Source organism: Pogona vitticeps, chromosome 7 (assembly GCF_051106095.1).
Source record: "Pogona vitticeps strain Pit_001003342236 chromosome 7, PviZW2.1, whole genome shotgun sequence".
NCBI lineage: Eukaryota > Metazoa > Chordata > Lepidosauria > Squamata > Agamidae > Pogona > Pogona vitticeps.
Window position 1 is genome coordinate 22,175,248 of NC_135789.1, and position 576,716 is coordinate 22,751,963.

The 576,716-nt window shown below is 44.0% G+C and overlaps 4 protein-coding genes and 3 long non-coding RNA genes across 17 annotated transcripts; 4 read left to right on the plus strand and 3 right to left on the minus strand.

Moving 5' to 3' along the window:
* Positions 1-6,711: 6,711 nt before the first annotated feature.
* Positions 6,712-17,511, minus strand: PRKRIP1 (PRKR interacting protein 1). The gene is made up of 6 exons (XM_020805023.3): positions 17,267-17,511; positions 15,410-15,488; positions 13,800-13,900; positions 9,760-9,845; positions 7,811-7,878; positions 6,712-7,409 (listed from the first exon to the last, which is right to left on the minus strand). Exons 1-6 carry the CDS (start codon positions 17,381-17,383, stop codon positions 7,297-7,299), a joined length of 564 nt encoding a protein of 187 aa, XP_020660682.3. The 5' UTR covers positions 17,384-17,511; the 3' UTR covers positions 6,712-7,296.
* Positions 17,512-17,665: 154 nt separating this feature from the next.
* Positions 17,666-23,339, plus strand: LOC144584078 (uncharacterized). The gene is made up of 2 exons (XR_013538114.1): positions 17,666-17,928; positions 18,796-23,339. It is a non-coding gene; the product is annotated as an uncharacterized LOC144584078 (long non-coding RNA).
* Positions 21,225-72,586, minus strand: SH2B2 (SH2B adaptor protein 2). Of its 2 annotated transcripts, none has more exons than XM_072978274.2 (9): positions 72,456-72,586; positions 49,794-50,681; positions 41,816-41,917; positions 37,966-38,060; positions 36,653-36,747; positions 34,356-34,541; positions 31,971-32,164; positions 27,103-27,274; positions 21,225-26,025 (listed from the first exon to the last, which is right to left on the minus strand). In XM_072978274.2, exons 2-9 carry the CDS (start codon positions 50,649-50,651, stop codon positions 25,706-25,708), a joined length of 2,022 nt encoding a protein of 673 aa, XP_072834375.2. In that variant the 5' UTR covers positions 50,652-50,681; positions 72,456-72,586; the 3' UTR covers positions 21,225-25,705. The 2 variants fall into 2 exon arrangements, with proteins under 2 accessions (XP_072834375.2, XP_072834377.2); XM_072978276.2 differs by having other exon boundaries at positions 72,490-72,569.
* Positions 72,587-115,021: 42,435 nt separating this feature from the next.
* CUX1 (cut like homeobox 1) lies at positions 115,022-443,249 on the minus strand. 10 transcript variants are annotated; one of them, XM_072978277.2, is made up of 25 exons: positions 442,824-443,249; positions 370,433-370,543; positions 278,302-278,349; positions 265,543-265,621; positions 251,030-251,167; positions 247,441-247,564; positions 245,408-245,484; positions 243,854-243,920; positions 219,739-219,787; positions 217,240-217,344; positions 215,739-215,927; positions 215,395-215,453; positions 213,073-213,121; positions 211,282-211,381; positions 209,513-210,184; positions 205,302-205,367; positions 198,708-198,809; positions 196,267-197,117; positions 194,100-194,265; positions 192,357-192,413; positions 171,042-171,344; positions 167,543-167,605; positions 161,613-161,801; positions 158,504-158,768; positions 155,426-157,255 (listed from the first exon to the last, which is right to left on the minus strand). In XM_072978277.2, the coding sequence occupies exons 1-25, from the start codon at positions 442,884-442,886 to the stop codon at positions 156,535-156,537; spliced, it is 4,713 nt and encodes a 1,570-aa protein (XP_072834378.2). In that variant the 5' UTR covers positions 442,887-443,249; the 3' UTR covers positions 155,426-156,534. The 10 variants fall into 10 exon arrangements, with proteins under 10 accessions (XP_072834385.2, XP_072834378.2, XP_072834381.2 ...); XM_072978280.2 differs by lacking the exon at positions 442,824-443,249 and adding an exon at positions 441,172-441,262; XM_072978278.2 differs by lacking the exon at positions 442,824-443,249 and adding an exon at positions 396,614-396,811.
* A 141-nt stretch (positions 443,250-443,390) lies between these two features.
* Positions 443,391-449,807, plus strand: LOC144584079 (uncharacterized). Its single transcript, XR_013538115.1, has 4 exons — positions 443,391-443,818; positions 444,279-444,394; positions 447,245-447,408; positions 449,734-449,807. It is a non-coding gene; the product is annotated as an uncharacterized LOC144584079 (long non-coding RNA).
* A 10,741-nt stretch (positions 449,808-460,548) lies between these two features.
* On the plus strand, positions 460,549-471,437 carry LOC144584080 (uncharacterized). The gene is made up of 3 exons (XR_013538116.1): positions 460,549-460,731; positions 461,882-461,951; positions 471,303-471,437. It is a non-coding gene; the product is annotated as an uncharacterized LOC144584080 (long non-coding RNA).
* A 58,102-nt stretch (positions 471,438-529,539) lies between these two features.
* MYL10 (myosin light chain 10) lies at positions 529,540-558,501 on the plus strand. Its single transcript, XM_072978287.2, has 7 exons — positions 529,540-529,655; positions 542,683-542,772; positions 544,863-544,938; positions 545,175-545,279; positions 551,505-551,583; positions 557,553-557,601; positions 558,268-558,501. The coding sequence occupies exons 1-7, from the start codon at positions 529,653-529,655 to the stop codon at positions 558,364-558,366; spliced, it is 501 nt and encodes a 166-aa protein (XP_072834388.1). The 5' UTR covers positions 529,540-529,652; the 3' UTR covers positions 558,367-558,501.
* Positions 558,502-576,716: the final 18,215 nt, after the last annotated feature.

Consider the following 576,716-nt stretch of genomic DNA (forward strand, 5'->3'; position numbering starts at 1 on the left):
TCCCTCATTAACTCCAGTGCTAATGTAGTGTTTGCTATTATCCACTGTTTTCAGTATCCATGGGGGACTTGGAATCAATCCCCAGCAGACACGGGGGCCCTACTGTACCCCATTTTATAAATTGCTTTTGTACCCAAAAAGACAAGAAAACGTTATCTGAAAACACATTTCTTCCCTCAATACATTAGTTCCCGAGTAAGATACACCACAACGCAGCCTAAGAATGGAGCCCGTGTGGTGTTAACAGATGGCCTGTTGGACCGTAGCCAAGGAGATCCGAGTTCCAATCCTGTTTTGGCAACAAGTCATGGGTGGGGTGACAAAGGTAAATTATACCTTCCTGAACATCTCGTTTATAGACCTCAAAATCACCACAAGGGCCACCCTAAGTCAAAGCAACCGACGTCCCATAACTACACAGGTAAAGCACATCACAGACCTGAACAACAATCACATAAATATTACTTCCTTACCATTTTTGGCCCACAGCTCCAAGAACTGCCCCGGCAGCACCATGCTTGGGGGATTCTGGGACTTGTGGTTTTTTACTACTATACTATCTCTGAGGGGAGACAGGATAGCACTCTTCAAAGACTTGAAAAGTAGTCTTACAGAGGAGGGGCAGGATCTGTTCTCAATCATCTCAGAGTGCAAGACACGTCATAATGGGCTCAAGCTACAGGAAGCCAGATTTAGGCTGAATATCAGGAAAAACTTTTTAACTGTTAGGGAACCCATGACTTCGGGAGGTGGTGGGCACTCCAACACCTCAGGAGGTGGTGAGGCCTTCAACAGAAAACTGGACACCCTGTCAGGTCTGCTTTCATCGAATTCCTGCATTGAGGTGGGGGTTGGACTGGATGGCCTTTGAGACCCCTTCCAACTCCCATGATGCTAGCATCCTCTTTGCAAGCTTAGCCCCTTTTCTTAGCCCTGCTTTCCTTCCCCCACCCCTTTTTTCCCTTCTTCTTCGGTGGCTTCCCCTTTGAAAGGTAAAGCCGTAAGTTCCTTGAGCCACAGAACCATTTTCCTGTGTTCTGTGAAACGGCAGGAAGAGAAGAAGAAAACCAAGCAGAGAGAGAGACACACACAGCCCATCCAGCACAGAACACATAACACACGCCAGGGTGTGTCTGTATATTCACTACACAGTGAAATCTGGAAAACGTATGATCTCAGATCGCCGGAGACCCTGCTCCCAAAGGAAGCGACAAGACAGTGTCTGGGCGCTCTATTGGCTGAACTGCATCAGGCTGTTTTGATTAATAAATAATTTTATTTTTATTACAGACTAAAATTCCACCTCTTCCTGCACACCAGAGTTAAATGCCTTCCTTCCTTCCTTCCTTCCTTCCTTCCTTCCTTCCTTCCTTCCTTCCATGCGTTATCAGCTCCTTCCTTCTACTGGACAGAAGACATCACCGTGTTCTCTATTAGGTCTGAACACCTCCTCCGTTAAGGGGAGACCCAAGACCCCCTGCCCTGTAGGAAGGACCCTGCTAATGGATCACCTACCTTTTGATATTTGTGATTTTACTACTGTATTTTTAGAATTTACTGGTAAAGCCATCTTGGAAGGAAGCCTTTTCAAAAAAGGTAGGATGTATATGTAAATGAGTATAAATGTTACCTGCTCAGAGGTACATCAGATTGAGTCGAAAGGGGCTTCTCGCTTCCTGGTGAATGGCTGTGCAGGATTGGAACAGAGCTTCCAGCTGCCTACAACTCTATTTCTATATTTATTGTTTTATAGATAGATATATGTATCAGCACTACACATAAAAGTACACGTTTTCACATATATTCACACGTGCATACTATGTTTTCCCGAAATTAAGACCTAACCTGAAAATACTGTAAGCCCTAGTATGAATTTTCAGGATGCTCATAATATAAGCCCTACCCCAAAAATACCGTAAGCCCTAGTTAAGTGAAACCCCGCCCTCCACCCTTGTGCAGCAAGCAGAGGACGGTATGACGGTAAAATAAAACATCCCCTGAAAATAAGCCCTAATGCTTTTTTTGGAGCAAAAATTAATATCAGACCCTGTTCTTATTTTTGGGAAAACATGGTACATACACACCCATACATGCACAAACATACACACATAAGAGTATATCAAAAAGCCTATTTTTTAGATTATTTATTTATTTTAATGTCCCCAGATATAAACAGTAACTGATGGTCATTATAAACTATAATGATTGTGGACAAGTTCATAGGTGGCTTCTCCCCATCATCAGGCCACTCTCCCAGGCAGTTACCCCAAAGCCTGTATCATTAACAGGAGAAAGATCTTTTGAGATTTCCTGTGTGTGTTTGTGTGTGTGGCTGAAGAGAGAAAGAGAGAGATCCGTAGGAGAACAATAACCTAACAAAGCAAGGATAAAGGCAAAGTAGCACAGAAAAACATTCCAGCCTCTGCCTCCTCCAGTTATTCTGAAGCAAGCGAAAGCTGTAATATATGTATATTTCAGTGGTTTTGAAGAAAGCAGAAACCAGAACATCTTGCTAGATAATTCCACCCCTCCCTTGCTTCTATTATTATTTATTTGATTTTTATACTGCCCATCTCACCAAGGGTCACTCTGCCCGGTTCACAAACAAGAACAAAAAAGTGGATCATCATCCAAGGGCATTGAATGAAGTAACTGAACTAAATAACAAGCATTTAAAAAAAAAATGAAAAACCAGCAGCAATTAAATAAAAGGCTGATGATCCATATACAGTATTACTCCATTCAGTGTATGCTGGAACTGATCCGCCCCTTCCCTCCCGGGATTGCACAACAGACTTATCCAAAAGGCTGTCGGATACTTGGGGGAAAAAATCATCTACCTACCTATCTAAATTCCCAGAACCAACCACATTAATACTGTATAGTTTTAGAAGAGCTAAGCCCTGTTAGTCTGTGCAAGCAATATACCGTAGGTAAAAACATAACAATAATAAATGAACAAATAAAAAAGACAAAAAGCTAGTAGCACTTTAAAGACTGCTATATTTTAATGTGAGCTTTCGTGGATTAAATCCACTTCCTCAGACAGAATCAGAGGGAAATAATCTGGAAAATATTTATATACGGCATCTAAATACAGACGGTGGTTGGTTGGTAAGAAAGAAAGTCAATGGGTATTTAAGAGTACAGTGATATCTATATGTATATCAACATCAATTCTTATTTTATTTTTAAACTTCTAGACTGCCCATCTGACCAATGGTCACCCTGGGCCCCACATCGGGCAAAGAGCAACAACAACAAAACACCGACAAACATGCCATTCAAATTAAACAACTGAATTTAAATACTGTATACAGCATCTGGATCTATACCCATAGATACGCGACTCACATATTCAGCGCTTTCAAACAACGATGCAAATGAAATGTAAACTAAAGAGGCAATAGAATAAAATAAAGGTGCAATAGAATAAAATAAAATAAAGGAGCAGTAGAATAAAATAAATGAAGGTGCAATAAAATTAAATGCAATAAAGCAAAGGTGCAATTAAATTAAATTAAAAAAATTTTAAAGACTCTATCCTCCCTTCTCGGCTTCCTCCTCCTCCTCCTCCTCCTCCTCCCGCGGGGCTCCTGCTTACCTCCCGAGGCAAGGGGGGGGGAGCCGCCGACCGGCCGCCGCTTCCGCCTCCAGCCCGGTCCCGGGGAGACTCACCACGGTAGATGTTGCTGCTGCGGCTGGTCCCGCCTCCGCTGCCAAGGCAACGCCGGGAGGCCGCGTCGCGTGACCTGCGAGCCCCGCCCCGCGCGCAGGGCTCTCGCGGCCCGTGGCTCCGCCCCCGCCCCGCGCGTTCCAAACGGAGGCAGCGCCAGGTTCTGTGGCGGGAAAGTAACGTCTTGGGCTTCGGGGGCGTTACATTTGGGGGGGGGGATCTTGCTTTCTCTCCCTTCCGCTTCCTTCTTTCCAGGAGGATAAAAGCCAAGGGTTGGGGTTTATTCGGTTTTTGAAATCCGATTGGTTTAAAAATCGTCAAAAACCCCTTTTTTCAGACTTGAAAAAATTTGAACCGTGATTTAAATCAGTTGAACCACGATTTAAATCAATTTGCTTTCAATCCAATAGTCAAAAATATCCGATTTTTAAAATTAAAAATTATATTCATTTGCTTTCAATTCTCCAAAAACTTTTTTAAAATTTAAAAAGTGATTTAAATCACCATTTAAATCCATTTGATTTCAGCCTCTCTCTCTCAGCAGGACTGCTAACATCACCAGAGTCTGCAGACTTAATCCCACCTCTTGTTTCTCCTTTAACAATAGCCTGTTACTGCCGTCTTCTAATTAATTAGAAGAAACCCGCCTTGGGTCGTTTTAAGGAGAAAGACAGGATAAAGATATTTTATTTTTATGCTAGGGCATTGAGGGCAGATGGTGAGCCAGCCAGAGCAGCAGCAGAAGAGACAAGCATGAGAGATAAAATGAAAAGCAATAGGGACAGAGGGAGAATGAATGGGAGATGGATACAGCCACTAAAGGACTCGCAGCCTGTAGCTTACAAGACTTTACAGTATTAATAACATTTTTTTTTGGAAGTCATTCATAGATTCAGTGTAAATCTGAAGGGATTTGAGGGCATGTAACAACTAATCTTAATATTGGCAGCGCTGCGAAAGTTAATCCATTAAATCTGAATACCCAGTTGTGCAATGCTTTTTATTATTAGGTCGTACTACAAATGCGTAAAAATAGTACACAATCTTTTGAGCTCTGTAGGGGTTTTCTTCACACACACTTCCCAGTGTTCTACTGTTTAGCCACATTAAGGGCGTGCAGAGCTTGAAAGCTTGCAAAACACAGGACACCCTGGCAATAGCCCACCCCACCGTGTAATCATCACGTGCCATCCAGTCAATTCTGACTTACCGCTGCCCTTCCCAGGGTTTTCCACCTAGAGAATACTCAGAACTGCTTTTTTTAATAATAATAATAATAATAATAATAATAATTTATTGTCATTGTAAGTATATACACATACAACGAAATTCACAGACACCCAGAGACCAGACACATGCACACACATAAAATTCCCAAACACTCCCCACCCACTAAAAGTCCCCCACTAAAAATACAAACATCTACACCGCAGGCCAAGTTACACAGTCCAACTAATTATTCACTACTGGTGGTCTTTAAGCTCATTATTAATTGCAATTATAGCTCTGGGATAAAAACTATTGAGAAAACGTGTGGTCCGAGTCTTAATTGTTCTATATCTTCTGCCAGATGGTAACAGTTCAAAAAAGTTATAAGCAGGATGGGAAGAGTCTCTCAGGATGCTATGTGATTTCCTTAGACAGCGGGATGTGAAGATGTCATCCAGGGTTGGTAGCTGGAGCCCGATGATATTCTGGGCAATTTTAATGGTTCTCTGTAGAGCTTTTTTGTCCGCTACAGAGCTACTCCCAAACCATGCCAGAATGCCATAGGTTAGGACACTCTCAATGGTGCTACGATAGTATGACAGAAGCAAATGCTGAGATAAATTTAACTTGCCGAGCATTCTCAGGAAATACAGCCTCTTCTGTGCCTTCTTCATTAGCATGTTGGCATTTATAGTCCATGAGAGGTCCTCTGAGATGTAAGTACCCAGAAATTTAAAACTACCAACTCTCTCCACTTCCTCACCGTTTATGTACAGTGGTAAATGTACATATCTCTTCCTCCTAAAATCAATTATGAGTTCTTTAGTTTTTTTGATGTTAAGTGTGAGATGATTTTCTTTACACCAAAGTATCAACCTTTGTACTTCCTTTCTATAAGCAGACTCATTGTTCTTATTTATGAGCCCCACCACTGTCGTATCATCCGCAAATTTAATAATTGCATTGGTGTTATACAGTGGGGTGCAATCATGTGTGTACAGGGAATAGAGGAAGGGACTTAGCACGCAGCCCTGGGGAGCTCCTGTACTCCCTTCCTCTAGGGGGCGCCCTGGGACTGTGAAGCTTGCCCATGGCTACAGCATGCAAGCTCTTCCCCTAGGAGGCACCGTGGGGGAATCGAACTCCCAACCTCTGACTTCGCAGCTAGAGACCTAAACCACTGCCCTCTCCAACCCTCCCTATATCTTCCAAGTTTCCCTATGAGCATTTTTTTCCTACAAAGACCTTCTTCCAGAAGAGATACGGTCTTTAATTCTACAGCTAGGTTAGAAGAACCGCTTAGATCCTTGATATCATTTTAACAGCTAACTGCATTTTCTAAAATTTTAACATCTTGATTCCCCTCTGGCAGTTTCACTTGTTCTCACTGTAATTTTTCCCAGGTTGGGAAAAGACAAGACTGTCTGTGCTCTACGATTTGTAGGCCATCCCGAACGGTTTCTTTTCACATTTATTTTTTCTATGCGCAGAAATCGTATCAAAGTACCAGGAAAGAAGAGGTTAATGGAATACACACCCAGTGGAGTTAACCAAGAATATTCACACAGAGACTATTATTCTGATAAAAGGAGCCACATCTAGAGGCCATCTACTTTAGACTCCTGTTTCCAGCAATACTCAAGCGGGCGTGCTTAGAACTTGAGAAACAGGCCATGTGTCCACTACAATCTATCCGTCCTACCTGCTGATATTGAGTGGTACACCGCTTCTGAATACGGAGGTTTCACTTATCTCTCACACCTTCTACTCTTTGGCAGAGAAGCGGATGGAGGAGAAGACTAAAGGATGGAAAGACAGTGCACAACTGAAGGGCAAGAGAAAATATCTGCCTGTTTTATTCATAGACCTTTAGGACCGCTGTTGATAGCGGATTTCTAACAGGGCAGGGAAAGAGAGGATGATTCCCTCGGGCTGGAAAAAGAAATTACATCTGCAAGCAGAAGTTTAAAGACAAGCTTGAGAGTTACTTCTAAATAATTCTGCTCATCTCTTAAGAGAAAAAAGCCAAACAGTTCTTTGCCTTAAAGTCCTGGGTCTTTCACCGAAAGCCATCGCCCTGTTTAATTCTTACAGAAGGAAAAGAATCTGCTCAAAGACACAGGTGGCAGGAGCGTTTAGCATCGTTCTGGAGCAATGCGGGAAGGAACAGCGGTGTCGAAGTCTGCTTCTTTTCCTGGAAACCCTCTAGCAGCGGACTGCACAGCAGTTGCACAAGCCAGTTGGGATCAGCTCCTCTTTGGCTTGGTCCTGGAATCCACACTCGCTGCGGAAGAGATGTCTCCCCCCAGCCATACGTCTGCCATGCCGAAAGTCCAAAACCCACAAGAGAGGCAGCTTCTCAGGCTGCTGAAATGCCAGGTGACAGGATAGAAAGCCCTTGGCCAGCCACGTCATCTCCTCATCACAAAACTGGCCTCTTCAGCATCGTCTTTCCCCTCCTCTTCCTCAGAAGAATCTTCCTCGTCACTGGTCTGCCTCTTTGGAGAATGGTCAGGGTCTGCAGCTGCCAAAAAAAAAAAAAAAAAAAAAAAAAAAGAATGAAAGAGGGTACAAAAGACAGAGTGACGGCTGATCATGGCGGTGAGTTGGGCGGCACTAGTGAAGATCACAGACATTAACTGAAACAAGACGATTAGCCCCAAAAAGTCACAGAGAGCCTCCAGGGATTTAAAAAAAGAGACACCACCATCTTTATGATGTGAGATTTCAAGGGCAGGTGGAGGGTCAATTGGCTGCATTTTCAGACTCACACTAAGGGGGTGGTATAATTAAAAAAGCAAAGAAATAAATTTTATTACTTTATTTATTTAGCCCAACTCTGCCACAAGTCCACAAGAGGCTTAAGAAAAGGAGGAGGGTTTGCTGGAACGCTCAGCTCAGAGACCTTTGTGTTTTTCACATTACCTGCCTGCTCACTCTTTTGTTCCAGTTTCCCCTTCTTTGCCAGCAATTTCTTCTCTTTCAGCTTCTGGCTGTCAAGGAAACAAAAGAGGAATGAAGCCCGACACGCCAGCTAATGTCCTCCTGCCTGAGCTTCTGGCACAGATGTTGAGAGAGGAAAAGGGCGACCAAATCCTGCAGCTGTCCCACCCTCCCATTTAACGCTCTGGAATCCGATGCATTCCCTTCTGAATGAGAATTCTCTGCCTGCCTTCTCAGGCCAAAGCCTCCCCGATGAGCCAACCAAAGTTCCTGTTTTGTGCAAATCCTTCGGACAGTTGTTTCTCTTTGTTGGCTGCTTGGACAGCAAGGCAAGGAAAGGTTCTGCCAGACAGGACGTGAAACTCCCCTAACAATGGATTAGACCAATGGGCCAGAAAAAACTGCTCGCCGGCATCAGAGGCTTCAAACCCCCCAGATGGGCACGCTCCTTCTCTCTGAATCAGTCGCACCGGACAGCAAGCTACAGACACGGAGGGTTAGCTCCTGATCTTCGCTCCAGGGCCCCCTGTGTCATAGCCTGCAGGCCAACCAGTGGCTGATTCCCTTCTAACTGCCAACCCAATTCATGCCCCTCTTATAGAGAGAAAACTAAGGGAAGGACCCCAAAAGGGTTGAGCATGAAGAAGGGACAGGAATATCACCTTTGGTTACACCCTTTCAAGGCAGTATCAAGAACCAACATTAAGATTCTACTGCAATTGCCTATGACTTGAATGTGATTGGAGCTGTTGTGGCATGTTCTTAAGATTTCTTTTTATAAAAAAAACACCTGTAATATATTTAAAAATAAAGGGTCAAATTGATGTGGGCAATGCTTCAGTTGTGAGAGGAACAGGCCTTCCTGAAACCTGCAAGCCCCCTTGAGCTCGCAATCACGGTAAAACTGGGAGCTATGGAAAATCGCCCCCCCTTTCCCAGTTTAATCAAAAGGCAATTCACCAGCCAGCCAAGGCACGTTCCTGGCTGAGAGACAAGAAGAAGTGGGCATCTTCATGGAATCGTGGAGTTGGAAGGGGCTTAGATGGGCGTCCAGTCCAACCGCTGGCAGGAATCCAAATCAAAGTACAGTGGTGCCCCGTATAGCAAGGTTAATCCGTTCCGGATTAACCTTCGCTATACGAAATCTTCGCTAAGCGGGAAGTAAAAAGCCATTGGAACGCATTAAATTTCATTTAATGCGTTCCAAATCGGCCCTAAACTTCCCACTTAGAGAAGTTTCTTGGCCCCGGGCAGCCATTTTCGCGCCCTCCCCTCGCTTGCCGAGGGCGCGAAAACGCCGCGGGGGGCCATTTCGGGTCGTTTTGAAGCCGCAAAACAGCTGTTTTGCGGCTTCAAAACGGACCCGAAATGGCCCCGCGCGGGGTTTTCGCACCCTTGGCAAGCGAGGGGAGGGCGCGAAAACGCGGCGCGGGACCATTTCGGGTCCTCCGCGGCCGTTTTGAAGCCGCAAAACAGCTGTTTTGCGGCTTCAAAACGGACCCGAAATGGCCCCGCGCCGCGTTTTCGCGCCCTCCCCTCGCTTGCCGAGGGCGCGAAAACACAGCGCGGGGCCATTTCGGGTCCTCCCGCGCCCATTTTGGAGCCGCCGATCAGCTGATCGGCGGCTCCAAAATGGCCGCGGGACGCCCAATCATCGCAAAGCGAGTTGCGGCGATTGGGTGCTCCGTATAGCGATCCCGAAAAAGGGGATCGCTATACGGATTCGTCGTTGTACGGTGCACTCGCTAAGCGAGGCACCACTGTATGTGAGAAAGCATCTCCGTAGGGCCTGGTGAGAAAGCCTGTGAGGCTGGATTAGGCCCCCAAATGCATCAGATGAACCACCAGGTAAGAGACGCCCTGATCTCCCACTCGCAAGGAGACAGCGTCTATGGTTTCTGAACCAGCCCCCAAGCAGAGTTTGCCTTTACCGCTTTCTCCTGCGCTTCGCCGTCTGTTCCTCAGCAGCCAGCTTGTTCTTCTCCAGCTTCTTCTGGTACTCCTCATCCAGCTTTTGCTGCAACCAAGCACAGGGAACATTGCCGTCAAAGTCCATGCCCTCAAAGGCCACCTCTTCTTCCCCAGATGCTGGTGTGGGTCTCACAACGAGGGGTGGGGAGACAAGAAGGCAGAGGCAGCCAAAGGAAAGTCGGCCACTCTACAACTAACGGATCAGCTCTACAGTTAGGTCTGGAAAATAACTGGCACAAGTTTTCTTATTTCGGCTGTTTACCAAAATTTATTAAGAGTTAAATAATGGATATGGGCTTAAAGTGCAGCCTCTCAGCTTTAATTTGAGGGCACTCACGTCGAAAGTGGAAGAACGGTTTAGGGTGGATATAGGCAATTACAGCTCTTTAATATGTAGCCCCCTCTTTTTCAAGGGACTAAAAGTAATTGGACCATTGACTCGAAAGCTGTTTCATGGATAGGTGTGGGCTACTGCTTCATTATTTCATCATCAATTCAGCAGGTAAATAGGAGCTGGAGTGGATTCCAGGTGTGGCATTCGCCTTTGGAAGCTGTGAACCCATGACATGCGTTCAAAGGAGGTCTCAATGCAAGTGAAACACGCCCTCCTCAGGTTGCAAAAAGAACAGAAAAATCCATCAGAGGGATAGCAGGCGCATTTGGAGTGGCCAAATCAACAGTTTGATACATTGTGAGAAAGAAAAGAACACACTGGTGACCTCTGCGACACAAAACAGTCTGGACGTCCACAGAAGACAACAGTTGTGGATGATCATAGGATCCTTCCCATGTTAATGAAAAAAAAAACCCTTCACAACATCCAGCCAAGTGAAGACCGCTCTCCAGAAAGTAGGCACTGTGATGATTTATGTTTTTATGTGTTACGAGAATGGGATATGTAGGCCTAAGATTGTCCCAATAGCATCCATCTTTATTTAATGTCTGTGTCTGTGGTAGGAAAATTTTACATGCTGTTTCAGAGAAGCTTCGTTCTCTGGTTATCTAGTTGCTAAGGAGAGCCAGAGAGTTACATTCCTGGTAGTCATAATAATTCTGCCACAAGACATGATAACAACTCAAGCTTCCATGAGAAAGTTAGGTGGGACAACAAACCCAGGAGGGGGTGTTCCTTATGAGGCATCCTGGGAAGAAGAAGGAAGTTGGGAGAAGAGGGGAAAAGATGGAGTTTGACTGAGAAAGGACAGACATGTGCTTTTTCCCAAAATGGATTATAACTTTTGAATGAAGCCTTTTTGCCAACATGGACTAATGGATTACAACTGGATTTTACCTTACCTGTTGGACTATGGACTGTGAAGTCTCAGGATACATAAGAATGACTACGCTTATGTAATATCCTAGTTTAGAATGCATTTCTTGTTTTATTTTTATAGCTGGAGTGGTGGGGGTGATCTGTCAGCCTTGATATGAAAATGTTTCTAACTGAAATGCTTTACTATAATCTGAATTCTTTTCTGAACCATATGTCTTAATAAAGCAGTAATGTTTTGGAATTGCGTGCATTGGTTTCTTGAACAGACTAACCTATTTAATTGGCCATGTGTATTTGCTACCTTATAGAGCCCAGATTTGCCTGAGTGTAAACTCATGGATTGTCTGTGTTTCTTGTTTCTACTTAACAAAGGGGATGGACTTGAGGAAGGAAAATTAGTGCAGGGCCTGGCTGAGATCTAGGGCTCGTCTTAGCTCATAAGGACTGACTAATTTTCTGGAATCTCTCCTTCTCCGGCTTCCCCTTAATCTCCGTGAAGATGGGGGATTGCCTACAGGCACACCATTATCCAAGTTTACCATAGAGCAAGACTAGACTTTGCCAATATATATCTTTAAAAACCAGCCCAGTTCTGGAGCGGGTTTCTTTGGGCAGGTGAAACAAAGATCAACCTGTACCAAAATGATAGGAAGAAGAATGTATGGAGAAAGCTTGGAATGGCTCACAATCTGAAGCATACATCATCTGTAAAACACGGTGGAGGCAACATGATGGCATGGTCATGCACAGCTATCAGTGGCACTGGCTTACTAGGGTTTATTGATGATGTGACCGGATGAATTCTGAAGTGTATAGCGATGTATTCTTTGCTCTAATTCAGCCAAAAATCAGCAAAGTTGACTGGACAATGCTTCACTTTACAGATGGACAATGATCCAAAACATACTGCGAAAGCAACCCCAGGGGTTTTTAAGGCTAAGAAGTGGAATATTCCACAATGGCTGAGTCGGTGACTTGATCTCAACCCGATCCAGCATGCATTTCACTTGCTGAAGACAAAACTTAAGGCAGAAAGACCCACGGACAAGCACCAATTGAAGCCAGATGCAGTAAAGGCCTGACGGAGCATCACTATGGAGGAAAGCCAGAGTTTGGTGACGGCCGGGCTTCAAGCAGCCATTGCCTGCAAAGAATTCTCGACAAAGTATTGAAGATGAGCATTTTATTTATGCTTATGTTAATTTGTCCGATCACATCTGAGCCACTGAAATAAGGGGATGATGTATGAAAATGGTTGTGATTCCTAAACATCTCATACGATACTTTTGTTCAACCCACTGAATTAAAGAAGAAAGTCTGCACTCCAACTGCATCTTGGTTGTTTCATTTCAAATCCATTGTGGTGGCGTACAGAGCCAGAATTATGAAAACTGTGTCAATGACCAATTATATTTCCCGAACAAGCTGTACATTTCCTAGCCAACTGCTTCAGTTTAATCCCCAGAGGAGGAGCAAGGATGTCAGCTGAGAAAAAACACAAGGGAAAACAGAAGTGAAGAGCGAGGGATTGGCTTGAGAGGAGTGTGGGAGGAAAACATCCCAGATAGTACACAAGTAAGAGAAAAGTAATAATGGCATTCTTTTTAGTTTCTCCACCCCGTTCCCTGCATTACAAACCAGCCAGCTATGAACCCGTGTTTAAGGACTGTAACCTGAGTTTGGTGTAGAAAACCTCACAAAACCTTGGTGCTGGAGCATTATAGATACCATAGATCAAAGAAAAGCCAGTGGGTTCTAGAACAAAACAATCCTGACCTCCTTCTAGAAGTGAAACTGATTAAGGTGAGGTTACTGTCTTCTGGATACAGGACAAGATGTGCTAGAAAGGACAATAATGCTAGCAAAAGTGGCAGGCAGTAGGAAATGAGAAAGAGCAAACATCAGATGGACTGCCTTGATAAAGGGATCCCCAACCTTCAATTGGCAAGACCTGTACAGCCGTGTTTTGACCACAGGACCTTCTGGAGTTCATTCATTCATACTGTTGCTCTTACTCAGAAAGGGCAAAATAAAGAGTTCCTGTATGCCTGGAAGAGCAAACTGTTACAAAGATTTTTTTTAAGACTGAGGACTTCTACGAGTCACAGTGTCTACGAGTCTCCCACACAGTGTAACGCTGCACTGCATTTCTCGGCAACCTGTTTAAAGCATCTGACTCTCAAAACATGTTGTTTCTATCTCTTTGTTCTGTTGTTTCTAAACTGCTTTGGCAGTTTGGGTTTTGACTTTGTGTACAAGATCAGCCCACACAAAGTTGACCTCCTAGCACTGCTGGGGTGTAATTGCCATAGAAGGCATCCCGCAATCCAGACCAAGCTTGTTTAGTACCCTGTTTCCCCAAAAATAAGAACTAACCTGAAAATAAGCCCTAGTAGGATTTTTCAAGATGCTCGTCATACAAGCCCTACCTCAAAAATAAGCCCCAGTTAAGTGAAACCCTGCCCTCCACTCTTGTGCAGCAACCAGAAGAAGATGACAAGACTGTATTTGAATAAATCTAGATTGTTGTACATGAAAATAAAATATCCCCTGAAAATAAGCCCTAGTACATTTTTGGAGCAAAAAATTAATATAAGACCCTGTCTTATTTTTGGGGAAACACGGTAAAGGAGGGGACAGCGCCTGGCGGACGGGCAACCAACGGAACAAAATCATGCAGTGACAAAGGAACAATCAGACCGACATTTCGCAGAAAAGCCCTCAGACCTTCTCGGCCATGGCATCCATAAAATCTTGCCGTTGGTACTCCCGCCGCCGAAGATGCCGGTAGACGTGGAATTCTCCGCTACCGGCACCAGCGCTGGAACCTGTCAGAGAGAGAGAGAGAGAGAGAGTTTAATGTATTCTAGGCAGACTGCTGATGGCTGGATTCCTGTCATCATCAGTCTCATTAGCAGGGATGTTGGCAAGTCTTTGGGTTTGAGGTCCAACTTCGAGTCTGCGATACCAAATCTCAAGTCCTGAGCCCTATGTTCGAGTCCTGCTTAAAAACAAGTGTTTCCCCCCCAGAAAAAAAGGGAGTTGTAGATGGGTTCTGAGTCAGGAGTCAAGACTAAGTCACTGAAAAAAAAAAATCCAAGTCATCACCCAGTAAGACTTAAGTCCTGCCTGATAGCGAACCTCGAGTCCCCCTCCCTGATAATTAGGGGCTTAGTTAGAAGGCCTGAGAAAAATCTCCACTTCAGTGGAGTAAGCAAAGTATGTTCCTCCAGCCGCTGCTGAATTTTAACTCCCAGCATCCCTCACATTTTATTATCATTACAGCTGATCGTTGTTGCAATCCGGCAATGTCTTTGCCCACCCTTGGGTACACATGTCAGACTGCTGCTTAGAAGAGACTACACGAGGCTCAACAGCCCCACTGTCTGAGTTGGTGCCAGCCAACTTCTCAAGCGGCTTGGTAACATTTCAGACCAGCTTGGAAGTTTGCTGTATAAATCAAATGTATGCACCATTCTGTCAATGTGATATGGTCAGTTCCAAGTGAGAACTAGGGAGTATGGAAAAAAACCCTGCAAGCAGAACTCTCAAACTTATTGTTCTAAGAGCAGCTTATCAAGTTAAGAACATGCTGATCCAGTCACATGAATTTCTGCCACTCCCTGTGTAACAGTTTATCTTCCCAGGGAGAAAGTGGATGGTGCCAGTTTTGCCACAGAGGAACTAGGCTGTTAAAACTCTTCTGGCTTGCCCAGTTCACAGAAGCCCCTCTGCCATGCAAAGAAGGACCACTCACAAATGTGGTGTCTGGCCTCAAGGCCTTGCTCAGCTGGCCTCAGGAGCGGCATGTGAGGGCATCTGTGTGTATCTTTCAGCTGTATTTCTCATGCATCTATGTCTACCGTCTCTACACAATCAACGTTCTAATCCACCAGAAGCTTTCCATCCTCATCAGGGCCCAAAACAAGGCTACCGTCTTTGGCAGGAACATGATCAGCCCCATCCAGGAGCAAAGCACATTTAAGACCCTCTTTATCTATGTAGCTCCACAGTAACTGTCAGGGATGATGCATATATAAACCCAAGCTTGAATCATGCAGTCCTCTGATTCTCTGCGCTTGCAGTCATAAACTTGACACATTCTCTCAAAATGCAAGGATTCAGAAGTGCAAGTGAGTCATAAGAATTATCGCCCAACAACCAGTGAAATGTAGATGTGATTTGTTTACGTAACCGTAAAGTGCAAAACAGAGGGGGGAAAACCCTTCCGAATCACCTTTGAATCAGGTTCTAGGCTGCTTCCTTTACCACCCACCCCACACACAGCAGCCAATTTCCTCCCCCATGGACACATCCCTTCAAAAATAACAACGTACCCATAACATCTCTGACAAATTCTGGAGGTGGACGGGGCACCCATTCATTGAGCTTTTCAGGAATTGGAACCGTCTTATCCTGAAACGAGAAATGAGCAATACCCTGATGCTTTCCTGGAAAAGGAGAAAGCAGTTCTTCATTGTGATTTGTACCTAAGTCTAAACAGCAGAGGAATGCTTCCAGAAAACACAGCATGTTTTTTTCACCCCCGAGGACAGCTCAGTGAGTTGGCACACCTGAGTGATAAGTCTGGCATTGCAAGCTGGGTTCTCCACTGTGCCTTGGAGGAGAGGAAGCCAGCCTGTGTGGCCTCGGGGGGGGGGGGGGGGGAAGCTGCATGATGATCCTAGAGAACCCTTAAAAAGAGGGACAGGCCCATAATGTCTGAGCGCTTTCATTTAGGCAAAACTCTGAGAAGGGCCATCAGAAGTCAAAACTGATTTAACAGCACTACTGGGTAGCTGGATGTGTACGGAAAATGAAAACTTCAGAGTACAAAACCTAAAACCCATTTGCCCTGCTGGATCTTAAGCGCAAGAGAAACAACAGGGTTGAGCTGCTAGGTTAAACGAAGATTCTCTTTTAAATATATCCTTAGGGTGATGAAGCTGCTCACTAAAGAGACCAAATCCGACAGGACCCTTAACTCTCTGCTCTAAGGTTTGGCCCAAGCACTCTCCTTTGTACTAGTGAACTGGGAAGAGGGTGGCCATACTGGGAATGGAAGAGAGGGGGTTACTGGAGAAGAACATCTTGTTTCAACAGCCAGCAAGAGGGAGCCATGTGGTCAATACAAAATACAAATGCAAGAGTGGGTGATACCTTTATAGACCACTAAAAAAATCATCACACCATCGGCAAACAAAATGATTTTTTTAAGTGGTCTATAAAGGTATCGCGTATTCTTGCATTTATATGATCAAGTAGTTACAAGATTGGACTGGGATTTCCAAGTTTTAGGTCCCAGGGAGCCAAGAGAATCCATTAGGTGATATTTCGCCTGTCTCTTTCCGAGTCCCCCCCTCTCAAACTAGCCTACCTCATAGGACTGCTGTGATGGGAAAAAGTAAGGAGAAGAGAAGCAATGGATGCCCCCTTGAGGTCACTGAAAAAGGAATGGGTCATAAAAATAACTAACCCTCTCTTACAGACACAAAAATAAATATGTTAGTTACATTTACGTTACTTACATTTATCAGGCAAAATCCAAAGAAAAAAACAAAAATAGCCAAAAACATGTGGCACCTTAAAAACGAATAAATTATTGGCAGCTGGATGCATACTGAAAATTAAAAGGCTTTCGTCGTGTTTTGTTTCTTTGGATTTTGTCTGATACGCTTGCAAAGATTAACATGGTTGCAACTTCTAAAACTATATTTAGTTAGTCAGAGAAAGAGAGGGAGATCGATCTTATGTCTGATTTAAGTGGACTTGTCCACAAAAGCTCACATTAAAAAAATATAGAAGCTAGTCTTTAATGTGCCACCTCGTTTTTTGTCTTTTTACTTTTTATTTTGATTTTACCTATGATGCTTGCACATATTAACACAGCTACCCTTTCTACAACTACAGGTATATACCACCTGCCTATTTACATCCCGTTTCTCTCTCTGTCAGTGATGGTGGGGGCAAAAAAAAGCAGATTTCCACTTCTCAAGAAATCAAGGGATCCTTATAGGAGAAAGAATGCCACCTCTCCCCCTCCACAAATAGGGTCGTGGGGGGGGGCTCAGTGGGAGGGGTCGCCCTCCTCCCCACCCCACCCTTCCGGGGGCAATGATAGAGGGGGGGTGTTTAACCTCCCCCTCCCCCCAATGGATAGCCCCGCCCACCCCTCCGACGCCCCGCCCCCTCACCGGGTTCCTCATGAGCCTCTCTAGCTTGAGGCGCTGCTCTTCCGCGGCGTTGCGCGGGATGACCAGCGGCTGCGGCTCCTTCCGGGGCCGAGAGGGCCGCGTCGTTCCGGCCGCCATCCTGGAGGACCACCTCCGCCCGCGGTTCCCCCCTCCCTCGCCTCTCAAACACCGGTCGGCGGACCGACCCACCGGCCGCCCCCCGCGCGGATCCCTTTCCCCGGCGCCAAAGGCCGCGGCCCCGACCGATGACGTCAGCGAGGGCGACGGTCAAAGACGCTCCTCTGGAGGCGGGGGTGGCGGGGCCTCCAGGCCCCGCCTCTTTCCTTCCTCTACATACACCGCCCCTTGAGCGATACATATATTCATGAGCGCTTATAAATATTAATAAGGAGGCGGAGGAAAACTAGCCTGCCGGAAAATGGCGCTTGCCCTCGCTTCTGAGGCGGCTCGGCGACGGCAAGATTTCCCACAATGCCTTGCGAAGGCGGGAGATACAGATTTTTTGAGGGTCGTCATTCCTGAGGCATTTTTAGTTTTCAATAAATAACTATTTTTAATGCAGTTTCATTTCGCTTCGAAATGTAAAAATAGTCTCCGCGCTCCCGTTTAGATATACGTGACCGTGAAGAGTTAATGAATACATTGAATTATATGGAATGAATGTACGTATTCAGTTCAAAAATGTAAGGAATAAATTAGGATTTAGGGTGGAGAGCAGCCCCTAAAACTCTTCAACGTATGTGGTTAAACTTTTTGCTGTGTGAGAACTGGGACACAATCTGCAATATACGTTTTTAAACTTGTTCCCTGCCTTGTAAAAGTATGATTTGAAAAACATTTTGTAAACACTTGTACCTAGAAAACACTGTTAATAACACAGGATTATTATTATTTCAGTTGTAAAAATGTAAAATGGATGTGAACGTTGGTCAGCAAAAGGAAAAAACGAATTTATTTGAGTTCTGTGGGTTAAGAGATATTTAGGGATCATGGATGCCTGAAAGAAAATGTAACTGTGCTCTAGAGCAAATTTAACCTGGATGCTTAGGAAAGACTACAATGAATAAATGAAAAATATTGCATTTTGGGCCCATCAGAGAAGACAAGGTTGCTTAGAAAAGAATGCTAGGAAAAGGGGGACGGAGCAGGAAAGGAGGTAAACACGACATGAGATGGACTGACTCAATGGAGGAAGCCATGGGCTTGAGTTGGCAAGAGCTGAAAGGGCCTTTTAGAGGTCGTTAATTTGAAGGGCTAACGTATGAAGTGACTAGATGGGACAGGAGAAACGGAAAAGCATCTGACAAAGTGGGCCTGTCCACAAAAACTCACATTAAAATACAATACTTTACAGTAGTTTGTCTTTTAAGAGGCCACCTGTTTTTGTCTTTGATTTTGTGTGTTTGTTTCTTTGGATTTCACCTGATATAGTACAGTAAAAGCATGAGTCACTCTGGCTCTCTGAATCTCAGGATGAATCGCCTTGAAGGAGGACGAGCACTGATTTTATTTCCCCTCTTTTATCCAAGGTGAGATTACAGCTTGAGCCTCCATCTGGGCTCATAGCCCAGCCTGGTGACTCAGAAGGTGTCAGCGTGGGTTTTGCCCTCATGCCGCAGCCTCAAACTCATCCTCAGGAGTGACCGTGGGTAACGCAACTGGGAAGAGAGTTGGCGGTTCCATACACTTGGGCCCATTGCACCATCTGGACCGAGTGGAGAGTGGAGCACCATCATCGCAGCTTGTGAGCCTTCTTGGGACACCAGCCCAAGATGCTGCAGAAAGACAACAGAGTGGGAGCTAATCTAGTCTTCCAGTGGAGGGAGTTCCAGCGCCTCGGAGTGGCCACCAAGAGACTTTTCTCTTGACTCTACCACACACGCTTCTGAAGACCAAGAGAAGGACCATCTCTGTGAAGACTAAGCCAGTCTCGTGTTGATAAATGCAGGCTTCCAAGGAAACAGGATCAAAGTTGAAAATGACTTTAAAAGCTGCATTATTAAATTTAATTGTTCCTGGAAAGAGACCAACAGTCGGTGAAACCACTGTTACCAAGAAATTCTTGCACGGTCACATTTAAGGGAACTCCATGCAATCATCCTCAGGAGTGTGTGGATGTTACCGATGTTGATCTGTAACAGTGTTTTCTCACTTTGCTTTCTTTTAAATTTACATTTTTCTTTATCACAGGAAGCAGATCTCGGGATTAAAGTTAAAAAAAAGGCAGCACAATATCAATGTTACAAACTGTCTGTCTTGAAGTATTCCAGTCACCACAGAAAATATCGTTTTCCACTGGGGTGCAGTAATTTTCAAACTTGTGTCCAAAGGAATCTAGCCTCTTCAAAAGGTTATCAGGAGTCCTGAATGAGAAACAGGAGTGATAACGGCACACACCATTTTCCTCCAGAACCAGAGATCTTGTTAGAGACCCTCAGAGTTGGCTGTGCTCCTGTGCAGGACACTGGATTTCCACGGTGGGTAAGTTTCTTGCAGAAAAAAAGTGTATGTATGTGGGGAAATAATTAAATTGCTGAATTTTAGGCACACAAGGAACTTTTGAGATCCTACAGTCTAACCGTGGCCTAGTTCAAGAATCTTAGTGCAAAAGAATCTATGACCTATGGCTGTCTACCCAAATGCAGCCATTTCTACTGTTCCCACAATACCTTGTTTATACGACATGCTCTTCCTTTTTCATACAACTAGACCAGCTGTAAAACAGAAACAGATTTTCTGACCAACACAAAACAGATTTTCTGGAATTGCTCCAGAAGGCTAATAATAATAAAATTAAAAATCTAAACCTTGGCATTCCAACCCCAAACCAGACAGACAGGAACCTATTGTTAAGATGTGTTTCAGCTTGCCAATGCTGTTATTCTTCTTTAATAACTACAATTACCAAGAGGGCTGGGAATATTGCATGGAGCCTCCAACCTCCTGTGGTAATTGCCAAGGCGGCGCTCCAAAGCATACAGATTGTGTTCCTTTGACTTACTTCTGCTTCCTTTGTTTTTCCTTTCATGATTCGGGGTTTCGAAACACGGAGTCTGCTTGGCGTTTTTAAATTAATTGGGAAAGGAAATCCCCAGTATTTTCTGCCCAAGCGGTGCAAAAACATCTTCACATTTTGTAAATCCAGTCTTCAACGGCACTCACTAGAAGTACTTTTGTCCATCAGGGGGCACTAGCACACTTTAAAAAATAGATACAAGGAATTGCAGAGTTTAAAAATGTACATTTTTTAAAAAAAAGTACCCATTTCTTACAGAATAACCTAGATCTGTTAAGTTCTGACAATAGATTCCCTTCATCCTCTAGCTACTGTCACAGTTAACCAAAAAGGTGAAATTATTTTTAGAAGCGCTAGAACTCAGGAAAATGGAAACATAAACCCATCTAATATTTAGGGGGAAATCATACCTTGATATCCCCAAGCTCCATTATTTCCAATAATTTCCCACTTCCATTCTGCTGACTGATCTTTCCTGACTAATCATTCCTGGATGACTAGCAAAACATTTTTATTCTGCTGAAATTTTGTTTCATAAAAACTGCCAAGGATATCCCATCTATACTTCTCATGTTTCTACAAGTATCCGCCATCATACTTTCTGCTTTAAATACATCCTCAATGCTGACTAGAAACTACTTTCTGTATTTATTTCACAGCAGGGCAATTCTGTCCCTTCCTCAAACATCACAGAATTACAGTTTGCAAGGTTGCTAAGCAGAAACAGAATACTAAATTAGTTGGTGCCTGAAATATAGATATGATTTTTTAAACACACCAAGACCCGTAACAAACCTCCTAACAACTCCTGCATTAATATTTTCTTGGAGGTGGAAAAACAGTGTTTTCATTAAGTTACTTTTTGCTAAACTTGTTTTATTCCCCCCCCCCCACTGTGTAAAAAAAAGAAAAGATTAAAAAGAAAAGAAATCCAGAACACAGTTATTTTTCCAGTTCTTTTCCAGGTTTCTTTTGTAAATAAAATTTATTCTACATCACATTAAAACTTCTTCACATTTTAAAAAATTGTATTTACAAATTAACATTTCACTCACAGCTGTTTGAGGTCTTCGTTTTCCCACTTGTGTTCCGATTGGCACAGAATAAACGCATAGGGGGCAGTGAAATTTCTCACCCTTGTCATCCACCTCTCCAGCACTTCTGATCTGACGACTCTCCAGAGAGGAGGACTGACTCCAGCGATAGAGTCTGTTGGTCTAATAAAGGCAACAAAAAGCCTTGGCTCTTCTACTGTAGTGGTCCCCAATCTTGCATCCCCAGATATTCCTGGACTACAACTCCCAGAAACCCTGGCCACCAGTGGCAAAGGCTTTTGAGAGTCCAAGAACATCTGGAGAGCCAAGGTCGGGAATTACTGCTCGAGGGAAATGGAAAGGTGTGTGATACAAGTATTCTTCCCTTGATTCCTATCCCAGCGTGTAAGTGTCAGGTCCCAAAACCTTTTTGGAAGTTTAAATCTCCCATACGATGAGGCTTCAGGGCTTTGAGCCACGGGGGAAACAGCTATGCCCTTGCTTTGAAGAAGATTCCACTGTATGGCATGGTCATTCTCCCAATAATTATGGGCCATCTCCCTTCTCTGATCTGCTTGACCATCACGGCAGATGAAGAGATGAAGGTCCAGAACCCCAACACATAATTTTGAGCCTTAAAATAAGTCCTTAAGAGAAATATTACCACAGGTGGGATTTTGCACTCCATCCCTGCCTTACAGCTAATAGGAGTGTTCTAGTTGTTTATACAGTACGTATATGTGTAATAATTGCCTTTCTTAATGGAATTTTATGAGAAGTCTAGGAGGCATATTCAGATGTTTCCCAATCCCCTTTCCCACCCTTTTTCTTTGCCAGAGACGCCTGTTGTGGGAGAGAGTTGCTGAAGAACACTTTTAGATAGTGATACCCACCCACCCCCATCTGAAAGCACTTTTTAATATTCTAAGGGTACAATTTGTAATGGTTGTGTGTTTCTGTTTTCCTAAAAGAAGAGCAATGAGGCAGCATCTACCAAAGATATTGCTTCCTTTCAGATTTCCCAGGGATCAGAACCCATAGTAAGCATAGGAGGTGTATGCACAGGATGTGTGTGTAGGATTTCACTGATTTAGGACATGTTGCTTTGCATATTAAGTTCTCAAAACTGTGGTGCTGTTTTGTCTGCTGAAAAAATAATGGGGTAGTCAATCAATTGCTCCTGAATTTGCAACGAGCATTTAGGCAGAACAACCAAAGTTAACAATTTGGGCCAGTCCAGTTTTTTGGTTTTGTTAATTTCTTAACAAAATTACTGTATCTCAGTGGGTTGTCTTTCACTGCATAACCTTTTTAGTGCAACTGCTAACATAACTTTTTGTACAGTATTCAAAACATTCCTATCCTTCAGACCTAAATTTAATTGCTATTCCCAACCACCCACAGAAGGAAGGGGACGTCTATAAGCACAGAGACTCAGCAGGCCCCATCCATTCAATGGCTGTATTCTAGCTGAGACCAACAAGTCAATTTAAGCCCCAGAACGTTCAAATTTTTTTAAAGTGTACAGACTCTGTACACTGCAGTCCAAAACAATCAACATTTCCAAACTCCGTAAATACAAGTATTTTAATATCACCCTTCTCATTTGTTCCAACTTTATCTACTTTTTTTCTTATTTTATGCAAGACCCTGTTCAGTAGAACTGCAAACATATTTCATGTTACTTCCCCCCAGACAAACCGATTTCTAAACTTGTTAGAAAGAACAAGCTAATTGCACCAACATACTGTTAGTATACAGTAAACCAGAACTTTCTGACAGTTTTGCCTCATAATTATGCGTGAACATTCCCAGAGATTTGTGAGAATCATTGCCCTCCATAGTAATATATTTCTCACAAGCTGGTCTGCACAGAGCAGACCCAATGAAATCAACAAAGCTTAAGTTCAGTTGATGTCAGGATGAGGGGTCTGTCCAAAGCATAACTGGATCTGATCCAAGAATGGAAATATTGCATTTGTTTGTGATTCTCAGACATTCAATTTTACTCTTGAATGCACTGTGTAAACAGTGTAGAGCTGATAAATGCCTGAACTGATAACACACCCAAATATTTTGGGGTAACAGGAAGTTAAGTTATAACTCAGCCCTAAAACAGGAAACTGCAGGCAGTATATATCAATCACACCAGTGTTAAGTCTGCAGTCGGGTAGGTGGGTCTCAGGATGAAGCGGACCCAAGGTAAGGTCTCCCCCACTGACCCCTTTGCTCAAGTGTGCAAGTCATAAATTAATTTCTTGAGTAAACTTTGGAAGATGTGCCTTTCTGCAATTTGTTCTGGCCGTTTTATGCCACTTCTCCTTACATGGGCTGTAAAAGGCTAATACTCTTTTCGGCTGCAGTCATAAACAGGGTGGCTGAACAGAGTGGAATTTATTTCCAAGTAAACATCCACTGCACACATAGTGTCGATTCCAATACAGTCCCCTGGTTTCATTCCAGTTTTAGTATTACACACAGATGGTAAAGCAGTGTAAGGATTCTTACCCCACGTGCTCCCGCATCCTTATCTCTAGCCTCACACAGGTTTAGGCCACAGCCAGAAAGGTACAAGCCTCCAGAGAAGGGAGACATTGAGTCCAGTGTCAGGGGGTAGAAAATCCACTTCGGGTTTTCATCTGAACTTTAAGTGAGCTGCCCAAATTGCTGCACTTACTTCAGCAACATGGCTAAACCTCTTACAAAGTATGGACTAAAACCAGGGTGCCTTCACTGTGCCCCACACCATCTGGGTCGTCATCACTCGCCTTCCACACCTTCAGACGCTGCTGTACTACACCTCCCAGCAGCTCCAACCAGCACCAGTGCTCCCACAAGTTCTTGCTTGGTGAGTGGCAACCCAACGACATCGAAAGGACGACCCGTTGCCCCATACTTGGTTTAGGCTCCCAAACGGAATCTGGCTCTCAGACTGGTCAATGGAAATAATGTGCTATTTGCAGATAAACTTTAATGCAATTAAGAGGGCTTCCCTCCCTCTGCCCGATTGTTTTCCCTTTTAGTTCTTTAATGATTTCAGTATTAAAGGGCTGTCTTAATCCCAAGCTCTTTTATCATTTTTATGGAAAGTGCATAGGTGTTTTAAGCAAATGAGACCTCAAAGTGTCTGTTAAAGTAAAAGCTGCCTCTTACCCTCTCTTTCCTGCTGGGAGCTTTCATTCTCTGAGAGAAATTGACCATATACACTGACAGAACTTTAGAAAGAAGGACAAGTCTGCATCTCATGGTTTCCCCCCCAGGAGTCCAGCTATTATGCAGCACTACTTATTTTACAGAGCCAATGTTTGAGGAAGAAGTGGGTGTTTGACACTTAAGGGAAACAATGTACAGGGCTTCCCTTTGTCAGAAAACCTGGCCGCGTCATCGAGGGAGGGAGTTGCCAATAAAACCTGAAAAATGCAGCGTCGTGTGTATTCCACCTTGCTGTCTCTCCTTCAGGGGAGATTACAAGAGAAATCCAATAAGGAGAGGCCGATGGAATTAAGAGGTCATGAAACACTTTCAAATCATCCGGGGCTAACTCACCGCGTGTCAGGGGAGAGGGGCTGACCATTCTCAACAGAGTGGGAGAAAGATTTGCAATTTCGAATGGTTAGGACAGCGACAGGACAGCTGCTTTACTCTGCTGAAATGGATAAATCCACTTTCAACCTCACACAGCTTTGCCTTCTGGCTGCCCAGATATAATGTCTATAAGAGAAATTGGATGTTTTGAACCCTCCTGTGTACCACGGACACTGACTAAAGCCAGGTTTGGTGGAAAATGCAACGGCGGCGCCCTGCTGTGTTTTGCAGCATGCTCTGTGCAAATTTAGTGTGCCTAACACAGAGTCTACTGCTAACCCTCATACAGCTACACAGAAAGAGAGAGAGAAAGAGAAAGAGAGAGAAAAGAAAGACAGAAAGACAGAAAGAAAGACAGAAAGAAAGACAGAAAGAAAGAAAGAAAGAAAGAAAGAAAGAAAGAAAGAAAGAAAGAAAGAAAGAAAGAAAGAAAGAAAGAAAGAAAGAAAGAAAGAAAAGGGTTTAAGTCAGGAGTTTGGGATCATCGTACCTCATGCCTGGGTCTGGTCTGATGAACAGGGAAGGCCATCTTCAGATGACAAAGTGGGAAGAATCAAGGGGCAAGTGAAAGGGAGGTAAATTCTTTGCAGAGGAATGCCACAGAGATGGAACTGACTCACACACACATTCAGAGGCCAAGAGGACGGCAACAACTCCAAACATGACAGCAACCAACAACGAGGCTCAGCCCTCAATAGACCGTTCCGTGCTCTCAACTCCCCAACCCCCAGGAACTCTTCTGAAAGAAAACAAAACATAACCCAGTGTGCTGAGAAAAAAAAATCCCCGTTCTCTTCAGCAAGATCAGTAGAAAGAATATTGGTTTTCCACCGCTCTGGTTCTGTTGTTCCGGGAGCCTTCGCTCTCGTGGTAATCCTCTGCCCCGAGGGCAGATGAATCAAAGAGGCGCTCAGTGCTGTTGCTTCGGCTTCGAACGCTGAGAGTCCCCTCCATCCGATGGTAGAGCGAATGGCTGGCGGAGGAAGAGGAGGAGGAAGTGGTCCCCTCGGAAGGCGAAGCGGGCTGGAAGGTGACCGGAACAAAGCTGGAGAAATAGTGTTGGGTCTGGGGGTCATTTCTGCAAGGGAGCTGCTGGGAGGCAACCGCTGGGGAGGGGCTGACCTCTGTGGGTGGCAGAAAAGGATAAAAAAGGGTTAGTGAAACCGAGCAGACACCATGTGTTCATGTTCCTTGAAGACCCTAGCCTTAAAATGCTGGGCATACCAAGATGCATCACCATCTATTATGCCTGTGGGCTGTTTCGATTTTGGGACTTCGATTCCCAGAATTCTCCATTCTGGGAGTTCTATCTGACAGACACACCCTTACAGTCACCTGAACAGGGAAAGGCCTAGGTGGAAGGCTTCACGGCCTAGCTTCCTGTTCAAAAACAAGCACCAAAGCAACTTCCTTTCTGGACAGGAAACTAGGCCAGGAAGCTAGGCCTTTCTCCAAGGGAGTCACATTTCCGTTTCTGTAGGTGAGGGTCTGAGAGGTGAAACTCCCAGAATGGGGAACTCTGCAAGCTGAAGTCCCAAAAATTCAAATGGCACATCTTTATTGCGGCTCGCGTTCTGGGAGCTGCCCTGAGGAACCGGTTTGGTCAAAAGGCCACACATATATTTAAACAGAAAAGACTTTCAGGAGAAAGAATTTTGTTAGTCTGTGGCAGCAAAGCAACTACAAGTTTTACAGCATCTTAAAAACCGAGGCCAGAATTGTACTGGGAAGAACAGTGTGTGCAAGAGTAACCACACAAGCGGTGGGCTATCCTTCGTATAATCGGTTGTGTAACTCGTCGCACAGCCACTTTCACAACCAGCACAGAACTGTGTGGTCAACTGAATAACCACCCACCAGAAAAGGGAAACAGTTTTCCCTTTCATCCACATGACCTCAACAGCATCCTGGTGTAATGAGTTTGGTTTGGCATTCACTTCCATGGATTGCAGGCTTTCAACTGCATTTGGTTAAAGCAGGCTGCTCATGCCGAATAAAGCTAGTTTTTAAAGTTCCACAAGACTCTTTGTTATTTAAATAAAGACAGGAGCATTCTTGGAGATGAATTGCAACTTATTTTGTTGTTTTTATTCTGCAAAGCAACATGGAAACCAAAGGTGCTGAACCATATTGTCCTGCCAACGTCTTAGCTTTACCAGCTCCAGTTGAGGGGAGGCAACAACAGAGAGGATTAAACTCACCAGGCAGTGGATTCTGGGCTACCACGTAGCTGCGGAGTGTTATGTCGGCCGAGCCACCCGACTCCAGGGGGATGGGATGCGTGTGAAAATGTCTTAGCATGTCAAAGATAGTCTGGAACCACAGATGCTGGACATGACACTGGCCGTTCTCATTCAAGGACAGGCGCAGGTGCTGTGAAAGATTACACAGGCAGAGATGTAATGTTATTGTTTTCAATTGACTAGCTACCATGCTTGCTACAGTTTCAACATAATCCATAACCATCATGTATGGGAAAAATCAAAGACCAAACATACTACATACATCATATTGTTATGTCCTGATTCCACTAGTCATGTGTGTTTCCGATATCTTTATTTATCTATTTACTTATGTTTTTTTCTGAAAGAGCTCTTATTCCTACAAGAACTTTCTTGTCATTTGTTTTTATATGAGGGTAGTATTCATATCTGTCTCTATTCCAAGTAAAAAAACAATGGCATGTAGGTTAGCCTAGACAGACAAATTAAAAATGCAATCCTAGAACTGCACCCTCTGGATCATTGAGTCTAGTTCCTGTCAAGGAGGCACCGTGGGGATTCCAACTCCCAACCTCCGACTCCACAGCAAGAGACCTAAACTACTGAGCTATCCAACCAATTTTATTATTATTATTTGCAAAATTGCACAGGATTATTACAATTCCTGCATGGAGGAGCATCTTTCCCATACAATATATATATCGAAAAGACAGAAAAAAGCCCTTGCTGGATAGGATTGTTACCATTTCTGCATAGGAAATGTGCAGAATTCGCCAGAAAAGTTATTAAAGCACACCAAATTTGGCATTTTGATGTGAGGAACAACCGGTGTGAAAATGGGTAGGTGGGGATGGACGGAGAAGAGAGGACAGAGGTCTTGTTTTCATAGGAAATCAGACAAAATCTCAGTGAGGCGTCTTAAAATGGCTAGATACAGAAAACTGCAGACAGTTGCAGAATCTGTAAATACATATCACATTTCTAGGCTGAGGGAAGGGTACCGACAAGTAGCAAGGAATTGCAAGTATAGCATTAGGAGGGCAAAAGCTGAGAATGAGCTGAGGCTAGCTAGAGACACTAAAAGCAACAAAGAGGCATTTTCAGATATGTGCCGAACAAAAGACAGAGAAAAGAAACTGGCTCATCTACTCAATGGAGATGGAAAATAACAACACAAGAAAAGGCAAAAGTGCTCAATTCCTATTTTATTTCAGTCTTTTCCGAAAGGACAAACTATGACCCTACAGACAAATGTGAAATGCAAGTGGAGGGGACAGGATTGCAGCGGGAGATTGATAAACAGATAGTCAAGGAACACCTTATTACCTAGATTGATTTCAAATCTCCAGGACTGGATGAACTACACCCAAGAGTAGTGGAGGAACTGGCTGAAGAATTCTCAGAACCGCTGTCTGTTATTTTCTTAAAATCATGGGAAATGGGTGAGGTGCCAGAGTATTGGAGGAGAACTCATGATGTCCCTATCTACATAAAGGGCAAAAAGGAGGAACCTGGGAACTACAGTTAACCTTATATCAATACTTGAAAGGGAGACCTACAGAGGAGGGTCAGGATCTGTTCTTGATAATTCCTGAGTGCAAGGACACACAACAATGGATTCAAGTTACAGGAAGCCAAAATTCTGTTGAAACATCAGGGAAAACTTCTGTTAGAGTAGTAAAGCAATGGAACCAATTAGTTCGAGAGGTGGTGAGTGTTCCAATACTGGAGGCATCCAGAAGAAAATCGGACCACCTCTCTGTCTGATCTTCTTTGATTTAGATTCCTACACTGAGCAGGGGGTTAGACTCAATGGCCCTTCCAACTTCATACTCGACTTACGACCATCCCTACTTATGACCATTTCAAGTTACGACCAGCTCTGGCCACAAAATTTTGCTTCGACTTGCAACTGGAGCTTTCACTTACGACCAAAAACAGGCAGGGAAAGGGGGTGGGAAATTCAAATGTACTAACTGTTGGTGGCGAAGAGGCTGCTTCTTTATAGCTCTTTCGCCCCAATGGCTAGGGAAAGGGATAGATACAGCGGTGGGGGGAGGTGGGGCGGGGGCTTCCCTCGGCACTCCTTGCTGCCTTCCGCAGGCCAATGCCACCAATGCTGCCCAACGCCACCTCCAGCTCCAGAACCGGCACCAGCGGCTGCTCGCCGGGGCGGCTGCATCAATCTTCAGTGCTTCTCGCCACCCTCCGCGGGCCAATGTCGCTGATGCTGCTGGTTCCCTGGTGAGCAGCCGCTGGTGCCAGTTCTGGAGCTGGAGGCGGCATCGGCCCACGGAGGCCATTGGAGGAGGCTTGGGACTGCCTGGTAAGGTAAGGTGCCAGTTTTTGGTTTTTAAAAACTGTTCTGGGTCGGTTTTGCAGGGCTGGGGAGGTTGTGTTTCTGTGGTGTGTTGTTTGTTTGTTTTTGGTGATTTTTTTGCAGTCCCAGCATGGGGCTTGCTCTCTTTATTTTTTATTTTTATTTTTTGAGGGTTATATTATTTTGCCGGAACAGATTAATCGTCTTCCCATGCATTCCTACGGGAATGCATGCTTCGACTTACGTTCCATCTTCTGGAGTGGATTATGGCCGTAAGTTGAGGCACCACTGTAATTCTTTGATTCTAGTGCTCACATTTCTCCTTCCCATTGAGAAATACCTATTTCTGAACCAAGATGTACGAAGTATTATATTCTTTTTTGTGTTTCTTGTATTTCTCATCCTCCTTTGTGCCAAAATTCCCAGAATGGCTTCAACGGATGTTTGAAGACAGACTTCCTGTGGTCACCCCAGTGTGAGATTAATGTTTTGGCTGACTAATATCTAGATCAGAGAATGGGGCGGGGGGGGTTTAGGACAGGGGAGCTTGAACCTGTTCACTGTATCCACAATCAGAGAACAGAAAGTAGAACTGCTATTTTAAGGAACACCTTTTTAAAAAAATGCAAACCACAGCACACCTTGGATGGCAGCAGCAGCAGCAACAACAAGAAAAAAAAAGGACAAGAGAAAAACGGAAATGATATTGATCTGCTGGTATCCTGTCTCGGTTCCAAAGATGCAAACGCTGCAGGCTTCTGTCTTCTCTAGGCACGGAGAGACATGGTCTATGTTCTCCAACCACCCAATGCCATGCCCGAAAGCCAAAGGCCCCCTCATTTCCAGAACAAAGGGCAATATTCCCACTGCTACTCTTTTGTCGACGGATCATGGCAAAGCCTGTGTGTCTTGAAAGCTTGGCTGCTTCCCACCACCTAGCAGGCACACCACTTTTCACGCCAGGCAATGATCAAACCACCGCTGGACATCGTGGTTTTTGGTAGTGGTTCCTAAGCTTCGAGCAGTTTATTGTTTCATGCCTGTCCTCAGACCAGCTGCCACGCTTCTAACCAGATGACTTCCTCCACCCTTCCGCCTCCCTGCAGCAAAATCCAACTCTGTTTTTGGCAGGTAACCCAAATACGTCACTGGCAATGGGGTGCAGTAAAAGAGACTGAACTGCGGACCAGAAATTTGACGCCTCTCCCTCTCCCTAAAATTTTTCCAGGCAAAATGAAACCTAAGAGAAGTACAATCTCTGTAGTTACTGGGGTTTCTAAGTGGAAGTAAGGAGTCATCTTAAATGGTTAAGGGGAATGCATGTTCCTTAGGAGGAACCTTTTTTCCTTCTCACAATGTGATTTCTTTAGAGATAATAGATATTATGGAGGGGGTGCTAGTTCCCCCTCTATTCAGCACTGGCTAGGCCTCACCTTGAATATTGTGTCCAGTTCTGGACACCGCACTTCAAGAAGGACGCTAACAAATTGGAACAAGTTCAGAGGAGGGCAACAAGGATGATCAGGGGACTGGAAAACAAGCCTTGTGATGAAAGGCTGAAAGAACTGGACATGTTTAGCCCTGAGAAAAGAAGGCTGAGGGGTGATATGATAGCACTTTTCAAATATTTGAAAGAGAAGGTGCAGGATCTGTTCTCGATCATCTCAGAGTGCAGGATACGCAACAATGGGCTCAAAGGAAGCCAGATTTCGATTGAATATCAGGAAAAACTTCCTAACTGTTAGAGCAGTACAACAGTGGAACCACTTACCTCGGGAGTTGGTGAGTGCTCCAATACTGGAGGCATTCAAGAAAAACTTGGATAATCGCCTGGCAGATACGCTTTGATTGTATTCCTGCATTGAGCAGGGGGTTGGACTTCATGGCCTTATAGGCCCCCTTCCAATGTAACTTTTCTATGATTCTATGATTAAGAGTCAAATGTGCAAATTAAGCCCTTTTAATGTAAAGATAAAGGTAAAGGTTCCCCTTGACAATTTTTTGTCCAGTCGTGTCCGACTCTAGGGGGCGGCGCTCATCCCGCTCTTCAAGCCATAGAGCCAGCGTTTGTTCGAAGACAATCTTTCATTGGTCACATGGCCAGTGTGATTTGACACGGAACGCTGTTTACCTTCCCACCGAGCTGGTACCTATTTATCTACTTGCATTTGCATGCTTTCGAACCGCTAGGTTGGCGGGAGCTGGGAGAGGCGACGGGAGCTCACTCCGTCGCGTGGATTCGATCTTACGACTGCTTGGTCTTCTGACCTTGCAGCACAGGCTTCTGCGGTTTAGCCCACAGCGCCACCACGTCCCCTCCCTTTTAATGACCAATCACTAAACAAAGGATACTATATGAAAGATAAATAGACAAGGAAAATCACATGCTATGACAATAAGAGGTCTTTTGTCCCTTAAATGAGCACCTCTGCAAGAATTTGATTAAAAGAACCTTAAAATGTGATAATTATATGCTTTAGTATGATCCCCAAAAAATCATTCATTCAAGAACAAAGGGGTCACTTGCCTTGGCTTTACCCTGGAAGTTGAAAGTCAGCACATATTCACCCGGCCGTGTTTCACTCTGCCGAATAACAAATAATCCGTGGCTTCTGGCTCCGCCAAACAGCACCAGTTGAGCAGCTTTGACCCGCGAGAGTGTCCCATGGAACCAAGGATAATCCACCAGGTTGAGCTCTGCTTCTGTCTCACCCTCCTCCCCTGTCGCAGTAGGGGAACAAACCAAGTCAGACGCACAAAATAAATCTTTGCCCTGAACACAGAAAATTGGGGGATGAACTGCAAGCATCACGTTTATGAGTTCTGTCTAAATGCAAACAGGATTGCTCTGAGAAAAGACAAGGCTTTGACCAGAGCAGGGGGATGAGCAGGAAAGACTGTGGGTCTTTCCATACATTTAGGATCCTAAACCCATATACAGTGGTGCCCCGCATGACAATAATAATCCGTTCTGTAAAAATCGCTGTACAGCGAAATTGTCGTCATGTGAAAAAAAACCCATTGGAATGCATTGAAAACCAGTTAATGTGTTCCAATGGGGAAATACCTCATCGTCCAGCGAAGATTGCCCATAGAGAACCACCGATCAGCTGTTTAAAATCCCTGTTTTGCGAAGCTTCTGTCCAGAAAACAGCCATTTTGTGAAGGGAAGCCACTTTGCATAGCGGGAAAATTTTATTTATTTATTTTTTATTTATTTTTTATTTATTGGTCTTATATACCGCCCCATAGCGCTACAAGCACTCTCCAGGCGGTTTACAATTTAATTATACAGACTACACATTGCCCCCCCCCAGGAAGCTGGGTACTCATTTTACCGACCTCGGAAGGATGGAAGGCTGAGTCAACCTTGAGCCGGCTACCTGGGATTTGAACCCCAGGTCGTGAGCACAGTTTTAGCTGCAGTACAGCGTTTTAACCACTGCGTTGCGAACAACGGTTCGTGAAGCAGGGATCTAATCAACGTAAAGTGAAAAAAACCCATAGGAACCATTGTTTTGCGATCGCTATAGCGATCACAAAAAAGTCATTGTCAAGCAATTTCGTTGTCATGCGGAGTTGTAATGCGGGGCACCACTGTATGTGACTCACAAAGACCACTTGCGGCCCATGCTGGCTCTCTGCAAGGAAGCAATGATGTTTGTTAAACACATCATATGCGTTTGCTCTTCTCACCTTTTAAAGAGACACCCTTGAAAATGCCATATCTGGTGCAGTGGACAGAGTGATAGACTAGGACTCAGAAGGCCCGAGTTCAAATCCTCGCTCACCCATGGGGGTTCACGGAGGTTATAGAACTGGTAAAACTACTCTTTGGAAACCTCACTTACCTTGAAAAACCCTATTAGGGTCGCTATAATTTGGTTTTGACTTAGTAACAACACATAGTAACGACAATTCAGTAGTTGCTCCAAGATCTCTCCTCTAAAACAGAGGACTCGGCCTTGGTCTTTTATAGTGGGAGCTCCCCAGGAATTGCTAATGAAACCTGAAACTCAGCAAAACTGACTGTTTGGCACTGTGTAGTTCAACCCATTCTATGAAATGCACAGAGCTTGAAACACCTTTGGAAATGGTTTCTTCAAAAGAGGCATTGCACGTTTTGCAAAAGAAGAAGGGAGAAGAGTAAATAGACGAATCCTCTTAAGCTGTCAAGAAGGAGGGGGAAACAGCAGTGTGCAAACCATGGAAAAATTCTACAAACAGTCGTGGGTTGTGCCTTTCTTGGAGCACGTAAGTATCAGGGATGTTGGCAAGTCCAAGTCAGAGCCTTTCGTACCAAGTCCTGAGACCCAAGAAGTCTGAGTCCCTATTAAAAATAAGCTTCCACCCCCCAGGAAAAAAAAGGAGGGGTGGGTGGGTTCCGAGTCAGGAGTGAAGTTTGAGTCATTTAAAAAAAAGAAAACTCAAGTCAAGTCCCTGGGGCAACTTAAGTCCGACCTGATAGAGTCCTACAACTTAAGGAAGTCCCCTCTCCCTGAAAAATATTGTAAATGGATGAAGCTTCCGAATCATGCCAGTCTTCAGGAAGTTGGACATGGCAGGGTAGAGCGGGGAAGCGACAAAGCCCAAGAATCATCCTGACTCGATGCCGAAGTTTCAAGTAGATAAAACTGAAGTTCCAGAAGAAAAGCTGCCACGTTCAACAGTTTGTGAGGATCCCCAGCCTCTCTCTGTCAATGTTGGTGGAGAGAAGCAATTCGTTCTGCATCTTGTAAGGTGAAATCCAGGTACGCCTGACTCAAAGGGTGCCTGCTTCTGGGGTTTTAGTGGTCCCCGAAATACATCATCTGATTTCTGAAGTGCCAAGTAGGAAAACACAAACACACACAACCCCGGCCCAAAACGAAATGCTAGTATTTCAGCTATTTCAATTGTGAAAAGGAGTCACCTGTTGAATGGCCACCTGTAGATGGTGAGTCCAGCGTCTGCAGGAAGTTTTCCAGTGGCACATGGGCTCTGTATTCTGCTGAATCCCTTGACCTGCCATGGGGGGCAGTGACGACAGTAGCAGGACTGGGAGTCATGTCTGGAAGGGCCACAGAGCTTCCACATCTGTCTTGGAAGCGGGACACATCTAGAAAAGAAATTCCACAGCTGCAGAAGGAAATATTCAATATTCCCTTTGGCCTCCCTCTTTCTGCATAATGGCTCATAGATTAGATAACTTAATTTAAATCCTGTCTCTTTTTTGTAGTAACCCTGGTGGTTTCCATGCAGATTTTAGTTTTTTTCTTAAATACACAGTTTCCAAAAGTAAAATATACCGTAATTCTCCAGTGTTATCAGGCCACTGACAGAGCGTAGACTTATTTTCATACCTTTTTACATTTTTTTAGCTCAAAGCTTTAAAAGTCAAAGATATACATTGTTGTTGTTGTTGTTGTTTAGTCGTTTAGTCGTGTCCGACTCTTCCTGACCCCATGGACCAGAGCACGCCAGGCCCTCCTGTCTTCCACTGCCTCCCGGAGTTGGGTCAAATTCATGTTGGTCGCTTTGATGACACTGTCCAACCATCTCATCCTGTGTCGTTCCCTTCTCCTCTTGCCCTCACACTTTCCTAACATCAGGATCTTTTTAAGGGAGTCTGCTCTTCTCATGAGATGGCCAAAGTATTGGAGCCTCAGCTTCAGGATCTATCCTTCCAGTGAGCACTCAGGGTTGATTTCCTTTAGAATGGGTACGTTTGTTCTCCTTGCAGTCTAGGGGACTCTCAAGAGCCTCCCCCAACACCAAAAGATACACATTAGGGGAGAAGAAAAGGATGCCTATATTCCAGACAACTAAGGCTCCACCCTATCACCTACAGTTTTGCTGAAGAAAATTATTGGTCCTTCCCAGATACAGCTATTAAACTAAGCCACTAAAGAATGAGTCTCAGAAGGGCAGCTATAAAGGAGCTGGAAAAGATTCTCAAGAGCAAGGATGGCCCACTGGAGACTAAAGCAAAAGTGATCTTTATTATGGTATCCCTAGTTGCTATAGAGGCGAAAGAGGCTGATGGAAGAAAAATCAATTCATTTGAAAGGAGGGGGTTGGAGAAGAGCTTTACAGTTATGAAGGACTGCCAGAAGGACAAATAATTATACAGTTGTTGATGTTGTTTAGTCGTTTAGTCATGTCCGACTCTTTGTGACCCCACGGACCAGAGCATGCCAGGCCCTCCTGTCTTCCACTCCCTCCCGGAATTTGGTCAAATGCATGTTGGTCGCTTCAATGACACTGTTTAGCCATCTTGTCCTCTGTCGTCCCCTTCTCCTCTTGCCTTCACACTTTCCCAACATCAGGGTCTTTTCCAGGGAGTCTTCTCTCTTCTCATGAGATGGCCAAAGGATTGGAGCCTCAGCTTCAGGATCTGTCCTTCCAGGGAGCACTCAGAGTTGATTTCCTTCAGAACGAATAGGTTTGTTCTCCTTGCAGTCCAGGGGACTCTCAAGAATCTCCTCAATTCAAAAGCATGAATTATTCGGCAGTCAGCCTTCTTTATGGTCCAGCTCTCACTTCCGTACACCACTACAGAAAAAAAATAGCTTTGACTATTTGGACTGTTGTTGGCAAGGTGATGTCTCTGCTTTTTAAGATGCTGCCTATGTTTGTCATCGTTTTCCTCCCAAGAGGCAGGCGTCTTTTAATTTTGTGGCTGCTGTCACCATCTGCAGTGATCATGGAGCCCAAGAAAATAAAATCTGTCACTGCCTCCATATCTTCCCCTTCTATTTGCCAGGAGGTGATGGGGCCAGTGGCCATGATCTTAGGTTTTTTTAATGTTAAGTAGGACAAATAAAACCTCAGCTCTCCCTACGAGTGAATGATTAAACTGAGGTGATCGTATTTCAGGCACATCACAGGACAACGAGACTCCCTGGAAAAGCAAATGATGCTGGGGAAATAATGCCGAGGCAGGAGGAAAAGAGGGAGAGCAAATATGAGATAGATCAACTCAATAAAGGAAACTACAGCCATCAATGTTCCAGACCTAAACCAGTCTGTTAAATAATAAGTCCTTTTGTTAATTCACTACTATAATTCATAAACTGGAAATGATTTGATGGCATTGTAACCTTCCTGCCTCCCACCCACACGTGGTCATTTGGGATCAGAGTGTGCCCACTGTATAAAGAACAGAAACCTGATTTATTGTTCAAAAGGAGAACACTGATTTTTCTTTTATTTTAAACGGCTCATTACCTTCAGCGAGGAACTCACAGCTACAAGAGGACACCCTGCTCGGCAGGCAAGCCCCCTGGGTACAAGAGGCAAGTTCAATGTCATCGCCACTATCCCTGGAAAGAACAGACGGGAAAAAAAAATCAAATTCAGGAGAGCGTTCCTGTGCAGACACTGGAGGAGCATGACGTGGAACCGCCTTCCACTAGCCACACAGCTGGTGAAAGCAACCCACATTCTGCTTAAACCTCTCCACTTAGAGCCGTGGCAAAATCACCTCCTGTCAAAGGAAATCAACCATTTTTATCTCTGGGTGAGCCTATCTGGCAGTGACGGCAGCTTTGCAATTAGAAGCAAAGCCTCCTTACAAGGTAAAGATGTTGGATTATCCTCCATGGGTGTTTCTGCAGCTCCACAGTCACCTACAAATTCCCTGCCTTGGATTTGACCATTTCCTAAGGAAAAGAACAGAGGAAGCCAGCTGGTTCCAGTCCAGGTTCTTTCTAGAATCTGATAAGTAGCCCCTCTTTATGGACTCAGACGTTCATGACACCTGATACCTGAGTCCTTTGTTTTATCTCAACTAAGATTTTGGAGATCCTTTGCATGCAGAATGCATTCTGGACCACTGGGACACACACACACCCCGCAAGAAGGATGACTTTGGCAAAAGGGAAGATACAGTGGACCCTTGACTTACAGACGGCTTGACTTACAGACCTTTTGAGTTACAGACTTCTCTGGCCGCATAATTTAGGTTTGACTTGCAGACTGAGATTTGACTTACAGACCAGAAAAAAACCAAAATGGAACAAAAATGGCATGTTACGGGATTAATCGGTTTTCAATGCACTGTAGGTCAATGGAGACTTGACTTACAGACTTTTTGTCTTGAGAACTGCCTTCCAATACGGATTAAGTTCTCAAGTCAAGACCCCACTGTAGATCGTTCCTCTTCTTACTCACTGTAAAGGTCAGTCAGCACTGCAGAAAGGTTTTACTTCCTGCCACGCAGAAGGAGGTGAGGCCTCTGGACATTGCATGGCAAAGGACCAGAGTTGATAGCAGCCGCCATCTAGAAACCACATGTGGTTCTCCAGTGAGAATACACAGTGTGTGGCTAATGTATTTATCCATTTACATATGTGTACACAAATACATACTCACAATCACACACTTAAATATATAAAAACCAGGAGAACTGCTGACTTAAAGCAGATGTGGCCAACTCTGGTAGCTTTTTTGGGGGAATGCATTCACCCCAGCACCCACTGCTGGCTGTATCAAGCTTGAAATTACTTATATATATAATATATATATATATATATCCTCACCCAGCAGGATCGATACAGTCCTGTATATCAGCCACCCAGGAGTGTTTCTGCAATGAGTCGATGGTTTCTAAGATATACTCAGCACCATTTTCCACCTAGAGGATGGAAAAATACATATATTACCAAAAAAAAAAGTTGTGATATTTAGGGTATCGTTATTCATTTAAAAAAAAGGAGAGCCTTCATCCTTCCACATTTACCCATGCAGGGACTCAACTCGATCCAGAATTCCACGTTAGAAAAGTGTGAAGTAATACAGTCATTACTGGCAAAAAGTGAAACAGAACAAGAAAGCTGGCATCAAAAGTGTAGTGGAACAAGGGCCCATGGGGTCGAAGCCCCAGGACTAGGACACAGCAGAGACGATGGCATTCTCCATTATTCTCCCCAGCTTCTAAGCTCCGTCTGAAATCTACATAGTACCTTAAAGAGACTCAGGGATGTTCCCAGAGAGAATATATTGTTGCAAGCAACCCTTGCTATATTTTACGGTGGTTGGTAGGGTTAAGATTTTTGGATTTCTTGAACAACATTCCTAGTGACTCAGACATCAGTAGGCAATTTAAAGTCATCCGCTTCCCTTTAAATGATACGCACTGATCCTGTGGACTCCCCGTATGGAGCAGGGCAGCTTTTGGGACCTGTCACAATGTACAGCTCCGATTCCAAATTTACTACTAAACTACAGCTTGACAGTTCCTCCCTGAAGCTCTTCCAAACATAGGCTCAAATCTCTTCATTTTATTTAAAATACCGTATTTTCTGTGTGTATAAGGTGCCCCCATGTATAAGACACCCCCCCACTTTTCTAATCCAAAATTAAGAAATCTAAGTGGGGCTTAGCAAGGGTGGGGGGAAAGGGATCAAAGTGCTCCAGGATAGCTTTGATCCCTGCCTTCCCCTCCACTTGTTCTTGTTCTCTCCTCAACTTATTTCCGTGTATAAGATGACCCTCAATTTTTAGTCTAAAGATTTTAGACAAAAGTATAGTCTTATACACAGAAAAATATGGTGTTTCTTCTTTCCCCATTCTCCCTAAACCCCTCTGTGTTATAATTTGATGCCAGGTCAAATGTCCCCCAGTGATGGCACTGCCAGATGTCATCTACATCCCTGGCATCTGCCTTGGGTTCTTTTTAAGAAGAAAGGCAGAATAAACAAACAAATGAATAAATAAATTTGTGGGGCCAAACCCCTCTCACGACTGCAAGAGATGGGGCACAGAGGGTGGCCCTGATTTCTGCTAAATACAGATGCAAAATTAGAAATGAGTTTTACCCTTGTGGCAGATTTACAATGCATTTCACTCAATGGAGGGAAATGATGGCCACGTAACATGTACCAGCTGGGTCTTGGTGATTCAGTGCAACTAGCTGGTCTCAGGCAACTTCAAATACCCGTTCTCTCTCTTAATGGTCTTTTGCTATTTATAAAGTTGGACCAATTCATCCTTGAGACAGAAGCAAACTTTGAGAAGAAAACTCTCCCCTCAGTCAGCCCTTGAAAGGGAGGACTGTTCTTCTGCAAAGGCACAGCAAGCAGAAAAGGAAGCTTCTATTGCAAATACCTCTCATTCCCCCACCTAGTGATACAGAACCATAACGCAGCAGCATTCCGAGTTCAAATCACACCACCCTGCTTACCGGATCAGACTGAAAACCAACTCATGCAGCAGTAGTTAATAACCAGCGTCCAAGCAAATATTTATTCCTGCACAAGTGCAATAGCTCAGGATAAGCTGAGGATGGAAAGAGCCACTAATTAATGAGTCCTTGATTGAATTTGTTGTAGCACATCAGTAGCATGACTGGACGTGTGACTAGGAATCAGACCAGGAACTTGTTAATGAGCAGCTATCTGCCACTCTGCATTATGCCAATGCATCCATGTAGCCATAAATATCAAGGAAATCAAACAGGAGGACAGATTCTGAAGCTGAGGCTCCAATACTCTGGCCCTCTCATGAGAAGAGAAGACTCCCTGGGAAAGACCCTGATGTTGGGGAAGTGTGAGGGCAAGAGGAGAAGGGGATGACAGAGGCTGAAATGGTTGGACATTGTCATCGAATCGACCAACATGACTTTGACCAAACTCCGGGTGGCAGTGGAAGACAGGAGGGCCTGGCGTGCTCTGGTCCGTGGGGTCACGAAGAGTCAGACACGACTTAACAACCAAACAACAACAGCCATAAATATTCACTTGGACGTTAGATATAATATTATTTACTTCTTTCCGGAAACCTCAAGGCTGTGAACAGAGCTCCCCACCCTATGATTTGCACAACAACCCTGTGAGGTGAATTAGGATTTGACCAGATTGAAGGGCAAAAGTCTCTGAATATTGGAGAGAGAGAGAGAGAGAGAGGAAGGAAGGAAGGCTGGATTTTATGTTGAGGCCACTGAGTTCCCAATCTCAAATCCCAACCACCTCGTCTAGAATTAAATTCAGAGAGGTGAGCTTTCCGGAAGGACAAGAGCAACCCGAAAATAATAATAATAGTAAAAAAGGCAGCTCTGTGATATTTCAAAACACAAAGCAAATGTCAAGCTTTCTGCTCTGCACAAAAGCTCCTTTTTCCCTTCCCTGGCAGGGAGCAAGGATGGAAGTTTGCGTTAAGTTTGCTTCATCAAGAAACCGGTCCTGTGGCGCTTAGGCCAGTCTCCATGGCAACCCCTCCTGCTGAAGGGCATTTTTCACATCTGCCCAGCTGAATTTAGCTAGGGCAGCAGGACCGTTTTAATGGAAGGATTTAGGAAGGGCAAAAGGGAGTTAAAGCACAAGAGATAAGAGCTGGGTGGGCTGACTTGATTGACTGATTGCATTTATATGCTGCTTTTCTCCTGGGATGGCGACCCAAAGTGTCTTACAAAGCAGCTAAAAATAAAATAAAAACCCAGGAAATTAAAATGCAATACAGTCACCAGCCCTAAAATAGGATGTCACTCATTGGGATATTAACACAAAAAATCAAAATACCACAAAATTGTTGATTAAAAGCATTAAGGTTCATTGGCCTTGAAATCGCGCCTCATCGTCTGCCTTTTCCAACAGGCTTTCTTTAAAACACATTTCTGTAAAAATGGAGTATGTGTGGGGTGTGGATTTGGGGACCTGGGTTCAAGTCCTGGCGCGGTCACAAAGCCAGACACATTGCACATGGCCCCAAATTTACTGAAATAAAAGATCTTTTTTTAAAAAAAATCAAACTTAAGAAACGCGTGGGGGAAATAAAGAAGACAAGTACAGGTTATGAGAGGACACTTCAGGTGGGAAATCTATGATCTTTCTAGGGACACGGTGAGCCGTGTGGTGAACTTGCTAGCTCACAAAGTGTGTTTGTACCTTCTGCAATTCTGAACAACCTCCAAAGAGCTCTTGAATATGGCTGCAGATTCCAGGAACTTGAGAACACTCCTCTCTTCTCTCTCTCCCCCAAAACCAAGTTTCTAGTCCTTACTGTTGAGAAGATGAACTTTAACAGTCATTTACCACGTTTCCCCAAAAATAAGACACGGTCTTATATTAATTTTTGCTCCAAAAAACGCATTAGGGCTTATTTTCAGGGGATGTGTTATTTTATGTACAGTCAATCATCTGGTTGATGCACAATGCTGCACAAGGGTGGAGGGCAGAGTTTCACTTAACTAGGGCTTATTTTGGGGGTAGGGCTTATATGACGAGCATCCTGAAAAATCCTCCTAGGGCTTATTTTCAGGTTAGGTCTTATTTTCGGGGAAACAGGGTAGCAAAATGAATCCAAATTTCAGGATCTTGCTGGCCAGCTACTAGAAGGAGTAGGGTGGAAGACCGGGCATTACTGGGGGGATTTTTGCTACCCAAAGCAACCTACCTTCAAGACAAAAGTGTTATCCTTATCTGGCATTTCCAGCGGCATGGTCGTTCGCACCTCGATAATGGCCGAGAGAGGAATGCTGACCTTTGCTTTCGAAGCCTGCAAGAAAGAGAACATCAGCCAGTGCCATTACTAAAAATACGGTGTCTTCCATGCTGTTGGGTAACATCAAGATCTTTTAATTAAAAGCCCAGCACCAGCAGGATAGCTTGATACGCGTCACTTCCATTTCTCTAATAAACTGTTGTGTGCAAGTGCCAGCGGCTGCATTAATTCCTTCATCTCCACCGATAAAATCTCTCATTAATAAATAAATAAATATATGGAAGCTAATGCCTTCACAAAGAGCTCCAAACAGACCAAAAATATATAAAGTGGAAAGACAAAATAATTAAGACTGAGGCAGGCAATAGAAGATGGTGCGTGTCCTCCAGAAATTTGTTTGTCAGTGTAATTTTGTTAGGATTAAGGCGGACTATCGAACAGGGCCATTTATTCTGAAACTTCTCGCGCACGTAAAACGCTCAGAACGATAAAACAATCCAGAAAGCTTGGGGAAATTCAAAAATGATCTTTGCCTATTGCTGCAATAAATGAGGTGGAAGACAAACTTTGGCGTTCCACGCATTGGCCTCTGCACCAGATGAAATTAGAACAAACTAATGTTGGTTTGAGAGCGACGTGGTGGCGCTGCGGGCTAAACCGCAGAAGCCTGTGCTGCAGGGTCAGAAGACCAAGCAGTCGTAAGATCGAATCCACGTGACGGAGTGAGCGCTTCGAAAGCATGCAAATGCGAGTAGATCAATAGGGACCACCTCGGTGGGAAGGTAACAGCGTTCCGTGTCTAAGTCGCACTGGCCATGTGACCACGGAAGATTGTCTTCGGACAAAACGCTGGCTCTATGGCTTGGAAATGGGGATGAGCACCGCCCCTAGAGTCGAACACGACTGGATAAAAATTGTCAAGGGGAACCTTTACCTTTACCTTTACTAAAAAAAATGGAAAACTTTCCCAAGCACTGTCCATATCAATTGTTTATATATTTTCAGAAGGGGAAGCCCTGCAGTTCATAGGAACAAGGGAGCCCTATCCTGCCTCCATAGTCCCATAGAACCCCTGTGGATATCAGTGTTTTCTGTCACAAAAGTTATTCCTTAATCTGATCATTTTAAACCTAGTCACCTGTTTCATCTGCTTTGTACCTTTGGCTGCTTTTAATATGCTCTATTTTTAGAATCCATTTTATTCACAACCCGCGTTGGGGTTAACCCCTTGATTATTCACATTCACTTTACGCAACCCTCTGTTCATGAGGATGAAAAACATTCCTAAAAAGTCGGATGGATTTTTTTTAAAAAAAGCAAATCCACCAGCCGCTCTTTTCCTAGGGACAAATGAGAATACTGAGTTATAGAAACTGAAGTACACAGTTGAAGACATTAAAGTTCAAAGGCTGCTGAAGGAACGCTCCTTCGTTCTCCTTGGAGAGGAAGGGAAGGTTAGAAGGAAGTGAATGGAAACACGATCGTGGCCTTGTTTGGCAACAACAGCACTGGCTGCAATGGGATTTTCCCTACGCCTTCGTCAGGGACACTCCCGGTGGCAAATTCCTTTTGGCTCGATTTTCACAGATTGGCATGACGGGAGGAAGGGTTTCGTGTACGATGAGGTCTGAATAAACACACACCTGCTCACGGAGGCTGCAAACCCGAAACTGCCCAGTCCGTTTCACACCCAGCTGTCGCAACAGCTGGCCTAGCAAAAAAAAAAAAAGTCCCCTGGACAATCTCCACGGTTTCATAAAAGAAACACACCCCACACATCTCTGTGTGAAACCAGGAGGTCACAGAATGGAAGCTACGCCGTGAAAAAGGAACAAAGAACAGAACTAGAATTGGGGCAGTCCAAGTCCTTCTGTTGCCTGAGGCAAAATGATAAATAGCACCCTCCGGACACTTAAGGGCCCTTTCAGAACACTTCTCTACCCTCCCCTTCTGCTGGTACCAAAGAATGCAAAAATCCACTGAGATTTGCATCCAAACTTCTCTTTAACACTCCAGTTATCTTGATAAGAAATCTTTAAGAAGATCTTTAAGAAACTATTAAGAAAACAACTTCTCTTCTTGACTATCTCTACTGATGGACTGAAAGCTTCTGACTTGGAAGCTGTCCCCACAGACTTCAACTTCCACTAGAAGCCCTGTAGCATCACTCCTTGCTCCTCGGAATGAAGCAACACCAAAAATAAACCAGCCTTTCAACAGGGATTAAAAAGAGCAGAAAGTCTTCCCGGAAAGCACTGTACTAAGCACGGCACGCCTAGTGTCATATTGATGGCAGGAAAAAAGAAAGAAACACCTACCAATACCGCCAACTGCAGAACCCGATATTTTAAGAAGGACAAATGCTGCAGCGAAAACATTCCTGAGACAAGATGCCCACCACCCAAAACTGGCCAAGTTATATCTGGTATATTAGTTAGGAAGTCCATCAAACACCTCTCTTCCTCTCTGGCAATCGTAATACACTACAAACTGATTTCATTAAGTAACAGTTTGGACAGTTTCACGGTGGATAAAAATCAGTTGGTCCAAGATATGTCAAGGATCGTGTCTCCCCTGATGAGCCTGCCTGGGTGTTAAGATCATTTGGGGAGGCCCTTCTCTCCATCATCTTCACAAGTTTGTTTGGTGGGGGACAAAGGAGAGAGGCCTTCTCTGTGGCTGCTCCCAGAGACTGTGGAACTCCCTCCCACTGGAGGCCAGCCTGGCCCCATCTTTGCTGCCCTTCCACAAGCAGGCAAAGACCTCTCTCTTCAGGCAAACTTTCCTTCAATGAATGACAGCTTGAGTGAGGTTTTCAAAGGGATCATTCTTCTCCTCTACTGCTTTGAATGTCTTTTTGGCCTTGCTTTCGTTTTGGTGTGGCACGCTTTTTAGCATGGTCTCTGTTTTATGCTTTTTAGTATTTGTGTATGTACTGTTCCTAGCTCTAAATATTGGTGTGTGTTTTTTTTAAATGACGTAAGCCGCTGAGTCCGTTTTAAGTAGGTAGGCGGAGTAAAACTGTTTTAAATAACTAAATAAATTGTGAAGTAACAGCTGCGACAGAACAACACCCCACATTCCTATTATAATAGTGCTGAAACCAAAAAGGAGTTAACCAGAAGTAGATTTTTGCCTGGAATGTAAGAATGTGACCTCCATTCAGCTCTCGTACTCAGAACAAATTCTTTTATACTAGGTGCATTAAAGACAACTGCCCTGAAAACAATGCATCTCCCTCTGCCAGATTTACAGCACTTAATTTTCTCCACATACTACAGTAATTCACAGGGACGGTGGGCTCTCTGCTGCATAATAAGGAAAGGGAGGAGGAAGTTATGCCGGATCCGTTAAAATTGGTGATGAGACTCCACTAAAGAACAAGAAAGTTCTACCAATAGGTTCACAAGAGCACGACATGGATAGTGTCATTATACATCTTAGCCACTAGGTTGCACTGTACTTTTTGCAGCTTTGCAGAATCTACAACCTCGTAATTTTTCTGCTTTCTGTTCGTTTTTCCCAGGGGACAATAAAGTTCTTGTCTAGCTTCCTGACGCAAGGTCTTCTGAACCTTGTTGGTGGGCGTATCCTCTAAGCAGACACACATCCTGAGAAAGAAACACAGGGAGGTCACATAGACAGATCCCTCCACTGCAGAACAGCAGGCTCCATGTATCAAGTCCATCAATTAACAATAACCACATACTTTCTCATCAGTTCAGACTTAAGCAATCATTTCCAGGGATTTCTAGATATAAAGTACTCAGGAGTGGCTACCCTCATGATGGGTGTTTGGGGCCACTGCACAGCTTTTTCCATGGCCATATACAAGTGTCAGGGCACGAAATTCCATCAGCGCTCCATGTTTTGGGTGATCCTGGCTGGCCTGTTTTGTGGGAGGCACACTAAGGTTTCAAACACCCAACCCCAGGCTCTGCAGCCATGTGCTCCAACACACTGGGCTATCAAGCCAGCTCCCCAGAGCGCAATGTTTATACAGTAACTGAATGGCATCTACACCACAGTTCAGCGGTTCTCACTCAAAACCCAGACTCCTTAGCATAACAGCTAGTACCGCTATGTCTCTGATAGGGGAAAAAATTCAAGGAAAGGGAAGAGGGACTTCTAGACGTAGAAGAAAAGAACAATGCTGGGACAGGATGTCATTTGAAAGCAAACTCAAAGGAGTGACATTAACAAGCTACTTATCAGTCATCATTTGCCAAACTTTTAAAGAGAGCGATAATCAATTATGGAGAAAAAACACCAGAGGAGAGGGAAGCAAAGAGACAGGAACATATTTTTTTAAAAAAAGAAAAAAAAACACAGAAGAATTCCAACACTTTTTATAAAGAAATAGGCTTTGGGTGGTAAGGTTGAAGAGGGAATCATGAAGTTGGAAAGGGGCCTCTAAGGCCATCAGCTCCAACCTCCGGCTCAAGGCAGGAATCCAAATCAAAGCAGATCTGACACATGATTTTCCCATTTTCTCTTGAATGCCTCCAGCGTTAGAGTGCTCACCACCTCCCGAGGTCACGAGTTCCATTGATAACTTTGGCCCTGAATATTGAATGGAGCTGCATTTCAATGGCAGCCATTGAATACACAAGGTCCCTTGGTTTGATTCCCAGTGTTTCCAGTAAGAAGGATCTGTGCTAGCCGGGCCACATCTCTGTCTGAGACCTTGGAGAGCCATGCATGTTCAAGCAGAGAATCCTGGTCTGGATGCAGCAAGTGATGATCTCAGAATGTCTCCACAAAACAGCGGCACAGCATGTGGTTTATAAGATAAAGCTCTTAGGACTTGAAAGGATTCATAAAATAGGAAGCCAAGGAGATACTTGTTCATAACAGAGGGACCTGGAGAGCCACCAAGCAGGTAGCAGCTTCACATCAGATCACGGTGGACAACCTCTGGGACTTCATTTCTACATCTCCCAGGTCTCAGCGCTAGCCCTTTCATGTGAAGCTGGAAACTCCAAGTAATTTAGGGCAAAATAGCTTCCAGTTTCAAAAGCAAGCAAACCAACCAAGGAAAGATCCCCAATCCTGATGTTCTGCTTTTAAAAAGGTGGAAAGAAAGAAAAGGCAAACTTTATTTTTGAGGAGAGTGCTCAAGGCTTGCAGGCCTGGTACATCTCATTCGCAATCAATCATGGTTTTTTTTTAGATATTATGAGAGTTCAGGAGTCATAAAACAGCCTTGGGATCCAGAGGTCACATGACTTCCATCCTCACAATACCTTGGGTAAACCAGGTATTCTTATCAAGGGAACGAGTCTAGGTAAGTTTTGGCTAAATGTGCTCCTTCCATCATCTTCCCTCTCCTTCACCATGAGAACAGTGGAAGCTTTTCCATCCATTTTTGGTACTTACTACTACAGCACTAACGCAAAGAAACATGGGTTAGTAAAAGCCTTGTGATGCAATGGCTGAACTGCAGTACTGCAGCCCAAACTCTGCTCATGGTGAGCATTTGATACTAACGTATCTGACAGCTGGCTCAAGGCTGACTCAGCCTTCCATCCTTTCGAGGTCAGTAAAATCAGTACAGTGGGGTCTTGACTTGAGAACATAATCCGTATTGGAAGGCGGTTCTCAAGTCAAAAAGTCTGTAAGTCAAGTCTCCATTGACCTGCAGTGCATTGAAAACCGATTAATCCTGTAACAGGCCGTTTTTGTTCCATTTTGGTTTTTTTCTGGTCTGTAAGTCAAATCTCAGTCTGCAAGTCAAACCTAAATTTTGCGGCCAGAGAAGTCTGTAACTCAAAAAGTCTGTAAGTCAAGCCGTCTGTAAGTCAAGGGTCCACTGTACTTAGCTTGGGAGTGGGTGGGAAAGTGCAGCCTATATAATTGAAAAAATGATAAACTGACCAGCGAGCACTAGAGATGTAAAATTTCCAAAAAGTTCTTTTTTTTTTTTTTTTTTTTGAAAAGGACAGGGTGTGTGGCTCCCCCCCCCCCCCGAAAAAGTTGAAATATCCATTTCTCAGTTGATCCAATCTAGGCAACTTTATATACATACATTTTTTCCGGGAGGGGGGCATTTCCCATTTTTTCCAGAAAAACATTTAAATTTTCTGAAATTTTACATCTCTACCATGGGGTGGTATATAAGAAGCACACTTTGATTTTTTTAAAAAACTCCAGCTTTCCTAAATAAACCAATATCCCCTTCTGCGTTAGAATCATTCCAGACTTAAGACAGATCCATTTGGTGTTCAAATACATTCTTCAGCTTCCCATGCCCGTGCATCACAGACAGTCTTTTTCCCAAGACGATAGCCACTGGTCAGAAACATGAACTGGTATTGCCACAGAATTAAAGAAAAAAACATCATCCAGTTCACAGCCACCTCATGGTGAACATTCTGGGGTCATCAACCACAGGGGGTGTGGATGTGTTTGTGTGTAATTTTGGAATGGGTAAACCTTTGCTCTAGTGCTCACTACAGGCCAGAGATGTTGGCAAGTCTTCGGGACAGACTCCCAAGTCAGAGTCTTTGGGACCAAGTCTCGAGTCCCAAGTCCCAATTAAAACTAGCTTTTCCCTCCCAGAAAAAAAGGGAGGGGTGGTTGGGTTCCAAGTCAAACCCAAATTAAGTCCGAGTCGAGTCACTGGTGTGACTTAAGTCAACTTGAGTGAAGGAGTCATGCAACCCGAGTCCCTATATTGCTGCTATGAGGCCGTGTCAGTCCAGAAATGGAGGTGGGGAGGGAATATGTCTTTTAAAAAGCTAAAATATCTATTTTAGAACATCTATTTCTGGCTCTGAGTGAGGGGTGGTTCCGGGGGCTTGCTCCTCCAACCTGTTTTGCACAAGAGCCGCAACAACAACATGGGATGGGGGGGAAACTGTGTTCCATTCGGAATACAGTATGTATTTTTGGTCAGCTCAGGGACCACAAACTGGCAAAAGCAGTTTCAGAAAATCCATTTTGAGGAACTGTGTTGCAGTCTGCTGGCTACCCCTTGGCCCTTCCAAAGAGGCGTGGGACTTCCCTGTTAGGTATAAAATGTAAATTGTAATCTATGAATCAACATTGACCTCATCAACTCACACACAAGGGTTGAGATCCACCATGCTTGATTTTTTTAATGCACCGACATCTGGAGGAGACACGCTCCGATGAAGCATCTTCTGAGTCTCCTCATCAGCTTAACGGCCCACAAACACAAGATTCACGTGCAGGCTCTCCACGCCCCCAGCTTTTTCACTTAGAGAAGTCTGAACTGAGGAGAAGCCTCTTTTGAGTCCTTGCTATCGTTGGACCACTGGCAACTGCAAAATGTTCATAATCTATTATAAATCCCACCAAGACTGAATGGTAGATCCCAGATACCTTCCAGCCCTCAGTGCTCCACAACTGCTAACTGAAAATTACTCCATGGCAAACAACAACAAACAGACTAGACATAGTACTAGTAGAATGAGGAAAGGTCTGGATCTGTGCCATTGGCATTCCAGGGGATGCCAGAGCTGAAAATAAAGAATTGGGAAAACTAACAAAATACAGAGATCTGGCCACTGAAACATCTCACTTGTGGCCGAAACCCACTTCAGGGGTCCTCGTTGACATCGCAGCTTTGGGAACAATATCAAAAAATTTCACACAGTACAGTATCATAAACAGTTTCGGATCCCAGAAATAACACCATCACAGCTACCAAAAATGGCAATATTAGGAAGAACGAGCATACTGTACCGATATTTGACAGGTTTCTGGTTAAAACGTGTATCTATTCTATAATAATAGTCAATGTTTTTATAGTTTTGATTGACTGTGCCTCTTGTTTTTGAATAATCAAATGAAGCAACTGATCAAGCAGGAAGGTGCTATGGTGTGTGTGTGCGTGCGTGCGTGCGTGCGTGTGTGTGTGTGTGTGTGTGTGTGTGTGTGTGTGTGTGTCTATGGGATTCTTTACCTTAGGGGGGACATAGAACTCCAGGAGGAACCTTTCCCCTTCCATCTTCACAGCCTTCCTCAGCATTAAGCGGCACTTTTGCCACTGCGAGCTCCCTACGCAGTTCGTATCGTCAGCCACCATATAGCGGAGGGTCCCTTCCCTCTGAATGTCCACAAGATCCACTTTGGACGCTTGTCCCTTGGAAAGCCAGAGCTTGTGAGTCCATTTCTCCCTGGCGTCACTGTGCTCTTTGTTCCCGGGGGGATAGGGTTCTCTGTCGGACCGCCTGCTTTGCGTCCCTTCCATCCCTGGCTCCGGAGAGGATCTCCGGTGCCACATCTCCTTCATGCCGTCCACCACGCACAAGCTCATGTTTCTCAGGGAGAAGCCTTTCTTGAATTTCGGCTTCGAAGGACCGTGCACAGAGACGTCCTCTGAGCTCCGGGACTGACCGTAGGAGGAGACCTTCCGCGCCTGGACCTGCTGCGACGGATTGAGATAACGGCCAGAGGCCACCGGATGGTCCATGCTGTCCAGAGATTCGGTGGAGGTCTGCTCCTTTCTTGGCAAGAGGTCGCGCCCGTAAGGCATGTGGCAGTTCTGAAGGCCCACAAAGGGCACAATGTTGTATTTGGTGGGGGAGTTGGACACGAAGACCCTGTTGACCTCGAGGCTGAAGATGTCCAAGAAGCTGGCCGCGAAATGGTGAGAGAAGGAGGTGTCCGCCCCAGGGGTGTCGTAGTGAGGGTTCTCCTTCAGGAACTGGCAGAACTTCTGTGCAAAGTCCACCGCAGCGGCCTGGGCATGAAGCTCACAGAATTCCCTCCAGTCAGGAAGCTGGGAGGGAGGTTCTTGGCAAAGGGCATCACCATTCATGATTGGGCCATTCCACCGACGAACAAACTGCTGTAAAGGCAAGAGAGAAAGAGAGGCTGAGAGGATGAGCCAGAGAGAGGAGGCGCAACAAGCAAGGATTACTCTACAGAACCTAGCCACCCACTGGCTGTCTCTTCCCGGAACAGACACACGACTAAAACAGAGGTGGGTTTTTTTGGTTTTGTTTTTGTTTCTGTTTTTGTTTTTTGTTTTGCTTGGGCTTTTGTTGGGACATGCTGGTCCAGTTCAGACACGGTGTCTGACTGTGACTTTGCCAGCGACCAAAGACACGGCGCTTTCTGAGGCCAAAGGAGAGAAGATGACGCCTTCCCATAACATACAGAAGTCAACTAGGTGGGCAGAGGACTCTTGCGTCAACACGACAACATCCTCTGCCACAAGAGAAGGAAGCAGGCCACCAAAGTGAGCAGAGGGCAGGTTACGCTCGCCCACGCTTCACCATCGTTCTTCCTGAAGCTCTTGCCGCCTGGGGAGCACTGCTTCACTATGCCTAATGGCAGGGCTGGGGCTCAAGCTTCAGGCTCAGATATACAGTACTTGCTCCTGCTCTTCCAAGCTCTGTTTTATAAGCCCAAGGGAGCTGCCCTAACATGTCCAAACTGGCCACAACCAGAACTTAAATTGAGGCTGGTTTGATGGGTTTTTTAAAAATTGCTTTTTGCTAGGACAAATCATGAGTTAATCTGCAGGTCTGCTCTGTTTTAGAGAAGACCAGAACCCTTATGAAGTGCAAGAGTCACAAAGCTCAAGAATCAGAGTCCGTAAATGGCTAAATTGAAACCCTCTCTTTGTGGAAGAGTTGGTCGCTCATAGAAGCCGCCTGTCCACATGAGCGACAACATCTCCATGCAAGACTGCAGCTTCCCTGCCGCCAGCAGGAAAACACCCCATGGGGCATACGGCTGTGCCAGTATTTATTTATCCAGTTGCTTCCCTTTGTTTACCTCTCTCAGGTTTGTCAAACCAACGCTTCCTCCGAGTGGGCACCCGTCCACTAAACGAAACAGCACGAATTCCTGAACCAGTGATTCGTGCCCATCTCGGCTCAGAACATCACAAAATAATAATAACAATTAAAAATAATGATCATCTCCAGTCTCATTATCGTCTAGATTTCCCCAACCACCGCAACCTTTGATCACGGAGGGGGGGACCCCCTCCCTCAAGCAAACTACAAGAATTGGCATCAGTCCTCTGGCTGGAGGTGGTTAAGTCAGCCAGAGAGGCTCCGGACAGAAAATAGGTTTGCGGGCAGCTTCCTAACAAGCCACAGAGAAGGGGACCGTCTTTTTTTCTTTTCACTCTTGACAGGAGGAGGAAAACCAAGCCATCAGCTGGAGTCAATTTGAACTCACCCTCAAGAAAGCTAACCAAGAACCCACAAACCCTTCATTATGGTTTGGAAGGCTTCCTCAGAACCAGAGGGGCCGCAAGACACAGGCCTTGGGAACGGAGCAGGTCTTAGGGCCGACAACCACATCCAGGGCTCTAAACAAACGGCCAACACCTCCTCTCGCACCACTGCGTCACTCCAATACACAAACCTTCCCCCCCCACCCCAAAAAATAAACCCAATGTCCTTTGGGGGAGAAAAATGAGGCTGAGTGAGGCGTGGGTGCTCTCGCTGTTCTTATTTGTCAGAAATAGTCCCCGTTTTCTGCCGTGGGTCCAACCCTGCGATTCCTCCACCCCCCCATCCCAATCATCTGTTGTCCTGAAGAAGCACCAGCCTCTGCGTCAAGATCAGGGTTCCTCTAGGCTTCTGTACGTGGAATGAGCCGGCGGGTAGTAGGCGGAGGCGGATTCCTCCTTTGCCTCAGGCGGTAAGAGGCCTTGGGAGGGCTTCTCCCATGACATTGCAAGCTCTCTTCAATTTCCGGAAATGCTTTTTTTTCAGTACATTTGGTTTGCAGTGGTCAAAATTCTTTGGAGGGAACCGGACTGAATATTTGCTGAAATCTGAACATTCTTTCTTGAGTGTCAATGGTGTGTATCAGCCGCACTAAGCACAGAAAGAACATTTCACATCCTGGATTTTCAGGCTTGTTGTCCTATATATACCCGCCCAATCATGAAAATCTGCTGGTGGGTGGGGAGAGCTCCTCCGTGTGCCACCACAGAGAATGGCCCACTATGCAGAGACACAGTGACAGGTCTTTCTCGGCTGCAGCTTCTTGTTTATGGAACGCTGTCCCCTCAGATCACCGAGAAGAGAAGAATCCCTAGAAAAGACCCTGATGTTGGGAAAGTGTGAGGGCAAGAAGAGAAGGGGACAACAGAGGACGAGATGGCATTTCTTAGAGGAATCGACTTGACGTGATCCAGGTTTATGCACCAACCACTGATGCTGAAGAGGCTGAAACTGACCAATTCTATGAAGACTTACAACACCTTCTAGAAATGACACCAAAGAAAGATGTTCTTCTCATTCTAAGGGACTGGAGTCAAGAGATAAAAGAAACAACAGGGAAGTCTGGCCTTGGAGTTCATAATGAAGCAGGGCAAAGTCTAATAGAGTTTTGTCAAGAGAACAAGCTGGTCATCACAAACACTCTTTTCCAACAACACAAGCGGCGACTCTACACATGGACATCACCAGATGGGCAATACTGAAATCAGATTGGTTATATTCTCTGCAGCCAAAGATGGAGAAGCTCTACACAGTCAGCAAAACAAGACCTGGAGCTGATTGTGGATCTGATCATCAGCTTCTTATAGCAAAATTCAAGCTTAAACTGAAGAAAGTAGGAAAAACCACTGGGCTAGTCAGGTATAATCTAAACCAAATCCCTTACGAATACACAAGTGGAAGTGAAGAACAGATTTAAGGAACTTGATTTGGTGGACAGAGTGCCTGAAGAACTTTGGATGGAGGGTTGTAACATTGTAGAGAAGACAGCAACGAAAACCATCCCAAAGAAAAGGAAATGTATGAAAACAAAGTGGCTGTCCAACAACGCTTTACAAATAGCAGAGAAGGGAAACAAAATGCAAGGGAGATAGGGAAAGTTACAGAAAATTGAATGCAGACTTTGAAAGAATAGCAAGGAGAGACAAGAGGGCCTTTTTAAATGAACAATGCAAAGAATCAGAGGAAAACAATAGAAAAGGAAAAACCAGAGATCTGTTAAGGAAAATTGGAGATATTAAAGGAACATTTTGTGAACGATGGAAAGAACTCTGGTTTTTTTGAGTGGTCATCTATGAATTCGCACTTCCCACCCATCCTTCCCTCTTCCCGTCACCTAAGTGTATTGCATGCTGGGCAGCGGAACTGAGGCTCTCTATGCCATGGGTAGAGCACGCACAACCAAAGGGGGGTCTTAGCAAACACGTGAAAAAGTTCCCGAGAGTCTCTGCACAAGTGCACTAAAACCCACTTGTGTGCATTCACAGAGACCACAAAGAAGAACCAAATATTGTAAGGCACCAGTAGTTTTCTGTCTTCAACTCAAAGAAGAGAACCTCACTGGGATTCCGGCTGATCCAAACCTATCAATTAGCACACGAGGAGACTATTCACCCCATCAGCCTGGCCTCTAATTATAAAGTATTTAGATAGACTTATCCTCTACTCTTCTGCAAACGGTCTCCACGATGCTTACAATAAGATTATATACAGCAATTCCAAGACAATGCATATTGTTCTGAAGGAGCTTAAAAGTTGTGGGCAAATCAACATGTGTTATTCTGGCACTTAGTCAAGAACATCCACCCTGATGGAAATGAAACACTTTATTACTGACTTCTCAAACCACAATGTTGGTCTTCTTGGTCAAACCAGTGAAATAATTTCCTCGTGTATTTGGCAACAGCAAAATTGGGCTGACTGCTACTCTACTTTGAGAGAGCTTTGGCTGCTGTAGAACTGGATATAAATATTATTTATTAAAAAACCACACACACACGTATGTACACTCCACTGATGGGAATGGTAAATCACAGAGTGTCTGGTGGATTGTGTCCACGGCTACATAGAGGGCCTATGTAAAACGGCACAGGGAGAAGAAAGCAATAGCCCTAACCCATTTCATGAAGGGGGTGTCAGTAAAGTGTGAAGCCACATCCTAAAACACAGCACCTGATGGGTGAACTGCTGGGCACCAGCCACATGCGATTTTTCTCTCTCTTTGGTTTCAAGAAAGTGTTGAATGAAAACTTTCCTGGCAAGTGTTTCAGGATGGTGGATTTTCCAGACGTTCGGAGGCCACCCAGCCCTCAAGCTCAGATCAGGTGACACAGATGGCCCCTGATGGCTTTTGAGGACCTGACGGGTCACCACGGAGTCACCTGCCTCTGGTCCAGCTATGAGCTGCAATACCTCCCCCCACCTGTTGTGTTAGAGGCGCTGTAGAGCAAGAGAGAACAATCCAGGGCAAGCCCCGTTTCTAAGAAGCGGTCACAGAAGGAAAGTCTTCACCCCTAGCATAGATGCACCAAGGTTTATGAACAGGGAGTGTTCCAGATACAGTATTGCCGAAATACAGCTCTCATCAACCTGGTCCAACATGCTCAACACTCGGGAATCAAGGATCCTGCAAAGTACAGATAGCCCCAAGCTTCCTATTCTCATTATACGCCACACTTGTTTATTCTAGCGCTTTAGCTGTTTTGGTCTCTTTTCACTGAGGTTCTTTTGTTTCACTTGCCTTGATTTGTTCGGGAATAAGCTGATGTCAAAACTAGATTACAATAGACAATTGCAACACACACAGGCAGTCCTCAACTCTGTAAAAACTGCCAATGCCAAATAAAGCAGCGATTTTCAACCACTGGGCCTCCTTCTCTACCCCATGTACTGTATCGGAATTTCCAGGGAGAGGTGTGTAGTTCAGGAGGGGAGGAAAAAACCACCAATGTTAACAACACTGAATGGGAGGGGAAAAAACCCAATTACAGGTATTGATTTCTCTGTTGTAATGGGCTGCCCAAATTGTATCCAACATACTGAGGTATTTGAGATACAAAAGGAGGGATTGACCACTGCCATCTCCCAGTGAGTTTCCACGGCCAAGTGGGGATTTGGCTTCAGGTCCTCTAATCCCACACTCCATTCATTATACCACACCGGATTTGCTGTTGCTCTGTGGTTTTAGGTCTCTGGCTGCAGGGCCAGAGGTTGGGAGTTCGATCCCCCCATGGTGCCTCCGCGACAGGGGCTGGACTGGATGATCCAAAGGGTCCCTTCCAGCTCTGCAGCCCCTGAGGGATTTTTTTAAAGGATGCAATTGACTGTGGCACTCCTTGCTTTGTAACAGCACACCTTCATCTCTAAAAAGGCACTGTACTGTACTGCCAAGTCCATGGTTTGACCTGATAGTCCGGCTGCATCCCCTTAAACTGCCTTCCCCATTAAATCTCCTCTAGTGTTAAAGAGAACCCTTTGCTCTTCCAGTGCTAGGGCTAGATTAAGCTTAAGGAGGAAACAGCCTATCCACCTGCGGCTCGCCCTTTCCAATCCATGCATACTTCAAATTTCAAGTAATATTTAGACGGTTGGTCAGTTTGAAAGAGAGCCATGACATTTTTACTTGTACCTGATAGGGGGGTATTAATTATTTTAAAAAGGTTCGGAAATCCTGTTCTAAGAGGATCTTCTGATCTTCACATCAATAGGGCAGCCTAATGTGCCATAAACTGGTTTAAACAAGGATAGATTTTTTTAGCATTCCAAGATATGACAAGGAACCATATTGGTGAGCACATATATTTGAGTTATTACCATGGATTCAATGGCATGCCAAGTATGAGGCCTCGAGTTCCATGACTCACGGTCAAAATCGGACTTAAGTCGCACAAGCAACTCCACTCGGGTTTTTCCCCCCTCCCCAGTGACTGACTTGAACTCGTGACTTGGGCCCGTTTTCCCCAGTCGCATTTTTGAGTCCCTATTCTTTTAATGAAGGATGCTGTAAACCCGGAAGCAGCTTTGCAACGTTTGCCAGAAGACACAGGGGAGGAAGGCCAACGGCACTGGAAGAGGTAGTGATAGGGAGTGAGGTTTTCGACAGGATGTGGAGGGTGGACGGAAGGTGAGGCAGCCAGGGCAGATGGGACTAAAAGTGGGAGGTTCACAAGCCTCAGACCTCCCCACACACAGAACCCAATGACCCTTCCATTTTTTTTCTCAGAATAAAATACTGTTCTTAATAGGGATTCGAACCTGGGACTCGAGACTTGGTACCAAAGACTCGCTAACATCCTTGGAGCATACTGGTGGGAAATCTCCTCGACACATAACTGAAAAGTTTGGGAGGGACAAGACAATGGAGGGGAAAAAAACCCTGAATATAGCGAGACAAGGAAAACATCATCTGGATGTTGTGAGAAACTATGCTACGTTCTTAACAAGGAATTTAAAAATGGTACAAATGCCCCGCTTGCCCACCTGGACAAGCGCTGACTTCATACGCACATTCCTGCCTGTCATAGTTGTGGGGAGTGTGGTACACACACATTCCACACGTGTGTGTTTAGTCGTTTAGTCATGTCCGACTCTTCGTGACCCCATGGACCAGAGCACGCCAGGCCCTCCTGTCTTCTACTGCCTCCCGGAGTTGTGTCAGGTTCATGTTGGTTGCTTCACAGACACTGTCCAGCCATCTCATCCTCGGTCGTCCCCTTCTCCTCTTGCCATCACACCTTCCTAACATCAAGGTTTTTTCCAAGGACTCTTTTCTTCTCATGAGATGGCCAAAGTACTGGAGCCTCAGCTTCAGGATCTGTCCTTCAAGTGAGCATTCAGGGTTGATTTCCTTTAGAACTGATAGGTTTGTTCTCCTTGCAGTCCAGGGGATTCTCAAGAGCCTCCTCCAGCACCACAATTCAAAGGCATCAATTCTTCGGCGGTCTGCTTTCTTTATGGTCCAGCTCTCACTTCCATACATCACGACAGGAAAAACCATAGCTTTGACTATTCAGACTTTTGTTGGCAAGGTGATGTCTCTGCTTTTCAAGATGCTGTCAAGATTTGTCATCGCTTTCCTCCCAAGAAGAAGGCGTCTTTTAATTTCAGGGCTGCTGTCTCCATCTGCAGTGATCATGGAGCCCAGGAAGATAAAATTTGACACTGCCTCCATATCTTCCCCTTCTATTTCCCAGGAGGTGATGGGACCAGTGGCCATGATCTTAGTTTTTTTGATGTTGAGTTTCAGACCGTTTTTTGCACTCTCCTCTTTCACTCTCATTACAAGGTTCTTTAATTCCTCCTCACTTTCTGCCATCAGAGTGGTATCATCTGCATATCGGAGGTTGTTGATATTTCTTCCGGCAATCTTAATTCCGGCTTGGGTTTCTTCCAGTCCAGCCTTCCGCATGATGTATTCTGCATATAAGTTAAATAAGCTGGGGGACAATATACAGCCTTGTCGTACTCCTTTCCCAATTTTGAACCACTCAGTTGTTCCATGACCAGTTCTAACTGTTGCTTCCTGTCCCACATATAGGTTTCTCAGGAGACAGATAAGGTGGTCAGGCACTCCCATTTCTTTAAGAACTTGCCATAGTTTGCTGTGGTCCACACAGTCAAAGGCTTTCGCATAGTCAATGAAGCAGAAGTAGATATTTTTCTGGAACTCTCTGGCTTTCTCCATAATCCAGCGCAAGTTAGCAATTTGGTCTCGAGTTCCTCTGCCCCTTCGGAATCCAGCTTGTACTTCTGGGATTTCTCGGTCCGCATACTGCTGAAGCCTACCTTGTAGGATTTTGAGCATAACCTTGCTAGCGTGCGAAATGAGTGCAATTGTATGGTAGTTGGAGCATTCTTTGGCACTGCCTTTCTTTGGGATTGGGATGTAGACTGATCTTTTCCAATCCTCTGGCCACTGTTGAGTTTTCCAAACTTGCTGGCATATTGAATGTAGCACCTTAACAGCATCATCTTTCAAGATTTTAAATAGTTCAACTGGAATGCCATCACCTCCACTGGCCTTGTTGTTAGCCAGGCTTTCTAAGGCCCACTTGACTTCACTCTCCAGGATGTCTGGCTCAAGGTCAGCAAATACAGACAGTATTATTTTCTTCCAGAGGGCAGTGCCCAAATATTTTCAGTCATTTTCACTACAGTTTAAAAAGAAAAGAAAAAAAAACCACCCTCTCCCGAAATGTTTTTCCTCATTGCGCCAATCACAGAGTATCGGGACCGGAACAACGCCACCGCCTCCTCCTCTGACAGCGCGCAACCTTCCGAGCTGATGAAGCGAAAAGAATAAATCATTAAAACCCACGAGAAATAAATCTAGGTTAGAGGGTGCGAGCAGCAGGAGCCAGAAGTAATCTGTCTTGAGTTTAACTAACAGCTTCAGGCAGTGTTTGGATGAACAGAGGCGCGCAGAGTAGCTGGGGCTCAACCAGACAAGCAAGATCTACCTGGCTTCATCCTGCACAGACAGGAAGCTTTTCTGAAAAGACACTCGGAGTGACAGCTATGCAGCTGGGAAGACGTGGACAACTTCCTTACCCACCCCAGAGGAATCTGGCTGAATATGATCTCTCAGTGGGGAGTCACAGATGGCCTCTCCCTTGGATTCCAGCAGTTTCCTTTCGCACAGCCCATCGTTAATCCCCAGATTCTAGCCTTTGGCGGTAGAACCCTTCTAAATATTGTGGGAGAGTTAGAAACGCACACCACGAGGAAGCGTATCTCCCATCCTTTTTGCCTCAAAGACCCTCCACTTGCCCTTCCTTCGGCTGGCATGTCTCCCCGACTGAGGGATTATCCGGCAGAATGTTTCTGCATCACGGCTCAGGCGCACAAATCTCAAAAGGTTCCCTTATCACAGAGCAAAAGAGAACAACCAAAAGGCAGTAATGCAATTTAGGAGAGAGTCCCTCCTTGCTTGGGGGGGGGGGGAAGTCACGTTGAATACACACACGGTCAAAAGAGAGCTCAAGCGCAACAGCTCTGCGCATGCCACAGCGGAACACTGTCAAGGGGTGAGACTAGATGACCTCTGGTGGGACCCCCCATCTCACTCTATAGTTCTGCATGTTCTTCTTAATGCAACATGAAGGTAGGTTTTAGTATCCTAACAAAACTGAGACACAATGATGGCCAACATTTTAAAAACAAAGGAACCGGCGTAGATTAGCAACCCCTGTGGTGTAGTGGATAGAGGGACAGACTAGGACGCAGGCAGCCTGGGTTCGAATCCCTGCTCAGCCATGGAAACTCAATGGGGTGTGTGGAACTGGAAAAACCACTCAAATAACTCACTTACATTGAAAGCCCAGTTAGGACCACACTAAGTCAGTTTGAACTGGACAGCACGTAAGTTTAGTAACGGATGATAGGCAGAACAGTTACATATTACCCCCAGCATGTGTGTGAATGTTAAATCCTGGGGGAGACAGGAGATAGAGCTACATCCATGCCTTGCTGATGGGCTTCCCAGTTCCATCTAGGTGGCCACTGGGGTAACAAAACACTGGACTCGATGGGCATTCAGCATTTCATGATCCCCGTGATCATGTTTAAAAACTCTCCACTTGAACAAGATAAAATTTCCCTATCACAATTCTCATTTCCCACTCCCCACCCCCTAGCCTTCTGAAATTAAATGATAATGACAGCTGAACTCTTCCTTGTCAGACTGATTCTCCATCAGACAAGGCACCACTAGCTGACCAGGGTCACAAGGCACCTGAAACCATCTTTGCATGTGACGTCTTTCCAGTCTGCAGCGATTCCTCCTGAAAAAATACGGCCGGGGTGATGGAGCTGTTCAGCTGACGAGTCCTAGAGCGATGGCCGGAACAGCGAACCCACTTTCCTCTCTCTTGCACACATACATATATTCTTACTGAAGCTTCCAACAGGCTTGGATACATCCAGCTGTCAAGCTTCATTAAGAGCCCACATTTGGTGCCAACCAAGGAAATATTCCGTAATTGGGAATTGTTTCACACTGTGGAGAAGCATGGATGCATTTCCAAAAGGGCGCCTCATATCTGTCAATGCAGACAGTAGGGAAGAATAGGAAAACGGGGAATTGTACAGGGAAAGTGAAGTGGTGCTACCACATCAAGTTCTGGGCTATATCAAGCACCTAAGACTTTTCTCAGGTACTGCACATGTTCAAATTTTGCTCAAGAACGATGTGGACAAGAGCTGTGATGTATTTTTAAAACAGGTTCTCAATTCGGCAACAGGGATCCCAGCTGAACAGAATGGGGACCCAAGCCAGCAACCTGCGAGCGAAGAAGGATCACCCAACTTGCGCTAACCGCCAACTGGCAACATGAGATGCTTTGGCTAGTCTCCTTTGGTTAGTCTCCAGAGCTGGGTGAACATCAGAGCAATCTTTCAAGTTCAGAACAAAGGTCCTCTAGTGCAGGGGTCCCTAATCTTTTCCAAACCACGGACCGGTTGGGGGGGCGGGGCACCTGTGCATGCAGGCAGCCGTGTGTGCGTGCGTTCATGCGGGGGAAGTGCGTGCCGGGGGGGCACAAGATATCTGTCTCCGCAACCCGGTCCTGCCAAGGCCACAGCTTGGTACCGGGCTGTGGAACAGGGGTTGGGGACCCCAACCCTAGTGGGTTACCTGGTGATCCATGTCAGCCAAGCAGGTACCTCCAGAAAGCCGACAAGCCACAGAAACAACAGACTGACTCCATGCCATCATTTGCATCTTCCTCAATTAATCTTAGAAGTAGACTACCTCTACAGCTAAGAGTAGTTCCCTCCAGTTCCCTCCGTCACACGTTCATCTAACCCCTTTTTAAAGCCATCTACACCAGATGCATTAACTTCAAGTCCCATAATCCCCTAGCCAGCCTCATCACCTCCCAAGAGCCACATAGGTTGCTGCTCTTAACCGGCGGGACCACCCAATAGATTTTGCTGCCTGAAGGAGAGCAGCACCTTGATTATTTACATATCAGAGCTTCATCCTACCTTCTTCTGCCTCAAAGGGAGAGGGAAACACAAGCAGTCTAGCAATAAAATTAAATAAAAATGGCTGAAGTTTTAGAAGTGGAATAAACTCAAACAGAGAGAATTTAAAAGCAAGTAAAAGGTATTGGTAGGGGCAAAGGTACCACCATACCTCAGACAATAGCAACAGGGAGAAAAATGTCACAACGGCAGCAAAGTAAATATCTACAGTTTGTGGTTTGTTTCTGCCATCCAAAATCTGCTGCCTGGAGCAGCCGGACCCCTGTGCCTTACAGACCAGCTTCATCAGCAACTCAGCCTGGGCTGGGAAGTTCAGGCTCCCAAAGCACGGAGATTCCAATCCATGATCCTACTACTGTACTGTACACACACCCCTCGGGATTCATCCTAAGAGGTGCACACTTGCCTAACTTTAAAGCTAGCCCCACGTTTCGTTTTTCCCACCAGGGTGCGGGGAAGAGATGGAACACACGATAGAGCCGAACGGAAAAGAGAGGAAAGCCATTCCCCACCCTGGCAAAGAAGGCAAAAATTACATCCGCGTTGCCGAGCGGATTTCTTTCATCACGGCAGATCCGACAGTGCTTGAAAAAAAGGTCCTCCCAGGAATCAAAACCTGGAAACGGCGGATCTTGATCATTAGTGATGCAGCCAAGTGAAGGGCTTTCATCAGCCTCTGACATGAAAGTGTCAAGTTATACCAGCCGGCATGCTTTTTTGGGCCAGAAGGCTGAGAGACAGAGAGAGAGACAGAAGCTGAGATCCCAAATGACTGATGCTGCAGAGTTTTTTTGTTTTTAATTCAGGCAACAGGCAACTAGTACTGCATCGTTTAATAGTAGGACTGGAGCCATTTTTGACAGCAGCTTCCCCCCCCCCCAATGAAATAAGATAGCTCACCTTGGGTGCCTTTTAGGAGAAAGGTGGGATATGCAGTGCATTAAGTAAATAAATAAACAAAATTTTAAAATTACATGCACATTTTACACAGAGGTGGTTACTGAACAATGAAGGAATATCAAGGGGTATAATTAGGTAGCTTCCATGAACTGATTTACCTTTTTGGAAAAAGAACTCAAGGCAGATTCATTTTCCAAAAATAAAAGGACGGAGTCGAAATATACATCCATAAAAGAAAGTGTTGTGGCTCAAAGTAAGACCCATCACAACATCTTGAGGCAGTGAGTTCCAGAAATTATGGTTGGGCCATGAGAAGCTGTGCATCTAACCCCCTTTCAAAGCCAGTTTTCCGTGATTTTTTTGCCATTATGATTGACCCCACCTTTCTCTATCCGTCTTTGCACACCATGCATAATTTTACAAATCCTGATCATCTTCTCCTCCATCCACAATTTATTCTGTACAAGCAAAAAACAACAAAAAAAGAGTGTTCTGGACTTCCCTTTGTGCACCTTTCCTGTCTCTCGTTTGCCAAGCTGGACTGGAAAAGATTTAAGCCTAGAGCAGCCATGTGTCTTCTTTTACAGGTTAAAGTTGGCCGAGGCAGTTCTCTCTTTTGCAATATCCTCTACTTGAAGTACCGCCTAACAAGGACGGGACTCTGGTTGCGGGACTTGTTGTTAAGTCAGAACAAAGTCACACCGGTGTGACTTTGTTCTGACTTAACAGACTTTGTTACTTTCTGGCTTTGAGAGCACAGAGTGCTGTCCTCTGAAGATGCCGGCCACTGAGACTGGCGAAACGTTATGAAGAACAACCTTCAGAACACGGCCAAAGAGCCCGAAAAACCCACAACAACCATCACACCGATGACTCGACTCGGGGTTGGTTTTGTCCCCAATGATTCAGACTCAAGTAAAAAGCTTGTTCTTAACAGAGGCACAGACCTGGGGTTTGGGACTTGGTACCCAAAGTCTTGCCATCATCCCCGCTGCTTTGTATAAAAAATAAAATATAAAAATAAAGAACCATCAAGAGACGGACAAAATTTCTTGAGCACGGTTACCACATAGACAGTGGGCTCAACTCCAGCATGCAGGTCACCTGCTTACCATGATCCCTATAGAGATCAGATATATCATCCTGCTCTGTACTTTCTTGTAATTGTTATTTAAAATTATACCTAAATTTGCAACTCTATCCTATGCAATTTTATGCAGATCGATGTCCTCTTTTGTTCTCATTTTTGTGAGTGATGCATGCCCTCTTTCCTGATGATGCAAGAGGCCATCCTAAAGCAGAACAGATTTTTTTTTTAAGTTGGGGAGAGAGACCCAGACAGCTGGAGGGAAAGAGTGCATGCCAACAAGGTCTTTTTTTGAGAAGTAATTTCTCAAACGAGAATCTGCCAAACGGAACCCACTGCATAGTTTTCAGGCTCAGAATCCACACGTTTTCATGCCGTCATCTGCAATCGGCTTCCAGTTCTCTGTTCTCATGTCGATTGAGAAAGGGACTCTTTTGTGTTTCTCATTCTAACCAAGAACTGCTTTTCACTCCAACAACCCTTCAAAACGCATCGAAAATTTCTAACCACACACAAACCTTGTTCCCAAAGAGTACCGTGATTTGTGTTCAAACTTCACTTTTAAAAAGCCACTTTTCTTTGAGGAAACCCCTTCTCTTTCAGACATCTTTAAGAATTCTTTTAAAAATCATTAAGAACTCCGCTTCTCTGACAGCACTTCTCTTCCAGAGCTTGCTGGTCCGTTTGTTTGAAACCTTCTGACCGGGACACACTCACTAAACACAACTTCGGAAAGTGCTACAGCGCTAAACGCCAACACGCTGAATAGAGCAAAATGGAATGCAAACTCCAATTTCAGCATGCGCACGCGCACACACACACACACACACACACACACACACACACACACACACACACACACACACACACCCCTGTAGAGTATGTTTCAATACTCCAGCTCAGATGTCACTAAAGGCATGTGTCACCACGGCCAGATCAGACCTCTCCAGGACCAGATGCAGTTGGCGCGCTAGTTTTAATTGTCCAAAGGAACTCCTGGCCACTGCATACATTTTTAATCACACATGGTCGGCAGCCCTATGGGTTTGCGGAGGTTTTACTTTCAAGCGTGTTCTACCTAAAGCTGCAATTCAAGGAGTAAGAAATCCAAGCAACGTTTCTTTCTGGCTCAGCACTTCTTGGTTCTCACCTCCCTGTGCTGGCAACCGAACCTTTTAAAAATGGTGAATAATGCAGATCTAGGGTGCATAATATAAATAGCACATCAGACGGGCTGTCTCTGTCCAGCCCCTCTTCAATCCAGTTACGCAGCTCTTGCTTTTCCACTCTGTTTAAAAAACAAACTAAAATAAAAACGCTGGCTCAATAGCAGCATTATGCCTTCCCATTGAACAGCCAAAGCCACCCTCCCGCGAACCAGGCGGCCCATCAAAATGCCCGCTTTGACTTCCTGCCCAGCCTGGCTCAAGGCTTCATTTGTCACCCAGCGGCTTAGAAAACATTTGTCCAGAGAAGGGAATAAAACACGCACAGAACTCCAAAACCTTCTTGGGTTCTTTAGTGGCGGCTCTATTAGGAAGTTGTCCAGCTGTGCAGCAAGCCAAAGTCTGTGTCGCCTTTACAACAGTGTATCCAGGAGCGCCCATTCAATTTCCTCCGCCCCCCCCCCCCACATATATATATATCCCACAGGAGAAAGGAGAGAGAGTTGCCTATATTGCCTGGTCTTGAGTCGTTCTTTGCCACAGAGTTTGGTGCTACAGTTGTTTTTAGGTGCTCCTTGGTGTCTCATTTATGTTGGCTGGATAGCTCAGTGGCTTAGGTCTCCGACTGCAGAGCCAGAGGTTGGGAGTTCGAATCCTCACTGTGCCTCCTGGGAGAAGAGCCAGCCTGGGTGGCCTTGGGGCAAGCGGCACAGTCCCGGGGCGTCCTTGGAAAAAGGAATAGGAAACCACTTCTGAGTATTCTCTACCTAGAAAACCCTGCAAATGACTGCCATAAGTCAAAATCGACTTGATGGCATACCGTTATTATTAGAAAGGTCTTATCTAATCTCAGCAGCCAGAATACTATTGCATAGGACTGTACATGTTATGGGAATTTCTTAAGTACTGTATTCTAAAGAACTTTCTGGCCATCCAGCGCATGCCCAGGGTTCAAGCACATTACCTATATACACCTGGGTGTGAGATAGCCACACAGTCATTACACTATTTGGGTTTTTCACTGCCTATAATCAATAGATTCTGGCCTACATTCATCCATAACTATGATCTGTTTATATATGCAGATATGATTATGGTCTTAATATTGGCCAATATTGTCATTTTTTTACTATGAAACTCTTGACATGACCGTAAGCGACTTGAAGCATGGTTTCAGCATGGGGGAAAAACAGCACACTAACCAACAGCATGATGATGACAAAGATATTTTTTTAAAACATAATGAGTGAAGAAAAATCTGAAGGATGTATTATACTTTCTATAATTCAGCTTGCTGAGAACTTCAGCACTGTCTGTTTTTAAAGACTGCATTTCAAGGCCATAGAATGTCTTCCGAAGTTCCAAAATTATGCCCTTGGGGCCAGGTTGGAGAAAAACGGTACATCAGTCTCTCAAACACCACCATTTGCCCCGGGCCCTATAAAATCCAAAATAGCCTAGCCTCATTATCTTCCAGTGTAACTGTCTCAGACCAAACCAGGAATGTTCATTTAAACATAACTTATTTATCTCAGTTTATAGCCAACTTTCCCCCACCCCCAAAGATGGGGCTCAAGGAACACATCCTTAAGAAAAAGGATATGTGTTGTTGTTTTTTAAATACAGTACTCTGCAACTAGTCAAGTCTGTCTAAAAGATGACAGGAAGGGAGCCAGGCTAACTTGCTGTGGCAGACAGTTCCAGAGGCTGTGCGCAAAACCAGGTCTTCAAGGGTGCTCAGAGAGGTTACAGTAGTATCTCAGTTTACTAAATTAATCTGTCATCCGGGATGTTACGTAATGCGGAAATTATGTAAACCGGAACATGGATTGCCATAGCAATGGGGGCAGTGCTAGAAACCTCCAGGCGTGATGCGTCCTTTTCGTACAGCGAAAAATAAACTCATAAAAACCATAAACCAAGGCATTATTTCTTACGGCTTTGGGCTCATAAACTGAAAATTACGTAAATCGAGGCGTACATAAACCAAGGTACTACTGTACTTCGATTCTCCAACTAGCGAATTCCCAAATGTATGTTTTCCAGTGGAACATACAATACCTTTCTATAAAACAAGGTTGGAGAACTAGGGATACAGTAAAATATGCAAGGCACAGTGATCTGCCTTGAGTCCACAAGCTACGGGCCTAACAAAACAACGCACTGCATCATCCAAAGCAGAAATTTGCTGCCTGAAAGAATTAACCGAATTACCATATTTTCCATGTATAAGACTATACTGTTGTCTAAAATCTTTAGACTAAAAATTGAGGGTCGTCTTATACACGGAAGTAAGTTGAGGAGAGAACAAAAACAAGTGGAGGGGAAAGCAGGGATCAAAGCGATCCTACAGCGTTTTGATCCCTTTCCCCCTACACTTGCTAAGCCCCACTTAGATTTCTTAATTTTGGATTAGAAAAGTGGGGGGTGGCGTCAGTATACACAGAAAAATACGGTACATATATCTGCACTACATGGTTATAGCAGTGTGATACCAAGTTCACTGGCCTGCTTCTACCCTCTTTGCTCGAGAGCTCTAGTTTAGTGCATTCCCCAGAACTCTGGAGGAGAATTGCCAAGACTTTCCTAAATCAAAAAAATCTCCAGATTCCATAGTCCTTAAAGCAAATCAATGGCACTACATTGTGTAAGAAGAATCCTCGAACTGCAGAGCTGGAAGAGACCCTATGGATCATTGAATCCAATCAATTACATCCCCACATCAAGCGCTCATCATGGACTCATCATGCAAGGGTCACCGGAAGAGGATTCCTGCAATGCCAAGATGGCTCTAATGCCACAGAATTCCTGGAAATACGAATGCAAGCCAACCATTATTTCATATTAACAGTGCTAATAATAATATCCAAGCTGGGAAATGGCAATTACATACCTCACAGTAGCTGCCAGATTGGTACATTTGCCAGCTGCTAATGACTTTAATTAAAAAAGCCACCTCATAGGGATCCCAGAGATTTCTAGCAGTGTTTTCCCAGTGAGAAAAAAAGAGCTCTTCTAAAGATATTGTTTTACGGGCTTGCCATCAAATTCCCCCCTTCCTCCATTATTGATTCAACCTCAAATGCTCTTTTTCTATTTGATGTCACTGGGCAGCCCCTCGTTAGTCTGCCTCGAAACAAGCAGGCCGTGCCAAAAGGGACTTCTGCGGGAGGTCACTTCAATCCATGGCCTCCTGGGCCACAGCCAGGACGACTTCCTGTTTAGCTTAAACCAGTGGAGGATGCTGGCTCTTACATCATGGGACCGCTGGATCTGCTCCAGCTTTTGGTCCAAACTTTAAAAGGAGCTGTCTACAGTGCTGAATTGTACCAATGCCTTGAACAGCTCCTGAAACTCAGAGCAGAGGCCACCTCCTGTAACATCAGTGATACTTGTCCCTCACGATGCAAAGAGACAGCAGGCCTGGCTTCTGGAATGGACGTTGGGTCGGCTGCCTTTGCGCATCCGCACACCTATCAGCGCGGCAGCACAACCAGAGAAGGTAAGCCCTTCCCCCCACAGGGCACAAACTGAAAACCGAACCAATTTGCATTTCCATTTTCTGGTTGGTCCATGGTCATTCGAACCACCATATTCCATGATTGTGCCCATCTCTTGATACTAAAGCATTATACTCAAGGTTGCCTTCCTAGTAGGAAATGCTACGTATACAGTATGCTACAAAAAGGATGAGCCCATTTTGTTTTGCTCTGGTTTATTTTTCCTTGTTTTCCTCTTGTTTCTGATTTCTTTGTAATTTTTTTTAAAAAGAAGCCTCTATGAATATTTGCATACATTTTCAGAAACATATTTCCTATGTACACTGACTGTGGAACTCCCTCCCACTGGAGGCCAGCCTGGCCCCCTCTTTGCTGTCCTTCTGCAAGCAGGCTAAGAATTTTCTCTTCAGGCAATCTTTCCCTGAGTGAATAGCTGACTAAGTGGGGTTCTTAAACGTAATATTATACATGACTGCTTTGAATGTGTTTTGGTGTGGCAATTTGTTCACCGTTTTTGGTGTGATATTTGTTTGATCTTTTTCAGTATTTCTATACTTAACTGTTCTTAGCTTTAAAATTTGTCTTTTAATGACGTAAGCTGCCTTGGGTCCTTTTTAAGGAGAGAGGAGGCATGAAATTATTTTAAACAAATAACTAAATAATAAACAAATCTACTTCTAAAGAGACCCTGACAGGTGGCCATCCAATCTCCACTTCAAAGCTCAAAGGAGGAAATCAGTTCCAATGTAGAACAGCTCCTGCTGTAAGGAAGCTCTTCCTAATGTTTAGTCTAAACCACATTACAGCTTCTCAGTACCTTTCTTAAACTGTAGTGCCCAGAACTGGACACAATATTCCAGGTGAGTTCTGACAAAAGCAGATTAAAGCAGTACTACTTACTACTTCTTTTGATCTGGATGCTATACGTACTTCTACCTATGCATCCTAGTTTGGCATTAGGTCCCACCCCAGTCTGACCACATTGTGGTTTACCAAGATACTTAGATCCTTTTGACAGGTACTACTACTGAGTCTGTTGTCTCCCAATCTATCTTTACACATCTCATTTTTGTCATTTCGCCTTCAGAAAACATCTGATGGGGCTTTTTTTACCCATGCGAGAACAACTTTTGTGGAAAGTGCACAGCTGAACCTGTATGGATTCAGAAGCCGCAGATGGATTGTCAAATGTCTTTTTGACACGTGTACGCTATTGTATCTGCTAAGACAAGACCTCAGTTGTGCATAATCTGCAAAAACCTTGACAATCAAAACTGGGCAGAAATCCAGTGGAATAAAATAAGCTAAACAGGGAGCTACGATCCAACCTGAGAAGGACGCAGAAGACAGACCTGTCCATGATCACTCATTTTTACAAGGCAAGGCTGGGCATATTTCGGTGGGTTCATTTCTCTTTCCCGAACTACACCACGGACTTGACAACCCGCCGAAATGCAAACAATAAAAGGCAAAAATAAAAACAGGAAGTGGGCATCTTGCTTGGTGGGGCAGGATGGACTGCAAAACCAGAGACAACCACAAACACAAGGAGAAACAACCAACAAAATGCATGGTGTTTGTGTATTCTTTGGGGTTTTTTTCCCCCCAACCCAGAAGACTTTCAAAGAAAGCCACACTCCGCCGCCGACTACGGTCGCCGGGTATCTTTGCTCCGCCAGCCGCTGAGAAACATGACATACTGTTTTGAGACGAATCCCAAACGCTGTAACCTAAGCATCCATTTGACAGGAGAGATACATTTCCCGTGGTTGGCCAGGAAGAGCGGCTGCTCATCCATATGTGGCAGCCAAGAAGAGCGATTTGGATGGCCAGTCTTCCTTTCCATCAGGAAACCAGCTAAACCTCCGCTCCTCGGTCTAAATTTTCCCTTGATTGACCTCCTGTCCCCCTACATTTAAGCAAGAGATCTAAACAAGGTCTCTGGCTAAGGAGCCAGAGGTTGAGAGTTCGATTCCCCTGACTGTACCACCAGGGAGAAGAGCTGGCCTGGGTAGCCTTGGGCCAGCTGCACAATCCCAGGGCGCCCCAGGAGGAGGGAATCGGAAACTACATCTGAGGTTTTTTTTCTACCTGGAAAAGGATCACTGAAAGTCAGAATTGACTTGACAGTACATGATTATTATAATAGGATAACAGCTGGATGGATAGCTCCGTGGTTTATGTCCGTGGCTATGGAGCCAGAGGCTGGGAGTTTTGATTCCCCCACGGTGGCTCCTGGACAGGGGCTGGCCTCAAATGATCCATAGGGCGCCTTCCAGCTCTGCCATTCTAAGATCATTATTTTCTCTCTCCCAAACCTCCTGCATTTGAACCAGGCCGGAAACACACACAATGAAATGAAACCGACATATTGATCCCTATTCTAAGCAAACGATGTACAGAGAAAAAGCAGCTCAATCCTCTCAGGTCACTGGAAAATGCTTGTTGGCACACCTCCCTGCCCACCAGCAGGATTCCCTGGGAGGGGAATGCTAGCTATTAATGGCTCACTCGGAAGGGAAGTAGCAAAACGCGGTGCCAGGAAGGGAACACACATTCTCCCCAACTTTTGACACCCATCTTGGGTGCAAAATGTTTTGCATGCAGCGGGATGCACCCAAACACTGTCAGAGAGACAGACAGACAGACACATACATAGACACACAACACACACACACAGCAAACCCTCTGTGTTTCCCATTTTAATGACAAGCATTTTGCCAGTCAATAAATAATTCAGCAAGGTGTGGATGGAAAAGCAATATGCGGGGGGGGGGGGAAGAGGACGGAAACAGGATGGAAAAGGACAAAGGGCAGGGTCAATGGGATGCGGTCATAGCACGCAAAAGGGTTTTCCTTGCCTCAAATCCGGAGCCGAGACTAACACAGCACGACAAACACACTCGTGGCTTGTTCAAGGCATTTTGCAGTCTGAGGCCACCCCACCAACGGCGACCCCTCCCGCATCAACAGGCACAGCACCCAAAGCCAGCCAAGATCTTTGGGTGTTTGCGAGGAACATAACACATGATAAATTAAATGGCCAGGAATAAAATGAGCAGTTAAGCACCTGGGCACACCAGATCAGCTGCTGCCTGGAGATATTTATTCCTCGGTCTGTCCAGTGGTAGGGCCGGCCCTGACGGAAATGGTGCAAGTGGCTTTTGCCAAGCATTCACTGGGGGGGGGGAGGTGAAATCGGGCACAGGCAAAAGTCATCTGGGGCACCAATGATGTGTGAACTGATGGGGGGAGAGACCATCTCAGCCGCCACGCCTGCCATTCCCTGGGGTGCACCTGATGTCTGCCCACGCAGGTGTAGGTGGAGAGGGAGCCGAAAAGCAGACCCTCGCTCCCCCACCCAGCCAGGACTTCCTCGAGAGGTTCCCCTTGAGGGAATCTGCTTCCAAAAATCATTGCAAGGGAGGGGTGCGCCCCCACAAGGGGTTCTGTTGAGATTGTGGGTTCCCCAAACTGAGGGGGGGGGATACATGGGCAGGGGACCTTTAGGAGGAGAATGTTGGTCCCCCACTGTGTGTGTGTTGTGTGTGTGTAAGGCATTGTCAGGGAGGATGAGAGGGACTTGTTAGCAATCGCCCCCTCCCAGGCGCACTTCTTCATCATAAATGAGGCTCGTTTTGACTCTCCAAATTAAAGGATAGGGGGAAAGGGGGGTGTCCTCCGTCTCTCCCCCCCCCCACGAAAAAGCTGGCCTCCCTTCATTCACACGTGCAAACGCACCTCCGCCCGCAGGTCACCCCCAACCTCGAGCAAACCAGGCACGATTTGCAAGCCGGGAGGGGAGGCGTGGGCGAGGGAAGCTCCCTTGGCATCCCAGGCACATACACCGTACGCCCCCCCCAAAACACACACACCCCCGCACAGACGCCACTCCGCTTGCCTTACAGCTGCTCAGCTTCCAATCCTCGGATCCGGATGGAGGGAAGCCACCCTTAAGGGTCACACGACCGGGGACCGGGGGGGGGGGGGAGAAAGAGAGAGGGAGGGAGAAGCAAAGGGGGCCGTGGGAAGGGAAGGGAAGATCCCGGGTCTCTCCCCCCCAGCTCCCCCTCCCTGCCTTTGCAAAACGCTGGCGATCCGCCGCACGTGCGAAGAGGGAGCCGTCCCCCCCCCCCGGAGCCCGAAGCGGGGGAAGAAAGAGAGGCGGCCGAGCCGAGCCGGGAGAAGGGGAAGGCGGAGGAGGAGGGCGAGAGGCGGAGCAGGCGCCGCGCTTACCGCGGCTTCTGGAGAGGCATGGAAGGCAACCCACCGCCCAGGCGGGTTCCCCGGCCTGGCAAGGGAAGCGAGGCGGCAACCCCGGCGGGCGGGCGGAGGGACGAGGACCGGCGAGCCGGGCAAGCAGGCAGGGGCCGCCGCCGCCGCAGCAGCAACCGAAGCCACCGGCGGGTCTCCTCCCCTTTTGGCTGAGCGAGCAGGGTTTAAAGGGCCCGGCAGGCGGAGGAGGAGGAGGAGGAAAGCCACCGAGGTCATGTGACCAGCCGGGGTGGGGTGGGGGATGGGGTTGTCATTTCACAAGGGGACCCCTGAGCATGGGCGGAGTGCGTCTTCGCCCGAGGACGAAAGCGCTTTCCAACCCGAAGTGCGGCCCTCGGGGGGGGGGTGTCTAAATACAGAACCCTTTCCATCATCATCATCATCATCATCATCATCATCATCATCATTAAAAATCGTCTTGCTTTGGCATTATGCAAAAGATTTTTCTACTAAAAACCTGTCAGTTAAATGTTGGTGTAAGATGCACAGTATGTTCCTAATACTGCCGGGTTTTGTTTGTGTTTTTTGCAGCTCTGATAGAGAGCTGCAGCTGATTACTGTACAATGTTTTATAAAATTCCAAATCATCCCTTTAAAGATAGGCATTTGTGGCCGATGTGTGTGATCCAGTCATTCATGACTTCTGGGAAATGTCTTATAAGTATTCCGGCCTTGCAAACTCAGGCCCAGGGATTCCTTTACTCAGTCAATCCACCTCATGCCTCGTCCTCCCTCTTTGCCTGCTGCTTTCCCCATTTCCCAGCATTATTGCCTTTTTGCAAGGCGGCTTGTCTTCTCCCGAGGTGCTCAAAGAGGAATGGCCTCCATTGAATCGTTTTAGGGCCTAGAGAGAGTTCGGGCTTGATTCGAACTCGCACCTGTGAGATCAAATATGGCTTTTAAGTATAGTGATTTCAGGATGATATTGCAAGCTTCCCCTTGACCAAGAGAGAGGCAGAGCAGATATACAGAAAGGAATGATTGGGGGGGGGGGGATGGAGCTATGCATGTGTGGAACCTCCTCCTTTCCTCACCCTGTTTCTTTTAAGGAACGTGTCTTTAAACAGGGAAAAGCACTTCTGTCCTCTGACTAAAGAAAAAATGGGACCAGTCCCAAGACAACTTAATGCATTTGCTCCTCAGCCAAACCATAACCAGCTTGTGGTAAGTCATCCTTTAAATAAATAAAAAAGGATTAGCTGGGGGTCTTCCTCCCTTTTCAACAAACAAGCTGCAGTATTGTGGTTTGTGATACATAAATGGCATATTTTATAAAAGAGAAAAATATGTTTGTTTTCGGCACATACATTTTTGGCTTTTCCTTCCACTAAAAACAAAATCACAACTCTGGTAGAAAATAAATCTGAATTTAAATAATAATTTAAAAAACACACATGGGGCATAAGTGAACATGTGCAAAGTGCCTTCCTGCCTTATGGTGAAAGACCAACCTACCGAGGTGCTAAGCTTCTTTTTTTTAAAGCAAGGTATCTTTAAACATGTGCAAAGTGCTTTTTCTCATCTAAAAAGAAAGGGAGCCAGCTGCCACAAAAAAGCCCAAAGTCTATCGACGTAGACATGGAGTCTTTCTTCAAGGCAATGTTTCCATTTCGTATTGACTCCTGCTTCTGGCGATTCCACGGGTGAGCCCCTTCTGACAAATCAGAAATCTGATCAGACTATCTTTGTCTGCGCGTTACCTTGGGAAAGGACAGGAAGGGACGTGTGGCCAAAGCATAGGATGCTCATATTCCTTTTGCACTGAACCTGCTTAGTTTTTCTTTTTCTTTCTTTCTGCCTGGGGAGTGGATTTGTGCAGTTCTGGTAGCAAACACCAGTGGGGGGGGGCAAGCATCCAGCAATAAATTTTATGCACCCTCTTAATTCTGGAGCCGTGAGTCAAAGCCCTAATTAGCCAGCCCTAGTTAGAACTCTGAGAGGAAGCTGGGGGGGGGGGGGAACAGTCTTGCACAGAAAGACATGAGAGCAAAGATCTGGATTTATTTATTTTTAAAGGTCCTGATGTGCAGGTCTAGCCCATCCCTGCTTCTCTCCCAGAAGCTTGTTTGACAGTGGTGTGGAAAGGGGGGTGGGGTGTCCATTGCTCTTATGGGAACTGTAGGCTTTTCTTATACTTCCTTCAAGGGCAGCAACACTGTATTAAATATGATAGGGGGCAACAGATGCGTATCCGGGTGGGTTTGGGCATCTTGGCCTCTCTTGGTTCTCTAAATCAGTGGTTCTTAACGTGGGCGATAATGCCCCCCAGGGAGCGATTTCATTTTTCAGGGGGGCGGTAGAACCAAAAGGGGTGGCGTGGGGGCGCTGGAGCAGAAGGGGGGCGGTAGGGGGGCGCTGGAGCAAGCCAAACCTGTTAAGATGGCTGCAGCCTTTTTACAGTACAGTGTGCATGAATATATATTTTCCTCCAATCTTAATTTAGTTTCAGAGTTTTCGTCTTGAAATGTTTAGTTCCTGCATTGTGGTTTGTTTTTATGCCCTTTTTATATTTCTTTTTGCGTCTTAAAATTCGCTTGCAACTAAATAATTAAATGATACTTTTTTAGGGCATTTCATTTTCTTAGAATTGAATTTTGTTTTCAGGGGTCATTGGATTTAAGTGTCATAAATAAATAAATAAATAAATAAATAAATAAATAAATAAATAAATAAATAAATAAATAAATAAATAAGATATCACCGCGGAGAGGGGGCCGATGATAACTTCCTCAATGGCTCAAGGGGGCGTTTCTTTCAAAAAGGTTAAGAACCACTGCTCTAAATAAGCCCTTTTAGTTGTTATCCTTAGATAAGACTGCCATGCTGCAATGCACAGCACAATTTCTATCTGTCTGTCTGTCTTCCTAATCCATGCATCCATCCATCCATCCATCCATCCATCCATCCATCCATCCATCCATCCATCCATCCATCCATCCATCCATCCATCCATCCATCCATCCATCCATCTCACCCTTCTCATTAAAAAGGATCCAAGGCAGCTTATGTCATTAAAATACAATATTTAAAGGTAAGAACAGTCAGTATACAAACATCTTTGAAACTTTGTTCCAAATAGAGTAGTCCTAGAACGAGCTGGAATTTTCAGCATGTATACATTATTGAAACAGCGCCCTCTACGTTGGCTTGGGCACGTCGTGAGAATGGCTGATGGTTGGATTCCAAAAGATCTCCTGTATGGAGAATTAATGCAGGGAAATTGCCCCAGAGGGAGACCACAGCTGTGATACAAGGACATCTGCAAGCGGGATCTGAAGGCCTTAGGAATGGACCTCCACAGATGGGAAACCCTGACATCTGAGCGTTCAGCCTGGAGGCAGGCGGTGCATCACGGCCTCGCCCAATTTGAAGAGACCCTTCTCCACCGAAACCAGCAAAACCGGGGAGCTGGACAGGGGACAGATGGTATTTGTCTTCCATGTGGAAGGGATGGTCACTCTCGAATTGACCTTCTCAGCTACACTAGACGCTGTTCCAAGTCCTCCATACAGAGCACGTTACCATAGTCTCTCGAGACTGAAGGATGCCTACTACTATACAAATATCATATTAAAAAACGGTAAACAAAAGCAACACCAAAAACACATTCAAAGCACTAAGGCACGCCCATCCATTTAAAACTCTCTTCCAGACAATGAAGATGGGGCCAGTCTAGCCTCCAGTGGGAGGAAGTTCCAGAGTCCAGGAGCGGCAACAGAGAAGGCCTTCTCTTGTGTTCCCACCAGATGCACCTGTGAAGATGGGACTGAGAGAAAGGCCTCTTCGGATTACCTGCACACTTGAGCAGGCTCATCACCTCAGATGAAGCAAAATGTAATATGGCAACAGAGAAAGCCATCTCCTGTGTGCTCACCAAACATACCTGTAAAGGTGGTGGGACTGAGTGAAAGGCCTCTCCGAATGATCTTAATACCCAAGCAGACTCAAACACTTCCTGGATGCAAAGACCAACTCAATCCCATAAAAGAGCTTCCTGAGCTTTAAGCAGATTCTTATCTCTAAGAAACAAAAAAGTTAATGGGCCTGATGGGGAACCTACCCAGCAAGGCATATTCTGACATCCCAGGTGTTGAATTGCAGGACCCATCACCCCTGATGGCTACACACTGGGAGAAGATGGAAACTAGGAGGCCACAGTGCATTGCTGTCACTCGGATACACATATGACTGGCCTAATCCTGCCCAGGCAACAGCCCGAGAGGATTCCATCCAAAACAGTAAGCAAGCAAATCGAAAACTACAGTGGACCCTCGACTTACAGACGGCTCGACTTACAGACTTTTCGAGTTACAGACTTCTCTGGCCGCAAAATTTAGGTTCGACTTGCAGCCAGAGAATCGACCTACAGACCAGAAAAAAACCAAAACGGAACAAAAATGGTCAGTTACGGATTAATTTCAGTGCCTTGTAGGTCAATGGAGACTCGACCTACAGACTTTTCGACCTGCAGCCACCGTTCCAATATGGATTAATTCCATAAATAGAGGGTCCACTGTATTTGCCTCCTGCGGTTGTCCAAAATCTGTGCCCTCCACAGTAAAGTTGGCCTTGGCATTGCCCAGGGCAGGCAATCAATCTGAGTGCAAAGAAACCCTTAATGAAATCTCAAGCTAAGAGCCTATTGATTGTCCAGCTCTTTCCTTTAAAAAAAATGTATATGAATGGGAAAGAGATTTCTAGGTGGGCGGGTGAGGAGGAAGAGGGGATAAATGGCCAAGGACACCCAGTTCTGAGAACATTTTCTACAAAGCAACACCGACCTCTGGAATAGCATTCCTGTCTCCCGTTAAGGAACACCAGCTGATTGGTGGATTATGGGAGATGGTGTTGATGAATCACTTTCCTTGTCTTTCTCAGAAGCGCCTTCATGGACTGCATTTCTCTCTCCACTCAACATTGCTATTAGCAGGAGTAATTGCTCTTAAAAAAACACGAAAGAATCCTGCTTTCTGGGTATTTGATTGGGACACACGAAAGGCCGCAAGGAAGCACTCCCTTGGAAAAAGCATTTCCGCTCAGTGCATGCTTGTGGAACGTGTTCTGTGATGGAACTTATCCTCTGGTTGTAAGTACTAGTATTAAAAAGAGTGTTTTCCTCCTTAAAGTGATAAAAAGAAGATGCCTAATGCAGAAGGAGCATTTGTTTTGCTAGTTAATCAGGCGACTAGACTTGCTAAAAAAGATGGCAATGCCAGGAAAAGTTGAAAGCAATAGGAAAGGAGGGAGACAGTGCACAAAACTGATTAATAGAACTGTAACTAGGGCAAGGCAGCCAAGCACCAAAATGTGGAGGATGCTGAGATCTAGAGAGGAATCTAGTGGTGTTAGGAAAATAAAGAGCTACACTTCTTAGCCCTATTTGCTTTTCTTTTTTAAAAGCATAAACATTTTCTTCCTTTTTTGGGTGGAGCAAAGGAACTTTTCTAACGAGCTGGGGAGGGTAGTCTGGGAGTTGTAGTCCCAGCAACTTTTTCGAACACTGACTCGGCGGTTTCATTTCCCTTAAACAATGACGTTCGAGTTTTGTTCCTCAGATGTTTTAAAGTTCAGCTCCCAGAACCTCCAGTGTTTGTGCAGTGGATAAAGTAACTGGACTGAGACTCAGGAGGCCTACCTATATTTGAACCCCTGCTCAGCTATGGACACTCACTGCAGGTTGGGGAAAGGGGAGGGGGGACCACTCCTTGAATCTCACCTAGCTCAAAAAACCCTCCTAAGGTTGCTATAAATCTGAAGCAACTTGACTGTATGGAGCAACAACATGCATTGAATTCCAGTGTAAGGTTGCTAGTACACTCGACTTTTTAATGCTTTTGTGTCCCATTCTTCTCCCCCCCCCCCCCCGTGCAACCCTGGATTTCTAGGCATCTTTAATTATTAATTCCTATTCCTCTTTCTTTTTTCCCCCTGATTATTACACTTCTCATTTTCTTTCTTAAATCTGATTTTAAGAAGGACATCCGCTTTCCTCCTTCAGTAAAGAAATACAAGATAAAATTTCATTAATGGCTCTTTTGTCTGTTGACCATCACAGCTGTGTTCCAAAACATCTGGAAACATCATGCTGGAAAAGGCTACTGTAGAAGCTCTTCGGGGGGGGGGGGGAGAAGCTAAGCTCTGAAACTAAACGCTCACAAACGAAAGGAGAAACGAGGATTAGTCATTCAGCAGAAATTCAAGACTCCTTTTTTATACAAACAGGCAAAGTTGGCCATAGTAAATGTACTCATTCATCTGTATAGAACCAACCAGCACAGCTTGGAAAAGAATGACTTTTGAGGGCTACAGCTGTGCAGTCATCCTTTAAATGGGCAACTTTAGCAAAAACTCTTGTCGATGCAGCCACTTTCAGTTCTGTTTCCTTGCTGAACAGGGCCAACTGAATTGATGCTTATTAGTCAGTGATTAAACATTTATGATTACAGCCTGATACTGTACATTTAGCAGGTTGGAGCTGGGGGTGGAGTGGGGTTCCATTCTATATCTAAAGCCTCCCAACTTATCCAACAGCACAAAGGCCAAAAAGGTGCAGGAGAAACCTGATGAGCAATATTACATAACCTCCATTTCCGTTTGCGACATAAACAATTTAGGCTAAGCAGGAATGATTTAAATTTCTTCTCTGTCCCTTTTCTTCATGTGATCTCCCGGGTGTTTCATCACACTGATCTTATGATGCAAAACCTAAGCTGGCCGTTTTAATTACAATTTTTATTCTCTAAAACAGTGGTTCCCGACCTTGAGTCCCTGGATGTTCTTGGACCGCAATTCCCGGAAATCCTAGCCAGCACAGCTAGTGGTGAAGGCTTCTGGGAGTTGCAGTCTAGGAAATTCTAGGGACCCAAGATTGGGAACCACTGCTCTGAAACATGCCCCAAATTTCTGGCTGTCAGGGAAAAGAATCTGGACTTTGCCGATGCAAGCAATGTCTGGCCGAAAACTTCATTTCTGCAGGAATGCTGGCACCAGATCTGGGTGATGGGGAATAAGTAAAAATGGAACAGTTGTTTAAATTGTTTAGATTGGTGCAACAGCTTGCTTCTTTTCTTTACCTTTTGTGATTATCTTTTATCTATAACAGGAAAAGAAGCATCATTTAGCTAACATGAAGGCCAGTTAACTGTTCAGGCATGCAGGTTTCATAAAGCCCTCTCCACCCACTCATTCAGTCTCCAGCAAGTGAAGGAGTGAGGCTGACAGTCCAAAATGCAGTTTTGCTAAGCCAGGATCCCTCTTTTCTCCACTTCATCAAATCTGATTCAGGACACCGATGATCCAGTGCAAGGGGGGGGGGGTAGGGTAGTCTGGTGTGTGAGAGAGGAGATAACAAGATAACCCCTTGGTAGCGGCCATACCTTGACAAAGCTGCTTTAGGAATTTAAATGCCCAGAATTTCCCAGTTGGAATCAGCTTTCACTGGGGGATTCTGGGAACTGAAAAACAATGCTCTCAAACTCTGGGAATGGTCCACAAATTGGTGGAAGGCAATCATCTTCCTTTTATTATTATTATTTTTAATGTGGCCACCTGGCTGAAATCCCTCCAGACAGGGCAGTTTGGAGTCTGCACTGGAGTTGATTCTGGCCTGGGTCACTAAATCTTCCTCTCTCAACTTCCTCTCCTTTTTTGGGGAACTGGTGACTCTGGTTCCATTTTCTTGCTAGGATTCATGTTTCTCCACAAAGAAAGGTCAAAACTGCTGGGGTGCTTTGCTTCAAATGCTGATGTTGCTTTTTTGTTGTTGTTGTTTAGTTTTTAAGTCATGTCCGACTCTTCGTGACCCCATGGACCAGAGCACACCAGGCCCTCCTTTCTTCCACGGCCTCCCGGAGCTGGGTCAAAGTCATGCTGGTTGCTTCAGTGACACTGTCCAACCATCTCGTCCTCTATCGTCCCCTTCTCCTCTTGCTCTCACACTTTCTCAACATCAGGGTCTTTTCCAGGGAGTCTTCTCATGAGGTGGCCAAAGTATTGGAGCCTCAGCTTCTGGATCCGTCCTTCCAGTGTGCACTCAGGTTTGATTTCTTTCAGAATGTATAGGTTTGATCTCCTTGCAGTCCAGGGGACTCTCAAGAGTCTCATTCAACACCACAATTCAAAAGCATCATGTTGCTTACTCCCATGTAATCCAGCTGACTTATAAAAATGGATGGCATTTTTGCACTCTGCACCTTTGAGGCTTGAGGAAGAACAGAAGGCGTGGTTCTTGGAAGGGGGGGGGATTTTCCTTGCTCAGACGTTGCTGGCTTTAGAGCAGTGGTTCGCAACCTTAGGTCCCTAGATCTTCTTGGGCTGCAACTCCCAGAAGCTTCCATCACTAGCTGTGCTGGCCTAGAATTTTGGGAATTGTAGTCCAACAACATCTGGGGACCCATGGCCTGGAACCACTGCTTTAGGGGAATGCATCTCTTAAGAAGTGTTTTGTGTATTCCTCCATTTGCATCCATGATCTCAACCATCTGGTTGAGGGCAGATGCAAACGTGGGGTTTTTCGATGGATCTATGATGCTCTTAGTCGTTTCTTTCACATTCGTACTATTTGCTACATAGATTGTTGCTGGAACAGGCAAATGGACCTTTCAATAACATGTTTTGATTCTCCGCTTCCATTTCTCCCCTCTGTGCTCTTGGCTATTTGATTGTATGAATGTGGAACAGGTTTTTTTAATGTAAAAACGTCTGAGTTGATACACATAAACTAGATTTATTTACTGTGCTACTTGTGATGAGATGGGTTTTTGGGTTAAAATCTTTTAAGGCATACGGGTTTTGTAATTATGAAATGAGCCAGAGAGGTTCCATTTTGTTTCTTTGTATATAGTATCTGTGCTATGCTGACAAGTTGTTTTCTAGGCGAGCAGAGAGAATGTTATTCTGAAGGCCTGAGAAAGGACTCTGTGTGATTAGATAGATGGGAATTGTTGTGACTCTTTGATAAACCACAGAAAACCCAAATAACATCTGGTGTGTATGAGAAAGAAGTCATGTGGTGCAACAGGACTGTTTGCCTAGTAACGAACTCTGATTGGATGACCTCGTGGGAAGGTGCATTAAGCCCTTGCCAGTTACTCTTGAAAAAGGAACTTTTTGCCTATAGACATTGTCTTTCCAAGACCGACCTTTCAGTCATTCGTGACCTACTCTTCAGCCATTTGGGACTGGTGGCCTATCTACATGGACTGGTTCCTATGCTTTGCTGGATTACTTTTGGACTTATGGGATTTTTCTTAAGGACTGTGCATGGACTATTTTCTATGGACTGTTCTATGGAATATTCTTTATGAACTCCTTTTCTTGGAATACTCCATATGGACTATGCTCTTGTAATTTTGTAAGGACTATGGTATATTTATTGGATTTTTCTTTTCTAAGGACTAGGGGACATATAAGGGATTTTTACTTTTGTTTAGGGGTTTTTATTCTATAGTATCACTGAGGACTATAGCCTTTTTATAACCTACTTGGATTATTCTGTTTTTACTAATGATTTCCTGGACTGGAACTGTTTTTATTCGTTTTAATGGTTTTTTGAGTTTTTATAAGGTTTTTGAACTCTTTTATATTTTTCATGTTTTCTTTGCCTCACTACATCTGTGTAACTAAACAGCACAATGCTAGTTTATTTGTTTTGGGTTAATTTGGCTCTGATATTTAGTAACATGCTTTTTCTTTAATAAAATAAAGATTATAAAACTCTTTTGGTTTCCTGAACAGTACACTTGTCATAGGGTCATCTGAGAGTGCTGCCTCGGCCTAGCTTACTTAGAGTCCTGTCAGTGGTGCAAGTTAAGTCTAAGGACTACAAAGCCCACTTGACCTTTTCACAATAATATCTGAGAGTACCAGGGTGTTCTTATGTGGGCAGACCTGTGAGAAGGAGTGTTGTAGCATGGCTAGCTGAATTTGGACTCTTCAGCCCATTTTAGCATGTGCAAACTCCTGATTGCTCTCTGTCCAAGCTTACACGTGTGTTTTCGAACCCGTGTTTGCGACACTACTCCTCACTGTTTCCACCCCCCACAAAAAGAAGGCTGTGCTTAAGTGTCTTTTCTATGTAATAAAGGTCCCTGCTACAGGAACTTCTTTATATAGCTCCAATCCTAAATTTCCATTCCATCTCTTGAAAAACAAATCAGCATCCCATTTTGTACCCAATCAACATCTTGGGCTTGCAAAGAGATTCCCTGCTAGGGTTTAATTAATTAATTAATCTTCAGTTTTGTATGTGGTCCTGACAAATACCACCCACTTTGATCAACTACCATGGGAGTATCCATGGCAGTGTAAAGGATTTTATTATGAGTTAACTCTTCTCCTTTTCTTCTTACTTTTTTTTTGGTGGGGGGGAGGCTAGGGCTGAAAGCTGAACTCTTGGCTCAAGGAATGGTATGCTCAACTTTGACCAGGTAACATATTGACCTTTTTTGCTGCTGCTCAATAGTATGTGCTTGATTTTCTTTCCACCCCTCTTTCCTCCTTCTATTGACATCCAAGCACACTATTTGCTGGATCTTAAGAGGCCAGAGCACTTTGGTATTAGAGCAACAACACTTAAATATTGGCCTTCTTTACTGAATATCATTTATACTGGACACTTTGGTGGCCTTCCACTAATTGTTGGATATCATTTCCCATAGCGCTTTGCCACTGACCATGCTATCTGAGGCTGATGGGAGTTATAGATCAAAAGCACTTGGCCATCCCTCAGGTGTAAGCTTGCAGTTTTCACTTGCAATGAGCTGATAACATTCAGTGGCTGAAATCCTGTTGCTTAGCATAGTAAGTTACACTAGAGTAGGCCCATTGAATCAGTCGGTTTTGCTGAGTCAAGTCTTTCATAAGTTCCATGGATTCAAATGGGCCTACTGTAGCTGTGACTGGCTTTTGTATAGTAAGTCACAACTAGAGTCTTTTTTTTAACTACAGTATATTGCAGAAAACCAGGATAGATTGACAGACAGATAAAGGAATAAATTACATTTTCAAAATTAATATTCAAGGTTTCATTGTACCCCAACTAATATGTGGAAGATAGTGTCTTAGAATCCAAAACATTTTGCTTTTTCTAAAAATAATAATAATAACGGGAACGAAAATGTAATACCTAGAAAGGGCCTTGGAGGCAGTTCCCTGGGAAGTTTTCAACCATGGTTTTATGAAAACCTCTTACATTCTGTTTTTCCCCCCACTTCCATTCTTAAATCAATACATGTAATCTTATTTCTGGACCCCTGGTATTTTCTGACAGCTGAAGAACTCAACATGAGACAAAACAGAGTAGAATCCTATTGGGGATCCTGGATGTAGCGCTCAGTGAGATCAACTGGCCTGCGGTCAAGCAGGCTGGAGAGGGCCCTATTTAGAGCAGCAATACTTAAGGCTTGCACAATAAATTATTGTTAGTATAATTATTTATATTGCACTCTACACCAGATACCTTCTTATGCAAACAGAGTGGGGAGAAAAAGCAAAATGGACCATTATCCATATGGTAAAAATACAAAAACAGATGTTCTGGGCAGTCTTATGCAAGGCTACTCAGAAAGAAGTCCACTGAGCTGTGGGGAAATTACTTCCAAGTAAGTCAACCCCAGCCTTAAACCTCAACTCCAGTTTCGTACACCTTTACTTGAGAGTCAGAGCTATCAGACTCAGCACACACCCCCATGACTAAACATGCATAGGATTAAGTTTGATCATTGCTTTAAAAGAATAGATCACATCTGCCTGCCTCTGAATATATTACTCCTATCATGTGCCACAAATGTACTTTTGAATAAGGTGATAAACGCACACAGAAGTTGCAATCCTTTACACAGTTACTTGACAGTAAGTGCCACTGTATGCTCCGTTGTATGCTCAATGAGAGACACTACACACGCCCAGTTAAAACGCTGGGAGAACAAGTGTTGAGAGAACAGAATCAAACAGAACATAACAGAAATGCACTTTGTAGATGTACCAAGAAGCACAGTTACTAACACGATAATGCGATTGAAACCAAAGTCCTCCTATTCTTCAAAATACCAGCTTCTCATCATTTAGGAAGCAAGGGTAGTGGATTCAATTTTACCAGCGGGAGGTGAATATCTAGACATCTACAGAATTTTAATACTCGGTATCATGTGTTTCCAACCCTAACCCTTGCACGGAATGCAGCCAGGGTCAAATACGGGATCTTTTCAGCAGTATTGCATTCCTTAAAAGTGCTTCTCCCCCCCCCCCTCAAGTTAGCACTATTTTTCCTGCCATCCATATTATGTTCCTCTTGTTCCAGCTACTACTGTAATTTTTTCCCCTTCAGAATTGTGTTCTATTATTTTTGTTACTCCAGAAAGCATGGGTGTTTTTTTCTTCCATCCAGCACAGTGACATTTCCCATTTGCTGTTGATTTGTGTGGAGAGAGCGAGCTTTCAAGCAGCACCCGAAAATAACAAAAGGGCTCCAGCAGGGGACAAAATATATTTCTCAAAGACTTTACAAAGTATTTCTTAAAGAGAAGCAGTTTTCTTCAATAGAATAAAAGTGTGGTTTTAAAAAGAGGTTGAGGAGTTCACGCTGGCAAACTCTGCACTGCTATGGCACCAAGCGACAGAAAATGACATGGAGGGAAGACTCCATCTTCAACATATGATTTTTTTTCTCTCTAGACATCTGCTAGCTACTTGACTGGATAAAATAAAGGCGGCATGAGGCCTATTACTTTCAGGAAGCAGCTCCTATAACAACTGGAGTTAGCTGAAAGGGGTAGGATTTTGAGATTATTTAGTATTTATGTTGTGTGCATTGTTTTATTTTCTAGACCTGTAATAAATATCTCTCCATTCCGCATGGTCAGATCTGTGCAGCCAATAATTCTAAAAAATTTTGACTGTTCAGTGCAATCATTTACCCGGTTTTTCCAAAATAAATTATTTGGATGCCTCCTACTTGACTGTATGATATTTATTGGGGAAGGCTGCACCCTCTCCAAGGCAAACCTGGTGGCGGTGGTGATGCTGTTGCCTTGCATCAGAGGAGGTCACTGTGAAGGTACAAGAGTCCATACATCTTGTACTTTCACAATGACATCCTTAGATACATTCTGGAAAGAGATAAATTTCCAGCATGAACACAAAGAAGGTAATTATGGAAAATTTTGTTGGGCAAATCAACCACCTGCAGGCCACTTGTGATTCCGTGGAAATGCACCAACAGAGATTTCTGCTCAAGTATCAATCCTGCTGCGCCAGTCGCAAAGCATTCGGAATGCTGCTCCCTGTCTTTCCTTACCCGGCTTTACAAGCTAGCTGTTTATTGGTTTGTGTTATAGGCCTCCTTTCACTTGGTAAGGGGACCCAAGGCAGCTCACAATGTTAAAAAGAATAGAATTTAACATAACAAGTTAAAAATTAAAAGGCTATTCAACTGTATGCTAAATAAAATACCAATATTTGACTTCAGCTATGCATTTTTTTCTCTTGCTTATCATGAATGTGCTTCCTAATATGACCTGGGTTTTGCTGGCTTGCAAATCTCTTGTGGCTTTGCGGAAGGACCAGCAGATGGGTGTGTGGGTTTTGAATTGCACAATTCTTATATAAAACTGTACATTTGGTTTTACATTTCTCCCCCCCCCCTTTTTTTTAAGACTAGATAACCTCAGAGATAGAGATATATCCCTTTCTGATACATTCAAGGCACCCACCTAAGGCCTGAGCATCTTCTCAGCTGTGCCTGGAACCCTAAGCTCTCTCCCTGGTTCCTTTAAATTCTAAAATGGCTTTGGAAAAGGTTGATAATAACATACATGAACTTACTCACTGAGCTTTCAGTCCACTCCTAGGATAGGGCCTCCAGGTGACACATTCACAACTTGAAACAAAGGTCGTATGCAGCTGTTATATATGTATTTTCAATAAAATAAAGAAAACAAATCCACATAAGGCTGATATTTTTATTAGGCCAATTCAGAAACCAGAAAAATATGCAATCACCACATCTCACTATCAAGCAAAGGTACATTAAGCAGCCAAGGGCAGGCAGAGGTTGGAGTATAGACATTTTACTTTTTTTTTCTGGGAGTTACAGTCCAAACAGATCATTTAAAAATTTTGGCTAGTAATGGTGGGGGAGGTGATAGGATGATCTGCTAGTTTCATACTTTCCCCCTAAGACCACTGAATTAATAAACAAACTATTTGAACAACAGTAGAGTGCCATCATGGTTGAAGAATCACGTGCAGACAGCTTAAGTATATGGAATATTGGAGGAGAGGCATCCAGGAGTTGTGCCTCAGGCAGCAGAATCTTGTGGGACGGCCTTTGTTTTTACACTACCCTCTGATTCCCTATGCTGGAGCACTTTAGATATATACAACATTTAAAATGTGGTGAAACATGGTGCCACATGCAGCCCTGTAATCTAAGCAACAAGTGCAAGAAAAGCAGGAGGTGTTTAAAAAACCCCAGAGACTTTATTCATGGGGAAAACTTGGATGTTTTCCCTTAATTAAAAGGGTTGCTTGCATTGCGTGATGCCGTCACACAATTACTTAGCTGTGCTAATGGAACATTGGGGATTGCGCCACATTGACACAGGTTGAGAGAGAGAAAGGAATAGAAGAAAACACGGAATTCCTAACAACCCCCAGCAGAAAAACATTCGCTGCCTATACATTCTACAAATCAACCAGATAAAACATCTGGATTTATATATATATATTTCTTATAACAGAAGGGCCAGGACAACTGCCTCACGTGTGGGTCTATGCCATCCCGGCAGGTTTGGAGGAACGGAGTTTGTATTCAGATCATATTTTGTTCTGCCTTTATTATGTGTTGGGTGAAATTACAAAGCCGTCAAATCTGGCAACAGCTCTTTTGAAATTGAGGATGATCTTAAAATACACATGCAAAAATAGGCAATACCCTTATAGACCACTAAAAACAAATAAGCATACCATGAACAAGCCTTCTTGAATTAAAACACCACTTCCTCGGGTCTGTACCATTGTGAAGCACAGAAAATGCAAAGCTTAAAGTCACATGGCAAGATGTATTTTGCCAGGAAAGTTGCCCTTAGATGTTAAAATATTTTTTAGTGATCGGCAAAGGTACCACCTATTTTCGCACTTGTGTTTTGTTTTGTTTTGACCACATGGCTGCCCTTTACTTCAATGAAACTCTGAGGAAGATCAACTTCTACTTATAATGTACTAACCAGAAATACGGGGGGGCTTTTGTTCCAGAAATTTGTGCATGTAACGCTATGCCTTTAAGAATTGAACTTCAGGCATTGAAGGGCGGCTGCTGGGCTGCTCAGGGCTTTGGACCCATAGCATTGCTCTGTAAGAAAAATGATGGCTGAATCTGATTAAGATCCTCTCTAGTCCAACATTACACAAAGAAAACTCACTGAACAGACACAGACGCAACTGTACCCTTGCAGTCCTCAGCAAGTGATCCACTGAGGCACGTTGCCACTGGCGCGGGAGGTGATCAATGGCCATTTGGTTTTATGAGTGGTCTTCAGGACTTAATACAAGTTACCTTTGGAATCAGAGAGATCAAACAAACAAAGAGATTGTGACTACACAGCAAGAAAAATGTGAATTCACTTGCTGTGAAGCTGCCTGCACCTTGGAAGTTGAGTTTCCCCAGATACATTCATGTTAACTGGCCACACAGGAAGAGAGGAGGAAATTGGGAAAAATGTCTTGTTTGCAGCTTGTTACTGTTGCACTCTTGTAACTCTCCTGATTTTTGGGAGGCACAGTTACAGAATAACTACTTGAATAAGCTGTAAATAAGGCTTTTAGTCAATTTCATAGACTCATAGAATGATTGAGTTGGAAGGGCCTATAAGGCAGGGGTGGGCAATTAATTTATATGGGGGGGGGCACATGAAAAATCTGAACTGTGTTCGGGGGCCGAACCAACTTTGCTTAAAATAAAATGAAACAGTGATGTTATGATTTTTTTTTTTAAACTTGTTATTTTTCACAAATATTAAAGAGTTTTTTGCGGTATGCTAAAGATAAGCAACTGATCAACTTTAGACAAAAAGCTATAAATAGTTTTGATGTTCAAAACTGTCCGGGGGCCGGACAGGAGCGGCTCACGGGCCGTATGTGGCCCTCGGGCCGCACTTTGCCCAGGTCTGCTATAAGGCCATCAAGTCCAATCCCCTGCTCAATGCTTTCCTTACTTTTCCTTCTCTCTCTCTGGTGTCTAGGTGATTTGGTGCAAAGTGCTGACACCAAACCTTTTAAAAATAGAAAAAGAAATAAAAAGCATTATTTACAAAGATCCAGCCCTCCTGGTGGTTTAATAGTGTCATCACCGCTACTGTGCCATTGTATCAACGACAAGCACCCCTGCAGACATTTTTCTGCATTGGTTCAAGCAATCACACTGCCAGATCTGATGAAAATTGATCTGATATATATAAAAATTGAGAAGCCTCAGCAGTGGAGGAAAACAATATAGATTAGAGGAGGCAAAGTCTGAGTTGATTTACGTTGGCTTTTGTGTCATGTGGCGTGGTGGCGCTGCAGGCTAAACCGCAGAAGCCTGTGCTGCAGGGTCAGAAGACCAGCAGTCGTAAGATCAAATCCATGCGACGAGAGTGAGTGTCCATCGATTGTCCCAGCTCCCATCAACCTAGCGGTTCGAAAGCATGCAAATGCAAGTAGATAAATAGGAACCACCTCGGTGGGAAGGTAACAGCGTTCCGTGTCTAAGTCACACTGGCCATGTGACCACGGAAGATTGTCTTCGGACAAAATGCTGGCTCTATGGCTTGGAAACAGGGATGAGCACCGCCCCCTAGAGTCGAACACGACTGGACAAAAATTGTCAAGGGGAACCTTTACCTTTACCTTTGTGTCATATGGTCAATGGGGGAAAAAAGTGAATCAGACTGCCCAATCCCGTAGTATTCCCCACATCATATATCAATGTGATCACATCCTTAGTCATGCCTCTCCAACACTCACAGTGTTTTCACCTTTAATTGCAGACTATACCATGTGTGACTGCTGTCACTTGATTACTTAATTGGATTCCAATTTTCTAGCTTTTCTCTATGTACTTTTCCCATTTTATTTGTAATTTTACACACCTCTATCATGGCGTTCCTTACTTGCCCTTCTTTCACAGCTAAGGTTTGAAAAATGCTATATACAGTATTTCCTTTGTTTTAAGTCCTTATGCTGCACGTAGCTTCCCAGCTTTTTCTGGCTACGGCTCAGAAAAGCCCTTGTCTGCTTGTATCTCCGCCACCATCCCTTTGCGACCTAAGCAGTGTTTCTCTTGAGTGGCATAGTGTTTATAGGAACCCGAGAGCTCCTGTTTCCACATTATGTGGTTCATTTACTTTTAACTGCCTTAATGAGAACAGATTTTTTGTGGGGGGAAAGCGAGTAAATATTTCACCGTTTCCTCTCGGAACAGAGAAAGCTCAGGAGGCCCATCTCCTGGGAAACGCCATAAACACAACGGCATGCAAAAGCTTTTCCATATGGCATTGCAGCTTTTGCTTTCTGCCCACCATCCAGAATCCAACCCGGCATAGAAGACATAATTTTGATGCAGAAAACTGTTGAGTAGTGCCATCCAAGACAGTAACTCCAAGCTGCTGTTGTAATACGCTCCATATCTTTGGCTAAATAGCGTTGTATGTCATAAGGAAATCCTTTCAGGCTCATGTTTTGTTTTTCCTCTTTGTGATTCACTGGGAAGACAGTCAGAGGGAATTATGTATAAAGAGAAATACTGTCTCCAGAAAGCAGTTTCCTTCCCCCTTTCTCCGCCTCTCTGTGTGTCTGAATGCAAGTTCAGAAGCTCACTCTGTGTTTCAAAGTTTTATAGAATAGGAATAGAATAGAATAATGAAGTTGGAAGGGGCCTATAACTAGCTACCTGTGTATGTTTTCTTGATGGATTGTTATTGATTACTGCTTTGACTAGATTTTAGTACTACTTGTGTTTTCCATTTTTGTGTTTTCCATTTCTCAGAGTGGCATTTGTTTTAAAGAAAAAAAAGTATAATTATTGTTCCAAGCTTCAATGTTGTCTTTTAACAATGTAGGATGACTCTTTATGCTCACTCTCCTTAGCTGTACATATTATCTTCTAATGATGTTAACCATCTTGGCATACTACTGTCATTGTATTAAAATTTAAATATTGTCTTTCCATGTTGTAAGCTGCCTTGGGTCCTTTTCAAGGAGAAAGTGGGGTAAAAATTATTTAAACAAACAAACAAACAAATAAATAAATAAAAGACCAGTGTGTCCAACCTCCTGCTCAAGGCAGGAATACAAGTCAATGGATATCTGCTAGGTTGTTATCTAAATTTATCTTGAAGGCCTCCAGTGTTGGAGTACCCACCAACTCCTGAGGTTACTGGTTCCATCATTGTACTGCTCTAACAGTTAGGACATTTTTCATGATATTCAGCCTAAATCTGGCTTCCTGCAGCTTGAGCCCATTGTTGCGTGTCCTGCATTCTGGGATGATGGAGAACAGATCCTGCCCCTCCTCTGGATGACAGCCTTTCAAGCCTTTGAAAAGGGCTATCCCATCTCCTCTCTATCTTCTTTTCTCCAGGCTAAACATGTCCAGTTCTTTCAGTCTTTCCTTCTCAAAGGGCTTGGTTTCCAGCCTCCTGATCCTAATCCTCATCAGCCTCCTCTGAACTTATTCCAATTTGTCAGCATCCTTCTTGAAGTACAGTGTCCAGAACTGGACACTGGACTCTAGATGAGACCTAACGATGTCTGCAAACAAACAAACAGAAGAACACAACTAAAAATGGAAACAAATGTTTTATGCACCTTAAAGACTATATCCTTTCAATTTGCACTCCAACAGACTGCAGTCCCCTTCTGCAGAAGTGTGGAGTGAAATATGTATACTGTATATCTGTATGATGTAAACCTGCGGCTATCTGTGACTATTTTAGCCAGAGATTCATCAACAGGGATATAATTATGTAATTCCATGTGTTTGAGAGCTGATGATGACATGGAGTCAAAATGCTTTGGTGTCATGATGAGGCCAAAATAACATACTGTAAAAGTAAAAGACCAAAGCGTGGTGGCTCTTTAAAGATGAACTGTTAATATTTTAATGTGAGGTTTCATGGATCAAAACCACTTCCTCAGGCAACTCTGAACTGCAGCTTCGGAGTGATGGCGATCCTCGGATGCCCGCTAGTCCATTGTCAAAGAAAGGAGAATGAAAACCAGAGAATGGAAGCTATTCTTCACAAAAAAAGGAGAGGTGTGCATAGGTTAGTTTAAACGACTCGATGAAAACACCTCACAACGAGTGCACAACTATTTGAACTATATTTTCTCATGGGATTGTCTTGAGTCGGCGGGACCTGTGGTGCTGCCTGGCCTCAGGTGGCAAAATGTGTTGGGTCAGCTGTGAGCTGGTCTTATTTTTCCTTCCTCAAGAGATGGAAGAGGAGGGCAGTAAGCTGGCCAGAAGCTGCCTCTTTGCAATATTGGAAGCAAGTGTCATTATTCATGGTGTAAAAAATGTATGACGCTTAAACCTGTTCCTTCCCAGAGCAGCAAGGTTTCACATGAGGAAAAACATGGGCGTGTAGACAAACATATACCTGTTTGCAACTAAATATGGAGACTCCTGTTTCAAATAGTTTAGTTTTCCTCAGTATTCCTAGTTTTATCCCCGGTCACTGAGGTAATTCAGTCCTTACTGGGGTTTCTTTTTTTTCCGTTTAACTTCCCCATCCTCCTCTCAGTTAGTGTGAGGGGAAAACATTCCCCCCCCCCACATAAGTGTATATAAAAGTCTATAAAATTATCCATAGGCTGCCAATAGAGAAGTCATAGTCTCTGAATCCCAACAATGGAACATTTTGGAGAGATGTTCAAAGGGGGGGGGGGTGGTCCACAGGCAGCCATTTTGTGGTGGTAAAAAACCCACCTTTTCACAAAATGGCTGCCAAGACAGATGGCTTGAAAGAGGGGTTAGACTGACTCATGGAGCGCACAACTCTCTTTCATCATAATAACTGCTGTTTTACCACCTCCAACATTGGAGGTACCTTATTTCTGTGTCTGAAACCTTAAAAATATCCACTGGTAGGAATAGATACCTCCTCCTTTTAAGTCCCCTTAAGGGGGTCCATTTGACATTTTTTAAAAACTGAGGAACTTGAATCTTCCAGTAGTGTGAAAGGATTTCCCCCTCACATGCACTTTTTAAAAGCCCTTGTTTGCTGTTGTGGGAAATCATTTAGCAGGAAAATGGAGGATGGGGTTAAGACTAGGTTGAATCTGGCTTGTCCCTCCATTTTGTATGCAAAAGACACAACATCCAGTTTATCTTCAGGGCCTGCCCATTATTGCAGCTACTGCGTTCTGGACTTTTAATAAGAAGGCAAAATGAACGGGGGAACCATACTATGAAGAAATGAGGAAGGCAGAACATGAGGTGGACGGACTCAAGAAAGGAAGCCACCGTTGTGAGTTGGCAAGACCCAAATGGCCGTAAACAAGTGGATATTTGGGGGCCATTTAAGTCATGACGTTCCGTTGGAAGCAGAAAAAGACCAATTTTTAGGTCAGTCTTCTGACAACCATTTAAGGTCAAATTTTGTGGGGACTGATGCCAAACTTGGAGGTTATACTGTGGGAAAAAGTTGCTCAGGTTCCACATTTTGTTTGTCACCCTTTGAAGAGGCAAACCCTGCTGGTTTGAGGTTATTATGGGGGGAGCGGCTAGGTGGGAGCTATGTAAAACTTTTGGGCTGGCAAATGCTTTGGACTTCATTTCCCAGCATCCCTTTCCACTGGCAGAAACTCTTGGGAGATGAAGTCCCCCTAAAAAAATTGGCAAAGCAAACATTGAAAAACCCCAAGACTTAGGTGAGGTTCTGGGGTCGATATTGTCTCCTGAGAAGCCAGGACAAGGAGTTAAGTATTTCAACTTGGACTTTGTTCAGAAAAGTGTTTTTTAAAAAGACTACAGCTCCCAGAATCCCCCAGCCAGCAGCCGTGTGGCTTGGGGATCCTGGGAGCACCATCCAAACCACCTAGTTTTTTTCTCCCAGGCTCAGCTATGTGTTGATGACTACAGTAGGAAGGGCTGTTTCCTAAATTTTAAACAGGAAATGCTTGGAATCTGCCTTTGTCCGACTCTAAGGTATTTAAAACATAAATGCAGCAATTTTTCTTCTCCTATTCCCTTCCCTTCCCTTTCATATATGACTGACTACAGATTTTACACTTCAGCCTTTTACACGCCCGTCTAAACATGTATTCATATAGAACGGACACGGGCTGCCCGCGGCTCATCTGCCCAGCCTGGCGAGGGAGGCATTCACATCTCCCCGGCAGAAACAGCTTCCTCTGCATTGCAAAGGTCAGGCAGAAAAGCAAATATGTGTAGGGGAGTTTGATGCTTGCTGCATCTAGCCACAGCCTTAGCTGTTGGATCACATCCCCTTGCCCCAGACCCCCATTAGCCTGCTATGCACCTTCCTTGATGCATACTCTTTTGCTAAGACTGTGGCCCCACGGCCCCAGCCCAAGACATTCAGCCGCCTGAGGTACAACAGCACATGCTGTCCTCCCCTCCATGCACCCAAGATACACCATGCTCAATGCTGGCTAAGTTGCAAGTTAGAAAATGCAAGTTAGAAAATACCACCAGCTCTTCTAGCTGCCTGTGGTCACAGTGGTGATGTATCCTGCTTTACAGAGGACAGTCCCCTCTTGGGACACTGAGCAGTTCCCAAACAAGCGAGTTCAGGTCTTGAAGCTGCCTGTCGTTTAGAGAAGCAGTGCCCATCCTTGTGTCCCCAGGTGTTCTTGGGCAACAACTCCCTGAAATTCTGGCCAGCATAGCTAGTGGTGAAGGCTTCTGGGAATTTTAGTCCAAGAATATCTGGGGCCACAAGGTTGGGAACCACTGACTTGGTGAGAATGAGCATGCACCCAGGTGCATCCATGCATGTGACTGTGCGTGTCCTTACCATGTGTTCAACTGATGCACTCTATTTCTCTTTAAATAATAGTGATGTTTTTAAAATTTGCATCTGTTTCTATAAGTTACCACATACCCATTTTATTTAAATCTGTGGCCCACTTTGCTTGCAATGCATTTTGTATTTTTTAGGTGATGTGTTAATGGTCCTCTCCCTTGCCACACACAAGAAAACAATTGTTAATAGGTGGCCATTCAACCCATAACTGGCTAAGAGCAATACTGAGGGGATGAGGCAGGGACAGCAATATAGGCAGAGAGTTAATTTTGCTAATTGCGTTTGGAAAACAAATGTCGCAATCAGAGAGTGCCTCAAAAGGAGGCGTTGCCATTGCTCTTCTATGCTCCAGGGTTTCCAAATTCGATTACTGCTCAGTTGTAATTAATATTGACAAAATGGAACTGTGGAGTGGGAAAGAAGAAGGGGCAGGAAGAAGAGGAGAAAACTGGATGTTTAAAACTCCCCACCATCTTTAGCTGGTGGTCACAGTCTGCTATTTCATGCCACAAGAAGTTGGAAACTGCAGAAAAAGGCATTTGTGACACTTTCCTCCACACCCAGGGTTGCGTAACAAGACTTCTTAGACCAGTGGTTCTCAGCCTAGGGGGGTCCCGTTGTTCTTGGACTGCAACTTCCAGAAACCCAGCCAGCATAACTAGTGGTGAAGGCTTCTGGGAATTGCAGTCCAAGAACACCTAGGTTACCGATGGTTAGGAGAAGCCACTGTCCTAGATCAAGGATGGGTAAATTGTGATCCTCCAGCTATTTCTTGATTGTAGTTCCTTCCCATTGCTGCTGGTTGGACAGCTAATAGTGAGGAATGCTCGGACTTGTAGTCTAGCAATATCCTCAGGGTTGCTTTCAGTCCACACTTGTTCTTGATAGAAGAAGAGGTGGGAAATTTGGCTGTTTTTGGAATATAGCTCCCAGAATATTTGACCAGCACAGCCATAGATATGCTTGTAGCACAAAAAAGTTGCATTCTTCCTCTTTGGGCAGCATTCCACAGAAAAAAACTAACAGGCATTTCCTGCATCACAGGATGGGTGCACGCAAATTGAATATGTAGGATTGGGCCTGGTTAACACCAGGTGGCCAAGAGGCCAGTGAAGAATATCTCCAGAGACAGGTAACAAGAGCATCCTGCCTGAGACCTTGCTGAGCTGCTGCCTGTCACAGTTGACACTTCTGGCCTAGATGGACTGGTGCAATATAAAGTAGCTTCCTATAGTCTTGTGAATCAAGTTTGGCAGACAGGCAGACATTTAGGGTAACCAGTGTCCATTGCCAAAAGGGAGGATAGGAAGGACAAGGAACATCAAAAAGGAGGACAGTTCTGAATTAAATGGGCATATCTGATTAAAACTAATATGTACTATTACAACAACTATTAACAATAGTAACAACAACAGGGGATGCCAGAGTTTAAGATAAAGAATTGCAAAAATGAACAAAATGCGGAGACATGGTAGTAGAAATAACTCATTTGTGGATGAAACACATTTCTGTGGTCCCCATAATCATGGGGGCATTGAGAGCAATGCCATGGATTTTTATAAAATATTGTAATCAACTGCAGATCTGGAATGGGGACTCCAGTTGTGGGTCTCACTGTCAAGTTGGAGTTGTTTTTTGTTTCAATGACTGACTCAACTCAGAACTAGAAATGTAAAATTTCCAAAAATTTCCATATTTTCTGGGGGAAGAAACTTTTCCCCTGTTTTTTTTTCAGAAAAATTGAAATTTTCCAAAATTTTACATCTATATGTAGAAGCCACCCACTCAGTACCAAAGACTCAGACTTGGCACCAAAGATTTGGACCAAAAGACTTGCCAACATCCCGGTGCAAATCTCTGAAATAATACCATCAGAGCTGCCCCCCTAAAAAAGGATTAGGAACAGCGTACATTTTACACCGATACTTACGTTTTCGGGTTAGAACTTGTATCTGTTGTATAACACCAATCAATATTTTAATGATTTTTGTCTGTTTTTGACTGTTTAATATTTTTGGATATTTTTATTATCATTATAATCTTAGAACTGCAGAGCCAGAAGGAACCCTATGGATCACTGAATCCGGTCTCTTTTAAGGAGGCAGATTGTATATGCAAATAGTATCACATATAAACATTAATTACTATAAGTAGAAATATACTACTGCTCACCCATAGAGTACAAAATTGTGACCACTTTGGGATACAATGTTGGGATACCGTAAATTGGGATATAAATCAAATCAATCAATAAATCGGACACAGTAATTAGTAATCCTCTGAAATGCCCAATGCTTTGAATTTTTGCAGCTTAATGATTATATACATGGAAAGAAAATAAGCAGAGGTCGCTGTAGTTTTATTGAAACATCTATCAAATAAATTTATTATCACTGTAAGTATATACAGTACATAGTATACCCATACAACGAAATTCAGCCGAATCTAGCTAGGCAAGAAACCAGTACTGTCAGAGCAGTGGTCTGAACATTGTTTTCATAATATCCACTCCTGGGACTAGCGTCCGGTCTGAATATCATACAGAATTGGCATGCTGCACCATATCTCTCTGCTATCTATCAGCAGCTATATCAGCGGGTGTCATTTGCTTCTTTTCTTACAAAATGACCCACCCACCCATTATTATACTTAAAAAAGAGTTGATTTTGTACATTTATCAATCTGTTCTCCTTGCTTGGCCTGGGGAATTCACGGGAGGGGGGAGGGTGTCCCCACCTACACATCACCTAAAAGGAGGGGAAGTATTCCCCCCCCCAAAAAAAGAGGAGAGTCCTCCCTAAAGGAGGAGCCAAAACAAGTAGGCAGGAGTGGTCACTAGTGTCTACAGTGGCCAAGCGGACGACAGAGGGCAGAACATGTTGGCAGAGTTCCTGTCAAAAGAGGAGTTGAAGCAAATAGGCGCAAGTGACAGGAACTCAAGAGAGGTGGAAGGTGGGCCTTTCTGTTAAGAGGGGGGCACTTGGAGGGCATTGTTGAGGTGCCGTCCAGCCCCAAGAAATGCCAGTCCTGAAAAGTTCCTTGTCTTTGGAATAACCTCCCCTTAGAGATCCACATGGCCCCTTAGTTGGGTATTTTAAAAAGCTGACGGAAAACCTGGCTATTTAGGCAGGCCTTCCCTCCGAGCACCACTTGATCTATCTTTTCTTTTTTTCCTTCCATCTTGAATTATTTTTTTTGCTGTAAACTGTTGTTAAATTTTAACTGTTTTATTCTACTTGTTGTAAACCGCCCAGAGTAATCAACAACTAGATGGGCGGGGTATAAGTATAATAACTAACTAACTAACTAACTAACTAACTAACTAACTAACTAACTAACTAACTAAATAAATAAATAAATAAATAAATAAATAAATAAAATTAATGAAAAGTACAGGCTCAGTCAGTTGCCAGGTGAAGGAGCACCTGCTTGAAATGACAAGACTCTTCATGGTTACTTACAAGTAAGACTCTTTTGGGAGTAGATCTCTCCTTCAGATGACTAATGGCCTGCAGCTGTGCTCACAGTGGAGCCCTGAATGCCTTCAGTTGCAGGGAAAGAGTGGCTAAAACCACACGTGTGTATATTGTGTTTCCTCAGGCTGCCTAGTGTTCGGCTGGACACCCAACTCTTCATTCCATCCTCGGACCTTCCGACTGATTTCTGGTGGTGAGTACAATACAATATGGTCTATTGTTGAGCAAGACAATTATCTTGAATTAATAAACACTTTTCTTTATAGTCTTGTTTACAGTCAGATATTATTTACTCTGATATCAGAATCAGAGGTTGATTCAGAAAAGAAAATTGGGTGACTGGATAAAAAAAATAGAGGATAGAAATCCTATATGGTCAGTATTTGCTTAGAAGCGGAAATGTTAGCAGGTGCAGCTTTTAGCACAAGCTACACCTGCTGGAATTTCCTCCACTGCCCAACTGTTAAAGGTACAGGAACTGTCTCCTCTTTTTCATTTGGTTGCTCTCAAAAATCCAAACCAAAACATCAGGAACAAAATCCAAGCCACTTATTGGACCCACTTCTTTGCACTTCAAAGACCAGCCTATACTTACCTGGTCGATAGGAAGGGTACACTCTCACCAGAGTGCATTCCAATAAAATCAGTAATGTACAAACATGAAACACATTTAACCACAACACTCTTAATTATGTGTGTGTTTGTGTGTATAAATGTATCCTTTTGCTTATTGTTTTTGTTATACTGTACTGTATTGCATGTTTTTGTTGCTTTTCTTTCTTTCTTTCTTTCTTTCTTTCTTTCTTTCTTTCTTTCTTTCTTTCTTTATTTATTTATTTATTTATTTATTTATTTATTGCATTTATATGCCGCCCATCTAGACATAGTCTACTCTTTTGTTACTGTTGTTGCTGTTTTTGGTTGCTCTCCTTGTTCTGATGATTTTTTGGCTGCTTTGTGACATGTTGCGTGGTTTGCTGGCATGTGTTAGTCAGCTTCTGTACCCTTGATCGGCATGTATTCCTCCGCAGAGTCAAAGATCTTAATGATGCCAGCGAGGCATGGTGTGAAAGTGTCTAATCTCTCTTGCTTGTTTTCATTGTTTTGTTGGGTTTTTCATGAACTGGAGGTCAACATGGTCATTGACCATTATGGATCTCCTCACATGACAGAGGGTGCTGGCTCAAATCTTAATGCCATTTGAGAATCTGTTGTTTTTGATATTAACTCATTGAAAAACTTGAAGGACACCCTACGGAAAAAGATGATGTTTGATAAATGGAGGCGCCTGGGTTTTTTTTTAAAGGAAGGATATTAATTATTTATTTGATAGTTTCCATTTTAACCTTTGATTGGAAAAGAATCTCTTCTGTCTTGCTTTGAAATCACCTGTCTTTGAAACCAGTGTTGTTTGCATTGGGGGAGGGAGGAAGACTGCCTGAGATTTTCTGTGCTGGATTTTTAGGTGTCCCCCCCCCCCCCGAATTTGCTTGTGGACTAGCACTAAAGAAAGTTTTGCCACTTGAATGTGGCTGTTTCAGGCAAATTGGCTAGACAAACTATCAAAACTTTTAAAAAGTGCTTTAAGAATTGGTGCATTGCTTGCCCTTTAAACTGGAGAGTTACCTGATTGTTTTGGGGAGAAGGAAATTGGTCAACCTCCAGGGACACAGTAGAGGGGTGTGTAAAAAGTCCAAAGAAGAAGAGATGGGTGCTGCAGGGTGTGTCATAGAGCAATGTTACTGCTCATATGAGGAAGCACAGGAACAAAAGACTTATTGGGATTCAGGAAACTGCAGTTTCTACAAATCACCTTTAACAGCAGCTATAAGGAGAGCAAAACAGCATGAATCCTTAACTATTCTAGCAGCAGCCAGTATGTTTATGTTACTCACACTCTTAATGTTCATTACCTGTGTTAATAATGCTACGTAGTGTCATTTAGAAATTTCATTTTATGTACTCGTAGCTCTCTTCATTCTATCTCTAGCCCAAAAAATGTGTTCCTTTGTATAAACCGGAAGCTAAATATTTCATTACTGTATATGTGTTTGAGGAAGAGGATTGTAATCCATGAGATCTCTATGGGGAATAAATTTGATGGTCTTATTGTTAATGAAGTATACTATATATTGATTTTTCATTTTTGTTGTTCACGTTGCAACAGACTAACATGACTATCTATTTGAAATCTCATTTAAATGCATATTCTTCTTCTGTGACAAACTGATTTCATACAAAGATTGTGAGAAATTATAGCACAAAATGTATGTAACAAGTAATCTAAATAAATTGGGGAGGGTAATAATAGATAACCATGTGGGCTTGGCTTTGTCCTCTCTTTCTTCTATTTCCTGGGTAACTGCCTGCTGATATGCCAATTACAACTCACAGCTGTTACTTTCACCTTTTTCCTGGGAAATCTCAGTTTTTCTTGTTCTCCACTGGTAGAGAAAGAAAGCGCACGAGGTCTCTTCCATGATGGTTATCCTCAGCATACTTTCACACAAAGAAACCAGCATTAAGAGCTTTTATAATCCATCAGGTCACTTCCTCCTCTTTTGTCCCTAAATGGACTTCTTAAAACCATAACTATAGGTTTTCTTTTTTTACCCAGTTATGGAGTAATTATAATTATGTGCTGTCCAACTTATGGCCGTCCTTGCCAAGGTTTCCTAGGTATGAAGTAGAAATGGTTTACCATTCTCTTCTTCTGGTGGCACTGTAGGATGGTGGAGTTTGCCCAAGGGCACAGAGGCTGACTCAAGCACAAGGGAGAATCAACACTCTGTGCTATCCATCCAGCTAATTACCCCCCTGTTTAATCATCATAAGCTCATCACTTGCTTGTGCACTCTGCTAGCATAAGGCAAACTGAGGCTGCCTTCTTGAGAGAGTTGAGCTGCAAACAACTGAACAGCATGCCAGAGCTACCCCCACAAATCACACAAGTCCTATGGGAGGAAATGAGGGGAGGGCACACCAGCAAAGGGATCTTCAGGGCTGCACTAATTATTTGGTGAGAACTTTGTCCAAGGACCAAAACAGAAGAGATGTGGAGCTTTGCAGTTCGAATAGGAGTATGCTTAAACAGTAAAGACATGTGATTATCATCTAACATCTTGCATGTCTCACTAGCTGCCATTTGGTTTCAGCTGAAAAGTCAAAAGTTTTAGAGGAGTTACTCCAATCCCTCAATAATTTTGGTTGCCCTTTTCGACATCTTTTACAATTAGTGCTTTAAATTAGAAGAAAAGGCACTAAAAGGGGGAATCAAATTCAATGTAAGCAAATTTAAACTTTGGGCCAAGAAATCCCCGTTTACCTGAGATCTTCAAGCTAATGTATATCATTATTTCAAGTGTTTTCCCTTTTCCAGTCACCTCACAGCAAGGTAAAAACAAGGAAAAATAAAAACACAGTAGTTTTATAATATTAAAACCCAATCAAATTATAACATTAAAAACACAACTGAATTAAAAGCAGTTTTAAAGCATGCCAGTAAATGAAGCACAGTACTCACCACTTAAAAGCTCTTTCCAAGGCAGCTGGCCCATTGCCAAAGTCCGCAGGAATAAAACATTTTTCATCTGTGGGAGGAAGGATAACAGTGCAGAGTGAACCCGTCTTCCCTTGGCAAGGAGTTCCACAGTCTGAAAGCAGCTGCCAAGATGGCCCTCACTCATCCCCTGAAAAATGAGTCTTTGAGGATGGTAGTATTCTCAGAGTCGCCTTTGTAATGTATAGTTATTTGTGAGTGACAGTCATACTCCATCTTTTCCTGAACACGCTCAAGGTGGTGTATGAGGCTGTTCTGCATTTCTCTTCACAATGAATTTGAGAGGTAGATCAGAAAGAGAAAGAGGCCAGAAGTCACCTGCTCCGCGGCATGGCTCAAGAAGAACTGGAATCGCTCACATTCTAGTCTCATATTTAATTGCGGCACCACATTTTCTCAAAGCAACATCACCACCTTTTAGCCACGCTGCTCTTGGAGGTTTCTGGGCCAGGGGAGGTTAGTTTATCAATTGCTAGGAATCTGTCTGTTGGATGCTCCTCACCTCAGCAGGAGCAACAACTGTTCTGGGAGACAGCAAGGCCTGTGCACCTGGTTTAAACAGCTGGTCCCCCTTCTCAGCATATTGAGGACCAGGATGGTGGTGCAAGGGATAGCTCCTCAGGGTCTGGCCTAGAAAGTGCCTTACCCAGAGCCAGCCCATTTATACAACATGGATGGAAAGCACATTGCCTTCCTCAAAATAGGGATGACTGGAGAATAGAGTTCTATTGAATGTGTGTGCATGTGAGAATACCATGGCATGCAGTAAAAATGTATTTATTTATTTATTTATTTATTTTATACTCCGCCTATCTGTTCAAAATGACCACTCTAGGCGGCTTCCAGACATATAAAAACACAGTAAAATGTACATATAACAAAAAACCAATATACTAAACAATAACAATAAGCAGCCAACAATAAACAATAAACCCCTTCCTTCAGAATATTCTTACAAGAATCTTTAAAGAAGAATCTTTAAAAGGGGAGGGTGAGGGTAGTCCATATTAGGACACATAACATTAGTTATGAAATTAATGAAAGGGTTCAGCTTTCTCAGCCTTACCTGGAAGTAGCTGTAAGGACTGACCCTTGCCCTACGACACCCCTTAAACAAAGGCTGTAGTTCTACCATGGAAAAAGTGCCTGCAGGATTAAAGGGTTAACATGAAGGTAGTTCAGTTCTGATGGTTGTTGTGGGTTTTTCGGGCTCTTTGGCCATGTTCTGAAGGTTGTTCTGCCTGATGTTTCACCAGTTTCCGTGGCCAGCATCTTCAGAGGACTGGAGTAGGAACTCTGTCCATGCTCTGTCCTACTCCAGTCCTTTGAAGATGCCGGCCACAGAGATGGGTGAAACATCAGGAAGAACAACCTTCAGAACACGGCCAAAGAGCCTGAAAAACCCATAATAACCATCAGATCCTGGCTGTGAAAGCCTTCGAAAATACGTAGTTCAGTTCTGTCTGGCATTTAGTCTAGGCAGGAATAAGCCGAAGTTGTTTTGCTGATGTTTTGCCAGGGCAGAGCACCGAATTCCACCCACCCACCCCCAGTTTCTGGAGTCAAGCAAGCTAAGCTGCCTTGCTATGCACTTTTTCCTTGAATTGCATTAACAGTATCCTTTATTTATTTTATTTTTATTCATTTTTCCAGATCTTACCCCACCCATCTAGATTCAGTGAATCTACTCTGGGCGGCTTACATTCTGAATATAAACCAAAATTTAAAACAAACGATATCAGACAACATAGAGATAAGCAAAGACCAAGATGGTAAGACATAGAGAATTAAGAAATGGAAGGGGGGGAAGGCCTGTCTGAAGAACAAAGTCTTCAGCTTGTTCTTAAAAATTCCCAGCGAGTGTGCCAGGCGATTCTCCAGGGGCAAGGTGTTCCAGAGGCCACTGATGAGAAGGCCCGGTTTCTAGTTCTCTCCTTCCGGGCCTCTCTTGAGACCAAGCCCCTCAGCCACCCAACCTGGCTAGATCAAGTAATATGAGTAGATCTAGGTGGGAGCAGGCACTCTGTCAGGTGTCAAGTTCCTAAACTGTCTAGGGCTTTATATGTAAGCATTAACACCTTGAAGCCAATGTGGAAATGAATGGCAACCAGTGTAAGGCCGCCAGAGTGGAGGAAATGTGAGGGTATTTTTTTTCACCCCAGTTAATAATCTGGCGACTGTATTCTGGACCATTTGTAGTTTCCGCATCAATCTCAGGAGCAGCCCCACGCACAGCGCTTTACAGTAGTCTAATCTCAAGACTATGAGCGCAAGGACCAGAGTGGTGAGCGCCCCAACATCAAGATAGGAGCTTGATGTTTTGGGGTTTGTTTTTTCCCTTCAGTAAATAAATATTCAATAAATACTGTGCCCCCAGCCACCCAGAATCTCGGGGGGTTCAACACTGAAGGTGTCGAAGTGGTCTACTTGCCCCAAAACACAGTGTATCTAATTCAGCCTCTAGATTGGGGGTAGTGGTGGTTAGAAGGACCTTTAAGGCTCATTATACATGGAAACATATGGAAAGGACTGTCAACGCTATGGAAGAGAACTCTAATAGAAAGAATTGCTCTCTCCCTCTCTCTCTTGATCAGCCGTGCTTTGTAGTTAGGTTTTCGGGGGCATAAGATTTATACATGTATTTTGATCTAACCCTGCCCCTAAAGAAGGGGATAGAGTTATTGAAGGGAGAAATACATGAGGTAGCAGATCCATGAGCACCTCTTTTCCTCCCTGGTGATAAAAATAATAATAAAGTAAATAACTAACAATTTGCGGCGTTTTCAAAATACCACAACTCTGCTGCCTAAGGCCATCTCACAGTGGCCAACAGTAGGGCCAGCCCTGGATCTGATGTGTCATAGCTTGAACCCACTTATAGAGCTAGAGGCCAAATACATACATACTCAAAACATGTTTTTGACTTGGTGACTTTGGGGCAATCCATGTCTCCCAGATCAACCTACCTTGCAGCTCTGATAATAAAAACATAAGAATAATTAAGAGTGAGTGGGGACGATGGGCTTTATGCATGTTAGCGGCATTTCTGCCTCTCTGGGTACCTGGGCTGATAGTTCCCACTTATGCCTGTTTGGTTTGCAGTTCTTAGGATTTTTTTTTTTAAGTTAGAGTAATATCACCAAGACAAGCCATTTTCCCACCTGAGGCAAAGAACCAGATGTGTCCATTTCTCTGCCCACCACCCCAGTTCTGCAACTGAGACTTATTTGAGCTGTGGTGGTGGGATAATGGTCAACCACATCTGAAGCAGCAGTTTAATTCAAGGGGTCCAGGTCAGGCTATTGTGGCATGACTTTCTCCTCCAGCCACAGATATACTGTAAAAAAATCTTGATTTTGTTGGCTTTCTCCAACTCGCTTGCATTTTCTTCCCATCTTCATTTGCTGCTGGACTGACTGCAAGACTTTGTGTTCTCTCACTACATTTAAATTTGTGAATATTTTTAATGCACGTTTATTGTGTATTTTGCCTCTCCTATGCAACACTTCCCAACGGATTGGATTGTGTCTACCTTTCGGCCAATTATGCCCATAATAGCCACTCACATTTTAAAACCCCATTCATTGTTTGCACGTGCGTGATGCGGATTGCCGTGTGCAAATTCTTAAGATGAAACACATCTCCGATCCCAAAACATGGCTTACGTTGAGAACAACTTATGCAGCATCATTCTTTTCTGTTCACACCTTCAACATAAGTGAGCAGCCAGGGGGGGGGGGGAATGCTTCCTCCCAGCCTCTGTGGCCTGAGATGGAAGAACAGGCAGCAATAGCCCAGCCTCACAGCAGGGAAACATTTACACAGGGCTGAAACGTGCAGTTCCTGGATGCTTCAGCTGAAATCATGAGGCTGAATGGCAAAGGAGGGGCGGGCGGTGTGTGTGAGTGAGAGAGCGAGCATTCCTTCTTCATTCATCCATCCCTCTAAAGCAGCTTTAAAATTCACTTTCCCCACCCCCAGCCTGCTTCCCTCACTCCAGACAGCATGCGCTGTGATTAAAATAACCTCACAAATGGCTGTGCAAGATCTCTCCCCCCCTCCACTCCCCCTCTGTTGCTGCACAGTCAGTTCACAGTTCTAAATGGGTTCCCATAGCCACAAATGGATGCACCCGTGGTTCCAGGGAAATGAAGCGATCGATGGCGGAGTTCAAATATAGCTGAATGAAACCAGCACAGCACTTAGAGAGGAGAGCCAAGTTCCTTTCACCACCACGGCAGCGTATACCAGGAAAGGCACTTACCTTGCACATAAACAGACGTGGCACCTGTGCCAAGGGGTAAGCAGCAACCCCCCCCCCCCAGCAGTTTTATTCTTGGGAGCAAAGGGCTGCCTTTGGCAAGCTGAAAAGAGGCAAAAAGGTCTGCAGGTGTCTAATCCTCCTCCCTCACCCCACACCATGACCCCCCACTTTGGAAAAAGATTTAGGGTTTCAGATTTGGAACAGAAGGTGGGCAGGTTAAGTTTAAAGCGTTCAATAAAACGTTGAGCTCAAGAAATTGACCTTGAAACTGACTGTGCACCTACACATTTTGGAGCTTTGTTGCCTTAAGGAAGATCTGTGACTCTCCTAATGCTGAAGTGGGAGTGCGGAAGTCTCAAAATCACAATTTCACTGTGTTTCTTCAAATCTCTCCTGCATGTTCTGTCTGTCAGTGTTTCACACTGGGTTGCAAACCTTCTTTTTATACACTGAAATCCATATGCATTTTAAAAAACACCTTCTTTCCAAATTCCCTCCATGTGCATATGTTTTGAATTGTGCACATGAATTATTTGCATTTTAGAACTGCTGCATAATTTTATGTGCACTTCCCGTGCCCTGTAACTTCACAACTGTGCAGATTCTTGCTATGTGTTTCTTTTCACAACTAGGCCTTGGGCAGTGGTGCAGAAAAAGCTACTTTCATTAAGTGCCAATTTAAGAGATTGAAATAAAGTCTGTTCTGTTCCTAAACTGAACCCCAAACAGCAAGCTGGCAGCAGCTGCAGCAAAATGTTGCTTGACATGACTGACTCCTAAAAGGAGCTTTCCAGTTGAAGACTGATTCTGTGTGAACAGAAATCCTATTCAGGCTTCTGAGAAGTGATTTTAGGAGGGGAGATGGGCCCTCATTTCTCTCTCTCCTCTACATCTTTCTGTTGCACTGCAACAGGGTAGAAAGCTCCTGAAGAGACACACACAACAGTTGCTCACAGCCCAAAGGGTGAGGAGCAATGGAAACATGCAACAACTATAGTATAATACAGTAGGTGCTTGGGGTCTGGGTTGGATAGCTAAAAGAGTTTGTGATTTAAAAAAAACAAAATGTAATTATTCCTCAATAGACTCATGAATAGGGCTTTGCGCTGGAGATGTGCCTCTTCTTAAATTCCCTTCCCTGCTTCAAGTTACAGGCATTTTGGAAGCTGAGCAGTCATTGTCATTTTTTTGCGGGTGGAGGGATGGGTGCCTTAACACAGGATCATAGAGCTGGGAAGTCAGACAGGTATCCTACTACTGGCACGGCAGGAAATCCACAGAAGAAGCTTCTTCATCAGATGGACATCAGAGCTACTCTGCGTGTGTCATGTGGTGTTTGGGTAGCAGGCGGCTGTGGTACCTGTGGGCAGAGGACTGAGAACCCCCCTCCCTGTGTTGTAGAAAATAGGCCTACCTCTTTCCTTTCCCCTTGAGTGTTGTGGGCTGGTTTTCAGTGCCATAAATTAATTGGGGGGCGGGCAGGGGGAAGATTCACAGAAGCTTTGGAAGGTGGGCGCATATTCCTATGCACCCACCTGGGGGATGGGGAGAAGATTGTGCTCCGGATGTTGTTGGATTGCAACTCCAGCAGGCCTAAGCAACTCTGGGCAAATAGGAGTTGCACCCGACAACCTCTGGCAGGACATCTGTTCACATCCTTATCACAACACATGTACAGTAGTAACAGTCCATATTTTGTCTGTGGCCCACTTGCCCGAAAGGTTTTCTGCTAATCAGGGACGATGATTTCAGTGTTAAACTACATGCTTTGTATACAGGGATACCCAAGGAGATCCTTTAGGGCCAGCCGTGCAATTAGGTACAGCGAGGCATTACTTTGAGAAGCAGATTTGGAGATAGCATACAAAAGCAGCAAATTTGATCTTGCCTACTTTTACTGTTGTTACGTTGCAGTTCTTATTTCTAAGCTGTGCTGGTGCATGGGGGCAGACTGAAGGCTCAACCCTAAAATTTAGAAGTCCTGAAAGTTTGTTTGCAAAATGACAGATTACAGAAGTTCAGGAAGCAAATTAATTAGCTATTGGTAATCGTTTTAAATTGGCAACCAAAGATTTTGAATGACTCCAGCTGCTCAAGTCAGGGACATGGTGGCACTGCGGGTTAAACCGCAGAAGCCTCTGTGCTGCAAGGTCAGAAGACCAGCCATTGTAAGATTGAATCCACACGACAGACTGAGCTCCCGTCGCTTGTCCCAGCTCCTGCCAACCTAGCCATTCAAAAGCATGTAAAAATGAGAGTCGATAAATAGGTACCACCTCAGTGGGAAGGTCACGGCATTCCGTGCCTAGTCGCGCTGGCCACGTGACTACGGAAACTGTCTACAGACAAACGCCGGCTCTACGGCTTGGAGACGGGGATGAGTACCACCCCCTAGAGTTGGACATGACTAGACTAAATGTCAAGGGGAACCTTTACCTTTCCAGCTGCTCAAATTAGTCTGGGGAGGTGGATGACCTGAACTTGCTTCCACATTCTCTTCATCTCTTACCTTCATGTTTAGTACTTTGCAATTTTTATGCTTGCTGTACTTCTGAGGTTGCTTGTTCATGGAACTTTATGAACCACATTTTCTTTCTTACTTATCCAAAAGTATAATACCTGGTTTTATCCATGATAACTTGCTTGCATTGGCAGTTTTTTAAAAAACTAGAGTGGCTAAAATTGATAATATGGAGGAAAATATGTAAATTATCTGTAAAATTTAGCCAAGTGCTGAAAACATTTTATTTTGAACTTGGTTGTGCCTGCACATAGAACCTGTTAGGCCATCTGGCAATACAGTAATATGATGAATTGATTTTTTAAGATTCATATATCACTTTCACCTTACTTCATAATTATTATCTGGTACTATCTAGTGCAAATAACCTGGTCTCAAATTGCACATAAGAATCGCTCGGGGTGAGCCTGAAGAGAGTATTATTTTAGCCACAGGTTCATATAATTTTTAATCAGTCCATGCCTCCTTGCACTGTAGGGCTTCCATTAATGTAGGTGGTTTTCACTTGAAAATTGTAACACTTTTGTTAGTCCTTTATAATTTTCCACTATTACCCAATGAAATTAGTACCGGTAGTTTCTAACTTTTAGTGTTTGATCCATGCAGAGATTCTTGAGGTTGATCTGTGCCCACCTATGCTCTGGGGCAAATAAAGGCACTTTCTACATACCTTTGAGTGATGGCAGCAGTATTTTGACAGGAGGGCTTGGATTCCTCCAATATATCACTACTTCCAAGTCCACAGTTCCAAAATAATATGTTAATTCAGTAGGACCCCCTTATCCATGGGATCAGTATCCACTGAGTCACTTGTCTGGTCGGAAAATCTTTTTAAAAAATCCTAGAAATATATATTTTTAACCATGAAGTTAAACACTATACATAGCATGGTTTATTGCTCCTTCCACTAGAGAGAGCCAGAGAGAATGCTGGCTGTTCAGTTTCTCCAGGATGCATTCAATATAATCCATGTTATTCAACATTTGTGGGGAGAGAGCTTGGAACCAATTCCTCACAGATATGGGGGTCCTGGGATTCCCCACGGATACTGGGACTGCCCTACTATTAATAGAGGTTGCTTTTAATATTAATAGAGGTAATGTTTACTTCTGCACTGTGTTGTTTTGAGTATCACTCTATAAAAGTACTGTACCTGTTTTGGAATAACAATTTAAGGTCCTTTGTGCTGTAATGTGTGTGGATATTTAAAGATTTTCTCCTCCTCCAAACATTGAATAAACTCTTAATTAGTGAGCTTATAGTTACAGACTTCTGAGAATTTGCCAGTTTTCATGTGGATGATAGCACATTTTTCAACACCAAAGTTCATTTTGATATCTGTACTGTAGGTTTCAGTGATGTTTAAGGGACTATTCCGTTTATTGAGAGAGTTTGTAAATAACTCTATGTAATCGATAAACATGGAGTGTAAAACTTTGAGGCCATTTGTCTGATCATTTGGCTTGTAGCCTTTAGGGCCACTGCTCAGCAGCGGATAAATTTCTGGAGTTCCTTCAAGGCTGATTCAGTATGAAGGAATCTGAAGTTAAGCAGTTACTTACAGCTGTGAGATTTCTTAATGCAATCTTGTTTGGTCTGGTAGGATATGAATGCATTTAAGAAAGCTATAAATGTTTTGGGAAATGATTGATGCAAACAGTGTATAAACTGTAGGTGAACAGGTGAGAAGTTAGCAGTTTTGTGCATCAGAACAATTGCCTGTTTTATAAAGGAGAGAGGTTATTTCTTGTTTAAAAAATTAATGAATAAGATCAGGATCACCAAGGGCTTTGTTTGTTCATTTTAAAGTTGCTACTTACTGCCAGAGTAATTTTTGTAGGATCACCTGCTTCAGATGTCAAAAATAATTTGGTTGGTTAGCCTTTTACCATAATAATTCTCCCTCACCTTAAAGGGTCTTGCATTACAAGAGTTGGTGTGCATGGTTGGGGCAGAGAGGTTTTGCTTCTGAAAAAAAAACCCAAGCTTTCCTATCAATACTTGAGCTTGTGGGAAAGACAACTAAAATTAACTCCCAAGGTCATCTTCTCCTAATAGCCATGACTTCATTTGGGTCACGTTCGGAGGATCTCAAAAAGAAGCCTCCTCAGCAAAGGGAGCTGGTTCCCGGGGCTATTTTTATGAGCAGAGGTTTGTTCTCCATATGGCTCAGAATGATCTCTTGACACAAGGTTAGTGCTGATTTCACAGTTCTAACTTCCTCAAATAATCTGTGGGTGTAGCATGCTGGAGTTCCTTAGAAAAATTGTTAAATGTATGTTTATCCAGAGAAATAGTCACATGGGACTTAAAACTGGGAGGAGAGAACAGTTTCTTTGGCATAGTGCAGACTTGGTTGGTTTTGGTCTTCAATTCCTTTCATACCCATCTTTGTCCAGAGCTCAGGATTCTACATTTTATAAGTACTCTGTTGCTCCTCAGTAGCCAGTTGCTGTTGTTATCATTGCTCCAGTCACACAAGCAAACAATTGCATTATACTACTGGCACCAACAGGACAGAAAAATACTGAGAAATTATCTCTTTTCTCCTCTTATAGCCAATTCTCATTTGCACTTTAGAAATATTTACAAAAAGACAAAAGACAAAACCAAATATATTTTCTTTACTACTTACGATGGATAAGAAAATAGTTTAAACCTGCAAAATTCCTACCAAAAAGCTTAAAAATATTCTTTAAAAGAAATCTTTCAGAAAACTTGGGGTTGTTACATCTAAATAATATAGGTGGTACTTATATGTAGAAGTAATGATGTAACTACTTGTTACATACTCATCAGTAACAAATTACCATTACAATACTTGTAAGCAGATACTTTCCATCTCTGCCTTTGGAACAGCATGTCAGCTGTTATGTAAAGCTGGGATAAGTAACAGTGGAAAGTCTTTGGGGTGGGAGGTGGGTTGCATCAGCTCAGTTTTCTAACCCTCCCTGTCCTGTTCCACAATGGATGAGACAAGTGAAGACGCTGGCAGTAGTAGAAGGGATCCCTTCTACTACTGCTGACTAGTAAAGTCCCAGAGCACAGAAAGGAGCAAGAGAAGCAAGAACTGTAAAGCTCACCATAAGGAACATCCAGGCAGGGCAACCCTGAGTTGTAGCCCAAGAGGCAGTCCAAATGGTCAAACCAGGTCTAAGCATTCCAGAACAAGGAACTCAAAAACAACATAAAGATGACCAAATTCCTTTCAGCCTCCTGCAGAGGTCACTGAAGTCTGTTTTATAGCTCTGCTGCTGGAGCCCCACCCAGCTGCAGGTGCTCAGGTAGTAACAGAAGACCCAAAGTGCAGGATTTGGCCCCCTAAGTCTCCCTGGGACAAAGGGCACACTCATGAGGAGGCCAGTTACTCACAAGGAGACCTTCCCTGCAGCCAAGCACTCTTGTCTTGCGGCTTCACACAAGGGTTGTGCCTCCAGCTCTCTTTTGCTCCTCAGACTCAGCTCCCGAGACCCACATCTATAAGCTCAGGCTCAAGCAGGTCGACTCCAGCAGGCTCATCCTTGCTAGAGAATGCCTCTGGCTGAGGTCTTGACAGTCCCAGACCATTGAGAGTTGTACGTGCCACCTTTTTCAAAATAGAGAATCATGGTCCATGGTTTCACACTCCACAGCTGTGATCCTGACCCATAGGGCTGTGGTGAGAAAGTAATCCTGGAAATGTCTGCTTTGATAGGTCTTATGAAGCACTGACAATCTAAACGGAAATGCGCACTGATATCACTGGAAGTGGGCAGGAGAGGCTGGCTGACTGAACACCACTGTTGTATAATTGCTTTCAACTATCATCCTTAAACGTCATAAGCTGCCTTGGGTCCTTTTCAAGGAGAAAGGTGGGGTAGAAATATTTTTGAATGAATGAATGAATGAATGTGTCTCCCTTCCTTACTGGTGGCTCTAGCTACAAAAAGCATGTGCTTTGAGTTCAGAAAGCTAGTAGGAGAGCACCTCTTTTGCACACTAAAGGTCTCTATTTGGCTACTCTTGCTTGGACTGGGCAACAGCCCTGCCTGAAAGGCTGGAGAACTACCATCAGGCAATGTAATCCATACAAAGCTAACTGGACCATTGAGTCAGCCTAAGGCAGCTTCCTATTTTGATACAGATGTGGAGGAAAACAGATGCTTTTAATGATAGCCCTCTAGCAGCAGAGCCATTTGTTTGCAAAGTTATACAGCGAGAGGAAACAGGATGATGAGATGCTTCAGTTTACAAGGAAAATGTCTCTTGGCCAAGTAAATAGCCACATTCTTTCTGTCATCTTAAAGAGTTTCCATCTCTGAGAAGGTCACCTGGTGCCACTGCTGTCCTTTGGACTGTTTTGCATCAGCATAGTCACAAAAAGATCTAAATCGTTCCAGAGAGCGGATTCTCTGGACTGCGTCAATTCCTGCTTTGCATAGCCATCAGTACACATCAGCAAGGCCAACATAAATAAAAAATAAAAATTAACATGCCCCTCTTCCTTTGCCTTGCACAAACACTGAGGTTTATGAGGCTTGATGTTGCCATATCTCTATTTCTTTGGTTTCGATGAACAAAGAAAAGCAGGGGAGGCTTTCCATTTGTCCAGCACTCTGCCCCGATAATGGCTGACCAGATGCCTCTTGGAAGATCACAAGGAGGACATGAGTACTGTAGTTTCCTCCCGTCTGTATTCAAGAGGTATGGCATCTCTTATCCCAGATGCAGTATTTAATTGTCATGATTACCCTTCGTTGAGACATTTGAAACATCTTATTTTCCTTCTTTTTTCCTTTTTCCCGCTTCCCTGGTTCAGCATTTATTTTCCGTATAAAGCATAGAGCCTGCTAACCTCTATGCAGAGCTGATGTTCTGGATTACATTACAGTATTTTAAACCAGGGCCAAGGAAACGGTTGCCTTCCAGTTTTTGTTGCAACCGTTTTGTTCTGGCTCTTATCGTTCCAGACCTTTGGTCATGCTGATTGGGGCGAATGGGAGCTGGAGTCCAAGTAGGGTGTACAGACGTCTTATGCCCGTTTTAAACCAAAGGGACCCAGAGCATGCAACCAGCTTTCTTGGCAAGAGTTCCAACAAACCATGTCTGAATGAAAAATGTTCTTTGAACTTTTTCTGTTTCCCTTTCTGGCTGCTACTGAGAGGACCAAGCAACTCTATTCGTGCTATGACTTGCAGTCTCTCCACATGTCTCTGTTTCTTTGGCACAAATTAACTTCCCCCCTGGCCCCAATTTAAAACCTCTGCGCGTTTTCCCAAGATAATATAATCCTCCATAACATTTATTTAAACAGGAAATAATTCCAAATTAGAGAGCTACATTTCAAGATATTGCTGTTGCTTTTGAGCCAGTCTGTGAAATTCAGCTCAGAAGAACACAGGAAAAGCCTTGTTGAATTGGAGTAAAGATCCACCCACTTTCCACGCATGGCCACCCAGGCATACCTAGAAAGTTCTCAGGTTGGGCATGAAAACTATAGCCTTCCTCTGTTTTGTGTGCTAGCTAGCATTCAGAACTAAATTGCCAGAAGCTCCACTTAGAGGGCAGATTAGGGTAATATGTGGGTCTGGTCCTGGACCCCTTCCTGCTGATAAATTGCTGGCAGAAAGGAGATCTGTCCCCAGCAAAGCAGGGCGGGGGGGGGGGGGAGCAACAGTTACAATTCTTCTTTGAAACAAGTCTTACACTCTCTTGAATGAATGGGGGGAATGGGCTCCTGGGCTGCATCCACCCCAGATTCAGGGTGATTAAGACTAATAAACACTGACAGACCAAGCCAACCACCTTAAGCATTATTTACAGTTGAGGGAAAGGGAGGAGCAGAAAAAGCACCATCCTGCCTTTTCCCTACTCCCAAGCCCCATTTGGCATACATAAGCGACATCCTCCTCTACCCCACCCCTGCTTTCCCCATCCTGTTCTGTGTAACCTGGGATTGGGCTCTTCGCTTCTGTGGATGGAAGAGAAAGGTGTTGGTTTGTATCCTAACTAGAGGTGGGCACGAACTTCAGTTTGGAGGTTTCTGCTGGTTCCTATGCGCAGAACCACAGGTGCCACATGCTCCCTTCCCCTGCCTGGATCCCCCACTCATCTCCTCTTCATCTGTTCGACCACTCAGACAAGGAGGCAGGACAGGCAAACACATGTTCCTGCACTGGTTGAAGAGACGAAGGAGAGGAGGAGAGAAACACACTCTAATTGGTGAGTGGGTAATTGGCTGGGGAGGCGGGGAAAGAGAATACGTGGCATCTGTGGTGCTGTGTGTACGAACAACATGAACCTCCGAACCGAGGTTCATGCCCATCTCTAATACTAACACAAATGTAATTTCACACTTTCTGCAGGAATATGAATTCCAGAATGCCATTATGCTTCATTCTGCTATGCAGTTCTCTGATAAAAACAATGCACACCAAAATACATACATTAGAAAATATTACAAAAAAAATGCATACAGGGCTACGCACCCCGGGAGCAAGACACGCAAAACTATATACAACATGTTAAGGCTTTTTACCAGAGGAAAAAAATCTGACAGGCTGATGCTGAGCAGCAGTGGAATAAACTTGTGCTTCAAAAGGTTCAAACCTAGCAGAAAATGGAAGAGGCAGAGATGTCCAGCCATGCCTGCTCCCTGGAGGGTTAAACATGCTAGCAATAGATACAAACAGCCCAAGTCTTTTTTTTTTTTTTTGCCCATTTATTTCTATTGGAAAGTATTTTGCTTCAAGGAAAAGGAAATCAGCTTTACATGTAGCGCTAGTATTTTAACTTTCACAACAGGAGGAGAGATCATAATGGTTTTCCAACCATTGGAAAAGAATGTTTTTACAATTCAGTTTTTCTTGTCAGAGTGCTATTTTGCCCACCCTTGTTTGCAAACTGAAACTGTAACTATCTATAAACACACTGAATTCTCTTGATTTTCAAAGGCAACAGCAAAGCAGATACATTTGAGAAAGCAAAACCTCATTTGAAAGTTTGTAGCCCCTCCTGCTACTCACCCACCCCAGCAAAAACACACTGCTAGATTAAACAGTAGCATTGAACAGCCTCTTAATTCAATGAGAAACAGGAAGGGAATTCTGCAACAGAAATTTCCTGCCTACCATACACAAGGAAGAATATTTACTATTCAACTTTCAAAGCAGATAAGCCATGTTTCCCCATGTTTTTCTAGGTTTGCTAAAGCTTTAAGCTAAATTGGCTATTTTATAAGAGCGTCAAATGTTATAGAATTGGGGGCCTTTCTTTTTCTCAGCAGGATCCATCCCCTACGATCTACCGTGACACCTGCTAATGTTTCGTAGCCATTGGCTTCCTAGTCCACTGCAGGAGGGTAAGGGAAATTTCATGGACCGATAGTACTGAATGTCTCTGTCAGGAGGCACAGAATAACCCATGTCAGAGAAGGAAACAGCAAGTTTGTTGAAGAAGATCAAAGCAGAGCACTGGAGACTTCATGACTTTAGATTCCTTGCTTTCTGTAACCTTCCAAATCAAGAGTTTGGAAGACAGGGAGTGAGCTGTGCATGCACATGCTTTCCTTCTCCTACTCATGAGAAGGTTTGTTGAAACCATTACTTTCCTTGATTCAGGGCCAGTGGGTATATTTGTGGAAATCTCACAAACCATTATGTCTGTCTGAGTCCTTAAAAGGCCTTTTAAAAAAGAAACTGCAAGTGACTGGCTGGCCTTCAAGGCCAGGATGGGGCAAAAATTGGGATTAATGCAGCAAAGTCAGAGGAAGATGTGTTCTTCTCTGGGAAATCATTGCTAGACGTGCGGGGTATTGGTCACCTCTATCTATAAATGCAATTGGAGTTTCCAATAAATTAGTTTCCATAGCATGTGCTTATAGCTCATTTTGTGGTCATCACAATTATAATTTCTGTGTGAACAAAATTATTCCCCCAGGCACATTATATTGAGAAAGTGAGAATTACTTATTTTTTTTTTGACAGAAAGCTACTGCTGGAATCAACGGAATAAGTCAACTTTTTGGAGTTGCCAGATTTATCCTCAGGTATTGATTTGTCTTTCACCTGAGCTTGTAAATAACATCCTCTATTTGTAGGTTGAAGGAATGAGGTACAAGGGTGGAAACAGGGCATCGGTGGGCCCTCAGTGGTGACATGATTTACTATGTGTGTAGGAACAGGGAATGTGTGCCCCCCAGATGTTATTGGATTGCAGTACCCATCAGTCCTGGCCAACATAGCCCATGGTGAGATATGATGGGAGATGTAATCTAAGAGAATCCTGAGGGACACAGGTTGTCCACTGATGCTGGATATCTTTCTTGGGCTTCACTGCCACATGTCCCCATTGTCCCCATTTTCATGGAACTTGTGCAAATGGTCAGCATACCTGAAAGAGAGAGAAAGAGACAGAAAAAGAGAGAAATGACTGGATCAGCACACAGTAGTGTTGTTGTGAAAGCATCCATCCATTGGTTTTTTTTTTAAGTGATGAAAGAGTCAACCAAATCTCTGCCCTGGGAAGCTTGCAAATTAAGCCATAGCATGAGACAAATCTACAACCCACCCTCAAGTCCAATACCTTTCCAGTACCTACTTTTTAGCACAGTAGGCGGCACAATCTCTCCCAACACTCTCGCTCCAAGCAGTTTTGTAGAGGACCTGAGAAATGAAAGAAGAAGAAGAAGCCAAGAAAGGACATGAATTGCCGTATTGTGAATAAAAGTCCACTTTTTGCTAGGGCTTCTGATACAGTATTATCCTGCTTTAATGGAGAGTAAAATTTTTGATCTTTGGATCATACTCAGGAGAACTTTCTGGAGGATAAGCATGGGATCCTTAGTTTCTCTGCTCAGAAAACCTTTCACTTTTTACTTTCCAATATTTATTTGTTTCTTTATTTGTTTATAGAAGTACAAGAAAAAGTCATTGCACCTATTTTTTAAAACAGGCAGCTGCAAGGTATATTTCTTAACTACTATGATAATACTGTTTGTATTTTGGATAATAAAAAATGGACCCAAAGACTGTAGATATACTTGTTTGCTTATTTATTTACAGTATTATACTTTTAAACCATTCATTCATTAGGATGAATGTTATTTTAAAGTGTCATTTCTTACACTTTTAAGCTATTCACTATCTGGGTGGTGTGTTGTATTGAGATATATATTACAATAAAGCAAAAAGCAGTGGCTGAAGACTGCAGAATATGAAACCATATTCTTGGCCATATTCAAGCCATAACCATGGCTTGAAGAGCGGGATGAGCGCCGCCCCCTAGAGTTGGACAGGACTGGACAAAAATTGTCAAGGGGAACCTTTACCTTTACCTAAAATCACCTGGGGGTCATCTAGTCCAACCTCTGCTCAGGCAGGAAACTCACAGTTAAAGCATCATTAAGAGATGGCCATCCAGTAATAGATCTCTGACAGATGGCCAAATGACCTCTGTCCACCTTCATAAGAACATAAGAAGAGCCCTTCTGGATGAGTTGAAGGGCCCATCTGGTCCAGTTTCCTATATCTCACAGTGGTCCCATCTGATGACTCTGGGAGCACATGAGACAAATAGATACCTATCTCCTGATACTATACTCCTGCATCTGGTACGTATTTGGAGGAACCTTGCTTTTAAGACTGGAGATTATATATCCCCATTAGGAGGCTGTACTGCAATGGATGCAGGAGAATGGACTGAGGCTGAATCCGGACAAGACGGAGGTCCTGAAGGTGGGTGGCCCCGCCATTGGTGGTTTGGGAAACTCCCTCTCTTTTGGGGGAGGTGACTCTCACTGCGAAGAGTGAGGTTCACAGCTTGGGGGTCCATCTGGATCCGGTGCTCACCATGAAAACCCAGGTAGCGTCAGTGGTCCACTCCACCTATTTCCATCTCTGGCAGATTGCCCAGCTGCATCCCTATCTTGATGTTGGGGCGCTCTCTACTCTGGTCCATGTGCTTGTAATCTCGATATTAGACTACTGTAATGCGCTCTGCGTGGGGCTACCTTTGAGATTGATGTGGAAGCTTCAATTGGTGCAGAATGCAGCGGTCAGACTTCTCACTGGGGTGAGAGAATATCAGCATATTTCCCCCACTCTGGCTGCCTTGCATTGGCTGCCTGTTCATTTCCACATTGATTTCAAGGTGTTAATGATGACATATAAAGCCCTAAATGGTTTAGGACTTCAATATCTAGCGGAACGCCTCCTCCCACCTAGATCTACCCGAATCACTTGTTCTAGCCAGGATGGGCGGCTGAGGAGCCTAACGTTGAAGGAGGCCTGGACAGAAGGAACAAGAAACCAGGCCTTCTCAGCAGTGGCTCCTCGCCTCTTGAACAGTCTACCCGCAGAAATCTGCCTGGCTCCCCTGCTGGGTGTTTTTAACAGCAAACTTAAGACCTGGCTCTTTAGGCAGGCCTTCCATCCTGTCATCACCTAATCTATTCTTTGTTGTCTTGAATTATATTAATACTGTTTTTTTTTAAAAATTTTAGATTGCTTTTACTTTTATGTATTGTTGTCAGCCACCCAGAGTAGATTTCGGTCTAGATGGGCGGGGTATAAATTAATTAAATAAATGCTGTAAATAAATCATGGCTTGTAACCTGCAATGGACTTTTCTCCAGAAATCTGTCCTATCCCCTTTTAAAGGCATCTAGGCCAGATGCCATCACCAGATCCTGTGGCAAGGAGTTCCACAGACTCACAACACACTAGGTAAAGAAATCTGTTCTCACTCTCCCAAAACTCAGTTGGAGTGGATGTCTCTTGGTTCTGGTATTGCGTGAGAGGGAAAAGGGCTTCCCTCTATCCACTTTATCCATCCCCTGCATAATTTTATACGTATCAACCATGTCCCCCTTCAGACGCCTTTTCTCATGTAAGCCTCTCTGGAGGGTGCAGACCACAAATGAGTATCACAACTGTCTATAACTCTATGGAGTTCTAGGTTGTAGGAAAACATAGGGCAACACAAGGAAAACTCACCAATTATTAAAGACTAAATATTATAAAGGAAAAGCAATCGGGAAAAAATTCCGTACAATATTGGTTAAAGATCTGCTAAAAAGTAGCTTGTGTAAACTGTCAGTCTGGAATGTCACAAGTTAAATGCCTTGAATTAATGGAAAAGTCCTGTGTATTTTGAATGCATGTTTATCATAGGATAACCTGAATAGTATAAGGAAGGAATGCTCCCCATGTTTTTTCTGAATTCAGATTGACTCTCATTAACCACTCCAGAGAGTCCATGTAGTAGGGAATGGTTAGACTGGGATTGGGAAGTGCAGGTTCTTTTTCCCACTGAACTTTGAAAGCTCATACAGCATTAAGTGGGGGCCATTAATTCTTAGCAGCCGGGTTTCTGTTAATAATGCTGGGATAACACAGCTGATTTCTTGTATTGCATGTTCTTAATGTGTGAGGTAGTTGATACTGAGGGACAGGGCATAAGAAAGGTGAGGAAATGCTCCCTGCTTCTCTCTAGTGGCCAATTCTGATACTGCATCTTAGAAATAGTTTTTAAAATATGAATGATAAAACTAAATATTTTCCTTGTGACTTGGGATTGACAAGATAACCTCAACCTGCAAAATTAACAACATACCTGTAAAAGTAAGTGAAAAAGTAAGTGAAAATGCCCTTAAAAAGTAATATTGGGCAACAACTAGAGGTTAATTATTTGTTGTGATAATAGTTGTACAACTAATTATATTACTTGTTACCTGTTAAAGAAAACAATGTTACTTGTAACCAGTTACTTTTGAGCTCCGTCTTAACCTATGTTTACAGGGTGGTTGTAAAGAAAAAAACGGGACTGGGAGGAGTCAGAACAACAATGTAAAAACAGGGAGAAGAAATATATATCAATACATTTGGTTCAATGCAACCCTGTATTGCCCTAATGGTTTCAAGGGCACATTTTCCACATAAGTCTTTATTGGTCTGAAATAAATGCATCAGACCAGCTAAAAGGCATTATTTAACAGAAGGGCTGTTCCTTTTGAGTATGTTCTTGTTATCGATTAATATTGGCCTATTCATTCATTTGGAATGTTTTGTACTTCTGCGTTTTGCTCTTTCTTTCTTTTTGGCTACACTAGGCCAATCAATTTCTATATTGTCATCGTTACACTGTTGGTGTGATGAATCATGAAGACCTGAGTATGTACCGATTGTCCTGTACAGCATTGCATTGATTTTTGAAATCGTTCACTGGTTGTTTTGATTACTTCTTCATTTCTGGAACTGATTGGCTTCTTCATCTTCTCCTGTAACTGTGTCCATTGAGAAGCCAGCTTGGGTAGAGCAACTGCGAAAAAGAGGCTGTCAAATAAATTCAGCTTCTAAAAACCACAAGCGGCAGGAACTACCTTGGAAGGAGCATTTGTTCTAAAAGGCGTTCCTTTCCTCTGGGGTGGGAATACCTCTTTCCAAGACACAAGCAGGTTTAATCTAAAACAGTGGCTCTCAGCCTTGAGTAACCCAGGTGTTCTTGGACTGCAGCTCCCAGAAGCCCTTACCACCAGCTGTGCTGCCCAGGGTTTCTGGGAGTTGCAGTCCAAGAATATCTGGGGACCCAGTGTTGGGAACCCCCAATCTAAAACAAGCTTCCTTCATCAGAACAAATGTTTTTGTCTCAAAGGCCACGAGGAGCAGACAAGGACGGGTGGATTAATCAGCTCTAATGCATCTGATTAAATGTTGAAATATAAACAGTGGGCGATTCCTAAACCTCATGATGGGCTGTACTGGCTGACCTTCACTCCTGCATATTTTCTTGGCTAGAAGGCATGACAGAGGTTGGAGCCTAGCTATTATTCCCTTTGCCCGCCCTGCCAAGAGCCTCTGCACCGCCCCCCCCACATGTTAATCTTGTCTTGCTTGCCCTTATTAATGATAATGAAAGACATCTTTCCTTTTCCTCCCTCTTGGAGATAAATGAACCCCTCAGGAATTCTAGCAGGGAGGAACAGTATAATGAAACGTCAACAGGGACACAATGGGGCAAAGCATGGCAGCCATACAGCAGAATGTCAATCCTCTCGCCACTCCAGCTCCTGCCAGTCAGAGATAACGCCTCCTGGAAGAGAGTGTGTGTGTGTGTGTAAATCACATCAGTTCCAGAAATCCCATTCAGAAAGCCTCCAAATTAGGGACGATTGAAACTCACACAAAATGGGCAGAGATGGGGGCAGGAAAGCCCCTATGCGCGATGTGCAGCGAGTAAAAGGTAATGTCTATGCAGAGGTTATTTTGTCTTTGTTACCAGCAATGCTGCCCTTATGTTTGCACTACAGGCTCTGTCTAGCCGCGCTGGCCACTTGACCATGGAAGATTGTCTTTGGACAAACGCTGGCTCTATGGCTTGGAAACGGGGATGAGCACCGCCCCCTAGAATCGAAAATGACTGGACAAAAATTGTCAAGGGGAACCTTTACCTTTACCTTGACTTGCCATGAGCAATTGAGTGAGTCTGTAGGTCTACTCGGTTGGTGTAAAGGCTGCCAGTACCCTTTGATAGGCTGAGTATAGGGCAAAAGGGAGAGAGAGCAGAGCTTCTAAATTCAGAGGTTAGGAATTGCTGAGTTATAGCAAGGCTGTAACTCAGAAAAAAAAAGAGAAAACATGGGATTAAAAAAAGTCCTGGATCCCCTCCTTGGCAGTTCTTAACTAAAAAGATTTCAGTAAGCAGTGGGGGAAGGGAAGGGATACTATGGGCGAAACTTCTGCCTCTGGAGAGATGCTACCACTCATGGATGACTTGCTTGATTAGATGGTCTGACTTGGAATAAAGAGCTTTTATGCTCATCTTAATATGGAGGGGGACGCTGCTGGGTGGAAAGAGTGCATGACACTGCACTCATTCCAGTATGCCACCTATCCAAATACTTTAATCAGATGCCCAGGCACCTTGGCCTTCAGGATTATTCCCTTCTACGAGGTAGAAAATTTCTTGCTTACCAACTGGAGATTCCACTTGGTATGGCTATCTTCAGAGCACCTAGTATAGCCTGGGGTATCTCTGATGTTCAAGGCGTAGCTGGCATCCCAGCTCCTAGCTCAGTCTTGCTTTCCTAGGTGTACGACCGTTGGTTTTTGCCCCAATTCTGCCCCTTACCCATGGCTGTGCCCACTCTTGGCTACTGCGCTTTCCACTGCACCGGCCACAGTGGGAGCTGGCCACCATTGCTGTCCTCTTTGAGAAGGCAGGATATAAATGTAAGAAATATACCTGTTAAAAATTGTGGGATATGAATGAAATGTCCAGCCGCCTAGAGTGGTCCTCGCCCGACCAGATAGGCGGGATATAAAATAAATAAATTAATAAATATTTGTGTCATTAATTGATATAATTGCCTAGGTACCTTTACCTTAAAAAAAATCAATTTTGATATGCATCTTTTTCAACTTTTTCTGTGAGCCTTGGGGTCCCGTTCTGGGGAAAACAGGATACACAATTCCTTCCTTCCTGCTTTTGTTCCTTCTTTTTCTTTCCTATAGACAAACCTTCTCACTCAAGGTTCTGCAGGACTCCTTTCGAACTCAGTCCATTCATATGGAATGCCTGTCCCTCAAAGGCATTCTCAAACCTTGGCCAGCCCTGGAGACATGCAGTGACTGTACTGGCCGTTCCACACAACGATGAAAGGCAGAATCTCCAAATGTCATGCAGGACATTCTCTCCCTCGGGAAGAGTACGGGATAACCCTTACCCTTTCCCAGCGCACATCGAGATCTGTGGAGTCTCTACCACAGGATTATTTGGGGAGGGCTAAAGAACCCACCTTGCAGAGAGATGACTGGTGTTCAGCTGAAGCAGGCTCTGTTTTGCAGAGAATAGCCGCTCTTTGCCAGTGTGGTGTTGCAGTTAGCATGTTGACCTAAGACTTAGGAGAGCCATGACTTGGTTCTCCTAAATCACCCACTGAGCCATGAAAACTTGGGTCAGCCATTCTCTCTCAGCTTTACCTACCTTACAGGGTGGTTGTGAGGAGAAAAGCAAGACCCACACCCACCACCATGACTTTAGTGGAAGAAAGCCAAGCTATAAGGGAGCAAAAAGAAGTAAAGGAATAAATAAACCTTATTATGGGACCAATGAGGACCCGTTCTGGCCAGGCTGGTGGGCTTACTACTTCAGCGAGCCAGGAGTTGGCCTTCCTGACATGCTGTCCCCCAACAGATTGGGGGGGGGGGTGAGGATGCAGTGCCAGGAGACACCCTTGAGGGCACAACTGCAGCCATGGACCAGCTACTGCCTAAGCAGAGGCTGGCGGCCGGGGAGGAGGACTTATGGGTGGAACTGGGAGGCATGGGAGACTGAGGAGGTGAAGCTGTGGGAAGTCCAATCAAAGAAAGGCGGGGAGGTAATCCGCCAGCATGACATGGACATTGGCATCTGGGTGGACTTTCTGCTGCCATCCAAGAAAGCAGCTTGGGTACACTAGGATAAGGCTCTGCGTTGTGAAGCTCACCAGGCCTGATGCCACAACTGGGTGGACTAGGATAGCGATGGCAAACCTTTGGCACACTTGCCACAGGTGGCACACAGAGCCCTCTTTGTGGGCACGTGAGCCGTAAGTCACTGGATTGCTACCCCCAGCAGCCAAACCTGAGGAGGCGGCTGCAGCCGTACGCAGTGCTAACACCCTGACAGGATCCGGAGTAGCTGGTGGTAGTGGGCTGGCTGAGCTATAGGCAGTGGCAGGGTTGGGCACAACTGGAGGCGGATCCAGAGTGGGGTCTGGAGGCACCTCCGTGCCCATGATTCTCCCATCCACCGCTGCTTCCACCACCACTGCCGCCCACTGGGTTGTGTTTTTTTCCCTGGTTTGGGCACTTGTGCTCAAAAAAGTTTGCCATCACTGGACCAGGATAATCCCCCGCATCCAGAGCTTTCCTATGAACCTGCCAAACCAAAGAGAGGCAAAGCCCCTGGAGCCGCCCACCTCCTCCTCCTCAGGTGCCAGCTGGAGTGAGCCAGGTGCGTCTGTCACACAGCTGTGCCACAGCAGAAGCATGTAAGGCCTTTGGGTCAAGCCAAGCAGCTATTGATCCCTACAGCCATGTTGGGGGAGGTATCCATGCCACCCATCTGTTGGGACAAGCATGCAACGCTCCTCCTGCAGCACCCCCTGCTTGGCCCTCCTGCGGGGTGTAACAGGCTTAGTAGAAGAGAAGGACCTCCATTCCCCTTGTAAAGCCACTTCCCAGCCCAGGGTATAACCAAAGAGGTGCTGAGAGCAAAGTGAGCAATGCTCAGCTGGGCCACATTGGTTGAGTATTTTTGCTTTACGTTTACATTTGCTTTAATACACCCTTTCATGTTGTCATGGAGGTTGCCCCACACTTATGCACATGAATAAGTCATACATGTACATGAATATTCAACAGAGAGTAAAGACTGGCACAAATGTATCTCAACATTCAGATTCTTGGAGTAGATTTATTCAAATGAACGGGTCATGTCCTTGCATGAAACTTACCAGGAAAACTAGGCAGTGTAGGAGCAGAGTATAGAAGAAGGCAATGGTACGAGCTGTCTTATTGGAGAGGATGAGTCTTCCCTGCAAACAAAAGAAGGCACCATAGGCTGTTACGCAGAGTTTGGTATGTTTTGAGTCTTTAAAAAAATATTAGAATTCTGCACCAAGGAAAGACTACAAAATGTGCCACCTTGCTTAAATCTGACAATTTTAAATTGTATAATCCTTTGTTTTTATGTAATTTATTATTGGCTTGATGGTTGCAGGGAGGGGGCTTTCAGGTGCAGGCAGAATCAGGGAGAAACTGAACCCCCTACTCTTAGTAACTGGAAAAGAAATGTTATTTCACTCCCACCTGAGATTTCTAAGGGGCCTTGTCTGGCCACTTTGAAATGCATAAAAATTAGACCTAGAATGACGTGGCCAGAGCCCTACATTCGAAGCACTTCTAAAGGTATCTTCACATTCATAAGGACTAGAAACTTTTTATTTTAAAAGAAAATCCAATCTGCCAATTTTGACAGACACTTGGACATTTGGGATGGGCCTAGCTCTGTGCCAGAACACTGCTTGAACCACTTCATCAGCAAGGATGAGATCATGGGTAAGAACAGTTCCTTCTGGATCAGTTCAAAGGCCTCCTGAGCCTAGCCTGTTCTCACAGTGGCCAACCAGCTGCCCGTGGGAAGTCTGCCAGGAGAACATGACTGAAGGAAAAGGGGACTGGAGGCTATATCCTACGAAGAATGACTAAAAGAACAAGGTATGTTTAGCTGAACAAGGAGAAGACTGAAGGGAGACAAGAGAGCCGTCTTCCAAGATCTGAAGATTTGCCACAGGGAAGACGGCATCAATTGATTCTCCATTGTTCCTGAGGGTAGGACAAGAACCAACGGGTGGAAACTCGTCAGAGGGAGACCCAATCTGGAAGTAAGGAGGAATTTCCTGAAGGTGAGAACCATGAAGCAGTGGAACAGCTTGCCCCATTGTTGGAGGTTTTCAAGAAAAGATTGGACAGCCATCTGTCCGGGATGGGCCAGAAGACCTCCAACTTTGAGTATGAAACAGGGTAGAACATGTGGAAACAGCTAGAAGCCTTTCCAGCTGAGCCTGTGCTTCTTATTATGCCCACATTTGGGGCTCATTTTGAGAGAGGCGTGGCATGCCAGGCCTGGTCATGTACAGTTGAGAGCTACAGCAGGGCAAAAGGTCGACCTCCATGCACCCGTCAGGCTTGGCATTTCAAAGCAGCTGCCAAGGTGTGAACAAAGATCTGTCACTTCAGAGCAGGCCAGGCTAGCCTTGGTGACTCACAGTCTCCCTGCGGGTACTCTGGACACACAACTTTTCACAGCCAGGATTGTAATGCCTTTGTATGAATTTAGTGTGGCCATATTTGGAATACTGCATAGTGTTCCAGTTGACCTGTCTCCCCCAATTGGCCATTAAAAAGATATTGAAAGACCCCTTTGAAGAGTAAATCAACTTTCTCTAACCTAGTTCCTGCAGAAGTGCTGAAAAATCCTGTACATCAGGAGGACGAAGACTGTGCTACATCATGCTCCCCCCCAAAAAAATAATAATAATAGCCCTACATGTTCTTCAGGTTGACATCTATTACAGCCCTAGCTGCAGATATGCCAAAGATGTTCAGCAACTTCCCTTGCCACCTGTAAATGCTATTCACCTGACCATGGAGAGCTGAACTTGTGTAAGGTACCTAGATCCTTCCCATGGATTTTAGGACCAAGCTCACAGTGCCAGCAAATAAGTGTATATTTTCCACCCCTTTTCCTGAAGGGGAAAAGAGGTTGAAGGTCAAGATTACGAACAGAGGAGAACGTTTTGCTGGGCACACCAATCACATCTCAACAGCTTGACTTACCATGCCAAGGGTGGCTTTATCCCATGGGCTGAGACTCAGGTATTTCCTCTGACGCTCCTAGAAATTAAAAAAAAAGGTATATCACAAGGGCAGAGGCGAGAATACAATTCTCAACAACCAAAACCTGAAACTGAAGCCAGTTCTTTCCCTCTGACAATGGCCTCCTTGGTGCATATTTCAGTTCCATTTCAGTCTGCCCTGAGCTTAAAGACAGGCAGTCTCAAGTTCCCTTTCTTGTTTGTTCCTAAAGCCCACTAGGTCACTTCTGGCATCACCTTGGTACAGTAGGACCCCTGCTTCTGCAGGGGATTGATCCAAGCCCCCCTTCCCCACAGATGCCAAAAACCTTATACAGTGGTGCCTCACTTAACGATCACCTCGTTAAACAACGAAACTGCTTTACAATGAAGTTTTTGTGATCGCTATTGAGTTTGCAAAATGATGTTCCTATGGGGAAAATTCGCTTGACGATGATCGTTTTCCTGCTTCGGGAACCGATTTTTTGCTAGACGATGATTCTAAAACAGCTGATCGGTGGCTCTAAAAATGGCCGCCCACTGTGCAAAATGGCTCCCTGCTGTTTTTAGCATGGATTCCTCACTTTACAGGCACTGAAAAATGGCCGCCCTATGGAACATCTTCGCAAAACGAGCAGGTATTTCGCCCATTGGAATGCATTGAACGGTTTTCAATGCATTTCAATGGGTTTTTAAAAATTCGCTTGACAACGATTTCGCTTAACAGCGATTTGAATGGAATGGATTATCGTCATCAAGCGAGGCACCACTGTACAGGGATAATGGTGAGCCTTATACATAGCATGATTTCTGACTTCCTCTAGTGGCCAATTCTAGTAATTACATCATGGAAGTAGGTGTTTCTGTTTTTCATCTTTTAATATTTTTTATATTTTCAGACCAATAAGTGAAACAGTGGATACTGATCCTGCAGATGCAGGGGGCTTGTCCTAGCTTGTCATTTGGAAAATGTCAACATGAATTCCTGCTCTCCCAGGGTTGCAGACAAAATGACTCAGATTCTTCTTTATGCACCGTCTACCCCAGTAATTACACACAAGATACAATGTAAATGAAATGTTAGATTGTGAAATTAAAAAATATATTCATATGAATAATGTAATAAGAGTCAATGACAACAATATATCAATTGCTGCTAATATTAAAACTGCTACTAATTAATAATTTATCAATATATTAGTAATAATTTAATAGCTTTTTTCTGGTAGGGGTAACGTTTAGCAACTGCATATGAGCGTTCCTTACTATTATGCAGTGGTGGGACGGATACTGTACTTTTGCACCCAGCCCCGGGCCAAAAACCTCCCAGTTTCCATACCTTACGGCTGAAAGAGGTAAAGGGGTCCAAGCGTTCTTCATACTGTGAGGAGTAACGCATCTCTGTCTCGTCACTGCTGCTCCCCTAGACAAGGGACCCAAATAGGAGAGTCAGGACAGGTTTATGAGTGTCCATTCCCTCCTTGTTGATTTTTCTGCAAGACCATTTTCTCTTCTTGTTTCTAGCTGGTCATGGGTAAGATCAACTACATAACAAACCGGTGCCAGCGCTTGCTTTTCTTCCGCTTCCCTCCTCATTCCTTTTGTCTTGTAAACTTGCAAGTTAGGGCTCCCTGGTTTTCCTCTTGGTGTGTAAAAAGGCTCTTTGTCTTCTTCCATTGCTCCTAACCAGCAAGGAAAGAATGTGTTTCACCTTGTTCACGCTGGCACTGTTCATTCATTGTTTTAATATCAAGGTGGCTTTATCGAGTCGTGAAGGACTGTGTGTGGTGGAGACCCTGTCAGGCTTGTTTCTGTTACCACCGCACCCAAAACAGGATTGTGGCATTTCAGAAATGAGCAGAGTGCCTGCTAGCCATAATGGCTTGGCACATGAATAAGATGGAGAGATGTGCTAATAGGACAAGAAATGGATCCCAGTATTACTGGAAGAGGTCATGGATGGGCCCTTGATCCAGTCCTGCGGCATGTGTATTGTGGTTGTCTGAGCATGTGCAGAATTTAATTTCCTTACTGCTAAGGCATCAGATCAAGCCATGCTTCTCACTTTTACACAAAATATTAATTGCAGCAGTGACATAATACAAAATTGTTACTGAGGTTTTGCTTTCTCCCAGCTCTTGTGCTTTAGTCTTTCTCTCTGGTTATTTGCAACCTCTAGGCTGGCTTCTTGGTAGGTGCAAAATCCTAGCTGACTGATCTTGGGCGGTTGCATCTTGGAGTATGAAATGCATGTTTTTGGTACAGCCCAGATACACAACTGGCTGCAGCCCCAGTTTGGAACCCCCACAACTGTTCCTGGCAACTTCTTGTCAGCTAGCTATTGGTTTCCTGTGGCTGTAATTGTTGCAGAAGCACTTCTGTATACTACATCTCCTGTCACTCACTCAGCCTCACTAGATGATCCCAAGTTTTAGTACTATGAGAGAGAGAGAGAGAGAAACTGATGGCATTTGTCCTCTTGGTGGGGATGCAAAAATCTGTTAGTTTTATTCCAGTTCAGATTCTCAGTTTACTACAAGCTTTTTTATTCCATCTCATTTCTGTACGAGGTGAGAAGACTTGACTTCCCCCCACCCCACAGAATATCATGCTTAATTGTGTGTGTGGTAAAAAATACAAGTGCGCTTTATACATATTTTTGTTTTGACTAACGTGAGTATGTGTGCATTGCTTGAACATCTACATTTCTGACATTTATGCTTCATTTTATATATGCTGCCGCCTGCCTTGGAAATGCAGCCCAAGCCCAGCCGTTATGTGGATTCCTGAAGCAAGGTGGGTTTTGTTCCACGAGCTGCCTGAGGAGGTGGAAATACAAACTGCAGCCCATTTGTCATTGTTTCCTGGTGGTGGATCCCAGAAGTCTCTGGGAGAAGAACAGCTCTCTCTCCTGGAGAAAGAGGGGGATGCACACGGCTTGGAAAGGCCACAGGCAGGCTGCAAAGGCCCCCTCCTTCCTGTTGTCTGTTTATTATGGGCTGTCAAGTCAGACCTGACTTATAGAGACCCTAATAGGGTGTTCAAGGTCTATGAGGTTGTTAAGGTGTGGTTTTAAAAGTTCTTTCCCCCCCAGTGAGTTTCTGTGGCATCGCTGGGGAATCAAACCCACGTCTCCTGAGTCCTAGTCTATCACTCTCCCCACTGCACCACCCTGGGTAGCCCTTGTTGCTCATAGGCCAGACAATGCTGCTGCTGAATGTGGGAACTTGCAGGTCCAGACGGACCTCTCCTGAGTGGGGCCGTCAAGGGTGAGATGTTGAGGGCCCAAGCTTTGGCTCCACTGAGATTCGCGCGGCTCCCTCGCTGGGCATTTTTAAGAAACAACTAAAAACATTGATGTATAGGCGGGCCTTCCCAACAGAAAACCCTTGACGATCTTTTTTCTTATTCTGTTCTTTATTCTTTTTTATTATTTACGTTTCTGCTGTAAAGTCTTAAAATTACATTGTTGTTTTTACTGTAAGCCGCCTAGAGTGGTCTAATATGATCAGATAGGCGGGATAGAAATAAAATAAATAAATAAATAAATGAGCAGGGAAAGTTTAGTTTGTTCATCACACAGAAGACCATTAAGCAGCGATACTAAAATCACCTATGTATGGGGCAGCCTCTCTTATCTTCTTTCTGTGTTTGCTTCAATCAGTCATTCATTAGTCATCTCACCTCCCTTCGCTCCCACAATCGTGCCACCCAGCGAGCCTTCCACCTCCTCGGGCCCTGGAAAGGGCAGCACACTTACTCGGCCAGGGTAGCTTTGGAGGAACTTTATCTTCTCGTATAGCTTGATATTGTCGGCTCTCAGGTTGTCCAGCTCGCTCTGCAGGGCCTGCATGGTATGCTGCATGAGACGGTTTTCCTGCCAGAAAGCCAAAGGACAGGATCAAGGCCCTGCACGCTGAAGTATTCAAGAACTCTTTCTAAGTAAAACTGATCTTTCCGTGTGTCCCCTTTTCTGGCTGAGCTGTTTGTATCTCTCTTATTTTGTGGCTATGCTCTTATATGCTGCGTTGTGGTACAGTATGGCACACTGATGGGGTGATTACATGGCATTTAGAACGTTTCATATACGGTTGTCCCAGGATCCCTTCTGGAGGCAGAGTCTAATCCTGCTCCTCCTGCCCCCTCCTGCCCAGCCTTCAAGCCCAGCTCCTGTTTCTCATGGACAAAAGAGGCGAGGACGTGCAGGTCAGGGGGTTCCAGGAGAGCTGGAAAAGGAACTTTCTCAAGCTCTCCTCATCATTGTCCCGGACCCGAGAGCACTTTTAACTTCAGTGAAACCTACCGTTTCCAGTTCATGGTTCCGGGCTCGGAAGCGTTCTCTCTGACTGGAGATGATGGATAGGAGGGAATCCATCTGACTTTCTGGAATCTGGTTAGCTGGTGATGGTGGGTAACCTAGGACAGAGATCACGATGAAAGAGTTTGTGATGGCTACTGAGAGGCCACTGGGAGAGGCAAACGGCCCTCTCCACCTGCAGTAGCAAGTGCGCGCTTCCCTCGCCCTAGCCAGAAGTGGCTCCTCTCTCTTATTTAGGCAGTTCCAAGCAAAAGCACATCCAAAGCAGCTCACCGTAACCATGGAGGCAAAAACAGATTTAGTGGTGGCTCTGGCTCCCTTTTATTTTGTTGCTCAGGGACCAAGCGGCACCTTAGCTTACAAGGCCCATTATCAACGTGACTTACGTAGTGCCTGCCCTATTTTGCATCTTCTTTCCTAAGCCACCTTTTTGCACCACATTCAAATGGGCAGATTTCAGGGTTCCTTGGTGGGTGGGTGGAATAAAGCTCATGCTGCAAGCTGCAGGGAGTGCTCACCAGGGCAAAAGTGAAATGGGCCAGATGGGAAACACTGGTGATACAACTGCTATCTTATTCACAGCATGGGCTAATGCAACAAACCCTCCCTGGTGCTGGTTAGACAACTTACCATAGAAAAGAGCTGTTGCTTCTTTAATAGGCTCCGGGATGTTCTCCAAGTTTTGAATGGCAGCCCCCTTTGAGAAGTAAATCGAGAAGGAGTGTGGATCTGTGAGCATGTGGCCCTACAAATGGGTTTCCCCACCACTTTGACAATTAGGGGGGGGGAACCATACATACTCCACCTGCAACCTCTCTTGTGAATACTCACACAGAAGATAGACTGTGATCCACTGGTCAATTACTGTTTTATTTGTTAGGTACATTAACAGCCCACCATCTTTCCAGTGAAGATTTTCAGGGGATTTGGAGGAGACTGGCATGCATACCTGACTCCGTAATGAGCAGTGACAGAAAAAAAAAAGGCCCCAATTTCTGCATTCTAACAGTGTGTCTGCACTATACAGTTATGGCTGTTTGAAACCACTTTAACTGTCTTGGCTCAGTGCTATGGAATCCTGCAATGTATAGTTTGGACAGGTACTTAGAATTCTTTGCTGTAGCTCCTGGGAGGATACTAGAGCTTTCTACCAAGCCATTCTTTCTCCCCACATCTGTAGGTTGGAGACATGACAGTTAAACTGTTATCCAACAGTTATAACTGTGCAGGATAGAATCTCAGATCTGTTGTAACTTATGATGTAGATTGGAACTGGTATAGATCTGTCATCTCCCACTTTATTCCAAAGGGCAGAGCCAGCCGCCCTCTCTGATGGAGAGAGAGGCAACTGGCCCCACCTTCCCCAGTGTCATTTTATATTTGTCCCGGATTGGACTGCATCTGGCTTCTAGGAAAGAACAGAGGTCTGACGTTTTCCTGTGGTTGCTTTAAACCAGCGGTCCCCAGCCTTTTCGGGACCGCGGACCGCTTGAGCCTCTGAGGAAGGCAGGACACCCCCCCGCGCTTTGCGCGGTGCTCGGGCACTCTTGGGCACATGCACAAAGCAGTGGGGGAGTGTGTGTGCACCTGCCAGTGCCGGCATGAGCCTCCCCCACCCCTTCGTGCATGCGCAGGAGCGCCTGCATGGCCACATGCAAGAAATTGCAGTGGGGCCCAAGAGTTAAAGACTCCTTTGGCTCCAGGCCAAGGTTCCAAACAGCACTGGGTCCCTAAACCCTCTATGTACTTTTCAAAAACACATTTGTTCAATTGCTAATTGTGTGTGAATGCTGTCTGGTCTAGTTCCATGTGAAAATGCGTTCAGGAGTTGCCTCCCCAAGGAAACTGACCTCTGCATCTGGACGATGCATGGCAGAGAGAGACTGGACGGTGCTGAGGTCATGCTCCAGCTTTGAAATCAGTTCTTTCTGGTCAGTCACTGTGGAGACGGCTTCAGTGAACTGGATCTGTAGGTCAGTGCAGCGGGCTGTGGATAGAAAAGGGGAGGTGCATTTACTGGATCAAGCAACAAGTAACTCTCACCTGCTGGTAGCTTCTCTGCAAAACTGTCATGACATGGAGACACAGTTGTTCCACAAAACACTTACTTCATTAATGTTTACAACCATCCCTCTATAGAAAGATTCATTCCCAACAGGAAATACAGGATTCAGTTTGTCCCGGTTCGGAGTCCCAGCTTCAGCTTCAGTAACATGATCACAGCCACAACTGTCTCCTCATAGTTCTTTCAAGGATTCAGAGTAGTTTGCATCCATAAATGGTTATTATACATATATTAGAACAACTTAGTAGGGTAAATCAGTGTTAATGACTAAAGCCACCTAATGGGATCCTCAGAGATTACTAGCAGGCAAAGTATGGCTGGACTGTAATTCCCATCAACCCCTGGCAGCACAGCCAATGGTGGGGAACGCTGGGAGCTGCGGTCTGGCACATGTTTTGTCTCTCTCTGTGATAACAATAAAGTTTAAACTTGGTTTTTCCCCACAGTTTGCAACTCAATTTTGTTTGCCATTAGCCTGTACAGGGTCCCCTGTCTGTGCATTTGTAGAATGGCTTCCCCTACACTTTGGGCCGAACAGCTCCTTGACACTTGAGTAGCCCCCAACAGACAGCCACACACTTTGGGCTGAACAGCTGAGGGATCCAGACCCATTCTCTCTCTCTCTCTCTCCCTGTTCTTTCTGGAGACACGTGTCCCTACATGCAAAGTGCAGAATGGACTCCATTTACAAATGCTAAGGTCCTTTTCTAGGACAAACAGTGGGAAACCTTTCTTGCAGGTTTAATATTATTTCCAGCGGTAGCTTTTGCTCCAGGCGTCTAGAGCCCAAAGCCTGGTCAAGGGCTCAGATTCATGGATTTTTTCATAACCAAAGGACAGGCTGTCCTTACAATACATAATCACACCATGAGAGGGCACCATTCCACAGGAAATGCTGCAGCATCTGTTCCTTGCTGTCTTGGGTTTTCTTAACAAGCCTCTGCATGGATGTCAGTCCTATTCAGGTATCGTAAGGGGCTCTTACGGCTGCTCAAAGCACAAAGGTCTGAGAGACTTAGGAGGGAAGCATTGGTGTGTGTGTGTGTGTGAGACTGACTTGCACCCTCACTGCCTTAAAAGCCCTAAACAGCACAGTGGTCTGCCCTGGGTGTTCCACGTTCCATAGGGCCCTCCTGTGGGGCACAGGGCCAGCCTGTTCACCTTCCCCATGGCCCATGGGGGGAGCCTTCTCCCTCTGTGGCTGCACAGTGAAGGTTCAGATGCCTTTTGTTGGCCAAGCCTGCCTCTGGAAGAGCTTGTTTGGCGTTATTGCTGATGACTCCACAAAACAAATGCTGGGAGAGGAAAGGTGGGCACGGAAGTGACCGTATTTATATGTGAGCAGGCTTGGGCCCACATGGTAAGCTATTTAGGGAGAAAGGCACAATACTGTATATTCCATGCTAATACTGTGTCCTATGTTTAGGATAGAGCCATATATCTGTTGATGCTTCAACCAAAGTATATTCTCAAAATCCTGTGAAGTACTAGCCTTCTTGTATTTGGCACTGGTTAGCCCTTATCTTGAGTCCTGTGTCCAGTTTTGGACACCACACTTTAAGAAGGATGCCAACAAACTGGAGCAAGTTCAGAGGAGAGCAACAAGGAGAGTCGGGGGACTGGAAACCAAGCCCTCGGAGGAAAGATGGCAAGCACTGGGCATATTCAGCCTTGAGAAAAGAAGATGGAGGAGAGATACGACAGCACTTCTAAAAGTTTTGAAAAGTGGTCCTACAGAGGAGGGGCAGGATCTGTTTGCGATCATTTAAAAGTGCAGGATATGTAATCATGGGCTCAAGCTACAGGAAGCCAGATTTTGGCTGGATATCAGGAAAAACCTCTTAGAGCAGTACAACAATGGATCTAATAGCCCCAGGAGGCGGCGAGCGCTCCAACACTGGAGGCCTCCAAGAGAACATAGGACCACCCTCTGACTGATCCGCTTTGAATAAGATTCCTGCCTTGAGCAGGGGATTGGAAGTGACCTTACTGGCCCCTTCCAACTCCATCATGCTAGGATTCTGTGAAAAGGGCCTTTCCTTCAAGCAGTTACAGGAGTCCAGCAATGGGGGGAGGCTGGGGAAGAGCACGACCCCAGCCTCAACCAGGCTGGCAACAGGTATTGGTACTGTTGGCCCTACAGACCTGAGAGGGGCTCAAGGCAGAACACCCCAGCCATTCCTCGTGGCTCCTGCCTGTTCCCCTCCGACCTGCCTTCTCAGACTGGGCAAGCAGGGCCCAAAGTAAGAAGACAGAGCAGCCGGTCAAAAGAAGCACTGGGGGAGGGAGCAGCAGTGGGAAAGCACAGGATGGACAGGGTTTTTCTTGGGCGAAAGACTTTCTGTTAGGAGCTTTCTGGTGCTGAAGAAACAAACAGCGGAAGAAGACGGCAAGCTGGACAGAACAGAGCTTAGAAGGAATGAAGTGTTTTGTAACACTATACTTTTGGGAACTAAAGGTAGCAGAGCTGTTTGTTTTTAAATATTATACTGTATGGTTAACATGAGTTTGGAGCTAGAACATGTATGATATATTTCCTACTTTCAAATGAGGGTGTATGTGTATGAATTTTCAAGGTTTTTGCCAAAATCTTTATCTTTTAGAAGTCTAAAAAATAATTTTAAAAGAGGGTTAATGCAGTATGCATAAAGGAACGAAGAATTCTAATCTGTCAGGATGTTTCTTTTAAAATTTTAGTTTTTTAGAGAGGGTTATAAAATTAGTCAGGGATCTATAATTGGTTAATGGTGAAACTTTATAAAACTGAGAAAGCAAGAAGAGTGAAAAAGTAGGTTTTCCCCAACTCATAATACTAAAACTCAAAGTCAATGAAGGAGAAGTAGAAATAGAGCAAACTGTGCATTTAATCTGTGGAACTCATTGCCCCAGGATGTGGTGATGCCCATAGTGTTAAGATGGCACTGAGAGCAGCTTAGAAAAATCCAAGGGGGACAGAGGGCTCCAGTAACGTAATTCAGAAGCATAACTAACTCTACACATGAAGCTTTGTGATTGTGCCTACATTTGAGGACCAGGAAATCAAACAATTACAGTGGTACCTTGATTTATGAACTTAATCCGTATTGGAACGGCGTTCGTACGTCAAAAAGTTTGTAAGTTGAGGCAAGATTTCCCATAGAAATGCACTGAAAACCATTTAATCCATTCAGGCTGTTTTTCCTTCATTTGTACTTAGGTCCAAAAAAGGGCAGGAAAGTTTTTTTTCGTTCGTAAGTCGAGGCTCCGTCTGCAAGTCGAAGCAACATTTTGCGAATGGAGCCATTCGTAACTCGAAACGTTCGCAACTGGAGACGCTCGTAAGTCGAGGTACTACTGTACTTTTGGGGGTGCACAGCAATTTCCCTCTGAGAAGGGTCTATGTTCCAATTTTTAAATGAATGCAGCTCTCCCACACTTTTTAAAAATGTAAAAACCAAACAACCCCCCCCCCTTTTAACAAAATGGGAAATGGGATTCTGGCCACTCCAGTTCTTTCTTTTCCATGTGGACCGGTCCCCCTCAATCCTGGAACTTGTCCATTGCCGACAGCAATGTCCACATTAGCCATCTCTTACAAGTAGAAGTGACGTTCACTTATTGGGTCATGCTGGTCTGATTCTGCAAACCAGTTATTCTATTATTTCCCAGTCTGCTGCCAATTGCAGTGTGATCCTGCAGTGTGCCTATTAAGAAGTTTCACTGAGTGTAGATGGGTTTACAAACACTGTCTTAACTCATAGGGGATGTTAGTTGATTAATTAAATACTGCACTGATTGATGTTACTTACTTAAAGAACTCTCTGGGATGGAAGGGACTAAGGACCTTCCTCTCAAGAGAGGCTAGCTTGGGCCCTGCTCCGTTTTCTTTCTGCCCGCAGACAAAGCCCCTCTTAATCAAGTGAGTTTTAGGTAATGGCCTGCTACTGCAAAGGCAGGTTTATAGGTGTCACACTATCTTTATTGACATGTTTTTCAATTCTAACAGCAGTTTCAATCGCATTTTAAAAATGGTATTTTTAGAGGAGCATTTTTGTGTTTGCAGTGTTTCTACAGCTGTAACTTGGGCGGTGAGCTATACTGGGTACCCATTTTGGCAAAGAGACAGGATGCAAATAAAATAAACCAACATGTGCAGCTGCATGGGTAATTCTGGAAAAAGGGCTTTGCCCTCTTCTCTCTTGCACAGCAGGGAATGCCTGTTCTAGATGTCACAACCTTCTTCTGGCCACAGATGAGTGGGAAGGAAATGCCTTCACTGCCAGCCTCAGAAGGCTCTTGTGCTGCAGAAAATCTGGCATGGAAAAACCCCATCATGCCAGCGCCTCTCTGGCCCATTTCCAACTCCGAGGCCACCATCCGGAAAGTCTGAGTAGCGCTGTCCAGTCATGCCCTGGCATAGGGACCAAAGGTGGTGAAAAGAGCACAGCTCTTTTAACTCAACAAGGCCAAGCAAGCTGCTCAGCTGGAACGGGGGTGGGAGGACTGAAGGCTCCGTTTGCTCCTGGGGATGAAGCACTGGATGTTTGCCACAATATGCTCCAGGTCTTGAAGGCATCCGCCCTCCTTGGCCTCACAGGCCACGCCAGGCTATCTGATCTTCAACTACTTTCCTTTACCCCAGGGATGGGAACTGTGAGACTCACGACTGCACAGCAAGGATGCAACAAATATTCATAAATTTGTGCGTCCTTAATAAAATGGGTGTCTCAGAGCTCTGAGAGATCCTGTCTTGCCAACCACTGCGAGACTTTCATAGCTGCACAAGGGGGAGAAAACCAGCCCCCCTTTTTTGATCAGCAGCAGGGTTAACAAAGCAGCCACACACACACACACCGGCCCCAATCTAAACGTGATCTTCTGGACACTTTGGTCAGAATCCATCTGGCATCCATGCAAGGTGTGTGTAACTTGCTGCAGCTAATTGATGATGTGCATCTCAGTCACCTGTCTGTGCAGGCAACTGAGATGCATGCCAGCATTTCCTCAATTAGCTTCAATTAGCTGCATCAGTTACAGAAATTTTTCACAAACATCAAAAGAATTCCAACCTTCTTGTTTCACTTGGGTGGGCCGATGTGGCTGCCACAGAGTCCTGGACAGGGGAAAATAGAGGCCCAGTGCTTACCCTGCTTTACTGGAACTTGGGCTTTGTCTAACAGCCTTACCTTGCTCAGCCCTCTTTTATAGTAACGGGCTCTGATTGCTCTGAACTCCCTCCACCTTTCAATGCCAGTTTCGACCAGAACTTTATACTACTAGGATGAACCCCTGCCACTTACAGCTTTTAAGTATCTTTAAGTACTTGTCTTAAAACAATGTTAAAACCTGCCACTTAGTTAAACAGGGGAAATGCTAGAAGGCAGTTATGTTTTTAAATTAAGTAATCCAATTAATTCCTGATAAAATAAATGGGACAGAAGAGCAGAGGAGAAGAACATACGGTCAGAACAACCTTGGTTTGGACATGAATGACACAACATCATCCTGGTTCAGAGCTGTCTCTTGCAAAGTGAAAAAAGCCAGATAAGAGAAGAACAAGAAGCGACAAATAACCTAAGTAAGAGATTGTTTGGTTCACATGTTTGGCTAAAACTGCCACCCAACACAGACTTACCTGTAAGTTCTTTTGAATACAATGGAACTTACTTTCAAGTAAACATGCCTAGGAGTGCACCGTAAAATGCAAGGTCTGGTTCATTATGCTTATGAGTTAGTTGCTAACTTACTAAAAAGCCAGCTTGAGGAACAGCAGTATTTCATTTTTGGAACGCACAGGACCTAATTGAAACAATGAAGGTAAAAAAGCTTTATCTCTGACCTCAAGGTACATATCACCTAGGTTGGATCCAGGATCTACCTTCTACTGAGAGAAAGGCTCTGATGATGGCAGATGGATCTGCCAAATTATCCTGCTCAGCAGTATCCACCACCCACCCACCTGCACAGCATTTTCAGGGTCCTAGAATGACTGCTATTGGGAGAAGACAATAGGAAATCACAATTCCACCAGCCCAGTTTCACACACCGTTTTTGCGGGAAGGCAGGGACAGGATGTAAACTGACGGTGGTCAGCACATTTTGAGTTTTTATTTCGATCTAAGTAATTGCAAGTGGAAAGAGAAAATGTACTGGCCCCATCCTGTCAGGTTTTTTTGCATGACTGTAATGGCAGGAAGCTTTCTTACAGGGAAGCCCCCCCCCCCCCATCTGGTGAAGATACATGAATAAACTCTGGCGGGCTACAAACAGACCTTGAGAAAATGCTGGCCCAGGAAGCCTGGCGCAAGGAGTTACTTAAACCAGGAGAAGGAATAGGCAGGTGGCCCTTAAGGCCCAGAGGGAGCGGGGGGGGGGAACGTAATCACACTTCCAACGGGTACAAGTCTGCTCTAAAACAACGCATTGCCTCACATTGTCTTTAAGCCAACAAAAAAGTGTTACCCCTCCGGATCAACCTAAAAGAGATTTCACAAATTTTGGTCTCCTTGGGTGGGGCTGCTGTGGCTAAGGGTTGCCCACCCCTGGTTTAAACTGAGAGCTGAGGGTCTGTTTTCTGATACAGCTCTTACCCACTAAATACTGTAGGAAGCTGCCCTTCTCTGTGGGCAAAACCGGCTTTCAACTAGCCAAATGCAGGACATGCATTTTCCTTCACTACCAAAAGTAAAATCAAACAAAATATAAAAAGGATTCTCCTTCAAACACGGTAGCCGTATTATTCAGCACTCAACATCCATAGTCATCAACAACCACCAAAAGCTAAGAAAATATAAAAACTTTTCAGAGAATTGCTAACCAAATTGTTTGCTGCTTTTGAGTTCGGCCTGCCCAAGAAAGACACTGCACACGTTGTTGTGTTTGTATAAAAGATATTTACTTCAATTATCACACCTAGGGTGCTAGTGAATAATAATACATCATGTGAGTTTCGTACAGTGATATTGCTTCTCCATATCATATAGGGAACTGTTGGTACAGTGCTGAGAACATACATTGTATGGCTAACCCAAGACAGGAGGACCTGCTGCTTCCACCAATGGAAGGAGACTTTCCCCCACTCTGTCGCTGCCAACCATATAAAACTTTTTTATATATATAATAAAACTTCTGAACAGGAAATAAAATGTTACAAAAGATGAAATCACAGCAACACAACGCGGGGCTTCTCTCAAAGCTACTTGTACAAAAAAAATGACACTTTTTTTGGTCAATTGGGTCTTTGTGAGGATATTTCATTAAAATCAGTGATTGTGAATATAAGAAACGAGCTTCTAAAAACATCTAAGACTTAGTGCGTTACAGGAAAAAAATAATATATATATATCTATTTATATATATATATAATATATATATATATATTTATAAAATACTGCTAAAAATGTTGGACACCACAAGTACACAGGGGTAAAATGGAGCTTATCTTTTTTTTTAAAAAAAGAAAATATTCTCAGGAAAAAAAATACACCTTTTTTGTGTTTCGAGTTCATTTTGTGCTGTGTTAGTAGTCAGGGCAAGTCCAAAGGTTAGCCCAATAAAATGGCAAGTAGTTATTGCACAAATGCAAAAAATAAAAAATAAATTCTGAAGAGCATGGTCCACTGGGAAAATCTCGTGCCGAAGCCCACATTTCAGTGGGAGCAAACCACGCAACTTTCCAGGTGAACAGCACTCTTGACTTAAAATCTCATATATAGATGAGAAAAGGGACTTCAGGGAAGCAAATGAAAATGGTGGTTGCCATTTACTTTGGATTTATATGTCCAAATTTCCACATGTAACATTCTCCAAGCCTTGTTTAGAGAGCAGAACACACAGTGCCTGTTTTGCAGGGGGCAGGGGAAATGCGGCAGAAAAAGGCTTTCAACATCAGAAATGCATAGACTATTGGAGAGGAAATTTTTGAAAAGCAAAACTAAAAAACCCTTTACCAAAAACTTAATGCTTAAAAACCTAGACCTCCTTGCAACCATCTTCCCGACCCAACCCCAGGTTCAAAACAGCTGAAGGGGGGAAAATTAAGGAGGGGAGACTGGACATGATCCACCAGGAACTCTTCCTCCACTGCTAGTCCCATTCATTCCCACCATCTCCCTTGTGAGGTAGAGGAGCTCTTAGTGGACTGTGCTCAATGAATCTGGACATAGGCTGTTCCCAAGGCTCTACATCCCAGTTTGCCTGCAGTTCTCAGAGGGCTCCCCAGAAGCATCTTGGCATCCTACCCATTTGCCTTCTTGAGGGTCTACAGCAAGAAATGGGCAGAAATTGAGCTTTAAAAGAAAACCAAAACCAGCAACTTTCATTCTTCGCCTTTTGCATGATCTCCTGCCACTCAAGTTATTGCCTCTCCATAGAATATTTCAAAGTTCCCCACTCTCTACGACAACTCAGCTGTCTGGTATTATGATTAATGCCCCGTGTCTGTTCCCTGCGAAAACAGCCCCTCTCCCAACAAAGCCCTCTCAGCTTCCACATTACTGATCACTGTGAATGTGCAACAAAAAAAGGCCCAAAGGAAGCGACGTCCACCTAGTTGGCCTAATATTGCTCAGCAGGTTGGGGCTACCATCACTGCAGAATAAATGTTGCTTAGTTTTTTTTATATTTTAACTGCTGCCACAGTGAGAGGGAAGGCAACATCTGGACTTTTGCCTTAGACCCCAAAATGCCTTGGGCTATCTCTGCTTCCATTGGCTGAATCCTAACTCCCCCTGCCCACAAGGTTAAAAAAATTGTGGAGCCAATGGTCTAAATTCAGTTTGTTGGTTCTTACTCTAGCCAGGTGGGGCTAACGGCTGGATTTAGTTCAGTGCTTACACAACTCAAAACAGGAAGTTCAGGTGCAAATGTGACTGTAAGGGCCAAGATCCAATTGTGTACTTGGGTATACAAGCCAATGGAATTGGTATTTTTGTACCTTCTGTCTCCTAATGCAACATGCCAAACCCATTCCAGAAGGATTCCTGGTCCTCCAGGCCAGTTTTTGGGAGCATGGAGGCTACATAGAGAGAGGTCACTGCTTTTGGGGGAAGTGGCAAGATCCAGCAGACGTACCCAGTTGGATTCTGGCCATGTAGTTTGCACAGTAAGGATCCACCAAGATGTAGATTGCTTCATCCTTTACTCAGTGGTTGTTGTTCAAGTTTGAAAGTTTTTAAAGCAGGTCAGTGCTACGCTGCCGCCACCCACCCTCCTTCAACCAGCATCTCTGTCTAACTGTTGGGTCTGTGTACATCAGATTTGAGAATTCCCATAGAACATGGAGCTTGGTGCAGAACTGACAGAGAAGGCTTTTAAAAATATATGAAAACTACCTGGCGACACCATTTGCAACAAGTGCCCCCAAAGCGCCATGTTCCCTGCGGCTGACAACCCACAGATATTAATGGACTATGGGTCTTCTCACAGGTCATGTCAGAAACCAGTCAATCAACCAATAAAACAAACAAAAAAAAGGCCTTGCAAAAATACACACAGGTTAAAGAACCTTGGTTGAGGAAAGCAGTCTCTTTTGGATATTTAAAATACTTCACTTGAAATTGCAACGTACTTTGGAAATGGGAAAAATGCCTCTTCATGGACCTATTCACAGGCTCAAGGTGGCTTAAAGCAATCCAGCCATTTCACACACATCTATTCCAGACTCTCCTCCCTTCCCCTGTCCCTTGGACCTGCATCTCTCCTAAACTATGAAGGCAGAATATATTTAAATAAAACAGTTTTATACACATTTACAAATGATCCATAACAGCCAATGGAATGATATAGGCCTTGACTGGCTGATTTATGCATGTGTCAAGCCACCCAGTAGCCAGATGATAACTTGTGCAATGGAGTACACTGAGAATGGATATGCATGTGTGCACAACAATCGCAGCTGTACACAGGAAGCTCTGGAAAGCACTGGGGGGGGGAAATAATCTCATTACAAATCAGAAAGCTCAACAGTTTGTGTGAGTTTTCAAGGCCAAACAGTGATAGATATGTCTGTAGTGCAGCTGATCAAAGAAATATATCACAGATAAATGCCTATGGCTGGAGAACAGATGAATTCTCCTCAGTTTCCATTCCAAGAAACTATAGAACTGTTGCTACCTATTGCTGTAGCAACCACACTTCCAAGGGACACCTTGGATGACGTTTCATCAAATCACAACTTCCACCTCTTGACATAACTTGCTTGGAATAAAACAGAACAGCAGTACAGGACAAAACCTCTGTAACAGGCGACTACAAAAATCACACACCCCAGGTGGTGATGGTTATGAAATTCTTATTCTGTAACTATCAGAAGGGAATGGTAAACCAATTCTGTGTATTCTCTACCAAGAAAACCTGGAAAGGGTCGCCATAAGTCCAAACCAACTAGAATTATTATTAATTCACAATTATTATTAACTACCACTCCAGCTGATTTGTAAGTGCCTTTCAAACCCAATGCTGTGTAGCTTTGTGGTGCTTTTGCAGCCAACAAATGCAAGAACATTAATGAATACAGACAGCTCTTTGCAAAGTGTGAACTGAAGGTGATTCGACAAAGAACCTACTTTGTACCCTTGGTACTTTGTACCCTTGGTACAAAGTGATATTAAAAATGAAACCATGTGTACAGACCCTGGTACTTTATGGAGAACATGTGCTGTCTGGAGCAGCTCTAAAAATCAGCAAGCATGTTCAATCATTGATTTGTATACTGGGTTGTGGTGGGCGGGGGGGGGGGAACTTCTACCCCAGCAGAGTACAGTACAGTTTATTGTTACAGTCCTTAGACCAATCACACAAAGCAGAGTGATCAAATACACATCTTGTGGCATAGCAGCACATACAGCTTCTTTCCAAGTGATTACATACACACGGAAATACATTACCACTTCATTCAAAGGTTGTATGTATTCATCCAACATTGCTACTATCGGACTCCAAAACTTCAGTTCCTCCAAATAAAAAGGGCCTCCTTTTCCCAGCCACAATCTGCCAAGACCGAGCTGCTCTTCCTTCCTAACTTTAAATATCCAGATACAGGCTAGCTCTGTAGCCAAGACCTTTTTCCCCTGCACAAAGACTTCATGTACACCCCTCAGTGCTTTAGAAAGATTAACAGGGTTTCAAGGATGCAACTTTCTGTTCTGTGAGCTCAGCGCTGTGCCCCACTTGATGGGCAAAAGGTTGACTTTATACAAACAACGCAGGCAGATAATGTTTAATATAAACTGAAATCCAGATTGCTTGTGCCTTAAGATTTCCTTTCATCAGAAAAGAAAAGGGAAGGGAGAGAAGGAAAGAAGGGCAGTAAAGTTAATCAAAGTTGTGAAAGACAAAAGCCAATGTGAAGATGAACAAGGAGTCAGTGAAGACAACATCCTGGTTCTTTAAATTCTTCTTTTAAAATATGCTACTGAAATAGGTATACCGCTAGCAATTCAGCCATAACTTGGCAGTACACTTTATTTATTTATTTATTTATGGTAGGGTCTTACTGTTTTCCTCCACCACTGGCTTTTCCAAACCACTTAAAGCCCTGAGCTTTAAATTCCACCATTCCCTGAGCCTGAAGGAGATCAAGGGAAGGAAGCCAAACCAAGCACTGTTTCCGCCAGCATCTCGTAATGAAACAGTTCCTTGAGTGCAGTGGCTTCAATGGTAGACACCAGTAGTATACAACACACTGCTGCTGCCCTCTTTCTGGAAAGCCTGTCACTCAACCTCTCAGACCAATACACACATGTACAAGTAGTGGGACAGTGTGCCATTCGCAGGATGAAGCATTCATTTCATAAGCTAAGCCTGAGGTGGGAAACAGGAGCCCTCCAGATTTTGTTGGCTAGGGTAGTTGGAGCTGATGGGAGTGCAATCCAAGAATACCTGGAAGCCACTCAGTCTCTGCCCTTGATCAAAAAATGTGGGAGCATGCTTCCCACACTGCAGCAGTCCTGCCAAGAAGAGCCAATCCAAGATCTGAATGGGTCTGCTAGGATGCGGCACAATCTCTTGAAAGGACAAGATGGTCTGAATATCCAAACACAACATTTGTTACTATGCAATACACTTTGAAAAGGAGTCATGGTGAAGAATATATATCTGTATGCCCATAAAGAGGTAAATCCAGTTGACTGATAAATATTTGCATTTTATTGCATCATTCCTAATGCAGTGTAACTAACACAGCAGATTAAGCACACACTGTAATCCTGCACAATTCTGCTCTCATAAGTACTGTACATCTTGCTGCATTTATGATTTCTGTGCAGTGATTTCCATGTAAGTGCTTACAAAATGTTGACCCTAGACATACTTAGTTGAGAGTAAACCTTGTGGGGCTTACCACTCAAATATACACAGGATTTTTACTGCAGATATTTTTGGTAATCAGCTACCTGGAGTGAAGTATAATCAGTGACAAAGTAATTTAAGAGCATCCTTCAGTGAGAAAGGAAAACATACTTTTGATGGAAAAATTATAATATGATAAGGAAAAGGATAGTAAAACTACCTTTCCTTCAAAGCATGGGCAACAGCTTTTATAGATTATATGATCTGTAAGGCTCCTGTATTGGAGTTTTGGCTAGTTAAATTTAGATTGCTTAAAACAACACATAATTATTTTGCTACCTTGTTCCCCTCTGCCCAAGATGATTAATCTCCTTCCATGCCAAATAAGGTTGCTGTCCTTAAAAACAACCACAAAACAACAACAAAAAACCCCCACAGAAACTGCAAGGAATTCCAGAGTTCTGTGGCTCTCTGAAGAGGTAGGGAGTCATTGGAGGTGGCCCTACAGGCTGCTACAGGGGCTACTCTATGTATATATATATATATTTATCATGCCGCTAGAGTAAATTCAAACGTGAAGAACATAGACAGGATTGCAAGGTGAGGAGGGGGGGAAGAAAGGAGGGCAATAGTAGGCAATTCTTTGACAACTCGTTGATAAGCAGATCACTCCTCTTCCCTCTTCTCATGCCACATTTAGTCATGTTGCTCAATTCACCAGGTGGCCATGCAAACATACAAAAGAAAAAGGGAGCATTTGTGCTTAGATTTTTGTTTCAAAATCCAGATTGGCTGTTACTCCATAACTAGTGTATTCTAAGTGGTTATAAAAGCATAAAACAGATCATTTGGACTTGCCAGTCGTATCTTCAATTGAATGATGGTTTTTAATCTAGGACAGCCATTGTCTGGTAACTTTAGTTCCCTACATCATACCTCTGATATAGCTATGATCTAGGGAACTAAATTTATTTCACCTTACGAGAGACTCAACCGTCATCAGTCCAAGCACCACAGCTAAGTCAGGGAAAACGGGGGTTGCAAGTCCAACATCTGCCACCATTCTTGTATGGAGCCAGATCATTATCAATAGAAATAGATGCTCAAATATCATGGCAGAAAGAAGCATCAGAGATGCCAGCTGCATGGTCACCGTTTATTGCTGCTAAAACTAATTGAAAAAATACATGGCTCCAAATCTGGGGCCTCATTATGTGCTCATAAAGGTCTAACACATGTAATCATCTCTGGGTTACACCAGCTGACGGGCATCTTGGGTACAATTTTCAAGTTCCCATCACAGAGTGTAAACTGCAAGGCAGCTAAATTTGCTTGGCATCCATGAATATTGCTTTGGGGTTTTTTTTACAACTGTTTTAAAATAATTAACACACTTTACTGCACCAATTGTGGCAATTTATTGTTTGAACACTCTTGGCCCTGGACGTTTGCCCCATAGGTGTGCTCAACGACACCTCGCTAAGAGAGCAGGCACAAGGATTACAGAATCCTTTTCATGAGCCAGAGTTACCTAGTAGGCTCAGTGAGACCACGAAAATCTCTCCTCCGTGATCTTGTGTGTGTGCGTGGATCCTAAATGTCTGGCTGGACCAAAATTACAGCACAATCTTATAGATATCCAAGCAGAAGGATTTCTCACTGAGTGCAGTTGGCATTACGTTAGCACACAAAAAGCAACAGTTTAATTGTTCATGATCTCATTTCTTACTGTGGCCATCCAGATGCCTCCAAATTATGTATAAATGCACATATTATACAAACCAGGGAATAGTATTTACCTAACCTCCACCCCACACACCATCTTGGAACAACTGGATCACAAACAGAAAAGCAACAAGCAGGATGAGCAAATATTATGCAAAAACTGTCTGTCAGGCGAAAAATGTGACTATGTGAATCCACGAAATTCAAGTACCCTTTAGTGCACTGCCATAAACTTAATCTAGATATACTGGGGTGAAACTCAAGTTCAGTTTTGATAACTTGTGCATACATCCCAATTAAAATCTTGTATTACCCTTCTGAGATTGATTCAAAAGTGATCTTTTTGTTCGGACAGCTTCTAAAAATGGGAACTTTTTTTCTCACAAAGGAAATGGAAATGGACAAGGGAGACAAGCAGTAAAATATCCTGTGTCCAAGACTATATTCCACTTTGAAGCCTCTCTGTGTTTTACACATGAAATGGAAGAATCTCATTCAGCTGAACAGTCAGACATCTCTGCCAGTTCAATGCATTATCTGCTGAACAGTTTTTACAAGTCATAATAATAAGGAATCATCATCTTAAAAAACTCAAATGTGTTTAAAATTGTCAGCTGGGTCGGAGATAGTTTTTTTAAAAAAAACCCAAACCCTTTTCAACAGATTGTTTCCACGCATTTTTTTAAAAACAAGTGCTTAGTGGTACATTCAAAATGAAGCACCAATGAGGAAGAAGCTGCAGAGGTGAAAAAACAAGCAACCAAAAGGAAAGATAGAATCATATTCTACTGGAGTGTCAGAGGAAATGCAGAGGTAGCAATAGTTTTCCATTGCGGTTCAACAGCCATTCCTCTCAAAACTCAACTTGGTGAGAGAACAGGTCACAGCAACCTTCCCAGATAGATTCCCTACTGCCTGATCCAAATACAATAGGCTGCCACCTGATGGGAACCAGTGACTTATTTAGCCCAGCCTTCCAAACAAAACTGATCTAGGAGGATTTGTTGACATGTTAAAGATTGTGGTTGGATCCAAAATAGCACGAGGAAGAAGAGCAGAAGTAGACCTTATGCAGTTTATTGCAGCAGATCTTGTGCCTCAGCAGGTGTTAACAGGCTGCGTCCGCCATTAGAGCATCATCTTTGGGTTTTACTTTCTTCGAACAACACCTCTCCGCAAGATACAAAAGAGCCATCATACCACAAGTATGCAGGTGCCACCTAGACTTCCTGATGAGGACTTAAGAGGACCATTGTTTATTATACAACTGTCAAGGGATCTTGGCCCCGGGAGAAGTGGGGAGGTTCAGATGAGGAGAGTCTTCAAACTCCTATTCTGCTTTCATTCAAAACGCACACCAAAAGGGAACCCTCTAACTATTTTAATTACACCAATATGATGGAAACGATAACATCTACTTCCTATTTTGGCCAACCACTTAGTAAAATACAAAATAGTTGGTCCAAATCAATGGGAACTGGCATTTAAAATTATTTACTTGATGAGTAAACCTCAAACATAACAAATTATATGCAAGTTTTTAATTCTTTTCCATTGACAATGCCCTTACGCTGCCTTGCAAAGCCCTGGAAGTCAAAAATTCCCACTTGACATCACAAAGTTATAGTCACAGCTTTACCCCACTATACTTTTTGGAAGGTGGGTGGGACAGTCTCACCCTTGCACTGAGTGGCACACTCAGTTTCCATAGCAAAAAGGTTTCAAAATTGGAACGCAGAATGAACAATTAATTTAGAAGGTAAAACATGCAGCACATCTTGTGGAAAGATCAGGCCCCCTTTAGAAATCACAGCCTGGCATTATTGACAGCATTTCTTAGTCAGCGCAAAGGCTGAGCTAGGAAACATTTTAGCCCAGTATGCTGTTGGGCCTGCATTAATCTGTTATCTTCAACAGGAGCGTAGCCACCTCAGGGGTGGAAATGGTACAGGATGATAGCTGTGAGCAGCATCCCACTAGTACGTTCTGTGTTAATATTGAAATTTCAGCATGCAAGGCTTTGCCCTGGCATGCTAACGGATCTCAGATACAACCAGGGTGCTGAAATTCAAACTGATGTCTTTTGGTGTGATTGTCTGGCTCAAGTTTTAAATCACAGGAAACTATGCAAGTTGAATGTCTGCTGGGTGACAACTGCAGTGCGGATAGCAAATGGAATAAAAAGCCAAAATGCAAAGCCCTCCTAGGATATCCTGCCACTAAGATCGGTGGCAGCGGCAGATGGGTGTTACCTAATTTCCTCAACATTTTAAAAATCCTCCTTCAAATTTGTTCTAAAGAAGAGTGAAGTTTACATACCTATTTTTCTTACCTTCAGAAGATCATTGGGTTAGGGGAGTCATGAGGCAGGGAATTCTTTTAAGTTTTAAAACTTAACGGCATGCATTTTATAATTTCTTGAAGCATGTTGGTTTTCCTGACAGCAGCATATATGGCATGACGTCATCAAGATCCACTTTTAAAATTTTATTTCTCACCAGTTTATGATGGAAAAACTGAACACTTCAATTAACAGAGAGCAAGTACGCTTTGACTAAACAAAATTTATCTGGAATAGAGAACTATGCTTTACAACAACTCATTTGTGCAGTTCTTCTAGAGCCATACCAACAATCAGGCTGACGTTAGCAAGGGTTTGGTATTTATCCACAAACACCACGATGTGTCATCTCATTTTAAATGGCGGTATCCTCGCACACTGAAAGGCAGCAGTTCAAAACAAAGTGCCAAATCCACCTATGTAAAGTAGACCCAGTGAACCAATGGGAATTACACAAGTGCTGATTTAACAAGTGCCATCCATTAAATAGCTCTACTTTACTTGGGATTGATGGCTGGAATTATCCTTTAGAAATTAATTGATTTCTGCTGACCAATTAGTGCAGGGCGGGGCGTGGCAGTACCCAATGCCATCCTCACCCCTGCCACCTCACAAAATTTAAAACTGTTTTAAAAAATCTACTCAAAAAGTGCCCTTGTGCCCTCTAAGCTATTTCGCTGTTTTGATTTTTTTTAGTTAAACCATTTTTTTTGGTTAACAAAAACTCATCGAACCATCCTAGTGTACAGTACATAATCACTGCATTAAAAAAACTTTTAAGAAAACATGCAAATTAAGCCCCACCCCCTCAGGAAATTTGATCCTCAGGATGCTGGCAAAATTGAAAAATGGCCCTCAGTCCTGCTAAGATTGCCCACCCTTGAACTAATGCAAGGGGCCTTTAAATGGACTCATAGAAACAGCCTACCAGGAAGGTGTCCTGCATTGTCCCAACAGAAGCTTGCACATGACATGGAATGTTAGGCCGTCGTGTGTGCAACTGAATTCCAACCTGAAGCGCCTACATCAGGCTGACCTTTCAAGGCTGAACGCTGGTGTTCCCCCACGGAGGTAAATCTACTTCTAAGTGTCAGTTAGCCTCTTCTCCAAGCAGGGCTATGAGGAGACTGGAAGAAGAACACAAAGCAGAGGCTGTGGGGTGAAAGCCACCCCACTTGGTTCCAGGGATTAAGGCTGTAATCCCATGTGCACTTACATGGGAGCGAGCCCCACTGAAGCCAGAGAAACCTACTGTTGATAAAACATGCACCGGATTTGGCTCTAAATTTAGCTAAGGACTTGTTTCCACCAACCGCCCCAAGAACCATCTTGAACCATGACTGGTTAAGGCCTGAAGGAAAGGAAGCTACTCGAGTTCCCAGTACAAGGAGCTCATCGGTGGCAGACGCAAGCACAGAACAGATGGAATTGAAACCCTTTGGCAAAACATTAGCACCCATCCGTGGTGAGGGGAGGGCAGCTCCTGAAGCTCAACTGTCTCTTTAAGGACTAAAAGCCCTCGGTTCACTGCAGGAGGAGAAAACGGCGGTCTTCCAGACTGCACTGGATTCCCGACCTGGCAAGACTCAGGAATGATGGGACGTGTCATTTTCATCAGCTGGAGGGCCGCAGGCACCTTATCAGGTTTAACCATATTTATATCCAGTCCTTCCTGTCAGAGGAAAGTACAGGTAGAGTGTGGATATCCCCCCCCCACTACTGCACCCATGCTCTAAGGCTGCCCCAAGCCTTGTTGGCTGATGAATGGAAGGATGTGAAGCAGATGGACAGGAAGTTCATGCCAAGAACTCAAGAAGAACAAGAAAGGAACACAGAAAATCTTGGAGGAACTGTGCAACCCAACTAGCCATTTCCACATTCTCCACACTGACCGTGCATCTGCTGAAGACCTATTGCATCTTTACTGTGGAAACTGCTGCTGCTGGCATGCTGCTGAGGATTCTGGGCAACCTTTCTCAACCTTTTTTTGGCCATGGACCTTTTAGGAGCTCTTCTCAGGTTCCAGCCCCCCCCCCCCGGTCAAACAAGCATACAACATAGACAGATCTCTTTCAGAAACTTGTCCTATGTTTCCTTCTGTGGCCCACTTAAAATGTCCTAACCCACCCACCCCCGTTGAGAATGGCTTGCCTTGGGCACCAGGCTCCGTTCACAGAGGACGAGCCAGATCCTCGCTGCTGACCCATGAGAATGAAGAGTGTGAGCCAGAAGGGAACCCTTCCTTGGCACTTTCTTTGAGAAGCCTCCAACAAGACCCCCCAGAGAAAGACCAGCTTTTTTGCAGGAATTTGGAACCTGCGAGGAAAGGGAGACAGGGCATTCCAAGGGTTTCCAAGCATATCTAAAGACTGCAGCTAGACGAAGGGAAGCAACCTGTGGAGAGGGTGAGAAGCAGGAAGCCATGGGGGGTTTAAATGGCAAGGGGCCAGGCCCCACAGCAGCTCCCATTGGACAATGACCTAAGCAGCCCTGGAAAGAAGGAGAATGCCTCCTTGTGGTTTATAGCAGAAGGCCTGGCAGGTTGCCTGATCGATGACATGCTGGAGCATTCACCATCCACCTGCCGTTGCCTCTTCCAGCCGGCAGAGGCTCCCTGGGACATTCTGACAGCCTCCTGCATACTCAACACAAGGAAACCTTTCTTTGAGGATCTCTGTCCAAACCCAACACTTCCAATCTGCTCAGCGGCAGGACTCTACGAAAGCCTTTACTCCATCTGGAACTGGGTCTTGGGGCACAAAAACACACTGACATCGTCAGGGAAACAGTTGTAGTTACAAAGAGAGAACTCTTAGCTGTTGAAAGTGTAGTTTCTCAGCACAGCTTTTCGTGTTGTGGCAGGGAATCAAATACAGGCATGGAAACCATGTGCTAGTTGAGATTTGGGATGCTCTGATAGACCAACCCATACTGAAAACTAGACTGTCAACAGCACATCTCAAGCCTGGGAGGCATTTAACCGAGCAAGACCAAATCAGAACTCTTAAATCACACTCCTCATCAAAGGCATTAGAAGGTAGACCTCAGAAGGAAAAATGCTCCCAATTCATTTTCTCAGTGGAAATTTTTCTTGTTGATCCCGGTCTTGCCCTCCAAGCCCCAAACAGAAGTGACTAAAGCAAGCAAGACATCAGTAAAGTGCTGAATACGCTGAAGCTGAAGAAACGCCCTCATGCAAGTTTAAAGCTGAGGGGAGAATGATAGCATCTCTGATTTGGTCTACTGGTGCCTTGGCTCTGCAAGCAGTAATTCCCAAAGAGCCATGTGTTTTCAGCAAGTAAATTCTGCCTCTGCCAGGATCTCCAGATCTGCTTTGACAAGCAGGTTCAGCCTACTTCAGAGGAAAAAGAGCATTTGCAACACACTATAAGTATTTCTATGATCCACAGATGCAACTGGGGGAGCAGAGCATATGAAAGACAAGTAGAAATCCCCCCCCCCCCGATTTATTATTCTTTTCAAGGCACTTCAATATTGCTTTTCTGGATGAGCGGCAGAACCAGAACACGAGGCTCGGGCCCACCCCAAGTCACATTACAGAGGACTGTTCATTAGTTACGGAAGGTGGGTGTCCGTGGACACAGACAGTTAAGACACGAGGACAGTCATAAACATTTAAGTGCACCAAGCATTCTAAATAATTGTTTGGGTAAAAGAAAACAGAACAGGAGATCTCTATCTATTGCTGTGAAGAAATTACATAAGTGTTTGTAATCCAGAAAGACTTGTTTGGATCAAGCATAAAACTTCATCTGACAGAAGGGAACAGGCTTTGTCGAGGACAGCTAAGAAATGAAAACCTCAACTTAGGAGGGAACTTCTATTTTGTAAAGGAAGTGGGGATTTCTCATTGCCTCATTCCTACCACAATCATTTAACATTTCCCGGATATGTTACACGTGCTGCCCATTGTGTGCGTATTGTAACAGAAGGTCAATCCGCGCAGAATGCCCTTGAGGACCCCTGGAGGTGCTCATGGTGCAGGAGGACCACAACAAACATCCATCCCGTGCTGAAAAAAAGAGCAAGAGCCAACACTGTACATTGCATGGTCTCTGGCTCCCTCTAGAGGCCAGTTCTGGTTAAGTACACCCCGGAAATACCTATAAATAGGTATTTCTGGGGGGCTTTTATTTAGGGTTTTCAGCCGGCAGATAAGTGAATCAGCAGATATTACTCCCGCAGATAAGGGAGTCCTGCTGTATTACCACATCAATGCTGATTGAGCTCTCTAGACACGGTGGGCCAAGCTTTATTTCCTGTGTTACCAGGCTTCTCAAACCAGCAGGGGTAAAATGTTTGCAGAACTCCTCGTCAGATCGTGACTGAGTAAGCCAAGAGTGGTTTGCACACCTCTAGGGCTATCGTCTGGATCTCCCAGGAATCACAAAAATATTAACAGCAAGGTATGGTAAAAGCAAAGCCTGCCTTCCAGCCTCCTAGAGCCTTTGTTCTAGGCCATGAAAAGGCATTTTTGTTGTCTACTTAAAGCTACCGAACTCTTAAATTAGTGATAATTTGAACTAAGTGCTGCTGTCACATATTAAAGAGACTGTAAAATACACAATTTCCTTTCCAAAAAACCATACAACAGAGGTGGTTTCACATATTACAGTCCCTCCCAAATAATAATATTTCTCAGTTAATACAAGCATGTGGAGCTGTAACATTGGGAACATACCTTTAAATCAAAACACCTCTGCCCTCTCCAGCCCCCTCCATATCATAAAGTAATTATTAATTAGAACATAAGTAATGAATGCACAGTTAAAGTGTCATCAAAAGATGTTGACCTAAGACATAGTTTTCCATGATACACAATATACCCCAGAACAGAAACAAAACAAAATAAAAAAAAGATTTTGTCAAGAATATACAGTATGACAACTACATCTTGTAAATTATACCCAATACTGCCGGCAGTCTATCCCTCTAAAGAATATTTGCCCCCTTTCATCCCTTCCTAATAATCAGATAATAAAATACAGCACCTATAAATAAGCAAAAATAATATATATATACCGAAATCATCTATTGTTAGTTTTAAAGATATGGCAATAAAGGAGTCTAAATCAGCAAAACTGTAGAAGCCATAACTGATAAAACAGCTTATTGAAAAAGGTGGCAGTGATGCACTCTTATGTGTGTGCACAAGTACGTAAGAAAATACAGACGTATAAAATTGCACACACGCACGCACGCACAAGCACGCAGCCACTCGTCCCTCCACACACACCTCTATGCTCACGCATATACACATAGACAACAGGAGGAGTCAGAGACAATTTGGAAATTCAATTTTGTACTTGGATCAGCCTTGTGGGTAAAATAACAGGGAGGGCAGGGACTGCGAGAGGTGTCATGGTTTCATGAACGTTTTGGTGAGGAGTTCTGCAGTTTACAGGGTAGGAATCCAATGCCAGGTGCTCTTCCTCGGGGCCCATCGTTTTTTCGGTTCAGAATATATATATTCTGTCCCCACCCCCACCCCACTCCCACAATGGAGACCTACAAAAATCAGTGCTTGCTGCGGGACCACGGCCAGGAATGAGACAGGCCACCTTCTAGCTGAGCGCCAAGCAAGAGCAAGAAAGAACACGTCAAGATTAACGGCTCTTCTAAGGAGGTCTCCTCCAGACAAGGTGCTCTCCAAATGCTTTGGGCAACAGCCGTTCGGGAGTCGCTGGCTGAGGATGAGGAACGCTGTCGCCCACCACACTGGGAGGCAACCAGCCCGGGGAACACCCTTCGTGGTGCTTTTGGAGGCAAGATGCAGCTCAACCCTCTTCTCCTCCCAAAGTGAGACTCACTGAACACTTCCCTCTTTCTTGACAACCAACCCCCCCCCCCCCAAAAAAAACGAACAGGACTCCTGCATAACCAGCAACTGGTCACACCACCCAGCTGGTTGACTGTGATGAGATAAGAATGGTCTCCGGGCAGCCAGGTAGGTTTTCCTCTTTTTTGGGGGGGGGGGGGGAAAGGGAGAACCTGCTGGTTCTTACAGGGCACAAATGACTAATGAAGGGGTGTGTCGTTAGATGGGCTGAGGACTAGTAGCTTGGTTGGACTTTGTTTGCAAGGCTGTCATAATGCGACTCGAATTGAACCAATCAAGTACATCCCTATTCCAAGCTGTCTCCCACACCTCCTAGAAATGAGGTCTGATCCGCGTGCTCTGTGGTTAGAGGTTAAAAAGCAGATTACAAAATACCTAGATTTCAGATTTTTTCTTCTTCTTTTTCTGTCCTGATTTGGCCTAAAATGGAGTGTATTAAACAAATCCCAGCCCATAAAGAGACCAGAATTGGTTAAAGCTATGAAACAATGTGCACTACAAGTCAAATCTTCTATTCCACTTTACAAGAAAAACACTGAAGTCAGCTACCACAAATTAAGATATTTTCCTGATGTGACTTTTTTTTTTGTTTTGTTTAAAAAATATGTGGAGAAAATGTGTGGTTTTTTTTAAATCCCAAGTTTCAAACAATATTCTTTTCTTGAAAATATTTAGGAATTCAAACTAGTGTGTTTAGAGTCGGGTTGACTGTGCAATCTCTTAGTGGCAACTGAACAGCTACAAAAAAACTTCTTTTTCTCAAAAAAATCTCCCCTCCCATCTTTTTTTCTCTCCTGGTTACAGAAGATAATAGCATATTATTATCACTCTGTTTAGCCATTAGATGGCAGATTAAAAAGCCCCCCTTTTAAATATGTGGGTTTCATTTTTTTTCTTGTTTGTATATATTTTCTTTTAAGGCCCACACTGACGAGGAGGGCAGAAGGCAAAAGCTGTATGAGTTTTTTTTCCCCCCCAGAAACTGTGGAAATCACTTCAGGGCAATTAATAGAAACACTTCGGGGTACAAAAAGCTGGACTACACTTTTCAGTTTTCTTCCTTGAAAACACAAACATAAAACTGGGCTGAAACGCTCCTTTCGTTCTCTATATGCACCTTGGCCTATGGCATTTTTGCCCCGTGGCCTGCAGGGCGGTAAGTGCGGGACATCAATTAAAACCAGCAGAGGTCCAAGTTTTCACTTCCCCAGCTCTCCTCAAGAGTTGGGTGGGCTTAATCTCAAAACTCCCACTCCACCGGCTCCTCTCGACTTGCGGCCTTCTCCAAGCGGTGGATTATGCTGTTCAAGTTTGCGGCCTTCTTTTTCCGCAGCGTGTTGTCCCGGGTGTTCCTGGAGCAGGCCGCCTCGGGAAAGCCAAACAGACTCTCGAGGGAATTGGTTTTCTGAGAGCTGGCGGCCGGCGTGGAGCTGGTACTTGGCACAATGGGAATCCTCTCCACACTTTCGTCCTTGGACTTGCAAGAGCTCTCCCCAGGAAGGACTGAGGTGGAGGCAGTTGAGGTAGAGGCTTCCTCGTCTGGAGCACAGTTTGGCGGGGTCTCCAGCACTTCTCCTGAATGCTGAGAGCCCAGCGGAGAACCCTGACGTGGCGCTTTGAGCCTTCCCTCGTCGTCCGTGTCCTCCCGGCTCTCCGCTCCCGAGTGGAATGTCTCCGTTTTTTCTGAAGATCCGGCGTCTCGCAGTGCCTCTTCGCCCCCTTCGAAAGCGGACGCTGCTCGCCCTCCCTGAGACTTTGTGGTTGCATTGCTGTACTCATCGCCTTCCAAGCCGCTTGGCTTCAGGTCGGGGGGGCCTTCGGCATCCACCCCATCGCAACTTTCCCCTTCGGAGCTGTGCGCTGCCCGGCTGCTTCTAGCGGAAGGAGAGTCGCTCGACCCAGCTTGGCTCTGGCCTCCTGCTTGGATTTCTTCGATGAACAGCTCTCGACGAATCCGAGATCTGTCAACAACAACAACACACACACAAAGGACATGAGTTTGGATCCAGACTTAGATGCATGAGGTCTGAAGGAGACTGAGGGTGCCCCTGCTCCCAGTCCCCCCCCCCACCTCACAGCTTCTGTCTGTGGCTGAGAAAATGAGAGACAGGGCATATTGGCGTATTTTTTAATATGGCGGTAGAAAGTGCTACATTTTTAGGGCCAGTTCTTACTGCAAAAGGCAACCCTGGCAGAAGCTTCCTACTCCTTTTTGCCACTGTGTAATCGCAGTGTGGCCCGGTGGTCCTTGCCCAGTGCCTGTGGCATAAGGCTGCCCTTTGGGCCAGGCACACTGCACAGGGAGAAAGCTACTGGGCCACTGACCATCTGCAAGAAAGATTGCATTCATGAAAGAAAAAGAAGAGGGAGAGAAACAATCCTTGGCCAGAGGTGCTTTCTGCTCAAGTCCCCAGACCAAAAAAAAGGTTGTGATTTTCTCCTATTCCTCCAAAATTACTGCCTTTCCCCCTTTCCTCCCTTTATTCCTTTCCCATGCCCAAGTTTCCATCAGAACACCTGGCTCAAATTTAGTCCAGGTTTAATGGTCAAGGATGACAGGAAATGTAGTTGAAAAAAATCAGGAAGGACCAAGGATGGACACGCTTGGCTTGGCTTCATCAAAATGATGTACAAAGAGGTCTTCTGGGGCCCATGGATTCTGTTTCAAAAATGAGCTAATTAGATGCCTCCAGGAAGTGCCCAGACAGAGAAACGCAGGAGATAGTTATTCTCTAGTAATGGGTGTTCAGCTGTGAGCTGCCTCTAAGCAGGGAGATGCTATTTAGCCATCATGGCTACTAGTTCTTCCCTCCTATGTAAATTTGCCTAATCCATTCCCAAAGCTGTCTAAGGCAGGACTCATCACCACATCTTGTGGTGTGGAATTTCTTACTGTGTGAAGAAAAGCAGTCCGTTTCCAAGCCCTCTTGCAATACCGTGAGAGGGGAAGACGACCTTTTTTTGGTCCACACTCTCTGTGCTTGGCACTATTTCCCATCCGCCTTTTTCTGTTCTCCTCTCTAAACCAAGCAATGCCTTTGTTGCCCTTCCCATCCCTTGCCTCCTAGCTCTGAGAAGGAAGGATGCCCCATTGAGGGAGTCCCTTGGTAACAGCCAGACCTTGAACTCAAGCTTTTCTTCTTGCCCAATGCTGGTTTTTGCAGGTGGAAACAAGAGGGACCCGGCACTGAGCTGTGAGCAACATCTACCTGTAATTGTGGAACCAGTTGATGACGGTGCTGGTCTTCAAGTTGAGCTGTGTGGCGAGTTCCTCAATGGTTTTTGGTGATGGGTATGGCTTCTGCTGGTAGGCTCGCTTCAGAGCTTCCTTCTCTTCCGGGGCCAGCACCACCCGTGGCTTCTTCAGCTGATGCTGTGGTTGTGGGCTGGCCCCCTGGCTGTAATCGATCCCGGCCGAAGCCAGCTCCGAAGGTTGGCTGTCGCTGACTGAACTGTGCCGTCGTTTCATGTACGCTGGAAGACAAAGCGGGGGGGGGGGGGCGTCAGAGAAGCAAAAGCAGTTAACTGGGAGAGCTGGCAAGATTAAAAGGCAGGTTCTGGAAGCGGACGGACCTATGAAGCTTCCCGTTTATACAGAGGAAGACATTCACCAGCAGTTAAGCTACCCACTGCGTTGTCTACTTAACCTGGCACGGGGATAATTACAGTCTAATAATCTGAGAACTGCAGAGCTGGAAGGGAGCCTATGGCTCATGGAACCCAGCCCCTCCCTGTTAAGGAGGCCCAGTGAGGATTTGAACTCCTAACCTTTGGCTCGGTAATCAGAGACCGTAACCATTGAGCTTATGTAGCCACCCTATAACGTGCTGAAGGGGTCATGAACCAACGTTTTATTCACGATAACCACTTACATATGACCAAGAAAAGCTGAAGCTGCTTTGCATAAAATTGTATATGCTGATTTGTATAAGTACAGCTGCAAATCAGGAGTGATTCTTTTGGTTTAAACAGAACTGCAATACAACTAGGTAGGGTCTTCAGCCTGGAGAGAGCTGGCTGATTTGACAGCTTGACTACGGCTAGCTTCATCTCTGTGCTGATCATGACAAACCAGCTAGCTTGCCATGAGCAAGCGGTCTTTCCAGGCCTTCTGCGTCTTTATCCTGACAGAGGCTTCACAACGGGTCTCACATCTGCTTTGGCCCTGCACGGTTTCCCCTGATACCTGCCAGCCCTTTGTTGCTGTTGTGGAACCTGACCTTCAGTGGAGAGGCAGGTAGGAACCTTCTGACCTTCTACAGACAAGGCAAGGCAAGTTCCCTCCCTCAGCTCTCACCCCACCCGTGAGCAGAAGGGCCCTGATGATCCAGCTGATGAATGACAGCATGCTTTTAAGCAGTATGTAGGGCTGAAAAGATGAAGGGTCATCAGCCTGTTATTTCATTCTGTTTAAGTTCTGTTGCTACTGTGAAGGGGGATCAAAAAGGAAAGAATGATGGATGGCCACAGAGTTTAATTCAGACAAGACAGAGATGTTCCTGATCAGTCAAAAGGCAGACCAGAGAATGGGAACTGGACCTATGCTAGATGGAGTGACACACCCCATGCGTTGGCAGTTTGGGCATTTTCTTTGGTTCATCCCTAAGCCTGGAGGCCCATGCTTTGGCAATGGCTGGGAGTGCATTTCAACAGTTAAAACTAATTCACCTGCCATGCCCCTTTCTGGAAACATCTGATCTGGCCGCAATGACACATGCCTTAGTTCCTTCCTGTCTGAACTGCTGTAATGTATGCTTCATGGAACTGCCTCTGGAAAGTGCTCAGAACCTTTTGCAGGTATGAGATGCTGCAGCTAAGGGTTAATTGGGGTGTGTGTGTAGCAGACGAACCGTAGGAGGGTTGGGTCAGGTAGGCCATTAAGGGAGGACTGCAAAGCATCCAGAATGGGCTGGCCTCTGCTGAATTCTCCCTGATCGCATGTAATGCACACCAGAATTCCACATCACTTCTGAGGTTTGGGGCAAAGTTAAGACCTGAAACAGGGACTCTATATCCATAGGTAAAGGTAAAGGTTCCCCTTGAGATTTAGTCCAGTCGTGTCCGACTCTATGGCGCGGTGCTCATCCCCGTCTCCAAGCTGTAGAGCCGGCGTTTGTCCGTAGACAGTTTCTGTGGTCACGTGGCCAGCGCGACTAGGCACGGAACGCCGTCTAGTCGCGCTGACCATGTAACCACGGAAACTGGCTTCAGACAAACATTGGCTCTACGGCTTGGAAAATGATGGTACCTATTTATCGACTTGCATATTTACATGCTTTCGAACGGCAAGGTCGTCAGGAGCTGGGACGAGCAATGGGCTCTCACTCTGTCGCATGGATTCAATCTTACGACGGCTGGTCTTCTGACCTTGCAGCACAGGGGCTTCTGCAGTTTAACCTGCAGTGTCACCACATCCCTATATCCATAGATCAGTCTTATTTGTTTTTTTTCACAGCACAGCATTTTCTACGCCCACACAAACCCACATATCTTGTGTTTAAGGTGCTCAGTTTTGTAATCTGTCCTTGGGAGAGAAACATGGCCTTAGTTTAAACAAGCCTGACTGCTGATGCGGTTCTATGTTCTATCTCCGAAGAAATCCTGTTGTGGGATTAACTGCAAGGACTATGCATTCCCTTCCTGTCTACTGTGAGCCTTAAGTTGTCAAGGTACACAAAACCTAAATGAGCAGCTCACAGATTTATTACCAGGCTTAAAGCCTGTGGAATATCAAGATGGAGGCACTTGGAATCAGACACAGGCAATGTTGGTCATTGTGCCTTCCTCTGGACTAAAACTCCCCCAAATCCAGCGCTCGCCTGGCCACTGGGGTTGCAGTCCAGCTTTGGCAAGCTTTGCCAAGGACAGCAAGGAAAAGTGAGACGTCCACTTTCTTGGAATGGCCCCATCGTTTCCTGAAGTGGCAGGACAACTGCGTCAGGCTCACCCTCCCCCCCCCCCGTCTCAAGGCAGTAGCCTCTGTACACATTTTGCAGAGAGTGAGAGGAAGAAGGGGAGCAACAGGTTCAAAGAGCAGGTAACAGGGATTTCTGTACGTAGTTTCTGAAAGTCTGGATCATCTTTTGTGGATGCTGCCACTTGGGATACTTGGGCTGGTGTTTTCAAAGCAACTGTTGTGAAAACGAACAGCTAGCTCCCGGAGAGGCATGGCACTGGAGGCATGGAGCCTGCTTACACTCAGGTAAAACTCTCTGCTTTTGACTACCCCATACTGGGAAGCCCTTTCAAGCGGGTGAGGCAGAGGTAGTGGACGTGAAGGGCAAGCCTCCTCGAGCGTGCGGATGGGCCCACCATTACCTTTCTTCTCCATGCGTTTCATGTCCATCAGCTTCTCCACGTTGTTGGGATCGTTGAGCCAGAGCTGCATGCGGACAAACGGCTCCCGGCCCTTCAGGCTCAGCTTGTGCCAAGGCTTGGGGCGGGCCAGAAGGTCGGAGACGGAGCCTTGGGTCAGCCCCAGGATGGTCTCCCCAAACAGCCGCTGCCCTGTGAAGGAAACCAAACTTCAAATGCTATTTCCGCTGACCAAGAGGCAAGGCAAAGAAAGGAGACGGGGGAGGGAGAGCACACAAAGGGGGCACATCAGGGAGAGGACATGGTCTTTTTTCCTGATATGCTAATCTTCTACTTGAAAAGAGAGTGCTGGGGTGAGAGGCTGTCTTCCAAGCCATCCTACTGGAACAGGGATTGGTTCCAAGCTCCCCCACAAATGCAGAACTCCAAAGATAATAGTAAACACTATAAATAACATGGTAAAAGAAAAAAAAACATAGAAAAAAGTATTTTCACCATGTACTAGGACAACTGACCACTAGGAGGAGCCAGAGACCACGTTCTTCAACAACAATACACAGTACGATCTCTGGCTCCCTCTAGTGGCCAGTTCTCATAACTGCATCATGAAAATACAGTAAATATTTCTAGTTTTAAAAAATATTTTCAGAGTGCAGATAAGAGAAACCATGGGGGTCCTATTGTACAGAATAGCGAGTCAAGAGCCCTTGACTTTTGCTTGGGATTCTATTTTAACTCACTTCAAAATCTGCCTCCTCCCAAACCGGACTTCCTGCACACAAAGGTTGCCTGCCATCTAAGGCATCCTTTCCATTCAGGTCCCACTGCCACATAAGGAGAGCGGGGTGGGGTTGAAAAGAGAAGGCCTCTTCAGTCATGCAGCCTGTCTTTTCAAAGCCATGGGGGGACTGATGTGTTTTCCTAGGCATGTTATGAACTGTTTTAATGCTTTTAGCTCTTAGTGTTCTTTTATTTGCCTGCCCAGTGTTATCTTGGTTTTATTATGTATGCACTATTATTTATTGCTTCACAGTGAGCCTAAGCAAGGCATTGGTTCCCAACCTTGGGTAACTCAAGTGTTTCTGGACTGCAACTCCCAGAAGCCTTTAGCACCAGCTGTGCTGGTCGGGGTTTCCGGGAGTTGCAGTCCAAGAACACCTGGGCTACCCAAGGCTGGGAAGCACACCTGACTCACAGGGCGGTGTTAGTCTAAGGTCTTGAGATAACCTTCCGAACAGATTTGCCAGGAGCAACAGTGGTACCTCGAGCTCCTTCCACCTTCAGAGGTCAGAATTCAGAAGTATTTCTAGATCTAATATCAGGGAGACCTGAGAATTCATCCTTAGTATTCTTTTTTGTCCTCCTTTGTTATTTACTATTCCATACCAAGGTCTATGAGATGACTTGTTGCAAACGGCACAGAGGATCCCGAGGCTTCATATTGTGCAGCGATTGCAGTACACATCGCTCTCTTCTGAACTTCAAAGGGAATTGAGTATTCATGCCACCAGCCTCAACTAGTTTATAAGGGCTTCAGCACCAAATCCTGACCAAAAATCCTATTAAGATAACTATCCATATATGCCACCTTTTGGGGACAAACCCAGGAGCAGATGTAAAAGGTAACCCTTTCCAAGTGACTGCTAATCCTCTGGCTGCTTTCGCCCCCCCCCGTCCCCCAGTGCTTCCCAGGGCACTGGGTTTCAGTTTTCACTGGGAAAATTAAGGGCTTGATTCCCCAGCTGGGAGCTCTTCCTGCCGCTCAAGGTGAAGACCTTACAAGGGAGATAATGGAAACAAAGGCTAGCAGCAGATGGAAACGATTTCCGACCCGTGTTTCCCCGGTTGGCTCCTGCCACTCAAGAGCGCGCAGATGCTCCCGCCGAAGCGCAGCCGGGCTCCGCAACAGCTCCGTTCCATTAAGCTAATCGAAACCATTCAATCAATGGCCGCTGCGCTCCCGCACTCCCTGTTGCTGACACTGGAGCCTTCAAGGAGGAGAGGATGCTCATCATCCTTGCAGTGAGGTTCCCCTCCCCCAAATTTAAAACAGCGAGCAGAAGTGGTCTTTTCTTGTTCTTGATGGGAAATGTTGAGCCTTTTAATGCAGTGGTTTGCTTTAAGGAAGGACTCCCAGTGCCTGGGCCCGGTGGGATATGGGGCTCCTACCAGGTTTTTTTCCAACCCAGCAACATGCAGGCTCTCTGCCCACCGTCCTGTGGCCTGGGAGGTTTCCGGCTACCTCTACAGGCAAACCTTTTCCTGCCCCACGCCCCGACTGCCAGAGGGAAGAAGTCCACTATGGGACAGAAGCACAGCCCAATTTCCCCCCCACTCCTGAGCCCGAAGACACCCCATCAAAACAGATTCTTCTTCTCATCCTTTCCGTTAAAGGCCACTCTTGCTATTTTAGGTGTGTGTGTGTGTGTGTGGGGGGAAGGACCAGAAACATCTGAGAGCAGCATTACCTGGCTTTTTATTAAGTTTACTAAATAACCTTTTCTTTTGCCGGATGGTCATTCGGCTTTTGAACTCAACTGTCAGCAGGACTGGCAAAACCAAGCCTTCAACACCGAAAGAGCCCTCCAGTCGCATTTATCAACAGTTTCAGTCTGCATCCCACCCTTCTGTCTGCAAGGCTTCCTCCTCGGGGCTCTGGGGTGGTTCAGACTAAGGTGACCTCACTGGCCCAAAAAAGAGAGGTTCCCCGAGGAAGGGCGCGAGAGCAAGCAGCGCCCGGGGGAGGGCTTCCCCCCTCGGATCTCGGAGGGCAATTCCCAAGCAGGGGCGTGTGGCCCACCAGAGCAGGGGTTCCCAACCTTTTTCGAGTTGTGGCCCGCTTTTATAATCGCAAAGTAACCTGCAACCAACTCCCTGCCACAGGCATAAAAAGACATTTTCAACAGGGTAAACAAAACACATTAAAATAGATTTTTCAAAATATAATTCAAACCTAATATATTAATGTAATAATACATAATTATGGGGAGGATGTAAATCTGCCTCTACCAGATAAAATTTGAGAATGAAAAAAATGTCAATACGCTTTGAGTTTCATTTACTTTTTTGGATGTGGAAAAGACCCTCCCTTCATGTCCCCTCTCAATAAAAAGCCCCCTTGGTGAAGACACTCCCCCCCCCCAAGAGCCAATAAACACCCTCCTCTGTGGGCTGTGCCCCCCCCCCCCGTGCCCATCCCTGTCCCTGGTTCTCCTTCCTCCCCCCCCTTTTTTGCCCTTTGGGCTTTCCTCCTCCCTGACTCACGCAGAAGCCTCTCGCTGCCCAGGTCCCCCCCCTTGGCCCCTTCCTCCCTGCCGCGCCCCCCCCACACACACCTGGAAGGAAAGGGAGGCTCAGAGGGAGCAACAGGCACTGCTGCCACAGTGGCCACTTGGCAATCTTGCCACCCTCTTGGGCACCGGCATTCCTGGGGGTACACCGTGGAGGCCCCTCCTCCGTCAGGCCTCTTTGAGCCAGGCTAGCGCTGGGCGTCCGTCCTCCAAAAGGGGAGGAGGAGGAGGAGGAGGAGGAGCAGAGAGAGGAGCGAGGCCTAAAAGGAGAACCCACCCAAAGGGGCACAGAAGCGAGGGAGGCGTCTAGGTTTCCTGCAGTTCCGCTTTGGATTAAATTTATCTGTCGGTGGGCCAAGAAGATTAAAACAAAACAGCATGGTGTGTCACATGTATCCTATAATAAATCTAAAAATAATTGCAACTAAAAATAACTGTGCTGACGCCCTCCCCCCAGAAAACACTTTGCAACCCCCTGGGGGGGGGTCCTGACCCCCAGGTTGAGAACCTGTGCTCTAGAGGGAAGGATATCATCATCTCTGGGCATGCATAGGAAGTTCAAAAACATACATTCAATATTGTATTTTTTTGTTTGGCAAATGGGGAGGACAAATCCCCATTTATACCCATTGTGTTCTTCGCACACAGCTTATTTCATCCTCCTCAGACACAGAAGTGTCTCTCCTTTCTGAATCTACAAATGGCCTTTTTGGATGTCAGCCGCTTCAAACCAAATCCATCAGGGAGGCAGATTTGAAGTGAAAGAGGGCAGGGTCTAAAAATGTTCTTTAGCCATCGCGGGCACCGGCTGGGAACAGCCAGCAGGTGCCCCCCGCTCGCCCCCCCCCGGGCCTTCCTGGAAGACAGGCTTCCTGCTTGGGCTGCAAAGCAAGGCCCCCTCCTCCAGAAGATGAAGGATGGAACTAGGTGGTTATAATATATAGTAGAAAATAAAGTGTGAAATTTCATCCCCAAGAGAAAGGCCCTCTTTTGGACTTTCAAGAAGTCAACAAAAGATCTTGGATTTTAGAAGTCTCTCTGGAATGGCAAGATGAGCAATAAGACGCAGGGGTTCCTTCTGGAGCAACTAATATCACTGTAAATTGGAGCTTTCATTCTGTTGTGTTAGACTGGCTGCTGCAACTGAATTCACTTCATTTTATAAAACATGACTGCAAATTGCGTCAGACAGCCAGTCTGCGCCTAAAGGCCGTCTAAAAAGAGAATGGACCCACAGCAGCATCCAGGCAGGGAGCCGGCCTCCCTACCACATTTCCAGAAGCTGTCTGTTCTCCAGAGGTAGCCTTCCTCTGGAGTGGGAAGCTCCACTACACTCACGCTCCTACACCAGTCAGCTGTCATGCAAATATTGGCAACTGCTTCTTCAGAAGCCAAGGGGCCTGGTGAAGCAGTCGGCTGCTAAATTCACCTAACATAATTCACTCTACTTCTTGCCTTAGAATTCTTTCAAAATGCTGTTAGGCTCTGAATATTTTTGTTGTCAATATACTGCTAAACAATTTTTTAATAAATTTACTACAAATCATCCCAAAGAGCCGATAGCAAACTCTGAGCTACATCCATCACCCCTACTGACTCCTTTATTTTAGCACAATAAAAGGCAGTATAGTATTTAAGACAGCAGCAATTCAGTAATTAATACTCAAGTTTATATTCAGTATGTATTAAGCCTCCTTCTCTTGATCCTAAAGGAATATTACAAGCTGAATTAATCTGTGGCTTTCGTATGATGCTGCCCTCTTCACTACTGTGTTGTTTGGATTTTGTATCACAGGTCATAGGTGTGATGCTCAGGCACGCAGATTTGAGCATACGAAGAGTTCTGCTCAACTCCTTACCCATGTTTTACTCGGGCCCTCATAAATCCCAAGTTAACTCTTCCTATGGATTTATCTTGAAAAGCTTGAGGAATGACTTATTCACAGCTCTGCACAGAATCTGAATCCAGAACTACACTCAGTGGTGTAGGTAGAGGTTGGGAGTTTGATGCCCCACGATGCTTCCTTGACTGGATGTGAGGATCCAGAGAGTCCCTTCCAGCTCTGCAGTTCTAAGATTATTAATATTATTTCTTATTATTATGTAGAGCCGTTACAGCTCCTCCCTCAGGGCCAATCCACCTACTCTTTCTGGCAGGGTCTCAACTGGAAACAGCTCCCGGCTCTGGCCACACCAAGTCCCTGAAGTGTGGACTTTAATCCTGGATGGATTCGACCTGGGATACTCAGGTTTGCAAAGCACCGGTGCTAATGAGAGAGCACTACATCTTGGTGTGTTCCCTTTGGGATTCACATAATTCCCATTGGGAAACGAAACATTAGTGAGCCCAAAGGCACACAAAATGAGAAGGAGGAAGAAGAGAAAGGGGTGTGTGGCTATTACGGTGGAGAAGAACCACGAGAGGGCCTCGCTTACCGAACCGGGTGGGTTTCACCCACCTGTCTTCTTTAAACTAGAAAAAGGCAAGGACGGCTGGGCTGCCAAATGACATGGGCTGACGCGGTGACAGACACTCCCCCCCCCCGCCACGGGGACCCAAAACAGGAGTCCCTCTGCCCCTGGGAAACTGGATTGTTTAGCAAACAGGGGGCAAAAGGGAAGCATTGAAATATTGTTCCACACCTAATGCAAGGTTTGGGGTACATTTCTTGCCTCTTCTGCTGCGTTTTAGGCTTGTCAGCCACGCTGTAGAAAAACAAAAATGATGGAGGGGGAAAAAAGATTTATGTAAAAGTGACATCAGAACAAGAGTCAACAAAAACACTTCTTCCCCCATGGTCCCTCTTGAAGTACAAGAGGACACCAAATCAGGGACCCTGGTTTTCTGCACACTCTGAAACGTGGTGAGAAATTTGGCCTCCTATGGGAAATCCAGAGTAGCCAACGGACCCTGGGAGAACCCGGGTTTATTTTTTAAAAAAAATCAAGTTCCTAGACATCTTGGATGATGAAAAATTGGAGAAAAAAAATCAATGTCGTGTCTGCAAAAGATCCTGATGCTAGAGAGGGTCTGGGTGGGTGGAGAGGGGAAGGAGGGGCTACTTCCATAGCCCGCTGGCCCAACGTGCAGCTCACCAGCACCCTCCCACACGGTCCCCAGCGGTCCCATCCCCTCATGGCTCTCCCCGCTACAATTTAGGGTACCTCCTCAAATGCAGGTACAATGTCTTAAATTGCTAACGCTCCAGCTAACATTTTGCTGACTTTCTAACCACAATCTGTACATGTTTCTGTGATTTGTTCTGCTCACAGTGAACCTGCCCCCGCCTTTTTTTGTTTTGTTTTTTTTTGGCCGTCCTGGTTGCAGAATGACTTACAGTAAACCAGCGTCCCTGCACATGGCATGCAACGACAATGCATACAAAACCCTACAGGCCCCTGCCTACGCACACCTCCCTTTTGGGCTCTCACAATGCAACCTTGGCCCCAACAGAAGGGAGAATCGAACCACGTAAGAAGAGGAGCTAGTCCTTCTACCGGTCTGAAGCAGCTGATGATACAGATCCTGGCACATCAGGAGAATCACACTCCCCTTTTTAAAGAGAGGGGGGAAAGTGTGCATGTTTGTGGACCTCTACTTGTATGCACGTACAACTACTGTGGTCTACAATCGCAGCCTTGGTGTTCCGCCATGGGCTCGCGTCACGGGAGCTAAAATACAGCAAGACCTTCATTTGCAAAGAGTAAATGGGAAAAGGGGCAGGAACTAATGTAAGGAAGGGATCAAACAGATGGGCCATCTTTAGTTCTCCAAATGCTTAGGCACCACGGCTCCCTTCAGTTCAGTTTGCTGGCCTGGGGCAGTAGAGATCATAGGGCAAAACGTTTGGTTCGTTTGCGATTAGTTGCCTCCCTCTTCCCCCACTTAAAGGGCAGACCCACTTTTACATCCAGATCGCCGCAGTGTTTGTGAATCCCATGGGCCCAACTGACCGATGTATTTGTCACAGAAATAACAGTTACACACTGCTCTCAACATTTCTGTACCCAGTACAGCTTAGCATATACAGGTACCATATTTTTCTGTATATAAGACGCTACGTTTTCCTAAAACCTTTAGACTAAAAATTGAGGGTCGTCTTATACACTGAAGTAAGCTGAGGCGAGAACAAAACAGCCCATACCTTGCCCCTACAAACAGGCTTCCTCCAATCACCAGCCTTCTGTAACTGGTGTCAGATGATACTGAACAAACCAATTGGAACACACCTCGTTGGAGGTGGAGCCTGCAGGCTCAGATGCAACAGGGACTTGCAATGTCTGAGCGTTCTGAGCCCAGAGGCTGAATAGTCAAAGCTAAGTTAAGATTTCTTAATTTTGGGTTAGAAAACGGGGGGTTGTCTTATACACGGAAAAATACAGTAATTTCTGGGAAATTTTATAGAAATCTCTGGGCAGTAGAGCCACGGCTAACAATATATATTAACCAGTCTCAGGAACATTAAGAAATATGTGAAAGACAACCTGCCTCTATCCAATTCCTTTCATTTATACTGTACCCATCAGTGCAACAAATTAGGAGATTAACATATTCAGGTGGCTTAATGAAAGCACTTTCTGTTCCATTTTGTATCAAAAATCATGCTCTTCCTTAGCATGACAGGAAAATGCTCACCCCTGACAATATTTTCCAGGCCTTGCAAAATGTAACTTGGTCGCAACATTCCCACAACAGATGCAGGGCCCTACAAACGCGGGGTGGGTGGGTGCTGGAGCTTCATCTGAAATGGGAAGTAAACAAACTGGCTGCCCGTGCGCAGCCCCAACGGAGCTTTGTGCGCATGCGCAGCTTGGAGGGAAGGCTAGTTCCAAGGTCTCCCAGATCCCTTCCAAAGGCAAGACGGCTCCCGCCCGCGATGGCAGCGGAATGGGGGGAGGGCTGGTCTGCAACTTAGCTTAACTGCAAATGGCTGCATGTGGCTTCACAAATTCTCAAGCCGCAGGGAATCCAGGGGTGGCTCGCCCGAATGGAACAGGCAACAGCCTCTGTCCTGTGGGCAGGCCAGCCACTTAACTGGTGGAAGGAGAAAGTGGGAGAATAGAGATTCCCGAAAGGCTGAGTGGGTGGGCTTATGCTGAGTTTCTCTCTCTCTCTCTCTGTGTCTGTGTCCGGTGATCCATGGGCTGTATGTGGACACGGCTGTTTTGCAGGCTCTGGGTCCCTCGCACCCCCACCTGCCCCAATTTCTCAATTTGAAATGCCGTTCTGTGTAACCTACAGGAATAGCAATTACAGCCAGCTCTACTTTAAGGTGCAGCGAATTCAGCCAGTGTGATCTCAACGGGGTGGGGGAGGTGCCTGAAGGGTCCCGGGCCCTACAGCAAGAAGCGCAGCCCCTAAACCCTGCCAACCCCTGCCTGCACCGGAGAAAGAGGGAGGACCAGTTCGCACACGGAAACCTTCGACCTGTGAAACTCAAACTGAACCCCTTCCAGGCAAATCCTTCAATGAGAGAGCCTCGTTAACCTCTGGCTAAATCATGAACCCCTGGGAGATTCTCCTTTCCTCCCACCCCCTTGGATTTGTTCCATTGGAGGACAGTTGGCCAACCAAGTAATTCTAAGCAACGTTTCCCCCCCTTTTCCAATCCCAGATGACGGACATTTGGGCGTCTGGAATCACATTTATAATGTTTATGGCAAACCTCCACCTTTCTGTTTCCCCTTATTTTCTCTTTTGTTAAAAAGTTAAGGGATCTACCTTGTGGTGAAGGTGCTGCTGCTGTAATTCAACCTCAGTTCTGCGTATGCCCCAATTTGGGTAAAATAACCCATCAGATGAAAACCAATGATCACTATTTTTAAAGAAAGGCCCTGGATAATTGTGGGGTTTTGATTTGCTTTTCTATAATTGTGGGATTAGTTACCACAGCAACTGTGCCACTCATCAGATGATGAGTGCTGGGGTACAGGGAATCTGTACAATGATTGGGAGCCAATTCTGCACAAAGCCTATTAATTATCTGCATGCTAAGTACCTTACATCTAGTTCGTTATACAGTTACCAAGATGACTTTATCAGCCTCCCGCTTTCAGCACATTCTGGTTTCCGCTGTAATGGAAAACGGTTCTGTGTTTTGTCCCCCCCCCCAACCCAACAAGGACTGAAAAAGAAGCTCACCAAGGTTGTTGTCTGTGAGGACCTCTTTCACCCGCTTGGTGATTCCATAGGTATCCAGTTCTGGAGACATCGCGACCAGCTCTTGAATGCTGAGGGAGGAGTGACCGGAAAGGGGCAGCGGTGTGGCGGACTGGGAATCCGACGCGCCCGGCTCACCCGAGTCCTGCAGCTTGCTGTCTTTACTCATCTCGATGGCAGGACAGGGCTGCTGGACCAGCTCGGTGAGGCTCTTCACAGACTCGCTAGAGCTCATTGGGGATTCAGGAGCAGGGCTGCAGCTGGCGGACGTCTTTGGGGTGCTTTCTGCAAAGGGGAAGAGGGAAAGGGGAAGACGGGGCTGAAACAAAACTCTCCTTCATCATGGTCTTACTTACATACCCCTTTCTGCTCCCCATACTGTGTTAATTATAGACCATCAAGTCAGTTTCCAAGGTATGTGAAATACTGAGGACATTGTTTCAGTATTGCCGCCACTACTACCCCCATGAGTTTCCACGGCTGAGTGGAGATTTGAACCCAAGTCTCCCGGGTCCTTGTCTGAAACTCTATCTACTATCTATTGCCCATGCATGAAACGCCACCACTGCCCTCTTGCAAACTTTGTCCTTTTCAACTCTCAGAAAGTTCATCACTCAAAGGAGAGGTTGTTCCTACACAGGTCATGCCTGTGTATTGGGTTTTATACCTGGATGTAGAAATGTGATCATTTATGCCCAAGCAATGCAAGAATGAAACAAACCCAGATTTCAGCACTATGAACAGACACTTGTAAATGCCTTATTTCAAGGGGAAGAGAGTCAGTTTGTCTACAGGATTGCTGTCTCCCTCTGGCTCTCCAAGGCCTCCAGCAAAAGAGGGCATCTGGGGCTTGAGGAATCCCAGCCTCTTCAGCGAGACTGGACGTCCTCCAGGATTTTTCTACTGTAAGCAAGAGGCCCTATGGAATAGATTAGGAGCCTAGTTCAGAGAAAGGAAATGTTCTTCTCTTGTGCCTAAAGGTTTCACATCTGCTACATCCCTCCAACCTAGATCTGAATAACAGGACGTTGTAGTTTAACAATTACAAAATGTTAACTATAATGCCTAAGAAAAGAATAGGGCAGCCTTTGTGAAAGCTGATAGCGATGCAAAAGAGGATTTCATACTGCAAAACAGGTAGAAGTTTATTCCCTGACATATTAGATCAAGTAAAGAACTTAAATTACTGTGTAAACAACTACACATTAGTTCAGCCAGTCAAAGGACCCTGTCCTGTGGCCACCCCCCCCCAAACACCGCTTTAAAAAAAAAACAAAAACAGGAGGCAGTCCTGTTGGCTGTAAGTGAAATTCCAAATCCATACTGGAGCAACTCCTTTTTCAGGTCAATCAAAAAAGTATGCAAACATTGCTAAGCGTTCACTGAACAGTTATATTAAAAGAGAGAGACAGCTAAAAATGTAAACAATAACACCCCCACCCCAATTTTTACGAACATTACCAAGCATGGAGAAGGGAACTAGTACTGAATATATCACACTATTGTTCAATGTGTTTTACTCCAAAAGAGACTGTGTTAGAAAAGCTTTTCAATTTGGATGTTGTTTTTAAATCCCCCCATTCTTTCCTTTATAATCTGCAGCCTATTATGTTCCATGTGCCGGTGTCATTGTGACAAGCGTTTCTTTGTTCTCTGGAGTACTCTGACATGCTGGAGGGTAAGAGAGGCAGATTAATCACTCTAGGGCAGCGGTCCCCAACTTTTTCCCAAACGAGGACCAGTTGGGGGGGAATGGCATGCTTGGGGTGTGTATGGCGTGCCTGGGTGTGTGTGTGTGTGTGGCACACTTGCGTGCAGTGCACTCGCAGGGGCGGAGTGTGCTTGTGTGTGTGGGGGGGAGGAGATCTGTGATCGTGGCCGGGTCGTGGACCAGGGGCTTGGGGACCCCCTACTCTTGGGCGTGGGTTAAGGACACCGCTGTACTAGGGCTCAGAATGCAACACTGGGCAACCACTTTCGGGAACAACTCTCTTGTTTCTAAGAATGTGTAGCTTGTCCTTTCAGATTTTCAACCCCCCCCCCCCCCATGTAACACAACATGTGGCACTGTGGCGTTCACCCAGGACATGATTATTCATATGCTATCGGCCTGGACCAATGGGAGTGCTGGAGGGGTGGAGTCATGAGGTATAAGAGTATAAGAGACTCAGGAGGAGGAGGAGTCAGACACAGAGAGGGTTTTGAGATGGAGAATTAGGGTGTTAGAGAGTGGAGAGAGTTGTGGAGTTTGGGCGGGAGAACAGTGGTTGAGGGTGGAGAAAGAAGAAGGTTTGTGTAAGAGTTAACAATATGGCTTGTTCTGTCAATAAACAATTTTGATTGGGTTCTTTTAAAACGACCTACAGCCTGGACATCTATCATTCCTAATAGGGATTGTCGATGAAATCAACGGGTGGCAGCTGAGGGGGCATGTAGTGCGAGCTCCTAGTTTGGTGAAACCATCAGGGGCCACGAGGAATCGTGACAGGCACCAACACTTTTTCTGAGGCACTCGGGATGGAGAGCCCCACCGCCACCTCTGGACAGCTTTTACCCCTCCACACGGTGGGTCGTTTTCGACCTTAGGTTTCTAGTCCAGCCCAAAATGAAAATGGCATATTGCTGATGAATGTCAATAAACAAAAAAAGTTTATTAACAATAAACAAAATATGTTAACTTTGGACAGCTCAGCAAGAAAAATGGTGTGGGAGACTGTACCGTAATGATGAAAGGAATTTCCCATTAAGTAGGACTGATAAACTCTTCCTTTCTGGGGCTATTTTCCTCCTTGCATGCTATAACAAACCAGTGGTTGTTAACTTTTCTGATGAAAGGAACTATCGGAACGCGCCCCTTGAGTGCCGTCAGCCAAAGCGTACTGCTAATAATATTGGCATCTCCTGCCCTCTACCACCTCCCAGGGGGAAAGGGACGACAGTGGCGGGCCCTCGGTTCCTATGCCCAGTCTCGCAGCCAAAGGCTCTTGGGTGGATCACCCCATCCGGGAGAGAGGGCTCAAACTCTCCCCATTTCTATACCTTCCTTTTTAAAGATCGCCAAGGCCCGGGTTGGTAGCAAAAGGGAAGCAGTGCATGGGTAATTTGTGATCAGGGACATGTGTGACCTCCACAGCCTGGGTGACCCCCCTCCACTTGAAATATCACTACTGCAACATGAGGAGGGACAAAGCTCACCGTTTGTACTGAAAACATTTAAAAAGCCTTCTCCGTTGCTTCCCCTCTGCAAGGAAAATGGGGATAAAGCAAAGCAAAGTGTGCTGCTGATATACCACCCCACAGCGCTTCAAGCACTTGCTGGGCAGTTTACCAGTGAATTATGCAGGCTACACACTGCCGCCACCCCGAAGCAAGCTGGGTACTCATTTTACCAAACTCGGAAGGATTGAAGGCGGAGTCAGCCCTGAGCCGGCTACCTGGGATTGAACCCCAGGTCGTGAGCACAGTTTTGGCTGCAGTGCAGTAGTTTAACCGCTATGCCATGGGATAGAAACAAGGAGCATGTTATACTTGGGGGGGGGGGGGGTATGCAGAGGAGAATAGGCATCCTTGTCCTTAAAAATAATGCAGATCATACATTTCCTCTAGTACACTAGGACCTTCTTATCCGCAGGATCTGTATCTGCTGATCTACTTATCCATAGTCTGAAAATATTAAAAGAAAAATCCCCAAAATAGATATTTTTAACAAGGAAATTACCAGAACTGGCCACCAGAGGGAGCCAGAGACCATGCTATGTCTAGTATTAGCTATTATAATAGTACTGTATTTGCTATAATTCGCATTTTTCAGCACCAGTGGCAGGGTGGATTGGAGCCAATCCCTGGTGGGTACAGGCATCCTAATGTTATCTATGGTGTGATTTTGTGTCACGTCTTTCATAGAAAAATGGGCCTGGCTCTCTAGAAATAATAGTTACTTCCTCAATGTTATTACATTCTGTAAAATACCCAGAGGGCCAAAGGTATCATGGATCTTCTCTCCTGAATAACTGCTGGTTTCTCTGACCTAAAGAATGCAACATTAAGTGGCCCCGGACTCCTCCTTTCGAGCACTCACGCTGGTTTTTGCTGCCCTTCTTTTGTCTTCTGGAGAGGAATGAATGAGCTCTCTCAGCGGAGAGGTTGCTACGCCTGTCTATTCCCAGCCATCTCCTACAAGCTCTGGGCAAGTAAGAAAATAGATACTACAGTACATGGAAACAAGTGCCTAAAATAACCTCTGCTTTTCCTCAGCCAAATGTTTGCTCAAATGAGAACTTTTCATGGCACTGCAAAAGAGACAGGGAGTTTGCCCTGCGAAGACTAATACTGGCACATTGAGGGAAAGGGTTGGGGAGAATGGAGGAGGCAAAGCTCCAGAAACTGGCACCAGTGCTAAAGGAGGGACTGACAACGAAGCCACGACACTCTTGCCTTCCACAAACGGACAGAGTTAGAAACCTCCGCAGTTCACATTCCATTGTCAGGGCCCAGACGGTGCCATCCAAACATCCCCTTTGGTAACACCATCCTGTGAATGGCAGATTTCAGTGCTAGCTTGCATGCAATACCAATTATTCATTTATTTCCTATTATCAGTTACATCCAATACAATGATGGGCTTCTTCCAATGAGCTCAAGGGGCACGGCTCTTCTCCATCTTCACAACAGTCTGGCGAGAGAGATCACACTTTGAATCTGGTGGCACAAGAACGTGTGTGGCCCACAAGGGTCTGGAGTAGCCCAGACACATGTGCACCCCTGTCAAAATTTATCTAGCACCCTCTTACAGTAGAGATCACCACTGCACCTTGTGGCAGAGAATTCCACAGGTTATTTCTGTATGACAGAAGGATCTTTTGCCTGCTCACCCAACGGGTTGCTCTACCCACTTTCTCCTGCCTGCAGAACCCAGCACACCTTCCCTTCCCAGCCTTGTGCCTCGGCTATGCTAAGCCTTTTCCAAACATTGTAACAGACTCTGCGGTAGGTTAAGTGACTGAGTAGCACTGTCATAAATCAAATCTATTTAATAAAAGTTACTGAGTTATTGTTTAAAAAAACATCAAATTGTATTTAGAGAAGGTGTCTCAACATTCCCATAAAGGTCCTTCTAAACCCAAGTAATTAGATTTCTTGTTTCTTTTCTTTTCTTAAAAAACAACAGCTTATGAAAGATGCAAAGGAGATCATACACACACACACACAGAGAGAGAGAGAGAGAGAGAGAGAGAGAGAGAGAGAGAGAGAGAGAGAGAGAGAGGAATGACTCTGAGCCACTATGGCCTGTGTGTAATCTTTAAGACAATTAAGGATGCTACAGATCTAATTTCTTTTCTCTGCTTAGCTTCAGGTCGCTCTGCCGCAGCACCTGAAGCCAACAAATGTTATTTTTGTATAGTGGAAGCAGTGAACAAACGGCACTGTAAATTTGCCCTGATTCACCCATGCGAGGGACCAACTTGGCAGATCATCCATCTTGTTCACGGTGTACTGTCAGGGATGGCATGAATTCCGTACATGATAAACAGATTCCTCCTCAGATCTGCGTCCTTTAACCCACTGCAAGGTCAAAATGACGGCTGCCTCGGTTAATAAAACGGCAGGCTGCTGGTGCCGGACCCCCTGCTCGTTCCCACTCCTGTGCCAGCTTTTGCAGAAATCTCTAGCCAGAGCTGCTGGGAAGGTTCAGGCCGTCCTCGGACTATGCAATGCGAACCCCGCACAGAAATAAGATGCGTGCAGGAGGGAAGCGGAAGGGGAATGACAAAAGAACTGAGGCCAGGGAGGAGGATCGGAAACGCCAAAATGAAAGCAGCGCCCACGGGGGATCCTTTTTAACCTGCGTGGTCTGAAATCAGTGGTGAAGCCAACCATCTGTGTGGCGGCCTTTGTTTTTTCATTGCCTGCCTTTATTTTGAAAGGTCCCTGTATCAGAAAACCAGGGAAGGTTGTTAAAACACCTAAACAGTTGAGATGTTCTTTGTTTATAGTTAAAAAAAGCTCGAACACTCGGCAGGAGATTTGTATTCTCTGCACCTTGCAGAGAAGCCAGTGTTCTGTTCCCCAGACCAGCCATTTTCAACGGGGAACACAGCACCCCCCCCCGGGGGGGGGGGGACCCTGGCGCCTCTGAAGGGGCCACGGCCTGGAAACAATTCCTCACACACCATCTTATAAGGTTTGTCACGTGACTGATACAATCCTGATTTATTTCATACTGTATTTATAGTTATTTATGGTCTTCTAGAGCAGTGGTTCTTAACCTTTGTTACTCGGATGCTTTTGAACTGCAACTCCCAGAAACCCCAGTCAGGACAGCTGGTGGTGAAGGCTTCTGGGAGTTGCAATCCAAAACTCCTGAGTAACCCAAGGTTAAGAACCAGTGTTCTAGAGTACTTCCCAACCGTAGGTAATTCAGGTGTTCTTGGACTGCAACTCCCAGAAACTCTGGCCAGCACAGCTGGTGGTGAAGGCTGCTGGGAATTGCAGTCCAAGAACCTCTGGGTGACCCAAGGTTGGGAACCCCTGCTCCAAACCTTTGGGCCCCAAGCTCTCCCAAGCCCCGAACCATCGGCTATGCTCACAAAGGCTTCTGGCCGTTGACATTCCAATTCCCCCACGGGGCCAAAGGGTGCCCACCCTTAACCGTGGGGTAGAAAGGCACTGGCGAAGGAAAGGTCTGGTAGTATTATTGCCCCTCACTTTTAAATTTTAATGGCCATTTATAGTGTTATATGTTTCCCAGAATTGTTAACATTTTCTGTATCTTGTCATCCATCCACCATTTTGTTAGCTGCCTTGAACTGGGACGTAAATGCAAGACAGGGTTAACTGTGTCACGAGCAAACCCACCCTCCGCCCTGACAAAGGGGGCCCGGGACATTTCAGCACAGGCTGTGCCAAAGCATCCCTGCCCAGCCCTGCCTTTCGCGGAACCACTCACTGGTTTGACTGCTGGAGCGCAATCAATGACTCTGAACGGGAACGCCCCAAATCAACCAGCTCGCCTTCTATGGCTCATAAAAAGACTGCTTAATACTAAAACAGTCAATCAGTGTTTATTTGTTTAGGTTAAAGGTTACAACAAGGAAGACAGTATGTGAAATAACAACTGATATATTGGACAGAGGGGAAGAAAACCCCCAAAAAGGTATTCTAGAAAAGCCTGCAAATCAAAGATCTGACTGGTTCAGTATTGGAAATCCTGCCTCTGCACTATGTCTACAGGAAGCAACGCGTGTCTCCTTGCCTGATAGCAGCGATGCAAGGGTTTCCCAAACACTGAGAATCAAACCCTTCTGCCCTTGGGCCCTGGGAGTCCTAAATCAAGTTGATCTCCTGCTTCCAAATACTTCCCAGACTGCCTCAGCGACCCCAGAGCCCATGAAGATCCTACGGGTGGAGGCAGGGGCTGATGCTAAACCGGAATTCTCTTACAGACTGCATCGGGGACACCCGATCTCCAACCCCTTGCAAGGTACAGAAGAGTAAAGCAACGGCTCAGCAGCTGAGTCGAATCCAATCTGTTGCTTTGGCAGAGGAGGATACTGAACAAGGGCATGACATAATGCTGAGACCATCTAGAGTTGGCTGGCCAGCTCGGGGAAAGAGCAAGGGGGCCTTTTCCCATCCTGAGGAACCTCCTGGGACCACGCCGATTCCTCCTGGTAAAATGGGAGAGGAGTCACGTCCACCTTAAGAAACAAAATGAGACCATTCCTTCCTTTTAGAAAATGCTAACGCAAAGTGTGTATGTGGGGTGGGGTGGGGGCGCGCATGCTTCACACCTTCTTTTATAAGAGAACCCTGTCTCCTAAAGGTATGGTCCTAGTTTTTTAAAAAAAATCTTCCAACTTTTTGGGGGGCTTAAAAATACTCTGGGGGTTTTAGGCTCCTCCAGTTGGCTTTGGGCTGTGTGTGTGTCTGGATGTGCTCCACTGCCCACAAGATCCATGGCCCTGTTATGGGCAAAACAGGAAGGCAAGAACATCCATAATCAAGAATTCTTGTTTTGAGGATGCTACTGTTTTTCTGAATTTCTAAGAGTTTCACCTTCAAGTTAAAAAAAACACCTAGGAAATCATTTTAGACTGGACCAGGCATGGAATCATCTCCCCACCTGCGAGAGATGGGTTATATCCCTTTATCTGGTTGGAGAGAACTGATGGAGGCTCTGGTTAGCATGATGAAGTGCACTCTTTGTTTGGAAGTATTCTGATTTGGGGGGCAGAGTGTCCAGCTCCGAGACTGACCATTCGATACACCTGCCGCTGGACTCCAGTGACAAGGGGACCTTGTGTTTCCTGCAAATGGCACAGCCTGGCACAAAACTACATCCCACGTTTGATAAGAGGATCTGAAAATTCACTGTTCACGAAAGAAAGGTGACTTCTAATAACTGTGTTTAACATGAGGAGGACTCCACCCAAGACAGAGTTCTGTGACCCTTTTACAGCTGTTGCCGAATCCCTATTACTTAGCTCTCCTGACACGACCCACCTTGGATCCTTTAGGAGAAAGGTGGCCGATGAACATAAAAAGCCCAGCCTACAGGCCCTTCACTATGGAAGGGAAGGAGACCACAGAGCATCTCCCTTTCAGACAGGGAGCCTCTGGATGGGCTGGCAGCGGCGGCGGGGGGGGGGGAAGGTCCCTTGACTTCCCTGGTCTGCCACAATGCAGGGCAGCCTCTTCTAATTCATTCCATGTCCAGCCAGGTTCAGGCCCGGCAGGGACGGCCTTCCTCTGACAAGGGTCAGTTCTCTCCCAGGAGGAGTTAGGTGTGTTAATGAGAGGATCCTAAAGCTCTCGCTTCTCCCTAGAAATACAGGAGAGGCATTAATCCTGCTTGGCATCCAGCTATCTGTTTAGGCAAAGGAACAGGACTTGTGAATGTAATATGTGTGTGAGAGACAGCGAGTGAGCTGGTGAATAATTGTGTGCATCCCCTTAGCTGAACAGAGGGTTAATTTATTTTAGATGTTTCATGGAAAGGCAGGCTTCACTAGAAAAGACAAGAATGCCGGGAAAAGTTAAAGGCAGTAGGAATTGACTCAATAGGATTGACTCAATAAAAGAAGCCATGGCTTTGAGTTGGAAGTGGCTTGACTGCAAAACAACAGCCCCAGATCAATAAGACTATGAAAAACAAAATAACAACAACACAGCAGGGATGATGAAAAACTTAGAAACACACATGTTTATCTGGAGAAAAAATATCTCGACAGACTAAAATGTGATATTCTCAAGATAACAGACAGACAACTAGCATGTTCAGTTGTAAATCAGAGTGGACTGCTATTTCAGATCTGCTTTGATTTGCCAAGAAACGTCTACCATTACTCTGATCCACTATTTAAATTCTAGCGTATAGCCCCCAATCTCCAGTAATAATAACCTAAATTCCATTTAGTGTTCATTTGAGCAGTCAGGATAAAGTCATTTCTTATTATCTCCCCACTGTGTAAAAAACAGCTTGAAGGTAGGAAGTCAGCAAGAATTTTCACCAAAAAGCAATTATCAGGAGTGACATTTTTACTGCTGGCGTGCCATAAGGCGAACCGTGCATTTGGAAGGACAAGCTGCTGAAGCAAAATGACAGGCCATGCCGTGACATTCCAGCAAAGCCCAGACATGATTTTCCTGGCGGTTGGGTTTGATGTACCACTTCTCATTAAGTCCAGGGCCTGGGCTTCAGGTTCATGCCATCCTAGTCAAATCCAAAAGTTATGTATAAATTAACACCCGGGGTGGAGAAAGACTGACCGGAGAGGGCAAGCAGCTGTTCAAGAGCTATAGCAAGACGGTTTCCATGCTCTGGCTGTGACTTCGAAAAGAAACCGGAAACAGATGGAGGGCAGCCTTTACCAAGCGCCACGGGCTCTCTCTCTCTCTCTCTACCTGGAGTAGGAGACCCACCTCGAAGAGTCCAGTGCCATCACAGTGGCCTTCACAGCTCTTCCCTTGTGTTGGTGCATCTCTTAGTCACTCCCCCTAACCGACCACTGGACAGGACCACTCTTGTCTCGGGTGAGTAAAGACGGCATGCAAAAGAGACCCAGGAGCCGTGTGGCATCTTAAAGACTCAACTGGGTTTAGCTGGTATATTTAGCTGTGGCAGAGGCCAGTTGGCTTGAAAAACAGCCACAAGATTCTTAGCTGTGTTTGCTGCGAAAGGCCCAGCCGCTCCCAGAGTAAAGTACACCTTGCCCTCTTCTGTGACTGTGTAAGGAGGAGATACAGGGAACTTCCTCGGCCATTACTTGTCTTCTCATGGAAGAACCACTGGATTCTCCCAGGCCACGGCTTGAGGGAGAAGGACGTGGAGGGCGCCAGGAGCAACCCTTGAGTATTGACAGAATGAGACAAGCTCCCGGGTGCAGCAGGAACTGATTTCACAAGGGACTTAATACTATATTACATCTTGCTCCCAAAAGTGGGACTTGGGCGAGTCGCAATAAGTTGAACATAGAGTGAAAACTATACAGGAATGGTCACAACCACCACCGTGACCTTCGTCCAGATCATCCAGTTACAACCATAGGTAGAGTTCTATGGTTGAGAACTTGGTTTGCAGAAGTTAATCCCCAGCATTTCGAGAGAGACGGGGGAAAAAATCCTGACTGAAATCTTAGAGAATGATTGTCAGTCAAAGCTGGCAATACTGGGCTGCTTGGTATGGCTTATAAAAAGAGCTTCCCATGATCCGACCTCACAGGATTGTTGTGTGAGTGTTATGGGGGAGACCAGGTACTGCCCTGTGCTCCTTAGAGGGACAGAAAAATGGGAAAACACTTCTTTCTGTTATGACTCTATATCCCACCAGCCTCAACATCCCTTTTTCGAGGCGCGCAGGGTAAACCACCTGTTCTTGTCCCACTTTTTGCTAAGTCAAAGCAGACACTCAAAAGCCAATGAGAAAGCTTCTTGGGGAGACTTCAGCAATGGGATTTAGCCGACAGCCTTGGCTGATGCGAGGAATCCAGTCTGAACCAAAAGCAGACCAACCTTTGCTTGAAGGAAGGCCTTCAGGGAGAGAGAAAATCTCTACAGGATTGCTCCTGTTGTCAAGGAACGCTCTGCCCTGGTGTCCAACCTAACCCTACTCTCCCTATGTGAGATCTAAGCTTGGCCTCTGAAGAGGAGAGGAGATGTCTCCACTCTCCTCTGCGTGGCCCTCCTTTTTGGTATTTGAGGTTCTATTCCCACCATTCAGTCTTGTCCTCTCAATGTTTCCCACACTCTTCTAACCATCTTCACTATCTGCCCGGGACCTGTCCCAACTTGCAGACATTTTTCTTACAGTGGGACAGCTCAACGTCTTTCCTGTAACAAAAGCCATTTATGATGCTGCCTCGTCTTGGGTCCTTCAACTGGTCCATCTATGCCCAGTTCTGCTCCCTTGACTCGAAGAGTCTCTTCGAGGGCTCACCCCAAAGGTCTTCTTCAGCTCTGCAACCAAAGATCTTTTAACTTAGGGTTTTGACAAAGTGCGGCCCTCCAGAGGGTGGTGGACTACAACTCCCATCATACCTAGCCAGCACAGCCAGCAGTGAGGAACGCTGGGAACTACAGTCCAACAGCACTTTCAGGGCTCCATCTTTGCTTCAACTGGCAATACTACAAAGCATGTACTAAAACTCTCCCATTTTTTGCTGGGCCACTTGCTCTCTACTGCAGGAGAGTACAGCCTAAAGGTCTACAGCCTCTCACCCGACGGATTCTCGCATCCCTGTTTCAGGCACAGAATGATCATGCCTGCAATCGGCCTCAATGTCACAATAAAAGCTATTAAGGTATATTATTTTATACATCCTCACATTTGCCCCATCTTGCTTTCTTTAATTTGTGATTTTTAAAAAAAAGCTGTTGAGAGAGGGTACTTAAATGTAGGACAGTCAGTAAAAAGTAATTTATCATCTTCCCGCTTCGGTGGGCGCGCTATCAGCCAACTCATTTTCTGCATTCATCATGCAATCAGCCTATTATTTGCATATTAATCAGGCAGTGGACCATGAATGAGCCGCATCCCTGCCAAATGCCGCACTCTCTCAGGAGGAAGACTCAGTAATTATCATACATCAGTGTTATGATGTGGTAATTGATTATAACATCTTTCTGCTGCCCCCAGGGAGTCCTACTGCCAGCCCAGCTCGGGACCCAAATTTCCACACACATATTCGCCCTCTCCTCCCTCAGAGAACCAGGGGAGCTGTTGCTTTTACCGCTCTTCAATGTTTTGCCCACTTTGCTGCCCCCCCGCCAATATTTGCAATTAGCGAGCTTTCAGAGTCCTCTTTTTCTACATTCCATTTCAAATAATCACAGGTTGAGGGGGTGGCAGAAAATCAATTCTCTGAGAAAAGACTATACAAAAGGGAAATGCTTTGGGGAGGTTCTCTTGCGCCAATCTTGCAAAAAAAAAAAAAAAATTAAACAAAGAAGGCTTTACCCTAGGGGAACTTCCTGATGTACTTTTGTTGTCATTGATTGATTGATTGATTGATTGATTGATTTCCTACAGACATTTACCATGTGCTTTAGTCAGGTATAATAATTTTTTAAAAATTGATGTTATTTTGGAAAAAATTGAAGATATCATGGTTTATGTTTTGCCATTTGATCTTTTTACTAGTTGCATTAGTAATACTACATACACTCAATCATCCTACTTTTGAAACCAAGATATAATATTGTTTTTAAAGCCCAGAGAAATTCTGTGGTAAGTTTTCCATGGCATTCTTGTACACAAACCTGAATGGTAACTTGGTGGCAAATATCTGTATTTGCAAATTGCAGCTGTTGTAATTTATCCGAGTCGCTTGCAATTTAATTTTACTATTTATCAAATAGGAAAAGCAAGAAATTCTAGTGTTTGTTAATGCAGATTAATATAATATTTAATATAATATTTTTAATTTTGTGCTTTTGTTACATAAATAAATTTATGCTCAAAAAGAAAAGAATTAAAGCAAGGTCCGTGTCCTGTTGAGCTCCCACGGAGTGGAAAGTCCCTCTCGTGAAGTCATGCAGGATTGTGACGTTTGTGCAAGTGAAGAAAGTGAGCCTTGGCACCACATGTGCAAGAAGCAAGATTTAGGGATCCTGGACAAGGTGCCTAAAGGCGGGAATCCTTGAACGAGGCCCCCAGATGTTCTTGGCCTACCATCCCCGGTCGCCCTAGCCAGCCCAGCCAATGGTTAGGCCTCCTCGGAGTTGAATTCCAAGAATGGATGGGCCACATGTTTGGGAAACACTTGTTTAAAATGTTCAAGGTGCTATAGAGAGAAAAGTGCCTCTCTAGCAGCTTCAACTCCAATTAGAGAGGTGATACAGAAAGAAAGAAAAAGGCAACTTCGAAGCACAAAAGCGAAGCCCCAACAGGTGGGGCCAACTTTTTGTCAAGGCAAGACGCCTATTCCTACCTGCGGCCAAGCAGATGCCCTGCAGGAAGCCAACAAATACAGCCGAGAAGGTACAGTGAGCTCTCCGCTGCCACTTCCCGGAGAGGTCAGGGAGAGGCCCCGGACAAACCCTCAAACGTTCTACCTCTTGAGGTCTTGCTGTTCAGAAGCCTGACCACTGAGGTACAATGGTCATTCAAACCGCGACTGACAAATCTGCGATTTTGTGGAACCTCCTTTTAAAACCACCGATTGCCGCCACATCATCTTCCTACATGGGCTAAGACCCAGGTAAGAAGAGCCCCGTGGGACAAGATCCAAAGGCCTCTCTCGTTTTGTCTGTGTTCCTGCAGCAGCCGACCAAACTCTCCAAAGCTGGGTGGAAGCACAAGGGCACCTTCTTAGTTGAAAATGATAGGCAAGGGAGGGTAAACATCATCATCCTAACATCAAAACTAGTAGCCGGCTTTTCATCAGACACCTCGGTCCCCAAAGAACGTGGTGGTCTCCAAAATCAATCTTCTGCCCTAGAGTCAAAGCCAAACCCTAACTAAGAAAATGGAAACCCAACCCCCTTTTGCTAAAAGGCTGCCAACATGGTGATTTCAGGCCACAGGCAGACGGGACTGATCTTCCATCCATCCACCAATCTCACTGGCAAGCTATCTAGCTCAGCAGACTCCACAGTCTGACTCTGAATTGGGGACTTCCTCTGCGGAATCTGTTTCATGGGATAAGGCGACCCATTGCTCGAGCATAGCAGAGAGAGAGAAACACGGGCGGTCCTCGTGTGGGCCCCAGGGCTTCCCTTCCCTGCCTTGTACTGTCAGATGACACCCCCCCCCCGACTACTTTACAGGAGAAGGTGTTTCCAACGGCTGTCACTGCATCAAATCTTTATTACTCTCCAAATCTTTCTCAAAACCGTAACCCCCGACCACGGTAGAACTCCAACATCACCTGAAAGCGACCGGCTTCCCATCCTGCTTTTCCTCTTCTACCTCCATCTCTGCCTTGTCCCACTCAGCCATCTTCTTTTCTAAATTATGAAGCCTCAAACACTTCAGCCTTTTCTCATTGGCCATGTCCTCTGGTCCCGGAATCATTTTTAGACAAATCAACTCATCTATTTATTTAAAAACAGTACGTATACATATACTAAAAAAGATCAAACAAATACCACTCTAAGAAACAGTAAACAAAAGCAACACCAAAAGCGCATTCAAAGCAACGAGGCACCACCATCCATTTAAAACCCCACCGAGGCAGCCAGTCCCTGAGGGAAAGCCTGCTTGAAGAGAGAGGCCTTCGCCTGCCTGAGGAAGGCCAACCAAGATGGGGCCAGGCTGGCCTCCAGTGGGAGGGAGTTCCACAGTCTGGGAGCAGCCACGGGGAAGACCCCTCTCATATTCACACCTGTGAGGGTGGCGGGTTCAAGAGAAAGGTCTCTCCTGATGACCTTGACACCCGAGCAGGCTCATTATGGGAGGACGCTGCCTTTGACACAGCTCGGGCCCCAAGCCATTTAGGGCTTTATAGGTCAGAACGAGCACTTTGAATTGTGCCCAGAAATGGATTGGCAGCCAGTGCAGCTGCTAGAACAGGGTGGGTGGGTTATGTGATCCTTGTGACCAGCCCCAGTCAGCAATCTGGCTGCTGTGTTTTGGACCCAGTGAAGTTTCCTGACCCTTTCCAGAGGCAGCCCCATGTAGAGCGCATTACTATCATCCAACTAAGATGTCACTAAGTCACCAAGGCCAGATCAGCCCTCTCCAGGAATGGGGTGAAGCTGGTGCACGAGTTTTAATTGTGTAAAGGCACTCCTGGCCACCTCTGAAACCTGGGTATATCCAGGTTCAGAGCCGAATCCAGGAGGGGCACCCCCCAAGCTGCCCACCTGTGCTTTCAGAGGGAGAGTAGACCCCATCCACCACAGGCTACAACCCTATTCCTTGATCTGGTTTTCTAACAAGCAAGAACATCTCTATCTTGTCTGGATTAAGTTTCACTTTCCTCGCCCTCATCACACGGACACCAAACATTGATCTAGAGCCGAAACAGCTTCCTCGGATTTAGATGGAAAGGATCGAGTTGGGTGTCATCTGTATACTGGTGACACTGAACCCGGAAACTCCAGACCACCTCTCCCAGTGGTTTTATATGGCGATGCCGAATAGCAGAGGGGGCAAAACAGCACCGTGAGGGACCCCACAGGCCAGCTCTGGCCATTTTCTGGCTCTGCAATTTCTTCCCCCACCCCACCCCAAGAGGTTGACCAGATTTGGCCTGGAATGTTCTCCTGCAAAAAGCACTGCTGAAACCAGTGAAGCTCCCGCAGCACTGAGAGGCAGGAATGTCTCTAGAGGAAGACTCGCGGTACAGCTGCCCCTTCTCCTCCTCCCAACTCCTGCATGATCGCTTGCAAGCCATTCCCGGTCTCAGTCCTTCTTTATCCAGAAAAGCACAACCCTGCGCCCTCCAAGAATAGCAATCGCAAAGTTTTTGTACCAAAGGCAGCTTTATAGCTGCTTTCTTTCGGCACCAACTGACACACTCATTCTGCTCCCTGCTGCAAAAGGGCAAATGGAACATCTGCCAGTTGAAATTAGCACTATTTTTAGGATCCAGCGTCCAATGGGAAGGCGGGGGGAGAACAAGTTAAACAGATAAAAGACTTGCAGTAGGAGGGAAAATGAGGAAGGCAACAGAAGAGAACACTATCGGGTTCTGGCTGTCTTCTACAACTGCCACTCCCCCCCCCCCCGTAGAGCACCCAAAGCCACCTCCCGCCTCATGTTTTGTGTTCTTATTCCTCTGCAATTCTTCGCATACACACCTGGGAGTAAATCCCAATAAGCTCAGAAGAACTAGACAGGGATAGGACCACAATGAGAGGAAAATTCTACTAGATGTGCCGTAAGGAATCTAGGCATATTTGGGAATTTTTGTGTCACAACCAAATTGGAAGCAGAACTTGCTGCCACCTCGTTTTGTGTAACAACATGTCATTCTGCAGGTGCCTCAGCTTTTTCACAAACTCAGGTAAGGACAGGCGTTGACTGTTTTGAAGGACGGCTTGCGTCACTGAGCTGGCAGCTCCATGTGGCTCCATCTCTGCAACGTGTGCATCTTCCAAGGAGCAGATTTGCCACCGGGTCCTGGGGATTGGAGGACGCCGGAGAGCGTGTCCAAAATCTCATTGCAAGAGAACAGATTCTCTAATCACCGATCACCCAAGCATGCTGAAACAATGCCTCCAAGACGGGCATTCTCCTCCACACTTCATATATCCAGTCCAGGGGATTTGGTATTTACTCTTAATCCTGTCACCCGATAGTGTAACACCACAAAGAAGAGGAGGAGCAGAAATCACATGCAACGCTTTATAAAGACACTGTGTTCAATCAATCAGTCAAATGCCCTTCCTTCAACAAGGTCCCCCTTGGAGAGAAATGTGGGGCACAAATAATAAAAAGGAGAAGAAATGAGCGCACAGGGAGGCCAGTGCATCAGGTGGGGCACAAGAGAGGCCCTTTCTCTCGTGGGACACCTACATGGCTCTCTCCGTGGGTGTTGTGAAATGTCCTCAATGATGTGGCTGTTGCAGACTGATCTGAAATGAAGTGATACCCCTTTTCATTTTATAGTGCTTACTGTAACTGTTGTTTTAAAGGTTTTATGGGATGCTATTTAAGCAAACTGTACTGCACTGCTAAAAAAAGCATTAAGGCTTATGTTTGCCAACCAGAAGGCTCTTACGTTCAGTCCCTGGATTGCCAGGTCACGGATCTGAGCTTGCCCTCGGTGGACCCTTCTCGGACAGCGGCTTGATGTGGCACATTCATGGGTCACGCTGCCGACTGCGGTTTTCCCAACCAGCTTTCCAGTTCAGCCTTTAGGGTCTGGCTCTGGCAATTTAGATTGTGAGTTTTCTCTTCCAGCATTGTTCACGCAGGGCTGCCTCCCTATATATATATATCCCACCTTGCACCTCCTTTACTAAGATATTTTCTATGTACTTTTATACATAAAAACTAAGTGACAAGTAATAAGCGCTGCTGACCTTACACGTGAGGTACATTTCTCACTAAAGTTCCTGCAACAAAAGAGGAAACAAGGTCTTGTGGCCCCTTTACGACTATGAGATTTATTCTAGCATGAACTTTTGTGGATTACAACTTACTTTCTCAGACACCTGGAGCAGAAAATCCAGGTCACAAATTTACATATACGTGATTGTGTGGATGAGATCCGAGTGAAATGAGAGAGAGACAATTATAAGTGCCATTATTAGCGATAATGAACTTTCAAGTGTTGGTTAGCATAAATATCCTGCCATAATTATGTATTTAGCTAATGCTAAATATCCGAACCAAATAGATGACTGTGTTAAGCTTTTGTCTCTGATGTATTGGTGGAGTAAATTCGACTATTAAGAAGTTTGTAGGATTTGAAGTCAATTTTTTTTCCAGAAAACAAAAGCAATTTTTGGGTTATGCTCAGGATTGTTGTGAAAGCCAATTAATATATGACTCTATGCAAGCCACGGCTTATAGTCTGGGATTTGTGAACATATCTGTGACCTGGAAGTGGACTGTAATTCAGGAAGGTTCGTGCCACAATTATCCGTCACGTCTTAAATGAACTACACAACCTTTCTGGTTGGTTATCATTACCCACGATGAAATACTGGCGGTGGGTAGCTCCATCGTTAAACTTAGATATCATTTATCGTTCAGAAGGAAATATTCTACATGGAAATCGATGCAATAAATATGTGACCAAGAAGTGTATGCAAATGTATGCAAATGATGAGAAACACATCAGCCAACCTAGATTCATATTCACAAGTATTTATCCTGCACACTCGGCAGCTGGTGGGGGTGGGGAGACCGTTTCTGGGCGAATTCCCCTCAAGGAAACCACCTCCCTTTGCTTCAGGGACCCGAGTCAAACTTTTCTTTTCTTCCTGATTCACTACAGCACAGCTTGGATACACTTCGGGGCGACATCTGAAGAGATGCAGGCGTTCAACCTCGGACATGCACCCTTCGCCTCACAGACACCTGGCCCAACTATGCTTCAACCCCCCCCCCCCACCGCAGCCTCTCAGGCTCCCCGAGGTGCCCATGACACCCATGATACCCCCCCACTTCCACTTCCCTCGCTGCCCAAAGCAAGCAGCTGCCTCTTAAGAGCTGCATGGGGATGGGGGGGGGGCTGTTCTTGGCACTCCCTCCGCTGCTCCGCCTGCCCTGGGATGGCCGATGTGTGTAGACAGAGTCCGTCCCCCCCACCCCTTTGCAAAGCCATCAGCCGGGAAGACCTGACTGAAAAAGAGGCCGGAGGAGCTGCCAAAGGAGGAAGCAAGAGGGCTGCGCTGTGAGGACGGGGGGGGGGGGGGGCTCGTGGGTGAACAAAGAAACACACCCTCTGAACCCTCAGATTTGAGAGAGAGAAGGGTTACCTGGTGGCCGCCCTTGGTCCGTACGCAAGCCTGCCCTCCGAGGCAAGCCTCCAAGTCCCCTTTCTTTCCGAGCTAGACGGGACCTTTGCCAGATGGGGCGGCCTGATTCTAGAACGGCTTCTCCATGGAGATGCTCCAAGAACCAACTGTGACCTCTGCTCTGGACCTTTTTATTTGTCTTTGCCTTCCACAATGGGAGATTTATGGGCACTATATATTTTACGATGGTCACCAGACTTTCCACCTTTGGCTGCCTTCACAAGATACTGTTATATTTTGTGATTTTTAACACTAATATTCTGTTAGGTCCTCTGGGAGGCTAATGCCTAGAGAAAGCAGTGTCAAGTATAAACCACTAATAAATATGTTGATCACCCCAGGCGTGCTGAACAGGCCCAAACCCCAAAGGTCTAGCACAGGGGGCCCTTGAGCAGACTGTAGGCAGGGGTCCGAGAACCCCGCCAACCCTCCAGGAATTTTGGTTTAATGCCTGAAACATCAAATCTCACCTCCTTGTTCCCCCAAAAAGCTCTCTCACAGTAATTCACGAAGCAATTCCCCCTCCTCTCTTTTTCAGGGAAACCAGCAGTGACCAGGCAGTTGCTTCTGGCATCTTAAAGATGCTGGGGGTGGTGGTGGTGGTGGTACTGAATTAAGAGGCCACCTCCACGGGCTCCTGGGAGTGTACCTGCCATTGGAGAGGACTAAAACTTTTTTGTTCCCTGGAATTGGGAGTGGTGGAATTTGGAACCCATTAAATCATCGGCAGCACCCACAGACTGAGGACCTGCCCATCCCCAAAGATTGGGAAGCAGGCCATAAAGAGCATCCCCGGTTTTTGTCAGGCAATTCTTTTTCATCATCACCAAACAGGGGTGAGGATGCTGACTGGCGGAAAGGCAGCGGCAGTCAAAAACGCAGCGGGCCTGCCCTGGCCCTCTGGAAAGCAAGGGCTGGCCTGAAGCCACTGACCTTTTGATTTTGCTTCAGGACAAATCTCTGGCCTCTCTCCCTTGGGACTCCTGGCTGGGCCGACGCCCCCTTGGGCCCGTGACCCTGTCCCATGCTTTCCTCTCCTCTCTGCTTGGCCCCACCTCCCTCGACAATGCCCCAAGCTCTTCCCAAAACCCATCCCCACACCTTTACCCCACGCCCAGGGGTTCCTACTTCTCTAGTCCCATATTTCTTCACCCGCCACCTGCTCCTGCCTCAGGATTTCAGCCGCTCACCCGAGGACAGCCCATCAGCCTTCCACGGGCGCCATCGCTCTGTGGCATTTAAAGGAGCTCAGCTGATCGACGCCCAAATGAGGTTCTACTGTGCATTGCAAGGCAAATGATTTCAGGCTTGATTTTAATTTTTAAACCTTTTAATTTTAATGAGATCCCCCCAACCCCTTCCCCTATCTCCCGACAACAGCACTCCCACCCTACGCAGCACGAAGATCCAAATGATGAATGATGCCCGAAGAGAAAGGCAAGCGGAAGGGAAATCTGAAGGTCTCCTGGGAATGCCGAAGGCTGTGCTGGCAAATGGAGAGTTCCACTTCGGAACATGGGGGGAACCCAATTAATACACACACCGGGAAGATGTGTGGTTGCATATTGTATCCCTCTTTCGGAAATAATAAGCCCCAAAAGGAAATCCAGGGACCAGTGGATGTCTCTCTGCTCATGTGTTTAAGGTTTTGTCCCCGGGTAAGTTCTGAACCAGCTCATGAGGGGATCAGACGCCTCGCTAAGGACCCCAAAGTGTTTTTCCATTTTGATGCGTCTTGCACAGATCGCACACATTTGAATGCTTTAAACTGAAGCGGTCCTCTCTGGCTCCGGCCACTAGATGTCCAGAGGGATGGGGCCTTCTCAGGGGCAGCACCAAGGCAAGGTACATCACCCTCCCTCCTAGCCTTTACGGTACTGCCTTTTGGGGACTTCCTGACTTTGTCATCCTGTCCTGGTGTTTGACAGCTGATGGTTGTCTGATGCCACTTGGTTTTCTAGATTTCAAGCTGCTCTCCCAGAGGCTGTTTCGCTATTTGTCTGCAGTTGCGATCATGCAGTGATTCCCAAATCAGAAGCCAGGCTATCCCCCATCCACCCACATGACAATTGGAAGACAGCAAAACATTCATCCTCATGCATCTATTCTCTCTCTCTCTCTCTCTCTCCTGTGTGCGTGTGCGTGTAAACCCCTATATCTGTCTGTCTGTCTGTCTGTCTGTCTGTCTGTCTGTCTGTCTGTCTGTCTTCCTAATCCATCCATCCATCCATCCATCCATCCATCCATCCATCCATCTCTCACACGCTCTGAAAACATGTGGCACACAGGAAACGGAACAGGCTCAGATGCCTCCCCCCCTGCAGTGTAGAAGCACGAAACAGAACACCACAAAGCCAAAGAGTTCATAACAAAGCAGCCAATTACCTGAGCTTGCGCATCCCTGCTGGAGGGAATCTTGCAGCGATGACACAGAGTGAAGGACTGGAGGAAGAAAAGGAGGACAGTGAGGAAGAAGCCCGGGAGGCAAACAGGCGACAATCTGCCCGCAAAGCAAGAGCTAGTTAACACACCAGGCCGAACAGAGGACAACAGGGCGGCCAGACCAGCTCAGCTCCCCTTCCGGTCTACAAGGGAAGGCAGGGCAGCTCAAGAGATGCATTTGACAAGTTTCACGCCCCAGACTAAAAACATCACCTGAAGGTGGCCTAGAGAGAGCCATCCAGAAGGCACCAACTCTGCCCTGCCATGAACTATGAACTGGCACTCCAGGTTACAGTAAGTGATATTCCTCCTCCCAGAAAGTCATCCTCTTCTCTCTGTGCAGAAGAGATCCGGGGCAGCCCAGCCGCTACCCGATCCCACTGCCCCCATCAGCTCCAGCCCCTCCTGGATGGCAGACTCAGGCCAACACCACCGGGAGGGCCAGGGGGCCCCTTCTTGGCAGAGGCGGCAACAGCTTCACTTGGTCTGGACACCAGTTCTTGTTGGGGGTGAAGTGGGATCTTAAGAACAGTGTCTGGATGTTGGGATTTCTAACACGGGCACTCCTCTCCAGAGGTTGAGCCGGCCAGAAATGGATCTGCATTAACCATGGTGGAATGAAAGGGTACCACCATGGTAAGCTCTTAAGGTTTTTGCACGGGTTAGGCCTCGGGCCCAAAGGCACCAGAAATCAGAGGGCACACCATGGAGACTTCTCTAGGTCGCAAGGCCTCGACAGAATGGTTACTGTAATACTTCCGGACACCTCCTCTGCCCCCTTGCAGGCTGTACAATGGGCTTGAGGCTCCATCCCGCTCTTCCAACGTGTCACTGATAGTGTGGTCGAGCATTGGTAACTTTGCTGAGTCAGAGCGGGGTGACTTCTGCAGTCAAATTAATTTTGGACTCTTGGCAAATGTATGCCAAATGAATGAGATCGAGGTGGGCCTGTCCAGAACCGGAAGGCGCAGGATGTGTGGGTCGACCCTGATCCTTTCTCCAGCCCTCCCCCTGGTTCCTGCTGCAACGGACAAAGCAAGGCAGTCTCAGCGAAGAAGGGGGTTACTCACAGCCTCACGCCCCCCCACCACACAAGGGTTCAGGGGTTAGCCAAAGGCCAAGGGGTCCCTTTGCGAGTCTGGAGGCAGATAAGCGGAGAGAAAAGGAGGAGGAAGGGGTGTGTGTGTACGAAACTGGTTCAGTGCAACCTGGAAGGATCCCCAAGAAGTTCCAGTGCTATGAAGCCTCACCGCAGGGCAACGCCGGCACCCGCCCGCCCATGCCTGAGGAGACCAGCGTTGCAGGCGCAGAAGTGCGGTGAGAAAGGAAGCAGCATTTGCCTGTCCTGGAATCCCACCAGCCCTCTTCAGGAAGCCCAGCTCGCATGGCAGAAAGGAGACGGTGCTCACGTGGGCTCAGAACACACGGCAACCTCTTGGCCGCTGGTGTGTGTGACAGATCCAACTACAGGGGGAAGGGCGACGGCTGCCGTTGGCCGTAAGGTCTGGTTCTGCTCAAACAGGGTCGGGAATTGCTAGCAAACACTGCCCTAGACGTCCCCAGGTGCCCCTTCTTTGGCATGTGGGGTATTTCCTCTTGTGTACCTTGCCCACAACCTTGTCGTTCCCCCAGACCAGAGCTGACTTCCTGACACCCACGCAAAGGGCCCCCCTCCTGTGCCCTTACCTTGGCCCTGGGGCTGCCCTTGGGAGGGCAGGACGCCCTGCCCCAGCTCCCCGTTGAGCCAGAGCTGCATCCGGATGAAGGGCTCCCGGCCTTTCTGCGTCAGCTTGCTCCAGGGCTTTGGCCGGGACAACATGTCGCTGACGCTCCCTTGTGAGAGGCCCAGCACCTGCAAGGGGGGGGGGGGAGAGGCAAAACCACGTGAGACACGTTGGCACAAGGAAGGCCAACACCCTGGCCCCCAACCCCATTTCTCTAGAGGGGAGTGGGTGGGCCTGCAAAAAAAGTAATAATCATTCAAATACAACTGAATCATTATAAGTACATAAACATGAAACACTATCTTGGAACAACACTTCTAAATTAGAAGGGAAGGACAGAGAATCTGTAACAGAGCAGGTTATAAAAACTCTCCTTCTTCAACTATATACATAGGAAAGTTTCCAGGAGACACAGAAAAAGAGGTCACTTTTCCTGCTTCCCATTCTCACTGCCACCCTCAGTGCAGTTCCCGATGCCAGTGTATCCAACACTGAACCTAAAGCCTTTAGCTGAAGGGCTTCAGAATGGCAGGATTTTGCCATGCCTTTCAGGTACACCAGCTGAGATGGAGGACCAAACATGGGCTCCGTGGGATGGGTGACTATGGAGAATTCTAGAACGGGGGATCTGCTGGGCTCAGAGGTTCGTGACGCTGGCTGAAAGCCCAGACCTCTCCCATCTGTGAACCCAGGGCTGTCTGTTCTAGGGCCAGGGGACGGGGCCTCCGAAGCCCCTGCCTGAAAAATCACTTAGGGGGTTTGATCTTAAATCCCAAACAACCTCCTGCTATTCTGCTTTAGAGGACTGGAAGAGGATATTTCCAGAAGGATGAGAAAAACATTAAAAAGCACCTGTTTTTCTTCCCCAGATTTTTGGTACAGCATGCAGCTTCTTTTGAATTTGCTCCTGCTTTTTATTTTGCTCTGTTTTCTTCTTTCAAAATGCCAAGTACAGAGGGCAGAATGTGCAGCAAAAGCTTTAGAGTGTGTGGCAGTGCCTGGTCGTATCCAGGAGGCTCGGTGATCTGAGCAAAGGAGTGGCCGGGTGGGGAACAGAAGCCCAGCCTAGGGGAAAGCAGGAAGAGCCTTCCAGAAGAAAAGCAGCTGCACATGGGCAGGCCTGGCAGCAGGGCAGTCCGGGGACTGAGAGCAACGCCAGGGACTCTGAAGGTGGGCTCGGTGCTTGGCGTCATTCCTTCATGCAACCTTTGCCGTGGCCTTCAGCCTCAGGGCTCCGTCTTATAATCGGGCCTGTGCAGATCAGATGCAGAGGAAGGCCACACTCTTGCGCTTGCACTTCCTGGTGAGATTTAAAACCCACCTTTCCTCCATCGAGTTCCATGTGGGGTCCTTCTTGTCCTCCCCCTCCCCCCCATCCTCACAACTCCCCAGTGAGGTAGGTAAAGATGAGCAAAAAGGGCAGGCCCAAGATCGCCCACAGCACGTCATGGCTCACTGGGGGAAGACACAGAACAAGGATCCCCCATTCTGGCACTCCAGAGACCGGATCACACGGGTTCTCCTTAACAGCTGTGCTCAACAGAGAGTTTTCTCATGTGTAACTTCTTAGGCAAACTTTTGTACAACCATGAAGCATACACGATGCCTAGTGTCTTTGGCCTCTGACTACACCCCCATCTCTAATAATCATCATGAGCTGTCAAGTCAATTCTGACTTAGGGCAACCCCTTTTTCAGGATTCCTCGGGGAGAGAATACTCAGAAGCAGTTTCCCATTTCCTCCTCCTGGGGGACCTCCTGGGACTGTGCAGCTTGCCCAAGGCCCCCCAGGCTGCACCCACTCACAGGAGGAGGTACGGGGGGGAATTGGGGGCTCTGCAGCCACATACCTAAAGAACTAAGCTATCTAGCTGGCTGTGCCATTTCTAGATGCTTACAAAATTGCCCAAAGCTTTCAAAAGGGAAAAAGAAAGGGCCTCTTAAAAGTTGACGAGTAAATGATTCAAACGTTCCATTCCCTTGCTTTTTAAGTCAAATATTGCTCAGTGGTAAAACTGCTCAGAAATTGGCCATTCCCACACCTTCTCGAGCAAATGCCGCTCAGTGAGCGCACTCCCCTCTTGCATGTGCACACAGGCATACCCACCCAGCCTCAAGCCGAGATCTTACCTTTTCCCCAAATATCCTTTGGCAGATGCCGTTCTTTGCTAGCTTCTCTTTGACCTGACGGGTGAGTTCTATCGTATCCACTTCCTGGTACATATAAATCTCATACTGCTCGGGGGTCAGCGGAGGAACGGAAGGTTTCGATGGCTTTGATAAGGAGACGATGGGGGAGGAAGGAAGGGGGCTGTTCTGCGGGGTCTCACTGCGGCTGGCCCCCGTCACACTCAGCTCAGAACTCTGGGAATAAGGAGACTCTGCGTTGGGCCACTCCTTCCAGTAGTCAGAAGAGGAAGGCCCCTGGAGCGGCTGGCTGCTGCGCTCGGAACGGGGCTGGCTGCTGGCTTTCTCCTTCCCACTGGGGGGCTCCTCCACTTTGGGCTCCTCCGGAGGAGGAGCCACGCTCCGTCGGTCAGGCTGCACGGTGTTCCACCAGTGGTCCTTCCACACGCCGCTGCGCCCCAGTTCATTTTTGACATGCCTCAGCATGCCTTGGGCTGAGTCCGACATCCCGTGGAGGTCGAGGACGGAGGCTTCCGGGGTCTCCTTCTTGAGACCCGGGAGTGCCTGCAGGGAGGGGACGCTGGCATCCACAGAGGAGGTGGACGAGGAGGAGGAGTGCTTCTTCAGGGACATGGCCAGGGGGGAGTAACTGGAGACCGAAGAAATGGCAGGCGTGGGGATCAGTTTGGGGGACAAGAGGGACATTTCGGCTTGCGACAGGGGGCTGGCTTTCAAGGAAGGTTCCAGGGCGGCTTGCTGAGCTTCCATCTCCCGCCGGGCTTGCTGCAGAATGGAGCGGATGGCATCGTCGGACCCGCCGCTGCTTGAGGCGGAAGGGGGCTGAGCCGGCTCAGCTGGGGAGGGAAGTAAAAACAAGGTCTGATCAGAGGCACGCTGGAGCCACGTCAGGCATCCCACCCACTCCTACTGGGCCTCAAGCCCCCTTGGACACCCTAACCCCCCTGACCACTCATCTGGAAATGTCAATGGTAAATCTCAGAAGGGTGGGTTTCAGCCTGTCATGGGATATGTCAGGAGAGGAGTAGGAATAGGAAGACATTCGTGGACTGTGGTGCACCTTGTCCAAGAGGACAACACGGGGATCACCTGCCACCTAGCCAGGAGGGAGGACAGAGGTTGTGACATGAGCCCCTGCTCAACACAGTCACTTTCCACCCATGCATTCTGACTCTGCCTGCTTGGTGATCATTAGGATGGCTTTCCTTCTGCTCCCTCCTCGGAAGGGCCTCTCTTCATGTCCACTGTCCTTTTCTTCCACCGGGACTCCTACCTGGCTGTGCTCTTCGCTCTCTTTCACCCAGAGCGAGAGATTATCAGCTGTCCCGTGGGGCTCCATGGCGCTCCAAGGGGCACTCGCATCAGCTTTTTGAGCTTTCTGTTTTCAGAATGATATAACACTCGCCCCACCTCCTGGCCTTCCCTCCCTTACACACACATTTTAGAGTTCTGGATGATCATGCGGAGGACAATGTAGAATAAAATCTGCTGACGACTAGGTCAGGGAAGTGTAAAAAATGTACTTTGTCCTTATTTTTGAATCAGTTTTTGTGTGCACACCCACAGACACCCCACCCCCCCGCCAAGGCCTCTCCCAAACAGTCCAGAGAATCACAGAGTGCATTTAGATGATACTGTTATGGCAGTACCACGTGAACTGCCATGACACCATGCGAAGGAACGGTGGGACCTGCTGTTTGGTAGAGGACTTAGAGCGCTTGGACATAGAGATTTCTTGCACTCCCTTGAATGGCAGCAAATGACGTGAAATGCCTCAAAGAGCTGCGGATCCTAACCATGACCATCAAAGTGGTGTCCAACGGCTATGAATGGTATCAGAGCCGTCTCTTTTACGGCCTGGTAAGGATGCATAGTATTCCCTGTTAGGGACCTAAGACTCTACCTTATAGGAGGAGGAGCCTCCTAAAGCTTCTCTGGAGAAAAGGAATATCTATTTACACCTCCTGGCTAGTGGCTTAGTTGACCATATCACAACAATATCACGTGCAGTTGAGTGAATTCTGACTTCTGGGGACCCTCTTCAGAGTTTTCTAGGTGGAGAATATTCATAAGTGTTTTTCCCTTCCCTTCCTCTGGGGGCGCCCTGGGACCGTGCTGCTTCCCAAGGCTACCCAGGCTGGCTCTTCTCCCAGGAGGCACCAAGGGGAGTGAACTCCGAACCTCTGGCTCCCCAGCCAGAGACCTAACTCACTGAGCTATCCAGCCAGCTTGTTGCTAAACGGAGGTGCAGACATTAAAATCATGCTTTGTGACGCACTTTTGGGAAGCAGCTGAACGAAGTGACAACAGGAGGAAGGCTAACCACTTTTTAAAGAATACAACAGCACAGCAATAGAGCCGGCTAGTCAAAACGATATGGCTAGGTTTCCTTTTTCACAAACTGTTTCCACACTGTTTTCACCTACCTGTTTTCTGGACCTGCAATTCCCTTTTTGCTTGCTCTAAGATGGATTTGATCGCTTCATCAGAGCCCGCCTCTGTGGCTCGGATTCTTGTGGTGATGTTACCTGGAGAGAAAAAAGGAGACCCCCTTCAATTAGCAAGCATCTCCCTGAGGACCAGTGTTTCCATTTAAAGGCATCTGTTACTGAACCATTTAAAGAAAGGAACTGCAGAAAGACAACATGATCAATAAAATCAACCACCACAACCACGACGGACATGCATTTGTCTCCTGCGGACATGCATCAGCCTGTGCTGCTTTTTTCTTTCTTTTTACTTGACCATTCAGTGCTGCTTTTAAAAAATATTATAAAGGTTTCAGGCTAAGAGAGGGGCCGCCCATCGGCATAGCTGGCTGCGTCGACTGGAGATGCGGGGAACTGACTTTGGGACCCCACTGCACAAGGTGCTCCCTCACTGTGCTGAGGCCACTTAAAGTCACTTTCAATCTGAGGCGACTTGGCAAAGGCTGCGGATGCTGGCGTCGTTTAACAAGGATTCAGATCAACGTTTTTCTATGACCTACTAGAAAATATGTGAGCCAGATCCACCCACAAACAATATGAAGATTTCTCAAAAAGCACACACTGCCAGTCTGTTTCTTTTCCACTCCCCCCACCTTTGAAAGAACGTCTGCTAGATTTCTCAAAACAAAAATATCTTTCTGAATGTAAAGATATTTACATTCCAGTATTGCCGACTGGAGTAAGAGACAGAAAGAAAAGGTGCATGGGATACAGGGGAGGTGATACTCAGAGTGAGCCACAGGAAATGTCTTGTTCAAATCTACCCCGGCCAGTGAGGAAAGCTTTTCCACTCTCCTCATCTTCAAGGTTTCTGGTGGTGTTCCTGTTAGACGCTGTGTGCACAAGGACAACAGGCTAGCAGGAGAAACACTGCATATATTCTGGAATGCCGGCCCTCCTTCTCCAGAGCAGGACACCGTGCAGTTAGAGACGGTTGCTGAGTAGCATCTGCTGGTCCCTGCTGAACTTTTGGCACCAAGGGCTGAATTTCCAATAGCCACTCCCTTCCTCATTACAGGCATGTCATCATCCGCCTTTCTCCTGGACACACCTCACTGCAGAAGCACTGTGTGAGTACCTCAACACCAGATCAGTCCATCTTTCACTTTGAATGGCATCCACCAGCTTGCCTTTTCAGTGGCATGACCTCGATTCCCACCATGATAACTAATGGGTACTAATTCTGTTCTATTGAGAAAAGAAGACTATGGGGAGATAATATGAACAGTACTTTTTAATTGCTCAAAAGGCAGTCCTACAGAGGAAGGGCAGGATCTGCTTTTGATCATCCCAGAGTGCAGGACCCATTATAATGGGCTCAAGCTACAGGAAGCCAAATTTAGGCTGAATATCAGAAAAAAACTTCTTAACTGTTGGAGCAGTATGACAAGGGGAGCAATCACCTCGGGCAACGCTGGAGGCCTTCAAGAGAAAATCGGACAGCCATCTGTCCCATCTGCTTTGATGTGGATTCCTGCCTTGAGCAGGGGGTTGGACTCAATGGCTTTAGAGGCCCCTTCCAACTCCATGATTCTAGTATTAAAACACTGGGAGGAATACTTTAAAAAAAAAGAAGCAAATGAAGCTTATATACAATGACAAAGCCTGCCCAGAAAGAGTACATAAATGCGTTTTGTTCAGTGTCACTAGATCTGGAATCAGAAAGAGGCACACAGCCAGTATGACCTAAGCTGGGTGCAGGCATGAACTCTGCCAGTGTCCTGTGCTTTGTGGGATACAGCCAACCCGACCATACAGACTGCGTGGTGTAGACAACCGAGGGAGCAGGAGGGAAGTGCTTCTGTCACTCTCTGAAAAGAAATGAATGAATGCAGGATGCAGAAAGCTGAGTGCCTGCTTGCTTTCTAGTAGTGTGAGAGGTGTCACATAGCCTGCTCCAGCCCAGAGGGGTCTGGGACATATGTAGGCGGGTTCTGTAGTACAGGAGCCACCAAGAGGTTCCTCAGAGGCTGGAAAGACCCTGTTCAACAATACTAGGCAAGCAGCAGCCAGGGTCACTTTTGTGGATGCTCCTCCGGATGTGAGTGGGGGTCCCTTGAGGCCCCGCAGCTGCAACAGGCAAGCCGTCTCCCACCCTCTTTAAAGTGCTGGAGAGAAGCTTCACCCTCACTGCCATATTTCCCCCTGAAGACATAGGACAGGCAGCTGAAGAGGATAGCTCCGAATGGGCAGTAAAGCCTCTGAAACCGGAAACCACCTTTTGAGACCAGCCCTAACATGGCTTGTACTCATCAGGGGCCCAGAATTTTCCTCCAGAAGCGATTCCAATGCACACTTCGGCATCTCTTAATTCAAGTTCTTGCCCAAATGTTAGTCCCAACTAAAGCAGACCCACAGAATTCTGGGTCTTACAAGAAGCACTGATTTAACAAGCCCCATTCATTTGATTTGGGACTAACAACCAGATTTAGTCCACTGAACATCGGATAAACAAACCATTTAATAAGAAACTAACATGGCAAGAAGTTCTAAGCTCTGAGATATCCTCCACTGTTGTAATCATCCCCCACAATGTTTAAGACTGATTGATTAATTCATTCATTAATTCCACTTCCATATTGCTCCATTAGTGTCACCATGTTCTGGGCAAGCAGACAGTAGAAGTAAGCTGGAATAAAATAAGCAAACTTCTTAGGCAGTAGCCTAAAATGCTAGGTGGATTATAAGATAAGATGATGATATGCCATTAATCTCAGTTAATAACAGCTTAATATTTCTATGGTATGCTTTTAGCGGTCCTGCTTTTGCTTGGTGCTCAGAGAACATGAGCTTCAATTCATCTGCCCTTGCCAGGGTGGCCATGGGTCCTAAAAGCACAGAGCACAGCACTTAAACCACTTTTCTGCCCAACCTCGGTTTAGGGAAAGAAACATAATGGATGGCAGATAACTCAAATTTACCCCCTAGTGTCTAGTTCTGCTACTTAAGCGGTTGTGTTTCTAAGTTTGTATCTATGCAACAGTCTCTTCTTCTGTTGACTTGTTATACAGATCACAAGACACACCTTGAACTTGATTGCTTTTGATGAGGTGCAAGGAACTCTGGCAGAGCCGGGCCAAATCATTTCCCTTTAAATTTCACACCACACCCAGAAAGAGTCCCCGCAACACACAGAGTAAAACAGGAGTAACTGTATGTCAGGTTTAGAAGTGGGGGTTTCACATACTCTAACCATGCACTAATCTGAATGCCCCAGAGAAGAGAAAAAACTAATTTATTCGACCTAAACAAATCTCTCTTTTTTGCTGAGGTGGTTTTGGGGGTCTCGTGGAAGCCACCTGCAGTCAACAGTGAGCACTCTGCCTGTCTCTGAGGTAGGTGTCTAATTAAACTACGTGCAGATTTTAATGCAAACCACTGTCCGCTTTTCTGGAGTTGCATTTCTTCTACTTTATTAGTATTGTATAAATGGGTACCCTAATCCCCAGCCCAGTCCACCTTCTAAAGCAACCCACAATATTCTCATTGTCCTTCTATAACCCATCATTTTAGTTATTTTTCACAGCCTACTACTGTGGAAAAATGAACCTTACCAAAATTGGTGTGTGTGTGTGTGTGTGGTGGGGGAAGGCATTCAAGTGTATTGCCAAAAGGCCAGAAAAGTTAAGATATCAACATGTTGTTGAAAGCAGCATTCAAAAGCAGAGGAATATTAAACATTAAAATGCTAGAAGTGTAAGAATACAAGCTCTCACGAAAAGGACAGAGAAGGACTTGTCAAATTTCATCCAGAAATGAGCCATGAAGTGTGAGGGCCACCACCAGGATAGGCCCTGTCTAATGGATTCGCCTGTCTAATCTTACAAAATGATGAAGTGAGCTGGGTGTGTGAACCCAGGTTTCAAGACTCAGGTGGGATCAGGTGGGAGAAGGCAGCATTGAGGACAGAGTGCGCTTTTTATCAAAAACAGATCTGTTTCGGGCAGGAGCAGAGAGAATCACACTGGGAGAGGCCCAAGACCGAAGATGGTCATCTCCAAAGAGGTACCCCCAGACAAAACCAGGATGAAACGTGAGACTCATGCTGGGGTCCTCTTGTTCCTGCTGTCCCTGAAACGGACATTCACATGGCGGTCTTCGGCCCCGCTGAGCTTAAGATAGAAGCATGAACGTAAAGTCTTTAAAGACAAGAGCCAAATTCCAGAACTTGGAAGGTTACTTAGCTGCAATTCCAAATCTCACCTGATGCAGCAGTAATTTTTTAAAAGTAACTCTTGCTTATTTTATTTGAAAGTAGGTAAAATTATTATTATTTTGTTCCTTAAAAAGAACACCGAAATCTACAAGCAAAACAGAGCCAAGCAATGAAGCCGCACACAGCCTGTTCTGAGAGAGGTAACTGAAACAGTTACCTGAAAGGTATGAAAATTCTCCCTTGCTGTGTAATGAACCTTACTCATGCCTTGGTTATTCAAAGGCCAGGCGGCCGGTAGTATTTTTCAGCAAAATGCTACTGAATTCCTTCTTTAGTGGTTAGGGTTTTGCTTTGGCTACTTTGATCCTGGCTGAATTCAAGGGCCACGTTATCATCTGGTGATTCTAACTGCCATTTGACAGATAGATTAGTGAACAAAAAAAAAAAAGTGACAAATCAGAAAAAGAGACCTAATTACAAGTTACCTGCTATTCGTAACAAGTTGTTTCTGACGAAACAAATACTGTAAATGGATCAGATGGTGACTCTATATTGTGGAGACTCCTTTATAAGCTGCCCTGCATATATTAACAGGCATAAGTACAATGTTTAGAAACCTACTGTAGATTTATAGTGGTGCTAAAGCATAAATCGTGATAGTATATTGCCACTAATTAATGAGTTTCTACTTGAATTCTCACAATACAAGCAGCAAACCTTTAAGCAGTTTGCTACTGCAACGTACATCAGCATGAATCTAACAGAGGACTCAGGCCAATGCAAAGTAAAATAAAATAGGTAAGTTGCTTCAGGGTCCAAAAGGGAGATTATTGCTGATGTGAAGTTTGAACCCAGGACTTCTGGGATTAAAACTGACCGCCATCCTACAGCTCTCTCTGCTTGTTCTGCACTTTGGGTGTTTGGAAAGTCCTTTGGTGTAGGTAAAACAAACGTTTTGAGCTGGGAACCAAGTGTGGCACAGAGCTCCCTCCTCCCAAGTTTCTAAAGCTCCTGAATCCAACTTGCTACAGATCCTCCTCGTCCTCCTCCTCCTCCTCCTCCTGCCCTTTGTCTGACGCTTATGGGAGCACTGCAAACACCTTCAGTAGCTGAGACGCTCAGAAGGCAGCAGCGGGCTTGCATCTTCCAAAAAGAGGTGCAGCTTAAGGCAAGGATTCTTGTCTGCCAGTCGAATTCTGTGTTCCCCATGTCTAGGCGTAATGCTGACACAGTAACATTCAAAGACTGTCCGTTCAAGACCAAAGAAGAGGAAACGTGCCTTGTATCGCCTGCACGCACCAAACACTTACTTTACCTTTCGTTTCCCACTTGCTCAGGACCACGAAAGCCAAACGTCTGGGTTCCCAAAACAACATCTATCGGGGCTGCCAGAGCCCATGGCACACAGCGAGTGGGCTGAGTCTCAGATTTGGGCCAAGGAAGCCTGGGATCAGATCTCTGCTCAGCCATGAAATTCTCCGTGTGACTTGGGCCACTCCAACCTCGGCCCTGATGAGGATCAAAGGAGACCATTTGTTTTTATGGGTGCCTGACCTCGACCTCTTGGAGGACAGACAAGATACCGGTGTGGCCGACATTCATGACTCTAGAAGTCTAGCTCTGTCTAGGGGAGGCAGGAGGTTCACTGGAAGGAGTCAGGTTAGTACAGCAGCGGCATTAGAAGAGAAAAAGAAAAGTGAGGGCTCTTGATGCCTACATGTTCAACACAGAATCATGTTTATGCTAACCCATGGTTTGTTTTATACTTACTGGTCCAGTACAGATGCAACATAGGCTCCCTGCACACCACGGTTTACCAATCGGGAGCCAACCTCAAGAATTGCTCACACCCTTCTCGGTGGCCCAGCGGTCAGAGAAGAGGCCCTCCCTTCCCTCCTCTGTCCAGCGTTTGCTGCTGCTGCCGTTATACAGGCTGTGACACTAAAGGCGCTGATGGTAACTGGGCTCAAGTTCACAATAAAGGTCCAGGAACCCGTCCATTCCATACACTGGCATGAACTCAAGGTTGCCAGAACAACCACGATTACCATCAGGCACAGTTTGTTTTTTGTGTTAACATGAAATCATGCCTAATGCTGGGAAGAGAAGAGAGAGAGAGAGAGAGCTGTTCTCGAGGGCAGAGGAGGGAAGATGCACTTCCACAGATGGCTTGAGTTGCAATTCTTGGGTTTGCAGGGAGCCAGCGTTGGGTCTGCACAAGGCCCCTCTCTGTTTTTCTTTCAGATTCCAGGCCAGAATCAAACGGCACCCTCGGTGCTTTCCGCAACAACAACAACAACAAAGACGACACACAGCTAAGCACACTTCACTTTCCAGAGATTGACTGCAAAGAGAAACACCTGCCTGAGACGTACCTTCCGACCCACTTCTTCGTTTCGGTACTTCCTGAAATAGTCTGTTCAGGTTCTGGCCTGGATTCTCTGTTGAAAAACAAGTTGGGTAAGAACAAAACAATCAGGGGATGCTGGTTTGTGAGAACGGTGAGCTGTGAGATGAGACACGAACAAACGAACGGGGAGATGGCAGGGGGCCGAGCGGAGGGCGAGCATAAGGAGCAGTGAAATCAAGCGGCTGCTTCACCTCCTGGGTCTGGCCGAAGGAGCTGGCCACTTTGGAAAGGAAGCGAGAGACAGGCTGGAAGGTGAAGGAAGATAATAGCTGGGCCCAGAAAGGAGAGGAGGAAGGCATAAATCAGCATCTAAAAGGTACAGAGAGACGGAGGCAGGCCAGTCCTCGTGGCAAGAGCACTAGGTCCCAAAGGGGCCGCAGGTGCGAACCTCACCGAGTGGTCTCTCCCCTCCCCAGGCGACCGCTTCGCCTTTCAGGTTTTCCTCCCAAAGGGCCTCACACCCTGAGCAAAGCACCGCCATGTGGGGAGGGAGCGGGGCCCCTTCTGCTCGCCTCCTTTCTCAGCACGGCCCCGCGGCACCTGCTGCAATGCACAGAGAAGGGAAGCTGGCCAAAGAACGGCCAAGCCCACTTTATGTGGTGCTGGTCTCTCCTCTCACCCCCGCCCACAGTAACTACAGCTCACTTGACACGGGGACGGTGGCTGTGGGGACTGAACGTTTCCTGCAAGGGGGGGGGCTAAAAGGGAGAGCTGGGAGGGGTATACGTGGCTTTGGCTCCCGCTGCTGGGAATACTGAAGGAAGCCTTGGCCCCAGCGCTGCTGCCTGCTCTTCATCTCTCTCGGGTAGAGGAAAGCCCTCACTCAGGTAACTCTTCTACGCCTGTGCATCATCTTACCCCATGAGGAGGCATACATGTCTGGAACCCCTGCATGTGAGCTTTCGCCATCGGATCCACGCCACTGCACTGTTTTCCAATGCACTAAATACAGTACACCAGCAGGCAGGTTATTACTGCGCTTGGATGGATGGCTACAATGTCCAGAATCCCCTAAGAAGCAAAGCCGTAGCCACCCTAGTTGGGGGATACTTGGTGCTGGAGTCCAACCAAGCAACTCTCTGGAACTCCGGCTGCTGTCTAAAACCAGCTCAGATCTTGGCTTATTACTCTGCTCGGTGGATCCCCATTAACCTGGAATTCTTTGGTTCGGACATAATCTGGAACTGTGGCTTAACACAAGCCAGCACTTCTGTGTTGAAACTGAGGAGCAATGAAGGGGAGGAGAAATTTGGGAGAAGGAGACATGGAGGCCACTTCATAAACCATGAGTGATGAAGTCGTGTCAGAATGCAAAGACTCAATCCTTGTATAAAATGCATTCTGAGCATCTAATCGATTTTACGGACAAAATTAATATGTTGCTGTGCACAGTAAGTTTTCTTGACAGATCCTCCCACCCTGGGTCAGATTTACGAATATCTAGGCTTCACACATCTGTCTTAATGCCCTGTGAGAAAGAGTGTGTGGGTGCATGCACGTGTGTAAGGTCTACATGGCCTCTCTGTGTAGGCGTTGTACTTACGAAGCAAAAGGGAAGCCTCGAAGCAGCCCTACCACTCCCCCCTGCTGCCCCCACCCCCGCAAAGGGAGGTCTTCCTTTCAGGGGGGAAGTGTTTATTGTCTTTTTAATGAGGAAAGTCGCCTTGAGTCCTTTTTAAAGAGAAAGGCGGGATAAAAATATTTTAAATAAATAATACATAAACGCAAGAGTTTCTAACACTCCCCTGCCCCGAAAGCAAGAGCCTGCGATGGGGCAGGTGAGCCGTTCCAGTCAAACGTGGAGGGCCCCCCCCGGTTGGTCCAGGGTTCTTATCCCTGCAGCTGTTTTATCCACATGTGGGTTGTCCAGACTGAATTATTTCAACCTCCTAGGCCAGTTTATAACAAAAAGGGGCTGGGAGGATATAAGGAAGCTTGAAGAACATGGCTAAAAAGAGGGGAACATTTCAGAAGCTTGATTCTCCTCGCACAACGGCCAACAGGAGACCCTAAGGAAGCCCTCCTAACTTCTAACCTGGGTGAAGCTCTCCATTTTTTTAAAGGTGGGCCGCCGCAACATTTGTCTATATCTGAGAGAAAGCTAGATTTACAAGAGGCACAGAGCTGCCTCTCCTTTGTCTTTCTGCTACCCCCTCCTCTTCTTTCTAACATTACATAAAAATATAGGACTGTTTTTACACCACACCGGATCTATCCATTTATTCCATGACAGATGGGACTATCGGGGGCCTTTGCTGCCTTCTTTTACACACCAGTGGGCTTTAAAAAATGTTTGAAAGTTCCAGTGATTTTAATATTCTTTGCACTAACATCATCTCCAACGGTTGGCGTTGTGTATATTTTAACTTTTTTTTGTAGTGTTGTCCAGTTTTACCCTGGGGTAGAACACCTCATTTCGTTGCACCCACTTGTGAGCGCAATGACAAATAAATTTCTTATGTCTTATGTCTTATGTCTTTTCACTTCAGAGCTTGTGATTTTTATCCCACCATGTTTATGTACCCTATAGGAACTTCAGCTTGCATGCTTTTTTTTTAAAGGCAAACCGCCCAGAGAACTGGAGTTACTGGCAAATACAGGGATATGGTGTTGCATGTTTTTGTTTTTAAAGTGCAGGGCAAAGAAAAGTAAGCCCTGGATAATGCCACAATGAACTTTGTAATAAAAGCAAATTCTGGTTCTGCCACGTAAAGAACGCTGACTGACTCTGGGGCATTCCTGCCCTGCCTTGCTCTCTCAAAGCCCCGTTTTCATGGGAGAGCCCAAGACCCCTTGGCAGGCCGACCTCACTCTTTTTCCACACCTTGCCTGGGAGCAGCTCTGAGCCTCGGACCAATGGCACAGAAACCTTGGGCTCTGCCCCAGAGCTCTGCCTCCCCCCCCCCCGGCAGGGCAGAGGAGTTGGGTCACCAAACAAGGCCTCCTCAACCTGCTGCCCTCGGATGGGGCCTCTCTCAACCGGGGGGCCCTCCCGCTAGGTTAAACCATCACTCCCAGAGTCAGCAGACTCTTTCCCTCATGGCTGATGGGCGTGGTAGTCCATGACAGGGGGATGATGGGAGCTGTAGTGCGGCACATCTGGGGGGGGGGGTATTGCTCGTAGATGTTGTGCTTTTTCAATGAATTCTACAGAAAATGGGGAGTGGGGAATGGGAAAAACATATTGCCAGGAACACTGATGAGCCCATTCCAGCCTTGCCACCCATGAAGACCTTTAGGCCAGCCTGCCTTCCCCCCCCCGTGTTTTGCTCTCAAGCTTTCTCTTTTGTGCTTTAGACTGAGATGTTATGTAACTCTGACGCCTTTGTCCTCTTGCTTCGCCCTGAAGCTGAGAGCAAGAGTTGATTTGCACTGCAAGACGTGTCCTCTCGGGCTGGGGGAACTGGGTGCCTGATATGGGGAAGAGGTTATTCTACCACAACAAAGCTGGCAGAGCCTGGCTGCACAGAGGTGAATGCTGCAGGAGGGGGTTTGGGCCAGGGGAGAAATTCTGATGGAGGCTTGTGATATCAACAGCTACCCTAAGCCTCCGACTTGATAAACAAAGCATGTGTGGTGGGTAGAACTCATCGATAATTAAAAAAAAAAGCTATAGCCAAAGTGAACGGTATTGAGGGATCAGAGCTCAAGAATGGCTTGGCGAGAAAACCCTCAGTAGTTCATCCCAGGAAGGCTCCTATGTCACATCTCCTAAAAGTAAGCTGTTTATGTACCTAACCAAACCAACCAAGGCTTGCTTTCCCTGCCGGCCAAGGCAGCAGGGCAGGCTCTGCAGGCCGGGTGCCTGAATCAGAAGGCAAACCGGCCTCCCTGCTCATTTCACGAACAACAAGCACCATCCACCAATTGTCACAGCCTCCTGCACAAACGCTGGGGAGACCCAAAGGGGGGTGGGAAAGAGTCCCACCCCAGCCTTCCACAACGGCTCCTCACTCGTTCCCACCAAGCCCTCTGGCTGGGCGTCCACCTTCTTCTACTCCACCACTTCACCCTCTCAAGTAGGGGAAACTCCAGCCGGCGCGCTTTGGCCACCTTATGCGAGAACACATCCCACCCCCCCACCCCCGTCTGAGCAGACCCGGCCTTTCCTGGGCCTGGACCCCTCTCCAGAGGAGACGCCGCCTTGCCAGCCCACACCCACCCACCCCTGCTCACCTCGTTGCCTGCCCTGGATGCTGCGCAGCGCCAAGATGTTCTGCTCGTCGGAGAGGAACTGCTTCATTTTATGGAACGGCTCCTTGCCCCTCACGGTCAGCTTGTTCCACGGCTTGGGCCGCGCCAGGATCTCGCTCACCGAGCCTTGGGAGAGTCCCAGGACGTAGTGTCCAAAGATCCGCTGTCCAATATTGTGCTTGATCAACTGCTCTTTGACCTGGCGTGCAATTTCGGCTGTGTCGATCTCCTCGCCTTCGGAGGTGCTGCCCGTGCCCTCCGACTGGCTGGGCGACGGAGCCATGCCGTTGACGTCCGGGCTTTGTTGCAAGGGGCTTTGGGAAGAGATGGAGTTTGTGCTGTAGGGACCTGCTGAAAAAATCATGCTTGTGCTTCCCGCTTCCTGCATTGCCTTGGAGTAGAAGGACTGCATAAGCTGGCGCTGGAGGAGAGAGTTTAGTGCAAATTTTCCTGTAGAAGCCAGGGGTAAGCCGGAGTTTGCCAAGGATGAGCTGAAAAAGTCTTGACTTAAACCCGTTGGTGAGAACTGGTGTGTACCATTAGTATTGGAGGCCTGCTCCCCTGCATTGCGGGGCAACTGAGGAGGAGGGGAGGCCGGCAAAGTTGCAGGACGCTGACTCTCAAGCTGGTCTTTCCCTTTTCTCCTGGCTGACCCTACAAGGAAGGTCAAACATAATGCATTATGGGGGATCAAAAAGGGGGGGAAAAACCAAGACCAAAATGCAGAGTTTGCCCCACAAAAGGGAAAAAAAGTGCACGTTGTGTTTTGCTTTTTTGTTTGTTTTTGTTTTTAAATAAGGGTCAATGAAGAAGGTGGTTTGGATTTTGATTTTGTTTGTTGCTTTAAATTTCAATAAGCCAAACAAGGCCCCCAAGACAAACAACATGCATTTCATGTTTGCACCTTTCTTGTATGTTGCAGCCTGGAGAATCCCCCTTTCAAGCATTTGCAATACAACAATGACATGAAGTGCTGTTTTTATACATTTTTTGGAGCTTTAATGCATTGACGCAGAAACATTGGTCTTCACCCCACCTCACACACAACAGCAGACCTTGACTGAACCCAAATGCAGCAAACATTTTAGAAATGCTAGGTACAACTCACTGGATTAGAGAAAACCACAGGTCAATGGACGACATGAAATAAATCAGGTACTATTCAGAATGCAGCAAACACAGTTGGGCACCTTCTTACAGATTTACCAGAAGCTGCAGAGACCTCAAGAAGACAAAAACCTCTGAAAAATACCATCACCCCCTTTGCCTGAACGCACACATGCTTTAAAAATCCAACACTCCTTTGAAACATAGACACGTGTTTAAAAAGCAAATGAAACCTGAAGTTTGTCGCTACCAGAAATATAGTAATTGGGGTCCGGGCTGGCCTAGCTAGTAAGCGGATGAGAAGCTCACTAACAAATCCATTTCTGTCTCTGCTTCAGAAAACAGAGGGACCCGACACCAGCACCCTGTTCAAGATTGCCACGAAAGCAAAAGGCAGCCTCCAGCGCGGCCTGTCACGACACTCGCCGAGGTTCCTCTTTCCTAACTTCTACCACGTCTCTGAGGTCTCAAAGCCTCCTCCTTTCATCTACAGTATGACAAGGAAGAGGGAGCAATCCAACGTCAATTCCAGGTCCTTGCCCACCCTTCTTCTTTCGGTTGCGCCTGGGATCCGATGCCCTCTGCCTGTCCTCCCAGCAGACAGAGCCAAGACAAACTGGAGCTCTCGCTTTCCACTCACTTACCACTCAAGTCGCTGTTGGTGATCCGCAGTGTGGCATTCTCCGACTGCAGGAGGCGGTTCTTTTCCAGCAGCAGAACCTCCAGTGGTTTGGACGCAGCATCCTGTGGAGGAAGAGACACCGGGAGGTTGGTCCAGGCCTCACCATAGAGAAGGCACACCTGTCTAAGCACGGTCAGGAAGGGAGCTGGGGCAGAAGGCGAGGAGGCTGCCGTTGGCACTTGGTCCTAATTCTGGAATTTGTCCCCCCTGATTTGATTTGATGGTCACGACACTATTTTGCTTTCTGGTGCAGACTGCTTATCGGCTCTAGAGATGTATTTCTAAGAGTTCCATTAATCTTCTTTTTTCCCCCTCCACGCCAGTTTGCCTCCAGACACTGCGCTATCGTGGTGTATCTTCCTCAAAACACTGTGTTTCACTGTTACCGAAGGAACAGATAAATTAGATCAGTCACCAAAGACGACCCTTCCCCTCTCCCTGTGCATGGCTCTCAATCATCAACCCCCCTCCCCCGGAAATAATACAACGGCAGGTCCTCTGGAAAGCAGGTCTGCACTAAAGGTGCCAGAATCCCATTTGCAACCTTTGATCTGGCGAGAGTAACTTGTGACGAGATCAGACGTTGCAGGTCCATCCCCCTCCTCACTAGTGTTCTTTGTTTCGTTTAGTGCCGTTGTGCATTTGAGGCGGACCGAAATGCTAGATTCCTGTCCCCCTTTCAAGAAGGAATGCCTGTGAGCAGCCACGGTGGGGACATTAGTGCGAGATTTCACACACATGCTCAGTAAGCTATCCAGTTCAAGGCCTCACATTATGAGGACTCTAAATACCAAAGTGTAAGCCTAAGCTCTCCGATGCCTGACGAAGATATAAAAGATTTACTGGGTAGACGGCTCCTCAACAGGGATGCAGAATAGAACAGAGAAGCAAAAGGAAGCAAGCGTACACCTGCTAGCTACCTGGCGCCATTCCCCAAAGAGGTATAGGTTCTGGCTGCATAGCATTTTCTCCCTGCCCCAGGTGAAAACAGAACCAGAAGTGTTGAGGCTTCTTCGCACTGTGGTTTTATACTCCTTCTGGAAGCTGAGACAGGGGAGATCAGCAGGAAAGACTGCTCTGGGGAAGAGAAGGGAGTCGAATTTGCCTACATGACCAAAAACACCTCCAGCCACAGAATCGGGACAGGTAAGGTAGCTGCAGGTAAGACGGAAAGGCCAGACTGTCTGTACATGCCCTGGAGCCACTAGGGTGAGGGCGAGAGCCTGTGCCGGAGGACCCCCACATTCCCTGTCCATTTCAAAGACAGTGAAATGACCAAACAGATTAAATGCCTATTGGTACAATGATCATTTTCTCTCCAACACACCTCCTGCGCACGACCGAGAAAATTAACATCTCCCTCTTATACCCTGGCAAGCTTACTCAAGGTCACGCTCCACCTCTAATCTTGAAATTTTCACCAAACGAGACAGGAAAGGATGAGGAGCAGCACCAAATACACAGTAAACAATGCAACATAACAAAAAGCAGGAAAACCAGAGATTGAAGATGGATCTCTGCAAGGAACCAAACCATTCCTTCCACCAAGGAGACATCAGAACGCATCTAGTTAAGTGCCTGGTTGAGTAAGGATTTGAACACAGAACTTCTATACCAGATGTCTTTACCTAAAAAGCCTCACAGGTTCTTGCTGTGTTTAAAAGGAGATACAATGCTTTTCTCATTCCAAGCCTGCCTCTAAAATCCCGCTTTCCAGCGTTATTCCTGCCAAAAGTCAAGGTAAGTTCATTACCTGAGAGCTGGAGCCGTCCGATGCTGCAAACTCCATGGACTTCAAGATGCTGTAAAGCAGAAAAAAGAGAGTTATTTTCCACTCGGTCCTCTTGCAACAGCTCCTCTAATGAGCATTAACACTGTAATTTTCAGCTCTCCAGGAACACCCTAAGTGATAACTTTAACAACTTTTCTTCGGAGTAATATAATCTGATAATGAATATAGAATAACTATTCACACTAGTTATCAGAGAAGAACAGTCTCTCAAATGTCCTCTAAATCACGGCGTAATGCAATCCCAGCAGGCCCGTTTGAAGCATAAATTTAAAGGTTAATAAGGATATAACATTTTAAACTGTCAGAAACAATATAAATTTATATGGATGATGCTTGAAGGGAAAGGGGTAAAATAGAACAAAACAGCAACAACAGAGGGCTGCTATCACAGTCATCGTTAGTTCCCTGAAATGCAGAATATAAATACATGCAAAATATACCAGCTCACATATGGAGGAAAATAGGTACAAATTATTTTTGCATGATTCAACTCATTGGTGGGCTTAAGAAAATGAAACACCACCATTTTCCATTTTAATAATCAACTGCTGCGGGGTGACAAGGTCAACCAATCGTTTGATATTTCTTTAAGATCTATAAAGCGCTGGGAAATCACAACCGCATGAGGGAAACTCGTTTTGCACTTCCTCTCCTCTTCCTAATTAAGAAGAGCAAATCCTTTTGGCCTCTCGGCACCCTCTCAAGCAGACCGCTGGGCAAACAGGACATCTGGGGTCGAATCTGCCCATTTCAGGAAACACCTACTGGTCCACAACACCCATCCCAAAGTCTTGGGGCATGCTTTAGCACCCACTCCCATACACACAGGCAAGCTGACTTAAAAACGGTCTGCCACTGTTTGGATCCACCAGCTCTTAGTCTGCCGATCTTTACCATACAAAGTTTTTCCTACCAAAGAGACAAAATGGCAGGGAATGTCCCAGCAAATTCTAGCTCCCTTGCAGTTCTTCATTTACAGGAGGGTGCGATATGACCTGCCACTGAGTTTTCATAAAATATACAAGGTGGCTTGCAAAAACGAAGACGCAGAATCAGGACTGCAAGAAAACATCCAGTTCACAGATCCAGGCAGCCGGCCCTGCTCTTTTCCAGCATATCCCATTCCACCCTGTCTTCTCTCAAGTTGTGGCTACTAAGCCTGTTCCAGAAGGCTTTTAATTGAAATAACATCAACTGTGGGTCCTGATGATGGGAATTTTAATTGTATTTTAATCATTTTATTTTTATTGTATTGAATTTTAATTATTGTAAGCCGCCCAGAGACCTCTGGGTAGAGTGGGCGGCATATAAATAAAATAAAATAAAATAAAATAAAATAAAATAAAATAAAAATAAAATAAAATAAAATAAAAAAATAAATAAATAAGCACACACTGGCTTCATATGGACATTTGGGTGCTTCTCCCTCTTCATATGGGATTTCTCTCTCTTGTTTTGCTGCCTCTCTCTCTGTGTGTGTTGTGCACATGCGCAACGCTGCTCTTTTGGTTACAAAAAAGAGAGTCAGCACTTAAGGGAACAAACTCCGAATCTGCGACACAGGCAAGGGCAGGTTCAGCTCACCACTCCCAGAAGGAGCTCCCCTCTCCTCACCCCCAGCTGGATGATGGGCCTTCAGTCTGTATAGGCTATAGTAAAACTAATGATTTCGCTACAAAGTTTAGGTTCTTGTGAAAATTTTACGACGACTGCTCCACAAAATGAGAGAAGCTCTGCGATAAAACACAGAGCACTCAGAATTCCCAATTTCTTGGAGTCAAGGATGGCAGTGGAACACAGCGATGGCAGCTAGAGGTTCATAAGATCACGAACATACTCATAACCCACACTAACCACATTTAGACACATTTAGACACAATGGTAAGCTGAGGTTCTAGCAGATCTGGGGGGTTTGGTAACCAAGTCTGGTTCTGGCACGTTAGGAGAGTCGAGAGGAAAAAAAGGGGGGGGGGAATCACTAATTTGGTCACTATGCTGAACAGCCCCTGGAGAGAGAGAGAGAGAGAAACTCTGGAGTGTTCAGTTCCTCCCCCCCCCCCCGGCAGAAGCAGCTGAGTGGAGATTCGGGGGCAATGCTCATGACTGCTCGACCTGGATTCCCTGGGACCCCATTCCACTTGTGAGGTCATCCAAATACAGCCTGTGCTTTTGATGCAAGATTCGTGGGGGTTGCTGCAAGGTGAGTTCCTAAGATTAAAAGCAACAGATTGTACAGAGACGGAGGGGGGAGGGCACTCTCATTACAACGGTAGAAATACTTACTTTAGTTCTTTCTTCACCTCATCATAGTCTGCTTGCACCTTCAGTTTTTCTTCCAGTTGCTTAAAAGCAGAGCAGACGGCAATACGTTACTTTGAGCAGAGTATTTGGCCACCCCCAGGCCCTTGCGTGTTCTCCCTGCCCTGATCCCAGACACACAGGTCAATTTTCACATGCTTCCTCAGTACAGGGAAGCACACGTTAGTATTGAAAGACACAGAGAGCTGGAGCTAATTGAGTTTTCTGACAAACTGCACCAGAAGGACATACATTCGCTATCTGGTCCAGGATCCGGTGCACATGGCACATGCCTGGGAATCATTCCTTCACTTTTCCAGGCTGCTTACTTTGAGCGTGCTGTTCTTGGCGGTCAGCTGCTGCTCCAGCTGAGAGATCTGGCTGGTGGAGTTTTCCCGGAGCTTGGTGAGGCTGCCCTGGAGTCTCTGGACATCTTCAACCAGCTGAGCAATCTCGCGCTCTTTGGCGGCCAGTTCGACTTCCAAACTCGATCGCGTCAACACCTCGATGGCCTGCTCCTAAACAGACAAAGGAGATATGTTGTGCACTGGCAACGTGGCGGGTGAAAGATTACAGCGCCAAGGCAGATATTATGGCTGAAGCAGGAGATGAGAAGGCGAACAGTAGAGGCAGGCAACCCTGAAGGAAAATCTGCCCCCCCCACCTCAAATGTCCCCTGATTGCTTTTGAAAGACAGAGGGGCAATGCCTGATAAAAAGGGTGCTTAGGAAATCTCTGAGCTTAGCAAGCTAGATTACTGTAGAGGTCTTTACATGGGGATGCCCTTGAAGCCTAAACAACAGAAAACTTGTCCTGGAGCAGTCAGACACAATTCTCTGAAGTGGGTTCCCTTGAAAGCACCCCGAGGGGTTTCTGGCATGCCTGGTGCTCAGAGCAGTCTAATGAATGGTACTCGGCTATTAATTCATCCTTGCTCAAATCAGAGGTACTCAGTTTGGACAATCTTTCATCCCATCTTCTTCCAGCTGGGCCTTCTCAAGAAAAAAACAGCCCGCTCTGCTCAGTTCTCTCCACATACACCCACAATGCTTTTTCTGTTTTAGTACAACACTGTGGACACAAGTGGTCAGCACAGGGGCAACCGCAGCCTCTCCCTTCTCATCTCATGCCCCCAGGGCATCAAGGAGTGATCCTGAAGAGGCCTTGGTTCCAACAGGCCGGTGCATCAATACAGGTTCCTGACCCATCACACGATTGATCCACAAGCTTCCATGGTAAAACAACACCAACTAACTTGTCACCAGAAACAAACATCAGATGAGAAGAAGGTTCACCACGACCCACAAGCTCACACGGCTCTCGGCAGAGCTGGCCCAGCCTTTCACCCTCAACCCACGCTCCTATCCGCAGAATCGTCATCACAGACAACGCTTCAATTCCGCGTTCACAGCTAAGGGAGGTGAGGAGCTGCCTCAGCAAGAGCTGGCACGCCACTTGGCATGTGTTGTGCATGGTCATAAAAGCATGGATGAAAGACATGGCAATAAAGCAGGGGGTCACCGACTCCTCGGGTCTGCCCCTCTCCTGCCCCCACAAAGCACAAGGAGAGTCCATGACCAGTGAGTTGCCCGGACCTTGCTCTCTTCCTTGGCACGAGTCAGGGTGGGCTTTCATGCCTGCGCTCTTCTCCCTGCCTGTCCTCCCCCACCTCCTGCCCCAAGCAAAGCACAACAGGCAGCTGTGCCCGAAGGCAGAGCCAAGGAAGGGGCAAATGCCGAGGACCCCAATTCCGGCTGCACCTCAGAACACCAGGTCTGCAGGCCAGCATTCCAGCCGTCGGCACTCTTTGGTCCCTTTGCCTCCACTTACCACGTCGGGTGCTTTCTGGATCTGGGTAGCCAGCTGCAGAGATTTGTTAGCAGACGAGAGCTGCTCCCTCAACGACTCGGCTTCTCTTTGAGCCACCTCTGCCCTCTGAAAGAAATGAAACGGGCAGAGTAAAAAATTTTGGAGGAGGGGAAACATGTGGGGGTGGGGGTGAGAGGAAGAGCGTACGTTTGGTTTAACAACTGGCAATTACTGCATGAACATTCATCAATTCATGCCCGACTGAGTATAATTGATTTTCCTAAACACTCAACCTAATAAATGGAGGTGGGGGGGAGGGGGAGAAGAGGAGAGAAACTCAGAATGTGATGGATTTTTATTTTAAACAGTACAAGAAAGAAATAATTGAGCGATTATGACAGTAATTTAACGCTAGGAGCAAGGAATCCCCTGCTGACACAAATGCTGCGGCCCACTGAATTTCCCAGGCTGGATGAATGCAAGTGGAAATGGAATCCTTTGATTCAATTGCCTTCTGTACTCCCAGCCAAAGCCGGCTGGTTCACAAGATTCCTCGTGGGAATAATTCTCACGAGTAAACGCTGAATTAAGAGATCCTCGGCCCTCGTGCGCCTGAAAGAACAATGGGGGTTCTTCAGGGAGAAGATGGGGGGAAATGTGGCTTTTTCTTCCATAATTTTATTTCTTTCTCGTTCTTGGACACGCACATGTACCCGGAGTGAAGAAGGATGAGAGGGGGCAAGGTTCTGAATCAATAAAGCACGATGATCGTTACATTCCCATCTCGCAGTCTCCTCGATCAGTGATGGGCGGAGCATGCACTCCACGGGGGAACTTCCCACTAATCACGTGTCTTTAAGCTCTAGAAACTTCCAAGAGGTTCAGCACAGGCGCAGAACCACCCAATGGTGTCCATTCATAGAGGCCACAAAGAAGGATCTGCTTCTTTCCCAGCTACAGTGAAGACGGCCTCTCAGCTTGGACGGGGGCAGAGAAGTCTGATGTGGGGAAGATGGATGCAGATGCTCTTTGCTATGCTTAGGATTCTAGGGCTTCAACCCTGGCAGCTCTGGATCCCTTGGATCCAGCTAGATCTCTGCACCTCTGAGCACTAAATAAAGGACACCCATCATCTAAAAGGGTCCTAGAGAGCCTTATGAGGGTGGACGCCTTCCCTGGTAGCACGGGAAGAAAGTTTTTCTGCTAGTGGATTGTCCCACAACTGCAGCACAGCTACATCAGAAAAGAGGCCTTGTTTTCTCCTGTGGTAAAGCAGGAGAGACGGCTTTTCCAGGACCCCACTTACTGGCCATCAGTAAGTGGAGGAGGAGGGCTTGCCTTTCACCCTCATGCCTTCTGGTTTCCAACAAGCACCTCCACAGCCCTTTCCCACCTTCATTCTAAGGGGAACAATTCAGGGCAGGAGCTGTTCTTTAAAAACTAAAGCGAAGATTCTTGGGATGCCCTTTCTCATCTCTGCCGACACTGTTTCCCTCTCGTCCCTCTTTCTATCAATCCGCTGCCTGTACTGCTTTCCAAATATACAGCCCGGCACGTCTCGAAATCCACAATCAGCCAAATGCTAATTCCATCATTTTGAGAAGGTCACACCATCTTCTATACCTACACTTCGCAAAGCAACATCCTGTTAGTGGCTCCTTCATATTTAAGCACACAAAGGGCCTGTTAAAATGGAGCCGCTCAAAGAAACCCCTGGTCTGAAAGTTCCCCTGCCTAATTTGCAGTGTCCCTGCTGAGATTTCTATTCTTGTCTCCCCAGACAGCTTCAAGGAGGAAAGTTGGGTTGATAGGGACACAGATCAAAGCCATTTTGTGATGGCGCCTGAACTAAAAAACTCCAAAGACAATGTGTCATTTCATTTGATGTATTCCTTCCGGTATCTGAATTCTCACCATTGGTTTTAATTGTGACTACACCTATCAAGACTGGTACCCAGCCTGATATCACGAATAAGAGTGGCCTGCTCAAAAGACCGCTCAGCCACAGAAACTCACTGGGAAGCGGCCCTGGTAAGACCACTTCTTGCATATCCCACTTTGAAAACCCTATTAGGTTGGCTGCTGATTCGGATGCAATTTGATGACAAGTTAACACAGACAAGCCCATCAAAAGGGCAGTGCAGGACCAAGTAAACCAACGGTCTTGCTTTGTGAATGTCATGTCAGCAGGGATGTGTACTGCAACGGAGGCAAAGGTGATATGGCTGCATCCTTAAGGTCTGAAACCAAGGCTCCAAAACCCAGTGGCGAAAACGTCCGCTCCAAGCGAAGCAGGGGCAATAGTGTGGCCTGCTCCCAGTTTTAGGAAGACAGTTCAACAGCGGGAATGGTTGGATCCTGGCCCCAACGCCCAAAGGATGTCATGAAGCTTATCTGCACAGATGAAACACGATGTTATGGCTGAACCCCAGAGGCTCCCTCCATCCTCTGGAAACAACAACAACAACAAGGCTTCAAGAGAGCCTCCTGTGACTAATGGCTTGAACTTTGGAATCCTACCTGGTTTGCTCTTTCGAGGTCCGTCATGATCATCTCAATTTCATCAGACCTGGGCAAAGACAGAAGCAGGGACTGTTAGGCCGTGATCTAAGTCTGACTGTCAGAGCCTCTGGTTGAGCAAAGATGATCGGTTTCTGAAATTCTGTTGCACGGTGGGCTGCATCTGTGCAATGGCGACACGGACTGCTAAAGAAGATCATAAGCAGATAACTTTTTGCACACTGCAATTAAAAAAATATCAACTCCTACAATTAGAATTTTTGTGGCTGTTATGTTCTTACGAGGACATCTGGTTCAGACAAATCAGATGCATGGCGCTACATGATGTGCACTGGTGCACCTTTCTGATCATTACATCTGAAGTAACTACAGTGACTCTCCACTGGACAACCACTAATTCGCAGCATATGATCTGAGGCCAGAGTCATGGCCACAAAAAGCTCATACCACACAGTGGCCGACCTGGAGCATATGCAGAGGAGTCTATGGCACTGCTGAGTTAGCCCCATGTGATGAGGCAGCTCTGCCAGGCAACACCTGAGATTATATTGCTCCCTCTTGTCTACTATTTATGGCCGATATTTCTCCATCAAATGTCCTTGAAGTGGCTTGTTTCTTGATCGTACCGTAAGAACAACTGTGCAGTCATAATCCTAACAAGTGGAAAACCAGGCTTAAAGATAAGCAAAGTAAAATGAACATGCCAGCTGAAAGAAAGTTTTTTTCCCCCCTCCAAAAACCACCGAGAGGACAGGGGCCAGTGCCTCAGAGTGATTTCTGTATGTTGGTTGCTCAACCTGCCACACGTAAGCTCAGGGAGAGTGTGACACAGAGAGGGGCCTTGGGCAACAGATGAACAATCCCAGCTAGGGTTGAACAGCAGATGACATTTTTTTCTGATTAACTTGATATGGGCTCGACTTTCAAAAGCATCTAAAAATGGCAATCATTTGTTCTAAATTATGCCAATTTGCAAGCCACGGCTGTGGCCACTGTGGCAAAGGGTGGCAGTGCAACCGCTCTGCTCGGCCACCTCAACTCTGATGCCACACAGAGTGAGGAAGAAGCACTCTAGAGGGGAAGCCAACCTTGCTTCTCCTTGGGCCAAACACCGGGTGATGCAGCCGCTCTACTCAGCCAGAATGGGGTGTGGATGATGGCTGACACCACAACAGCACCTGCTTTGTGGAGCTGCTGTGACAGGAGCAACAGGTGGCTCTACAGGCAGCCGACAAGGAGAAGGTCCACCCTTTGTTCTGACCCACGGTCCAAGCCACGCAGCTCACGACAGAGCTGGCCCTGCCTTTAATAACCAGCCAACTCTCCAATCAGCAAGAGCCCTCCTTAAAAGCCAAGCTCTGATATATGCCCCAGCACGGTCTGGTTGCAGAATAGCAATAACACTGCTATTCTGCAACCAGAGATCCTAGAGGCGGAAGTCCAAAAGCAACCAGAAGAACAGTCCTGTCTGCCCGGAATTGTTTGGGGTGACTCCCACCCCCACAAGAGTCTTGGGGCACTTTGAAAACCAAGACGCTTTATTTGACGCAAGTTCTTGTGGACTGTGGTATGATTCCTCCACAAAAACATATCTGAATAAAACTGATTATGTCTTCTGACTCTTTGGCCAGAATCTTACTGTGCATGCTAAGTGCAATCATGCGAGCGGCTTTCATATTTTATTGGCTACCTGCAAGCATCCAGGTGTTCCACCAGCCGCACAACCCTGGCATATTCAAGTGTGCAACAGAGAGCCTGCAAGACTATGCACACCACCAGCACCGTTGCTGTTTTGTGCTATGTGATGCCAACAGGATTCCTGGCTTTGTGTTTTTGCGTTTTGTCTAAAGACAGTCACCTCTTCCCACCCTTGCACAAGAGTAATGCTAACCCCAGCTGCCTTTGGAGGGCTCCTCCAGCTGGTTTGGGGACGGGTGTTTTCTTTGATCTTTTCCAGTTACTTTAATGGGCTTTACCAGTTACTTCTTTAGCAGATATTAAGAGACACCAGAATCCCTTCTAATGAGTCTTTGCTGGAGTCATCATGACATTTAGACAAGCTTATTTGCTCCCCTATGAGAAGGAGGTCTAATGGGTAGCACCCACATAGTTGAATAAACTCCTTTATTACTAAAGGAAAAACATTACTCTTTAATAAAGACTGCCCCTTGCTGCCTTCATCTGCAGGACTGTTTCTAGACCCATGGTTGGTACACTCAGCTGAAATATAGTCTGCTGTTATTACTAGATTTGGATATATGCTTGAGAATGTTAACATTTCCCAACTTCTTGGTTACAAACACAAGATTCATTTGTATGAGCAGCAGTACCCTTTTACAAGATCACCTAAAAGTCTCACTCTACGGAGACTGGGTGTAAACTCATTCTACTGAGTTTCCTCCTCAGTTACATGTACATCAGTATTATGTGCCATCAAATCACTTCCAACTTACGGCAACCCTCATTAGGTTTTGGAAGTACATGAGATGTTCAAGGACTTTTGCCACACACACTCATGAGTTTCTACAGGCAAACAGGGATTTGCAACTCCTGTCTCCTGAGTCCTAATCCAATACTCTTATCTCTACATGACATTAGCTCTTGCCAAATCTTCTGTAGCTCCATCATGATACTAACTTCAGAGGTCATTAAACTGCTGGGAATTACGAGGAGACACAGGCTGAGCAGGCAAGAGGGATCAGAGAACGGAAAAACCAGGAAGAAGGTATGCATTATGCATCATCAGATGGGAAGTATTTTGACAAAAAAGAAAAAATATTGGTTCTTGTACGCAATCTGAAGACAAAAATGGCTGATACCTTTATTAATAATAATTATGTGCCAACACCATCATAATGAATGCAAGCTTTTCCAGGGTTTTCTAGGTAGAGCATTACCATTCCTTTCTTCTGGTGGGTGCCTTGGGACTGTGCAGCTTGCCCAAGGTCACACAGGCTGGCTCTTTTCCCTGGAGGCACTGTGGAGAATCAAACTCCCAACCTCTGGCTCCCCTACCAGATCCCCAAGCCACTGGGCTATCCAGCCAGCACGACACAGTTAATAGATAACTAACGTATTGCGAGCAAAAGCTAGCTGAAATATTTTAACTGGCTACCTCACCACAAGCAACCAGTGTGTGTTACGGATTTCCTATTCCTTGTGCTACTTGTAAAAAATGTCAATATTTGGTTCCACAACAATATGGTAAGAATGTTCTTGATTCTTTCTTCCACATTACTGGCTGGGTTATTTCCAAATTTGGTATAGGCAATCAAACAAGTATCTCAAATATTCAGGCTCTATGTGAGTGACTGAATGAGTACAAACACAACGTTTTCTCATTTTTCAGGTTGTGCTGATCTGTACCAAGCAAGCTTCGGAAACTATGGGCACCTCTGTGAAATCTAAAGCATTTACAGTATGTATAAAAGATAGTTGGTATGCAAATCACTATCAAAACATGCTTCATTCTCTTAAATGTGCTAGAAAACTTGACAGGGAACTGGTGGCAAAGGGGTAGGTGTGGGTGAGGACAGAACAGGAAAGGAAAAGGATGATCTCACATACTGGAAACATTACAATGGGCTTACAGCTCTTTTCTCAAGAACTTAGGCTGACTAACAAATATTTGTAATTAACTCGTATGGTGTTTCTAAAAGTCCTGATTTACGACTGTAGTAGCAATGGCAATTTACTTCCCTGTCACTGCAGTTCCTTGAGTGATCATCTGTGAATTCACACACACACACACACACACACAGGTATTCCTATGTCTGTGCAAAACCCTATTGGGAACATTTGAGAGCGTTGCCTCTCCCTTCTTCCATATCCTGCTCCACCAAAGGGTCGCTCCCTCAGTTTCCTCTATCTGCCACCAGGAAAAAAAAAATCTAATTAGCATGACAGTGGGTTGTGTGAATTCACGGATGACCACTCAAAGAACCACAGTTACAAGTAACTTGTCCTTCTTCTTCATGGTCTCTGTGAAGCACACACTTGAGTGACCCACAAGCTCACTTACTGGCTGGTGGGAAGTCACACCCATATAGAAGATAACATTTAGACTGTACATTTAGTTAATGGTTGACAAAGGAAATAAGTTGAGATCATGTTGCTGCCTTCCAACATCCTGCAGATGCAAAAAAGGCTATTGATGATGCCACGGATTGGGTAGAGTGTCTCTTCAACGAAGTTGGTAAGGAACATTTAGCTGGCTCGGAGGGTAGTGCGATTGCCTTCACTGCCCAATTAAGCCTGTCTCTGCAACTATATCTGCTCCCCCTTTTTGTTCCTCTTGTCTGTTCATCTTCCTGAAGGCACTTTTTTCCACATAGAAGGTCTGGGCATCTAAGGTATGTAGAGTCCGCTCCAAATCATAAATCAATGATTTTGTTCTAAGCCTACCTACTCTTGGTTAGATCTATGTCCCTCTTGGCTCTTCAAGGCTGCCAGAGGGGTGGGTGTGTTATGATTGGGCCTGTCAGATCATCAGTTCCTCCTTAGGGGAGAGGTACCTTCCCGTGGTCTGAAGGAGACCAAGGTCAGGCGTATTCTGAAAAAGGTGACTCTTTCATTGGACGATTCTAACAACTATCATCCCGTGGCCAATATTCCCTTCATGGGTAAAATGGTTGAGAGGATGGTGGCTAGACACTTGCAGACATTCAGCAGGGGAGGATGCATTGACCCCTTGAATACTGCGGTATGGTGTCTCACAGGGGTCAACCCATCTCCCCCACACTGTTTAACATTTACATGAGACTGCTGGGAGAGATCATTTGGTGTTTTGGAATTTGCTGTCATCAGTACGCTGATGACACACAACTCTCTCTCTCCTTTTCCTCCTCAACAGCAGAAGCTGTGCCGACCCGGGAGCGCTGCCTGGCTGTGGTTATGGACTGAACAAGGGCTAATAGGTTAAAACTGACCCTGACAAGATGAATATCCTGTTGCTGGGAGGACCCTTGATCGACTTGGTGGCTGACTACCTGGTCTTAAAGAGGTCACACTCCCTGTGAAGAATCAGGTGCACAATCCTGGTGTGTTGTTGGACCCAGCCCTTGGAAGCTGCAGCTGGTGCAGAACATTGCTGCCAGGTTGGTCTCCGGAACATCTCCATATGAGCGCATGACTCCTGTCCTGGCCCATCTGCACTAGCTGCCTGTATGCTTCTGGGCCGAATTCAAGGTGCTTATATTGGCATGTTAAAGCCCTTCACAGTTTAGGACCTTGTTACCTGCCTAAGCACCTCTCCCTCAAAACATCTGCCCATCCCACCCATCCCTCTTATATGGGGATGCTCCGAGTGGCCACCCTGAGGAAGGTTCGTAAGTCTACTACCCGTAACTGGGCATTCTCTGTGGTGGCTGCTTCACTTGGGGATTCCCTTCCACCAGAGGTGCAGCTAGCCCCCATCCCTCTTGGGGTCCAGCAGGCAACTTAAGACCTGGTTCTTTTCCCAAGCCTTTCTGTGGCTTTGCCCCAAAGCCATGTGATGCATCCCTCTTGGCCTACTGACCGTGTCGCTCTTGTTTACTGCACCCTAGCAACATGATTTTCATGGTCCTGGAATCTGGGTTATTTCCCTGTTGATGCTTGTTATTGCTTTTCTATTATTGCTATGTTTTGTTGCTTTGCTAGGAGCTTTGCTACTAATTGGGCAGGATAAAAATGTCAATAAAATCAAATCTAAATGAATGAATGAACGAATGACTCATGGCAAGTGAAAAAAAAAATTGGAGCAACCAACAGACAATTTGTATGGAAATGCAAAGGTACCTTATGTAAAAATGATACATCCATAAACAATATTATCTTATCTTTATACATCTGTAACTAAGGCTTATCACAACACAAAGCTCATAATTCACTTGCTCATCTGGCTGACATTACTGCTATGAGAAATACAGTCTTTCACATTAGAAAATTCAGATCAGCTTTGCACATAGGCTTAAATGGAGGTTTGTAAGCTGGCTTAATACAGTACTATCGACAAATACCACTGATGTGGTGGTGGTTTAATATTTGGGCAGATAGTATTCAAACCTTTCAAAAACCCATTTACTAAAATTAGAAAACAGTTTTTTTTTTAATTTGAACCTTGATAGGCCACAATTTCTGATAAATACACCTTTAAGAAGGATTGGGAAAGACCTTTTTCCGTCAGATGTAAAAGGAAACACAGTACACAATGTACAGATGCAGGTAAGTATGACGCTTTTATAGAATTAGCGTATTCTATAACCCCCCCCCTTCTTGTAATAATAATATTTTCTAGTTAATTTCTTCCTAGAATCTCTTAAAACTCTAACTATTGAGGGAGAATCCTCCAACTTGTTAATCTGAGTTTCTCTACATCAGGATGATGGTCCTTCCCTCATGATAAGCTATCAAATTTGGAACTACTTGTCCCCTTAAACTTTCCTTAGCCTTCAATAATAGGGTTGTGAACTATAACATTTGTTCCTTCTTGCTTGATTTGGATAGCTGTTCCATGGAGGAGCAAATACATAAGTTTTCAACCATGGCTGAGCAAACGCATCTCCCATTGAACTTTTGCCCATAAAAAGTGTTCGCTGCATTCGCTGTTCTCTTGTTTCTGAACAAGGTCTACTTATGGTACCCCCACATTTTTGTGTTATTAATCTCTAAAGTTGGTTTGACAGCTCTCATTCATGAGTCTGCATCTGATATCTGCTCTCTTGAAACACCATTCCCAAAGGTGGGTTTGTCAACAACAGCAAGGCCATCGAATGCAGTTTCACCTTGTTTGTTTCTACACTACATTGTGGTGGTTTTGTTTGCCACCACCTGTATCACTCTTCCCACTACGATGGACTCAAAAGCATTCAGAGCCTTGAAAACAGCCAACATCTCTAGTTGATTTATATGCCAAGTCTTTTCTTTTAGAGACCAAGGAGCATCTATCTCTTTCCCTTGACAATGAGCACTCCATCCTAATAAACTGGCATCTGTCATTGTTATTACTGATGGATGAAATGTTCTGAATGGCATGACCATCTGTGAATTGGGTCTTTCCTGCCACCATTGAGGTACAGTATTCAGTTTTTCTGAATACTGTCCTTCATACTGTCAATAGATGACAGGAACCATGCCTGAAGAGGTTGCTTCCTGTCTCTAGTGTGATCTACCGACACTGTAGTCTATGCCATTAGACCAAATAGCTTATGAACACTGTGAACAATAATTCTTCTGGCTTGAATTTAAAAGCAATGGAAATTATTCTGCTCACTCCTCCAGGAGAAATACTAACCTTTTTACCGAGTTCAAAATAACACCAATATATCCAATAATATTTGTAAACTGAAGACATGGTTTTTTTTCATATTGACTCCTAATCCAAGATCTGACAGTAATTCTAGTCATCCTTACATTATTTTCTAATTCTTCCTTTGAATTCACCACCATTAAATAATCATCTATACAGGGGAATATATTTATTCTTCTGAGTCTCAAACTGTAAAGACTATGGGTGCTAAGGAGAGTCCAAAAGAGAAGACCTTGACTTTGCAAATCCGATGTCCCAAAGCAAAACAAAGGACTCGATGGTGGTCTGAGCTAACTGAAATATGAAAATAAGCATATTTCAGAACTACAAGCCAGTCTCCTTTGAGACAAAATATTTAAAGGTATCACCATCCTAAACTCGTTTTTGTGTTGATATAACTGTTGACTTTCCTCAAGTCCAGAGCTGGGTGCAAACCTCTCTTTTTTGGTACTGTGAAATACTGGGAGTAAAACAGGTTGTTTTCGAAATTTGGAGGAATTGCTATAATCATATCTTTGCAGAGCATTGTTGCTCTTTCTTATTCTAGAACTTGACAAGTGCTGTTGAATGAAAAAGGCCAACAGGACTGTGGAACTGTTCTGAATTCAAGACCATAATCATGAGTTATGATAATAAGTACTCATTGGTTGGTGGCGATAGAGTGCCATGTGTTGTGAAAATGCACTAGGGTAGAACAGTTGTCGGGAGCAAGGTACTGTATTAACTCCATAATATGAAGTACTAGACTGTTGAGAACTTCCAAGTCAAAACTGTTCTTTTGTCAAGTTTTCTTTGTGGAGAGATGAACTACCACAGATACTCATGATTTTTTTGTCTTTTTTCTTTAACTTTTTAGATCTAGACTGATCCAATTTGAAGCCTTTTTCCTCTTCTTCAATGTTAATCGATTTAATGATTTTGATATCACCTGCTACAACATCTTTATTTAGAATCAACTCAGCAGGCTTTGGCCTGAGCCGTTTCTGGTGTCTTGTTCTGAATGGTTTCTTGCTGACCTGCCTGGACAGATACCATTATTAGACTTTTCGACGGAGTCTTGCAAAGAGCTAAAGCTGACACTGAAGTCTCTTCTTTCAAAATGAAATCAATAGCCTTCAACAATTGTTCCCACAGGAAAAAGGTTTTAATGAGACTGTCTCTTTTCACTGCTACCCTTCTAAAATTTTGGCAAATCTTGCAGTTTGAGCCTGATGGCCTTCACCCAGGCAATAGAGGCAATTAATAGGAGTCTGAGAAATTGGAATCTTGGTGCCGCAATATATGCAATATTTGAATAGTCATTTGGGGCTGTAAACACAAAGATTACCAGCAATTACTATTTCTTTTTTTAAGCTTAAAATATAAACAAATTAGCTATGAAAAGAAGATAAGTATATAAGAAAAGTAACAAAGCTATATACAGTCTTGCACGGAATCAGTGATCTCCAGATGTTCCCAAGAAGCTGCACCAGTGATGGTTAGAAGGGAACTGAAGGAATAACCGTTGGGTGGAGCAGGATATTGGAGAAGGGAGGAGCCACGCTCTAGAATGTTACCAAGAGGGTTTTGCCCAGGCAGAGAAGTACTCCTGTGTGTGATTCAGAGATGATGAAGCAGCACTATCATTTGAAATATGAAGATTTGTACAGAATATACGGTATCATATCCTGAAACATTTCTGGATCCTGTGCAGAAGATGCAGAGAAAATGCTCACATGTTCTACCAACGTACTCTGAAGCAGAATGTAAAAGGACTGCCCAGATGGATCCAGTATAGAATGATACTCCCCAACAGCAGCTCCCCATGTCATTATGTTCCACCCTGGTATCCAGACTTCAGGGATAAGCTGGCTCTGATCTCAAAGGATCAATGAGGTTGTTATGGTTAAGAACTATTGTGAACATGTTCTCTACAAATACACATGGTATGGGAAATACACTGCCACCAGATAGGGTGCAATAAGCTTAGGAAAGCTGCAGAAGGCATTGGCTTGAAGACACACGGAGAAGGACGTCTCTCACTATGCAATTGTACAACTGTCAGATTCACAGATAGTTTATATTTAAGGTCCTTGGCAGAAAAAGTGAAAGCAGAAAGTGGCTGAAATTGTGTTTGTCGTCTCAACCAAAGTGCAACTTTCCACCCTTTCCTCCCTGGTCCACAAACCACTCCTGCCACAGTTATCAGGGGTGTGCGCACACACTTCAAAAAGAATCATGGCAGGATGTTTCGTTTACCACAGAGGAATGGAATGAAAAGAACAAGCCAGTGGGGTTTGGAAATTTCCATTGATCCAAAATAACACAGCAAAACTGGGGATTTCACCAGCTGCCAGTCTGTCTGGGGGTCCAGGTCAAAGGGCTGACTATGGCCTTCTGTGGCTTGGGCTCATGCTCTCTGAAGGGTCAGATCCTCTCTGTGCCACCATTGTGCAGGAGAAGGCTCCCTGGACGTTTTCCACCCGGCTCCTAATGGGCTCATTTAGTGAGAATGCAAGAGATGGTCCCTCCAGCAATTGCACCCAGGCCATGATGGAACACCCTCCTTCAGGAAGGCAGGCTGAGCCCCTCCCTGTAGTCCTTTTGCCACCTTCCCTTTTAGATCTTCTAAGAACTGAACTGGACAGTTTTATCACAGGAGGTTGCACATCTTACTGCTTTTTTCCACATGTGTTTTTGAAGTGTTTTGAAACATTTCCTAAATGAGCAATAAATTATTCCTAAATTAACATGTTTAACTCTTCTTCAAGCTGCCAAGTCAGCATTGTATTTGTCTTGTTGCTGTTGCTGTTGTTTTGTATTTGTTTTCTTCAGTATTCTGTGACCCATCTCTCTCTGCATTGGAAGAAAGGCAGTATAGAAACAAGAAGCAATGAAACAAAGGCCCGTTCCCTTTATGTCTCTCTTGCAGCAGTGACAGGGTCGTGCTGACGAGCATTTTCTGGGATCTGTAGTCCAAAACTTAACACCAACTCTTTCTGAGTTGCACATGTCATGAGGGGTGGCCTGCTGGTGGAGAAAGAACACTATCCATCTGATCTGAGGAGTTTGATCTTATTCCTATTTTACAGTTCTTTTAAGTTATCTGGCTGTGGAGCCAGAGACTGGGAGTTCAGTTCCTCACTGTGCATCTCCAGAGAGAAAAACCACCCCGTGTGGCCTAGGACAAGCTGCACAGTCCCAGGGCATCTCCAGAAGAAGGGAATGGTAAACTATTTCTAAGTACTCTCTACCTGGAAAGCCCTGCAAAGAGTTGGCGCAAGCCAGCATTGACTTGATGGCACATGATTTTTATTAAGACAGAGGCCACTGCTATGTCTTGGGTCAGTTGTTTCAGTTTAATTTTGCACACTGTGAACAAAGCCTATCTTTTTATCTACCTAGAATCTATGGTCAGGCCGCCTACAAAGGTCAGGCTACCCACTTAAGGCCTCAATGTGTAGAGGGAACTTAACATGGCCTACGGCACTTTCTAGGCACAGAAGATTTTCAAGAAGAAGGTGACTGCATTTGTTATATAGAGAAGAATCGAAACCTTACACTGAATTTATCTGAACCGTATCAAAGAGCCAACATTTCAGTAAGGGGGAAAACATTGTCCCCTTGTCATTTGGTTCCTTTTATTGCTCTGAATAACTATTACTGCGGAACCACAAGAGCTTACAAATATGCACCACTAAAACTTTATGTACTGCAGATTGCGTTCCTGCACATAAAACCTACCTGCCATTGATACTGGGGAGCTCTATACTTCACTTAAATAAAAGAATGACATTCCCCAGAAATCATGACGAAGCAGGGAGAGGACAGCGCAAAGGAGATGGACAGCTTTTCACAATTTCAGGGTGCAAGTTGGGATTCATGCCCTTGGTACAGTCAAAGGCTCGCCCTGGCCACTGCAGCCTCCCCACACTCAGCCTCAATGACTTGGGTCCAAACTACCTGAAAGGGACCGCCTCCTACTCTTACAGGTACATAAGGAAGGGCCTTCTTTGTTGCTCCTCCCAGACTTGGGAACTCCCTCCCACCGGAGGCCAGGCTGGCCCCATCTTGGCTCTTCCTCCACAGACAGACTATTCTTTCCAGACAGGCTTCTTTTCAGTAACTGGCTCTCTAAAGGGAGGGGGGGCTGCTGTCCCCTCTCCAGTTTTTATATTGTTAGGGCCTCCTGCTGGGGGGGGGGGGGACAAAGGCAAGCAATAAATATTTTCAATAAATAGTAAACAACTCCCCTCCCCTCCCCCAGCAGACACGGGAAGACCTCTAAAACAGGGTTTTCAATTTGGGAGGCCTACAGCCCAGTCCTCTGGCACATGCTTTGCCACAGAGAGTCCAACTCCCTGGTGGGACAACGTCTTCAACGTGTCCTTGGTCGAACCAAACCTGAAAGGCACTCCCCCCCCCCCCCCCAGTTGCTGCCGCTGCCATCGTAACCATTCAGCAGCCAAACACAGCAACATGGAGCAAATCAGGAACCAATACGGAACCACCTTCCGAGAAGCCTTGGCTGCTCAGTCCACAGCTAATTTTCCCTGTGCTGGAAAAAAACAAAACCCAGCCTGTAGACAAGAAGCACATGCTGGAGTGATATTCTAACATGCTATCGAAACAACAATAAAAAGGAGTCCATTGTTCAAGGCTCACTCTTCTTCACCGCAGCCCCCCACCCCACCCAGCACTACATAATTATTTGGTGCCTCCCGGTTTAATAGGGCAAAATTAATATTTTTGCTTAATTATTATATTGCCTCATAGGCAACTGCTGTTATAATTTTAAACAAGATCAGTTTGCTACGGCTTTAAACAAACCAAAAAGCTTCGGGATTTCCCAGGAATTACACATTTGGGAGGCAGCCCCGCTAAATATCAATTCAAAACGGCCTGCAGTGGAATACAACAACACGTTGCCTCAAAGGACTCCTGAGAACACGGACTTATTTAAGTCAAAGGACCTGGATGATGTTATTTTAAGCAGGCCATTCACCCAGGTAAGAGCTGATTAATCAGATCAATGCATCGATCTATGAATCCAGTAAATATATAACTGTAACTAGGGAATATGGCATTCTAGACAGGAAGAATGTTTAATGTTCCTGGTGTTCATCAGCCAGTCATCTGAAAAGAGTAGGAATCCTCCCCTTGTGAACACAATGGCCAGAGAGGGACCCAGAGACCTTCCTTGTGTCACTCCTTAGGTTCTGCAGGCAAATACTTAAAACAAGCAACCAACCAAACCACCTTATTAAGAACAGTACATTTAGGACTCAAAAGCAAATACTTCGTTATATCAAAGCTGACGAAGAGCTGAATCAAAGGATGACCCAACAAGCAATGTCGTGTGACTATGCATGTTTGGGTGATCTATTAGGATATATAAAATCAGCTTCCAGAATTCCCATCCCACTCTCCCAACACACTATGACCGAGCAGCAGAATCCTGACGGGGATTATGCGGGTGAGGAGCTGGGCTCAGTCGAGAAGAGAGACTCGCCAGAGGAGATCCATGGGGGCGGGAAGCACACTTCTTTCTCATTCTGTTGCCATCTTCAAAAGCATGCCTTCTCCTGACCTGAGTGAATACTTGACCCTGACCCTGCATGGGGGCCTCAAAGGAGCTTCTGGAGAAATCTTCTCTTTGAGAGAAACTGGCTGCCTTTTGTTAAGACTCCTCTCCCTGGCTGGTACTTTCTTCTTCAACCTCACCGTTCTAGGGTGAAACTTTCTAGCAAAGGAGTGGGGCCTGGCCTATGATTTCAAGATGTGTAAATGTATTTCTGTGCCATCGTGTTAAACTCAAGTTGTGCGTGTGTGAGACCCAAAAGGACTCAAGGCAAACACTTTAAACACTCCTGAAGTAGGAATACTGTGCTGAGTGCCATTAACACCTCTGCCTTTTTTTTGTATCCAGCCTGACTTTCCGCCGCTAACATCTCTCTCTATCACATTTTAAGTGAGCAAGACTCCTTTTCCCATGGCGGATGTTCGCTTTTACAGATGTAGGAGCTCTTTCTCCCAACTGTGTTTGTTAACACATTAGTAGAGTGGCAAGAAGAAGCAACACCAAGGATTATTTCGAAAGGAATGCTGAAGGATCCCTGGAGCCTTCATTAGCTATGCCAGTGGATGTAGATGGCAGAAGCTGAAACAAAGAACGTGCCTAGCGCAGTATTCCGTGCCCGGTGGTAGCAAAAAGGTAGTATGTGACAGGATGGCAGTGTGGTGAGTCGGGGATTGGCTTCTCCGATCAAGAGGTACCGATGCTTGCCTAGAGATCACCCCCCTGACCTGGAAAACCTCTTGTTAATTTTAGAACAGTCCATATCAAGGAAAACAATTGTGCAAACTCTAGAAACCAAAAATGGGATGTATGCTGCCTCCTTCTGCTAAAAAAAATTCAAGGCAGAGTACAATACCATGCTGGTGGGAGCGCCAGCCCAGTGAGGTAGGATGGGCAGAGATAAAGGAGGGAGAAAAGGCAGCATCTACAGCTTCCAGTAATCAAGTTGGCTGGGATGGAGGGAGCCACCTAGAAACACCAGGCAAGGCATGGTGGCTGGCATGACAACAGGAAAGAGAAGAAAGCAACCCCTGGATCTTGTCACAGGACAACTTCCATTATCCTCCACTGACTAGGCTAACTAGAGATGATGTGGGAAGGAGTCCAACAACCGCACAAGGGCCAAGCCTTCCATATCTTTGTACCATAAGGTTCTGGTTTACAGTGGTCTTTGTCTCCTGTTATTTAAATGTTGACAAAATTAAAGTGATTGTGTGTGTCTGTGTGTGAGAGAGAGAGACATAGAGACAGACAGAGAGGGGGAAATTAAAAAAAAAACACAAGGACAAAATGTTTGGGAACTGAACTTTTGTAAATCAAAATCCACTTCCTCGGACACATGGAGCGCTCACACTACAACTGCTCCCATGATGGAGGGAGATCATGACTGAGTGAGGATGCAGACATCAGAGTGGCCATGCATCTTTTTCACAGGAATGGGACTCTCATGAGTTACGTGACTTAAAACTCCCAGCCCGAGCCATGGTGAATAGCTGCCTCTCAGTTAGATTTGGCTGCCACAGAAATATGAAGAATTGTTTCCAGAGCAGAAGCCAGAGTATGTCAAGGGAGGTGGCTAGTTTATATATGTAAAATCTTACACAAAATGTACTAATTTATATCTGTAGCGCAATAAGAAGCCACGATCTTCATTTAAGCCCTTGGAGATACACTGGAATTTATACACAGCCTATCTGCACTATCTCCCTCTTAAATTCCCTTCTGTAATTCTTATGGCCCGCATTTTTAGGTAATTAAATCTTCGTAGTTTCCCTCCTTTGTTACTGACAAACTGACACTATCTTTTGTCTGTGCCATAACCGAGTCACAATCCCGACCCTACCGCATGGGTAAGCATAAATACAGATAACCTAGTAAGAGCATTTGATGTGTCTGAGGAAGCGGATTTGATCCTGAAAGCTCCTTTGGAAACTGATCTGTTAAATTTCAAGGCACTTTAACATTTTGTATTTTGCTTTTCCTTCCTTTCTTTTTTCACTTCTCCCCTTTTAATTGTGCCACCATGCTGAAACAGAATTAACACGGTTATCTTTCTGTAAATGACCGCTATTTAAAGAGCTATTCTCCACTATAGATATACTAAGGGTGAGGTCTGGAGTCTAAAATAGATTCTGGGTTAAGCCACATGATAGGTTTGCCACAAGCCTGTCATCCAAAATTACTTGCTGTGATGACCGATTACCCCTCCACACCATGGCATTTGGAAGTAATCTCTTCTGTGCATCGAAGCATTTAGTTGTGGCTCTTCACATGCCTTTTCAGGGGTTGCAAAGACGCACGACGTGCTCTTGGCACCGATCAAGAACGTGATCTTTTTGTGCTTCTAATTTTAATCAGGGATGTGAGTGGACGGAAGGCCTCACCTGCGCTCAAGGTATCAGAGAATATCCAAAGCAACCTTGACCCCATCAACAGAGGATACATTTCACTCAAAGTCCCAGCAGGATGCAAAAAGACATAAGGGCTGTTGTTTCAATTGCAACAGACCTGCGCTGTAGTCACCGCCTGAAAAATGGTTAAGGTTAGAGGTCCTGATGCTTCATCAAATGCAGTGGTAAGCAAGAAGCAAAGAAAAGGAAGGAGGAGGGAAGAACCCCAGAAAGTTGCTTTTCATGGTGATAAGGATTCCTGATCCTCGCCAAAGGGAATGATGGGGGAGCCGCTCCTATCTAAAGAAGCTCCATAGACTTCATGGACATCACTTTGATGGCCAAAGCAGGTGGCGCCAAAGGAGAGGCTGCAGCTCAACTGCATGCATGCAGAAACCGGATGGGCCAGGAAAGGGTCCTTTTGGCTTGCAGCCTTGGGGTTGGTGGAGGTCATGGAGGGTAGGAGGTCACTGGAGTTGCATGGACCCTGGTGTTAAATAGGTCTAAAGCAGCTGAACGTGGTATGAGCACAAGCCCAGGATCAAGTCCTTTATATCCTAACAATCAGAGAGGTGAGGCTAGGTGGGGAGAGGGAAATCAAAGAGGGACCTGAGAAGAACTGGCCAGCTGGAAGGAAAGGCTCCAGAGATGACAAGGTTGCCACTACCAAAATCTGAGCGAGACCTAAATCTGAACAATAAATCTATATCGGAGAGCATCAGTAAATGAAGGCATCAAGCTGGTGCAATTCTGCTTTGCGGGAAAGGATAATTAAAACAGCCAACCACACAAAAAGCCGTTCTGTGCCGCGCTCTGTGGGGAAATCAGCTGCTCCACGCTGGGCAGAGGAGGGGTTAATGCCGGCTGATGCCGACCGCCCTGAGCCTGTGCTTTGTTCACCAGAGCATTAAATCTGAAAGCTCCAGAGAGGGTCCCGCTGCCGAGCGGCAAGGGCCGGGGTATAAAGTTCTGCATTAAAAATGCATGTCGGAGGCTTGCCACAGTCCACAGCTCAGGCTGAAAGGAGCGCTGGCGGGGGAGCATGAGACGCCCCACCATCTCTCTGGCAATTGGGAGACCTTCCACAACAAACAGCACCTCGGGAAAAGAACGAAAGGGCAAACAAACCGTGAAACAAATCAAAGGGTTCAATTATCTCCCTCCCTTTCGCTCGGAGAGGAAACTTTCCCTTTTCCGAAAGCTGCCGTGCAGGGACTCTCCCGCTGCTGAGCCAGCCAGCTGTTAGGGCAGCGTTCAATCCACTTTCTGGGAGGCACAGTTTGTGTGCGAAGGCATGTTGGGTGCGTGTGTTGGCAACACAGGCATGGGAACCCTTCTGCAGAGCGACTGAAGGGGGGGTGTCACCATTTCTCTCAAACCCCCCCCCCCAATTTTGGTCTTAGAAGAGGAGTGAAATTTAAGCTCCTCCAACAGCACTGTTGTCATAGGATCAGAGCAGCCAAACAGCATTGGAAGCTGTGCCTAAACGCAGGCAAGGTGCTGCTGCTGGTGGCCAAAGGTTTCTGTGCTACGGCTGCCACGCACCTACCTGACTACACGGTATGGAGAAACAACCGGCAGCATATTTGGGTGGAGGGGCAGCCAGAGTCTAATCCCAGGTCTAGGTTCATGTACCTGATGTGACAGGAGATGATCACTGTCTGATGGGCAAGCAGGCTGCAGGCCTGGGAGGCCTGTCTTCGCTTGACTGCTCTGTACACCACCTTCATGCCACATTCCATGCCACCACCCCCAGACCTTTCAAATGAAACACTCATGACAACAGAAACAGGCATCTGCTCTCAGGTCCCCCTGGCCTCCTTGACAAGGGCTGGACTGGGTGATCCTCAGGGTCCCATCCAGCTCTGAAGTTTTAAGACTATTCTAAGATTAAAAGGAGCCCACATGTCAGGAAGGTGAGGAGAAAGAGAACTGTCCGCTAAGACAGCATTTGTCTATAGCAGGACTGATAAAAGGGGGAAAATCTTTAAAGTTTGTTCCAAAGCTCAGGCAGCCTGGCAGGTTTGGGGCAATTCAATCAACGTTGCCAGAGGTGGAATTTAAAACAAACAAACAAACAACAACAACAACAAAACCTCATGGTTTGGCTTGGCTACCTTGCGTTTGCAACTGGAAGAGACATCTATCCGTAATATTTGGATTTTATTTCCTGCTCCATCTACAGACAAGGGATGTCTAACCTCATGAAGGTGACATGGTCCAAAAGCAAGAATTTCTTTATGAATTTTAGTGGTCTACAGCAGTCCCAAACTTTTTTGGAACCACGGACTAGTTGGGGGGTGGTTTCGTGCGCAGGGGCACGCAAGTGTGACACTTCCCCCGTGAGTGCAACACGCCCATCCATGAGCACGGCACGCTCCCTGCAAGTGTGACACATCCACTGTACGTGCAGGCGCGGGGGCAGAGAACCGTTTCCACGGCCCAGTCCTAGGAAGCCCACCCGCCAGCACCAGGCCGCAGACTGGGGGTTGGGGACCCCTGGTCTAACTGACTTACCACCTGTCCTTGTCTTTGGGTCATGCACAAGAAGGCCACATCACGTCCCCACCCCCTTGTGTTGAGAATCTGCTGAGAGCAATCCAGAAATTAAAAGATGAAACTCTGCTCAAGAATTGCAGAAGTGTTATAATATCTAAAGTTCATCATCTCACAAACCTGCCACATCCACCCTTCATAAGTTCTTGAATTATCAAAGAACAAAATTCCATATTCGGGTGGGGGGGACCGAAAATATGAGATTTAATCCAAGAAAGCCACTGTTTGAAGTGTTGTCACTCTGATGTTTCTTAACTCAGAATTTAGTAAGATAATAACTTGCTATTCCTTAATTAAAGGAGGGAGGGACACCCAGACTAGAATGCTGTCTGAAGCAGAACTGATGAATGGCTTGGAGGAGCAGATCATTAGGGCTGTCGTCTTCAAAGAGCTGACAGATGAACACTGGGGCACATTTGTTTTCTGTTGCTTGAGACATGGGATCAGAATCAACAGGTTCATAGCGTAAGAAAGGGACTTCCTGTGAGCTGTTTGACAGGTTGTTTAATTAATTATTAATTAGGGATCTTGAGGAAGAGGGTGGATGGCCACCTATTAGAAACAATGCCATAGCGTTTGCTATGTTAAGTGAGGAAGATCAATGACCTCACAGTTGCCTTCCAACTCTATGGTTTTGTGATTCTGTGCATCTCCCTGAATTCAATGCATCTCGCCCTGGCCAGTATTGTATATCCAGGTCCTTTCTGCTGGGCTGGCCATAAATCTGAATTGCCATTGATGGAAGAGCTCAAATACGAAAAACAGATGGAGATTACCATTCAGTGGCAGAAACCATTTAAAAACCTAAGTAGTTGTTGGCTTTCGGCTAGCTTGTTTCAGGAGAAATAACTGTTTGCATCATATTCTTAATGGGCAGAGCAGCCAGTTAAAAGGACACAGGCACCAAAGTGGGTCATTTTTAAATTTTGCAACACACCTCCGCCTGGCCAGGGTTTTATCCCTTCTGCCACAACTTCTAGCTGTTTGTACAGAAGCTTTTTTGTAAGACTTGCATGGGTTTTTAGTTAATCTTACCCACATGGGCAAATACTGAACTTCATTGTCAATGCTCTTCTTCCTATACCGAATTTAACAACAGTCGCAATTAACGCTGCTAGACCAAAAGATAGATGGCTTCAAGCGTGGATTGAGTATTCCTCGAGCAGATGCACACCAGAACTGAAGGAAACTTCACTGCAGGCTGACTTGTTGTATCCAAGATGTTACACTGGCATCCTGCAAGGAACTGACAGTCTGGCCTTCTGTGGTCTGCAAGGCTTAAGAGGCCACAGGTAGTAAGTAAATCCAGGAGCATGGGTCCTAGACCAGACTGCCCCCCTGACCTTTGGTCGATTATGCACCCTCCATGTCTGAATTTACTGTTCATTAAAAATGGGAGCAGAGGATTAAAAACAGGAACTGTCTGCATCTGTGCTGCTGTGATTGACTAGCCACACTCACTCCCCACCTGGCATGTTCTCAACTGCCTTAAACAAAACCAATTCCCCGGAGCGATAAAGTCAAAACAATTCCCTATCCTGCTAGGAGTCAGCAGTTGTTTGCACTCCTGCAACTCTAGTTCATTTTTCTTGCGCTGAACTTCACCGCAAAACTCCCCTTGATCCCCCTGGTCCGCAAGGCAAGAGATATCCTGCAGGCAAGAAGGGAAAAAGTGGAGGGCAGCCCAAAGCACCCATGCATGAGCAGACGCTGGCTTCAAGGGTCGGGAGGGAGGATGGAGCTGCCTTCAGTCTCTCATGGTGGTTTCCGTGTTTATCCCTCCGGTCTGCCAATGTGCTTTACATTTGCAAGGCAAATAGGCAGTGTCAGAATTTCCAAACATTAAAGCATAACTAATCTGCATTAAGTGATTTTGAGTGTGTGTCCTTTCTTCAGAAGTATCCCAACTATGAAACACTACTGGGCAGCCCTCCAGGGACTGGGCAGTGGCCCACCACCAAGGGACCATGATTTAACAACCTCCTCTCCACCCCTGACCTATGGAACCTGATTTTGAACAGCTCCTTCCAGAGGATGGCTGAAATAAATAGTGTCCTCTGTACTTCTCTTGCAGAAAGTAAATTAAAGGCACACAACATACAAACAAGCTGTCTACTCTGGACAGGAAGGATAGCCAGGCTCCTTGGCCACACTTTCCCACCATTTGGAAGTGATGTTCTTCACTGCCTCCTGGACAAGGTGCTCCTCAGCCTTCCAATGATTCCGTATCAACCCTTCAGCTCTGAAGCAAGGCTAGCATATCTTGGACGACAGATTTCAGAATTCAGGCAGAATGCCAATGGAGAAGACATCAGGGCTCTCACACGGGGACAACAGTGCGGCAACCAACAGCCATCGCAATCTGAATGCACAGGAGCACATAGTGATGGAAGTCTTCTTTAAGGCCCACTAGGTCCAACTGTCCCGTCTATGTCTTGGGCTATCTGCTCTGATTAGCAGGGGCTTAGGCAAAGAGAGAGGTCTGCTCAGTCCTCCTAACTGGAGAGGCCAAGGGTTCAACTTGGAACCTCTTGCTTGTAAGCAAAGCAGGTGCTCTACCCCAGAGGAAGTAGAGGTGCTTCCTCCACAATCATTGTGCCTTATAAAAAAAAAAAAAAAAAAAAAAAAAAGGCCACAGCCATGTCTCTCCTGGCCCAATTGCATCCCCTCAACTCACAGCCAAGACTTCTCTTCTCCTACCGAACTCCTCCAGTTCGGCATTTCTGCTGCTCCTCTCTCCCTCCTTTCCTGCTCGGCTCCCCTCTTGAAGAGTCCATTTATTTAACCCGGAGAGCAGCAGCAATCCAAAGACCTTGAAATCCTCTTACACAACTGTTTTGGCAAGCCCCTCCGTGCCCCAACAAATGTTAAACTGTGCTTGCCATTTGTCTCAGGAATCCTGCATTAATAAACATGAAGAGGAGCACTTTTTACCTCCCACACTCTGTGACAGAAGAAAACAAAGACCAGCTGTAGTCATCAATGGATCCTTGTTCGGCACATAAAGGCTTAATTGCATTTTATTTCAAGCCTACACATGGAAAACTTTACGGATGGTGTCTTGTCGATTTCAGAGTCTGGTACCCCAGCTGAAATGCTGCAAAGCCATTTTCAACACGGCTGTTAACACATTCATTGCCCTAGACATGACCAACAACCTTTCGGGGCACATATCCCTATTGGGGAAAAAAAAAACCCAGTATGCACACAAACTTCTAACTATTCACTTTGAGAAGAAAATAATGGTGGTCACAACTCCTCTATAATGGCAGTTACAGGGGTTGAGTGTCATCAAGAATGGAGCTAAAGTTAGGGACCACTGAGAAGGAAAAGGTGGGACCAAAAGCTTTGTACATCCCTGGAGTCGGCAGAAGCACAGAAGGTATTTTCTAGAAGAAACTGAAAGGCAGATGAGGAGCATATTCAAGACTCAAAAAAGGCTGTAACACTAAAATATTGTCTTGCAAATCCCATCTGCCTTTATTAGTCTACCTTTGCAATGTCTGACATCCTTTTAGCCCCCCCTCTCTCATTCCCTCCTCCACTTGGGTGCAATCATATTCTGGGAGTGGCGAAAGGAAATGAGCCAGGTTAAGATTGTGGCCAGGGACCTTTTTTTGCTTGTTTGCTCCTCATGTCATAATGTCTCGTATAAATGGTGATGAATCAATAAGTAAGTAATAGCTATCTGGTAGCTGAGAGTAGCAATACCGTCAGCGTGATTATCTTCATTACAGAAAATGGGTCTCCTCCATAGCACTGTTAGTACCTGGGCAAGTGCTTAACTTTTCTGCTGCTTCAGATCTCAGAATATTTAGAAAACAAATTAAACAGCAGAGATTCACACTGAAGTGCAACAGAAAGAAAAACAAGTGTCTGTTGAAAAATAAATCCTCAATGGCTCTGACAACCTTCTGTGCAATGCAAATCCATGAGGAATTAACAGACCCATCGCGATTCATGCAAGAATTGCTACTTGGCCCACACTTCCTAGAATGAGCCCAGGAGAAGTCTTCCACCACTTAACCCCAGGCAGATCCACAATAAGAGAAGCAAGCAGGCTGAGTGTTTTATGTAAACAACAAAAGTAACAACAAGGGGGCAGGAGGAAGCTGCCAGTCAATAGCCTTCTCCACCTCTCCTTCTTACAGAAAGTCAGCCTGTACCACTTAGAAGTCTGCAACAAGTCTCCTTTCACAAAATGCCTTCCAAAGCACTTTGGGGCAGATTTGTTATATAAGAGGTAAAGGTTCCCCTTGACAGTTAGTCCAGTCGTGTCCAACTCTGAGGTATGGAACTCATCCCTGTCTCCAAGCTGTAGAGCCAGTGTTTGTCTGTAGACAGTTTCTGTGGTCACGTGGCCAGCGCGACTAGCCACGGAATGCTGTGACCTTCCCACCGAGGTGGTACCTATTTATCTACTCGCATTTTTACATGCTTTCGAACGGCTAAGTTGGCGGGAGCTGGGATGAGCAACGGGAGCTCACTCTGTCGCATGGATTCGATCTTACAATGGCTGGTCTTCTGACCTTGCAGCACAGATGCTTCTGCAGTTTAACCCGCAACGCTACCACGTTATATACATGAAGGCTAAAATAGTACAACAACATCTCAGGATCACCTCTTCTGACAAAGCAAGGCTGGTGCATGTAGACCCATAGTGATCCCTCTGTATAATCTTCCATAGCCTTCCACAACATCACAGCCTACACCTGGAAGGGGCAACTACTCCTATCACTCTCCGCCCAGATAGGAACTGAACATCTCAAAGGTGGCCCACAGGGGAAGCCTGGCCAAATATGACCATTAGGCCCCACATCCTAAGGATGCCATTCAGCTGTTCTGTCAGGGTGGAGAGAGAGAGCTGTGCCAGTCACTTGCGGCAAAAACGTTCGTGGATGGTAGAGTCCTTCATCAGGAGCATCATCTGCTGAAGTGGGCTACAATCCCCTAAGAGTTTACAGGAAACAAAACTCACTCGTTTTTAAGGTGCTCCTAGAACATTCTGTTGCTGACTCAGCTGAAAGTTCAAGGTAGGAGCAAATGGGGCAGAAACCAGAAACCCTTCCTTGCACCTGTTCTCCCCCTGCTTCTAGTGCTAGACGTCCCTACACAACAACGCTTATGCCACACTGCAGAGCTTCTTTCGTGCTTTCTATTCTTTTATATTTGCTAGATGCTTTGTCAGCTAGTTGTGAAAGGAAAAAATGTAAACAAAAGATAAATAAGTGAATAAAGACAATGGACATGGGGCAGTTAACATAAGATAACCACTCCGAATGACCACCTTAATAGATGGAGCACTGAAAATTCAGGGTGCAAACAACCTGGCATAAACCACTACCCTCATCTAACTAATGACGGAAATACATGGAAGAGGAGCCTGCAATATGGCCCCCAGCAGAGATAAAGAGTCTGTGCAAAATAACCAGAAGAGGGGTCAGTAGCCCCAGAGAAGGATATCCACTCTCTCTTAGTACAATGGCCAACATCTGCATTACAAGAGTTGCACACTTTCTCTTCCCAGCAGGTCGACTTGGCGTTGCTGTGATCTAGAACCCTGATTTAAGTTTGGAAGGATTGCTGTTCATGAGGAAGTACACACTCAACAAGCAGATGGCCCGTGGCTCACCAAGTTCAATCCTTAACTTCTCCAATTGTAAAATAAACCACATGTTCTAGAAGAGAAATGTGTCCTCTGGGGACATAACACTTCCATTTCTTTTTTTAAAAAGGGGAACAATTCTTTTGTCCAGGGGGGGAAAAACAGCACATGTTCAGAGGGGTACAAGATGGTCTTGGGGGGGGGCTCGCTCCACAGACCACATGATTCCCACTCCTGCCCTACCTGCACACATAGACACACATGATTTTTGTGTTTATACAACATGCATGAAAAGCCTAGCAGCCCTGGAAGTAATGCCACTTACAGCAGAAAAAAAGGACATGGTTGTACAATTTTACACATATTTAATTCTTAAATGGTGTTGTGGGTTTAAGAATCAGCTTCACATGAAACATGTTCAAGAATCAACCCTATTTTTTCCTAGATGTTTATGTTCTGTTATGTGGAACCCCCATGACCTCGAGAGGTGTTGAGCGCTCCAAAGCTGGAGGCATTCAAGAGAAATTTAAACGACATGGCAGATATCCTTTGATTTGTATTCCTGCACTGAGCAGGGGGTTGGACTTGATGGCCTTATGGACCCCTTCCAACTTCACTAGTCTATGATTCTGTTGCCCAGTGCAATGAAGAAAGCAGAGTATTAACCATCTGCATCGTTTATCTAAAACAAAGAAACAAAAGAGGGCGAGAAGTCTTACTTTGCTGTTGTTTCTTCATCGTATTTTGTCTTCAGGTCAAATAACTCCGTTTGTGTCTTTTCCAAAGCTGAGGAGTGGAAAAGAAAAAAAGCAACATACAGAAGCATTATTGACACAGTAACAGCCACATGTCTTTTTTTTTTTTAAGGCCACTCTGTATCGAACAATAAACTGTTCTCTGCCTGCAAAGTCATCTTGCATTAAGCCATCTCCCTGACCAAACAAAATCACATTGTAGGGAAAAAACATGCTTAAAAGCTTTTCAAAATTCTTTCCTTTAGTGAACACAGAGGCACACAAACATAAAGGCCCTCCCCCCCCCCCACCGATTCTCTAGGCCACCATCGCTTCCAGGAACGGGAAGCTTCTAGATCCTGTACTGCTCAGTCAAGCTAAGCTTAAGCAGGCCCCATTCCCTTTATACATGAATCACTACTTTAGCCGAACCGCGAGTTCATTTGGGGACCCATACTGGCTTCAAAGGAGAAAAGCAACCAGCGGCCGCTGCAAGAGTAAAGTGTAAGTGGGCAAGACCAAAACAAGCTTCTGGCATGACGGAACAAGGAGGAAGAGGAGGAGGAAGAAGAAGGGGAAAGGCTATCAAGACAATGCAAACTCTCAATGTTGCAACCAGAGGCCACTGGTGCGTCCAGCGTTCCCGGGGCCGGCTCCAATTAGTGGCATTCGGCTAGAGATGGGCAACAGAACTGCCACCTGGTTCATCCTTCAGACGAACAGGCGTTCAGGGCTTCCCAGCCCTGCCTCCTCCAGCAGGAGCTCACTCAGAGACAGAGCCTGGAGGGGATGGGGCAGGGAAGTCAGGGAGCACTGGCTTCTAAGTGGGCGCCTGCCAGAGGAGGCAGAGCCGGGAACCGCCAAACTGGCACTTTATGCCCATTTCTATATGCCTGGCTCCCGTACATACAGAGCAGGAAATGACTGGTATTTTTTGAAGACAGATTTAGGTTTTGGCCTCCAAGGTCCTAAAAACCTTGCTATCTACAACTGCTGACATCTTGAGAATTTCAGAAGGAGGATCACAACCGTTTTGCGGAGAACAACTCCAAAAATGCAACCAAAAACACTCCGTTTTGGCCATTTCGACACCAGGCATTTAGCTCTATTTCAAACTGCAGAAGGATCATTTCATAAGTGGAGACTCTGAAGTACCGTATTTTTCTGTGTATAAGACTATACTTTTGTCTAAAATATTTAGACTAAAAATTGAGGCTCGACTTATACATGGAAGTAAGCTGAGGAGAGACAAAAACAAGGAGGGGAAAGCAGGGATCAAAGTGATCTTGCAGTGCTTTGATCCCTTTCCCCCTACACTTGCTAAACCCCACTTATTTTTCTTAATTTTGGATTAGAAAAGTGGGGGCGTCTTATACATGGGGGTGCCTTATACATGGAAAAATATGGTAACTGTGCAAAATGCTGAGCTATTCAGAAACCCCAAGGTTGGTGGAGGTGCTTGGATAAACCGGGAGCACACCTGCCCCTCCCTTCTGTTAGCAACGCAGGTACCCGTCACAGGAAGGCGAAGCGGCAAACCTGTTTGTAATGCCTGCATTTTGTGCTCGGCCTCCTCCAGTTTCGAGGCCGTTGATATCTGCGTCTCTTGCAACATTCTGGAAAATAAAGAAGAAAGAATGTTTATTTATTTAAAATATGTATATGCTGCCTCTGTCCTGAAAGTTCCAAGGCAGCTTATGGTATTAGAAGACACAAAAGCCAGCTTAAAACATACCCAACTTGCTATGCTACCTAATTGGGAGATTCGAATGAATGAACTTCACGCAGAGGGTTGGACTCAAAGGAGTTCTTCCTTCGAAGGAAGGGAACCTTTCTATCAAGCAGGTTATGACTTCCCTGTGTGAGGAAATCAGGGCTCCTGCATCCCATTCAAAAGTAAGACTGCATCACTCAGAATAAGGGTGTCCTCCAGATGCTTGAAGCTAGAAGTCCCACCATGCCACGACAAAATCTCCTGTAATATTTGGGGCTTTAATGATGGACACAGTCACGTAGAACATATGCCTTAGGCAGAAAGGCTGCAACACAACACACAACAGGGCTTCTCAATGTGTGGCTTTTCACTGCAGGGGCAACTGTTCACACCACACTGAAAGGACAAAAATCTCCAGCATGATCCAGGATATGGCAAGGTGGCTTGTCTCTATACTGATGAAGCGCAACTCAGTAGAGCTATGATCTCTTCCCAGAAGACAAAGCCCCAAACCAAGAGACAAATCAATTGCCAGCAGGGGGTAAGGGCTGTGTAAAAGCGAGAGGAGACTGCCTTACACACCCTGCAATAGGTGATCTAAAGGCTCTGTTTGCCCACACAGTACAGCATGGGAGGTAATTTTTTAGACGATCGCACCCCTGCAGATTCCTGACACTGACACCAAATGTGCCTTGAAAACTCATTCTGGTTACGGTAGAGGAACAAGGGGGACTGCCATCCTTCCAAAAAGCCGCCATCTTTAGCAGCAGGCACAAGTTACACCCCCTTGTTTTCACATGGCCTGCTCTCCAAGGTTGCCTTTAGATTTCCGGATGAGGAGTCAGGCCACTGGGTCAGAGGAGGGGCGACCCCTCCGCACACACAAAATCCACCAGCGGCCCTGGACTTCCTCAGTGGCCGTGAGGGCAAGGGGATCTGGGAACTGCAGCCCCCCCGAAAATGAGCTTTTCCAAGCTCTGCTCAGACATGCCAACCAGTGGAGCGATTTTTTTAAAAAAATGCATGATTTTCTCTCATGGAGTTCAAAATGCTTCCCATCTGCAGTTTCTTAGAATCCTCTTTTAAATTGTTTTTTTCAGATTCAGTGTTTTAAATCTGGTGATTTTTGTTCTGCTCATTGTTGTGTTGATTTTTGCGCTTTACCTGTTCCTTTAATTTTGACTGCTTGGTTAATCTTTCAGCATAAATTTATCCAGGGACTTTAGCTGAAGTGTGGTTTATAAACGATTACCAATTATTATTATTATGATTAGAGCATCACTACCAATAACGGTCTCTTGTCGCCACCAAAACAGGCGACAACAAAGACTTGCCCTTAAGGCTAGTTCTGGGGAGATGTGAACTCGGGACTCTCTGGTGCTCAGCACGTACACCACCACTCGTATGGTCAGCCTCAAGTGTTATTTTATATTAATTTTACCTTTCATTTTTTAAAACAACACAAGGCAAGAAAAGAAAAGAAAAATCTTCAGACCACAGAGCTGATGGATGGCAAATTAGTTGCCAGTCAACTAAAACTGCCAAGGCTACGCCTGTGCCCACGAGATCTGATGAAGATTTTGTAACATCACGACCAGCTTCAGTCCCACCAATTTCACTAGCTCTACCCTTTATGTTTGCACATCTGCACGTCCTTAAGGTGTAGTGGATAGAGTGACAGACTAAGACTCTGGAGAACAGGGTTCGAATCCCCGCTCAGCTATGGAAACTGGCTGGGGGAGCGAAATTGGTCAAACCACTTACAGTACCTTGAAAGCCACCTGAGAGTCTCTGTAAGTCGGGGTTTTGACTTGATGGTACAAAACTCACTCACTCATCCCCCCTTGAAAGATCTTACCTTTCTTTCTCAGCAAAGTCATTTTGCAATTTCTGTTCCTTCTCAAGAGCAATGTTCTCTGCTTGGTTCTTCAGTGTCTGCTCATATTCCCGAATTTTCTCTTTAAGTGCTTTAATTGTCACCTCTGCAGGGATAAAGGAGGCGAGTGGTAAGACAGGGGCACCCGGCTGCAGAAAGCCCGGCTCTTTTCTGCCTTGTAGGTGCAGCAGCAGCAGCAGCAACAACAGCAGCATGGTTTAAACTTTAGCTCTTCAACTCTGACACAAAATCAATGGCTACGAGTCTCTTCGGAGACCTTTTACTCCCTAAATGCTAAATTGAACTTTAAATGTTTAAGGCTGAGAAGGATCAATGGACTTTGTCGGGAAGCAGAGCTAAGGTTTCTCTAAGCTGACGGTGGAGCGGAATGAACACCGACCATGAGACACTTTAGCAGAGAGCACAGAATTAGGTTCTAGGGCTGAGCAGAGGACAAGAAACACGCAGCTCCCTAGAGCCAAGTCGAAGCACCGGTCCGTCTAGCTCAGCGCTGTCTGGACTGCCTGGCAGCCATGGTTCTCCAGGGTTTCACCCCCTGCCCTACCTGGAAATAAAATGTAGTTTGCGAAATAAGAGTCATGTCCATGGGAGGCAGGTGTGTTACTCTCATCCTGCTGTCTTGCCATATCCCTGGGCTGCTCTGAGCGACCCAATCCAAACAGAGTCCTGTCCACCGAAGAAGTTAAAATCTTGGGAATTAACCATTTTCTGGCCTTTTCCCACCCACCCCCAGAGCCTCGTGGCGCAGTGGTTAAAATGCTGTATTGCAGCTAAAACTGTGCTCACGACCTGGGGTTCAAATCCCAGGTAGCCGGCTCAAGGTTGACTCAGCCTTCCATCCTTCCGAGGTCGGTAAAATGAGTACCCAGCTTGCTGGGAGGGCAATGTGTAGCCTGTATAATTAAAATTGTAAACCGCCCGGAGAGTGCTTGTAGCGCTATGGGGCGGTATATAAGTCCAATAAATAAATAAATAAATAAATAAATAAATCAACTGAAGAGTTGTCCTCCAGGCATCCTGCAGCCAGAGTTGAGCCAAGGGTTCAGGGCAGAAGAGGAAACAAAGCTGTACACGTGAACCAGATGCCGGGGTGGGGATGGCAGCCACGTTTCAGGAATGGGAAATCAGACCTGAAAGCTCTCCTCAACTGTGAGAGGGGAATCTGGAAGGCATGGGGCCAACAGCAGGGAGGCCCAAGCACCCTCTCTGGCCCTTGATGGACTGTGCCAACTACCGTGTATCAATGCTTACTCTCGCTGTTTATTTTGCGGATCATCAAGGAATCAATCTTCTCCTTTACAGCCAACGCACTTTTCTTCAGCCATCCTGAAGTGCATGACGAGCCACAAGCAGGCCAATTCCCTCGCTTTCTGCTACTCTGTTTGCATGAGGCGAAGCTGAAGACCAAGGCAAGGCTCCACAGACAGGTTACTTTTCCAGGCACGGCGTGACTATCGCCATCACCCTCAGTATTGCTCCTCCTCCTCCTCCTCTTAACCTGGAGCACAGTGAGGTCATACAGCTCAGGAGGATCCTTGCAGGCCTCTTCTCCCAGAAGAAAGCTCGCCCTCCTAAGGAAGGGCTGTCTTCTGCAAGGGCCTTCATAGGAATGAATGAGAGTGGGCCAGGACTCCAGCCCTGGTCCCGGAAATCTTCCAGGGCAAAACTTCTTCTACACTGACCTTCCCTTGCAGAGGAGCTCCCGTCCAGAAGAGATGCACCCCCCCTCCTGGTCATTTTGTTTATTCCTCTGCAGGGACCGGTAACCTCTCTCTTTAAAGAGGCATTTGTGGGCTACAGGGTGTCTAAGTGAGCAACACTTTTCACTAAATGTTGTTAAATTCCCCTCTTTTCTTTCTTTTCCTGCATGTAGGCAGGCCGGTAGGTGGAAGTGTCCCCAGGATGCAGCCTGGGGTGGTCCTCCATTTTACGGTTTAAGATGGCACTCAGAAAAGAATAAATCTTATGACCCAAACTCTCCAGATATTGCATTTTGTGGTGACATGATAAATCTTATAATTGCAGAGCTGGAAGGGACCCTATAGATCATCCAGCCCAACCCCTGTCAAGGATGCACAGCGGAGAATCAAAATAGCAACTTCTGGCTATGCAGCCAGAGACCTAAACCACCGAGCTATCCAGTCATGGGAAGAGCAAACCTGCCCTCACCAAAAAGAAACCCTTCCAGGGTCTGGATGGAAATACTGGAAGAGGAGATAGGAACTGCCCCCTTCGCCCCTGCCTCTCCCCTCACTCACTCTCCTCAATGCAATACAGAAATGCTGTAAATCCACATGTTTATTCTCCATCTTCAGTTGCAAGTCTAAGGATTAACAACCTTTTGGCTGCCTTTGCTGTGAGCAGCTCTCAACCTGAGTATGTTTTTCCCCAGCCTATAGCTTTTAGCGCAAGCCCAGTTCATGCAGCAATGGAGACAGATTCATATTGAGCAAGCCCCCTTCTTCCTTGCTCACATGTCTTACTGCAAAGGCCTGTCAGATGTGCACGCGCACACACACGAACCTTGAGCGTGTCTGAGCAACAAGATAATGGCATTTCCATGTACAATGGGCACCTCTTAATAGTGTGCTTATTCTCTTAAATAAGTAACCTACATTAGTCCAATATTTGCACTCTGCCCTAGGGATAATCAGGGACGTGGTGGTGATGCGGGTTAAACTGCAGAAGCCTCTGTGCTGCAAGGTCAGAAGACCAGCCATCGTAAGATTGAATCCACATGACGGAGTGAGCTCCCGTCGCTTGTCCCAGCTCCTGCCAACCTAGCCGTTCAAAGGCACACAAAAATGTGCATCAATAAGTAGGTACCACTTTGGTGGGAAGGCAATGGCGCTCCATGTCTAGTCGCACTGGCCACGTGACCACGGAAACTGTCTATGGACAAACGCTGGCTCTATGGCTTGGAGACGGAGATGAGCACCGCGCCCTAGAATCGGACACGACTGGACTCAATGTCAAGAGGAACCTTTACCTAGGGATATACTGATACTGCAGCAAAGGCTACAAGTACCTAGATAGCATCACATATTAAGCTGGAGAAAAACTGACACATGCCTAAGCAATCCCTGCCTACCCAGCACTGGCCAGTCAGTGCTAGGGCGGAGTCACATATAATTTTGATTCATGTAGCTGGCCTGAATAGTGAAAGGCTGAACAATGGGAAGGGTGGGGAATGAAGAACAAATGAGATGAATAATAAAATATGGATGAAAACAACAATTTGATCAAGGCAGGTGAGAGGCATCAAACAGCTCCCACTTGAGACAGCAATCTAAATGTGAGAATCTTAGCTGCTGTGTTGTAATCTTAACCACCGGTGATCCCTGTGGCTGAGACTCAAGGCCACCCTTATTCCTGCATCTGTGTAGTTTCCTCTTAGTTCTACGAAGGTGGCTCTTCTCCACAAAAGATCAATGCATTTCTATGGCTTAAATTCCCTTGAAAATGAGCCAAGCCTTTTTTAAAAAACCAAGACAGAAGAAATCCATTCCTGCCATGTGTGCATGAGCAGCCCACAAACCTGTTGTCTTACCTTGATTTTTTACTTCTGCAAATTCTTTGTTGTATTCCTCGAGAGTTTCCCTAAGTTTCTGGTTCTCTGTTTCAATATCGTGCATGCGCTGGACTTTCAGCTGGAGCTGCTGCCCCAGATCCAGAGCAGGAACAGGATCTGAACAACATAAAGACCAAGACAGAATTAGTATTGATTTCCGGAAAAGAGACCTGTTTCACAAGTTAAAGGTGGCACAAATGAACACCTACTGCAATTTCTTAGCAAACACACAGATGTCATGTCCCTGTTGTGAGCGCACATGTACGCACACACAAAGAAACTGGCACCAACTAATGTCACTCTGGGTTCTTTCCAATAAATCTAAAGCTCTTTGATATTTTTCTCTGGAAGCTTTCAGATTTCACTGTCAAAAACTTTGAAACAAACATGGAAGGGTCACAGATTGCCCTCTGTCCTTCTGGATGCCTTTTAAGCAGGTCCTACAACTCTTTTGAGTACTCCAACAGTCCTTATTCATCAGGAATAGAAGATCCACCCAGGTTCAGAGTATCTCTCCTAATAGGCACATCAGCTGTTGAGATGTGAAAGATCTCAATACCTTCCCTTCCTTGGGGGAGGTGTGGGATAAGGAAAAAAAAGGCACAGGAAGGGAGGGGAGGGGAGATGCACAATAACCAAGCATTTCCCTGAGAGCTGCAAGGATGTCTGCTAGTCGTCCACTCCAAGGAAGTGGTTGATCACCTGCACTGACCTAGTGCATCAGAAGTCCTTACTAAGACCACTGTGGTGCAGTGGTTAAATTGCAGTACTGTGGTCAAGATTCTGCTCATGACCTGAGCTCCATCCTGATGGGCTCAGGCAGCCAACTCAAAGTTGACTCAGCCTTCCATCCTTCCAAGATTCATAAACTGAGTACCCAGCTTGCTGGAGGGGGGTGGCAATGTGTAGCCTGCATAATTAAAATTGTAAACTGTCCAGAGAGTGGCACACTTAGCTTTTGCTTTGCAATGCACCTGCCACGGACACCTTGATAAGCGTGCTTGACAGATCAGGGGCTTAGCTGCTCTCCAGCTTGCCAGCCACAGCAGGAGAATCCAGGAATCCAGAAAGGTTCTCATAAAACAGGGCTGCATACATTTCAGCGGTGGGCGCCAGCATCACTTGTGAAATGGCTACAGAGATTTAGTCTCCCGTCGAGGAATGTTAAACACACCGATCGCGGAGGATCAACAACAGTACATATTAGGGAGCTCGCTTAATTTGCAGACGCCACAATCATTAATTTTAAAGACCACCCTCAGTCTCTGGAAATGCATAATAAGCCCATTGTCCCTCTGGTAAGGCACTGAGCACAAGCCTGGGCACTTTGCAACACGTCAGGCCAGTGCCAGAGTTTACAGAAGAACAGCCCTGGGTTATGTTGAGAAGAGAGAGGCAGGGTGTGCTGCGTTGTGTTACTCTGTGCAGAAGTCTCCCTGCGTTGCCGCTGCTGTCATGCACAGTGGCGGCCGGGGTGGAAGCGGCTTCCTGCGGCCGTGATGGCACATGCATAGTTTATAACTACATCACTTTCTCATTTGTGGTTCTCAAGACGATGCTTGTTGTTGTTTCTCTTCATTATTAGCACTATTGAAATATTCATCACACGTTAAGATTTTTTAAGACATGTTTTTATGGCCATAACTGGGGAGTAGTGAGATGAAGCAAGTGCAGCAGATAGGGGAGGGCTCAACCCCTATGAAGGATCACACCACCCTTGCCTTGGTTGGCTACAATGCGCCACATTGCCATCATTCCACATCCTCTGAAGCAGCCAAGACAGAGCCGAGAGTGGAGGCACCTGCCAGAAGATGTGAAGCATACCTTTCCCCCCCAACCAGGGTCCCTGTTGTTTCTTACAGGAACAGAAGACTTAAGCCTGGGGTTCAACCTCAAACCAGAGTCTAGAGTCCACGGAGGAGATGGGGTTGTTCCAGGATTGGAGGCATGGATAATCCAAGATGCACATAAAGAAAAAGACTTTATGGTGCACAAGATGAAAGCCCCAACCTGGACTCAAACTGATGGAGTTCAAGTCAAGGCTTTCCCACTGGGTGCCTGAACAGCACAGAAGCAGGAGAGGCCTGCACATGGGACCCCAAAGTACTCCCCCACCCTCAGGTCCACTTACGGTATGCAAGAAGGCCTGCTATGCAGCTAGCTCTGGTTCAGTCTATGAATTTCTCCATAGCAGCCCCCCCCAACCTGATGTTTTGGGCAACAACGTCCATTAGGGCAAGCCAGTGTGATACTAGATTTTTAGGGATTGTAGTCCAAATCATTGAGAGGAGCACCAAAGAATGGACTGGACCAGTGGTTCTTAACCTTTGGTCCTTGAGATATCTTGGATGTCCAACAGTCTAAATTCCTGATACCAAGCCCAGCTCACGGGGGCTTCTTGAAGGGGTGTTTGTATCCAAGTCATCTGGAGGATCGAAGGTTGATAACCACTGATCTAGACGACCTTCTGGTTCAAGGTTAATTAATGAATTTTGGGAATGGTGGCCTAAGGAAGTGAAGAAGGTGTTTGCTTAGCAGCAGCAGCAGCAGAAGCAATAGTAAGTCTTCTATACTTAGATTCAATACCCTTTGACAAATACCCTTCAGCTTTGGCACAGCATTCGGGGGCACAGTTTCCACCCCAATCCAAGGACTCTGAGCCAAAACTGGTGAGGACACTTCAATCTGCAGGTCCTTGAAGGCTTAGAAGCACAAATCCTGCAGCCCTCTCACACAGCTACAATACGAGGGGGCTTGTCCCTCCTTTATTCTGATAGCTTGTTCTTATGCTGTCCTGGATAGTTGCCCTTGATGACTCTCCAGACTGAAATGGATCCCATTAGAACCGACTGGTCTTGAACACACATAAAAGTGCTGGAGGTTACATCCTATGTTCTGCAGAATTGGGGATCCAGCTATCTGCTGGAAAGCTTTCTCTTCCAACCATCCATTATGGTAATTGTGGAGGCCCAGCTCTGGATGCTGGTTCCATCTCAGTTGAGATACGCAACAACAGGCATCAACACCTCTGGGTGCTGTAACCATGCAATTCATTCTCCAGAGGGAAGACCTACTGTATACAGTGGTACCTCGCAAGACGACGACCCTGCTGAATGACGAATCTGCATCACGATGACTTTTTGTGATCGCTATAGCAATTCGCAAAACAGTCATTCCTATGGGCGATTTTCACTTAACGACGATTAGGTCAGTGCTTCGCGAACCATTTGTTTGCAAGACGACAATTTTTCTGGCTCCGCAAAATGGCTGCCCTGTCTTTTCCGGACCCATGCTTCACAGGGCAGCCATTTTTACAGCTGATTGGCGCTTCGCAAAATGGCTTCCCTATGGGCGATCTTCGCTGGACGACGAGGTATTTTCCCCAATGGAACGCATTAAATGGGTTTCAATGCATTCCAATGGGGAAACTGATTTTGCATGACGACGATTTTGCTAAACAGCTAATTTCCTGGAATGGATTATCGTCGTAATGCAGGGCACCACTGTATAAGAGTTTTCACAATATTTTTGCTGTGATGGGGATTATTTTTACTGTCATCAATTGTTCTACTAATCACTTCTTTAAATGCTCTGCTGTAAGTAGCCTTGTTCTTTTTTTTTTCTTTTTTGTGAAAGGATGCTACTGAAAAATGGTAAAAAGGTGAATAAATTAAGTGGCAGACTTTGGCACAGAACAAAAGCTTTGTCATCAAGTTATTAAATGTTCATTTCTGTCAATTTTGTTCACTTTTCAGTGTGCCATCAAGGTACACAGTGGACAAGACGGCAGATAATTGCTCAAAGAGGCTTATGCCCCAAACATTCAGAACAGAGGAAGAAAATGAAGGGGAACGTGTGTTTTGTGTATTTCAGCTACACAGGGTGCAGAAACTGAGCCAAAGAGTTCACAGGAACTGTGCAGTTTTAATGGATTTAAAGTAGAGATACAGATCCACTTGGATGTTCTCGAAAGCAACTGTAGACAAGGGCTGGTTTTAACCTACAAAACCCTGAATGCCCTGGGTCCAAGACCGTGTCTCCCATTATGAACCGGCTTGGGTGTTAAAATCCTCAAGCGAGGCCTTTCTCTTGGCCCCACCACCTTCCCAGTTGTATCTGGTGGGGACACAGGAGAGGGCCTTTTTTGTGGCTCCCCCCAGACTCTGGAATTCCCTCCCACTGGAGGTCAGCCTGGCCCCATCTTTGCTGGCCTTCCACAAGGAGCTGATGAGCTTTCTCTTAAGGCAGGTGTTCCCTTAGTGACTGGAACTGGTGGTGGTAGAGGAGGAGGAGCTCAAGACATGAAACCTGGAGTGAGTCCAATGAGGGACAGGGAGGTGGGACACAGAGGGCTTTGAAAGCAAGGGCAAGGACTCTAGGCTGGAATCGCCCTCCACTTATCACTGCAATCAGTTTGAAAAGTCATGCCTCCGGGAAGGATTCCCCAGTCCAAGTCCAGTTTATGCAGAAAAAACTAAAAGGAATCAGAGCAAAATCCTTGAAAGTTGCACATTGACACTTGGCAATCAGAGAGCAAACACAGCGGTCACCCGGTCATCGCCTTGACCGCCATGGGGAGACTACGGTTTCTTCTAAGTCATAGTCCTCATTCCCAAACTTATCTCTATACAGTATTCATAAACTAGTACAAGCCAATCTGGTTTTAAGGGATGTATTTATTCTCTTTTGATGATGCTAACATGGCCACACCACAGACTAACAAGCATACACGCGCACCATGTTCAGTGTTAACCTTCAGCCAAACTGTTCATTTTAAACAGCCTACCAGATATGCAAATTAGAATGATTTTCCTAGCCTAAAATCAGCCATGAATTTACATTAACTATCACTCCTGCCCCTCCCCTGGAGTTACCAGCATCTACATTATAAAATGAATAATGACTAGACCTTTAGTCAATAAATTCCTACATCCCTAGAAAGCATTATATCGTAAATGAAAATGTTGGCACTCTCATAATTATTCATCAGGATATGTATATTTAATTTAGCTCTATTAAAGGTTAATGTCATAGAAGCAAAACAGTCACAGAATAAAGTATGAACAGAATGTTAAGACCATCCCCTTACATTAAACTCCAAACTTTGCGTAAGTAGATATGAATGATTAAAATGTCAGCAGTTTTTGAATATTGTTTTGGGATATGCTAAAGAGACCACGCTGAAACAGATTTCTCCACTTTAATTTGGTATCGCTCCTAATTTTCCTCCCAAGGAAAGCCTAATTTTATCACAGTTATAAAGGCTGGTATATGATCAGCTACAGATCAGCTTCAAAAGTACTACTCCTTAAGCCTCAAAATACAAGATTCAAGAAGTTACATACTGGGCTTTTCATGCTATCCATGGACACCGCACTTCAAGAAGGATACTGACAAATTGGAACAAGTTCAGAGGAGGGTGGCAAGGATGATGATCAGGGGGCTATAGGAGGAAAGACTGAAAGAACTGGGCATGTTTAGCCTTGAGAAGAGAAGACAGAGGGGTTATACGATAACACTTTTCAAATGGATCTGTTCTCCATCATCCCAGAGCCCAGGACACGCAACAATGGGCTCAAGTTATAGGAAGCCAGATTCTGGTTGAATATCAGGAAAAACCTCCTCACTGTTAGACAATGTATGACAATGGAACCCTTGGGAGGTGGTGAGTACTCCAACACTGGAGACATTCAAGAAAAATTTAGACAACCACCGGGTAGGCATCCAAGCACCCAAATGTAAGAACTATGTCCATAAAATGGGGTGTAAACACTGCCCTGCCCCCTTCCTTAAAGCTGTCTTTATGCCCCTTCCGTTTGGCGGTGAGCTGAGTAGGGTTTCCAAGATAGGTGAGATGTTTAAGGAGAAGGTTTACTATTATCACCCAAGGCCAATTTGACCCAAGGTCTCCTGCATCCTAACCCAACACACTACCCACGGCACCACACTGGCTCTCCCAAAAGGGACATCTTGATTACGAAACCTCCTGAAAAATGCATACAGTACAATGTTTAAAAGCAGCACTGGAACAAAAGATCTGAAAACCTGACATAATTCCTGCTATCAGGCATTAGCCTTCAATACCCAGGAGGGACCGAAAACATCCCCGGCTAATGGAAAACACAGGAGGGAGAAGAGGAACACCCCAACGATTGTCACTTAGATGAGAAGCCTGCTCCCTAAACATGTAGAGAAGTATCATCATGAAAAATTACTGAGGGGGCACAGGAAGTAAAAGAAAAAATAATTCACTGCGATAAAAGATATGGACTCTGTTCCTTCTGATGTCAAAGATCTTCCTTGCAGGATTGCTGTGTAGCTATGGAAGAAATCAGCAAAAGGGGAAAACTGAAGGTTAATTTCTATCATAATTATAAACTTTTTTTATGTTGGTTGTTTGCTTGTCTCAAAACAGCTCTAAAATGCTACAAGCTACCCTGTTTCCGCAAAAATAAGACAGCGTCTTACATTAATTTTTGCTAGCCCCCCCCCCCAAAAGCATGAGGGCTTATTTTCAGGGGATGTTTTATTTTTTCATGTACAACAATCTACATTTATTCAAATATAGTCATGTCATCTTCTTCTGGTTGCTGCACAATGAGTCCCTGGTGGAGGGCGGGGTTTCACTTAACTAGGGCTTATTTTTGGAGTAGGACTTATATTACAAGCATCCTGAAAAATCATACTAGGGCTTATTTTCAGATTAGGTCTTATTTTCGGGGAAACAGGGTAGGAGCACGAATTTTGCAGTGCTGCAATGGTTTCCCAAATTTAATGGGTTGGTTGTCTCTTGAAATCTGTTCCCACAAGCTCCAATTAGGCCTGCTGCTAGTGAGCTTTTAACTAGTGCCTGTGTATATAGACAAAGGCTGGACTCGGGGTGTCAGATAAACTCCCAGTTATGAGATCCTTTCCTTCTGATTACAAGCTAGATACTTACAAATATTTTCAAAATTCCTTTCTTCCAAAAGATTTCTGAAATAGGAACAGCTGGAAACACATGATTTTGCATCAGATATTACTGACCTCCCAAGGTAAACAGCTTACAGGCTAGGTCCCGAGATCAATTCCCCTGGAGTCCCATTTGACCCACCAACCATCAGCATTCAGCAGCACCTAGTCACAGATATGCAAGGGTGGGCTTGATGGCAATGATGAGAAAGGTGCCCTCCTGCCATGAACTAAATCGTTCATTCGTTGTCCCCTGATGCCTGTCAACTTCCTCTATTCTATGTCATCACACAGCAATGTGTTTTCTGTGAATGATGTCATCAACCACTGCTGTATTTTGGTAATAAAAAGTTCCCTATTCCCCCCATTTCTGAAGCCCTCATCTTCCTTGGGATCCTTCTGGTCCTGGGGAAGCCTTTGGGGGCAGGAGGACAGGAATAGGAGTCTTAAAGGTCTGGAAATTGTTGCTGCTGGTCCCACTGAGGGATCTTCAGGATGGGGAGAGAAGAACACAAGAAACTTTTCACAGAAGTAGTGAATCAGAACTAACACAGACATATATACACGTCCATCCAAAGACCTACTTCTGGTTACCACAAGACCTTCTACATTTCAATGTAGTTTTTTCAGTTTGTCTATCAAACAAAGACTTTATCTATCTTCAACATTTTTACTGCATATATAACTTAGTTCTTCTGGGACCATTAGTGAAACACATAAAAAAAGCATGGGTGTAGTTTCTTGGCTGCTAGGTCAAACGATGTCAAGTTGTAGATAACAGAACACAGGCTAAGGGCCAAACAAACATCTGGTGGCAGCTTCTACTGACTGTTACAACAGCTTTTGATACACCAAAACAGGGACTGGTTTGGACACAACTGATAAAAAAGTATGCTGTTGTATTATTATTGGAGTGAGACTTCGCATGGGAAATGTTAAAGCCGCAGCCACCTCTCTCCATGGACTACTCAGAGCAGAAGCCTAGTACACCTGATTTGCTATGAAGCAATACAATATTTGTATTTGTATTATTATTTTCAAAAAAACACTGGATTTTGCCCAATAGCAAGTCAGATTCTTGGCCCATCTAGATCACTACTGTTGACTCTGACCAGCAGCAATAGCTCTCTCTCTCCTGGGTTTGATACAGGAGTCTTTCTCATCCCCTTCCTGTAGAGGCTGAAAACTGAACGTGGAAAATTGATGTCTACAAAATGTGTGCTCCACCTCTGAGCCATACCTTCCCCCTTCCACAACTACACTTCTTAGATTATTTTACTGCTGCTACTAATGGTAATAAGAAACTAGAATTGCCAATAATATCTGGCTGGGAACTTTGCGTTGGGGTGGAACTTCTTGATGGGAGCTCTACGATAAAAGCCTGTGCTACCACTATCAGAACACGGGTTGGCAAAGTGCAGCCTCAATGTCCTTATTCAGACCCCCCCCCCCCCCCCAGGCAAACTGGGGCTCCTAAAGTTCCGTGAAGGGCAACTCACTTGTTCATTAGGGCCCTCCGGCAAAACACCCATTATAACGAACTGGAAGTGGCTTTCTAGCCACTTTTGGTTTCATTTTCCAGCATTTTTGGTAGCCTGTGTGGCTCCTTGAGTATCCCAGGGATAGAATGTTGGCTTTCGAATGTGCTATGCCCATCCTTACTTTAAAGCAGTGGTGTCGAACTGTGGCCCTCCAGATGTTCTTGGACTTCAACTCCCAGAAGCCTTCACCACCACCTCTGCTGGCTAGGATTTCTGGGAGTTGAAGGCCAAGAACATCTGGAGGGCCACAGTTCGACACCACTGCTTTAAAGAAATCCTAGTAAGCAGAGACCCATACCCAATGGCTGGCTGGCTGACTAACAGCAAGGCCTGAACCCAACTGGATTAACCTAGCAGGACAAGGGTGGCATCGGTCTATGCCTCTGCCAATTAATGTGTTGCTTCTGGCAATTACTATGTTGCTTTAATTCCCTTTGTCATCATGGTTGATAGTGTCCTTCCTGCAGCTGCTCTTCAGTCATTTTATTGCTGGCACTGATTGCTGCTTGTTGCTTTAATTGTATTTCCTGATTATTCTAAGCTGCCTTCATATACAGGGTATGGAAACGTTAAAACAATACACTCAATAAATTTTATTAGTGTAAGTCCAAAGTGTGCCACAGAGAGGAGGAAGAACACCACTGCATACCCTGGGTATTACAAATGTTTGGGAGTGTCCATTTTATTGAGTTGAAGGGCCAAGAAGGAGAGAGACCCGTGTTCACCTGAAGAAGTGTGCTTGAACACACAAAAGCTAATAGGGGAAAAGCCCTAATTAGTTAATTAAGGTGCTACAAGGCTTCTGGTTTGTCCTGTTCATTGACATGAATTTTGGGGAAATTTCTTTGCCCACACCATGATCCACACCCTTAACGTCAAAATACAAGTACCTATGAAAATAACACTGGTCATTGTCATTACACACAGACATATTGTTAGGTGATGCACTCAACATACCCCTTGTGAGCTTTGCTTCCATCATGACATCATATGCCCGCGTGGATTACTTTGCGCTGGGGCACTCTAGGCTAATATAATCATATGATTACATAATTAACCCAGCTGTCTCATTAAGAAAATCAACTGGAATTCAGGGCATAATTAGTCATACAGCAATTAGCATGCTGATGAGCAAAAATGATGAAAATGCCTCTAGATGGGGAGTGTGTTGGGACCACCCATGTCCTCTCTAAAATGTAGGCAAACTCCAGTACAGTTAAAAAGGGTATGGAGGAGAGCAGGACAAAGTAATTTCCTTTTGGAACATATTTCTAAATTCAAAAAAGAGAAGGAGCCTAGCATGAGATGGCAGACACTATTAAGCCAAAAAGTGTACTACCCCATTAAGCGGATAAGGCAAACGGAGGACAAAGTCTGGATCCTGAATATCCAGAGCCTGTTTTGCAGATGACCAAACTTTCCCTAAAAGCAATGCACACAGGATTTCCATTAAGAAAGAAGTCACGTAGGCATCACCTGCTGGTAACTGAGCATGGAACCTTCCATATACATAGCATATGCTACACCAGTGAACTATGACCCCCTCCTCTCCAGAATGGGGTCAACCCATTGCCTAGGCTGCACCACTCCAGAGAGATGAGTTCTCACATGACCAAACACTTCTCTACTCTAAGCAAGTCCACGGATGCATAGGGCCGCGTGTCAAGAAGTGTTCTAGCTGGGTTTCTGTGGGGACGGGGAAGATCATCTTTCTGGGCCAAAGGAATCCTATTTTGTGAGGAAGTCCAACACAAACGGAGCTACTTCCTCTCTAGTTTCACAGGAGGAGACAAGATAAAACATCTGAGCTCTTTAAGAAACTTCATTAGCCAAATGCAAAAGGGTGGGGGTGGGGGCAAGCAGCAAGGAAGTCTGCCATCGTCCCACCTCTTAGACAAATCAGATTGACAAAGACCTCAGAGAATTCAGAGGATTGCACAATCGTTATGAAATCTTAGCTGAGTTTAATAAAGATGTAAGCCTTCAATTTGGTCTGACTGGGCACCACAGCTCCTTTGTTTCTATGTTTTGAAGGAGCCTGTGAGCTAAATCAATGTTACCAAAACCATTTAAACACACCTAATGATGTTTTAATGTGAATTGTTAGTTGCCCTCCATTCTCAAGAGGAAATGTGTCAGAGAAATCTTCTTCCTCTCTTACCCGGCGTCAGATATTCAGCATAGCTATTTTCACACTGGATGCAGTAGCTCTAAACAATGATGTTGTATTGCGTCTAAATCAGTCTTCCAGGTGCTCTCCCTTCCTGCACTTCTCCCACTCATATTACTTTAAAAATATAAATCAATCAAAGTGCTCAAATGATAACAATAACAACAATACCATGGAAAATTCATACATTATAACAGCATACACACTGCACCGATATTTAACAGATACTTAGATTTTTGGTTAAAACTTGTATCTGTTATATAACACCAGTGAATGTTTTTACAATTTTGATTGCCTGTGTCTGATATTTCTGAATAACAATAATTTATCTGGCTATATACCCATTACTGTTATTTACTATTAATACTATTGTCATCGGACTATTATTTTTTGTCCCAACCAATGTAACATATTGAGAAGAGAAACACCCTACACGTTGTTGTTTTTTCTCAAAGAATGATGCCAAGAAGCAGTACTTGGCCCCATCTGACTGTGGGAAAAGAGATTTAGTGGGAAACCTATAGCATGTAGACAAAATACCAACCCCACAGTGATGGTTTAATCATATATGTAGTTAATGGTCTCTGTTGAGGCTCTCAGAAATGCACAACTGACTACATAAACAAGTTAGCTGGTTAGTTTACTTATTTAAATTACTGTATTTATATGCTAGTTTTCTCCCCATAGGGGACCCAAGGCAACTCACAACAAGAAACAGATAAACACACAGAACAAATAAACTACAATTTAAAAACTTCCACAGGCCCATTCCTGTTAATAAATCATTGCCACCTTGTTTCTTCTTTCTACCTGGCCATGGGGAAATGTACAAATATACAGGACTTACATCTGCATCCTGCGTCAGAGGAAGTGGATTTTGAGACGCAGAAGCTCATACTGAAATAAAACGGTTCGTCTTTGAAGTGTCCAACATTTCCCTTCTTTTATATTTTCTTTTGCTAACATGCCGAGAAAAGCTAACCCAGCTACTTCTTTGGGGATTGCTAACCCACAGTACACGGGGATTCTCATGGCATCAGAGTTTACTTCTCATCTCAGACTGAAGTTGTCGGTATTTAGAGCCCTATCTGAATTTTCTTGGCATGGAACGCCACGACATGCACGGCAAACCGAAGGGCATCCCAGGACCTCTCCTGGAGGCAGGTTCCACTTCTGTAGGCATCTCCTTCACAGCACAGATTTGGCAGTGGCCGCTTGGCATGCCGGGAAAGGCAAACCCCAAACCACACCAGGGGTGAGAAAGTGCCATCTCTCCTCCACCGGCAAAGAATCAGCAAGCAAGCTGGAAATTCAGGAGTGGAGTTTGCTGACTAGGATTTGGAGGCCCTGCTCAGTATCCCTTCGCAGGGATTTTTTTAAAATCAAAGCACAGCTGCTTTTTAGACAGTTAAATACAAAGTATTTCACCTGCACGGGAGGCAGAAGCTTCTACACTTCAGTTGTGTCCACACTGAACTAGGGGACTGCGCTTGTGCCAACGTGGCCCAGGTGGCAAAGAATCCTGCCATCAACCAGGCTGCAAAGTCTTCATGGAATGGCATCGCATGCTAGATGGATGGCACCGTAATGCAACACGGCGGTTTACTCTCTATTTATCTTCTTAAATTCCAATTTGCCAAATGGTCACGTGTTCACTTCCCAGCGGCGGAAGGAGCCTGGCCGGGGGGGGGGGGGGGGAGCGGGCGATGCAGAAAGCTAAAACAAAAGGACTTCATTACAGGCCCATGTAACACTGACATCAGTCAGACAGCCCGTTATGAAACATGAGCAGAACCACAGAGGCAATTAATATTTTATACAGCTGGTAATGTGCTTCCGAAGGGTTGGCTCTAAAAATAATTCATCCCCGATGCTTCCGACTCCTTTCGGCGAGGTCGCCTTACCGCTGCTTTCCCCCAAAACCAGGTCTTCAAGCAAAAAAGCACTCAGCCCGCTTTCTTTCGAAAGAAACTCCCACACTGAAGAACTAGGAAAGAGGGAGGGCAGGGGGAGAGGAAGGAGATGGAAAAAGGGGTGTGTGTGTGTGTGTGTGTGTGTGTGTGTGTGTGTGTGTGTGTGTGTGTGTGTGTGTGTGTGTGTGTGTGAGAGAGAGAGAGAGAGAGAGAGAGGCCTCCGGCAAGTCCTTTTAAAACGTACTGTTTGGTTTTAAAGGCCACTGCACACCATCAGCACCATCCAGAAGCAAAAAGAGTTTCTAAGTGTCTTTTTTATTCTGCCCCCAGGAAGTTCTGAGCAATTTTCAGGGCAGAAAAAATCTCTCTCTCTCTCTCTCTCTCTCTCTCCCTCTCTCTGCCTGCAGTGCCAGGGCTGAGCAAGGCAACCCTCAAACACAGTGGGTTCAATGCGGGGCAAAGAGCAGAAGGCTGGCCTTGGATTTGAGCTCCCAGATGGCTTCGCCCGGCCCACGATTCCTCCTCAGCTTCCTCCAGCTCACAGGACCATTGCAAGGCCAGAATTAAAAAAAGTAAAAAGTAAATAAATAAATCTGTAGTGCGACTTACACACCCAAAGAAATATGCAAGAAATTGTCACAGGAAACCTTTGTATATCCTTCCACAAACAAAAACACGTCTCAAATCAAAACAGGAATAATCACACCTTCTGAATATTCAAATGCCTTCCAGTCTAATTCATTCACTAATTATTCCCCAGAAAATTAATAAACCCAGGTTGCCTAGAGGCTTTCTCACCCCCAGGATGCCGCCAGGCCACTGACAGAAGAGTTACAGCCCCTTGCACCATGCCCATAGGAAGCTCATCCTTTTTCTTTTTTTGCCTTAGGTCCCCAGGCAGGTTTGCTCTGCAGGCACTACAGACTGCCTGCAGCAGATCCTCCTCAAAGTCGACCAAAAGCCAGCCCCAGTCCCTTGAACAAGCGGCTTTCTACTTCAAAACGAGGCTTGCAAAAGGCACACACCTCCTCAGCTTTTGTCACAAAGCTGCCGCCGCCGCCAAAAATGGATGATCAAAATTGGGGTTGCTGTAGTGGAGGGGGTGTGTGAGGAGGGCAACCTTCTCCATGAGCACACACACTGTCCTTCCAAATCATCCTCTTCCCCCCCAAGTCATTTGCTCTGAAATGTGCCATTTCCTATAATGGCACCTTTGGATACAAACCTGCAGGCGTGATCCACTCAGATCAGGCACTGCTAGAATTCCCCGTGCAGCAGGACCATGTGCCGCATGGGGGTTTCTGGAAGGTGTAGTTCAAAAACACAACAATGTTGTGTTCTTCTAGTGCAAACAGAGGCTTATAGGAGGGGGGATTTTCAATGGGAAAAACGAGGCAACGATGCCAGGTTTGGAAGCGACATACACACACACCTTAGTCACAAACAAAATTCACATCACTGTTACTTCTGCTCTTAAAATAACTCAGAAGAGTCAGTCGCTTTCGGCCTTATTTGTACACACAAGAAAGAAGCAAGATCCAAACAAAATGGAAGGTGGAAAGGGACAAAGAGCTGGGGTGCTGGTGGGAAAGGGTATTCATTGAATTTAAAATACGGCCGAATGGCCAGCCAAAATATATGACAGGGCTAATGGTTTGAAGTACTGCTGAAAAGCAACATAACTTTAATGCTGACAATGAAAAAAATCAAAAGGTTTTAAAGATATATATATGCATGATACCAACCAGAGCACTTCCTGTATTATGTCTCTCCATTGGAAAATGTTAAGAGCACAGCAACTGGTGGGAAGACCTGTCTCTCAAACAGGTAGCCAATCACAACACAAAAAATGCCCACCAGGACAGGAGAGTACAGATTATCATTTGGTTTAAACAACAGGAGGATAAGTCTGCATACCTGGAACATCAATTAATCTCTTGTAGACATTCAGAAATGCCGCCTCAGCTTCTTTGCTTCTTTTGCCCAATGCATCGATCTAAAAAAGAAAAGTGAAGGAAGGGGGGAAGAGGAGTCTGGGATAAGTTCTAGAGAAAAATATGGACATGCACAGCAGTGGGGCTGAATCTATCATTGCATAAACATTGCCGCTGGTGACAGTGTATTTCTCATTTAAAGGAGAGAAGCTCATATCTCCTCAGGCTAACGGCAGGGCTAGAACAAAAGGTGTCCAGTTTCTTTATGTAGGAACCAAATTTTTTGGGAGGGGGGATCAGACTCAGCACACACAAGAACAGCAAGGCAGGGCAGAGGCAGTGATGGGCAGCCATGAGCAGAATATCTTTGTTGCTCGCACCCAAGGGTCCCTCTAATATATGCCTCCTGTACAACTCTGCCCCCCTCCACGCAGCCTTCCTCCTCCTCCTCCTCCTCCTCCTCCACACACCAACAGCAATCGTTTTCAGCCCTTTTTGTTCTGGTCCTGACGGAACCCTGTGGGGAGGGGGAACTGCATGTGCACAGCGGTGAAGTCACGCACACAAGGGGCCCAGCGAAAATTAGAGGGAATGTTGCTCACACTGTCTAGTATTCCTGAGCCACAAATGTAGAGAGTCACCGCACTATAGCCTGATCTGCCCAAACTTACTGCTGTTGACACTCTCTCAGCGGGTGTGCCTGGCCCTCCCCACAGTCCACACCCCTGGCCAGAATGGTGTGTGGGTCGCAAGTTTGAGACCCGACATGAGCTTGAGACCCGACATTCACAGACTCCATGTATGTTTTCATATTTTCTGGCTAGAAGGGAAATGAATTAAAATCTTTCCCTACGACAGAAGAGGAGGCATCCAGCTAGAGTGGGAGAAGCCCTTCCTTTCCAGAGGACGGCCAGCTTCCCCAGAGTCGACCAGTTTACCTCATAAAGAGAAGACGCTCTCTTGCATCACCAAAGGAGAAGAGAACGGCAAGCAATGAAAACAAACTTCCTCTATTATCTCCACTGCACTGCATTTCAGACTGGAAGGTTCTCGGGGGAGGGACCGGACTCCTTCCGATGGTCTGCCTCTGTTTGCTGGCTTCAACCATCAGCCTGCTTTGCATTCACAAGGCGGCACCGGTCAGGGAGGAAATCCTCCACCCACTGAAGCAAAATCAACAACCCGATGCAGCACTCGGAAAAACGGAAAGCACCAGGTGTGCCGAGGGTGGCTCACCAAGAGTGGCACCACCGCATCATTTCCATTACACACCACGGAAGGGGGTGTAATGGCTTCGCCAAAGAAGCCAAAACCAATAGTTGACAAGGAAATCTCCTGAAGTTCCGCTTTTTAATCTCTCTTTAAAATTGTCTGGCTAATTGTCAGTGAACACGACCCCAACATTATGAGTTTAAGAGTCATCAGGGCTTTGGGAACAATATCAAGACATTTCACTCAGTATTAGAAGCAGCTGCAGATCTCAGAAATTATACCATCAGGAGGAGGAGGAGGAGGAGGAAGCAATTGATGTATCAAACTATTGTTTTTCCCAGGTCTCCTTACTGGCTCTCTTATCATTCTTGACCAGACTGGGTTGTTCTTGCCAACTTTAGACAATCTCTATCTTTCTCCATGCTTGTAGACCCCCATCTATTCCCTTTTTGCTGTTCAGGATGGATGGACTGGAAACCTTTTGATTCCGATAGGCTTAACCATTCATCACCTTCTGCGCCTGTTTTGATATCATGGTAACGATAAGCAAATCATAGCTGCCAAAACAGGGTCCCTACTGGTGTAGAAAAGAAGGGAAGGCACTGTGAAAATGTCCCAGGCAGGCTGGAGCTCTGATATAATCCATGTCTGTCACCTGGACTCCATCAGAGCTCCAGACTGCCTGGTTTAGCTCCACGATGCCGTTTGATCCTACACAGGCGGTGTCTCGCTTTTTGACAGGATAAAAGTAGTGTGGAATATAGCAAGGTGCTGTCTGAAGTGGTCCATGGTTTCCAATGATACTCCTGGAGTATCACAAAGGTTAATGCCAGAACAGGCCCTATGTAGTAGAACTGGGCTCAGGATGTATGTAGATCAACAATCCTGACCCGAGGCAATTTCAAGAACCTAATACAAATGTAGTATCACAAAAAGCCAGCTGTGCAGGAGGAGAATTTGAACCATAATTAAGTGAAAATATGCCATGGATGTATGTGAGTCCAACTAAAGTGACCTGGACTAGGTAGCAATGTACAGTGGGGTCTCTACTTAAGAACTTAATCCGTATTGGAAGGTGGTTCTCAAGTGGAAAAGTTCTTATGTAGAATCTGCATTTCCCATAGGAATGCATTGAAAACCATTTAATCCGTATCTGCTCTTTTCCGTCCATAGAAACTAATGGGAAGCTGCTATTCCGCCTTCGACCACTAGAGGGGGATTTTTTCTTTTTTTTCCCCTTAGGTCAGGGAACAGTGTTAAAAGCACTTCTGACGAAGCTAATTTTGAAGCAATGGACTGAAAACCAATTAATCCGTTCTGGCTGTTTTTTTTATGTAGAGGTGCGTTCGTACATTGAAGCATTAGTTCCCATAGGAACTAATGCAAAGCTGGTTAATACGTACTCTACCACTAGGGGGAGAACTTTTTTTTAACCTAAGATGACCTAAGGTTAAAAAAAGAGCAGGAAAGGTTTTTTTTTCCTGTTCTTATCTGGATTTTTGTTCTCAAGTAGAAGCAAAATTTAGCAAATGGAGCTGTTCTTAAGTGGAATTGTTCTTAAGTAGGGACGTTCTTAAGTAGAGACCCCACTGTAGCCAGTCAGGAACAAAATTCCAAGGAGTGGCTTGAAACTCCTTGGTTCGACCATGGAAGCTGCTATCCTGGACAGTGGTGGATTTTCCTACAGTGGAAGCTCTTAAACAGAAGTCTGACGGCTCTCTGCAAGGGATGGTTTACCTACAGTTTTCCTGCTTCAGTTGGACGGTAGACTCTATGATGTCCTTTCCAACCATATAATGTTATTATTCTATGATTCCATTCTTCCTATATTTTTCAAACTACCCCACCATGAATTAAAAAAAAACATGTGAAAGAGAGCTGCTGCCTGAGAAGCACTATTAGCAATGCACCGTGACACATTTGTTACCTCTGAATCAAGTTTGTCCCTCATCCAAGCCATTAAATGTGTCAGCCTGGGAAGTGATACCTCCTAGTAGGCCCATGACAAACAGTGTATGCTCTAAGCCATTATGTAGCACTTACTGGGCAGGTACAATATCGGCAGCGCTAAGATCAATAAATGCACCTTTCTGATTTAATGCCAACAGCAAAACCTACATTGCAAACTAATAGGCCACAGCATGTGCTTTATTTATCTCTGCCAAAAAAAGCATCTTGCTACTGACTCATCTTGGAAAGAAATAAAATTAACATATAGAACAGCTCATTTGAAACAAAGTTTACTCATGGAAAGAACTGAGGGGTAAGCTACAAGACAGAAGTCACTATAGAGAAGGCCCTCACCTGCAAGCCAACCAAGTGAACTAAAGAGCATCCCCATCTTCAAAATGCAGAAGAAAGAAGATCCAGGGAACTACCGACCAGGCAACTGGGCATCAATACTAGACAGATTCCAGAACAAATAATTACACAGTCTGTCCGTGAGCACTTAGAAAAAAATACTGTGCCTTCCAACAGCCAACAAGGGCTTCTTAAAAAATAGTCATGCCAGACTAATCTCATCTCTTTTTCTGACTGAGTCACAGGATTGACACATGAAGGGAACTCTGCAGATACAGCACATCTTGATTTCAGCAAAAGGCTTCTGAGCAAGTCCTGTAGGATGCCTTAGTAGCCAAGCTTGTAATAAGTGGGCTAGACGATGATACTGTCAGGTTGATTTGTAGCTGGCAGGCAAGCCATGCCCAAAGAATGCTCACCAGTGGTTCTGCATCATCCTGAACAGAAGAGCCAAAGGGGGTCTCACAGGGTTCTATCCTAAGCCCAATAAAGTTCAACAATTTTATAAATGACTAGGATGAGGGTGTGGAGGGAATTCTCATCAAATATATAAACTTCTACAATTAGGACAGGACATCAGCAGTAGCCGGAGGCACATATATAAGCTGGGTGACAGCTGACTTAGCAGTAGTTCATGTGAAAAGGATCTAGCATTCTTAGTTGACCACAAACTTAACATGAGTCAACACTATGATATGATGGGGGAAAAGGCAAATATAATGCTCAGTTGTGTCAACAGAAATCCAGCGTCAAGATCAAGGGAAGTAACAGTACCACTCTATTTCACTTTGGCCACACCTTACTCAAAATACTGTGTCCGGTTCTGGGCACCACACTTTAAGAAGGATATTGACAAGGAAAAGGTCTATAAAACAAATCCTTTCAGGAATAGCTGAGGGAGTTGGGTATGCTTAGCCAAGACTGAAAAGCGATATGACATCTCCAAATATCTGAAGGGCTCCGACATGGAAGACGGGGCTTCCTTCCCATAGCTCCAGAGCATCCAACATGAACTATTCATACCAGGAGAATGGAGATTTCATTGTTCAACAGTGGAATGGACTCCTTCAGAGGATAGTGGACCCTTCTTCATCTCAGAACAGAGGTTCGATGGCCTCCTGCTGGAGATGCTTTTTGCACTTGATGGGGTCCTTTCCAGCCCTACAGTTCTATGATGATGGTATGAAAAAGCGTAGGGTTTCCCCTGATCTGAGCACTGCCAGGTCATTTCAAAATGGTTAAAATCAATGTGTTTGCAACATGTTGAGACTTGGTGTCTTCTTCTGGCTTGGTTCCGGCTGATATTTCCAGTTCTTTCAGATTTTTCATAGTCCATTTTAGCTGGGGCTCTTGGGATTTGAGGGCAAAAACACCTGGATTAGGGAAGGCTTCCTGACACTGCTTTCCATTTTCTTTCTTCCGCTGTGACACATCACTCAGTAGCTAACACTATTTCCCATGATGCCTTTGGCTGTCCACAGAATCTTCTCTTGGGCATCTATGTCTTTTTCAAAATATTAAGTACTGTAGGGCAGCTGAGGAAGGCAGGATGTACCTTCCTTAGTACATAAAGGGGGGAAATGCTCTTCATCAGACTCTGGAACAGTCGAGTCTCTCTGATGTTCTTCCACCACCAACCTTCCCCTGTTTGCACTCTCCAGCTTGCCCTCTTGTTTCAGGATATGAGTAACTTCCACTTGTTTCAAACTGAAAGCTGTTCAGAACCTTTGAAGGGGAACCCTGTGGCCTACTGTGCTTTGGTTGGCACAACATGCACTACTGATGTCACCACCACACAGCCCTCGCTGGCCTCTTCCACTTTTGACGGGCCAGTTTTATACTGGCGGTGCAGACTGAATAGACTGGAAATCTACGTTTGTCCCTATTCAACACATATATTTCCAAGGAACAGTGTTTCAATTCAGCTGGATGCTTCCCCCACTCCCCCTACCGATAAACCCACAGAGCCATTTTGAAGGGCATGAGGGAGTCGCCCCAAAAGTACGATTTACTTTCCATCTTTGGAATAAAAACAATTTTGAAAAAGTGTAAATTATGTATTGTTAGCTATACTTCTGTTGTCCTCCAGTGAGACCAAGGTCACCTAATTCTCCACCCTATATTAACCTGGTAAGGTAAGGTGGAGAGCCACAGCAAGAGTTTATGACTGGTAACCTGCAGGAGACAACAACCACAAGGCACGTAACACCACATTCATGTTAGTGAATCCTCTGGGCTGATCCTCATCTCACCACGACACAAGCCCTACACAACCGACTCTTCTTTCCTCCTCTCTGCTAAAATTCTCAACAGCCCAAACTCATCACCTCAACTACTCAACACTCCTTCGCCCTTCCCTTCCTTTGACACCTTATCGATGACTCCTTCCCTCTCTTTCCTCCTTGAAGCTGAGGACTCACAGTCTGTAAATGAAATCAATATCTGATACACCAGCTCTCCCAGTTACAAAGAAAAATAACCCCACCACACACTGTTGCTGCCACTGCCAAGATCTCAATTATCCTGCGAATACACCAGATTTGTTCCAGGTTGTTGGGTTTTATCACAATGGCTGAATAAGGGCTTTTAATCAAAAGGCCATAAATCAATGGAATGACCAGCTCTCGTTCCGCCACAATCTGAAATAATTTGTAATAGTTTTGCTCAACTATTGTTTCTTGTATAATTTCCACCCCCCTCGCCCCACCATAGCATCTGAATAGGTTTATTCCAACAGCAGTGCTGCATTTATTCAATGGCAAAGCAGTTCTGTGTCCTGAAGAGGTTAACTTGTGAAGCGCTTGGCTGCTCTCCAGCCTCTTGACTTGAAATCCTGCTAATGCAACAGCCCAAGAAGCGCATGGGCTGGCCATGATTAATAGACTGCTGAAGACACTGCTTTCCACAGAACACACACTTTTCATTCCCTTGCTTCCATAGATCATGGACTTATCCTCAAAATATCTGACTGAAATTGAATTTGGCTTCTCTCTCAACCGTTCATTTCCTATGTTATACAAGGTTATATCCTTTTTCTGCATGAACAAGAACCAAACCAGCTGCAGTTCCTCAGAAGGAAAATGTGGTTCCAATTACAAAAACTGGCCTGAATACTGAACCGCAGCTCAGATGCTGTTCTAATTGAGCCATCATGGAGCAAGTCTAAAGTAAAGAAATTGGATTAATTAGGTTTCTAAAAGTTCAACATAAGGAATCTTGGCAGAGGGGTGGGTGAGGAATCAGTACTTAATAGAGGAGATGGTATTGTTGAACAGAACAAGAGGTGATCCTTCCACTGGAGCTTTTAACAGGCTTCCAGGTTACACAAAACTTATCTTCAGGCTTATATGCCTGAACTAATAATGCAACATCAATCAGCAAATAATCCAGTCTATTCTGGTTTTCAGTGGATAGGGCCATGTGTTCTGTAAGACACAGGGGGTGGAAGTTAAAGCTGTGTTTGTGAATTCTTAGTACTTGTAGTCTCTTCAAGCACTGTATCTAAATAACACAGATATAGGGGAATTTAAGGGCAGGCCCCACCTGCCTCCTACACTGAATACTTCCGAACTTCCTATGATGAATAGCAATGTCAACATTTGCATGAATGTGACCAGAAGCCATCAAACAGTCAAACACTCTGCAGTATCAGGATTCCTAATCACACAAAGTTTCTGCCAACTTTCATATGAACTCAAGGAGAAGCCCTATCGAGATTTTGCTATTCATCATGGATAGGGTTAGGGCAGTGATGGCGAACCTATGGCACCTGTGCCACAGTTGGCACACAAAGCCCTTTCTTCTGGCATGTAGCAAACCTTTTGAAGTGGCTGCAGTTGGGATTCCCCTTTACTCTTCCTGTTCTGGGTCCTTTAACTTCCTGTCCATCCCCATGATTCCCCCCTTAACTTCCTGTCCGTCCTCATGATTCCCCCCTTAACTTCCTGTCTGTCCCCATGATTCCCCCTTTAACTTCCTGTCCGTCCCCATGATTCCCCCTTTAACTTCCTGTCCATCCCCATGATTTCCCCTTTAACTTCCTGTCCATCCCCATGATTCCCCCTGAAACTGCCACTTCCTGTTCCGGTTCTGTTCTTCCGCAAGGCACGGCACCCACTGGTTTCTTCCTCACCCCCTCATTTTGGGCACTCGAGCCAAAAAAGGTTTGCCTCCACTGGGTTAGGGTCTGGGTGTGGTGGCGGCGGCACCAGTGTGTGCAAGGATGTTGTGTGTGTGGCTCCATCTATTAAACTGATGCATATATACCCTTGGGGTACCATATGTTGGGAGCAACCTAATGGTATATAACAACAACATATATTTAAGCAAAAAGCCTAAGCAGTACTTGTGGAATTATGTTAAATTGTAGGGTTTGAGGACTGTGAGGAAGATCAAAGAGAATAAGGCAAAAACTATAAACTGCAGGTATGTCAAATAAACAAACAAATGGATGAGTAAGTCAAGAAACAAATATAATTCATGTGGAAACGTTGCCATATATTGAGAGAACTGATATGTTTCCTGGGTTTCCAAGTCCAGTCTTTTAATACTGTTTGTCCAAAATCACTTGGAGGGGGTCTTTTAGGGGGGACGGCTGTTGCTTACTGGCAGAACAGAACTCAAGCTGAGAAACACATGATCTTGATTAATCTGCTGCCGGTGTAAGGAATACACAACCAACTCATCATCCCACTAAGTTACTTAATGGGCACAACACATCCATGTCTTCACATTTCACAAGGTTTGAAATAACCAAATGGGTTTATCCTTAAAATCCTCATGCCTTGTCAAATGGGAACTCAAGAACACAGACAGAGAAAAAACACAACTGTCATCCTCTTTCAGAATATATCCCTTATGGTAGGTTCTGGGCTTGGGATTCCCTTGGTGTTCTTGGACAGCTCCTATGGTGCCATATATAAAAGAATACAGATGACCTCAGGAGGGCCTCTCCCTCTCTTAAAAACAGCAGTGTAGGTACAGGTTCAGACACTTTTTTGCCCAATATTGACATTTCTCTTCCACAACAGTGACTGTAGTCCAGAGAGTCCCAGAAAGGCATCATCACACTGTAAATATTTCTGCACAGTGTCCCAATACTCTTGGTTTGTAAACAAGCAAGTGCAGACCTATTCAGATGTTATGCTAGCTGGTGTTCCAAACACAGTTAAGAGGGAAACGCCTTTCTCTCAGGCGTGGCTTATGGGAAAAGGTTTTTAAAAAGATCACACAAAATTGTTTACTGCTTGGTGTTTAATTAGTTGTTTCTGCTTCCACCATCTTGAGAGTTATACGATGTCCATCAGATAATGGAGTTTTTGCCTGGCTTTTTGTTTCCTTTACGTTCTTTGTTTCTAATCTTTGCTGTTGTGTCCCTGTGTTTATTTCTGTCGTAGCGGCTTATAGTAGTGGCTCGCCACTAGATGGGCGAGGTATAAGTTCAATCAATAAAGAGAATGTTTTATAAATATTGAAGAAGTATGAAACTGTTTACAGTATTAAAAAAATTCCTGTAAACCATTTTTAAGCATCTCAATTAAAACAATAATCTAATAATGTACATTAAAAAGGAATGGAAAACAGCACAATCCTTCAAAATTCTTGTCCTTATCAGGTAAGCAGCTGTCAGTGAGCAGAAGGACAAAAAGAAAAGGACCAGCCTTTCTTCCCCCTCCTGGCAAGATATTCCAGGAATAGCCACCAAGAAGGTCTTCTCCTTCTTAGTTGTTCCCTAAGTCAGAAGGCTGGGTTTACACTCTGGCAGTCCAGTTAGCCTTGATTCAATTCCTGTTCAGAGGCTCTGCTCTAACTGTCCCAATGTGCATCCATTACGGAAGGCAGCCACTTTAGTAACAGAACTCTAGTTATCGAACCCAAGAGGTTTATCTGGCACCACTTTAATGGTCTTTTCAGCACCAAAAACTTGTTTATTCCCCTTGGCCTTTTCAATAACTGATGTCCTAGCTCTTTTAGTCATATGTATTATAATCCTGTCTTACCTTTTAAAAAGTGTTAAAATTGTTTGGTACTGCAATTTTAATGGCATATAGGTTTTGTGCCTCACTCAGAGAAGTGCTGTTTTGGGGTAGCCACTGTTTAAGCATGCAAGTAAATAAATTCTTTCCTATTGCTTGTTTTCAACCATCCCAGAAATCTGAGAAAACAGTAAGATATTAAATGACTCCCACACCTTAGATGGTTCATGGAAACCTCACTCAGCCATCAGACTTATTCAATGGCCTTGGCCTATTTATTCACTCTCCCTGAGCCTAAGATTCCTCCCAGGACTGTTGTGAGGATAACACAGATGGCAGAGGAGGGAACTACCTTCGGAGGAAGAGAAGGATAAAAATTTGATTAATAAATATCTGGGGCTCTTATTCATTTACACTGAATTTTTGAAAATAAATCTGCCCCACCCCACCCCTGGTCAGTAGCTCTATGGAAAGGCAAAAGAGTACATTTTTGTGTGTGTGCTCTGATATTTTTAACTTTCAAAGGAGATCAAATAACTGGAAATGGGAACCTTCTGGACCAAAGACCTTGGAAAGAGAAGACAATACTGAGCTAGATGTGTGTCTTTATGTCCAGAGAAGGGGTACAGATTGAGGGAACAGACTCTCAAGCCAACGCAAGTGCTCAAAATTAGTTGCATAATTCTATTATTTATTTATTTATTTATTTATTTTATTTCTATCCCGCCTATCTGATCATATTAGACCACTCTAGGCGGCTTACAGTAAAAACAACAATGTAATTTTTAAAACTTTACAGCAGAAACTTAAATAAAAAATAATAATAATAAAGAACAGAATAAGAAAAAAGATCGTCAAGGGTTTTCTGTTGGGAAGGCCCGCCTATACATCAATGTTTTTAGTTGTTTCTTAAAAATGCCCAGCGAGGGAGCCGCGCGAATCTCAGGGGGCAAGTTGTTCCAAATATTTATTTATTTATTTGTTTGTTTGTTTGTTTGTTTGTTTGTTTGTTTGTTTGATTTATATCCCATCCATCTGGTCTGGTTGACCACTCTGGGCGGCTTCCAATAAGGTGTATACGAAAACAAGAATTTTACAAACAGTCCATAAAACATACAATAATAAAACAAATAATAAATGAAAGAGAAAATAAAGAAAGAATTAAATATTGACAGGAGGGAAGGCCTGAACATACAACCATGTTTTTAGTTGCCTCTTAAAAGTGCCCAGCGTAGGGGCCGCACGAATAACCAGAGGAAGGTTATTCCAGAGGCGAGGAGCCACCGCCGAGAAGGCCCGGTTTCGTGTCCTTTCCTTCCGGGCCTCCCTCGGCGTTAGGCTCCTCAGCCTCACCTCCTGGCTCATGCGGGTGATCCGAGTAGATCTAGGTGGGAGCAGGCGTTCCACCAAGTATCGGGGTCCTAAACCGTTTAGGGCCTTATACGTAAGCATTAACACTTTGAAGTCATGTGGAAACGGATGGGCAGCTAGTGCAGCATGGCCAGAGTAGGAGAGATATGTTGGTATTTTCTCTCTCCAGTAAGGAGTCTGGCCGCCGCATTCTGCATCACCTGAAGTTTCCGCATCAACTTCAAAGGGAGCCCCACGTAGAGCGCGTTATAGTAGTCTAATCTAGAGATTATGAGTGCATGTACTAAGGCAGTGAGCGCCCCCGTGTCTAGGTAAGGTCGCAGCCGGGCAATCCGCCAAAGGTGGAAAAAGGCGGTGCGGCCTACCGACGCCACCTGCGTTTCCATGGTGAGCATCGGGTCCAGGTGTACCCCTAGGCTGCGGACCCCACTCTTCGTGGCCAGGGCCACCCCCCCAAATTTATTTTATTTATTTATTTCATTTATATCCCGCCTATCTGATCGACGGACCACTCTAGGCGACATGAGGGAGTTTCCGAAGCCACCATCCACAGGGCCACCCACCCTCAGAACTTCCGTATTGTCCGGGTTCAGCCTCAGCCCGTTCTCCTGCATCCATTGCAGTACAGCGCCCAGGCAGCGCTGGAGGGACAGGACAGCATCACCTGCAGTTGGTTGAAAGGAGATGTAGAGCTGGGTGTCATCAGCATATTGATGACACGATGCTCCACACCCCCTGATGACTCCACCCAGCGGCCTCATATAGATGTTAAACAGCACTGGGGAAATAGTCGACTCCTGTGGAACCCCACATCTGAGACTCCACAGGGCCGAAATACTCTCCCCAAGCTGCACTCTCTGGGGACAGTCCTCCAAGAAGGAACGGAACCAGGCCAGAGCCAAGCCACCGATATTTGGTTTCCAGCCGATATCTAGGACTGGCACACCAGCCTTATAGAGCCTGGGAAGGCATGCTGGACATTTGGAAAGGCTGTTGCATCAGGCTAGTAAAAAAAAAAAAAAATACTAGGAGTCCTGCCTTTCTGTTTTCTCCCTCTAGATATTTTCTCCCTCCCTCAGGTTCTACTTGTTTCTCCCCCAGGTCCCAGAAACACATGGGGGCTCCTAAGGTTTTCATCTCACCTCGAAAGATTACAGGGCTGCCCATTCAAAATTGGAGAAGGACAGAGAAGAGGACGCCTGGGGGACCTGGGGAGAGCGGCAGGGTATCCCCAGCAGAAACACAACAGGGATCATTAATGTAATGTCTCCCTAGTATTTCAGACTGCTCTTTCAACAGGTACAAAATGAAAATACAGTGGTGCCTCGCATAGCGAGGTTAATCCGTTCCGGATTAACCTTCGCTATGCGAAAACATCGCTAAACGGGACTAAAAAAGCCATAGAAACGCATTGAACTTCGTTCAATGCGTTCCTATGGCTTTAAAACTCACCGTTAAGCGATGTTGTCCCATAGCGCCGCCATTTTCGCGCCCTCGGTAAGCGAGGGCAGGGCGCGAAAATGCGGCGCGGACCTTCCGGCGGCCATTTTCGAACCGCCGATCAGCTGTTCTCCCCCGCTTCGTTTTGCGAGGATCGCTAAGCGAATCGCTTAGCGATCATCGCAAAGCGAAAAATCGCCATAGGGGCCATCGCTGAGCGAATGCTCCAGCGATGGCCCGGACCCCCTCGCTATGCGAATTCATCGCATAGCGAAGCACTCGCTAAGCGAGGCACCACTGTACGTTCATACACAAGGTAAAATACTACATGTAATTCCAACAGACGGATTCTTTTAAGGGAGAGAATTCCAATGTTCAAAGAACTCTACTTAAAAGTGGCATACATTACCTTTAAAATCAGAATAAAATGCAGAAAGACTCACCTCTCCCTGGAAACTCTTTAGTAGTGGAGCTACCTGTTTGCGCAGGTCCTGCAAGATAAAAGTAGAACACATACACATCAAGATACAAGCCAGAAAGGGAGAGGGGAGAGACTTTTTGAATACAGTACAGTTGAAGTATTTCCATCACTTACTCTCACAGCACTTCTTTCCACCAATTTTATCATATTAGCTGAAGGCTGATTACATTTTTAATCGAAACACTGCTATGAGCACGGAGTGCAGCAAAAATCCATTTTTAACTGGCTTATGTATCCAGCTTGATACACAATTACGATTGTCCCAAGGGAGGAGAATTAGTTAACAAAAGCCTGTAGTAATGTTGGATAATCAGTGAACTCCTTCAGTCTAACAACTCAACTGAAACAGTGCAATGAATGACTAATGGGATGTAAAACATGTGTAGCCACATGGAAAGGGATCAAGCTAGACCCCCGTTTGAAGCACAGCCTCCTCCTGCCTTGCCAGGAATTTGCCATCATTTATTTAGATTTATGGCCTTGCTGGTTCCATGGGATTTACAGCAGGCCTGATTACGGAGAGTGAGAGCATCCTGACAGCCCGCTCCCTTCTCTCCAAAAATTGTCTCCAAAAACAAAAAACAGCTCATCAAGCTGTGAGGAAGGTTTTTTACCTCCTGAGCTTCCCCCGCCCCCAAGTTGGATCTTGATTAATTTACAGAAGAATGGTAGTAGTAGTAGTAGTACTGTAGTAACAAAATTTATAACTGGTCTGTCAATAGAACATTTTCAAGACAGAGAACAAAAAAGAAAAGGAACACAATCAAATCTTTCGAAAGAGTGGTAAGTGACAAAGTGAATAGATGGCAGCTGTTAAGAGTGATGAGGTACTTTAAAACCAGGTTGTGCAAATGCAGTATCTAGGTTTATGCCTTAACTGAACAAAAGCGGGACATGAGCAGAGAGACAGCAGTGACTCCCCCCGCAAAACACTTAAGTCTATATATATATTTTTAAATATGAAAATGCTGGCATTAAAATAGCCTGACTTTCTGCTCAACACAACTGGGGCACCAAACAGTTCATACTAGTATTTAAACAACAACAACAGAAGCTTAATATAGCAATGCAATTGTAAACATACAGCCTTCCTGCCTTAAAGGGACAAAAAAGGGGTCAACCATGTGATTCAGGCTACAAACCGGCCAGGCTAATAGGAGACTGAAACAAAAAGCATACAGTTGTACCTCGACTTACGAACTTAATCCGTTTTGGAACGGCGTTCGTATGTCGAAAGGTTCGTAAGTCGAAGTATCATTTCCATTGAGATGCATGGGAACGGAATTAATCCGTTCCAGCATTTCAAAAAATTACCTTCAGAGGTCTCAAACGGCTTCCTCCAGTGTCGGGGGAGGAACCATTTGAGACCTCTGAAGGCGACCAAACGGCTCCATTCGCAAAAAAATGGCATGGACTTGTGAACGGAGCCTCGACCTCATTCGTAGGTCAAGGCTCCATTCGCAAGTCGATGCCAATTTTTGTGAACGGAGCCTTCGTAAATTGAAAAGTTTGTGTGTAGGGACGTTCGTAAGTTGAGGGTTGACCGTAATAACAAACAGGAGACAAAAACACTGTGCCACCTTAATGGCAGGTTGCCTTATTCCAATGTGAACTTTCATGGACTGAATGTATCTCCACAGATATTAGAGTAAGACAACAGGATTATCTAATCAGTGGTTGAGGTCTTTGGCTGCAGATTCCCCACTGGGCCTTCTTGACAGGGGCTGGACCGGATGATCCATAGAGTCCCTCTCAGCTCTGCAGTTTTAAGATGATGATATTTATACATAGCCCCCTGACCTAGTGAGGATGATGGACAAAGGGACAATGATTTGTTAGTAATGGAATAAAACTATTAGGCTGAGAATAATTTCAATCATGCTTGCACAAAATAACGTGGCTGCTTTTTTTGAAAACCAGCCATCTTCATGTGTCAAAATACTCACAGAACAAGGAAAGCAGCACCCCAGTAAAGCAGACCAAAGTGGGTCTCCCTAATTCCAACCCTCCCTTTCTCACCCATTGATCCCAGCAGGCCCACAAGCCTCACTTGAGGAAGGTTTATGAATAAGGAAGGACAGAAACCTCTCTCTTTTTTTTGCATAAAGAAGGAACCTGGAGAAGGTCTGGAAGCAAACCGGAAAACTAAAATACAGCGAGTAGTCTTGGGTTCAAACTAAACAGCAATGCTAACTTTACTTTCCCTTTTAGTGTTCATCACAAAGAAAAGAAAGAAAAATGCAAAAGGGACAAGGGAAGAAAAACAAAGCAAGACTGGCCACTGTGGAGTGTCAGCAGGACTGGGAGAGCTTTACATTCTGTTGCATTACTGCACGCATGAGATGCTCACGGTCAGCCCTCCTACATTCCCAACAGGGAAGCTTTGCTCCCAATGTAAACAAAAGCATGAAGGATTTTCATGGGTAGGGGGCTTAAATTCCCCCCCCCCAATTCCCCTAGAGTCACCACACCAGAGCTATTTGTGTTTAAACAAACAGGCCACATTTATGCTGAGATCCTGTAACTTGAGATACTAGTGATTCGAGTCACACAGCAGCAGCCATTTTAGACATGAAAACCGAGGCAGGCTTAGGGAGTGTTGTGCTGGATTAGACCTAAAGTTTATCTAGTCTAGCATCCTATTTCTTATACTGCCCAACCAGACGCCTCTAGTTAACCCACAAGCAGGAAATCCCACGTTATTTGATATGCTTATCAGAGCAGAACTCAAAGTCTGGGAATCGGCATTTATTCTCATAGTATATTTCTGAAACTTGGTAAACTTACATTTTAAAATGAAAATAAAAATAATAATATACAACATAGACTGCTCAAAAATCAATTTCTCACCTAGTGCACCTAGTGGACAGAGATTCCCCCCCCCCCCCCAAATTTAAAATAACTGTTAGTAGAATATGCACATCATCTATTTGGAGTCATATCTCTTCTTGCTTCTGATTTTTTCCTGTTGATTAGTTTTATTGTAATTTCTTTGTTGCAGTATTTTATTTACTGTAAATAATGCTCTGCCCTATAGGGATGGAATATAAATCTAAAATACAAATAAATAATAAATGATCTATTTAGAATATTCTCACATTTGCTATTCCTGATGAAATTCCAAAATGACGGAATCAAGAGATAAGACCAATAATAGAATATCTGCGTTTTTACCAGTAACCTGAACATAGGAAACAACGCCATACCAAGCCAATTTCCTACTAAGCTTTTGGCCACTCAGCCCAGCATACAAAGGACAAAATAGTACTGTCCAGTTGCTTTGGGTTGTAATTCCCCAAAGCTGTCATCAATAGCTAGGCTATCTGGGGCTGGTGGAATCTATGATACAGCATACCTGGAGGGCCACTGGCTGGCTGTCTTTGCTAGTTACGGATATGGCCAGTCCTAGCTGAACATACCAAAGATCACATCTAGGCTGTTCTGCGAAGCACAAGTTACAACAGTACTAAAAGTGACTTAAGTTACAGAAGGCACAGGATCTGTTCTCCCATCAACTCAAAAGTGCAGCACATGTCCAGTTACAGGAAGCCAGATTGTGGCTGAGTATAAGAAAAAACCTCTTAACTGTTAGAGCAGTATGACAAAGGAAGCAATTACCTCAGGAGGCGGTGAACACTCCAACACCAGAAGCATTCAAGAGAGAATTAGGCAATCATCTGTCAGATAGACTTTGATTTGGATTCCCACAATGAGCAGGTGGTTGGAATCAATGGTTTTATAGGCCCCCTCAAACTCCATGATTCTGTGATTCAGATTTGAGCCACCTCACACAGAAGATGGCAACTCCTGCCTCACCGCATCTTATCGCCCACCATGAAACAAAGAAATGAAAGAAGCTCATGTTCAGAAACGCATGCATCAAACAAGTCAACTGACCAGGAAAGCAGAAGTGGCTGTAGCTTAATGGCACATGGAAGTCTGGAGACAAAGCTGGGCTTGCTTCCATGCCTGCTCTGTGCAGAAAGAACTAGAACAGCCTCCCACAACTCCTCAGCTTTGCCAGATGCATCAGATCGAACCCTTCCCCATCATCAGGTTGGGGAAAGCCTGCCCAGGCTCACTGTCAATAAAGCAACTGCTCAGTTCACAGAATCATTTGCACAGCACTGATTGAAGTCAAGGTCAAGAATTGTGAGGAGAGCAGCTTCCAATGCCAGTGATTTCACAGGCCCTTCAAATACAAGTAACAGCCAAACAAAAAGGGTCAAAGAGCTTGCATTAAGTGCTGATTAATCCAAATAAAAGTAGAGGGGGACACACACCAATTATACTAGAGCTTCTTTCAAACATTACGCAGAAATAAACTCAGACTTGCCACCAGGAATAGAATATCCAGTGTGGTGTAGTAGACAGAGTGATGGACTAAAAGGCCCGGCTTCAAATCCACAATCAGGCATTGAAACTCATAAAGCCACTCCATAAATATCTCACTTACTTTGAAAGCCCTATTAGGGTCACTGTAAGTCGGTTCTGACTTGACAGTAAATAACATTACATATAACAAAACGACACCACAGGCACTCACATCACTTTCAATGTGTACGGTAAACATTCCACCACATATTAGGAGCCATTCCAGGCCACGGAGAGACTGAGCCAAGAAAAAATCCAAATCACGTAGGTTAACCAGACAGTAGTTCAGCTAGAAAACTTGGTCCATGAAATCTACCTCATTTAGCGGCTTCAGTCTCAGGACATGGCTGACCCAAGCTGGATGGCAAGGGTTAATAGGTGAATAGCCTCCATTCACTGTGAGACTTACTAAAAGGTAAAGCAGTGCCTTCCTAAAACAAACTACTGGTTCATCCAACCTAGCACTGTCTACTCTGACTGGCAGCTGTTGTTCATGGTTTTAAGCTGAGGCATTCCCACTCAAGGTGCTAGACATGAACCTGGTACTTCCTGGAAACTAAATCAGACCTTTCCCTAAAATGACAAGATCTTAGCGGTAGATTTGTTCCAGCGACAAGAATCTTGGCTACAGACACGTAGTCCATCTCTGGTCAGGTACAGTTCCTGTTGCCTCCAATCTGATGAGCTGCATTACTTTTTTTAAAAATCAAATTATTTAGGAAAAAGACATTCTTCCCCAAAAGCACTTCTTGTATTTCTATTAAAGCTGTAAAGAACCAAGTAAGGAAGAAGAGAAGGTTAGGGAAGTTAAGGTAAACTTTTCAAGAGATTTAACAGACAATACTGAAGTAATAGGCTGAGGGGATTCTCTTTTAATAATTAAGTGACCACAGAAACTGCCATGTGGCAACAATCCACATGACACATCCAGTGCTAAAACATCTGTAACAACAGAGGAAAGAATGGTGGCCCAGAAGTCTCTGATTTGTATTTTGCATGTAATTTTGTGTAAAAACACTACATAGAATTTTTTTGTCAAATGGGGAAATCTACTGAAATGCAAAAGCTGTTATTTTTTTTAAAAAAAAGCTCTTGGAAACTAACACAGCAAGGGAAAAATGTTTGAAATTCTTCATTCTCGCCTTTATGAACGAAACAAGCAGAGATCTGCATGCCTTCTAGTGCACACCCCCAGCTTGCCTCAGAAGAAGGGAATGGTAAACTTCTACATAGAAAACCCTGAAAAGGGTTACAGTAAGTCAGAATTGACTTGATGGCACACTTTTATTATTCTTATTCTTAGTAGTAGTGGCTCAGTGTTTTAGGTCTCTGGAGGTGGAGCCGAAGGTTGAGAGTTCAATTCCCCACTGTGCCTCCTTGACAGGGGGCTGGACCTGATGATCCATGGGGTCCCTTCCAGCTCTGCAGTTCTAAGGCTATTGCTTTCACCTTCAGGGAGCTTTGTAACAATGTGGTTAACCTGTAGTACTGCAGCTGAAATCTGCTCATGACCTGGGTGCAATTCCAGCTAGCCAGCTCAATATTCACTCAGCCTTCCAGGTTCAGCAAACTGAATACCCAGCTTGGTGGGAGGGGGGGAGGTTTCAGTGCAATGCATAGCCTGCATATAGACTGCGAACTACCCAGAGAGTGCTTTAAGCACTATGGGGCAAAAAGCAGCAGGCTTTTTGTTGTCCAAACCAGAATTGGAATGTTATGATAACTGCGGTTTCTAATTCTAATTTCAAAGACAAGCACTAATCATGATGATTCAGACATCATGTCACATGATGATTAGGCTAAACTAGGTTGTCTGAATTGAGCTACTGAGAAATCAAGAGGTAGATTTTGTTCTAAAACTGTAGTTCAATTTTTGTTCTAAAACTGTAGTTAGTGCTTGTCTTTGAAATTAGAATTAGAAACCGCAGTTATCATAACATTCCAATTCTGGTTTGGATGACCCTTTCTCCCCACCGATGAAAAATTACCCCTCAATGTTATCTCATCTTCTGGAGAGAGGGAGAGAGACTAAGGAAGTGACCTGCTGTCTACTTCTTGCATCTGATTCTGAAAAAAAAAAAACTACTTAAGAGTACATTGACATGTTGGATTTTCATACCGTTTTCAAAACAAGCCATCAACCTCACCCTTTCATTTCAGTCAACAGCTATGAGGCACCTCCTGGCCCCTAAATGGTCTCATTCTCCTCTGCAGTCTTATTCCCTCCACCCTAGCCTGTATGAACATGCAGCTTTGTCTTCTACTATTCTCCAGTGAAATGCAGGCCTGGTTTGACAAAATGACCCTACGGGGATCCTACGACCTAAACAGAGTTCTCATCCGTAAAGGATTGTATCTGTAAGCAAAATGAACTTGGTAGGACAAGTTCCTAGATTTCCTGACTGCGTTGCAGCGGGTTTTTGCCCCCCTCCCTGCATACTTCCTGCACAGTGGCTGTAGAGTTGGGGGGGCAGCAGCCCAGTCGCATTAGCGTCAGTGACATCATTAGTTCAACTGTCGCCTCCAATTCTGGAGCCAGCTCATCATGCTGGAGAGACGCTCCGACTTCATGACTGTCTACCTCTTTTGCATTTCCTCCCTTGTTAGGAGACATTTAATAAGAAACTACCAAGTGACCCTACATGGAAAATTGGCCGAGGTTGAATATTATGATTCCAGACGCCTTCTGACAAGGACCCGAGAGTAACTTATGGAGAAAGGAGGTGTTCTGCTGGCTCAAGCCACATAAGAGACAATACATTCACAGTAGGCACTACAACTTTTTTAAAAAGAAGAGGGTGTGGTTAGACATAAATGAATGAGTTGCTGGAAACAGCACACACAGCAGTACATATGTTAACTCCTGACTTCATTCACTGTTGCACAGTAAACAAGACTTTTTAAAAAACTGTCGTTAATGCGACATGGCAATCTTCTTCTTCATTGGGTCTCTAAAGCCAAAAGAGAACATGCCTATTTTTACAAGCAGCTCTGCCACATCTTTGTAAAATGAGCAATGTGGCAACTGCTATCTTTCACTCAAAGCAGTATCACTCAATGGGTTGTCGTTGGTTTTGTGATCTTAACCTGCCTTGTTATGCTTATTGCTTGTGCATGGGTTTCACAAAACACATTAGTTTTTCATGAAAACAGCAGTTCTATGCAAACTGTATTTTATACGAATTGCGAGGGGAGGCAGTATCATGGAGAACATATTAACTGGCATTGCAGTCCTGAACTGTAGAAAGATCTCTACAGTGAGGGGGCTTGGAGAATCTTCAGAATGTTGCCATGCCCACATGGCCAGTCTTGATTAAAATCTTCAGAATGAAGAGATTTCTTCATATCTCCACGTCCCTATAATTGTGATAGCTGAGATAAAAACCACACTTAAAAAAACGAAGAAACAATTTGATCTTCACTTGAAAAAAGGCATTCCCTTAAGTGTCTCTGCAGGAGACACTGTTCCACCTCTGTCATGGTGAGAGAAGGGATGTCCAGTGCAGAGACAAGCCAAGCAGCCATGGGCAACCTTTTCTCTCAGAACCTAATATCCATCCATCAAGGCCGATGACTTACAGGCAAGCAGAATGGAAGGAAAAGCACACAGTCTCTGTGTGGAGGATGACTCTTAACTTCTGGGAGTCTTTCAAGTCCTTTGAAATTTCAAGGATTCTTCTCTCTCCTGAGACTCTTGTAAGGTGTGTCATGGCACACAGGAACATCTGTGACAGTTCCAGTATATTTGAAGAATAGACAAAAAAGTTTGCATATTTGGAATCAAAAAAGGAAGAGGGCAAAGCAGCTGCTTCCATGTACTGCAACTTTATCACTGAATTATGGCTCACTGACAGTTCTCAGCAAGGTCAAAGGGCCATGGCAAAGTTCCTCTAAAGCAGCGTGCCCCCAGAAGACAAGGATCAGAGGAGCCAGGGGCTGGTGGGTGCCGACAAAGGTTGACAGAGGTCAAAATTTCAGGGGGCATAATCTGAACAAATACAGTAGGAGTTAGAGAAGACAGCTTTCGAGCTAAAGACAACGGAAAGAAGCAGCTAATTCTAAGCCCCTTTTGTACTGGATCCAGTCCCTTAGGGTTGGGTGACTGGCTGACCTAACAGCTGGATGATGTTCTTGCAGCCCAGAGCTCGGCCTGACAGGTTTCCTGAAAGAACAGAGCAGGGCGATGAAGGAGGAATGGCACCTGAGTGTGGTCACTCGGAGCCCCAGTCTGAGACATCTGAGCTCAGGATCTTAAAGTGATACACAGTTGGAAGGATTCATCCATTCCAGAAAGGAACGTCTGCCTCCCACACACCAACCAGTGCATAGCAGATAGGTGGAGAGCCCGTTTTTACTTTAAGCAAAAATCCCCTTCTCAAAAAAGTGCCCTTCTGCTGAAATCTCATTCACATACCTGTACTAGGTAATCTTATGTACAGAAGCTGAGTATTACTAGAAACAGGGCCTTTTCTTGTCTGACACCCCGACTGTGGAACTCCTTTGCTAGACCTTGTCAATTCTGGTCAAACTTCAGATATGCAACTAAGCTGATAATTACCTTCAGGGCCTTTACTGATTAAAAATGCTCACAGGCACCAAATAAACACAAACTCTCCCTTGCCTAATATACATATTTTATCACTTTTCATTTGCTTAATATGTGCTCTTATACTTGTTTTACATTTGAGGCACTAAAGCTACTTAGGGGCCCAATGTGATGGAAGAAAATAGTTGGATTTTTAAAAATCAACACAGGGAATAGCCAGAAGGTAGGCAATCCTCAGTATGGCCATCCCACAGCTAAAGAAGCCAGGTATTTCCCTTTCTTTGCAGCCTAGCACTTACCACCGGTACTTAAGGGCAAATACTGTTTTTTGCTGGTCATAATTTCTGAAGGCTTTATAAAGAGGGTGCCTTAGGAGGAATGTCAAGTTTTTCAGAACATCAATTTGCTCATTTACAGGTCAAGAAGAAAGAAGCAGCAGGAGATGTTCCCATAAATGACTGAAGGGGCCACTGGGCCATTCATTAAGTACCGAGCCATTCAAGATCAATTCATTTACTCTGGGACACTGCTGTTTCCACCTATGAAAATACATCAACCCAGAAATCTTGTGTGCCACAAGAATCTAAAGTACACTATTTTTCAATTACATCTATAAGAATGTTGTTATCTTCACCTTCTGCTAAATAAAAAATAATAACCCTAACTTTGCTGTAGCAGAAAAAAAGAACATGTTGGTGCTTTAAGAATGATTTTAGCTCACAGATCCTGTGAAAATTCCATTAGCTTTAATTATTTATCAGAAAAAGATTTAGATTACTGTTCCTGACCTATTTTTTCAGCACACAGGCCCGCCCAATAAAGAAATGAAGAAGAATAGCATTTGCAAAGAAGGATGACTTACTGAGGTTCAGCAAATCTGGTTTTATAACTACAATTCAAACCAAAAATGTGCCACAGAACCATGGATATGTGCCTCTGAAGCTGCATCAGGGTGTAAACCCTAATAGGTTTACTCAGACATAAACCTCTTCTACTTCCTGCCTGGTCCAGCTATTTCATTTTTAGTCATTAAAGTGAAAATGCTTTTGATCATAGAATAATAGAAAAAGAAGTTACCTACCTTTAACCATAGTTCTTCGAGTGGTCCTCTGTGAATGCACACAATTGGGTATTAATGTGCCTGCACAAGACCTCTCGGAAGTTTATAGAGCTTAAAAACATGTGATTAGAGGGACGTTCCCCTGTGGAGCACATGCTCCACCCACCAGAGACCTCCTCGGTTCCCAAAAGTCCACCGCTGTCAGAGGTAAGTGTAAATGACAAGTGACGGACAGCAGGGAGGATGGCTGGGATGTGTGGATTCATAGAGAACCATCAAAGAACTATAGTTACAGGTAGGTAATCTCTTTTTCTTCTTTGTGGTCTCTGTGAATGCACACAATTGGGTGACTAGCAAGCTCACTTTGGTGGGTTAGGACGTCACTGAAGTAAGGAGGTTAGGACGGCTCGGCCCAAGGCTCGAACATCTAGCCGGTAATGCGAGGCAAATGTCAACGGGGTGGACCAAGTGGCAGCACGGCAGATGTGAGAAATGTCAATGCCACGTTGAAAAGCAGTTGAGGTTGAATGAGCTCTGGTAGAGTGTGTGCAAAGAGCACCTGGAGCTGATTTGCCTGGAGCTGGTCTGATGACATCTTCTTGAACAGGGTGAACCAAGGCTGTCTGGGCCACCATGGTGCAATCAAGATTGCATTGGATTGAGACTGACAAAGTTTTATGATTGATTGTTGGATTAGTGGAATCAGAGAGAACAGATATAAGATGTTGCGAGTCCAATCAATCAAGAAAGCGTCTCCCTGAGAGTGAGTGCCTATTGCCGCTCTTGAACAATACAGGATGCACTTTGAGTTGTGAGGGGAGGCAAAAACATCTATTGTAGGGGTATCCCAGTGGTTGCAGTTGACTGAAAACGGTGTAGTCTAGTGACCATTCGTGCAACAGTGAGCTCCCTATCCCGAAGGGCTGGCATCGGTTGTGACCTGTGTCGTGAGCTGGAGGGGAGCAAACGATCGACCGACAAGAAGATTTGGACGGTAAGCCCATCATGAAAGTTGGTTGGAGAGTTCTTTGAATACTAGTAACTGTTTGTAGGGATGATTCTCAGGTTGAAAAGAGAGAGGAACCATGATTGAAGAGACCTCATTTTTAGTCTCGCATGTTGAATGACTGCTCTTGTGGAGGCCATGAACCTTAGAAGATGCTGGGCATGATGAGCTGTGACATAATGTAGAGGTCGAAATACTTGGATTGAGTTTCTGAATTTGTCAACCCTTTCTTGTGGGAGAAAGGCATGAGCTTGAGAGGAGTCTAATTGAACTCCTATGTAGGTAACAGTTTGAGATGGGTCGAGGCACGATTTTGAAAATTTTAATTTGAGCCCGAGATCTGCTATAAGGTTTAAGGTAAAGCAGGCATCGTTCAATGTGGTCTGGTAGGCGTCTGAGACGATCAGCCAGTCGTCTATGTATGGAAAGACTGTGATTCCCCGTAGATGGAGGAAGGCAGCAACAGGAGTGAAACACTTGGTGAAAGTTCTGGGTGCTGTTGACAGACCGAAGGGGAGAGCGCAGATCTGATAGGCGGTATCGTTGAAATAGAAACGTAGACATTTTTGATGTTGAGGGTGGATAGAGATATGAAAATAAGCGTCTTGTAAGTAGATGACTACGAACCAGTCTCCAAGAGAAAGGAGAGGAATTACGGTGTCAAGGGTAGTCATTCTGAATCATTTGGGGTGAATGTATCATTGAGTTTTCTAAGGTCGAGTATTGGCCGGAGACCTCCATCTTTCTTTGGTTCCGTGAAGTAACAGGAATAGAAACCGTTGTGGATATCTGTGGAACTGGATGGATAACATGTTTCTGGAGAAGAAGAAGTTGTCCATAACTTCTCATCAGAGACTCCAGCGGATCTGAGCCATTCATGGCAGCGTAGGGCAATGGAAGTGGTCATTGCTTTTGATGCTGCGTCTGGAAGCTATGTGCCGTTGTTTAGCTTGGTTTGAAGCTTCCAGATGTATGTTTAAAACTTCTGACTTGGTATCATCAGGGGCTGCCTGGAGTATAGGAGGTACCCGATTCCAAAGTTGGTGCTGGTAGGCTCCCATGGCAGCTTGATAGTTTGCGACCCTCACAATGAAGGATGTGAGCGAATAGACGCCTCCCTAAGATATCACGTTTTCTCCCTTCTCTATTAGTCGGAGCCATGGAGGACTTGTTCCGGGCTCGAGACTGGTTAGATTCGACTATGAGTTTGGGATGGGATGTTTTGAGAGAAATGAAGTATCCATGCCATGAGTTTTGCAATGATTTTCTACTCTCCAAGAAATATGGAAAAAAGATGGGGCTTGTCCCACGATTCTTTTACGAGATCAAGCATTGCTGGAATAAAGGCAAGACTTTAGCTTGATTTATATCATCAAAGACTAAGTCTTGTTTTTGAGGCGGAGGTTCTTCTACCGCTAGGTCTAAAGATTTAGTCATCCTTAGAACCATTTGGCTATACGAGGTAAAGTCCTCTGAAGGGGTCAGTGGGTGGTTTTCTGCCACATCAGAGTTCAGAGTGGGAAGATTAGAGGGTGATTCTTGAGAAGCGATCGAAGAAGGAGCATGATCAGAGGTAGAAGAAGTTAGTGAAGGGGAACGGTATTGTGGTTTTTGTGGTAAAGGTTTCGAGGTTGGGGGCTGTTGAGTGAAAAGTGGATCAGACTCAGACGGAGGGGGGGTGGACCTGTGTAAGTAGTAGTGGCTTGAAAGGATGAGGGATGATGTCGACTCCGAAGTAGAGATGTAGTCGGTATCAAGCATGCCGGTGTTGTGGAAGGTTTAGAATGTTTAATTGGTGGGTGGTCAACATGTTTGGGACAGTATCTGAAGGCTGGTTTGACAGGTCAAGATATTTGTCGATAAACTGTGCTTCTGGAAGGTCAGTCATGATGTCGATATCAAGGTGGAGACGGGGAGTGATGGAGAGCGCATGGGTGAATATGCGATGGCATGTCTTACAAGTTTAGGATCATCACAGTAAAGCAGCTCCTTGATCTCATCTCCATGGGAATATGTCTCATAGTGTACGCGGTACTAGTCTCGATAGTCATCTCTCCGATGGTATCGGGAGGGTTCTCTATAATATACATATTCTCCACGTGGTGGTTCATATTCAATAGGAGAAAGGTATCTGTTTTTTGCTCGTTTACGAGGGGGTGATCTTGGCGGATAGTCGAGCTCGGAGATTGGTGGAGATACTGCCCGCCCTGATAATGCAGGGTGGAATGGGCCGAGGCCAGGCTGGATGGGACATGCACTAATGAGGGGCCAATTGGAAAGAGGCTATCAACTAAAGCAGTGGGCTGGCCTAGAGGTGGAGATGAGACATTGCCTAGATTTGAGACAGCCTCCAGAGCTTCTCGTGAAAATTCTTCTAAGATCGGCGATGGTATGGTCGTCTGAGGTGGATCTGGGTGAGTAGGTTGTGAAGATTTTCTTGGTTTATTTATCTTAGTCTTGTTTGTCTCTTTTCGATTTAGATGGGTCCTTCAATTTTGGATGCTTTGGTGTTGGTGTCGGCTTCAGTCTCGAAGACTTGGGATGGTCTTTTAACTTTGGAGAAGGTATGGTTCGGCTCAAGACTGAGCGAGGTGGATCTTGCCAGGAAACTGGTGGAGACCCTGATTCTATCTGTGGAGTGGGCAGAGGAAGAGATGTCTCCCAAAGGTGAGATCTGAGACACTGTAATCTCAATTTGAGTGCCAGTTTAGTTTTTTACACTCTGCACAGTTATGGTTTTGATGTTGTTCTAGGCAAAAAAGGCAACAATAATGCCTGTCAGAGAGCGGGATTTTGTTAATGCAGAGCATACACTGTTTGAAAGGCCCGGGGGGGGGGGGCCATAAAAGAAGCGGGGAAAATAGGAAAGTGTTTGGAGGGGGGGAAATGGATCAAGAAGAAAAGGAGAAAACAGGAAGTAAGATAAAGAGGAAGAACTCACGAGGGAACGCCAAATAAAGTAAAAATGGACGTGAGGCACGAAGGAATAAGGCTTTCAAAAGCGAAAGTGGTGGTTCTAGATCTTTGAAAGGACTGACCTGAGTGGTGGCTAAAAGGAACTGAGGAGGTCTCTGCCGGGCGCAGCATACACTCCACGGGGAAACGTCCCTCTAATCACATGTTTTTAAGCTGTATAAACTTCCGAGAGGTCCTGGGCAGGCACAGTAATACCCAATTGTGTGCATTCACAGAGACCACAAAGAAGAATAATGGAGTTAGAAGGGGCCATAAGGGCATCGAGTCCAGCCCTCCACTCAATACAGGAACTCCAATCAAAGAATATCTAACAGATGGTTGTCTAGTGGTCTCTTTATGCTGCCAGTGTTGGAGCACTCACCACTTCTTGAGGTAACTGCTGTACTTTCTTAAGAGTCAAGACATTTTTCCTGATATTCAACTGTAATCTGGCTTCATGTAACTTGAGCGCATTATTACGCGTCCTGCATTCTAGGATGATGGAGAACAGATCTTGACCCTTCTCTGTATGAGACACAGAGGAGTGGTAGCATATCTCCCCTCAGTCGTCTTTTCTTAAGGGTTAAACATACCCAGTCCTTTCATTCTTTCCTCATAGGGTGGTTTCCAGTCCCCTGATCATCTTTGTTGCCCTCCTCTGAACTGATTACAGTTTGACAGCATTCCTCTTCAAGTGTACAGAATGAGATGCAGGACCCAATGTAAGTGCGAAACAGAGGGGAACTAGTACATTGAATTTGAGACTATACTTCTGTTAATAGAGCATAAAATAAAAATTGCTGTTTTTGCATCCACATCACTGTTGGCGTCTGATCTATAACAATTCCAAGATAGGCGGGGTATAAATTAAATAAATAAATAAATAAATTGTAGTATTACTGAGCCAAATATCTTCCAGTTTGTAACTGTGCATCTGTTCCCCCCCCCCCCAGGTGTAGAACATTGCTCTTATCCTGTTCAATTTCATTCAGTTGTTTTCAGCCTAGTGCTCCAAGTCAAACAAGGTCTTTTTGAATTTTGTTCGTCTTCCAAGGTATTAGCTATTCCACCCAATTATGTGTCATCCACAAATCTGACAAGTATTTCCTGCACCCCCTTATTCAAGTCATTCATAAAACTGTGGAAGACCACTGGACGCAGGACTGAGCCTTGTAGTAGCCCACTTAATACCTTCTCCCAGTTCGAGAAGGAACCACAGATAAGAACTTTCTGAGTATGATTCTGCAACCAACTGTAGATCCACATGATAATTATTCTATCTAGCCCACACCCAGTTAGCTTGCTAATTAGAATATCATGGAACACATCTTCAAAAGCTTTGCTGAAGTCAAGATATATTACATTTATAGCAATCCCACCATCTACCAGGAAGTTTATCTAAACAAGAAATGAGATAGGATTAGTCTGGCAGTATTTGTTCTTGACAAATCCTAGTTGTTACTGCATTGGTTTCAAGCTACAGTGGTGCCTCAACTTACGAACGTCCCGACATATGACCATTTCAAGTTACGACCAGCTCCGGCAGCAAAATTTTGCTTCTACTTGCGACCAGAGCTTCGAGTTACAACCAGAAAAAGGTAGGGGAAAAGGAAGGGAATTCAAATTGGTAACCATTGGTGGCGAAGATGCTGCTTCTTCATAGCTCTTTCGACCCAGCAGTGAGAGAATGTGCAATCAGAGGAGGCTTCAGACTGCCTGGTAAGGTAAGGTGCTGCTTTCTACTTCTTAAAAACTGTTCTGGGTGGGTTTTGCAGCGTGGTTTTGGGCTGGGTTGTGGGATTATGTTTCTATGCTCTGATGGTTCTTGCAGGGCTTGTTTGTTTTTTGGGTTTTCCCCCCTGATTTCTGATGGGTCTTTCACGGTTTGTTTGCTTTCTGCTTTGCTTTTTTTGTATTTCCGAAGGGTCTTGCACAGTTTGTTTGCTTTCTGCTTTGCTTTTTTTTTTGCATTTCTGAAGGTTCTTGCACTGTTTCTTTGCTTTTTGCTTTGCTTCTTTTGCATTTCCAAAGGGTCTTGCATGGTTTGTTTGCTTTTTTTTTTGCATTTCCGAAGAGTCTTGCAGTTTGTTTGCTTTCTGCTTTGCTTTTTTTGCATTTCCAATGGGTCTTGCACAATTTGTTTGCTTTCTGCTTTGCTCTTTTTGCATTTCCGAAGAGTCTTGCATGGTTTGTTTGCTTTTCTTCCCCCCCACCTTCAGCTGGAATGAATTAATCGTGTTTCTGGTGGGTCTCGCAGTGGTTTTTTTGGGGGGGGGCTGTGTGTGTGTGTTTTCCTTCAGCCGGAACAGATTAATTTCATTTCAATACATTCCTATGGGAAATGGTGTTTCGACTTACAGCCATTTTAAGTTACGACCGGGGTTCAAGAACCAATTCAATTCGTAAGTCGAGGTATCACTGTACTTGCAAAGTGACTGCTTTATTATCTGTTCCAGAATTTTCCCTGGAATTGATGTCAGGCTGACTGGTCCATATTTCTCAGGTTCCTTCTTTTTCTTCTTTTTGAAGGTAGGGACAATCTTAGCTCTCCTTGAATCATCCAGCACTTTAACCATCCTTCATGATTTCAAGAAAATAACACACAGTGATTTTGAGGATTCTACAGCTAGTTTCTTCAATACTCCAAGATGCAGTTAACTCGGCCCTGAAAATCTGAACTTGTTCAAAGTAATAAGGCATTCCTTGACTTTCTGTTTGTCAATCTCAAACTAAAATCCTGTCTTGTGTACTTCACATTTACCTGGAGGCTCATAAAATGTCTTTGGGGGGGGGGGGGTGAGCTAAAATAGAAATTGAGTACATCTGCATTTTCTTTGTCACCTGTTATCATTTTTCAATTTCCGCAGAGTAGCTAAACCATTATTTCTTTTCTCCACCTTTTACTATGCCTGCACCTGCTTATTTATTGCTTTTAGCATCTCTTGCTCAGATCATACCGTTTTTCCTTCCTAATCCAATCTCTAAAACTGGTTGCTACTTGTATTCCTCTTTTGTGGCTTATAGCCTTCCTCCCACTTCCTATATGTCTCCTTTTTTTATTTTCAGGTGCTCTCTGAGCTTTTTGTGAAATCACATTGGTCTTTTCTGCTGTCTTTTTCTTGTTGGAATTGTTTGCTTTTCTGCCTTTAAAATTTCTTTTTAAGGAACTCCTGCCCATCTTGAACTCCTTTTTAAAATTAGGATATCCCGCTATGAGACCTTACTTATCACTGTTTTGAGTTTATTAAAATTGGCTTTCCTAAAATCCAACATGCTGCCACACTCTACTTTTGTTGCCTTTGAAATCAAAACTCAAGTAGAACATGGTCACAATCTCCCACAGTTACCTTTACTGCCATTTTCCCCACCAAAGCAAAGCGTGCTGCTTGCATACCGCCCCATAGTGCTTCAAGCACTCTCTGGGCGGTTTACAAGTTAATTATGCAGGCTACACATTGCCTCCCCCCACCCAAGCAAGCTGGGTACTCATTTTACCGACCTCGGAAGGATAGAAGGCTGAGTCAACCTTGAGCCGCTACCTGGGATTGAATCCCAGGTCGTGAGCACAGTTTTGGCTGCAGTACAGTGGTTTAACCACTGCGCCACAATCAGAATCCAGTCAAGGATAGCTAATCCTGTTGTTGCTTTTTCTATTTTGGGGGTGAGGGGAGGAGAAAATTATCAGCAACACAAAGCAGAAAATTCATGGAAGGGCCACATTTGTCAGAATTTCTCTCCCAACAGATATCAGCATAACTGAAATTTCTCATTACTATGACAAACTGTCTCTTTGAAATCATCCGAATCTTCTCCTGGAAGGGGCAGTAAGTAGTAGACTCCAAATACCACACCTCTTGCTTTTTCACTCCAATTATATCAATCCAGATGTCCAAAGAGCAATTCCCTTAACATCAATGCTAGGAAATCCCTCCCACATGAAGAAAGAAAAGGTCCAGTTACCAGAAAGGGCAAACACCAACAAGGCTAAATTGCACAGGATGAAGTCACTTCTGCATGGACAGCTATGCTGGGTTTCTTATCAAACTCTGCAGTCATAGAGTACAGGGAAAACAACCTAGCCCTACTTCCATTATTGTTTTCTTCATTCTCTAAACCTAGATCTCTCCCACTAAGATTGCAAGCTCTATTAACTTCTTCTGAAGTATCCAAATCCATTCTACTTTATTACAGTTCACTCCAACGGGCTTTAAAAAAATCTATGCAGCAGTGTGCAAACGCTGATGGACTGCCTTCAAAATTGTTTACAGGACAAACTGCGGGTGGAAAATGCTGCTGCATCCACAGACGTCAGAATCAATTCTTTTCATATAACTTTACAAGTCAATTTCTGAAACTGCACATTTTTCAGAACAGACTAATATTGTGCATCAGTTATGAAACAGTAAGTTAGCACTGTTCAGAAATGACAGAATGGGAAACAATTCCCTCCTCTCAATCATTTATTGAAAATGTCAGGGGACAGGTTGCTTTTAAGAGAGACTACTCAAACCTGATCAATAAACACACTTTCTTCTATACAGCAAGTCACAGAATTCTTTATTTCATCCATCTTCACATCACCCTGTTCTTCTGCGCCTATTTTTATCTCAGATAGGGTTTAACAAGACATTATTCACAGATGTGTTTAACAAAGCATGGACAATATCTTGTTCTTCTGAATGAAAAGCCCGGGGAGTTATTTTGAATGGAAGAGTGATGGGGAGTGAGGAAAACATGGAGAAGTAGCATACTTCATCTCTTCCACACCACCTATTTTTGATCTCATCATTATGCTTCTTTCCACCCGCCCCCCCATAGTTCTATCCATGTGACTCCAAACATCTACTTAGCCCAGAAATGTACAAATGGAATCTTCCAGAGGAAAACCACTGTGAGAGTTTTAATAGAACAACCATTATCAAGGAAAGGGGATTAAGCACACTCTTCTGCCCCGCTAAGTCTGAACTGCTGGTATCCCATGTATTCTCAATTTCAAAGAGAAGACCAAAGCCTTTGTACATTTGCATGTACCATATAGTTTGACCACTGGGAGCCTCTGTCAAACCATTCTGAATTTTCCAGTTCAGTTGGTAGTGGTGGTCATAGCAGTAATTACAGAAGTAGCAGTGATGTCAAACGACAAAGGATGAAGAATCTTCTTGAGTCCAGAAGCTAAATCTTGGTTTGGAAACAGATTCAAACAGTGCATAGATAGTCATAAGAAAAAAAAAGCAGAAGCCAGGAAACAGTAAGATTGTTGGGGAAGTGGGTCAGGAAGCAGCGCTGCCTGATTAGATGAAACCAGAGTGTGCCTTTTGTCATTATGTCCGATGGATCTCTGGCATCTTATGGATGTTTGGACTCACTATTTATTCCCTCTGCCCAGCCTTCTGTAATATCCGTTTTCCAAATGGGGAGGACCCTTCAGGTACCCCAAAGAGATTTACAAAATATGAGATCACATATCCTTTTTAAAAGCTGATTACTTATCTTGCCCTGTTCTGAGCAATGACTCCTGCTGAAGATGGTAAGTGGCTTAAATGTAAACTCAAGCCAGGAATTTAAAAGGCAGAACTTAAAACCAACACTCTTGGCTTGACTTTGCAGCCTTCATTTTGAAACTCACTGGAAAAACAGGCCTGGCATAGCCTTACAGCACTCTTGTGCTTTTTCGGTACCAGTCACAGATAAGCGGTGCCCAGCCTGATAAAGCCTTGTACAGTCTCACCACCCATTAAAAAAAGCATCTAGCATTAGAAACTCCAGTCAAAGTGCAGCCATAGCCATCACACACACACTTCAGAAGTAGCTGCAAGACTGTAAAAGACTTATGTCCTAGTCTGGCAAATTAAGTCAAAATCAAATTAAGAAAGTTACAGGAAAGGGATGGTCAGGTTCACATGAGACACAAGTTACCTTGCCCCTCACTCCAGAATGTATCATGATTTCTCATTATGAAATGTGTGGAAAAGCCCTTTAAAAACCTGTGTAGAAAAACAAAGACTACTGTATTCTGTAATCCAACCAGTGTTCTCTTAGCAGACACTGGGAAGTCTTTAGCAAAAGCACAGCATTCAGTTTGACACCATAAGAGAATGGACGACATTCAAAGAGAGTTAACTAAGAAAACTCATTGCATTAATACCAACTTCTAAATTCACGAGAATGCCAAATACATTATAGGAAGAATGTTAGAAAGAATAAACCAATGGAAGAGTAGGTGATGCCTTTTATTGGACCACTAAAAATAAAACAAATAGCAAGCTCTCATGGATGAAATCCAATCCTCAGGCTTTAAGCATATCACCTTCATGGATGGCGCAGAAAACTTATCCAGAAATTGATGTTAACATTTCTGGCAGCAAGGTTTGGAATTTTTAAAAAGAACGGCTCTCCCCAATCCTCTGTTCACATTTCTACTGTCAAAGGTATGCACGCTGAACAAACATTCACACCATCTAGAGCTCATTAAGTGGCCTGTGCCTGCCAATACCAACAGAACACATGAAAACTTATTTTTCTTAACTTGTAAAGAAAAGCAGTGGTGTGTGTGTACACACACACACACACACACACACACACACACACACACACACACATATGCATTTCTGCAGGGAGGCATGCATACACACACGGCTGTAGAAGACAAAACAGGTTTGTTGTCAGTAAAGCACATTCTGTCCCCAACAATCATCAGGGCCAGTCAGGAATAAATGTTGATGGGCCTCTGTGCCTTCAGCTACAATGCCATCTATATATTCAAAGCTCTCAGCAGCCTGCTCAGTTTTCAAATTTCAATGAGCTATTTTCTGTGAGCACAATAAAAAACTCCCTTTTTCTTGGCTCCAAGGCAATTCAGAAACTTAACACAGTCAAACAAACACTCTGTCTTGGCCCCGGCTCTTGGCTCAAGCCAATGAATCAGCGACGTCCATAAATGTCTAGCCAACTTGGGCAGTCACTCCCTACAGCAGCCATATACGGAGTGCAGAGATACCAATATCTGCAGTTCCAAACACGCCATGCTTCCCAGCCAAAAAATTGCTGACCGTCCTGTTAAAGTATATTATTCTGTGCTCTCTCAGGAAAAACATCACCTCTTATTTGATTGTTCAAAAGTTACCACTCAATAAAAAAAAGCAAAGCAGCAGCTACAGGGAGCCCTATCAGAATACAAGGAAGGTGAACTGCCTGATTCTCACAGCCAGCAAAAGAAATGGTCTTTTGCTACCGGTGACAGCGCTGATGCACTCGCTTTCTGTCTCTCCCCCACCCCCAAACTTGACTAGAAATAACCACTCTTAGAGAAGTCACCTACAGTTTTTGTATGCCAATCCATTTACCTGTAACAGACTCCACTCCTGCCTTTGCTAAGAGACAAGACCCTTGTAAAACATAAAGGTAAGCTGCCACCTACACAGGGGAATTCTGGAACTCATGGAACATCTGACAGCATGTGACTGCAGTCAAACCGGTAGTCAACTCATAAATCTGACTGATCAAAAAGCTAGTCTAACCAACCTACTTTGGCAGGGTGTGTGCATGCGTGTGTGCGCATGCACACACACATGTGCACGCATTCATATGTATGTGAGCTAGGTATATGAGAAACCATTTCTTCACTGCCACACTTACTTTCCAGAGATATTTTACAGGGATGCAAACTCTTTAAAAAGGCAGTGATGGACAATGTTTTCCAAACGAGACAGGCCCAAAGTATACAAAAAGAGGGACGCAATGGGAACAGGGAATGGAGAAGAAGAACTGTGCTGAGCAAATGGGGGAGGATCGGGGCTTCTCTACAACTCCAATCTAATCTTGCACTGCAAGAGGGTCCTAAGTAGTCAGGGGGTCCCTTCTCAAATATGCCTTTCCACAAAAACAGATGCTGTCTGCTTGGCTAAGAGCACCGCCTCCCTTGCTTTGCAAGTAAGGGGAGTCATTTAACAGCCCAGCGGAGTAATCAAGGCAGACAGCACAGCTCTAACCATTTCAGCAGTAAGAGCTGAACCACTTCTATCCTTTGGTCCTGCCTGAAAAGCCTGCACATATAAAAGATAAATGGAAAGCCTAATTCAGAATTGCTCCACAAACAAGTGCCAGCTATAACTTTACTAGATAAAATATACATTCGGTTACAGCTAACATACTTCCTAATAAGTCTGGAGATGACCTTAGAAAACTGACTAGATGTTTAAGCATTTTTGTGGTGTCTGGTTCGATACCCAGACTTTATGTAGGAAGGGAGCAATAAGTACACAGAAAGAATCAATGGCTTTAGCACTCCTGTTCATATTTTATCACACAGATTGTTGCATGACATTATAGGAATCAATACTTCAGTTTGCTACAACCAAAGAGCACCACATTTTCCTCTGGGTGGCTGGAGGAATCTCAGAAAACACTACCAGAATTCTCCTCCCACCCCCTCAATTCAATTAAGCTGGCAGCCCAAACTCTTCCAAGGGGTCAGAATGAAACTAAGGTGTGGGAAAATCACTGCTTACAATTTGGTGCTTGCTGTAAAATATTCAATGTGCGTGTTCTCCAAAAATACATTTTTGCATAAAAATGAGCCCCCCACCCCAAACCAATCTCATAATATGCATGTTTTCCAGGCCGAGCTAAGCATTCAATCCCAAGTATTACGTAGGAAAGCTTTTTTTATCGAAGAAGACTTGTAACCCTCTTTTTTTTGGGGGGGGGGAATAACTTATGTTTGACTCAGGTCAGGCTGGTAATTTTGAAACAGAACAGCAGGTCTCACAGAAAGGCATACAGATGGATCAGCTCTGAGGGCATCAACTTTCTATAGTAATTAGTAGCTGATCATCCGCAGATCCAAACGCTCTGTTTCAAGACAGCACCACCTGATCCTGTTGAATGTTGTCATAATCATACAACCCCCAATATTAAAAGATATGTACTGATTGCAAACCATCACAGCTAATTCATGGTGCTGGTTTAGTCTTTAAAGCCCCCCAAAACTTGAGACTTGCCTATCTAATATTCTTAAATTTCATATTTAGGCCATGTTCACTAATTGCTTCACTGAGGAACCTATACAGACCATCTAAACACTCAGCTATTAATATTGTAACATCCTCCTGACAGCTGTTGCAAATAACTTTTCAGTTCATAATGACATTGTCATTTGAATCAGCAAGTGCTTTTCTGAAGATGTTCTCAGAGTGTAAACTAAAAAGCTACAGCAAAGATATACATCTAAATGCTCTGTCATCTAATCTCCAAGTTTCAAAGCAGTTCTTTGTCGCTAGCAAATATTGTAGATTATATGAGTATCTTTAAGACCCATACTTTTATTTATCCATCTGCACCCATGATTAAGATTTCTGTCAAAAACTGACAGTGACAGAGAAAACATACATACTCACATTTGCAGCACTGCAAAGTATCTCTCTCCAAATACATGAATGCACTGCCAATATCATTAATAAAAATAAACTGCAGATGGCTGAACATGAAACAATTCAGACAATTAACGCTATGAGCAGAAAAGTCCAAAAGCTAGTTACTGTATAAGCTTGAAAAAGATTTGTGACATTTGAATACTTGTACACTTTTTTGGTATGTTAGTAATGCTGCTCAATATTGTACTGCTCAGTCCCAGATTTTATTTTCACTTGGGGATGACACAGTTACCTCTGTTTGATTAATATCAATTAATACAACTAATTATTTCCTTAGAGTAATATACAACAGATCCAAGAAGAATATGGTCACAGTAAAGAAGTCTGTTAGATCTTTGCTATGCAATTTATGCCTGAACAGTGAGGAACAGTCAGGAATGAAAAAGTGAAATGAGGAACTGCACTGTCTTCCCCCCCGTGTGTGTGTGTGTGTGTGCGCGCGCACACACACACACACGTGCATGTGTGCTCAGTGTGATATTCCCTATTCATGAAACAACTGGGACTCAAAGAATAATTGGTGAATTCACTGACACCCAGTATTTTTGTACATTTCATGTGCATGTTAATACAGGCAAGCAGATGAGACCTTAAAACAGCACAGGGCCAGAATATCAAGTCACATGACATTCTTCTCTCCTAAAATATTCAATGTTCCTTTGAGAGAAAAAAGGACAGGCACTTATTTTGCCTCTAATGTACACAGTACACTAAAAATATTTCATCTTTTACTCAAATTCTAGTCCAAATTTAAATTTTTAAAAAGATCTATGAATTATCAATGGCCTGTTTCCATGTCATTGGTTCTGGAAAATACCAATGCCACTTGCCAAGTCGGCAACTTCTTCAAACACAAAGTAGTACAGGAACCATGGAAGTTCTGCATCTCTGGAAGGAAAGAAAAGCACTGAAAGATATTGGCTGGAATTCTGTTGGTGTAAATGGCAATAATGTCATCAGCCAGCAATGTTACTCTTCAGTTCAAAACTTGCTATCCTCCTGCCTCAGGTTGTGGAGCTTCCCAAGTATCCCTTTCAATCGAGGGAAGCCTTTGGGAGCCTCAAAGGAGGGAGAGGAGTTTTCAATATTCAAAAATTGCCACCACTGATCCTGATCCCAGTGGTCACACTAGCTGCAGCAATGTTCAGATATTAAAAGCTGGTGCTCCAAAAGGCATCCCAGCAGAAAAGGGATTCCTAGAAATCCTTGGAACCTGAGGTGAGGGAGGCGATATGAAGCTTTACATAAAATGTAACAAAATTGTAACATCATCCTCATTTACCCGCATAGGGTGACTTCACAGTATTTCAGCCACTGAGAACAGAAAACAAAACTAACACAAAAGTATTATGGCACCTTTAAGAGCTCTACAATTCAGTTCTTCAGACACAAAGGTATGTGAATGGTTGACAGGGATGACAGCAGTCTAAAGCATCTGGTAAACAGTAGGTTGCCTGCCTCCCTTTAGACAAGGACCACCTTCTTTGCTGACCTTCCGCAAGCAGGCAAAGACTTTTCTCTTCAGGCAAGCTTTCCCTGAGTAACTGGCTGCCTGAGTGGGATTTTTAAATGGAGTGTTATCCTTTACTGCTTTGAATGTGTTTCTAATAGTGCTTTTGTTTACCGTTTCTCAGACTGGTCTTTGTTTAATCCCTTTTAGTATTTGTATACTTATTATTTTTAGCTTTAAGTATTGTTTTATAATTATGTAAGATGTTTTGGGTCCTTTTAAAGGAAAAGTCAGGGTATAGATAGATAGATAGATAGATAGATAGATAGATAGATAGATAGATAGATAGATAGATAGATAGATAGATAGATAGATAGATAGATAGATAGATAGATAGATAGATAGATAGATAGATAGACAGAGAGAGAGAGAGAGAGAGAGAATCTTCACAAAGCACAATTCCCAGTCCTCCCAGAACACCAGGGGCACACACTTTATCCATTTCCAGCCACATTTAAATTTTGATTACGCCACTGATATCTGTAGACTGTGTTCACTTCTGTCCCCAGGGATATTTCAAAACAGCTTCTTGGTGCAGACCAAGAAGTGATTTCATTCATGAGATGGTTCTATCCAACCGTTTCCATTTCTACTGCCTTGTCCAGTCTTGTCAATTCATTCCTCCTCTCCTCCTATTTTCAGGTTGTGTTTCATTTCTCCCCTCTCCAATTTTTCAATCTTCCATGCCACTGAGTTATCCACTGGCTGTTCTGTGCCATCCCCACCCCATGTTATAGGGTCACCTCAAGTCTGTAGATAGCACTGCTTTTGTAGGTAGGGCTGTTTTAGCTATAAGGATGCCGACGCAGTGAAGCTTGCAAGGTTATAGAGGAACTTAAAATAGACATGCCACATGGCCAAAAAGGGGGTACCACAAGTAAGTCATGGTCTCAGAATGGGAAAGGTATTCAAGGGCCTATAAAGGGGAGCCAGTGTGGCATAGTGGGCAGAGTGATGGGCTAGGACGCAGTAGAGCTGAGGTCACATCCTTGTTCAGCCATGGAAGCTCAATGCTGGGGAAAACTGGTAAAACCTCCCATCAAATGCCTCACATGTTCCTTCCTTCCTTTTGCTTTACCTATATTTTTAAAAGAGAACTTGACAGCAACACTGACCTCAGTTGTGATTCTGTTAAAAGGAAGAGTCGACACTCAACATATTCCTCTAAAATATTAAGTAATTAATTTCTATAGCAGTTGTCCGTCTTGACCTTATTCTCAATACAGACCTAATCCTGTCCACATACAGACAAAGAATTAGACTTCAAAAGAAATCAAAACATTTGACAGTAGGTTATCTAGCAGAGGCTAGTTGAGACAAGGTCAAAAATGCCCTGGATCTTCACAAGCACACCAGAACAAATTGAAAACAGCTTCAGTTTAGAAAATGCCTGATTTTTTTTTTTTTTTTTGAAGCAAATGCAGCAAACAGTACTCCTGCTCCAGATGAATGCATCCTAAACTGTCAACCAGTCTCTGAGCACCATTTGTCAACGAGGGAGGATGCAAAAGGGGCCACTTTTTTCCTCTGGCGGCTGCACCAAGGCCTGTTTTCTGGATATCACACACATAAATCAAAAAAGTGAAACCTTCGCCATTATGAAGTCTATTCACTCCCACAACACTGGGATTATAAGTAATCTTCTGTAACAAAGAGTCAATAAAGCTCACAAACGTTTTGGACAAGGATGAGTCAAGCTGCCAGAGGCAATGTTTCGAGGGCACACAAAGGTAGGAGGCAAAGTTGCATATTAGCGCAAAGGCAGGTTGTGGGCAAAGCAACAGAGATCTGTTCCCATTCCAGAGATCTCAGAAATGGGGGTGGCTCCTTCAAAGTCTTCCTTCATTGCACTGATTAGCACCAATTCTCTAAGAACTTCAACAGAAGGAGGGGCTTTCCCAGTGCTCTTTCCAACCCCCTCCTGAACATGGGAGCGGCTGTAGACAAAGCAGATGTGTGGAGGTTTGTGTTTTTTGACTACGACTCTGGTGCAAGGAAAATGCTGGGCATTTTAGTCTGAAAACGCAAACCTGATACAAAGTATAAGTTGAGTGCAAAACTGCTTGAAGTTGACAAAGGCAAGGAAGCGGAAGAGAATAAATTGCTCCCTCCAATGGGCTGTCAATGGGCTGAAAGAAATGAAATGAAGTATGGGAAATGGTTTAGAAACTTCTGTGATCTGCAAAGTTCATCTTCGCCTCGCTGACCTACTACCGAGGTCCTACTACTCCTTCCAACTTTCCTTCTGCTCTCAATCAATTTATATTCTCTTCAAGCCAGGAGGTTGGGGGCACTGAACAGTGGAGTCAGCTAAGCTCAAAGCAATACTATGGGAATAACACCTACAAAATGCAATAGGGTTCAGTGTGAAGTACTGCACCTCAGAAAAGGAAACCAAACACAGTTACAAAATGTGGGATACCTGGCTCAGCAACGTTATGAGTGAGAAGGATTCTGGAATCGTAGATTGCAAGCTGAATATGAGCCAACAGTGTGATGTAGCTACAAAAAAGGCAAATGCTATTTGCTATTTTAGGCTGCATTAACAGAAGTAGAGTCTCCAAATCCCACAAGGTATTAGTTCCCCTCTATTTTGCACTGGTTGGGTTTCATCTTGAGTACTGTGTCCAGTTCTGGACACTGTACTTCAAGAAGGATACTGATAAATTGGAACAAGTTCAGAGGAGGGCAACAAGGATGATCAGGGGGCTGGAAACCAAGCCCTAGGATGAAAGACTGAAAGAAGTGGGCATGTTTAGCCTTGAGAAAAGAAGACTGAGAGGAGAGAGGAGAGCACTCTTCAAAGACTTGAAAGGCTGTCCTACAGAGGAGAGGCGTGATCTGTTCTCAATCACCCCAGAGTGCAGGATATACAACTATGGGCTCAAGTTAAGAGGAAGCCAGATTTTACTTGAATATCAGGAAAAACGTCTTGTTAAGAGTAGTATGGCAATGGAACAAATGACATTGAGAGGTGGTGAGTGCTTCAACACTGGAGGCATTCAACTGAAATTTAGACAACCACCTGGCAGATATTCTTTGGTTTATATTCCTGCCTTGAACAGGGGGTTGGACTTGATGGCCATATAGACACTGCTTCCAACTCAATTATTCTATGATAAGCTGCAGCATAACATAAAAACTGAAAGGAAACCAGCAGAACCTCCATCTGGTACTTTTGCTAACAAAGCAACCTCAAATGAATACAAACCCTATGGCAGGAGATGAAGGTACTTCACTACGTCAGTTTAAATATAAATTTGTTTCTCTATTGTAGCAAATACATATTCTTGGAAAATTCCAGGAAACACTTTACCATACCAGCAAGAAAGGAGTGAGGGTGTGGAAGGAAACATAATAAAATCAGACAACTGTTAGCAAACGTCCTTCTCACAGGACCTCTGAACTCTGGGTCTGTTGGGTTCTTTTATCAGATGACAAAACATTCAGCTGTAAAGTTGGCAGGGATGTGCAGCCTGGAAAGCAATACAGATCTTTAGACTTCTCGCTTTGGAGGATACTAGGAGGTGAAAAGGGATGCACAGCTCCATTCAGAAGGCCTTGGTTCTTCAAAAAAGATCTGAAGGAAATGCAACAGCAGCAGCAACAGATAAGCAATGCAGGCTGTTGTAATGGCAATACAGTGGTGCCTCGCATAGCGACGATAATCGGTGCAGCAAAAATCGCTGCAAAGTGATTTTGTTGCTATGCGATATTAAAAAGCCCATAGGAATGAATTGAAACCCCTTCAATGCATTCCTATGGGCTTCAGACTCACCTTTAAGCGAAAATCCTCCATACGGCGGCCATTTTCACTGCCTGGTAAGCGAGGAATCCGTCCCAGAAAACAGCGGGCGGCCATTTTTTTAACCCAGCGGCCATTTTGGAACCACCAATCAGCTGTTCAAAAATCATCGCTTTGCGATGATCGGTAAGGGAAACAGGGTGCCCGTTCATCACAAAGTGATTTTTCCCCATTTAAAACATTGCAATGCAATCGCAAAAAGTTAATCACTATGTGATTTCATTGTTAAATGGGGCGCCCTTAAAGCGAGGCACCACTGTAATGTCTTCTAGTAGGGGTACGAGTATTAGTCAATTCAGATGTCCATAGCTGAATGGTCAGAAACTACACTCCGATGTGAAGATACATGTTCAAGTCTCACCTCTCTCGTGGATTAATCATGTCACCTTGAGCAAAATATTGCATGCAGTCTCTGTTTCAGGTTTAAAGATGACGATGTCATGTAAAAACTCTGCAAATGATAGATGGCAAATGCAGAAATACACTCTTTCTCCCCCGTGGGAATTAGTTCTTGACCTATGGCTAAGAACACATCTAAGATTCCACAAGGGAATGTGGCAGATAGGACAGGAACATGCTGCTCAATTCAACTAAAATAGACGTCAAAATTATAGCAAATTTGTGAACGTGTGTAGACTTTAGGAAATGGTGGGAATTCCAGATAGGATCAGACTGGCTTCTATTAAGACAGGCAAAAGTTTATCATCTTGATGACAATAATCTTGGAGCTCACAGAAGCCACCCAGCCAGTCAGCAATATTGTGCTGACCAAAACTGCAGCCTTTCTTTTGCTTAATATTATCACAGCTTGCATTATTTGCCTGTATATCCACCCAGTTTGGAGGGGTAATTTATTTAGTCTCCATATATTTAATCTATATTACCGGAAAGGAAGAGCTCAAACTTTAAATAAAAGGCCTCAAAAATTATTTACCAATTTGCTGAGTAAAGAGAATATTCTAGAACAACAACAACAACAAAAACAACCACCTTGGATCTGATTCAAAAAAAAAAAAGAATTGACAGTTGGAGGCTTTGGACTCTGCACATTATCTTTTCAAAGACTGTCCCTTTGGCACTCTGGAAGTCTGTATAGAAGACTCAATTTCCTGTTCTCATCAAGGCAACCGGATAAATGCTCTGCAGGCACAGATCTGCCTGGGCCTAAGTGCCTTTTTAGGCACAAGAAACAGGCAGAGTTCATTATTTTGGGACACAGAGTTAAGTAATTGCAAAAACCAATTCAGCAAGAGGCTATTATCAGCTGAGGCTTCAAGGAAAAGAGCTGCTGCTGGCTGAGTACATTGCAAGGTGACGGCTGTAAGAATGCTAAAGCCCAGTCAAGAGTGCACCAGACTTTGTGCTTATACCCTTCTGCTTCTTTGCATCTCATTTTTCTAGTCCAAGTAATCACAAAGTAGTTAACACAAAAATAGTTCTAAAGTGCACATAACCTGTAACACAGATCTGCAACCGCCTTTAAACGTCTCTCTGGTATTTACAGATATTTCATGTAGCTTTCTAAGAATGCCAATGTTGCTTCACACGTGATCAGACTATCTGTTCCACCATTCAAGTAGCTTGTACTGAACCAAAGTACTGTAACACTTCTTGATCCCGGGCCACAATCTTTTCCTTCTGCCTTGGAGTCTCTTTTATCTAGGACTGAGGCCGAAACACAGTTTGTATGATACCAATCAGTTTCATCCTTTCCAGCAACAACCTTGAAAATGCTCACAACACATAAACCATGCAAATGTTAAGATCCAACCCTATCTTATGCACAGTCCAAGTACCTTTAGTGCTCACACTGAACCTGCCTGTCTCGTACTTCCCCTGCTGTGTGACTCTAAATCACAGCCTAGCAGTTGTCACGTGACAAAAAGGCTGTGTTTGCAAGCTATCTATACAATAAACACATGGTTGGTCAGTATGGACACCTAACCCACTCATCATGTCGGAAGGAAACATCAAACTCTCCTACATCTCTCTCTAAACAAAGACAACACAATCAAAGTGAATTTAAATCAAGACAAAATATAGTCACAATAGACTCCTTTTGCTGACCACTGCAATATAAAACTCACCTATTAAGCAAAGAGCATAATTTAACTCATGTGCATTGAAACATTACATTAATAAATCACCCAACCTGTGGTTCCCAACCTTGAGTAACCCTGGTTCGCAGCCATTTCCAGAATTTCCTTTACCACTAGCTGTGCTGGCCGCCGTTCCTGGGAGATGCAGTCCAAGAAGACCTGGGTAAGCCAAGGTTAGGAACCACTGACGTAAACAACTGGCTCATTTGTTACCCCCTCCTCTCCTTTTACTTCCACCACAAATAAGAATCGCTGTGAGTGTGGTGCACCTAATTTTAAAAATGGCAAATAGTGTCAATTATATATTCTCTAGTACGTGAAGGAAAGGATTAAGGGAGGAAAAAATGAAATACCTCATGCAGCTAATACAGCAATATAGACTTTATAAAACAATGGCTTTGATCAACATCACTCTCAATGAGATAGTGCCAGAATTTGTAAATTATTTCCTTCAGGGGGTATTTTTCCACTCTGTTGCTAAGATTAGTTGGGCAGACATCACATCATCTCTCTCCTTTTACTATATTATGGGTTGTGTGGTGTGTGTGTGATGCTATTTCTACCAGCTGAGCTTAAGTAAGTCACAGAAGAACCTCTACCTTTTGTGCATTTCATATATTATGAAACACAATGGCAGTTGAATCCTTAAAAATAAGAAAAAACAAACAAATATCAAAGGCAAAACAAACAAAAAACTCTTGATTCCAGATTGTTTCTGTTCTTTAAAATGCTACAATATTTTAAATAAACAATTTTGTAAAATTGGATGTGTTCACACAGCAACACCTTTTTTTGTTCTGGCTTTTCACAACCTAACATACATTTCCAGCGTAAGCTATTCTGTCAAATTCTGAGAAGCAAAATTATAAAGCGACTTAACTTTAAAGAGTATTCCAATAAATTCATTTAGAATATGTTCAAAGTACAGTTTAAAGTTGACATGTTCAGATTATGCCACGGTTATTCTGAGCAGTGGATCAGACTCATTAACAGATGAAAGCAACCAAGGAGGGAAGTGGAATCAAACATGAGCCAAATTAAGTAACAATAATAGCTGTGAAGAAAGTCTGTCAGCTTTCACAGTTCTATACCCAAAGGTTTTTAGAAGGTAGGTTCAGACATGCACTTACCCACTTTCAAGCAATGTCCTTCTCCAGATCTGCTACTCTGTGAAACATGCATTAAATTCACGGACAGAGACCAGACTTTGGTATCACCAGCTGCTTTGTATATGTATCCAACTTATTATCTATGAGTATTCTCAACAAAGGCAATCTACCACCAAATGGTAACATCACTACACAATACAAAGCAAAAAGATGAACAATAGTGTCATCAAAAAAGGAGGGGAAAGGTACTTAAGCAGGAGGAATGATGTCAGGCTTCACAAGCTCTCTTGAGAAGCAGATTTCAGCATCTCGGAATGATCATACAGAAGGCCACAGCTTATGGCACCCAAACTAACTTCACAATAGTTTTCAAGTGGCCAATACCAGTCCACTATCAAAAAAATGAAAAAGGATTATTATCATTATTTCAGCCCTTTTCCCCATTATCTCCTTGCCACGTTCACATCCCTTGGAGATTAATTGATTTTATTTTACTTATTTCATTTTTAAAAAGTAAGCCACAAAGTGTCTTGTGTCCACTTCAGCCTAAGGAATGTATTACACCCTAGGCTTTCATAGACTACAGTGCACTTCAGTCTACAAAACAAAATATATTTGTTAAATGTTTCAATAGGTGTTGCAAGACTCCCTGTTGTTTTGTGACAAGAAATGAGCACTGCTGTCTTTTACTGGGGAATTCTAGGTAGTGTCCCAGGAAATTCCCAGACTGCCTACTATCATACATCCCGGAGCTGCTGTGCTAGCTAGCACAAAGGAACCTCAGTTTCACACACCTGGAGTTGACCTCCAGAGACAGATCCTTTTTAGGGCCAAAGCAGGTGCGGATATGAGATGGCCTGGAACTATCTAGAACCTTAGAACACTTCCCTCTCCTTTTCTTTTTCCCTCTTATTATCCAGGGCAGTGGGTCCCGACCTCAGGTCCGGATGTTCTTGGATTACAGCTCCCAGAAATCCTGGCCAGCACAGCTAGTGGAGAAGGGTTCTAGGAGATGCAGTCCACGAACACATGGGGGTCACAAGGTTGAGAACCACTGCTCCGGGACATTGTAAAGATTGTTTTGTTTCACCACATGTGGACAGAATTAAATTCTATTACCTCCATTCATCCTTCACGGTCCAATGTCTTACATTATTTCTGTCCTCCTCAATTTTTACCAACAATTGGCTTTAATAACACGGCTTAGGCAACCAAAGCTGCACATGGGACACTGATCTGATTTGGAAGCCATTCTGAGGCTTTGGAATATGTCTCAGTTTGGTCTGGATTTGCAGGCCTCTCACTGACTTGCACTGAAAAGCCAAAATGGCTACAAGCCTGTTGGTTTTGCACAGATGTGCATGAAAGGTGGAAACATGGCAGACCTTAAAGTAAGGGATAAAACTGTCCAACTGCAAACTTCAGGAAATTTGCAAACTAATCTTTAAAGCTTTTCTATTCTAAAAGGAAAACAAAGGGCTGAAGTAATATGTGGCCCATCCAATTCAACTTGGGCTCCTGAATCAAGCTGATGTGTAAATCTGGTTCATTTCACTATGGGACCACATCAATATGGACCGCATATGAATGATCAAAGAGAGGCCAGTTTTTGTTTGGAATTTGAATTTTGTCCAAATACAATGCACAGCCATAGTTGCCAGCTTATCCTCCCCCCACATACCTGGACCTCTATTTAGGACCAAGCTTAGCACACAGGTGGAAAAATTATGAAAACAAACATCCACAGTAAAATAAATCAGATACCAGAGATATACGAATTATATTTGATCACTGCCACTTGGGAGAATGCTTTTGCCTCCTTGTACATGAACAATGCCTTCTTGAGGTATCCACACAGTTTACCTTCTGTCTTGGTGTATGGAATACCGTCACAACCATAATTACAGTAAACACTGCAGAATATACAGAAGTTTCAAACAATTTAAAATGAACTGAGCATGCTTACGGTCCTGAGAACCCTTACAATATGTGGGGCAAATTTGCTAAAAAATTAGAAATTAGTGGTGAGATTCGAAGCACGGTGGATATGATTTAAATCAAATTGAAATTGTTATTTAAATTTTTTTTAAATTGGATTTTTAGACGATTTAAATCTTTAAAAAATCAATTTTGATTTAAATTTAATTTTAAAGAATCATTGATCTTTAACCACCCTGATTTCAACAAAAAAAGTTCTGCTTCATTCAACAGAAGTCCTAGTCTCTCTCCATAAGAGGCTCCCGGTTTCTGAACCTTCTCTTGGTGCATCTCTGCTTTGCCAAGTTGAAGTTTTCTGTTCTAAATATGTGGCAACAAACACTAAAAGCTTTCCCTTTTTAAGTACTAGGCAGAAATAACACCAAAATCAAAGTACACATTGCCACTTCATACCTCCAAGCAAATGAAACCTGAAAAAACAATAATGGTGTTTATGAGAGTCCTGGCATGTCTCCACAGTCTTAAGGACCAGGAGTGGTCTTCTTAAACATCTCTGGCATAAATTAGGCAAGCTGCAAGATCCTGACTTTCTTGTTGCAGGATTTGTTAGTTTCAGGCCCCTCAACTCGTTTGAAGCTAAAGAACCATTCAACCAAGATGAAGCACCAACGGTTTTGAATGGTTCCCACTATATTCTCCCCTAGTCAACTACTTCTGATACAGAGAGTTGCAAAAGTTGAAGTAAAACTGGGGGCGAGGTGGGGTGGGGGGAGAGAAGGGCTTCTAATGATGGGGAAAAGCAGAAGTCAGCTAAGGATAAGTACAGCCTCATCAGCACCTGGAGGGCCTCTCTTTCTCCCACCCATATTCTGAAAGCAGAACACACTGTTCTAAGTTTCAGCAGAATGTTTTCAGTTCAATTCTTTGCCACACCTTAAATTAAAATGTTAGAAAGGGAGACCATTCTTCTTTCCTCATTATCTTCTAAGGATTCAGAATGCTCCGCTCTGCTTGAGCATTCAGGCACTTCTTCATCTTCTTTGCTTTTCTCTGTAGTTTAATTTAAGACTGCTCCACATGGAAGGCAAACGGCTCTGGAAGCCAGCTCTATACAAACTGTACACACACAGCAATTTGTTACTGTGAAAAACCATCTGTTTCTTGGTATTACAATCCTCAGAGGGCAAATTATAGCCAGCGTTCAACATAAAACATCAATTTAAACCATCAACTATTCATAATTTCAATTCTTTATTGGAAACCAAGGACATAAATGTCAGGGAATAAGGCAATATTTCTTTTATTAACTGTTCCATTCATCTGGCTATTAAATAAAACCAGGACCCTAATAAATAGCATTACCCTCCGTACTGACAGCCACCCCAACCAGCACAGCAATTTCTCAAGTTCCCCCTCGCTCTCCATATAAGTAAAAAATGTATTATTTTCTTTATAAAAACCTCTGCAGAAAAAGAAAATAATGCCAGGGCTAAAAGCATTTTAAATATTTATGAGTTATTTGCAATTTCCATTGTACCTTAACAACCTACCATTTTACCATGCTTAGTGCTGCATAACTGGTTTTTCATAAACCTCACTTTATGCTGAAGCCTTCCATTAGCCAACCGCTACCTGACATTTATATAACATGCAAGGACCAAACGGAGTAGCCCTCCAAAAATTCAACAATTAGCCATCGCAAGGTGGCTCAACCCTGCCTGGCTTGCCACCTGTAGGTACAGCTCATATACCTACTGGCCACAGACAGCGAGTCTGTGACCCTTATATTTTGAAGCACATGGGGGTCCAGTGCCCCTAACACCAGCATTGTTGAAAGGAGAAGTGTAATGTTCTCTATGCCTGCCCTCTGTGCAGAGGACCTGATGGTAAATAAGAAGGCAAAAAGGAGTTAAACAAATTGTTACATACAGCACTGATGTTACCTGTCTGTCATGGGTTTGGAGGGAAAGTTCCATCCTATGGGGAGTGGAAGGCGGGACATCAGGAGGAGGGGCTGTACTGTATATATATGTGGAGCGTGTGTGGAGAAGAGGAGACGCTGGGATGTGAAGAAGCAGCAGCTGGGAAGAAGAAGCTGGTGTGGGAGTCTGTGTGTCAGACAGGGTACTACTGTGTGTCAGAGTACCAACCTGATAGGTTCAGGTGTCTGTTGGTTAGCCAGAACTGATAGGTTCAGGGTCTGTGCTTCAAGTTAAGGGTTCTGTGTGAACCAAACTGTATGCATGTATGAATGAGAATAGGCCACGTTACTTTATCTTATTCACCTGATCATTTTATTTTCCCTGTGTGTTGTTTTAAATAAACCTTATTCTTTTATTTGTTTGAAAATCCATCCCTGGTCTGTGTGACTTAAAAAAGGGAATGGTTGGTGGCAGCTTAGTTAACGTGTGGCAGATCCCAGTAGGTCTGGGTTTGTCACATTGATTAGTGTCCAGCGTGTGGGATACGACTGGTCCAGTTGTCCAGCGGTCCAGCAAAGCCTTGGCACGTGTGCCCAGAGCAAGGGGGGTCTAGTCAGGGACAATCTGAGGCGCGTAGGTAATCTTCTAGGTGTACCTCACGGGGAGGTGCGCTAGTGGAAGAACGTGCCAAGTGGGAAGACTAGATTAGGGTGCTCTGAGGCAACTTGTTTTGGCGGGAAAAAAGCTGAGGCAAAACTGTGTAAAGTAGCAGTGATTTAGCCTGCCTGCTGAGAGGCCTAGCAGAGGGGGGTAGACTCTGGCTCGCTACTGTTGCAAGTTAAGTGCTGAAGGAACAGCAGCAAGCTCTAGAAGGCTGGTTCTGAGGCAAGAAGAAAAAAAAAAGTGGTCGTTTTATTTTGAGGCTTGACTTTTTAAAGCAGCCTGTTCTGAGGGGGGATTATGCCCTTGACTCGAAGCCAGATGGCAGAAATGGGTGAAGTGAAAGACCCCCAGGTAGACCAAGGTTCTGAGGATGAATTTGGCTCAGTGCAGGGTGACAGCACAGGAGAGCAGAACCCAGAACTCAGAAAAATACTCATAGCCCAACAGCATGAACTGAGGGTGAGGGAAATGGAGGAAAGGGAAAGGGAGAAACAGAGACAATTTGAATTGGCATTGGAGAGAGAGAAAATGGCGTTTGAATTAAGAAAACTGGAACTGATGAACCAGAACAATAATAACAATAGGGATTCTGAGGGAGGCCAATTGTCTAAAGCTGACCTGAAGAAATTCCCTGTGTACCACAAGGGAGATTGTCCTGAGGTGTTCTTTTCCTTAGTGGAAAGAGCGTTTGTGGACTTCTCAGTGAGGGAAACTGAGAAGATGACCATCATGCGATCTTTAATCAGTGGTAGCCTGGCTGAGGTTTATTCAGAGATGCCAGAGGGACTGATGAAAGATTTTGCAGAGTTTAAAAAACTGGTGTTTGCAAGACATGGGATAAATGCGGAACAGCTGAGGCAAAGATTCAGGTCCCTCACAAAGAAACCAGAGCAGACTTTTACCCAAGTGGGGGCCCAATTGGTGAGGCTGCTTGAGAAATGGCTATCTCAGGAGGGGACAGAGACCTTTCAACAGCTTAAAGATTTGATAGCGCTGGAACAGTTCTATTCAGTTCTCCATGGGGAATTGAAGTTCCAGGTGAGGGAAAGGAAACCAAAATCTGTGGTAGAAGCAGCCGAGATCGCAGATTTTATTTCGCAAATAAGAAAGCCCTTGGGTGAGGGGAAATCTGTAGGTAAACCCAAAGAAACCTACAGCAAGTACTCTCAGGGACCAGGGAAAAGCCAGCAAGGGGGAGGGGCCCATGGTGAAGGGAAGCCCTCAGACATGAAACCAAGACCTCAGATTTTGGAGGGAAAACCAAAACAAGATGAGAGAGAATCAAAATACACCAGAAAATGTTATTTCTGTCAGGGAAAGGGCCATCTAATCTCAGAGTGTGAGAAATTAAAGCAGCTAAAAGGAATTGTGCCTCAGGATTCTAGTGGAACCAAGCCAAAAGCTGTGTTCTGTGTCCAGAAAGAGCAAGGCTCATTGTCACTGAGGGAGCCTGTTGCCATGGCGACTCAATCTGGAACAGCTACATCTGCTGATCAGGCTGAGGAAAATGGTCCTCTTGTAGAAGTCAGGCGCTGCCTGTTGGTGAGGACAGATTCCCAGTTGTTTGAGACAGCAGGGGTGGACGTAGGAATACTTGACCGTCAGTATCGGGGGCTGCGGGACACTTGTTCCCAGGTGACCCTGTGCCATCCAGATATTATTCCTAGGGAGTATGTAATCCCAAATGAGAGCATAAAGGTGGCAGGGATTGAGGGGCAGATAATCTCACTACCAGTCGCGGAGGTACCTGTCAACTTTCAAGGCTGGAGGGGAGTTTGGCGGCTAGCGATTTCATCGACTCTGCCAGCAGCCGTGCTCGTGGGAAATGACCTGGCTGAACATGTGAAACGGGTGCTAGTGATTACACGCTCACAAGCCACCACGGGGACAGTTCAGGGGGGTAATGATGAGCCAGAGACGGAAGCAGGGGGGAGTTCAGAAGCTGTGGTGGAAACCTTAACCACAGACAGCAGATTTGGACAAGAGCAAAAGGCAGACGACACTCTCCAAAAGTGTTTTGAACAGGTGACTGACGCCCAGCTAACACCTGAAACCCCAGTGAGATTTCTAGAGAAAAAGGGGATTTTGTATAGAGAGACCCTGAGGAATACCTCAAAAGGGGGAGATGGGATCCGAAGTCAGCTAGTGGTGCCTGAAAAGTATCGCCCCATGATCTTACAAAGGGGGCACTCTGACATGTTTGCTGCACACTTAGGGGTGAACAAAACACAGCAGAGAATCACACAGAATTTTTACTGGCCTGACATAGGGAAGCAGATCAGGGAGTTCTGTAAACAATGTGATGTGTGTCAAAGGCAGGGGAATAGCCGCGACAGGACCAAAGCAAAGTTGTGCCCTTTGCCTGTGATTGACACTCCGTTCAAATGCATAGGGGTGGATATTGTGGGACCTTTGCCCAAGGCCACAAAGAGGGGGAACAGGTTCATTCTCACCATTGTGGACCATGCCACGAGGTACCCTGAAGCCATACCCTTGACTAACATTGAAACTAACACAGTGGCAGATGCCTTGGTGGGGTATATGTCCAGGATGGGATTTGCCTCAGAAATAATCACAGATTTGGGCGCATCGTTCACATCAAAGCTCATGAAACGCTTATGGCAAATCTGTGGAATTAAGCACAAGGAAACCACTGCCTATCATCCTGAAAGTAATGGGTTAACTGAGAAGTTCAATGGGACTCTAATGCGCATGATTAGGGCTTACTTGGCAGAGAATCCAAACAATTGGGACCAGAAGCTGCAATCCCTTTTGTTTGCTTATCGATCAGTGCCACAAGCCAGTACCGGGTTCAGTCCATTTGAACTTTTATTTGGGAGAAGGGTGAAAGGGCCCCTTGATTTGATCAAACAAAATTGGGAGCAGATCACCCAGGATGACCCACAAGATGTTGTGACATATATAGACTCTTTAAGGAATGACCTAAAGAGAAACCTAGAGCTAGCAGCAGAGACCCTGCCAGCTCAAAAGGTCAGAAAGAAAGCTGGGGATGACCAGGAAGCCAGGGAGAGGCACTTTAATCCAGGGGAGGGAGTGCTTTGGCCTAGGCTCTGCAGAGAGAACAGACTGCAGCTGGGTAGCCCAGGAATAAAAGACTTGGGTCACATAGTAGGGGGAGGAGTGATAAAACCCCTAGAGGCCAAAATAGAAGCAGTTCGTGATTGGCCCAGACCCAACACCAAGAAAAAAGTCAAATCATTTCTTGGGTTGGTGGGCTACTACAGAAAGTTCATCCCGAGGTTTAGCGAGATTGCGGCTCCGCTGACCGATCTGACGAGGAAGAAGGCTGATGACCGCATCCCGTGGACCAGCGACTGTGAGGAGGCGTTCCAGAGGTTGAAGGAGGCGTTAATCAACTATCCTGTGCTGCGTGCTCCAGACTTCGACCGGGAGTTCATCATCTACACCGATGCGTCTAACAGCGGGGTAGGAGCAGTTCTGTGCCAGGAGGATGAGAATGGTGACCAGCATCCAGTGTCCTACCTGAGTAGGAAACTTCAAAAAGGTGAGAGACATTTGGCAACCGTGGAGAAGGAGTGTTTGGCCATAGTCTACGCGATCCAAAAGGCCAAGCCTTACATCTGGGGAAGACATTTTGTTCTGTGCACTGACCATTCACCATTGCAATGGTTAAAGACAATGAAAACCCACAATAGCAAACTTATGAGGTGGGCTTTAAATCTACAGGACTATGACTTTGAGGTGAAGGTGGTCAGAGGGTCAGTGAACTGTGTTGCTGACGCCTTGTCAAGAAGACCTGAAGAATGAAGACGGCGAAAGAAACATGGACTATGTATATATATTGATGACAAAAAGTTAAATGTACCTGTTTTTTGAACTTGGTTTGTATGAATAAAGGTAAATTGATGTATTGTAAATGGTAAATGTTTAACTTAGAGTGTAAGTATAAGTAAGTATGATATTGTATGTATAACTGTTTTTGTGTGTTTTATCCAGGTTGTTTTTTGGGAAAAAGCACCTTAGCTTTCCCCCTACAAAACAACTTATAAAGAGGGGAGGTGTTACATACAGCACTGATGTTACCTGTCTGTCATGGGTTTGGAGGGAAAGTTCCATCCTATGGGGAGTGGAAGGCGGGACATCAGGAGGAGGGGCTGTACTGTATATATATGTGGAGCGTGTGTGGAGAAGAGGAGACGCTGGGATGTGAAGAAGCAGCAGCTGGGAAGAAGAAGCTGGTGTGGGAGTCTGTGTGTCAGACAGGGTACTACTGTGTGTCAGAGTACCAACCTGATAGGTTCAGGTGTCTGTTGGTTAGCCAGAACTGATAGGTTCAGGGTCTGTGCTTCAAGTTAAGGGTTCTGTGTGAACCAAACTGTATGCATGTATGAATGAGAATAGGCCACGTTACTTTATCTTATTCACCTGATCATTTTATTTTCCCTGTGTGTTGTTTTAAATAAACCTTATTCTTTTATTTGTTTGAAAATCCATCCCTGGTCTGTGTGACTTAAAAAAGGGAATGGTTGGTGGCAGCTTAGTTAACGTGTGGCAGATCCCAGTAGGTCTGGGTTTGTCACACAAATGACCCTACCTTGTAGTGGTGGATTAGAAAGCCCTGTACTAGATTCCTTCCTCCAAACCAATGAATATGAAGCATATTTACAGATATACAGAATTCATGGAATATCTAAGCAAACAGAGAATATTTGAACCTATGTGCTCAGTAGGCATCTAAAGCCATATTCATTTCTGTCACTAGATCCTTCTCCCTCTCCATGGCCCATGTAAGGTGAAACCAATGGTTAGTACCAACTCAAGCAGATTCTTTGAAAGCCTGGGGCCTGCAATAACGATGTACAGTGGTGCCTCGCTTGACGACGTTAATTCGTTCCAGCGAAATCACTGTAGAGCGAAAACAACGTCAAACGAAATTTAAAAACCCATTGAAACGCATTGAAAACCGTTCAATGCGCTCCAATGGGCTGAATACCTGCTCGTCCAGCGAAGATCCTCCATACGGCGGCCATTTTCTGGTGCCTGTTAGGCGAAAAATCAGTCCTAAAAACAGCGGGGGGGGGCATTTTCTTCAGCTGGTGGCCATTTTGAAACCCGACGACCAGCTGTTTGCTGATCGTCGTAAAGCGAAAATCAGCTCCCAACGCAGGGAACCAATCATCGTGAAACAAAAAACTCCATTTAAACAATCGTTTTGCGATCGCAAAAACTTCAACATTAAGCAGATTCATCACAGAGCGGGGTAATCGTCCAGCGGGGCACAACTGTATGTCCCATTAATTCAATGGGTCTAATCTAGCTGGGACTAACAAATAGATTTAGTCCTGTAAAATTAACTCAGGTGACACAAAGCCAAGTGACATCATGGCTGAAATCCTGTTGTTTCTGGTAGTAAGTCACACTAGAGTAGTCCTATTGAATCAGCTGAGATTTAATGAATCAACATCTCAATAAGTTCCACAGATTCTAACTGGCCTCTCTTTGTTGTAACTTGCTTTAGCATAGTAAGCTGCAACTAGAGTAGGCCCATTTTAGTCAACGGAACTTAAGGGAAGAATTGACTCACCAAATCTCCATTAATTCAATGAGTCTACTCTTGTGTAACTTGCTATACTGTTTTGCAAATACAAAAATATAGCTCTTGCTTTTACAGTGCAAGACTCTGAGAAGACTCAGAGTCTAACCTAAATCTGTGGCATAAATACAATTTGAAGGAACACAATCATACCAGATCCAGCTGAGCTGCATTTCAAAACCTTGTCATCATCACAGACTTCCCAATTGAATTGGGGGACCCATGTGTAGCCTCAGCTAAAAGTGAGATCATCCATGCATGAACTAGCCTAGCCCTACAGGCATCACCCAGCCAATACAGGAGTCAATACCAGAAAATAGGCATTAATTTTTTTGCTAGTACAGTGTTATCCCGGAAGACGATGTTAATTCGTTCCATTGAAATCGCTGTTTTGCAAAAACGTTGTCTCGTGAAAAGTGTTTCCCTATTGGAATGCATTGAAATCCGTTTAATGTGTTCCAATGGGGAAAAAACATCGTCATCCAGCAAAAATCGCCCATAGGGAAGCCATTTTGTGAAGCGCCGATCAGCCGTAAAATCCCTGTCTTGCGAAAAACAGAAGTGCCGATCAGCTGTAAAAATCATAATCTTGCAAAAAAACGGTGTGCGAAGCACGGACCAAATCATTGCCCAGCGAAATCCCCCACAGGAAAAACCGTTTTGTGAATCGCTATAGCGATCGCAAAAAGTCATCGTCCTGCAGATTACCCATTTTGTGGGGTAATCTTCTAACGGGCCCCCACTGTATTATTATTTACACGCTACCAAGTTGATTCTCACTCATGGAAACATTTTCCAGGGTTACAGAGTACTGAAAAGTAAAATTCCTTTATTTCGGAGTAAACTTAGGTCTGTGCAGCTTGCCCACAGCTATCCAAGCTGGTCTTCTCTTCGGAAATGAGGAATCAAAGTACAGTGGTGTCCGCATAGTGACGTTAATCCGTTCCGGATTAATCGTCGCTATCCGGAAACATCGCTATCCGGATAGGAAAACCCCATAGGAATACATTAAACTCAGTTTAATGCATTCCTATGGGGCGAAAACTCACAGTTGAGCGAAGATCCTCCATAGCGCCGCCATTTTTGCCACCTCGGTAAGTGAGGGCAGCGTGCGAAAATGCTTGCGGCGACCATTTTGGTTACCAGGCGGCCATTTTGGAACCGCCAATCAGCTGTTCTAAAAACAACGCAACGCAAAGATCGGTAAGCGAAACGCTTACCGATCATCGCAATGCGATGTTTTCCCTATCTAAACATCGCAATGTGATCGCATTAGCGATCGCAAAAATAGATCGCTATGCGGATTCGTCGTTAAACGTGCGCTCGTTATGCGAGGCACTACTGTATTAATCTTCAGTTCCACAGCCAGATACCTAAATCACTGAACTATCCAGAGTAGATAGGCTTGCATTATTCATGGTTAAAGCAAGTTTTGCATTCAGAGTTTCCTGACAATACGCCTAGCCTCGATTCTATTTCACACATAAATCAGGCCCTCAATTCTTTTAAATCAGGGATGAGCAAGCTCTGCCTATTGCAGTGCCACTGCCATGACCCAAGTGAAGCTCTTCAGCACATTCAAACTTTGATATTCCCCCAATAAATAAATAAATAAACAAACAAACAAACAAAATAAAAATTATTCTGAGGTTATCAGGGAAAGCCTACAGTCTTCCAAGCTCTGTGGTGGCCCCTGGAGCTTTGACAACTGCCACCCTGTTTTAAATCATGGTCCAGCCAGTGCTAACTTGCCAAGAAATGTCCTTTCTGAAACCCAGGTTCAGCAAGTCCCTTAAAGAAGGGAGCTCCATCATTTCAGTGCCACCATTAAAAAGATCCTCTCCTGAGCAGCCAATCCCTGTGGCCTTGGACATCTGGGTGGGAGTGAAATGGGGGTACAGAGCAAGGCCTCACAAAACTATCTAAATCAGCAACCCTGCAAAAGCTCTTATGCTGTTTACGGAACTAACGGCTCAGAGCAGTAACTGAGAATTTTAAAAAAATCAGTTCCCTCACAATGCCACTACAGGCTAACACAACGACTATGGCTGATAACAGTTTCTTCCCAGAAAAATAATTCCCCCGTCATTTGGCTGTCTTTAAATTTAACAGCATGGGGCCTTTAAGATCACACACCAGTTTCCATCATATCCTTTTAATCACAGAAACAGAAGTGAATTTTAAGAATAGTCACTGCAAAGCAGAAATGAGAAATTAATCTTCCCCTGTGGAGATTAAGAAACTGCAACTCCTAATGCTAGAATTACTGAAGAATTTCTGTGCCACCTCCTCCCCATCCACCTTACACACAATGGTTTGTGGCATGCATTTGCAATAGCTTTCCCCATTTCAAGTAATGCATCAGTAATCACTGTTTTAATTATAAATGCACTTCCTCCTATCCATAATAACACTTAGAAAGACCCCATGCTGGAAAAATATAAAGGAAGAGGAAACATTCCTAAGGAGACATAATGGACAGAGCATATGTGGTATGAGAAAGAGAGCATACCTCCTGTGTTCCAACAAAACCCACGTGACTCAGCATCTAAGAAGCTAACATTCAGCATGCCATACCTGCTGCTGTTAGCTGCTTGGGCTAAATTTCTATAATATAAACGTATACATCTGGATCAGAATCCGAATAGGCATTTAACTTTCAAACAAAGCAATGATGAACTAAAACACAAACAAACAAGGAATAAATCAGAAAATTCAACAAATTCCAACAGTATTTATCTAATAATATAGCTAACAAAAGTAACATTCAGCCATCAAAAGGTCTAATGAGTTCTTTGTTCCCACACATCCTAGCACCTCAGGAAGTCTTGCATGCTTTGAGGTATGGGCCAGATATAATCTTCTCCTCTAGCTGTTGTAGGGAGGTGGCTCTTCTGGCTTTCCTGCCTCACAAGAGCTGCTTTGATTAGTTGTTCTTAGGGAATTGTGTCCATGGGTAGGGAACCACATCACAGGGTGAAAAAAGCTGGAATCTTGTCATCATCACAGTTTCCCCATGTTTTTGAAAACAAGTTGGCCTTTCAGAGCTTTTGATTATGGGCAACTACTTTATGCGATCTTGAAGAGCTGTGATAAAACCATCACTGTCAGCAGTACAGACCTTCCATCTCAAACTAGTTGCACAGTTTTCAGGAACAATTCTATCCCTATCCTCATGCTCCAGTAAGACAGACAATGCACCACAACCACAACACCCACTTAAACTTGGATGTTCTTCTTTTCCTCTACCCCTTTTTTCCTTGGCACATGCACCTTACTCTTCCATCTCCTCTCCCCCATTTCTAGAAGGGTTCCTGTTCGGAATCTTAAGCCATCACAACCCTTATTTTGCACTGAAAACAATTCATGCACATCTGTATTCACGTCAAATGCATAAGAGGATCTGAAGAGTCCAAACACATAAGCTAACCAAATCTACCTGATGGTCAAGGTAAACACCAGAAAACTCTGGGACTCCATGACAAGTTACTGGAACTTCCTGAGCGAGAAGATCAGTAACAGCAAAACAACTTTCTCAAAAGACTGCCAGTACTGGACAAAGTCAGAAGTACTGATGAGTGTAGTTTCTTTTTCCGAGGCCCAACTGATTTGTGATGAGCGACCTCCATGGTTTGAACGTACATTTTGTAACAAATTAAGTGAGCTAATGCTCTCCAGATATTTTAAGACTGTAGCTCTCGTATTCCCTGATAGTTGCGCCATGCTAGCAGAATCCTCTGGAGGTCATAGTCCAAAAGATCCTGATAGCACAAAGAATGTTTACCCCTTTAGTAAAAGATATCCAAAAATCATCTCTAACATGAAGAGGTTCTGCGACACAAAAATGAGTTCATTTTCATGCTGAAAAGAGCTCACTGAGGGAGGACATTTTGAAAAACCACCTTGCAGGCTTAGCCACCTATTCCTACAATCATATTAAGATAGGATCTCCCTGCACATAGGAAATCCCATAGAAATGCCCTCTCTGTTTCCCTTGCCAAGTTTACTCCCTCATTTAAGTATTCTGAGATACAACATCTTAATACTGAAATGAAAACTATCCCAACTCTGCTTTAAAGCATTAATCCATCCCAATTCTGAGGAGAAAGGATGCTACATTTAATGCCATTTGTCTAATAATGACGTTATAGTGCATGTTTACATGACTGTCTGCCAAGTGTATGTTTTCTTATGGTGATGCTCTTTGAAATGTTACTGTAAGCTGCTCCATCAGTCAGACTATTCTGCTCGTGTGTCTTCAAGATCTGGCAAGAAACACAGTGGCAACTGCAAGAAATGTGGCAGTCACAGCTGATACAGAAACATGACTGCAAGATATTGGAGGGGGTAATAAATCGCTGTCATGAGGGGGCACAAGTGTCCAACTCTGTACAACTGAGCCTCAAGGCAAAACTACTTCTCTGTTCCCTGTTGTTGTTCATCAACCTTAAGAGCCAGAAATGCTCTAACTGAAAGATTCACAGGAATCTAGACTGGCTTACCTTCTGTGTCTCATGAAATGCCATGTACATGTGTCATGGAAAACATACAACTCTATTACTTCTCAGAAAAAGGCAAGCGGAGAGAGGAGGAAGAACTTCTGATGTGATTCCTTTCTTTAATACACTTCTTGAGACTGGCAAACTGTCCTTGAAAGAACTTGCAGGATTTTGATGCTATCACCCTAGGTTAACCACCATCACCCATGAAAGCTAGGGAGAGCAAGAAAATTAAATCTGCTTTGTGTGGGAAAACAAAGATCCTCCTGCTCGTAATTGCTTGTGGCTTGCAAATCTCTCTAACGCTGCTGATCTGGTTCCTTATCGCGCGCCTTACTGTCTGCACCTTTCGCTGCAGGCACCGAGGCAATGAGTAGCAATCTGAAGAACTGCTTGCCGTTGGCCAAGAGCAATATGACTGTAGCCAAGGCTCCAAGAGCATTCACTAAGCCTCTGTCACCAACGGTGGGTCTGTTCTCACCCAACCAGCTAACAGAACTCAGCCTCATCCAAAGACTACCAACAGGCAACTTTCTGAAGGGAAGCAGAATGAGTAAGTTCATGGGAATCCATTTTGGCATGTATAACAAAAATAAAACGAAGGAAGACTTTGACAGCTTTAAGTCTAAAGGCTACTTCACTGTGAGATTTCAGAAAGACAGAGAACAACATATATACCACAAGTTTATATGACTGTATTCATATTCTTAATGCTGCCCATGAACTTCCAAGCTTTTTGAAACACAAACATAATGACAATAGGTATTTAACTAATGTAGAACATCTGTAGACTACTACACAAAGTTGGGCTCATGCCTTTGAAGTGCTGGAGCCATTTGGCACCTTCACGTCAGAGTCACCCAAGTCCAAACCTGACAGGAACTCACAGCTCCTTTTTATTTCACAGGGGAAAAAGACGGGAACTTGCCCTTGGCTTTGCATGATGCAATAATGGGGAAATGAGCAAGTGTAACCACAAATCTTGACTTGGCTACCAATGCCACTCCCAATGAGGGGAAAAAACTACACTAAAGACAGTAATTTCAAAAAATATAACCCAACATCAGCACTAGAAACAGAAGCTCAAACATTACCTTTTTAGTCCTAGTATGCATCCAGTAAGCCATAAATAAATAATGTTAATCTTTAACAGGTTTGGGTTGCAAAAGCATCATCGGGGAGCAGGAAGAATCCCCCAGCAGATCTTTAATGTCAAACAAATTTGCTAACTGAATCTTATTACTTCTGCTTTTGTAATTCTAGATCTTGCCTTTGCAGAGTGCATTGTGCGTCTCAGGGGGCTACGACCGGCAGTATGTCTGTTTAGTCAAAGTATGCCTTTCTGTTTTTCTCTTCCCTAACCTCAGACAATGTGGACTTCAACTTGGACAATGTCCTGGGAGAACCGAGAACCATGTTTGTTTAAATCTCACTGGAGCCACATTTCAATTCAGTGATTAATTTGGAAGATGCCCACAGAGAACTCTCTGAAAACCCATGTCCAAAGGGATGTAATCTTTGTTTTAGGTAACTGTACAGTGAACTGTATAAGACTTACTAGCAAAATAAAAATTAATGGAATCAGTGGATCCAGATGGTACCCTCTGAGAATTCTTGATTAACTCAACTGTAGAATTGCTGATCTTCTAGCAAAAAGGTACAATTAAAGCTGTCAATGTAACAACAATTTTAAAAGCAGTGAGCTGGGTGGTGGGGGCACAGGAATTTATAAGCCAGTTAGTTTACTGGCTTTTCTGGATAAAGAAGTAGAAAATATTTTTAAAGATAAAATTATTATGAACGTTGAAGAGCAAGTCTTGATCAAAAATCAATATAGTGTCCGTAAATTTAAGTCCTACTTCATTCCTGAATAAACTTAGCAGAAAAGGAATAGGAAAATCAATTGTCTTAGAACAGGCCACGTAATAATGGGCTCAAGTTACAGGAAGCCAGATACCTGCTGAGTATTAGGAAAAAAATTCTTAACTATTAGAGCAGTATGACCATGAATCCAATGACCTCAGGAGGTGGGAAACACTCCAACGCCAGAGGTATTTTTAAAAAAAACCTAGACAACCATCTGTCTGATTTGTTTTGATTTGGATTCCTACACTGCGCAGGAAGTTAGACTTGATGGCCTTCTAGGCCCCTTCCAACTCCATGATTCTATGACTGGCAATGTGGCTCACTATAAGCAAGTGAAAGAGACGTACAACAGGAAAAGAAATACTAATTTCACATATACACCGATGGGATCTGAACTAAGGGTGACTGACTATTAAAACAAACCTGGGTGCAGTTAAAAAAAGAAAAGAAAACAAAGACTCGGTATACAGCATGGGGGGAGAGGAAAAAGAAAAAAAATGAAAATCCCACCCCAGGGATCTACTGCCGATCTTGAATGGCTTAATACAAATTTATGATACAGTGGTGCCTCGCAGAACGGGCGCCTCGTAGAGCGATGAATTGGCTCTATGAGGCTGTTTTTGTGATCGCAAATGCGATCGCAAAACGGTGCCCATATAGGTGGGAAATCGCAGAGCGAAGGTCGGTAAGCTGCTCGCTTACCGACCTTCGCTTTGCGACCCGACAATCAGCTGTTCCGCGGCTTCAAAATGGCCACCAGAACAGCCGAAAGGGGCTGGGGCGCAGCGTTTTCGCACCCTTGGTAAGCAAGGGGAGGGCGCGAAAACGCTGCGCGCAGCCATTTCGGGGCTTCCGTCAGCGTTTTCGCGCCCTCCCCTTGCTTACCAAGGGCGCGAAAACGCTGCGCCCTGGCCCCTTTCGGCTGTTCCGGCGGCCATTTTGGACCCGCCGGACAGCTGATCGCAGCCATTTCTGCGCCCTCGTTCTGCGAGGGGAGGGCGCAAAAATGGCTGACGGCATCGCTGTACGGTAAGTAAACGTGCCGATTGGAACGCATTAAACATTAAAGCGTTTCAATGGCTTTTTTACTTCCGTACAGCGATGTTTCACACAGCGAGGGTTAATCCGGAACTGATTAACCTCGCTGTGTGAGGCACCACTGTACTAGGCCAGGATCACTCTGTGAACATCTGGATGTCACAGCTCAAAGTGGATGTTGCAGAACTGGGAATGGTAAACAAAATGGCAACCAAAATGACACAAAAGCAGGAGTAATGTGTGCTATGATTTAGTTACCAATGATAATTTCTTGAACAAATAAATATACACTACCTCCTTTTATAGTTATACAACTGCTCCATTTTTGCATTCTTCCTTATAACCATTATCATGACAGCTCAGGAACCTTGTACGAGAGATCATTTCTCTATGAGTCAGGATTAGTAGCAAAATACTGTAACAGGCTCAAGAGATGCTGCACCTCCACTGTGGCACACTTCTGAAAAACACTGCTGCGGTTGTTTTTCATTCAGACATCTCTCACAGTAATAGTTTGGTTCTGGTGTCTTTACTACAATCCAATGCATAATGTAGATTAATGAATACCCAAATGGAGATCCCTGGGCCAAACAAATCCAATCATGAAAATGACATGAGTGCAAACCATGAAAACAGTCATCCATCATATGGTGCCACAGTTCAGATCAACAGAACCACACATGCATTTGTCCGTTTCTACATCTGGTAAATGAGTCCCACTTGCTGGCTGCCTGCTCAGACCTTAAAAGCCAATTTTCCCTTCTCTGACATTTTGTTCAATGAAGTTAAAGTACAAACAGTTCGGAATTTGAATTTTTTTGCATTTATTACATTAATTTATTTAGATAATTTTTGTTCTGTTCTTCAGTTGAAGAGGTTCCCAGGGTGACTTACTAAGAATAGAAATAAGACAAGAGAAATCAGAAATTTTGAGAGATTATTCTTACTCAGTAACCATGTTTAAATAACAGTCCTAAATACTTAAACAAAAGCATGTGTTTTTTCAACTAATTTCTACACTAGAAATTAGTGTAGAACAGCCCATCTACCTGAATCTCAGTTGATTAGAACAGTCAGACGAGCAAGGTAGTCATAAGTGCATCCTATTACTAAAATTTATCAGAGAAAAGTTTTGGAGGGGGCGTTTAAATGTTATTCAAAAATAAGTATTTCGGAAATTTTGTGGATAGGAACCTGCCCTGGGAAGCCCGAGGCTTTGCAGAAGATGTAGTTCTTTGGGAGGGACCATCTATAGACTCTACTGGCCAATGAGGTGACACTTCCCATGAAGACCTTTGTCTCTAAGAAAGCAACAGGGCAGTTTTATTTTTCAACAGGAAACAAGGTCTGCCAGAAAGAAAGGGCTGACATGGGTTTTGATCCAGGTGAGTGAAATGTAGGTATCTGTAACTGGCTGTGGGATAGAACTCCCAAAATTCTGTCTGGGAAATTCTTGGGAGAATTCTGACATTTGTAATCGAAAATCCCGAACAATAGCCAATGGCACACCCCTAATGAGAAAGCATATGGTTTGCTCATATGCATAAAGAATCAAAGGTTCAATCTTCAAAACTCAGTTAAAGGAAATCAGGCACATAGCAGAAAAGAAAAAAAATCCTTCCAGTGGGAATGTGGACTTTCTCAAATGTAAAGCTACTACCCCTATAACCCCCAAGCAGAATGACCCACTATCAGGGATTACAAGAGTGATAGCTCAATTGAGTCCATAACACATGTATGAATGGCTGCTTGGCTAGATAGAAAAATGAATACATTTCATGGCAAATATATCTTTAATTCAGCCAGAAATCAGTGACTGCCTAGTAACTACAGGAAGGGAATGTTTAGCAAGTGATTGTTATATCATTCTTAAGTTATTTCAGTTGTGACTGCTTTAAACTGTACCTTTCATTTAACTGTGTCTCACTATTAGATCTTGCTTTGTGTCTTAACTGTGCTTTGTATTCAGCATTACTGTGAGACAGCCTATCCAATAAAAAATAAAAAACAAACGCTTTTCGCTATTTAAATCACTCTTATAAAGTACCAAAGTCAATGTATTAAAATGTTTGAAAAAAGAAAAAAGAGAAAAGAGGAAAAAAGATAGTTACAAGTCCAATATGTCACCACCCCAAGTCAAAAGCCCACATTCTAAGCCAAAATCCACAAAAGCTGCATTGTCTGGGAGAAAAGGCATGTCATGTTGTTGGTAAAGAACTAGTGCTACATTATTTAACTAATTGAGCTATTGTTGTATAAATAGTCAAGGGAGGAGTTGTACTAAAAATGGCCCCAATTCCACTTCGTTTGTGTGGGAGGAAATGTCAACAATGACAGTTTTCTCTCTGTTTTTAAAAGCAGAAGTGGAAGCCTCCCAAACAAATCAAGCTGCCACAACTTAAGAGGAGACAGAGAACACTCTAAATGCAAGAAAACAAAAAGAATGAAGTCAACTCTTTCTTTGTACAGTCCAATACAAAAGAAACATCTAAGCAGACTTTCTACCAGCACAGCCTAAGGTCAGGACCTCCCCTACCTTCACCAAATGTCAGAGCTTTGAATGTCACTTTTTCAAGAAACTGAAACTATGCAAAATTAAGCATTTCCCTATCACAGCTCACAGAACAGCAAAATCCTGTAACTGTAGAACTGGAAAGGACCCTAAGCATCAAATGTTCAGCTTTCAATCATTCAATGTTTCATTATAATCATTCTCCCTTCCTTTAAAATGTTCAAATGTCACCTAGCTGCCAGTGCCCTTAGAAGAGTTCAGAACTATAAAACAAGGGCAATCAATAATACCAGAAATATTAGAATAAGACCAATTAAAAGCCCCCATAGGATAAATATATTATATCAATAGATTGTTAAGGAATTATGATGATGTGAAAAGCCAGTTAAACTGAACAATAAGGTATGCAAGAAAAGTCAAGGTCTTAGGCATTACATCTCAGTTGTTATCCCTCAAGGTGCCAGAAGGAGCTCTCCAGAGTTTACTGATGCAGGTAGAAGAATGTTCCTTCTTTGTTAGCCGTGTGTTGCACCATTACGCGGGGTGGGGGTGGGGGTTGGCACCTAGGCTTTGAACAGGAAAATATGGAAGCTGGCACCACTTCAGGAAGACTACTCGCCAGACATTTAAGGTCTTTTAGCATCTTATGTGGATACAGGTCTAAAGAGCAAAAGCCAGTGGTACAGACTAGCCAGTGGATAAGCAAGAATGTGATGCTGGAAAACGGAAGGATGGTGAGACAGAGAAAGACAGACAGACAAACAGACACACACAGAGAGAGACATACACACACACACTTCACACATTGCCAACCTAATTCCATCAATCTGCTCTCACAGAACTTTAGACACCTTTGCTTTTATAGACAACAAAACTGTAACTGATGGAGAAGAAACTAGAGACCACAGGAAGCTGCTGTGAGATCACTGGATCCATCTAGCCCAAATCTTAATGGCTGGCAATCGTCCAGAATTTAGACAGGACTCCTGCTTAGCTCTACCTGGAGATAGTGACTGGATCTCTTGAAGATATCTAGTATTAGATTTGAGCACTCATTACATTTAGAAAGGGAGGATGTTTGCTTAACTCTATCAAATTATTTGAAAATATGAATGCTGGGAGAAACATTCATGGAGATTAAATCTTTGCAAATAATACCTGATTTGTTCTATTCATCCCAAATGTAAAACTGGATCTCTTCTTAGCAGAGGGTAAGGAAGGCAACAATCACTAACAAACCATCAGCCATTGCTGTGTAGTTAGTTAATGCAGAACTATAAATGCTTCTCATCCAAGCAGATGAGAAGCATTTAGTCAGAAGAGGACTGCAACAGAACACTGAAGTTTAATTGTATTAATAAAGGGCACTTAAAACTAGCCAGGCTACATTGTTATTAGGCGAGACAATCAGAGGTTCAGAATACAGAAATGAAGAAAATTTAAACTGATGTTGTCAAGCTGCTTCTTGAACAGTGAAGGGCAAATGTTAATCTTCAGCAGCTTGGCAGAATCTTAAAGGTCCCTGACGACACAAGTAACTACCTTGGCAGGCTACTCGTCTGCTTAATCTCCCAGACATGCAGAGCAATGATCTGATCCCATTTTGAAACCTACCAGAAGAGAGGGTGGTGCTTATTTTTTAAACTGGTGAAAGAATCTCAAAGAACACTTGAAAAACAGGAGTTCACAAGGAAACTCTTAAAGATGGAAATCTAAAAAGCAGAATTCGAGATGGGTCTTGATACCCAAGACTCTTATTCTGTTCACATGTAAGGTGACTAGCCACAAAGGCAGAAATCAAGTTTTCTTTATCAACACCATTAAAAACTGACCAAGGGCAAACCATACTATTACAAGAAAACCTTCCACCAATACCCTCTTCTCCTTCTCCTCCCTAGTTTGTACTTCTAACAACCTTGGCTGAATGCCAAGTCCAAGTACACCCCATGAGTTTTATGGTCAAATGAGGATTTGACCCCAGTTCTCCCGAGTCCCTAGTCCAACTACTACATCATGCCTTACACCAAAGTATACCCAAGGAGAGCCATGAAGGCATCTAGTGACTCAAAACACTATCTTTTGCATGGGAAAAACGGTTTTAAAACACTCTAAGAATGCACACATTTCCTGCTACAATACCATTCAAAGGCATTCCTCCAAGAGCCATTGCTGCCCCGTGTGATCCTCGGCACAGCTTTGCCAAGCCACTTCCTAGTTTTACCTTCCCTGAACCCAACATAATATCAATATGGCAATAACTTATGTTGCCATAAAAATGACAACACAAGTGGCATCTGGTCAAATTCTAAATCCTGGCAAACCTCCCAGACTTTTCTAGGTATAAAGTCCTCAGAGGTGGTTTCCCAAGCCATCTTCTTACTCTGGGATCATCGTGTAGCTTAGATAGAGAAGCATGAACCCCCGACAGTCACACCCACTCCAATCATATTAGGCCAAAACAAAAGGAAAAAAAAATAAGGCAATAATGTTGTGGCACCTTAAAGACTAACTGCTGTATTTTAATGTCAGACTCCATACAGGGGCTCTTGGCTGCTTCCTCCTCCATAAGACAACAACCAAGCTATATAGAGTGGATAAAACAGCACCCTCCAGGGTCAAAAGCAAAGATTGAAAAGCCTGCTCAACTACAGTGGTGCCTCGCATTACGACGTTAATTCGTTCCAGCGAAATCGCTGTAGAATGAAAACGTTGTAATGCGAAAATAAAAAGCCCATTGAAACGCATTGAAACCCCTTCAATGCGTTCCAATGGGCTGGAAACTCAGCTTCCAGCAAAGATCCTCCATAGGGCGACCATTTTCGGTGCCTGTGCAGTGAGGAATCCGTCCCCAAAAACAGAGGGGAGCCATTTTATTTACCCGGCAGCCATTTTGAAACCGCCAATCAGCTGTCCAAAATTCGTCATTTTGTGAAGAATCGGTTCCCAAAGCAGGGAACCAATCATCGCAAAGCGAAAAACCCCTATTCAGACCATCGTTTTGCAATCGCAAAAAGATCATCGTAATGTGGTTTTGTCGTAATGTGGGGCAATCGTAAAGTGAGGCACAAATGTGGCTCCCATTTTGTCTTTAAAGCACAGAGACAAAGAAACAGGCATTAGATATCATTAGTACCAATATGCACAATGTGCTGCTTAAGAGCACCTTGCTATTTCTGTTCATGCCCATGATTACCTAGCTTTCCCATGTGATCCCTTGACCCACGAGTGAGAAGTGACAGCAACCAATTCCTGGGTCTTCATTGCTATGAGTGGTTGGCAAGCCCCTTGCTGACCTATTTCCACCTTTGAGTTCCCCTTTGTTGTTACTCCGGAGACAAACGCCATTACTCAAAAGAACTGGATTTGTCTCAGAGGCCATCATTTGCTGAGCCATCAAAAAAACCTCAGGGATGAGAAACTACAGGTATGCCATTGCTTGCTTTCCCTTGCAGACAGCTCAGGTGCCTTATTACATAAATAAAACAGAACCAAGTTTCAACACAGGATATCGGGTTAAGAGGAACATAACAACCCTGCAGTTCAGCCAGAGGGAATTTTTAGGAGGAGATTTAAATTGTTACGTGAGTTGTATTGAAAAATATTTCTACCTATGGAAAAAGTTTCACACACAGCCTGGAAGGGGAAAGAAGATCTACCATTCAAAGCACCCACACAATATAAATGAATTTACATTTTGAGATATTTAGTATATCTTTAAAAAGAATGCCACAGGTCAAAATCATTCAATGATCATCCAGATGACATTAATTCCCAACTAACTCCATTTTCTTTTGATCCTACTCAACATCAAGCCCAAGCATTCTCTTTTCCAAAGTGGTCCACAACCTTCCCGCACTCTCTCTTATTTCCGATTACATCCTTGCCCATCATTTCTCTACTCCTGACATTATGACCTGTTACCATGGTAAAATCTCTTGCACCCTTCAATTTTGCTACCTAATCTCCCTTGGCTCTCACCCCTAAAAACTTGTAATTTCCATCATGTTTGCATTAAATCTTGTAAATTCTCATTTCCAACCAGAATGAAGCTAAAATACATGCAACCATACTTATACCCTTCCTATTGTTGATTTTTGTGTCCTCCTCTCATTTCTGCTACTGTCAAAATTTAGATTCCAAGCTTCCTGGGGCAATGATCTGTCCCCACCCCACCCCCAAAATATAGCAATGATCCTTCACGAGCATAATGACAACTGCAGTGACCTAAAAATCTAAATACACTTTCAGCAACAGCTATAGCAGAGGAGAGGAGAGGAGAGGAGAGAGAGAGAGAGAGAGAGAGAGAGAGAGAGAGAGCATAGCATGTGGTGTCAATCTCAAAATTAGAGAGTAAAAATGAACAGCATAACCTTGGGGTCTCTTTTGCATCCCTCTGATTCATTACAATTACCAACCATTTTCAGAAAATTCTCATCAACCAATTTCATGTAGCCAAAATAATGGGAGCAAATATCACAAATAGAATAGGGCATAAATGGTAATTTTACTTACGGGATGTTGGGACTTGCCATTTCAAATTAGCAGGAACTGTGAAGTGGGCATTACTGACAATGCGAATATAGTAATTGGGGTTGATTTCATGGCGCCTGGCCAAATCTGGCTGACTAGCGCCTTGGCGAGTTAATTATAGCTCTCGTAAGAGAGCGGGGACACTTTGCATTGAAGCAGAGAAATAATTGAGCAGCAAAGGGCTCTAACAAAGCAACCTCGGTGTGTCACGCTTAGTGAGGAGGAAGAGCTGTATTAATGTATATGTATGCATATGCGCGCACGCGCACACACACACACACTGCTCATTTTTTCAGAGTCTGAAACAGAAAAAGGAACAACACACACTGCGGAGCCTACTTGTGTCCATGCTGTGTGACTTGGCAAGTGGAGGCCCGCTTTCGCAAACATCATTTGACATACTCAACAAAAGCACAGCCATTAAACTGAGAAGGTACCTCTTCAGTTGGAATCCTTGTTAACATAATTTTAATTTGGCAGGACAAAATGTTTGATATATCTCCTGAACAAATAAGATATCATTCATTGATGTACGCTTTTCAGTGTGTTGAATGCTTTACGTCACTTGATTTGTGAAATAAATGCAGCACAATTCTTACAGTTCACAAGTCAGGACAACTTTACATGGTGGATAATGTTGATTCTAATTTTTGCACCCCTCGTCCTCTCTCTACTCTGAAGGGGGGGTTCCCCCATCTGATAGCATGTCTTTCCAACCCTCGTTCAGCAACAGAACAAAGAGAGAAAGCAGCTATCAATAAAATACAAACACATACAGTGGTGCCCCGCATAGCGAGGTTAATCCGTTCCGGATTAACCATCGCTGTTCGGAAACATCGCTAAACGGAATAGAAAAACCCACTGGAACGCATTAAACTTCATTTAATGCATTCCAATGGGCCCCAAACTCACAGTTCAGCGATGTTCCTCCATAGCGCAGGCATTTTCGCACCCTCAGTAAGTGAGGGCAGGGTGCAAAAACGCTGCACGCAGCCATTTTGGGTCTTCCGGCGGCCATTTTGGAACCGCCGATCAGCTGTTCCCCCGACATCGCAATGCGAAGATCGGTAAGCGAAACGCTTACCAATCGTCGCAAAGCGAATTTTGCCCATTGGAACCATCGGTATGCGATCGCATTAGCGATCTCAAAAAACGGATCGCTATGCGAATTCGTCGTTAAACGGTGCACTCGTTATGCGAGGCACCAGTGTACCTGCAAGACAAACAACAAACATCACTTTTCAGATACAGCAAGTTTCCTGGCCCTTGTAATATTATCACACTCTCCTTTTTGGCATATTTTTATAAAATTATATAACTTTTACTTCTGGGGGATTTTAACATACATCTGGAGAGGCAGTTGACTGGAGGACGTCTGGAGTTCATGCCCACCATGGGCCTGTCCCAACATGTCATGGAGCCCACTCATATTGCAGGTCATATCCTCAATCTGGTGTTCGCATCGGGACAGAGGAAGGATGAGCTGAAGGTGGCGAATATTGAGTTCTAGCCCTTGTTGTGATCAAATGTTAGCCCTGCTGAGATTTGGACTCCACACAACTGAACTCCTTCAGGAGGTGAGACTTATTAACATGGTCTGCCCATGAGGTCTGATGGATCTGATGGCTTTCCAAAATGCCCTAGACTCTAGGGCCTAGAGGGTTTCCTGGCAGGTATGGTTGATGTTTCTGTTAATGTTCCGGCCACAGAATGGTATTCAGAGGCGATCCAAGCTGTTGATACAGTCACCTCTAACACTCTCTTCGATGCACAGCATGGCTTTCTCCACAGTTTACAGAGAAGTTATGGGCAATGGGGCAATTATGAGAGCAGAGGAAAGAAAGCTCCCATCGAAATCAACTTGGCACTGGTCAGGGAAGCATCTGGAAGATATCAGAATAAACTCAAGGTCACCAAAGGAAGCTATAATATCCAGTAAAAGAGATGACTTCCAGCTATCAGGCAGAACTCTTCCATGTAGTTTGTGGCCTTAGTTCTTCCAGAAAAAAAACAAGTTCTCCATCCACATTTTGAAAATTGAAACGAATTTCAATTGAGATCTAAGGGTGAAAGCTTCCATCGGGACCTTAACTCCTTGTTGATACCAGTAAATCTGATGGAGCTGTCCCATTTATGGCCTGAGGATGCGGACAAGACACTTGAATACTGTAAAGCCACCAGTAACTCTCTAGATCCTTGCCCATCATGGCTCTTAGAATCAGAAATGGAAGTGACTGTGGAATGGGCAACTCACATCATTAATGGGCCCTATTTTTTGGGGGGGGGATCATTTAGCTTCCTGTCTAAAGGAAACCATTATAAGGCCCATTCCAAAGAAATCCAGTTCAGAAAGGATGATCCTAATAATTACAGGCCCATTGCCAGCATTTCATTCCTGGACTGAGAGGGTGGTGGGTGACCAGCTGCAGGTGTTCCTGGAGGAAATGGATAGACTGATCCATTTCAGTTGGCCTTCAGGCTGCACTACAGGACTGGCATGACACTGGTTGCCTGGCAAGCCAATCTCTTGAGGGAGGCAGACAGGAGTGTGTGTAACTCTGCTGATCCTCCTGGATCTTTCTGCAACCTTTGATACTGTCAACCACGTCAGCTTTCTGAGATAGTACCTAGTTTGGAACTTAGGGGCTTTCTTTTTCAGTGGCTTTAGTCGTTCCTCAAGGGGCAATCCCAGATGGTATAGCTTAGGAAAGATGTTCTCCATTACTAAGTCCAGCAGAGATCATCTGTTTCTATAGTGATTTTTATTATTTATATAAAGCCGATGGGAGAAGTCATATGGAGATGTGGAATTCGTTGTATCACTACGCAGAAGACATGCAGTTTTATCTCTCCTCTTCATCTTCAGTTGATGCTATGCATGTCTTTGAGTGCTGGTTGACATCAAAAATGAACTGGGCAAGGGTCAATAAACTGAATCCAGATAGGATGGAGGTCCTACTGTTGAGAGGATCATTGGACCAGTTAGAAAGATATTTCCCTGGCTACAATGGGCTTAGACACCCTCCGAAGGATTTCAGTTCATCCGGCTCTCTCTATGGAGGTGTGAACGCATGTTGTGGCCAAGAGTACCTTTTATCAACCCTGGCTGAGTGTCCAACTATGCCCCTACCTGGATAAAAAATGCCTAACAACAGTGGATAATGCATAGGTAATCTCTAAAATAGACTACTGTTACACTCTCAATGTAGCACTGCCTTTGAAGTCAGTATGGAAACTTCAGCAGATTCAAAATGCAGTGGCCAGGCTGATCACAGGTACCAGCAGATATGAACACACACCCCTAGTCTTGACATGCCTTCATTAGCTTCCTGTTAGTTCACATGTTCAATTTAAGGTGCTGGTCATAAAGCACTCAACAATTCGGGACCTCAGTGTTACATACAGCACTGATGTTACCTGTCTGTCATGGGTTTGGAGGGAAAGTTCCATCCTATGGGGAGTGGAAGGCGGGACATCAGGAGGAGGGGCTGTACTGTATATATATGTGATGCGTGTGTGGTGAAGGGAGACGCTGGGATGTGACGAAGCAGCAGCTGGGAAGAAGAAGCTGGTGTGGGAGTCTGTGTGTCAGACAGGGTACTACTGTGTGTCAGAGTACCAGCCTGATAGGTTCAGGTGTCTGTTGGTTAGCCAGAACTGATAGGTTCAGGGCCTGTGCTTCAAGTTAAGGGTTCTGTGTGAACCAAACTGTATGCATGTATGAATGAGAATAAGCCACGTTACTTTATCTTATTCACCTGATTATTTTATTTTCCCTGTGTGTTGTATTTAAATAAACCTTATTCTTTTATTTGTTTAAAAATCCATCCCTGGTCTGTGTGACTTCTTATAGGGAATGGTTGGTGGCAGCTTAGTTAACGTGTGGCATATCCCAGTAGGGCTGGGTTTGTCACATTGATTGGTGTCCAGCGTGTGGGATACGACTGGTCCAGTTGTCCAGCGGTCCAGCAAAGTCTTGGCAAGTGTGCCCAGAGCAAGGGGGGTCTAGTCAGGGACAATCTGAGGCGCGTAGGTAATCTTCTAGGTGTACCTCACGGGGAGGTGCGCTAGTGGAAGAACGTGCCAACTGGGGAGACTAGATTAGGGTGCTCTGAGGCAGCCTGTTTTTGGCGGGAAAAGAGCTGAGGCAAAACTGTGTAGTAGCAGTGATCTAGCCTGCCTGCTGAGAGGCCCAGCAGAGGGGGGTAGACTCAAACTCGCTACTGTTGCAAGTTAAGTGCTGAAGAACAGCAGCAATCTATAGAAAGCTGGTTCTGAGGCAAAAGAGAAAAAAAGTGGTCGTTTTATTTTGAGGCTTGACTTTTTAAAGCAGCCTGTTCTGAGGGGGGATTATGCCCTTGACTCGAAGCCAAATGGCAGAAATGGGTGAAGTGAAAGACCCCCAGGTTGACCAAGGTTCTGAGGAGGAATTTGGCTCAGTGCAGGGTGACAGCACGGGAGAACAGAACCCAGAGCTCAGAAAATTGCTCATAGCCCAACAGCATGAACTGAGGGTGAGGGAAATGGAGGAAAGATTAGAGAGAGAGAGAATGGAAAAGGAAGAAAGATTAGAGAGACAGAGAATGGAATTGGAATTGCAGAGAGAGAAAATGGCGTTTGAATTAAGAAAATTGGAACTGATGAACCAGAACAATAATAACAATAGGGATTCTGAGGGAGGCCAATTGTCTAAAGCTGACCTGAAGAAATTCCCTGTGTACCACAAGGGAGATTGTCCTGAGGTGTTCTTTTCCCTAGTGGAAAGAGCGTTTGTGGACTTCTCAGTGAGGGAAACTGAGAAGATGACCATCATGCGATCTTTAATCAGTGGTAGCCTGGCTGAGGTCTATGCCGAGATGCCTGAGGAACTGATGAAAGATTTTGCAGAGTTTAAAAAACTGGTGTTTGCAAGACATGGGATAAATGCGGAACAGTTGAGACAAAGATTTAGGTCAATCACCAAAAAGCCAGAGCAGACTTTTACCCAAGTGGGGGCCCAATTGGTGAGGCTGCTTGAGAAATGGCTATCTCAGGAGGGGACAGAGACCTTTCAACAGCTTAAAGATTTGATAGCGCTGGAACAGTTCTATTCAGTCCTGCATGGGGAACTGAAATTCCAGGTGAGGGAAAGGAAACCAAAATCTGTGGTAGAAGCCGCCGAGATCGCAGATTTTATTTCGCAAATAAGAAAGCCCTTGGGTGAGGGGAAATCTGTAGGGAAACCCAAAGAAACCTACAGCAAGTACTCTCAGGGACCAGGGAAAAGCCAGCAAGGGGGAGGGGCCCATGGTGAAGGGAAGCCCTCAGACATGAAACCAAGACCTCAGATTTTGGAGGGAAAACCAAAACAAGATGAGAAAGACTCAAAATACACCAGAATATGTTATTTCTGTCAGGGAAAGGGTCATCTAATCTCAGAGTGTGAGAAATTAAAGCAGCTAAAAGGAATTGTGCCTCAGGATTCTAGTGGAACCAAGCCAAAAGCTGTGTTCTGTGTCCAGAAAGAGCAAGGCTCATTGTCACTGAGGGAGCCTGTTGCCATGGCGACTCAATCTGGAACAGCTACATCTGCTGATCAGGCTAAGGAAAATGGTCCTCTTGTGGAGGTCAAGCGATGCTTGCTCGTGAGAACAGATTCTCAATTGTTTGAGACAGCAGGGGTGGACGTAGGAATACTTGACCGTCAGTACAGGGGGCTGCGGGACACTTGTTCCCAGGTGACCCTGTGCCATCCAGATATTATTCCTAGGGAGTATGTAATCCCAGATGAGAGCATGAAGGTGGCAGGGATTGAAGGGCAGGTGATCTCTCTGCCAGTCGCGGAGGTACCTGTCAACTTTCAAGGCTGGAGGGGAGTTTGGCGGCTAGCGATTTCATCGACTCTGCCAGCACCCGTGCTCGTGGGAAATGACCTGGCTGAACATGTGAAACGGGTGCTAGTGATTACACGCTCACAAGCCACCACGGGGACAGTTCAGGGGGGTAATGATGAGCCAGAGACGGAAGCAGAGGGGAGTTCAGAAGCTGTGGTGGAAACCTTAACCACAGACAGCAGATTTGGACAAGAGCAAAAGGCAGACGACACTCTCCAAAAGTGTTTTGAACAGGTGACTGACGCCCAGCTAACACCTGAAACCCCAGTGAGATTTCTGGAGAAAAAGGGGATTTTATATAGAGAGACCCTGAGGAATATCTCAAAAGGGGGAGATGGGATCAGAAGTCAGCTAGTGGTACCTGAAAAGTATCGCCCCATGATCTTACAAAGGGGGCACTCTGACATGTTTGCTGCACACTTAGGGGTGAACAAAACACAGCAGAGAATCACACAGAATTTTTACTGGCCTGACATAGGGAAGCAGATCAGGGAGTTCTGTAAACAATGTGATGTGTGTCAAAGGCAGGGGAATAGCCGCGACAGGACCACAGCAAAGTTGTGCCCTTTGCCTGTGATTGACACTCCGTTCAAATGCATAGGGGTGGATATTGTGGGACCTTTGCCCAAGGCCACAAAGAGGGGGAACAGGTTCATTCTCACCATTGTGGACCATGCCACGAGGTACCCTGAAGCCATACCCTTGACTAACATTGAAACTAACACAGTGGCAGATGCCTTGGTGGGGTATATGTCCAGGATGGGATTTGCCTCAGAAATAATCACAGATTTGGGCGCATCGTTCACATCAAAGCTCATGAAACGCTTATGGCAAATCTGTGGAATTAAGCACAAGGAAACCACTGCCTATCATCCTGAAAGTAATGGGTTAACTGAGAAGTTCAATGGGACTCTAATGCGCATGATTAGGGCTTACTTGGCAGAGAATCCAAACAATTGGGACCAGAAGCTGCAATCCCTTTTGTTTGCTTATCGATCAGTGCCACAAGCCAGTACCGGGTTCAGTCCATTTGAACTTTTATTTGGGAGAAGGGTGAAAGGGCCCCTTGATTTGATCAAACAAAATTGGGAGCAGATCACCCAGGATGACCCACAAGATGTTGTGACATGGAGAGACTCTTTAAGGAAAGACCTAAAGAGAAACCTAGAGCTAGCAACAGAGACCCTGCCAGCTCAAAAGGTCAGAAAGAAAGTTTGGGATGACCAGAGAGCCAGTGAGAGGCACTTTAACCCAGGGGAGGAAGTGCTTTGGCCTAGGCTCTGCAAAGAAAACAAACTGCAGCTGGGTAGCCCAGAAGTAAAGTGCTTGGGTCACATAGTAAGGGGAGGAGTGATAAAACCCCTGGAGGCCAAAATAGAAGCTGTTCGTGATTGGCCCAGACCCAACACCAAGAAAAAAGTCAAATCATTTCTTGGGTTGGGGGGCTACTACAGAAAGTTCATCCCGAGGTTTAGTGAGATTGCGGCTCCGCTGACCGATCTGACGAGGAAGAAGGCTGATGACCGCATCCCGTGGACCAGCGACTGTGAGGAGGCGTTCCAGAGGTTGAAGCAGGCGCTCATCAACTATCCAGTCCTGCGTGCTCCAGACTTCGACCGGGAGTTCATCATCTACACCGATGCGTCTAACAGCGGGGTAGGAGCAGTTCTGTGCCAGGAGGATGAGAATGGTGACCAGCATCCAGTGTCCTACCTGAGTAGGAAACTTCAAAAAGGTGAGAGACATTTGGCAACCGTGGAGAAGGAGTGTTTGGCCATAGTCTACGCGATCCAGAAGGCCAAGCCTTACATCTGGGGAAGACATTTTGTTCTGTGCACTGACCATTCACCACTGCAATGGTTAAAGACAATGAAAACCCACAATAGCAAACTTATGAGGTGGGCTTTAAACCTACAGGACTATGACTTTGAAGTGAAGGTGGTCAGAGGGTCAGTGAACTGTGTTGCTGACGCCTTGTCAAGAAGACCTGAAGAATGAAGACGGCGAAAGAAACATGGACTATGTATATATATTGATGACAAAAAGTTAAATGTACCTGTTTTTTGAATTTGGTTTGTATGAATAAAGGTAAATTGATGTAATGTATATGGTAAATGTTTAAATGCCTAATTGCTATGGTTAACTTAGAATGTAAGTTTAAGTAAGTATGATATGGTATGTATAACTGTTGTTGTGTGTTTTATCCAGGTTGTTTTTTGGGAAAAAGCACCTTAGCTTTCCCCCTACAAAACAACTTATAAAGAGGGGAGGTGTTACATACAGCACTGATGTTACCTGTCTGTCATGGGTTTGGAGGGAAAGTTCCATCCTATGGGGAGTGGAAGGCGGGACATCAGGAGGAGGGGCTGTACTGTATATATATGTGATGCGTGTGTGGTGAAGGGAGACGCTGGGATGTGACGAAGCAGCAGCTGGGAAGAAGAAGCTGGTGTGGGAGTCTGTGTGTCAGACAGGGTACTACTGTGTGTCAGAGTACCAGCCTGATAGGTTCAGGTGTCTGTTGGTTAGCCAGAACTGATAGGTTCAGGGTCTGTGCTTCAAGTTAAGGGTTCTGTGTGAACCAAACTGTATGCATGTATGAATGAGAATAAGCCACGTTACTTTATCTTATTCACCTGATTATTTTATTTTCCCTGTGTGTTGTATTTAAATAAACCTTATTCTTTTATTTGTTTAAAAATCCATCCCTGGTCTGTGTGACTTCTTATAGGGAATGGTTGGTGGCAGCTTAGTTAACGTGTGGCATATCCCAGTAGGGCTGGGTTTGTCACACTCAGTATTTGGCAGAACATCCCTCTCACAAAAGAGCTAGCCACACACTCCTTGAAGTCCTTGATGTTGAGAACAAGGAGGTCCCCCACACAAAAAAAAAACTGCACTAGGAACCGAGTTTTCTCGGTCATGGCCCCTTCTCTGTAGAATAAGCTTCCTACAGGGCTTTGCCAGGCGCCATCCCTCTTTGTTTTTCAAAAGCTAATTAAGACAAAATTACATAAAATTGCTTTCTACTAGTATGAATATTGTCCTGAGATGTTCAAATGTCTTCTAATTTGTGTATTTTTATTTAAAGGTAGTTTTAGCTAACAATAAGGTTTATTGTATTTTCTTGTATTTTTATATTTATTATATTGTGTTCATAGTGTGTGAGTTTATTGTATATTGTGAACAGCTCAGAGAGTGAAAACACCAATGAGGCAGTATAGAAATAATAGCTTTCCACTTAAATAAATAATATTTCTTTAAATGGAAATTACTCTTTCTATTTCCATTTATTTAAATAAATAATAAAATTAACTGCTTTGTTCTAATTAATCAGAATCTTAATGTTAATCAGAACAAAAGCTGCAGAACTTTACAAGCCATTAGTCTGCGGAAAGGGGCGCTACGCTATAGATTTACTGCCATGATTTTTCACAGGTGAAAATTACAATCACTTGAGGTAGCAGCTTCTTGTCCATCCATCTAAATTTTAGTCATGTGCATATAATTTTGTGATGTTACAGTATTTTATTCTACCAGTTTCCCTATGCTTTTTTCATGGGACTTTTCCAATCCCCTACAATCCCATGTTAGGTCTTTCTCTTTTTCTTATGCTCTCTCTTCTCCTGGCACTACTGTTTATTCCAGTCAAACTTGTCTTCTCAAAATATACAGTGGGGTCTTGACTTGAGAACTTAATCCGTATTGGAAGGTGGTTCTCAAGTCAAAAAGTCTGTAGGTCAAGTCTCCATTGACCTACAGTGCATTGAAAACCGATTAATCCCGTAACAGGCCGTTTTTGTTCCATTTTGGTTTTTTTCTGGTCTGTAAGTCAATTCTCAGGCTGCAAGTCAAACCTAACTTTTGCGGCCAGAGAAGTCTGTAACTCAAAAAGTCTGTAAGTCAAGCCGTCTGTAAGTCAAGGGTCCACTGTAGTCAAAGTACATGTTTCAGTTTAGTAATTGTGGCTTCCAGGGAGAGGAGCCATGATTTGATCTAGAGCCTATTTGTTTATCTTGCTAGCAGTCCATGATATTTGTAAAGCTCACCTTTAACACCACATTTCAAATGAAGGATTTTCCCCTGTTGGCATTCTTCATTATTCAGTGTCCATAGCCTCAAAAAGCAACTTAGAACACCCACAGTATCCATGATCTTGGCCTTAGTCTCCAGTGATGATCCCTAAACATGAAGATGTATTCTAGTTCCTTCACATTTCTTCCTAGTAGTGCACAACAGTTATAAAACAGACTTTAAGTGCACAGTAGAGATCTAAAAACAACAACACATGTTTCCTTCTTCTGGCTACTTATTCTTTCTTCCTTTTAGCTAGACATGACTAGAAGCACTTTTTGGGCATGAAGCCATGGTGACTAGTCAAAACTGAGAAAGGGAATAATTCTTGCTATACCCATGGCCTGCCCTGGCACATTATTCCTTACGAAGCCCCCTTAAAACAACATGTCACGAGAGAGAGAGAAATAATATTGATATTCACATTTTCAGAGATTGGATAATTCAGATGAAGGAGCAGCAAGTTTTTCTTTATATTTGTTATCTTTTTATGTTGTAAGCCGCCTAGAGTGGTCGAAACGACCAGATAGGCGGGGTATGTATGTATGTATGTATGTATGTATGTATGTATGTATGTATGTATGTATGTATGTATGTATGTATGTATGTATGTATGTATGTATGTATGTATGTATGTATGTATGTATGTATGTATAAATAAATAAATAAATAAATAAATAAATAAATAAATAAATAAATTCATTCATTTTTGGATGGTGAGGGTGGCCCAATGTTTTCTTTTATTACTCCTTTAAAAATCCTAACTTAGTCATATAGCTTGCATAAATTCCAGGCAGAAGATCCGTGCCTACCAAACCTTTCTTTTGGACAAGATAGCGCCCTGCTTATTTACGTTCTGGACATTTCTCAGCATGATAAGAATATTCTTTTCTCATGAAGATCAACCAGAGGCAATTCCAAGACATACAACTGTGTTTATAAGATGGAAATTTATTATGACTTTTAAAAGGTTAATCTTCTTAAGAAGAATTAAAGGTCAGATCCAGAAATCCTTTTACTTCCTGATTTAACAACCAAAACACTGAAGTAAGTGGGAAATTGGAACAGATTTCAAGACATCAGAGATACTGTACTCCACTCCACAGGAACAATAAAACACACAAGATATGTTGAGCAATTCTTTGCATTTCTTACCAACTTTTGAAAGTTAGACTTCCAAATTATAGGATTTGTCACTTCATACATAAAGAACATGTGAACTGGTTGGCACATCACATGTACTATATTCAAAAGTTCCAACTAAAAACTTGTGAATTAAAAGCCAGGATTTATTTCAAAAGGCTGAGCTTGTTGACTGGTTAAGATAACGAAATTTCCAATGTTATCACTTAATAATAAGTCAATAAATCTATCCTTTGAAGTTTTCTGGGGTTTAATGCATTGCGCTGCTAAACTCTGATCTCTGGCATGAAATTAAAAAGACCAGGTTCAAATATATCAAAGACATACACATTATGGTACATAAATACCTCAGCGCAAACAATGGATGAATTAAGCAAATTCTACCCTGAAGAGTGGATTATCCAAAAAATAATTTGATGATCTGCATCCTCAGCAAACTAGGAAGTAAGAAGGGATGTTGATTAAAATGGCTGAAACATAAGTGCGCTAACATTTTGTCCTGCAAAAAGGAAAACTTGGTGCTGCAACAACCAGAGTGCTATTTAATGTTACAAGGGAGGATTGAGAGGGAGAAGAAAAAAGTCAGAAAGGCGATCAGTCTGGAGAAATTACAGAATACATGGAGAATGCATGGAGGGATAACTGGTAGTCCAAATGCATCAAGGAAGTTATTAAATTGTTGCTGGCATGTTGGGAAGCTCAGAAGATAGGAGAGAACAGAGTGAGAGTTTCCTCTTCCAAACAACTCCAGGAGAAACAGAAGACTCTCAGGCCTTCTTTTTCAAGCCCACGTCTACCTGCGAGTCCTGAGGATCACGACAGAGGGCAATCTGAGAAGATCCTAGTGTCTTCACTAAAGATGGCTAGAAAGACAGACTGCTTACCTGTAGTTACTGCTCTTCAAGATGTCACTGGTGCCTACACATATACAGGTTCTGCGCTGCACAGAGCCATCTCTGAAACTTTCTGGAGCTTAGAATCTAGGTGAGAGCCCAATTCCGTCTCCTTCACGTGTATGCTCAGATGGACTACCTTTCAGTTAAGTGACCAACACAGAAGGGCAGTCAGAAGCTTCTCCTCATCCCCAAGATAGCTGATGATTAAAGATCCAACATCTACAATGCCAGTATCAAACAGAGAGAGAGAGAGAGAGAGAGAGAGAGAGAGAGAGGTACTACATTCTTGACCAGTTCCTTCCTCTTTCTTGATGTACCAGTTTGTGTTGCCTAAAGCTATCTGTAAATCATCAGTCAGTCATGGTGCTAATATAAAAATAGCAACAGCTCTAATTTCATGAACTGCCCATTCTACAAGGGAACAGCAGTGAGATATTCAAAATTCCTTTTACCAAAATTTTGCCTGATGAGCTGGTGCACCCAACTCTGCTGATTCTTCAGTAGCAAAAAAAATGGACAGATGCCAACAGCAGGACTGGGCTTTCTAGCTGACAAAGCAACTCTCATCAAATTTGCCAGTGGGTGTTTACACAGAAGCCACAATTTTCCTCTTGTGCCCTACCACATTTTCCAGATGGCCGTGATGCAAGAGGAAATAATTTATCCCATAGGCCATTCACTGCCCTATGTAAAAAGGAAAGCAAAGGAAGCGCAGCAGAGTATTAGGGTTAGCATGTACCACTAAGAAAACAAGAGCGGCTACTTGTGAGCCAATGCAGTCCAAGTAAATGAAGTTCTGCTATCAAAAGTGGAACTGACAGAGACACCATGTTTTCTTAGTAATTTCAAAGCCATGCAGAGAATAGCCATGCAGAGAATAGAGAAGAACGTAGGTAGATCTACTATAGACTGTACTGCATTCTCTACAGCAAGAATTCTAACTAAATTTGCTCAGTAAAGCATAGGCAGTTTTCATAGGCATCAACTCTATATTGGTTGTCCAATGAAGAAAGTTTTCATGCTTCCCAGACAAGGGAATATTACCCCCAGCACTCAACACAACAATATACGGAGGACTCCAGGCTACAAGTCCTTTGAGGCAAAGAGAAGAAACAAATAATAAATACCTATATGCCAATTATGACTTGTCGTGACCCTGCCAGGATTTTCTAGTTCCAGAATACTCAAAGGTAGTTGACTATTCCCTTCTTTTGGGGGAGGGGGTGTTCTGGAACTGTGTAGCATGCCTAAGATCACATAGGCTTGCTCCTCTACTTCAAAACTCAGTGGGTTCAAAACTCAGTCTCCCCATTCCTGCATCTGCAGCCAAGTGCGCTACAGATTCAAAATGAAATTAGAAACTCTAAAGAAGAACAGATGTTACAATATACAGAAGAAAGAGGAGCTAGGAAAAAGGAGAAAGGGTCTGTAATAGAATATTTTGCTCTTTGTGAAATGCAACTACTGCTGTGACAGAAAAGCAGAACTGAGCAGCAGCCAACCTGAGCATATGAATGAGGAAACCTCCTGCTTCCAAAAGGTTCTAAAAGTGGAGCTTTGTGTCTGTGTGACACCCATGGACACAATTTCCAATACTTATGTTCAACCACTGTGGTGCACATTCCGGATTCAAAGAGAATAGCACCTTAGAAATTTTATCAGAAAAGGCCTTTTATCCTTATAAACAAAGCTTCAACAACTGATGTATTTGAGAACAAAATCCTGGTACACATTTTGGCAGATGCTTTTCACACATCAGCATCTTGGAAACACAAGGCTTACATTTTACTTTATGTATAATGTTTTCCTGTATTTAACAAATTTGCAGAAGGGTTCTGTTTTGTTTTGTTTTGCTTAATAATGAAATAATATTCAGCATAAAACGCTGAAAAACAACAAGGAGACAGCCTAAATCCCTATTTGGAAGCACAGGGCTGTTTAAAAGTTCTAGTCAAGAGCAGATCTGTAAAGCATGTGTCCTTATATCTGCAGCACTGTGTTCTTTCTTTTAATAGTAAAGATAAATCCAGAGTGCTCCAGGCACATCTATCCTGTTTACAATAGGGTGGGAAGCTTTAGATGCTTATTATACTCAGAAAGGGATTCGCTGGAGGGCTGCAGTGTACTAACATGTGCCTATGACTGTCAAATAGGTCAGGTTTTCACATACCTGATATAGTTATTAATTCATCATAATGTTTTAACCTTCCCTTGTTGATTTTCCCCCACACCCTGATGTTGTCAGACTGGGGAGGCAGGTTTTGTTTGTTTGTCGAATAATGTTATGTGAAATGCCCTGTAAAGACTTTCCAAAATAGCCTGCTGTATCTAAACTGTCTACTGTGGTGCCCCGCTTGACGATTACCTCATTGAACAATGAATCCGCTGTACAATGAGGTTTTTGCGATCGCTATTGCAATAGCAAAACGATGTTTAGATGGGAAAAAAACGCTTGACAATGATCAGTTCCCTGCTTTGGGAACCAATTTTTTCACTTAACGATGCTCAAAACAGCTGATCGTTGGGTTTCCAAAATGGCCACCCGCTATGCAAATAGCTCCCCGTTGTGTTAGGGACGGATTCTTCGCTCTAGAGGGAGCAGAAAATGGCCACCCTATGGAGGATCTTTGCTTTACGATGAGGTATTTCGCCCATTAGAATGCATTAACCAGTTTCTAATGCATTCTAATGGGATCTTTACTTTCGCTTGATGACGATTTTGCTCTATAGCGATTTCGCTAGAACGGATTAACGTTGTCAAGTGAGGCACCACTGTATTTTTAATCACAGAGTTAACTGTCAATCCTCTTTTCATTGGTTTCTCAGTTAGGACCTTTCTTTCCATCCTGCTCAAAGCCCCTTCAAATGGTCTGGTCTACAGGTGCTGTGAATGGATGGGGTGTCTATATTATATTTATCTTATGCTGTTATGTATTTACATAGTTTATATCCCATACTTTCCACAGAAATGTGTGTTCTCTGCTGGTAACAAACCTGTCTAAAAACGGCCAAAATACAATTTAACAGTGCAGAAAATAATAACTGGCTAACACAGCAACAGGAAATACACACAGGAAAATGAAATTATAACTGCTAGCAGTTGAAAATGCACATTATGATTTTGAAACAGTAAGAAAACGTTAAGTACTTGGCCTGGCAGCCAAATAATAATGAGAAAGGTGGCAGGTAGGCCTCACTGCAGATGATGAGCCAAAACAAAATGCTACCATTGAAGAAGTTACTTTCCTCAATCTCTCTCTGCCTCTCTCACCAACCAACTCCCCCATTTAGATGGACAGATCTTCAAAAGAAATGCCTCAAGTGGCAATCTCAGTGGGCGGGCAGGCTAAGACAAGAGAATGTGGTCAAGATGAGCAATCTTTGCTGCGTTTTCTTACAAAGCAGTGCTGTAGATGTCTCATATGAAATCCAGCCAAGGATAGGAACCACGATCCTCCTAAGAGCTCCTGAATGTTTCTCATTCAGTTTGGTGTGGCTGTTCTTTTCACTGCTATTGTGGCTACCTCTGTTGTGAGTCAAGTCATGCTCTTATGAACTTGACACACTGAGTGGGTAACACATGGGGTTTTGCAGTAACCCACCTCTCATCGCCTTTCAGTCCAGATGACAAAGGAGCCTTAAGGTGTAATGGATGTTTTGGTGTAAACAGAGCCTGGGTGGCCCTACTAGAAGCCAGTCGTCATGTAGAGATACACTAAAACTCCTCTTAGGCAAAGAAACACAACCACTATCAGAAGATATTTTGATGAGTAGCGAAAAATTTCAACCTAATAAGGAAGAAGTCCAGTTGCCATGACTCAACTTCCAGACAACATCACCTGGATGACTGAGAAACTTCACAGATATATAACCACTATCATGATGATGCACTTTGTGAATGCTCACAGTGTGGTGGAGAAACAGAAATGTAGGACCTTGAGTGAGAGAACTCCTTCGCACCATGAACAGAAGAAATCTTATGTGAAAGGATGGATATCTACATAGAAATAAGCATGTTTGAGACCCACTGATGCATACCCCTCCCCTCAATGTAGATGTGCTAGGATGGGCCACATGGTGACCATTTGGAAATGTTTGATGATAATAAGCATGTTGAAATGTCAGAGGCCCAAGATGGGTGGATGACCTGTATCTTTTTGTGGGTAGGGTAAAATACTGGGAGTAAAACCTATCTTTTATGTTGCAAGAATTACTATTACTCCCTGCACATTTTGTGGACTTCTGACAAGGGGAGGGTGGACAGGGGGTGGGCATGATGATACCTTGCAGTGGGATCTTATTTATTTATTTATTTATTTATTTATTTATTTATTTATTTATTTATTTATTTATTTATTTATTTATTTATTTATTTATTTAATTTTTTGCCCCGCCCCTCTAGACCATGTCTACTCGGGGCGGCTTACAAAATAAAGCAGAACAGTATAAAAATATATAAAATCATAAAATTACAATTACAATTTCAATTTAAAACAATTAATTTAAAGAGAGGATTACCAAGATGGAATAGCAAATACAAGAAAAAATCTTATCAAATCTTATGTCGAACTCAGAGCGAATGATATGCAAGACCCAGGAATCTGTAGTAACCCCTCCAGTGATGGGAAAGGGCGCACAGTTTGTGATGGTTCCTCAAACCTGGGCTTTCAAAGAAGTGGGAGTCTTTTTCTTAGAGAGCTATTTGCATCATCCCTAGTGAGTATGACTTGTGAAGGAAGTATGTGAGATCAGTGAGCAATCTGCTCAGTAAAGTTGTTTTCTAGTGAACCTCAGAGAATAGTAAGAGCGAGGTTGTTTGCCCTTGAACCTGTGGGACTGCATGTCATGATCTGTGGCCCTGGTCCTTTACTTATCATCATGGTCGAGGCACTCACTCATCAACTTCTTACTGAAAAGCATTTGAGAACAAAACACTTGCTGAAATCAAAGCTGAAGGAAATGAAAAGAACTGGGCGGTCATGTGCAGTTGAGTGGGTGGTGCTCTCACCAAAAATCAACAGTTCAGATACTGATGTTCCAAAATGAGGCTGCACAGGCACAGAAAACCCACAGATGTGAGTCACCGTGACCAAGAAGAAGTACATATGGCCTCACGTATCTCTACTTATGCTTACAAGTACTTTTTCCTTTAAAAACCATTTGTGACTCTGGGTCTTCTATAATACTGTACCTCCTACATACATTCCAAGTCAGATGAACAAACAGGTAACCATTCACAGTAAACAGCATCAGGGAGAAGAAGCTGAGAAGTACATTATCAAAGAGATTTTGCAAAGAATGTGATTTTACCCATCTCCCATCCCCAGCAAAGCTCCTGCCAGTGCTGTAAAACTACCTCAATTCAAAGGAAACAGACAACATCCTTCCACCCAGTTGGGTACGTTCCATCTATTTTAAGTAAACTAAATGCGTGTTTACAAGAAAAAGCACAGCCAATCTCCCTTTAATTGGTTTCAGAATCAACTATATAAAGCCTTAACAGTTTTTCTGAAGGCATGATTATTTTCTCCACAGGAACACTAAACATTCCAAACATGGGGTGGAGGGGAGAGGGCCGCTGTATGCCACATGATGATAAGTGTTCCCATATCAACGTATCAATCTCACGCAATCTGTTCACTTGCAACACAACAAAGACAAAGATTTCCAAATATGTTCCAAAGAACTCCCAGAAATGTTACAGATCAGTAGGGTATCCTGGGAATATAACAAGGCATGAACTCCATTAGGATGTGCTCTCCCCCTGTGCAAGGTGACAGGCAGGTCAACGTATTTCATGAATCAAAACTGAATCCACTTCAACACAATAGGGTGCCATATACTGGAGAGCTGAGTACACAGCTTACAAATCCCATTCACAGCCACTGAATTAATTGGATAGCTCAGGGCCCACCAGAACAGTGCTATGGCTCAGTGGTTCTGTCCATACTTTCCACAGAGAAGGTCCCGGTCCCAATCCCTAGGTAGGCTTGGAAAAGAGCTCTGTCTCAAACACTGAAAATCTAGCACAAGGCAATGCACAGTGAACTAAATGAACCCATAATGGCTCAGCAAAATGTTCTTTCTTACATTCCTACACTGGGGGTTCCTACAGTGGGCACTAAGGGTTTTATCACAGATAAAGCAATGTGAAGATGACTACTAAAAAGATGAAAAACATAATACCATTGAACTACAAGTGAAAAAACATGAACTGAACAAAATGACATCAGTAATTTTGGACATCAGCACCCCTCAGGCAGGTTAATCTGGTGCTGTGTCCTAACCCAACCCCTAATGTCTGGTTGTATATTGATAGTAAGCAAACAAGGGAAGGAGGAATCAAGAAGGATAGAAGATGAAGGAGGATTCTGATGATCTTGCTTGCTTTTTAACACATCTGTGTCCTGGGACTAGAGGATACAGGGAATGGGATTGGGACCTTCTCCTTCATACTTAGCTCAAGTATGTCCATCCTGCCTGTCCAAAAGACTCATCATCAAAACCAAAATACAGCGATGAAACCATCCCTAGCAAGCCATTTTCAAGTGTTTTGCCTCTAGTTTCCAACTCTCTCTCTCTCTCTCTCTCTCTCTCTCTCTCTCTCTCTCTCTCTCTCTCTCTCTCTCTCTCTCTCTCTCACACACACACACACACACACACACACACACACACACACACACACACACACACACACACACACACACACACACACACACACCATCTTCATGTTGTTCCAAAAACATCACCTGAAGGAAAGTTACTCTGCAGAAAAGTTACTGAAGGGAGTCTCTGTGACATGCCTGGTGAGGTTTGCAGCAAATGATAGCATACCCACATGTTATAAAGATAACAGGAACTCCAAGGTCTGTTCAGCCTGTCCATCAATTAATATGTAAGGTGAGTATGAGAATTTTGGGAAGGCATGTGCCCAAGACGAACTGTAATCTTTAAAGCTGCACATAAACATGAGCCTGGGTTTCCAGTTTCCACATGCTGTGTCATGGGCACAAAAATAACAGAACAGAAGACTAGGGAATGAGTTACAAGCACAAAACAGCTTAAAATGTGGCAAGATATTATGATGTTATAAAGTCAGAAAAGGTATAGATTTTTAAGATTTAGTTCTTTAACTCAGGGGAAGCAAGAGGCATTGGATAATTCCTGGTTCAGCAACAGATTTATTTTTCTTAAAAGGGCACAGATAGCTTGGAGGTTGCGGAGCAGGGAGGGAGAGAACATGCTTGAAGCATATAATTATGCATCAGTCTAGGTAAAGCACACTACTCTCTCTCTCTCTCTCTCTCTCTCTCATCTGTTAGCAGAACATGGCAGGGCAGCATCTAGGGTTCAGACAGAATTCCATGGTACAGATGCTATCTTCTTATGCTTAAACGCCAACTGTCATGGGGGAAAAGTGATCAAGTGGCACAGAAATTCAAAAAATATAATGAGAGAAAGCGTTTTTTTCCAAAAAGCTTCTCTCAGCTGATACAAGTTTTTAAAAATTCATCTCCAACCCAGAATTTTCCAAGGATGGGTGGGGGTGAGGTGGAGAAAGTAGTTTTTCATATGAAAGATGTCTCTGTTCCTTTTCCGTCTACCTTACTTAGCTCAACCCAAGCAATTCAATTATTAAAACATTCAATTTCTTGACGTTCACTCCTAGAATATCTTTTTCAACCCTTATAGCTCATGAATATTCCCCGACTTCTATTGCTAAGCACTACTGTTAACAATGAAATTGTTGTTGCTGTTACATACCATTAGGTCACCTCCAATTTATGGTACTCCTATGAATGAGCGACCTCCAAAATGTCCCGTCCTCAACAACCCTGCCCAGCTTTTGTAAACTCAAGATAATGACATTAAAAGATAATGACATTAAAAACGATAGCTACCCATTGATGAAGGTCTGAAACCATGTTTCCAAGCTGGTTGCAAATCCTGATTAATGAGATTTGATTTCTTCATGCTGCTCTTAATATCAAACTGAAACCAGGTTTAGATCAGCCAGAGAAATGACAGGGTGAGATTCTAAACTCTAGACAGAAGAGGATAGGGGACTGCATCTAGTCCCGCAGCTAACTCCCAACTTGTTAACCAGTGAAGACCTTTAGCTCAGCAGCTTCACAATGAGAATACTCCCTAGCACATGCTTCTAAAAGGGCTGCCCCGGGACTCTTTTCCCTAGTGAAAGGCTTGCCGAGGAACCCTTGAGTGCTTCTGACCATTTTGAAGGGCCACCTCCATCCACATGGTGCACAATCAAGCTTCTTAAAATGGAGTCACAGCACGCACACCCCAGAAGCTTGAGAACACAGCCTAGCATGTGCTTAGCAGTACAACTCTGCAGATGGTGGAAAAAAGCAGAAGTGGGTTGATACTGTCCAAGCCACTGTTCGCTTAGAAAAATCTGCCAAGTCCACAGGAAGGAACTCTGCCACACAGGCAGAAAGAGTTTAATTCTCTCCTGCCTCTTCCTGTGATCTTCAAAAGGACTCACTGGCCAGAATCCTACTGTGCAATTTTATGCAACTGTGTTGGTGTCACCAGCCGCATTAGTTTTGGGGGAATTAAAAGCTTTCTATTCCCCCCCACCCCCATGTTCCACAAATACAATTCATTCTGGGAAAGACTCTGAGAGCCATGAAACAGAGGAGGGAACTATTTAATGCCAGAAAATTGTTGCGAGGGATGGGCTGCGGCTGATGATGTAATCACAGTTATGCAGCAGAAAGCTGTGCAACAGGATTCCAGCCAAAGTGCAGTCAACTGTTGGTTTGATGATGATGATGATGATGATGGAGGAGGAGGAGGAAACACCACTTTTTATTTATTATTTTATATAAATAATGATTGTTAGTGTATGGATGGTGTTCCTCTTTTTTTGTGTACCACTCTGAGGGTCATGAATGGATAAAGTACTATTTGCAACCACTGCTAATTATCTCAATGTCAAATCCACGTCAGTATTTGAAGAAAACTCCTCCATTCTGAAGGAGCATAGCGAATAACTCAAGTTTTCTGAGTTTTAAAAACAACATTATAGAGGAGGAGGTGGATCACTTTCCCCCAATGCAGGGCCCAAATTTCAACTTAAGAAGGGATACATTCCAGCAGTGGGCTGGACTAAGGCACTGTGTACGGTCACAGCAAAGTGGGCAGGGCAGATACATATTCTTACTAATGCGGATGTCATCTCAACAAGCAGTGGTTCTTAACCTTTGTTACTCAGATGTTTTTGAACTGCAACTCCCAGAAACCCCAGCCAGCACAGTTGGTGGTGAAGGCTTCTGGGAGTTGCAGTCCAAAACTCCTGAGTAACCCAAGGTTAAGAACCAGTGTCAACAAGCATACAAAGCACATCTCAGTTGTGTATATAGCTACTCAGGAGTGTACATATCTGCTCTGAAGCAACAGCAGAGCACAGCTTATTTCCAGGCAACAGCTTGCAAGGGTTTAAAGAGCTTCTCATATCTGATATCTGATTTGAGATAAGAAGGAGGGAAAAACTTGACAGGCTCGATGCAGAACCCTCACTGGCTATAGGTTCTCCAACTTTGCTCCATTAAACATGTCTGCCAATAACAGCTTGGCATCTGCTATAATCATAGGAACAATTTACCTATCTATGGAAATTGCTTTCAACAAAGCCTTGCAAATCTGCTGCAGGCTATGAACAGAAAATTCAAATGCACAGTGTTACTTCTTTTCCACACTGAGGATGCACAGTCCGTCCTGAAGGAACATAACACAAATGAGCTCCATGTTTGGCGAACTGACTAGACTCCAGATGTTCTTGACCAACAGGGGTAGGGGGGAGGATAGAAAAGAGACAAATCAGTCTTAACTACAGCTGGCTAATTCTTCACTGCCACAAAAGCCAGGTCTTGCCTCAAAGAACTTTATGCAGCCAAGATTCTACCAAATCTACACCTCAAGAATTATTTAAAATAGCCAGGGTAAAAACACTTCTGCAAAATAAGAAATATGCTAATTTCTCTCTCTCTCTCTCTCTCTCTCTCTCTCTCTCTCTCTCTCTCTCTCTCTCTCTCTCTCTGTGTGTGTGTGTGTGTGTGTGTGTGTGTGTTCGTTCCATTTCTCTCTCTCTCTCTCTCTCTCTCTCTCTCTCTCTCTGTGTGTGTGTGTGTGTGTGTGTGTGTGTGTGTGTGTGTGTGTGTGTGTGTGTGTGTGTGTGTGTGTGTGTGTGTGTGTGTGTGTGTGTGTGTGTGTGTGTGTGTGTGTGTGTGTGTGTGTGTTCGTTCCACACTTATTTCTGGCCAAGAACAAAAGCACAGTATTTCTAAAAAGCCCTGGGAGCCTCTGGAATGAAGCTTGCCAACTAAAACACTACTACGAATTTAGTAATGGCCTAAGCAAACATAAATTACAGAGCCAGACATTTTAAAAGGGGAAAAAATTGATTTATTGTCACACTGGAGACACGACAGGATAGCAGCATAATTTTTTTCCATATATTCATCAACACCGAAAATGTGTTAATTCAAAAAGAATCCAACAATAAAAATTACTCTCCATTTCTCTACTTCTCACATGTCTTTTAATTTGCTTTTAAATGGTTCTCAGGAGGAACATTTCAGCTAAGGGGGTGGGGTGCCTTAGGAGTGTAGGTTTCCTCACTGGGATGGAAGAGCTGGGTTTGGTGCCCTCCTGGTTCTCTGTCAGACCTTCTGGCGTATTCTGCACTAATGGAGATTTCCAAAGACTGGGGTACAAAACAGAAGCCAAACCCCCAGATATCTGGGAGACAAGACACTTAAAAACTGACACCCCCCAATGCAGAAAGGGAAAAGATGCTCTTAGCTTCCCACAATACCATTTCAGCAAGGTGTTGGCACCTAGGTATTAAATCCATGCCACACACAAAAATTGGTTCTGCACCAATTCAATTCCAAACTAAAGGGTAGGAATTGAAATCTATTTGGAACAGTTTTGTTAAAGCAGTTTTAAGTGCCCAGATTTAGAGAAAGAGCTGACATTTCCGGCTTTGATGATTTGCCTTCTGCCGAAGGGGTGCAGCTGAAGACGTGAACAAGACTCAGGGCTGCTTCCCAATTTCATCCTAGGGACAATTAAGATTGGGTGGGTAGGAGATACATATCTAAGGTATCTAGGTTTTACCAAAACAAATGCATATGCATACTGCATTAAAATCTGTCAAAGTTTACTGGCTTGAAGACAAGAGTCTCTCTGTCTGACCTACCTCACAGGACTGCAGAAGAAGAAATGGGGGCAGGGGGCGGAGGGCTGCATAAACCAGCTTAGAAGATTCAAAGGAAGCATAGCTCGTCAAGTTATATTTAAAAAATAATTATTTACCTTTAGACCTCTGGGTATGGAAAAGTAGCTATTCTTGCTGTAACCACAATTCTAATGTGAATGTCCATTTTCTCAAACAATAATTCAAACAGAGGGTTGGGCTTGTTTTTTGCATACAGTGGTGCCTCGTTAGACAGTTACCCCGCATGACAGTTTTTTCACTAGACACTGACTTTTTGCAATTGCTATAGTGATTCGCAAAACAGTGATTCCTATGGGGGAATTTTGCTGGACAATGTTTGGTCCCTGCTTCGCAAACCGATTTTTGCTAGGCGATGATTTTGACAGCTCCCTCCGCGCTCGCAAAACAGGTGTTTTCAGGATCTAAGCTTCGCAAGACAGCGATTTAAACAGCTGATCGGCGGTTCGCAAAGTGGCTTTCCTATGGCCGATCTTCGCTAGACAACAACAATTCTTCACCACTGGAACACAATAAACAGGTTTCAATGAATTCCAATGGGGAAATGCTTTTCGCTAGACAATGATTTTGCTAAACAGCGATTTCAGTGGAATGGATTATCATCATCTAGCGAGGCACCACTGTACTTAAAAATTCTGAATGCTGTAATCCATTTCTCTGTGCCCAACCTACATCCTTGTCCTGTCCACTTTACCTCACTGTCAACTCAACATTCACAGCAGAGCATGAGCTAATGTTTGATGTGTGCAATATTCCCAATTGAAGCAAACCCTCCAGACACTGTTGAAATACTTTAAAACTTAAAATTACAATACAAAAATGAAAGAGAAAGGGGAAAGCTGTGCGGTGCCTGTACACAACCTGAAGACAAGGATGGGTGATGTCTTTAATAGGCCATTAAAAGTCTCACAAACAGAAGCTAGCTTTTGTTCTTGCTGGAGTCTTAATCAGGCTGGGCCTTACAGGACAAAAAGGAACACAAAATTTCCAAAACTCAAGGTCTATAGCTGGTTATGCTTTGTTTCCCAAGAAGAGCCACAAGCTTTCCTGGACCAGAAACCATTATTGTATCTGGTAGTGTGATCTCGATAACTGGCTAGTCTTTACAGCACCAAAAATGCTTCATTGTTTGGGGTGTAACAAATTAATTCTGTACATGATCATTCATTTTCTCAACATGTTTTTTACCCCCTTTCTAAGTGAAACTCATGGTGCAAGTCAATACTTTCAGGGGCTAATTGCTCAGATAAACATCAACCAACCAAAGAAATAAATTAGTTCATTCTCACCTTCAACAAGTCTTCATATCTACATTTGCGCGCGTTTGTTAACAGTCCTCTCATATCACATGCAACTCAAATATTCAAAGTAAACAGGTCTGTGTATGACAACTGCAATCATGATTCATCTCCTTTCCATCCTTAAAATGGCTTCAATCCCCTTTAAATGGTGGCCACTTCCAAGATGACTATAATTTCCTTCTCTTGCCCTGCCTTAACCTCATTCTGTCATGGCCAACACTACAAATGAAAGACCCAAGAGCTGATGACTGATGCTGTAAAAGGTTTTGTATCCTTCTTTTGTAAGCCGTTTTCAGTTTCCTAGCATTTTATGGCACACAACATACACACAAATTACCTAAGACCATGTTTAATTAAAAACAACGTTTTGAAAGAAATTTTCCAAGAACTTTACTATGTAGGTTAGCTTGATCTCCTCCTATAAATCAAACAGAAACAGCTAGATGTATCACATGGTAGGCTTAGGCGGCTTTCTTCCTAGGACATCTTCTGGTTACAAGGGTGCCGACTCCCTTGATCTGTCTGCATGGGCCAGGCTGGATGAGGAACAGGTGGAGAAGAGTAGTGGATGCTCTTGTGGTTGTTCTGGGTTTTTCGGGCTCTTTGGCCGTGCTCTGAAGGTTGTTCTTCCTGACGTTTCGCCAGTCTCTGTGGCTGGCATCTTCAGAGGACAGCAACCTGTCCTCTGAAGATGTCAGCCACAGAGACTGGCGAAACGTCCGGAAGAACAACCTTCAGAACACGGCCAAAGAGCCTGAAAAACCCAGAACAACCATTAGATCCCGGCCGTGAAAGCCTTAGTGGATGCTCTTCTCCATCCAAGATATCAAATCCAAGCTCCTGTCCCCATTCTCTCTCTCTCCCTCCCTCCCCACTAAAAGTATGTGGGAGACATACTAATCCCATTAGTATATAATGGAGTATTTTTCTCTCTTAAAAATTAGACAAGATGTATTCCAACCCATATACTTGATTCCACTTCATATTATAGAGGGGGAAAGGCTAAACACAGACTGTATCCACAAGTCATGTTTTCAAGATTACATATACAATTCTTAATTTTTCTTACATTCTGTTTCAAGAGGGAAAACTCACTTGCCTAAATCAGCGGGGGGGGGGAAGTCTAATTAAATAAACATACCAATTGATATATATTAGTGCCACGGCACAAAAAATATTTTAGGAAAGACTTGAAATGCCCCCCCCCCTTGCAAAAATCTATCATGTAAATTAACCAGATGCCTCTGAGGTCGTTCTAAGCCTGAGCAAAGGTGAGATCATAAGCTTTCCAGAAGAAAACTTCCCTCTGGTTCAAAATTTCCATTTGCTTAGGAGAGAATTTGGGGGTCAGCACGGGGCCATCACTATTCTGTAAGTGTTAAGGTGCTCTGTTTGAAAGCTCATTTATTCATTCTCCAGTCAACTTGCAAAATTCTCTTTTTCCAGGCCAGTTAGAAGCTGTTTTTGCTCATAGTGCACCTACTGCCTGGTTATATTCAAAGACTCCACTGTGTGCTTTCGGATTTAGGCTGGATTTGACCCTAAGCACTAAGGAAACAGATTCCACTGGACATTAAAGGACCATTCTGTCACTTCCACACAGAAAAAAAAAAGAAAGAGGAAACGACTCTAAGACCAGCAAACTTACAGTATCACAGATGCCAAAATTACTAGGCCTTTGCTGCTCAAAGGAAAACTCAGCCAGGGAGGGGGCAGAAGCTGCTTCACCCTTATTATTATAAGCAACAACACAGGACTGCAGATGTCAGAGAATTTTGAGCTTCTGAACCAGGCTTCAAACTATAACATCTGATACACAGATCCTGCTCAGAAGCACCTAGTGTCACACTCAGACAACTGAAGACATGACAGCCGATCATGGGCAGGGTCTATAGGTGAGCAGTTTCTATATTAAACACCTAACAGAGATTACAGACATCTAATTTTGAGCTGCATTTTCCCAATTTCTCATTTTCAAACCAGTTTAGCTTTTTTGAAGGGAAGCACACTTCATTTTTATGGCCCAAATGCCATGGATTATGCATTTAGCTCTCTGGGAAGCCCTGAACGATGACTCCATGGGCATACCCCTCTGACAAGGAGTGATTCTACAGTTCTCCATCAGCAAATACAATCATCTCACTCAAATCACTCAGTGCAAAAAGGTGAATCACAAAAGAGTACACTGAGAGCAGCCACCCACACAGAAGCAAATGGGTACCATCCCTTCGGGGAAGGTCTTTTGAGATTCACTGGAGACTTTCATTAGTTGATCCACTCTTTGCTGTAATTTCCAAAGGAATAGTCATACTACATTTTTTTGCAGCAAAAGAGTTCTGAGGCACCTCATACTGTACTCTGACAAACCTACTCTTGCCTGTGCTTTTGTGGACTTAAATCATGCCAGAATAAATGTGTTAGTATTTTAAGGCAGTGGTTCTTAACGTGGGCAATAATGCCCGCCAGGGGGCGATTTCATTTTTCAGGGGGGCGGTACAATGAAAAGGGGCGGTGTGGGGGTGAAAGAACAGAAGGGGGCGGTAGGGGGGCGCTGGAGCAAGCCAAACCTGTGAAGGCAACTGCAGCCGCAGTGCTGGCAGTAGATCCGGTGCTGCCACTGCCACCAGATGATCCAGCTCTTTCTACATGCCACGTCTCGCCTTTCTCCTTTAGGGGAGCATTGAGTGTGGATCAGGTGGAAGGAAAGTGTCTCTTGGGTCCTCATCCTCACCCCGTGAAGCGCTGCCTCGCACCCGGGTGGGGAGGGAGACTAGGTAGGTAGGTAGGTAGGTAGGTAGGTAGGTAGGTAGGTAGGTAGGTAGGTAGGTAGGTAGGTAGGTAGGTAGGTAAGAAAGATATCATCTCAGGGAGGGGGGCGATGATAACTTCCTCAATGGCTCAAGGGGGCGTTTCTTTCAAAAAGGTTAAGAACCACTATTTTAAGGGACAAAAGTACTCTCCTAAACTAGAAATTGCCAGTTTGCAAAGTCCTGAATCCTGCATCCAGATTACCTTTAAAAATGTGTTCAGGTGTGAACACCTATTTAAATGCCCATATCCTCTCCGCTATTTTTTGCCTACAACCTAATTCTCCTCTGGACCTAAAGTATTAAACAGAGCAACAGCCAACTCAGTTCCCACCTTCAATACTCCCAGTTGCAAGCTTCAAGATTTTTTTTAATGCCTTTAGCTTTTTGGTCCACATACTCTCCAAGCTCCCACTTAAAGATGTTTTCCCTGGCAGACAGAACAAAGCTGCTCCCAGCCAGGTTTTTTTAAAAAGCGTTTCCACTAGCATCTCAGTTGCTGATTTGAACTCTCAGGAGTGACCACACAGATTCTGAATTATCAAGACCAACCACATTTTCAAAATTAAAAAGGAATGCTTAGATGCAGATCTATAGATCTGTCCTAGGAAGTTGCACAGCTGGCAAAACAAAATGGCTGTTTTTAATTAAAGTGTCCCCCCTCCCCCAAATTTTAACACAGTATACATTTCAGGCAGCCTTAATCCCGAAATGGCCAGAACGCCCTGTAATTAACTATTATATTAAAGTGACTAACTGCAGAAAATTCAAACACATGGTATCACCATTGTGTAACAGAATCTAATGTACAGTTTTATAGAAGGCCTTGTCCAGAAATACCATTTTGTCAGTTGCACTAAAACTCTCACAGGAAGGTTAAGTCATAATCCACCCTCCCCACACATTCTGACCCCTTATTGACAACAGGACAAGAGATCTCTTTCCCATGCCTGCTAAGATTTTCATGCCAGCTTCACAAAACTCAGGAGGCATATCAACATTTTGCCAGTGCCAATGGAGTGCCTGCTGGGCTTTCACTCGGTTTTAAAAATCAGCAACAGACCTGGGTCCCAGCTCCACCAGCCAGGGTTTGTCTTAACCATGACTTATGCCTGCCTGATGTAAAACAGAAACCGAAGGGAAGGGAGATCAGAAAACTCTGTGTGCGTACGCACGCACACGCGTGTACCTATACAAGGAGCAACCACTTGAAGAGGCCAGGTGCATTGTACCTAGAGTTATATGAGGCTGGTTATTCCAGAAGTGATGTGGGCATTCATTTTTCATGAATATCTTGCCTGGCCGCAAGAAATCCAACGTGCATTACAAAATTTCGAAGTGAGGTTCCTATCGGCTGAGACCATTCTCTCATGCGGTTTTTCACAACAGAGTGATTTAAACATTCCAAATGCATAAAGAAGGAAGAACCTGAACACTCCTCACGCATACTTGCCAAAAAGAACCTAACCAAGCAAAGAGATCAAGCCACCAGAAGTGTCTTTGACAATGTCTGTCCAACTAACATGCAGTTTTGGTGAGTGATAACTATTGGAACTACTGCTTGGAGCAGCTGAGGGATTTAGCCTCTGGCTGCTGCTACTGACATGCTACATTAAATGTGGAACAGATACACAACATTAGATGGCAAGATAAGGCAGGAAGAGGATCTGCCAAAATCATTTCTGAGTTCAGAAAACTTTTTTTAAACTTCCATGCCAGTATTACCTGCTTCCTTTACTGCCCCAGGCAGCCAAAACAACCAAAATAAAAGTCAAGTATGTTGGTGGTAATGTGCAAGGAAAACTCGAAATGGAATATTTAAAAGCTACATTACTTGGTATAAGCTAACTAAAGTGGACTCTTGAATAGGTCATAGTGAGTTGGGACAGAACACAAGCTACAATGCTAATTCTGAGCAGATAATATTAGACTTCATAGCAGCAGTCATGCCTGTGCTCCAACAACAGAAGAAGAAACTGAAAGCTTTTATGTAAGAATATCCAGGAAGAAAATGATCACATATTAAACACTCACAGGTAACTGGAACACAAAAGTAGGCTGGGAAGTAAAATCATATTCTATCAGAGGTCTCTGCCTAGGAGTCAGGAGCAAAGCATTAAAGTGTCTCATTGAATTCTGTGAAGCTGACAGGCTCTTTACTGAAAATGCATACTTCAGGCAATCTATCTAACAGACAACTGTACACACAAACACCCCCAGATGGGCAACATGGAAATCAAATAAATATATATAATTAGAAACAGAATATGGAGATGGTGTGTTATCTCTGCAAGCCCATGGCCAGGAGCCAACTGTGGTACAGATCAAATGACGAGTTAATATAAAAAATTAAGAGTAGAGCTGCAAAAGAACACTAAGCAATCGCAGTTCCAAAATCCAGGTGCAATAAAGCAATATTCTTGAAAATTTTGAAGACCATATAGAGAACAAATTTGCATAAACTCAACTGACCCTGTGCCAGAAGGACTATGGATTCAAACCAGAGTTATTAGCAGGGAAAAATAAAAAAGACTATTTCTGAAGCCAAAAGAAAAGAAAAGCCTCAAAGGATGCCTGACAAAACTCTTAAAACTGTTAAGTTCAAAGAAATATAAAAGGTAACAAAAAAAAAATACAGTTAGAATCGGTTTTAAAAATACTACTTCTCAGTGACTGGCATGCAGGGACGGAGAGAACTACAGTGGTGCCTCGCATTATGATGTTAATTCGTTCCAGCGAAATAGCTGTAGAACGAAAACATTGTAAAGTGGAATTAAAAAGCCCATAGAAAACACATTAAAACCTGTTTAATGCATTCCGATGGGCTTAAAACTCACCGTCCAGCGAAGATCCTCCATAGGGTGGCCATTTTCATTGCCTGTCTTGCAAGGAATCCATCCCTAAACACAGCAGGGAGCCATTTTATTTACCCGGTGGCCATTTTGAAACCACCGATCAGCTGGAAAATCGTCATTTTGCGAAGAATCGGTTCCCAAAACAGGGAACCGATCATTGCAAAGCAAAATTCCCCCATAGGAAACATCGTTTCGCGTTAAACGAAGAGATTGTAATGCGAGGCACCACTGTATAAAATAAAAACTGCAAAGAAACGAGAGAGAACAACAGAAAAGGGAAAACAAGATGAAGACATAACATGAGACAGATTGATTGCGGAAAGGACTCCTGTTCTCTAGCTTGCAAGACCTGAGCTGGCCATGAAAGACAGGATTTCTTGGAGGTCATAAATTCCTATGACCACTGGAAGTCAGAAGTGATATAATGGCATGTAACCGCATGTGAAATGTGCAGTACTTTTCCAGCAGGAGCACAGTCTTTGCAGATGTTGTCTCTCTCCTGCTCAAGCAGCTGGTCCCAATTATGAAGCCTCAGAGATGGCTGGTAACTTCACTTCAGTTCCTGAAGGCACCTCATCTCTCTCTGTAGCTACAAACATGACAGCCCAGAACACACGATGGGCATTTGCTAAGAGTGCTACAAACAGAACTTACTTGATTGAGTCTCCCTTTTTATCTCCAGAGCATCCCAAGAGCACCGTCTGTAGTGCCATTAACAGCCACTGACAGTTGAACAGAATGTTGTTGGCTTTGCTCTGGGGTTCTTCTAAATACCAGCTTAGTGGCAACAGATTTTGAGAAAGCTCTCTGGGCATCTTGGATGGCAGCGGGCAGGCAGCTGGGGACCGAGATACACTTAACTACTAACCTGCAGAAAGACCCTGCCATGGGAAAACGTAAAACGGAAACAATCTCAAGGTATTCACCCCAATTTTGGCTGCCTACTACAGACTCACATTCTGGTGCTGCCTCACATCTAAAAGCTTTTGCCACTATCTTTAGGAACACGAAGGACAAAGCAGGATTGCTGGGTATAGGAGACTTGGCCACAGCTTTGCACATGGAATCAAACGATGTTAAGACAAAATCTGCTTTCAACCCTGTGCCCTTTGTGCCTTGTTCTCCCTTTCTAAGACTAGGAACCTCACTGGTACAACATCACACTGTTCCAGTGTGCAAATGTAGCTGAGTAAATCCTGTAATTAGATTTGTATTTCCAACATGCAGGTGCCAGTCTGCTGACTGGACCATGAAACGCTGGCCCTGTACAACCTGGAGTGGCCCCATATCTAATTCCAGAGCTGAGGCTTACTTTTACAGATTTTTCGAAAGAAGTAGCTATCTTATTCCTTCTCAGCAGGCTGTCTAAATTAAAGTAAAAGAAAAGAAAGAAAAACAGACAAAGACAACAAACGACGACACTTTAAAGACCAGCAAATTTGTTTCGTGAGCTTTTTTTGATCCAAGAAAGCTCACCTCTCTAAAGTGCCACAATATTTTGTTCTTGCTTTCTTCTTCTTTTTTTTTTTCTTTAGTTTAGCTAACAGACTTAAAGCTGGATATTTTTCTAAGCACAAGGTTTTACTTTCAATTTGGAAGCACTTCACCCTATCCCAGCAGTGTGTTTAAGCAATCTTCTCCTGGATTCTGATAAGAGTTGTTTCCACTGTTTGCAATCACCTGAGATAGTGCAAGATGGTCCTGTCGGGACTTTTTGCCTGAGTGGCGTCCTTTGTCTCCATACACAGTAAGCATAATAATCAAGTACATGGTTGTTGAGACAGATAAGCCTCTTCCCTCTCCATAAATATCTACTACAGTGGTGCCTTGCATTATGACGTTAATTAGTTCCAATGAAATTGCTGCAGAACGAAAATGTTGTAATGCGAAAATAAAAAACCCACTGAATAAAAAACCCAATGGGCTAAAAACTCACAGTCCAGCGAAGATCCTCCATAGAGCGGCCATTTTCTGTGGCTGTCTTGAGAGGCATCCGTCCCAGAAAACAGCGGGGAGCCATTTTATTTACCCGGCGGCCATTTTGAAACCGCCAATCAGCTGTAGGAAAATTGTCGTTTTGTGAAGAATCGGTTCCTGAAGCAGGAAATCGATCATCACAAAGCGAAAAAGCCTATTCAGACCATCGTTTTGCGATCACAAAAACATTGTCGTAATGCGGTTTCGTCGTAATGCGGGGCAATCGTAAAGCGGAGCACGACTGTACTTAGTCAACATATGAAATATACCCAAGGTTGTAAATAGATCGATGACAAGACACAAAAAGCCAAAAAGATAAAACCAAAATGCTTGATGAGTGTCAAATGAGGGAAAAGTACATTTTTCTGACAGTTCACCTACAGATAACTCCATAATGTAAAAAGGTGTGAAACTTCACTATGTGGGCTCTCTCAATTCTCTCAATCATAACATATAGGCAGGTGATTCAAGAAACACCTCAAAAGGATGTGAAGCAGAAGAAAGTTTACTACACATACAGCATCTAGAAAGAGGAATATGTGGGGATACTAAATACTTGAGTATCACTCAAGGCATCAACATAACTTAAGATACCTACACAGCCCAATGTCAAAGGTAAGCCATATCAACAGACCAACAAAGTCATTCCCACTAAGGACAACACCACATACCAAACAACTGAGAAAATACTTAAACTCCTAGATGCTAGTATCACTTACCCCCTCCCTTTTTAGATAGACTAGAAAGTTATTTTATTTGTTGGTTTAAAATATCTTTACCCCACCTTGCTCCTTAGAAAGACCCAATATTAAGATACATGGGGTGCTTTGTCTTTTCTTCTCTTCTTACCACAGACTTCAAATTATTTCTGTGCTAAAGAGAATAAATGCCAATTTGCCCCCCCCCCCAAAAAAAAAAAAAAAAAAAGGCAGAAAGCCACTCTCCACTCAGAAGGGAGTGATGGCTGTCCCAAGACCTCGTACATGAGATGAGTATGAATAAACCAGTTCTTTACTCACTATATGCCCCTACTGCCTCTGAGCATTCAGTTCTCATCCAGGCAGTTATAGTAACTGCAAATAAATCCAAGGGGAATTAATCCATCTCATCTTATTTTTAAATATTACTGCCACATTTTATGGCACTGAATCAACATACAACTAGGTAAAGGTAAAAGTTGCCCTTGACATTTAGTCCAGTCATGTCCAACTCTAGGGCGCGGTGCTCATCTCTGTTTCCAAGCCACAGAGTGAGCGTTTTTGTCCGAAGACAGTTTTCCGTGGTCACGTGGCCAGCACAACTAGACACGGAACACCATTACCTTCCCACCGAGGTGGTACCTATTTATCTACTTGCATTTGCGTGCTTTCGAACCGCTAGGTCGGCAGAAGCTGGGACAAGCAACAGGAGCTCACTCTGTCGTGTGGATTCGATCTTACGACTGCTTGGTCTTCTGACCTTGCAGCACAGAGGCTTCTGTGGTTTAACCCGCAATGCCACCACGTCCACCATATAACTAGTTAACCAATTATTACCAATCCTGTGGTAATTTTAAAAAGAACAGATATAAATTAATAAAATGCTGAGACAGAACAAACCGTTCTGTTCAGGGAGAGTCTACTAAGAAGGTCATTGAGTGCCACACAGCGTGTGTTGTTCAGCAAAGGCTCATCTAGAACATGGCAGCCTCCTCATCAGGCAGTGATAAAAAGAGGCACCAAGTCCTTCAGGATACCTACCCAACCTATTTTAAGAAAATACTTGTATCATTAACTGCACACTTCTGCAGATAGAAAGAGGATGCAAGGAACTGAGAATGAAATGACTGGATTAATAAAAAGCAAAAGAGGGAAATGAGGCCAGTCACATGTTCAAATTCTATTTGTTTTCTCCATCCCTCCCAACCTGCCAAATGGGCTGAAGATAACATTAATTCCCCTGACTTATTGCATCCAGCATTCTTTGGGGAAGGCATCCCTATACCTGCCTCCTGGTCATCCCATCTGTCTTCTGAAATCCTCTTCCTCCCAGACTCTGTAACTTTTATCTCTCTGAGTTATGGAGAGGCCAAATCTTCCCTCTTATATCTCAAAAAGCTTCCTTTTTTTCCTACTTGCAAATTCTAGCAGGAGTGAGAAACAAAGAGAGGCTGCTAACTTCATTTCTCAAAAGCCGTATCTCTGAAGCCAAGCAATTCAACTGTCTGCTACAATCTGAACCCAGACTGCATCACAATAATCTTGGATGGCAAACAGATTTGGAAAGCTGGTTTATACTGAACCTCAATATTAGTGTACATAGTCATGCACTGGCAAGCAAGATGAGCAGAACCTCTCTTAAGGATCCTGGCAACGGTACATTCAGTCCCCATGATGACCTAGGTTTTCTAAAGGAAAATCTGGCAAATTGCACCAGGAACATTCCGTAACTAGTGAACATGTTCTGCCACTCCAGTCTGAATGGCAAGAAAATATAAAGCAAAACAGCTGGAGTATAGATGGACCCATGCTTGACTTTGCATAACTCGTGTACTCACAAAAGCAAAACAATCCCTGCTCTATCCTTGTTGATTCTGCAAAACCACAACACCTGCATGCAGAATAACCTCTCAAGTGCGGCTTAAGGCCATTAAGATTGCCGTCTTTCGATATGTGATAAAGATAATGCATAAAATGCACTAGAATAATTTTGTCACTACATTGATCACTCACTTTTCGTATTTTAAGCTCCTAAACTGCAACACAGGAAATCAGTAAAATTCTTAAAAAAAAAAAAAAAAGATTCATACTGTAAAATGGCCCATCTACTGCAGGTGAGTAGACCATCGTAACTCAAACTGGCAACAATTCTATACACTTGAAAGACTTCAACACTGGTTTACAGTGACACTTAACGGCTATGAACACAAAGTTACTCCATATGGAAAGCAAGATGAATACAAATAGGTCCACTGGAAGAAAAAAAAAGGAACTGATAGCTCAGTTACATATAATTTCTGTGATGTGGGTCTTCCTTCCCTGATATCCTAAATTAACTGGACTCCCCACATCATGACAGCATTTCCACTTCAAGCACTTTCCAGATGTACTGAAAGATAAGCCTGATCATTCCCAGACAATAAAGACAATGGAGAGGCTGACAGGATTTATTTAACATTTATTTAGAAAGCTATTTTTAAAAGAAATCATGTCATTCTGCTGTGAATTTATTTTATGAAACAACAATAGTTTAGAAACTAAATATTTTTCGAAAGAGGTAAAGCAAAGAACATTTTTCCACAGAAAAAATGAACAGATCCAAAGGCTGCCCTGAGGTAGATACCATTCAGAAGGTTATATATATCCTATTCACCAAGGATGAGTCGAAGGAAGTACAAGCCCCTCAAAAGCCTTCTTACAGAAAACCCTCTATTTGCAGGTTGCTATGCAAGGAAGCCTAAGAGCTGTGGAATCCAATTGCCACTCACCTCTGGAGTGTTTTTCTTGAACTCGCGGCTTTGTTCAATAAGTTTCTTTCTTGATTGTTCACTTTCATCTTGTCGGTTTGCCAACACTGTTGCTGTGGCATCAAGCTCCCTCTAGCAAAGAAAAGAGAGCATAATTTTCACAATGCATTGATCTTTTAATTAAAAAAAAAACCAAGTTGTTATGCTGGAAAAACTGGTCAAGATATTTCTCATTTCATCACTTATCTCTTTCCAGTATATTTTTCATTAACCATTCCCACCCCCTTCCAAAGTTACCACATACCTCTGTGACGCCACCCATAAATGCAGACTGTGTACCCAACATACTTCACTTTCCTTCAGAAAGGATACACTTTCCTTCAGAAAGGATAATGCAGAGATGGGGAGGAAGAAAATAAACTAGTTTCTTTACAGTTTGCACATCTACACTAGTATTACACTAGAAATGTTTTTGGTTATATAGCTTTTCACCTTATAAACTACTATTGAACACTACAGCTATTGTGTTTTTTGACCATTTAGATTTTTCATGTAATGCAGACAGGATTCACTAAAAATGCTGATTTTACTTCCCTTGCCCATATACAGCAACTTGGTCCATGTACAGTAATTTGTGAGTATCTACTGATTTCCTTTTTCCAATTGGCTGGAACCACACTTAGCTGTGTCCCTTTCTGAGAAGCAGCTTCAGCCTGATCTTCTTCAATGGCACACCCTAAAGCCTCCTGGGTTAGAAGATAACAATCTTCTAGATCTTTTGACATCTCTCCCTAAAATATTTTGTCACTCTAGTGGAGACACGAGTTACTCCTTGTTATGCCATGAAGTCACTAGCAATTATGCCAATCCTACCCACTCTAAGATCCTGTTCAGGCCTTGCATAGTCAAAGTTGTGGGTTCCCTTATCAAATAAATCCATCTCATTTAATGAGATGAAAGCCTGTATCATCTCCTACTACCTTCATCTCCAATCAGTATTATTGTTTCTTCCAGTGAGTCTTAGCTTCCTGTGATACGTCCAAAATGCAATAGACTCAGTTTAGTCATTGTCCATTTTAGGCTTGTTTTGATCTAGAATCCATTCATTTATCTTCCTGGAGGTCCACAGTATCTGCAACACTACCTCTTGAGACTTCATAATATGTATGGCCAACATAAATAATACAAGAATAAGATGATAGCCACTGTTGATAACACTATAAAGACCTCCAACTTGACACAACAGGATTAGGTAAAGGTTCCCCTTGACATTTAACCCAGTTGTGTCCAACTCTAGGGGGCGGTGCTCATCTCCGTTTCCAAACCATAGAGCCAGCATTTGCCCGTAGACAGTTTCCGTGGTCATATGGCCAGCGCAACTAGACACAGAACACCATTACCTTCCAAACACCGTTACCTTTCAACTGTGGTGGTACCTATTTATTTACTTGCATTTTACATGCTTTCGAACTGCCAGGCTGGCAGGAGCGTGGACAAGTGACGGGAGCTCACTCCGTCATGTGGATTCGATCTTACGACTGCTGGTCTTCTGACCTTGCAGCACAGAAGCTTCTGCAGTTTAACCCGCAGCACCACGTCCCTTCAACCAACAGGATTACCTGGGGTAAATTCACAACTAATCTCTGCTCATTGAATCCAGGGAACTCATGGAGGAACTGACTCTCCAAATTCCTACTGATTCAGTGGACCTACTCTAACTGAGCTAAGCAACAGGATTTTAGTCACTGTTCGTCTTACTTATGAGTGATCATGAGCAAAAATGCTCTGTAAGATCCACTAATGTGGCAAATAGAACAATTTTATTAAATTATAATGCATTTTATACCATTAAAGCAGTGAGGCAAATTGTAAATTTGATAACCAATATTTCAGTGTCCTTCAAATGTTCCTCAAACCCCCAGGGGGAAAAATATGGAAAATTTTGCCAAAGGCTTCACTTTTCCAGGAAATCCTTCTCATCTAGCTTTTATCTGACATGGAGGGCATTCCACTTAATCCATCACTGGCTATCTTTGTTTATTTAAAGTCTAACAGTAAGCAGGGTCAGTGACAATATCTGCTCTGATAGCCATTAACCAAGAGTTTGCTGGAGGTAGAAGCTGGGATAGTCTGCATATGCTCCATTGTCTGAGTTAGAGGAAATCTCCAAGCACAAGGCTAGACCGAAACTTGTCCAATAAAAGCACAAAGCCACACACTTCCTTTAGAATGATCTGAAATGTCATTATTAAACAGTCACTTCACAAGACCTACCCACACACAACAAACACACACCTTCTGCATCTAACAGGTTCCCTTTAAAGCACCACAAATGACGCGGGACCAAGAGCTCAAACTGCACTGTGATCTATTTCTGTATCATTCTACATCTTCAACTCTGTTCATTCTGTTTAAGGACGAAATTCAAGTACTCCGCATCCTCCTGAAGTCAATAACAGTTGTGTTATATACCTTTGGGGAGGATTTGCCTCTAAATTTTTCTTTACTTTTAATCGATTTCCTTTCATTGCAAATAAATCTGATGTTCAGGAGAAGTGAGAGAAACATTTCACTAGTGAGGAAAGATGCAAGTGCAGGGCTAGGGCCATCTTCTCCAATAACTCTGGAATGATAGCTCACTTAAAACCAGCCACTGCAAAATTCAGAGCCAGTTTCCCATGGCAGAAAGGTAATAAAAAAAATTAAAAGGTTCCAAACCAATGAAGCCAAGGGGAGATTTTTATCAGCTGAAAGCACAACATGTTCAAGGACTCTAAACGAAGTAGTTTCCTCTGCCGGCGGATATAGTGTTGAGCAACCCTCCAGTTAGTTACTCATCCTAAAGCTTGCCAGAATGTATGTTTATAAGCATCTCAAAATGAAATCCATAACGTGATGAAGTACAAGGCAGAAGCAAACGTAACTGATCAGAGTTCTTAGGTTCTTCCAACAATTTATCCCAACAAACGGACACAAGGTGGTTCCCTCTAAGTTGCTGCAAGTGGCGACAGGGAATCTTTGCCCTTCCCTTAATCCCCATCATTGGTGAGATTGACAGAAGTTGTACACCAAAAGATCAGAAGGCCTCCTGGTCTTTTGGGGTAATATCTGGACAAAAATGAACTGCAGGTTTTGATGGATTCATGGAAGTGGATAGCGAAATGAGGAGTCAAACACAAAAAAATGTTCAGATAAGCAGGAAAGTCACAGGGCAATGGTGTGATGCATAAGAAGTTAGCTACCTCTATCTAAGGCAAAGTTCTGTAACAGATCGTAAAGCGGTCATTGTGCAAGCACCTAAAAAACAACACAATAGTAACTAGAAGCCAACATGGATTCGTCAAGAACAAATCTTGCCAAACTAACCTGATCTCATTTTTTATCAGGTCACCTCCCTGATAAACAGAGGAAATGCTGAAGACTTAGTATATCTTGACTTCAGCAAAGCTTTTGATAAAGTGCATCTGATTAGCAAGCTAACTACAGTGGGGTCTTGACTTGAGAACTTAATCCGTATTGGAAGGCAGTTCTCAAGTCAAAAAGTTCTCAGGTCAAATCTGCATTTCCCATAGGAATGCATTGAAAACCATTTGATCCGTATCTGCTCTTTTCCATCCATAGAAACTAATGGGAAGCTGCTATTCTGCCTTCGACCACTAGAGGGGGATATTTTGTTTCTTTTTTTCTTAGGTCAAGAAAGGTTCAGGGAAGGCAGGGAAAATACAGTCCAGGCAGTACAGTACCAGGCAGTCCGAAGACTGTCTCCCAATCCACTCTCTAAACACTGGGAGGAGTGAGGAAGCAGACAGGCACCCTTTTCACTGGCCAACAGTTAACTGAAAGTTCACTTTTTGCACTTTCCCTGCCTCCCACGTAGGTTTTTTTCAGTTCTTAACTCAAATCTACTTAAGTCAAGTCAATATTTTCCTATGAGAGTGGTTCTTAAGTCAAAATGTTCTTAACTCAAGCCGTTCTTAAGTCAAGACCCCACTGTAGGTGTGGGCTGGATAGATCAAGTGTCAGGTGGATACACAATTGGCTACAGATTTGTACTCAGAGGGTACGATTAATGGGTCCTTCTCTAACTGGGAGGAGGTAACTAGTGGGGTACCCCAAGGCTCCGTCCTGGGCCCGGTGCTCTTCAATATTTTTATTAATGACTTGGATGAGGGAGTGCAGGGAATGCTTGTCAAATTTGCAGATGATAACAAAGTGGGCAGAAGAGCTAATACCCTAAAAGACAGAAACAAAATTCAAAATGACTTTGACAGGATGGAGTACTGGGCTGAAAGCAACAAAATGAAATTCAACAGGGATAAGTGCAAAATCCTGCACCTTGGAAAAAGAAACCAATTGCACAGTTACAAGATGGGGGATACCTGGCTCAGAAAAACTACAAGCGAGAAGGATCTTGGAATTGTCGTAGACTGCAAGCTAAATATAACCCAACAGTGTGATGTGGCTACAAAAAAGGCAAATGCTATTTTAGGATGCATTAATTGAAGTACAGTTTCCAAATCCCATGAGGTGCTAGTTCCCCTCTATTCAGCACTGGTTAGGCCTCACCTTGAGTATTGTGTTCAGTTCTGGATACCACACTTCAAGAAGGATGCTAACAAATTGGAACAAGTTCAGAGGAGGGTCACAAGGATGATCAGAGGGCTGGAAACCAAGCCATATCAGGAAAGGCTGAATGAATTGGGCATGGTTAGCCTTGAGAAAAGAAGGCAGAGGGGTGATATGATAGCACTTTTCAAATAGTTGAAAGGTTGTCTTACAGAGGAGGGTCAAGATCTGTTCTCGATCATCCCAGAGTGCAGAACATGCAACAATGGGCTCAAGTTAAAGGAAGCCAGATTTCAGTTGAATATCAGGAAAAACTTCCAAACTGTTAGAGCAGTACAACAGTGGAACCAGTTACCTTGGGAGTTGGACAGTGCTCCAGCACTGGAGGCATTCAAAAAAAAAAAACTTGGACAATCACCTGGCAGATATGCTTTGACTATATTCCTGCGTTGAGCAGGGGGTTGGACTTGATGGCCTTGTAGGCCCCTTCCAACTTCACTTTTCTATGGTTACAATTCATAACTATGCCTAAACTTTTATATCCCTCTGCAACATCTCAGAAATGCCAGAGAGAGAGAGAGATTTGCCCCATCTTTCTCTTTTAAAAGGATCCAATTAATTTACATCATTAAAAGACAATATTTAAAGCTAAAAACAGGGACTATTCAAATAGAATATGCATCTATATATACTGTATGTATATACATATACATATACATATACACACATACACACATACACACACACGCACGCACGCACGCACGCACGCACGCACGCACGCACGCACACACACACACACACACACACACACACATACATACATACATACATACATACATACATACATACATACATACATACAGTATTTGCCGGTGTATAAGGCGACTGGGCGTGTAAGACGACCCCCCCAACATTCCCACTCAGAATGTAGAGTTTGTTATATACTTGCTGTAAAAGACTACTCCCTCTTCCGCATGCGTGATTCTGCTTTGGCTGCATCATGAGCAGAGTTTCTTTTGCTCCTTTTGGTTTCTTTTCGTAGAGAGCCAGGGTTTGCTGGAAGAAGGAACAGCAGAGAGGCGGCAGCCATTTTGGAGAGGTGGCAGCCATTTTGAGAGGCAGCAGCCATGTGGTCGCATCTCAAAATGGCTACCTCCTCCCTGCTGTTCCCGACAGTCAGCTATTCGGAGCTAGAGTCAGGCTGTTCCCATGCTAGGAGCGGGGCTCTACTCGGTCTTACTACCAGGTAAGTGACTTCGCTGGGAGAGAGGGAGGGTTTGCTGGACATACACCCGGCGTACAAGGCACACACACCCCACTTGGAGGCATGTTTTTCAAGGCCAAAAAGTCATCTTGTACGCTGGCAAATACAGTATATATAAAAAAACAACACAAAAACACATTCAAAGCAGTAAGGTACAACAATCCATTTAAATACCTAATTCAGGCACACAGTCAGTCACTCAGGGGAAGCCTGCCTAAAGAGTCTTTGTCTGTTTGCAGAAGGACAGCAAAGATGGGGGCAGCCTAGCCTCCTGTGGGAGGGAGTTCCACAGTTTGGGAGCAGCGACAAACAAGGCACTATCCCATGTCCTTACCAAACACACCTGTGTGAATTGTGGGACCAAGATAAAGGCCTCTACTGATGATCTTAACACTCAAGAGGCTCAATAAGAGAGATGTTGTGTGGCTAAAGCTTAAGCACAACTGGCACTAGTACACTGCAAGAGGGGAGGTGTTGTGTATCAACCTTTAGCAAGTGCGTGCCACATGGGACCCAGCCATTCAAATCCCAGGGGTACATATGGACACAAGTCAACAATAATGAAGGGTTTGGGGCATATGATCTTCACAAATGCCACAGAAAAGCCAGACAATGGGAAACATACTCTCTGTATTCTCATTTTCAATTAGAACATGTTTCAAACCCTTCGCAGTACATGATCTACTATACTCCACATCACATCTCCAAGATTGCTTTTTTTCAATAGTAAGCATTTGTTTCAACTGCCAGAAATACTCCAGATCCCAGAAAACTAAGAGGAAGAAGAAAGCTAGTTCATATATCTAGCAAGAAGCTGGAGACTACATAAAAAAGTGCCTTGGGGCTAACTCCCCAGGATCCCACATTTTTGAGTTCATTCTATACTGCTAGCCTAAGGTTCCAAATCTACGTTAGTGGGCAGTAGGCCTCATCTGATTTGGCAGGGTTTACTTTCTGGTGCACTCGTTTCCATGTGCACACACACATGGAGTCAGCCTGTATATTTATTATAGTAAATTCAGAGTTTGCATTAAGAGATATGCAAAACTACATATCGAAATGCCATGAAGTACTCTGTTGTGCCAAATATCAAAGAAAGCCATAACGCAACATATCAACAGACTTTGATCTTCAATTCCTTAACATATGCGGAATCTACTTTAAAAAGAGCAGCCTTAACAGTTGGACAAACCAGTCTTGAAATTCATCCCAGACCTAAAAAGACAAAATGTGTGCGCATGTGCCTGCCTGTGTGTTCCTGTTCACTCACACATACACGTAATGGAAATCCATTTTTATTATTATGTAGTTAATAGTGTAGCAGAAGGTCTTTTGAAAATATATTAACAAACAATCTGTTTTAAAGCTAAAGACCAAAATATACTTTCCAAATGGTGGATTATTCAGAAAGAAAACCAGCTTCTGAGATAGGCCACAGTGGAAAGAAAGGGTGGAAAAAAAGACAGAGACAATATGAGCCTAAGAGCAAACAAACAGATTGGAGTGAAACAACAAACTGTAAATGTGCCAAGAAAACAGAAAGAGGATCAGAACTTCATTTCCAGTTTACAAAATGGCCCTTTTCTGCTGCAGCAAAGAGGAACAGACTAAGCATTACCATCTTGTACTGCAGCTCTTGGCCTGACCCACAAAACCAGTCAGCCTGTTTTTTGGGGGGTTAACAATGAGAGAGATTCAGGCTTACCTGCAACGGGCTTTATGAATGCTTAAGCTCTGTCTGGAAATACTGCCAAACAGCACGCTTTTATATTGAGACGGCATGATCCTAATGGCTTGGAGAGATAACTGAGATCTTGAGACAGCTGGTGAAAATGAAAACTGCCCAAAGTAATAGCCACTCAACAAATCAGAAACGCTGAGTGAATGAAAGAAAGGAGGTGGCCTAGAGTAACTGTACGAACAAGCAGTTGCCTCAGAGAGTGGCTGTTCAATGGCTTTAAACGCAGCAGAGTATATTGTATTTATTTTATACATTCAAATGCATTTTCAAACTGTTCACTGGCCAAATTATTAAGAAAGTGTTCAATGTTTTAAGAGGACAATACACTTCAAAATACAGTTAATTAATAAAATGACCCAAGAAGCACAACAGAAAATTGGCAACACCCCCCCCCCAAAGCATATAACAATATAGCCGGCTATTCCTATAAGAAGCAGATTTCTTTGCTTGTTTTTTCTGAGGTCAAGCTACATTTCCATATGTGTGGAATATGTGAAACATTCACCAGGGAAGAAAACATTTAAACACAGTTTCTATATGGCCCAGTAACAGAAGCCCATCTCCAAGCTCGATCCTACTATTTCAGGTGAGGGTGGAAGCAGGGGCATCAGAGAATTTTGAATCTGATCCATTTACTACAATAAATGGGAAGACAAATGTAAATAATTCCAGAGGGGAAGCTTCAGGAAGAGCTAGTATGACAGCAAGTTACCAAACAGCTTTGTTAAGCCTAATGATAAACATAAAATTTACTGTAAGCAACTACCTGACATTTTCATCAATAATATTGTATCCACAAAGCATTTCTTTAACAGTGTAACAAATGCACCCCATGATTTAACAATATGCTTAATCTGGTATTTTCTACAAAAGCATTAATACAAAACAAGTGACTGAGCCATCCATTATTCTTTTGCAACCTTACTTCCTTGGCTTGCTCACTCTGATATTCTGGAGCCTGAAGAGCTGCCATATCCACCTCTAACTTTGACTTGGGCTTGTGGCCAGGGGAGTAGAGCACTTCAAAACAGTCAACGGTTTTGCAAACATAATAATAACAACAATAATAACAACAACAGCAGCATGCAACCAAAGTGTATCCTGATTTATGGCAAACGTTTCCAGGGTTTTCTAGGGGGATTCGAACTCCCAACCTCTGACTCTGAAGCCAGATGTCAAATTCACTGAGTTATCCAGCTAGTCCTGCACATATAAGTAACTAGAAGTCGTGTAGCATCTATAAAATTAACCAGTTTTTATTTTTCAATTAAGTTTTCATATCTCCAAGTTCTGATGATTGGAGTGGCTGTATCTCTGGGAGGAGTATTTTTATAAAATTTAAAAACGGGGCAGGGAGAACTAGCTAGTCTTACAGGCACTATATAACCCCTGGTTTCTTTTTTTGCTATACCAGACTAACATAGCTACCTGTTAGATTAACATTCACACACTGTCCCTTTGTCCAGAATGTATGGGGCTCTCAACGGGATGTAAACTTACTTTCTTATTTATCACATTTACATCTGATCTTTCCTCCAAGGAGCTCAAGAAAGGAAACACAACCCTTCTTCCCTCACACCATACATTTTATCTTCACAACCAGCATATGGAGTAAATTAAGGTAAGAAAGTGGAGTTAACCCAATGCCACTCACTGTGTTTCACAACCAAGTGGTAATATTACCGTAGCCTGCCCACTTCTAGTCTCGACCCTTAACCACTACACCATGTTGGCGGCACACTGCAGCCTGGTATTTTCCCCTCCAGATCAGCAATTCCACGCAGGAGTAAGCAGGCTGACAAGGAAGAAACAGACTGCTCTATCCTTCTCCTGCCAGCTTCCTTGGCTCGCTGACAGCTACAGAGGAAGTGAAATTTCTTCCTTCACTACCTGTTAAGAAATGCAAGCAACAGGGCAGAAGGGAGATCCGTCACTCATGCACCAGCTTAGTGGGTAAAATTCCATTTGCATGCTGGCGGACTAGGGGCTAATAGCCTATGTTGACAGGCAGATTGCAGGCAAGTGGCTTTCTCAGGCCACAGAGAAAGGCTAGAAGGGAAAAATGGGACCCTTGCCTCTTACCAGGCTCTTTTTTTTTTTTTGGTGGCTTTGTATACCAGCTGGTCCTAACATCAGCTGAGAAAAGCCTTTTGTGTCAATACTTTTGTCACAGGTATCTTAAATACACTCATCATTTAAAAAACAGGTTATATCTGTGACTTATTTAAAAAATTGTTGAAGCTGAAGATAAGTTACCATGAAGCAAGTTTATCTATCAAAGGAGCAAACCCAGAGATTACGGATGTGCTCCTGACAAACAGCAGAGCCCAGACAGGTTGAACTGATTAATCCATCCTGCACAGTGATCCACACCGACTTCTTAGCTCCAGGGAGGGGGATATTCCAGCACCCATTTACACTCCTATTTATGTTCATCTAGAAGGGAACCTGTGAGAGGCATTTGGACAAACATTATCTTGTTCTAGATCCAGCACTACTGACACAGAAGTGCCCATACCAAATGCAACAAAGGGCAAATGTGTGGCAGTAAACCCTCACATTGGCCAGAGGTCTGCTAACTACAGCCAACAACTGAGTTAGCCACAACAGACCCTGTGCAGCCCCCACCCAGGTGACTCCAATGGTACAAAGCCCCCAGAGCAATAAACAACACTTTTCTCAATCGCTCCCCAGAGCATGCAGCTGTCTCAATCAATGCTGATTGTCTACTAATTAGTTCAGTTTTACAAGCTGATGGAACAGATGACTTCATTCTCCCTCCTCCCTGGTGGAATAATTCCTCCTACCAGATGCAGCCACCGACCACATGTAGAGGACTGAACTGCAACAGGCATTCTGGGGTCTCTCAGAAAAGGGCTCTTTCTTAACTGCCTCTCCTCGGTGTACTGCAAGGTCACATTCTTAGAAAAAGTTGCAGCTCCCAAGGGCCAGATTGCCATAAAAGACTCACACATGCTTCTACGTTCCAGGGTTAAAAGTTATGTGAACAGCTCTGCATGGCCACCATTAAGTCAGGTCTTTATTTTATAGGATTGTAACTTTAAAAAGGAAAGGAAAGGGGGGGGGAAACTCCACTGAAGAGTGCTCACATTACTTTTAGCTTCCAGCAGCAGACTGTAGTTTGAAGTATTCCAGTTCAAGCCAGAAAGCTAGGACAACCCTTCACATCTGCACCCAAAGGAATTTTATTTGTCAGTTCGTCTGAGAGAAGGCCTGGTCAGGATGATTAATAGAACAGAGATGAAACAGGTAACATCTTCCTTGAATGTGTGCTTTATTCGTTCGTTCAAAACAATTATATTGTCCTCTATATCCCAAGGTCTCAAGTTGAAAAACAGCTCCATGTTTTAAAACAACTTAGAAATGTTGAAAACATTAAAAACTACACAATACATTTAAGAGGAACAACAATACAGAAGCCTCAACAGCCTATTAAAGCCATGATCTTTAATCCTCAAAGGATTATTCTGCTTTGGAGAATAACCATGCAGCTGGTGCCAAAATGAGGTTAGTGTCAGCACCAGTCAAGCCTCCAAGGGGAGAGTATTCCATAAATGAGATGTGACAGCCAAGAAAGTCCTTCCCCCCACCCCCGTGTCTTCACATAGTGTATCATTCTCCATGGCAGAAGACAGAGGTGCCCCCTCCCCAGCAGATCTGAATGTAAAGGCAGGGGCATACCCTCCAGTATCTAGGTCCCAAAGCATTTGGGACTTTACCATCAACACCTGTATAACTTGGATTGGAAGCCTATTGGCAGCCAGTGTTAACTGTTTCAGAACTGGTATCATATGGGCTCGGAAAAGTGCTCCTGTTAGCAATCTAGCTGCCACATTCTACTCACTGCAGAATCGGTGTCATCTTCAAGGAAATTCTACATAAACAGCATTATAGTAATATAACTGGGGGCAGGGGGGATACCAGTGCACAAAGTACTGTAGCCAGGTTGTTCCTGTCCAGGAATAGTTGTAACTGGTAGTGCAACTGAAGCTGCCCAGTCACCACATGGTCAAGCACCTTGCACAAAAAGGGAGTATTAACTATAGGGCATTAGTTCTTGCATACATCAGGGTCCTGGGAGATATTCTTCAGGGAAAGGTGCACTATCACTTCTTTCAAGGCAGCAAGCACTATCTATCCACAGAGACAATGAGAAGCTTACCACATCCTGGCACCATGCAAAGCAGGTACTGACTCCAACAAAACCTTTGTTTTAATACTACTTATCCATAACACTAATGAAATACTATATAGAGAGAATGGGTTGGCTAGTAGAATTCTGCTATAGTGTTTATTTGGGGTGGGTGTTAAGTTATAATAATGGTGAACCAAGTGCTAAGGAGGATAGGAGTTGATCTGTAGTTTCAACTGCCTTGTTTGAGGGTGCAGGTAAAATTCAAAATTGCCTTTCTTGGGGGTGCGGCAGAATTCAAAATAGAACTTGTTGCTTTTAACTCTTTTGGGTATTTCCTTGTTTTCTGAAGCACAGGCATCAATGAAGGGGAAAGAAGGTGGAGGCCCCCACCCCATTTTTAAAAAACTACCATATAACCAAAGCTGACAGTCAACAGCAGCAAATCACCTTGGGCTCACTAAACAATTCTAAAACATTTTTCCCATGCCTACTTATTTAGGAGGAGGAAAGGGAATGGCCATTTAAGCCTCTCTCTTAAAAGTAGCAAGTCCTGCAGACTACAGTTGGTTAATTAATGGTCAGAGTTCTCTTCTACAAAACACATTCCAGGATCAGATATGTTTCACCAAAATGTACCTATCCAAGAGTGTATAGTATGTCAGAAAATAATAGTTTTTACTCTGAAATTGCTACTGTAAAGTTGTATAGAAGACCCTGGTTAGAGACTTTAAGCTTTCAAAAGCTAGCAGATTAATAGAATGGTGGCACCTATGAACAGCAGCCATAACAGAAGTTGCCAAAACAGGAAAAAAGCACAGTCACCACCATTAGTTTTTATGAGGAAATTAAATGGAAACCTATCATTTACTTTAACTATATGGTGATTAAAAACCACCATACAATATGAAAGCACCAGTACCATGACTACCAAGAAATGGGATTTAAGTGATTTATGCAGATGAAAGTCAACTTCATGCCCAAGGGCTCCTATTAAGTTCACACTATGGGAGATGACCAAGGAGTGCTATAATGCTTATTCAGTACTGTAGCACTCTAGGGACAGGGAAATGTTACAGAACTGCAATTCTTATCACCCCTGCCTACATCTATATGTAGGACAGTAAGCAACAGTTAGAACTGCATACGGAACAACTGATTGGTTCAAAATTGGGAAAGGAGTACGACAAGGCTGTACATTGTCCCCCTGCTTATTTAACTTATATGCAGAATACATCATGCGAAAGGCAGGACTGAATAAATCCCAAACCGGAATAAAGACTGCCAGAAGAAATATCAACAACCTCCAATATGCAGTTGTGATACCACTCTGAAGGCAGAAAGTGAGGAAGAATTACGGAACCTTGTAATGAGGGTGAAAGAGGACAGCGCAAAAAATGGTCTGAAGCTCAACATAAAAAAAATTAGATCATGGCCAATGGTCCCATCACCTCCTGGCAAATAGAAGGGGAAGATATGGAGGCAATGACAATTTTTACTTTCTTGGGCTCTATGATAACTGCACATGGTGACAGCAGCCGCAAAATTAAAAGATGCCTGCGTCTTGGGAGGAAAGCAATGACAAACTTAGACAGCATCTTAAAAAGCAGAGACATCGGCCGACAAAGGTCCGCGTAGTCAAACCTATGGTTTTTCCAGTAGCAATATATGGAAGTGAGAGCTGAACCATAAAGAATGCTGACCACCAAAGAATTTACTCTTTTGAGTTGTGGTGCTGGAGGAGGCTCTTGAGAGTCCCCTGGACTTCAAAGAGAACAAACCTAACCATTTTGAAAGAAATCAACCCTGAGTGCTCACTGGAAGGACAGATCCTGAAGCTGAGGCCATCTCATGAGAAGAGAAGACTCCCTGGAAAAGACCTTGATCTTGGGAAAGTGTGAAGGCAAGAGGAGAAGGGGACGACAGAGGACGAGATGGTTGGACAGTGTCATTCAAGTGACCAACATGAATTTGACCCAACTCCGGGAGGCAGTGGAAGACAGGAGGGCCTGGCGTGCTCTGGTCCATGGAGTCACGAAGAGTCGGACATGACTTAACAACTAAACAACAACTGCCAACACAACTAACAGAGAGGAATGATGGGTGTTACAGTTCAACAGCATTTGGAAGACTACAACCACCCCATAACCTACCGGGATCACACTAGAGGCAGGAAGCAAAATCTTTAAACCCAGTGTGCCTCTTTAGGGTTTTCCAATTCAGTACCTTGTGCTCAAAGGACACAGAAAGGTCACTGTGATAACTGATTACACTAACAAATATTCATATTTACAACAATTTTGCACAATTGTAAAAGATACTGCAGAAAAGGTGAATAGAGCCAATTTTTCCTGATTACCATGTTTCCCCCAAAATAAGACAGGTTCTTATATTAATTTTTGCTCCAAAAGAACCAGTTGGGTTTATTTTCAGGGAATGGTGTTTTTTTTCATGTACAACAATCTATGTTTAGTCAAATACAGTCATGTCATCTTCTCATTGCTGCACAGTGATGGAGGGCAAGCTTTCACAACTAGGGCCTATTTTTGGGGCCTATATTATAAGCATCCTGAAAAATCATACTATGGCTTATTTTCAGGTTAGGGCTTATTTTCATGGGAAACAGGGTAGTTAATACCTTCTTGAAAGCAAGGACTTCAAGCTTGCATACCACAATGGATACCATACTCATTAGATACATTTCAAGTAATTCCATATCATATCTAGTCCCCGTTACTCTCTCGCACTCTCTCCTTCACACAAAGACACATACATGTACCGTACATAATCAGCCATACCCCTATGACGCAGAATGGCTTGAGATTCCAATTAGGATTGTTTCGGACAGAAGATGACACAAGGTAACATTTATTTACAGATTTCTCCAGCCCATTTCAGTTTCTAAGCTGAAGATATATTTCAGATACCACCAAAACGTTTGAGTATCCACAGGAAGATTTCATTTTTATAGGCAATAAACATTAAATCTAAAGGATTGGAATGTAAAAGTGTTTTAATACCACATAAATCACTTTTCCCTAGACAGAATAAACTCTGGCAGTTTTTAAGGACTGTGATACAAATTTTTACGGCAAATTATCTGCATAGAAATTATCTATCCAAGATGCACTTTTAGTACCCATGTCTCATTTCCATAACCCTACCAATCTTCACAACTGCCAATTCCAATCCAAACCGAAGGTATCAACATCCTGGTTAAATTCAGACTGAGCTGCTCTCTTCTCACCTGTGATTTGGCTCCCTTAACCACTGCTACAGCTTCACCACTGCAGAGTTCAACTATGGATTTACCATTTAATCTATGCTAGTACACAAATTAAGGAAAGTATTCAGTGTACCTTTAAAAAGTGATACAGGTTTCATTTCTCTAACTCCACGGACAGGCGCAACAATAAACTATTTTATACCATAGATTCTTCTCCACAACTCTCTGCATTTTAAGCTAGCAAAACTTTTCTTCTAGAAAAAAAATAGCCAACACTACATGAGACATTATTCTGGTAAACTGTATTTTACCCCAGTTAGTCTCACTGAAAGTAACGACAAACTATGATCTGTCACTACCCTGTTTCCCTGAAAATATGTCCTAGTATGATTTTTCAGGATGCTTGTAATATAAGCCCTACCCCAAAAATAAGCCCCAGTTAAGTGAAACCCCGCCCTCCACCCTTGTGCAGTAACCGGAAGAAGATGACATGATTGTAAAATAAAACATCCCCTGAAAATAAGCCCTAATGTGTTTTTGGAGCAAAAATTAATATAAGACCCTATCTTATTTTCGAGGAAACATGGTAACTAGGAGAGAAGCTTTTGCACTTCCCTTAAGAGCAAAAGACGGGGGGGGGGGGCAGAATCAAAGGTGGCCCAGTGCTTATTCATAAGTGATATGATCTCTGCTTCACAGACAAAAAATAAGAGCAAGAATAGGTTCAATATCTTTATTTTATGTGGAAATACCAAGCTTTGTCCTCACTTTGTCCTCAGAAGCTATTATTACGGGCATTAATTACTCAAACACTAAGGGTACAAATTAGCACAGTGCCAAGAAACATTTTAACTAGTCTGAGGAGGAGAGGGAGTAAGTGGTACTTAAGACTGATTAAAATCTATGTGGATGTATGCATTAGGAATGATGAGGGCAAATTGAAGCTGAGAAGCATCACTGCTCTCAAATACAAAACTCCCAATCAGCTGAAAGACATGCATGTAACATAAAACAAACAAACAACCAAAAATGGTTTTTATACTAATTTCACTAACAAGTTTTCCCAGAAAGAATCCTAGGAACTGTAGTTTTGTGGAGGGGCAGAAAGTACTCAGATCACCTTCTCAAATCCCAGAGTTTTGAAGCTAAGAGGAAAAGACATTAGATTTGTTCACCCTCATGAAGCATGTAAGCACAAAGATTTTCCAAAACAGAGACCTTGATCATCTTTCATCACAGAAAGAACAAAGTGGTTTCATTGAGGAGGAGGGACCAACAGAAAACTGTACATTTCCTCCCAGCGTAACTCTATCATAAGTTAACCTACCTGAGCACTATTTAAGAGTACCACCACCCACTTTGAATGGGACAGGTATACTTTCTTTTAAAAACCCAAAATAAATATTTAAGTAACTGTAATAATTTTAGTGTCATCCTCAGAAATGATCAAAGATAAAGGGAGAATATGAGGAAAATTACATATTATTTTGAACCAAACTGCCTCAGAAGATAGAAACTGGTTCCATAAAGTGTCAAGTTCTATAAACCACACACACACACAAACACACACACACACACACACACACAGAGAGAGAGAGAGAGAGAGAGAGAGAGAGAGAGAGAGAGAGAGAGAGCATAAACTTTCAAGAAAGAAAAAGTTAATAAGAAATTAGCCTGTCTAAAGCCAGAAACTCAATACACCATTGTCCTTCACAAATCGGACTACTAACCCAGAATGCAGCAGATCCGTTCACACTAAATCTAACCACCCTACAGACAAGGCATGACTCCCAGTCCTTCAAAGTGATACAAGAATCTTAAACCGCCATTTTAAATGCTTATATGTTAAAAAGTCTAAATGTTGTGGTGTTTTACTGTTTTAATATGTTGTCCTTATTTTTATACTAGTAAGGTTGTTTTATTGCTTCGTTGCTTTGCTTTGTCTCATGTAGTAAACCACCTATATTAGCCCTCAGCTAGATGGGTGATATATCAATTTTTAAAAATAAATACATAAAATAATAATTCCATAAAATAAAAATATCTGTTCTTTATTTATCCCATAAGATAAAAGTATCTACTATATTCATAAATTCATACCCAAAGCAAATATGTGCTACAAGCACAGTGCATTCAAAGAGCTGTGAATAACAGTACATCTATATACTGTATACTCCCCCGTCCTGGCCTTTAAAATGGAGTGGAGAGACACAAGGCAGTACAATAGATGAGGAATATATTTTGAAATCCACAAAGCCAATGCTTGGGAAGTACCTTCGTGGCACGGTGTAGAAGTACAAAAAGCTTGGCAAGTGTTCAAGAAAATGCTCATCAGGCAAGATGTAAAATGTAAGCAAGATGGGAGAAAAATAAAAAATAGTTGGGGGTCTGGATCTTTAAGTCCTTGATGTTATTACAGAAAATAAAGCAGGAAGGAGGCTGCTGAAAAAGAGATGGGTATCATCAGATGTTACAATAGTATTAGATTCCACTCAGGCTAGCTCACAGACTGACTTACTGCTGGGAGGTTAGAACATTTTGCCCTTCCATCTTAGACAATATATGTCTGCACAGTGAACTCAAAAACTGCACCCTTCTTGTCTGGGCACACAGGCTCCTTGATCAGTGGAAAAGAGACTCACCAGGCAGTCTTTACACTGTCCATGCTGGAGTTAGTTTAAATGATGGAATTCACTGCAGGGATCTGTCCCAGCATGCAGACATCAAGGACTTAACAACAACACAAACTTCCCCTCCCCCTCCCCCCAACCATTTCCCCCTTTCCTCTTGCTTACTTTTCACATCTTGCCTCATGAAGAGAGTCTTCTCTCGAAAACTTGCTCTCTCTCTCTCTCTCTCTCTCTCTCTCTCTGTGTGTGTGTGTGTGTGTGTGTGTACCCATGTGCCATGTGTTCTGTGTTTGTGCTTCTGTACACTCTGTGCCTTTCTGGTTGGCCTAATAAAGGTATAACAGTACTATGGAATTTTGATTTTTTTAAAACTGTGCCAACATGGCCATTGTTGCTTTTCTTCACAAGATGGGCCATCTTGGTGTGATTACATTTATAAAAGGGAAGGGAAGATTTTACTGATGATGAGACCCGCCCTGCTCATTTTGAATTATAATTCTGTCTGGTTTAAAGACACTGTGGAAAGAGAATCCTGTTATGCCATGATGCAGCCTCTCGTTTAGCCCTCGCTTCTTGCTCCTCTGTTTCTTTTGCACTTCATAATTAAAGTTTTCCAGCTAAATCCTGAGATGCATATCTTGAGTTTGAATGAGTAAGTAGCATTTGAATTTGTGGAAAACCAAGAGTGCAAATGTTACCCTAGATGGCACTAAAGATCCTCCTTTTTTGTAGGTTTAACTGGATTCTCTTGGTAGGTATGGCAGAGCTCCAAAATCCTATGTTTTGACCTGTAGGAAGTGGCAACTTCTCAAATTAAAAAAAAATATCTTTGTATGCCTTGCCCTATTTCCCATAAGGTATGTCTCCCTCACCCACCTCCCACTCTCAAACCCTAGCACTGCTTCTCCATCTCTTTGACAAGCACCTCTTACTGACATCTTCTATTTCCTCCTTGATAAGCATGGCTACAAAAAACAAAAATCACCTTAGAATGTAACTTTCATCTCACACAGCCTATCCCTTTTCACCAAATTTAAGCATGTGTCCTCTGTGATTGAATACAGTTAAAACTTGAACAATGGCAGCAATGGAAAACCCGATGGAGAAAAACACTGCCATCCTTAGATCACAAATCAAAACAATATGCAAAGCCACCACTTGAAATGGATTTCACATTTTGATTTAGCTAGTGCTGGTGCCAATGAAGATCTTATGTGTGCAGCTGAGGCTGCAGGAACATTACTAAAATATATCTCCATTTATGAACACCAGTTAGAACATAGTCATTGTTCTGTCCTTACCTGTAAATTCTAACTTACAAGCCCAGTCTAAAATATTTGTATAAAATTCCAGAGCTGAGAACAAGTCAGATTTTATCACTGAGAGTCTGAGGCTATGCAGAAAATCAGCTGGTTTCTGCATATTTTGAAATCGCACTTCAATTTTTTATGAACATAGTGCTGCAGGAAGCTGTACAGATCCAAAAAGATGAACCACACTCACAAAATGCCTTGTCTAATCTGACTCAGAGTTTGTAGTAGGATCAACATCTTAAGCCACCATAAATGAAGTTCCTGTATAGACAAAATATCCATACCTAAACACAACACCATTTGTATGCCTGCACTTCTTTCTTCCTTGTCTGCAGAATGAATTTTAAAAGAAAGATGGGTGTTAAACCTGCTGATATTTTTGTTTTTACAAAAGCATGTAAATTAGCAGGCCAGCAGTAGCAATGAAAATGGCTCACTGCAAAAGACAGGAACCTGCCAGCAGTCAGAGAGAGAGGCGGGGATGAAAAAAAAAGATGAGAAGCCAAGGATTTGCTTTTGATGCTGGAAAAGCTCCAGAAAAAACTGGTTCGTACATGGGAACATGGTGTCAGACTAAAAGAGAATCAGCTTGTCTGACTTGTGGTTTTCTTGACAACATTCATCTTCTCTTGGCCCGATATAGAGCAATTAGTGCTCGTCAGTTGAATCATGTGTTATTAAGATCATCCAGGCATTTTTTAATTATGGTTAGCTAAAGAGACAGGAAAAAAAACTTGGGCAACTTAACTTTACACTTCCTTTTCCAGAAGAGCTCCCAACACCCTGGTTCTCCTCCTAATTTTTGTTACTGTTGTTACTTATGCAAGCACATACATGTACCTAAGAAGTGTTCTCTCCTCTCCAACCTTGAACTGTCTCAAAACTTGGCCCACTCTCTTTATGCAACCTCATTAAATTAAAGAGAGAAGTTTTTGCTCTCCACATACCATCAGAATTTAAGACACTGGGTGGGGAACAGGGGACAAACCTCTGCCTATCAGCTGCATCTCTGCATCATAATCCAGTTCAACTAGGAACCAGGAAATATTTAGGAATATATAGGAACTGGCTTGTCCCGATGAACCCAGGCAGTAAGTAATTCACTGACTGATTCACTGAGTACAACTGATATGCAAGGGTCCCCCCTCCCCCAGCAGTAATTCTTTCAGAGGTGATTCACTGATCACTCACAGTGCTATAGTGCATTGAAAACAATTTCAACAGAACTGTACAAAACTAAATCCTTGGTGAATTGCTTCCTTATTCTGTGTTCACATGTATGGAAACAACAAAGACATAGTGGGATGGGTGAGGCTTCATCCATTTATTCCTACACTAAGTGACAGCCTTTGACACATCTGCCTGGCACAGCAACCACGCTGCTCTACCCTGGCAAGAGAACAAGGAGCCAGCCACACAGGGCCAAACTGGGATGCATACACCTCTTCCTCCTGCTCGAGGGTTGCCTGAGGAAACCAACCATCCAGGACACTCAACTTTCCCTTCCCTCTTCCCAACATAAAATATTGGGTAATGCTGGGCAATGCTGGTCATGGGTCTTCGAGAAACTTCTTACTGTATCAGATTTATCCAACCCAGCATGCTCTGCTCTATCCCTCCCATAGCCTTTTCAGCAGAAAAGGAAGGCAGGATTGGATGAAACTACAGTGGTGCCTTGCTAGACGATGATAATCTGTTCCACTGAAATCGCTGTTAAGCGAAACCATTGTCTAGCAAAAAGCATTTCCCCATTGGAATGGATTGAAACCTGTTTAATATGTTCCAATGGGGAAGAATCGTTGTTGTCTAGCGAAGATCGGCCATAGGAAAGCCGCTTTGCGAACCGCTGATCAGCTGTTTAAATAACTGTCTTGCAAAGCTTAGGTCCCGAAAACACCTGTTTTGCGAGCGCGGAGGGAGCTGTCAAAATCGTCGTCTAGCAAAAAGCGGTTTGCGAAGCAGGGACCAAATATTGTCCAGCAAAATTCCCCCATAGGAATCACTGTTTTGCGAATCACTATAGCGATCACAAAAAGTCAATGTCTAGCGAAAAAACTGTCATGCGGGATAACTGTCTAGCGAGGCACCACTGTACAGCAGTGCCTCGCATTACGACATTAATTCATTCCAGCAAAATCGCTGTAGAACGAAAACGTCATAAAGCGATTTTTAAAAGCCCACAGAAACCCATTAAAACCCGATTAATGCGTTCCTAGGGGCTTGAAACTCACCGTCCAGCGAAGATCCTCCATAGCGCGGCCATTTTTGCTGCCTGTGCAGCGAGGAATCCGTCCCAGAAAACAGCAGGCAGCCATTTTGTTTATCCGGTGGCCATTTTGAAACTGCCAATCAGCTGTTAAAAATCATCACTTTGCAAGAATCAGTTCCCGAAGCAGGGAACCAATCATCGCAAAGCGAAATTCCCCCATAGGGAACATCGTTTTGCGATCGCTTTTGCGATCGCAAAAGCATCAACGTTAAGCGGGTTCGTCGTTAAACAGAGCGCCCATCTTGCGGGGCACCACTGTAGTTGTAAGCACTTTGGCCAGCATCACTCAGCCACATCACATGCTCCCTCTTCTGTCATTCTATCAACAACAGACAGGGAGACTAGCCTAGGGACCAAACAAGCTGATGACTACAATATTTCTGGTTAGGCTAGCAGGGCCAGCCATATACAGTGGTGCCTCGCTTAGCGACATTAATCGGTTCCGGAAAAAACATTGCTAAGCAAAAACATCGCTAAGCAAAATTAAAAAGCCCATAGAAAAGCATTAAAACACAATTAATGTGTTCCTATGGGCTTAAAACCTCACCTTTAAGCGAAAATCCTCCATAGCGCCGCCATTTTTGCTGCCTCTTAAGCGAGGAAAACCAGCAGGCGGCCATTTTGTTTTCCCGGCGGCCATTTTGAAACCACCGATCAGCTATTTAAAAAGGGTCGCTTTGCCATGATCACTTCTCCGCGATCATCGCAAAGCAAAAAACCCCATAGGGGCCATCGTAAAGCGATCGCTTTTGCGATCGCAAAACTCCGTCGCTAAGCGATTTTGTCGCTCAACGGAGTGATCGCTATGCGAGGCACCACTGTACTGCAAGGCCCTGCTAAGTACAAACCCCACTATTCACCATGTCCCAAATCTGCAGCAGCTCCTGAATCAGATATTTTAGAGGGTTTTTTTATGTGCAAATATCAACATTTCCAGCTCTGATAGAAGAAACCAGCCATAGCCATGAAAATGAGTGTTTTGAAATGAAACAGGTCATGTGTTGTTCCCTGCCTTTTCTCCAGTCACACATGCCCACTGGTTTGAAGGAAAGGTTATACTACACTATATGACTCCTATATCTGTCTTCTGTCATGTTTTGCCACCACAACCACAACATGGCCAACATCTGAGATGAACAACTTAAGAAGGGAAGTTATAGTCAGTCAAATTGAAAGGTAACATGTTAACAAACAACTTATCTGAACAAAATTCACTAGAACATCCTAGCAAAATCACCTTACAGAAAAGCAGCTCTGTTCATCTTTGGCTGCAAGAAATAGGAACACAAAGAGCGTTGATACATCTTCTGATATACCTACATCACAATGTTTCAAAAACTGTAGTTCTATGAAAGGGAGCTAAAAAATTCTTAGAAGTCCCTTTATAGAGCAACAATTCATACTCTGCTAGGTATAACTCAGTTATTCTGGAAAACAAGACATTGGACAGACGGGTCTTTAGTCTAATCCAACAGAATTCTAAAGCTGTCTTGAAAACTTTACAATGGAAAGCTGGAATCTAAAAATAAATAAATAAACAAATAATTATGGTCGGTTTTGCCCAACACAAATTCCAAAAAGACCAAACTGGTCTCTGGTTAAGCTTAACTGAAATTTGTGTACCCTAATTAACCGTGACAATCACAGCATCATAGAAAAGTGTAGTTGGAAGGGGCCTACAAGGTTCAGGTTCAACCCCCTGCTCAATGCAGGAATACAATCAAAGCATATCTGCCAGGTGATTGCCCAAGTGTTTTTTGTTTTTTTGTTTTTGTTTTTTTTTTTTTTTAATGCCTCCAGTGTTGGAGCACTCTCCAACTCCCAAGGTAACTGGTTCCACTGTTGTGCTGCTCTAACAGTTTGGAAGTTTTTTTCTGATATTCAGACGAAATTTGGCTTCCTTTAACTTGAGCCCATTGTTGCATGTTCTGCACTCTGGGATGATCAAGAACAGATCTTGACCCTCCTCTGTAAGACAGCCTTTCAACTATTTGAAAAGTGCTATCATATCACCCCTCTGCCTTCTTTTCTCAAGGCTAACCATGCCCAATTCATTCAGCCTTTCTGATATGGCTTGGTTTCCAGCCCCCTGATCATCCTTGTGACCCTCCTCTGAACTTGTTCCAATTTGTTAGCATCCTATTGTTAGGGGGGTAGCACTCTCCTCATTACCCCCAGGATGTTCACTTTTATCCCATTTGGGGTAATTTACCCCTGTTCCCTGACCACTGATCTAGGAGGAGCATCTGGAGGTGGTGTCCACAAGCAGGGAGGGCAGAGCAAAATAACAAAGGGTGAGTTTCTGCATGATCTTTCCAGCTGCCTGTTGTGTGTTCAGACCTAGGTCACACACTGAGTTGGATGCCCGTATGCACAACAGCCAGTAAAAAAACTGTGAAAACAACTTGCATATTTTTCTGATGCATGCAGTATTCTGCACTAGGATTCTAGTGAACAAACCTATCACTTCTGAAGGAAATCAACCCTGAGTGCTCACTGGAAGGACAGATCCTGAAGCTGAGGCACCAATACTTTGGCCATCTCATGAGAAAAGACTCCCTGGAAAAGACCCTGATGTTGGGGAAGTGTGGAGGCAAGAGGAGAAGGGGACAAGATGGTTGGACACTGTCACTGAAGCTACCAACATGAATATGACCCAACTCTGGGAGGCCGTGGAAGACAGGAGGGCCTGGCGTGCTCTGATCCATGGGGTCACGAAGAGTCGGACATGACTTAACGACTAAACAACAACAAATGTACGTCGAACATACAGATTTTTGCATTATGTTACAAAGTAGGACTTTTTGGAATTACCTTTAGTCAGAATTATGCCAAACTGCTGCCATCTGAGAGGAACAATTCACAAGGTAAAACATGGGGCACTGGAAATATATTCTGCACTAGAAAGGCTTGGGACTATGTATTTTAAATAAATCAGATTTTTAAAAGAGAGTGGCTGCAGGTAGTTTACCTGACACTGAAATATCTATACACTATATTTATCCCATAACAGAAATAGGGTGGCCCTACAGTGCTGGTGGCATAGAGACATGGTGGCACTGCGAGTTAAATCACAGAAGCTTCTGTGCTGCAAAGTCAGAAGATCGAATCCACACAACGGAGTGAGGTCCCAGCTCCTGTCAACCTAGCCATTCGAAAGCATGTAAAAATGTGAGTAGATAAATAGGTACCACCACGGTGGGAAGGCAACAGCGTTCCGTGTCTAGTCACGCTGGACACGTGACCATAGAATGGTCTACGGGCAAACGCTGGCTCTATGGTTTGGAAACGGGGATGAACACCGTGCCCTAGAGTCGGACACAACTGGACTAAATGTCAAGGGAAAGTTTACAGTGCTGATGCTAAGGTTGTCACACCAGTAGGCCACGACATTTGCTTGTAACAAAGCAAAACTGCGGACTGACCCATTAGACTTAGAACACAAAACTACAAAGGAAGACACAGCTCATTTGAAACATTAAAAGGAAAACCTAACAGCAACTGTAGCATAATTATACTCAGCCGCCCACAGGGGAAAAGGATGTTGCCAACTTGCTTCCTAAAAGTTCAGCTGCCCCTGGATATGTTTTCTACTGGACGAAAGGGGGAGAGAGAGAGTATGTGTTTGCAGGGAGGCTTTGGGCTACCTGGTAAGGTGCTGTTTTCTACTTTTTAAAAACTGTTCTGGGTGTTTTTGCACCGTGGTTTTGGGCTGGGGAGGTTATGTTTCTGTGCTGTGATGGGTCTTGGGGGGTTTGTTAGTTTTTTGGGTTCCCCCCATTTATGATGGGTCTTTGGGGGGTTTGGTTGCTTGGGGGGGGGTTTCCCATTTCCTATGGGTCCTGCATGCTTCCATTGCTTTTTCCTTTGTTTTCTTTGCATTTCCGACCTGCCCCCTTTGTTCTCTGTGCATTTCCGATCTGCTCCATTTGTTTTCTGTGCATTCCCAATGGGTCTTGCATGCATGATTGCTTTTCTTTTCTTTTTTTTTCCCTCTTCGGCCGGGAGGGATTAATCACGTTTCCAACTAGTCTTGCAGTGTTTTGTTTTGTTTTTAATTTTTATTTTTTGGTGATTTTTTTCTTCGGCCGGAACAGATTAATTTGCATTTCAATGCATTCCTATGGAGAATGGTGCTTCGACTTACGTTCATTTCAAATTACATCCATCTTCTGGAACGGATTATGGTCATAAATCAAGGCACCGCTGTAATTTGTTACCAAGTCTTTCACTCAGCCACTCAGGGCAAAATTGTTTCACGTGAACCAATAAGGAAGGGATTTTGCTACTAATTATTTATTCAGCTTTTATATTGCCTCCCTGCCTAGCTAGTCAAGGAGGGTTTACAAAAAATGTATAACACAATATAAATAGACAGTGTGAAACCAACAGCAACACTAGAACCAATAAGGGCAAACCCACTACTGGGGCAAGATCAGGACTATATGGATTGCACATTAGTTTGAAAAGCCCCTCCCTTAAGAACCCTGCAGCAGATCTTGCCCACAACGGTTCCAGGGCATACCAAACCTGCAGGCCGACAAATGCCTGCAAAATGCTAAATAACTACTCCTTGCACATGTTTCTTTTGCATCTGCAGGCTCCCACACTTTTTGTGGGCCAAAGAGAAAGAGGAAGGAAGGAGGCTCGCAGGAGAAATGCCCTTGTTCTAAAAGAGAACCACCACTCCTGTTCTAATGGAGAATCTCCATATATATTCTCTGCTTATGAAACCAGATGATTTGATAGAAGGGAAGGCTCATGAATAGACAACTGCAGCTAAGCAGGGAGACTTGTCCTCCTGACCCCTTGCGGGAGTGGCCAAGCAAGCAAGGAGGTGGGAATGTGGCAGCCAGGCTACTGCCATGATTGGGGCGAAGGAGATTACGCCAGACACGTGGTAAGTGGTCCAGCAGGTTCTAGGGGTGGGTGGTAATCAGGCCACCCATGTCTATTTGTGAATGATCTCAGCAGAAAAACGAGCCTTCAAATTTACACACCCCACTCCAGGATTTCCCCAAATGCGAACTTTGAACTCACATGAGTCTTTGTTTGCTTCTGTATCACACTGAGAGTTCTCTCACAACGCATGGCTGGAGAAGTACCAAAACAGGCAGAAGGTTAGCACATGCCTGCCTCCCTCAAGCATTTCAAGCTGCCTTGATCAGCAAAAGCTGTTCAGTCCACCAAGCTTCTTCTTAACCACTACCGAACAACAACCTGTCATCCAACTAGGAAACGCTAGGCCTTGCAAAGGAAAATATAATTTTCAAAAAGTCCTTCCGCAATGACATACCAGGTCCTTCAAGCTGGAAAGGCTCCTAAATGAGGAGTTAAGAGAACGCATGAAAAGAAAAGAAAATGACATTAGAAGGAGGAAGTACAAGGTAGAAATTAAACCAGGCAGCTTTCACATGGAAATACATAAATAGTGGGATGCACTCCAAATTAACTGCATAGGGACCACTGCAGCTCTACTTGACCACATCGTAACTGGAGTTACGGCCAAATTACCATGAACAGTGTTGAAGCTTTTCTTCAGCACAGAAATGCCCTTAACATCTGCCAGCCCATATGTAAATCCTTCTACCTGTTTCCTCCGAGAGCCTGGAATCTGGGATCAGGAGAGATCTGCCATGCATTTAAACAAAACAAGCACTGAACTATTTCAAAGACGGTTCAAAGCCAAGAGATAGAGACCATGATATTGCACTCAGACAGGCTCAGGTTCAAATCAGTATCTCCAGTTAGACAGACGGCAAGTAACACAAGATGGGAAAACCTCTGCCTTAGGCCCTAATCAGCCAATGCCAGTCAGTAATGCAGACATAATGGCTCAATGATCTGACTCAGTGTAAGGCAACTTCACAGGTTTCCACAGTGGACAACAGAACAGAAGCTAAGATTCAACAGAAGTAGAGGGTGATTTATACCAACTCTTTTCTTTTAAAAAAAAACTTTAAATGAAAGAGAACTTGGATACAATTTGATGTAGACTAACCTGGCTGTACGTTAACCAAGAAAATGGAGCAGGAGTACACAATTCCTTCTGAAATAGCTGTTTTTCTCTTTCAATCATTAAAGCCCAAACTCATCCAATAAAATTGTCAGGCACCAGGCTCATGGTAAGCTGAACACAACAAATCAGACAAGGGAACTGACTGCTTATAGGATAGAAGGCACTGAAAGAATTCTGACTGTTCTACCATGAATTTTTTTACTAACCATTAATAGGAATTCTCTGCTGGGCAGCTGTATATATTTCAGTGCCAGACTTAAATGGGACAAGCACTAGAGATAGCTATCTCTGTAATACCAAGCTGGCCAGTAGTAGAAAAAGACCATGGACAAACTAGGTAGCATAGTAGAGGAAGGCAATTCTTTTACTTAAACTGGATCACATAAACATCCCATAATAATTTTCAAGTAAGTCATGGATTGAAAGCTTGGTGAAGAACTTTCCATCATCTGCTATATACTGTATGTTGTTAAGATTCCTCTGTTCAACATCAACAAAAAGAGAGGAAACGCCTCTCCAGGCCTCTCGGTAAATGTTTTCACCCTTTAACATTGTACTAGCTACAAAAGGATGGATTTTTAAAAAGCAAGCCAACCAATGTGTCCTTGAATCCCAAATCTGAAAAAAATGAGACTTACAGCTTACTCTACCGTTTCCCCAAAAATAAGACCTAACCTGAAAATAAGCCCTAGTATGATTTTTCAGGATGCACACAATATAAGCCCTACCCCAAAAATAAGCCCCAGTTGAGTGAAACCCCGGCCTCCACCCTTGTGCAGCATCCAGGCAGGAAGATGACAGGACTGTATTTGAATCAATGTAGATTGGTGTACATGAAAAAATAAGACATCCCCTGAAAATAAGCCCTAATGTGTTTTTTTGAGCAAAAATTAATATAAGACCCTGTCTTATTTTTGGGGAAACAGCAAACTATCATGCTTGCCATGATTCTGAAGGGTCTCCAGGTAACTATTTTTGTATTACATCACCTGATTCAAAAGGTGAAAGTGGCATTGTGGGAAACAAGGCAAGCCTATTGATGACACAGAGCTTGACGATGACACACAGCAGCAGAACACCTAATGCAAGGTTAGAAATGTTGACAAGTCATGTTGGATATGTACCTGCGTGTCCGTTCCTGACCAGCCTAGGAACTCCTCCTCCTTAGAAGAAGAAACAGACAGAAAACCTGATTCACCAGCAGTGGCAGGCACCTCTGCCAAACATCTCCTTCTTCTAGTAAAGGGAACATAGCAGCTCCTTCTCAGACAGCAAACTGGCAACCACAGGCAAAGCATCTAACAAGCACATAATATTTTGTGCACTGTGAGAGTATGAACACATGTCCGCAGGTCTCAAATGGTAACAATCACAAGAGTCTAAGTGTAAAGACGCACTGCCCAAATGGGGACTTGAACTAGAGGGATTATTGGACAGGATCCACAGGACAATCAATCTAGTAATTGCAACACTAGGTCTGAACCAAGAAGTCAAGAACAAGAAGAATGCTGAAACAGAGTGAAACAAGAGGACTGTGGCCAAGTGGCAGATCCCTGCTTTGTATGCTGAAGGTCACAAGTTTAATAGCCCACATCTCTGTACAGAATCTCAGTCAGTAGATATGCCTTGGAATGACTTGGCAGTAAAATGTCAGGAGTGCGGAACTGAGGAGTAAGAAAATACCCAGTCAGGCAGGCAGCTAAGAAAGCTGAGAAATACAAAAGGCTCGAAACAGTTGAGGAAGAGAACAATGAAACTCCGGGTCTCAATCTGACCTGACCTGGAAGCACTGACAATGAAAGTACCAGTGGCCTGGGAGGATCAGCATGTTAAAAGTCCAAAGGGCAACACTATCCCTTCCTCCTCCATTCTGTATTTAGCAAAAAGGAACACCAACGTCCAGACAAGCTTAACATAAAGACAGTCCTCTGACACTCCTGAAGCAGATCTTGCTACCAGAGAAGTACAGTTCCCAGTCTAGAAATAGAAATTATTACTACATTCCCCCTTAAAGAACTGCATTGGCTATTAAGCAACCTCTTTTCACAAAACCTTGTCCACAAAGCAAGAAGTTGTGTAAAACTTTATTGCCAAGTAACGTCTATTAGATATCTCTAATACTATTAAGCCAACAGCCCTGAAGCATAATTCATTGCAAGTATAAACCTATTCATTGCTGCACGAGTACTTTTAGTGCTTAGAAACATGGCCACTGTTTCGTGTAGGATTTTTAAAAATACTTTCTTAGGCTCTCTTTCTAACCCAGAGATTCTGTAAGTGTACACTATTGCCAAGTTCTCTCTCAAGAAACCCATGCATCTTTCAATAATAGTTATAACATTTTCAAATGGCTTGTATTAAAGCACCTTTAGAGTTCTTCATAATTATATCATTTAAGTTTGTAAAATTGGGTTCATTTCCACAGATATTTTGCTTTAGTTTTCTTATGAGTCATCTAATGAAAGGGTAGGCTATATAGTAAGAATAAAAATAACCAACCAAGCCCAGTATCAGAAACAAGAACAAAACGTGGCTGTTTTAATTTATTTAATATATATCTCCTCTAAAGCAGCAAGCAAAATTATATGTAATACCCATCTAAAACAGTTAAATTACTTATAAACACTAGATGTTAGAGGTGTGCCTAGATAACTAAGTTTCCATGTTTATCTAAACCAAAGCAGCAAAAAACAGGTATTTTGTGTCAAAAATAATAGCACTGTGTGACTACCACTGTCTTTTTTACATTAAGCAGTACAGTGTAGAGGCAGACTTATAATGACCATACCAAACAATTCCTATTACAGCAAGCAGTTAAGGATGAGGAAAGAAATCTGTTAGCACATTCAATTATTATTTGTAGTCATATTCTCAAATCAAAGAAAAAGGGTCTGGAAGTTCATAAGCCGTCATTCAAAAGTACAATTGTACTGGTTTCCACACTACAGCCAGACACCGAAAAGAATGTTCTGCCCAAGTGTTCTGCTGGAACATACTTAGTAATTATCAAAAGTGATAAAGAATGTGGTCCATTGTTTTAGAAGATGTACCACAGGAAAAAAAGAATTCGGAAAGCTCCATAAAAATATTTTACAGTGACATGGTTTGGTTGTTGCCCTTTAAGCTTCCTGCAACTGCTGTGTTAAACATATACCACAAATGCTATTCTTTTGTTAAACACTGACCCCAACCATGAACTTCTTTACAGAAGATGCTCCCTAATCACTAAGCAAGAAATGTCATTTTGTAAACAACAGCTAAACTCCAAAGGCCATGCTCTCCTTCCTGCCCTGCACATCTTAAGATACTGCTTCCTGGTGTGAAGACGATGTTGCATCTGAATGACCAAACAATAATTCTAGAAAACCATTCCCATCAGAACTAAAACACTGAAGCTACTCTAATATGAAAAAAAATGTACCCTGGGTTCTCTGTGTGTGTGTGTTTTTGTGTTTTTGTTTTTTTGTAAGCATGACAGATCTCGTAAAAGGTTCCTACAACTCCAGTGTTAAAATACGGTCATCCCAGGTATGTATTTTAGCCCAATCTACAAAACTTGCCACCATGTTTTATGCTTGTATTTACAAGACTACAGTTGACATTAATGTGCTGATTACAGATAATTGACTTTTATGCCTCTGTTTGCCATTTACAGGAGGAAAAACACATTTTCCAGAACTATGAATGATGTGTGCAATTTAAATATGTGCTCCACCCTAACCCTAAGGCTGATTGTGGCTGTTTTATAGTAAACGAATCAGCCTGACTGAACAGGGTGAGTAATTAATTATAAAAGAACAGATCTTCAGTAAAGCAAGAGGAGAGATTGCTAAACCTTCCTTTTCCTACCTTGGTTTTCTTCATCTAAAGATCAAGCAAGGCAGAGGGAATAACATTTGAATTTTCTCCCCCGTGCCAGGATTCAAAAATATACAACATGGGCACATAAAATCATTGTTCTGGACCACACGTATTTTTGAAACCTGTAACAGCATTTATTTATTTTTATATATTGTAGGCCTGCAACTCTTAAATCATATAACCTGTCAGAAAACGTCTGATGAACTGAGAAGATTAGTCAAACTGGAAGATTTATGTACATCCATATACCATACATAATAGGAATTCCAAGCCTTAAATTGAACTTTACTTTTAGGGGTTTTTTCCTCTCCATAATTCTTTTACATTCTTAGAAAACATAAAATTTCAAATACTGACAAGCTGAGTACCTCAGTGGATTGGCAGTTAAATTTCCTACCATGCTCGTGGAAGAAGAGCCAGCCTGTGCAGCCCTGGACAAGCCTGATGGTCTCCAGGTGTCTTCAAAGAGAAGAAATAGTAAACCAATCCTAAGTAATATCTACAGAACAGTGGTGCCCCGCATGACAACGAAATTGCTTGATGATGGTTCCTATGGGTTTTTTTCGCTTTACGTCAATTAGGTCCCAGCTTTGCGAACCGTTTGTTCGCAAAACGATGTTTTTTCTGGCTCCGCAAAATGGCTTCCCTCCCTTCACAAAACAGCTGTTTTCCAGACAGAAGCTTCAGAAGACAGGGATTTTAAACAGTTGATCGGCGGTTCTCTATGGGCGATCTTCGCTGGACTATGAGGTATTTCCCCATTGGAACGCATTAACCAGTTTTCAATGCATTCCAATGGTTTTTTTTTCCGCATGACGATTTCGCTGTACAGCGATTTTGACAGAAAGGATTATCATCGTCATGCGGGGCACCACTGTATCTCGAAAACCCTCATAAGGGTCATCATAAGCAGGAAATGCCTTGATAACACTTAACTGTAACCACACATAACTGGTTATCATCTGGAGATGGCAAGCCCCATGTTCAAAGAGGCATTCCACCCTCTGTCAGAAGATAAAGTTTCTTACAAGAGCATGTTAGAGATCACACTTTGGAAAATGTTGGCTGTATCATTTAAAATGTGGCTTTTCTTCCAAATGATTCTTTAACTCATAAGCAAATGCTTAGAGATTTTATAATCTAATTAACAGACTGAAAGTAATTAACTATGATATAATTGATCTAGATCCCTGCTTATTTTGCAGCATTCTGCATCTACAAGCCATTATAAATGGAAAGTGGGCAAGAAGTTATATGCCTTCCAGGAATCCTACTCAACCAACTCTATCATCTGAGACATTAATATATACTGTTCTGTTCACCAAACCATGAGGACTAGAAACCTGTTTGTTCTTATAAAGTGAAAGTCTGTTAATGCTGTTTCTTATCTCAAATTATTGGGTTTGAACAAATGAGGAATATCAAGGTCCTGAATATGTTCCCAGAAACTGATGAGACCTTTAACTCAATAAGAAACTCTGGAAGAAACAGGCAAAGGACTCTGCAGCACCTGCACTCAGAGCCTAGGATGCAATTGTGTCAATCATGTGTTGAAAGGTGGTAGACCTATCGAAAACAGGGATGGCTTTCTCATAAATCCAGACACTTGCAGCAGAAATCTTTGGTGCAACCACAGTCAGAATTTGTCCCTTCTTCTCAAGAAGCTGACACATCTACAGAGATCACAATAGCCTATTCACCATGCAATGTTCTTATTCTGAGTTTTCCAAAAGCCTTAAAAACTTTAGTCTTCTAAGAAAATCATTTCAAAGATGAGCCTTAAGCTAACACAAAGAAACAACAATAACATTTTACACTCCTTAGTCAGAGTTCTGCCATTACTTTTACCCTTCCAAACCCTTGTTTATTTTTATATTTTAAAAAGTGCAGGAAGGTCCTTTTCTGCAATTCTTGCTCCCCTTCTGCATGGGAGTAGTCCAAATGAAACCTAATACCACTACATCACTGAATAAGAGCCTCAATTGAGTGCTTATAGAGCCTTCCTTCCCCATTATACCGTATCTCGAGACACTATACAGCCAACCTTCGAAGAAGAAATCCTTCCCCCACCTGCTTTTTGCCAATATTTTGCTCTAGGGGGGAAAAACAAAAACCTAGAGAACACCAAATCATGCATACATTCTGTGCACTTTGGGCTGGTCTAATAAAGCTGTAACCTAGGTTCTGAAGTTTGTCTTATGGCCAAAACCACAAGCCTGATTTGCTTTTTCAAAAAGAAAACAGAAATAATACCACCAGAAATGAAACTGGAGCCAGAACCTCTGACTTGAATCTGCAGCTTCCATTCTGAAACTCCCTTTCACCTGGGGCCTTGGCTTGCACATCTGGCTACTGGTTTTGAAATATTAATGATTTTTTTCCCTGAACAATCTGCAGCTTTGGGGTGCCCAGCCCAATAAAGGTAAAGGGTTGAAAGCTAGGTTATGTCTGTGTTTTTTTAGTGGTCTAATAAAGGTATCATCCACACTTGCCTTTGGGGAAAACAAAAGGGCTAGAAGTTCTGACAAAAAGCCCATATACTGAATAAAAATGCCTTTGGAGTGGCACGGGTACAGTAATATGTGCACTTCAACCAAAAGGAAGGATTAAACTTTTGCCTGAGCAGGAATATTGTAATTGAGAAGACTGGACTTCTGAAACAGCTCTAGGGCTACTGGTGTTTCATGAAACAGGAATACATTAAGAAGGAGACTTTGCTATTAGTTTTTCAGCTGGGTTTCCTGCAGTTATGCAAAAAATGTTCAAACTATATTGGCATTTAAAATGTGATTGAAACGATCCAGTGGGGCACTGAACTCTCTGCAGCTGCCATTAATCACACTGCACTGTGAAATTCCTTTCAGTTAAACCCATTGAAGTGACCCTGGCTACTAAGTATTACTTGAGCATTTATACAGAGAAAAACAGTCTTGACTATGGCAACATTTCAGTCCCTGGCCCTCAACATCAAGCCATGATGCACATACATGAATGACTGTGTTGTACAAGACCAAAATTTAAAAAAAAAATTAAAATTCCTTCTTCACAAGACAATCAAGCTTTTATCATAATCACAGTAGTTACAACACATTCAAATTCATTTGGGAAGTCATTTCAACAAAAAATAAGAAAACAAAAATGACAGGGAGAACTAAATTTGAAATTTTAAAAAGTGATATAAAAAAGCAATTTATTAAATAAGGCTGTAATCCATACCATGATTGAACAAATTAAATACATGTGCACACATCCACATACATACTACTATATGTGCATAACAAATTTCCATCCTTCCAGTCCCAAGGGAAAACTAAGAGTTATGCCAGAAAGAGCTGGAAGAAAAAGTCACAAAACTTGCTGGTTAACCACTTCAGCCTATCCTTTCTAATCCCTGGGTCACTGATTTCTTTCAGACATAAATGAAACTGGCCAGGTTCCAATGGTGCTTAATTTGCTAGATTCTTCCCTAGAAACAGCAATCCCCACTCTCTCCTGCTCCTCAACATCCTAAAAACATGTTCTAACTGCTAATAAACCAAAGAAAGGACTTTCAGTACTACAGAGGGCTGCAGAGAAAAGCGTAGATAGAAAAAAGTCCAATTTCTGCTGGCCTTGGATACTAAGCCAGAGCTTTGACCAATGCCGCAGTATAGTTGCCACCATTTTTAAACCCTGGATGTGAGACAAGCAGGGTCACCCCCCTGTTCAACCATGGCCCTAACAGTCACAATCGCTCTGCCTAATTGATCCTGCAAGGCCATGCGTGATTAAAGTGAGATAACAGCCCAGGGCTCCCTGGAGGGAATGCAAGATAAAATTGTATGATTCTCAGTCCCTGGCAAAAACAAATCGAACATTTCTCCAACTGCATTGCCTCAAACTGGAGGTAAAGTATGCACTCCCAGAAAAACCCTCCTTAAGCACAGAAAGACTAACATACATGATCTGTTAATACTAAGAGATAATGTTTCTAAGAACAATTTCAAAATGAAACTTCCTGCCCACACCAGCCATCCAAGTATCTGAAAAGCTACAATCTCCAGATAACTCTAACATGTGATCTTGCTGAACGTTTAGCTCACCCTTTGCTGATCATTTAGGACTACAGTGGTGCCTCGCATTACGATGTTAATTCGTTCCAGCGAAATCGCTGTAGAACGAAAACATCGTAAAGCGAAATTTTAAAGCCCATAGAAACTCATTAAAACCTGTTTAATGTGTTCCGATGGGCTTAAAACTCACCATCAAGCGAAGACTCTCCATAGGGCGGCCATTTTCGCTGCCTCTCTTGTGAGGAATCCGTCCCTAAACACGGGGGGGGGGATTTTATTTACCCGGCGGCCATTTTGAAACCGCTGATCAGCTGTTGGAAAATTGCCGTTTTGCGAAGAATCAGTTCCCGAAGCAGGGAACCGATCATCGCAAAGTGAAATTCCCCCATAGGAAACATCGTTTTGCGATCGCCAAAAGTTCATTGTAATCCGATTTTGTCGTTAAACGAAGCGATCGTAAAGCGAGGCACCACTGTATATTGTGATGTCTTACAATACCCTAAAGTGGCCAGTAGCAGGATTTTGCACAAGGATTCTCTTGCAAAATCCTTGCGTTCAGAACCATCCAATGAAACTGCAAAGCTTGTGGGGCTCAGCAGTAGAGTGGATTACTGCAAGAAAACAACCTGCAGAATCTTAAGCATTTTATATATACTGTATACACCTTTACATACTATACTACTTAGATTAAAAAACTATAAAGCAATGTACATAAACCTCACCCTATGTAAACCTGACTGACTGTGGCAGAATTAAAAGTGAATGCAATTTAATATACTGGATATTCACCTCCAATTTGAGTGATTGTTTTTAACGCTGCCAATTACAGACAGAAAAAAACCCAGAACATTGTTGCAAAATTATATGGTATTCCAAAATTCTGGATTCCTAGCTTTCACTTCCTAGAGATTGTTCTTTTCCTCAGGAACAAAACTTAAGCGAGAAATAATGTTGCAACATGCCATACATGAGAGAGGAGGAGGACCATGCAATTTATTGAGGCACTCAAATTCTCTGCGCCATTAGTGAAAACTCTACCCTGGAGGCAAGGGGTAGCATTGCTGAATCTTTAACAAATGCTGCCCACACATTTCATTTTAATTCCAAAGCCATGAGAGCTTGAAGCTTGATTTGACTGTTTTGCAAACTAAAACTGACTGGACGTTAAATCCTGCACTAGGTACACAGAATGCAAGCCACTCCACATTTGTTCCACTCTAGACTGCTAACAAGCAATTGATACCATGGCCTGGAAGCAAAAGAAGAAATCAATCCACCACCTATGAACTTCTGCTGGCGACAAATCAACAGGCTGTGATGAATGTGGCACAAGGTACATGGCCCCAAGCCAAGAGGCTCCCTGCCCCAGAAGTAAGGCAGTCACTGGAGTCTTTGTGATGAGGAAAACAGCTATTTCAAATAGGGTTCTATTACTGACAGCTGCAGTGGTCATCACAGCTTCAGGTCAACACTGCAATCCAATGCAGTTAAATCCCGGTGCCTTCAGCAGAAATTCAATGCTGTTAACTGTGTGGTGCAATTTCAATATCAATAACTTGAACAATACTTAGATTGTTTGGATATTTAGATTGAAAGTAGCAGCCTGCAGCATTTTCAAATCCAGAGCTCATACTTCAGACAGAAGTGCAACATGAGATGCACTAGTTTTTAATCATTATTTTTATTGCCTTCATATTAGTGATTTGGTATTTTTCTACCCTTAACTTAATATTTGGTAGCACCCCCTTTGAAAAAAATAACCGAAATCAATCGCTTCCTGTAACCATGAATGAGTTTCTTACACCTCTCTCCAGGAATTTTGGACCACTCTTCTTTTGCAAACTGGTCCAGGGCCTTCAGATTTGAAGGATGCCTTCTCAAAACTGCTGTTTTGAGATCTCTTCACAGGTATTCTATGGGATTCAGATCTGGACTCATTGCTGTCCATTTCAGAACTCTCCAGCGCTTTATTTGTAACCATTTCTGAGTGCTTTTTGAAGTGGGTTTTGGGTCATTGTCCTGCTGGAAGACCCATGACCTCTGGTGGAGACACAGCTTTCTGACATGGGCCACTACATTGCGCCCCCAAATTCTTTTGTAATCATCTGATTTCATGATACCGTTCACACAGTCAAGGCATCCAGTGTCAGAAGCAGCAAAGCAACCCCAAAACATCTTTGAACCTCCACCATGTTTGACTGTAGGGACTGTGTTCTTTTCTTTGAATGCCTCATTTTTTTTTTAAATAGTGCCATGATGTCCTTTACCAAAAAACTCAACTTTTGTCTCATCTGTCCACAGTACATTCTCCCAGAAGGATTGTGGTTTTGTCACATAAGTTTTGGCACACTCCAGTCTTGGTTTTTTATGCCTTTGTGTCAGCAATGGTATCCTCCTGGGTCTCCTTCCATAGGGTCCCTTTTCATTCAGACAGTGACAGATAGTGCCAGCTGACACTGTTGTACTCTGTATCTGCAGATCAGCTTGAATTTGTTTGGAAGTTAATCTGGGTTCTATATTCACCATTCGAACAACCCTTTGTTGTAATTTTTCAGTAATTTTGCTCTTCCGTCCACATCCAGGAAGGTTAGCTACAGTGCCATGGGCTGTAAACCTCTTGATGTTATTGCGCACAGTGGACACAGGAACATTAAGATCTCTGGAGATGGACTTGTAGCCTTGAGATTGTTGATGGTTTTCCACAATTTTTTCTCTCAAATCCACAGATAACTCTTTACACTTCATTCTTTTTTCAATGTTCAGTGTCACACACAAAACAAAGGTTGAGTCAACTTTTCTCCATCTTAATTGGTTGCAAGTGTGATTACTATATTGCCCACACCTCTTACTTGTGACAGGTGTGTCTAAATACAAATTAATGGAGCATCACATACTTGACAACCAATTATTTCTTACAATTTAGACAGGTTGCCAATAATTTTGGCCGGTGCATTTTTTGGTTTCTGTGTGGGATTGTATCAGATTTGACTTTTCTTCTCCGTTTTTCTGTGTGGTGCAAGCCACAGAAATGAACATGTGAGTACCAAAACATATGCAACTGCAACAATTTTCTGAGAGAAGGGTTGCATTTTCTGATAGAATTGTAAGGGTGCCAATATTTTTGGCCATGACTGTACATAATTAGATACTGGCCCTATTCACAAAAATCACTGAACCAGAATCACCAAGAATTCCAATTTGTCGATAATGAACAATATGAACATTGCCCACTTGGCTCCACCTGCAGGGATGGGACATATTAAAGAACCCATATTTTAAGGCTTTATGCCATAAACCTTATGACAACCTTGTACTTAACAACACATTTTAACAGCCACAGATGACAGGAGATTCCATGCAGGTGACTGGGCTAGGGAAGGAGAGACCCATACACCAACTAGGAAGATGTATTTAAAAAACAGTAAGAATTACTCTGTTATGAAAGCTAGCATTGTGTTTTACCATGCTAAAGACAGGGAGCTCATTCATCTATAAGCTGCTCTCTCAGAAGGTCAGGCTAGTTTAAAAACAACAAGAACTGCAGGCTAGTAACTTAGTTTTATTTTTACAAGGGTGATTTACACTCATAAAATTAGTGGAAGTGATCCAGTCTAACACTTCAGTTGATCATTTGTTGGAAATCGGGTACAGTGCCCAAGAAAGGGGGAGGAAATGGAGCAGATAACAAGGGAAAAGGCACTAGGGAGTACCTCAAGGCAATATCAAAACTATTTCTTCAGTACAGGTAAGTCAGCAGAAAAGAGGGAGCAGAGCTCTCTAGCAAGTTTTATATTTTCCTGTAGAACAGTCCCCCATCACTTAGCATCACCAATTAAAAGGAGATAGGTTCCCCTTGATATTTAGTCCAGTCGTGTCGGACTCTAGGGTGCGGTGCTCATCCCCATTTCCAAGCCGTAGAGCCAACATTTGTCCAAAGACAGTTTCCGTGGTCACATGGCCAGTGTGACTAGACACAGAACACCATTACCTTCCCACCAAGGTGGTACCTATTTATCTACTCACATTTGCATGCTTTCAAACTGCTAGGTTGACAGGAGCTGGGACAAGGGACAGGAGCTCACTCCGTCGCATGGATTTGATATTATGATTGCTGGTCTTCCGACCTTGCAGCACAGAGGCTTCTGTGGTTTAACCTGCAGTGCCACTACATCCCTCTAAAAGGATATATTACTATTTTTAAAAATCCAAGGAAGAAGGCATGCTACTCAATTGTGGTAAAATCAGCACTGGGTCTTCTGGCACCTCTACCACTAACAATTTATTTGCCATGAACCTTCATAGAAACAGTGTTCCATGTCTAGTCGTGCTGGCCACGTGACCACAGAAACTGTCTATGGACAAACGCTGGCTCTACGGCTTGGAACCAGGGAAGAGCACCGCACCTTAGAATCGGACACGACTGAACTAAATGTCAAGGGGAACTTTTACCTTTACCTTCATGGAAACAGCCCACTTCATCACTGGAACATATATATGAAGTAGTGAGTGGGCTTCATGCACAAAAGCTCATGCCATATAAAATATATGAGTCTTAAAGGTGTTACAAATGTTCCGGTTGTTGTTGTTAATGCATTTTTATCCCTATCTTCAGCAAAGATATTACTTTTTTTGATCTTCATTGTGCCTTTTTCTTGAAGCCTACCTGGGACTTGAGGCAGCTAACAACAAAATTAACTTTAAAAGGCACAAGCACAAACATATAATAGTAAAATATAATTAAATTAATCATAATATTAAAGGGGGGAAATTCCAGAGCAAATTACAAGTCCCTAGGCTTGTAATAAGAAAAACCTGAAACAAAAAAAAAGGGAATTAAAGGAAAAAATGCCAACTCAGTCAGTTATGAAATCCTTGCCAAAGTTCTTTCCTTTCTAAGGAGGGAGACATGATCCTTCTCTAGGTAACAGAGGGGCCAAGCTGGTTTTCCTGTTGCCATGACAACAAGTGGTTAGTAAAACCTCCAGCTGCCCAAGACCCTGAAAGGACGCTGCTAGTAAGAACAGTTAGAAGTAAGCTAGATGGATGAATCCAAGGTCTCGCTTAGTAGAAGGCTCGTTATAGTTGAAAAGAGACAGGCCTTTAACGGAAGACTCTGATCTCAGTCATTACTTCCATGTTGTATCAGCAGTGTAAAAAAATTTTAAATTAAAGAATTAAAAAAGACAGTTAATTCCTCTGAACTCTTACTGATCTTTCATTAGTCTTCCAAAGAAACAGAATCCAGACAATAAGAGCTGGCTCAAATATTATTCTTCTGTCTGCACGCAAGCATCTCTTAACATTGTACCTCTTATTAGTGTTACTCAGTTGTTTGTAGAAGTAGCAGACAAATTATTACCCATACCACTACCGCAATTTTTCAAATCATATATGTATAATATTCTAGCTCATGGCTTCCAGCAAGGGAATGGGGAAGGGGTGTATTTCCATGTGCTCTGAGCAAAGATTAGTGAAATCCTATGAGATTGTTCAAATCTCATTCAGGCACTGTACAGCCTTAGCCAAGTCAATAAGACTCAGCCTCTCATTTACAATGTTGACAGTAATAATGATCTAACATACAAGATCATTGCAAGAATTGTCAGGAATGTGTAGTGCTTTCAGAAGATACATTTTTAAAACTTTGTAAATCTCAAGGCCAAAATCCAAATGAGTCCCAACTACAGCAAATTCTTTGGCTGAAATCCAGCAGTGTAACTTATGCCGTAACTTGAGGAACAGCAAAATTTTAATTTCCCCCCCAAAAAACTCTATCATTGCTGATAACACAGCATTAAGTTATCCTGCTCAATTTCAACTACTGAATCAGCAGGACTCACCTAAGTGTTCACTTACTGTTCCGCAACTGATTCAATAGGTCTACTCTATATGGGCTTATAACCAGATTGAGACCAAAGTCTTCACAAGCAGCAAAAGTTTCATTTGCTGACTCTTAACTGGCTATGCTCATTCTGCACTTAAACTTTTTTTAATCTGAAGCTAAAAATATCCCCCTTCAATGAATATATTCAATATTCTCAGCTGCAATAGAGTGCCCATTTATTTTGAAGTAACAAATGTTTTCCTACTGAGGGGGGGGATCCACATTCAAAATCTGAGACTACATGGTAAGAGTAGAAAAACAGAGACAATACTCTTCTCCATTATTCGGTCCAGTTCATCCAACCTGTATCTCACATTCTGTAGGACCAAAACTGGAACTGAGAGAAAGAGGGGAATTAGGAGGAGGAGAGTTTCAGAACTCCAGCCCCCCCCTCCCATAAGGGACATGGACTCTAAGCTATCAGAGGGGAAGTGTGTATGCCAGTACAGTACTTAATGTTTCAAAATACTTGCCTCTTATCATCATTATATGCCAACAGGCAACAGTAACCAGAAATACAGCTGCTTGCTCCTCCAAAAACACAATCCCCAAAGTATCCTTGATAATCTCTCAGACAAAGGCCTTGGAGCAATGGGAGCCCAGCCAGGGAAACAAGAAACCAGAAGAGCATGAACATGTACTAACCTCAATGTACATGCTCTCTCCTTACTGCCTTTCCCCCTCCTCCTTGTCTCACCTTTTACTGTCTCCAGCTTTGTGTTCTTCCCCAAACTCTGTCTCCAGAATAAATTTTCTCCGTCTGCGAAATGTCTCTGCTCCTTCTCTTCCACCAGCAGAGTCAAACCTTCGTGTTCCTTACTTAACCAGTCTCTAGCTCTCTCATTTACATCCACTCGTTTGCTCACCTTTAGTGCAATTTAGAGCAAGGAAGAGTATTGTTTTAGAAACTGGAGACACAAAATATTAGCATTGGGAAGAATATTGATCTCCACTACTCTGAGTGTATCTATCACTGATATACCAAGGCTAACAGCTGAATGCACATGACTAAAGCAGCCACACTGATACTAAGGGCATTCAGTCCTCAGAAGCCTGGGAATTCCATGTATGCTGCTACAAGTTCAATCATGAAGGAAAGGTGGAGTATATATTTAAAAGTTTAATAAACATCTCTAGCTATTCATTAATTACACAGAACAGCTCTGTGGAAAATAATATAAAAATCAAGCACGAAGGGGATATGAATTGCTCCAGAATGTTGTAGAGCCTTCTTCTGGATGGGTGTTCCCTCTTCTATTCGACATTGGATGAGCAGCAACTTTCCCTCTAAGCTACGCAGATGCATAGTGCTGCACTGGGCGGGGGCAGCCAAGCCAGTGTTGCCGCCCAATTGCTTCTGCTTGCAGCCGGAACCCCGCACACAGGGGGCACAGCCCCCACTCAGCACTCCAGAAAATTAAAGGGAATGTTGATGAGAAGCTCTAGAAAATGATGTCTCCTATGTTCTTCCTGCTGCATTTCCTTTCCCATTTTATTTTACCTCCAATGACCAGCTATAACAATCAGAAGTTTTCATTTTTCATTATGTGACCCAAATACTCTATCTTTCTGCCATATTATGTCTCATATTACTTCCCTATCTTTTATTCACTCATTTTTACAGTTTTCCTTGGCCGTCCTTTAGATCCTTAAAATTTGCATGTTTCTCCAATAAATCCATATTCAAAATGCTTCTGAGTTTTTATAGCATCCTAGTTTAAACTTTAAATCCATGGTCCCCTGCCATCCAGGAGAACCAAAAACACATAAGACCTCTCAATGCACATTTGCAAAGTTAGTCTTAAGTGTTAGGTTGCATGTTACATTCTTTGCCTATAAGAAAGGCGACTCTTGGCCTCTCTATTCAGATGTTTATTGACTGACTATGAGGTCTGCTTGCGTTTTACTGGTTATCAAGAACCTGGCTTTTTTAACCTATATTTTTAGGTCGTACTTATCATGCAGTTCATTAATTTTAGTAATCTCTGCAGATCCATCAAACTGTCAGGCAATAATATTTAATTTATTTATTTATTTATTTATTTATTTGATTTGATTTGATTTGATTTGATTTGATTTGATTTGATTTGTATCCCGCCCATCTGGTCTGTTCGACCACTCTGGGCGGCTTCCAATAAATGTATATACAATTAAAAAACAGAGATTTACAAACAATCCATAACACATACAATAAAACAGATAATAAATAAAGAAAGAATAAAGGAAAAATTAAGTATTGACAGGAGGGAAGGCCTGAATGTACATCCATGTTTTTAGTTGACTCTTAATACTGGTTCATCTGCATACTGGATGCTCTTCATTGCCTCTCCATTGACAATGATACTGTCACTGAAATCAGCAAGTGCTTCCCCAAAGATGAACTTGGAGAACAAATTTTAAAAAGGTGGTAGAGATATATATCTTTGTCCTTCTTTTCTTATATCTCTCTCCTCTGTCATCTCCAAGTTTCCATGCAGTTTCCTGCTGCCAATACAAGTTATTGTTGCACAGTGAGAAATGTTATATACTTGGAATACAGCAAAGGATCACAGCGCAGGGTGTACTCCATTACATGAAGAAATTTTTGTATTTACTTCTCTTTTTTCAGGGTACTCTACTAATATATCTGTTTGTTTTCTAGAAAAGTTTCACTTTATCCTCCTTCTCAGCCAAACACTTCACCATTCAGAGAGTCAGATAATTATTAAAACTAGTTTACATAACGGCAGTTGAGTTAACATGCACAACATAGCACCTCCCTACTGCAATCTTATACTCCATTATTGTTTCCCCACTGGTAGCTCCATCAAACATACAGTGGTGCCTCGCATCACAACGTTAATTCATTCCAGCGAAATCGCTGTAGAACAAAAACGTCATAATGCGCAAATAAAAAACCCATTGAAATGCATTCAAACCCATTTAATGCATTCCAATGGGCTAAAAACTCAGAGTCCAGCGAAGATCCTCCATAGGGCAGCCATTTTCGGTGGCTGTCTTGAGAGGAATCCATCCCAGAAAACAGCAGGGAGCCATTTTATTTACCCGGCAGCCATTTTGAAACCGCCATTCAGCTGTAGGAAAATCGTCATTTTGCGAAGAATCGGTTCCCGAAGCAGGGAACCGATCATCACAAAGCGAAAAAAGCCTATTCAGACCATCGTTTTGCGATCGCAAAAACATCATCGTAACGTGGTTTCGTCATAATGCGGGGCAATCGTAAAGCGGGGCACGACTGTAGTTCAAGCCTGTGCACAAAAGTTACTAGACACTAAACCATTTCTCTGCCAATGTATACCTCTGTCACCTGATTATTCAGACTACTAACCTAAAACAGAACATATTATCTGTACATTGCACTGAGTTTGAGCTGTATGTTCCCTAATGAAACCTGCAATGAAAAAAAATACATGAGATTGTTTCCATCTCTAGAAAATTAAGCAGTAGACCACAAAACTTCACACCATACAAAACTTGTTAGTTTGTAAAGCACAAGACTGTCTGCTAGCTTTGTAATGGTGTGATGAAGACTGATCCTGATTGATAGCACAATCAACACAAGATAAATGCAGACAACAATTTTTATTTTATACAGCCACATCTCAATGCATCTGACTCTGAATACAGCCTTTATTTTTTCTCAAAAGACTGTTTCATTACCACAAAGCTTTAAAAATGGTTTATAATTATCAGCAAACTGTAAGTCAGTTTTCCTCAGTTTACACAGGTTTTTACTATACTGTATATTTAACTATAACATGAATAATGTAATTACTTAGTACCTTACAGCATGAACTAGGGACATCTGGTTTGGCAACTGGCAAAGGAACTTGCGAAATTCGCACATGCAGACAGACTGCTGCCTAACATGCAATCTTTGAAAAGTCATCTTCCCTTCAGTACCTTCCAACCTGTATTTACTCTTCCACACTATATATTCTCTGTTCTTCAATAACCATGGCTTTTGTGCTTCAGACCACCTAGAAGCTGACACTAATCCACATAATATAGAAAAGCACCACAAAGTTGCCCGTGGTGGCTAAAAACACCCAAGAGTTGTTGCACCACCAAGCTATACCACCTGCCATACGCTTTCATGGACAACATTAACCTCATCAGAATATTATGCCAATTAATACTTACACATCTTTAAGGTGCCATTATTTTTGCCACAGGAAACATGGTTGCTGATTTTGAAACATTTTTTCACTGCCTTACAACAAAGCATATTTTGCTGTGTCATCACAATAGTTTATACAGGACCTTAAAACAGGACTATAACATTTAACAATTTTTATATTAACACATTTTGAAACAATCAAACATTACAATTGAATATTGGTACCACGATGCACCTGCAGAAGATTTTTATTATGGTTTTTAAACACAACTACTTCAAAAAAATTCAACAGATGTTCTTTGAGGACTACACAATATACTTTGTACAACTACGAAACTCTAGGGTCTTCAGTCAATTTATTTTACCATATTTATTATCACTCCTTTAAGATTTCCACAGCAGCTTAGAGTTAAAACAACAAAAAAAACAAACACAGAGATGATTTCCAAGGGTACTCTCAATATTTGGACCGATGATTGGTGAAGAAGCTTGAAAACACAAAGCTGAGGTTAACATTTATCTGAGAGCCACAAATTTCCCGCTTCACAACTTGGGTCACTTCGCCACCATACGTGCACTGCTGAAAGTCACCACAAACTTTTACCTTAAAGGTTTTTTGCCAGCAACAGACCTAATGAACCATAGACATTAGTACGATTTTTGTACCACTTTAGAACCAGAATGAACAGTAAAGTCCAGGTATGAATCCTGAAAGAAAACCTGCTGCCAGATTACGCCTGTTAAATCAGGCTTTTTAGCCTTTTTCCTCATTATGGCACTCTACACAATGGGCACAGCCCAGCTAAATGAAAATCAAGAGGAATGCACCTTATGAGGCCAAAGCCAAGTGCCTATAACTGAATCTCTATGGCTGAAATGACCAAATACACACATTAAATAGAGAAGATACAACACCTGTGGATGCCTGTGACATACAAGCCTCCATGTTCTGTTAACTGATGGAAATCACCACCATCTGAAATACCCGCTGAAAACATCTTACTAAAATAAGTCTTCCTGTTGTTTGCTGCAGGATGCATTGACTAATTGGAGCTGATAATTCTCAGCTTCTGATAAGAATTTCCAAAGCTTCCTAGGTTGATGCATCTGGCTTCAAGCCAAACATGAAGACCAAGTCATTCCACTACACAACAGTAAGGTTCCACAATGAACGACCAGCCCTGTCTAACCTAAACGAAACCTGACAGGGTTTTTGTGCATAGAGGGGAATCACCCTTCCTAGTTTGAATATTTTTAATCAGAAGAACAATCCTTGGTCAGAAAGTCTTTCCCTTAGGCTTGGCCATCCGCCAGGATGATATAATCATTCCACATCCTGAGGGCTCTACAAAAAAGGAAGGTGCCTGAAACATAAGAACCTGCTAGGGTGACTTACGCTGTGGAGACCAGAGCCAACTTTAATCTCTCTGCCTTGAAATGGCAATGGATTGTTCCTAGTAAGGGGGGCTACTGCATTTAGCTCTAAGACAATTCACAGCCACTTAAGAAGGATAGGATTTTCTATTTAAAATTAAGGGTTTGTTTTTCATCTATCTCCACATTTAATTAATACTCAAATTGAAGTCAGTAAGAACCACCTGTTGAGAACAATGCTAAATTTTCTTCAAAAGCTCACAAAGGTTTCTTGATCTGCTATCCAGTTTTGTGACCAAGTACATTCCAAGTCAAAATAAGAACACCACCAAATGATGGTCAAGCATTTAGCTCTTTTGCAGACAAGCCCTATGCTTATGCATATTCTCTCTCCTCTGTGCATTCTGATTTTCCCTCTTCTTTTCCAGGTAAATCATGGTTACATTCAAGCAGGGCAAACTGTGGTTTGCTGCTAAACCGCAGAGGATGAAATCAGAGTGCATAACAGGAAGAAGCAGAACATGTGAGCACCTACACACAGCATCAAATTAAACGTTAGCATTTACATCAGGACAAGGTACTTTTGCTCCTTTCCTTTTTCTGAACTAGCTATGGTTGGAGTTTAATCTGCATCAGAATGTTGACCAGTCACAGGTTGGGCCAGCCAACTGGAACTATGTTCTATGATCTGCAATATATAGCTTAGTAAACCATTTCAAATATCATAATAACCAGAGCCACTTCAAAGCTGTGGAGTTGATGCTGACATGAGGAAGGAGTACCATAGGGCATGACCGATAATCATCCAAGACACTACTGTGTTTAGAGATGAAGGCAGGGGAGAAAACAATGTGATCCCTCCTCTGGTGTACTCTTCCAGATAAACAGAAATTTCAGGTAAAACTGAAATGTACTGCCTCAGTCATTCAGAAAGCTTCATGCATAACTTTGTTAGCACATAAAATTGTACTCTTTGGGATATTTAGAGAACAAGCAAAGTTGCTAATGTATGCAAAATACTAAAGAAATTGCAGACTACTGTACACTTAAGCACATATTATCGGTCTGCCATTTAAGAAGGGGGGAGGATGAAGTCAAAAACTACAAATTCTGTGATAAACAAAAATAAATTACCATTTGGACAGAAACAGTCTTGCTTCTTTTTTGAGTGTCAACCAGGACAATCAGAAAGAACAAAGATCAACAGAAGGAAAGCAGCATTACAAAAGCAAAGAAGCTCCTCTCCCAACATTATGCTCTCCTCATGAAGATGGCAGCACCCACCAGGTACAAAATGTGTCTTGCATTTAAATGTTGTACATGTTAACACTGTACACAGCGAATATTGTTCTTGCATAATACACAGCTGTTGACATTTTGTATAAGTAAAACCTTGTTTTAGCACCATTTCATTAATTCCAAAAGAGAATATCTATTATCAAGAGGTTTTATCTACATTCCCCAAAGTGTTTAGTTTTTCCACCAGGAAAAGTTGTCATGCGGGGGGAATGGAGGTAACAAATATTTTTTTCAACTTTTTGCATTTTTTTCTGGGCTTTCATGAACAAGATGGACTTTGACATGCTGCTATCTCATAAAATAGCTTTCTGAAGTTATGCATGTGAACCACTCTAAAACATGTTAAATAAATGCAAAGTAGTGTTGATACCATTATTAAAAGAGGCTTGCCAAAAGGCAATCCTCTCATTGTATAGGCATTTCCTGAATCTCAGAGAAAATATTACAACCAACATGTGAAGCCCCTATGTTAGTGCTGAAACCATAGCAGCAACCATTATTGGGAAAATCAAAGTGTTCAAACATTAGCAATATAACTGGCATCCTTCAAATCAGATCTCTGCCTGCATGATGGCATTTGACTCTACAATTACCAACCAGTAGCAGAGCAGAATAAATGGGCAGCATCCAAGCCAATGGTGTGCAATGGATGATGTGCCCAGATGTTTCTGCTAAGTAGGGCCGAGGGCAGCTGTAGTCCAATACTGCAATCTCGAGGGCTACATAATGGAGGGCAACTGAACTTGCCAACTAGTTACCACAGGCAGAGTCTGAAGTCTTTACTTTCCTAAACAGCATGGGAAAGGGTATAAGAGAGGAACATTCTAAAAAAAACTCCTTGCTGACCAAAGAGCTATATCTACTTTTAACATCATCTTCCCATGTTAACAAAGAGGACCCTTTAAAACAAAATGAAGAATAGCAGCCCCTGGGAGCATGTCACTCTGCTAAACTAAGCACAAACTCTGACATGATACTGCCCTGAGACAAGAAGGGAACCAGATGTTTGCATTGGATGGGATGCAGCTCAAAGATAATCATGAGGAACTAGGTTGTAGTAGCAGCATGCGGGAAAGGCATACAAGAGGAAGACAGTCAATTCCATAGTGCCCAAAACAGTCTGGGAAACTTTCCAAATACTCCAGCTTGGTCTTCTTTTTAACAGCAATACCTGAGAACCTTTATTATTATCATTCCTTACACAGCAGGAATAGCCAGGACTGAAGTTCTAACAGCTTTTTGTTGATATATTTTCAGCAAAGAAAGAACGCTCTGCCTCAAATTTAGTCTGCAGAGTAATGAAGCTGGAACACACAAACAAAAAAGGTGCTCATACTGCTCCCAGACTTTGGCACTCCCTCCCACAGAAGACCAAACTGGCCCCATCTTTGCTCTCCTTCCACAAGCAGGCAAAGACCTTTCTCTTTAGGTAAGTTTTCCGAGTGATTAGCTGTCTGGATGGGATTTTTAAAAGTATTGTTATGCCTTACTACTTTGAATATGTTTTCAGTATTGCTTTTGTTTCTCCGAGTGGTATTTCTTCGAACCTTTTTCATATTTACATACATATTGTTTTTAGTTTAAAATGTTGTCTTTTAATGATACAAGCCACCATGAGTCCTTTTAAAGGCAAAAGGTGGGGTAAAAGTATTTTAAATAAATAATAAGATAAATATATGTCTCTATAGTACTACCACACATCAATGAAGCATGGGGCTGTGTCATTCACTTTCAGGGCTACCAGTTATATCTTGGATTCATGCTATAATGACAAGGAAGTGCAGCTGGGTTACAGAGTAGTACATAGTACAACACAGAGGAGAAGCACACAGTACACGCAAAATGTATGAACGTTTCAAATTTTACCAGCTTATATGTTAACCAATCTAAGCATTATCAACATATACTGAAGGGGAAGTCCACAGTGCTGGCGGGGGGGGGGGAGTGAATAAATGCAAAGCGTAAATGCTCTAACACAAGAGAAGCAATTTTGTTTTGAGATATGCTTGCTATCACATCAGCTTCAGCTTAATATAGTCATAAAATAGACACTGCTCGCATATGAAATGAAAAATGAGCATAATAAACAGTTGCTTACGATCACATCCCAAAGAGATGTATACTCAGAAAAGCTCTTGCACCATTTCTCACTCTGGCAAATCCCTATTAGGTGTAGAACAATCACTCAAGTGATGCCGCTCAAGGATCATAAAGGAGAGGCAGTGAGAATGTCTGGAGCAACTTAGTAGTTCATATCATGAAGTTCAAACGCTCTATCAACCTTCAGCTCCATACAATAGTAGTCTGTAAGATTATTATTGCAACATTCAGTCATAACACTGGTCAACCCAGCTCACCAATGTGTGACTCTTCACAGTATCAGAAAGGTACCTTTCTCCAAGTCCAAGTGCAAATGCCAGAGAATGACGCGGACACTTTCTGCAATGGAACCCACTGTGTGTTCCCTTTTTAGAGGTTGAAACAGAACTTATGTTTACCACACCCTAACACTCAAAGCATGGAGACTTAGAAATTCTCACAAACTCATAAGAAACAGGTGAGTTACTTGCCGGTATTATTATTATCCCCATTCTACAGAGAGAAAGAGAGTACAGTCATTCTCTACAGGGGGATACAGACTGAAAATAATTTCTCATACACCACCTTGTAAGGTTTGTCATATAATTTATATAATCCTGATTCAGACTACATTTCATTCACATTGTGCTTAAGGTTGTGGCCAAAAAAAGGTTGAGAATGGCTGGTGTAGTGTATAGCATTGAACTGAAAGATCTGGGTTCGAATTCCCCCTCAGCCATGGAAACTCACTGGCAGGGACTGGCAGTGATAAAACATTCCTACCATAAAAACCTCATTAAAGTTGCACATACCAGAAGTGACTTGGACAGCCTATAACAACAATAACTGCAGACAGAGGCTGACATTGAGAAAGAGAAGCTTGCCTGAGGCCAGTTAAAGACTTCACAGATTTGTTGAGGTTGAACCAAGAGATTCCTGGGCTCACTCTTGGCTGCTGTACTACATGAGCTTTAAATCTAAAAGGAAACCCTCAAACATTACCCAGGTTCTCCCTCAACCTTATAAAAAGCAAGAAATAGAACACTCACTAGCTCTCAGGCAAAATCTGTGTAATATGCAACACAGCACCCCCTCCACACATATATAGCTTTAAAGTGATCATTGTATTTAACTGTCGGGTGGTTAATTATATGCCTTCACAGCATTCTGCTACCAGTTTTAACAAATGCTGATAGACACTTCTAAAGTTTCCCTTATATTCACAGAGGCTATGTACCTAATCAGTCAGCACAGGGATGGAGGAGGAGGTCAAAGTTTCAGCTGATTTGTTACAATAAATGATACAATACCAGAAAAATCCAACCTACCAAGGATATGATAGAATTCATCATACAGGTAATGGAGATATTAAGTCACTTCCACATTATGTTAAGGATCCAATGCAATGTGCTGCACCACTTTAATCCTTCAAAAACATACACACTGTAGTAACTTGATTTCTCCCACTCCATTAAAAAAAACCCAGAAAACCTATCAACTTAAAATAGTTTATATAGCAAGTGTACACAAAAAAGGGTATGTTCTATAGCATAGCTTCTTAACCTGTGATCCATGGCCCCCCAAGGAGCTGTAATGCCCTCACAAGGGGTCCACAAAGCAGGCAGGCAGACAGAAATTTTAATTTCCCTTGCTCATCTGCGGAAAACTTAGCTTTTCTAACCTACCATCTCCATTAAAAACAAGCAAAAGTAAAAAATCAGTTATAAAAATAACTGTTTGATAACAACTATTTGATTTTTTTTCACACAGTGAGAACATGCAAGTGAATGATGCTGAGTGGCTGAGAGATAGCACATGACATTTCTTGCTACTGCGCAGACAGTCAGAAGCCAAGAGAAGAGAGAGTCTGAGTCAGTCAATGTCAGCATTCAGACAAACTTAATGATTGTGCTTCTTCTATTTCTGCTAATAAAACCATTTGGTTATTGTCAGGTAAGGTGACTTTTCGATATTATTACAGTGAATTTCATAACAATACATTTTGGCTAAGCCTCAGAATGGATCACTGACTAAATTTAAAACGTAAAAGAACTGATGCTGTCAATGAGGGTGCATCCTGTTCAAAGCAAAATGAAGCTTCCTTCAGCCATCTTAAGTGTTGCAATTATAGCAACGAATGCCTGTCTATGAGACCCTTCCTGAGAAACTTGAAATAAATATTTGAGGCACTTTAAGGTTTTAACTCTTGAGTTGGTGGTCCATGACAACAAAGGATATTTAAAGGGGGTTTGTGGTAAAGAAAAGTTAAGAACCACTGTTCTATAGAAATATCACTAGTTGTTAATTTCAAGCCAATTAACAAAGAAGAATATGGAAAATTGACTTTATAGTTATTTCTAATTACTGTACAGAATTCACTGAGGCCCACTCTGTATCTCTAGTAGAACCAAGAGTGTTCTGAGCATTCTACCCTAAAGGCCCAGACTCTGTATAAAAATACAACAGAACAAAAGACAGCCTGGAGCTTAGCACCACAACCATGACAAGCCTTACATAAGACTGACACATTAATGAACTACCAGGTCAACTGATGGCCTCTTTAAAAAGCTGCAAATGTTTCTTTAAGCCAAGAATGTAGGGGAGGGGACAGCAAAGTCCTGAGTTATCTTTCAAATACAATAGCTAATTAATTTAATGTGTGTGATGAAGAAGGTTCAACTACACAAACATTTAGACCAAAGCAGCTACAACACGCTACTTCTTCATACAAGAGGATGATACAACTATTTATCAAGAATATTTATAAATGGTTGTTTTAAAAATATCATGGTGTTAAAAGTGTAGCCTTCTGAACCTCTTTATATTCTTTAGGTCAAATCATTCCAGTTGGCATAACCTTTGATTTCTGCTACAGAAAATTTAGATAAGTATGAATATGAAGAGAAATATCCTACCTTCCAAGTATGAACTGAATTCTGTAAGATTTTCTTCTTAGCCAGCAAACAACTATTTAATGTACTGTATAAAGAAAATGTGCACCTCAGCAAGTGAGAAAATATATCAAGCACATTAAATTGATGATTTTGGAGACACTTTTTACCAGAGCACCATCAGTTGTCAAACAAAACCTTATAACCTTGCAAGTTGGCTGGTTTTTCAGTTTATAAACCACGTTCAACAACAACTGAATGCTCTTTCTGCCTTAAAAAATAAATGGGAATGCTCATAAGAACTGGCTGTGATTGCTAAGAAATTGATAAACATTGTAAACTGGCAGCATTTGCTGACAAATACAAATGTTCTGACAATTCTTCCACAAACCTTCCCTGCATGCATTTTTTGCTTAAGAAAAGTTGCAGCTATTACTATCGCAGCTACATATTCATGCACTCTACAATATACAGCCAACACAAACAGAACAACCTTCTCTCCAACAAGCATAAAGTAAAAATTCCAGCCTGCAAAAAACTTTGTAAAAATCAACACTTGCCTCCTAGTTTCCAACTCAGAAGTTTCATAAGCACAGCTCTCCCTTCTGAATTAGCACCTCCATTACAAGTTCAAAGCAATATTCCCCCCACAAGTTATTAAAAATCTCTGAGTTACTACATCTACTGTAGCACCAATAGTAACTCACCAAATGACTAAAGTTAACACACTGAACTGTGCCTCGCCCACAAGAGAACAATTGTAAAAGCTCATACTGTATATGTAATAGAAACAGGACTGCAAAAATCTCAGGGGACTTGTTACCTTAAGTGCCTAAAACTTGAGCATAACAACTACATGTGTAATAAAATCATTACTTTATGGTGGTATAGAGCACTGAGCCTTTGTGGAACAGGTGAGTTGAAAATTAAATAGATATGCAGGTCACACAGAGGAACTGATAGTGGTTTTCAAACTTTGATTGCCTGGGTACCACTGGAATACAATTTTCATCATTCCTTATGTTGGCTTGGAATACATGTAATAAGAAATGTCATACAACAACATCTGAAAACATAATGTTAGACATTTCCAGTTTCACCCGCCCCACCAGAACCTAAGGCTCTCTGGAATCCCTTTTATCATGGGAAAGACACTGGGGTTGTGGGATGCGTGAGGAATCTTGAATTTCTGAAAATGACTTTATTGGAGACAGTGATTTTCAGAAATTAAAGACTTCCTCCTATCCTGCAGCCCCCAATTGCTTCGCCAACGTGAAATGAGTTTCATGGAACTCTCACAACCTTCTTGGGGAAACAGCAATTTTTTAATTACTGAAAAATCACCTCAGCTATGATCATCAGCTTTATATGGCACGGCCATGCAAACAGGATTTCAGCCAGGGTACATTTTGGGGCAGGACTTCAAGAACTGCTACCTAGCTAAGTTTCTCTCCAGGGGGGAGTTAGGCTGTTCTTCACTTGATTTTCTACAAGATACTCATCTTGAAGTACACACATTCAACCGGATGAGGCAAAGATCCAAAATTAGGATTTGCCCCCTTTTAAAAACAAAAGTAGTTATCACCGCTCACAACAAATTAGGAGCAAACCGGTGGTGCTGGGAAGGAGATAAATCCCTAGTACTGTATCTTTTTCCAGTGAAATGAAAAGGCACTGACACATTCTCCTCAGTAGGGCAAATAGTGTGGCTTGTAAGGACAGAAAATTACAGTACAGGGGGAAATTTCCTATCCTCAATACATATAAATCTTAATTCAAATTGAAAGGTATATGTGCCATTCAAATTAACACATACACATCTCAAAGGAGTTTCTAAGCCTGGATCACCCCTATATGATCTAATTTATCCCTCAGAAGGCAGTGGGTTCCTTTTTCCCATTTTTTCACTTCATTAGATGTTTTCATCATCATCATCTGATTGGCATGCACAATTTAAAGTTGTTCCCTTGAAAATTATTTCAGATGTAAACAGCTGTACACTTATCTTACAACAGTACTAGTGGCATAGCAGGAATAAAAGATTCAAGAAAACGTAAGTTGCACAACCAGCAACTCTGGCATCGCCTGATTTTTAGTCATAATGCTTCAGTTTCAACACCAATAAGAGCATGTTGTTTGCAACATATTTTAACAGTCATCTGTTAAAAGCATAATACCTATCAAGTAAAGAACACAAGGAAGGCCCTATTCTACACTAACTTTCCTCAGTTTAAGTGCAGATATAAAACCTGGTGCTAGGAAGACACTGAATGCATATATATATTGAAGCTTTGACTAATATGTCTGTTCTATCTGTTTATTATCCTTTTCAGCACCATATTAGGAAAGAAGCTGTGGTACTTCTCACATCAGATTATTCTCAATACAGCCACTTTTGAACCTCGGTCTAAAAACAAGCCTAAAAAATAAACAGCTCCTGGAATAAACACAATGTGAAAACGTAAAATTATAGCAGTATTATAACTTTATATAACACCATGTGGCAGGAATACACAGAGGAATTATACCAGAAAGATCTGGATGTCCTGGACAACCCAGATAGTGTGGTTGCTGACCTTGAGCCGAACATCCTGGAGAGTGAAGTCAAGTGGGCCTTAGAAAGCATGGCTAACAACTAGGCCAGTGGAGGTGATGGCATTCTAGTTAAACTATTTAAAATCTTAAAAGATGACACTGTTAAGGTGCTACACTCAATATGCCTGCAAGTTTGGAAAATTCAGCAGTGGTCAGAGGATTGGGAAAAATCAGTCTACATCCCAATCCCAAAGAAGGGAAGTGCCAAATAATACTCCCACTACCACACAATTGCACTCATTTCACACGCTAGCAAGGTTATGCTCAAAATCCTATAAGGCAGGCTTCAGCAGCACGTGGACCAAGAACTCCCAGAAGTACAAGCTAGATTTCGAAGAAGCGCAGAGGAACTAGAGAACAAATTGCTAACATACACAAGATTATGGAGAAAGCCAGAGAGTTCCAGAAAAACATCTACTTCTGCTTCATTGACTACGCAAAAGGCTTTGACTCTGTGGATCACGGCAAACTACAGTATGGCAAGTCCTTAAAGAAATGGGCAGTGCCGAACCACCTTACCTACCTCCTGAGAAATCTATATGTGGGACAGAAAGCAACAGTTAGAACTGGACATGGAACAACTGATTGGTTCAAAATTTGGAAAGGAGTACGACAAAGCTGTACAGTATATTGTCTCCCTGCTTATTTAACTTATATGCAGAATACATATAATGCAGAATACATGCAGACTGGAGGAATCTCAAGACGGAATTAATATTGGGATTCTGTCTTGCTGGAAGAAATATCAACAACCTCAGATATGCAGATGATACCACTCTGATGGCAGAAAGTAAGGAGGAATTAAAGAACCTCTTAATGAGGGTGAAAGAGGAGAGGACAAAAAATGGTCTGAACCTCAACATCAAAAAAACTAAGAGCATGGACACCGATCCCATCACCTCCTGGAAAACAGAAGGGGAAGATATGGAGGTAGTGACAGATTTTACTTTCCTGGGATCCGTGATCACTACCGATGGTGACAGGAGCAACAAAATTCAAAGACGCCTGCTTCTCGGGAGGAAACCGATGACAAACCTAGACAGCATCTTAAAAAGCAGAGACATCACCTTGCCGACAAAGGTCCGCATAGTCAAAACTATGGTTTTTCCAGTAGTGATGTATGGAAGTGAGAGCTGGACCATAAAGAATGGTGACCACCAAAAAATTGATGCTTTTGAATTGTGGTGCTGGAGCAGACTCTTGAGAGTCCCCTGGACTGCAAGAACAACAAACCTATCCGTTCTGAAGGAAATCAACCCTGAGTGCTCACTGGAAGGACAGATCCTGAAACTGAGGCTCCAATACTTTAGCCATCTCATGAGAAGAGAGGACTCCCTGGAAAAGACTCTGATGCTGGGAAAATATGAAAGCAAGAGGAGAAGGGGACGACAGAGGATGAGATGGTTGGACAGTGTCATCGAAGCAACCAACATGAATTTGACCAAACTCCGGGAGGCCGTGGAAGACAGGAAGGCCTGGCGCGCTCTGATCCATGGGGTCACGAAGAGCTGGACATGACTTAACAACCGAACAACAACAACGTGTTTAACAAACCCAAAGCTAACACCTTTTTGTTTTTCTGCTGAGTTGAAAGCTTAAAATACCAAAGCTAAATTTACTCCTAAGCATCTATACTGTGGCCAGTATCCTGTTGCACAGCAGTACCTGTGCAATGGAAATGACATCATCAGCAAATTTTCATTAAGAGGTTTTTTTTAGTGTGATCAACTCATGTGCTATGACAGCAAGCTGTGCACACACCAAAAATTTTAAAAATAACTCTTCAAATTAGTGGCAATCTGCCATTAGTGATGACAACATATTCCTTGTCCGGACAGAATACTAGCTAACTATAGACAGATTCCCCATTTTAAGCTTCATGCAGGCATAACTCTGGGTCATTTATCTCATTTATCAATCTATCTGCCAAACAACAATATTTTAACCCTTTATCTGAAAGGTAAACAAAATCCCACAGAAACATATACAGCTGCACCAGCTTTTTCCTGTTCTAGAATTACTACATATTATGCATTAAGCATTCCAACCAATGAATGAGTTTCTCATGACAGCATACTAGAAGTGCTCACTGTATTGTTTCGGTTAATTGACACTCACCTTTTTTTTTTCCTTGCACAGAAGCTCAGACACAGTCACACAGCATGAGACAGTGCATGAGCTGGCAATACAGCCAGCAGCAATTCCTGTGATCACAACTTCTAGAAAGAATGCTATAGCAAAGTTGCCAGGAGCTATTTCCATGGGGTTATATCCCCACATTGGCCACATACACAAAAAACTCAAAACCATGACTTAGCTTCTGCCAGCTCAAGTAATGCTTTTGGCTTGTACATTCTCCTCTTTCCTGTTCCCACATGGTCAGAAAATTTAACCACAATGTAGTTTTACCTTCTACAATTCCTGGCCTGCTCTTACATATGAACTGGTAATAATGGCTAAAAACATCTCAAGTCAATAATTAGAAAAGTGAACTGCAAAGCCTAAACTGTTTTGCTGTATTATTTAACGAACAAGATGTTCTGGTAAAAATGAACAGTCAGTACCTTGTTAGAACACTTACACACTTTTATTTTGTATTTTATACTAAATACAAAATCCGTATTTCCCCCAAGAATCCTCGGAATTATATTGAAGAGGGTTTACAAAATTCATTAATAATCAATCAAGACATCCCTAGACCCCTTCCCACCTGGGGATTTTGGATACTGCTTCATAGAACTGCACCTATTCAGGGAAAAGCAAATTACTTGTAAACCAGTTTAAGCCTCCACTTAAACTATTTATCTACAGTATCAATGTGCATTCACTGTTCAGTTTGAGCAAGTCATCAAACAAGTGAGAGAGGTTTTTTTAAATAATTAATAAATATCCATTTTGCATTTTAATAAGTTACAATGTTTTTCACTATACAAGTAAAGTTGTCAACCTGCTTTTCTGATTTCTTGTCAACTTCAAATACTGTACCTCACTTTTAGGTTATGGCAGTATTGTGTAGCTACACCATCTATTCCTCTTTTCAGACATTTTTTCAGATGTGTCCCCTTCTCTCCGGATCTGCTTCTTAACTAACTTTTACTAGCTGAAACCATGTTCACTTAACTCTCTTACTTCACAGTAATGAATAAAGTGACTACCCCATACACAAGATAAAAAATAAGTATACTAAAGGGAGAAATGGTTCCTCTGAATAAAGGTCAACAACGATAGAAATCAGTTGTCTCCATTCCACTCTCACTCCCATAAAACTCTCTCATTAAGCATGTTGATCAGCTTGCCACTTAATTTATTAATTCATTATACGTGTAACACACAGTAACAAACAACATACATCACACAGAGCTAACATATGACTAACTCTACATTGTTCAGCATGTCTAATTCAAAACTCAAGCTCCATGTAAAGCAACGTTTTTCAAATATTTGGCATCCAAACACCATGTTTAAGTGTACATGCATGTGTGTACAGAAAACCATATATTTAAGTACTGTAATCAGAAATTCCCTTCAATAAGAGACACTTTATATATACAGTACATAATAACATTTAGGATGATTCAAGGGCAATAGCAGAAGACCTGCATTTCCTCTAATTTTCAGCCCAGTTAGGTGGGACTCCACCTCCCCAAGGTTGAGCTGCAAACACACACTGCGGGTGCGTGGGGATGTGTGCAAATTTGTGCAGGCAAACAGTTTAGAGGGAACCTTGCACAGGACACTCCAAAGGCTATAGTAGTTGCCAGCAACACTGGTGCAACACTGATATCTTTTTGCTATCAGTTTGCTTCAGATATGCATATGTTTACATGAATCATTAAACAGCAACACACATGTTTTTGGTATATGAGCCAATCAGATTACTCACATCCATGCATAAAGACAGGGAAACACCCACACTCCATGTATTTTCTGCAGACAAAACCGACAAGTGTTTCTTGCACCTATTACAATGAAGATGGATACCAGAAGCAGGCTAGTCATATGCTAAGTGGATATGGTTCCTACACCTTCAACAACTGCTCAGAAGAAAGTATTTCAACATATGTACATTTATTACCATATAAGCATCCACCTCCTGAAATACTGTCTTCTGAGCAACTGGTGTAGGTGCTCTGCCTTCTTCAGCATCTAGCCAATTTACCTAAGCATAAGAGTAAAGGATGTCCTTTGCATAAATTTCTTCACAGGTAAAGAAACTTGCTGAGAATGGCTTTCAACACCCATTACTTACTTGATCTCAACATCCTGATGTGTGGTAATGGAAAACAGCATGAAGCTATCAGAAACTGAGGGCTATCAGAGAATTATAAGGATTATGAAGACAATCGATATCAGGCATGCAAGGGAAGAATAATATAAAAGCCCCCAAAAACATCAATCAGAATCTGTGGATTCCAGAGCAACTTCTCCCTAATTATAGCCCCCCATTAGTAATAATCCAGAACTACCATCAGAACTTTAACCTAAAGTGCAATCCTAACTTAAAGAACCACTGGCTGCAAGGGTTCTGGAATAAGAAGAAGCCTCTTATGCCAGCACAACTGCCCTTGTACCAGGAGAACTCTCTTGTGCTGGCTGATCTCAGGAGATTTGCTGGCACACCTGCTAAACTATGACTAGCTGACAGAAAAGATAAAAATGGGTGGTGAAGAGAAGGGGGGGGAAAGGGTTGAGTTGAGGGAGATTCAAATTCGCTCTGGCCCAGGAACACTGCCGCCATGTTAACACAAAGTCAGGCCTATATACGGCTAGGAGTGGTTTGGACTGGACTTTGCATGGCTTCAGCTGACCTAGCATAGCTCAAATGAGCCTTCCCCACTTTGACAATTTATGGTTGCACCCCAGATAATAAGTAAACTGATAAACTTCAGCATCTCAGCAGAAGTACTGTATTTTCAAAACAAACCATATGTAAAACATAAAAAATACAGTATTACGGAAATTAATGAAATTACTTCCAAAGGCCAAGACCCTCATCTGTTTCCAATGAGAAACTACTGAGGAGTTTTTGCAACCTCCTAGCTGACAAATTATCTACAGCGTCTAATCTTTGTTCTGCATAATATGCAAAATGTAGGAGGATTTAAAGGGTACATTGAAACATTTATGAGGCATTCCTAAATTCAACTACAGCTCCTTGGTAGAAGACATTTTACATGCAAGCAACCCAAGTGCAGTTTTTCAGATCTCTGTTTAAAAGGATCAAGGTCTGATATAAGGAACATGTCAGTCCCTGATGAAAACTCTGGATTCACTTCTACTGAGGTAGACAGACAAAAGATCTCACAAATGAAAAACATGAACTGAAGATGGTTGTTTCCCATTTAGAAGTAATGGCTGATCTATACAAGACATGCTTAACATTCGCTAAGACACCCAAGATAAGAAAATACAAGCCTAGGAAACAAAGGCAAGCATCACATGTGACTGCTGGTTATCATAAAGTCTTCTACAGAGCACCGCCCTCCATCCTTCCCCAATGACAGTTCTTTTCTCAACAATAACATTTAGGCCGAAATCTTTTATTTTTGCATGAAATCAGTTCCTGAATTTGGTGGGTTTTAAAAACTTGGCCATTTATATTATATTGCGGACACATAACATCCAAACAACCTTAACATTTGGTTGTTGTGGGTTTTTCAGGCTCTGTGGCCGTGTTCTGAAGGTTGTTCTTCCTGACGTTTCGCCAGTCTCTGTGGCCGGCATCTTCAGAGGACTGGAGTAGGAAGTCTGTCCATGCTCTGTTGGTGTTTGTTGGAGGGCCATTTCCCTGCCCTGAATGGGGTTACACTCCCCTTAAGGGACAGAGTCCGCAGCTTGGGGGTGCTCCTGGACCCGTCTAACACTGGAAGCTCGGGTGGACTCGGTGGCCAGAGGCGCCTTCCTTCAGCTGCAGAAATTATACCAGCTACGGCCCTACCTGGACGAGTAGAGTCTCATGACAGTTACACACTCACTGGTAACATCTCGCATAGATTACTGCAATGCGCTCTACGTGGGGCTGCCTTTGAAGATGGTCCAGCGACTGCAACTGGTCCAGAATCGAGCTGCACAGCTGGTGAGTGGTGGGGCCGCTAGGGAACATATCAAGCCAATTATGTTTAAGTTACATTGGCTACCAGTTGCTGCCTTGGCCCAATTCAAAGTGCTTGTTTTGACATATAAAGCCCTAAACGGCTTGGGCCCTGGATACCTGAAGGACCACCACCTTCCATATGAACCTACCGGCAGTTAAGATCTAGCCAGGGGGCCCTTTTGAAAGAGCAGTTCCTTAAGGAGATAAGAGGGATGGCTTGTAGAGAAAGCGCCTTTTCGGCAGCTGCCCCCAGACTATGGAATGCCCTCCTGACTGAGATTCGTCTGGCGCAGACGCAGATGACATTTCAGCGCCAGGTCAAAACCTTCCTGTTCCAGAAGGCTTTTAATTGAAATAGTATCAGCTGTGGGTCCAATGGCAATTTTTAGAGTATATATTTTAATTGATTTGTCTTTTTATTGTATTTTAAATGTTGTAAGCCGCCCAGAGACCTTTGAGTAGTGTGGGTGGCATATAAGTTAAATAAATAAATAAAAGGTTTCAAATATGGCAAAAACAGCAATGTGTAAATGGGCTGATCTGCACTACTGTACCAGCCCCATGAAACCCACTAAGAAATTGTGTCAGGAAGTGACAGAACAGGCCAGGCATAAGACACATAGATGCCTGCCTGCCTACGGATAAAAACTGACTCCTTTGATGCCAGTGCTAGATGAAGAATCTCCATGTGTTTTGAGGATCCAGAGGAATATCTCTATGGATTTAACTAACTCCTAATGACAACAACACAATAATCTAGAAAAATAACAGAGTTCTGGGCCACTCTTAAGACTAACTGATTCATCAAAGAATAAACTTTCATGTGCCCACTCCTTCAGCTGGGGCCAGCTGAATGCACCTGAAAAGAGTGTTGTATGCCCATGGTTTTAGTTATTTATTTTAGTTAAAATATTTAGCCCTTAAAAAGGATCCAGGGCAGTTACATCATTAAAAACACAATATTAAAATCTGAAAACAGTAAATTATTCAAACAATAAATTAATATTATATTTAAAATATTAGGGAAAACATTAGAAAAAGACATATTTGGAAGCAACAACAATATATAAACCATCCCGTTTATTGTCTCCTACACAATCAGTCACTGAGGGAAGCCTGCCTGAAGAGAAAAGTATTTGCCTGCTTGCAGAAGGACAGCAAAGATGGGGCCAGGCTAGCTTCCCATGGGAGGGAGTTCCAGAGTCTGGGAGCAGCAAGAGAGAAGTTCCTCTCCTATGTCCCCACCAAATGTGCCGGGGGGGGGGGGGAGGAGAGAAAGGCCTCTCCTGATGATCTTAATTCTCAGGGGCTCATAGAGGGAGCTGCAGTCCTTGAGACAGCTTGGACCCAAGCCATTTAGGATTTGCAGGTTAAAACCAGCACTTTGAATCGAGTCTAGAAATGAATCGGCAGCTACGTGGGGCTGCTGTAACTACAGTCTGTGCTATTACAAATCTCTTGACATAAAGTTGTGGCACACCTTTTTTATTTTGCTGTGCCAGATTAATTCTACCAGAAGCTAAAGCCATTCTTGGTGCCACAGCCCAACATTTCAACTATCCATTTAAGTATTTAAAAGGCCAATCTCATCATCCTGGCATTCAAATGCCTCCAGGTTCTACCCACACTACAAAGTTTATTATTAATCCAATGACTACCCCCTTCAGCCATTATTAAATATGGTTTGGTAACCAGCTACCACGTCAGCAGCATTCAGCACCTAATTTAGAATGTGCAACTGTCTTAAAGCAGAGCTGACCACAGATTTTTTTTCTCCACAAATGCTAAGTTACTGAGATTCAGTTATCCCTGAGCTGTTTTCTATATGCGTATTATGAAAAGGAAAGACCTTCCATTCACAACCCAGAATGATTTTCTGCATGTAAGGAAAAGATGGGGGTAGATAAAATATATTTAGAGTTATACAGTATTACAGGACTCACTCACTGCAGTTCTATTGCCTAGCACAGTAACCTGCAATTAGAGTAGGCCCACTTAATCAATGAGACTTATGGAGGAGATGATTTACCAGATCTCCACTGATCCAATGGGACTATTCTGGTTGTGATTTTCTACACTAAGTAAAAGGATGCCAACCTTTGTAAGCTGCAAGGCGCTGAGACAGAGGCCACCTACCCACTCAGTGACCTCTTGAAGCAGGATGAACTCAGAACAACAAAGAAATGCAACAAACCTATTTCTTTATGTACCATGTTTACTAGTTCCCATAAAAGCAAACTGAGCTACTGTATCCAGCATTTGTTCAGACTGGCAACCTTAATCCAGGACAGACCAACTCTTTTAACATGGACAATATGGTTTACTTGACCACAGTAAGATCCAGGTTCAAATTCCAAGTCTGGAATCTCATTGAACAACTATGGAACTACAGTTCCTCAACCTACCATACTTTACAGAGCACTGTAAGTCTCAAAGAAACCTATGTAATATCTTCTAGTAACCACATATCTATTGTAGGAATCACGATTCTGCTCTGAATCAAGGACATCATTCAAATTCTAAAAGCAAAGGCAGATGACCACACAGGTTTGTTTATTCAAATTCTAAGCAACAGAACAGATCTGCAGATATGCAAGTATTTACATCAAGTTAAAGAGGGAGCTAGCATGAAGTTGCATCTCCTCACCTGGAAAAGACTGCTTCAGGCTAAGGGCTAGCATTTACAGACTGGGTGCATGGAACTAGTGCTCAATAAACCCTGAGGTGACACCAGATAAATATGGAAATGTGTATACACAGGCATATGGTTTTAGTTAATTATTTCAGTTTTTTAAAAAGGAATCCAGTCATACATTTTCTGGCAGTATTACTGACATCCAAGCAAATTTCAGGAAATTCACCACACATCAAGTTCTGAGGAAAGAACACTGAGATTATTATTCTCTAACACAGTTAAACAAAGTCAAAAGTAAGGAAAGCAAATTCAAACTGGCCTCATATAAATTAGGAACACAACCCTAAGACCTTGGGTTATGGTGGTAAGTTAAGGTAGCACTAAAGCAACCAAGACTAGGACTAACTTTGCCTCATCTTCATACCACGTACAGGTTGTTCAGCAAAAAACCATGAGGGCTCCCAGTTTTGTTGCCTGTATGAAGCAGCAAAATATAAATAAACTGAGGGAGGCATTGAAGTATAAGTAGTACCTCATTTGGAGATCAATACTATACACAGCCCAGCTAACCCAAATGAGGAAAATACAGAGCCTAAGGATATTATGAACCACACAGGAATGAGATGGCTATTTCCAAGTTCTTGTTGACTAGAGCTTCTGCCGCAGCGCCTACATTATACCTTCTTGTCCCATGGAGACAGCAATTGATAACAGTCTAACGTTTGAAACACACTACTCTGAATAGTTGTCTCATGAGGAAAAGCTCTGCAGTTTTACAGCCACAGCCAGGCAAACTCTGCCATAACAACAGTGAGCTCATGAACTAGGGAGCAAACAAGGATGTGTCAGTCCCACACTATGTTCTTGGCTTCTTAAACATTCATACTGATATGATCTCAGTGTAGGACTGAGCAGCCTGGAGCTGTGTTATTACAACGAAGCAGTTCAAGCACGGCAAGCCTGCCTCTTGCTGCCAGGTGTCTGAAGGGCCATTCCTAAGTAGGCAGCCTGCATAGCCCTCTCAGTGATTTCCCAGGATTAAAGTTTCTTCTGAACTCCTCATAGGTTTTCCCAGAGAAGAAAAAGGGTGGAGCAGCAGCTTGGAACTGATATTGTCTCCTGGTCTGTTTGAAACTATCGCTACAGCCTCCAGAAAATTTCTACCTGACAGAGCATCAGTGGCAGTCAATTACTTATGAATGGCATAATCTTCTACAAATGAAATAAGAAAAAGAAGCTGAAAAGAACATATTTACTTCATGCTATATCTAGGGTAACTACTGTATGGATTCTGTGTAAAATAACCCGAGAACTCAAGCTACAACTTACATTCAAATCAAATCCTGCAATAATCAGTCCAGCAAAATACCGTCTCCTCTCCTTCCCCCACGTTTACTTCTTTGAATATACGGAAAGAAATATGATACAGATCCACAGAATTTAACAACTCAAGTCACTTTACAGACTACATTTCTTTAAAATTTAGTACAATTTTATAGAACAGAAATTATAAACTAAGAGCTGTGTCATTCAGTCACTTCTAAATGAGGAATCACATGTACAGAGACCTCAGTTTACCTATAGGGGCAACAGATTTTTATAATCTTGTTGGTCTGTGACCGTAATAAAGAATGCTGATGACGATTTGAATTCCCACTGCAGGTGGCTAGCATTCAGAAGTCATCCCACCACTAACTTTGCTACTCTCAAGCCATACTGTTACTGTATATAGAGTGGTCCCATTTCCTCACCCTGTAAACAGACACATACCCCACAGAAATGGAGTAGGAGCAGAAGAGGAAAATAAAGACACTCAGGAAACTACCCAGCCAAGAAACAAGGAAGAACAAGTATCTGACAGCACTTGGTTTTCTCCCCCTTCTCTAACTCCTCAAGAAAAAAAGAAAGGTGTGTCAGAAAAGTGTGTAGGGAGCAAAGACAAGATCCCTTTTCTAAAAGCACAGGAAGTGGGCTTATAGCCCTGGCTAGCCATGGCATTTTCAGCATTTTATCAGAAGTAACTGCCACTACTGGCTCATGGAGGTTTCTGAGTGTAACTGCATCTGCCTCATGTTCTACGTCTCTTTGTCTTCTTTGCAGGTATAACAGTTATACACCTTCTCCCCTGTAAAATGGCCAATTAATGCACAGGCTGAATATCCAAAGCACAAACCCTAACCAGTCTGTCCAAAAATTTAATAATCGAACAGAGCTCTCCGCCAATAGCACCAGAAGGTTTCAGTAAGAAATCCTGCACCATTGAGAAAAAGGTCACATTTAGTTTGACAAAAACAAGATTGACGTTTACACAAATGTGCCAAAGCAAGTTTTACAGTAGGCACAGGAATTAAGTTGAGCTATTTTTACAAAGCAAGAACAAAAACAATTTATCAAACTGCCACTTGACTGCATTCTTTTCTATTCTAGACTTTAATTTATGTAAGTTAAGACACTGGAATAATCAGTTTTAATCAATAAACTCTGGCTCAAACATTATTTTTGCAAAATTCATACTTCTGTAAGTACCCCTACAGTAGCAAACAAAACATTTTGGGATAATTCTCAAGGGAAATGCAAACTTTTCCATTCACAGCAGTTACAACATACAGGCAAAAGTGAACTCAGCTACAATTAAAGTTGTCAGACGATGTTTAACTACATCTTAATCTAATCCATTTCATTTTATACAATCCTGCATCTGGATCCCATTTCCTGAATTCCTGTAGGTATTCTAAGTCAAATTTAAGAACCCTTTCAAGTAAAGAAAGTTCAACCAAGTCTACCTTAATTTAAAACCCATTTCAAAGGTTTCAAAAAGAGGAAGAAAAGGAGCAGACTAAGAAAATATTCTACCTTATCTCCTAATCTTTCTTGATGTCAAAGGTCACAAGCCCCTTCCTTCACATAATAGACAGTATACTCATTGCATTTGCCACTTTCCAGTTTCATTAACAAAGGTTAAGTGACCAGCCATTCCTTCTGTGGGACAGCAGAAGCCCCATCCCATAAAGCTCCCCAAGGGACATTTGACTGTCAACTCTCCCCTACTCAGGACTTCCCACAGAAATACAAAACCCAAATCAGCAACTTGTCCTTAGCACGAGCATACGGGAACAACACAAATACACTCTCTTCACCTTTAATTCCAATTCAGCTATGCCAAACATCTTTCTAAGCATTACTTCCGGCTCCTTCCAAGCTGACCTGATCTTAGCTCTAACATGGGCACTGGCTGAACAGCTACTCAGCAAGGGTGATAAGAAAAGGAAGGTGGAGGGAGAGAAAAACTTTCAAACCAAATTAATTTACATATCAGGCATTCAAAGAGACTGGATTTAATCTTCCTGCCCAGATCAACCAATACATATTGCAAAAACATTGATTTACAAGGCAAGTTCTTACAAATTTTGCATTCTTCCCTCTTGCCTATATTTATTTATTTTTATAAAAAACCACACCCCTAAGAAGTGTCATCAAATAGTACACCTTCAACTTTTTCAGGAACAAATACCCAAACAAAACAAGTAATGTTTAATGTGGTCATCCTCTTTCTTCCTCACACTCCTTAATTAGACTGCTGACCAAATCTTCCTACTTTAGAGCAGGAAATAATGTAGACATTGTGATGAAAATTGCTTCTCCAGCGGTAAGGTCCAGAAGCCCTGTCAGATTAGCATTCGGTCCCCAAACTATAAGAAATTAACAAAAGCGCCTGACATTCCACCAGTCAAACCCTGCTCACAGTAACAGCAAATTAACAACTACAACGCATTCAGATTCTGTGCTACTCAGAATCCCATTAAGTGGTTACAGATTCCCCAACAACTCTCTGCACCCTCTTTAAGCAGACAAGCCATACCACCAAGCAAATGCAAAGCAACCATCAGGGAGAAAGACTAGGACTTTGTGAAAGACATCATACAGGCACTTTCCCAAACCTCCCCAACATGAGGGTGATTGCCTGAAATGTGAGGGCCACAATCCATTACAACAAAATGCTAAACCCACAACAGCCTAAAGCAAGGCTTCCCACCCATACTGCAATCAGGTCCTACAGAAGCAGCTCCTCCAGCGTGCTCTTGTCTTATCATAACTCATAGAATATATACCCATAGCAATGGGAAAAGATGCAAACAGCCAAGAAAAAAATCTGGACAGTACAGATGTTAAATTTCAAAGAGTGAAAGACAAAGAACAGACCGTAGTGTGCCTGGTATGCAGTGGCACAGAACTTTTTTCACCAAGCTGTGAAAAAGAACATCAATGGAATACAAGTCGCCGAGGAAGCGAAACAAAGCAGCCTGCATGAAACTAAAGGAATTCACATTACACCATTAACTTCAGGGAACACAAATGTTCCTAGATTTAAGGCAAATGCTAAGATGGAGGGTAGCTCATGATAACAGGCATTCCCTCCTCCCGCAACCCCTCTAAAGACTAAGTGGAACTAATGGAACTAATAGACGGCTATAATGACACAAAGCCTTATGGTGATTATTTTGCATAACAATCACTTTTGCCCCAGATAATAGGTGGCACAGATATATATAAAAAAATCCAGGGGTTCCAAAAGGCCTCTCAACTACAGTGGGATCAAGATATCCTTTTTTCCCCCACCCCAGAAGATTTATGTTGGGACAAGAAAGGGATCCCTTCAAGAAAGGCTGACAGGGGGCCCTCTTTTCATTCTGTAGGGATCCTGTAAATTGTCAAGGTAAGTGTTCTCCCTTTCCCTCCCAGCCCCATTCAAATCATCATCAATACATTATCAACAGAGCAAGGAAGTGTACCCAACAAAGAAAAAAAGAGGCCAAGATCTTAAGCACTACAACTTGGACATGCATTCAGTGAATTCTCTGTGACTTCAAAATTAAACACTAGTTGGTGGGGGAATTTGCTCACCATTGATTTCAACCCTTTTCCTAGACAGCCTAATGAATTTCATAAGCCAGGAGGGAGACATTCTTCCACACTACAAGATGCCCCTCAGCTGTAAAAGGAAAACAAATAATAGAGCTGGAAGGGACCGCCAAGGATCATCAAGTCCAACCCACATCAAAGCAGGAAAACACTTCCTCTACAATCAATGCAAAAGACGAAAAGTCCTCCCTGACCTTGCATGTTATTCCACACAGTCTCTCTCACCCTTAAAAAAAATAAAATGTTTCTAGGGAATTTGACTGGGAGAAGAAAAGGAGGGGGGGAATGCTTCTCAAAAATACGGAGGAGGGTTCTCCTGGTCAGATTAATATGCCATCACCAAGACTTTAAGAATCGGTTGGGGGACACTGAAGAAAAGGCCACAGATGGGCTAAGGCTTACATAAATACACATTCAGCTACTGTCAGCAGTCACCATTCCCATCAAACAAACAAAAAAAATTATAAGGAGTATGCATAGTTGCTTTAAGGAGGAAGTTAATAATCCAAAGCCTCTCCCTTCAGCACAAGAATTTAGTTGGGGAGGAAGGAACAGGATATCTTGGGAGTCCGTTTAATGAAAGGTTAGAGGAAAGCATAGGAGAAACAAAGTGACAAAGTTCCCTACTTCTGAGCCCCCTCACCCACAAAAATAAAGGCAAAAGCTTGAGAAGACCAAATACATTATTAAACAGCTATTCTTTCCTTTCCTCCCTCATTTTCCCTCTTCCCTAGTCAGCATATAAAGTCCTGCAAAGTTTCCCACGAACTTCAGATTTAGTGTGCGCAAGGGAGAGAAGAAAAGAAATTAAGGGAAGCATAAATACTTTGAAAGGGGTGGGGGAGAAAAAAAGAGAAATACAATATATACATGCTTTTCCTGTAACACCTCTAGCATCCAGGTTCCAAATCCCAGACACGTTTTTCAAAAGGAGGGGGGGGAGATAGAAGAAGGGTTGGAAACAGAGAAAGATCAGAGGAATTCCTCATTTAGGCAGTATTTCAAATTTCTTCCTTCTTCAAAAACTGGAAAGCCTTCAAAATGGAGGGGCTTTACTGGTATTGTTGGGGTTCTGGGAAGAAGCAAAGACAGAGGAAAACTTCTAGAGATGAACAGCCCCCCCTACCCACAAATATCCCCAGACAACCATTTTTCTTTTTAATTTTTCTACATTTCTTGATGTAAGAGACCCAGAGACTGATCTATTTTTCCCTCCTTACTCTCTTTTTATAAAAATGGCTAAAAGGCAGAAGGCTGTGGAGGAGGGAGGTAAAGCGAAAAGGTAAGGGGGGGGGAGAAATCTCAAAAGTCTCCTCTTCACAAGCCTCATTTTCTAACACTTCCTTCTCCCCCTCCTTCCAAAAACTGGTGGGCTAGTCAAAGAATTTAATTTAGCTGTATAGGTTTAGGGGAAGCGAACTGCAAAAATAATCAAACCAAGAAACATCTCTCCACCTCCCCGTTATTATCATCGTATTACATTTCCTAACACTTCCCCCCTTTCATCCTAACATTGAGAGTATTAAAGAAAGGGGGGGTAAAAAAAAGTGTGTACCTGTGTATTGTAAAGGTTGCAAACAAATCAATGGGAGGGGGCACTCTCTCCCAGTTAAGATCATTTCTAACTTACAGATGCTAGCATTTCCCCCACCCCTTATTGCTAAACATATTAGTAGGACTATCTTAAGGAAAAGTACATTTGGGTGGGTGGGGGGGGGTTTCTGTAAAAAAAATAATTACTGTAAAGAGATGGACAGCCTTTACTGGGTTATTACCTGCATGTGGTAATCTCCTCCCCTTTTTTTCTTTCCTTACTGAAACAGGGGAATTGTGAATAAATCAGTGAGGGAATGAAAGAAGAGTTAAGAGAGGGTTGCAAACTGCAACGGGAAGAAAACAGCAAAAAAAAAACCCCACACCCCGTTATGATTACATTCAAGTCCCATTTGCTCCCACTTCCCTGTGTGTGCTTTTTTTTCCCAATTGGAGGAGCCTTCAAGGAACTACCGAGTTGGTAAAGAAAAGTGTGCCTAGTGGGCTTGTGTGAAAATAATCAATAAAAATAAAAAAAGCAAGTTCCCCGTTTCCTACTTATGATCCCTAAAAAAAAGAGGGCAAGCCCATTTCCTCCTTACAATCAATTAAAAAGGGCAAGCCCCCCATTTCCTACTTATCAATAAAAAGGCAAGCCCCCATCTCCTCCTTATAATCCATAAAAAAGGACAAGCCCCCCCCATTTCCTCCTCATAACCCACAGAAAAGAAGGGCAAGTTTCCCCCCTTCTCCTACTTATTAATACCTCCAAGTTGCTCCCACTTCCCTACAATTCAAGAAAAAGTCTGACAGAAAAGGGGGGGGGGGGCGCCGAGGCGGCCAAAATAATTCCGAGAAAGCCAAAGGCGCCCAACCACCAACCTCCAGGTTAATTTTTCCTGTCGTTCGTCTCCCGTTACCCCTCCCGTTACTCTTTCCCCGGTTGATAAAACCTGGGGAGGCAGCGAGTGAGGGGAGGAGGGGGGGTTGGAGAGACGCTGAAGGAGGGGGGGGGTTGATTGTGGCTGTTTTGGGGAGGGGGCTCCAAGGGTGTCGTCCCTTCACCCACTACCCCCCGTGTGTGGGGTGAGGCGGGCGGCCGGGGCCGGCTAGCCATCCCGGGACAAGCCGAACCAGCCGGGCGGCCGCGGCGCCATCTTGTCGGGATCGATGAATTGAACAAAGGGGATCAATTTCCGATCGGCGGCGGCGGCGGCGGCAGATCGATGGGCGGGAGAGCCGCGGCGAGAGGAGCGAGGGGAGGCGGCCAAGGCCGGTCTCTTTCTCCCTCCCTCTCTCTCCCTCCCTTCTTCTCCTCAGCCACCGCCGCCACCGCTCGCCGGGCTTGAGGCAACCTCTGAGGGGGGAAAAGAGCCACCCAAAGAACCGGGGCTCTGAGGGGGGAAAGAGGCGGGGAAAGAAGGACGGGAATCCAGCCGGGCTCCTCCTGAGGGAACACTTCGTCCCTTCCTCTTTCCTTCCCTGAGGGGGATTCCGAGAAATTCATTCATTAATTAGTAAAAAATAAATAAACAAGGGGGGAAGGGGACTTCCCCCCTCCCCCACTTCCCCGCCGCCGCCGACGACGACGACCCGGTCCAATTTTACCTCACGGAAAGGCGGAAGGAAGTGGCGGCGGCGGCGTTGTGAGGAAGGAAAAGAGAGAGAAAAAGTGTGAGGGAGGGAGGCAGAGGGAGCGATGCCTGGGGGGGGGGGAATAAATAAAAAGGGGGAGGAAATTTAAAAGGGGACCCCCCCCAAAAAAATTTTAAATACAATAAAATAAAACACGCCCGCCCGCTCGCGGAAGATCCGCCGCTGCCGCCGCCGCGCCCCCCCCCCCAACAGCTGCCCGCCCGCGAGCCCCGCGCGCCCGCCCGCCCCGGAGCCTGACCTGCAGCTGCTGTAAATCAAAGCGCTTCCAATATTGAAACATCGATCCCACATTGGCCGCCATCTTGAGACATATTGAGACAGAAGTGAGCGGCGGAGCGAGCGAGAGAGAGAGAGAGAGAAGGAAGGGGGCCGGAGAGTGCACGAGGAGGAGGGGGGGAGAAAAAAAAAGAGGGAGGGAGGGAGCGATACACACAGAGAGAGTGAGTGAGTGAGAGAGAGAGAGGGGTGGGGGTGAGAGAGAGAGAGAGAGAGAAGCGCGCAGACACCAACCAACCAGCGCGGGGGGCGCGCGCGCACTCCCTCCCTCCCTCACACACGGACGGACGGAGGAGGAAGAAGGAGGGCGGGCGGGCGGCGCACACACGCAGCAAAATTTTACAAAAAAATAAGAAGTGCCCGGCAAAGAGAGGACAACCGGGCGGTCGGGCGGGCGGGTGGAAAACCCGGCCAGGACTCCGTGGGAAGAGGGCTCTCCTGGAATGGAGGGGCTGGGCCGGGCTGGGAGGGAAGGAGGGAAGCTGGGGCAAGGGGAGGGGTTAGGGGAGGGGGGGGGAAGAGGAAATATTTTAACCAGACCTCCTCTTTATTCCCCCCCACTTTATTTCCCCCACCGGCAGTGCAACCCAGGACAAAAGCACTCCCTTCGGGACGGTTGGCTCCTGTCTTAACGTTGCACTCAATGGGGAGGTTTGGGGATAAGTACGTGTGTACACCGTCTATAAATATAAATATGTACAGTGCACACAGTACTTATATATATGTATAGTGTACACTACATAGGTGTACATATCTCACAGAGTCAGTATACCTTGCACCTACATAAACATACATAGTTACACTAGGTCCGTATATCCCACAGATTCAGTACAGATGTGCCATTCTCCAGTATATACATAAGTGTATACTATATATACTACATATAGGATGTTTCTACATCAATATCTTCACAAACCTATGTATCAGTGAACCTGGGGTGGTGTGCTGGAATGAGAGGTAAACCGGGATCATGATACTGATGAACACATTAATATACATTATATTAAATGTGTAACTAACTAATGCTCTGGAGGGAGAACTCCAAGGAGCTCATAATAAAAATGCAAAAACACTGAACTGTAAAAACAAAAATTAGAAATTGCATATCTTTGTTTTTTTTTTTAAACTCCCTTTTATGGTTTTTATCTGAATTCTGCGTATAGATTACAGATTCTTTGCTTATATATTGTGATGTATTCCTGCCTTGAGCAGGGGGTTGGACTTGATGGCCTTGTAGGCCCCTTTCAAATTCACTTTTCTGTAATTCTATGTATATAAGTAATTATACATATAATTATATACGTATAATTACTGCAATTAATGTGTATAGGTATTGAATTCAATGGGATGGGTGCATTGTATAATATACAAGAATAAGTATATATGCTCCATTTTTTATTTGATACGTATATTTTAGGCCACCTTAAATTCTGGACAGATGTTGCAAACCACATGAAAATAACCGTTTTGGACAGATCATGCATATCACATACTGTATAAATAACATTTTGGAAGAAAACAGGAAGCATCACGGTAAGCATAATTTAAAATAAAATGTGTCCATTTTATTTAGAACTTTCTAGGTACAGCAGATTGAAAGCAGTACTACATATCTGAGCATTAGATGCGTATATTACAATTGCACACGAAAGAACACCTGTCCTTATCACTGATTGGAGATAAGAGCGGGCATTCCCCAGCTCCGCCCCCCTGGTGGGTGGAGCTTGAGGGAGGAGGTAACCCTTCAGTCTCCACTGCCTAAGCTCAAATACTCTGCAGGGCCACCTACTGAGGGGTTTATATTAGCTCCCACCTTAAGGGCAGAGGTCATAAGGACATTTTCTGAGGGATGCACTTCCCATATTAAAAACTTTGGAGGAAACTGCACTTAGAAGGAGCTTGGGGTTCCACCAGAGGCAGCTGGGAAGAGATTCATTTAATAATAATAATAATAATAATAATAATAATAATAATAATAATAATAATAATAATAATAATAATAATAATAATAATAATAATAATAATAATAATTAAAAAACAGAAAATGGGGAAGACCCCCCCTTCCCCCGGTCCTTGTGGCATGCTTACATAAGAGGAGCGCTTGGAAGTAACTCACTTTTCTGATGAGTTCATTTTGTCCAAGTTACCATTTTTGCGCCAGCGAGTTGGAATGGAAAAAGTTAGATTGTTCTCTTTGCAGCAGCCCTGGCTCTAACTGAAACGTCTTAAGTGGAATGAGAACAGGAGGGTTGCTGGCTACTCATTACTGGACATTTATTTATTTATTTATTTATTTAATTTTATTTTATTTGTACCCTGCCCATCTGGTCCTACGACTACTCTAGGTGGCCACTTTAAAACACTGGACAATATCAATTGCCTTATATACATTTTGTTTCCTGCCCTAAGCCAATAACACACACAAAAAGGACCTCCTATCTTGGAATAAGAGTACTCATCATCCTTGTAGGGTAGGATTGATCCAGGCTTGAGAGGGAGAAGAAGACAGCACTGTGTAACTCTTTGTTTCTTGCCACCTCCCTTGCCCGTGCTGTGAATAAAGTGTTATTTCATGAGCAGGTAGATCTTTTAGGGTTTTCCTCCCCATGCATGTCTTTTCTGTCACCCAAAGACAGTCAGCTTCTTTGCTGTCACTCAGTGTGTGTGTGTGTGTGTGTATAGACTCAGTAACTGAGGCCCGCCCTAACACTAGGCAGGCTGTAGCAGCCGCTGCCTTAGGCAGGGGTTGCTAAGTAGTGATATGATGAATGCATAGAGCTGTGTTTGCCATGCAGTTTGCTCCATGTCCCCTAAATGATAAAGGACATGATCCGGTGCCCAGTACTAAATCAATGGGGAAGCACCTTCTGCAGCATCAGTTTGCAGAATAGCTGGGGATGGCGCTTCAGGTTTCAGAATAGCTGGGGATGGTGCTTCAGGTTGCAGAATAGCCGGGGATGGCACTTCAGGTTGCAGAATAGCTGGGGATGGTGCTTCAGGTTGCAGAATAGCTGGGGATGGGGCTTCAGGTTGCAGAATAGCTGGGGATGGGGCTTCAGGTTGCAGAATAGCTGGGGATGGCACTTCAGGTTGCAGAATAGCTGGGGATGGCGCTTCAGGTTGCAGAATAGCCGGGGATGGCACTTCAGGTTGCAGAATAGCTGGGGCCCATGCAATCGTGACCAATACTGAGGAATGTTAATGGGGTACGGTTTGTTTTTTCAGAATTACTGTGCAATAGTACACATCTCCTGTACAGCTTCAGAGACTCTCTCTCTCCCTCTCTTTCTCATTTTTTTAGAAGCTGTTAAAATGAAACTCCAGCTTATCCTTCATCAAGTATTGGTTAATTCTGGAAATTCTCTAATTGTAAGAGGGAACAGACAGGAGGGGTTGTGAGATCCAGCCGTGTAGGATCCCGTGATATGGAGTTGAAACACACTGCGGAGAAATCTAAAAAATGTTGGGAAGTAAGGAGAAGACAGATGCAGGAGAAACACCCTAGAATGTTGAAATTGTTGTGGGATTTGGTGGGATGGTAGGTAACCCGGAGAGCCCCATATATCATCTGTATATGGATAAAGATGGAGTGGCGCTGAGATTTGGGCATGAATTCTGTTTGGTCTGGCACAGCTTCAGACAAGGAACAATTAAAAAGGCAAGACGGTGCAACCTTTTGGCTATGATGCAACCTTCAGGGAGAATTCAGGAGTTTTTTTTTTAATACTAGATGGTGCAATCATCATGTACTGTACATATTGTCTTAGGAGTAAGCCCCACCGAATGTAGTGGTGTTTACTTGCAAGTAGAGGTGTGCTGACTTGGCTATAGCCCCCAGACTATCACAGGCAGGAGAGCTGTAATCCCGAAACACATGCAGAAGAGCAGAAATGAATGAACATGTTCAGTCAAAGCTCTCATTGCACTGTTTTCAATGTATGGAATGATTCTGGGGAAAACTCTTAACAGAGAACTAATCTAAAAAAAGGTTAAAGATACAGCAGTTGTCTACCTTAACAACAAGATGGAAATAACACAACCAAGCAAGGATGTTGTCCCATTTCTGGCCTTGAGCCGGATGGCCAAATTCAAAGACAGACAAGGCTCTTGCATGTTAGAAAAGAGTGCTGCAGGAGACGGAATTTCAGCCCAGCGAACACCACATGGCGCATGCTGTTTGGTGGCTTCTGCATGCATTCGGAGCAACAAAAAACAAACTCCAGAGGTTCTCTCTGTGGTTGGTTTATTGCACCAGCTGCGCAGGTTTACCGTGCCAACCAGCAGAGTGGAAGAATCCCAGGAGCTGTGATCGGAAGAAGTTACTTTCCCAAGGTTTTGCTGATGACAAAATCTCTAAGCCTCCTCTTTGTTTCTCTCTAACAGAAAGGATGGGTGACTGGATTTGTAAATCTAGCCCAGGAGATTTTTCTGCCTGAAGCCAAGACTTCCTGGTGCCCCTTTCCGATACCAGTTATAAACACCAACTTACCTGCTAGCTGAATCTGACTTCAGTGTTGGCAACAGGGCAGCACATCTGTAGGCAGAAGGTTAGTGTCAAGGCACAGATTAAGCTATATGGCAAATGTTCTCTCCTTCAAAATGTACCCCCCCCCCCAAGAACTGCCACCTGAGGCAAACAGTGCCACTTGCTCTTATGGCAGACCCCTCCGACCAGAGTCAAAACTTTAGACTCACAAGCCAGTTCTAGCATCTCATCCACTAATGACCCTTCATGGCCTATTCAAGACCAAGCCAGCCCAAAAGATTACAAACCAAGTTTGCAAAGTCTGTTTTGCCGGCAGCTCCTGTAAGATTACCCCTCAGCTCAGGAAGACCATCACACCTCCAGTTAATCACAATGATCTGGGGCCAAGCTAGCTCCCTATTGTTGGGGGCTCATGACTCAGTCAAGGGGGTACTCCCCTCTGTCCATGTCTACAAGCGGTCCCTAATTTGTACCCAGCTGTCCCTGAGCATGTTCTTGAACAGGGAATACTAGCCCCACACACACACCCCCAAAGTGCCATGAGGTTCTGCTGGACAGTCGAAATCATTTTAAGTAGAAGTCACAGTCGGAGATAAAGCTAGGTGTATGGCATAATTTCATAAAATTCACTGCATGTCATATTGCATCAGTTTCCCCTATAATATTATGATACTCTGCCAGAAACATTTTTTAAAAAAACATATACCGTCAGTGGCTTCCTCGTCACTTTTTTCTTCCATGAACCTAGGGAGCAATTTTCCTTCTGTTCCTGGAGTAAAACAAGGTAGCTTTGATGTACATGTCTTTTCAGATATTTTTTAAAAGCAAATTGCCCAGTTGCACAAATCATCTGTGTGATCCCCCCCCCCTCTGGAAAGATCATATCCAGATCGTCAGACTGAAACGCTGCTTTAGCATCTCTTATACTTCAGTCAGAACTGATGAAGGAGATAAAGTTCAGATCAAGTGAAGTGTAATTTTAACACGGTTTCAGAAGTATAAATTAAATACAGAAACAAAAATCGAGCTAACCATTACATAACACATATTATGTGGCCCTGCTGGTAGTTTTAAGTTCTTAATAAACTGATAATGTATAACAAGTCTAACATTTTCTGTTTCTCCATCTGCACATCTGTCAGTTTACCAGCTGCACACATTTTTCCCAACTGCTCTTGGTGTGTTTTAATAGGATTAAATGTGTGATTATTTGTCGAATGTACTGATTTTTCATGCTTTCAGTCTGTTTCCTTTTTTTTAATAACAACTTGTGGGCCACTTTGGGTCTCTTCCCTGGGAAAAGGACAGGATAAACATGAAATGAGATTGATTTCAAGCTAAGAAAAGAACCATTTGGGTTCTCACCTCTTGAGAAGGCAGGATTCTCTGGAAAAAGGCCATGATGCTGGAAAAGATGGAAGGCAGCAGGAAAAGAAGGAGACCAAATGTGAGAGGGATTGACTCCATCAAGGAAGCCACAGGTTTGAGTTTTCAAGAGCTGAGCAGGGCAGTTGAGTATGGAACCTTTAGCAGATCGCTCATTCATGGGCTCGCCATACGTTGGAGGCAATTTGATGGCACAAATCAAGAAAAAGCAGAGACATCACCTTGCCAACAAAGGTTCACATCGTCAAAGCTATGGTTTTTCCTGTAGTGATGTATGGAAGTGAGAGCTGGACCATCAAGAAAGCTGACCGCTGAAGAATTGATGCTTTTGAATTGTGGTGCTGGAGGAGACTCTTGAGAGTCCCCTGGACTGCAAAGAGAACAAACCTATCCATTCTAAAGGAAATCACCCCTTAGTGCTCACTAGAAGGACAGATCCTGAAGCTGAGGCTCCAATCCTTTGGCCATCTCATGAGAAGAGAGAAGACTCCCTGGAAAAGCCCCTGATGTTGGGAAGTGTGAAGGCAAGAGGAGAAGGGGACAACAGAGGATGAGATGGTTGGACATTGTCATTGAAGCGACCGACATGAATTTGACCAAACTCTGGGAGGCAGTGGAAGACAGGAGGGCCTGGCGTGCTCTGATCCATGGGGTCACGAAGAGTCGGAAACAACTAAACAAGAACAACAATCAAGAAAAAGAACCATTTTTAAAATTCTTCCTCCCTCTCTCTCTCTCTCTCTCTCTCTCTCTCTCTCTCTCTTTCTTTCTTTCTTTCTTTCTTTCTTTCTTTCTTTCTTTCTTTCTTTCTTTCTTTCTCTTTCTTGTACATACACATGCATGGACGCACTTAAGCATATACCCACTGTGTGATTTTCAATTGCTCTGCGTATCATAATTTCTACATCTAGTAAGAAGTTCTATTGACTGGTATATTTTATTTAAAGCCCAAATCTTATTGTGTTGCTCCATATACATAAAGGAACCTCTTTCTGTTCAGCTACCCGGAAGGATTTTGGGTGTGCCATCAATCATACAATGAGAAGAAAATGGGGCGCAGGACGGCCAGCCTGTGAGACAGTTCCGCCTGCTTTCATGATCCCTCTTCCACGGCTGCTCTACACTGCATATCTTTCTCAAGATGTTGTTGTTGTTGTTGTTTTGCATTGAGCTCTGTATTACAATGTGATGCATTGCTTAAATTGTTACTAGGCACCTTAGAAATTTAAAAAAGGTTCCTTCTAAGATGAAGCCTAGGAAATTCCTTTTCTTGGATGTAGACATAACCAGTGGCCACGCTATCAACAAATCAGATAATATAAAACAAATAAAGTAGTTTTAAAAAGTGCACAGCAACCTTCTGGCTTCTGTAGGACACATTCTGGATGATTTTATTTTAAGGACTGTATTTAGAGGCATTGGTGAGCTATTTGTGAAACTCTGAGCGGCAACGCCTGATCTATGAAAGAAGTATCCCAGCTGGTGTTTACTTTAAGTCATGGCTTCAAAGACCATGGATAAATAAGCATTTCAAATGTATCCTGCTATATTTTATTTATGTAACTTTCAAAACAAAATTATCCCTACCCTTTTCTTGGGAAATCAATACCAACCCTTCAAAAAATCCAGGGTGTTTAAAATCCAAGGATTCCATGTCCGAATGTTCAAATCTGTTACTGGTGCATCATCATCATCATCATCTTAGAATTGCAGAACTGGAGCGGACCCTATGGGTCACTGAGTCCACCCCCTGTCCAGGAGACATGGCGGGGAATCGAACTCCCAGCCTCTAGCTCTGCAGCCAGAGACCTCAACCACTGGCCATCCAGCATGTTAGGTCTCGTATATGGCTTCATTCCTGTTAAATCCACATACATTGCAAGCAATGCAGAAGTACATTTGTTCAGTGTGGTGTGTGCGGACACACATATATATCTGTATGTATGGGTATGCACACACGTACCACAACTGTTTACAGTTAAATATAGTGAGATATTTAGGGAGTGGTTTTACCAGGTTGGGAGTTTGATTCCACACGCTTCCTCCTGGGAGAAGAACCAGCCTGGGTGGACTTGGGCCAGCTGCACAGTCCCAAGGATATACCCACCAGAAGAAAGGAATGGTCAACCACCTCTGAGTATTCGCTACCTAGAAAATCCTATTTTGGGAACTCTGGGCTAATCCTCACTTTATCAACGAACAAAGATGAGGAAATGAATCAGCAACTGGGGAAACGATGGTAAGGGATTTTTGTAAGAGTTAGAGATGCAAGGGGCTTAGGCAACAACCAGCCTGTTGTGCAATAGTCTTCTGCAATGATCTAGCGCAAAATTTTGGTGAAACAGTAAACCAGTAGCTAGATGGGGACTTGGACAGGATAGCCACTTATTAATGCAGACCGAGAAAGAGAACATGCATGGCACTGACATGTAGAAATATGAATATGTTAATGTATATGTTGTTGTCCTTACAGGACATCAAGGTCGGGAATACTCAAAAGCAGTTGACCATTCCTTTTCCCCCGGGGTGCCTTGGAAATGTGCAGCTTGCCCAAGGCCACCCAGGCTGGCTCTTCTCCCTGGGGGCCCAGTGGGGGTATCAAACTCCCAACCTCTGACTCTGCAACCAGATGCCTAAACCACGGAGCTACCCAGCTAGCTTAGGCTGTAAATAGTTCTAGATAAATGTCATTGGTTGAGTCAAATGTTGCTTCAGAGTCCCCTTTCCAGGGGTGCCTTTTTGCATCCGTTATGTGTCACACCATGACACAAAACTATCCATCGAACTCTTCAGGAAGGTGTTCTGAATACCAAGTTGATTGAGAACCTCCAGCACATAGAACCTCTTCTGATGTTGCTTGAGTGAAAGTTGCATTCAGCCCTAGGTATGGTGGGATGTGCGATGGAACCAGCTGTGCTGGAACAACATCTGGAAGGCTACAGGTTCCTCAACTGATAGATTTTATAGCCTGCCATTCTTTGCAACACCGAGAATATAAATTTAACCTCACATCATCTCTTTTTCGCCATAAAGCTTAATGCGCCCAGCTTGTTGAGATGTGGATCATTCAGCCTTGTTTAATACATGAAGTGGCAAGATCCCAATTTTAAAAGCGGTGGAACAAGGGGGGGGGAGGACCCAATAACGCTAGAATAAGACATCTGTTTAACCTGAGCCAGCCAACTCACTGGAAAAACATCTGGTTAAAATTCAGGGTTTTAAATCTGCAGCAATATTTTAGAAATACATTTGGTACATATTAAATTGCCGTGTTGTAGCTGGTAATATTTATGATCGCAATGTGTTAAGCAGAGGTTTTGAGCTGTCGAGAAAAAAGAGGCAATTGTCATATGGCCCTAACTAATGGGGCGAAGATGTAAATTACATTTTATTGTATTTTTAAAAACTTTATTGTAATCTTCAAAACAGTTACGTCTTTGTCAAGTCGTTGCCTGTTACAAATAAAAGACAGAAAACACACACAGGGAGAGAGAGGCACGCCTCTGTGCAATGGGGCTCAAGTACTACCTTTGGCGTGGGAGGGAAACAGAAAGCTTCATTGTGGTAAGTAGCAAATAATTTCATTTCAAAGGGAAGGCGGCTCACAGATTCTAAGGAAAGAATGAGGCACTGCAAATCCCCACTCTTGCCTTTTAATTGATTTATTTAGGATAACATATTTTTCCATGTATAAGACGCCCCCATGTATAAGACGTCCCCACTTTTCTAACATAAAATTAAGAAAACTAAGTGGGGCTTAGCAAGTGTAGGGGGAAAGAGATCAAAGCACTGCAGGATCATTTTGATCCCTGCTTTCCCCTCCACTCGGTTTTTTCTCTCCTCGGCTTACTTCCATGTATAAGACGACCCTCAATTTTTAGTCTAAAGATTTTAGACAAAAGTATAGTGTTATACATGGAAAAATACGGTATATCATGTGTGGGACCTATCTTTATATTTCTCTACTTTACTGATCTACCTAGGAGTCTTGACCATCCATTTGTTTGCACTCTCTCCATGTTGCCATATGCTGCCAATTCTCTTGTGACTGATGGTGACACCACCAGAGCCTGTTTTAACCTTGCCACCACCCCCATGGCCCAATGGGAATGTGAGCCCAGGTCTCCTGAGTCCTCATCTGACACTTCATCCACTGGCTCTCTAGGCATTCTACTCTATATCCCGAAATCTCAGGGTCGTGTAAGGTGAGAAGAATGCTAAATACATGGTCTAAAACATAGAAGGTTGTTTTTTGAAATGATGATCCAAGCATTTCAGAATATTCTGAGTTGGACTGCACCATCAGGTAGCTCCCGACACACGGCAGCCCATGAATTAAGGATCTTTGAGAAGTCCTTTGATTAAGGACTGCTCAGGTCTTGCAAACTCAAGGCCAGGGAATCTTCATGGAATCAACCCATGAAAACAATTAGAAACCATTTAACCACCCCTATTATGAAGAACTCGATGCAATATTCTTAAACCCCAACAGCTCTGTTGAGTAGAGTTTTAATTTGGCATCAAAATGAAATCAATGGAGGTGCCAGCAGAGCCTCCAAGGTATTACAATTGAGAACGTCCTTTGAGATCTCTCCCCATAACATACTATTCTCAGTACCTGTAATGGAACACTGAGGGCACCAGTGATTCTTCAGCAATGATTTCTGATGTATATCTGGAGAAAAGCAGCCCTTTAGCTATGTGGGAATGAAGCTGTTTAGGTTGGATCTTGGAATTGTTATAGATCACAAGCTGAATATGAGCCAGCCGTGCAATGTGGCTGCAGAAAAGGCAAATGTTAGTTTAGGATGCATGAAGAGAATTACAGTCTCCAAATCCCGCAAGGTACCAGTTCCCCCTCTATTCATCATTGGTTAGGCCTCACATCTTGAGTATTGTGTCTAGTTCTGGACACCACGCTTCAAGAAGGATGCTAACAAATTGGAACAAGTCCAGAGGAGGGCAAGAAGGATGATGATCAAGGGGGCTGGAAACCAAGCCTTATGGGGAAAGGCTGAAAAAAATTGGGCCTGTTTAGCCTGGAGAAAAGAAGAATTTGGGGGGGGGGGAGAGAGGAGAGCACTTTTCAAATGCTTGTAAGGCAGCCTTACAGAGTAGAGGCAGGATTTGTTCTTGATCATCCTAGACTCATAATGGGCTCAAGCTTATATACGTATTGCCCCTATTACTGCACTGTACTACGGCATCCCGGGTGGTTTATGCTAAAACATATGAACTTCCTCGTACAGCTAGACATTCTGGAAATAGTTAAGATGGGAAGATAATTAAAGCATCCGACATAACATATAACGACGCCAGAAAACTGCATGAGCACAGATGGCAGTAAAAATTAGAGCAGCGGAGTAGGGGACGGAAGAATTCAGAACAGGCTGCCTTCCGAAGCCTTCTGAAAGAGAAGTGTTTTCAGCAGCCTCTTAAAATTAGGGAGGAAGGGGGCCAAGCGTAGCTCCCCCTGGGGAGGGGTTCCACAGTGACAGAGCCACCACTAAAAGGCCCTGCATCTTGTGGAAGATTCTTTGGCCTCTTCAGCAGAGCCACTTGGAGGAGGATCTGGTCGCACAGGCATTTGACCTTGGGGAAGACGCTCATACCCGTGTCCTCTTTCATCCTAATTTTTGTTGTTTTAGTGATGCTTTTCCTCTTTTTTTGAGCAACGTGCTTCCACCTACTTCCTGCCTACCTTCTCGGCTTCCTGTTGGCCCCCTGGGCTGGCTCGGGTTGGAAGCGAGCTGCTAGGCAGGCTGAACCAGTTGAGTTTTCTCTCTGCCGAGAAGCAAAGGCAAAGACAGTCTTTGCTTATTAAAAAGGAACCACCCACCCACCCACCCACCCACCCACCCACCCACACACACACACACACACACACATAAGGCAGCGAAATGGCCATCTAGCTCTCACCTAAGGCAGCGAAATGGATCCTCCATGTGTAGAGGCAGTGTATCTGAATCCCAGGCGCTGGAGACAAAAGACAAAAAAAGGGTTGCTCCTTTCATGTCCTCGCTGTAGGCTTCCTAGTCATTCGAAGATGATAGTCAAAGGTTGGAAGATGAAAATTTGGAGAAGTTACCGTTTTGAGAGGCAACCAGGGATGGGGACCCAGGTTCTTCCCCACCACCACCACCACCAGTGATTCAGATTCAACTCATAAGTTGGAACCCATCCACCCCTTCCTATGTTCTTGGGGGGGGGACTTGTTTTCAATAGGGACTCAGAGAACTTGGTACCAAAGATGCAGACTCAAATCTGGGACTCGGATTCACTGACTTGCCAATATCCCTGGATATAACTCAGAATGTCTCCAAGCCAGCAAGGACACCAATTACTGTAGATGTAATATTAAGCCCAGAAAAGTAGAGTCTCCGTCCTCTATGCTGGACTAGGTGAAACTTTTAGTCTAGCCCATTAAAGCTGGACTAATCGATCGATCGATCGATCGATCGATCGATCGATCGATCAATCGATCAATCGATCTATCGATCTATCTATCTATCTATCTATCTATCTATCTATCTATCTATCTATCTATCTATCTATCTATCTATCTATCTATCTATCTATCTATCTAAGGGGAAAGGGGAGAAAGAGGGGGGAAGGTGATCTGCTAGAGTCGGTGTGGAAAGCCTCCCTGAAAAGCAACGTCTTTAATGGCTTCCTAAAAGTTGACAGGGAGGGGGGCTGGGCGGAGCTCCTCCGGAAGCTGGTTCCATAAAGTTGGAGCCACTGCAAAGAAGGCCCTGCCTCTTGTAGAGGATTTATGGACCTCCCTCGGAGTGGCCTCCCGGAGGAGCCTCAACTGGCATGATCTTGTGGGTCGGGCAGATGACATGAAGGAGAGACGCTCCAACAAGTCACATGGGTCCAAACCATGGAGGGCTTTGTATGAACCTTTCTAATGTTCATGTCCAGGGACTTTCCCAGAAGCCCTCTTATGTTTGCCTTTGTCCCGGAAAAGCCTGGGTTCTGCCTGGTTGTTGTGGGATTGGGCATCCCCAAGCAGAAGCATAGACAACCCTGCTCAACAGTCAATGCTTCCCAACCTTGGGTCACCCGGGGGTTCTTGGACTGCAATTCCCAGAAGCCTTCACCACCTGCTGTGCTGACTGGGCTTTCCGGGAGTTGCAGTCCAAGAGCAAATTAGTTACCCATGGTTGGGAACCACTATGCGAGGTATGCATGCTGAGTAGGGTATGTGCCGGGCTGTTTTCTTTCTCCCCAAGCAAGTGGACAGCTACTTCTAGTTATGCGTTTTCGTGCCACTGTTTAGACCAAGAAAGGCCTTTTCTAGCTTTTGAAGGAGGTGGAGGAGCAGCAGCTTGGGAAGGGCAGAGTGGAAAGAAAAAAAGCAAGTGGAAAGAGCATCACATCAGAACACCACCTGCTCTAAGCAGTTGACTGATCGGTGGTGGCCCCCCTCTGCAAGTGTCCAAAGTCTAGATATGCTGCTTTGACCTCATTGGCTAGAACGCAGAATGTGAATATAATAGTAGCTGAACTCCTATTGGTGTTTACGTAATTTAAGTAAGTATGGCTAACTGTTGATAATTGAAAACATGCAAGGGCTTATCTCAGTCGGTTCTGCTGGGTGCATGACCGGAAGTGCCACCCAGATGCACCCTGGCACCTTGCAGTTAGCCACAATTAGCCACAGCCAGTGGTGGAAAAGTGAATAGTTAATAAATGAAACAAACACACTGCTTTGAATGTGTTTTGGTGTTGCTTATGTTTTTAGTGTTTGTTTGATCCTTGTTAGGATTTGTATATTCACTGTTGTTAGCTTTTATATTGTCTTTTAATGATATAAGTCGCCTTGGCCCTTTTATTTATTTATTTATTTATTTACAAGATTTTTTTTTTAGCCGTGGCATTACCAGTGGTCTCTGTGCGGCGTACAACAACATTAAAACTTTTAAAACATTAAAACCATTAAAATAGGCAATATTATAATCATATCCTATATTAAAACAATCATTAAAACATTAATATTAATAAATCCTACTGCTCATTTGGCCAGATAAATAATACTTTTTTAAGATGAAAGGTGGGGTAAAAATGTTATCAACCAACCAACCAACCAACCAACCAACCAACCAACCAACCAACCAACCAACCAACCAACCAACCAACCAACCAACCAACCAACCAACCAACCAAGCACTGTGCTTGACTTATGAGTAGATATGGGTGAATTCCACTATGATGTGTGCAGTTTTGATCATCCTAACCTCACATAGTCAGCGGTTTAACCATTAACAACAAAAAGGAATTCTATTCTAAGCAAAACTAATTTGCAAGAAAGTGTTAAGTGGAAATTTCAGTGTGAAAACTCCGCTTTTCTCCAGAGTTCTGCAGGGGGGAAAATGTCACAGAGGGCATCTTCAATACCTTAAAAAAAGAAAACTCCCCCCTTTTCCCACAACTTTATGAGAGAGAAATTCCTGTGATAATTGCTTTCCCATCCCCTCCATCATTCCTCCCCCTCATGTGAAACTGTCCAGCGTTCATGTATCGATAACTCTCTTTTGTTTATTGATGATAGATCATTCATTACTTCGCCATACTTCATCTGGGTTGCGGCTTGAAGCTGAACTTGAGGTCAAAAACCATCTGGTGTGCAGAGGAGAAAATCTGACTGGTTTGGAATAACATACTTCACTGTTTTCTAAACTACCCAAAAGACCTTGGTTCACAGCCTAAGGAAGATAAATTATCAATGAAAACTAGCTAGCTTGATTATATTTAGTGGTCCAATAAAGGTATCACCTGCTCTCACATTTATACAATGGTGCCTCGCTTGACGATGATAATGTGTTCCGTTAAGCAAAATTGTCATCAAGCGAAATTAAAAAACCTATTGAAATGCATTGAAAACCAGTCAATGAGTTCCAATGGGCGAAATACCTCATTGTGCAGCGAAGATCCTCCATAGGGCGGCCATTTTCTGGTGCCTGTATAGTGAGGAATCCGTCCTTAACACAGCGGGGAGCCATTTTGCACAGCAGGCGGCCATTTTGAAACCCAACAATCAGCTGTTTTTAGATCATCGTAATGCGAAGAATTGGTTCCCGAAGCAGGGAACTAATCATCGTGAAGCGAATTTTCCCCATAGGAACATTGTTTTGTGATCACAATAGCGATTGCAAAAAAACCATCGTAAAGCGGATTCATCGTTTAATGAGGTAATAGTTAAGCGAGGCACCACTGTATTGGTTTTTTTTTAAGGGGAACCACACACCCTTTTCCTGATACCCCCCCTTATACTTAAAAGGGAGGGGAAAACCATGCGTTTTTAGCAGAACTACTCTTAAATTGCTCTCCCTCCCCCATTTTTCTTTATTCATACATTATTTTTCATACAACCCGCAACTCTATGTTTTTTCCCCACTGAGCTTTTCACCATAAGGATCTGAGTCAACTCAGCATGGGTCATGGAAAGCCACAGATGTGGGATGAGATTTCATGGACAGCTTACGTCCTTTTAGAATGGCCATTCAGCTGGCACCCAAAAATGAGGGGGAGAACCTCATTTTTAACAGGGACTCAGACTTGGACTTGGGACTCGGACCCAAAGATTTGCCAACATCTTTCAAAATACACCTGAACTGCAGCCAAAACTGTGCTCACAACCTGGGGTTCAATCCCAGGTAGCTGGCTCAAGGTTGACTCAGCCTTCTATCCTTCTTAGGTTGGTAAAACTTGAGCCCATTGTTGCATGTCCTGCATTCTGGGATGATGGATAACAGATCCTGCCCCTCCTTTGTAGGACCGCCTTTCAAATATTCAAAAAGTGCTCTCCTCTCTCCCCTCTGTCTTCTTTTCTCAAGACTTAACATGCCCAGTTCTTTCAGTCTTTCCTCCTAGGGCTTGGTTTCCGGTCCCCTGATTATCATCCTGGTTGCCCTCCTCTGAACTTGTTACAGTTTGTCATCATCATTCTTGATGTGCGGTGCGCAGAACTGGACACAGGACTCAAGATGAACAATATCTGTTTAATTGTTTTTTTAAATGTGAGATTTATATAATGTTTTAAAAGTTGTTATTTTATCTGTTGTGTGATGCCTTGGGTTCCCCTATTGGGAGCAAGGCGGCATATAAATAATTTTAAAAAATAAATGCTAATTTCATTCTAAAAAGGCCCAGAGAGCCATCAAAAGAACTAGGAATGTATGTTTCCTGATGCCAACAGAAGCTCAAGGGTTAAATAAGTATGCTTGCAATTGTCCTGTGCCCTGTTTTATATACTTGAATGCAGGAATCACACAAACGTTTAACAAGAAAAGGCTTCATATTAAATTCACACTGTTTTTTAAAATGAAATATGTGAAACGTGTTTCCTTTTTTATGGGAGCCCTATAAAACACTGATCATAAAACCTTGCCTTCCTCCTTCCTTCTTTTTTCTTTCCTCCTGTGTTTCTTTTTTAAACGAGGAATTTAAATTTAAAAGTTTTTGTATGACCATTCACAGAAGGACAAATTCACAGAGGGGCAAATTCACAGAAGGGCGAGTTCACAAGGGGCGAATTCACAAGGCGAATTCTCAGAAGGGCAAATTAAGGGTGAATTATCACCTCCGAATAGTTTGGTTCCTTCCCCTTTAAGAGGAACCCATGGATGAACCCAAACTAGGTGATTCTGTTCCCCTTTTGCTTCCTCCGCACTAAAGATGCAACCTGCTTTCGTAGTCCTTCCCAGGGAATCCCACAGACTGAATCCTAGAATCCTAGAATAATGGAGTTGAAAGGCCATTGAGTCCATCTCCCTGCTCAAGGCAGGAATCCGAATCAAAGCATCCTTGAGAGAAAGCCGAGAAGGTCAACGCAAGACTGTTCTCGGCACTACCACAATACAACAGCCGGGACTCAAGGGCCCGAATCAGCAGCCCTGGCAGCTAAGCTTATACAGCTATAAAAATACAATCTAATCTTGTACTGCAGAAGTGCCTTGCCTTCTGGGTCATCTTCTGTTTTTGTCCGCAGCTGGAACAATACCAGGAGCGAGACCTGGGTGTCCAGACAGTCCTCCAATACACTTTTGGGTCAGATCACATTACCGGTGGTAAAAAGGAACAAGACTCAGACAAGCTCACTGTTTTCTTTTGCAGGTAAGTTGCTGCATTTCGATGCACCGAAGACATCTCGCTCCAGGTTTGGAAGGTAGGGAAGCTGGGACAAAATGGTGGACCTGGTAAATGGCTGCCTTATACCAGGTGTGACCGTCGGACCATCTTTTCATCCACCTTTTTTGATGTTGCCTAGGAATAGCTCAGTAAGTTAGGTCTCTGACTGTGGAGCCAGAGGTTGGGAGTTCGATTCCCCACTGTGCCTCCAGGGATGACAACCAGCCTGTGTAGCCCTGGGCAGAAGCTGCACCGTCCCAGGGCGCCCCCCAGAGGAATGGAACGGAAAACCACTTCTGAGTGTTCTCTACCTAGAACACCCTGAAGAGGGTCAACGTACGTCTTCACTGACTTGACAGCACATGATTATTATTTATACTACCTTGCAGAACCTTGCCAGGATTTGAGCTGACAAATTTTTTCAGCGCTACCTGAGATCCTTAAACCCCCTAATGACCCCTGGTTGGCCAGTATGGGGCCAAACCAGAACTGGGGAAAGTTGTTTGAAAGAACCCTTTCTAATACTACAGAATTCGATCATTTTCTCATTCTGTCCTAAACTAGAGGCTAGACTGGCTTGGGTATCCAATAAAGGATTCTGGGTATTGTAGTTCCCTGATGTAACATGTCCATGTTCTGGATCAGACCACATGTCATATTAAACATACAGGTGTATGTAACATACAACACCAAGCTTTCTGTGATCTTACAGAACAGCAGCAAACTCATACTCCTGAATTTTAACTTCCTTCCGTTGCCGCAGCCTGAAGAGTTGTAGCACTAGTTCTTCAACAGGAAAACATGTTGTAAAATGATGATCCTGCTTATACAAGGTATCTGAGCAGCCCACCCACCCCAAAACGTAAGTAACGGGTATCTGAGGTGATTACTACATATATTTTTTTTGCTTTCTAGCTATGCTTATGGAATTTGAGAGAGACTAAAATTTAGCTGTCAACTGGGACACCTGTCACTCAAAGGGGGGGGGGGGAGGAAGGGAGCCCTATTGATTGTTATTAATGGTTTAGGATGTAGCCGCTCGGCTTCCAACCAACTCAAGATGTTGGAGACAAGCTGTCTGGGACTGCCTGTGATGTCGTAAAACGACAACCAGGCAAACCGCCCGGAGAATAGGTGTAACCAGGATTCTTAACTTCATCCCCACCTCAGATCTTCCTCTTTGGCATATCACCACAAAAAAATCTTGCTTTTTAGATGATGTCAACAACCACGGGGGGGGGGAGGCGGGGAAGAATTTGGGGTTGGGGGTGGGGAAGACTGGCTTTGTTACTTTGCTGAACTCTGCGAGTCGGGAAGGAGAAAAGGAAGGATTAGAAAAGGAAAGGGGGGAAAACACCTCCGGAATCCATTTCATAAATCCGTAAAAAGATTGTTAGGAAAATGTACGGTTACAGAGATGGTTCTAAGTTTTTGAGAGTTATCGGAGGACACGGCACTGGAGATGTTGGTTCGTGCCGGTTCGTTTTTAGCGGAACGGGTGTTCAGCATTTCCAGTACCCTGGCTTCCCTGCCCTGCCTCCTCTTGGCACTGCCCGTCAGTGGGCACCTGTCAGAGGAGGTGGGGCTGGGAACCGCCGAACACCTGTTTGGCTGAAAAACGAACCAGCACGAATCCCCGAATCAGTGATTCGTGCCCAACTCTACATGGTACATTCCCTGTGTGTAGCATCCCGTGACTCTTTTGCCAGGGTGACCCCTATCCTTTTGCTCATCTCTTTCTCATGGATGGAAAAGTTACTTTTTGGGGACTATAGCCCAGAATTCCCTGCTGGCTGGCGCATTTGGGAACCTGCAATTCAAAGAGCTACCCCAGCGGGGAGTGGCACTTCACAGAAGGAACATTTTCCCAGATCTGCTTTGCTTGAGTGCCCCATATTTCAGCATGAACATATCTGATTTATGAGTTTCCTGCCTTGGACGAGGGTCAGACTAGATGACCCTTGGGTGCACCTTCCCACTAAGAGTTTCCATAATTCTCTTATTTCATCCAGTTTCAGAAGGTGGCCACAGCAGGCTTGGTTGGTACATGGATAGAAGACCACTGAGAAAGAGGATCTCCAGGTACTTTCTGGAAACGAATCTAACGTCCTGAGGAGCCATGTCTGCTACCAGTCAGAGCTGGAAAAATTGGACTAGATGGAGCAAAGGTATATGCTCAGATCAATGTACCTATGTTGCGAAGTCCATATGGTCCTGATGCGAAGCTCTGACTTTGCAGGAGATGCTCAGCTTTTTAAACTGAACTACAGTTCCCATGTTCCTTCATTGTTGGCTGAATGGTTGCAAGGTTGGTTTCCTGATTCTCCAGGAGACACATGTGTCTGGAAACCTGGAGACTTGTGGGCTGGTCAGTATAAATGGTGCTGAGCTAGATGGAACCAGGGTCTGCCTCTCTATAAGACAGTCTTGCTACATGTTTGGGGTTAAAAGGTAACACAGGATTCTAGTCATCATTGTTCTGAGTAAGGAGGGAAAGACCTAGTTCAGGGAATGAGCATATGTTTTGGATGTTGTCTGATTCAGTTGGAGTAATCTCCGGGCTGACAAACACTCTTTGAAGCTGTGGGCCTTAGAGGCTTCTTAAAGCTTCATTATTCTAGGATTCTGTATTGACAAAACTGAATGAAACAGATAGTTTGAGTCAAAAGAGGACAACTTGCTATCTTTCTCCTTTCCTCTGGTCCCAATTCTTTAGGGCCACACCTTCAAAGCCTACTTGTGGCTTTCTATAGATTACGTGTGCATCCTCAAGCAAATATTTGATGGTGGGTACCTTCCATGGAGGATGTGAACGTATTGACCTGGGTAGGTGGCACCAGAGTTGCCCTTTCTGCTGTTACATTAACTCGATGGCCAGAATCCGATTCAGTTTCCACTGGGCTAAGACGGATCATATCAGTGACGGAGGCCAATTGCGGCTAATTGGAAAGGTGTCGGTGGCATTCATGGCTGCACAACGCACACGGCCAAGAACTCAACCTGCACCTCATTAACAAGTGGCCATTTGCTGCCCTCACTCACCACATTTGCCTGACACAACCCTCCATTGCAAGAAGAGGCTGGCTGCGTTCAACTTTGAACCTGGGGAACTTTGTCCTGGAGATAAATGATTGGGGGAAATGTCAGGTACTAGGCAAGACAAAGGACATGTCTGGGGCATTTGGCTGGCGGCCATGTGCAAGCCAGTACTAGAAAGCACACCCGATGCCAGTCCCTGTAACGTCCCATCATAAATTTTTGCAAGGCTAAGATGTCTAATGCTGGTGATGAGGATTTCCTTGGTGGAAAGGCACTGCCCTTTTGAAAAATAAATATATTCCCAGTCTTGGGGGTGACATGCCCAGCTCGCTCCGATGTCTCTTGCTCTCCTTGACCAAGGTTTGTGCCCTTTTTAATCGGATGCCTGCTTGGGAAGACGGAGGATATTTAGCAGCTCTGAGAAAATGGGGACTTCCGTGGCATGCTAGCCTCCATGCCTAAATCCATTCGGCTCAATGTTCTGCACAAATCCAGTCTAAATGGAAAAAGCGAAGGGAGGCACCTGCTTTTTCAGTTAACAACAGCAACAGCAACCATCATCATTTGGGAAATAAATAATCCTTCCTTTATACCATGGACATCTATTCCTTAGAGAGCAGGGTTCTAATGGATACATGCCCCAAATATCTGATTTCCTTTAGGTTATTCCTGTCTCTCTCTCTCTCTCTGCAATTATTATCTATAATTATAGGCTGATAATTATATAATCTTTAAGAATGTATATCATTTGTGAAAGACTGGACAAGCTGGCAGCAAGGAAGGGTGTAACCTGCATCACAAGCTATTTAAAAAAGAAGAAAAGAAAATGCAATTATATTTCTTTCAGACGGAGCTGTAATCTTCCCAATGGGGGTGGGTGGGAAAAAGAGAGAAATCACGGAAATATTATGAACGTTCCATGGCTGTGGGTTCAAAGTTCATCCGGCTTTTGCAGGGCTAGAAATATTTCTTTTAAAACCTGACCTGTGGGTTTCCGAAACACAAGAGAGAGCCAGTGTGGAGTTCTGGATAGTCGGTCTAGGATCTGGAAGGCCTGGGTTCAAAGCCCACTCAACCATGGAAATGTAGGGGAAAGACAGTGGCAATAGTAAGCTCACACCTTGAACGTCCTGTGTAGCTCGGAAACCCCGACTACACAGAACAGCATGTGTTTGTGAAATGTCAGGATGTTGCAGGTCATGGGACCATTGCCGAGGTAACCCAAGGCATGTCTGCTCAAAAGGACGCCGTTCTGAGTTCCCTCCCATGTACATGTATACCGAATATAATCGCTGTTGAGTTAGGAACAGACACGCAGAGGATGGCATTGTAAATCTATTGGCATTATTGTTTGGGACCAGCTGGAACGCCAGCCCGTCAAGGAGGAAAGACTGAAAGAACTGGGCATTTTTAGACTGGAGAATAGAAGACAGAGGGGAGAGAGGAGAGCCCTTTTCAAAGACTTGAAAGGCTGTTCTACAGAGGACGGGCAGGATCGGTTCTCCATCCTCCCAGAGTGCAGGACACGCAACAATGGGCTCAGGTTAAAGGAAGCCAGATTTCAGTTGAATATCAGGAAAAACGTCTCAATTGTTAGAGCAGTATGACAAGGGAACTGATGGCCTCAGGAGGTGGTGGGTACAGTGGGGTCTCTACTTAAGAACGGCCCTACTTAAGAACAATTCCACTTAAGAACAGCTCCATTTGCTAAATTTTGCTTCTACTTGAGAACAAAAATCCAAGATAAGAACAGGAAAAAAAAAACTTTCCTGCTCTTTTTTTAACCTTAGGTCATCTTAGGTTAAAAAAAAGTTCTCCCCCTAGTGATAGAGTACGTATTAACCAGCTTTGCATTAATTCCTATGGGAACTAATGCTTCAATGTACGAACGCACCTCTACATAACAAAAAAACAGCCAGAACAGATTAATTGGTTTTCAGTCCATTGCTTCAAAATTAGCTTCGTCAGAAGTGCTTTTAACACTGTTCCCTGACCTAAGGGAAAAAAAGAGAAAAAATATCCCCCTCTAGTGGTCGAAGGCGGAATAGCAGCTTCCCATTAGTTTCTATGGACGGAAAAGAGCAGATAGGGATTAAATGGTTTTCAATGCATTCCTATGGGAAATGCAGATTCTACATAAGAACTTTTCCACTTGAGAACCACCTTCCAATACGGATTAAGTTCTTAAGTAGAGACCCCACTGTACTCGAATTTTGGAGGCCTTCGAGAAAAATGTAGACAACCACTTGGCAGATCTGCTTGGATTTGGATCCCTGCCTTGAGCAGGGGGTTGGACTTGATGGCCTTGCAGGCCTTCTTCTAACTCCCATGTTTCTAGGATTCTAAGCATGATGTCTTGAACATGAGTGTTCAAGAAATCTCAGCCACCACCCCTATGTAGCCAGTGCCATGTACTGAAATGATGAGGGGGCCCTTAACTGGCCCAAACTTCCATGTGCTATTTCCCTGAAGGTCAATGAGTGACAAGACCATACATATCCATTGATGTACAATTACGATGAGAGGTGATACGGTAAACAGGCTGTGACCAAAGACCCCAATCTCAGCCCCTCTGTGAGAACAGGAGGCAGTGATAGCTGCTCAGATGCTGTGGAACTCATTGCCACTGGAAGCTAGGGGAAAATATTCTCTTCAGGCAAGTTTCTGGCAGCTGAAGGGGATGCAAAATGAAGACCTTTTAGGAAAGGATGCTACACTTTCTGTTTAAAAAATGCTTTTAGTTCTCTTCAAATGATGCTGGTGGTGGGTGAGGAAGAAGAACGTACTGTATTTGAATATTATATCTTAATGTACCTTTAAAAAGCAGGGGTGGGGTGGGGATGGTGGTGGAATATTTGTAAGTTTCCACATGTCTCTCTTAGCCTTGCAAAATGTCACAGACAGACAGACAGACAGACAGACAGACAGACAGACAGACAGACAGACAGACAGACAGACAGACAGATAGATAGATAGATAGATAGATAGATAGATAGATAGATAGATAGATAGATAGATAGATAGATAGATAGATAGATAGATAGATAGATAGATAGATAGATAGATAGATAGATAGATAGATAGATAAGTGATGGATGGATGGATGGATGGATGGATGGATGGATGGATGGATGGGTGGATGGGTGGATGGGTGGGTGGGTGGATGGGTGGATGGATTAGGAAGGAAGGAAGGAAGGAAGGAAGGAAGGAAGGAAGGAAGGAAGGAAGGAAGGAAGGAAGGAAGAAAGACAGACAGACAGGCAGGCAGGCAGGCAGGCAAGCAGGCAGGCAGGCAGGCAGGCAGACAGACAGACAGACAGACATCTGACTTAGTGTGTGTGCAACAAATAACTTTAATGGAAATAAACATTAGAAGGGCAATTTGATGGTTTACTCAGAAATTAAGGTTCATAACAGGTTATATAAAACCTATGTGTGAGCTACTGATTAGCCCAGTGGTTTAGGTCTCTGACTGTGGAACCAGAGGTTGGGAGTTCAATTCCTCATGGTGCCTCCTGGGCAGGGGCTGGACTTGATGATGATTCCTAGGGTCCCTTCTAGCTTTGCAGTTCTAAGATGGTGGTGGTGGTGATGATGAACTAAACTGAAATGGAAAGCATTTATTAAATGCATTATTTTCTTGGAATAGACATGGGCTTCAGGACAGACTGTCATCCATTCTACATCCATTTATCTACTATGTATGGCACTAAAACGGCTTTAATAAAATACAATCTGCAGGTTCCAGGTTGGACAAACATTGAAACAATGTTGTGGTAACATCAAACATTTGTAAATTTGTCCAATTTTGAATTATAGCAACATTTCATTTTTTAAATCATAAATATACTTGGGGGCACGGACACACACACACACACACACACACACACACACACAGAGAGAGAGAGAGAGAGAGAGAGAGAGAGAGAGAGAGAGAGAGTATATTTCTGCATACCACCTAAGTGGGCAGGTCTTTATTTTTCCTTCTTTTTCCTTGATTAATGAAGAAGGTTTGATGAGGTATTTAAAATTACCTTTAATCACCATGCTTAACCGGGTGGGGCAGTCATTTGGGGCTAAGGCAGATAATGCGTTTTCGAAATGTTTGCTGAACGCCGAAGGTTACAAAATGGAGGGATAGCATCTCTCTGTTTGAAAATGCAGCGATTGCCTTGATAAATCGGAAAGCGAAGCAGATAACAGAGAGGCGAAATTCAGCGGAGATAAAGTTTAAGCTGGCAACGTCCAAGAAGGGAGAATCAAATGCAAGAAAGATAACATGAGAGAATCACTCGCAGGCTAGGCGCATTAATTAGGAAATTAACAGCTGCCAGTTGGTAAACGTCTCCCTTCTCTGTAAATAACAGCATCACTATTATTTGCCCAGGACTGAAATGCAAAAGAGGAAGGGCGATTATATAACCTTGGGCACGAGAGATATACCAATTAAAAATTCAAAAAGTTACTCTGTGAGACGCTGATGCTGAAAATCTCCAATCCAGCTTTGTCATCGTTGTGCTCCAGCAAATCACTTCCAACGTATGGCAACGCTGTAAATGTGTGATCTCCAATATGTCCTGTTCTCCACAGCCCTTCTCAGCGCTTGTAGACTCAAACCAGTGGCCTCCTTTAGGGAGTTATCCTATCTCGTATTCAGTCTTTCTCTTTTCCTGCAGCCTAGCCAATTAAAAAAAAATCCAGCCTTTATTGGGTAGTCCAGGGGTGGGAGAGGATAGACTGGAATGTGGAGGTAGATCTAATCTCTATGGATGAGTGAAGAGATTCTATGATTTTAAAAAAGGGGGATCTTATGTGTTCTTGATTTATGGGAAAAGACCTGACAAATAACAACTTGACAAGCCGACAGAGGCCTGTGCAAACTCCAAAAACTGCCATAAAATTTGAAGATCAGGTGATGGAAGACTTAGAGATATACAGAAGAGCGCAACAAGCGCATGTACTTTTGCTACTGCATTCAATTTGTTTTCTAAGAACTTTTTTTTGGAAAAGCACTTGCTGATTCAAATGAAAGTGTCATTGTCAGCAGAGAGGTGACCAACAATATCAAATATGCAAACAGTGTAGTATTATTCGCCTATCGTTTAAGTTACTCAATAGAGTAAGTAATGAGCGTGATCTAAAAATGAATGGTATGAAAATCAATTTCAAGGGGATCGGCAAAAAGCATGAAATGCATTTAAAGTTCCAAAGCTGAAGTGTGGAGCAAATCGGTAAACCTAAGTCCATTGGACTTGGGTTGAATGAACAGTGCGATTGTTTGTGGTTGTGTGATGTCAAGTTGCTTCCACCTTTTAGCAACCCTAATAGGGGTTTCAAGGTATTTGTGATATTTGGGAAATGGTTTGCCAGTACGTTGCGGTATTTTAAGGTGAGCTTTCCTGGAACAAGTCCACTTCTTCAGACATAAGAGTGCGAATACAGGGACTACATGGCAGAACATTCATATTGGGCTCGAAGATAAAGGGATAGTTGTGGTTAAAACACTCAAGTTGCATTTCATACTTAGTAACGATTTAGGACCCCTGTTTGGCGTTCATTACTTTTGAAGTTTTGTTCCGTAAACAGCAATGATTAGTGGCTAAAAGGAGTACAAAGACACACACACACACACACACACACACACAGAGAGAGAGAGAGAGAGAGAGAGAGAGAGAGAGAGAGAGAGAGGAGGTGCATATGGCCAGCCAAAGACAATAGTTCCTGCTGGCTGGTCCCAAAAAAGATGTTTTGCTACGGTTGCTTAAGGACTGATTCATATGAGTTAATTTCTGCGTGGGAGCCAAGGTGTGAAGAATTCTGCCCAGAGGCTGCTATCCTGTCACTGCTGAAGTCAAGATCCCTGTAAGCAGAGTTCTATGGAATAAAAGAACAACTATTTTGTTCAAAATCAAACCTGAACTCTCTCTGGAGTCAAAAATGTTGAAACTGAGCCTGTCCTACTTTGGGCACATGATAAGAAGGCAAAGGATTCTCTGGGAAAGACAATAAGGCTGGCAAAGGCGGAAGGCAGCAGGAAAAGAGGAAAAATGGAATATGAGATGTAGAGACTCCCTAAAGGAAACTCCAGTCTAAAAGAGCTGAGCTGGGCAGTTGAATACAGGGCATTTTGGAGATTGCTCATTCATAGGGTTGTCATACCTCGGAGGCAACTTGATGGCACATAACAACCCAAAGAACCATGTGTCCTTTGGTTTATTTTTTAATTCTTCAACAACACTGTTGATACCTTGAGATGTAATTACTGCCCTGAGCATTCTGGGCCCAGCATTGCTGAGGACATCCTGCTTCATACTAGATGTTTTGCCTTACAAATCTCAAGAGCCCCAACCAACATGGGCAATGGGGAGCTGTAGTCTGAAACCTCTAGACTGCCACCACATTTCCTATCCCTTCTCTAAAGAGCATCTTCTCCTGGGTAAGTTTCCTTAATCTTAGATTTAACTGATGTTTTATATGGGCAGACTACGACAGCCCTTGAGCCAGGCTTGTGATAGCTGGAGAATCTTAATAAGTTATAAGATATGTGGTCCCCAACCTTTCGCACCTCAAACATCCCACCAATTCCTGTTATCCATGTCCCACAGTGATCCAAAAGTCACTTTTTATGAGAATAAGAGATATATGTTTACAGGTATGTTGTATTACAGTGATCCTTTATGGCAAGGTGTTGTGGGGGGAGCGATAACGGAGGATTAGGAGAAACAATGGATGGCCAGACTTACCACTAGTAAGCCAAGAGATTGCAGATGAATCGTCTATCGTCAGAGGACAGGTTAAGGGGAGATGACAGGGAGGACACAACTTCAGTACAGTCATTGGTGGGATGTATAAGACATGAAAAAATGACCACAGGTGATCCACAGCTGGGGCATGGAGAATGAACTCTAGTTATTATTGTTTTCCCCCGGACCACTTTTCTTCTGCTGGTCAAGTCATTTTTATGAGACCCTGACATCCCATCTGGACCACGTGTTCCACTGGACTAGAACCTCTAAAGGCCTAAATACCTTCTATGAGTGCATGATCATCCTTTTCCCCTTACATTTGGGATGTGCACAGATGAGCCATGATGAATCTAGGCACCCCTGTGCACATTGTGTTTATGATACGATGCACTGGTTGTCCTCTAACGTTGCAGAGACAAAGCAGAAGGCAGGCATCAGCAGTCTTGCTAATTAGCAACACCTTGTTTCTTCCGGTGTGTCGATGTGTCTGTAAACAGCTTTGATTTCAAAGAGACAAATCCAGATTATAGGGATTTTATAATGATAGGTGTGGCCTCATGATTTGGAGTTTTTGCTTGAGAGTCACATACCTGTAATCTTTTTTCCTTCCTAAGACTGGCAAATCCATTATCCTTGGGCATTCTTGGTTCGTAATGATGGATAATAAGCTCACCACCTCCCATTTTCCTCTCTTCTTTTACATTTGGGAGGTGGTGAGCGCTCCAACACTGGAGGCCTTCAAGACTAAATTGGGCCATCATCTGCCAGATCTGCTTTGAGTTGGATCCCTGCCTTGAGCAGGGGCTTGGACCTGATATCCTTCTAGACCCCTTCCAACTCCAATATTCTAGGATTCTAGGATTCATACAGGAAAGAGGTCAAAGCAGATTTGATACCAACTTCTGATGACTCTTCTCTAGTATCCCTGTGGTTCTTTTCTCCAGAAGGTGGTCCCAAATTAATTAGGAGAGAAGAGTTACCTATATTGCTCTGCCTTAAGAGCTTCTGGTCTGGCTCCGTCTCCTTGTCTTTAGCTGTGGACAAGGAAAATGAGGATAGTGTGGGTAGATTGTTGAATCAGAACATGGGGCATCTAAGTCATGATGCTCACTGGTTGACAACAGATCAGGTGTTCTGACTCAGCTTGTATGGTTGCTGTGAGGCTAAATAGGAAAACCATGTATGCCACTCACTGGAGGAATGGTGCAATACGAATGCAGGATGGGTGGGTAAGCAGACAGGTAAATAAGTAAGTAGGAAGGAAGTTAAGTTGATAGACAGATAGAAAATCACAAACACATGTTGCTTTTGTTCAGTGATGAATCACTAGGAATTTAGCATAGAATTCATTTGAAAACTGGTTGTGTAGACATGGAAGATTTTAGAAGTCTGACTTAGGAGAGATAATGTTTTATCACATTCTAATTGTGAAGCTGGCAGCGTATCTGTTTTGGCCCTGAAATTAGGATCGCCATGTAAGCAGCATCGCTTTCTCTGAGATATCAGGGTCAAAACCTGAAACTTTTAAGTCCTTGTGATGTCTCAGTTGGGGGGAAGGGTGTCTGGACCTGCCGACAATGGAAAGGGTCATGAAGGCGACCTTCGGGGTAAACGGGCCCTGACTATGAGTGGTTTTTATTTTCTGCAGGCCTGCCTATGCCACGTGAGATGTATCATCATGAACTCTGAGGGTCAGAATACTCTCTGGACTTTCGGCCTGACGTCCAAAGAAAGTCATGTATTTTCGAACGTGGGCTTCATCCCATTCACTCACCCATCCGAAGTGCCCCACAAGGAACAAAAAGCAACAGGCAGTCTAATAGGTCGTTGCAGCAAAGGACCCCATTGGGGGCAATGAATTAATATGGGGGGTTCCGTCATGAGTTGCGGAACAAATGACTTTTTCAAATTAAATTTCCAAGATCTTGTCTGAATGCAACGACTTATTTTCAAACTGCCTCCTATGCATGAAGTCTAGGACTTCTCTCTCTCTCTCTCTCTCTCTCTCTCTCTGTGTGTGTGTGTGTGTGTGTGTGTGCGTGGTGCGTGCTAAAATATATTTGTCTCATTCTGAAGATGTTGACAAAGTGACACAAACACAGAAACTAGGGATGTAACAAATATTTGAACTGTGTTCAACCTTCATGGCAACTCGCTGGAGGTATGGAACGGATAAATAATAATTGTGTGCTGTCAGGTCAGTTCTGACCTCTGGTGACCTTTCGCAGGGTTTCTCAGGTAAATACTCAGAAGTGGTTTAACCTTCCCTTCTTCTGGAGATGCCTAGGAATGATGCAGCTGGCCCAAGGCTACCCAGGCTGGCTCTTCCTCCAGGAGGCCCAGTGGGGGAATCCAACTCCCAACCCTTTGCTTCTCAGCCAGATGCCTAACTCACTGAGCGATCCAGCCAGCTGAAACTAGTAAAACCACTCCTTAAATATCTCACTTACCTTGAAAGCCCTACAATAAATTGCACACTATACAATGTTTTTCCCCCCGCAGAATCCGGGAAAAGCATTCCAAACTGTGTAAAAGTGCCCAGAACTCTCTCATCATCCTGCACTATAAGGAAAAAACTTTGATGACGATGATTCTCACCCGTGAGAATGCCAAGACGCATAAAAATGCACAGAACTCATAATCTTGCACAACGAGGAGAAAACTCTGATTATAATTATTATTATTTTTTAGTCTCACCTAAGCAAAGATTTGAAGCCCTAAACAGACTGCCTGTCTGCTGAGAAAAAAAGATGGGTCCTGTATTCCTTCCGTTTCGCACTTCCCAGTCTTAAAACTCTTAGCTGGTAACCATTTGCCCAATACCGCACGGGGTTGCGAAGATGGCAGAATTATCTGAGGCTCATAAAGTAGGTGGAAGATTAAAGGCCTCCCTGCTCTCGTCGTAGTTCCCAGCGTTTTATATGGCAATGATTATCAAAGTGTTGGGAACGGCAGTGAGAAACCACGAGCCCTTTATAAGTCGCAACTGCTTGTGTTGGGTTTAATAAGCACACAAGGATCAGCCGTTTCTCATGGAAAAAAAGTCTTTCCTGTGCTGTGTTGCAACGCACCTATTAAGTTATTGATTTGAATGCTCAGGGATATTTCACACGAACGTTCCCATGTCTTCTTGAAGGAGACGGAGTTGGGTATAATTCGCTACCAAGAGCTTTCATCTGTTTACATCAATCTCCTGGCACATACAGCTGTTAACTGGGCTGCTGTGCTCATAAACATCTGGGTGACATTCTCTCTCTTTCTCAGAGGTGTGAGGTTCAGCCTGGAGACCCGACAGGACCATCACTAGATGCAAAAGGGGGTGGGGAACAGGGGGGAAAAAAACCCGTAAGCAGTAAGTGCCAGGAAATATACGAGAACCAGTGGACAGAATGTCAGACTCCAACTCTGTGGAGACCTGCATTTGAATCCTTCATCTGGCTATGGAACCTACTGGGAGAGGGGGGGGTTGAAATGGGTAAAACCAGTTCTTAACCATCTCACCTCCCTTGAAAACCCCACAAAGGCGGCTGTTAAGTCAGATGTGACTTAGCAGCATGTGTACACAAACACACACACACACACACACAGACACACACAAGCCAAAGAAATGGCAAAAAAATTCTCAATGGGATTTAAAATCCTTGCTCACTGTGGAGATGTGTTCTTGAGGACCATGAATCAGATTTAAGAGAACCTGGGTATTAAAAGCACCAACACAAGTAACAAGGACCTTGTTTCCCTGAAAATAAGACCTAACCTGAAAATAAGCCCTAGTATGATTTTTCAGGATGCTCGCAATATAAGCCCTACCCCCAAAGATAAGACCTAGTTAAATGAAACCCCACCCTCCATCATTGTGAAGCAACCAGAAGATGACATGTATTTGAATAAACGTAGATGGGTGTACATAAAAAATAAATAAATAAAACATCCCCTGAAAATAAACCCTAATGTATTTTTGGAGCAAAACTTTTTTGCTGTCTTATTTTTGGGGAAATACGGTAATTTGAGCCATTGGAAAACACTAAAAGTTAGCTACCCAAATTGGTTAGGCGGTGGCTATGCCTGCTTGTGTTTTTTTCCCCTTTTATTTTCAGGTAAAGAGCTTTCTGCATGTGCAGATTGCTACAGTTAGTTCAAAGCCTGGAAACATTACTTTTTCCTACTACAATGCCCAGAATCCTCCAAAAATGTAGCCCAAAAAGGCAACCTTTCAAAGATGAAGGGTTCTGCTTGTTATCCTTTGCTAAACAGAGGCCAGACTCAAACAGCTTCTTCCTCGGCAGAACTGTACTCATAGAAGCCAGCTTTAGGAGGTTCTGTAACTCAGTCTAGCTCTCTTTCCTTCTGCACTGTCCTTAAACAAATTTCCTGAAGCAACAAATATGACTATCTGGAATAATACAAAAATGCAGGAGCAGGTGATACCTTTATTAGGTCATTAACAAAACCAAACAAACCACAAACAGCTAGCTTTCAGTGATAATTCATCTTCTTCAGGCTGTGCCCCAAATTCTTGTGGATAGTGCCCAAAATGATATGCTTTATTAAAGCCCTAAAGTTTCATGGCTGTTGTTTAGCTTCTTCAATGGATACAGATGCAGTCAGCAAAAAGCCTGTGAAGGGAAGGTATGGTTTCGAAGTCCTCCTCAGCCAGCAGTTTGGAATTGATCACCCAACTCTTGACACAAAAGGTCTTCCGAGAACTCTGCATCTCCCTCATCTCTCCCCTCGCCTTCTTTTTGAAACTTAAAGAATTTCTTACTTGGCTAGGGAAAACAAGGTAACACAGAACCATGGCAAACCTCCATCAGAGTTGGGATTAAACCTTCATTTAACCACCAGGAACAGCCCATTTTAACCCAATTAAAGCCAAACCAATAGTTTCACCCGGAGGAGGCACTCCTCAGCATGCAGTGCTGCTTGGCTGGTGTTCAAGAGTCCATGGTGTTTGAGAATTAATGTTGTTCTTCAGGTGCGATATCGGTACCCCCAGACGGAGGTGGTTTCCTCGTTGCTTAGACCTTATTGGCCCCTTCCAGCCCAGTTATTCAACGATTCCAGTTACACACAACATAGATGAGACAGGACATGATGGACGTTTGGGGTTCTGGCACCCTGTTCTGCTGTTTCCCCCATGCCCCTTTAGAGCCGTGGTTTTCCCGCCAGGGTCCACCAATGTTCCTGGCCTAAAACTCCACTAGCTGTGCTAGCCAGGATTTCTAAGAGTTGTACTTAGGGGTCGAATCTCAAGTGGCAGGACTCATGGTCAAGTTGGACTTCCGCCGCACCACCAACTTGACTTGGACTTGACTCGGATTTTTAGTTCAACGACTCAGACTTGACTGATTACTCGGAATCCACCCACCTGCCCCTTTTTTTTTTGGGGGGGGAGCTTGTTTTTACAAGGGACTCAGACTTAGGACTTGGTCCTGAAGACTCAAGGACTTGGGACTCAAACACTTGCCAACATCCCTAGCTGTGGTCCAAGAACATCTAGAGATCCAAGGTTGGGAACCACTGCTTCAGAGTCTGGTCAAGAGCCACTGCCCCTTCTTCTACGTCATTGGTGAAATCACTCCATATCCATTGGAATTGGTTAACTTTCTGGAATTATTTTGCTGTGGAACCTGGGGAATTTGCCGAAGAGCTTTGTTGAGACCACTTTGCGCAGGGGGTGTGTTTCAGAGACAACATATGTTGTTATTATTCAGTCGTTGAGTCGTGCCTGATTCTTCATGACCCCAAGGACCAGAGCGCGCCAGGCCCTCCTGTCTTCCACTGCGTCCCGGAGTTGGGTCAAATTCATGTTGGTCGCTTCGATGACCCTGTCCTTCCATCTCGTCCTCTGTCGTCCCCTTCTCCTCTTCCCTTCACAATTTCCCAACTTCAGGGTCTTTTCCAGGGAGATTTCTCTTCTCATGGGATGGCCAAAGGATTGGAGCCTCAGCTTCAGGATCTGTCCTTCTAGTGAGCACTCAAGGTTGATTTCCTTCAATATGGATTGGTTTGTTCTCCTTGCAGTCCAGGGGACTCTCAAGAGTCTCCTCCAGCACCACAATTCAAAAGCATCGATTCTTCAGTGGTCAGCTTTCTTTATGGTCCAGCTCTCACTTCCATACATCACTACAGGGAAAACCATAGCTTTGACTATTCGGACTTTTGTTGGCAAGGTGATGTCTCTGCATTTTAAGATGCTGTCTAGGTTTGTCATCGCTTTCCTCCCAAGAAGCAGGCATCTTTTAATTTCCTGGCTGCTGTCACCATATGCAGTGATCATGGAGCCCAAGAAAGTAAAATATTTCCACCTTGTGCAGAAAAATCACCCCTGTCTCAGTATTGCTATTGAAAAGATTCGGTCTTCTCACCCCTTCTGCTCAACCTGAAATGGCCCACAGGCCAAATATTCTGAAACAGGAGTAAGTTCCTATTTACAAAAGCAACCTCTGATAAGGTAGCCCTCATCAGCTGGGGAGTGCCAAAATGCACAAATATTTTCCTCTTCCGAATTTTAGAGACATCATGTTCAAAAAATCTTCACCGTGAACCTCACCATGTCGTACCCCAAGCACAAAATGTTGACACTGCCTACCATGGGGGAGCAAACAGACTTCAACTTACTTGCAGGCAAACCCTCGTCGGTCTCTCCGTTTTGGGAGTGCGTCGGCTGCAATGTGAGTTAGTGCATGAGTGGCGTCACCCCTGAGCACCTGAGGAGGTGACTTCATTTCCTCAGCTCCAACATGTCATTCCAATTTCCATCTCCAATTTTCTTGGCTTCCCCCAAGTTCTGCCTGCCTGCCGCCGTTTTCTCCAAGTTGCGAATGCCACCTTTTCTCAGAAGGATCCTTCCTCTCTTGTTGAGTTTATTTTCGTGACTCTTCCCAGATGAAATTTCTCCCCTGAGGATTTTAATCCAAAAGATCACTCCCTTTTTGTCAGTTGAGATGCGTCCAGATTCCTTTGGGTTTCTGAACAGGGCCTGCTTGGCTGACCTTTGCTTTTTGACCTGGCCACCTTGATGCTGGGTATCCCAAGACCCGCCACTCTCTGGATTTGAAAAATTGTGACATGACAGCTGGATTTGGTACTTCTGTGTACATGAAATCTGGAGACATGATAGAAGCTAAAGAACAAAGTAAATCTGTGGAATTTCAGATGGGGTTTTGTGCACTAACCACCTTTAACATTTGCTTTTAAGAATAAGGCTGAAGTGGTCACTGCCCCGCCATCTGATTCTGTTTGTGCATTGGCTTTCTGTTGTCCCAGAATAAAATTTGGATGTCGTACTTCCATCTGTATCTCATACAAATTGGACCAAATAAAGTTGATTCATATAGTGATTTATCTCAAGCTGGTGCAAAACCCAAATGAAACTCCACAAGCCCTCCTGTGATGTTGATTTTGTTGTTGTTTAGTCATTAAGTCATGTCCAGCTCTTCGTGATCCCATGGACCAGAGCACGCCAGGCCCTCCTGTCTTCCACTGTCTCCCGGAGTTGTGTCAAATTCACGTTGGTCGCTTCAATGACACTGTCCAACCATCTCGTCCTCTGTCATCCCCTTCTCCTCTTGCCTTCACACTTTCCCAACATCAGCATCTTTTCCAGGGAGTCTTCTCTTCTCATGAGCTGGCCAAAGTACTGGAGCCTCAGTTTCAGGATCTGTCCTTCCAGTGAGCACTCAGGGTTGATTTCCTTCAGAACGGATAGGTTTGTTCTCCTTGCAGTCCAGGGGACTCTCAAGAGTCTCCTCCAGCACCACAATTCAAAAGCATCAATTCTTTGGCAGTCAGCCTTCTTTATGGTCCAGCTCCCACTTCCATACATCACTACAGAAAAAAACATAGCTTTGACTAGGCAGACCTTTGTCTAGGTTTGTCATCGCTTTCCTCCCAAGAAACACGCATCTTTTAATTTCGTGGATGCTCTCACCATCTTCAGTGATCATGGAGCCCAAGAAAGTGAAATCTGTCCATGCCTCCATACATTCCCCTTCTATTTGCCAGGAGGTGATGGGACCAGTGGCCATGATCTTAGGGTTTTTTACGTTGAGCTTCAGACCATTTTTTTTGCACTCTCCTCTTTCACCTTCATTTAGAAGTTCTTTAATTCCTTCTCACTTTCGGCCATCAGAGTGGTATCATCTGCATATCGGAGGTTGTTGATATTTCTTCCAGCAATCTTAATTCTGGCTTGGGATTCCTCCACTCCAGCCTTTCGCATGATGTATTCTGCATATAATTTAAATAAGCAGGGGGACAATATACAGCTTTGTCGTACTCCTTTCCCAATTTTGAACCAATCAGTGTTTCCATATCCAGTTCTAACTGTTGCTTCCTGTCCCACACATAGATTTCTCAGGAGATAGATAAGATGGTCAGGCACTCACATTTCTTTAAGGACTTGCCATAGTTTGCGTAGTCAGTGAAGCAGAAGTAGATGTTTTTCTGGAACTCTCTGGCTTTCAAATTGTTAGCAATTTGGTCCCTAGTTCTTCTGCCCCTTCGAAATCCAGCTTGTACTTCTGGGAGTTCTCGGTCCACATACTGCTGAAGCCTGCCTTGGAGGATTTTGAGCATAACCTTGCTAGCGTGGGAAATTAGTGCAATTGTACGATAGTTGGAGCATTCTTTGGCACTGCCCTTCTTTGGGTTTGGGATATAGACTGATCTTTTCCAGTCCTCTGGCCACTGTTGAGTTTTCCAAAGTAGCTGGCATTTTGAGTGTAGCACCTTAACAGTGTCATCTTTTAAAATTTTAAATAGTTCAACTGGAATACCATCACCTCCACTGGTCTTGTTGTTAGCCATGCTTTCTAAGGCCCACTTGACTTCACTCTTCAGGATGTTTGGCTCTAAGTCAGCAACCACACTATCTGGGTTGTCCGGGACATCCTAATCTTTCTGGTATAATTCCTCTGTGTATTCTTGCCACCTTTTTTTTATGTCTTCTGCTTCTGTTAGGTCCCTGCCTTTTTGTCCTTTATCATGTCCAACTTTGCACAGAATGTTCCTTTAATATCTCAAATTTTCTTGAACAGATTTTTGGTTTTTTCTTTTCTATTATTGTCCTCTATTTCTTTGCACTGCTCATTTTAAAAAGGCCTCTTGTCTCTCCTTGCTATTCTTTGGAAGTCTGCATTCAATTTTCTGTAACTTTCCGTTTCTCCCTTGCATTTTGTTTCCCTTCTCTTCTCTGCTATTTGTAAGGTCTCGTTGGACAGCCACTTTTCTTTCTTGCATTTCCTTTTCTTTGGGATAGTTTTTGTTGCTGCCTCCTGTACAATGTTACGAGCCTCCATCCATACTATCCACCAAATCGAGTTCCTTAAATCTGTTCTTTACTTCCACTGTGTATTCATAAGGGATTTGGTTTAGATTATACCTGACTAGTCCAGTGGTTTTTCCTACTTCTTCAGTTTAAGCATGAGTTTTGCTATAAGAAGCTGATGATCAGAACTACAATCTGCTCCAGTTCTTGTTTTTGCTGACAGTATAGAGCTTCTCCATCTTTGGCTGCAGAGAACATAATCAATCTGATTTCAGCATTGCCCATCTGGTGACGTCCATGTGTCGATTAAGTGATGCTAAGTGGAAGGTGCTAAACAGAAGTGGTGGCCAGTGGAAGAGACAAGACATCTGTGTTCAGTAGCTAGTTAAAGTATTTGCTATATTTTTTTTTGAAAGGAAAGGATTTTGTGTTAAAGAACAGCATTTAAATGTTGTAAAGCAGATGCAACTGAAATATCCTTTAGCTTTGTATTTGATGATTTTATAAATGTCTCTGAGGCACACCATCAGAACTGGTCACTAGAGGAAACCTCTGGCTCCGCAGCCAGAGAGACTATGACCGTTGGAACTACATAGTTGGGGACCAAGCAAAGTCAAGAAGTTCCTTTTACAATGTAATGTTCTGAGCTGGGGGTAGAAGTCAGGAAAAGTTCTGCACCCCTGAACAAGACCCCCTTCTTCTTTTTTACGATGGGAAAATCAAACTCATGACATCGTTTGTAGGGGGTTGAGGGAACAAATTAGCCTGCTCTCTGCCTTTCATGTTCATTAACCACTCTTCTCTCTCCACACAAATCCCCCCTTACTGGAAGACCGCTCAGGTCACCTGGACTTTACTTGGCTGTGATGTGTGTGTGTGTTTTTTTTCCCCTTTTACCACATCAAAGGGAAGGAAGGAAGGCAAGGGAGGGCGTGTGTGTCACAGACAAATTGTGAGGAATTCTCTCTTCGGCTTTCCGACCACCCCTCCGCAGACATCCACAAGGCCTTATAGGTCCCTTCGAAATCAGTTGTTTTATAATTCAATTATTCTATTCTGGTAGGCACTTAAAAAAAATAATGTATTTGTTTTATATGCTGCCTTTTCTCCTCACAGGGAGCTCAAGATGGTTTGCAATCAACCAAGATCACACCATGAGTGTGACCGAAGCCGCTAGAAGGGAGTACATTAACATCAATTAAACATGTAACAACATTTTTAAAAACACAATTAAAAGCAATTTTTAAAAGCGTCTTTTAAAGAAATAAATGGAGTGTTCCTAAAACATCCACTCTTGCTTAAAGGCCTACCTGGGAAAAAAAGGGTCTTCCTGAATTACAGGTAAGAAAGGGTCTCTCTTAATGACAAGTGTTTATTGTTGTCTTTTAGAGCCGCTTTTAAATTATTATAATTCAGTGCCTCTTGTCGTTGTATAATTTATTTAATCCTGTTTCAATATGCCAATTTTTTTTCTGGCTTTTTGAAAATGCTGTGTCTGCTTTTTCATCCATGCTGTAAGCTGCCTTGAGTCTTGTGACAGAGAAAGAAGGAGCGCAATAAAAAAATAAAAAATAAAAGCTGCAACAGATGATACATTCACACAGGTGCCCCTCTGAAAACATCTGGGGAGATTCTGGGCTTAATGGGTTTATGCTTCCCCTACGCCATCATGGAACTTGGACCTTACCTTGGTTGCTTCAAACTCCAATTCTAATGAATTTATAAAGATACAAACATGCATGCATAAACCCCCCCCCCACACACAAAGAAACAAAAAACAGGACAAAAAAAAAACTAAGAGCAGCAACTTCTACAAAAAAGAAAAGAAAACTCAGATTTTTAAATTCAATGAATAAATAAAACTTTATGTATTCTCAAAGGCTTCCACGGCCAGGATCTGATGGTGGTTGTAGGTTTTTTGGGCTGTTTGGCCAAAACCTCCAGAACATGGCCAAACAGCCCGAAAAACCTACAACAACCAAATAAAACTTAGCTTTGATTTTAAAAAAAAGAGAGAGATGACTGCATATCTAGGCAAATATCCATGGGCACTTCCTGTCTCTTTAGTAGATGCTTGGATGTTGAAAGAATTGTAAGGGCTGCAGTTCACGGACTGATGTTGTTACCTGCTCGCAAGCGGCTGGCTCCCAACTCATGGCAACCCTAAAGGATTTCAAGGAATGCAGATGTTCAAATGGAGGTTTACTTTTGCCATCTCCCAGTGAGTTTCCATGGCCATGTGGGGATTTGAACCCGGGCCTCCTGAGTCCTAGACTGATGCTCTATTCACTGCAGTACCCTGGGTCTCAAAGGGCCTCAAGCTATAGATTAAGAGAACAATAATCATGTGCTGACAAGTCAATTCTGACTTATGGCAACCCTTTCCAGGGTTTTCGAGGTAGTGAATACTCGGACGTGGCTTCCCATTCTATTTTTTCTTGGTGAGTAGGGGAGACCTGGGGCCATGTAGCTTGCCCAAGGCTACCTGGGCTGGTTCCACTCATAGGAGGCGCAGTGGGGAATCGAACTCCCAACCTCTGGTTCTGCAGCCAGAGAGACCTAACCCACTGAGCCATCTTGCCAGCTGTACAGATTAATAGAAGCTGGAAGATGGGTAACTTACTCTGTTGCACTACCTGGTATTTCACTATTACAGTGCCATTGGCCATTGGTTAATTTGCACAAAACAAGATAGGTAAGGTGACAAAATGTGGCTCCCACAAAATCCCAGGAATGTTCCAGTGAGAAGCTCACCCCAAGAAGACCTTTTACCCAGAAAGAAGCTTGTGACTCAGTGTAGCCAAAGCAGATGTTTAAAAGATGGATGGATCCTGCGTATCAGCAAATCAGTATATCAGCAGATTTCACAAGCCTTCGCAGAAAAGTGATTGCCCCATCCAATAAACATAATTAGCTCATGAATAAGCGGTGAACTTTAGATCCATAGATCCTATGGGCAGGATCTTATTACTTACACCTGCCCAGGTAAATCTTGGTGGGAAATGACTCTAAATGGAGCTGACACTTGTATTCCTTGCTGCATCACGTGACTGGTGTGTGGCAAAGAATTTGAGCATTGGCTCCTTAGCTAGCAGTAATTTGCTGTTGAGATTTAAGTCATCCAATGGTTTAAGGAAGTAACTGCTGCTAGAGGAGACTCTGGAGAGTCCCCTGGACGGCAAGGAGATCAAATCTATCCGTTCTGAAGGAAATCACCCCTGAGTGCTCACTGGAAGGACAGATCCTGAAGCTGAGGCTCCAATCCTTTGGCCATCTCATGAGAAGTGAAGCCTACCTGGAAAAGACCCTAATGTTGGGAAAGTGTGAAGACAGGAGGAGAAGGGGACGACAGAGGACGAGATGGTTGGACAGTGTCATCGAAGCGAACAACATGACTTTGACCCAACTCTGGGAGGCCGTGGAAGACAGGAGGGCCTGGCGTGCTCTGGTCCATGGGGACACGAAGAGTCGGACACGACTTAACGACTAAACAACAACAAAAGTAAGTAACGGGATTCTAGCCAATGGGATTTGCTAAACTTAATAACAAAAGCAAGGTTGGTCGGCCTGTGAATAGTTTTTCTCCTCCCTTCCATTTCTACGAGTAACTTCCCCCTAATTTGGGTTCCAGCTGCATGATGGGATTTGTATTACAACACATCGGCCCAGTTTCAGGTTTGGGGAAGGAGCTTCTCTATAGATTTTCCTTTAAAAGTGCTGTGGCTTTTCTTGTAAATAATCCTAGTACTTATAGAAGAGGTAGCCAAGTTAGTGTGTGCAAGCGTATCAAGCAGAAACAAAAGAAAAATGAAAAAATAAAGATCAAAACGTGGTGGCACCTTAAAGATTAACTGTTAGGTATTTCAATGTGAGCATTCGTGGACAGGCCCACTTCCTCAGGAATGTTTCAGGAAAGGGAGGTTGTTGTGAAGATAACATAGGAAGAGACTGATACGGGATAGGAACGGTCATCTGGATCCCTTAAAACGGCTACAAAATGCCTCTTGTCTGTCTACTGGCTCATGCTGGGTCTCGACTCAATTTGCTGCTTTGATTTGCAAACTTTATTTCAAACTGGAGAGAGGAATAAACACACAGACGAGGAAGTGACCTTGTCCACTAAGGCTCACATAAAAATAGCGTTTGGTCTTTAACATACCGCAAAATTTTTGTCTTCTTTATTTTTTTGTGTTTCTTTTGTTTTCGCCTAATATACTAGTACTGTAATTAAAGTCTGGCAAATGTGCTGTTTAGTTCTTTTCCCCCACTTCTGTCGACAGAACTGTAATTCCTAGTTATTCTGCAGCCAGCAGAACTAGGCAGGTAAGGACATTTATTTTCCTTGAAAGACAACCCCCCCCCCGATTTTTACCTCCTTCATGGAAAGCTTTTTTAGACGGGAAAACGTTTCCTGGAATCTTCCAACGACAAAACCTGCAGGAAGGAACGGGAAGTTTATACAGGAACTGTGAATCCAGACGTTCCAGCACTCACAAAGGAAAAGAGGGACATGCTTGATACAAAAGATTAGAAAAATGCACTTTTTTTGCACTAAATATATGGGTCATGGGGTCATGAAGAGTCGGACATGACTTAACGACTACTAAACAACAACAATTTTATTTTGCACTAAAGCTGCCAGAATTGCTTCAGGCCTGTGGCTGAAGAATATTGAAACCCGTAGCCCAAATAAAGAACTTTTCTGAAGCATAGCTTGAAGCACCTCTATGTACATATAATTGTTTTACTGCTGCCCACTGTTCCACATTGCCTGGGTTTTTTCCCACCTCCTGTTTAAAGTTGGAAAGGTTTTCTTTCTCTGCACTGAACACATGCTAGAAAATTTAACAGTCGTAAAACAAACAGCCATGGGTTCAAAACCCAGCAGCTATGATGTGTGCAAAATAGCTACCTTATTGCGCTTGTACAAACCTTTCAGAGAGGACATACAGAAAGGACACGTATTTGCATAAAAATTGCATCAGATAACGCATACGCTTTGATGCATGTTTGGAAATAATTACTCTCTCACACACACAAACACACACAAACATGTGCATTATCTGATGCAAATTTTATGCAAATATATGTGTCTGTGCATGCATACTCTCTGCATTGGATGGGGGAAATTAAAACAGTGGCACATGGTTTTAAATCGTACCTATTTATAACAGCTCAGAGCTGAGAACAGGTATTAGCGTTAGTGCATTGCATTGCCTGAGGGTTGATGAACTTAGGCCAGGATCTCACATGATAGACGACTACTTCATACGCTTGGTTATCGTCTGTGGTGTGGAAAATGGTTTGGTCGTTAAAATGTTGGACTAGTTTCTCTTTCTGCTTCCTTCAGGTTGAAATGCCTCTGGTCTAATCATTTGCTGCTTTGATTTGCAACTTCCATTTCAAACCGGAGAGAAGAATAAACATGCAGACGAGGAAGCCAAGAGGGTCATCGAAACCTCCAGTGGAAGAATGCGCTTCGAGGAGCCCAAACAGAGATCATCCAGAACATCCTCCTTGCCCCCAAAATCTGAGTCACCACCAGCATTCCCCCCCCCTTGTGCTCCAGCCACTCCTTGTCGATCTTAATCTTTGTTAGCCAATGCGGCTATCACACCTCCCTCTCACACTGACTTCCCCAAATACGACTAGGTCACATTATGAAAACTGAGGCTCAAGGAATTTGTTCGGAGTGGGGTAAGGTTCCAGCACCTTGCATAGCTCCTGCAAAATTCAGATGAAAACATGAGACTTGTTCACCCCTCATCCACCCCACTTACATCATAGCCACCAGCCTCCACTGACCTCAGTGCTGACAAGAGGAGTGTGCTTCTCCCCACCTCTAAGTTAAGCAGCCAACCTTAGGAGGCATGGAATTGGCAGGGACGTAGAGACGGGACTTTCATATAATAGACGTCCACCCCATATGGAGGTGGACTCGTTCAGAGCCCACCTTCCCCTGGAGCTTTCCAAGTCTCAAAGAACATTGTGATTCCCGCGCGCTGCAGTGGGGTGCTTTTCTCCCCAGTGACCGGAAGACCGAGAGAGAACTGAATGCAGGCAGAGGGGCCCCTCTTACCTCCTGCTGCTATGGGTCTTGATCTGGGGAGTTCCCGTCAAATATAAGGGGGCTGGAGGACCATTATCAATGAAAATTCCACGCCCCTGATGTTAGGAATGTGTGAAGGCAGGAGGAGAAGGGGATGACAGAGGACGAGATGGTTGGACAGTGTCATCAAAGCAACCAACATGAATCTGACCAAATTCTGGGAGGCAGTGGAAGACAGGAGGGCCTGGCGTGCTCTGGTCCATGGGGTCACGAAGAGTCAAACATGACTAAAGTACTAAAAAACAACAAAGTCAGAATTGACAGTGCGTAATTTTTATTAATAATACTTTAAAGGTAAGTGGGGTGTTTAAGCAACAGTTTAAACAATTCTGAATCCCTGAATCCCTGAGCAGGGATTCAAACCCTCTTCTCCAGAGTCCCGAGGGCCTGGCGTGCTTTGAGTCGGACACGACTAAACGACTGAACAACAACAACATGGGCAATGTCGCCCTTGAGGAGGAAGGAATGGCAGGAGGAGCAATGGCTGGTGAGCTGCCACTGCTGCCTGCCTCTGCATCAGCCACCTCGCTCCGCTTTGCCCAATGGTAGGAAAGGAGTATACATTTCAAGACCACATCCTGAGTCCTGCAAAAGGGTGATGGGGGAGGTGAGCAAAAGATAATCTGCTGTTATGCACAGTCAGAAGAATGGTTTAGGGTGGTGGTTTAGATGCTGGTTTAGTCAGATGATGGCGGTGGAGTCAGGGGTTGGGAGTTCGGTCCCATCCCCCCCCCACTGGGCCTCCCTGACAGGGGCTGGACTGGATGATCCCACAGGATCCCTTCCAGCTCTGCCATTCTAAGATTATATCCTAGGCAAAAAGTGTGGGTGCTGCTTTCGGGGAACTGTCGATAAAAAGGCTGCCACGTTGTACGATGTCAACAATTCAGGCCGTTTTCCCAGAAAAACATAGACTCTTTTCTTTCTTTTCTTTTTTTTAAAGGACCATTTGAATGGTAAAGAATTACCTGTATTTTTCCATGTATAAGACTATAATTTTGTCTAAAATCTTTAGACTAAAAATTTAGGGTCATCGTATACACAGAAGTAAGCTGAGGGGAGAACAAAAACAAGTGGAGGGGAAAGCAGAGATCAAAGCGATCCTGCAGTGCATATAAGTTGAATAAATAAATAAATAATAAATAAACGGATTTTAATGCATTCCAATGGGGAAACGCTTTTCGCAAGATGATGTTTTCGCTAAACAGCGATTTCAATGGAACAGATTAACATCATCTTGCAGGGCACCACTGTATTAAGCAAAACTATAGAATATGTTACATACTACAGTTAGTGTCCTGTTACATAAATCAGAGACAGAAGGAAAATCTTGAAAACGCTTCTTGGGTCTAACAGGCTCCTGTCTCATGCCTGTTGTTGCATTGATTTTGAGATTTTTCACACAATTGGTCATACAACGGACAGCCTGCCAGAGTAGGGGGAGATGATTATACAATTAGCCTACTACTCTGCATTTACACAACAGACGAGCCATAGCGTTCATGTTAAGATCACTTCCCAACACTGAAATAAATATATGTCACTATGATCTTGATTTGGCCCGTTGCACATCGATGGGTAAATTTAAAACTTCCCTCCTGAGCTTGTGTTTATTTTTGAATCCTCCTGCTAAAGGAGCTAATTACAGATGGAAAAACTCTACGGGCACCTGTGGGAGTCTTCATTCCTCACTCCTTAAATGCCTGCTGAGTTGTTGAAATACCATTTTCATGGATGTCTCAAAATTCAGAAATCTGATTTTTAAAAAAAAGGTTTGAAGTTAAATTTTGAAATTTGGAAACTGTCTTCGGACAAGCGCTGGCTCTACGGCTTGAAAAACGGGATGAGCACCGCCCCCTAGAGTCGGACACGACTGGACTAAAAAATGTCAAGGGGGGGGACCAGGTGGGAAAAGATTAAAACTCTCCCTACCTGTGTGTAATGGTCTTTATCAGGATCAGAACCACACTTGCTTCTGTGGGAGTAAGAAGAAAGCAAACTTAACCATATGTTACTTATTGAAAGTTGTATGTCATGTTGTTGTTGTTATTGTTGTTCTTCTTTTTCAAAAACACCAGGCAGTCAAAATAATAAAAACATTGACTGGTATTATATAACAGATACAAGTTGTTGTTCACCCGCCATCTTCTTCTTTTGCAATTCGTTTCCCGAATGGCTGAATCCAATCTCTTCAGAAACCAGATTCTGGCTCTTTTATTGCTACTCACGCCTCAGCGTGGTTACGAAGGCCAATAATTTTTGTTCACATTCCAAGGCATGAAGTATTTTATATTGATCCCTTCAGCCCCCCAAAATAAACAAATAAAAGGCAATTAGCTCTTGGCGACAGCTCTCTTTTCTTGAATGGGGCACTTATTTGCTCAGTCCTGCACTTATTTTCTCAGCTGCTCTGTGCCGGGTTGTGCTAATTTGTGAGGTGTGGCAGTGCCGAAATGGGGGAACTGAGCAGAGGTTTTATTTCCTCATCTCCACCTGCCTTGATCTCTGGCAATTACTAATCAGGGACTCAGCACCATCTCACCCTTGCAGGTTGAGGCTCTAACAGCCAGGAAGAAGGTCTCTGGTGGGCCCAGTGATGCAAAGGAACAAACACAGAGACCTTTCCAGCTTCTCCTCAATTAAATTATTATTTCCAGTGGGGTAACTGGCAATAATACAACAAAGAAGCTGGTATTATCTTCAAGAGTGAGGTTGCAATCCTGTCAGTGTCACTGTTAGAGATGTAACATTTCCGAAAAATTCAATTTCCCTCAGAAAAAAAACAGGGGGGGGACTTTTTTTCTGGGGGAAAAATGAAATTTTAGGAAATTTTAAACTCTAGTCACTATCCTAGGAACAGGGTTTTACAAATTATTCTTGGCAACAAATCCTAATAATTCTCTGTTCCGAGAGTTCCACCGACCTTGCAGGCATCTTATAAACAACTCAGTGTGGCTCACCTGGGAGAGAGGCCTAAATTAGAAAGGCCTAGCTCGGCCCCAAGCTTCGTTCTCAGAAAGAAAGCTCCCAGCAAACACTGGGGCAGGAAGAGGAAGTTCGGGCAGAGCTAGGCCTAGTCCAGCCTCAAAGGCTTTTAATTTGGGCCTTTCTTTCAGGTGCACCATGCTGAGGTGTTTGGAAGGTGCCTGTAAAATAGGGAGAACTCCTGGAATGGAGAATTATGGTATTTAAAGCCCAGAAAATCTTTCTGCCAGCAAGGACAGAAGGCCAATGGCAGAGACGATGGGTGCTATTTTGTGGGTGGTCTACTCGGTACTGAATACTATGCACCAAGCTGCACACCTGATCATGCAATGGAAAGGCACCCAATAGCACAAAGCACCTGCAAACTTTCTATTAGTGCAGAGTAGAATCTAACAGGATTCTAGCTAAAAGAGCTGCAATTAACAGAAGGTTTTGCAGATTGTCGCACAATGCATTTAATGAAGGGTAATCATGAAAGTTTATGGTAAATGAAATGAGTTGGGGTTTTTTTTTTTTTAGTGCCACAAAAGGATTCGTTCACTAAATTGTGTTTGTGTTTGTTAAGAGTTGGACCTGCCATCCCAGCCACCCCCAATGGCTCAAGAAAGTCTACTTGGTTGTGTTCTTTCACTAGCCAATCGGCTCTCCCGTTGGGTGTGTGTGTAAAAAAAAAAACACACAAAAGGACAAACGAAATGCTCAGAGCATTTACTCTCATATGACTCATTACTCTGTCCACGGCAGAACTCCAGGGCAAGGTTCTTTGAAAATTGCTTCTCAGTACAGACTGTCTTTGTGTAAGGCAGGACTCCCTGAAACTCTTGATTCATGGACTTCGCTGCTACGGTTTGTATTTCAGTCTGGGCTGTCATCTTATAGACGTCCTTATAGACCAGTGTTTCCCAACCTGGGGGGGGGGGGGGGTTGTGACGTCCCAAGAGGGTTGCGACGCATCTCCAGGAGGGGTACTGAGCTGTATGGTAGCCCTTGTTAAGTAATTTAATTCTTGACCTTTTTTGGGGCCCAAATATTAAAGTTAGTATGAATGTGCATGTCGGAGAAACAGCCCCTTTGGGAGAGAAAGAAGACTCTACTTTCTGAGGAGGACTTTGCTTCCTTTTTTAGGCAAACAGGTGGGGTGGGGGTGGTCCCAGGTTACTTGGCTATTTTAAAAGAGGGTTGCGACTCCAAAAAGGTTCGGAATTAAAAGGGATGCCCTATTTTGTTGGGAAAGATGATAGATATCCATCCATCTACCCACTGGCCAGAATCCTACTCATAGCCTAAGTAAAATGGCGTACATTGTAGTAGTGAGTTGCTACTTGTAGCCATTGTGCATCAGTTTGTGGGACTGATTCATAATACATGCAGTATCTATCTATCTATCTATCTATCTATCTATCTATCTATCTATCTATCTATCTATCTATCTATCTATCTATCTATCTATCTATCTGTCTGTCTGTCTGTCTGTCTGTCTGTCTGTCTGTCTGTCTGTCTGTCTGTCTGTCTGTCTGTCTGTCTGTCTGTCTGTAATCTTTTTACTTTGCCTTTCTCCTTAAGATAACCCAAGGACCCGTCATTAAAAATACAAAATTTAAATGTGAGAAACAGGTATACTTGTGAACTAATTAACTAGCAGCAACGTACTGCTCAATTTATGCCTCTGCATTTTAGGCCAGCTTAGTTTACCAGTCAAGTTACTGTCCAACTGTCAAGTAACTGGAATTATTATAGATATTTCGAAACAAAACAAAACAATATCAGTAAAAATTGACAAAATTAAAGGGACATTATTGTTCTTTTAGTAAAAGAAATGTTTTGTAAAGGAATTTTATTGTTATTTTAGTGTCAGTGCAAACCAGTGGAACGGGAGAGACAAAAAGGTTCATTCCCATACCATGACTCACTGTACAGTATATGTCTTGAGGTGTGTTCTCAACACACACCCAACAGTATTTTGGAAGGACCAAAAAGATTCTTCATGCAACATGATTTTGATTTTAAAAAAAACATTGCAAGAAAACCCAGCAAACAACAGTTAGGAAAAAAGAATCTGTAGAGCTGGACAAAATATACTGCGTGCTCATGCAAAAAGATCGGGTCTACTTGGGATTAGGAAGTGCGTCAGCCGTATCCATTCCTGGAGAGGTCTGGCCTGGCCGTGATGACACATGCCTTGGTTCCATCCCAGCTGGATCACTGTAACCCACTCAGCGGGTACCAAATGCCAACAGCCTTGTTGCACACTGGGGCTAGTCACAGGGAATCACATCTCACACCCACACATGGTTACAGCAACCCCACTGGGTGTCAGTCCATTTCTGGGCGCAACTCAAAGTGCTGGTTCTAACCTATAAAGTCCTAAATGGCTTGGATCCAAGCGATCTCAAGGGCCGTGTCTCCCTTTATGAGCAGCTCTGGTGTGAAGATCATCTGCAGAAGAGGCCTTTCTCTTGGTCCCACCACCTTCACAGGTGCATCTGATGGGGACACAAGAGAGGGGCTTTCTCTGTGGCTGCTGCCAGACTCTCTGGAACTCCCTCCCACTGGAGGCCCGGCTGGCGCCGTCTTTGCTATCCTTCTGCAAGCGGGCAAAGACTTTTCTCTTCAGGCAAACTTTCTCTTGATGACTAGCTGCTTGAGTGGGGGTTTTTAATGGACGGTTCTGCCTTGTTGCTTTTACATGCATTTTTGGTGTTGCTTTTGTTTACTGTCTTTTAATGTGAGGTTTGTTTGATCTTTTTTAGTATTTGTAGACTTACTCTTTTTAGTTTCAAATATTATCTTTTAATGATATCAGCCACCTTGGATGCTTTTAAGAAGAAAGATGTAATAAAAATATTTTAACCAGATCGATCAATTGATTGATTGATTGATCAATCAATCACTCAATAGATAACCAATAATATCATCTGATGGTTGAAGAAAATAACACAATCAAGAGTGAGGGACATGGGGGGTGGGAATCAAGATCAGTGCCTGTCTGGTTACAGCTTAATGGCTTTAGCTTAATTAGCTATTCCTCTTTTCTTGCTGCTTCCTGCTAGTTGGGTTTTCTGTTCGTTCCTGCTGTTTTAAATCTCATTAGGTTATACCTGGGCCAAACCACCCTGAAATTAACGATGATGGTTTCATCAATGTTTCCCGCGCTCCTGCTTCCTGCAGCCAGTGATAACTCAAAGTGATGTTATCAATAGCTTGGTGTGTGTATGTGTGTGTGTGTGTGTGTGTGTGTGTGACACAAACAATGCTAAACATTTCCAGCAATGTCTTGTTTACATGTCAGAACTGTCAATACAGGGCTGTGACATCCTTACGAGGTGGGCCATTGTGCCAATGGCGTCCGTCAAGCTCAGCTGTATTGATCCAAGAAGCCTCGCAAGAAAGCTCCCTTCTTCCCACGTCAGCCAAGCACAACACTGATCCTTTTTTTTAAAGAAAAGCGGAGATTTCTTTTCCTGCAGCTTTCCAAACAGCAACAGGCAAAGCTGCCTGCCGTCCCCCCTCCACCCCACCCTTCAATTGTCATCTGTCCGGGGGAAAGTGTCTCATAAAACAAATTGAGAGGTTTAAATCTCAGAGACAAAAATCAATAGGGAGGATAAGTAAAGAATAGGAGGAAGTCAGGCGTCTAAGATTTATTTCCCTGGAAATGTTTTTTCAATGGATTTACTAATAAATCTAAAGTGGCCCGTTTGCTGGGGCCTTTGAAATGCAATCTCTCCCTTTACTCAGATGAAAGGCCCATGCGGAGAAAGGAAGCCCAGCTTATTGATTTTAACAACAGCATGAATCAAGGAAGTCCCACACAATTATATCACCAGGGCCTGAGCACCAAGGTGTGGGGGTGAAAAGGATTCCCCTTGTAGCTGAGTCCTCACATCAGCCGTGGGGGCAAAGTTGTGCCCCACAGGCTTTTAATTTATGGCAACCCAAAATTACAGCTCCGTACCAATGACTGGTCAAAGAGAAGCTGCCTCTTGTGATCTTTGTGCGAATCATCCTCATCCTCTTCTTTGAACGGCAGAGGTGGAAGGGACCCCCTATGGATCTTCGGGTCTAGTCCCTGTCAAGGAGACCCAGTGGGGGAATCAAACTCCCAACCTCTGGCTCAGCAACCAGAGACCTGAACCACTAAGGATGTAAATCCCGAATTATTTCCAAACAAGAGCATTTGGCCATTTTTCTCCTCTCAGTGATTCATTACAATTTGGGGGTTTTCTTCCACTTCTGTAGCAGAGAGATTGAACACACTGTTGAGTTCTGGTTTTTTGAGTGGTTCTGTAAAAGTACACAATTTTAAACCGTGGTAAGCGTTCCTTTGTTTCACTAATAATAATTATAATGACGATGACCATGTGCTGTCAAGTCAGTTCTGAGTTCAGGTGACCCTTTTCAGGGGTTTCCAGGTACAGAGTACTCAGAAATGATTTCTTCTGGGGTTGCCCTGGGATTGTGCAGCTGGCCCAAAGCCACCCAGGCTGGCTGTACTTGCGGGAAGCAGAGTGGAGGAATCGAACTCCCACCCTCCTAAACCACTGAGCCATCCAGCCAGCACAGCCAAGAATAATTTCATCCACTTTATTCCAGTGGCTCATCCAGCTGCTAAAGAATCCATGTTGTTCGCTAAGGTTTCTACTTGCTGCTACCGTGTATGGCTGTCATTATTATTTTCAAATGCCTTCTTTGGTGTAAATTCTGGATAGATCTCCTTTTAAGAGAGGTGTCGTTGGGGGGGGCAGAAGGAAAGGAATTAAAATGAAGAACAGGCCCCTTCTATGCAACTGCTTTCTGTTGCACCCTGGCACACATCGGCAGCACCCTTCGAGGGATCTTGACCCCGGGGCCTGGGCTGGAAGGAAAGTAAAGGAAGCCACTTTGGGAAATGATTCACCCCTAGTTGGGAGGCGGGTGGGGCAGGGCAGGAACACGTCTGCCCTGGACGCCTGGGAGATGCCTCCAAGGGAAGGATTACTGCGGAGCAGCTGAGCTGTGCATGACGGAGGTGCGCAGGGAAGCTGCAGAGGCAGACGGCCTATCTGAGCTTGCACCCCCACATTCGTTTGGGATGTGTGTGTGGGGGTCTGTGAAAAATCTTGTGGGTCTTTCGGAAAGTGTCTCTTCTAAAAACTGAGCATTCCACTCTGCATCATATATTCTCCAGTCTAATAACGATCGTGGGCCGTCAAGTTCATTCTGACTTACGGGAAATTTTTCCAGGGTGGAAAACATTCAGAGGTGGTTTCCCATTCCTTTCCTCTAGGGGGGAGCCCTGGGACTACTGTGCAGCTGGCCCAAGGCTACCCAGGCTGGCTCTTCTCCCAGGAGGCACCATGGGGATTAGAACCCCCAACCTCTGGCTCCACAGCTGCACCTAACTGTCTGAGCCAGCCAGCTAGCTATGATTTTACAATGACAGGTATGGAAATGGTACCTTTTTGGACTACAAAGCCCAGAATGCTACAGCCAGCATGGATCATTCTGGGAGTTTCCATCTTCCAGAAGTAACTATTTCAGACCCAGGATCCCCTGAGTCTGAGGGAGTCCCATTTAAATTCTCACATGCTGGGTACTAATTTTTTTCCTCCAGTTCACCGAAGTTCATTTTAGTCTGGTGTTTACTAAAGCTCCTTGATACAGGAATAGGAGCACTGAAGACCTGTTTGAACGTAGAAATTTGGACCAAACAACTAAAGGAGGGGGGGGAAAAAGGAAGGGAAGAAAATCAAAAGTTAGAAGTTAAAAAGGGAGGACATTCAAAGATTCTGATCATGGCATAAAACATTTATTTTTTTATTATATCAAACCACCGATGCTGAAATTCAGCAGTGGCGGCAGCAATAACAAAAATAACCCAAACTCTGCATTTTACCTCATGTGCCTGAAGACATGGACTTGTCAACGAAAGCTCACATTAAAATATAAGTGAGTCTTTAATGTATTTTGTTAAAAAAATATTTTAATTCTTTTTTTCCCCCTTTGGGTTTTCCCGATAGACAAAAATACTGACATTCAAAGAGGCTAGAAAAGAACAGCAACCGGCAGTCTGCTTTTTTTCCTCATTTATTTATTTATTTATTTATTTATTTATTTTATTTTATTTTATTTTATTTTATTTTATTTTATTTTATATGCCGCCCACACTACCCAAAGGTCTCTGGGCGGCTTACAACAATTAGCTTGTGATACTGGTTCTTTGAGTTATATCAGAAGCCGTAAAAGGCATTCACGATGCCCGGAAAGGTTTTGCACCTTGCTAAGTTCGAATTAGTTTCTTCTTGTGTGCAGACTGTGTCCCTTTGGCTGAGGCGACAATGGTCCCTTGCTGTTTGCCACTAATTTTATAATGTTGCACTTCATAATTGAAATAATCCAAGTTATGGATTTGCCTGCCTGTGCTCCAGAAATCTTGCTTTCCTGATTCATCGCCAGGATCAGCGAGATGGGTCAAACACTAGAGACGAGGCCTTATTGGGGATGGCCCCTTCTCATGGAGTTCCTGCCCAGCCATGAACCTTCCCAGGACAGAGACAAAGCTGATCCTACAACAGTAGCTTTTTAAAAGCGGATATTTGAAAACCTCATCTGTTGGAGGGCAGCTGGGAAATACATTAATTTAATAAAGAAGGCCGTATTCCCAGATACGCTTCCTGGAGACTTCCTTTTGAATGAAGGCATTCAAAGATCATGATATAAAGCTGTAATCCTTAACTGGGAGCATGGGCATTGAACTCAATGAGGCTTGCTTTTGATTAAAATAACAATAATTGCATGCCATTGATTCCAACTCACGGCAACCCTTTCCAGAGTTTCCTACATATTGAGTGCTCAGGAGTGGTTTCCCATTCCCTTCCACCAGGGGGTGCTATGAGATTGTGCAGCTTGCCCAAGGCCATCCAGGCTGGCTCTTCCAAAGTGGGGAATCGAACCCCCAACCTCTGGCTCTGGAACTAGATACCTAAGCCCCTGAGCTGTCGGCTGGTTCCCTTTGAGTAAACTGATGTGCCAAGAAATTAACCCGTGGTGGTCCTGTGGGTTCATTCAACCCTCTTGATGTCAACCTACTTTGTCCTACTAGCGGAAACAAGGGTGGTGCTGGTTTTGAGTGATGGGAGTTGTAGTCAAACACATCAGGAGAGACACCAGCTTGTAAGAGATTCATCTGAAACATCTATAATCTACTGAACTAACAGTGGAGTAATATGTGGAAGGCTAGCTGGATAGCTCAGTGGTTTAGGTATCGGAGTTCAATTCCCTGCTGTGCCTCCTGGGAGAACAGCCAGCCTGGGTGGCCTTGAGCAAGCCACACACTCCCAGGGCTCCCCTAGAGGAAGGGAAGGGTAAAGCACTTCTGAGTTCTCTCTACCTGGAAAATCCTGATTCGGTCAGAATCGACGTGACGGCACATTATTATTATTAATATGTGGAAGTGAAATGGCAGATACAGTTCAAAGAATTAAGTTCTTGAACGTATGAATGAGCAGTATCAATTTCCTGGACCATTTTTAAATTTGAATTATATCAAATGCACATCTCTTGCTCCCCCCCCCCCGCAAATCTGGAACCTGATAACAGATGGCGAAAGCACAGCAAACGTTAATTATTGCTTTTAATTGCTGTTTGTTATGATCAGAATCTTACTTTTATCTAAATGGGTTGGCTCCTCCCGACTTAATAATAGCAATCTGCATTTCTACAGAACTGGCGTATAGGGATCACCGTGTACTTCGGTATCAGACAGTCTCCCAACACCCCCGGAAGGTAGTGGAAAACCAGTTTTCCTTTCCCCCTCCCCCCAGAAGATATTTCGGAGTCCCCTGCCCGCCTCCACACCTCCGGCTCCACCCCAACAATCTGGAACGGAGGTGATGGGAAAAGGTGTTGAAACCTTCCATCCACGCGAGCTCACACTTTAAGCAACAAATGAGGTCTTTCCTTTTACCTTTCTAAAACATTACTGGGAAACGTGCAAATCTCGGTGTCAAGAAGAAGAACAGCTAGATGTGTGTCTTTGTTTCCGGGAGACGGTTACGTTTGTTCCTCTTGGCTTTTCAGAAAGGATGCTGAAAGCAGTGGTCAACTAGGTAGTAGATGTATTTGTTTATTCTTTCGACTTAGCACCCCATAGCGCTAAAGCATTCTTTAGACATTTTACACTCCGAGTCACAGAACTTGCACTGATGACTCGATTTGGATTTGATTAAGAGTGTTTTTTTTTTTTTTAAATGACTTGGACTCAACTTATGTCTTGGAACGTGATCTGGGAACTCATTTTACCAACCTTGGAAGCCTGAGTCAGGCTCAAGCTGGCTGGTTGAGCTCATTGGGATCAAATTCAGGTCATGGGCAGAGTTTAAACACTGTGCTGTGGGGCTCACTGGAAGTAACTTCATGCTACCCTCTCCTTTAGATCAGTGGTTCTCAAATGGGGGTCCCCAGATGTTCTTGGACTGCAATTCCCGGATGCCTCCATTTGTGCTGCGCTGGCCAGGACTTCTGGGAGTTACGGTCCAAGCACAGCTGGGGACCCCCAGTTTGAGAGCCACTGCTTTAGATAGCCACATGTAACACTTCGGCGGTGAAATGCACGAGTGGTATTTAGTTTCTTCCGTGCTTCACAACACTCCTCAGTAAAAATTAAAAAAATGATTCGACAAGGTTAATTTTGAGATTTATGGAAAGAGATTCTCTGAGTGTGGACACATTTCCTTTTTCAATCCACTTAAATCAATTAGCACCTTAATGACTTCCGGAATAAAATGGAAGGACATCAGGTGCTATGACACTTGGTTTCTTTGGCAAAGAATGAATACCATTTTGTTGTCTGAAAGGGTGTTCCATGAAGTCAGTGTCAGCAAGGAAATGGAAAAATACAGAATAATGCTTTAAAAAAAAGGGTACAACTAAACAGAACTGCTTTGAGGCGCAACATGTCATTCAGAATTCCCAGTGCGGTGTTGTGGATAGAGTGACAGACTTGGACTCTGGAGTACTGGGTTCAAATCCCCACTAAGCCATGGAAACCCAGCAGAGGAGGGTTGGAACTGGTAAAGCCACTCCTTAAATATCTCATTTACCTTGAAATTTATTCATTTAATTTATTTAAAATATTTTTTATCCTGCATTTTTCCTTAAAAAGGACCCAGGGTGGTTTACACCAGAGGTCTCCAACCCCTGGTCCATGGCCCAGTGCCGGTCTGTGGCCTGAGCAGGACAGAGCCATGGAGACAGACCTCCCGCCTCCCCCACATGCACTCACCCCTGCACAGCTGATTTGCGCATGCGCATGAGCGCACGCCTGCCCGCACAAGCGCCTTGCTGGTGTTCGAGCATGCATGTGCGCACTTGTGTGGGTGAGATCATTCATGAGAGAGAGAGAGAGAGAGAGAGAGAGCTTGTTTGCGCATGCGCATGAGTGCATGGGGGGGTGCCCCGTCTTCCCCAGCCGGTCCACGGGGTGAAAAAGGTTGGGGACCCCTGGTTTACACCATTAAAAAAGACAATATTTAAAAGCCAAGAACAGTAAGTACACAAATATTTAAAAAGAGTTAAACAAGTATTATATTAAAAATGGTAAATAAAATCAATACTGTACTAAAAACACATTTTAAAAAAACAGAGCACAACAAGCCATTAAAAATCAATTTAAAGTCCTATTAGAGTGGCTATACGTCCGTTTTGACTTGACGGCACATAACAACAACACAAAGAACTGAACACAGTGCTTGGGTAGTGTTGGTTTTTATTGTTTGTTTGTTTGGAGCCCCTCCCTGCACTGCCAGATGGCAACCTGAATTGAATTCTGGTTTTGTTTTAAACCTGGAAATTGTTTAGAATAGTAGAATAATGAAATTGGAAGGGGAGTATAAGGCTCTATGCAGGAATACAAATCAAAGGATATCTGCCATGTGGTTGTCTAAATTCCTTATGTGTGTGTGTATGTATGTATTTATTTATTTAAAATGTTTTCTCTTGTGTGCCTCCAGTGTTGGAGCGCTCACCACCTCCTGAGATCTCTGGCTGCGTTGTCGTACTGCTCTAACAGTTGAGACGTTTTCCCTGATATTCAGCCTAAATCTGGCTTCCTGTACATTGAGCCCATTGTTGCCTGTCCTGCACTCAGGGATGATGGAGAACAGATCCTACTCTTCCTCTGTAGGACAGTCCTTTCAAGTCTTTCCCTCCTTGATGGGCTCGGTTTCCAGCCCCCTGATTGTCAACCTGAACTTGATCCAGTTTGTTTCCCCTGCTTTCCGATGCATCCAGGGTGGTGCAAATAAAGAAAGCGCCAGAAGTAGATGATCTCCAGAAAAGAAAAGAAAAATCATAAGGAGGTGGAGGTGAAGAATGAGGATAAAGGAACAATTTAAAGGCATCAAACCCTTTTGAAATTTATGGCTGCAATTATTTCAGGGCCTGGCTTCACCCGAAGGATGGGGTGGGTGGGAGGAGCTCCAATCTATTTTCTTTGGATTTGCGAACGCTTGGCAACGGTGCCCGATGATTGCATTTTCCCAGGTTATCACAGAAGACAACTTAATTGCAGAAGGACAGACAATCTGTCTCCACCACTGAACCGCCTAGGGAGCCGGAGAGGAGGCCTGTTTCAATCCTGTATGCCAGCCTGGTCTCCCGGCTTCACTTTCTAAAACTTGCGGCATCATCTGCTCCCTCTTTACCCCCTTTTTCTCTCCCCCCCGCCCCCAGTCTCTTATGTAAAAATTTCTCCTTAGCCACTTGGATAATTAAAAATGCCAGTCCCAACCTGCTACCACCCTTTCAGGGAATTTTGGATAAGGCAGGCAAACTTAGATTTCGTTCTTTTAGCAAAGTGTGTGTGTGCGCACACACACACATACAGAGAGAGAGAGAACAATTTTTATCTGATGGATCATATGGCGACAAGCTTAACAGTGTTGTTGTTATGTGCTGCCCACTTGCCTCCCCTGACTTATGGTGACCCCATGGATGAGCCATCTCCAAAATCTCCTGTCCTCAATAGTCCTGCTCAGCAATTGCACAACCAAGCCAGTAGCTACGCAATAGGATACCAGGCGAAAAGCTATCCAAAGATGAGACCTCCCCAGTCTAATGAGGATGGAGAACGCTTCATTGCCCCATAATTCTGAGCGTCAAGATCCGGTCAATGCAGAAGGAGCAGGGAATTGGAAGAGGGAGAGTATTAGGGTACGCCAGAATAAGACAGAGCTGGAGAGCCAGACGGGGAAAAGGATTTATTTATTTATTTATTTTATTTATATCCCACCTATCTAGTCAACTCAGGACCACTCTAGGCGGCTCTAGGGGATACATTAAAGAACAGCCTTAAGGACCTCCATCATTTTGTGGCTTTCTTCTATCATCAAAGAATAATACTCATAATCCTGTGCCTTCAATTCAATTCTGACTTATGGCAACTCTTTTCAAGGTTTTGTAGGGTGAGAGTTACTCAGACGTGGTTGACTCTTCCCTTCTTCTGGGGCCACCCTGGGACTCTGCAGCTGGCCCAAGGCCACTCAGGCTGTTCCCCCAGGAGGGAATTGAACTTCCAACCTCTGGTTCCATAGCCATAGACCTAAACCACTGAGCTATCTAGCCAGCTGTTATCCTGTTATAATAATCCTGTGCCTTCAAGTAAATTCTGATTTATGGCAACCCTTCTCAGGGTGTTCCAGGTAGAGAGTACTCAGAAATGGTTTCCCATCCCCTTCTTCTGGGAACATCCTTGGACTGTGCAGCTTGCCCAAGGCTACCTAGGCTGGCTCAGTGTCAGAACACTGAAAAACCGGAAGAAAACCAAGGTTGTCCTCTACGTTCCCAGCCTCTCCCCTCTGCCCCCCATCTCTATTAGGACATGTCTCTCATCTGAGCTTCCCTGCAGCCCCGATCTTCAAAGTTTTGTTTGGGAGAAGAACTGGCGTCATTGCTTAATTGACGGAGTGTACCCGAGCTGACTTTCTCTGCATTCTTCAGCCCGAAGAAATGACAGAACTTGTTTCTGGGAAATGAGACGGTTCCCCGGGTCCAGCCAAGCAAGTCCTGGGATGCCCAAGATTGAAACTCGTATATTATCAATTTGACAAATCGTGAGCAAATCCGCCTATTTATCATGAGGGCAGGACAAAGACAAGATGTCTCTAAGGAGGAGAGAGGACAATTTAGGTCCTGCCAGGGTTGCTTTTCAGGTTATTATTGCAGTTCCTCCCCCACTTCACAAAACAATACTCATCTTTCCGAGTAAAATTTGGGGCAGCGAAGAGTTGCATCGAAAAAGGGTTGAATGACCAAAGAAGGTTGAGAATGGAGATGATGGGGCAGAGAGGGAATGATGGGTGGGTGGCTGACTCATCAGAAGATCTAACAAGAACCTGGAAGCACTAAAAGGGAGTCCTGGTTTTCTGTGATTAGGAACTGGGCATTCTCAGTAACTCAACATCAAAAAAACTAAGATCATGGCCACTGGTCCTATCACCTCCTGGCAAATAGAAGGGGAAGATATGGAGGCAGTGACAGATTTTACTTTCTTGGGCTCTACGATCACTGCAGATGGTGACAACAGCCATGAAATTAAAAGACGTCTGCTTCTTGGGAGGAAAGCTATGACAAAGCCATCTCATGAGAAGAGAAATCTCCCTGGAAAAGACCGTGATGTTGGGAAAGTGTGAAGGCAAGAGAAGAAGGGGACGACAGAGGACGAGATGATTGGACAGTGTCATCAAAGCCATCAACATGAATTTGACCAAACTCCGGGAGGCAGTGGAAGACACCAGGGCCTGGCATGCTCTGTTCCATGGGGTCTCGAAGAGTTGGACATGACTTAAGGATTAAACAACAACAATTCTCAGTGGTGGCCACCTCCTTGTTGGATTCTCTGCCCATAGAGGTGAAACAAACCCCTTCCCTCTCACACTTCCAAAAGCAAATTAAAACATTGCTTTTCAAATAAAGTTGTTTTCAGATGCTGTGTTGTTTGAATATACTCTTTGCAGTGGCAAAAAGGCAAATGCCTGAGGCCGGGGCATTTGGAAAGAACTGGGGGATTAGCTCCGTGGTTTAGGTCTGTGGCTGCAAGGTCGGGAGTTCAATTCCTCATTATGTCCTTCTTGATGGGGGATGGACTGGATGATCCAGAGGGCTCCAGCTGTACAGTTCTAAGATGCCACTGATGATGATCATATTTTGCCCCTGTTTTTCCAACCAGGCCTCCTGTGTCTGATGGGAGTCTTTGTGGGGGGCAAAGCCGTGACCTTAAAAAACAACAACCCTAAAACAACTTAATGAAGGCTAAAGCAAGCTCAACGGGCACAGAATACTGACCAATTGTTAGGAACCATAGAACGGATCCGAAGGGGAATGTACCGTATTTTTCCATGTATAAGACGCTCCCCCCATTTTTAACCCAAAATTAAGAAATCTAAGTGGGGCTTAGCAAGTGGAGGGGAAAACAGGGATCAAAGCCCTGCAGGATCACTTTGATCCCTGCTTTCCCCTCCACTTGTTTTTCTATCTTCTATCCTCTGCTTACTTCCGTGTATAAGATGACCCTCAATTTTTAGTCTAGAGATTTTAGACAAAAGTATAGTCTTATACATGAAAAAAATATGGCAACACATGACTGTGGAAGAGCTTATGGAGCCAGCTTATGGGCAGGGACGGGAGGCACATGGAAGAGGGCATACCTGCCCACTCTGCAGTCATGGATCCCAATCTTCCTCCTTTTTGGGTGCATGATCAGAAATAATAATGGAAAGCAATAGTAGCAGAAGCCTAGAGTAAAAAAGGTATGGTGATTCCTCCGAAGTCGTGACCCCGGGCAGGGTGAGAATCCTGGATTCTTTAAAGTTTGAAAATACAAGAAGAGGTGCTTAGGAAGACAGGAGGCCCCAAGTAGAGAGAAGGGGGGGCAAATCTTTTTTAGGGGGAAAGGCATGCCCTACCCCAAGAAAGCTGTCTTGGGACCAAGAGAAGCAGAATCCCAAAACCTCAGTGGATCAGGATCGAGCATCAGCTGAGGGGAACTGATGGGGGAAAATAAAGAAGAGAAATATGCATGAGCCAACTGCTGGGATAGCTCAGTGGTTTAAGGCATCTGGCTGCATGGCCCAAGGCTGGGAGTTCGATTCCCCATTGCCCCTCCTTGGCAGAGGCTAGACTGGATGACCCAGAGGGTGCCTTCCAGTTCTGCAGTTCTAAGATGAGGATGATTAAAGCCCCAGAGCCCTCTGCAGCCACCAAAGGGAACTAGCCTTCCTTCAGTCTCTCTCTCTCTCTCACACACACACAGCGTGGCTTTCCACCCTCAACCGTTTTCTGCTATGCCTAAAGAGGAATTTTAAAGTCAACGACGGAGGTTCTTTTTGTCCGGCGAAGCCATTCGTGGAATGCAGGGTCAGCTGAAGGACCTTTTGGTGAAGATGCAGGAATGAAATCCTTCAAAAACTCTCTCTCTCTCTCTCTCTCTCTCTCTCTCTCCCCTGCCCTTGTCTCATCAAAGGCAGCAGGGATGGTCTGCTCCCTTGGCTCTCATTTCCAAGAGACCTGGAACCGTGGATTCAAAGACAACGCTGTCGTTTTCATTTAATTTGAGACCAAATAGGGTTGCTATCGCGGGATTAGACCCCGATTTCACACCCCAATTTTCTCTTCTCCAAATCAGAAGGTGGTGTGTTAAAAGTAACACCATTATTCAGTACTTTTCCCCCCCAATATAAGGAAGGACAAACCTCAGAAAGCTATATTTTCCAGAGACTGGTGAAATTCCTATTTTGGAAGTCCATGGCAGCTGGGGGAATTCTCAGAATTGTAATCCAGGGAACTCTCTGCACCTTCCAGCTTTGATCTAAAGGCAATATATCCAGTGTGGTGTGCAGTGGGATTTGGCCTCTGGAGAAGAGGGTTTGAATCCCTGCTCAGGGATTCAGGGATGAAGAACTGCTTAAACTGCCCCTTAAACACCCCACTTACCTTTAAAGCATTATTAATAAAAATTACGCACTGTCAAGTCAGTTCTGACTTTGTTGCTTTTTAGTAGTTTAGTCGTGTCCGACTCTTTGTGACCCCATGGACCAGAGCACGCCAGGCCCTCCCGTCTTCCACGGCCTCGCGGAGTTGGGTCAAATTCATGTTGGTAGCTTCGATGACCCTGTCCAGCCATCTCACCCTCTGTCGTCCCCTTCTCCTCCTCTTGCCTTCACACTTTCCCAACATCAGGGTCTTTTCCAAGGAGTCTTCTCTTCTCATGAGATGGCCAAAGTACTGGAGCCTCAGCTTCAGGATCTGTCCTTCCAGTGAGCACTCAGGGTTGATTTCCTTCAAAATAGATAGGTTTGTTCTGCTTGCAGGCCAGGGGACTCTCAAGAGTCTCCTCCAGCACCACAATTCAAAAGCATCCATTCTTTGGCGGTCAGCCTTCTTTATGGTCCAGCTCTCACTTCCATACATCATTACAGGAAAAACCATAGCTTGGACTATGAGAACTTTTGTCGGCAAGGTGATGTCTCTGCTTTTTGAGATGCTGTCTAGTTTGTCATCACTTTCCTCCCAAGAAGCAGGTGTCTTTTAATTTCATGGCTGCTGTCACCATCTGCAGTTATCAAGGAGCCCAAGAAGGTAAACTCTGTCACTGCCTCCATATCTTCCCCTGACTTAGGGCCATCCTTTTAAGGGTTTTCCCAGTAGAGAATAGAAGTGGTTTCCCATTCCCTTTGTCTGGGGGGAGGATCCTTGGGACTGTGTACAGTTTGCCCAAGGCCACCCAGGCTGACTCTACTCCTAGGAGACACAGTGGGGGAATCACACTCCCAACCTCTGGCTCTGCAGCCAGATGCCTAAACCAATGAGCTATCCAGCAATTCTATAATAATAATAATAATAATAATAATAATAATAATAATAATAATAATAATAATAATAATAATAATAATAATAATAATAATAATAATAATAATAATAATAATAATAATAATAATAATAATAATAATAATAATAATCTTAGAATTGCAGAGCTGGAAGGGATCCTATAGATCATCAAGTCCAGCCCCTGTCAAGGAGGCATCGTGGGGGAATTGAACTCCCAACCTGTGGCTCGACAGCCAGAGATTTAATCCACTGAGCTATCCAGCCAGCACAAAGCCCTATTAGGTTTACTATAAGCACATAAAAACAATAAATCTAAAGGCATATTTTTCTTGGCTATAATCCCACCCTATGGGCCCCCAATGGTACGTTATTACTAGAAGCCAGATCTTCTTTGGTTGGTTCATGGTTGGGAATTTTATGTTCGGAAGAGAAGAACGCAAGAAAAACAAGGGAGGTGGTTTGGAGGGGCAGAGGCTGCTCAAGGACATTCTATGTCCGATCAGACAAATAAGCTGAACCGATTTGATTAATTCCATCAAGCAAGTGAGAATTAGAGCTGGCAGGTCTAAAACAGCAGAAATGATACAGTTGGACTTTGAGGGAGGTTCTCCATGGAAAAGGCCCGCCAGCGAGTCTAGGAAGCGCACAGGAAGGGTGGCGGACGACAGCGGTTACCTGGAGATGGGTTCATCTTCAGTGATCAGAGCCAGAGGTGGGTGGGAGTGGCTGCACGAATCCTAGAGCAGACCCTTCAGCAGGTCTTTAAGGATGCTATAGGTAGACTGGATGCTTAAGGAATCACCAGAGAATGAGGGCAGAAGGGGACACCAGGCTAACTGAGGTGTACAGATGAGAAATTTTCAACAAAATTACAACCTTTCTTACCCGAATGCGGGAATGTGAGCCTGCTGTGCGGGTCCTACAAAGTGCTGATGAACCACTTGATAGTCCTTGATCTCTCACCTGGTGGTCCTCCTTTACCTTTAAATCTGAATTTGCTGTGACTTCCCTTCAAACAGAGGATACATTCAGGAGGAGGACTGCAAAAGAGGGCACATGGACCCCCTAGCTCTAGATGAATGTGTATGTGGAATTGAATGGGTAGGTGTGCCATTTCTGTACTTTCCATAAGCAGCAAAATATTCTCTTCCTCCTTCCCTCTTGTATTTATCAAGGTTTATCATCACAAGAAAGACAAATCATCATCAATTATCAGGAGCACGTTTTCAATATACTTGAAAACCTACTCGTTCAATAGCTGGAAGGTGACATTCTAATGGACACAGGAGCTAGCCAATTAGCACTGTGCTGCGAAAGCACAAGGGATGGCCAATCAGCACTGTGCAGTGATAGCACAAGGGATGGCCAATCAGCACTGTGCAGCAATAGCACAAGGGATGGCCAATCTGGACTGTGCAGCAATAGCACAAGGGATGGCCAATCAACTCTGTGCAGCGATAGCACAAGGGATGGCCAATCAACTCTGTGCAGCAATAGCACAAGGGATGGCCAATCAGCACTGTGCTGCGAAAGTACAAGGGATGGCCAATCCACACTGTGCAGCGATAGCACAAGGGATGGCCAATCAGCACTGTGCTGCGAAAGTACAAGGGATAGCCAATCAGCACTGTGCAGCGATAGCACAAGGGATGGCCAATCAGCACTGTGCAGCGATAGCACAAGGGATAGCCAATCAGCACTGTGCTGCGATAGCACAAGGGATGGCCAATCAGCACTATGCTGGGATAGCACAAGGGATAGCCAATCAGCACTGTGCTGCGATAGCACAAGGGATGGCCAATCAGCACTGTGCTGCGAAAGTACAAGGGATAGCCAATCAGCACTGTGCAGCGATAGCACAAGGGATGGCCAATCCGCACTGTGAAGCGATAGCACAAGGGATGGCCAATCAGCACTGTGCAGCGATAGCACAAGGGATGGCCAATCCGCACTGTGAAGCGATAGCACAAGGGATGGCCAATCAGCACTGTGCAGCGATAGCACAAGGGATGGCCAATCAGCACTGTGAAGCGATAGCACAAGGGATGGCCAATCAGCACTGTGCTGCGAAAGTACAAGGGATAGCCAATCAGCACTGTGCAGCGATAGCACAAGGGATGGCCAATCAGCACTGTGCTGCGAAAGTACAAGGGATAGCCAATCAGCACTGTGCAGCGATAGCACAAGGGATGGCCAATCCGCACTGTGAAGCGATAGCACAAGGGATGGCCAATCAGCACTGTGCAGCGATAGCACAAGGGATGGCCAATCCGCACTGTGAAGCGATAGCACAAGGGATGGCCAATCAGCACTGTGCAGCGATAGCACAAGGGATGGCCAATCCGCACTGTGAAGCGATAGCACAAGGGATGGCCAATCAGCACTATGCTGCGATAGCACAAGGGATGGCCAATCAGCACTGTGAAGCGATAGCACAAGGGATGGCCAATCAGCACTATGCTGCGATAGCACAAGGGATGGCCAATCAGCACTGTGCACCAGAGTTCACAGGTGTTAATCTGGTGTCCTGACAAGCTGATCCAGAAGGCCCACCTCAAACACTGCCGACTGAGGAAGCCCAGGTCCAAAGTTATGTAAGACCCACTGCGACACATTTCCAAATTTCCTAAAATCTACCAGTGGGGGCAATCTCTGTGGGAAGTAGAAGAATATGGCTCTGCCCCAAGGAGCGTCCAGACCAGAGTCTGACAGAGAGGGGATGTCAGTGAAGAGAAGACGAGACTAGACAGAGGTTGACAGAAGAAGAAAATGTTCTGCATCCGGTGTGGGGGGGGGAACGTGCTTCACACTCCACTCTCTTCTCCTACTGTCTTTTTTTTCCTTCTTGCTCATGAGCTGGAATAATACTAGGGTACAGTTGGGTGGATAAAAATTCTTCTTTCCTAAGGTAATTTTTTTGGCCTCTTCAAGTTGGGTGACATTCTGTCTGGGAGATGATATAGGGTTTCTCAGAAAAGGTTTCCAAGTTCCGGAGGAGTTTGATTAATTGTAGAGGTGTGAGTATTAGGGAAAAGACGAGACTGGGCGTGAGTCGTGTTTAAAAATACTCGGGAAAAATCAGAGACACCCTATAGCCGCTGTAGGGTGAGGAAGGGTAATGGGCCCGCCTGAGAGGGAGGGCGAGACCAAATAAGATCTGGCTGGGTTGTCTGTCCATGGAGTGAACGGGAACCCAAACCCTGAGATGGGTTTATCCTCCAGCATTTGATCTGGGGGTGAGAGTCAATTCATGATGAAAAATCTTGTGTGCGCGCGAGGGACTGGGGAGATCTACCTTCAACTCCACACAGACAGCGTTTTAAAAGAGGAGTGGCCTAAGTGTTGGGAAAATCAGCAACAAATTAAATTTGGGTGGGCAACGCCTGTACATACAACCTGGGAGCTGCTCCTTTGGGCTGCCGAATCCTGATGTTTTCCCACCTTCTCATTTTAAAAAAATTGTACTTAAAAGGCCAATGATGTCCTCAGAAATTTCCAAGGGATTCATTTGTGGGGGGGGGGGCACATTTTAACTTCTACCAGGAGGCCCTTTTCTCTCTCAGTTCTAGAGAACAGATGCGTGACAGAAGAGAAAAGCAAAAAACAAAACAAAAAAGTCGAGGAAAACAAAAGCAAAACAACCACCGCCTCATGGCTCCCTTCTGCTTCCTCCCACTTGTGAAGCTTCCCATGTGACTTGTTAACTAAAAAAACCAAAAACAACAACTTCTATGGAGTGTTTAATTTGCCAACATCCTGAAGTGGCTCTCTTCTTAAGCCCCTTCACGATATTGGTGATTGACAGAGGAAGGCTTCTTTTTGGTTTGCTCCTAGCAATTGCACAGGCTGGAAATGAACCAAAACAGAGTGATCCTAAAAAGTAGCAGCCCTTGACGGGTGCCAGAAATGTGTGTGTGTGTGTGTGTGTGTGTGTGTGTGTGTGTGTGTGTGAGAGAGAGAGAGAGAGAGAGAGAGAGAGAGAGAGAGAGAGAGAGAGAGAGAGAGAGAAACAGCTTTGGGGGTGGGCTGGTTCACTCCAGCAGATCTGTCATCTGACCACGGTCTTCAGGACTGAACCAACCCAGTCCCTGCAGCGTTCCATACAATGGACGAAACACCTGTCTCATGAACAGCTGGATGCCTACCATATAGTGTTCTTACTTCTTTGGGTTCCTTGGTGCTTCTCGGCAGGGATAGGGTTTGCACAGACCGTTCAGCCCCTCAAGGACTGGGCTAAAAACATCAGAATGAAATAATAATGCGCTCAAGCTACAATAAGCCAGATGCTAGCTGAAGATCAGGAAAAACTTCTCAAAGGTTGGAGCAGTACGACAACGGAATCCGTGACTTTGGGAGGCGGCGAGCACTCCAGCGCTGGAGGCATTCAAAAGAAAATTGGACAAGCATCCACCAGATATCCTTTGATTTGGATTCCTTCCTTGAGCAGGGGGTTGCACCTGATGGCCTTCGACGCCACTTCCGACTCCACCATTCTATAATTTCTTGATTCGATAACCAGCCTTCCTTCTGATCTTTCCCTCTCTGCCTTCTCCTAAAATTACTTGCAATGGCCTCACGTTTTGCTGTTCAATAAGTGTTTTCCTTTGCCTTGGTAAGAAACGAAGCAGCCCTCCTAATTCCGTCTGTTTACCTCCAGGAAGCTTGTGGGACATTTTCAGCAGCGGAAGGAACCCAAAAGTAATCAAAAAGGTCTATTAAATTAAAGCACTGTCTATGGCGGGGGGCGGGGGAGGGAGAGAGAGTTACATCATTATTTCTCCCTTCTGCACATCCAAGGACATCATAAAAGATTACTCACATAAACAGTGACGACTTTCTCCCTTTAGGGTGTTTGGTTGCTTTGTTCTGCCTTTCTCTCTGAGCTTTTATGACCGTCACCTTTCTTACTCCACTTGGTCATCTTTCCGGGCTAACATTGATGCCAATGTGGTGGATTTAGAAACAGAAGGTTGGATACATAAAAAACTCACACTTTCATTTACAAGTTGATTTTCTCTCTCTCTCTCTCTCTCTCTCTTGTTTTGTAGGTTTTGTTTTTCAGGGATTGGTTTCTTATGCTTAGAACTCCACACCGATGGAATGCAAGGAACATTGGAAGGCATCTTATACTGAGCCATACTGGAGCCTCGGGCCAGTGTTGCCAACACAAGCTGGCAGCATCTCTTGAGAATTTTCTTATCCCTGCCTGAAACACCAAGAATCAAACTTAGGACATTTTGCATGTAAAATCGGTGTTCCCCCACTGATCTACAGCTTTCAGTACGAGATATAGCTTACACATTTCACACACATACTTAACACACGTGTGTCTAACTTTAGAGAAGACAATCTGGCCCCATCTTGACTGTCGGTCTGCATCAGGCAAGCTTTCCCCAAGGGACTGCCTGCCTGAAAGTTATTTTTAAATAGAAAAGGTTGTGCCTTGTTGTTTTTAAATGTGTCTTTAGCATTGATTTTATTTGCTGTTTTGAATATATTCGTTTGATTATTTTGAAATATTTCTATACTCGTTTCCAGCTTTTAAATATTGTCTTTGAATGACGTACAAACATTTTGAACCCAAAACATGCCCTTACTTCTGATGGGAGACATCGTGAATTGAACTCGGGCCCCTCCTCATGCAAAACAGTTGCTCTCCTATGCGTTGTTCATTCCCTAAATACATGACTCCGAACTCTTTATTTAAAATGATTTTTTTTTGCCTATGTGTCTAAGAAAAGTTTGAATCCTATCTCCTCTCCTAGCAATCCTACCTCTCTCCCTCCCTCCCCCTTTTTGTTCTTAGGGGCCCAAGGAGCCGCTAGAGAAAAGCAAATGAGAATAACGAAGCGCTTATAAGAAACATTACTAACAGGAGACAGAACATCTAGTAAAGTTCAGTAGATAAGATGGGCAGGCACTGTTCCCTCTAGGATGTAACATTTCGTGGTAGGAAGTGTCCTTGGTTTCTATAAAAATGTTCCATGCTGGCATGTGTGTGTATGTGTGTGTGTGTGTGTGTGAAGTATTGGCTTTAATCAGCCATCCCTGGATGTTTAAATAATATTTCCAAATCTGTTCCACCACTGAGATGTCAGTTTGAACTCCCTGTGTGTGTTCCCCAAAGAAGTTTGGAAGGTGCCACCTAGTGTTGGGCTGGGGTATTGCCATTAAGGGTCTGGACATTTTTCCTTCTCAGAAACTATTGAAACCAGATAAGTTATTATAATTTATCCATCGCAGATGCTTTACAGAGGGAGGGAGGGAGGAAAACGGAGGCGAAAACATGTCATCGGGCACAAAAATGAGCTTTTGCTTCAGGAATATATAAACACTGCCAATAGTCTAGATGATGATGATGATGATGATGATGATGATGATGATGATGCAGGAAAATGGTTTAAATTACTTCATTTGGGAGCTCTGTCAAAGTGTCCAGAGCTTTTCCAGGAATGGTCTGGTGTTTTTTTTCATCTCCTCTGACATGGCTTTAATAGTTAGTTCTAACTTTAAAAGTTAGTTCTCCTCCTGTCGATAAAAATGCATTTTTAGAAACATCTTTCTTTTTGTTTTTTCACCTTTCAACTTGGCTGTAAGACCTGGAAGTTTGGGGGATGTGTTGCTGCCTGGATTAAAAAGCGGTGTACAGCAGTCCCCCCCCCCCCCCCGCAGCACACCAAGATTTTAGCAATACACTTTTAAAGGGCCAAGGGCTTGGAAAGAGAGGTCAAGCTGTGGAAATTTGTTTTGAGGTACTACAGCTTCCAAGACCGTGATCATATCCCCTTTTGATCACCATGTATGGGTGTGAAAGCAGGGCAGTCAAGAAAGCTGATGGGAAGAAAATGTATTCATTTGAAATGTGGTGCTGGAGGAGAGCTTTACAAACACCCTGGATTGCCAGAAAGATGAACAAGTGGGTCTTAGAGCAAATCAAGCCTGAACCCTTTCTGGAGGCAAAAATGCTGAAACGGAGGCTGTTCTACTTTGGGCACCTCACGAGAAGGCAGGATTCCCTGGAAAAGACAATAATGCTGGGAAAAGTCGAAGGCAGCAGGAAAAGAGGAAGACCAATTACGAGATGGAATGATTCCCGAAAGGAAACCCCAACTTTGGGTTTGTAAGAGCTGAGCAGAGCAGTTGGGAACAGGACAGTTCAGAGATCATTCGTTCAGCGGGTCACCACAAGGCAACGTGATGGCACATAACAACAGCAAAACGACAGCTCCCATAGTTCCACAGCTACATGGCTGCTTGGCCTATTGACTATGGGATTCTGGGATCTTGCTGGACAAACGCAACCTCCCACCTCTGGTGGTATTGTTCCGTCTGTGTCTGAGGCCTGGGTGCGAGAGCTGCCCACTATGTTGTCGGAACAGTACCCTCCAGGGATAAAAGGGTTCAGAAGGAAATCAGGCTTGAAGTTGCCAAGGAATACGGATTGTTGCAGTGAGGAAAGGAACAGGAAATCAGGCGGGGGATTTTGTCATCGTTCCTACCCAGAGTGGTGTACTGGGGCTCAGAGGATTGAAAGGAATGTTTTTGGTTTTGATTTTAATTTCGGGATTAGAAGAGATAATAATATATCACCGCCACCCTCCTTCGGGCTTTCCTGTTTCTCTGAATTTAGCTATGATCTTCTCACGGCTGCTGGGTTGGAGGAGGGATTTTCCCAGCAAAAATGCAACCGAATGGTTTAGTCCTGGAATGAGCAACTAAGAGCCCTTTGATTCTTGGTGGATCTGGATGGGATTTGGGAATTTCTGGGACTACAAATCACATGACTCCCTATTCTGGGAACTCTTCCTGACAGACAGACACCTTACAGAGGCCTAAATGTGGCTTGCCTTGGAGACGGGCCTTGACAGGAAGGCTTTGAGGCTTAGCTAGGCCTATCTCCGCCTAAGCTTCCTGTTCCTGCCCCAGTGCTGGCTGGGAGTTTTCCTTCTGCACAGGAAGTTACATGGAGCTAGGCCTAGTTCAACCTTAAAGCCTTCCAGTTCACACTTTTCTCCAAAGTAAGCCACGTTTAGGTGTGTGCCTCTCAGGTAAAGCTCCCAAAACAGAGAATTATGGTAATGTATTTTGTGGCACCCTTAACAAGAAAAAGAGAAGACCTTCCACACCAAGCAAGCAAACTTGCACAAAGCAATGTTTAATACAAATAATTGAACTAAATAAAATGCTGGTTTATTGCATAGACCTTGAAGATTTAGAATCACAGAAGGGGGTTTTCCTGTTTCACTGACAGAGCCAAAATGCACAAGAACAGAGGATTTTGTCACTCTTCTTTATGTCCCTATCTGGTAGCCATCATCTGAACTGGGTCTTTAAAAAAATGCCTGACCACCAACACATCTGGAGGATAACAAGGTGAAGGTTTCTTTAGTTCTTTCCCATCCTGCCATTTACCCTCTAAAAATAATACATCACAAGAAGCTTTCTCACATGCAAGGAAAAGCAGGTGGAAGACAATTCCCTACATTAAGAATGGATTTGGGAGTAGATGCCACTCCATAACACACTTAGCTTTGGCCTTGCATGAAATGTGGGTGGATAATGTCATCATATACTTTAGTCACTAGGTGGCAGTAGTCTTAGTCGTGTATGTGTGTGTAGATAGCTAGATACATAGATAGATAGATTAGTCACCTAGAGTGGTCCGGCGGGCCAGATAGGCGGGGTATAAATAAATAAATAAATAAATAAATAAATAAATAAATAAATAAATAAATAAATAAATAAATAAATAAATAAATAAATAAATAGTGCCACCTAATGACTAAAGTATATGATGACATTATCCACCCATATATATATGGGTGGATAATTAGCAGTAAATGCAGGAGTTTCCCATGCCTTTTCTGTTCTTTTAGAAGAAATTATGATTGATGTTGCAGTCTGTGTTGAAAAACAAAAGCAAACCTCACTACTGGGATGCCATGAGAGAGAAAACACACTTTTGCAGCATCTGGGTTGGTTGTAACCCCAAAGATATAGCCCCGTGTTGTATTATGTTGAGCTCTTGTTTGAGAGACACAATGGAGTTCTAGTCTCATTTTCTGGCTGCTGGTGTCCTTTAAGCCTTCTGCGTTATGGGGAAATGCGTCTCCTGCAGGCATATCAGATCACTCATGAGATACCTGTAACTGAGCGCACGACACCCTCCTAATTCAGATTTCCTCAACAATTTCCCAGGGACATTAGGATTTTGGAAGTTGGTTCGAAGATCTCTTCCCTCTGCCTTTGAGATCTTCAAACAATCAACTTATTTTAGCATCCTCAACATATACGAGAGAGAAATCAGAGGTGCTAAAGATGTTCCCAGTCCTGGACACAGAGATATTTTTCGTAAACGTCTGCAGTTGTTTTCCTGTTCTGTCCCATGGTAGTTATTATGTATTTGCTTGTTCTTTTCATATCCTGGCTTTCCCCCAGAGGTCTCAAGCTGGTCCTCCTGTAGTCCTCCTTTCTACATTTCCTTCTCAACAACCCTGCGATGCAGGTTAGTTTAAAGGTGAAGTGACTGGTTTGAGGTTACTGAGTGAGTTTCGTGACTCAGTGGAAATGTGAACCTGGAGTTCCTTTTAACTGAGAGGGGTGAGGCAGCAATAAAGTAAATCCTGCATGAGGGAAGGATAATTTTAAGGACGGTTTTCCTAGCAAAGGGTTCTTTTCCAGTGGGATCAGATGTGAGCCTTTATTGGACCAAAGCGTGTCTCAAGTTATGGCTGCTTTAGGATGCCTTGCTGGAGCAGAATTTTCATGTCTATAAAAATATTTGTAAGGTGAAGAATATGGAAGAGCTTGGCTGAAGGAGAAGGAAAGGTACACATGTTAGGCAAAACGGATATAAAGGATATAAAAAAAAAAAGAGAGAGAGAGAAAGACCATGACACCTGAAAGACTAACTGTTATATTTTAATGTGAGCTTTGCTGGACAAGGCCACTTCTTCAGACGTATGGAGTGAAATCCAGTAGAATACAGAGTTCTCAGGAAAACGAGAGTGTTGCATCTCACACGTGCAGTAATTTATGGCCTGTGTTTGATGTTCATTTCTTGTGTACTCCGGTTTTGTAAAGATCCCCTCAAGAGGCAGAAAAGAGAACACAAGGCAGGAACAAAAAAGTGGGGAAGGTGGGTTTAGGGTGCTCTAAAGATGAATGATGAACACACACGCTTCTCTCTTAGACGACTCCTCTCCTTTGTGGGCCGAGGAGAGAATAATGGAATTCTGAACACATTTACTGAATGTAACCCTGACAGGCTGCCCCCTTTTTTTGGTGGGGGGAAGGAAGTTGAAAACTTTTGATTAGAATGATCCACCTGTAAGGCCCAAAACAACATATCCCACTTGCGCTCTAACTCCGGGACACAAAATCTTGACTTCTTTTTTCCTTTTTTCAGGGAGGGTGGGGAGATGGAGTCCAGTTGCCATATCTACGACCCTCTCTGGGAGCACGTCTGGTTCTCAAACCTTCTTCTTCTTCCTTCTTAAGGAGCTCATCATGCTTTCTGCTGGGTATAGTACCACTCTGGCCAAAGCTGAATTTGTAGATGCCACTCCATAACACACTTAGCTTTAGCCTTGCATGAAATGTGGGTGGATAATGTCATCATATACTTTAGTCACTAGGTGGCAGTAGTCTTAGTCGTGTATGTGTGTGTAGATAGCTAGATACATAGATAGATAGATTAGTCACCTAGAGTGGTCCGGCGGGCCAGATAGGCGGGGTATGTATAAATAAATAAATAAATAAATAAATAAATAAATAAATAAATAAATAAATAAATAAATAAATAAATAAATAAATAAATAAATAGTGCCATCTAATGACTAAAGTATATGATGACATTATTCACCCATATATATATATTAGCAGTAAATGCAGGAGTTTAGCTGAATTTGTGTCCGATCATCGGTCTGGTAATCACTAGCAGCTTATGAGTCATTCGTTGGAGTGCCTGAACGTCACCAACTAGAACCTTCAGGCTTCCAGTTCATGGAGTGAAAGGGGAGTTGACGTGGGTTTCTTTAAAAAAAAAAAAGATGAGCAGGTCACTTGTACAGGCTACGTGGTTAAGAAAAAGTGTTTTTCACCCCCAGGGGTGGGTCTCAATAAAATGAGCCTTTCCACCTCACAGGAGAGACTTAGACCTCAGGTTTGTCAGTATTGGCCTCAATCCAATGACTGATCACAACTCATCATCATCATCACTGTAGAACTGCAGAGGTGGAAGGAACCCTATGGATCGAGGCCAGTCCCTGCCAGGGAGGCATAGTGGGAAATCGAACTCCCGACCTCTGAGCCTAAATCACTGAGCTATCCAGCCCTTCTAGAGTAAGCCCATTGAATCCATGGGGTTGGCCAAGTGTTGGTTCAGTATCCAGCCATTGATTCACTGTGTCGAAATTAGATAGGAAGAAGGATGGGACAGATGCGAGCGTGTGCCCAGATTTAGGTGCGCATTTCAGACAGTGGTGCATGAGAAAACCATTGAAGGGGTCTTGGTAAGTCTCTTGCTACATGTGAGCCAACAGTGTGATGTGGTAGGGGAAAAAAAGGAAAAGCCATCCTATGCTCTATCAACAGAACTCCAAATCAAAGGATGTATGGTCAGGCCACACTTAGAATAGTATCTCCCATTCTGGGCACCACAGTTTAGGAAGGGTATCAAGAAGCTGGAACATGTAATCACTGGAGAATTTGGCCAAGGCATTAGAAATAAAGCAGGAGACCAAATTGGAAAATTCTGTGAAACCTATAATTTGTTTATTGCAAATACGTGTTTTATGCAACTGAATCAATGATTGTATGCCTGGACCTCACAGATGGCCAATACAAAAATTAAATGGACTATATGCAGAAGATAGAGAAGCTCCAGTATCTCTGCAAAAACAAGACTGTCCATAACCTTAAACTGTTCCTAGCAAAAATTGAAGCTGAAGCAATCAGTGGAGGAATGTTTAAACCAAATAATGCTGAGGAACATAAAGCTTTTATGCCGATGTAAAGAACAGAGTTGCGTTAGTGAATTCAACTAGCCGTGAACTAGAAGAATAGTAGTGTGAGTGAAGAGGGTCAGGAACATTAGCCAATAGGTACCAGACACAGTTTCTCCAAAGATCACTGTGAGTGTGCTGAAAAGTGGGATGCTCAGGGATTATGTGTGGGAAAACATGTTCTGCGGACTCTGTTGAAATCCAGCAGTTAACGGTTTTGTTACATGGCCTAAGTTTCACTTTTATTTTGCTCCTGATATATTGAGAAAGGGAACACCTGCAGTCATGGAAGATTCAACAGTGTGAACATGCTGAAAGCTTGGACACTCGTGTGTGATCCATAGAAGAGATGAGATTGGGTGATTCTTATTGTAAGAACTTTTATTCTTTCTCTTACTCTTACTGTCTCAGAGTGAGTTACTGAATTTGCAAGCGTCAGTTAATGAGAAAGGGGTGGACTGATCTGGGGGACTTGAAACTATTCTGTTCCATGAATCCCTGCACTTCTACTGTGCATCTCGAGGAACTTAATCAAAACTCCAAAAGTCTGTAACAGCGGTTGGGGTGGAGCCTGGTGAAAACTGGAAATGACGGTTGTGCAGAGCAGTGCATCAGGGTGCCTGGAGAAATGCAACTCCCATGCACACTGTTCCCTGGCACACCACAATGGCAAATGGTGAAAAGGGCTGAGGAAGGGCGATTAAATGTTCTCCAGCTTGAATTTTGAGGGGGAAGCACGTAGGAGATTTAAAAGCTTGAGGAGAATGTGACAGGCACCTGCAGTTTTTAATTGAATTTAGGCTTCCTTTGAAGTTCTTTTTCTACGAGAAACATCATTTATATATTGTATATCTTGCCACATTTCTTGCGTGCGCCTTGATTGCTAATTCTTCCGCACCTCGGTTGTGGTGTTGAAACTCTGCTAAAATCCTTCCCATCCCATTTCAGTTTGCAGGGGGTTTCTTACAGTCTTTGCAAATCACTGGCCTAGTCTCGGGAGGGAAAGTGTCCTCTGAATTATCTTACAGGCGGAAGATCAAGAGGCTCTTCCACAGGTCCATGGGGGCAAGCGAGAGCTCAGGATGTTCCAACTTAAAGGAACCTCTCGGTATTCACCAACTCTCAGCTGCCAGATGACTGTTAGCATAATTAGTGGCGTTGGGTGTTAGTAATGAGTTTTGTTGTCATTGCCAAGGAGGCAGTAAAATACAGAAGGCAGAAAAATATTGTCTGGTGCCCTCTAGTGGCCCCTGTTGATGCTGCACATTAGAAATACAGTGGTGCTTGGACTTACAAACGCCCCCTACATAAGAACATTTCGACTTACGAACAGCTCCTTTCGCTAAATTTTGCTTCGACTTGCAAACGAAGCTTTGACTTGTTCGTTCCCTCCCTCCCTCCTTTCCTGCCCTTTTTTAAACCTAAGATCTTAGGTTAAACTTTTTTCTCCCCCTAGTGGTAGAGGACGGATTGACCAGTTTTGCATTCGTTCCTAAGGGAACAAATGCTTCAACTTACAAACGGCGCCTCTACATACAAACAAAAAACAGCTGGAACGGATTAATCGGTTTTCATTGCATTCCTGTGGGAAATGCTGATTTGACTTATGAACTTTCCGATTTACGAACATCTTCTGGGACGGATTAAGTTCGTAAGTCAAGGCACCACTGTATTTTTTAAACTACAAGAGGAAAACCCACAGAATATTTCAGAATTCATAAGAGAATGGCAGACAGCCTGAAGAATTTCCTATAAGAATGGCTTCTTAAATGCCTTAAAATGGCCTTTAAAAGTAACTTCTGAAAGCAACAAGATGTTGCTTGCTGCACCTAAGTAACAGAGGTGTCACTCGTTACTCATAAAATTAACTTGTAGCTACTAATTGCATCAGCTGGCTGGATTGCTTCATGATTTAAGCATCTTAGCGGCAGAACAAGAGGCTGGGAGTTCGATCCCCCCACGGTGCATCTCCAGGGAGAAGAGCCAGCCAAGCTACACGGTCTCAGGGCGCCCCCGGAGGAAGGCACTGGTAAACCACTTCTGTGTGTGTTCTCTACCTAGAAAACCTTGAGGATTGTCATAAGTCAGAACTGACTTGCCAGCACACAGATATTATTATTAATAACCGCATTATTGTTATCCAGAAAGCAAGGTGGAGAGACATCGATTGAAGAGAAACTTTCTGGGCAAAATCTCTCATGCCACGAACTTTGGAACTTTTCAGTTCTTCATGCCGGCGCATCCCCGACAAAGGGAATGGTCCTGATCCACGAAAGATCGCAGACTATGATGAGTTTTTTCGAAAGTGGTCTCTAAAGGTGTTGCCAGTGTCTGCATTGGTATATTGCAATGACCATACGGCTCCCTTTTCTTTCAACCTGGACTTGTTGATCGGTTTGCGTCCACCTGCCTGCCCACTCCCTAAGGCTCCTCTCGAAGTCCTGGGGGATCAGTTGTCTTCATTTGAGGTCGGTGGAGGGGGGAATCTGCCTGCGAAAGGTCACTGTGTTAGATCAATATTTAATTGAACTTCAAGCCAACCGTTCAGCCTCCATCAATGGCGGCTGTGCATCAAGATGCTTCCCCCGACCTGCATTTCTCACTGGGGTGAATTTATCTTTCCGGGTCCCCTCATCTGTTTTCCCTGTGACAGTTGCAACCTTCTGTCTTAGCTTGGGGGCTTAAAAGAATGACATGATGGTTAGATTTTGTGCCCTCCCACACACCAATCTCTCTCTCTCTGTCTCTCTGTCTCTCTGTCTCTCTCTCTCTCTCTCTCTCTCTCTCACACACACACACACACACACACACACACAAACACACACATGTATCTCGTCTGCCCGTTCCCATCAGGATTTGACCATACGCTACTGCAGGTCTGTATTTCAAGCAGTGGGAGGAATCGGAACCCGTGACCAAATAAATTTTAACAGTGGAAAATCTGAGAGACACATACCCTCCCGCAGAGGCCTCCCAAGTTCTGGGCGTTAGAAAAATGTTGGACGGAAGGGGTTCTTTGCCTCACATGTGGCTAAGAAAATTGAATGGCCATTAAACAAGGCTTTGAATGCAGGATTGCAAGAAGGTGGTTCCAGATGATTGTATTCCCTCTGCCGGGAGATTCCACCATGCCAGCAGAGAGAAACATCCGTGTAAAATTATTAATTTGCTCCAAGGGGAGGGGAAGGGAAATCGTTGCTTACATGGCGTCATTTTCACATTAGTAGGAGAAAGAATAAAATATTTCATTGCTTACAACTGAACCTATCAAACAGCAAATTAACAAACACGACTGCTTTTCAGCAACAGACTCCAACAGAGTCCAGAGAGGGGGGAAAAACACTTGAGCAGAGAGGCTGGGCTCTCTTTGAATTCAGAGGCAGGGAAGGGATTATTGGTTAGTGCTGCTAGATTGACATGCATAGTTCAAAGAGAGCCCCGCCTCTTCATTAAGTGTTCCTTTCCCTTTCTTTAGTTTGTTGATTGCCAGTTGTATTATTTGTTTGCTGTTGATTTGTTTGCAACTGTAAGTAATGAAAACCTTTTTCTCCTCCTATCAATGTCTGTGAGTGAGTTATTAAGACTTTACATGCCAGTTAATGAGAAAGGAGTGGACTATTTGAGGAACTTGAAGCTATTTTTCTCTGTGAATCTCTGTACTTCTGCTGCGTACGTAACACAGGGAATTTTACCAGAAATTCAAATCCTGCCACCATGAGTACTTGCCAGAGTTTTTGGCTTGGACTTGGGACTTCCATGGCCTGATCCACAGCCGGCCTAGAGTGGTTCTCCAAGTCCACCCCACCTACAACCAGATCAGCACATGTGATAGTGAGGAGTGTGACACTTATGGATCAAACCACAGCATAGCAAGGGAGCCATGCTAACCTTAGTATCCAGTGTTTGGGGAGTAGAATGGTGGTAAGTATTGAGCAAGGAAAGAAGGTCAATCAGCATGAAATAGCATGAGTAAAATAGAAAGGAGTTTAGGCACGACGTTATAACACAGAACATCAGGGAACTATGTAAAATGCAAGCTTGTTAGCACAGATTAACACAGACCAGGATCCCAGGCGAAGCACGGAGAAGACTCTGAACGTGCCATGTTGCTTGTTGGTGAAGCTGATGTTTCTTGGTTTGACAAGGAATCACATTTCCGGTTAAAGGCAGCTGGCCACAGGAATCCGTGATGCTCACAAGGGTCCATCCAGGTGAGCCGTTTCTTTTCTGACATTGGGCAGATATATGATCCAGGAAAGGTCGAGAGTGGTGAGTGAAACCAGCATTCATCATCTGCCCCTGTGACAATGAATAAAATATAATCCGCAGCTTACAAGGCAGGATCTCACCATAGAGTGTGTACAACCGGTTGTCGCTGAAGCCTGCAAATGAGGTTCCCTAATACTCAAGGGGCCAGAGAGTCCTAATGAGCACGACCTGGGGTTATTTATAGGAGACCCACGTTTACAAGATTCATCAAAACTCTAAGCAGGAAAAACAGTTAATTCTTTTATTTTCTTATTCTTTTCCCTCTCTCTTTTATTTATTTTTTTCATTATCAAAACGAAACATATTGTATTAACAAAGGAGAAGGAAAAGAATCTGGAGAAGAGCAGATACAAAAGATTATAAACGTAGAAAAAGAATGGGAGCTAACATCGGGCAAAATGATTTGTACATGTAAAGAAGCTAGGATGGAAAATAACAGTCAATATGTTCCTTGTTGAAACTTACAAAATGGATATACAGTGGATACTGAACCCACTGATTTCCTTATCCGCTTGCTGAAAATACTAAATTAAAAAACCCAGAAGTATCTATTTATATGTAATTCCATGGAGTATTTATCCAAACTGGCCACTATAGGGAGACACAGACCATGCCATATATAGCGTTCAATACTGTTTTTCAGCATCTGTGGGGAGGGACGGTTTGGAACTAATACCCTGTGGGTACTGTGATCTTATGCTAATACAAACCAAGATAGAGCTTGAAAGTAAGTAGTTATATATAACATAGGTCCAGCACTTGATGATCCACAGGGTCCCTTCCAACTCTGCAGTTGTAAGATGATGCTCGTGATGCCAGTGCTGAAAAGGGTCACCATAAGTCAGAACTGACTTGATGGCAAATTATTATTATTAGTAGTAACATATCTAGTAAGTAAAAACAACACAGTACAGTGGGGTCTCTACTTAAGAACTTAATCCGTATTGGAAGGTGGTTCTCAAGTTGAAAAGTTCTTATGTTGAATCTGCATTTCCCATAGGAATGCATTGAAAACCATTTAATCTGTATCTGCTCTTTTCCGTCCATAGAAACTACAGTGGAACCTCTACTTAAGAACTTAATCCGTTTTGGAATGGTGTTCTTAAGTTGAAACATTCTTAAGTTGAAGCAAAATTTCCCATAGGAATGGACTGAAAACCAATTAATCCGTTCTGGCTGTTTTTTTGTTATGTAGAGGTGCGTTCGTACATTGAAGCATTAGTTCCCATAGGAACTAATGCAAAGCTGGTTAATACGTACTCTACCACTAGGGGGAGAATTTTTTTTTAACATAAGATGACCTAAGGTTAAAAAAAGAGCAGGAAAGGTTTTTTTTCCTGTTCTTATCTTGGATTTCTGTTCTCAAGTAGAAGCAAAATTTAGCAAATGGACCTGTTCTTAAGTTGGATTGTTCTTAAGTAGAGACGTTCTTAAGTAGAGACCCCACTGTACAGTAGTTACACGTGACAGTTATTACAAATGACACACAGAAACAACAAAGTTACTCAAAACTTCTTACTTTTGGATAATTAGTAATGTAACTAGCATTTCCAAAGTTACTTTTTAGCTGTCATGAATACTTTGTCAGTTACTTTGGTGTAATGAGTAGAATTGTGTTTTTGGACTATAAAAATCAGAACGTGGGGTGTTGTCTGGGATATTCTGGGAATTGTAATCCACAAATGCCAATCACCAAAGCTCCAGTAATGAGTAACATTCTAGGTACTTTCAAACATTACCTGCAAAGGATATTTTAATGCATTTTAGCAGAAATGTCTCAAATTTAGAGCCCTCTCTTATGACACATAAGCAGCAGGAGAAACATGCTTTGGTTTTGTCTTTTTAGGAGTATTTCCAAGGTGCAAGATCAAAATTGGCCACTAGGTGGAAGTATTTCACTCTCTCTTTTTTTGGAGCTATGCACAAGGAAAACCTCTGACTCCCTGAGTGGCAATGCACAGGGAGTCTTAGATGTTCTTTGTGCATAGCTCCAAAAAAGAAAAAGAAAAAGAAATACCATCTGTTTCTACCTAGTGGCCAATTTTGATCTTGCACCTTGGAAATACTCCTAAAAAGACAAAACCAAAGCATGCTTGTCAATGTTGTACCTCCTTCTCACTCTGCTCCAGGCCAGATGTTTTCCCAACATCACTGTGTTTGACATTCCAAATGGGTAGAAAAAGAAAACAAAACCTGACTTTTGGTTGAACTAAACTTTTGTTAGCTTATCATTTCAGGTGAAAAAACTCCTTTGTCCCCCCCATTGATGGCCCCACTATGGCCCTTTATTGCCTTTCGTCTCCAAATCTGATCCGAGGGGCTTTATGGTCTGACATGTACACCGGCAGTGTGCAACTGTGTTAAAACCGTCCGGGTGACACAATCTCTGGACTTCATTCTGTCGCATAACCATGTTCGGTCTTCTTTTAAGATTCCCGAGGGAGTCTGCAGCTGTTTTTAAGGTCAGAAAAGACTACAGGGCTTTATCTCAGCAAACAACAATAGAGACCGGTCAGCTGCCAGCTTGAGGCTTTCCTCTCTCAGATGGTGGTCTGGCAGGAAAAGAACACGGGCGATCCGATTTCACTGGATCCTCCTACACATTTCGAAAGAGAGGTGGTAGCTATTCCATCCGTACTCGAGGTGGGCACCGTAATGCTTTGGGCTGCGTGGGACATTTTTGGGGATCAAAGCAGAAGCACAACATCTGTGCAGAAGATTAGCGGGGGCAAGAGAAGGCAGCTTTGTCAAGGGCATGTCCACCCACCGTCCTGCTGAAGCATGCTTCACATCAGCTCAAAAGACGCGAGGGACTGACAGATGGTTTTAGGACGGGCGGGCGAGATGGCTGGAGAGGCCCATCCAGTTCTCCTGCACCGGACTCAGATCTGGGTTGAGAGGCTGAGGTTGACAGAAGAACATGGGGATTCCAGCCTTCTAAATGAGGTTGTCGCAGAAGAACCTCTCAGTAGGTTGGTGTCCAAGGATGCTTCCCGATGGAGCGTTGCTGGTCTGACCAAGCTTTTCTGTCTTTCTTTTCTTAACTGGAGTGTTCTTTTCAGTCCTCTTCTGAGGATTAAAAAATAAGCAAGAAGCACTGCAGATTTAGCAAGCTTAAGATCACACAATCGTATCTGAATGGTGTTGGAAGGGGCCTATAAACCTATTGAGTTCAACCCTGTGTAGGGATCCAAATCAAAGTATATTTGACAGATGGTTGTCTGCTTTTTTTTTCTCAAATGCCTCCAGTGTTGGAGCGCTCACCATTTCTAACTGTCCTTGGTTCTGTTGTCATACTGCTCTAACACTTAGGAAGTTTTTCCTGATGTTCCACCAAAATCTGGCTTCCTTTAACTTGAGCCCATTGCTGTGTGTCCTGCACTCTGGGATGATGGAGAACAGATCCTGCCTCTTCTCTGTAGGACTACTTTTCAAGTCTTTGAAAAATGCTCTCCTCTCTCCCCTCTATCTTCTTTTCCCAAGGCTAAACATGCCCAACGATGAAGAAGTGAAAACAATTTGGTCTCAACATTGTGGCTTTTGTCTGTTTTCCAGCTGCATTTTCCGTCCCCTGCCCTTGTTTTCTAATGGGTTTCTGGAATTGGTGTTTTTTTTTTCTGCACTGGACTTTGTCCACATTTTTTTTTTGAGATGATTGCTAAAGTGCTCCTTTATTTACACATTGTGTGTCATGCATCCATGTATTTCACCAAACTTCCAAAATTTCCTCTGCCATTAAAGCATGTCTGTGGATTCCATCCCCTGAATTGTATGCACATAAGTAATTGATAATAGAATACAGAAGGCTCTCAGTATCCATGAGAAATCCGTTCCAAGTCACCCTGCCGATACTGAAAAAACGTGAAAATATGGAACACTAGACATTGCCTGGTCTCTTGCTCCTACTAGTGGCCAATTTTGTAAATACAACTTGACTTTTTTATTTAGCATTTTAAGGCACAGATATCTGAATCAGCAGATACTCATCCCGCAGATGGGGGGGGGGGTTTCCTACTGTACTCGCACAAAGTTCAATTATTATCTGCCTGCCAATTTGCAAATTCTGGAGGTGGGAATGAAATTCTGCTTTTTTGTGGTGACTCTCTGGGGGTGCGAAAACATTAAAGCAGACCATCATTTTAGACACAGGCTGTTCCCATGCCTAGACGTGGAGGGACAGAGTAAATGCATGCATAGGACAGAGGTTGCTTGATGGTCCCTTTGTAGAGACCGTTTGTGACTGGCATTGTATTATAATATAATAATCATAATCTTAGAATGGTAGGGCTGGAAGGGATCCTGTGGGATCGCCCAGTCCAGCCCACGTCAAGGAGGCACCGTAGGGGAATCAAACTCCCAATGTCTGGTCTCACAGCTAGAGCTCCAAACCACTGATCTATCCAGCAGTCTTTCTTTGTTAGTGGCAACGAAAAGTGTGAATGTGTGCGCTACGTACTGGTCCGGTTGTAACTGACTTATGGCAACCCAAAGTAAGTATGTATTTAAGGAGTGACTTTATTGTTAGCTTCCCCAGTGGGTTTCCACGGCAAAATGGGGATTCAAATCCATGTGTCCTGAGCCCCTGTCCATCACTCTATCTGCTACATTGTGCTGGTTTTCAACTAAGAGCAGACCCTTTGCAACAACATGTAGGTCAACGTTTATGAGAATACTGTTGAATCGTCCGGTCCAATTCCATAACAGAATACTGTCCAAAGTCCTGGGTGGGCAACTTTAGCTGGTCTTGGAGCCAATGTTCTATTGCAGAGTTTTGAATATTTGGTTAAATTCCTCTAGCTGCATAGCAGAGGTACACAGATGCAGAGAGCAGAATAGCTTCAAGCTCCCCCACAGCAGTCTATCCCTTTTCCTCATTAACTGGCACCTACAGTCTCAATAGCTCACTCTCAGACATTAATAGGAGAAAGAATAAAAAAGGTTTCATTACTTACAGCTGAACAGATCAAACAGCAAACTGAGAATCATGACTGCTTTCAGCAAGATTTCAACAGCCTACCCAATGTCAACAGAGTCGGTGGGGGGGGGGAGGCCCTGAGCAGAAGGGCGGGACTTTCTTTGAATTCAGAGGCAGGAAAGGAACGATTGGTTAGTGCTGAATAAATTGACAGTCACCGAGCCCAGAAAGGCCCCTCCCTGCCAAACCTTCAAAAAGGCAGCCTGCGAGGTTGTAAAAACTCCCAAAATTTTCCGCCTCTTGGACCCTTTGTGGGCTGTGCAGACAACAAAAATCCCCCTAAAATATAACACATGAGATGGGGAGTTATGCAACATTGATCTTTCGGGATGTTCCAAGCTGGAAGGTGGGCGGGGGAGATGTGACCTATTTAAAAGGTGCATCTTCCATGCGCTGCTACCCACTGGCTTGCTGGAAGAAGGCTGGGAGGATCTTGGGAAGACCCCCACACAGTCAAAAGGCCGCGCTTTGCCCACCCCCTCCCCATCGTAAACGTGTAACAAACATAAATGCACAACTGCATTCTTCTCCCATGGCCACATCGGATTATGTCATTTGCTCCCCAGTGCTGGTGCGGATTAGCGAGCTGTTTATTCATGACAAATTATTCCACTTGACACAGTGCAGCCAGCTGTAAGGAACCGAAAGTGACCTGGGCGGAAGAGAGGGAGTGCCTTGTTTGTCAAATCCGATACCGCAGCTCTGCACCTACCACCAAAGAGACAGGCACAAGGCGGCTTTCCAATGGCGGGGCAGTTGTAACAACCCACAGCCAACCGAAACATCATGACAGTGTGGTGGTGGCAGCAGCATCCGGAACCTGCGCGCGGGGCAAAACTCACGGCCTGACATGCTTGGACCATAGAACTCCCCTTGTGGTCTCTGGTTTAATGGGGTTTAATGGTCTCTGGTTTAATGGGGTTTCCCAAATAATGTCCTTGCAGTGTTCCTGGGGTTCTGTGGCAAGATGAGAAGATCAGCAATGGAGGGAACCCATACTCAAAAGACAGCTCCTCCAGGGTCGGCCCTACCCTTAGGCAGAGTGAGGCAGTTGCCTCACGTAAGGCCGGGACACTTTGACTTCTTGCACTAGAATTCTGTAATGCCTCATTCTGGAAGTTCTACCCAATTTACACACACCTCACAGAACCTCGCAGCCTAGCTAAGCCTCAAAGTCCAGGTTAGGCCTTTTCTCCAGTTTAGGAGAAAAGGCTTAATCTGGACTTCGAGGCTTAGCTAGGCCCAGCTTCACCTAGTTTCCTGTTCAGGAAGAAAGCTCCCAGCTTGCACTGGGGCAGGAACAGGAAGCTTGAGCAGAGCTAGGCCTAGCTAAGGCTCACAACCTTCTAGTGTAGGCATTTTCTCCCAGCGGATCCACATCTAGGTGTAAACTGGAACTCCTAGAACAGGACATTATGGGATTTGTAGTCCAAGATCTTAAAAAACCCCATCCCTAGTCTCAAGCAGTTGGCTGCGATATGTTGGAGGAAGGAGTTCATCAGCAACATCTACAGCTTTACACCTTTGCAGCAAGAGATGGAGAATGAGGATGCATTTCCTCAGGAAGTGTCTTCTCATGGTGTCTTTGGAATGATCAATCATCCTGTGCCCTCAAGTCAATTCTGACTCAGGGAGACCCTTTTTAGGGTTTTTCCAGCTAGAAAGCACTCAGAAGTGGTTTACCATTCCCTTCTCCTGCGGGCGGGGGAGGGACAATTCCTGGGACCGTGCATCCTGCCCAAGGCACTACTCAACACAACCAGTTGAAGAACTATTGTATTGTGAATCCTGTGGAACCTTAAAGCACTGACTCATTTGACCATCGCATAAACTTCTGCTCAATTCGTCAGATGCATAGAGTGAAATCAGGGCCAACCCAAGATACTGTGCTTCCCAAGACAAAGCGGGGAGAGGTTTCCTCTTTCTCAAGGTCAAGGGGCATAGAGCTCTGGGCCCACGGATCTCAAACCCAGGGTGCTCCCAAAACTCTTAGCATATCTGCCCTCCTGGAAATCAATACAGTGGAAAAGAACGTCTACATCAAGATGTTTGAGAGGAAGGAAATGCTCTGCCTGTTTTTCTTGGCGGCAAGAGAGGGCACAGCTTACTGGATGTGCATCCAAGATTTCCTTGTAAAAACATTACTTTCTCTTGAAAAGAAACCTCTTTCTTTAGAAAATTTTTAAAAAAAGAAGAAAAAAGGACAAACACTACTCTGAAACCCGCATCGAACATCAATTTCAAATGGGAGTGCCATAGCGCTAAAGTGGATACTAAAGATGAACAATGCTTGCAGGAGGGTTGAAAAGATACGGAAAGCCACGGAAAATGTCCCTGTGCCAAGCAAAACTGGGAGAATGTTGTATGGATGGTGGTAATCATACCAATAAGATCAGGACTGAGCCAGATATAGTACGGAAAGCAAATGCATTGTCTTGAAGAAACCTGTTACATCAAGCAGTATTTGTCCATCTAACCCAGTCTTATCTAACCAAGATCAGATATCTAATGTTCTACTAAGAGTGAGGTCTTTTCCATTAGTTATTAATTTTTCCCTATATATATTTTTGTAAGTTACAATTGCAGCTTGCCTTTCCTCTACTGGGCTCAAGGTGATGTATGGGGGCCATTCCTCTGCCTCTCCACTTAATTCTTGTAACAACAGTCCGATATTAGGGAGACCATGTTGAGAAAGACTTCAATGATTTGGAGGTTCCATTTTAGGAAAATCCTGAACAATATCTTCAGATTTCTTGCTGAGAGAACATTTTTATCCTACAATGAAGTATCACTTCCTTTTCTAATAATACCGTTCTAGTTTTTTTTTCCAATCCAGCTGTAAGAGACTAACATGCCTTTTACAAGGGGGGGGGGGACCCATCCATGCATCATTAATCAATTAATGCTTTCAGACCTATTTTCCCTACGAAGGGAAAATGCAAATCAGCTGCGGAAGAAAGGAAAACAGAGACTTGGGAAAGGTAATAGAGAAGACCCTGGAGCTAGGCATAAAATTTGTTATTTAATATTTCAAGGGAAATACTCAGCATCAATTATTTTACTCCCTACTCAATCCTTTCTTCATCACCCCCCACCCCACATGTCAGTATTATAAGGAAATTGCTGGCTGAATCAGTTAGCTCTCTAATTACCCAACTGAATGATGGAAATTTTTAGGGCAATTAAATAAACAGCCTCCCTTCGCCCCCCCCTTAAAAAAAAATCCTTTTATCCACCTTTCTCTCCTTTCTTGTCTGTTTTCTGACTCGGAAGTTGTTCAAAAAGGAGAGCGAGCTTTCAAAGGCAGGATTTTTTTTCCAGTTGTTCAGAAATTGGGCAGGAAGTGTGCCAGCCCTGATTTCCTCTTTTCTGGTGTTGGTTGCTTTCCTATACATGGGAAGCAAGGAGTCCCAAAAGATGAGGACTCTTTGTGTGAGTCAAGACCCTGAAAAACCATTATCTCCACTTGCAGGAAGAGCCCCCTGGAATAATGGATGCTTTCCTTTTCAGATTCCTCTCTTTCCACAAGCAGAATGCAGTCCTCTATCTGTGATAAACAGACATGATTTCTGAATGATAAGTTCCTTAGCCATCTTGGTTGCCGCCTTGGTTTTCTTCACCATCTTTGTCATCTCTGTCACTGTCTTCATTGACTTTGTCTTCATTGCTTTTGTCTTCATTGCCTTTGTCTTCTCCTCTTCAACTCCCGTTCTTTTCTTTCTACACAGTCTACACCATTCCTCACATCTTATGATGTGAGACACATGGCCGATAGTAAGGGACCAGGGCAGTTCCAGTCTAGTAGCATTTGGAGCTGGGATGTGGATTTTTGCTTTCTTCACTCCCAGAGTTGACAGCAAAACTTTTCAGAAGTTTTGGCCCTACTTGGGTGGCCTTAGAAGAATTTTTTGTGCAGTTTTCACATTTTGGGGACTTTTTTTGCAAAATAAAAGAGGGGAGGGAAACACAGACTTTTGCACACAAACTTGGCATTTTGCACACCAATGTGATTAGCAAAAGCTGTCACATTTTGTGCAAAAGGCATGGCTTTGGACAGAAAAAAACACCAAGTTTTTTGTACTTACAAAACACAGTTTTGGCAGGCACAAAGTGGCTTTTGCTTTGCTTTGCTACTGCTGCTACTGCTAATGTGATGGTCTGTGGTCTTTTTCTGTGCACAGGAGTAAAAATTATTGCAATGGTGAACAGTTGTTGTTTTTATTGGTAGGGGTCAAGGCACAGCTCTGAAAAGCTTGTTCCCACCTGCAAATGTGTTTCGGCCCACCTCATTTGGTTTCAGCTTTCCTGTTCTACTTATAATGTGCTAATTCCATGGAAGCCAACCTGCCAAGGAGCATAAAATGTCTGGAATGGCATCGGAGTACAGTTGCTGCGCTTCTCCAGTCTTGCATCCATTGTCTAAACTTGGAGCGAGTGTATTTTTCACTCCCAAACGATGCTATATATAGAGGGACAATAGTAATTGTGTGGGTCGGTGGGCAGAGAAGGTGAAGAACTCCAGCATGGTAAGATGTCTGTCTCTGTCTGTCTGCCTCTATAGCTCAATTCTAGAAAAATATCTGAATTTATCTTTAAACTTAATTTTGCACCATTTCCCTCCCTCCCACCCTCATTTCCTTCCTTCCTTCCTTCCTTCCTTCCTTCCTTCCTTCCTTCCTTCCTTCCTTCCTTCCTTCCTTCCTTCCTGAGCTCATAGCCACAGTGAGAACCACAAATACTTTGAATTTAGATTTAATTTTGCTCCATCCCTCTATCTTCTGTTTGTGAAGCAAATCCACAGCAGAGTTCAAAAAGTTTCCTTCCTTGAACCACAACTCCCAGAATCCACTGAAATGACTTCTAAGTGGAAAAGGTTATTTGTATTTAAATTGTGGTTAGTCTGTGTAGAGTCTCCCATTTCAGCCTTTAGCCTTCTGCATAACTCCGTGTCTCTCTTCTGTTCAAGATAAGGGTGACCTGACATGGAAGGAAGAGAGAGAAAGAGAGAGATGGAGGCCACTTGGTTAGATAACTCAGTGGTTGAGGGTCTCTGGCTGCGAAGCCCGACGCTGGGAGTTCAAACCCCCCACTAAGTCTCCTTGACAAAGGCTGGACCAGAGGGTCCCTTCCAGGTCTGCATTTCTAAGATGAGGGTGGTAGTGAGGATGATGAAAGTGATGATAGACAATTGCTGGGACCAGTCCAATACCAAGAAAGTCAACAGATTCAGGAAGACGCAGTGCCATATTTTTCCATATATAAGACTATACTTTTGTCTAAAATCTTTAGACTAAAAATTGAGGGTCATCTTATACACGGGAGTAAGCTGAGGAGAGAACAAAAATAAGTGGAGGGGAAAGCAGGGATCAAAGCGATCCTGCAGCGCTTTGATCCCTTTCCTCTTACACTTTCTAAGCCCCACTTAGATTTCTTAATTTTAGATTAGAAAAGTGGGGGTGGATGTCTTATACATGGGGGTGTCTTATAGAAGGAAAAATATGGTAATCAACAGCTGAGTTGAGCTCTCAAACCTATGACCTGGCTAGTTTCTCTTCCAACCTATTCTAACGCCTGTTTGAGTCCTTCGTCTTTCACTTACTTTCTTTGTTAAGATGCACCCTAATTAATAAACAGATAATTTTTGCCAAGTAATGTGCAACATCAAGAGGTTTCGGGGCAGCTAGCGTAAAATCTTCCACAGGGAGCGTTGCGGTTAAACACAGTACATGGATGTAGCTGTGAAGTTGTGTATCTTTCTCCGCTTTCTCAAAGGGCTGCGTTGGGGCAAAAGTCCCATTTTCTTAGCTGTCCCCGACTCCACAGTCCATAGCTGATTAAGGGACTTCCAAGTAACTGGAAATCTTCTAGAGGTGTGCTTGTGTGTGAGTAAGACCAGGTGGCTCAAATCCTCTTAGCAAAACTTTCTGCCATGCAAGTATGAGACTGTCACCATCTTATGACAGTAACGTAATTTAATAGAAAGCTTCCTCTCCCCACTTTAGATTATGAGGTTCCTTGTGGCTCCCTTTTGACCTCGGAAGACTTTGGGAGCCCAGCAATGTGGGAGGAAGTCTTTAATAAAGATGGGAAGGTTTGGAGAAAAAAAAACCTGGGGGAAAAAACCAACAGTTTTTCTCCTGTGTTTTTCCAAAGCCATTCCCCCCCCCCAAAAAAAAATTGAAAAAAGAAATACAGAGTGCGGAATATGTTCTTTTACAATGATATAGAATATGTATATGACATGGTATTCAAAATATATAACACCAAGACCTTGATGAAAGATGTCTGAGTCTTTATGTATTTAAATTATCTCTAGAGATATGAAATGGCCTGAAATTTTCATTTTTTTCTGGGAAAAAAACAACCCACTTCCCCCAGAAAAAATTGGTGTTTTTTCCCCGGAAATGTTACATCTCTAGCCTGCAGTTGCCAAAATGTGCTGCCAGATTACTGCTTCTGGGCTATTGGGTGGTATCACCGGCAATCTGCTGCCGATTTTTAGATATTAAAAGCTCCCGCCCCCCCCCCCCAGTCCTGAGGCTTGCCGAGATTGAAAAGGAGCCCTAGGGAGAACCTCAGAACCCTAAAGGGGAGGGGGTTGCAATTACGAAACTTTACATTAATTTACATTAAATTGGATGTCATTGTTGGGGGATTAGGACATCATTCTTCCTGTGTGGGATAAGGTTGCACAAGACAATTTCAACCTGTGATTTCCAACTTTCGCATTCCGCTTTCCTCTCCTTATTCCCCCCCCTCAACGAATGGTTTTCTGTTTTTAAGAAATCCATGCCTCAGTCTTTGACAAGGATAAAAATCTCATGCCCCCCCCCTTCAAAACAGCTTCTCCTCCTCATTTTGCTCAGAACGTCAAGAATCGGGATCAAAATCCTTATCAAACTTAAAAAAAAAACACAACCCACCACTCTTTCAATTTTCATCTTCAGTCTTTTTCTTAGATAAATTGCAGCACAATTTAGAGATTTAAGGAAAAACAAAGGCGCATTGCTAAGAACCATAGGATAATTCTATCCTGTCTTTCTATATATTAAGGAAGCAATAAGTACGATGACCTCTCCATAGTTCACATTTAAGATTACACTGGAATACCGTATTTTGTTTCAGACTATATACACCTCCCCTGAATTTATTGCCGAAAGCAGGCATTAAGAATAATCATCATATGCCTTCAAGCCAATTCTGACTTATGGCAACCCGTTTCAGGGTTCCCCGGATGTCCTTGAGCATGCTGAATTTCCCCAGAAGTGGCTGGCCCTTCCCTTCTTCTGGAGGTTGCTCCGGGACTCTGCAGCTGGCCCAAGGCCACCCAGGCTGGCTCTCCTCCCTGGAGGCCCCGTGAGTGAATCCAACTCCCAACATCTAGTTCCACAGCCACATACCCAACTCACTGAGCTATCCAGTCAACAGAATGGGCGCGACAGAACGCTTATTCTGGAATCCCTACAAAAAGCCAGATGGCCTTAATTTGGGTTATTGGGGTGGAATTGCAAGCATCAAGCAAGCAAGCTGCTAAGCAGAAGAAGGCCTGGCAAAAAGAAGTGGGTATTTTAATGGGTTGTTAACCCCCCCTCCCCCAAAAAATGAAGGAGTTGCCCTATATGAGAGAAATAAGGCTTAGCAAGGGCCTGCTTTAGAAGCACTTGACTTCTAGCCACCTTTCCTTATATAATGCCCTTTTCAGATAACTCAGTGGTTCCCCACCTTGGGTCTCCAGATGTTCTTGGACTACAACTCCCAGAAATCCTGGCCAGCGCAGCTGGTGGTGAAGACCTCTGGGAGTTGTAGTCCGAGAAGATCAAGGTTGGGAATCACTGAGATAACTGGATGCTTCTCCCCGGGTTCCAATTGTCCCTGTGTAAAAAGCCACCACAGTCCCCTGTTCACCTGGGAATGGTAAAATTACGTTTGTGTTTTTGAGCAACACCTCCCAGATCGCCCGGCCCACAGGGTCACTATCCATGCTGGTTTGGACGGGCCAGATTCTGGGGGGTTGTGGGTGCAAACAAATATGAGTTTTTCCATGCACTGGCGTTTCCCATGGATAGACTCTGCTTATTTTTACACTGCAAATTAATCACCTAGTTTCCCCCTCGTATTTCCATGGCTACAGATAGCACCCAAGCCTCGGGTTCAAATCTCCGGGCAAGAGCGATGAGTCCCTCGTGGCCTGCTGGGAGGGGTGGGGGGAGAGAGGGGGGTAGATAAGGGGAGATCGAAAAGGGAAAAGAGAGGGAGGGAATTCAGGGAGATGGAAGGGGGATGATGGAAAGAAGCAAGAGGGACTAAGGGAAGAGGGGTCTCGGAGGGTGGAAGAAAAAGACGAGGAAAGAGGGATAAAGTGGCAGGGGAGCAACAGGGAGGAAATAGCATCCTCACAACAATCTTGCGAGGTAGTAGAGCCCGAAAAACAGTGACTGGCTCAGGCTTCCTGGCTAAGGTGAGGGTTTTGAGGCTGAGTCTCCGCGGCCCTTGCCTGCTGGTCTAGCCACCCCCTTACATGGGTTGGTGCAGGCAGCTGCTGAAGACGTGGCTGTTTTTAATTCTTTCAACATGCAATCTGTTGTTCTTCAGGACGGAGGAAGGCCAGCTGCCTTCCGCCGTCAGATCATTATTTTCTTTAAACTGGTGTTTCAGTGCTGCCTCGTAAAAAGATTTACTGGCTCCGACTGTTTGAGATTTGTATTAATTTCTACCTTTGATTGCTGTTTTGCTTTCTGAGTCACTGTGGCTGTGCTTTGTTTTTTTTTTTTTAAAAAGACAAAGGCATGAATCCAATTGTTTATGTACACGGATGGCATAAATCGCAACGACAAAGTCAAAGGGCATAAACAGCAGCAGCAAATTGTTACTAGTTAAGAAATCAACCATGTTCCTTGTCGTACATCACACATGTGACTTGGCTTGGGACGAGGAACAGAAATGTCGACTTCTTAACTACAGTCCGTTCATGTCTGTGATTTATGCTTATTCAGTTTGTCATCTGTGCCTCCGGCATGCATAAATAATAGGATCTATTAAAGTCACTCAATATGGGACACCCTCGTTGGCCGGTTCTTGTAGGGTCATCTAGTCAACCTCCTGTTTGAGGTAGAAATGTAGAGCAAAAGCACCCAACCTATGAGGACGTCCCAGCATGCTTAATAACCTCCAGTGTAACAAGTTGGATCCAGAACAGAGCTGGGAAAATTTATTTTTCTGGACTACAACACCTCAAATCCAAGAGGAAGTTAGCTGGTGGATTCTGGAATTCGTAGGCTTTCCTCAATAACTTTCTTTCAAACTGTGTCCCACACTACGTCATGCCGTGTTGTGGGACATCAAAGCCTGTCTGTAATGCCTTAAGGACTTCAGAAGGTCCACCTCTGGCCTGAGGAAAGTGTAGTAGATGCTTAACTGGCCACAAGCCAAGCGAACCAACTCTGGGCGAAAAGAAGTGGTGCAGAAACCAAAATCTACTTCTCTGACTCCCCTCAGAGTTTGACTAGCAGCGTTGACACCCACACAGGGGGCACCATGTCCCACAGGGGGTAAAGGCATCCATCCGAGAAAAAGGAGGGTATGTGGTATCTCCTCATTCCCCTTGTCACACCGAGAGAGAGAGAGAGAGAGAGAGAGAGAGAGAGAGAGAGCACGAACTTTCAAGAAAGAAAAAGTTAATAAGCTCAGGGGGTGTTGCTGTTCATTTTCGCCTGTGACTTCACCTCTAGATTTTGGTGGCTTTGGGGCCCTGCCTTCAGTATGGTTCTGATTCTCTTCGCTGTGGCCTGACCTTCTGCGGGCATTGTGACTGCATCTCGAACCAGGTGGACATTTCAGCTGACTAAATCTCCTCTCATGCCCCATCTCTTTTTGGATTTTTTATTGGCTTTTTAAAAATCCACCAGGCTTTTCTTAGAACTGCTGGATATTTCAGGGGTCGAGGTTACTGGCTGCGGAGTCAGAGGTTAGGAGTTTGATTCCCCCCCCGGTGCCTCCGTGATGGGGGCTGGACTGGATGATCCCACTGGGTCCCTTCCAGCTCTTCCGTTCTAAGATAAGGGTGATGAGTTGCACCATAGCCTCCCCTTCCACCTGCATAACTAGACAGTGGGATGTGGAAGAGGGACAAGAGGGCTTAATGGAACTGCTGGATAGCTTAGGGATTGAGGTCTCTGGCTGTGGAGCTAGAGGCTGGGAGTTCGATTCCCCACTGGGGCCTCCTTCACAGGGGTTGGTCTAGATGATCCCACAGAACCCCCATGGTTCTGAGATGATTATTATTTAGCCAAGTAGTTCTATGGGCCGGTGGTTCTGTCAGCAGATCTTCACACCAGGAGAAAAGGATTTCTAATAGCAAAAGACGATTCCTGCCAAATTCAAATTCTCTAGAGGCAAGACACCTTTGAGTTAGGATTTCGCTGCCTGGTGGGATTCAACCGTCCAGTCGCTGGTGCTGCAGGATAATACGACGAAGGCTTCCGCAGTTGCTTTGTACTGTAGAAAAACATTTCTTTAAGCCGACGGAGTTCCAAGGAAAACTTCTGATATATTTAAAATGTTAGAAGGAAGTGGCAGGGAGATTCACTCCAAATCTGTATAATGAGGGCAATATCCCTAATGAAAGCAACCTGAGGATGTTGATACATAAGGAAACGATCGCTCTTTATTAATCAGAGAGAAATGCACATGTAATTATGCTAAATGAACTCTGCAGGGAAGCTTTCCACCCTCAAAAACTCATCCCCCCCCACCTCTCACACTTTACGATGCCTTAAAGGGCTTATAAATATTACTGAGGTTTTATAGCATTGTAATGTTTCAGCTCTTCTGTAACGCTCCTTTCAAAGGATTACGGAAGACAAAACATGGTTGTCAGAAATAATGCAATAATAATTACAAGTCGGAGCAGCCTTGTAGTTCAAAGCAACGGACAACGGCAAGATGGAAGAGCCGGAAACTCCCCGGCCACAGAGACGTAGCTAGAGAAGCAACAAAGCCAGCCTAAGGACCGGCAGGGATCCAGTCTTCCATTCTGGAACGTTCTGGAAGATTCTGATTAGGCCGGCTCTACTATTGGGCAGAGTAACCCCTCAGGGTTCTTTTTCCTGATCCTTCTCTGCACCCTGTCTCTCCTGGGCCAAAACCCCCTGTTTGTAATGATAGTGAAAAATATATATATGTTTTTCGGGCCTTGAAGCTTGAACTGTTATGGGGCCAACGAGGTTACACACATACTGTTGTCTTCTTCAGTTGGGTGGTTCCACAGGCTTTTTTAAAAAAAATGTGGACCACTGTCACTTCTGGGGTCCCTTTGGGATCAGGGTCCCCGAAGCACCAGCTTCTTAAGTTGTCCACTCTTGAAGCCCTGCGGGGTGGGCTCTCACTGAATGAGCCTTTCTCTCTCTTTCTCTCCATTCGTGGGTCCCACGAAGTGGCGTTAAGAGCCAGACATGAGCCCTACTGCAGTTTTTAAAAGCATGGCATGGGCCCCACCATATTTTAAATCGCAGTGGGGCTTGTACCGTGGAGAGCACTGTGAATTCCTCCCAGTTTTTCCAGAGTTTCTTCCATGATTCCCCAAACGGGTTTGTTGGCCCCAGAAGTATTCAAGAGGCAGTCCAGTCAGCTTCTCTAAATGGGATGGGGAACATGGGAGGGGTAGTCTTTCCCTCAGAGAGCCAAAGGTCTGGGGCGCGCCCTATGGAACTCAGAATGGATCTGTCTCCTTGCAGCCGTACTGAGGATATTCTGGAATGGATCCTGTGCTCCCAGTCGTTGTGACGGATCTAGGTTTTCAAACCTTCACTCACGGAGGTCTATTTTCATCACTGCCAGCAGGATGAAAATAAAATAAAATAAAAAAGCCAGATTTAGGCTCAGACTTCCACAACCTACATTTAAGGGCTTATGAGCTTGAGACAGACCATGCTGAGCACCAAAGTTTTATGAATGAAAATAATACGGAATGTATGTTTTCTTTAGTCTGCCTCAAATGTCAATGGGCAGATCTTTCATGTCTGAATCTTTGCGATTTTCTTTCCCCAAGTCTGTTCTGGTTTTTTTTAAAAGTCCAGACACATATAACACTTTTATTTACTTCTGATCAGATTTCCACCTGAAAGGGACACATAAATGAATGCAGAAAAATGTGCCTCATCCTGCTGTCTGAAGCTCAAAGCAGCTGCCTCGCTGAATGCCGTGGTAGGGCCAGCCTTGGGTGTGTGTGTGTGTGCAGAGTGAGGGCAACTCCATGGAAGGGGGGGAGGAAGAACCAGAAATCCCAGCCTTAGTGCCTAAAGTGATCTTGCTGACTTCTGTGAGAAATAAAAAGCTTCCAGGACTTGAGGGATGTTCCTTAGTTGTTATTAAAGTTGCTCTTACTAGGATCCAGCTGGCTGGAGAGTTCAGTGGTTGGGAGTTCAAATTCCCCTTGTGCCTCCCAGGTGAAGAACCACCCTGGGTAGCCTTGGGCAAGCTGCACAGTCCCAGGGATCCCCCCCCCCAAGCAGGAAGAAGGGAATGGGAAACCACTTTCTGAGCGCTTTCTACCTTAAAAACCTTGAACAAGGCTTGTCATAAGTCAGAACTGATGACTAATACTTACATAGGATTGAGCCTCGCTTTTTCTGCCTAAAGGATGGATAATGTTTGTAGACTGGTAGACCGTAGCCTGTTCTTCAATTACAAGCACATTTTAAACACACACACACACACACACAAATAACCTTCCGTCCCCTATGATGTCCTGATGAATCAAACACAGCCCTGTGTTCCAAATAATCAGGAAGACAAAAGCTTTCCTGGTTCTCAACCCTCAAGCGTCACTCCCCTGGCATCTGCCGTGACGTCATAAACCGAGACGCTTGGAGTAGATTTATCATCTAATTATAGCAGAACTGGAAAAGGGAGAATGAAAAAGGGGGGGAAACGATCAGAGGTATGGAATGCCGTCCATAAAAGGAAAGGATCAAACAATTATAGCACACGAGATTCAGATGGAATCCCGTGGGAGGGAAGACGAAAGAGATGACAGGCAGAGAGCCGGCAGTCTCCGGATACGGCCACACGAAAAGGGTATCGCCACCAAAGCCGAAAGACAAGGAAGATGATGAGGGTCCACATAATTTGCATATGGTAATAGAGACGATAGAATTAATAATATAATAATCACCATTATGGGGACCCTTTTTAGGGTTTTCTGAGTAGGGAATACAGAGAAGTGGTTTACCCTTCCCTTCCTCTAGGGGGCAACCTGAGACTGCAGGTTTTGCCCAAGGCTACCCAGGCTGGCTCTTCTCCCAGGAGGCACCGTGGGGATTTGAACTCTCAACCACAGCCAGAGACCTAACCCACTGAGCTATCCAACCAAATTACTATAATGTAAATAGAAAAAAAACCCCCAAAACAAATGGATCTCCCCTATCTTGGGTTAGTTGTGACCCAGTCACCTGGGGTCCTGCTGTGTCCATTGAGTGGGAGCGAACTGGGAATAGGCAATGAAGAAAGGCTGAAAGAACTGGGCATGTTTAGCCTGGAGAGAGAGAAAAAGACTAAGGGGCCGTCGGAGAGCACTTTTCAAAGACTTGAAAGGCTGTCCTTCAGAGGAGGGGCAGGATCTGTTCTTGATCATCCCAGAGTGCAGGGCACGTAACAATCTTCCTAGCATGGACTTATTAAAATGACCCAATCCCTGTATCTCTTCAATCCTTATTGATTTTACTTGTGTGGATGTCGTTGTCGATTTATTTACTGTGCGAACGGGTCAGGTTCTTGGGCGCCATGCGTGGCCACACAGCTTGTACCCATTTTTCAAAATTATTTTTTAAAGTAAATGCTTAGCGATAAATCACTTTTTCCAAGTCGGCAGCTACTTCCAAGGTGGAGCAACAACAATAACAATCTTTATTATATTATAATCACAGACCCAATAACATGCATTCAAAATAATTTAAAATAGTGCAGATATAACTTAAACCAATAATAGGATAAAACAGGCAAGAATTGTCTTATATATTTTTTCTGCAGAGACAAGAAACTTGGCCACCAGTTCTGTGTCGGACTTATTCATGTCAGCTAAAAAAAACATTGTAGATGCCTCTGTAGTGTTATGTTGTTGCACAAATACACACCCACACACCGATTTAGTGATAGATCACTTATGATTTTTTTTTTAAAAGGAACATTTGAGGGCAGGACAGAAAATGAATTGATGTAGATGTGATGTCGTGTCTAGCCTACTGAATCAGTACAAAGAGCAAGAAACACACACATTTGAATGACAGCTGGGTGAACAGGCCCAGCAGCGTGTAATAATGTAATACCATGTGGCTATGCATACAAATATATTGATATAAAAGAAAGAAAGGAAAAACCCAGTTCAAATGGTCCATGTGATCAGGCCCTACTGGGGCCTTCAAACAGAACAGTGGCTCCCAACTTTGGGTCCCCAGATGTTTTTGGACTGCAATTCCCAGAAGCCTTCACTCTGAGCTGTGCTAGCTGGGGTTTCTGGGAGTTGTAGTTCAAGAGCACCTGGAGAGCCAACATTGGGAACCAGTGAAATAGACCAAGGATGGATGGGAAGCCAGGACCCACCAGGGCATGGCGGGGGGGGAAAGCTATCTCCAGATTTTTTTAATTGGGATGTCCAGTTTCACTCTGGGGTTCAGGGAGATTTCTTCTTCCTCTTTTGTTTTTGTTTTTTTAACTTTGGGGGGGCCTTGAGGGCCCCATAAAGAACCTGAGAGGGGATGGGAGATTTTCCCCCGCCTCTTATTTAAAAGGATGCTTTGAAATCCAGAAAAGCGAAGGGGCTGCCCCATCCGGTCTGCCCTACATGGATTTCCAGACCATCATTTATTTTAGCCCAAAGGAAAGGAAAACAGAATGTAATTTTCTATATCTTAACGGAAATGAATGCCTTAATGCGTCTCTCCTCAGAAATTCTCAGCTCTTGCCTTGTGATCCTGACCTGGCCTTCTCACCGCCAGACAGAGAGACGCACTTCGCTGCTGGCCTTATCCTGCCCTGAGCGGTGGTGTCGATTCATGCTCTCTGTTTTTTGTGCCTGGCAGTCTGTGACCCTTAGTTTCCTCTCTGTCTTTTTCCTCCTGGCAACCTGGAGAAACAAAATGAACAATCATGCAGAGAATCTTTTCAAACAGAAGAAGAAAAACCCAAACCCTGTTATAAACAAACTGTATAGGAGGCACCATGTGAATCAGGTTCTACCATGGCTGTCTGGAGGATTCTCAGACCTATAAAAAAAGATCTAGAAAAATTAGATTTTGATGCTCGGGGTCAAAGTCACAGCAATTTTTCTCAGTTCTGCATGAACCCAATTTCTGTTCATGTTCTCGGTTTTTTTCCTGTCTTGTGAGAACTGCTACTGTCTTTTCTTTTTCACCAAAAATGTTCAGAAATTGGGCAAAACTGGGTCTAATGAGGTGGCCTCAGACTCACTGAAATTAAAACTTTCTAAGGCGGAGATGGTTTGTTTATGGCTTTGCGAGCAGCCAGCTGATCTTTCTGGGCCAGCTCTGTGCGTGCATGCGTACTTCGCTTGTCAAAGATGAAAGCACATGAATTTTGCACATATTTTGAGTGAACTGAGGACTGTGTAATGGAAAATGCTAATGGCACTCTGTCTGGCTCTTGGCTGGAGGCGAGGACTCTTGTGGGACTTCCTGAATCTTTGTTAAGGTATATCATCAAGTCGAGGGGGGTGAAACTGTGAGGACAAGACATTTCTATTCCACCAGGATAGATGAATGAGCAATCTTCAAAATGCCCTGTCCTCAACTCTCCTGCCTAGCTCTTGCAAACTCAAAAGCTGTGGCTTCCTTTAGGACGTCGGTCCATCTTGTATTGGCTCTTCCTCTTTCCTTGCTACCTTCCACCTTTCCCAGCATTATTGTGTTCTCTTGGTAAAAATAATGTACAAGCATGCATGATACTGAGAGAATTTGCTTGCAAAAAAAGAGTACTTTCTAGATCACATGTATATATATTAGGAAAAATCCACATAAGACAGATTTATTTTATGTATTGAAAGGCCTTTGTACACAAACCCGTCAAGAAGGCCTTCGCATCAACATTAATAGGTCCCTCCCCTGAACACGGGCAACTTTAAAAAGGAGATTTTATAAACCACATCTGGGTAAAGCAAGTGTGGAGAATACAGTTTCCATTCAAGAATTACATTATTTGCTGCGGGACAGGTGTACTTGGTTTGAGCAGAGGCTAATTGTGGCCAACGTTAGTGTGGTATTTATTTGATTATTTTAAAATATTGGTGCACTAACTGTTTTTAGTTTTTAAATGTTGTCTTTTAATAACGTAAGCTGCCTTGGGTCCTTTATAAGGAGGAAGGTGAGATGACGGTATGAATGAATGAATGAATGAATGAATGAATGAATGAATGAATAATCAGTCCTATGGTAGCATCAAGTCCAAATCTTTCTATCACTCTCTCTCCCCCCTCTTTCTTTCTACCACCCATTTCATCCCCCCCACCCCGCCTAACCCTGCTGCCAAGGACAGACGGATCCCTTGCACCAGAGGTTTCATCTTATTGCTTCCAAAGATTTTTTGGAAATCAGATTCCATCAGATTAGGCTGAGGCGGCCTATCCTTTCTTTAAACTACAAGCCCCTTGTCTGCCTTTTCTTATGCTGATTATACTAGTTTCCCTCTATTCAGCACTGGTTAGCCCTTATCTTGAGTACTGTGTCCAGTTCTGGACACCACACTTCAAGAAGGATGGCAACAAATTGGAGCAAGTTCAGAGGAGGGCGACAAGGATGATGATCAGGGGGCTGGAGACCAAGCCTTACGAGGAAAGGCTGAAAGAATTGGGCCTGTTTAGCCTTGAGAAAAGAAGATTGAGGGGTGATAGGAGAGCAGTCTTCAAAGATTTGAAAGGCTGTCTTGAGGCGCAAGATCTGTTCTCGATCATCCCAGAGTGCAGGACACGCAGCAATGGGCTCAAGTTACAGGAAGCCAGATTTTGGTTGAATATCAGGAAAAACTTCATAACTGTTAGAGCAGTACGACAAGGGAACCAGTTTTCCTTGGGAGGTGGTGAGCTCTCTAAAGTTGGAGGCATTCAAGAGAAATGTAGACAACCACTTGGCAGATCTGCTTAGATTTGGATTCCTGCCTTGAGCAGGGGGTTGGATTGGATGGCCTCAGAGGCCCCTTCCAAATTCATTCTTCTTTGACTCTATGATTCTATTATTTAATTTTTATATTGCCCATCTATTGGCACGCCACTACTCTGGGCAGTTTACAAACTTGGAGCATAAACCTAAGAGCCACCCCGCTCCCACCCAACCCAAATAATCCAAAAACAAACCCACAAAAAGCCATTATTCTATGATTCTATGATTCTCCTAATGCCATTAGGAATTCTGTTGTGAGACTTGTTGGGGACAAATATTGTTTCATATCCCGATCTCTTTTCAGTCTGAACGTCTTGAGTGTCCTAGGCAACGATGCTGCCCGAGTATGAGCTGTAGCCTTATTCCTTATGTTCTTACATTTGATTGACAGGCCCCCAAAATGGCAAGGCACAAGAAGGAAGGAGGCGGGTCTAATGTCTTCTCCATGTTTGATCAAAGTCAGATCCAGGAATTTAAGGAGGTACGTTCTTTCTAATGCCATGAGTTGGGAGGCTCTGTGGAATGGTTACTTAATTTTAGTCCATACATGTTTTGTCGTGCAGGCTTCCTAAGGTAAGGGGTTTGTCATGGAAATGGAAACCCAAGGAGACACACAAAACATTCCCCAGTCATAGCCAGAAGTTTGGTTTCCCACAAATATGAATTATTCATGGCCAAATGCATAGGTGAGAAAGATTATTTTCTTGTACTACAGGTTCCAGAATCCTTCAGCCATTAAGGGCAGTGTTAGAGCCTTCTACAGAATTCTGGGAACTGTAGTCTATAAAAGTAAAAATCCCAAGGTTTTGTATTTCTTTCTGAATCTCTGAATGCTGCTAGAAGTGGCCGTTGTGGCTGTGAAGGACCCTATTGAATGACAACAAAAAATGGTTTGCTTTATAGAAACAATACAGTCACTCCCTTATTCTTATATTCGTGGCAAAAGAGGGCTTGGAAGTCCCCTAGATACATTTCTTCGAAGCCAGCTATCAGTTTTCTTGATTTCACTTTAGCTCCTTACTAGAGATGGGCACAGAACAGGAAAAAAAAGCAGTTCATGATGGTTCGTGGTCGTCGCTATTCACAAACTATGACCCACGAACTTTAAAACAAAACAAATCGTTTTGTGGTACATGGGATTTGGAACTCCTAGGAGTGGTTGTTAGAGACACCAAATTCACTGTGAGTCTTCGGCTACCTCTCCTCCCCACCCTCTATAAGTCTAGCCAAGATTGGATTTGGGTTGTCCGAGTTATAACCCACATACCTGTCATCAATGCTGATCATAGCTTGGTGTTTCCTTTCACTCCCAGCAGGCATTTCTTCGAAGCACCCTAAAGCAAGCCACAGAATGGCCCAATTCGTGGGGTTTCATGGTTCGTTTTGTGCCCGTTTCTAGTCCTTACCCTTGCTCAAGGTCAGCCATGGCTGGCTTTCCCAGTATGTGGCAAGCAGTGGCAGGCTAGGATTCAGGACCTTGGCTAGCTCCCAAGTGACATGCTGCTTAAAGGACGTTTGGAGGCCGTTGACCCTGCTTGACCCCCCTCAGGCTCTGCTTCCTTCCAGGAGAGAAGAGACTGAGAACCATAAAGAGATAATCCCAGATAGTCCAACAGATTGCCCTGTTGCTTCTTGACCAACCCCCCCTCCTCATTGCGTCTACTGGTATGCAACTCAAGGTTTCCTCAAGAGTCGTTTCCTTCTCTTCACAGTCCTGATGGAGACTGAGGTTGTGACCTCCAGATAATGTGCACATGATGGTGGTAGGGGGACACATTTGAGGCTCCCACCTCATAGGTTAAGTCACTGGCACCGGGGAACACGGCACATGGTCTACTCTTCCAAAAAAAATCCCCCAACATGAGATAAGAAACAATTGCAGAGTTTTGAATTTTTAGTTAAATTCCTTTAGCTGTGCAGCAGAGGTGCAGGGATTCATAGAGCAGACGTCCCCAGATTATTCCAGTGTCCCCCCCCCCAATTCACTGGCACTTACAGTGTCAATAACTCACTCAGACATAAGTAGGAGAAAGAATAAAAGATTCCATTTACTGACAGTTGAACAGATCAAAGAGCAAACTGGCAAACATGACTGCTTTCAGCAACAGACTTCAATAGACCCCCTGCTTCCAACAAACTTCTGAGAGTAGGGGGGGAGCACCAAGCAGAGAGGTGGGGCTCTCTTTGCATTCAGGAGCAGGGAAAGAAGGATGGGTTAGTGCTGGACAGATGGACAGTCATCCCCGCCCAGAACGGTCCCTTCCAGTCACACCTTCTCCAGGCTGCCTACAAGGTTGCAAAAACTCCCATGGAAACATCAGTGTGACCACAAACAATTTACAGTAATGCTAGCCTGGTGGTGTATGTGGAACCACTAATGCTTGACGATGGGATTATGATGTACATTTCTTTACCAGAAGAAGTGCTTTCTGGAGGCTTGAATGGATATGACAAGGGTAATAATCACAGGATGTTCCCATTTTTATGAATATAACGACAGTCCTGTATTTATTTAGCCCAGCTACTAGTCATGTCTACCAATCTACTCCCCCCTTTTTTTGTTTATTATAGGCATTCACAATTATGGATCAGAACCGAGATGGCTTCATTGACAAAGCTGACCTGAGAGACACTTTTGCAGCACTCGGTAATTTTATTTTATTTTTTTTTACAAATCTCTGACATTTTATGATAAGCTTTTAAAGGATATTTTTCTGTAGGCTAAAAACCAGAGGCCTCGAGAGAACTTTTACAAGTTCCTCTTGATGCCACTCTTGGGAAGCTGCAATGAGTGGATGAAGAGGGTCTCCTAAGTTGTTTGGGGATGTCTTTTTTGCCTGCCTTTTACCTTTTCCATCAACCTCCCTATCATCTGTGTCCCAGGGCGCATGAATGTCAAAAATGAAGAGCTGGAGGCAATGATCAAGGAAGCTCCAGGCGCCATTAACTTTACGGTCTTCCTTACAATGTTCGGTGAGAAACTCAAAGGTAAGAGCTTTGAGCTGGTGATGAAAGAGTGTGTCTGGAGCATCACACACACCCTTTAGGACAGTCGACCTTTTGCTACTGTGGTAGAGCTTCAGGGTCTCCCTAGCCTTTTCCTCCTCTCCTACTGGAGGTTGAGCATCATGATGTGTATTTCAGTTGTGCTACAGTGAAGCCAAGTTCTTCAAGCGGTAAAGTCTTCTTTTCCTTCCTGTTCATGAATGATGAACAATAACGACCTTCTGGTTTTTGTTTAGTACTTTTCATTGACCATTGTGTGGTTGAAGTACAGTGGTGCCTCGCATTGCGATGTTATTCATTCCGCAAAAATCGCTGTTGAACGAAAACGTCGCAATGCAAAAAAAAAGGCAATAGAAACGCATTAAAACCTGATTAATGCGTTCCTATGGGCTTAAAACTCACAGTTCCGCGAAGATCCTCCATAGTGTGGCCATTTTCGGTGGCTGTAGAGCGAGGAATCCATCCCAGAAAACAGCGAGCAGCCATTTTGTTTACCCAGTGGCCATTTTGAAACCGCCGATCAGCTGTTTTAAAATTGTCACTTTGCGATGCTCGGTTCCCGAAGCAGGGAACTGATCATCGCAAAGCGAAATTCCCCCATAGGAAACATCCCAAAGCGATTGCTTTTGCGATCGAAAAAAATGCATCGCAAAGCAATTTCATTGCTAAACGGAGCACTCACTAAGCGAGGCACCACTGTATTTTAAATTTCTGCACAATGTACTTTTAATGCTTTTTCAATGTTTATTCATTCACATCAGTAGTTCTTTGTTGAGCATCCTTTCACTCCAAGACATTCTTAGCATGGCAACGTTGAGCCGTGGCTCAAGGAAGCAACCACAGACATTCTTAGGCTCATCTCTGGGGTGATATTTCCATCATCACTTATCCTGTAGCCCCCTTTCTCCACCTTCCAATAGGAAAATGTTTGCTTTCCCAGAGGCATAGCAAATACTGTGTGGTTACTGTTTAAGACTGAAACGGTTCATGAACAATGGCCATGCAAAAGAAATACATATTCAGAGATATTTTGTTTTGTTTTAGAACAGGCGATGGTACATTCGCCGTCCCTTTGTGCTCATGGCTTCGAAGACAATGTCAAATTAAAACAGGAGAATCTGTTAATAACCCCAAACATTCAACCATAGGTACAACATTGCTACACCTTGGAGGAATCTGAATCCTGCAGAGCATAAATAAATAAATAAATAAATAAATAAATAAATAAATAAATAAATAAATAAATAAATAAATAAATAAATAAATAAATAAATAAATAAATAAAATTTAAAAACTCATTTTGGGAACACTGGAGAAAAGTTACAAAGAGACTGGTCCTTTTGGTGCAGGAAGATAAATGAATTCTATGTTTTGAAATGATGGTATCTCAGCGCCTTAATGAGTCGTCCCCCGCCCCGGTTTTGCAAACGGGGCTTTGAAATGCAGCTGTTTCTTATTGGGAATTAAAGACACAAAAACTTGGTGTTTTCTCTTTGGCGCAGGGTGGTACAGGAGGCCGATGAACATTAAACCAGATAACTTGTGAGTTATCTTTATTTAACCCCAGGGAATATGGGCTGACTTACTCCTGCCTTTGTGACTTTCTTCCCCGAGATCGTGTTAACGTGTTTGGATTTGCGGGGTGCGCCACGGCCGGCTCACCATCTGGAGCCACATCGATGGCTTCGTCCAAACAGTACATCGCAAACGGCCACCAAGGATGTTCGAATTCTGTATTTTCCCAGGCAGCACCCATGAAGAGAAAACACGTACCCTTGAATATCATTTTAAGTTCCTTTGTTAGGAAAGTGCAAGCCTAGGTTCTCAATGACATAGGCTGGAGCATACCATCGGTTAGAATCGGGAACGTGGATTCGAGACACGGGACTCCCTGTGAAGTCAGACCACTGACTTAGCTCGGGGTCAACTTGGATTTATTTTTAATGGCTTAGACCCGACTCATGATCAGAAGTCACCCATTACCTCCCTTTGTTCTGGGGGCGGGGAGCTTGTTTTTAATAGGGACTCAGACTTGAGACTTGAAACTTGGTATCAAAGACTTGGGACTTGCCAATGTCCCTGATAGAATCCAGTTATGGTGGCCCCAGTCCAGGCTCATTCCTGCCACCCAAACCAACTCACCTCTTTCAGGCCTTGATGCTGTAGGATGCCAGGAAGTTTATGACTAAAGCCATGGCTTTTTTTTAGTGATGGCCACCTCCCCTGCGAACTGCTCTTTCGAAATCTTCCTTTTCAGAGAGACATTTCAGTATAGCCTCCCTTTCTCATTACTACTTTGATTTGATTCTTTTTTTTTTTTAAATGTTCATTGTTCTTTCTTGCCATCTGGCATTTTTTAAAATGCATTGTTTTTAATTTGTTGATTTAAAATATTTTTGCCCTGCCTTTCTCCTTAAATGGACTGTGGTGTCAGTAGGAGAGGTTCATCAGGTTCTGTGTAGGAATATGTGTTTGCTGGAAATCTCCCAGGGGAGCGGGATATAGACATTTGTTAAACAAATAAACCATCTTAGAAATGCAGAGGTCAAAGGGATCCTATAGATCATCAAGTCCAATTAAATCCAAACGTGAAAACGTCAGTTGGCGTCTGTACTTCTTGTTATGTGTTAAGTCATATGAGCGATGTGAGGCAGTAAATGCAGATCCTGACTTCGTAACTGGCAGCAAATTGTGGATGAGATTTATGCCTTGAGCAAGGGGTTAGATTTGATGGCCTTATGGACCCCTTCCAACTCCATGATTCTAGGATTCTGTGGCATTGGCCTTACACTGGACAGCTTAAATAATACGATTCTGGCCAATAATTCCTTAGATTTTACAAATCCTGAAGCTTTCGCAATATTCACTGTTGTTTTCAAAGCCTTACGAGTTTTGATAGTCCAAGAATAAGACTTAGAAATGCAAAGGAAGTCTAACAGAAAAACTATTGACAGGTCTATCCAAATATAGATGTTTTCCTTGATTGATTCTGAAATAGAGGGTGGTTTTTTTAAAAAAACAAACAAACAACAACTCATGTTCTCAGAAGATCTCAATTCAGTAATGACTGAATAGGGCATCTGTTGTATTGGGGATTTTTGTTTGCATGCTTGCTTGATTGCGTGTGGATAAGAGCAGAGCAAAGCTAACCAGGGAGTGGTAGCAACGTGCTGAAGGATTGTGCTTGGAAAACTGCTATGCTTCCTCTAAGCTGAGATGGTGGCTCTAAGGTGGAGCGGGAGATGCTGTCCATCGCGAGGGCTGAAGAAAAGGGAAACTTGCAGTCTGCTTGGCTCTTGCAAATTCAAGCCTGTGGGTTCCTTTAGGGAGTCAATCCATCTTGTATGTGGTCCTCCTCTTTTCCTGCTGCTTTCCACCTCTTCCAGCCTTATGGTCTTTTCCGGAGAATCCTGTCTTCTCGCAAGGTGCCCAAAGTAGAATAGCCTCCGTTTTGCCTCCAGAGAAAGTTCAGGCTTGATTTAATCTAGGACCCACTTGGTCATCTTTCTGGCTGTCCAGGGTAATTCACAAAGCTCTCCTCCAGCACCCCATTTCAAACAAATCATTTTATCCCCCTGTCAGTTTTCTTCACTGTCCAGCTTTCACACCCATATAGGGGCATCCGAAATAGAGTGTGGCTGATCTCGGTCTTATCTTGGTCCCTCCAAGATGATGGTCCAGGCTGAAAAGGACCTGCGGATGCTCCAGCTGCTACCCGTTCCCATCTTTTCCTCCGGTTCCTTTCTTTCACTTGTTGGTCCTACCTAAATAAGGTTTAAAAAGTCATCAGGGCCGGAGCGCCCTTCCCTTCCCTTCGTTGTGGGGAAAACAAGCGAGAAAGCAGCAAAGCAACGGGGCTGTTTGGTAATCTGGCTCTCCTGCCGGACTTCCAGCTTTGAAGTGGAACTCTGTGGTCACCATTCCCTATTGATTAGCTGGTGTGTAAAGCGGGCCCTTTGAACTTGGGCGGCATCTCTGTGTGGTATACAAATTGCATTTCTTCCTACTCTTTGTAGGCTGGAGTCTCATGTGGTTGGGATTAACACAGAATGCTTTAGGGTGTTGTTGTTTTTTCCCTTTTCCATTTTTGGTTTTCTTTTCTTTTCTTTTTTCTGTTTCTTTTTTTTTTTTTTTGAAGAGCTACTCATCTGGCGTTGGAATCTCTCCCACCCGTCAACATTTCCAGCCTCTTCTACCACGGCAAACCTTCTCCTGCCTTTGACCAACCTTTGATGGCTTTCAATCCATTTTTAGCAGAACGAAGGGCTGCTAAAAGGGAAATCCCCTTTGTTCAAATTCGCACCGTGGTCCTCAGCTCCATTGGTGAAGGATTTTTCAAAGCATCCTTTTATACCTTGAGTTCTTTATCATGTTACCAAGCTGTTTACACTCCTAATTTCTGGTTAATTAAAGAAGGTTCTATTTATTTATTAAGTATGCTTTGTTTCACACAAGTTCATTGACAAGGCACACTAGGCGAATATGAGAATACGTTCTCTCTTAATCAAAGTGATAGTCATGCAGGGCTGGTGTCTGGAGTGAGCAGCAAAGAGTATTTACAGCAGAAAGAAAATAATCTTTGAATTGCAGAGCTGAAAGGGATCCTATGGATCATCAGGTTCAAGCCCATGCCAAGGAAGCACAGTGGGGAATCAAACTCCCAACCTCAGACTTTGCAAAATAAATGTCAGTTCTTAGAATTCCATCTAAAAATAGTTAGAGCAGGAAGGAAGTCAACCTAAGAATACCAATCTACATCAACAGGGGTCAAATCAGACAAGATAAAACAGGGAACACATTCAGTGGCACTAATTGTCTGTCTCCATCACTGTTGCCTCCTTTGGCCAAGAGGTTGTGTTATATGATAGCTAAAGGGCGATCTTGTAAGCTTTGTCCTGTACACTTGAGAGTCTGAGGGGAAAGTGTGTTACTTGCTGGATAGAAGTGACTGAAGGTTAGACCATTTGCCTTGCACATCTTTAACAAAGGGACAGGATTTCAGTTGGGATATGATAGATGTAGTCACAGAATGCCTGCAGAAATATTGTTTTTGGGAAATGTGAATTTTTGAGTCAGAGCCGCACTGGTGCCTGAGGACATTTACTATATGGAAGGTTGACATGGATGCAGCATGATCTGTATTAGGAGAAAAGGAAACACGACAAAGCCTTCACATGCTGGAGATACCCCTGAGTCCAACTGGGTGATTGGGAGTGATGGCACATGAATGGTTGGTCTTCCCTCCCATGGCAGAGGGGCTACCGTGGCCTAGGTAACCAGAAGTATTTTTTACAACTTAGGCTTCCTAGGTTGAAACCGATGAAGAATAATGGGGGGGGAATCCCTGCCATTCTGGGGTGCAGGAGAAGAATCGGTTACATGCACATTTGCATTCTGGGGCTAGAGTTCAGCATGCCAGACAGCTCCTGTAAAGTTCAGATTAAAAGTTCAGCATGCCGGACAGCTCCTGTAAAGTTCAGATTAAAAGTTCAGCATGCCGGACAGCTCCTGTAAAGTTCAGATTAAAAGTTCACAAAATAAAATAAAATAAAATTCCTTCTTTGACGAAACCAGCAAGTTATCACCTTGATAAGAGAAGCTACTCTTGTTTATTTATTTATTTATTTATTGTTTGTTTGTTGTTTTTATACCACATAACTCAGCGCTATACACTACTCTGGGCTGTTAAATAATCATACAAGCTACTCTGAATCAAGAAGGACATGGTGGTGCTGTGGGTTAAACCACAGAAGCCTCTGTGCTGCAAGGTCAGAAGACCAACCGTCGTAAGATCGAATCCATGCGACAGAGTGAGCTCCCGTCGCTCATCCCAGCTCCTGCCAACCTAACCATTCGAAAGCATGTAAAAATGCAAGTAGATAAATAGGTACCAACATGGTGGGAAGGTCACGGTGTTCCATGTCTAGTTTGAAAAAGCTTCCGTGGGAGCCCATTCCACCGGCAGAAAAGCTCAACTCTCTGGACAATAGATCTGTGAATACAGAATGTGGAATGTGGTTTCTTTCTACGCTCATGGCTTCCACTCAGCTGGCAGCAAATTTCAGATCCAATACGGGACCCATTCACACATTCGCTGCCTACCCTCAAGTGCGTGGAAGACCACCATCATGCAGTGCATGCTTATACCTGCTGATACCTCCACACACAGGTGGATTATTTCAGTTATACATCCTGTTTGTTTTTCAGGCACAGATCCAGAGGAGATCATTTTGAACGCTTTTCGGATTTTCGACCGCGAAGGAAAAGGTTACGTAAAAGCAGATTAGTAAGTGGGGAAAAAAGTCTGTTCCATTACCTTGTTTGTCCCTCCTGTTGAATGTGCGTCTTAACCCAATCCACAGGATAGTGATTGTGGCCGCGAAGGCCACAACACTTATCGGCCAGCCCTGTCAGAAACGTTGACTCTCAACATTGGGGAGTGGAGCTAGCATGCTTATCTTCATGCTCTCCCCCTTCATGTGCTCCTTTCCAGGCTGCAAAACACAGTGCAATTCCAAACAAAGTCTTCCTAGGCTGCAAAGCATAGATGAGTTATGTGCCACGTTTTCTTCGGCTGCAAAGCACAGATAGGTTGTGCCCAACACCTCCCCTCCTAATGCAAAGCACCGCTCCGGTTCCATGAAACATTTTTCCAGGTTTTCAATGTCTTTATTTATTTCGAGTTCTTTTCTGCTGCCCGAGTCAGTGATGAACAGTTTGCTGGGTAGTTAACAACAAATGTAAGTAAATCAACCCTAACCTCAAGCAAACACCGCACCATAGATGAAAACAAATATGTCGCTTTGTCAAACATCCAATTGCAGATCACAGGGGCGGAAGTGGGGTTCCCATCTCCGCAACAGAACACCCAGGGAGATTAAAGGACAGCACGAATTCATGATACAAATTTTCTTTGTGACGGAAAGTCATCCACCCATCCCATCAAACACCCCTCCTCCACAAACCGACTACACACACACTATTGTCTAAAACATTAAACACTAAACCAGCACATTGGACCAAATACATACATGGGTTCATCCCCGAAATAGAACATAATGTTTGCTTATTAGCCCAAGGGTAAGGTTGGCCATTGCAAAATAAACCATTACATCAATTCCGTGCCCATATTTTGAGGTTTGGCTCTTATTTGTCAAATTCCACCCGTTTATGGACATTTGCCTGCAATAATTTTGTTTTTAAGAAGGGCTCGTTCATCCCTTTGAAAATCCAGACCCTTTCAAGAGGATGGTTGGTATTAATTAATAGTACATGTTCGTATTGGGTAAAAAAAATAGAGGAGAACCAAGCAATGGCAAAATATCACCCCCACCACTTGACACGCTTGTCCTTTTAATTAAGAACCACCATCCAATTAACATCCTTTGGGTAATTTCATTTTTTCCACATCTCGCTTGGAGAGTCCTGACTCATTCAGGAATCTGGGAACCAACTTAGAGGGGCATGAAAACGTTTTCCTTCTTTGCACAGATGTAGATGACATATCTGTGTGCAAAACACACACCAACACACTCATTCACTTGTGTAAGGTGTTTAAGCTGTTCAAGAAACTGGGCAACACATCCTTGCATGTGAATCCAGAAAGAGAGAGAGAGAGGTTGGGGAAATCTATTACCAGTTTTGGGAATGTTTGAGGACTCAGATCTAGAGATGGGTTTGGTGGTTCATGGTGGTTCAGGTGATGACCCAACAGGTGTTTGGTAGCGTCCACTCCAAGGCAGCACCCTGGCTTCCCTGCCCCCACCTCCTGAGGTCCCTGTTTCTGAGTGGGTGCCCGCCAGAAGGATGGGCACCGAACCTGTTCAGCTGGGAAACAAACTGGCACAAAGCACCACTTCATGCCCATCTCTACTCAGGTCCCATAATTCCACGGGCATTTAATGAGGTCTTCTCAAGAGTAAGTGAATTTGACCCAAAGCTGCATGTTCTACCTTTCTCCACTGGAAGTAACAAGTTGGTGGAAGACAACACAGTGCTACAGTGTTCTGTCACCTCCTGATGGTAATGGAATTTGTTACAGTGGTGCCTTGCTTAACGGTGATAATCCATTCCAGGAAAATCACCGTTAAGCGAAAACATCGTAAAACGAAAATAAAAACCCCATTGAAACACATTGAAACCCGTTCAATGCGTTCCAGTGGGGTAAAAATTCACTGTCCAGCAAAGATCCTCCATATGGCAGCCATTTTCACTGCCTGTATAGCGAGGAATCCATCCCTAAACACAGCGGGGAGCCATTTTAGTTACCCAGCGGCCATTTTGAAACCACGATCAGCTGTTTAAAAATCATCATTTTGCGAAGAATCAGTTCCCAAAGCAGGGAACCCATCATCGCAAAGTAAAATTCCCCCATTCAGACCATCGTTTCGTCATAATGTGGGGCAATCATAAAGCGAGGCACCAATGTATTTAGTTGTTTAGTCATGTCTGACTCTTCATGACCAGAGCACACCAGGCCCTCCTATCTTCCATTGCCTCCCGGAGTTGGGTCAAATTCGTGTTGGTCACTTCAATGACACCGTCCAAACATCTCATCCTCTGTCGTCCCCTTCTCCTCTTGCCTTCACACTTTCCCAACATCAGGGTCTTTTCCAGGGAGTGTTCTCTTCTCATGAGATGGCCAAAGTATTGGAGCTTCAGCTTCAGGATCTGTCCTTCCAGTGAGCACTCCAGGTTGATTTCCTTCAAAATGGATAGGTTTCTTCTCCTTGCAGTCTCCTCCAGCACCACAATTCAAAGAGCACCAATTCTTTGGCACATAGCCTTCTAGATGGTCCAGTTCTCACTTGCATACATCGCTACTGGAAAAACTATAGCTTTGACTATGCGGAACTTCAGTCAATGAGTTTACATCAACTACCTATTTCTACAATCAGAAAAAAATGTGTTTCCCCCCACCCTCTGCTGTCAGGGTGAAAGCTCCAGCCCCTGTCAAGGAGGCACAGTGAGGAATCAAACTCAGAGCCTCTGGAGCCTAAAACATAGAGCTGTCCAGCAGTTCTCTCACTGCATTTTCCCCTAGAGATACAAAATGATAGGGACGCCAAGGATAAATACATCTATGAGATTTTAAAGTTCATTTATTCAATAAGTGACCAAGATTCCTGCATTCAGAAAGGTGTTGGACTCGATGGCCTTATAAGCCCCTTCCAACTCAATTATTCTAAGCTTCATAGAATCATAAAAATCATAGAATAATGAAGTTTGAAGGGGCCTCTTAAGGCCATCAAGTCCAGCCCCCTGCTCAAAGCAGGAATACAAACCAAAGACTATCTGCCAGGTGGTTGTCTACATTTCTGTTGAATGCCTCCACGGTTGGAGCCCTCACCCCCTCTCAAGGTAACTGGTTCCATTGTCATACTGCTCTAACAGTTGAGATGTTTTTCCTGATATTCAGTTGAAATCTGGCTCCCTGTAACTTCTATGATGGTCTTTGTGGAAAAGTGAACCTATTCCCATTTTTGAAGGTACTGTGGCCTTCAGAAGATCCTGGGGGGGGGGGGGAGAAAAATCAAACCAAGACACCCCAGGATTGTCCTTCTTTAGTTTAACAAATGTTTAGGCCTTCCTCACGTAGGGTTTTGATCTTTCTAAGACTTCTCCGTGTCTGCTTTTTAAGCAGAAATAAGAGTGTAGAGACCATATTTGAATGCCTCATTCCTTTTGGCCTTAAGGCTGTAGGAGGCATCTGATCAAAAGATAAAAAAGGATCAGACATGAGAAATGGTGTGATAACTACCCAGTGTTTGAAGAGTTGTCCAGTGGAAGGTGGAGAAAGCTTTGTTTCTGATACTCCAGAGGGTGAGACCCAAAGCAGTGGATCCAAATTTGAACAATGAGGGTGTGATTAAACATCAAAAGAATATCTTGATGGGACTTGATATGAACTGTATGAAACCCTCCTTGTAAACAGACTCAGTGACAGCATCCAGAACGCTTAGAAATTTCTGCCAGATCACCTCAAATCATGAAACAACTCTTTCTCTCCTCCCTCACAAAGTGGCACTTCTGTGACTCACTAGGAAACAAAAAAAATGGCCTGGAATATACATTAATTTTATGGAAAAACATGGCCACCAGTTGAAACCAGTCCACACAAATACAATCTCATCTTCCACATCAAGGTAAATGGGCCAGGCTGGTAAAAAAAAAACAACCTATGATTGTCTTCATGTTGTCCCACTCCGCCACCCCACCCTGAGAAGAAACAAATAACATGACGAATGACAGATGCCGAGAGCTTGGTCCTTCTCTGTTTGGAAAATCTGAATCTTTGTTTCTCTATAAAATAAATAGTGGAAACAGCGCTGGGCGCTTTTCTCCGTCCTCCTTATGTCTCATGATGCCAAAGGCTGACATGCTCAACTTCTGAAGCTTATAATTATATTCCAACCCCTCCTCTCATTCACCAGCCTGGCACCCCCCAACCTTGCCTCAAATTCTTTCCAAAAACTGTGCACACCAGTGAATAGAAAATGGCTGTTCTAGGAGGTGGAGACGGAACCTCTTTGAAAGCCAAATCAGCTCAAAAAGTTCCCTCAGATTCATGGAACTCTATCACGAGTTGAGGGCCGGCCCCACCGTGAGGCAAAGTGAGGCAGTTCCCTCAGGTATGAGAGGCTGGGGAGCAGCTGTGGCATCAGTTGACCGATAGAGAGATGTAAAGAGTGGGACCACCAAGAAGACTCTTCTGGATCCTACCGGATCTCTGGATCTCTCCAGATTCTCATAGTAGACAACCCAGATGTATCTTCTGGGAGGTCCATAAGCAAGACATGAGCATGATAATAGCCACCTATTAGTAAGGTTCAGAAATGCAGGCAGCTGGACGAGTCCATGTCAAACAATGATGCCCACATCTTTTGTAAAGTAAATGGCTTTTAATTGTCAATTCAAGACTGAACCACCATCACCTATTCTGAATGGCAACAGGGATATCTTGCAGCACTATATTCATTGCAGAAAAATCCAGTTCTCTCTCAGTTACAGCGAGGGAATATAGGTAAGTTCAGGCAAAATGAATGAGATGGCATCACAATCCCCGCTCGTCAAGAAGTCCCAAGCTCTTCAACCCTACAAGACCTGGGTCCGCTACACCCCAGCAAGTAGCCACAGATAGCCTCACCATCCCTGACAGGGTGTGATGTTCTTCTTAAAGCTCCCAAAGTTGGCAGTCACCTTGGAGGAGTGAATATCTTTTGGGGGGGGGGGTCTATGCTCTGGAAAGCGTGCTCGTTTCCTCTTCTTTCAATCTGCCTTCCTTAGACAGATACTAATTTCTCATATTACAAAAGAGGAACAGGGGAAAAACGCTCTCCTTCTGTTTTTTCCACTCCACACATAATTTAAAAACACTTTCCTTCATTATCTCTTATTGGCTTTTCCCACTAAATGATGAGGTTATACTATTGCACCAAAACATTACCAGAAAAAAAAATGAACTGCTGGATAGCTCAGTGGTTTAGGTCTCTAGCTGCAGAGCGAGAGGTTTGGAGTTCGATTCCCCCATAGTACCTCCTTGACAGGGGCAAGACTAGATAACCCATAAGGTCCCTTCCAATACTACAGTTCTAAGATTATTATTTTATTATTATAAAGGCAAAAAGAGTGTTTTGTGTCTCCAACGATTCATCTCACCACCTTCCTGGCTGCAATTTAGAAGCAGTACTTTTGTAAGTGACAACATCCAGAATCCCCTGCCAGCATTGGCCACGCTGGCTTGAGATTCTAGTTTTTGCAATCCAGAAATGTAATTTTTCCTAACTCTGAGGTGACTCACCCTCTAGGTTTCGGGAGCCTGCACATTCTTGATCATAGTTCATGTTGCAAAATAAAACAAAACAGGATAAGAAAAATAAAACAAAACACAGTAAAATATTTTCAGGTCTATGGATGAGTAAATAGAATCGAATCTGTATTTCCATCCCAGCAATCAGGTTCAAGAACAGGGTACAATGATGATGCCTAGACAGTGCATCATCTCCGAATTTGCAAAAGTTACATTCTTGGATTACAAAATCCCAGCATATTTCCAAACTCCAGCCCGAACTGTGGACAAGCTGAATCTTTTTTTGGATGCATAAATGGGCTTGTACAATTTTAGAATAAAATAAAAATCTTAAAACTGTAGTGTTGGGAGGGACCGGAAGCATGATCAAGTCCAGCCCCTACCAATGTCTTCGTGTCTCTTCCTGAAATATTTTTCCCTTTCCTTTTTTTCTTTTCTTTCTACAGCATGAAAGAAATGCTCATGACCCAAGCAGACCGGTTCACTGAAGAAGAGGTAAGATTAATTTCACCCTACACACCCTTGGCATGATTCCTCTATTTGGCTGGAAGCAATTAGAATTCTGATTCTAATTCTAATTCAGCAAAAACATGTTTTTTTTTCCGAGTGAGAATAAATGACTCAACAGACCAAGGACCAAAACTGTTGGAGAGCAGAGAAATTAGTTCAGTTTTCAATCTGGTGTGGCCTTATCTCATTTCACACTTTCTGAAAAACCCGCCACAAATTGAAAAACATTTACCCTTTGAAATTTACACTCGGCTCCATTTTTAATAGAACTCACTGATTCAAAAATTGGCACAAAAAAGGTATAGGTTAAAAACAATGTTCAATACACATGCATTCCACCAGGAAAATTCCTTTCGAAACATGTGTATTTTGCAAAAATGTATTAAAAATATATGCATTTGCAGGCATGATCCCAAAGACTTACATGGATATTCACACTGCCTGTTTAAAAAAAACAACAACACACACACACAATCTAATTTTGGGATGACCCAATTTAAGGCTGAAGAATGAGAAAACATGAATTGACGTTATTTATCCATCTGTGCCTGAAATGGCTCGGATTTTGTGCATCTATGTGAAAATCACCAACATGTATTCTTTTATCACATCCTACATTACCGAACCTTTCTTCTTCCTCCTGTTTCACAGGTTAAACAGACCTTCAGTGCTTTCCCACCGGATCCTTCGGGTAACCTTGACTACAAGAATCTCGTTTACGTGATTACTCATGGCGAGGAGAAAGACTAACGGACTCCAAGGAGGTCCATTAGGAGAATGTGATTTATGTCACCTCTTTGGGACATCCAGATAGCTTCACTTTTGTGTGTTGCGGACCTGAAGCTTGTAAAACAATCCATGCACCATTAAAACCCATTTTACCAATCTCTTGTTTTCTGGAGATAGATGTGTGCTTCAGAGACCATCTTATGTTCTTTTCTCCTCATTTCCCCATCGGTTTCTCGTTCTTCTTGAACACAATCTCTTCCCGGGATATTTTGATGTAGTGGCTCTTTTTATGACTTGTTGACACATCTAATGTTCACCAGATGAACCCATTTCCTTTATTAAACACCAGTAGCTTTCTTAGATTCTTCTCTCCTTGGGGAGAAAAACTGTCGTGATGAAAGGAACACGATTTTCATTTTATACACCTTTCTTTGACTTGACGCTGAGTCTTGGGGTCTGTTCTAAATTGGAAGGCTTAGGTGGGAAAAATCAGTGTGTTGGAATAATATTTATGTCTTCCCCAGAAGTTGGAAAAGATGGGGGCTGGAATACAATGTTTAGAATCCCATGGGGAGCGTGGGGAGCATCTGCAGTAGCTGGGGGCTCCCCTGACTTCTAGTCCCCAAAATTTTACCTTTCCAAACTCTGGCCTTCCTTTCTCGAAGTCTAGAAGAGATCATGAACAGCCATGCGCAAAGTGACCAAGAAAAATTATGTGCCAAGTTGTTCTGAGGAGAAACTGAGGATGGAAGAAGTCATCTACACCCCTTTGAGCTAGCGGGTGGCCTATAAATGCAACCAGTAAATAAATATTATTCCCAGGAATTGCCAGTCACTTCCTCCTGCCCAGCCAGAAGGTTGTAAGCCAGTCATTCATGTATGGCTAGTTCCATTCCCATAATAATCTTCCTTGTGGACAACTGGAGTTCTGCCTTCTGGTTTAATATTCCATTAGTTTTTCTACCTGTTGTGGCCCTGGTTATAAAAGAGGCTGTATAAGGAAAGCTTTGTGTCCTTTGACTAAGAATGCTGGTTTTGTAGACGGGAAGGATGTGGCGTACATAGTTTATCTTAATTTCTTCACAGCAGGAGTGTATCACAGAATACACCGAACTAAACACTGCATTAAATCATGATAGGTGAAGCAGAACTAAACTGATAGAAATGTTTCGTGCAGTTGCAGCCATGGTCATCTGCGATACTTGACTTATCAAACTTGTTGAAGAAACTGGATATATTTAAGTGTGAACAGAGATGGCTGGCTAAGATTTGAACCAAACGTCTGAAAGGCTGGGCTTTCTCTCCCTGGATGTCTAAGGCTCCTGAAACGATGCTTCCACTCTGTGATTTTTTACAAAACATCAGTTTTCTGTGAGTGGTGGGAGCATAATCAGCATTAGGATCGGACAGGTAGCAAATTCCAAATTTTTGACTACTCTTCCTGTAGATACGGAGGGTCAAATCAAACATTAAACAGAAAATGCATTTCCTGCTATGACAAGATCATCTGTCCAGGCATGTAATTCTTTTCAGAAAAAAGGGGAATTAAGTAATCAAACATGCAAATGAAGCCTATGCTAACCTCCCAACCACCAAACAATAAACAAAATCAAAATAATCTGCAGACTGCAGAGGCAGGCGAGATCCTGATCGCCAGTGATGGTGGCAGGTCTTTGGGTCCAATTCCTAAGTCCAAGTTTGGTACCCGATCCTGAGACCGAAGTCTGAGTCCCTATTAAAAATAACCTTTTCACAATTAAAAAAAAGGAAGGTTAGGTGGTTTCTGAGTCATGAGTTGAGTCCCAGCCATTGGGGGTGGGGATGGGGAGTCAAGTTCAAATCAAGTCACTGTTATGCCTTAAGTCTGACTTGACAGCAAGTCCCATGACTTGAGTCTGTTGATTGGAAAACTAGATATCTTTGATCAATTCAATAAGCTCTAATTCTGGTGACATAACAAACTGTAGGGTTTGTGCCCCAGAAGATGTACTGGCTTCCCCCCATCAAAATATTAAAGGCTCTGCAGATTCCACCCAGATTCCGCCCTTGATCTACCTTGTTCCAATATGCTGGTGGGAATGTCTATAGTCAAAAGTTCACCTACCCCAGTGGCTGAGCCATCCCGGCAAGCACTCTCCAGGAGATCAGCAAAGATCAGCAAACTATAATCTCAAATTACACACTGTACTTGTAAGAGAACACCATCTCGGACGACAGCTTTTAAAACATTAAAATACTGTGAAAAGTGGAGAAGAGAATCAAGTCTAAATATTGCTGATTTCCACCATTCCAGAATGGGGTGCCCTGGCCAGCTTAAATATTGTTTCAGAATTACTTTTACTGACTTGATTATTTATGGTATTTCTCAACCATCATTGCAAATATAATCAGTGGAGTAAATTGGGAATAAATATGCCATTCATTTCTACATACCGTATTTTTCTGTGTATAAGATGCCCCCATTTTTCTAACCCAAAATTAAGAAACCTAAGTGGGACTTAGCAAGTGTAGGGGGAAAGGGATCAAGCACTGCACGATTGCTTTGATCCTTTCCCCCTACACTTGCTAAGCCCCCTGGGACTCAGTAAGCAGAGGGAAAAGCAAGGATCAAAGCCATCCTGCAGCGCTTTGATCCCTGCTTTCCTTTTGCTAAGGCTTAGCAAGTGGAGGGGAAAGCAAGGATCAAAGCCCTGCAGGATCACTTTGATCCCTGCTTTCCCCTCCACTTGGGGTTTTTTCTCCTCAGCTTATTCCATGTATAAGACAAACCTCAATTTTTAGTCTAAAGATTTTAGACAAAAGTATAGTCTTATACATGGAAAAATACGGTAGTTCCAGGAATTCTCAGGGATTAAGTGACTGAATGTAAGTGGTCTCCTCTGGAGATGGGCATGAACCACTGATTTGGTAGTTCATGCTGGTTTGTTTTTTTGGGCGAACATGTGTTTGGTGCTTCTCTGCCCTGCCTCCTCCAGCAGGCACCCACTCAGAGGCAGCACCCAGAGGAGGCGGGGCGGGGAAGCCAAGGCACTGCCTGAGTGGGCATCTGGTGGAGGAGGCGGGGCAGGGAAGCACCAAACACACATTCATCTTAAAAATGAGGCAGCACGAAGCACTGAACCGCCAATCCATGCCCATCTCTAGTCTCATCCGTACTGTAGCCATTTTAAGCTGCTCCAGTCATCGTTCCTCACTCCTCTGAAAAAAAAACCCACTCTCATTCTGTGAATTCTACTGACTCTGATGGCAACTTTCAGAAACTACTCGGAGACAGGATCCAAAATTTCTTCATCACCGTAGGAATGTCTCTGGTCACGGGACACACCTGTTAGTACACACAGGGGAAGTTCTTGCCTCCCGTTTCCCACAGAGACAAAGGGAATTAGGAGAAATCCCTTGCCTGTTTTTTGTCAGTGGCGTCTGAGGGTGTGATGAGGTGACAAGAAATTTGAAGAGAAAATTGGCCAGATCTGCTTTGATTTCGACCCCTGCTTCGAGCAGGGGGTTGGACTCGATGATCTTAGAGCCCCCCCCTTACAACGCCATGCTTCTAGGATTCTATGGAAGCTTTGTGTCTCAGCACACGCAAAAGGGTCAGATGAATAGGACCCATCACCCTCTTCTGCCCAGGTGGGAATCGCTTCAACCAGGCCCACAAAAATAGTAACCCTGCTGCTGAACCAAAAAAGGCCAACTTGGACATGATTGAGGGATGAGATGGGGTGCTATTCTCCCCACTGGTCATGTGAGCACTGGTCAATAACTCACACTGGAGCACACCACAAGCAGTCGAAATTACAGCAAGTGCCCACGTGATTGCACCCTAAGTCTGTTGGATTCGAGACTTATCCATGAATGGAATGAGCTGCTGTAGGCAGGCACCTTTTGTTAGCATCCAAGCCAGTGACCTCAAGGTTCCTCCTTAGTATCAGTTTGTGGGGTGGGACAAGGTGTCAATCCATTGTTATTCCACTGGAAGGAAAGCCACCAAACACAGGGGGAAGCAAACCACCCAACAGGGGAACATTTCAGAGCAGAGACGACAGGGCTGGCAAGAGACAGGACACAGGAGTGGCCCCGTTCCTACAGAGAAAGACACATGAGTCAGTACCTGGAAGGTTGTGAGAGTTATAATCCCCCAAAGTAACTTTTCCAATCTGTTGGCTCATAGAAGTGATGGGTAGGTGGTGTCTTTGCTTGAGTTGTGATATTTAAAAGCAGACTAGGAGTCAAACTAGATGATATATTTGTCATCTATTTTTGCAAGCATCCTCCCCCAAGTGGACTAAGGCGTCACACACGTGATTTTCCTCTCCACCTGTGTATCTAGCATTTGACATGCGTTGCTTTGCAGTGAAATAAACACAGACTTAATTTCCAAGCTAACAGTAGGATCCTTGTATCCATGGAGGATTGGTTCCAAGCCCACCCTCCCAGATGCTGAAAAACATGGATTATAGCAAACTATTTTAATTGTTGTTGTCCAACTTTGTGACCCCATGGACCAGAGCAAGCCAGGCCATCCTGTCTTCCACTGCTCCCGGAATGGGGTCAAATTCATGCTGGCTGCTTCGATGACACTGTCCAGCCATCTCGTCCTCTGTCGTCCCCTTGTCCTCTTGCCTTCACACTTTCCCAACATCAGGGTCTTTTCCAGAGAGTCTTCTCTTCTCATGAGATGGCCAAAGTACTGGAGCCTCAGCTTCAGGATCTGTCCTTCCAGTGAGCACTCAGGCTTGATTTCCTTCAGAATGGATTGGTTTGTTCTCCTTGCCATCCAGGGGACTCTCAAGAGTCTCCTCCAACACCATGATCCAAAAGGACCCATTCTTCAGCGGTCAGCCTTCTTTATGGTCCAGCTCTCACTTCCATACTACTGGAAAAACCACAGTTTTGACTATGCGGACTTTTGTCGGCAAGGAGATGTCTCTGCTTTTTAAAATGCTGTCAAGGTTTGTCATCGCTTTCCTCCCAAGAAGCAGGCATCTTTTAATTTCGTGGCTGCTGTCACCATCTGCAGTGATCATGGAGCCCAGGAAAGTAAAATCTGCCTCCATATCTTCCCCTTCTTTTTAACAATGAATACTATACATAGCATGGTTTCTGGCTCCCTCTCATGGCCAGTTCTTATAACTTCACCTTTAGAAATATACATTCTAGGATTTTAAAAATATATATTATATATATACAGTGGTGACTCACTTAGCAATGTTAATCCATTCCGGAAAAAAACATCGCTAAGTGATTTAATCGCTAAGCGATATTAAAAAGCCCATAGGAACGTATTAAAGCACATTTAATACGTTCCTATGGGCTAAAAACTTACCTTAAAGCGAAATTCTTCCATACTGGCAGCCATTTTGGGTGCCTCAAAAGTGAAGCAAAACAGCAGCGGCCATTTTGTTTTTGCGGTGGCCATTTTGGAACCGCCGATCAGCTGTTTAAAAAAGTTCGCTTTGCCATGATCGCTTCCCCGCGATCATCGCAACACAAATTTTAGCCATAGGCGACATCACTAAGCAATCGCTCCAGCGATGTCCAAAAGTCCATCGCAGAGTGATTTCATCGCTCAACGGAGCGATCACTAAGCGAGGCACCACTGCATATATTAAAATATTTTCAGACTGTGGATAAGTGAATCTGCAGATACTGATCCTATGGATAAGGGGGTCATACTGTAATTGCTAAGACAGAAATCTCTGAAGAAATCCCATTGTTGGAGGGAAAACCCGTTAATTGTAAGGCATACATGCCTCACTTAACATCTAGTTGGACTAAAATGCATGGGGGATTCCTCTTTACATCCCAGCAGTAAAGTCTGACTTGAATGAGTCCTCAGAGATTAGAATGTATACATGTTATATTTTTATCCGCGGAGAACATTCCACAGAAACTTTCCATCTCTCCTAAAAGGGAACACTAGCTATAGAAAGTGGTATATGGGGTTATGAGGGTGGTACCTCTCTTCCTATCCATTCTAATCAACCCTGAGTGCTCACTGGAAGGACAGATCCTGAAGCTGAGGCTCCAATCCTTTGGAGAAGAGAACACTCCCTGGAAAAGACCCTGATGTTGGGAAAGAGTGAAGGCAAGAGGAGAAGGGGACGACAGAGGATGAGATGGCTGGACAGTGTCATCGAAGCGACCAACATGACTTTGACCCAACTCAGGGAGACAGTGGAAGAAAGGAGGGCCTGGCATGCTCTGGTCCATGGGGTCACAAAAAGTCGGACACGACTTAACGACTAAACAACAAACAAACAACAACACCTCTCTTCCTGCCTTGACAGTGGGAGAGCTTGGGCTGACCTTAGAGTGGGCTTCCAGACCAGATCCTCACATGGGTGTTGCACCCGCCCAGAAAGCTTCGTTGTGAATTTGCTTCCTCCCTGGAAACCAACCAGCCCACGACTTCAGATGACTCGGCTGGCACATGTTGGACGTTCCGTGCTGCCTTATGCTGACTTCACTCTGCACCCAGCCATTTTCCCCTTACATTTCACAGAAGTGCATCTACGTAAACGCTGCTACCGCTCGACCGTAAACACTGCCTGGGTGGCAAGGGAAATCCTTTGGCGCCAATCATGGAAACACTGTCATAAGACCACGCTGTTAACCGTTATGAGCTGAAGCAGCAATTGCTTGTGGTGGCTTCTTCGTTCGCAATGTTAGAAGGTTAGAAACTCCCGGGCTTGGAGGGGTCCATTTGAGAAGCGTCTAGAGGTGTCTACCTGCCAAGCTCCTGAATTTGAAGGGAAAGCGGCAGGATGGGTTGACGTTGTGCTAAAGTTTGCACACACACATACCCATTAAATTGCACAAAGAACTACCCTATGGTTTACTTGGCTTCAGAGGAGAAAGATGGAGTTCCCGGCAAGCCAAGAAAATTTGCTGGCGCATCGGACTAGAGGCAGAACTGTAGCGATTCCCTAGCAAACAGAAGGATCGCTTCTACATCGGGTCCCAAAAGATACCTTTCTCGTGATCTGAGCAGACCCTCATTTATAAAGAGGGAGAAGGAGGAAATTGAAGGCGCTATGTCCCATTTTGTAGAAATCACGGGAAAACACAGGTTTTCCAAATATAAGGGCTGAACTTGGGAATAATGTAACACATTCATGCTGAAAATGTTAATGTTCTGTTATTCAACTGAACAACTGAAACAAGGCCTCTAAAGATTCATGTTTTAAAAGTAAGATTTGTAACATTTAACATTTTAAACATTTAAAATATGGTTTTTCTTAGGATCAGATGCAGTCCTCTTTTTTACTGCAAAAATAATGTCACTGTTTATGTATTGAATGAATGACTTATTTCCACGCTTTACATGAGACGCTCCCAAGGATAATGAGTGGAATCATTTGAGGGAACAGTAAACTTTGAAGATCAGATGGGGACACGCTCTGTGGAGTTTAACAAACCCTGTGGCATTACCACATGTGAGTATTCTTCTAACTACTTGGAAAAATGTGAAATTTGTATTATTCTCGTGTTTATAATCAGAGACCGTAAGATTTTGCGTCTTTAGGGTCAAGTCACACGTTAAAGGAAATGCACATTTTCCCCGATTACATTTCCCCACTGGGAATGACGTTCCTTCAAAACGTTGTCCCCAAGCCATCAGACATGCAAACAAAGTCCATGTTTACCTCCTGCTGACCAATCGCAAGACAAGAACAAGCTGATTTTTCATGCTAGGGCAATCGGGTTGCCACTTTCAAGGAGCTCTGATTCTAATGAGATGCTCAAACTATACCATCCATGGGCTGTAGCATGTGTGTGAATCCAGGAATGAGGAATCCTTCAGATATCTGGGGACTGGGAACTGGAAATTGGTGGAAGTCATTGGGTGGGATATATGGCATGGAGACCAAGGGACTATGGATGGGGAAAGTCTCCAACAGACTAACCTACAGTGGTGCCTCGCTTAATGATTACCTTGTTAAACGACGAATCCGTTTGATGGTGAGTTTTTTGCAATCACTTTTGCGATCGCAAAACCATGTTTCAATGGCCAAAAATTGCTTTACAATGATCGGCTCCCTGCTTCAGGAACCGATTCTTCGCATTACAACAATCTGAAAACAGCTGATTGTCAGTTTCAAAATGGCCGCCTGCTGTGCAAAATGGCTCCCTGCTGTTTTTAGGAGGCATTTTTCACTTTACAGGCATCGAAAAATGGCCGCCCTATGGAGGATCTTCGCTGGACGATTAGGTATTTAGCCCATTGGAATGCATTGAACCGGGTTTCAATGCATTTCAATGGGTTTTTTAAATTTTCGCTTGACAAGGATTTCGCTGTACAGCGATTTTGCTGGAACAGATTATCCTTGTCAAGCGAGGCACCACTGTATAACTAAACCTAGGGCAATGTGTTACACACCACCCCTCCGGTGACATCACCTGAGGAGATTGGAGAAACGGAAAGGAAGGACGGAAAAGAAAGATGACAGAAACAAACGCATTCCGAAAGTTAAACTGTTCTCTCAGGGGAATAAACAAAACTGGGATTGAAAGAGTGAACACGGTCTTAGGAAGACGTTCTTCGAAAAACAACTCTGCCGAAACATCCACTGCCCTAATTAAAAATGAAACAGGAAATTTCCAGGGAGTGGCTTTTTGCAATCAAAGCCTCACACACATCTGGAACCGGTTGCAAAGTGTTTAAAAACCATCAAAGCAAATGGTATTAATAAACGCAAGGAGACATCAGGCAACCGAGGAGGAGAGAACAACCGAGGACAGAGGTGGGGCTGACATGAATCCACCATGCCACCAGACTCATTAGCCTAAAAGCCGTTTGCCTCCTCTCTCTCTTAATTCCTTTTCATCCATTTGCCACAACGCTTTTAAAGATCCTTCTTTGTTCTTCCTTTCTTCTTCTTGAAATGGCGTCAAGATTGTACTTAAGGTAGGAGGCAGACAGTTCTCCAGGCGGGGCCTTCCCATAACACTTCAATCTCTCCTCCCCAGAAAATAAAAATCATATGGAAAATGGACAGCTGTGTCAGGAAGCGGCCTTATTTCGGAAACGGTGAGGAAAAATGGATACGGCCTGAGTAGACCAACCGCCCTGCCATTGGAGAGAAAGAGGAGGGAAACTCCTTAAGGATGCTAGAAGGGGGCGCTGGGTCAACAGCATCACATTCCCAGAAACCACGGGTCCCAAGATGGAGAACAGAGCTTGCATGGGTGGGAAGAGAGGCGGGGCTTTGTGATGTCACAGAGGTGGGGCAGGCGAAGCTCCCAAAACCAGGGATGGGGACTCAAGCTGCAGGACCCGCTGTCCAGTCGGACTTAAGCCATACTGGTGACTTAACTCAGTTTTTCTTTTCAATGACTCAGACTCGATTTATGACTTGGAACCCACCCCTCCCTTTTTTTTCCTGGGAGAGAAAAAAAGCTCATTTTTCACAGGGACTTGGGACTTGGGACTTGAGTCCCAAAGACTCAGACTTGGGACTCGAATCCAAAGACTTGCCAATATCCCTGGTGGGGAAAAAACAACACTACTTCTAGGTTAACAGTTTGTGGCACCATCCATGAAAGGAAGCTGGGGCCTTCTATACTGACCCAAAATAACTTTTATTTTATTATTTTTTTAAAAAATGGGACTAGCTGAGAGCCGAGCAGACAGAACCATCACTTTCACTTCGGCGAAATGTTAACTTGGAAAGTATGTTGTAGTGCAGGAAAGAAGACAAATTATGTTCACCCTTGTTTTCTTTGGCCTGTGAAGTGGACCACATGTTCTGTCTCTGTTTAACGGGATCATTTAATTAACTTCACAAGTTCTGTCCCTCTCTTTTTCTCCCTTCCCAAGTCCCATCCAGATAATGAAGACGGGATACATTTCAAAGGTATTGAAATGGAGGAGGCTGTCTTTTGGATTTTATAGGCTCTTTCTTGTGTGTATTGGACACAGAAAGGAACGGCACCGATTTCCACAATTATAAAATTTGGGTGAGAAAATAATCTCTTGCTTTTTAAGGGCTTATCTAGGACTTGAGGCTGGGTGGAAATAACACACCATGGCACAAAGAGACGGGGGGAAAATAATCTTCCATTTAAAATTTTAAATGCTTACTGTGGGTTTTCCATTGGTCCCAAAGTCCAGGCTTCAGTAAGTTATTCATTTATTCAAAATATTTTTACCCTGCCTTTCTTCTAAAAAAGGACCCGAGGTGGCTTACATCACGAAAAGCACATGATTGAAAGCTAAAAACAGTAAATTATTCAAATATTAAAGAAGAATTAATAACATTATATTAAAAATATTAGTTAAAGGTATTATGAAAAACAGATTAAGGACCCACAAAAAAAAATCCCATTTATTGTCTTCTAAACCATCGGTCATTAAGGGAAAGCCTGCCTGAAGAGAGAGGTCTTTGTGTCCTTGTGGAAAGACAGCAAAGATGGGACCAGTCTAGCCTCCAGTGGGAGGGAGTTCCAGAGTCTCTGGGAGCAGCCACAGAGAAGGCCCTTCTCCTGTGTGTCCATCAGACGCACCTTTGAAGGTTTTGGGATCAAGGGAAAGGCTTCTCCTGATGATCTTAGTATCTGGACAGGCTCATAAAGAGAGACGTGGTTCTTGAGATATCTTGGATCGAAGCCTTTTAGGGCTTTATGGGTTAGAATCAACACTTTTAATTCTGGCCAGAAAAAGATTAGCAACTAGATCCATTTAATTGTGGGGCAACGTGATCCCTGTGACCAGCTCCAATCAGCAATCTGGCTGCTGCATTTTGGACCGTGTGAAGTTTCTGGACACTTTCCACATAGAGCACATTACGAGAAGTAACTAGGGCCTGTGTCACTATGACCATGTCAGAACGAGGAGGAGGAGGAGGGTGGAAACAGGAAGAAAGAAGAATGAGGAAAAGGAGGAAGGAAAGAAACACCACTAACATCTTTTTCGAACCCTCGCAAAAAAACTCAGATCCTAAGAGGGATTCCTTGAAACAGGTCGAAGAAAACTGGTGACAACCGACAGATTGTTTCCATTGTGGTGGCAATGGAAAACTATGTGAGCAGAATGGGTCTACTGGAAGAAGAGCATGAGAGAGCACTAAATCTTTGCTTCTTTATCCTAGCGATTGAAGGAGAGCTAAAGTTTTTGGGTGTTTTTTTTTTTTAAAAAGAAAACCCACTTTTGGAAGAACAACGAGAACCTGTGGGACAGGCAACCTCGTTATCTAGACACCAAGTACACGTTTCCGAAAGGTCAAGGATCCCCAGAGCCGCGCTCACCAGAAGAAGGTCAGGAATCACTTGTCAGATTGCATAAAGCAATCAAATGGGCTGTGATGGAGACGATCGTGAGATTCCAAGGAAATGTCACTTAAACAAAAACCCATCTCGTCAGGTCTCCACTTAACGTCCGGCAGGTGGTGGAAGCCTATTTCTTCCATCAGTTCGTGGGGGGAAGCCTTTTCATGGAGTCAGGAGTATTTTGAGGGCAATATTGATCAGACATGTTAGAAAATACGAGTGTCCCCTTGTTTGTGATGGGTTTCGTGGTTAGTTTTTTTGAAATTCTGTGAATTTCTGTAGGCCAGAAAGCAGGATAAAGATGTTATTTGCTATCAAGTTGCTCCCAACTTATGGTGACCCTATGAATGAATCCAAAATGTCTCGTCCTCAACAGTCCTGCTCAGCTATCCATCTCATATTTGGGCTTCCTCTTTTTCCTGCTGTCTTCCCCCTTTCCCAGCATGATGATCTTTTCCAGGGAATCTTGTCTTCTCAGGACATGGCCAAAGAAGGACAGCCTTGGTTTCAACATGTTGGCCTCCAGAGAGAGTTCAGGCTTGATTTGATCGAGGACCCACTTGTTCATCTTTCTGGCAGTCCAGGACATCTTCAACATTGACAGTGAAGAAACTGGTTAGAGCTCTCGTATCACTTGGTTTAATCGTCAAACCAAACAGAGGCAGCATGGACTGAGACTCGGGAGAGCAGCCGAAGAGGCAGAGCTTGGAACTGCGTCAGTTGGAAATGCAACCACGCAACACCTGTTGGACTGATAGCCAAACGGGCACAGACCACTGAACTGCCCGTTCATGCCCATCTCTTGACACAATGCTTTCGAACGACAATTTGACGACCTTTTTGACTTGGCCATTTCTAGACATCCTTTCAAAACACGATGGCCCAAATCCTGTGGCTTAGTGTAGCCAATTGCTCTAGAGTAGGCCTATTGAATCAATAGAGATTTGGTGAGTCAATCCCTCTGCAAGCTTCATAGATGCACATGGGCTACTCCATCTGTGACCTAATGACACGAAAGTATGTCACTGTTAGAGTAGGCCCATTTGAATCAATGGAACTTACCGTGTTTCCCCAAAAATAAGACTGGGTCTTAACATTAATGTTTGCTCCAAAAAATGCATTAGGGCTTATTTTCAGGGGATGTTTTATTTTTTTTTCATGTACAACAATCTATGTTTATTCAAATACAGTCCTGTCATCATCTGGTTCCTGCACAAGGGTGGAGGGCGGGGTTTCACTTAACCGGGGCTTATTTTTGGGGTAGGGCTTATATGATGAGCATCCTGAAAAAATCATACTAGGGCTTATTTTCAGGTTAGGTCTTATTTTCAGGGAAGCAAGGTATGGAGGAGTTGACTCGCCAAATCCCCATTGATTCAATGAGCCTACTCTAGTGGGATTTATTATACAGTACTAAGTGACAGAATTTTGGTTTGGATGTATTTTAACCCCTAAAGCTTTGCTTTGCGATCGGCAGAGAGCCATTGACTACAGTATCAGTAAATTCAGCATATACCCCCTTCAAAAAAAAATATCTTTAGCAAGTGTTCTTTTCCTCTAAGCCTTTGTATTTTAAAAGAGAAAGACTCAACACCTCCTTGTTGGTTATGATCATTGCCATTATTCTACAAAGCACCCCACAAACCCGCTATTAAATGCTGGAAAGATGTACATGAGCGTAATGGTGTCATCTCCCAGCGTTAGGTACCGCTAGGTACACCTAAGTGCCTGTGCCCTGCTGAGACTACAGATTCAAGGCTTTTAAAGGTGCGTGTATTATTGATTCCATGAAATGGCAACTCCATGTTCTGCTGTGAATGCTGTTTATTAATTCATCTGGGTGCCAGTGTCCACCTTGCAGCCTCATACCCCGAGGGCCCGGCATGGGCACCGTTCGTTTGTACTGCCTCCATTAATGATCTGGAACAAAGACATGCAGTGCGAAGACATGATTAATCATCGTTGTTATTATACGGTGCCTTCAAGTCGGAACTGACTTATAGCGACTCTAAGAGGGCTTTCAAAGTAAGTGTGATATTAAGGAGTGGTTTTACCAGTTCCACTCCCCTAGTGAGTTTTCATGGCTGAGCGGGGATCTGAACTCCGTTCTCCAGAGTCCTAGTCCGTCACTCTATCGACTACACCACACTGGGTATTAATCATAGTAGTAGGCATCCTTCAGTCTCGAGAGACTATGGTAACGTGCTCTGTATCGAGGACTTGGAATAGCATCTAGTGTGGCCGAGAAGATCAATTCGAGAGTGACAATCCTTTCCACACTGAAGAGAAATACCATCTGTCCCCTGTCCAGCTCTCTGGTTTTGCTGGTTTCAGGACTGCCTCTTTTCCTCAGCCTGCTGGACAAGGGTCTCTTCAAATTGGGAAAGGCCGTGATGAACTGCCTGCCTCCAGGCTGAACACTCAGAGGTCAAGGTTTCCCATCTGTTGAGGTCCATTCCTAAGGCCATCTAAATCTGGAAGCAACAAACATCAAGGCCTTTGCCAAGTAACCCAGCTCCTACCACTAGTCACATCCGGATTCTTGCAAACTTCCGTATTGATTACTGTAGTGCACTTGGTGTGGAGCTGCCCTTGAAGACCTCAAGAAATTGTTGGAAATGTTTGGCAAGTGGTAGCCTACACATTAATGTCAAGTAGCCATCACAGCATCTTGAATCTGTCTTAAGGCTTGGGTTTGACTTATTTATTTAATGTTGAATTAACATTTCTGCCAATGGAAGGCAGGTAAGAGCGGTCAAGTCTAAAATTTTAGAGGGTGTGGAAATTTTGCCACTGAAAAGTACAAAGGTCTCCATCCTGTAGACCGCCTCCAGTTGTTCTTCCAGAATGGATCACAAAAGGAGCGAACTCAGTGCTGAACCAACAATGGGTGTCACACACTAAAAAGTAGACATTGCTTCCCATTGCCTCTCAGGTTTGAGACAAGAATTATGCAGGAGATGGATCAAGTGGATAGAGGGAAGCCCTTTTCCCTCTCATGCAATAATAGAACCAGGGGACATCCACTCCAATAGAGTGTTGGGAGAGTGGGAACGGGCAAAAGAATTGATTTACCCAGTGTGTTGTTAATCTGTGGAACTCCTTGCCACAGGACGTGGTAATGGCATGCCTAGAGGCCTTTAAAAGGGGATGGGACAGATTCCTGGAGGAAAAAGTCCATCACAGGTGACAAGCCATGATGGGGATGTAGTATAATCTCCAGGCTTAAAAGGAAGGTGCTTCAAAATGCCAGATGCAGGGGAAGGGTTATCAGGAGACAGGGATCTCCTTGTCTCGTATGCTCCAGAGGCATCGGATGGGACTCCTGTGAGATACAGGAAGCTGGACCAGATGGGCCCTTGGCCTGATCCAGCAGGGCTCTTATGTTCTTAAGAATCTTCTCTAGTTCTACCAAATGATGGTGGTAATTTGATATGGAACCCTCTGCATGGAAAGGTGCCGTCCTGCTGGGCTACAAGGACCCAATTCCTTGGAGAGAAATAAGGGAAGATGCCTTTAAACTAAGTCCTTTTGTCCATCTAGCTCAGTCGGTTGACCAGCCATGGCTGTCCAGGGTTGCAGGAACGAATGTTTCTCAACTATATCGGAACATAACAATAACCATGTGCTGTCAAGTCATCTCCAACTTGGGTTTTTGCACATAGAGGATACTCAGAAATGGTTAACAATTCCCTTCTTCTAGGTGCGCCCTGGGAATGTGCAGCTTGCCCAAGGCTACCCAGGCTGGCTTTTTTCCTGGGAGGCACAGTAGCGAATTGAACGCCCAACCTCTGGCTTTAATTCTAATACAGCATGTGCAGGGGGTCCCAACCAGATGTTCTTGAAGTACCGCTCCCAGGAATCCTGGCCAGCACATCTTGTGGTGAAGGCTTTGGGGGGGGGGTTTCATCTGGGGACCCAAGGTTGGGAACCACCGGAGTATAGCCAAGTTCCCCCGTTAGAGAAGATCCATCGAAATCAGGAAGGCTAACCAGGTCCCGTTGGTTTCAGTGGCTCCAAGCATGACAAAATCTGGATTCAGTCCACTGAGGTGAGTATACAACAGATGCAGAGAGACAATATTAGAGGTTGAATCTCAGACGGGGATCTTTGTTATGAACTGTGTTGAGAGAATAAACACATTAAAAGCTTGCCAGTGCTTTCCTAATTTAAATCTGCAAAATATTAGGGGGCATGTAAGTGCCACGCCAAGGAAATTTTGGCTTTTTGGAACCAGCTTGCCAACTCCTTCCAACCGATAGTAGGGTTGCCGATCTGCTACGGTCTGCTGTATAATCGTTCAAGATGTTTTGAAATATACCTCCGAAGAAGGGACTTTTTTCTGCTGGATCTGTGGCGGCGGCGGTGGCGGCAGTAATTAATGGCTTGTCTCTAGCCTGCAGGGAACTAGTTGATGGGTTTGACGGCAAACGTGAATAAGCTTGTAAAAAAAAATTAGGGGGAATTATTGGGGCCTGTGTGAGCTTGACTGGATCTATAGGGCATCTCAGGGAAGGGAAGGTTGAACACCAGGGGTCCTGAAGGGAGTAACTTGTAACTTTTGACTGTTTTTTCAAAGTCATCCACATAGAAATCATAGGAAAGGGAAGTCGGAAGGGGCCTACAAGGCCATCAGGTCCAACCCCCTGCTCAAGGCAGGAATGCAATCAAAGTATCTCTCCCTGTTGATTATCTAAGTTTTTTCTTGAATGCCTCCAGTGTCGAAGCCAAATGAGCCAGCTCCAGATTCACTGGGATAGAGAGAACTGCGCCATATCACACGACGTACTGGTTTTGCATTTCATCCCAGTTAGGCTCAAATGGAGAGGAAAGCACATCACCTTGTTGGGGAGACCCAGCCTGGACCATCTCTTTTTCCCGTCTGTGTTCATACAAGGAGCATTCCTGTTGGGTAGTCCTTAATACAAGGGGGAATTATAAAATGTAAACGATCCTCTTGGCCGGCTGGATTCAGAGGCTAGGATGATAAACAGGGAGACCCCCCCCCCAAAAAAAAAAGTTTGGGAAGAGTTTTCCAGATGAGAAGCAGCCCATGATGTTCGTTAAGGCATGGAACTTTTGAGAAATCTTTCTTGGAAAGGCTCTATCATAGGCTTGAAAAGAATTCTGAAAATCTGCGGAGAGGACGCATCAACAAGCTAGGATCTGAACCATTGGCTAGGAGAGTCCAGTGAGAGTTTTACTTTGGTTTTGATAGAGGGAACGAATGTGAGATTTTAGAAAGTGGCTGTCCGGACAACTGAACTGGGTGAAGTTAGTCCATTCATGGGGTCCAAGCGCTCAGCTCCTCAAAGCCTTGACCTGAATTCCTGTCATCGCTTAACCAGGGTGAGTATTCATGCTGGCCACATAAGCCTAAGCCTTAGTCCATAATCACTGTTCTTGGTGTTATCAACATCAGTTGCCCTGCTCCTTCTCTCCTTGTTTGGGTGATGTGAGCAGCAGTGTGTCTGAAGAGGACCTACTCTCAAGGAGGTTCTACACAAGAACCCTGGGGAGTCTGGTTTTTGCTTGGGTGTAAAGCCCGCAAAGGAGTGAGACACCTCTGCTTTTCAGAGTCATGGTTGGTCTCATGGGCGAGGCAACAGAGGAAGGGTCAACCCTGGCCGCCTCTTTCCATCCGTGTTGGCTGGGCTGAAGATGTAAGGACAGAATAGGGCTGAAGTAGAACTGGAAGAGGCTCCAAAAGTCAACAAGTCCAACCTTTGCTACTGCACAACTCAGGTTTCCCTACCAGATGCCACCTAACTTCCACCTTCCAAGCTTATCCAACTCCTCTCTCTCTCTCTCTCTCTCTGTGTGTGTGTGTGTGTGTGTGTGTCTGTGTGTGTGTGTATTTTCTTTTGCACAGTTCTATGAAATTTCTCCTAGGGTTGAGTCAAATGTTCTTGTAAGTCAAATCCATTTGTTTGGGTCCCATTTCGGTCTTTGCTCCATCTCCCATGGGACAGCTCTTCAAACCTTTGATCCTACCGACCTAGACAATGTTGGATTTAAGATTCCCAACTCTTTTTTTCCTTCCTGGAAGACACATGTTTTTAAGATACACCAGGTGTAATGAACTCTGCTGTGAATGGGAAATGGCTGCACCTCTCGAATTTGGCTGACCCTGGTGTAGAAGGAGGGAGGACTTTCTTCCACTGTTGAAGAATGGACCAGAATTCATATATTGCACCCTAGCTGGGATGGAAGGAAATTTGAACAAGGAAGTCTTATCTGCCTCCTTCCATAAAGGGGCTCCTCTGGAAATTTTGGGGTGAGCCACCACCCCTTTTTGACCCATGAGCTGCCTCTGGAGAAGACCTGGGAACCTAAGTGTCAGGGATCAGAAATATACACACACACACACACACACACACACACACACACACACACACACACACACACACACACACACACACACACACACACACACACACACACACACACACACACACACACACACACACACACACACACACACACCATCTCTTAAAGGTAATTTTAGCCTAAAGAGGTTATAAATGTATCAAACATGTAAATACATACAATTTACATTCATGGATGAGCCAGTATAGCAGAAGAAAACCACAAGCTCTTTGCAAAAAGCCTGTTGCAAAATTTTCTCCTTCTGATTCCTTATCATGATTCTTATTTTTTTTTCCACCAGGCAAATGCCAACAGCATCCAGGCAATTACACTGGGGCAATTAAGAGGAGACTCACACACATTAAGGTGTGAATACCCAAAGATGTGTCCCCTCCTTCTGGTTAACTCTTCTCACAAGTGATAACTAATTCTGTTTGCAAGGCTTTGCTTGCTTTTGATTTTTAATTAAGATTGCTAAAGACTTCTCCTGATCCAGAGATCCATGTGGGCTGGAGGGGGTGGGGGGTGGGGGAAAGAAGGCAGAAGAGCTGATCTTCTATGAAGGGTGAGGAACTAAGGATGGATTTCTTAGTACGTGTAGCACCTGAAGTGAACAAGGGTGTGGTTGTGTGGGTGCCCTGATGGCTGTTTCATTAAATAACACATCGTCAGCTTATGGAATTCACTTCCATTCCTGATGGCGGTGAACACCAATGGAGAAATTGATTAGA

Excerpts from the sequence above, each read along its gene's own strand:
- PRKRIP1 (XM_020805023.3), bottom strand. The coding sequence starts at position 17,383 with ATGGCGGCCGGAACGACGCGGCCCTCTCGGCCCCGGAAGGAGCCGCAG. Across the intron at positions 13,901-15,409 it reads ATTTGTCAGAGATGTTATGG|GTTCCAGCGCTGGTGCCGGT; the intron begins GTACGTTGTTAT and ends TCTCTCTGACAG. Across the intron at positions 7,879-9,759 it reads GCGAAGCGCAGGAGAAAGCG|CCAGAAGCTGAAAGAGAAGA; the intron begins GTAAAGGCAAAC and ends TTTCCTTGACAG.
- SH2B2 (XM_072978274.2), bottom strand. The coding sequence starts at position 50,651 with ATGAATGGTGATGCCCTTTGCCAAGAACCTCCCTCCCAGCTTCCTGAC. Across the intron at positions 41,918-49,793 it reads AGTTCTATGTCCCCCCTAAG|GCTTCGAAAGCAAAGGTCAG; the intron begins GTAAAGAATCCC and ends TCTTTCTTGCAG. Across the intron at positions 26,026-27,102 it reads AGCCCAGAATCCACTGCCTG|AGGTCAGCCCCTCCCCAGCG; the intron begins GTGAGTTTAATC and ends TGCCACCCACAG.
- CUX1 (XM_072978277.2), bottom strand. The coding sequence starts at position 442,886 with ATGGCGGCCAATGTGGGATCGATGTTTCAATATTGGAAGCGCTTTGAT. Across the intron at positions 197,118-198,707 it reads ATTGCAGGTCCAGAAAACAG|CTGAGCCGGCTCAGCCCCCT; the intron begins GTAGGTGAAAAC and ends TTCCCTCCCCAG. Across the intron at positions 194,266-196,266 it reads AAAGGATATTTGGGGAAAAG|GTGCTGGGCCTCTCACAAGG; the intron begins GTAAGATCTCGG and ends CCCCCCTTGCAG.
- MYL10 (XM_072978287.2), top strand. Across the intron at positions 542,773-544,862 it reads AGATCCAGGAATTTAAGGAG|GCATTCACAATTATGGATCA; the intron begins GTACGTTCTTTC and ends TGTTTATTATAG. Across the intron at positions 551,584-557,552 it reads GGTTACGTAAAAGCAGATTA|CATGAAAGAAATGCTCATGA; the intron begins GTAAGTGGGGAA and ends TTCTTTCTACAG.